This window comes from Ranitomeya variabilis, chromosome 3 (genome assembly GCF_051348905.1).
Source record: "Ranitomeya variabilis isolate aRanVar5 chromosome 3, aRanVar5.hap1, whole genome shotgun sequence".
Lineage (NCBI taxonomy): Eukaryota > Metazoa > Chordata > Amphibia > Anura > Dendrobatidae > Ranitomeya > Ranitomeya variabilis.
Genome location: NC_135234.1, coordinates 449,761,099 through 450,171,026, shown reverse-complemented (window position 1 = coordinate 450,171,026; position 409,928 = coordinate 449,761,099). Strand labels below are relative to the sequence as shown.

The window sequence follows — 409,928 nt, the reverse complement described above, 5'->3', positions numbered from 1 at the left end:
GCAGATTTGTCCCAATTTATATAAAGACCGGAGAATTTACTAAATTTATCAATAGTCGTTATTACTTGTGGTAGTGTTTCTTCTAATTTATCCAGAAATATTATCATGTCATCGGCATAAAGACCGATGGCATCCACACGGTCCGCAATAGTTATTCCCTTGATATCCGTGGAGGACCTTATGCGTATTGCTAAAGCCTCTATCGCAAGGGCAAAGAGAGCCGGGGACAGAGGACATCCTTGACGGGTTCCCCTGTGCAAGGTAAAAGAATCAGAGATAGAGTTATTCACAATTACACGCGCCCTAGGATTCCTATATAGTGTATCTATCCCTCTAATAAATTTATCCCCAAAACCGTATTTCTGTAGACATGCGGAGAGGAAAGGCTACTCGAGAGAGTCGAACGCTTTGGCTGTGTCTAGTGATGCCAGTGCCCAATTATTATCCGACTCTAGAGAACTATATTGAATCACCGATTGGACCCGCCTAATATTGATGGAGGTACTTTTCCCAGGCATAAAGCCAGTTTGATCTGGGTGTATAAGGTGTAGTATGATCGTGTTTAATCTAGTAGCCAAGATTTTGGTGAAGATTTTATAATCTACGTTCACCAATGATATGGGTCGATACGATCCACATTCCAAAGGATCCTTCCCCTCCTTTTTAAGTACAATAATATTTGCATCGTAAAATGTTTCAGGCATAGATTCTCCCTCCCATATATTCTGGAGTACCTTCAGTAAAAGTGGTGCCAGGTGACTCCGATATTTTTTATAGAACTCGGCGGGAAACCCGTCGGGTCCAGGGGCCTTCCCGGTGGCCATGTCCATTATAGCGTGTTCCACTTCCTCCAGAGTAAACTCGGCCTCCATAAAAGCTTGCTGGGTTGGACTCAGTGAGGGGAACGTTATGTCCGATAAATAGTCTACACATTCAGGGATACCAAGACCACTACCAGATTTGTACAATAACTTATAGTAATTACAAAAACACTGAAGAATCTCAGTAGAGGATACCAACGAACCATCAAGTGCCCGTATCTGTAGTACTGTATTAGAGGTATTATGTTGGCGTACTAAAAAGGCTAGAAGTGTACTGGCTTGATTTCCCAATTCAAAATAGGATAGACGGGTAAAGAATAATTTATGTTTCGATTTAGTGTCTACATGCTGGGTATATAATCTTTGGGAAGTGAGCCATTCCACCCTGTTGCCACTGGTTTGATTGGTTACATAGGCGGCCTCCGAATCCCTCAGCCGCCGCTCCATCTCATCATCCTCCCCTGCTGTCATCCTTTTTATATAAGAGATTGTGGAGAATAGACATCCCCTTAAATATGCCTTTAGAGTATCCCAAAACAGACAGATTCGAGGGGTCTGGATGAGTAGAGATAAAGCAGTTCAGCTGATCAACCGTTCTATCGCTAGAATCTATCAATTTCAACCAGAAGGGATTCAATTTCCAGAGTATATTATTATTTAACTGACCGCATTTAAATTTAAAAATAACTGGACTGTGGTCTGATATCCCCCTATTGCCATGTTCGACACTATCCACCCATAATGCCAGGTCACTAGATCCAAATATGTAATCTATGCGAGATAGAGACCGCCTAGTTGATGAATGGCGGGTATATTCCCTTGTCTCAGGGTGACGTGTTCTCCACAAATCTAACCATCCGCTACCGCTCATAAGTAGTGCCAATTGAGAGGGGGATTGAGGAGGAGGCCCCCCGGACATCTCGCCGTCTAGTCTCAATCTATCTTTAAAATTATCCATGACTAAGTTAAAGTCTCCCATACAAATAACACTAGCAGTAGGATAATTTAGGGAGAAACCCGTTGCCATGCGGAGAACCGATATACTAGCCGGGGGTGGGTTATAAACACATAATATCACATATTCCGGCGTGTACAAAAACAAAACGACCCTCGGGATCTCGTCGTGCCTCCCATCTAACACTCCTATGTATCAACAGAGAGACCCCTCTGGAATAACTAGTATGGAATGCGTGAAGGGACCACTGCACCCACGGCTTTTGTGTACATTTAACTGTGTCTCTGGTCAGATGTGTCTCCACAAGTGCTACAACATGGGGATGATACCGTTTAATCTGTGAAAATACCTTGATTTTCTTTCGGGGAGTCTTAATACCCCGTATATTCCATGTCATACATATAATCTCAGACCCCATATCTACACTTAGAAAAAGGAATAATATACACCATAACTTGAGCAGGGATCAGGAACATCACGCAGAGCATAAAATTACCATTGGCAACTAACAAACATATCAAACAATCAAAACTGGTGTAAAAACCCAAACAAAACAGAGTTTGAACAGTGGAGGAGTATAATCCTACACTCCTACAGTCAGATAGAAAAGGGGATACCCTGACTGGAACCAGCGTCCGGTATTGTTGATAAGCTCAGCACCTGTACGGAGAGCTCCAATTTGTGTTGCCATCAGATAAGGAGAACTACTTAGGAGTCCTGCACACTAGACCCCTTGTATGACCGCAACCATTCGGCTACCTCTGCCGGATCTGTAAAAAACAAGGAGGAGCCTTCATGGACAATGCGGAGTCAAGCTGGATAAAGCATGGAGTAAATGATGTTCTTATCCCTGAGCTGCTTTTTAACTTCCATAAATCGGACTCGCTGCTCTTGGAGCTCCATGGAGAAATCCGGGAAAATTGATCTAGTAGCATTATTAAATTTAATAGGGCCCTTCTGCCTTGCCAAGCGAAGAATCGCATCCCTGTCTCTGCAATTGAGGAGACGCGCCAAAAAAGGCCGGGGTGGAGTTCCGGGAGGGAGAGGTCTCGTTGGGATCCTATGGGCCCTCTCCACAGAAAATGTTGAGGAGAATCCATCTCCCAGGGAGGTTTTAAGCCAGTCCTCCAGAAATTGCTCAGGTTGCTGACCCTCTGAGCCTTCTGGTAGGCCAATAATTCGAATGTTATTACGGCGCAATTTGTTTTCCAGGTCATCTGCTTTCTGCTTCCAGGCATTCACAGAGCCGGCGGCCTTTGACAGCTTAGTTTCCATTGGGGTAATGGTGTCCTCTATCTGAGACACTCTTGTTTCAACCTCTGAGATACGCCCTCTCATAGCTTGCATATCATGTCGCAGGCGACCCACTTCAGTATGTACGTCTTCTATTTTCTCAGTAAGAGAAGATCTGGTGAGGGATATGGCTTGCATCAATTGCTCAGACGCTTGTTTAAGAGTCAGTTCGTCTTGTTCTCCCTCCTCATTACTGTCAGAAAGATGATTTTTGCGTTGGTTCTGCGTGGGATTATTTCTGAGGGTACGTACATTGTCAGGGGAATCTTTTCTGGCATATTTCTTTAACTTGTCAGCAGCCCCTGCTCCTTTAGAATGATGCATGGCGGGTAACAGAAGGTCCCCACAAAAGGACCACACGTATAATTATGGCTAGTCTATTCTCCAACAGCAGACCGGGCAAGGTCAAACACCGGAATATATCCCAGGGAGGCCGTCGGTCAGGCAAATGATTGTCAGATATTTATAGGAGCAGCAACTAAGGATTTGTCCAGGCACCGTGCCCCAGAGCAGCACACAGCCCCCACAGGCAGACCAGCAGGGAGGGGGGATAATCCCTCCAGAGTTATGGCGCCGACAGGAGTTTGTCTGGTAAGGGGGTGCAGGGCCCAATCTTCCAGGGCACACACCGCACCACCCTTCTATTATTTCAGGCTGTTAGCTCACCTCCTGAGCTGCACCGCAATTGTGCTGTAAAGCGCCGCTCTCCTTACTGCTGGAGTGCGCGCTGTGATAATGGCTGCAGTCTCCCCAGGCACCGCCCGCCGCTCCAGACCCGGCACCTGTATTTTCGGTGTTCCACAGCATCCCCGCTGTAATGTAGGTACCTGCCGCGTCCCCGGGGGATACACCCGGCTTCGGCCGGCGGCGGCGCTGTGTCCTGCTTGTTGGAGCCACGCTCAAAGATGGCTGCCGCAGCTCAGGGACTTTGCCGCCCGTCCAGACCGCCTCATTTACCGACGTCCCAGGACTCCAGAGTTGCCATTTGAAGAGATCGCCGGTCTCCTGAGGTCCCAGGGCACCGTTCCAGCCGGTGCAGACTGTGGATCAGGGGGATTAATGGCAGGATTAGGACCAGGATGACCGGAGCTCCCACAGGTGCGTCCTCTCTCTTAGATTACATAGCCACGCCCTCTTGCAGCAGAACTTTTAAGTTTTGGTTTAACCAGTTCCTGCACAACGGCATTCATTCAAGACTCTGGCGAGTTCCAGCATAGCGCTGTCAATGTACAAAGTGATAGTGCAGGCTTATGAGTCTTGCCCGTGACTCCCTATGGTGGTATTGGCTGTAACATACTACAACGATGACAGGGAATTGACGTGACGGCCAAATTGTTTTGTTTAACCCTGGAGCTTCCTTTGCATGCGTGGAGTTGCAGAAGTGGGGAGCTGAGGACCCCCTGACAATGACCCCCTAGGAACTCCATGAATTAATTGTTGAGTAGGTATACCTATAAAAAAAAAGTTAATAACAACAGAGGTCCCAAATGCATATTAATAGACCAGGGTAATACCATGCAATGTCATGTACCCCCGGACTAACTATACCTGCTCCACAAAATTCATATGAGACAAGGAGCTTCAATAAGTATTAATGTAAAAAGGTAGCTTTATTGATCCAAATACAAAAGTAAAAAAAATCTTTAAGTAACATAATATATGATAACACAATATTTCCAATCTAATGCAGAAAAAAATGATCCACCCTTAACACCCTGTAAATTAACCCATAGTACCCTGTATAACCAGTGGGAAAATGGTGTGCACCAGGTGGGCCTGTATAAAAAATAGTAAAAAGGCACCAGATTCCTATATAGGAATAAGTATGTATATCATCAAAGGTGCCACAACATATTGTAAAAAATAGGCTTACCGGTGGGAAGGCGGATAGGAAGCTCCGACGCGCGTTTTATGCCGCTTTTACAAGGGGATGAAGATGAGCTCATATCAGGACCTTCAAATACCCCGGTGACCCTGGTCACATGTTCACCAACAGCCAATCATAATGGCGCTTTTGGCGCATTGTGTTAGCCAGGTCCTAGGATGCAGGCAAGACATCAGGCGCAGTGCACACGCGCCGGGGAGATTCTCCAGAGCGGGCGCATGGAGCACAAAGACGCCTGCCCACAAACAGGAGCCGGCCATCCACAACGCGTCACTCATGGCCACAATAAGGAAGACACAGAGATGTAAATATATTGGCTGCACAAATAAATCATAAATAATCCTTGTCACCCATGTGAAACAGGAGAAACTTTGATATAAAATGTAACACAAATTAAAAAATCAGGTGCATAGTAGTCCAGGAGAGCAGAGTTCGCTCTCTCTGCCCACAGACTGCGCTGACACATAAGTGTCAGCGCCTTCCTGGCTGCAGCCACATGTGTCGCAGCATTCCGATGTGATGAACACCGCGTGCTTATGTGCACCCTGCCCCGGTGATAATGAACAACCAGGGCAGGCACATGCAGTGTTCTCTGAGCCACTGCAGAGCACACTGTCAGTGTTCAGTGCTGGTCTGCGGTGGTGATTAGGACCGGCAAAAAAAAAACAACGGCCCGGTCCTGGTCCGCCTACCTGTGGTTGGGGAACCCTGGTCTTGAACAAAGAAAGCTCTGGTCCGTTCCCCTCAATGAAAAAAAATCAGTTACTACCAAAAAGAGAATGGAAAAAACATGAAAAAATCCCTTTCTTTCATCTTTTAAAAGGAAGTATCCTTTTAACGCCTTCGTGACCGGTTTTGCATTATTTTTTTTTTGTTACCCTTTTTTCCAAATCCATAACTTTTTTTATTTTTCCATCAATATGGCCATGTGAGGGCTTGTTTTTTGCGGGACGAGTTGTCCTATTCAATAACACCATTGGTCTTAACATATCGTGTACTGGAAAACGGGAAAAAAATTCTAAGTGTGTTGAATTTGAAAAAAAATTGCAAAAAAAGTGCAATCCCACAGTTGTTTTGCTTTTTTACCATGTTCACTAAATGCTAAAACTGGCCAGCCATTATGATTCTCCAGGACATTATCAGTTCATGGACACCAAACATGTCTAGGTTCTTTTTTTTATCTGTCATTTTCCGATACCCGTAGCGTCTCCATTTTTTTTTCGTGATCTCAAGTTGGGTGAGGGCAAATTTTTTGCGTGCCGAGCTGACATTTTTAATGATACCATTTTGGTGCAGATTCAATCTTTTGATCGCCCGTTATTGCATTTTAATGTATATTTCTGTCATTTTGACTCTTTTTTTCTCGCTACGCCATTTAGCTATCAGGTTATTCCTTTTTTTTTATTGATGGATTGGGCGATTCTCAACTCGGCGATATCAAATGTGTCTGATTTTTTTTTATTGCTTTATTTTGAATGGAGCGAAAGGAGGGTGATTTGAACTTTTATTTATTTTAATTTTTTTTATATTTTTAAAAACTTTTTTTTTTCACTTTTGGCATGCTTCAATAGTCTCCAATAGACTCCATGGGCTCTGCTACATACAGGCGATAAGCAGGTGGTCGGCGCTCACAGCAATCCGGCACTGACAGCCGTAGAGGTCTTCAGGAGACCTCTGGTTGTCATGAAACCCATCGGTGACCTGCGATTACGTGATGGGGGTCACCGATGGGTGGATTTCTGCTGGAAGTGCATGGTAAATGCAGCTGTCAGCGTTTGAAAGCGACATTTAACGGGTCAATAGCTGTTCCGGGCACATGAAAACAGCTGACATGTGACATGTGCCGGGAAAGATGTGAGCTCACCGCTGGAGCCCACATCAAAGGGAGGGAGTCCGACATCGGCGCACTTTTACGCCTGATGTCAGAAACAGGTTAATGATTCATCTTCCTGGGACAAAGCCTCTAAGTTACGTGTGGCAATAGCTAAGGCTACTTTCACACATCAGGATCATAATAATGCCCACATAACGAACTAGGAGAGGGTCCACATAGCCACTCTGTATTGGCAGCACTCTATACCAGTGATATCTATTGATATCTATGCTGAGTTACTTTTTCTTGCGGGGGAATCACCTAAATCTCACCAATTACCATTTGGTACATTGGTCTGTATGACCGAAACGTCTGGTTTTGTATGTATTTACCTTTTGAATTAAATACTATACTTCAGCATCTGGTGTGTGCCAAGTTCTCTACATTAATATTCTACAGGGTTCATGAATGGGGTATCATAGTGAGTGAGACCACTCAGGAGCTTCAATAGGAGCAAATTAACTGTCTAAGTGCTGCAATACACTTCCTTCTATGTTTCTTAAAATGTTGGGAAATATGCTCTTCTTTTACTGTGACGTGATAGGACTTTTTATTAGGGGAGCCTGTTATTTATGTACGCCCCTGCCCAGGAGCATTATTACAATATAGAGGCACTGAGGGTCATTATTACAAGGAGGCACAATGGGGGAATCGTTATCATTATGGGGAAGCAATGAGTCATTGTTGTTAATGTAAGAAAGCACAGGGGATATTTTTTATTATTATAGGGAGGTACAATGTCATTATTATAAGAGGTCAAGGGGGCATTATTATAAAGTATCACAAGTTGTGGTTTGTGTAGAGGTAGTACAAGGTGGAGGGGACCTGGAAAATCATTAAAGTCAAGATGTTTGTGTTTTACATTTTGCAGGGACGAATTATAGATGAAATAAGAGGTCATGGTGGTCTGGACCGAATGCAAAGGAAAAAGGGAAAATGATTGACAACAAAGAGCGAGAACCTGCACAATATACACATATATGCTCTGCAGAGCCCTGGTGTAAAACGAATATTACCATTATATGGTCACTGTATGGTGGTAATATCAGTCTTGGTACAGTGTTTGTGGTTAGAGTTGTTGCCGAAGCTTGAAGCTAAAGTCTGTAGTGACTCTATGTGATGCAGACTTCTGAATCTTGCAGAAGCTCGCTCGCTGTGAGAATTCTCCGGTGCTGGTACTGGGAGTTGGGAATCATGTGCAGCGTTGTAACTTGAACAGCATGGGCTCCAAAGCAAAAGCTATAATGGGGCCCCCAATTACTGCAAGTCTTTAATAGCATTGGTCTTTTTATACAGGTCAAATGGACTTTTGGGGTCCTCTAGGCTCCAGGGCCTGGGTGCGATGGCAACCCTTGCATCTACTGTAAGTATGCGATCTGCAGACATGTCACATGCTGACTAGACGTGCACGGCCTCACTCAATACAAGTGAAACACACAAAGCTGAGTACAATTAGTCAAAATGTGGCCGGACGTGTGAAAATCGCATACTTGCGGTCACATGATGGCCGCTCCCAATGCCGTCACCAGAGAATCCTCAGTGTGTGCTATGAGGATTCAGAAGTCTGAAGTTACATAGACTTTAACCTCAACCTCTTTAACAATCAGTACGGTAGTGTTATCAATGTTGTATATGCTGGTTATATTTGGTTATGGTTTATTGGTCCCACAAGCTCGCTGCCTCGGGGTTATCCTTGACGCTGATCTCTCCTTCAAACCACATATCCAAGCCCTTTCCACTTCCTGCCGACTTCAACTCAAAAATATTGCACGAATCCGTTCATTCCTCAACCAAGAATCTGCAAAAACCCTAGTCCATGCCCTCATCATCTCTCGCCTTGACTACTGCAACCTCCTGCTCTGTGGCCTCCCCTCAAACACTCTCGCACCCCTCCAATCTATTCTAAACTCTGCTGCCCGACTAATCCACCTGTCCCCCCGCTATTCTCCGGCCTCTCCCCTCTGTCAATCCCTTCACTGGCTCCCCATTGCCCAGAGACTCCAGTACAAAACCCTAACCATGACGTACAAAGCCATCCACAACCTGTCTCCTCCTTACATCTGTGACCTCATCTCCCGGTACTTTCCTACACGCAACCTCCGATCCTCACAAGATCTCCTTCTCTACTCCCCTCTTATCTCCTCTTCCCACAATCGTATACAAGATTTCTCTCGCGTATCTCCCCTACTCTGGAACTCTCTACCGCAACATATCAGACTCTCACCTACCATCGAAACCTTCAAAAAGAACCTGAAGACCCACCTCTTCCGACAAGCCTACAACCTGCAGTAACCACCGATCGACCAAACCGCTGCATGACCAGCTCTATCCTCACCTACTGTATCCTCACCCATCCCTTGTAGATTGTGAGCCTTCACGGGCAGGGTCCTCTCTCCTACTGTACCAGTTATGACTTGTATTGTTCAAGATTATTGTACTTGTTTTTATTATGTATACCCCTCCTCACTTGTAAAGCGCCATGGAATAAATGGCGCTATAACAATAAATAATAATAATAATAATAATTGGTATTTGTCTGTAATATTGCAATATTATTATTTTGATATTATAATTATTTAATCTTATAGCAATATTATTGGTATTATTAGAAATATTAATCTTGTAGTAAATCTTGATTTCTCCAGGCAGAGTAATATTAGTAATATATCCCCATTTGGTGCTCGGAGGCGGGAACACCATGGGCCTGTGTGTTTTCAAATGCCAGGGCTGAATTTCAGCCCCAGCCTGTCCCTGCTGGCAAGTGTGGGGTGCATCACATTCACCTGTAGACCGCAGGCCTCTGCTTTCTCTAGGTCTCTCTCCTCAGGAGACGCCGCTCATAGCTCAGGGAACACACAGTTCATTGTAACAAGCAAACATTTATTGGGCAGCTCAAGTTCTTCAGACTGTAACATGCAGTTTCGGGCACTTCTTATTCCTTGTTTCTTTAGTATAGTACATCTCCAGCATCGCTGTCCGTTCTTCCTGGACTATCCTCACCCCCCCGCGCAGTGGAGCCGGTCACCGTGCTCCTCAATAAAAGTGCCGAAGTCTCGCGAGACTTCACAAATCTCGCGAGACATTGGCAGTATCTTCAATGGAGCACGGTGACCCTCTCCACTGCGCAGGCACCAGATTCCCAGCCCTGCAGTGTGAATACATCATAATACACTGCGAGGCTGGATCTGGGGCATCCACTACACGCAGGCGCGATATCCTGATGTAAGTTCCCGGGCAGCGCGCACGGCACATGCCCGAGAACTGATTGCAGAGCGCAGGTGCCGGTGACGTCATGAGAAAGGAGGTGGCGCCCGGAGGCCAAAGGGGGATGATGGACGGCTGCGAGGCGGTTGAGTCAGGGGAGAAAACATACCTCCCTGACTCAATAGAGGTATGGCGGGAAATTGATAAAACTCATTATTTCAGCGTTCCTAGGAATAATAAATATAAGAGCCGCCTTCACAGAATGCAGCCTTAGTGCTGCTGAACGTGGCCCTTTTACTTAAATAGGCCCTGGGGGGGGTTGAAGAGAAGGAATATAAGCCAGCTCACCCGTGATGCATAAGCTGAGTTTCGGGAGGACGGACCCACTGTGTCCAGGCGTGCAGAATCCAAGAGAAGAAAATGTCCAGCTTCACCGAATCCGTGAAAAAAAGTTTTCTTTATTCACAAACTTAAACATGGAGGATACAAACTTCAGCACAAACCATATGGGTAAGAATCTCAACACGTTTCTGGAGACTAAGCTCCCTTAAGCATGATATGCTTAAGGGAGCTTAGTCTCCAGAAACGCGTTAAGATTCTTACCCATATGGTTTGTGCTGAAGTTTGAATCCTCCATGTTTAGGTTTGTGAATAAAGAAAACCTTTTTCCTGGGGGGGTGACAGGTTCCCTTTAACTGGTTTTCCAGGGATTTCCTGACCAGTCCTACAGTGCAACCTTCCCTCAACGCAGTTTCCCTTCCACTTCCTCTGTACATTAGATAATAAGGCACTCCTTGTAGTATCTGTACTGAGCCCTAGGTTCCGGATGTTGCAGGAATGTTCGCAAGAGATTTCAGTAAGGCCTCCCACTGCCTTCAATGATGGCTGCCCGCCAGGGCCGGACTGGCCATCGGGCATTTCTGGCAAATGCCAGAAGGGCCAGTCCCTGTAGTGGGCCGCTGAATCTGTCGCCCCTTCACGCTGTCAGCCGGCATTCTGTTTTCTGCAGCCAGCACACTAGGCAGCATCAGCTTGCCTTGTGCACAGGATTCTGCTGCACTTCTAAAATCACTGCGGCCGCCATGCTAGACAGGATGAAGTTGATGGTCGCGGTCTGATGGTCTGAACACCAGCTGTCATGAGGTAACATAGACACAGGAGAGGAGGAGAGGTGCGCTCTGCTCTTCTGTGCTGCTGGGAACCTGCCACTTACTGCAGCCTGTGATCAGGAGTCAGGACATCAGATGCCCACTTCCTCCTGTCCAGCCAGGCGGCAGGGACATAAAGTATTTAGGAGCTGCTGATAACTTTACCCTGAGTGCATGGAGCAGAAGCACAGAAAGCCAGGAGTTGTACCTGGAACTAGCTAAGAGGCAAGCTCTAATAGAATTAAGAAAAAAAAGCTGTGCCCACTCATTTTCCATGGCACTAGCTCAAAAAAGCACCACTCCTGTGTACATGCTGGGAGTTATAGTTCTCAAAAGCAGGGAAAAGGCTATGTGCACACGTAATTTTGATGGCTGTGGATTTTTCCGCAGCGGATTTCAGAAATCCGCAGGTAAAAGGCACTGCGTTTTACCTGCGGATTTACCACGGATTTATTGCGGTTTTAGGCCGGCGTCACCCTCAGCGTATGTAAATACGGTCCGTTTTTTTACGGCCGTAATACGCAGAAAAGTCCCCAAAATAGTGATCCGTATGTCATCCGTAGGCAGGGTGTGTCAGCGTATTTTGCGCATGGCATCCGTACTGCGATATTTTCTCGCAGGCTTGAAAAACCAACATCGAATGGATTTATGTGCTCAAATGTTATTTAAAACATATATACAGTATCTATCTATCTATCTATCTATCTATATATATATATATATATGTATAAATATATATATATATATATACTGAATTTATATTTAATTCAGCGCGAGATATGTGAAAAGCCGGTAATTCAATTGCCGGCTTTTCATTTCTCCTTCCCAAACCCGACAGGATATGAGACATGGTTTACATACAGTAAACCATCTCATATCCCTTTTTTTTTTTTGCATATTCCACACTACTAATGTTAGTAGTTAGTGTGTATGTGCAAAATTTGGGCGCTGTAGCTGCTAAAATAAAGGGTTAAATCGCAGAAAAAATTGGTGTGGGCTCCCACGCAATTTTCTCCGCCAGAGTGGTAAAGCCAGTGACTGAGGGCAGATATTAATAGCCTAGAGAGGGACCATGGTTATTGGCCCCCCCTGGCTACAAACATCTGCCCCCAGCCACCCCAGAAAAGGCACATCTGGAAGATGCGCCTATTCTGGCACTTGGCCTCTTTCTTCCCACTCCTGTGTAGCGGTGGGATATGGGGTAATGAAGGGTTAATGTCACCTTGCTATTGTAAGGTGACATTAAGCCAGGTTAATAATGGAGAGGCGTCATTTATGACACCTATCCATTATTAATCCAATAGTATGAAATGGTTAATAAAACACACACATTATTTACAAGTATTTTAATGAAATAAAGACACAGGGTGTTGTAATATTTTATTAGACTCTTAATCCACCTGAAGACCATCGTCCTGAAACAAAGTTAAAAAAACAAACAACAATATTCCATACCTTCCGTCGTTATGTCCCACGATGTAAATCCATCTGAAGGGGTTAAATCATTTTACAGCCAGGAGCTGTGCTAATGCACTCGCTCCTGCCTGTAAAATCCCGGGTACTGAATGGAAAGCAGGGTGATCTGTAGTTACCTTGAGTTGCGGTGAGGCGCCCTCTGCTGGATGTCCTCATATGAACTCGAGCGTGGGAACTTTTCCAAGGCTCCAGTTCATGAGGACATCCAGCAGAGGGTGCATCACCGCAACTCAAGGTAAGTACAGGACAATCCCCTGCTTTCCATTCAGCACCCGGGGTTTTACAGGCAGGAGCGAGTGCATTAACACAGCCCCTGGCTGTAAAATTATTTAACCCCTTCAGATGGATTTACTTCGTGGGACATAACTACGTAAGGTATGGAATATTGTTGTTTTTTTATTTTTCCTTTGTTACAGAACGAGGGTCTTCAGGTGGATTACCAGCCTAATAAAATATTACAACACCCTGTGTCTTTATTTCATTAAAGGACTTTGTAATAATGTGTGTGTGTTTTCTTAACCATTTCGTACTATTGGATTAATAATGGATAGGTGTCATAATTGACGCCTCTCCATTATTAACCTGGCTTAATGTCACCTTACAATAGCAAGGTGACATTAACCCTTCATTACCCCATATCCCACCGCTACATGGGAATGGGAAGAGAGAGGCCAAGTGCCATAATAGGCGCATCTTCCAGATGTGCCTTTTCTGGGGTGGCTGGGGGCAGATGTTTGTAGCCAGGGGGGCCAATAACCATGGACCCTCTCTAGGCTATTAATATCTGCCCTCAGTCACTGGCTTTACCACTCTGGCGGAGAAAATTGCGCTGGAGCCCACGCCAATTTTTTCCGCCATTTAACCCTCCCTTTATTTTACAAGCTACAGCGCCCAAATTTTGCACATACACACTACTAACATTAGTAGTGTGGAATATGCAAAAAAAAAGGGGATATGAGATGGTTTACTGTATGTAAACCATGTCTCATATCCTGTCGGGTTTGGGAAGGAGAAATGAAAAGCCGACAATTGAATTACCGGCTTTTCTATAGAACACCGCTGCGTAGTTCTCGCAAGTCACACTGCTGGTCCGTGTGTAATCCGTATTTTTCTCACCCCATAGACTTTCATTGGCGATTTTTTTGCGCAATACGGTGACAAACGCAGCATGCTGCGATTTTCTACGGCCGTACAAGACCGTATAATACGGATCAGTAAAATACGGCTGATAGGAGCTGGGCCATAGAGAATCATTGGGCCGTGTGTTATGCGTATTTTACGGATGTATTTTCTGCGCTCATACGTCCATAAAACTCGCCAGTGTGACGCCGGCCTTATGCAGATTTTGTGTGGATTCCTATTATGGAGCAGGTGTAAACCGCTGCGGAATCCGCACAAAGAATTGACATGCTGCAGAATGTAAACCGCAGGGTTGCTGTGCGTTTTTTCCGCAGCATGTGCATTGCGTTTTCCATAGATTTACATTGTACTGTAAACACATGGAAAGCTGCTGCGGATCCGCAGTGTCAAAACCGCTGGGGATCCGCAGCAAAATCCGCAACGTGTGCACATAGCCTAATAGTCAACCATGGGACATAGATGGCACCTGTGGGATCTTAAAGGAAATCTGATGGCTGAGGGTATGTTTCCATTTGGCATATTTGCTGTGGATTTGATGCAGTGTCCTATCCGCAGCAGCCAGATGTTACAGCATAGTGGATGGGATTTTATGAAATCCCATCTCCACTAAGCGTGCACTGACACCTCCGCGACGTCATCCCAGGTCCTTCGCACACAGCATCCCTGGGAACGGAAGACGCCGCGTGCACCACTGAGAGGCGGGAGGACTCTGGAGGCCATAGGAAGGTAAGTATATCAATATTTTTTATTTTAATTCTTTTTTTTTTTAAGGGATATGGTGCCCAGTCCGTGGAGGAGAGTCTCCTTTCCTCCACCCTGGGTACCAACTGCACCTGATTCGCTTACTTCCCGAATGGTGGGCATAGCCACATGCGGAAAGTAAGCGGATCAATGCATTCCTATGTGTGCGGAATCCCCGTGATTCCGCAAAATAATAAACATGCTGCATTTTTTTCCGGAATTCTTTTCTGCTCAGAAAAAAAAACTCAGAATGTGCACAAAAATTGCAGAATGCATTCTAATTAATAGGATGCTTAATGTAAGCGTTTTTTTCGCATTTTTATAGCGAAAAATCCTGAACGTGTGCACTTAGCCTTAGGCCGGTTTCACACGTCAGTGGCTCCGGTACGTGAGGTGACAGTTTCCTCACGTACCGGAGACACTGACACACGTAGACACATAAAAATCAATGCATCTGTTCAGATGTCATTGATTTTTTGCGGACCGTGTCTCCGTGTGCCAAACACGGAGACATGTCAGTGTTCGTGGGAGCGCACGTTTTACACGGACCCAATAGAGTCAATGGGTCCGCGTAAAACACGGACCTCACACGGACATTCTCTGTCTGGGGTCCGTGTGCGTGCAGGAGACAGCGCTACAGTAAGCGCTGTCCCCCCCACATGGTGCTGAAGCCGGTATTCATATCTTCCCTGTAGCAGCGTTTGCTATAGAGAAAATATGAAGAATAGTGTTAAAAATAAAGATCCATGTGTCCGCCGCCCCCCCACCCCCTGTGCGCCCCCCCGCTGGTCAGAAAATACTTACCCGCTCCCTCGCTCCTTCCTGGTCTGGCGGCGCCTCCTACTGTATGCGGTCACGTGGGGCCGATCATTTACAATCATGAATAGTCGGCTCCGCCCCTATGGGAGGTGGAGCCACATATTCATGACTGTAAATGATCGGGCCCACGTGACCGCATGCAGGAGAAGCCGCGGCCAGACCAGGAAGCAGCGAGGGAGCGGGTAAGTATTTTCTGACCAGCGGGGGGGCGCACAGGGGGTGGGGGGGCGGCGGACACATAGATCTTTATTTTAAACACTATTCTTCATATTTTCTCTACAGCAAACGTTGCTGCAGGGAAGATATGAATCGCAGCTTCAGCACCATGCAGAGTGGGTACCACACGCTCCGTGTGGTACCCACTCGCCATACGGGCGGCACACGTGTGCCGCACGTATGGCCTCCGTGAGTTCCCAGGCACACGGACACGGATAACTCCGGTACCGATTTATTCCGGTACCGGAATTATCTGGACGTGTGGGACAGCCCTTAATGTGTAACCACCATACGACAAGTGGGCCTGTGTACCTTCAAATGCCAGGGCTCAATTTTTGTCCCAGTCCGGCCCTGCTGCCCGCCATACTGTACTTCCCTATCTGACTATCAGGAAGTAGTCCTGTTTTACTAGGGCTTTCCACTCCCCCTATGGGCCAGCCCCATTCATAAACTATGTCTGTACCTACAGTATGTAGCTGGACAGATCACCACTACAAACACGAAGTATTACATTTACTTACCTTACACATATTATACCAGGCTGTGACTGGCCCACAGGAGAATAGGAAAATCCTCTAGTGGGTTACTGTGCAAGAGTGAGCCACTGCCCTCTTATATGAGCAGTACTTGGCAATATATACTTGAATCACGATGTACAGATAAAGGCGACATCTTATTCATGGAACAATCTACCCAGTTTATTGTTATATAAATTTGCGATTGAGACTAATGTCACATTATCAGCAGAAAAGTGGGGCCCTGGGGTTGGTTACTGGTGGGCCCTTGGCACCCCAATCCTACACTACTTGTGTCTCTTGTATTCTGCAGGGTCTTCAGTCTTTTATCAGGTAGTTTGTTGTGTAGGACATATGCTACTTTAGGGCACTGCCTCAATTACACTTTTAACCCCTTAATGACCGCCAATACGTCTTTTAACTGACCTGTGATATAAGAGAATAGCCACATACAGTTGACAATCCAGCAGCTGTTGGCTGTACACTATCACTGACAATTTGCTGTATCAGCCACGATCAGTGTTTGCACCGTCCATATCTGTTTAACCTCTTAGATGCTGCAGCCAATAGCGACTACATCATATAAATGGTTATCAGAGTGTGGGGGCTTCGTCTTTATCCAAATTGGTGCCCTCAGATCATGATTGTGTGGTCCTGTTGTTTGCGATGGCAATTCATGACCAAATAGCGGCCTTAGAGTCTGACGGCTGTTGTAACCTGTTCAGAAGTTAGCGGCATTTAGGTGATAAAAATACACTTTTTCATTCCTATCATGCCACTTTGCATTAATTCCTGAAAATCACCTGAAGGGTTAATAAACTACCTGACTGCAGTTATGTCAGGGGGTGCTGTTTTTAAAATGGTATCACTATTGGGGGTTTTCCAATACATGGGACCCCTAAAGTCACTTCAAACCTGGATAGGTACCTATAAAAAATAAATTTTGTAAATTTCCTTGAAAAAATGAAAAATTTCTGCTACATTTTTAAACCTCCTAAAATGCTAACAAAATAAAATAAGATTTTTCAAATTATGCTGATGTAAAGCAGACATGTGGGAAATGTTATTTATTAATGTTTTGCTGTGGTATGACCATCTGGATTAGGCCGGAGTCACACTACAGCGAGATACGGCCGAGTCTCGCAGGTTAAAAACAAGCTCTGGCACCGACACTCCGGAGCGGAGTGTGCGGCTCCATGAATTGCTATGCGGCCGCACGCTCCGCTCTGGAGTGCCGGTGCCAGAGCTTGGTTTTAACCTGCGAGACTCGGCCGTATCTTGCTTTGTGTGATCCCGGCCTTAAAGGGATAATCATTCAATGTTTGAAAATTGCCAATTTTTAAACATTTTTCTCAAATTTCTGATATTTTTTATAAATAAACACAAAACATATCAACCTAAATTTACCATTATCATAAAGTATAATGTGTCACGAAAAAACATTCTCAAAATCACTGGGATTTGTTGAAGCGTCCCAGAGCTATTACCACAAAGTAACACTGGTCAGATTTCAAAAATTTGGCTGTCATTAAGGGGTTAATGTATCTTGGGTGGAGATTAGTGATGAGCGAGTTGCTTGGGTTTTCCTGAGCACGCTCAGGTGATCTCCGAGTATTTATGACTGCTCGGAGATTTATTTTCCTTGCCTCAGCTGGATGATTTTCGGCTACTAGCAACCAGGCAACCCCTATATGTACTCAGGCTGGCTAGCAGCCGTAAATCATCCAGCTGGGGCAAGGAAAACTAAATCTCCGAGCAGTCATAAATACTCAGAGACCACCCGAGCAACGAGTATATTCGCTCATCACTAGTGGAGATATATGTGGTCTGCCTTCTGTAAATGGCGCCCCCCTATAATTTCTGGTTCAAGTTGTAGAGTATTGAGAATAGTAATGATTACTCCTATCATTGCAACTGTGTAAAAAGAAAGTGAATACAAAAACTCCCATTACACTTTTATTTTTTCTTTTAAATTTATTGTTATTGGAATAGCAAAAAGCAACACTGTAATAAAAATATTACGGGCCCTTTAAGAAATTAAACCATGATCACATTGACTCTCAGGTCAGGGCCTATACAGACCACAGAACTAGCTGTGGGCATTGAGGACTGGCTGAGAGCCACTGGATCGAAAGATCCAGAGGAAGGCGAAGAAACCCCCCGGAGAGTTCTGCCTCAGGGGGGAAAAAAAATTCCTTCCTGACCCCATTTGTGGCGATCGGATATTTCCCTGGATCACATCTGTCCTGCTGCATATTGCTCTATATCTACATGCATTATATGCTCAAGAGAGTCGATTTGGAAGGGAAAAGATAAATACACCCTGTTCCTATGAGCTTACAATCTAATATATGATATACACCCAGCTCCTAGGAGCTTACAATCTAATATACAATATACACCCTGCTCCTAGGAGCTTACAATCTAATATACAATATACACCCTGCTCCTAGGAGCTTACAATCTAATATACAGTATGCATTCTGCTCCTAGGAGCTTACAATCTAATATACAATATACACCCTGTTCCTATGAGCTTACAATCTAATATATAATATACACCCTGCTCCTAAGAGCTTACAATCTAATATATAATATGCATCCTGCTCCAAGGAGCTTACAATATAATATACAATATACACCCTGCTCCTAGAAGCTTACAATCTAATATAGAATATACATGCTGTTGCGAGCATACAGTATAAGACCGGTTTCACACGTCAGTGGCTCCGGTACGTGAGGTGACAGTTTCCTCACGTACCGGAGACACTGACACACGTAGACACATTCAAATCAATGTGTCTCTGCACATGTCAGCGTGTTTTCGCGGACCGTGTGGGAGGTGGAGCCGCATATTCATCAACTGTAATGGGCGGCACCACGTGACCGCTCATACAGGAGACGCTGCGGGGCGGAGAGCAAGAGTCGAGGGAGGCGGGTGAGTATTTTAATGCCGGCGGCCGGGCGCACAGGGGGTGGGGACAGGGATCTTTATATTAAACACGGGGAAAAGAAAAAAAAAAGGATTTTTCATATCTTCTCTCCAGCGAACGCTGCTGGAGAGAAGATATGAATGGCGGCTTCAGCACCAGATGCAGGGGACAGCGCTTATCTCTAGCGCTGTCTCCTGCACGGTCCGAGTGGTACCCAGGCGGCACACGGCTACCGCACGTGTGCCACAGGGATGGCCTACGTGAGCTCACGGACACACGGACACGGATAACTCCGGTACCGATTTTTCCGGTACCAGAATTATCTGGACGTGTGAGACTGGCCTAATGTGCAGGTAAATGATGGAAGGGGAGTATAGGAGCTCACTACATTGACAGCTTGCGATCTTCAGTTCAGCCTGGAGACATGCTGGTGGGTGCCGCATCCGCTGGTCATTAGAGCAATACTGAAATGACGAGAGGGCATATGTCGGCACATCCAGCCAGGAAATAAAAGTTGAAATATTTTTCATGTAACATTTAAAAGAGCTTACAATCTAATATACAATATACAGTCTACCCCTGAGAGTTTATAGACTAATCTACACCTTGCTCCTAGTTTACAATATAATATACAATATACATGCTGATGAAAGCATACAGACTAATCTACACCCTGCTCCTAGTTTACATTCTAATTCCATATATACTTTGCTGATCTAATTAGCAATAGATATTCTGCTGCCAAAGGTGCATTTACTCTGCACGATTACTGCGAACAAGAGTTTCTTAGGGACGCTCGTTCACGATAATTGTATCATCTAAACAGGCAGTAGATCATCCAATGAATGAGCAAAACTCTTGTTCATCAGGTAAAATGATCTTTTGTACCTCACAAAAAGATCATCGTTCTTGGTGGCACACCCTCCTGTGTAAATAGGACATGTGCAGGAGAGAATATTGCACACTGAATGATTTATTACAGATCGCTCATTGATCACAGGTCAACAAAAAAAATTTTTTTTTCTGGTGTCCAAAATATTTTAATGAATTTGGGGTATTTTGGGGGTGCTGATTCTGAATATGCTATCAGTTTTGCCAGATTGGCTCAAGATTTTTAGATTTTTGGTATCTTATTTATAGCACTTGTTGGTAAATGCGACGCATCATCTCATTAATTTCTTTGGATTAGTACTTGAACTGAGCAGTTCTCAATATAGTTTTGTGTTAATTAGTGTTCTAAAAGTTTGTTCATAGCTTGATTTTTGCACTAACTTTATGTTGTTGTCTGTTTTCCAGTGAAAAGCATGAACTCATCAAGAAGAAGTTGTCTTAACGATCCAGACTCATTCTGTTACATTTGTGGTGAATACACACTGCCAAAACATAGAAGAAACATAACAGACTTCGTAAAAAAAGTGTATTTTGCCTATTTTGGGGTTATGCTTGGGGACCAAGACAAGTTTTGTGCACCACACATAGTGTGCAAAGCATGTATCGAATTATTACGAAAATGGAGCAAAGGACAAAGAAAAAGCTTCAAATTTGGTGTTCCAATGGTGTGGAGAGAGCCAAAAAATCATCATGATGACTGTTATTTCTGTGCAGTGCAAGGATTCAATAAGCATAAGAAACGAAAATGGGAGTAACATGGAATCTGCAAGAAGGCCTGTCCCTCATTGTGAAGATGTGCCTGTACCTGTGTTTACCATAAATAACAGTCATCATGATGATTTTTTGGCTCTCTCCACACCATTGGAACACCAAATTTGAAGCTTTTTCTTTGTCCTTTGCTCCATTTTCGTAATAATTCGATATATGCTTTGCACACTATGTGTGGTGCCCAAAACTTGTCTTGGTCCCCAAGCATAACCCCAAAATAGGCAAAATACACTTTTTTTACGAAGTCTGTTATGTTTCTTCTATGTTTTGGCAGTGTGTATTCACCACAAATGTAACAGAATGAGTCTGGATCGTTAAGACAACTTCTTCTTGATGAGTTCATGCTTTTCACTGGAAAACAGACAACAACATAAAGTTAGTGCAAAAATCAAGCTATGAACAAACTTTTAGAACACTAATTAACACAAAACTATATTGAGAACTGCTCAGTTCAAGTACTAATCCAAAGAAATTAATGAGATGATGCGTCGCATTTACCAACAAGTGCTATAAATAAGATACCAAAAATCTCAAAAACTTGAGCCAATCTGGCAAAACTGATGACATATTCAGAATCAGCACCCCAAAAATACCCTAAATTCGATGAAATATCTTTGGCACCAAAAATGCTGTTGACCAGTGAATTATCTGAAGTTGAGTCTGCCAGTGGGAATAAGCCACACATTGGGAAATTTAATGCACCACAAGGCTTCTAAACATCTATGCAAGGCCGGCGTTAAGGGTGCAAACTTGACACATGACTATGCACAAAGCATCTCCCTGCTTCTGAAGCATACCGAATTTTTCAAATTATGAAACACACTTTTTTTCGACTCTAAATTTTGGAGGAAAATGAGTGCGTTTTATAATCTGAAGGTAGCTTACCGAAGTGGCGACTGTGGTGGAGCGAGGTCACAGGAGGCAGGGTCTTTGCTTCAGGGGGCTGGCGGAGGCGGCAGGAGTGGGCCGATGCTGCTGGCCCTAGGCTCTCATATGATGACGTCGCCGGTGAGCAGAGTCTCCTTTTCCATTGATTTCCCTGCTGTGAGCTTCGAAAAAATGGCTGCTGAAGGTGGCGCATGCGCAGATTGAGATCTTTGAGACTTTGCCAAAGCCCACCACAAGGAAATCAATGGCAAAGGGGATTCCACTCATCAGCGCAAACATCTTATGAGAGCCCGGGGCCAGCAGCATCGGCCCACTCCTGCTGCGAAGCAGTGAAACCAGCCTCCTGTGACGCCGCCCCCCCGGGAAGCTACTCACTATGCGTGCACCGACACCTGCGGAGACGGACATGCGGCGCGTCTTTCCAGACTGCAGCATGTCTATTTATTTGTGGAGACACTCAGTCTCCGCAAGATAAATATCACCCGTACAATGTACAGGACTCGGTGATTCCGCATGGTTCAATGAACACATGCGGAATCACCTGCGGTCAAAAGCTGGCAGTGCTTTGGACGGAGCGGAGAGGTGCAGCTTCCAAAGCGCTGCCTAATACTATGGGGACGTAGCCTTATAGTCCACACATTACATATATATATATATATATATATATATATATATATATATATATACTGTATATTAGAGTTGCAGACTTCAATCAGGCTTTGATCAAAGTGCGATCGAAGTGGCATCCGTTTCTTTCACAGGTGGAGAGGGGAAAAAAGTTTCTTCATTTTGACAGTCTGTGAAAATCAGAGAGAATATATATAAATATATATGTATAAATATATTTATTTACATATATTTTATTCATATATATTGTATGTATACATGGCGCTCTAGAATTAATGGCGCTATGTAAGCGAGTAAAATACATAAATATGTGTTTGTGTGTATTTCTGCAATTCTATAAGCCTGTGCACAGAGTAGAATACAGGCTAATAGACTTTCTATCAAGCCTGTACATAGATTTGAGCCCGCTCAGGCAGAAGCTCTGTGCTTTTGTCTGTTGAGCAGCATGCTATAGAGCAGCTGTTTGGAGCGATCAGTGGGTTTCTCAGGACCCAGTCGCCCACTGATCAACTCCACATAAGGGCTCGTGCACACGACCAATTTTGTCATTTGAATGCCATCCATGGTTTTGACGGATAGCACTCGTACCTATGATATTCTATGGGGCTGTGCAAATGTCAGATTTTTTCCTCGGACCCAGTGGTCCATGGAAAAAAATCGGAGACAAGTCAAAATCGACAATGCAAGTCTATGGTCCTGTGATAAAATTGGACCCCACTTGGATGACATCTGAGTGCGATCCGATTTTCACAGACTGACGTAATAGAAAAGGTGGAAAATCCTTTTTTTCCCCCTCTCCGTGTCCGTGAAAAACTGATGCCTCTCTGATCAAACTCTGATCTGAGTCTGTAACTCTATTACGCCAGTTGCCATTTAATCAATTCTGCTTATTATATCCTGTGGTTCCAGTTCTGGTCCTCCTGCTGACACTACGTTGTCCATTGTTTCTGCTCAGCCTTCCTGCTGCACCACCGTCATCTGTCCGTGCTTCATTACAGCTGCTCATCTGCACTAGATGAGACATAACACCTATCATTACAAAAAAGAGGATTAAATGGTAGGTCCTATTAAGGAATCATTCTAATACACAAGAGACAACACATCACAGATATTTGTTGACATTTTTTAGGGGTAAATAGTGCAGTTCTAAACATCCCCACGAACAACCCAAAGGCACACCATGTGTGAATGGGGCCTTAATGTTAAGTGAGCAGCTACCTACCAGGACTTGTTTTCCTCAAGCTGCTCCCTCTGGGGACACAAGGTGGTTCAGGATCATAACTTTATACATTCTGTACCAATTGTGTGGTCATGTGATATCTATGATGTCATCATTAGGGTTGAGCGACCTTTAGTTTTTTAGGGTCGAGTCGGGTTTTGTGAAACCCGACTGTCTTAAAAGTCGAGTCGAGTGAAATCGGCCGACCACCGTGAAAAGTCGGGTTTCGGCCGAAACACAAAACCCAATGAAGGAAATTATTATTATTATTTTTTTTTTTTCTCTCTCTCTCTCTCTCTCTCTCCGTCCCAGCACAGAAAATGTCGTATTGCACATTCCAAATCCCTACTGCGCACAAGCGATAACATGACGATAGGCGTTCACTCCCCTAAGACCTATGTCATCACTCTGCCCACGCTCTTTCATTGGCTGAAAAAATGGCGCTAAACGCGTCATACGAAACGCGACTTTGGCGCCAAGATAGCGTACCGCATGGCCGACCCCGCACAGGGATCGGGTCGGGTTTCATGAGATGCCGACTTTGCCAAAAGTCGGCGACTTATGAAAATGAACGACCCGTTTCGCTCAACCCTAGTCATCATCTATGATGATGTCAAGTTTCCAATTGTAGAATTAATAAAACAAAACCACAGGCTGCAAATAACCATCAGCCTCACTTTTAATTGAGTCTCGACGCACGTTAAAACCTAAACATTTCCACCATTTTATTCTAATCCGTATTACCTACTGTTCTATGAACTAAAGGAAAACACAGGACGCCATACTGCAATTCCTGATCACAATAAACTGTCAGCTCCCTGTCACCCCTGATCCGACAGGACCAAGACAGCTGACAATGGAGAACTGTAGCAGTCTGCAATTAAACTTGTTACGATAGCGTTTTCACATTATTAATGGCAAAGCTACCCAAAAATGGAACCAAATGGAGTTGTCTCACCTGGCCCACCCCTTTCTATATGCTTTTATTAGAGTGCATGGGTGTCTCAGAGGGCAAACCAGACGATTGCTGAGGGTCTTCAAGATGAGTGACACATGATCAGTAGTGATGCGCGAGTGTACTCGTTGCTCGGGTTTTCCAGAGCACACTCGGGTGACCGAGCATTTATGACTGCTCGGAGATTTAGTTTTCATTGCGGCAGCTGAATGATTTACAGCTACAATGATTTAAAGTACACTCGCTCATCACTAATGATCAGTTGATCGCTAACAAGTCCTCATTAGGGAAGGGGTTGTCCAGATTGATAACCCCGGTTGGGCAGGTCTCACACTGACTTAATAAAGAACCAAAATATTTTTTTAAATCATAGAATCATTATAACAATCACAGGACACATGATACAGCGGGTTTTGCTAAGATTTTCTTGTGAAGGATGTAGTTCTGAATCCGACGACTAACCCCCCATCCATACAATTTGTGAGTGAGGTCGAAAGTGAAGAGTTCCCTACCTGGACTTTTCCTTCAAGCTGTCAGGCTTTAGGGTATGTTTCCACAGTCAGTAAACGCTGCTTGTTTGACGCTGCAGCGTCAAACAAGCAGCGTCCAGATGTTCCAGCATAGTGGAGGGGATTTTATGAAATCCCGTCTCCACTATGCGTGGAAACCCGCACGCGGCGGCCCTGCGACTCCGGACATGCTGCGCGTCTTTTCAGAACGCAGCATGTCCGTACACCTTGCGGGGACGCAGCGTCCCCGCAAGGCATATCACAGGGCCCTATGGCGAGGGGTGCGATGATCCCGGATGTGTACTGTACACATCCGGCACCATCGCGTCCCAGAAAGGGGGCGGGGCTTAGCTCCGAGCGGCTTCGCCGCTGCGGCGAACCCGCCGGCAAGCCGTACCGTGGAGCCATACCCCTAATGAAACAAAATGGCTTTGGTGTGGCATTTTGCACATTCTATGCCAATTGTGATGTCATATGATCTTTATGTGCTTTGTGATGTCATCCAAACTGCCTGTTTAACCCTTCCCATCCAATTACACTTTGAATTTTTGAACAGGTTATTTGGAAGCAATGGCGCAACCAATGAAGGGACAATGGTAATCATCCTAAACTATTCATCTCTCTACCACAGAAAGGAAATCTAACTATAGGGACGCACATAAATACAGCTCTGGCAAAAATTAAGAGACCACTGGAAAATTTTCAGTTTGTCTGATTTTTCTCTTTATAGGTATATTTTTGAATAAAATGTAATTGTTCTTTTATTCTATAAACTACTGACAACATGTCTCCGAAAGTTCCAAGCAATACATTTTGCATTTTCTGAAAATGAGAAATGGTCAAAATAACAAAAAAATGAATTGCTTGCTCAAATAATGCAAAAAAACAAGTTCATAATTATTTAGAAACAATACTAATGTTTTAACTCAGGAAGAGTTCAGAAATCAATATTTTGTGGAATAACCATGATTTTTAATCACAGCTTTCATGCGTCTTGGCATGCTTTCCACCAGTCTTTCACACTGCTTTTGGGTGACCTTATGCCACTCCTGGTACAAAAAATTTAAGCAGTTCTTCTTTGGTTGATGGCTTCCTCTTGACGATCCAACTTCCTCTTGATTACATTCCAGAGGTTTTTAATGGGGTTCAGGTCTGGAGATTGGGCTGCCCATGACAGTGATTTGATGTGGTGGTCCTTCATCCACACCTTGATTGACCTAGCTGTGTGGCATGGCGCATTGTCCGGCTGGAAAAAACAGTCCTCAGAGTTGGGGAATATGGCCTGAGCTGTTGGAATCAACTGTTTTTCCTGGATAACCTTGTATGCGGCTTGATTCATACATCCTTCACAAAGAAAAACCTGCCCAATTCCAGCCTTGCTGAAGCATTCCCAGATCATCACCGATCCGCCACCAAATTTCACAGTGGGTGCAAGACACTGTGGCTTGTATGCCTTTCCAGGTCTCCGTTTAACCATTAGACGACCAGGTGTTGATTCCTGTTTTTTTAATTATTTAAATAATAAAATATATTTTGACAACCAGCCAAGCTAAAGTTGACAGCTGGGGGCTGGTATTCTCAGTCTGGTAAGAGGCCATGAATATTGACCCCACCAGCCTAAAAACAGCAGCCCGCAGCCGCTCAGAAAAGGCACATCTATTAGATGCGCCTATTCCGGCTCTTTGCCCAGCTCTTCCCACTTGCCCTGTAGCGGTGGCAAGTGGGGTTCATATTTTTGGGGTTGATGTCACCTTTGCATTGTCAGGTGACATCAAGCCCACTGCTTAGTAATGGAGAGGTGTCTATAAGGCGTGGTTAGTTATAGCACTTCTCTCATTTTCACCCTCACACCTCTCATTTTCCCCCGCACTCCTCTCATTTCTCCCCTCCTCTCATTTTTCCCCGCACTTCTCTCATTTTTCCCCTCACTTCTCTCATTTTCCCCCTCACTCCTCTCATTTTCCCCTCACACCTCTCATTTTCCCCCTCACACCTCTCATTTTCCGGTCACTCCACTATTTCCCCCTCACACCTCTCATTTTCATCTTAAACCTCTCATTTTCCCCACAGTATATCTGTATGTCATCTCCTGTATATAGTATATACCTGCATGCCATCTGTATATAATATATACCTGTATGTCATCTCCTGTATATAGTATATACCTGTATGTCATCTCCTGTATATAGTATATACCTGTATGTCATCTCCTCCTGTATATAGTATATAGCCGTGTGTCATCCCCTCCTGTGTATAGTATGTACCTGTATGTCATCTCCTCCTGTATATACCTGTGTGTCATCTCCTCCTGTATATAGCTGTGTGTCATCTCCTCCTGTATATAGTATATAGCTGTGTGTCATTTCTTCCTGTATATAGTATTTTTTTAACAATATTAACCCCTTAACGACTGCCGATATGACTTTTAACAGCGGCAGTTAAGGGGCCTTATTTCTACTGCACCTCACGCACCTCCTTTTATAAATTGCATTTTTCTGCAGCACAGCTTTTCTCCTTTATAGTCTCCTCCGGCAGCACCTCACACTCCTCTTCCATATACAATTACAAACACTTGATCCCGAGAGAAATTGCACTAATTGCAATAAAGCATATGGTATACACAGCCTACTTCTTGTGCAGCACACTTTTCTTCTTTAGACCTCGTTCACTCGTTATTTGGTCAGTATTTTTACCTCAGTATTTGTAAGCTAAAAATTGGAGTAAAACAACGAGAGGAAACGTTTATTAGAAACATGTCACCACTTCTGTATTTTTCTCCCACTCGTGGTTTTGGCTTATAAATGCTGAGATAAAATACTGACCAAATACTAAACGTGTGAATGTGGCCTTATACACAACCTCCACCTGCAGCGCCTCACTCTTCTCTATACACAGCCTCATACTGCAGCAGCACCTCACTTCTCTCATTTTCCCCCGACATCTCTCATTTTCCCCCTCACATCTTTATCCATGAGGCTCCTCCCTTTCCGTTGACGTCATGCCTCACAGAAGCAACTCCGTTCTAGACACGACAGAGCTAGATGTGGCCTGTGCCTGCTATGTGGAGTGGGCATGGCTTGATACACTCACACTCTCTCTCTATATATATATATAGTCCCAGTCGGTCCCTGTTGTCAGAGGTAGTAGACACAGGGAACTGAATATTGGGATGCTGACCATGCACCACGAAAAATGGAGACTTAGAGGACTCACTCACATGGTTATTATAGGAGAATTAGGCTAAAAGCAGGAGGTCAGCCCAGTCACTGTGGTGATCATTCACGAAATGCCATAAATGTTGGTTAGTATCTGATTGACCAGCTCTACCTTACCACTGGATTGTGGAAGGTAGGCAAAAGAGAAGTCCAGGGTGACATTTATTAGTTCACAAGATACTCTCCAGAAGCAAGATGTTAGCTGGACGCCTCTATCACAAACTATATGGAGAGGTAACCCGTGAAGTCGGAAGATATGTTAGATGAACCTCTCAGCAAGCACTGGAGCAGATGGAAGACTAGACAATGGAGAAAAAAGGACCATCTTAGAGAAGCGATCCACAACTACCCAAATTACGGTAAACGTGGCCGACACTGGAAGATTGGTAATGAAGTTCTTTGCGATGTGCTGCCAGAGAGCTGATGGTACATGTAAAGGAAGTAACCTACCAGTCAGAAACTGTTTTGGAATCTTGTTCTGTGCACAGGAGGGACAGGCCGAGACAAAATCCACAATATCTTGCACAGGGATGGCCACCAGTAATGCCGTAAGCATGACCAGCCAATTTAGATACCTGACCCCACTGAAGGACCCGCTTCCTGTCTGATTCAGCGACAAATCCACAAGAGCCAGGGCTGGACTGGGCATCTGATAATTCTAGCAAGGGCCTGTCTGGTCGTGGGCTGCCTTGTTTGCTACGTTGTTAGCAGAATCGGTGTTCTCAAGACACCCATACTGTTAAGAGTTGTGACAGAGCCCAAAGTCGCTGAGTCCGTCACTTACCCCAGAAGGCCATGGATAATGTAGGAAAAATTGGTCTTGTAGTAAATCTTGCTTTCCTTTATCCAGGGTAATATTCATTGTAATATATTCCATCTTGTGCTTGGGGAAGGGAACAGCATGGGCCTGTGTGATTTCAAATGCCAGGGCTGAATTTCAGCCCTAGTCCGTACCTGACCGGAGCGACAGTAACCATTTTGGTGGACTCGATGTGTTGAGGCTCCTCCTCATGATCAGAAGATAGAAAGGTCCTAGAAAGCTCATCCATCTTAACGTTCTTGTCCACCAGCCGGAAATGAAGAATGAAGTCAAAGTGGGCAAAGAATAGAAACCACCTGGCTTGATGCGGATTTGGCCACTGGACTGCAGAAAGGCTAAGTTCTTGTGATCAGTGTAAACAATTACTGGATGCATTGCTCTTTCAAGGAAAAAGCGCCACTCCTCCAGAGCCAGTTTAATTGACAACAGTTCTCGATCGCCTATCGAGTAGTTGCATTCTGGAGCCAAGAAGACTTTGGAAAAGAAGCCGCAAGTTTCCAGACAACCACAAGGATACTCCTGGGTGAGAACATCTCCTGCCCCAGATAAAGAAGCATCCACCTTCAAAGAGAACTGCTTATTGTGGTCAGGTTGGTGCAGCACTGGAGTGTAGGAAAAGGCCTGTTTCAAGGAGACAAAGGTGTTTTCAGCCTCCAGAGTCCACTCACTCCATTGCGAATCAGGGCAGAAATTGGGGCTGTCTGAGAGGAAAAATATGAAATGAGCTGGCTGTAGTAATTAGCAAATCCGAGAAACCACTGGATTGCTTTCTGGCCGTCTGGACGGGGCCACTTTAGAACTGTGGACACCTTCTTGGGATCCATCCTCAACCCGGTCTCAGAGATGATGTACCCAAGGAAAGGAAAAGAGGTTTGCTCGAATACGCACTTCTCAAACTTGGCATACAAACGTTTCTTTCTTAATCTTTGCAGAACCTGGCAAACACCCCTGCTGTGTGAAGGCAGATTGGAAGAGAACACCAATATATTGCCCTGGTAGACCACCACACATGAGTTGAATTGATCATAGAAGATATTGTTCACCAGTTCTTGGAAGACTGCAGGGGCATTACTGAGCCAAAACAGCATTATGCGATACACATAATGACAATCCCAAGTGTTAACTGCTATCTTCTACTCGACCCCCTGGCATATTCAGATAAGGTTATACGCCCCTGCAGGTCAAGTTTAGTAAAGACTCTGGAACCTTTGAGATGATTAAACAACTCTGATACGAGGGGCAGAGGATATTTATTCTTGGTGGTTATTTGGTTGAGAGCCCTATAGTCAATTGAAAGACAAAGTGAACCGTCATTTTTCTTTACAAAGAAGAATCCTGCTCCAGATGGGGAGGATGACTTCCAGATAAACCCCCTGGCTAGGGCTTGATTCTCAGCCTGGGAGAAAGGGTAGATACGGTCTCATTGAGTTGAAGAGCCAGGAAGAAGGTCAATAGGGCAGTTGTACCAACTGTGTGGTGGTAGCATTTCCACCTCCTTCTTATCCAAGACATCCACGCAAATCCAATAAGCGGGAGGCAAGCCAGGTAAATTTGTTGCAGTAGCCGTAGGTATAGCAGGATGAATGGGGACAAGACATCTCTTGTGACAGACCTGACCCCAGGAAGTACTTCTCTGGATTTCCAATCCAAGATAGGCTTGTGTTTTTGGAGCCATGGCAGGCCCAGAAGCAGAGGATGGGACAGACCTGGCAGCACATAAAGAGGGATCTTCTCCAAATGCAGCGTTCCTACCTGAAGTTCTGCAGACTCGAACATGAATATAATGGCCTTGGGTAGAGGTTTCCCATCCACAGACGATACCAACAAAGGAAAAGCCATGTCCCTTCTGGGTTCCTTAACCTCTTGCATCCCGTCAGTACTGGGGGCGAAGTTTTACACAAGGGAACTGCAATGGGAATTCTTGAGGAATGAGATTTGCCTGGAAAGTCATCTATAAGGACAGATGACACTAGCTTCAGAGACTACACATTCCCTTGGTTGGTAGCTAAAAGTAGAGAAACTAGTCAGTCAGTACCTTGGGTAAACAGGATTACTCGTGTGGTGACTATGGTTGCAAACTCCAGGGGTTGGGAGGCTCACCTAAAAGATTTCATAGTCCAAGCAGTTTGGACGGGAGATCAGATAGTTACATAGAACATGAAAGAGCTATTAGCAGTAGAACAGGCTGTAGGAGAGCTCCTATTCTCCCTTCAAGGTCACATGTGAGATTTCTTTCGGACAATCAAGTAGTGGTGGCTTAGGGCTCATACGTGCGTGAAATACGGCCGAGTCTCGCATGTTAAAACCCGGCTATGCTGCCGGCACTCCAGAGCAGAGCGTGCGTCCGCATAGCAATACATGGAGCTGCACGCTCCGCTCCCAAGTGCCAGTGGCAGAGTCAGGTGTTAACATGCGAGACTCGGCCATATTTCACGCAATTGAGTATGAGCCCTTATCTAAATAATCAGGGGGACCCCGATCTAAGCCCTTAATGGAAGTAGCAGGCCGCATTTTTCAGGTAGCAGAGGACCATCTCCTTTCACTGACAGTGCTCCACATTAAAGGAAAAGAAAATTACAGAGAATATTTTCTGAGCTGAAACTAGTTAAGGCAGGGAGAGCGGGTGTTGAAGCAGTCAGTTTTCATCCAGATTTTGAGTATGTGGGGCCTCCTGGACATAGACAATATCTGAAAACAATCAGAATAGAGGGGTTGAAGAGCTTTGTTACCTAGACCCCAGGAGGAGTCCTCGAGTTCTGGACACCTTCTTGATTCCTTGGAAGCCTGGCGAATGCATTTCCCCCAATTATTTTGATTCTAGCTGTACTGATGAAGATCAGAGAGGACAGAGTGAGGGTTATACTAATTGCCCCCTTTTGACCAAGAAATACGTGGTTCTCCTGGTTAAGGATATTGCCGGTCATCAACCTTTGGGGGGTGCTTCCGGAGATTCTGGACCATCTCTCCCGGTGGCTGGTTCACCCCAAGATAGCAAACCTGTATTTGACAACTTGGAATTTGAGTGGGTGCTATTGAGGGACAAATTATTTTCTCCTAATTTAATTTCTACCTTACTTCAGAGTAGGAAGACGGTCACCCCTAAAAGCTTATGGTAAGACCTGGAAAAATTTCTTTCCACCTCAGGGGCAAAGGTGCAGGAAGGAGTACCAAATGCTGCCATCCTAAAGTTTCTACCGAGTGCTAGAAAGAAGTAACAAGGCCTTTTTATAGGTACTCTTACAGTCCAGGTTTCTGCACTGGGAGCCCCGTATTATAACCAGGCACGTAATCACTGGATCTACTGGTTTTCTAGGGCCTCCTCTAGATCTAGACCCATGTTTAGGCAGAAATTGCCTCACTTGGACTTGAATTTGGTTCTGATAGACCGCCGCCTTATTAGGGGCATTAACATCAGCTCGCAGGATTAGGAACATCCAGGCCCTGTTGGCAGGTTCTTCCTTCACACAGATCAGGGAAGATAGAATAATTCTACAACCAGACCCAGCATATCTGCCTTAGGTAGGTTCCTTGTTGTTGTCCCTCCCTGAATTCTCCCCTAATTCTCTCCATGGTGCTGTCACAGGTGAGAGAAAAAGACATAATTACTTACTGGTAATAAGAATTTTCAGAACCCACGACAGCACCCTTATATTCCCTCCCGTCACGTGTGGGTAAGCACAGTTTTTTTTTGTGTAAGTCACAGGATGTTTAAGGCATTATGGTGTTGATGTTTGAACTGTTGTAATGACCATTGGAGGTCCTCTCATACGCTGTAATCCAACTGATGCGAGGGAGAGATACTGCTTTTTTATTGTGTAGGTTTCCTATCCTTTAAGGACGGATCCCCTTTCCGTGGTGCTGTCATGGGCTCTAACATATATCACATTACCGGTAAGTAATTACATAATTTTTGCCTAGACTATTATCTCATGTCTCTGATTAGAATAATCACTGATGCTGTCCGAACATCTTTGTCTCTTCAATATTACTTTCTCCGTATGCAGACATATACATAGTTAAAAACATAAAAATAACATTATATACATTTTATCCATATACACTGTCAATAATTAATATTGAGTAATTAGATCATGCCTCGCATTTAAGCCATATGGAACTCGGGTGTTTAGCATATAGATCCAATAGGATTCTCTATTTAATAGCTTTTTTTTTATAATTGCCTCCTCTGTGAGGTTTATAAACCTTCTCTATAACATAACATTTAAAAAATGTGGTATTTCCCTTATGTTCCCTGGCCAAATGCTTGGATGCGGCTGACGTACCCACTGCTGCAATATTAGTGGCGTCGGAGAGATGGTGGCGAATGCAGGTTTTCAAGGGACAGCTTGTGCATCTCGTATACTGCAATTTACATTGGGTGCATTCTATGGCGTATACAACATAAGCTGTGTTGCAATTTATAAAGTCCTGGATTTGATAAATTGATGAATTGTGAAAAGAACTGAATTCTTTAGTTTTCATCGCATGTATAACAAATAAAACAAGCTCTTCATTAAATAAATTACTTTTAATAAATATTTGCCAACCTTAAATACAAAATGAAAACTATAAAATACAAGATACAATTTTTCATCTATAAGAAATTGTATTTTTAAGTCGGCACCATCACACAATACTAGAATGGTCTAGTGGGATCACATACCATAAATTTTAAAGAAGAAAAAAAGGTACATGCAAATAAAAGTAGGATCACCACAAAGGTTAAGGCAAAAATACAAAAAGTTTATTTTCCACACCAAAGGCACTACACACAATTTAAAAACATCTAAAAATGTTCCACACTGGAACATACATGTTAGATCCAATATTCAAAATATAGTATTCATTTCTGATATACATATATATATATAGTTCCCGGCTATGATCAAATTTGCACCAAAAATATATGCTGCAGATATCGTTTAGTCCAATATATTCAGAATATGAGGCCCATATGGTAGCGACAATGTGAACAGTATATGCAACAGGTATGTGCTCAGTGTACCAGCAACAAATGGTTCATATACAATATATAAAGCCCATATGGGAGTAATAGCATAAATAGTATATACAAAAAATATGCACTCTGTATACAGACAATAGAAGATTTTTTATATTGTGGCAGCGGTATAAGCACTATATGCAATATACAGGTCCTTCTCAAAAAATTAGCATATAGTGTAAAATTTCATTATTTACCATAATGTAATGATTACAATTAAACTTTCATATATTATAGATTCATTATCCACCAACTGAAATTTGTCAGGTCTTTTATTGTTTTAATACTGATGATTTTGGCATACAACTCCTGATAACCCAAAAAACCTGTCTCAATAAATTAGCATATTTCACCCGTCCAATCAAATAAAAGTGTTTTTTAATAACAAACAAAAAAAACATCAAATAATAATGTTCAGTTATGCACTCAATACTTGGTCGGGAATCCTTTGGCAGAAATGACTGCTTCAATGCGGTGTGGCATGGAGGCAATCAGCCTGTGACACTGCTGAGATGTTATGGAGGCCCAGGATGCTTCAATAGCGGCCTTAAGCTCATCCAGAGTGTTGGGTCTTGCGTCTCTCAACTTTCTCTTCACAATATCCCACAGATTCTCTATGGGGTTCAGGTCAGGAGAGTTGGCAGGCCAATTGAGCACAGTAATACCATGGTCAGTAAACCATTTACCAGTGGTTTTGGCACTGTGAGCAGGTGCCAGGTCGTGCTGAAAAATGAAATCTTCATCTCCATAAAGCATTTCAGCATTTCCCCAGGTCAAGCCACTTTTGAACCATAAACAGCGGCAGAAGCGCCTGACCTGGGCTACAGAGAAGCAGCACTGGACTGTTGCTAAGTGGTCCCAAGTACTTTTTTCTGATGAAAGCAAATTTTGCATGTCATTCGGAAATCAAGGTGCCAGAGTCTGGAGGAAGACTGGGGAGAAGGAAATGCCAAAATGCCTGAAGTCCAGTGTCAAGTACCCACAGTCAGTGATGGTGTGGGGTGCCATGTCAGCTGCTGGTGTTGGTCCACTGTGTTTCATCAAGGGCAGGGTCAATGCAGCTAGCTATCAGGAGATTTTGGAGCACTTCATGCTTCCATCGGCTGAAATGCTTTATGGAGATGAAGATTTCATTTTTCAGCACGACCTGGCACCTGCTCACAGTGCCAAAACCACTGGTAAATGGTTTACTGACCATGGTATTACTGTGCTCAATTGGCCTGCCAACTCTCCTGACCTGAACCCCATAGAGAATCTGTGGGATATTGTGAAGAGAAAGTTGAGAGACGCAAGACCCAACACTCTGGATGAGCTTAAGGCTGCTATTGAAGCATCCTGGGCCTCCATAACATCTCAGCAGTGTCACAGGCTGATTGCCTCCATGCCACGCCGCATTGAAGCAGTCATTTCTGCCAAAGGATTCCCGACCAAGTATTGAGTGCATAACTGAACATTATTATTTGATGGTTTTTTTGTTTGTTATTAAAAAACACTTTTATTTGATTGGACGGGTGAAATATGCTAATTTATTGAGACAGGTTTTTTGGGTTATCAGGAGTTGTATGCCAAAATCATCAGTATTAAAACAATAAAAGACCTGACAAATTTCAGTTGGTGGATAATGAATCTATAATATATGAAAGTTTAATTGTAATCATTACATTATGGTAAATAATGAAATTTTACACTATATGCTAATTTTTTGAGAAGGACCTGTATAGACATACGGTCTATAGAACTCCTATGGTAACAACAATGTAAACAACATCAATACATGTACACTCTATGTGTGGACCATAAAGGGTTTAGACTTGGTCTACAAGAATGCATGTGCTAGAAACCGGCACTCTATATCATCAACATGTGTAGCTAATTTTTCATCTGTAATATTCAGTGCCTGCATTTATGTTTCCTTATCTGATGTCACGTTACTAATGCATGGTTGTTTAGCAAAAATAAATAATTTAGTGTTAGCTTTTAGCAGCATTAATATCATGTTTGCACTCCAGTTTTCTGCTGAATGGAGTATCGTTGGCTTCTTGGCCTGTAAATGTCTATTTAATTACCGTATGTTTTAAAGGAAACATCCAGCGTCCTCGTATTGTATTTGTAAAGGCGTAAGTATAAATATTTTTCTTGTACACAATTACATATGTAGATTTTACACAATTTGTTGGGACAAAAAGTAACTTTCCAGCACCTAATAATATACATACATTGTAAACAAGATTTCCAGTTACATTAAAGTATGTCCAACATATCACACTTTGTTCAATACAATTTAAATATAAAATACATTCTTAACTCTAGTTTGCTTTTCTACTGTGTAGTCTGCAGCATATTTTTTATACTTTTCATTGATTACATTTTTTTTTAATCAAGTTCATGTTTCTGTGGTTAGACATACATTTTGTTAATCATACAATAGGCTATGCCACAATCGTAGCAAAATGCAAATGCCTAGAAACAAATACATTAATACATTAATCTATTCACACTTTCATTCAGACATGATCATGATTATAGACGTAGAGGGAATAGTTGATATCTGGACCCTTCTAGCCTTAATTCCGGGTACACTAACAACTTGGCATTACATTGATTTGGTTGTGGAATCCGTGGTACAGCCATTTACCCAAAGTGTGCCAGGAGCCCCTTTTCAAAACAACAATGCCAGATTACATGTTGTTCCTGCTACTGTGAGCAGTCTGCTTGACCTAAACAACATGAATCCATGGTCTTCAGCATCTCCAGACTTGTCCTCATGGAGTACATCTCAAACATCATTGGTCAGCAATTGTAAAGGGAGCTGTCAGCAGAAAATCTTGATGATTTTTGTGTCCAAGTGCATTCAGTGTGGCATTCCTTAGACAACTATTAAAAACTTATTGATAGCATGGCAAGGTGTGTAAGTGTGTGTATTTTTGCAAGTGGTGCTCATATTCAATAGGGAGAAGATTGAGATGTTTTGAAAATGTTGTTCATTTTTTTAATCACTTGCTTATCATAAATGACATGTCTATCAATCCTGTTATTTCCATAACTCTAAGCCTTTTCCTTCTTGGTGTTGCAATTTCAGAGTTGATGAGTAATTATATACAGCTGTGGCAAAAATTAAGAGACCACTGCAAAATGTTCAGTTTGTCTGATTTTTCTCTTCATAGGTATATTTTTGAGTAAAATGTAAATAGTTCACCGGAAGGTAATTGCACACCATTTGGGGCGCTCCTGCGAGAACTAGCTTTAACTGATCTGTGGAGATGCAGGAATCCCGAGGTGTATCAGTATTCATGTTTTTCTCCTACTTTTACTTCTCTATCTCGTATCGATCTGGCCTTGGGGGATGGTCTCATGCTGGGGAAAATTAAAAATGTTGAATATTTGCCAAGGACAGTGTCGGACCATTCACCCCTGTCCATTGTGATCAAGGGGGATGACGTGGTGTCACGGGGTAGGCCTTTGTGGCGCTTAAATCCATTTTGGTTGCAGCTAGTGGATAAGACAGATATGTTCACCTCGGAATTACAGGAATTCCTTCAGTTTAATGAGAACTCAGCCTCTAGTCTGGTGGTGTGGGAGACTCTGAAGGCATACTTGCGTGGTATGCTTATTCGCGAGATTTCAAAGATTAAGTCTAGTTCAAGACAAAAATCTAAACTTGTACTTCAGGAGTTGGAGGCTGCAGAGGGGGCTTTCTCAATGCAGGTCACCCCTAACACACAGAGGAGACTTAGGGATGCTCAGTCACGAGTGACCAAAATGACTCTAGAGGCGGCCGCGCAGAAACGTATGTTCCAATCAACCCAATTCTTTGAAAGTGCAGAGAGTGTGGGGCACCTACTCTCGGTTATAACGTCAGCACAAAAAGGGTCCTCGTTCATACCTGGGCTCAGTGGTGGGGATGGGACACTTATTACGGATTCACCGGGAATTCTAAGGATTTTGAGGGCCTTTTACACTAACTTGTATTCCTCTCATTTTGGGGCTTCCACGGAAGAGCTTGCGGACTTTTTAGAAGCCGCCAGGCTCCCGCAACTTTCTGATGCGGATAGAGCTTTGTTAGATGAACCTTTGGGTTTAGATGAGCTTGAAGAGGCTCTGAACACTATTTCTAATAACAAATCACCGGGGGTGGATGGCATACCAGTGGAGGTCTATAAAAAATATAAGTCGGTTCTACTCCCAATATTATTGACTACACTTAATGATAGCCTCGGGCTTGGGGTCCTTCCGCCTTCTATGCGGGAAGCTATTATTACTGTCTTACCAAAAAAAGATAGGGATCCTACCCTCCCGGCCTCGTATAGACCAATTTCCCTTCTGACAGTAGATATTAAGCTATTAGCAAAGGTGTTGGCCATTCGTCTTTCAAAAGTCGTGGAATCTCTAATACACTCGGATCAGACGGGATTCATGCCTCATAAGTCAACGGCCCTAAATGTTAGAAGACTATATCTCAATATGCAAGTGGGGGCAGACAATGTGGGGAGGAGGGCAGTTCTGTCCCTTGATGCCGCTAAGGCGTTTGACAGCGTGGAATGGAAATACCTGTTTGCTACGCTTCAGTGCATGGGTTTTGGTCCAGGCTTTATTGGTTGGATTAAGCTTTTGTACTCAGAACCGTCAGCAAGAATACGAGCAAATGGACTGCTGTCTGAGTCCTTCAATCTGTATAGGGGTACGAGGCAAGGTTGTCCTCTGTCTCCGCTGCTTTTCGCCCTGGCGGTGGAGCCTTTGGCTTCAAGGATAAGGCTTAGCCCAGAAATTGAAGGGTTTAGATACGGGACATTAGAGGAGAAAGTGGCTCTCTACGCCGATGACATTCTCCTGTTTTTGGCTGACTCTGACGAATCGCTCAATGGCGTAATGTCACTTTTTGCTGCGTTTGGGGCTATATCGGGTTTGGCCATAAATTGGGAAAAGTCTGCTATTTTACCATTAGACCCAACTGTGGTTAGAGCTCCACAGGTGCCAGTAGTGTCATGTTTTAAATACCTGGGTATTAATATATCAAACAACATATTAGCTTATGAACACTTAAATCTTTCCCCACTTGTGGCTAGGATTAAACAGAAGATTAAGGCCTGGGCTAAGTTACATTTGTCAATAGTTGGGAGAGTGAACCTGTTGAAAATGGTGATTATGCCTCAGCTTTTATATGTTCTTCATAACTCCCCAATTTGGCTTCCCCAAAATAGGTTCTTTAAAATTAATGCACTGTTTAGGGAACTTATATGGTTGAAAAAGGGTGCGAGAATTAAGTTAGAGCACTTACAAAGGAGTAAGGAGGAAGGAGGGTTGGCATTGCCTAACCCTTGGCTATATTTTTTATCTTCCCAGTGTCAACATCTGGCAAGTAGAGTGGAGGACACATCTGTGGAAATAGGGGGAGGTCGAGGGATTCTTCAGTTTCTCGGGGGTCGGGGTCCCCTATTGTCTAAGTTAGAGGCAAATAAATTTAAACCGTGGGTGTCTAAATTTCCGACGGTAATGCTTATGGTCAAAGTGTGGGGTAAAATTAAAAGTTTAAGGGGAATTACTGGGTTCACAAGGTATACCCCTATATGGGATAATCCATATCTGCCGCAATTGAGGACACTGAAGGGGTTTGCGCAATGGCGACGAGTGGGTATCTGGTGGCTCTCACAGCTGATAGATGGGGGTGTCTTTAAATCATTTGAGGACTTACGAAGGGAGTTCTCACTTCAGCATTCTATGTTTTATCAGTATTTACAAGTAAGACACGCTTATATAATGCAGACTCATATACACCCTATTATTATACATCATGATACTGTTATTAATAGGCTCGGTTTACAGGCATCTACAAGGGGACTAATTTCATTCGTGTACGGGGAGCTCCTCTCGAGGGCGCTATTAGGTCACCCGATGACTGCATTGGCGAAATGGGAACATCAAGTGGGGGGGATTTCGGTAGATCAATGGGAGTCAATAATGCAAATGATCCCTAAGTTGTCTCTCAGTGAGCCTAACCGTCTGTCTCAACTATATATCCTTTATAGGGTTTATAGGACTCCTAAGTGGCTGTTTGATTTAGGTCTAAGGCCAAATTCAAAATGTCCCAAGTGTACGCTCGATAATGCAGATATCCTACATATGTTCTGGACGTGTCCCTGTATACAAATATTCTGGATTATGGTTCTCAACTTAATATATATGGCCACAGAGCAGGATATTCCCAGAGATCCTATTGTCTGTGTGCTTGGATATGTTGAGGAGGTGGGAGGAGATGATCATTCACAAATAGCTGTTGCCAGAATGCTTTTTACTGCTAGAAAATTAATAGCATATCACTGGATCTCAGATAAAGTTCCCACGAGGAAGGAGTATGTAAATAAGCTAAACCTCATACTATGCAGAGAGAAGGCCATTTATCTTAAACGGGGTAGACCGGCAGTGTTTGAGAAAATTTGGGCAGGATGGTTGAATGTTCCAGGCTTACCGTCTGTAAGTTTATTCTCGTGATACCATGTTTATATCACCCTGAAAGTGATTTAGTTGTACTCCATGACTGGTGCCTTGGGATATGTGCCTTATCTATGTCTGTATTTTTCTTGTGATATATTTTATCATTGGACCAGGGTTGGGGGGGGGGGGGGGAGTTGTTGGGAATGGGAAAAGACTGTGGGGTATTTGGGAAAAAATTCTGTTATGTTCTGAAAACTTTAATAAAAAATATCTGATTTAAAAAAAAATGTAAATAGTTCATTTAGTTTGTAAACTTCTGACAACATGTCTCTGAATTTCCAACCAATACATTTTGCATTTTTTTTCTGAAAAGGAGAAATGGTCAAAATTACCCCCCCCCCCCCCCCCCCCGTGCTTTCAGACCTCAAACAGTGCAAAGAAAACAAGCTCATAATCATTTACAAGCAACAATACTAATGTTTTAACTCAGGATGACTTCAGAAATCAATATTTTGTGGAATAACCATGATTTTTAAACACAGCTTTCGTGCGTCTTGGCAGGCTTTCCACCAGTCTTTCACACTGATTCTGGCACAAAAATGTAAGCAGTTGTTCTTTGTTTGATGGCTTGTGACTATCCATCATCCTCTTGATTACATTCCAGAGGTTTTCAATGGGGTTCAGGTCTGGAGATTGGGCTGCCCATGCCAGAGCTGTATATATACTGGCATGTAAAAGTTTGGGTACCCCTGGTAAAAATTGCTGAACAGTTAAGCAAGTAGAAGTTGAAATGATGTCTAAAAGGCCTAAAGTTAAAGATGACACATTTCATTTGTAGTTAAGGCAAAAAATATACATGTGTGTACAAGATATCACAAAGTGGATATGGTGGACCGCGCTCAGGGGTACGTGCTCTGTGGTAATGGGCAGCGGAAGGCTTATAATAGTATACGAAGAATTGTACCTAGATCGCTAATAAGTACACAGACCTGCTGTAACAGCTGCAAGAATCTAATGCCATAGAGGTGTATGCCTGTGACGGCTATACAAATGGTGCTTACCTAGCTGTGATTGCTGTAACACTCCAGCGTCCTAAGTAAACCCCGACCTGGCATCCGCGGTAGGGTAAGATGCGGCGTCCGTGAAGGGCGGGGGGGAGTGGAGGAGGACTCTGCAGCTGACACGGTACCTGGGAGCCCCGGCCGAAGGCGTCCCTGGTAACCGCGAGGAAAAAAGAGATGGCCGCTAGCGCCGGCTCGTAGGTGCCTAAGAAGTGACGTCACTAAGGTATGGAGCGGCGTTGGAGCCAAAAAGGTGGTGACTAACCAACGCGTTTCGAAGGTGCTCGGCCTTCTTCCTCAGGGAACCTTGCGCTTGCACCGCTGAGGTCCAGGGTCCGTCGGAGGGGTGATATTTATATATATATTTTTTATTTTTATTCTTTATTTTTTGCATGAATATGGATCCCAGGGCCTGAAGGAGAGTCTCCTCTCCTTCAGACCCTGGGAACCATCCAGGATCGCTCTGTGCACCCGTACCCGGCGTACAAGACGACAGCCAACTTTTGGGACAATTTTTAGGGGTTAAAAAGTCGTCTTATACGCCGGAAAATACGGTATATATATATACAGGGGTTGGACAAAATAATGCAAACACCTAACGTTTTGGCATCATAATCTTCGAACATGTTATAAACATGCAAACTGTGACATATGGTAATGTTTTGTAGTTGATTATTTGTGTTATGTGATATGTGTATGTAAATTAACTGTTTGTTTTGCATAATTGTAATAACATTGATGAGAACCTGATACCAATAGCAGACCTCTCGGATTTTCAAAGAGGCCAAATTGTTGGTGCTCGTATGGCAGGCGCTAGTGTAACAGAAAGTGCCCGAATGCTTGGCGTGTCAAGAGGTACTGTCTCCAAAGTAATGACTGCGTTTGAAAGAGAAGGAAAAACGTCCGCAGCAAAGCACAGGTCCGGCCAAAAGTCAAAGTCGACTGAGAGAGACCGTCGGACTCTAAAGCAAATGGTGAGAGAGGATCGCAAGACCACGGCTAAGAAAATCACTGCTGAGCTCAATGAACACCTACAGAACCCAGTTTCCATGAAAACTGTTCGTCGGGAGCTGCACAAATCTGGATTCCACGGAAGAGCTGCAATTAGAAAACCGCTGCTCTCAATTACAAATGTTTCCAAGCATTTAGAGTGGTGTAGAAACCTCCAGAATTGGTCCCTCGAGCAGTGGAAACATGCGATATTCTCAGACGAATCATCGTTTACCCTATTTCCGACCTCCGGCCGATTGTACATTTGGAGACAGCCGAAAGAAGCATTCCATCCAGACTGCCTTCTCCCAACCGTAAAACATGGCGGAGGGGAACCCCATCTTTCAGGATGATAATGCACCAATTCCTACAGCTAAAATTGTTAAAGCATTGCACGAGGAACATTCTAATGAAGTTGAGCATCTCATCTGGCCCCCACAATCCCCAGACCTCAACATTTTTGAGCATTTATGGTCGATTTTACAGATTCAAGTTAGACTGGAGGGTGTTTTAACTGCAGAATGGGCTAAAATGCCTTTGGAAACAGTTCACACCTTGTATGAATCCATACCTCGGAGAATTGAGGCTGTAATCGCCGCAAAAGGTGGACCTACACCATATTAAACTAACTTTTGTTGATGTTTCCAGGTGTTTCCATTATTTTGTCCAACTCCTGTATATATATATATATATATATATATATATATATATATATATATACATACATACAGAGAGAGAGAGAGCACATTTCCTTTGTATTTTAGGGATATATATATATATATACACAGTACAGACCAGAAGTTTGGACACACCTTCTCATTTAAAGATTTTTCTGTATTTTCATGACTATGAAAATTGTACATTCACACTGAAGGCATCAAAACTGTGAATTAACACATGTGGAATTATATACTTAACAAAAACGTGTGAAACAACTGAAATTATGTCTTATATTCTAGATTCTTCAAAGTAGCCACCTTTTGCTTTGATGACTGCTTTGCACACTCTTGGCATTCTCTTGATGAGCTTCTAGAGGTAGTAACCGGGAATGGTTTTCACTTCACAGGTGTGTCCTGTCAGGTTAAATAAGTGGGATTTCTTGCCTTATAAATGGGGTTGGGACTTTCAGTTGTGTTGTGCAGAAGTCTGGTGGATACACAGCTGATAGTCCTACTGAATAGACTGTTAGAATTTGTATAATGGCAAGAAAAAAACAGCTAAGTAAAGAAAAATGAGTGGCCATCATTACTTTAAGAAATGAAGGTCAGTCAGTCTGAAAAATTGGGAAAACTTTGAAAGTGTCCCCAAGTGCAGTGGCAAAAACCAGCACGCGCTACAAAGAAACTGGCTCATATGAGGACCGACCCAGGAAAGGAAGACCAAGAGTCACCTCTGCTTCTGAGGATAAGTTTATCTGAGTCACCAGCTTCAGAAATCGCAGGTTAACAGCAGCTCAGATTAGAGATCAGGTCAATGCCACACAGAGTTCTAGCAGCAGACACATCTCTAAAACAACTGTTAAGAGGAGACTTTGTGCAGCAGGCCTTCATGGTAAAATAGCTGCTAAGAAACCACTGCTAAGGACAGGCAACAAGCAGAAGAGACTTGTTTGGGCTAAAGAACACAAGGAATGGACATTAGGCCAGTGGAAATCTGTGCTTTGGTAGATGAGTCCAAATTTGAGATCTTTGGTTCCAACCACCGTGTCTTTGTGCGACGCAGAAAAGGTGAACGGATGGACTCTACAAGCCTGGTTCCCACCGTGAAGCATGGAGGAGGAGGTGTCATGGTGTGGGGGTGCTTTGCTGGTGACACTGTTAGGGATTTATTCAAAATTGAAGGCATACTGAACCAGCATGGCTACCACAGCATCTTGCAGCGGCATGCTATTCCATCCGGTTTGCTTTTAGTTGGACCATCGTTTATTTTTCAACAGGACAATGACCCCAAACACACCTCCAGGCTGTGTAAGGGCTATTTGACCAAGAAGGAGAGTGATGGGGTGCTACGCCAGATGACCTGGCCTCCACAGTCACCAGACCTGAACCCAATCGAGATGGTTTGGGATGAGCTGGACCGCAGAGTGAAGGCGAAAGGGCAAACAAGTGCTAAGCATCTCTGGGAACTCCTTCAAGATTGTTGGAAGACCATTCCTGGTGACTACCTCTAGAAGCTCATCAAGAGAATGCCAAGAGTGTGCAAAGCAGTCATCAAAGCAAAACGTGGCTACTTTGAAGAACCTAGAATATAAGACATAATTTCAGTTGTTTCACACGTTTTTGTTACGTATATAATTCTACATGTGTTAATTCATAGTTTTGATGCCTTCAGTGTGAATGTACAATTTTCATAGTCATGAAAATACAGAGAAACCTTTAAATGAGAAGGTGTGTCCAAACTTTTGGTCTGTGCTGTATATAATATTAAAGTACATATTTGTGTGTTTTCTGTGAGATTCTTATCTGCATCTGTCGTGTATGACATAACTATGCATGCAGGAACAAAAGAAAAATATACTGGAAGCCAGTACATTGAGTACATTGCATAGCCTCACGATCACAGCTGAGCGTGTGCAAGGTTCAAACAAAATGGCCACTGCCTTCAGCAAAACCAAGTCAGGTATATCACTATTGTATTCAAAATCTAATTATGCTAGCTATGATGTCTACAAGAACATCTATATTACAGGTCATCAGTTATACTTACTATATTAAATCACCGACTTATTCAGTAATTCCCATCTTGATTTCTTTTTATTAATTATATTTATACCCTATAACTTTCTTGCCAATTAAATTGTGTTGTGGCCTTAATTTCTTTCTTTTGTTAAATATACCATGTAAAAAAAAATCATTTAGTAAGTTGTGATCCCTCTATTCTTGCTAATAAAGAGCTTATGTCTGCTGCAAGTGCCATGGCATGGAACGTCGAGTTTTCATTTGACAACAGGACTGATGGCTTGTCAAACTCCATGATCTTCAAAAGGAAAAAAAATAGTAAAAAGTTAGAACTGATTATACAATACATCAGAAAATGTGTTACATATAATGTGTATATATACTGTATATAAAAGAGCAGGGGCGTTACTGTAGTGGGTGCATGGGCTGGTGTCACACCCCAGCCTGGCAGGGCCCAAATTATCCCTTTGACCTTTATTAAGAATCCCTGATGGTTGGGGAAGGGGTATTTTGCTTCATGTTACCTCACTGTATAAGAGGTACTGCAGCCTAAATAAGTGTCACATATCTTATGGATAGGCATTAGATTGATGGGGTTCTGACCACAGCTAAACTAAAGAGCCATTGTCACATTCCTCAGGAGTGATGAGGCAGCTGATAATGATACTTGCACTCCCATAGATCTTTAATTGAACAGCAGGGAGCATAGCTTCATTTAAAGTCCTCCTTGCCTATGAGGAGGGGCGAAGATCCTCATTTCTACGGATTAGAGGGGTCCCAACTGTTGGGAGTATCATTTATCACTTATGCAGATCCAGAAAACAAAAAAAAAAAACGAAACCTAAAATCCATTTTCTAACAAAATCTGCAAATATATTACATTTGTGAAATTAATGTTTAGTTGCTTGGCCAAATTATATAACAGTGTTCTACTTATTATGCAGCACCCATAATTATGAGACTAAGGTTCATTTCCAATAACATATGTAGTCACAACTTAGTCTGCATTATGGTCACAAAAACTGGACATCAGTGGCTCTACTGAACAGAACATACAGTAGATTCCCATATGGTAAATGTAACTTTGGTTCAGTAGAACAGAGGGGGCCACTGTATAGTGCAATAGACTGGAAAATGTAGCCAGATAACAGTGGTTTGAATTCAGCCTATGAAATCTATTGGAAAATATATACAGTGGCATGTAACAGTTTGGGCACCAATGGTCAAAATTACTGTTATTGTGAACAGTTAAGCAAGTTGAAGATTAAATGATCTCTAACAGGCCTAAAGTTAAAGATAAAAGTCAAAATAAAGCGGTCATTTAGGAGCGCTGAGGAGAGAGCCCCAAGGATAGGGAAAGTGCCAGGCACCGCCACAGCTCCAGCCGAAAACCTCCAAAGGAGGATGGACACAGAATTCAAGGTAGAAGTCGGTCACAGGAGCGCTGAAAGGAGAGACTGAAACAGGATGAAGTTTAGCCACAACGCGTTTCTATGGAAATACCGTCTTCATCAGGTGGGAGTCCCACCTGAAGAAGACGGTATTTTCGTTGAAACGCGTTGTGGCTAAACTCCATCCTGTGTCAGTCTCTCCTTTCAGCACTCCTGTGACTGACTTCTACCTTGAATTCTAAAGTTAAAGATGACACATTTCCATTGTATTTTAAGCAAAAAATATATATTTTCATTTTTTTCATTTTGAAAATTACAATAAGGAAAATGAGCCTATGCAAAAGATTGGACACCCTTGCAGCTTTGTGTGCTCAGATAACTTTGACCAAGGTTTAAGACCTTAATTAGCCCGTTAGGGTTATGTTTTTTTTCCCAAGAATTTTCCAAGGAAGAATGGATGAAAATCCCTCAAACAAGAATTGAAAGACTCTTGTCTGGCTACAAAAATAATTTCATCTTCAATTTGCTTAACTGTTCACAATAACAGTAATTTTGACCAGGGGTGCAGAAACTTTTACATACCACTGTAACACTACTGAATTCAACTGATGAAAGTCGATTTTACGATCAAATAGTTACAGTATATTTTGGATTGTACTCATCATATGTATAAGAAGTGCCAGGTTTTCTATTACTATCCAAATATAATTAATCTGGCATAAATAAGGAGACTTACTTTCCCATGGTCCATCACCATGATTCTGTCACAATGGAACACAGTATTGAGACGGTGCGCTATAATGAGCACAGTGCAGTCACTAAATGCATCATTAATGGTTTCCTGAACCAGTGCATCTGTTTCATTATCAATCGCTGCAGTCGCTTCATCCAATAGTAATATCTAAATTTAATTAAAAATTGTGTTAGAAAAGGTTATGTCATTGTAACATCTGCCTGAGGCCACAGGCTCAAAAATGCTGCCTCACACAGACTTAGCACTAGCCACTCTGTCTCGCAGACTCTAGAGAAATCCCAATACCCTTTAACCCCTGTACAGGGATTAGGCTTTACAATAAGACCCAGCGGAATGCTACCATGGAATGGTTGCCATTCAGAGGTAGGAATGGTCGCCATGCAGGGTCAGAGCTGAGAGGTCACATCAAGGACAAAACCAGGCTCTGTAAGAATAGTCAGAAACAAGCCAGGGTCAAAACAGGAATACACCAAACAATCCAGGAGGAGAAGAGGCACACTTAGCCAGAAAACACTAAGCTACATCCGGCAGCTTCCAGCAGCAAGCTGGAGGCTTTAGTATGGCGTGGTGATATCCAACTGGCTGGAGCAGGGAGCTGGTAACTCCAACTATACAGCACACACACACATACTGCCAGACTAGATGACATTACAGGTCCCAGCCACTGTAACTTTAGTACAAATCAAAAAAATCCGGCACTAAAAATGTCTGCAATTTAGATTTATTTAGATGCAATCCCAAATTCATAACGTTTCGGTCTGTTACTTAGACCTTCCTCAGACGGATTGCTGGAAGGTGACAGTACCAACTGTGAACAGCGTGTGGTAGAGGATAAACTCCTATATGGTAAAAGCGCTAAGGGAGTGGTATCCCTCTCCGAGCACCCCCCTTTTTACAGAGTGACGTGTACCATATTCATACTGTTACTTTAGTGGCTGGACAGAGCCTGCTGTCCAGAGCTTCTGGTTCTGATATCTCTATCACCAGCGCCGCCCGCAAAGTGAATACGGCGGCGCCTGGCGACAGAAACAGAAGACGCATGAGCAGGCTCTGGTGGAGATGCGACAGTCATGCATTTAAAAACATATGAAAGTGGTATTACAATCTCAGATGTGTGTTGCATTTTCATAGATTATGCCACAAATGTCTAGTTTAAATGGCTTCCTACTTTAGGAGCCCCATTTAGTTGTCTCTCATTTTCCCTGTGAATGTTAACTGAATTTGGCATTCAATGGTCACTTTTAGCGTTAGGATCAATGGAAGGTGAGACCCATATCTATCATGGCATGTCTTTTTGATATGCAATACTTTAGATTGGAATTCCACTATAATTACCAAAGTCCATTAGATATGAAGTTATAGATTTTACTCTTGGATATGGGGCTATGGGCCCCTTGCCGACCACCGCACTTGATTCCATGTTGTGTGACTGGCTCTGTACGTTCTGTGTCTGTTGTACAGATTAGTGACCACTGAAGCCAATTACTGGCTGCAAGAGTGATCAAAATCTCCACTATGGCCAGTCATAAACTGTAGCGGGCTCATGAATATTGGAAACACTATGACCGGCGGTGTCTCAGACTGTGCTAGTAGAGAAGCAGTAAGGGACTGATAAGTTGATTACTGCTTTTTTATTTTAAAGCATACTGTGCCATTTAAAAAAAGCAGTAGTTGTAACTCCTTATGTGTTATGCTGCTAGGTAGTTTTCTACATAGGACAACCCCTTTTAGCATTAATACTTTTGATTCAGGAGCTGAGGGTCCTTTCTAGGTTTGGACACCACCTGAATTTTCAATCCAAGCTTCCATATGACCGGCCCTATGTGTCTGTTTTAATTACATAGTTCAGGTGATCCAGTAGATCCTACAACATTAAAAGTAAAAATAATGATGTAACAGTGACACTTCTTGATTATTAATCAATTCCAATGTTTGCAGGTGTGTCATGAATGGAAAAAATGCTAAGTAGCATGCCCTTTGCTCCAATTCCTATGTCCAGTCCACCTACCTGACTGTTCCTCAGTAAAGCCCGTGCCATGCACAGCAGTTGACGTTCACCTACTGAGAAATTGCCACCATTTTCTGTCACATGAGCGTGTAGTTTTCCATTCAGTTGTTGCACCTAAAATGTGTAGAAATCATTATTTGCTTGATTCTAAGATATATTTGTGTTTTTTGTCATTTGACAGATAAAGTAGATATTATACATACAGGGTCATATAAAGGTTTGCTGAACCTAGGATAGATTGTATCTACTAAACTTTTATTCTCCACTAATGTTATTACTTTGGCTTTTTGGTAATTTTACCTGTATGATATGGAAAGCACATTGTTATGTATATACAGCTTTGGTAAAAATTAAGAGACCACTGCACAGTTTTATAAAAATCAACTTATCTATATGTCTGACAGCCATTCCATTCCAACGTCAGTTGAGTTCCATCCAGAGTACACCCCATTCTACTTAATGTGCTTCTGATTAGGTTATCACCTGAACCAAATCTTATTTAACGAAGGAAAGTATAAAAAAACACTGCTGTGATGTTCACAATCCTCCTGCAATAAGACAAGCTGGATGGCAAAACAAGTGCTAGTAATATCCCAAAAATAATAGGAATGAAAAAATAACTTTTAACCATACCAAAGGAGTTGAAAAGAAAAGTCTTGAGTGAGGAATATAAGGGCTCAATTCTGGCTTTACTAGCAGAGGGACACAGTGAGAGTCATGTTGCCTCCATCCTTAAAATTTCTAAGACCGCAGTCCATTACAACAAGGTCAAGCAGAAGATATTGGGGACAACAAAGCTACAGACTAGCAGAGAGCAAAAACGACTCTCCACTGACCGGGATGACCGTCATCTTATTCGGATATCACTCAGCAACCGCAGGATGACATCAAGTGACCTACAAAAGGAATGGCATATGGCAGCTGAGGTGAAGTGCACGGCAAGAACAGTTTGTAACAGGCTCCTAGAGGCAGGGCTCAAGTCATGTAAAGCTAGAAAAAAGCCTTTCATCAATGAGAAGCAAAGGAGAGCCAGGCTGACGTTTACCAAAGACCATAAGGATTGGACCATAAAGAACTGGAGTAAGGTAATCTCTGATGAGTCTGATTTTCAGCTTTGCCCAATACCTGGTCGTCTAATGGTTAGACGGAGACCTGGAGAGGCGTACAAGGCACAGTGTCTTGCACCCACTGTGAAATTTGGTGGAGGATCGGTGATGATCTGGGGATGCTTCACCAAGGCTGGAATTGGGCAGGTTAATCTTTGCAAAGGACGTATGAGTCAAGCTGCATACAAGGTCATCCTGGAAAAACAGTTGATTCCTTCTGCTCAGGCAATGTTTTTCCAGCAGGACAATGTGCCATGCCACACAGCTAGGTCAATCAATGTGTGGACAAAGGACCACCACATCAAATCTCTGTCATGGCCAGCCCAATCTCCAGACCTGAACCCCATTGAAAACCTCTGGAATGTAATCAAGTGGAAGATGGATAGACACAAGCCATCAAACAAAGAACTGTTTAAATTTTGTACTAGGAGTGGTATAAGGTCACCCAAAAACAGTGTGAAAGACTGGTGGAAAGCATGCCAAGATGCAAGAAAGCTGTGTTTAAAAATCATGGTTATTCCACAAAATATTGATTTCTTAACTTTTCCTGAGTTAAAACATTAGCATTGTGCTTTCTAAATGATTATGAACTTGTTTTCTAAGCATTTTTTGAGGTCTGCAAGCACTGCATTTTTTTGTTATTTTGACCATTTCTCATTTTCTGAAAATAAATGCAAAATTTATTGATTGGAAATTCAAAGACATGTTGTCAGTAGTTTATAGAATAAAAGAACAATTTACATTTTTCCTCAAAAATATACCTATAAAGAAAGAGAAAAATCAGACAAACTGAAAATTTTGCAGTGGTCTCTTAATTTTTGCCAGAGCTGTATATCATAATATATAACCAGTGTGCAAGACATGAAATATCAGATTCGGACAAATGTAGACTTTCACTATAACAGACATCATATTGGAAAAATTGTGGTATTTCAGCATAAGTGTATGGGAACTCTTTGAGAGCTGGAAATTTTCATGACTATGAGACACAAGTTCCAAAATAGTGAAATCATTAGTTTTTTCTTGCAACTTGTGTGTTACAGACACTGCAACTTGCTGGTTGCAATACAACCGTATTCACTTAAATTAGGCTGGTTTCACATTTGCAGATGGAGGTGCTGTGGAGGGCTGCGTACGTCCTCCGTGAAGCTCCGCCCACCGCCGCACCTCCTCCAGTCAGCTCCGCCTACGTCAGCGTGCGTACCCTATCTTTACCATTAGGTACGCAGGCCATGCCGATGTATGCGGATGCCTCTGCATGCGTCGTTTTGACGGTGCGGTTACCTGCGCCGAACGCAACAAGTTGCATTTTGGTGCGGACGCCGCACCATTAAAACGATGCATGCGGAGGCATCCACATACATTGGCATGGCCTGCGTACCTAATGGTAAAGATAGGGTACGCACGCCGCATGCCAACGTAGGCGGAGCTGACCGGAGGAGGTGCGGCGGTGGGCGGAGCTTCACCGAGGACGTACGCAGCCCTCCGCAGCACCTCCATCCGCAAATTTTAAACCAGTCTTATACTGCGATTTAGCAGCACCATAGCCCAATGATTAGCTAATCGGCATATGTGGAGGACAAAGTTGCCTTGAAGCCCATCTTAAGGGCTCTAGAATTTTGTCATGTAATTATAAAACGGCACAAAATGTAGAAATGAAAAGACACATAGATATTACTAGTGTCTGCTAGAAAACATAAAATTGTAAACATTATCGACTATTTTACTAAATGACATCACATATTATGCCATTCAATATGTGACGGGCATGGCTATAGCTCCCTTAAATATTGAAAAAGACAATAGCAGACTGTGTTGGGGAAGTGTCATGTCTGTGTTATCCCTGTTGTAGGAAAACCTTTGTGCTGAGGACAGAGTCCTCAAAGTAGCAGGGTGGGATTTATACATACGTGTTGTTTCATATGAGTCTTTTCTAACGCATCCCACACCTCCTCATCTGTGTACTCATTGATTGGGTCCAAATTCCACCTAAAATTTAGCATTTATTATGTTGGTATAAATTCAAGAAACCACATGGTGTTAGTAATCTATGTTACATCTTTGCCACCATTAGTTAGCCATCCTTAGAAAATGTATATCCTCACCTATTTATACTGCATATTGATATACTCCAGTAATAGTTTTAAGCAATATGATCATTTGAATGTACTTAAAGATGACCTGTCAGCAGTTTGAAAGTGGACAGTTTTTGCTTTTGCTTTATTCCCAATGCTCCCCTAAGGATCCTTTTTTTTGTTTGTTTTTGTTTTTTCATTCTCCATATGGTTCCATAGATATGGACCTCTTTATTTAGTGCTACTTTATATATGATTTTTACTAAGGGAGCATGGCTTTCAGGGTAAGAGTATGTTTACACGGGGTGTATTCCTTCAGTATTTGCTGTGGATTGGACACTGCGTACAACCACAGCATCCAATCCACAGTGTCCAGATGTTACAGCATAGTGGAGGGGATTTTATGAAATCCCGTCTCCACTATGCGTACAAACACGCAGGTGCAAAGCCTGCGTTTACGCACATGCGGCACGTCTTTATAGACTGCAGCATGTCTATTTATTTTACGGAAACGCTGAGTCTCCGCAAGGTAAATAACACAGTCTATATATAGGATGATGAGGTGATTCCGCCTGTGTTCAATGAACATAGGCAGAATCACCGTGTGTACAAAAGGGGACAGCGCTTTGGGCGGAGCGGGGTATCCACTGCATCCAAAGCGCTGGGATTCCGGACCGTGGACACTAATTATGCAGAGCAGCCCAAATGAACCCTCCCTAGAGAATCCTATGAGCCGTACCCCAGCGGTAAAGAACATAAAAAATAGTACTAAATAAAAAGCACATATCTCTGGAACTCTGGTGGATCCTAGAACAAACAAAAGACTGGATACTCAGAGGAGCAGCAGGAATAAATAAAACAAAATAAGAACAAAAAGTGGCCAGTTTTGATCTTGTGATAGGTCTTCACTTATAACTTGCCGTAAATATGTAATTTTTATAACTATTGTAAATGCCGCTGTTATCTTTAACCCCTTCATCCCCCAGTCTATTTTCACCTTTATGACCAGGTCAAATTTTCATTTTCATTTTGACCAGTGTTACTTTATATGCTACTACTTTGGAACACTTTAACATATTCCAGTGATTCTGTGAGTGTTTTTTTCATGACATATTAGTAGTAAAAACATTGTTGTGATAAAAATGTAATTATTTTTTCTGCACCGCCCAGTGGTATAAAAGTCTGGGCGGTGATCTTGTCTCCCGAGATCTCATTCTGCGCATGCACAGTCTCCGGCGGCCATTTTCATGGAGACCAACTCATTACAGCAATGGAAGCGCGGGGCCTTTCACAAAATGTCGACAGAGCCCCCGCACCACTGAACATCTACAAAAGTGCGCGCACCAGCCGTGAATGGATGTGTGGGGGCTCCGGGATTTCCACCAATGCTGGCGGAGCTCCCGCACCACCGATCATCTGCAAAACTTACGCGCATCAGCCTGGGATGTGTCTCCTGGTAACTGCATCCGGCCTATAAGATGCACCCCCATTTTCCCTTAAAATTTTTTGGGGAAAACGTTCATCTTATACTTCGAAAAATACGGTAATTTTTACACGTGATATAATAAGAAAAAATGGACCTCACATTTTATCGTGCAATTTCTCCTAAGTGCACCAATACTCTACATGTAATCGGGAAATACTGTTCAGGCACAATGGAAAGCACAGAAGGAAAGAAAACCATAATATGGTGCAGATTTTGGCTTTATGGTTTGCAGGTGCCATGTCACATTGGCAGAGCCCGTGAGGTGCCAGAACAGCAGAACCCAATGAGTTCATCTAATGGTCCAGTGATCATATTGACACCACAGTCATGTCACAGAATTTTAAACCACTGGGTGGTGAAGAAAAAATAATTACCATACATACCGTACATTTTTATCACAAAAAATTTTTTAGATCCAGATTTTACATTTACACAAGGGGAAAAAGTAAAAATGAAATGAAAATTTGTCACACAATTTCTGCTGAATGTGGGAATACCTCATATGAGGCTGTACAGTACTTCTTAGCCACCCAGCAAGACTCTGGAGGGAAGGAGGGCTATTTGACTCTAGGAGCACAGATTTTCCTGGAAGAGTTTGTGGACTCAATATACAGAGCTCCTAAGTGCCAAAAGAGCAGAACTCCATCTCAAGTGACCCCATTTTGGAAATTACACCCCTTTGGGAATTCATCTACAGGTGTAGTGCCAATTTTGACTCCATGGGTGTTTTCCCAGAAACAAGCAGCAATGGATGTTGCTGAGTGAAAATTGCCAATCTGCCATTGTAATGCCCGCCCGCACATTATAGTGTCTATACATAGTAGTGCCCAGTTCGTGCTTCTGGAGACACGCACCCTGTAAATTAAGTGGGCTCTCTTTGCTGCAGGAATGCAAAACTTATGGACACTAAATGTGGTTTCAAGCACCCTATTTTTGTGAGCGCTTCATTTTCAGGATTTCTTTTGGGGTGAGCCTTTGTGCTACCAGTAACGCGGAGGCCTCTATTTTTCCACAGACAGATGACAGACCTGAGTGGGGACTTGTTTTTTTGTGGATTGAGTTGAATCTTTTATTGGGGACATTAAACATTACATTTTAGATCACATTTATACTGTGCTCTGAGCAAGTGCTGAGCACATGCATCGGGGTTTCCATCTAAATTTCCGAATGACGTGGTTCAGATGAAATCACCAAGGGATCCATTCACTATAATGAGGCAGCAGAGTTATTCTGGACTCCATCTGACCTCTATTCAGTGGTGTCCTTTTCAGAAGTGCACGAAACTGTGGCCAACCGTGCTTTTGTACATTCTTAGATAGATGGACATTGCCAGATCATAGGTCAGGGAGAGTCTCTCGCACCCTTAAAACGCTTTTTTTTAAGTTTTTGCATTTCCATATTTTGAGAGGTATAATTTTTCCATATTTCTGCCAACAAAGCCATATGAGTGCTTGTTATTTGAGGGACGAGTTGACGTTTTTATTGCTACCATTTTCGGGCAAATTACATTTTTTGATCGCTTTCTATTCTGGTTTTTGGAAGGCAGAATGAGCAAAAATCAGCAATCCAGCAATTGTTTTTATTTGATTTTTTTTAATGCTGTTTACCATGTGGTAAAAGTGATAAGACAACTTTATTCTTTTGTTCAGTGCAAAAACAGCAATACCACATTTATATAATTTTATTAATGTTTTGCTGCTTTTACACAGTAAACATTTTTTTTCAAAATAAAAGAATTGTTTTTGCACTGTCATTTTTTGTGAGCTATAGCTTTTTTATTTTTCTGCTGACGCAGCTGTGTGACTGCTTGTTTTTTGCGGGACAAGATGGCATACCAAAGTACTGCAGTGCGCAGGCGCTGGTAAAGGTCAGAGAGGCCCAGCGCCTGCGCACTGCAGTAATTTGCGCAGGAACACAATGCCGGGAAGCCATGAAGCAAGCAGGAGGGCGGCGATCATAAGAAGATAGATGGCGCTGGACCCAAACTTACAACACCCATCGGACCGGACCGCCCCGCAGGTGAGTATAATAAAACTTATTTTTCTTATCTTTCAAGTTGGACCGGGTTCTTATCTACAGCATTATAGAATGCTGTACATAAACCCTGAAAGGCAGTGGCCATATATTAAGGTCAGATGAGTTTGCTCGCTAATCAAGCACAGTGATACTGTTGTTTTTAAACCAGGAATTGGTAATTTTGGCAGTCTGGACAGGTGCCAATTACTGCTGGAGAATGAAATTTCCATCTCCAATAAGCTTTTCGGCAGAGGGAAGCATGAAGTGCTCTAAAATTTCTTTTTGTATTGAAGAACTGAGGTAAATTAACTTTTTGATGAGATTCTAATTTTGTGAGATGCAACAATACCAAAAAAGTGTACTTTTTTTGTTTATTTTTATATAAATATACATATTTATTGGTATAATATTGTTTTCATTTTTTTTCAGATTTTTTTTTTTTTTACAATTTTGTAAAACTTTTTTTTTTTAAACTTTTTTACTTCGTTTCCCTATCTAAGTGAAAAAGCCAGCTTAGCTGACAGACCAGCAGGTGATTATTTGACCTCTTGCTGTCATGGTAACCATCTGGCTCCTGAGATCGAGTCAAGGGGGAGCCGATCGGGTGGAAGAGGGAGCCTCTTACCTCTCCGACCTTCTAAATGCTGCGATCACTAATGTTTTGTAGAAGCGAAGACCGGGCTGCCAATGCTGCTGAAGCGCTGGGTCCGGAACTGCTGGGGCCGAACCTCCTGTTCCTGGGGGAAAGAGACTGCAGCCAGAGCAAGCCAGTAACCAGGGTGAAAGGGGCGTGGCCAGTCAGTGTAAGGTAAAATGGGCTGCGTGGGAACGAAAGCCGTCATCCTGCCAGAACGCTGCTGAAGTACAGACCACAAACGCTGAGAGGGGAGCGACAGGCCACAGCGTGGAGAGGAAGGGCGGCATAGTGAGGAATGCACCGAAACCGACAGGTGCGCAGGGGAGCGTGCGATCAACGGAGCATCGCAGTACAGATGCCCGGGTGTCGGTCGATATCCAGAGAGGTGCACGCCAGGTAAAACATTGCAGCGCAGCCCTTCAGGTCACAGCGACTGCTTAAGGAGACCCACACCGAGAGGAATCTTGTGAGGAGCTCTACTTTCTTACTCCACATATATATGGACTAGGGGTTCAGCGGGTAGAACCGGAGACCGCCTGCTGCCTCCAGAAGAAGGACCATGTGCTGGGAGAGGACGCCAGCAGACATTACACCGAACAGCGCCGACATTCTGCGATCTACGGGGCCTTCAGAGAGTGACAGGCTACAGAGTCACGATAAAGAGAACCGTTAACAAGAGACTGTTTAGTTAACTAACATCTTACCGCATCCCAGTGCCTGCTTATTACATTTGGCGTAGTCGACAGGATGCAGTCTGGGGATACAGATGCTGCAGACCAGTCCACTATGGGTACCCCCAGGTCCAGTTTGCTATTGGGGGGCAATACATAGTAATCTCCCGACGTTCACAAGAGATAACATGATGTTGTGGGACTGGACTGAACAGGTCAGCAGCATGCTGTGAATGCACCCTATGCCCCTTGCATTACAGGCGGAGATGGCGTTAATGGCACTAGATGGGGAGGCCTGGTGTTCTGTGATGTTCTGCCCTTCACATAAGCGGGATACATTTGAAAAAGTGGTCCAGGTTTTGGAAGTGATGCACGGGAACCCCACTAACGTTGGAGAGTTGTGCATGCGTTTGTTTGGTTGCGTCCAGTAAGAAGGGGAGACGGTGACGCAATATATCAACGCGTTGCAGTAGGTACATGCGCACATTACAAAAAGGGAAGATGTGGGAATCATGGGAGTGGGGCCTCCTGATATGAATTTGAGGGATCAATTTGTGTCGGGTCTTAGGGATGCACCATTGAAACAGTCATTGCGAGAACGCTTGCGCGCTAGCCCACACATGACCTTCTTAGAGGTGGGGGCAGAGACGCGCGTAAGAGAGCAGGAGCAGGGGGTGACGGCCCTGGCAGGGATGATCCGCAGCTATGAAGTACCTACTCCACCTGCAGCAGAGCCGGAGTTGGCCTGAGAGATACGAAAGGAGATACAAGAGATGCGGAGAGAATGGACCAGTCTAAGGAGAGACCCTGTTCCGGCTCAAGAGCCACAGAGGGAAGATTCCTCAATCCGAGACAGATGTTACATGATCTCGCCTTTCTACCAGGCCTCGTCAGGGAGTGAGACCTCTTGGTGCTGAAGGGGGACTGATGTGTTTCAATTGTGGGAAGACTGGACATTACACTCGACGCTGTGCGAGCCAGAGATAGCCCCCACCAAGGCAGCCATTAAATTAGTAGGCTCTGCAGCTGCGGGACGCAGCCTGGAACCAGAAAGACAGAAGAAGAGGGAAGGAAGTCCTGAAAATATAGTGTCTGCGAGCCCTACAGTCTGGGCCAAAGTGAATGGGCGAGCTGTTTACTGCTTGATCGACACCGGGTCACAAGTGACTACTGTGCCGGATGCCTACTTCAGACGACACTTTCCAGAGGTCTCGCAGCCAGAGTCGGGACCAGTAATAAGACTAACAGTGGCCAATCAGTTGCCCATTCCGGTCGCAGGAGTGGTCTGGATGGAGATTAAAGTATGTGGGAAGGATGTAGTCTGCAAGGAGTTCGTGTAGATCACAGGAGATGCCGGCTGTGGACCCATAATGACTCTGGGGATGAACATGCTGAAGGAGGTGGGATGACTACTGATTAGTGAGCCGCAGGGACCTTTCTTGAACCAATGGAGCCCACAAACCCCCCAACGGAAGGTGTTTCAGAAGCTAAACCAAGCAGCTCAAGCCCAGGAAATGTCGGAAGACAGAAGAGTCTTGGGAAAGGTGATGGTGCTGGCGGCTGCAAAGATTACTTTACCGCCCGGCCAAACAGTGCTCACATTGCCAGTGCGAGCTTGCACTCCTCTGGAGGGAGTGGAGGTGCGATCGAGCCAGCAGCGATGGACCAAATAGCCCCTGGATTGCTCATCGCTTGAACATTAGCCACAGTTCAAGACAGCAACATTGTAGTGTGGTGTATCAACCTGGGGGCCGACAGTATCACTGTTTTACCCAGTAGGTAAAGGAGATGCTGGCTCAAATTGAAGAGCCCTCTCTGCCCTGGGATGGGCAAAGTATTTTTCCACCCTTGATTTGGCCAGCGGGTATTGGTAGGTGCCAATGGTAGAACATGACCGGCCAAAAACAGTATGCGTACTGCCCATGGGACTGTTCGAGCTCAATCACATGCCCTTCGGTCTGTCTAATGCTCCAGGGACGTTCCAGCAATTAATGGAGCGATGTTTGGGAGATTTGAATTTTGAGGCTACCTTGATCTATCTTGATGACATCATCATCTACGCGCCCACCTTTGAGGAGCACCTACAGCGGCTAGAACAAGTGTTGAGCCGGTTACAGAATCATGGCCTGAAGGTGAAGCCACAGAAATGTCATCTTTTCCGTAAGCAAATTGAGTATTTGGGGCATAATGTGTCAAATGAAGAAGTAAGACCTGCAAGAGAGAAAGTGGTGGCGGTGCAAGAATGGCCACTCTCAACACGGTGAAAGATGTATGGGCTTTCCTAGGGCTTACTGACGATTTGTGAAAAACTTCACTCGTATAGCGAACCCCTTGCTGGAACTGCTGAAGGGAGCGTCACCCGGCTCGAAGAACCGGACCATCCAGTGGGGAGACAGCCAAGAAGAAGCCTTTTGAGCCTTGAAAATGGCCCTGACCGAAGCCCCCATACTAGCTTATGCTGATTTTTCACAGTCATTCATCCTTCACACTGACAGGAGTCTACATGGCCTGGGAGCAGTCCTGTCACAGGTACAAGGAGAAAAAGAATGGGTGATAGCCAATGTGAGCCGGTCCCTACATGATTCAGAACGAAATCCGGACAATTATAGCTCCTTCAAGTTGGAGCTGCTGGCCCTGGTATGGGCCATGACTGAGAAGTTCACAGAGTACTAATCCGCATCAGTGGTTCTGGTGAGAACAGACAACAACCCCATAGCGCACCTCGAGAATGCAAATCTAGGGGCCCTGGAGCAACAATGGGTGGCCTGCATGGCGAAGTATCGGTACAAGATTATCTACTGGGCCAAGGCCGAGTATACTCATGCCGACGTCCTCTCCAGGGTGACACAAGAACGTCCTGGCCATGACCGAGATAAGGAGCTGGAGGTAGAGGAGATTCCTGGATTCCGAAACCTGTCCACTTCGCAGGGACAGATCGAGGAAGAGTATGAAGATCAGATACTGGGGCGGTCCCGAGATGACTGGATCCAACTCCAACAGATGAACAAGGAGACTGCTCAACTGCGACAGTGGGTGGCATTGAAGCAACTTCCTAGTCGGAGGGACAGGAATGCACTGTCCTCATGCACCCTGCGGCTTCTAGGACAGTGGGAACAACTCTGCTTGAGACATGTATTCTTATATCGGAAGGTTCAACTTTGGCAAGAAGATGGAGCCACTTGACAAGCAGTGTTCCCGGAGAAGTCAATCAAGATGGTGGCCACCGAGGCTCATGAGTGAGGGGCTCACTTTGGTGCAGAGAAAGCGTTCTGGTGGCTGTAGAGATTGGTGTATCACCCACGACTGAGGAATGCGGTGGAAGATGAGTGCCAACAGTGCAGAAGCTGTGAGATGGCTAAACCCCCAGAACAGCGGGTCCCAACACAGACCATTGTGACCTCCGCCCCTTTGGAAGTCTTGATGATTGATTACCTGACTGTAGGACCAGCACATCTTGGCTACGAATATTGTCTAGTGATTGACCGATCACTTAACAAATTTGCTGTGTTAACTCCAACTAGAGATCAGACTGCCGAATCAGCTGCACAGGCTATCTGTTGAGATTTCATCCACGTGTACAGCTGCCTGAAAAGAATCCACTCCGATCAAGGCGCCTGCTTCCAGGGGCGAGTTTTGGAAGAACTACACCATTTGTACCGAATTGGGAAGTCCCGAACTACTTCCTATCACCCTCAAGGGAATGGGGCTTGTGAGCACTTCAATAGAACATTAATCCAGATGTTACGCACTTTGGAAGAAGACCGGAAGATACGGTGGCCTGAGTTTGTGGCAGAGCTGGTGTGGGTGTACAACAACCAAGTGCACAGCACGACCGGGTTCACTCCGTACACCTTGTTGTTTGGGCCAAAAAGGACGAAAGATTACAGAGCTGGAAGTGGACCCAGAGAAGGACTACCCACGGACGGGGGTGTCCTCTTGGGTTAAGGAAAATCGGCACCGATTGCAGACTCTTTATCGACTGGTGCAGACGAAGTTTCAGGAACTTAAACACCACCTATTCGCGGACAAAGCTCTGATACCCGGGGACCGAGTCTTGGTCCAGAATAAGCTGCCCCGGGGAAAACTGGAAAGTCGGTGGGAGCAGACTCCACACCACACCAAGTGACAAGATGGGTTGGACCCGACGGTCAGGTGCACGAAGTTCAGCCTGAACAGGAGGAAAGAGCACGCACTACAGTAGTCCATCATAACATGTTGAGGCCCTGCTTGTCCAAAGAACCCAAAAATGGAGGAGAGTTGTCAAAAGCCAGGGAGGTGCTCCCAGCTCCGGTCCCCGACTTTGATGAAGAAGAGGGAGTGTTAGCTTCATGCCCAAGCCACAATGATGTGCCGCCTAACCCCTCTGGGACATGAACACCGAGTCGCCCATGTTGGAAATCGCTAAAGCAGCAGACCAGCCGGGTTAGAGCATCTCTTTACCGCCCACAAGTCAGCCCGAACTACGGTGGTCAAAGCGAACCACAGCTGGAGTGCCTCCCGCCCTTTGCAAGCAAGATCAATTTATCTGGCAAAATATTATCCAAGATGACGAGAAACAACTGATGAAGGACCTCTCGCCCGTGGAATGGCGAGCTAAAGGAAGGCGGGATGTAGAAGGGAAGACTGGGCTGCCAGAGCTGCTGTTCCTGGGGCGAACGAGATTGAAGCCGGAGCTAGCCAGTAACCAGGGTGAAAGGGGCATGGCCAGTCATTGTGAGGTAAAACGGGCTGCGTGGCAACGGATGCGGTCTTCCCGCCAGAACGCTGATGAGGTATAGACCGCAAACACTGAGACGGGAGTGACAGGCTGCAGCGTGAAGAGAAAGGGCGGCGGCATAGTGAGAGACTCACCTAAACCGACGGGTGCACAGGGAAGCATGCGATCAACGGTGCATCGCAGTACAGACGTCCAGGTGTTGGCCGATATCCAGAGAGGCACTTGCCAGGTAAAACATTGCTGCGGAGCCCTTCAGGTCACACCGGCTTCTTAAGGAGACCCACGCCGGGAGGAATCTTGTGGGGAGCTCTACTCTCTTACTCCACAAACATATGGACTAGGGGCTAAGCGGGTAGAACCGGAGACAGCCCGCTGCCGCCAGAAGAAGGACCGTCTGCTAGGTGAGGACGCCAGCAGACATTACACCGAACACCGCCAACATTCTGCGATCCACGGGGCTTTCTGAGAGTGACAGGCTACAGAGTCACGATAAGTGGAGCCGTTAATAAGAGACTGTTTAGTTAACCATTGTTTATTCAGTTTTACCTTTGTACTATTTGTTTACTCTACTATCTCCATGTGAGGAGTTTTCCCACTGTTAGGCCATGTTCACACTTTGCGGGTTTTACCGCGGATCCGCGGCGATTTTGATGTTGCGGGTCCGCAGCAGTTTCCGTTGCGTTTACATTTACATGTAAACCCTATGGAAACCACAAACCGCTGTGCACATGCTGCGGGAAAAACCGCGCACAAACGCAGCGGTTTACAACCCGCAGCATGTCACGTCTTTGTGCAGAATCGCTGCGATTCTGCACACATAGGAATGCATTGAACCGCTTACTTCCCGCAAGGGGCTGTGCCCACGTTGCGGGAAGTAAGCGGATAATGTGCAGATGGTACCCGGGGTGGAGGAGAGGAGACTCTCCTCCAGGCCCTGGGAACCATATTTGTGTGTAAAAAAAAAGAATTAAAATAAAAAATAATGATATACTCACCTCTCAGCGCTGCACGCGGCCGTCCGGTCTGGGTTGCTGTGCGAGCAGGGCCTGAGATGACGTCGCGGTCACATGACTGACGTCACGAAGGTCCTTCTTGGCACAGCATCTTTGGAACCGGATCGCCGCGTGCAGCGCCGAGGAGATCGGGACATCAGAGGGTGAGTATATAACCAATTTTTATTATTTTTACCATTACTATTGATGCTGCATATGCAGCATCAATAGTATAGGAGTAAACCCGCAGCGGAAACCGCGGAACAAACCGCAATAAATCTGCAGGGATAACCGCAGCGGTTTTGCCCTGCAGATTTATCAAATCCGCTGCGGGAGAACCCGCAGAGGACGCCGCAAAGTGTGTACATAGCCTTAAATAATTAAATATAGTTTATCCCTGCTCTGCAGCATCTGTGTTACTGCATACCAGTGCCTGCTTATTACAGTTTGATGCATTTAGTGTGTTAAGCAGCCAGGAGCAATGCGGCCATTGCTCCTAGCTGTGACAGCAGTTAAAACAATCTACCAGTGGTGATCATGCAGGCACCGCTCCTGGGTGTGACAGGGCTCAGTTATCAATTAAAACAAGCTCCTGGTTACAACTCCTGTGCCCGCATGATCACCAGGAAGTACTGGTAAGTCCATTTGCAGGAACGCACTTAATATTGGAGGAACTGGTATGTCCAATGTCGTGAAGTGGTTAATCTGGTGTGGTTTTAATTACGGCCACCACTCACATAGATATAACAAAGCTATGGCCCCCTCTATTTTTCTCAATGGGCGTCTTTTTTAGGGACCACCCCCAACTGGCTAAAAAAACAAACAAAGAAGGGGTCATTTCTCAGGAATGAAGAGGTGCAGGAACAAAAGTAAAATGTCAGATTGAGTAGAAAAGCGGTATTTACACCAGGTAAATGACATATTTATGTAAAGAGACAGGTCCTATTCCATTGATAAAGTAGAAAATATATTAAATATGACTGTAGGCTTGCAAAACAAAATCTAGATTCTACATGCATACATGTCCACACAGATTATGAAATATGCATCTATATTACCTATGGCCTACCTCACACTTCCAACAAAAAGAACTGGTTCTTGAGGAATGATGGAAAGGTTTTTTCTTAGATCCTCCAGTCCAATTGTATCAATATGGACATTATCAATGCTGATAACACCCCCAGACAGCTCCACCAGTCTAAAAAGCGTCATTGCCAATGATGATTTACCTGTTCAGCAAATAAATTATGTAAATTTGACAAATATATCGAAATGTATAATATTTTATTAGTTATAAAGCAGTAATAATATCTCCACATAAAGAATGTCAAAAATATCACTCTATATACAAGACTTAAAAGGGGTTCTCCAAGAAGTGTAATAAAATAAATAATACAATAAATAAGACACATTTAAATGTTAAACATTTTTCTAAATACATTTATTATATGTTGTACCTACATTTTGATACAGGAAATATATATATCTTTGTACCATTAGCCATTAAAAGGTATCAACCACTCAGGATTCTCAATTCTAAATATTGTTGTACCTACTGCACGCTGCCAGGATTCTAAACATGGCAACTGCCAGGACATACAATAAGAAGGGCTGCGGAAGCACAAGACACACTAAGGCTACGTTCACATTTGCGTTGTTGGGCGCAGCGTCGGTGACGCGACGCAACCAACAACGCATGTACACAACGCAGCGTTTTGCAACGCATGCGTTGTCATAAGATCCTACAGATCGGGACTTTCGGCGCAGGGAAAACGCTACAACTAGCGTCCCCTGCGCCCTGTCTTGTGCATCTATATGACGCATGCGTCGTAAAACGCAGTACAACGCATACCGGCGCATGTCCATGCGCCCCCCATGTTAAAGATAGGGGCACATGACGCATGCGTCGGTATGCGTCGACGATGCTGCGCCCAACAACGCAAATGTGAACGTAGCCTTAAACAGTCAGGCTGACTGAGATGGGTGTTCAGTCTCATTGAAATAAAGAAAGGTATTATCTTCTCCTGAATCCAACTCCACTCAGTGTCCTGTCAGGTTGACTGATGAGAGGAATGTCCTTTCACGATGCCTGACAGGATGCTGCTCTGAGGTGACCTCTGTCTCCTGCTTCAGGCAGCCCCTCCAACTCCTACTGTATGTTCTCTGAAATCAAAGATGGGTTGTCAGTAATGGTACCTGCCATCCTGGAATCCTGACAGAATGCAGTAGATACAGCATACATTTTGCTATATAAAGGTATTTAGAAAAATGTTTAAAGCACCATTCCAGCATTTTTCTAATCTAGGGTCCATGCACCTAGTCTGATACTTAACCTGCCACCGTATTCACCTTCTATCTCCGCCTCTCCCATTGGTTTCCAGCAGTTTGTGACATGCCGGATTGCTCCAATGTTTGCTGGTGCGAGCCAGAGGTCACTGTTCAAAGCCAACCAGTCAGAAGCCGCCAACCAGCCAACTGCCAACCAGTCAGAAGCTGCGGTCATGTTATGGCGAGGCGGGACAGGAGCGGCGCTGAAAAAAAAGTATGGACCTAAGTTTAATAATACCTCTCCAGTGCTGAAAAAGAAAACCACTAGAGTGGTGCTTTAATATTTAAATGCGTATTATTTAGTTTATTTATTTATTTTAGTACATATCTCGAAAAGCTCCTGAGTAGGGATGTTCACTATGTGAACCTGAGTGAATAGTGTAACTAATCTTTTTATGTCAGAAAACTCCTCAGTTTTTCCATAAATACTAATTTCTGATGATAGTTGATAGTAAAATAAATAAAAATACACTTAGTTTCAGATATATTTGCAAGGGAATGTAACACAGACCTGACCCCGTTCTTCCCACAATCCCAATCTTTTCCCGTGGCTCAATAGTAAATGAAATTTTCTTAAAAACCAAAGGCAGGCTGTCTTGGTAACGCATTTCAACATTTTCAAATGTAATCCCTCCATTTTGTGGCCAATCTTTTGGTAGAGACTTTGCTGGACTATTAAGTGGCGCTTCTGATTCCAGATTCTAGGGTACAAATATAATATTAAAATGAAATACATCACATAACCGTCGTATACACAAATAAAAATTGTGCAAAATTAGGTTGATATAATTATTAGACCAAAATAAAGAGATTGTGCAGCAAAGGGCTTTTCTCACCTATCGTTAAACTACATGATAAATGTCTGATTGCTAAGTCCCCAAGTAGATGTTGGATTACTGTGTCTCCAAGTCTGTCATTACTTCTCATTGCACAACAATGAGGAAGTTGAGTTGAATGGAGGCTCTCAGGCCATGCATTCACCCTGCCTCTCCATTCAATATCTACAGGCAGTGCCATATTTTCCACTAGCCACTGGAGGACCGGTGCCTAGGGCAGTGGGTTGCGGAGGGCAGTACTGACCAACCGAAAGTGAAAAATAATGCGGTAATTTCCCCACCTGGATCAGTGGCAGAACAAGGGGAGGGGTTTGGGTTGGAAGCTTTTGGCATTCATTTGTATTCACATCTATAAAGATGCAAATACAAGTGAAGATGTGAGTGCCGACACTTCCAGGATCAGTTTCCTGCCCGACGTGCAGCATAATGAGGTCATTTCATCACACTGCAGACATCAGCAGAGGACAGGAGAGCATGGGAATGGCAGCCGGGAGACGGTAGGTGCTCCGTGAGCTGAAGATATGATCTTATGGAGGGGTCAGCATGGGTGAGGTGATCTAATTATGGAGATTGGGCAATATAGCTAGGGATGGGGTGCACTTTATGAAAGCGAGGTAGTAAAGGTTGGGGGTGTTTTGAGTATGGGCTATATAGGGGGACTCTGGAAATGGGGAAGAATTTTGGGGACCTATCGAGATGGACAGTATTGGAAGTCTCTGTATGGAGAAGGGGCTGTATAGGGGGCTCAAAGTAGAGACAGTGCCATATCGGGGGCTCAGAGTGAAGACATGATCATATAGGGGGACTCAGAGTGGAGGAAGGGCCATGTAGGGGGGCTCGGAGTGGAGACAGGATCGTAAAGGGGGGCTCAGTGTGGTGACGAGGCAGTCTGGGGGGTCTCTGGGTAGCGACTGGGCAGTACGAAGGAAAAAAAAAAAATGAGACAAAACCAGCTCACCTACTAGGCATTTGTTGTGGGGAAGCCCGGATGACGTGCAGTCTTCACGTGAGGCAATAGAACAAATAGAGGAGAAAATCCAGCTTCCAGAAATATCAAAATTTATTAAAGATAAAATCCAAAGTCCAAAAACATGGTTCACAGGAGAAGAAATAGCAGCAAGCTACATGTTTCGAACAATAAGTTCTTTTTCAAAGCTGCTCACCATGCACCAGAGTGAGGTTTAAATAGCAGCTGTGAAAATCACAGAAAATCACTCCACCACCTGATGCAGCAGTGATTATATACAATAAAAACGCAAAAATATCACAAAAAACATCACAAAAAAACAAAGAAATATATAATATACATATGTGAAATATATAGTACAACTAGACAATGTGAATCTCTCAGTAATGAAACATGATTTCCTTGCGAGCATTTAAGCCCATGGGATGGCAAGTGTTAAGGTAAAACATCCAATAAGCTTCACGCGTCATAAGACGTCTCTTCAAGTCTCCTCCTCTGGCTGTCACTCCAAGCCTCTCAATGCCGACAACCCGAAGGAATGCAGTATTTCTTTGATGACTGGTGATAAAATGCTTAGACGCATGAGACACAGAACGATTATTATTAGTGGACACAACAATATCAGTGATATGTTCAGAGATACGCGTCTTTAACATGCGAGTGGTACAACCTATGTAACTTAATTTGCATTTCATGCATGTTATCATATAAACCACATTCTTACTATTGCAGTTAATAAATTGCTGGATTTTATGTTCTTGTTTATCACTGCTATCAGTAAAAGAATGCGTGACAACAGAATGGGCACATGTGCGACATTTAGAAGCACCACAGTGATAAAAACCTATATGGTGTAACCATGTATGGGAGACTTTACTAGATTTAAATAGGCTGGGTGAGAGAATGTCAGACAAAGTGGTAGCCTTTTTTGCAATCACCTGACAGCCTGAAGATAGAATTTCAGAAAGAATCTCGTCCTCATATAAAATAGGAATGTTTTTCAAGATAAGAGATTTAATATCGTTGTATTGAGGACTATATTTGATAGAGCAAAAGGTTTTTTGATTTTGATACACTTTTTTCTCCTTATTTTTTGATACCAGCATATCGCTGCGTTTTTTTTGTTGTACTATATTTTTAGCTCTATCAAGAGCCCACTTAGAATAGCCTCTTTTTTCTAATTTTTTACAACACAGATCGGTCTCTTGCTTTAAAATACTGGCATCATTACAATTCCTGGTTATTCTGGTAAGCTCGCCCACTGGTATGGACTTTATTGTATGTCCAGGATGGCTGCTGGACGCATGTAAAATGCTATTGCCAGAGAGGGGTTTATGAAATGTGGAGGTGGTAATAACATGGCCCACAGTACTGCACAGTGTCAAGTCCAAAAAAGAGATCATGTGCGGATTATGACTGCATGTGAAGCGAAGATTGAAGTCATTAGAATTGAGATGGACAAGAAACTCTGGTATGGCAGACACATCGCCACTCCAGATGAGGAGTAAATCGTCGATGTATCTACCATACCAGAAAATGTCCATCGCAAATGGGTTGCAATCCGAATAAAAAAACAATTCCTCCCAATATGACATTACCAAGTTAGCAACAGATGGTGAGTGTTTACCTCCCAATCCTGAAACGTACTGCCCTCGCCCAATCCTGAAACGTACTAATTCCTCTGATATATCTGAGCGCCGAGTTTCTTTCAGTTCCTCAGACATGGATTCTATGGATAATGGGTCTATTGAAATTGGTGGTGATGAAAACATCAATCAAAATGTGGATAACACCAACACCTACTACCGTAGACCAAGAAGATTTAACTCAAAAAACGCAAGAGGCGCGGGGGCCGCAAACACCGCAGGAAACTTTCGCATGGCTACCCGCAACAGAAAGTAACATCTTTTTCAGGTGATTTTTCTAATATTTTAAATATTTCTAGTTGTGATCTCTCAGTTGAACAATTGCAAGTGTTGTCCTTGGGACTCAAATATGCACCGGATCAACGGTTTGATTTATTTCATACATTGATAGACATCAACAGATTTATTCGTAATTTGACAGTCAAAAGACATTTTTTCAAACAGGAATCTACCTCCATTGTGGATACCTCTGCTGTCAGGAATGAATTTTGTGACCTTACGTTTAATGAACAATGTCTTTTGAGAAATCTGAATGACTTGAATGGGTCTAATGTATCTTTAAACCGAGATGTAAATCAAGCTGATCAATTTGTAACAAAAAATCCATCATTTTATCCTATTCAATCACGTGTTGACTGCATGGACAGATTTCAAGCTGTCATTGAACGAGATCTGAGATCTTTAGACACACATGTCCAGCACAGAACACATAAAGGTAATTTAAATTGGAAGCAGCGCAGAGCTCTCCAGGAAATTAAAAAGATGGACCAGATCACTATAAAAAAGGCAGACAAAGGTGGCCTGATTGTTGTCATGGACACATTGATGTATAAAGATCAGATGAACAATCTCTTGAATGACACCACAACGTACAGAAAACTGCCTTCAGATCCCACATCGGTTTACAAAAAAGAACTGTTCAGCTTGATAGATGAAGGCGCAGCTTTGGGTGTTCTAACCAGAACACATGTTGAGTATCTCAAGGTTGATTGCCCCACTATACCTACAATGTATGGCTTACCCAAAGTACACAAAGGTATTACACCTCCACCAATGCGCCCTATATTATCAGGGATGGGTTCTCTAACAGAACGTCTAAGCCAATGGGTTGACTCTCTTCTACAGCCATTGGTTGTGAGAGTTCCAGGTTTTTTGAGAGACTCAAGAGATGTTCTACATCAGCTCTCTAATATTGCATGGTGTGATGGTTTTCAATGGATAAGTTGTGATGTCATTTCATTGTATACCTGTATTCCACAAAACATTGTCATTCAAGCACTAGAATTTCATCTGCATAAGTACAGTAACTACACTATTGATTTGTGCAATTATGTTATACAGGTTATCTTTTTCTTAATGACTCATAATTATTTCTCCTTTGATCAGCAGTTCTTTCTCCAATGCAAAGGAGTTTCTATGGGAGGTAAACACTCACCATCTGTTGCTAACTTGGTAATGTCATATTGGGAGGAATTGTTTTTTTATTCGGATTGCAACCCATTTGCGATGGACATTTTCTGGTATGGTAGATACATCGACGATTTACTCCTCATCTGGAGTGGCGATGTGTCTGCCATACCAGAGTTTCTTGTCCATCTCAATTCTAATGACTTCAATCTTCGCTTCACATGCAGTCATAATCCGCACATGATCTCTTTTTTGGACTTGACACTGTGCAGTACTGTGGGCCATGTTATTACCACCTCCACATTTCATAAACCCCTCTCTGGCAATAGCATTTTACATGCGTCCAGCAGCCATCCTGGACATACAATAAAGTCCATACCAGTGGGCGAGCTTACCAGAATAACCAGGAATTGTAATGATGCCAGTATTTTAAAGCAAGAGACCGATCTGTGTTGTAAAAAATTAGAAAAAAGAGGCTATTCTAAGTGGGCTCTTGATAGAGCTAAAAATATAGTACAACAAAAAAAACGCAGCGATATGCTGGTATCAAAAAATAAGGAGAAAAAAGTGTATCAAAATCAAAAAACCTTTTGCTCTATCAAATATAGTCCTCAATACAACGATATTAAATCTCTTATCTTGAAAAACATTCCTATTTTATATGAGGACGAGATTCTTTCTGAAATTCTATCTTCAGGCTGTCAGGTGATTGCAAAAAAGGCTACCACTTTGTCTGACATTCTCTCACCCAGCCTATTTAAATCTAGTAAAGTCTCCCATACATGGTTACACCATATAGGTTTTTATCACTGTGGTGCTTCTAAATGTCGCACATGTGCCCATTCTGTTGTCACGCATTCTTTTACTGATAGCAGTGATAAACAAGAACATAAAATCCAGCAATTTATTAACTGCAATAGTAAGAATGTGGTTTATATGATAACATGCATGAAATGCAAATTAAGTTACATAGGTTGTACCACTCGCATGTTAAAGACGCGTATCTCTGAACATATCACTGATATTGTTGTGTCCACTAATAATAATCGTTCTGTGTCTCATGCGTCTAAGCATTTTATCACCAGTCATCAAAGAAATACTGCATTCCTTCGGGTTGTCGGCATTGAGAGGCTTGGAGTGACAGCCAGAGGAGGAGACTTGAAGAGACGTCTTATGACGCGTGAAGCTTATTGGATGTTTTACCTTAACACTTGCCATCCCATGGGCTTAAATGCTCGCAAGGAAATCATGTTTCATTACTGAGAGATTCACATTGTCTAGTTGTACTATATATTTCACATATGTATATTATATATTTCTTTGTTTTTTTGTGATGTTTTTTGTGATATTTTTGCGTTTTTATTGTATATAATCACTGCTGCATCAGGTGGTGGAGTGATTTTCTGTGATTTTCACAGCTGCTATTTAAACCTCACTCTGGTGCATGGTGAGCAGCTTTGAAAAAGAACTTATTGTTCGAAACATGTAGCTTGCTGCTATTTCTTCTCCTGTGAACCATGTTTTTGGACTTTGGATTTTATCTTTAATAAATTTTGATATTTCTGGAAGCTGGATTTTCTCCTCTATTTGTTCCAGTACGAAGGAACTCTGTATACAGGGGCTTTTTTTGCAGATGGGGCAGTATAGGGGCTGTCTATAAAAAAAAGACAGTATGGAGAGGAGACTCAGTATGGAGTGAGGGGACAGTGTAAAAAGGGGCTTCAACATGGAGTGAAAGCATAGTGGGAGGTCAGCGTAAAGAGACAACTCAACATGGAGTGAAAGCATAGTGGGAGGTCAGCGTAAAGAGGCAACTCAACATGGAGTGAAAGCATAGTGGGAGGTCAGCGTAAAGAGGCAACTCAACATGGAGTGAAACCATAGTGGGAGGTCAGCGTAAAGAGGCAACTCAATATGGAGTGAAAGCATAGTGGGAGGTCAGCGTAAAGAGGCAACTCAACATGGAGTGAAAGCATAGTGGGAGGTCAGCGTAAAGAGGCAACTCAACATGGAGTGAAAGCATAGCGGGAGGTGAGCGTAAAGAGGCAACTCAATATGGAGTTAAAGCATTGTGGGAGATCAGTGTAAAGAATGGGCTCGATATCGAGTGAAGGCATAGTAGGAGGTCTGCATCAGGGAAACAATATGCAAATCATAGTTCATAATCGGAAGAAGGTTTGGTGGTATAACTCATAAGGGAGGACGATAGTGGTAGTAGTTTACCAAGGCGTATAGAATACTTGTCTTATTATATAAGAGGGGAAAGTATGGTGGGAATATTTTATAGGAGAGGACAGTGCGGACACTGATATAAAAAAGACAGTATTGGGGCGTGGCCTGGACCCAGAGATGAGCAGACGTGTGTGAGGAGAGCTCCTCAGATTTCCTTAGATTTAACCCCCACAATCATCCGTAATTTCCTAAAAGACCCCGGAATATACTAGCCCCATCGCTTCCCATCACTGGAAAACCACATCTGAAGGGGCCTGGTATCGGCTGGTGCTGGGGCGCTCTTGAGGAAGGACGCCATTACCGCTCACCGACTGGAGACTGGAGGAGGATCACTGTCCTGATTGTGCGGACGGAGCGACGACAGGAGTGCCGGCGCCGGAGAGAGTGTCGAAGACCGTGGCACACCACAGGAAGGACTCGGTGAGTGAGGGAGTGACGGTGGAGCGGGAGGGAAGCCACCTGTCGTTGCTGCAGCGGCCATCTTGATCCTGGAGTGCTGTGAGACAGACGGCCCGCAGCTCCGGTCACCTGCAGTACTACCCCGCTCCCCTCCTCCAGCAGCTCCTCACTCCCTAACCACCTGTCACGGTCTTACCTGTCCGGAACAGGAAAGTTGGGTACATCTTCGGTGGGACTGCAGAGGCTCCTGATGCGCTCTCCTTTCCTCAGGTCCCTCTTTTGGCGCCAAACACCCCCATCTTGCTGAGCGGCAGAGTCAGAGGCAATAGCTCACCTCCTACGACGATATAGTAGCACAGGATCTGCTCGGCATATGCAGGACTCCAGGCCATCTCTACACATGGGGTGGAGGTCTCACTAGGGGAGTGGAGTTTGCCGATGGGTGATTAAGCTGCATGATGTAGTTATCCCTGCCCCACGCCCCCCCCCCCCCCCCCCCCGTGGCTATATATAACTTATTAAAATCCACTTATATTTATGGGCAAACCCAAAAAGCGTGTTGGACAGCTTCTAGATCCTAAAGCTCACTCAGAAGACATGGATCGCTTCCTAACCACAAAGAAGCAACAAAGAAATACTAGATCCCAGTCTTCTTCCAAGATCCCTGGGGGAATGTTCCTCTTCACAGGACTCTTTAGCCTCCCATAGCTCCCCTGATAGAGCAACATATGAGGGGGATGATAATTCTGAATTCCCAGACGACTTGACTATACACGATCTTAGTAAATTTATCAGAACTCTTCCCACTAAAAATGATTTGGAGATATTTGCTTGCAGAATTGAAAACTCATACAAGAAAGAACTGCAGGTTCTAAAATCAGAATTCACCTCTAGAGCGGAAGATGTTGAGAAATCTCAGGAACTTATCTTGCAAGAACTACAAACCCACAGAGAGGTCATAACAAACCATACTATGAGACTGGAAGACATGGCAACGGGACTGGAGGACTTAGAGAACCGTAACAGACGTAACAACATTAGAATGCGTGGTCTTCCTGAGTCCGTAAGCCCATCTGAGCTGGATATTACAGTATAAAAACTGTTTCTTGAGATCTTAAATGATACAGAGGCAGGTTCCATAGAATTTGACCGGATTCACAGATCCCTTGGACCTAAACCGCCATCGGATTCAAGGCCTAGAGACGTCATTTGCAGAATACATTACTATAAAGTCAAAGAAACCATTATGTTAGCTGCTAGACAGAAAGGCACCATCACCTTTTGTGGAGCGCAGATCTTTATACTCTCAGATTTGTCTAGACGGACTCTACAGCTAAAAAGAGCCTTGCGACCACTTTTATCTCTCCTTAAAGAAAAAGACATTCTTTATAAATGGGGATTTCCATTCCAGCTGATAGCTTTCAAAGGAGGGAAATCCACAATTTTTCGTAATTTGGGTGACCTGACCACTTTTCTGGGAACTTTTAAATTACCATTGACTGATCTCCCTGATTGGCCGAGATCCCCCAGCTCCCAGACATTCCACCGAGATGGCTGAAAGCTCCACATACCAAACAACATAAGAAAAACGGTTCTGCTTCCTGCCAAACCTGAGGGGACTCGCATACTCTCCCTTCTGTTTTCAGAATATAATATCCTGGGCGCACACATGTTTTGACAAGTCGTTCTGACTTCTGGTCCGATATGCGTTTGGTTTGCCCGCGCTCAGTAGTGCGGTCAGTTTTCAACTAAGTGGACACTTCAACTTATTATATGTTAAGGAATAGAAGATCTAATTTTCCCCTCAACAGTTTGCATTGTGTAGTTAGAGTTTAAATTTAACTCAAGAGGGGTCAGATATTGGTTAATTTTGCTAGACCTAAAATATTGTTTTCTATTAGTTACTATTGTGCCTGGGTCATGGGGGCGGCGGGTGGAGGTTGGACCTCACTCTCGGCTTTTCCTCACCCAAATTGATGTGCATGGTGGACTCTCGACGCACCATCACGTCACGACTTCTTCCTTTAGGTGTACATTCACCTTACACTGAATTTTCCTTCCTTCTTCTCTTTCAGTCTGCTTCCTTTTCTTCCTCTTCTTCTCTGTTGTTCTATTCTCAATTCCTTAACCTATTCCCCACCCTGGAATTACACATGAGTGTTCAAGGGATCCAGTTTCCGTTCTCATATAACCAATTCCTCAAACAGCACTTTGACTATGGCTGGAGTTAAATTTTGTTCCTTTAATGCTAAAGGGTTAAACATACCAGAAAAAAGGAGGCAGATCCTGTACTCCAGCCATAAGCAACGTGTCTTAATTTTGTTACTTCAGGAGACTCACTTTAAGACTGGTGTGATCCCTGACTGTACATCCTATTACTACCCGAAATGGTACCATAGCACAAACTCTCATTCCAAGTCAAAGGGAATATCTATAGGTTTTCATAAGTCCTGTCTTCCAGAAGTCCTTGACTCGATGATTGATACGGAGGGGAGATTTATTTTCTTGAAGTTGGCTTGGAGATCTCGTGAACTTATCTTGGCGAATGTTTATTTCCCTAACCAGGATCAGCAGAAATTTGGTTATTCGTGCAAAAAGCTTCTGGAGAAATTTGCAGGCAACTCGCCGATCATCCTTGGAGGTGACTTTAACCTCCCAATAAATCCTCTAATTGACGTGTCAACGGGTAAGTCCTCTTATTCCCCGTCTTCAATTAAAAAGGTGAGAAAGCAGATGAGTGATCTGCGATTGGTTGATGTGTGGAGGGCTCTCCATCCAGATGCGAGAGACTATAGCTTCTACTCACGGGTACATTCCATTTATAGTAGAATTGACTATTTTTTTGTATCCCATTCCTTGCTGGATTTGGGGGTGGGGGCAAGGGGCGGGGGCGGTGTTGTGGTCCGACCATGCACCCATCTATTTTTCGATGCAACTGGACCCCTCAACGAAATCTCATTTAATCTCCAAGAAAATGTAGAACTTATTACAGGATCCGATATGCGCCTCAGAGGTAAAACGATCTATCGAGGGTTTTGTGGTGGACCATGCTGCGGACCCCACGTCTCCTTCAATAAAATGGGAGGCTCTAAAGAGTGTCCTGAGGGGCGTTCTTATCTCACATGGTGCCCGTCTCAGGAAGATCCGCATAGCAGAATTAGCTGATCTCTCCTCCCAGATGTCTAAACTTGAGACACAGCATAAACAAGATCTCTCCCCGCTTACCCTGTCAAATTTATCCACAGCCAGACAAAAATTACTTACAATACTAGATCAGAAATCCCGCTGTTTCAGAGAGAGAACCAAGAGCCGTTTCTATCACTTAGGTAACAAAAGTGGCAAATTTCTGGCAAGAGCTCTACATCCACGAGGCCCACAAACATTTATCCCGTTCATAAGAGACGCTAAGTGTAAGATAGCCCACAGTACACAGGATATATTATCCAGTTTTTATGATTATTATAGCTCCCTGTATAATATAAAGGGTCACTTTAAAGATCTTCCTACACACTTGTTTCATGATAAAATCAAATCTTATATACAATCAAACAGGTTGCCCGCGGTTTCGGAGGAGTGCCTAGCGAACCTTGAGGAAGACTTTTCATTGGAGGAGGTCACCTCAGTAATTGGGGATCTGAAGTCAGGCAAAAGTCCTGGTCCTGATGGTTATTCAGCGGGATACTACAAACAGTTTTCGGATCTGCTGGGCCCTCTATTCCTAGCCGCGTGTAATTTTGTTGCTTCGGGGGGTCCTTTCCCTGACAGGCCTTAGCTGCTCATATAACAGTCATCCCGAAACCAGAGAAGGATCCCTCGCTATGTAGCAGTTATCGTCCTATTTCACTTATCAATATAGACGTTAAAATCTATGCCAAAATGATTGCTAAAAGATTAAGTTGTCTCTTGCCTCACCTGATTAATCAAGATCAGGTAGGATTCGTTCCGGAAAGAGAAGCAAGGGACAACACTATAAGATCTATTTCCTTGATAGACACAGCAAACAGGACAGGGGACCCCATGTGTATATTTTCAATCGATGACGAAAAGGCATTCGATAGGGTGGGCTGGGATTTTATGTACCAAACGCTAGAGGGTATTGGATTAAAAAAGAAAATGCTGAGGAGTATCATGACTATATGAAGCCAACCATAAAATGGCCCTTCGTAGAGCAAAACTTGATCTGGAGAAATGGAACAGATTGCATTTATCCTGGCTTGGGAGGATCAATACGATAAAAATGGTTTATTACCACGTCTCCTTTATTTTTTTCAGGCCATCCCTATGGTCCTGCCCACCTCCTTTTTCTCCAGACTCAAGACAGCAATCACAAGATATATATGGTCAGGCAGGCATCCTCGCTTGTCGTACCAACTATTAAGCAGATCTAAACAAGCGGGAGGATTGAGCCTTCCTAACTTTCTGCTTTACAATTATGCCTCCCTCGGAACCTGCCTTTTAGATCTATATAATCATAAACATAAAAAAAATGGGTGGACAGAATCAAAGATCTCAACGAACAATCCCAAAGCAAGCATTTGGCAGGGTGGAAATATAAAAGCTCAGGGGGGGGGGGAGCCTCCCCTATCTCACGAGAAATCTGATCCTTTTTGTTAAACGCAATAATCAAAAGCTCAAAATCTCATCCACACCAGGCCCCCTGACCCCGATTTCTGACAATCCAGACGCACCCTGCGGGCCTAGATAAAGTTAAATTTCTACATAAACACAAAGATAGCCACCCGATAGTCTATGATTACATTACTCAATCTTCTATAAAACCCTTGCAATCCCTCTTCGGAGGAGCAGAGCCTCCCCCTGGGGTATGGCTTTTCTATGAACAAATCAGGGGCTTTATTTTCAAAATATCCAGACAGGTTGATCTATTTAGACCACTTCTTTCGAGTCGGCTTGCTTGGATGGGGACCCTCCATCACACACGGTATCACTTTTATATAAAATATTTCAGGGGCATCAGATGTCTACATTTGATCCTCCAGTTTTCTTCTTGAGATGGGAAGATGGGAAAAGGACCTGAATAAACCATTAACGCTGGAGGACAGGAATAAGAGTCTCCTCCACACGTTCAGATCTTCATTATGTGCAAATTACCAAGAGAGAAGTTATAGACTGTTGGCTCGTTGGTATAGATGCCCAGACAGCATTCATATTATGTTCCCCACTACCCCAGATACGTGTTGGAGATGTTGGAAGGAGAAGGGATCTTATACACATGTTTGGTGGTCTTGTCTACCCATTAGAGGTTTTTGGGAGGATGTTTTTGATCTCCACAACAAATTATCTCTTCATAAGGTTCGGCCTACAATGGAGGTGGCTCTGCTGTCTATTTGTGATCTCTCCATAGCCAAATTTAAGAGAGGCTTTCTTAGGCACTTTTTGACAGCTGCACGCAATCTAATACCCCGTTACTGGAAGCAATCAAATTCCCCTTTAAGATCTGAATTTGTAGCAGAACTAAACCATCTCTTTAGAATGGAACAACTGGTCGGTCAGGACACAGGAACTTTGGATAAAGTGCTAAACATATGGACTCCTTGGGTAGTGTTTCGAGAGACAGTAGAACTAACTACTTGGCTTAGCTAATTTATGGAACCTCCATAATTGATACCTCCATGCATCTATCTTTTGGGCGGTGGAACAAATGTGCATTAATATTAACTAACAGCTGAGTTGGACGAGATAGCGGAAACCATACCCTCCCTCCCCATCCTATTTCTTCTTCTCTTTCTGTCCACTTTCACTTTCTATTTCTATTTCTCTCTACTAATCATAAAGTTGGTTTAAATTACATTATGGTTATGCATAGTGAAACAATTTGGATACCTTTACTCCAACATTACATTTTAATCTACTTCAGGGGTGTCAAACTGCATTCCTCGAGGGCCTCAAACCATGAGTGTTTTCAAGATTTCCTTAGCATTCCACAAGGTGCTGGAATCATTCTGTGCAGGTGATTAAATTATCACCTGTGCAATACAAGGAAATCCTGAAAACATGACCTGTTTGCGGCCCTCGAGGAATGCAGTTTGACACCTCTGATCTACTTAACAGAACGGGTCTCGGAGAATTGGAATCTTAATAACCATGAATCCTATCGCTAATAGTAATAGATTATTTCATGGTTAACGGGTAGAGCGTTCTTGAGTTCGTGTTCTAGAACTTTCTTACTGATCTCTGATTCCCTTTTGAAAAGTTATCAGAATAGCTTCTTTATTCTAAAGGAGACAAAGAAGCCACTACACAGGCTTATATGAAAAATTTATTGTATTCTCTCCTGAACTACAATACTAGGAAATGCCAAATGTTACTTTGAGTTGTATCTGTTTGTTATTATTCTAATTTGAAATGTATCTCTATATGCGATTTCACTTAATAAACCTGATTTACACAAAAAAAAGACAGTATTGGGGTCATTTTTTGTGCAGGGAACAGAGTGAGGGGCAATTTATTCTGGGGCACAGTGTAGAGCTTATTTGGGGCACAACATGAGCAGATATTTTTATTCAGGCATTATAATGCCGCTATTATTTTAAGGACACTGTGACGAGATGTGGATGCGAAAAGTCATCTTGGAATCAGGACCAGATGAAGAAGAGTAAGGTATGGGTACAATACGTTGCCCAATTTCAACCTTTAAACAACCACTGACCTGCTTTATGAAGTGGATTGGCAGTTTTTTAATAACTTGTCTAGACAGTAAGTAACAGCACTTTCATGTGCACATAAAGATTGGTAACATGATCATCCTGTGTGCATAAAAAAATTGCATTGTTCTCTGCAGCATGTTTATACAAGATGATGTGCCTCAGAGAATGATGATATTTAACCCCTTTCTGACATTGGACGTACTATCCCATCGAGGTGGGGTGGGCCCGTATGACCACCAACGGGATAGTACGTCATAGCGATCGGCCGCGCTCACGGGGGGAGCGCGGCCGATCGCGGCCGGGTGTCAGCTGCCTATCGCAGCTGACATCCGGCACTATGTGCCAGGAGCGGTCACGGACCGCCCCCGGCACATTAACCCCCGGCACACCGCGATCAAACATGATCGCAGTGTGCCGGCGGTACAGGGAAGCATCGCGCAGGGAGGGGGCTCCCTATGGGCTTCCCTGAGACGATCGGTACAAGGGAATGTACTCACCTTGTACCGAGCGTCTCCTCCCTGCAGGCCCCGGATCCAAAATGGCCGCGGGGCGGCATCCGGGTCCTGCAGGGAGTACTTCCGGGTCAGGAGCAGGCTGCAGCTGCAGCTCTGTAAGCCTGCAGCGATGAGTGAGATCGCCGATCTCACAGAGTGCTATGCAAACTGTAAGATCGGCGATCTGTGATGTCCCCCCCTGGGACAAAGTAAAAAAAAAAATTTCCACATGTGTAAAAAAATAAATAAATTCCTAAATAAAGAAAAAAAAAAAAATTATTCCCATAAATACATTTCTTTATCTAAAAACAAACAAACAATAAAAGTACACATATTTAGTATCGCCGCGTCCGTAACGACCCAACCTATGAAACTGTCCCACTAGTTAACCCCTTCAGTGAACACCATAAGAAAAAAAAAAAAAAACGAGCCAAAAAACAACGCTTTATTATCATACCGCCAAACAAAAAGTGGAATAACACACGATCAAAAAGACGGATATAAATAACCATGGTACCGCTGAAAATGTCATCTTGTCCCGCAAAAAACGAGCCACCACACAGCATCATAAGCAAAAAAATAAAAAAGTTATAGTCCTCTGAATAAAGCGATGCCAAAATAATTATTTTTTCTATAAAATAGCTTTTATCGTATAAAAGCGCCAAAACATAAAAAAATGATATAAATGAGATATTGCTGTAATCGTACTGACCCGACGAATAAAACTGCTTTATCCATTTTACCAAACGCGGAACGGTATAAACGCCTCCCCCAAAAGAATTTCATGAATAGCTGGTTTTTGGTCATTCTGCCTCACAAAAATCGGAATAAAAAGTGATAAAAAACTGTCACGTGTCCGAAAATGTTACCAATAAAAACGTCAACTCGTTCCGCAAAAAACAAGATCTCACATGACTCTGTGGACCAAAATATGGAAAAATTATAGGTCTCAAAATGTGGAGACGCAAAAACTTTTTTGCTATAAAAAAGCGTCTTTTAGTGTGTGACAGCTGCCAATCATAAAAATCCGATATAAAAAACGCTATAAAAGTAAATCAAACCCCCCTTCATCACCCCCTTAGTTAGGGAAAAATAATAAAATTAAAAAAATGTATTTATTTCCATTTTCCCATTAGGGCTAGGGTTAGGGTTAGGGCTAGGGTTAGGGTTGGGGCTAAAGTTAGGGTTGGGGCTAAAGTTAGGGTTAGGGTTGGGGCTAAAGTTAGGGTTAGGGTTTGGATTACATTTACGGTTGGGATGAGGGTTGGGATTAGAATTAGGGGTGTCAGGGTTAGGGGTGTGGTTAGGGTTACCGTTGGGATTAGGGTTAGGGGTGTTGTTGGATTAGGGTTTCAGGTAGAATTGGGGAGTTTCCACTGTTCAGGCACATCAGGGGCTCTCCAAACGTGACATGGCGTCCGATCTCAATTCCAGCCAATTCTGCGTTGAAAAAGTAAAACAGTGCTCCTTCCCTTCCGAGCTTTCCCGTGCGCCGAAACAGGGGTTTACCCCAACATATGGGGTATCAGCGTACTCGGGACAAATTGGACAACAACTATTGGGGTCCAAGTTCTCTTTTTATGGTTGGGAAAATAAAAATTTGGGGGGCAAAAAATCATTTTTGTGGGAAAAATAAGATTTTTTTATTTTCACGGCTCTGCGTTGTAAACTGTAGTGAAACACTTGGTGGTTCAAAGTTCTCAAAACACATCTAGATAAGTTCCTTGGGAGGTCTAGTTTCCAATATGGGGTCACTTGTGGGGGTTTCTACTGTTTGGGTACATCAGGGGCTCTGCAAATGCAATGTGACGCCTGCAGACCAATTCATCTAAGTCTGCTTTCCAAATGGCGCTCCTTCCATTCCGAGCTCTGCCATGCGCCCAAACAGTGGTTTGCCCCCACATATGGGGTATCAGCGTACTCAGGACAAATGGGACAATAACTTTTGGGGTCCAATTTATCCTGTTACCCTTGTGAAAATACAAAACTGGGGGCTAAAAAATCATTTTTGTGAAAAAAAAATAATTTTTATTTTCACGGCTCTGCGTTATAAACTGTAGTGAAACACTTGGGGGTTCAAAGCTCTCAAAACACATCTAGATAAGTTCCTTAGGGGTCTACTTTACAAAATGGTGTCATTTGTGGGGGGTTTTAATGTTTAGGCACATCAGGGGCTCTCCAAACGCAACATGACGTCCCATCTTAATTCCAGTCAATTTTGCATTGAAAAGTAAAATGGCACTCCTTCACTTCCGAGCTCTGCTATGCGCCCAAACAGTGGTTTACCCCCACATATGGGGTATCGTCGTACTCAGGACAAATTGCACAACAACTTTTGTGGTCTAATTTCTTCTCTTACCCCTGGGAAAATAAAAAATTGGGGGCGAAAAGATCATTTTTGTAAAAAAATATGATTTTTTATTTTTACGGCTCTGCACTATAAACTTCTGTGAAGCACTTGTTGGGTCAAAGTGCTCACCACACATCTAGATAAGTTTCTTAAGGGGTTTACTTTCCAAAATAGTGTCACTTGTGGGGGGTTTCAATGTTTAGGCACATCAGGGGCTCTCCAAACGCAACATGGAGTCCCATCTCAATTCCAGTCAATTTTGCATTGAAAAGTCAAATGGCGCTCCTTCCCTTCCGAGCTCTGCCATGCGCCCAAACAATGGTTTACACCCACATATGGGGTATCAGCGTACTCAGGACAAATTGCACAACAAGTTTTGTGGTCTAATTTCTTCTCTTACCCTAGGGAAAATAAAAAATTGGGGGCGAAAAGGTCATTTTTGTGAAAAAATATGATTTTTTATTTTTACGGCTCTGCATTATAAACTTCTGTGAAGCACTTGGTGGGTCAAAGTGCTCACCACACATCTAGATAAGTTCCTTAGGGGGTCTACTTTCCAAAACGGTGTCACTTGTGGGGGGTTTCAATGTTTAGGCACATCAGGGGCTCTCCAAACGCAACATAGCGTCCCATCTCAATTCCAGTCAATTTTGCATTGAAAAGTCAATTGGCGCTCCTTTCCTTCCGAGCTCTGCCATGCGCCCAAACAGTGGTTTACCCCCACATATGTGGTATCAGCGTACTCAGGACAAATTGTACAACAACTTTGGGGGTCCATTTTCTCCTGTTACCCTTGGTAAAATAAAACAAATTGGAGCTGAAATAAATTTTGTGTGAAAAAAAGTTAAATGTTCATTTTTATTTAAACATTCCAAAAATTCCTGTGAAACACCTGAAGGGTTAATAAATTTCTTGAATGTGGTTTTGAGCACCTTGAGGGGTGCAGTTTTTAGAATGGTGTCACACTTGGGTATTTTCTATCATATAGACCCCTCAAAATGACTTCAAATGAGATGTGGTCCCTAAAAAAAAATGGTGTTGTAAAAATGAGAAATTGCTTGTCAACTTTTAACCCTTATAACTCCCTAACAAAAAAAAAATTTGGTTCCAAATCATGCTGATGTAAAGTAGACATGTGGGAAATGTTACTTATTAAGTATTTTGCGTGACATATTTCTGTGATTTAAGGCCATAAAAATTCAAAGTTGGAAAATTGCGAAATTTTCAAAATTTTCGCCAAATTTCCATTTTTTTCTCAAATAAACGCAAGTTATATCGAATAAATTTTACCACTAACATGAAGTACAATATGTCACGAGAAAACAATGTCAGAATCGCCAAGATCCGTTGAAGCGTTCCAGAGTTATAACCTCATAAAGGGACAGTGGTCAGAATTGTAAAAATTGGCCTGGTCATTAACGTGCAAACCACTCTTGGGGGTGAAGGGGTTAAGCCAGTGTAAAAATCATTTTACCCTACAAAAAAAAACGTTTTGCTCATGCATCAAGTTTTTGATATCCTTTTTACAGAGTCCGATACTTGGGTTCCGATTCGGCGAAGTGGAAATGCACCTTAGGGCTCATTCACATTAGCATATAACATTGCCAAGTGCTACCACCCAATGTTTTATAGGCTAGCACTCACCCAATGCCATATTATAGCAATACTATAGTCCAATGCAATACTATGGGGAGCTGCAAATCTGCAGGTTTTTTTTCCCATGCACGAGAAAACAATCACAGCATGCTGCGTGTGCATCCAATAAATCAGATGCCACTCACCCATTCAAGTCTATGGGTGCGTGTGAAATATCAGACTGCACTCAGATGTCATCCAAGTGTAATCCAATGTACACTGACAAAGACAGTGGAAAAGATAGAGAAATTAAGTTCTGACAGAGTTTAAGCTGAGTGAAATTGGTATAATCGGTCCTATTCCTTACAGAGTATTTAAACTTTTGGGAGATTTTTTAAATGTTTTAGGCTCATTAATTCTGGATAGGTGGGAGATGCAGTCCAGAGACCCCCACCAGTCGCTCCACAGACCAATTTGAAATGCGCAGCTCAGGAGAAAGAAGAGCAGTACAGAGCGGTTACAATAGAAAGTCATAGCCCTGTCTTCTGACCTTCACTCTTGGACCCAGACCTGCACCATTTAATGGGACTAAAACATATGATATGTCTGAAAAGTTAAATTTCTGTTTAAATGTTTAACCCCTTCATGACATGTGCCGTACATGTACTGCGCATGTCGTGTCCCTCCCTTTGATGTGGGCTCCAGTGCTGAGTCCAAATCGTTACCAGCACGTCAGCTGTTTTGAACAGCTGACATGTGCCCCTAACAGCTGCATGTGAATCGTGATCCACCCACGGCTGTTAACCCGTTGAATGCTGATGTCAATCTCTGATGGCGGCATTTAATGTGATTGTGCTGGAAGCGCGTCACTAATCCTGCCCATTACCTGAAGATCCAGAAATATTCACGTACTAAAGTGTGGTTTATTCAACGCGGTTGGAAGTACAATTACTTCTTCATCAGGATATGCCACATACAAATCCACGCTTTCCCATTCATCTATATAATTCTGTCACCAAGTGACTGGTGGATCTGCTGCAGCGGATAATCCTACATGCTCTAATAACAGCTCCGTCTGGTGAGTATAATTTAATTGTATTAACCTTGACTGTCTCGGATAAGACCCTATTCTGCACTATTTTCTCCAACAGCAATTATTTAATCCTGCCCATTGGCGCCTGTGTCATATGACCACGGGTCGCCGATGGCTGGCATGACAACCCGGGGTCTCATGCAACCCCTGTCGCTGTCATTGCCGTATTGCGCAGTGGTCGGCACTCATAGCAAGTAAGCTTTTCTGCTACACACAGGTGATCTGATCATCGCCTGTGTGTAGCAGAGGCGATCGGACAACTGCAGCTTCTAGTCTCCCATGGCTTTTGAAGCATGCACAAAGTAAAAAAAAATTGTTATTAAAAAAATTAAAAAATATAAAAGTTCAAATCACCCCCGTTTGCCCCATTCAAAATAAAACAATAAAAAAATAAAATACACATATTTGATATTGCTGCTTTCAGAATTGCCTGATCTATAAAGCTATAAAAAAAATTCATCCAATTAGTAAACGGTGTAGAGAAAAAAAAAAGTAAAAAACGCCAGAATTACAGTTTTTGGTCGCATTAAAATGCATTAACGAGCAATTGTAACCACACCAAAATGGTATAATTAAAAATGTCAGCTTGGCACGCAAAAATAATCCCTCATCCAACCCCAGATCATAAAAAATGGAAATTCTACGGGTCTCGGAATATGACGCAATTTTAAATTTATTTTAACAAAATTTGGATTTTTTTTCACCATTTAAATAAAAAAATCTATACCTGTTTGCTATCTACAAACTCATAATGACTTGGAGAATCTTAATGGCAGGTCAGTTTTAGCATTTGGTGAACAATAGTGTAGTTCAAAAGTATAACTCGTCCCGCAAAAAAAACAAGCCCTCCTATGGTCATATTGACAGAAAAATAAAAAAGTTGTTCTGGGAAGAAGGGGAGAGAAAAACAGAAACACAAAAAACGAAAAAGGGCTGCAGCGTGAAGGGGTTAATAACACTGCTGCCTGTGTCTAATCAATACTGTGGTTCCTGTATAATCCGTAGTCTGATAATGGCTGGTAACAACCACTCCCAGTTTCTCTTTACTATTGTTAAGTAGATACTGGGAGTTGCAGGTTCATGCTATACAATTACTTATAATGGGGCCTGACCTGACATTGTAGCTGATTGCTGCACTAAGCTTGGTACTCTATTGGGCACTTATAATAGTTCTGGTACTGAATTCATGAACCGATGGTGGTTCTGGTGATGTATTCATTTACTGATGGTACTTCAGGTGATGTATTCCTGTACAGATGGTGGTTATGGTGTTGTTATCATAAACTAACACTGGTTCTGTTGCTGTACTTCTGTACTGATGGTGGTTCTGGTGCTGTGCTTCTTTGCTGATGGGGGTTCTGGTGCTATAGTCATGTAGCTGTAGTAATGTTTAATTTATTAGACTTGATACTAGATCATTATTTATATAGGGAATATTTAATAAAAGTATATCAGAAAATAGATTATATTATGCAAAAGCAATAGTTTTTTTAAATATGTTATTTTTAATAAATGTGACCATACAATACACTTTGTTTTCTGGCAATTTTTGCAAGCTTAGATCCATATTATTACTCACATATCCTGGCTCAAGTACCGGATCTTTTTCCTATGGCCAATTCCCTCAATGTTAGACCATTTTGGATTACTGTAGTAGCCCAGCAAGTAATACTGATGTCATCAGTCTCAGTGCGCAGCATGGGTGTTTAGGAACTATAGCACCCTGCTACTGTGAGTTATTAATGGAGTAATGCTCATCCTCCTCTTGAATCTGCTTCATCCAAGTATCTACGGTAATTATTCTCCTAGCTACACCTTTCTGCAATCCAGCAGCTCCTTCTTCCAAACTCAGCCCAGCAATTCCTGGTGCTATTGTACTTTCAGCTCTCCTGTATCGTTATGTTAACAAGCTCGTGTCTGTAATCCTGGCGTTGTCCTACTTTGCTATTCCTGTGAGTAACTGCATCTCTGCAACCAAGTTACCACTTTGCTTATACATTTATGCTCTGCCTGTGTGTAATCAAAGCTCAGAAATCAAGTTACCAGTTTTCCTATACTTCTCTGCTATTCCTATGTGTAACTGCACTTCTGCAATCAAGATACCCAGTTTACCAATACAGTCATGGCCAAAAGTATTCACACCCCTGCAATTCTGTCAGATAATACTCAGTTTCTTCCTGAAAATGATTGCAAACACAAATTCTCTGGTATTATTATCTTCATTTAATTTGTCTTAAATTAAAAAAACACAAAAATAATTGTCCTAAAGCCAAATTGGATATAATTCCACACCAAACATAAAAAAGGGGGTGGACAAAAGTATTGGCACTGTTCGAAAAATCATGTGATGCTTCTCTAATTTGTGTAATTAACAGCACCTGTAACTTACCTGTGGCACCTAACAGGTGTTGGCAATAACTGAATCACACTTGCAGCCAGTTGACATGGATTAAAGTTGACTCAACCTCTGTCCTGTGTCCTTGTGTGTACCACATTGAGCATGGAGAAAAGAAAGAAGACCAAAGAACTGTCTGAAGACTTGAGAAACCAAATTGTGAGGAAGCATGAGCAATCTCAAGGCTACAAGTCCATCTCCAAAGACCTGAATGTTCCTGTGTCTACCGTGCGCAGTGTCATCAAGAAGTTTAAAGCCCATGGCACTGTGGCTAACCTCCATAGATGTGGACAGAAAAGAAAAATTGACAAGAGATTTCAACGCAAGATTGTGCGGATGTTGGATAAAGAACCTCGACTAACATCCAAACAAGTTCAAGCTGCCCTGCAGTCCGAGGGTACAACAGTGTCAACCCTTACTATCCGTCGGCGTCTGAATGAAAAGGGACTGCATGGTAGGAGACCCAGGAAGACCCCACTTCTTACCCCGAGACACAAAAATGCCAGGCTGGAGTTTGCCAAAACTTACCTGAAAAAGCCTAAAACATTTTGGAATAATGTTCTCTGGTCAGATGAGACAAAAGTAGAGCTTTTTGGGCAAAGGCATCAACATAGTGTTTACAGGAGAAAAAAAGAGGCATTCAAAGAAAAGGACACGGTCCCTACAGTCAAACATGGCGGAGGTCCCCTGATGTTTTGGGGTTGCTTTGCTGCCTCTGGCACTGGACTGCTTGACCGTGTGCATGGCATTATGAAGTCTGAAGACTACCAACAAATTTTGCAGCATAATCTAGGTCCCAGTGTGAGAAAGCTGGGTCTCCCTCAGAGGTCATGGGTCTTCCAGCAGGACAATGACCCAAAACACACTTCAAAAAGCACTAGAAAATGGTTTGAGAGAAAGCACTGGAGACTTCTAAGGTGGCCAGCAATGAATCCAGACCTGAATCCCATAGAACACCTGTGGAGAGATCTAAAAATGGCAGTTTGGAGAAGGCACCCTTCAAATATCAGGGACCTGGAGCAGTTTGCCAAAGAAGAATGGTCTAAAATTCCAGCAGAGCATTGTAAGAAACTCATTGATGGTTACTGGAAGCGGTTGGTCGCAGTTATTTTGGCTAAAGGTTCTGCAACCAAGTATTAGGCTGAGGGTGCCAATACTTTTGTCTGGCCCATTTTTGGAGTTTTGTGTGAAATGATCAATGTTTTGCTTTTTGCTTCATTCTCTTTTGTGGTTTTTCATTTATGATCAATGTTTTGCTTTTTGCTTCATTCTCTTTTGTGGTTTTTCATTTAAGACAAATTAAATGAAGATAATAATACCAAAGAATTTGTGTTTGCAATCATTTTCAGGAAGAAACTGAGTATTATCTGACAGAATTGCTGGGGTGTGAATACTTTTGGCCAAGACTGTACATCTTTGCTATTCCAGTATGTAACAGCACTCTTACAGTAGGATACCAATTGCCTGAATATCTCTGCTGTTCCTATAGTATCAACATATCAGCTGGATTATAGTGCTTCCAGCTTCACTTGCCCATCTGCCATCCTGCATAACCTGTACCATCCATCTCTGTTGCATCATTGTCTCTAGTCTATTCTGCTCATTGTGACCAACATCTTAGAGAATCCACCTCACTAGGTGAGCCCGTGAGACAAATAAAGTCTAAAGAAATTCTAGATATCAAGGTTCAGTCACATGGAAGTCAGCATAAAATTGCTACCTCATCAATGCACAACCTTAGAACCATCTTGAATTATTTGACAAACTTTTAGTGATTGTCATATTGTTTCGGAAACAAGGAATTCCATCAATTCACAGTAGCATGTGCACAGCCAAGTAATGCCTATGAGCAGGGCCGCCATCAGGGCATTACTGCCCTTACTGCTGTACACAGAGGCCCCATCGTGCACTAAAATACTGTGCACTGTAGCACACACGTCGGTGCTGGGGCCTTGGAGCCTTTTTGGAGCTGTCCACGGCAGTCTTACCTAGTCGGCTGCGCAGCTCCTGCTCGGCTGTAGCTAGAATGTATGGGCTCCCTGCAGGTCCTGACTATAGCCCATACATTCTAGCAGTCTCAGTAGTGAATGCGCTAGAATGTATGGGCTCCTTTCAGGTCCTGACTATAGCCCATACTTTCTAGCTGATTCACTGCTGAAAACACTAGACGCCCCGGGAACGATTGCGGTAAGTATAAAAAACGTTTTTGTTTTTTTAAATGGGTGAGGTGGGGGGGAGTGAGACTGCGGATGATGAAGTGTGTTTGAGGGGTTGCTGCACATGATGAAATGATAGGGGGCTGCAAATGATGAAGTGTGTTTGAGGGGGTACTGCACATGACGAAATAGGGGGCTGCAAATGATGAAGTGTGTTTGAGGGGGTACTGCACATGATGAAATAATAGGGTCTGCAAATGATGAAGTGTGTATGAGGGGGTACTGCACATGATGAAATGATAGGGGGCTGCAAATGATGAAGTGTGTATGAGGGGGTACTGCACATGATGAAATAATAGGGTCTGCAAATGATGAAGTGTGTATGAGGGGGTGCTGCACATGATGAAATGATAGGGGGCTGCAAATGATGAAGTGTGTTTGAGGGGGTACTGCACATGACGAAATAGGGGGCTGCAAATGATGAAGTGTGTTTGAGGGGGTACTGCACATGATGAAATAATAGGGGGCTGCAAATGATGAAGTGTGTTTGAGGGGGTGCTGCACATGATGAAATAATAGGGGGCTGCAAATGATGAAGTGTGTTTGAGGGGGTACTGCACATGATGAAATAATAGGGGGCTGCAAATGATGAAGTGTGTTTGAGGGGGTACTGCACATGATGAAATGATAGGGGGCTACAAATCATGAAGTGTGTTTGAGGGGGTACTACACAAGATGAAATAATAGGGGGCTGCAAATGATGAAGTGTGTTTGAGGGGGTGCTGCACATGATGAAATAATAGGGGGCTGCAAATGATGAAGTGTGTTTGAGGGGGTGCTGCACATGATGAAATAATAGGGGGCTGCAAATGATGAAGTGTGTTTGAGGGGGTACTGCACATGATGAAATAGGGGGCTGCAAATGATGAAGTGTGTTTGAGGGGGTACTGCACATGATGAAATCATAGGGGGCTGCAAATGATGAAGTGTGTTTGAGGGGGTACTGCACATGATGAAATCATAGGGGGCTGCAAATGATGAAGTGTGTTTGAGGGGGTACTGCACATGATGAAATAGGGGGCTGCAAATGATGAAGTGTGTTTGATGGGGTACTGCACATGATGAAATAATAGGGGGCTGCAAATGATGAAGTGTGTTTGAGGGGGTACTGCACGTGATGAAATAATAGGGGGCTGCAAATGATGAAGTGTGTTTGAGGGGGTGCTGCACATGATGAAATAATAGGGGGCTGCAAATGATGAAGTGTGCTTGAGGGGGTGCTGCACATGAAATAATAGAGGGCTGCAAATGATGAAGTGTGTTTGAGGGGGTACTGCACATGATGAAATAGGGGGCTGCAAATGATGAAGTGTGTTTGAGGGGGTACTGCACATGATGAAATCATAGGGGGCTGCAAATGATGAAGTGTGTTTGAGGGGGTACTGCACATGATGAAATAATAGGGGGCTGCAAATGATGAAGTGTGTTTGAGGGGGTACTGCACATGATGAAATGATAGGGGGCTACAAATGATGAAGTGTGTTTGAGGGGGTACTACACATGATGAAATGATAGGGGGCTGCAAATGATGAAGTGTGTTTGAGGGGGTACTGCACATGATGAAATAATAGGGGGCTGCAAATGATGAAGTGTGTTTGAGGGGGTACTACACATGATGAAATGATAGGGGGCTACAAATGATGAAGTGTGTTTGAGGGGGTACTACACCTGATGAAATAATAGGGGGCTGCAAATGATGAAGTGTGTTTGAGGGGGTACTGCACGTGATGAAATAATAGGGGGCTGCAAATGATGAAGTGTGTTTGAGGGGGTACTGCACATGATGAAATCATAGGGGGCTGCAAATGATGAAGTGTGTTTGAGGGGGTACTGCACATGATGAAATAGGGGGCTGCAAATGATGAAGTGTGTTTGATGGGGTACTGCACATGATGAAATAATAGGGGGCTGCAAATGATGAAGTGTGTTTGAGGGGGTACTGCACGTGATGAAATAATAGGGGGCTGCAAATGATTAAGTGTGTTTGAGGGGGTGCTGCACATGATGAAATAATAGGGGGCTGCAAATGATGAAGTGTGCTTGAGGGGGTGCTGCACATGATGAAATAATAGAGGGCTGCAAATGATGAAGTGTGTTTGAGGGGGTACTGCACATGATGAAATAGGGGGCTGCAAATGATGAAGTGTGTTTGAGGGGGTACTGCACATGATGAAATCATAGGGGGCTGCAAATGATGAAGTGTGTTTGAGGGGGTACTGCACATGATGAAATAATAGGGGGCTGCAAATGATGAAGTGTGTTTGAGGGGGTACTGCACATGATGAAATGATAGGGGGCTACAAATGATGAAGTGTGTTTGAGGGGGTACTACACATGATGAAATAATAGGGGGCTGCAAATGATGAAGTGTGTTTGAGGGGGTACTGCACATGATGAAATAATAGGGGGCTGCAAATGATGAAGTGTGTTTGAGGGGGTACTACACATGATGAAATGATAGGGGGCTACAAATGATGAAGCGTGTTTGAGGGGGTACTACACATGATGAAATAATAGGGGGCTGCAAATGATGAAGTGTGTTTGAGGGGGTACTGCACATGATGAAATAATAGGGGGCTGCAAATGATGAAGTGTGTTTGAGGGGGTACTGCACATGATGAAATGATAGGGGGCTACAAATGATGAAGTGTGTTTGAGGGGGTACTGCACGTGATGAAATAATAGGGGGCTGCAAATGATGAAGTGTGTTTGAGGGGGTGCTGCACATGATGAAATAATAGGGGCTGCAAATGATGAAGTGTGCTTGAGGGGGTGCTGCACATGATGAAATAATAGGGGGCTGCAAATGATGAAGTGTGTTTGAGGGGGTACTGCACATGATGAAATAGGGGGCTGCAAATGATGAAGTGTGTTTGAGGGGGTACTGCACATGATGAAATGATAGGGGGCTGCAAATGATGAAGTGTGTTTGAGGGGGTACTGCACATGATGAAATGATAGGGGGCTGCAAATGATGAAGTGTGTTTGAGGGGGTACTGCACATGATGAAATAGGGGGCTGCAAATGATGAAGTGTGTTTGAGGGGGTACTACACATGATGAAATAATAGGGGGCTGCAAATGATGAAGTGTGTTTGAGGGGGTACTGCACATGATGAAATAATAGGGGGCTGCAAATGATGAAGTGTGTTTGAGGGGGTACTGCACATGATGAAATAATAGGAGCCTGCAAATGATGAAGTAAGGGGGGCTGCAGATGAAGTGAAGGGGTGATGGGGACTGCAAATGATGATGTGGGGGTGATGGGGACTGCAAATGATGATGTGGGGGTGATGGGGATTGCAATTTATTATGTGGGGGTGATGGGGACTGCAGATGATAAAGTGTGTTTGAGGGGGTACTGCACATGATGAAATGATAGGGGGCTGCAAATGAAGTAAGGTGGACTGCAAATGATGAAGTGGGGTGATGGGGACTGCAAATGATGATGTGGGGGTGATGGGGACTGCAAATGATGAAGTGGGGATGATGGGGACTGCAAATGATGAAGTGTGTTTGAGGGGGTACTGCACATGATGAAATGATAGGGGGCTGCAAATGATGAAGTAAGGGGGACTGCAGATGAAGTGAAGGGGGCATATTGGACTGTAAATGATGAAGAAAGGTGGACTGCAAATGATGAAGTGGGGGTGATGAGGACAGCAAATGAAGTGAGTGTGAGGGACTTGGGACAGCAATTGAATTGAAGGTTTGGGTGGGGAGAACAAATGGTGTATTGAAGGTGAGGGGAGCAAATAATGAATTTTGAGGGTGGGGAAGAGCAGTTGATATTGAATAGAGGGTGGGAGAGAGAGAAGACATGACAATGAATTGAGGCAGAAGGGGCATGTAACTATAATGAATTGGGATAAGTGTTAGAGAAGGAGGTACATAGTGGGGGGCATATTAAAGATAAAGCGACTGGTAATGAATTGGGGGAAAGAGTACATGTGCTAATTAATTTATATATTAAATGGGGAAAGTGGCTATGTACAGATAGTGGGGGCATAGTGGCAGATTATAATTTATATTTGGAATGGTGGGTTGCATAATAACCAATTATATATTAATGGTGGGTGAACGTCTGTAATTCAGATGTGTGGTGTAGAAGAAAGAGAAAAAGTGGGGAATGTGCTCTGGAAGTTGTGCTCTAGATAACTGTGTTATTTTATGCAGAAACTAGTCCTGGCTGAAAGAAGTGATGGTGGCCTACACTGGATTAGAAAGAAACGCAAAGATGAAGGACTTCCGCTAGAGACGTCACTGGTGAGTCAGTGTGTTACCTGTACACTGACACTAAACACTGTATACTGTATACAGAGCTCCTGTGTATAATGTCACTGATGATCACTTTATTACCTGTACACTATATACATAGCTCCTGTGTATAATGTCACCGGTGAGCCCTGTATTGCCTGTACACTAACACTATATACAGAGTCCTGTGAATAATGGCATCATTGATCACTGTATTACCTGTACACAGACACTGCATACTAAGTACAGATCTCCTGTTCTCCTGTGTATAATGGCACTTATGGTGATAGTATTTTTTTTTTTATTAATGATCAGTATTGTTCTATTCAGTCACAATGTGGTGGTAATATGTTGTCCGGCCATGGTGTGGCGGTATTTGTTCCTTGTATGTGCTATTATTTGGTCACTATGTGGTGGTAATATGTGGTCTGGTCATGTTGTGTTGGTATTTGTTCCTTGTATGTAGTTCGTCACCATCTGGTGGAAATATGTGGTCTGGACTGTTGTGAATTCCGTTCTGGAGCTCCCTCCTGTGGTTGCTAATGGTATTTTTGCGAGTTCTGCCCTTGGGCTCCCTCTGGTGGTTTTGAGTGGAACTGCTGCTCCTTTAGGTAGCTATATCCAAAAGAAAAGGGAGGTACCACACAAAAGGCAATATAAAATTTAAATTACTTTATTAAAGGTAGTTAAAACCAAAAATTTTTTTAAACAAAACATACTAGGACAAGGGTATAGAAACAAGGCAGAGTGGCCCCACAGCAGTCCACATAAAGGTTAAATAACCAGGCATATGCATACAGAAGTAGTAAAGCTGTGTTAAATATATAGTAAGACTCTATGCAACAGCAGGCTCAGGATTTGTAATAGCATATATTGCTGAAGGTAATTCTATGTGAGTGGATATCATGGCTCATAGAAGTATATGTAAATATGTCCCATAAAGAATATAATGCACGTATATAAATACTCTAAAAAATACATGACCATATCATGAGGTAGATAAAGAGCTAATAAAGTGTCAGTGCACATACAAGGTTAACCATTAAACCTGTGAATAATTATACAGGGACAGAATAAGCGTAATGAAAAGTACCGAGCACTCAATATCATGTAACTACCTGCTGGCAAGAGGACTGCGGTAGGGGGAGGAACCCCGACGCGCGTTTCGCAACGTAGCTTCTTCCAAGGGGTCGTGGTAATACCAGGGGCGCGGTGCAAACCTTATATATGCGGCGGTTGTCTCGGCGCTTAGCGTCCATCAGATCCAAAGCAGGAAGCGGTGGGTCCGGCGTCCCACGTCATCAAGTCCCGCCCACCTCCGACGCGTCAGAGGAGTGAGGAACAAAACGACGCTATAGGACACGTTACCACGGCAACCCAAGATGGCCGACGGGCGCAAGCGCACTGCGCTGCAATAAGGAAACAAGTGAAGATAGAAGAGAATACTAGATACGCAGCACAGACCAGATGTCGTGCACAACCGAAGAGGAAATGCATAGTGTCGTGCACAGCCGAAGAGGAAATGTATGATAAGGGGTATATGTTTACAGTCCATATATAAAAGTGCAGATGTGAATAAAAGTGCAGATGTGACATTGAAACTGGTAAGAGTGGGGGTGCCACTAAATATATGATTGAAGATAGCAAATAACTATATATAGTACAGAGACACAGAAAAAATTAAAATTAAATAAAATTTCATCATGACATATAAATGTCGTGTACAGCCAAAGAAAAAATGTACACAGTGCAAGAATACATAGTGGATGAATGTTCACAGTTCATAAATAAAGGTGCAAATATAATATTAAAGCTCATAAGAATATAGATAAATATAAGTGCCACTAAGTATATAAATAAATGCATACAGTAAAAAGAGAGGGATTGACTGGACATATAACCAAACAAGAAGTATCATACAAAAGCCACATAGATATACATACTAACAAATATATAAATATACAGCAATAAATTAATGCAAAAAATTCATTACAGTGAAACTCATAATAATCCTTTCATATATAAATAGATGGGAGTCCAGCTGAATAGCTTTATACGAAAGAAGTAGGTAGACGGCGGCTGGTCAATTCGTACTCTCATGCAAAAGATGTAAACCACTAAGGAGGAGACAACACAAACAATTAATACAAAAAAACAGCTAAAAGGCATAAAAATACATGTCTAATTAGGTAAAGTGTGTATGTACACATATGCAGACATGCGAATCATTAAAAGATTAAAAACAAAAACAAGAAGGAACACACCAAAATTACCCAGATAACAATCTTTAGAGAAAAGGAGCAAAGCTCATAACTTCGTTTAAGCCCTTAGGTTGAAGTGAGCCAATTTTTGAGATCCATTTAGTCTCAAGTTGGGCCAGTCTGGTCTTAATATTGCCACCTCTCGAATCCACCAGAATTCTATCGATACCAATTACCCTCAATCCACTGGGATCACAATTGTGGGCTAGTCTGAAATGCCGTGGTATCGGTTTCAAAAGTGTCAGGTCAGTAACCCCACACGCACTGGCTATGTCCCGAACATGTTCTCGGGTCCGTATTCTGAGTTGTCTGGACATCATACCCACATAAATCAGGTGGCACGGACATGTGGCATAGTAGATCACACAGTCCGTGCCACATGTGATGTTGTGGGTAATGTGAAAACACTTACCATATATGTCCTTGAATTCCTGGGCCCTGTCCATATTACGACAAGCCAGACACTTTTTGCAGGGGAAAAAACCCCATTTGGGTCCCTTGGTGCCAAAGACATTGCGATTAGTGATCCCCTTATATTGGCTATGAACCAGTATATCTTTGAGGTTCCGAGATCTCCTATATGTGATTGTAGGAGTCGCAGATATATTTTGTGCCAAAAGGGAGTCATTCGTGATAATAGGCCAGAACTTAGATAGAGCTTGTCTCATTGGTTTCCATTTTTCATTATAGTCTGATATAAATCTCACCGTGGCTGGCATAGTCGATGTACTTTTTGGTTTTAATTTCAACAAATCCTGCCTAGATTTTTTATCCGCTCTAGACCAACCCTGTTTAATCACCCGATTTGAGTATCCCCTTTCTCGGAACCGTTGCGCCAGTTCAGATGACTGGTTTTGAAATGAAGATTCAGTAGAGCAGATTCTCCTGGTTCTTAGGAACTGCCCATACGGAATGCTATCCTTGAGTGGTCTAGGGTGTGAAGAAGTGGCATGCAATACCGAATTAACGGAAGTTTCCTTCCTGTATACCTCCGTATGTAGGAAGCCATCCTCGCCTTTGAGGATTTTGGTGTCCAAGAACTCGATAGATGACTGGCTATACTTATGGGTCAACTTTATATTTAATGAATTATCATTCAAAAGTTGAATGAAAGAAATTAGATCCTCCTCAGAACCCTGCCAGATAACAAAAATGTCATCTATAAATCGTACCCAGGTACAGACTTTCACAATCAAAGGAATTGTGTTGGTTAAGAAGATGTCACGCTCCCATGACCCCATAAACAAATTTGCATATGAGGGCGCAAATGCAGCCCCCATAGCAGTCCCCTGTAATTGGAGATACAGAACATCCTTAAACATGAAGAAGTTATGGGTAAGTGCATATTCCAGTAGTGTAATAAGAAACTCAATTAGATCATTATCACTACTGGACATATGCAAGAAACTTCTGACTGCCTCAATTCCATCATTGTGGCGGATAGACGTATACAATGACTCAACGTCAAGGGTTACCAACCACATATCAGTTTCAAGGGGGATGTCCATCAATTTGCGGAGTACATCACCCGTATCTTGAATATAAGATGGAAGGCATTCAACCATAGGTTTTAGATGGAAGTCAAGAAATTTATTAACCTGTTCACAAAGTCCACCCCCCCCCCCCTGAAACGATAGGACGTCCAGGGGGGTTAGTGGTGGACTTATGTACTTTAGGGAGTAGATATAGACAAGGTGTCCGTGGTGTCTCTGGAACCAAGCCATCCATAATCTCTTTTGATATGGTGCCATTGTAGAAGGCTTGTTCCACTAAATCTCTCAGTTGATTCTGATAGTTGGTCGTGGGATTGAAGGTAAGACGCTTGTAGCAATTTGAATCCCTCAATTGCCTATATGCTTCTCTTTCGTACATCAGGGAAGGCCATAAGACAATATTTCCCCCTTTATCAGAGGGTTTGATTACAATGTTGTCAAGGGATCTCAATTCCTTAAGGGCCTTCCTCTGTTTTCTCGTCAGGTTGTCATGCTGTATCCCAGTAGGGATACGACGAAATTCATCAGCAACCAATCGGACAAATAAGTCAATATCAGGATAAAGACTAAGTGATGGGAACTTTTTAGGTTTAAATGCCATAAATTTACTCACAGGAGTAGATGTTGGAGTCTCATCACTTAGTTCTTCCAGTATGGCTATAGTTTCTTGTTCCTGGGTAGACCATTCGCTTGTAGCAGATGGTTTGTCGTGCAGTTTTTTAAGAACCAATTTTCTGGCAAAAAGGTGTAAGTCCTTTAAGGCTGTAAAGTAATCAAAGGACGCCACAGGAGAGAATGTTAAACCCATACTGAGTACATCAATTTGATCCACAGTTAACTCAATGCCTGAGAGATTTATTACCTGGAGTTTTGAGGACTTATTGGAGGATCTCAAATTCCTATGTTGGTAGGGGCTAAATCTATGGCCACCGCCACGTTTGTTCTTGTTGCCAGAACCTCCTTTAAAGGGATAAAGTCCAGATATACTTTCAACCGATGATAATGAGGAATTGGACGAAGCCCTCTGAGGTGGGCATGTGTCATGATTTCCCCAATGGCAGGGAAATCAAAATAACGAACGGACTAGCTCTCGGGTGATGGGAACTAAAGTGACCGTGACCTGAACCTGACACAACACTGGAAGTAGCCGGGGAGTGTTTCCTACGATGCCCTAGACACCACGCGCCAGCCGGAGATCTAACTACCCCTATCGGAGGAATATACAGGCCTGCCTTACCTCCAGAGATGAACCCCAAAAGGAGATAGCAGCCCCCCACAAATATTGACGGTGAGTCAAGAGGAAAAGACATACGTAGGATGAACAGCAGATTTAGCACAGTGAGGTCCGCTTTCTAGATAGCAGAAGTACAGGAAAGAGTTACTTCACGGTCAACTTCAAAACACTACTCAAAAACACCATCCTGAAATTACTTTAAAACTCCAGTGACAACTCATACCACTGGAGTGGCAATTTCAGTCCACGAGAGCTTCCAGCTACAGAGAGTCACATTGCAGATAGCTGGACAAAAATAGCATTAACTAGAAACAAAATTCAACTTAGCTGAACAGGAGCTTGAGGCAGGAGAATGCAACAGAATGCTACTGATACATTGTTGGCCGGCATAAGACCAGCAGCCAAGCAGCCTTAAATAGGAAACTCCCCTAATGGGTGGCAACAGGTGATCAAGCATAGAAGAAGGCAAATAAGTGGCACTACCATAAAACACCACCGGGGGAGCCCACAAACAGAATTCACAACAGTACCCCCCCCTTAAGGAGGGGGCACCGAACCCTCACCAGAACCACCAGGGCGATCTGGATGAGCACTATGAAATGCACGAACCAAATCAGGAGCATGAACATCAGATGCTGTCACCCAAGAATTATCCTCCTGACCATAGCCTTTCCACTTAACCAGATATTCACGGAAAATATCGTGCATAAAGGACTGAAAAACGGAAGGGGCATTCGCGAGACCGAAAGGCATTACCAAATACTCAAAATGGCCTTCAGGCGTATTAAATGCGGTCTTCCACTCATCCCCCTGCTTAATCCGCACCAAATTATACGCACCACGTAGATCGATCTTAGTGAACCATTTCGCCCCCTTTATGCGAGCAAACAGATCAGTCAGTAAAGGTAACGGATACTGGTATTTAACTGTAATCTTATTCAGAAGTCGATAGTCGATACAAGGTCTCAATGAACCATCCTTTTTGCCCACAAAGAAAAACCCTGCCCCCAGTGGAGACAAAGAGGGGCGAATATGACCCTTTTCCAAAGATTCTCTGATATACTCCCGCATACCAGTATGTTCAGGTACAGACAAATTAAACAAGCGACCCTTAGGAAATTTACTACCGGGAATCAACTCAATAGCGCAGTCACACTCTCTGTGAGGAGGGAGAGAATCAATTTTAGGCTCCTGAAAGACATCATAAAAATCTGACAGAAATGCTGGGATCTCAGAGGGAGTAGATGAAGAAATGGGAACCAAAGGTGCATCCCCATGAATCCCCCGACATCCCCAGCTCAGCACAGACATTGATCTCCAGTCCAAGACTGGATTATGAATTTGTAACCATGGTAATCCAAGTACTAACACGTCATGTAGATTATATAACACAAGGAAACGAATAATCTCCTGATGGTCTGGGGTAAGATGCATAGTCACTTGTGTCCAATATTGTGGTTTATTGCTAGCCAAAGGTGTAGAATCAATACCCTTTAAGGGAATAGAAACCTCCAGAGGCTCTAAATCAAACCCACAACGCTTGGCAAAGGACCAATCCATGAGACTCAGAGCGGCGCCAGAATCCACATAAGCATCCACAGTAACAGATGATAAAGTACAAATCAATGTCACGGACAAAAGAAATTTAGACTGCAAGGTACCCATAGAAAAAGATTTATCAACCTTTTTATCAACCTTCTTTATGCGTTTAGAGCATGCTGATATAACATGAGCTGGATCTCCACAATAGAAGCACAACCCATTTTTGCGCCTGTAATTCTGTCGTTCGCCTCTAGACAAAACACTATCGCATTGCATATGCTCTGGTGCCTTTTCAGAGGTCACCGCCAAATGGTGCACAGGTTTTTGCTCAGAAGATACCGCCATATGGTGCACAGGTTTTTGCTCAGAAGACACTGCCATATGGTGCACAGGCTTTTGCTCAGAAGATACCGCCATATGGTGCACAGATTTTTGCTCAGAAGATACCGCCATATGGTGCACAGCTTTGCGCTCCCGTAAACGCCGATCAATCTGGATAGCCAATTTCATGGAATCATTCAGACCTGTAGGCACAGGGAACCCCACCATGACATCCTTCACGGCATCAGAGAGACCTTCTCTGAAATTAGCTGCTAGAGCGCACTCATTCCATTTAGTAAGCACCGACCATTTACGAAATTTTTGGCAGTATATCTCAGCTTCATCTTGCCCTTGGGAAAGAGCTATCAAGGCTTTCTCAGCCAAAATCTCTAAATTAGGTTCTTCATAAAGCAACCCCAGAGCCAGAAAAAACGCATCTACATTTAATAACGCAGGATCCCCTGGCGACAATGCAAATGCCCAACTTTGTGGGTCACCCCGTAATAGAGAAATAACAATTTTAACCTGTTGTGCAGGATCACCAGCAGAGTGAGATCTCAGAGACAAAAACAATTTACAATTCTCTCTGAAATTCAAAAAACGGGATCTGTCTCCGGTAAAAAATTCAGGCATAGGGATCTTAGGTTCAGACATTGGAGCACGTATAACAAAATCTTGTAAGTTCTGGACCTTTGTAGCCAGGTTATTCAAACCTGCAACCAAACTCTGTGGATCCATGATTCAAACAGGTGTAACCAAAGCCATTCAGAGATTAAGAGGAGAGGAAAAACAAAAAAAAAGGCTGAAGACTGCAGTTTAAGCAAGGAGTACAAATGAGCACATTCCAAACACAGAAGGGAAAAAAAAAACCTTCTCACATCCTTTCCTGCTTTAGTGCATAGTTTTAACACATTGGGCCGGCCAAACTGTCATGATTTCCCCAATGGCAGGGAAATCAAAATAACGAACGGACTAGCTCTCGGGTGATGGGAACTAAAGTGACCGTGACCTGAACCTGACACAACACTGGAAGTAGCCGGGGAGTGTTTCCTACGATGCCCTAGACACCACGCGCCAGCCGGAGATCTAACTACCCCTATCGGAGGAATATACAGGCCTGCCTTACCTCCAGAGATGAACCCCAAAAGGAGATAGCAGCCCCCCACAAATATTGACGGTGAGTCAAGAGGAAAAGACATACGTAGGATGAACAGCAGATTTAGCACAGTGAGGTCCGCTTTCTAGATAGCAGAAGTACAGGAAAGAGTTACTTCACGGTCAACTTCAAAACACTACTCAAAAACACCATCCTGAAATTACTTTAAAACTCCAGTGACAACTCATGCCACTGGAGTGGCAATTTCAGTCCACGAGAGCTTCCAGCTACAGAGAGTCACATTGCAGATAGCTGGACAAAAATAGCATTAACTAGAAACAAAATTCAACTTAGCTGAACAGGAGCTTGAGGCAGGAGAATGCAACAGAATGCTACTGATACATTGTTGGCCGGCATAAGACCAGCAGCCAAGCAGCCTTAAATAGGAAACTCCCCTAATGGGTGGCAACAGGTGATCAAGGATAGAAGAAGGCAAATAAGTGGCACTACCATAAAACACCACCGGGGGAGCCCACAAACAGAATTCACAACAGGCGTGGTTGCTGCCACCTATATACATTATTACTCTGAAAGTCATTTAAGTCACGTTGAAATTTTTTGACTTTAGTATCCTGGATCTCCTTAACCCATGTCGTCAATAATTTATCAATCTCACTTTTGAACAACTCCATTTCAGTAGAGGATAGGGTGCCAGTTAATTTCACTTGGAGGGCCTCAATTTCTCCTTCCAGAATATCTAGTGTTTTTTTATTCATACCAATGAGAATCTCCATCAGAGATCTAGAGCAGGTGGTACAGGTCTCCTCCCATCTATTACGAAAAAATGCATCCTCTACAGGGAATGAGGGTAGAATTCTAACCCTCAAACCCCGGGGTATCAAACTCTTCATCAAATAATTCTCAAGGGAAGCTTTGTTCCACCAGACCCGGGCTCTTTTCTTAATAAGGAATTTAAGTGAGTTTTTCAATTCTTCTTAACCAACACAATTCCTTTGATTGAGAAAGTCTGTACCTGGGTACGATTTATAGATGACATTTTTGTTATCTGGCAGGGTTCTGAGGAGGATCTAATTTCTTTCATTCAACTTTTGAATGATAATTCATTAAATATAAAGTTGACCCATAAGTATAGCCAGTCATCTATCGAGTTCTTGGACACCAAAATCCTCAAAGGCGAGGATGGCTTCCTACATACGGAGGTATACAGGAAGGAAACTTCCGTTAATTCGGTATTGCATGCCACTTCTTCACACCCTAGACCACTCAAGGATAGCATTCCGTATGGGCAGTTCCTAAGAACCAGGAGAATCTGCTCTACTGAATCTTCATTTCAAAACCAATCATCTGAACTGGCGCAACGGTTCCGAGAAAGGGGATACTCAAATCGGGTGATTAAACAGGGTTGGTCTAGAGCGGATAAAAAATCTAGGCAGGATTTGTTGAAATTAAAACCAAAAAGTACATCGACTATGCCAGCCACGGTGAGATTTATATCAGACTATAATGAAAAATGGAAACCAATGAGACAAGCTCTATCTAAGTTCTGGCCTATTATCACGAATGACTCCCTTTTGGCACAAAATATATCTGCGACTCCTACAATCACATATAGGAGATCTCGGAACCTCAAAGATATACTGGTTCATAGCCAATATAAGGGGATCACTAATCGCAATGTCTTTGGCACCAAGGGACCCAAATGGGGTTTTTTCCCCTGCAAAAAGTGTCTGGCTTGTCGTAATATGGACAGGGCCCAGGAATTCAAGGACATATATGGTAAGTGTTTTCACATTACCCACAACATCACATGTGGCACGGACTGTGTGATCTACTATGCCACATGTCCGTGCCACCTGATTTATGTGGGTATGACGTCCAGACAACTCAGAATACGGACCCGAGAACATGTTCGGGACATAGCCAGTGCGTGTGGGGTTACTGACCTGACACTTTTGAAACCGATACCACGGCATTTCAGACTAGCCCACAATTGTGATCCCAGTGGATTGAGGGTAATTGGTATCGATAGAATTCTGGTGGATTCGAGAGGTGGCAATATTAAGACCAGACTGGCCCAACTTGAGACTAAATGGATCTCAAAAATTGGCTCACTTCAACCTAAGGGCTTAAACGAAGTTATGAGCTTTGCTCCTTTTCTCTAAAGATTGTTATCTGGGTAATTTTGGTGTGTTCCTTCTTGTTTTTGTTTTTAATCTTTTAATGATTCGCATGTCTGCATATGTGTACATACACACTTTACCTAATTAGACATGTATTTTTATGCCTTTTAGCTGTTTTTTTGTATTAATTGTTTGTGTTGTCTCCTCCTTAGTGGTTTACATCTTTTGCATGAGAGTACGAATTGACCAGCCGCCGTCTACCTACTTCTTTCGTATAAAGCTATTCAGCTGGACTCCATCTATTTATATATGAAAGGATTATTATGAGTTTCACTGTAATGAATTTTTTGCATTAATTTATTGCTGTATATTTATATATTTGTTAGTATGTATATCTATGTGGCTTTTGTATGATACTTCTTGTTTGGTTATATGTCCAGTCAATCCCTCTCTTTTTACTGTATGCATTTATTTATATACTTAGTGGCACTTATATTTATCTATATTCTTATGAGCTTTAATATTATATTTGCACCTTTATTTATGAACTGTGAACATTCATCCACTATGTATTCTTGCACTGTGTACATTTTTTCTTTGGCTGTACACGACATTTATATGTCATGATGAAATTTTATTTAATTTTAATTTTTTCTGTGTCTCTGTACTATATATAGTTATTTGCTATCTTCAATCATATATTTAGTGGCACCCCCACTCTTACCAGTTTCAATGTCACATCTGCACTTTTATTCACATCTGCACTTTTATATATGGACTGTAAACATATACCCCTTATCATACATTTCCTCTTCGGCTGTGCACGACACTATGCATTTCCTCTTCGGTTGTGCACGACATCTGGTCTGTGCTGCGTATCTAGTATTCTCTTCTATCTTCACTTGTTTCCTTATTGCAGCGCAGTGCGCTTGCGCCCGTCGGCCATCTTGGGTTGCCGTGGTAACGTGTCCTATAGCGTCGTCTTGTTCCTCACTCCTCTGACGCGTCGGAGGTGGGCGGGACTTGATGACGTGGGACGCCGGACCCACCGCTTCCTGCTTTGGATCTGATGGACACTAAGCGCCGAGACAACCGCCGCATATATAAGGTTTGCACCGCGCCCCTGGTATTACCACGACCCCTTGGAAGAAGCTACGTTGCGAAACGCGCGTCGGGGTTCCTCCCCCTACCGCAGTCCTCTTGCCAGCAGGTAGTTACATGATATCGAGTGCTCGGTACTTTTCATTACGCTTATTCTGTCCCTGTATAATTATTCACAGGTTTAATGGTTAACCTTGTATGTGCACTGACACTTTATTAGCTCTTTATCTACCTCATGATATGGTCATGTATTTTTTAGAGTATTTATATACGTGCATTATATTCTTTATGGGACATATTTACATATACTTCTATGAGCCATGATATCCACTCACATAGAATTACCTTCAGCAATATATGCTATTACAAATCCTGAGCCTGCTGTTGCATAGAGTCTTACTATATATTTAACACAGCTTTACTACTTCTGTATGCATATGCCTGGTTATTTAACCTTTATGTGGACTGCTGTGGGGCCACTCTGCCTTGTTTCTATACCCTTGTCCTAGTATGTTTTGTTTAAAAAATTTTTTGGTTTTAACTACCTTTAATAAAGTAATTTAAATTTTATATTGCCTTTTGTGTGGTACCTCCCTTTTCTTTTGGATATATTTGATTGTGGTGGTACACCGTATATACTTTTTGGTCGAATCTATATTGGTAAACTGATTAATTTTCTGTGTTTTCACAGTCCTCTGACCATGGATATCAAAGCTAGAGACCAGTTATGGCTCTCCAACATTGACACGATTTTTAAGGGTGAACCTGTGCAGAGTGTGGGTAATGAGAATGGGAGCACTATTGAATTGAAAAACTCACTTAAATTCCTTATTAAGAAAAGAGCCCGGGTCTGGTGGAACAAAGCTTCCCTTGAGAATTATTTGATGAAGAGTTTGATACCCCGGGGTTTGAGGGTTAGAATTCTACCCTCATTCCCTGTAGAGGATGCATTTTTTCGTAATAGATGGGAGGAGACCTGTACCACCTGCTCTAGATCTCTGATGGAGATTCTCATTGGTATGAATAAAAAAACACTAGATAGTCTGGAAGGAGAAATTGAGGCCCTCCAAGTGAAATTAACTGGCACCCTATCCTCTACTGAAATGGAGTTGTTCAAAAGTGAGATTGATAAATTATTGACGACATGGGTTAAGGAGATCCAGGATACTAAAGTCAAAAAATTTCAACGTGACTTAAATGACTTTCAGAGTAATAATGTATATAGGTGGCAGCAAACACGCCCACCTCAGAGGGCTTCGTCCAATTCCTCATTATCATCGGTTGAAAGTATATCTGGACTTTATCCCTTTAAAGGAGGTTCTGGCAACAAGAACAAACGTGGCGGTGGCCATAGATTTAGCCCCTACCAACATAGGAATTTGAGATCCTCCAATAAGTCCTCAAAACTCCAGGTAATAAATCTCTCAGGCATTGAGTTAACTGTGGATCAAATTGATGTACTCAGTATGGGTTTAACATTCTCTCCTGTGGCGTCCTTTGATTACTTTACAGCCTTAAAGGACTTACACCTTTTTGCCAGAAAATTGGTTCTTAAAAAACTGCACGACAAACCATCTGCTACAAGCGAATGGTCTACCCAGAAACAAGAAACTATAGCCATACTGGAAGAACTAAGTGATGAGACTCCAACATCTACTCCTGTGAGTAAATTTATGGCATTTAAACCTAAAAAGTTCCCATCACTTAGTCTTTATCCTGATATTGACTTATTTGTCCGATTGGTTGCTGATGAATTTCGTCGTATCCCTACTGGGATACAGCATGACAACCTGACGAGAAAACAGAGGAAGGCCCTTAAGGAATTGAGATCCCTTGACAACATTGTAATCAAACCCTCTGATAAAGGGGGAAATATTGTCTTATGGCCTTCCCTGATGTACGAAAGAGAAGCATATAGGCAATTGAGGGATTCAAATTGCTACAAGCGTCTTACCTTCAATCCCACGACCAACTATCAGAATCAACTGAGAGATTTAGTGGAACAAGCCTTCTACAATGGCACCATATCAAAAGAGATTATGGATGGCTTGGTTCCAGAGACACCACGGACACCTTGTCTATATCTACTCCCTAAAGTACATAAGTCCACCACTAACCCCCCTGGACGTCCTATCGTTTCAGGGGGGGGTGGACTTTGTGAACAGGTTAATAAATTTCTTGACTTCCATCTAAAACCTATGGTTGAATGCCTTCCATCTTATATTCAAGATACGGGTGATGTACTCCGCAAATTGATGGACATCCCCCTTGAAACTGATATGTGGTTGGTAACCCTTGACGTTGAGTCATTGTATACGTCTATCCGCCACAATGATGGAATTGAGGCAGTCAGAAGTTTCTTGCATATGTCCAGTAGTGATAATGATCTAATTGAGTTTCTTATTACACTACTGGAATATGCACTTACCCATAACTTCTTCATGTTTAAGGATGTTCTGTATCTCCAATTACAGGGGACTGCTATGGGGGCTGCATTTGCGCCCTCATATGCAAATTTGTTTATGGGGTCATGGGAGCGTGACATCTTCTTAACCAACACAATTCCTTTGATTGTGAAAGTCTGTACCTGGGTACGATTTATAGATGACATTTTTGTTATCTGGCAGGGTTCTGAGGAGGATCTAATTTCTTTCATTCAACTTTTGAATGATAATTCATTAAATATAAAGTTGACCCATAAGTATAGCCAGTCATCTATCGAGTTCTTGGACACCAAAATCCTCAAAGGCGAGGATGGCTTCCTACATACGGAGGTATACAGGAAGGAAACTTCCGTTAATTCGGTATTGCATGCCACTTCTTCACACCCTAGACCACTCAAGGATAGCATTCCGTATGGGCAGTTCCTAAGAACCAGGAGAATCTGCTCTACTGAATCTTCATTTCAAAACCAATCATCTGAACTGGCGCAACGGTTCCGAGAAAGGGGATACTCAAATCGGGTGATTAAACAGGGTTGGTCTAGAGCGGATAAAAAATCTAGGCAGGATTTGTTGAAATTAAAACCAAAAAGTACATCGACTATGCCAGCCACGGTGAGATTTATATCAGACTATAATGAAAAATGGAAACCAATGAGACAAGCTCTATCTAAGTTCTGGCCTATTATCACGAATGACTCCCTTTTGGCACAAAATATATCTGCGACTCCTACAATCACATATAGGAGATCTCGGAACCTCAAAGATATACTGGTTCATAGCCAATATAAGGGGATCACTAATCGCAATGTCTTTGGCACCAAGGGACCCAAATGGGGTTTTTTCCCCTGCAAAAAGTGTCTGGCTTGTCGTAATATGGACAGGGCCCAGGAATTCAAGGACATATATGGTAAGTGTTTTCACATTACCCACAACATCACATGTGGCACGGACTGTGTGATCTACTATGCCACATGTCCGTGCCACCTGATTTATGTGGGTATGACGTCCAGACAACTCAGAATACGGACCCGAGAACATGTTCGGGACATAGCCAGTGCGTGTGGGGTTACTGACCTGACACTTTTGAAACCGATACCACGGCATTTCAGACTAGCCCACAATTGTGATCCCAGTGGATTGAGGGTAATTGGTATCGATAGAATTCTGGTGGATTCGAGAGGTGGCAATATTAAGACCAGACTGGCCCAACTTGAGACTAAATGGATCTCAAAAATTGGCTCACTTCAACCTAAGGGCTTAAACGAAGTTATGAGCTTTGCTCCTTTTCTCTAAAGATTGTTATCTGGGTAATTTTGGTGTGTTCCTTCTTGTTTTTGTTTTTAATCTTTTAATGATTCGCATGTCTGCATATGTGTACATACACACTTTACCTAATTAGACATGTATTTTTATGCCTTTTAGCTGTTTTTTTGTATTAATTGTTTGTGTTGTCTCCTCCTTAGTGGTTTACATCTTTTGCATGAGAGTACGAATTGACCAGCCGCCGTCTACCTACTTCTTTCGTATAAAGCTATTCAGCTGGACTCCCATCTATTTATATATGAAAGGATTACTATGAGTTTCACTGTAATGAATTTTTTGCATTAATTTATTGCTGTATATTTATATATTTGTTAGTATGTATATCTATGTGGCTTTTGTATGATACTTCTTGTTTGGTTATATGTCCAGTCAATCCCTCTCTTTTTACTGTATGCATTTATTTATATACTTAGTGGCACTTATATTTATCTATATTCTTATGAGCTTTAATATTATATTTGCACCTTTATTTAAGAACTGTGAACATTCATCCACTATGTATTCTTGCACTGTGTACATTTTTTCTTTGGCTGTACACGACATTTATATGTCATGATGAAATTTTATTTAATTTTAATTTTTTCTGTGTCTCTGTACTATATATAGTTATTTGCTATCTTCAATCATATATTTAGTGGCACCCCCACTCTTACCAGTTTCAATGTCACATCTGCACTTTTATTCACATCTGCACTTTTATATATGGACTGTAAACATATACCCCTTATCATACATTTCCTCTTCGGCTGTGCACGACACTATGCATTTCCTCTTCGGTTGTGCACGACATCTGGTCTGTGCTGCGTATCTAGTATTCTCTTCTATCTTCACTTGTTTCCTTATTGCAGCGCAGTGCGCTTGCGCCCGTCGGCCATCTTGGGTTGCCGTGGTAACGTGTCCTATAGCGTCGTTTTGCTCCTCACTCCTGACGCGTCGGAGGTGGGCGGGACTTGATGACGTGGGACGCCGGACCCACCGCTTCCTGCTTTGGATCTGATGAACGCTAAGCGCCGAGACAACCGCCGCATATATAAGGTTTGCACCGCGCCCCTGGTATTACCACGACCCCTTGGAAGAAGCTACGTTGCGAAACGCGCGTCGGGGTTCCTCCCCCTACCGCAGTCCTCTTGCCAGCAGGTAGTTACATGATATTGAGTGCTCGGTACTTTTCATTACGCTTATTCTGTCCCTGTATAATTATTCACAGGTTTAATGGTTAACCTTGTATGTGCACTGACACTTTATTAGCTCTTTATCTACCTCATGATATGGTCATGTATTTTTTAGAGTATTTATATACGTGCATTATATTCTTTATGGGACATATTTACATATACTTCTATGAGCCATGATATCCACTCACATAGAATTACCTTCAGCAATATATGCTATTACAAATCCTGAGCCTGCTGTTGCATAGAGTCTTACTATATATTTAACACAGCTTTACTACTTCTGTATGCATATGCCTGGTTATTTAACCTTTATGTGGACTGCTGTGGGGCCACTCTGCCTTGTTTCTATACCCTTGTCCTAGTATGTTTTGTTTAAAAAAATTTTTGGTTTTAACTACCTTTAATAAAGTAATTTAAATTTTATATTGCCTTTTGTGTGGTACCTCCCTTTTCTTTTGGATATATTTGATTGTGGTGGTACACCGTATATACTTTTTGGTCGAATCTATATTGGTAAACTCCTTTAGGTAGCTGTAGCAGCTGCCTCCACTGATCGCCTTGCCTGGGTTTGTTATTTAAACCTGCTCTGGGCTTTAGTTCATGCCAGCTGTCAATGTTCTTGGTTGGATTTGGTTCTCTCCTTGGATTTCTCATATGGCCTGTCCTTGTCAGCAAAAGATAAGTTTTTGCTAGTTCTTGTTTGTCCATTTGTTTGGACTCTATTGCTCTGCAAATATGTCTCTTTTTGTCCAGCTTGTCACTATGTCATATTCAGGCTAGCTGGAAGCTCTGGGGAAGCAGATTTGCCCCTCCACACCGTGAGTCGGTGTGGAGTTCATTTTTGTAAACTCTGCGTGGATTTTGTAGTTTTTAATACTGACCGCACAGTATCCTTTTCTCTCTGTCTATCAAGTTTAGTATTGGCCTCCTTTGCTGAAATCTGATTTCATTTCTGTGTACGTCATTTCCCTCTCCACTCACAGTCAATATTTGTGGGGGGCTGTCTTTCCTTTTGGGGTTATCTCTGAGGCAAGATAGCTTTCTATTTCCTACTTTAGGGGTAGTTAGCTCTTAGGCTGCGACAAGGTGTCTAGGAAGAGTCAGGAACATCCCACGGCTATTACTAGTGTTGTTGTTAGGATTAGAAACTGCGGTCAGTAGAGATACCACCTCCTCTGAGCTCGTCCCATGTTGCGTTTTAGCCACCAGGTCATATCAGTGTGGCCTCTTAACCACCAGGTCATAACACTGGACATGGTGTGGTGGTATTTGTCCCCTTTATGTGATATAGTTCGGTCACTGTGGTGGTAATATGTGGTGTGGACATGGGGTGGTGGTATTTGTTCCTTGTAGATGGTATTATAGGTCACTATGTGGTGTTAATATGGTGTCTGGTCATGGTGTTGTGGTATTTGTCCCTTGTATGTGGTATTATTGGTCATTTTAAAAATTGAAAAATAAATAAAAATATACCTAAATTGTATTGCATATTTTAACAAATGTTTAATAGGTTAAAGGGAACCTGTCACCCCCAAAATCGACGATGAGCTAAGCCCACCAGCATCAGGGGCTTATCTACAGCATTCTGGAATGCTGTAGATAAGTCCCCGATGTATCCTGAAAGATGACAAAAAGTGGTTATATTATACTCACTTAGGGGCGGTCCCGCTGCGGTCCGGTCTGATGGGCTTCGCAGTCCGGGGCCTCCCATCTTCTTACGATGACGTCCTCTTCTTGTCTTCACACTGCGGCTCCGGCGCAGGCATACTTTGTCTGCCCTGTTAAGGCCAGAGCAAAGTACTGCAGTGCGCAGGCGCTGGGTCTCTCCCGAAGCCTGCGCCCTGCGGTACTTTGCTCTGCCCTTAACAGGGCAGACAAAGTACGCCTGCTCCGGAGCCGCAGCGTGAAGACAAGAAGAGAACGTCATCGTAAGAAGATGGGAGGCCCCTGACCGCGAAGCCCACCACAGCGGGACCGCCCCTAAGTGAGTAAATCTAACCTCTTTTTCTTATCTTTCAGGATACATCGGGGGCTTATCTACAGCATTCCAGAATGCTGTAGATAAGCCCATGATGCTGGTGGGCTTAAGCTGGAGTTACACTAAACGACTTACCAACGATCACGACCAGCGATACGACCTGGCCGTGATCGTTGGTAAGTCGTTGTGTGGTCGCTGGGGAGCTGTCACACAGACAGCTCTCTCCAGCGACCAACGATCAGGGGAACGACTTCGGCATCGTTGAAACTGTCTTCAACGATGCCGAAGTCCCGCTGCAGCACCCGGGTAAACAGGGTAAACATCGGGTTACTAAGTGCAGGGCCGCGCTTAGTAACCCGATATTTACCCTGGTTACCATTGTAAAAGTAAAAAAACACTACATACTCACATTATGATGTCTGTCACGTCCTCCGCCGGCGTCCACAGGGTTAAAACTGCTTTCAGCAAGAGCGCTGCTAATATGCACGCGCTGCTGCCGAGAGCTTCCCTGCACTGAATGTGTCAGCGCCGGCAGTAACAGCGGTGACGTCACCGCTGTGCTCTGCTTTACGGCCGGCGCTGACACAGTCAGTGCAGGGAAGCTCTCGGCAGCAGCGCGTGCATTAGCAGCGCTCCTGCCGAAAGCAGTTTTAACCCTGTGGACGCCGGGGAACATGACAGACATCAGAATGTGAGTATGTACTGTTTTTTTTTTTAACTTTTACAATAGTAACCAGGGTAAATATCGGGTTACTAAGCACGGCCCTGCGCTTAGTAACCCAATATTTACCCTGGTTACAAGTGAACACATCGCTGGATCGGCGTCACACATGCCGATCCAGCGATGACAGCGGGTGATCAGCGACCAAAAAATGGTCCTGATCATTCCCCAACGACCAACGATCTCCCAGCAGGGGCCTGATCGTTGGTCGCTGTCACACATAACGAGATCGTTAGCGGGATCATTGCTACGTCACCAAAAGCGTGACGTTGCAACGATATCGTTAGCGATATCGTTATGTGTGACTCAGCCTTCAGCTCATCGTCGATTTTGGGGGTGACAGGTTCCCTTTAAAGTAGAGTAGGGCCCAGTCTAAAGAGTCTACCTTATCGTCGTAGCAGATTAAAAAAATCCTTTGGCCAAAATAAAAGCTTCTGGCTATGTGTGATCTGGTGATGGGAACTGTTAATGTGTGATTGGTGAGAAGTGGAGTTTTTCCAAGAGAGAGCGATGGGACTTTGGACAGTTTGAGGGGTGGAAGCGGAGCTGGGGTGGAGCCTGGGTGGAGTCTCAAGGGGGCCCAAAAAAATTTGCCAGTATGGGGCCCTGAAATTCCTAGTGGCAGCTTTGCCTATGTGTGTGGGAATGGGTGCTGAACAAGTAATTCCCTAAGTGATAAATACACAGCGGGCCTCATCAGTTATACCCAACCTATTCACAATTGTCTTATTGCCATTGGACTAATTGAGTGTTGTTTGCTGTCCATTACACCATGAAATTATGAAATTCTGCTTGTGTGTATACATGTAAGAAAATCTAAGTGTAGACTGTAGAGGTAACTGAACTACTATCACATGGAAACTGGGAGGTTACAAAAAGTTCATACACACATTGTGTCTCTGATTATTTCCTAGGAAACCAGTAACATCACATTTACGCAATCTGTCAGAAGAGCAATATAACTTTAACTCCACTTTACTCCATGATAGACTTTTATCTCTAAACTAGGTCAGCTGAGCTTAAACATTTACAGCCTACGCCCTTTGGGAAAACAGAATCCCTTCCAAAGAAATGTTGGCTTCTGCAGCTACAGATGGTAAACTCAAATGAGTATTCCTACTGAGGATATTAACTGCTTATCTTCAGGAAAGTTTCATTAAGGTATGATAGGTGTAGCCCCACTGTGACACCAATCTTTAGAATAGTTGTCTCTCAACCCGTGTTCCAACAGGCAAGGCATCAACCCACTGTTAGGGAATGAATGGAGTTGTGGGAGTGGTGGTCGTTTATATGCATGGCTCTTCTTAATCACCTCTATTGGAATTATGAAAAAAAGCTAAGCAAATGTGACTAGACTGAGATAAGGACACATTCTCTGCCAGAATACAGAAGCCCACCACTGTTCTTGGGATAGGTGTTGGTTACTGACGGGGTAGGGGAACCTGCATCTATTAGAAATGTATGACATCCTAAGCATATATCATGCTTTAGTGTTATTTTCTACCATGCAGATGTATATGCATTGTTAAAAAAAATCTCCAACCTTTCCTTAGGCAGCTGTATATGTACTTAAAGGTTTTGTCCGTTCTAAAATGAAAAGTCTGCAGTCACTCTGGATGATGTACTGTATGCGATGTGCATACTCCTGGGCACAGCCCGTCTAGTGGGCTCAGCCTCTCTCCATATACTTGAATGGACGGCTGCATCACTAGACAGGGTGCGGCCTCGCTCTATAGAAGTATATGGAGCGAGGCCGCTCCTACAAGACGGGTTCTGCCTGGAAGTGTGCATAACGCATACCTCACCGCCGCTCCCAGCAACTCCTCACAGTGCGTGAGCTGTGGGAATTTATAAGTCTGTAGTCACACAGAGTGACTGCAGACTTACCAATTTACACTGACAACCCATTTATTGTAGTCAGTATCTAACCTGCATATTACACGTCTGCTACATCCTTTTCATTGCTTCAATAAATGTTACGATTTCCTTACATTCTTTCAAGGTGACCAGATTCTTCCTGGTGTTATGTTCGCCCTTACTTGGGGTCAGCTTCCTATTAAACACACATCCCATATTGTAGAGATGCATTAACACCGCCCTCAAAAAATGGAATGACACTAGCACTGGCCAGCGTCAGGACAGAATCCTTCATTGCATGCACCACAGTGCTAATTAGTGAACGCTGAGCGTGCGTTCTCACAGTGCAAGAAGGCATTAAAGGGCCAGCGGCCTAAGCTTTGTGGTCCCTGAAAACTTGCCCAGGGGCCGAAGGTAATGGCATCGTGGGCCATAAATCAGCCCCTGGCCTCAGGTTCACCACCCCTGCCTTAGTGCTATGTAGATCATTGTCAGCCAAATTTGTCCCCACCTTTTCTTACCCTCCCTCCCTTAACATGCTGTTTTCATTCTTGCCTACTGCTTACTATAATTATGAAGACAGTTTTTTGGTAGGATAGAAATCTAATGTGTCTTTTAAAAAAAAAAAATAGTCATAAACCTCTAAATAACAAGACGGACTTACCTCAATATAATAATGAATTCTTTCCACTGAAGTAAATCTGGCTTCTGTCTCAGTGACCAAGCGCACAGTAAACTGAAACAGTCCTGTAAGCTGCAATAAGGAAAATTTTTAGGTTTCCACTTATTCCATTTTTCTGTAAACACAGGGTACAATTCATCGTTTGCGATGTAATGAAGTCATTTTTCTTTTTTTGCCTTGTTATATTCGCCTTGTCTTGACTTCTTTTTTTTTTCTACAACCATTTTTTGCAACTTTTTAGCACCAAAAGTCGCAAATCCTTTAAAAAAGCACAAGAAGGTGCCAAATCGAGAAATCCTCCAGAAACCTTACTCCAGGGGAACACTAAAGTGAGATGCGCCAAAAAAATGCAACATTTGGTTACAGTCGCATTTTTATGAATCTGTCTAAAACATCTCGATGAGTATAGTTGTCGAGGAAAAATAAAGCAGACTTAAAACAGAAAGAAAACTTTAAAAGTGACACAAAACATACAGTGAATAAGGTGAATAAAAAGGAGCAAATTACACCGGAAAACTGGAGAAACAGCATTGATGAATGGGGCCATAATATCTTAATGGGAATCTGTCAGCAGGTTTTTTTGCTATTTAATCTGAGAACAGCAAAATATAGGGGCAGAGATTCTGATTTCTAGGGATGTGTCACTTATTAGGGTACCGTCACACAGTGCCATTTTCATCGCTACGACGGCACGATTCGTGACGTTCTAGCGATATCGTTACGATATCGTTGTGTCTGACACGCTACTGCGATCAGACATCACGCTGAGAATCGTACGTCGTAGCAGATCGTTTGGAACTTTCTTTCGTCGCTTGATCACCCGCTGACATCGCTGGATCGTTGTGTGTGACACCGATCCAGCGATGTGTTCGCTTGTAACCAGGGTAAACATCGGGTAACTAAGCGCAGGGCCGCGCTTAGTAACCCGATGTTTACCCTGGTTATTAGCGTAAATGTAAAAAAAACAAACAGTACATACTTACATTCCGGTGTCTGTCCTCCGGCGTCTCAGCTTCTCCGCACTGTGAGCGCCTGCCGGTCGGAAAGCGAGCACAGCGGTGACGTCACCGCTCTGCTTTCCGGCTATGGTGCTTACACAGTGCAGAGAAGCAGAACGCCGGGGGACAGACACCGGAATGTAAGTATGTACTGTTTGTTTTTTTTACGTTTACGCTGGTAACCAGGGTAAACATCGGGTTACTAAGCGCGGCCCTGCGCTTAGTAACCCGATGTTTACCCTGGTTACCCGGGGACTTCGGCATCGCTCCAGCGCCGTGATTGCAAAGTGTGACCGCAGTCTACGACGCTGGAGCGATAATCATACGACGCTGCGACGTCACGGATCGTGCCGTCGTAGCGATGAAAATGGCACTGTGTGACGGTACCCTTAGGCTGTGTGTTGTAGTTTCAATACTATCAATGTTTTGTAAGCAAGAGATTATCACTGCCTGATTAGATCTCATGTTTAGACTAGTCCAGCCAATCTGTGTAACCCCGCCCCACCAGTGATCGTCAGCTCCCTGACAATGTACAGTGTGCACAGGAAGCTGCCAATCAAGGTTGTGAGTTGGGTTACATCGGTGTCAAACATGATGCCCCTACATCCTGTAGCTCTCATATTACTTAGCAAAATTCTGACAGAGTCCCTTTAAAGCGAACCTGTCACCAGGTTTGGCCGATACGAGTTACGGCCACTGCCTTTCATGGCTTATGTACAGTATTCTATAATGCTGTAGATAAGCCCCCGATCCGACCTTCAAGGACGAAAAATAATTTTTATTATACTCACCTGCAGGGCGGTCCAGTCCGAAGGGTGCCGGAGGTCCTGGTCCGGCGCCTCCCATCTTCTTGTGATGCCGCCCTCCTGCTGGCTTCATGCCTTGTTGAGGGCAGAGCAAAGTACTGCAGTGCGAAGGCACAGGGAAAGATCAGAGAGGCCCAGCGCCTGCACACTGCAGTACTTTGCTCTGACCTTAACAGAACAGGGCAGATAAGTAGGAGGCAGGAGCACAATGCTGCGGAGCCATGAAGCAAGCAGGAGGGCGGCATCGCAAGAAGATGGGAAGCACCGGAACAGGACCAGCGACACCCATCGGACCGGACCGCCCCGCAGGTGAGTATAGTAAAAGTTATTTTTCTTCTCTTGCAGTGTAAGGAAGTGGAACACAAGAAGAGTCCAGGGGTGGTTACCTTCTCTGCTCCGTGCCTGGAACAATTGAGCTGTGCTACAGGTTCCCCGGGGGGCAGACTCAAAGACGGGGACAGGAAGGAAGCTGGGCAGAGAGCGGGAAAGGCGCACGCGCAAGTGGCAGAGCAGCGTGTGCAGCAGTCAGAGCAGGATGCAGCTGCACTCCGGGGAGGAGAGAGGGCTCCTGGTCAGAGGACAAATGCAGGGAGATTGCCCAGAAAGACTGCATCTTGTGAGTACATGAAAGCGGACTCTGCTGTAACTGGAGAGGGGCGCCTTGATACACGTGCAGAGACAGTGGCCCGTGCAGAGACAGTGGCCCCTGGTACCCACGGTATCAGTGCAGAGCCCCTGATTCCTGTTAAGAGACTTAATAATAGACTGAGCATCGTTCTACCGGCATAGGCTGTGCTCTTAAAGCTAAAGACTCACGAGCCGAGGGGACCCCGTTTGCTTAGCATCCCCTCTGTCTATCACATTAACTCCCGAAACCCCCAGGCTGCTGGTTCCTAGAGACTACACAGCTCACGGATAACAGAGGGACGACAAGTGCCACTGTTTCACAGCGCCTATGTTGGAGAAGACAACCAATTCAAGCAAGTCATCATCAGACTGATAAGTGTTCTTTTTCTCAAGAAATCCTGCTTAATTCTGTTATACTGTTTGACTCCCATATTTTGCACCGTTATCTTTTCAGTTTATATTCTACTGTTCTCTCCCTGCGAGGAGAATATTGTCCCTATTAATAAATCCCCCTCAACAGTTGGTCTGTCTGTTCCGTGGTGACATACTCAACCCTGCACTCTATTACAGCAGGTCGGGTTGGGGGCTTATATACAGCATTATAGAATGCTGTAGATAAGCCCTGAAAGGTGATGGCCGTACCTTAGATTGGCCAAACCTGGTGACAGGTTCCCTTTAAATAGATGTTGAACATTATTGTATCATGTACCTGTACTGCGTAAGACAAGGCAAGGCCAGCATAGGCCACATCTATTTGTCCATGCATGAACACCACGCACAAAGCAGTCAATGTTATGACAGCCAAGCTAATCAGATCTAGGCGCACTGCCAACCAACGAGCTGCACAGCTGAAGAGGAAACATGGCACTTGGTTGACATCTAAAAGTTTCTGATATCTGGAAAATACAAAGATAGATATATATATATATATATATATATATATATATATATATATATATTGAAAAACATGAAAATATTAGCTACTAAAAGTATCACATTCTATACAATACATGAACATTCTCAAAATGAGCTATAAGTCACATATATATTCAATTTCTCATTCAAAACTCGCTTAGGCAATGTTTTTTAATGTAAAGAACTAGCTGTCTGTGGATTGCGTAGCCTACTCATGCAGAAAAATCCAATGCAGAAAAATCTTAAACTTTACTAAAAAAAGTATTCTCCAGTAGTAGAAAAAAAAATAGAAATGTCATTAGAAATTAATTCTTAAATATTTTTATGTAGCCAGCCTCACTTCTTTTTTCTAAGACTAAATTCACATTGCGTTTTTGCAGTATATTTGGGTGATTCCATCTGAATACCCCAATGGGGCTATAGACTTCAATGACACTCCATTTCAGGTTTTTCTTTCTGAACATGTCAATCTGTTCAGATGGAAATCTATTCTAGAATGGTAATATCAGAGGTGCTTATCAGCATGTGCAGTAGGCTCCCTGCTGCTGTGACCTGGAGATAGCTCCCCAATACATAGCATAGGATATAGAACAAATCTGAAAGACGGTGATTCTGCGAATGATAGCAAGAAATAAATTTTAGCAATGAATAGGACAATTGCAAAAATATCTGTATCAAATCTGCTGCTTGTGATTGATTAGTTCTCACTGTATTGTCATGGGATCCATCCTATTAAACACTTAATTAATCTCTATACTAGGAAGTAAGATTAATTAACAGTTGATCAAAACAAGTTTCAATATTTTCAGGCTTTTGCAGTAGGTTATTCACGAGAACATAGGATTTGGCTAACATAGGAGCAGGTTAGCCAAATTATTATACTTTGGAGATATCTGTCATTTTAGAAATATTATAAAGGAGGACTTACTTAGTAAGACATTCATTGGTCTTATTATAGGCTTGTATGGTTGTGATTCCTTGTAAAGTCGATGTGATATGAGATATGAATGGAGATTGAGTTATATTATCCAGGCGCTTTAACTCCCGAATTAGCACTCTGTAAATATGATTGACGAACAAGAAAAAGGTAAGCTAACTGACAATGAGCATACATTTAATACAACTAATTCACACAAAAAAGAAAACAGGCTATAATACTTTAAACGTAAAATGTAGTTCATCCACCAACAACAGTGATTGCGGAAAACACCTCCATAATCAGCAGAGCTCTGTAAATTACCATTAAACTCTGAATATATTGTTAACAGTTACTGAAAAAACTTGATCAATGCTGGATTATACAGACAAAAGAGTCATCATAAGCAGATTAATTTGCTGGAACACAAGTCACCAGCACTTACCTGGAAGCTCTGTTCACTAAGTAGAAGACAGCACTCAGTGGTACCACAGCTATAAGAAACCAGGGAAACACTGAGCTAATGATACCGAGGCAGAAGAAGACGAGGATCATATTCTGCATGAGTTGTTCCATTTGGTTTGGAAGGCGTATGTCAACTGTAATAGCATCAGAAAAAAGGGATTAAATAAAAAATGTAACTTCTAAAGTATAATTAGACTTAAAGGAGTGTAACAAAATCAGAGTAAGCCACATAGCTTATGTTCTTGGAGCTACTTTGACCCCAATACCCCCACAATAGAAAAAAACAAACACTATAACACTTATTTGGGATAAAGGAGTTGTCCACAGCTTTATTACCACAAATCCATACAAAATAAAACTCTATCCATGCCCCTTTAATCTAAACTGTGTCCTGTTATAATGACTGAAAGCCAACCACTGTTGTACAGCAGGCCTTGCGAATAGCACATGACTGGGCGTGGAAGAGAACCGCCACGCTGTGACAGCATCTCATACTTCTAAATTGAGAAACAGCTTTAATAATAACAAAAATATTCAAAATAAACAACAACATTTAGCGGAGGTAGGGTGGGTGCATTTCATCATCTGTAAGGTAAGATGTCAGATTGACCAATGCTCCTCAGTACCCCTTCTTTATCAAAGACCCACCACACTCACTCCCTGAGGGGCAGCCCCGATACTTCTTCCTACACTTTCTATTAACTCTAAGGAAACTCTCTTGCAGCCCTAGGTACTATTCTTAACTAGTTCAGGTCATGATAGGTTAGGATTAACGTTTCCTTACTCTACGATGTAAAATCCTTGGTATAGTGTTAGGCTACAAGGATGTATCAGTGTTGGGTAAAACCTGAAATCAGATTAATTTTATTGCGGCTCACCAAATATAGATGAGATATCTCTGAGAACATTGCTTGTTCACAGACTTTGATCTCTATACAAGTACAACAGGTGGTCACATTTAGTGCGATATTCTGTGGTCACAGAAATATTTCACCATGCAAGTTGGGCTTTAGAAACCCTTTGTCACATTGGACAAATGACCACATGTATTGAAAACACCTGTCTGAATGTAAGCCCTTTAAGGACAACTCTAATTATAATTTTTCTGACAAGTGGTTGATCGTAAGATGGTATAAATAAGCACTAGTGTCAGGGGTATACACAGAAATCATTGTGCGCCAAAACAAAACTTGACAAATGTGTTAATTTTGTATTAAATTAATGGTCACCATAATTATATAACAGAGTTGTATTAGGGGACTTCTATAACTCAGTGTGCCAGTGAAGATCCCCAGGGAACTGCATTATCAGCAGGGCATAGACCATGTTGAGGAATTTAGCATAGGCTTAAAGGTTAGGTAATTTTCAAGTTGAAAACAGGACTTATACATAATGGGCCCAATTCATCAAAACTTTCATGCTAGATTTCTGGTGTATAAGCTTTAAAAAGTTGCAAAATGTAGGCGCAACTCAGAGTTGTGTCAAAACTTTGCGACTTTTGGAATCTTCACAACAGTTTCTCCCGACTCTGCCAAAATGGGAGGAGTTAGGGTGGGACGGGGCATAATGACACAGCCTTTCTAATTTATGAGGAGGTGGCACTCAAATCTTGTGAATTTATACAGAAATTGTTTAACTGAATGTAAGCTTTAATAATCTGACTACTGAGTGGTCTGTTGTGATGGGCGCAGGAAAATGCTGGGGCTCTATCAAAAAGCAAGATAATAATCAGTTCAGCACCTAGTCCCCTCTCACCTAGCGCTCCCAATAATTGGTGTAGTCTACCTCTATGGTGGGTACACCACAGATTAGTGGTTTTTACATTTAATTTTAATTCTATGAAAAATTGGACCTCATGCAGCCAACCGTAACCAGAGTTAGAGAGCCTTATCAAATGCTGGAAGTCCCACCAAGTTGGACTGTATAAAAATGACTGTCAGCAATGACTCCTCCTGCTGTGCTGCCATGGGTGTCCAAGAAGCCTACCCAACCTACAATGCACTTATAGGGTTGCACAAATAAATAAGAACTTGGAATTATTCTACATCTCAGATCCTTATGGCTGCTATGCCATTTCCTCTTTGTGGAACATCATTTATTCTTAGCTATGGATAATATTCCGGAGGTGATGAGTGAGTGCATTCATTACTATTCACAAGGATAGTACAGTATTCAGGTTACTCGTTACATTGCGAGTATTTGTGTACTCGCCTCGCTATTTTCGGATGTCCAGCCCTGCCATTTTGGCGCCTCCTTTGCAGCCACTAAACATGCTGGGCTTCTTAACCAATCACAGTAATGCCGCCGACATCCTTGTTGTGGCATTACTGTGATTGGCTGGCCACCCAGCATCATAGGGTCTATTGAAGCCCTGCCGCCGCGATTTTGCACACATTGCATCCGGAGCCTGCGTTATACAAGCATAGGGTGAGATGGCTCAGCTGCTAGGGAGAGTCTTTAGGCCTGTTGATAACATAAAAGCCCTTTTCAGAGCCACCTGCAGTGTATACTAGGTCAGTGTAGAGTAGGGAGAGAGAAATACTCGAGCAGGGACAGTTTAAAGGAGCTGGACACTAGCTCCATAATACCACCCAAAAAAAGACACACAACAAAGTCAGAGTACAGGGAGGGAGAGATTGTGTATTAGGTAGGGAGAGGTTAAAGTGGTCTTCCAGTGTCCATCTTAAAACAGCTCTTGTTAGAGGCAAAGCAATATTTTTCCAGCACACAGATTACTAGCATTTAGTGCTGCCTTTTTTTTAAAGCAACAGTATATTTTCCCCGCTGTTTTTGGGGTCAGAGCCTGGCTGCTGCTGTCCACATTAGTTCACTTAAAAAGGCGGTTAGTGCCCTACGCAAAGTAGTAGTCCAAACACTTCCTACTGCCTGCTACCAAGCATGCACCAGGCCATTTTCCCCGCTGTTTTGTGGTCACAGCCTGCCTTCTGCTGTCGACATTAGTCCACTTAAACTTCTGTCAGGGTTTCCGCCTCTTCATATTCCACTTCCTCTGTCCCATCCTCCTGCTCCTCATCCTCTGCTGAAGTACACTCCCCATCACTGCCAAGCTGGGACCTGTGCAGCAGCGCATTGGCAAAGCGGCAACATTTTCTGCTGATCTGCTGAAGCTGATTTGTTTAAGTCATAAACCACACACTGTAGCAAATCTGTGGCAAGCTTTAAAACAACAGAACGATCATTGGCTCTCCCCGCTGCACCTCCAACCCGGTCTGGTCTTCTGCGAAAATGGACATAACCTGGTGGCGGCTTTAAAGGTCGGCAAGCTGGTACACATGCCATGCATGGCTCACGTGCTGAGCCTAGTTGTTCAGAAATTTCTGAAAAGTTACCCTGCCTTGCCATATCTACTTGAGAAGGTGCGCTGTATTAGTACCCATTTCCGCCTTTCCTCTACCACTTTTGCCAAGTTATCGACTCATTTCCAACCTACCCACGTGGTGAAACTCAACCTATCATATGTTGGCAAGGATTAGTGATCAGAAGAGGGCAGTAGCTGAATACCAGCTTCAAGATGCCCGTCAAACTGAGAGTCAGCCACCACACATAGCAACTGTCGAGTGCGTGTGGATCGCTGACATTTGTGACGTGCTTGAGAACTTTGAATACTGCACCAAGCTCGTGAGCGTTGATCATGCTATTATCTGCGTAACCATCCCGCTGCTGTGTCTCTTGAAACAATCACTGCATAATCTCAAAGAGGAAGCTCTGTGTCCAGTATGTTGGTATGGAGCCAGATTTCACAATGGGTGATACTACCCAGCCCAGCCAATATTCTGAGGCAACATTGGGTGATGAGGAGGGAGAGGACTTGTTTTTTGGTGCTACCTAATGCTACAGTGGGCACACCCAACCCAAGTTTCATGTCTGGGCAGCCTGGATGGGCTGGAGAGAAGGAGGAGGTGGAGGAGGAGGCGAGTCAGCATGAGGAGAGGATGGGTACTGTTCCTACTGTTGGGGACACAGAACATTTGCCTTTTTGCAGCTTGGATCACATGGCACAGTTCATGTGTAAGTATCTGTGGCAAGACCCTCATGTGATACACATTTTAGCCAACAACCAATACTGGTTGGCCACTTTTCTCGATCCACGGTACAAGGATAAATATCCTTCTCTCCTTTTGGAGTCACCAAAGAGTTTTACAATGGAATCGTTCAAGATAATATAGGTGAATCTAATGAAAATGTAGAGTCTCTGTGGGTGGAGATAAGGGGAGGGGGAAAAAATAATAAATTACTGATAGGGGTTTGTTATAAATCTCCAAAACTAATGGAAGCAATGGAGAATATCCTCGTAAAGCAAATAGATGAAGCTGCGACTCAAGGAGAAGTCATTATTATGGGGGACTTCAACTACCCTGAAATAGATTGGGGAACAGAAACCTGCAGTTCCAGCAAAGGTAATCGGTTTTTGACAACTATGAGAGACAATTACCTTTCACAACTGGTTCAGGACCCAACAAGGAGGGGGGCACTGCTAGACCTAATATTAACCAACAGGCCAGACCGCATATCAAATATAAGTGTTGGGGGTCACTTGGGGAATAGTGATCACAAAATAATAAGTTTTCATGTAACCTTTAATAAGATGGGTAGTAGGGGGGTGACAAGGACACTAAACTTCAGGAGGGCAAATTTCCAACGGATGAGAGAGGATCTTGGTGCAATTAACTGGGACGATATCCTGAGACACAAAAATACACAAAGAAAATGGGAGACATTTATTAGAATCCTGGATAGGACCTGTGCACAGTATATACCGTATGGGAATAAACATACTAGAAATAGGAGGAAACCAATATGGCTAAATAGAGCTGTAAGGGGCGCAATAAGGGACAAAAAGAAAGCATTTAGAGAATTAAAGGAAGTAGGTAGTGAGGAGGCATTAAATAAATACAGAAAATTAAATACATTCTGTAAAAAGCAAATCAAGGCAGCAAAGATTGAGACAGAGAGACTCATTGCCAGAGAGAGTAAAAATAATCCCAAAATATTCTTTAACTATATAAATAGTAAGAAACTAAAAAATGACAGTGTTGGCCCCCTTAAAAATAGTCTGGGTGAAATGGTGGATGAGGATGAGGAAAAAGCCAATATGCTAAATGACTTTTTTTCATCAGTATTTACAAAAGAAAATCCCATGGCAGACAAAATGACTAGTGATAAAAATTCCCCATTAAATGTCACCTGCTTAACCCAGCAGGAAGTACAGCGGCGTCTAAAAATAACTAAAATTGACAAATCTCCGGGCCCGGATGAGATACACCCCCGAGTACTGCAGGAACTAGGTACAGTCATTGATAGACCATTATTTTTAATCTTTAAAGACTCCATAATAACAGGGTCTGTACCACAGGACTGGCGTATAGCAAATGTGGTGCCAATATTCAAAAAAGGGGCAAAAACTGAACTCGGTAATTATAGGCCAGTAAGTTTAACCTCTACTGTGGGTAAAATCCTGGAGGGCATTCTAAGGGATGCTATGCTGGAGTATCTGAAGAGGAATAACCTCATGACCCAGTATCAGCACGGGTTTACTAGGGACCGTTCATGTCAGACTAATTTGATCAGCTTCTATGAAGAGGTAAGTTCAGGACTGGACCAAGGGAACCCAGTGGACGTAGTATATATGGACTTTTCCAAAGCTTTTGATACGGTGCCACACAAAAGGTTGTTACATAAAATGAGAGTAATGGGGATAGGGGAAAATATGTGTAAGTGGGTTGAGAGCTGGCTCAGGGATAGGAAACAAAGGGTGGTTATTAATGGAGCACACTCGGACTGGGTCGCGGTTAGCAGTGGGGTACCACAGGGGTCAGTATTGGGCCCTCTTCTTTTTAACATATTTATTAATGACCTTGTAGGGGGCATTCAGAGTAGAATTTCAATATTTGCAGATGACACTAAACTCTGCAGGGTAATCAATACAGGGGAGGACAATTTTATATTACAGGATGATTTATGTAAACTAGAAGCTTGGGCTGATAAATGGCAAATGAGCTTTAATGGGGATAAATGTAAGGTCATGCACTTGGGTAGAAGTAATAAGATGTATAACTATGTGCTTAATTCTAAAACTCTGGGCAAAACCGTCAATGAAAAAGACCTGGGTGTATGGGTGGATGACAAACTCATATTCAGTGGCCAGTGTCAGGCAGCTGCTACAAAGGCAAATAAAATAATGGGATGTATTAAAAGAGGCATAGATGCTCATGAGGAGAACATAATTTTACCTCTATACAAGTCACTAGTGCGACCACACTTAGAATACTGTGCACAGTTCTGGTCTCCGGTGTATAAGAAAGACATAGCTGAACTGGAGCGGGTGCAGAGAAGAGCGACCAAGGTTATTAGAGGACTGAGGGGTCTGCAATACCAAGATAGGTTATTACACTTGGGGCTATTTAGTTTGGAAAAACGAAGACTAAGGGGTGATCTTATGTTAATGTATAAATATATGAGGGGACAGTACAAAGACCTTTCTGATGATCTTTTTAATCATAGACCTGAGACAGGGACAAGGGGGCATCCTCTACGTCTGGAGGAAAGAAGGTTTAAGCATAATAACAGACGCGGATTCTTTACTGTAAGAGCAGTGAGACTATGGAACTCTCTGCCGTATGATGTTGTAATGAGTGATTCATTAATTAAATTTAAGAGGGGACTGGATACCTTTCTGGAAAAGTATAATGTTACAGGGTATATACACTAGATTCCTTGATAAGGCGTTGATCCAGGGAACTAGTCTGATTGCCGTATGTGGAGTCGGGAAGGAATTTTTTTCCCCATGGTGGAGTTACTCTTTGCCACATGGGGTTTTTTTGCCTTCCCCTGGATCAACATGTTAGGGCATGTTAGGTTAGGCTATGGGTTGAACTAGATGGACTTACAGTCTTCTTTCAACCTTAATAACTATGTAACTATGTAAAAGAGGGCTGTTGTAGATCAGTTGATGAAAACATCATCGTCAGACAATGCTGGTGGCAGAGGTAGCAGCTGTTTTCAACACCAAGGGATAATGGGGAGAGACACGAACACCACGTCCAACAGAGGCAGGGGGAAAATGTGCACAAATTGGGTAATTTTCAATAAACCATCACAACAACAAGGGCTATCTGTGCCTGTGACAATGCCAAGGAGGGAGAAGTTGCAGAAAATGGTCAAGTGGTAATTAAGTGACCATACGCGCATCCTTTCTGACGCTTCAGTTCCCTTTAAGTATTGGGTGTCCAAGCTGAACACTTGGCCCGTCCTATCCTTACACGCCTTGGAGGTGCTGGCCTGTCTGGCTGCTAGTGTAATGTCAGAGCGCGTTTTCAGTTCCGCTGGGTCAATCATCACTGATAGGCACACACACCTCTCCACAGAAAATGCAGATTTACTTTAATTAAATTCAACAAGCACTGGATATTTCCACAGTTTGCAATCCCTCCATATGACAGCAAGCCAACCTAAATTCACCAAAAATGCTGATTCATGCTACTGCTGTTAACATCAACCTCTTCCCAAAAAAAACCGTTTCCTTCCTTTGTCAACTGTGACTCAGCCCATAGGGCTAATTTTTACAAACCCCATGCACATTGTGCAGTGGACAAACCAGGACAGTATTCCTACTCCAGCCTAACTACTATTTGTGATTGGAGGCCCTTGGGATGGTGGCTTCCTGCATCAACCATGACTCGGCCCATGGGGTTAATTTTTACAAACCCTATGCACATTGTGCAGTGGACAAATCTTGAATGTAGACTGGTCCTACCAAACTAATATTTGCCGTTGGAGGTGCAGAGCCCCAGAGTCCTGGTTGCTGCAGTAATGTCATTCTTCCACCAGGGGGAGTGATATTACGTCTGATGGTACTAAAGGAGTTCACCTTGCCAGGTATCACAGTCACACACTACACTTCACACTCCAGTCCACCAGGGGGAGCCTTGCTTCTATCTATTAGGGCACTCCTCACACACGGGTAAAACTGGTGGGTTGGATAGGAAGTCAGACAGAAGCAGACTGGGCTTTGCCCAGGTAACATCTAGAGCGAGAGGCTGCCTGGGTTTGACCCAGAGAGGACCTGTCAGAGGTAGGATCCTGACAGAGGCCTAGCAAGGGATAGAACGCTACGGAGCTGCGCCTGCACCCATTGCGGCACCATCCTAAGAAAGGACACGAAGCGAAGGGTATTGTGGAGAGTGAGAAACGAAGTCACAGCACAAGGAGATAATACCGGGAGGAGTCCTGCCCCGAGATCAGCAGCCTCCTTCCGAGGCGCGTAGCCGGTGGCCGGAACACCGAGGGAGTACTGACTCTACGCATTACTTTAGAGACCGGCAGGACAGTTAATTCCAAGTTGGCTGCCCGACCTTAATACCTAAGAAGACATGGAGGCAAATTGTGGGAGAGGGGCGTCACTAGGGTACCTATAAATAAGCTCCAGGCCTACCCCGTCATACGGGTTGTCCTATCCATACCATCTGGGGGACAGAGAGAGAGAACATCAGAAACATTCATGAAAGTTGTGAGGACTATAGTGTGGTGCTCAGCAGGGAGGTACTACAACACACAGGCGCTAGTAGGAAGGCTACTGATTTCCACTTGAACAAGGGAACTCTGGATGTGCCTTCGGACCGGCCGGACTCTGCCTGCCCTGTGATCTGTGCTTCGGACTGTGGACGCTGAAGTCTTCAGTAAAAGGTAAAGAGACTGCAACCTTGTGTCCTCATTATTCATTGCGCCTTACATCGTCCGCCATCACCACCTACACATCAGGGAAGCCCTGGGGACATACTTCACCTGTGGGAAGGTATACCATCTAGCTGCCATTCCATCACCCCAGCGGACCCCTAAGCAGCGTCGGTCACCCTGACCGAATACCACAGGTGGCGTCACGAACACCAGACAAACTACTCCTTTAATTTGGACGCCGCTCAGAAGGGCCACGGACCGGGTCGGGCCACCGTGACATCCCCAGAACCGAGAGAGAAATAGACCCGGTGCTGAGTACCCCATTGCCCTTAACGTGGGGGAGCTCCAGAGGCCCTTGAGACAGGTTGTCCCACATTGTGACTGAGATAGGGGATACATATTCAATAGAAATCTAGGTTTGGTAGTTATGCTTGTGTATCTGTAAAACTGGCGTAATACTGTGACAAACAAAGTCCCAGAAACCATAAATGAGTCAGAAATGTATGCAGGCCTATTCTCCAGGCTCTTCCCATTTTGTTTCATCACTTTCCCATCCATTTCAGGCTTTTCCTCAGGCCCCCAGACCCCTTTGTAGGGTCCAGCAGTAAATTACTCGCATTTCCCATTGATTTGCATTGTACTCGCTATTTGGAACTAATTTGCGATTTTTACAAAGTACTCGTTACAAGTATAGCGATTATAAATATTATGGTACTCGCTCATCGCTATGTTCTGCATATCAATGGAGCACAGACCAAAGCCATAGGGTGGGTTAAACACTGTTCAAGTCCAAGTCCTACAGAGTCTGGCTCTGTGTAGGCCCAAGTTGGCAACTGGCTACTCCTTCTGCAAGTTGGCAATAGGAAATCTATGTTTCAAGGTCCCCAACAATATTGGCATGGTCTGTCGGTGGCATAATCTACACAGGTTAAGACGGGGAAATTTGAGTGTTACACTTCTCCACAAGTGTGAAGTCTAAATGAAAACTGGTAGACATCCCATGTACCTACCTTCATCTACATCCTTGGTGAATCTGTTCAGGATACGACCGAGAGGAGTTGTGTCAAACAGTTTTATAGGACTACAAAGGACTTTTTGGAACAAAAGATCATGTAGTTTTGTTGAGGCTCTCAGGGTACTCTATATTTAAGAAAAAGCAAATCTAATAAGATAATTAATAAGTGACATTGGAGAAAATTGGTCTACTGCTATTTACGCAATAGGTGATTTACCAAGTTGTTTATATCAGAAGCCACCTCCAGTTTCATAGTTGGCAATGCCAAGGTAATCTTTAGAAGTAATAGTTTAGTGGCAAAAATAAACTTTACCTTAACAAAGACATAACCTCGTACACATTTCATCAAAAGAACAGCCACCATAGACATGGCATAAATAGAAATATAGTAATGCAGGTCAGGGTTGTCCTTCATACTTCCAGTCGATCGACTCCAGTTTGCTGTAGCAACAGACATGTTCTAAAGAAAAAACAGTATAAACTCAATTATTACATATAATCATTTTAAATCATTGAACAAAAATGCTAAGCTTTAAAGGCTTTTCTGCACAAATGCATAAATATGCGCAGCTAAAGGATAACAATATAGTACAATATCATAGTATATCATACTCCTGCACATGCTCATACTGGCCCATAGAGGAACAGGTGATTCTGTCCCACCCTTGAGCAGTGTTTAATATTATATAGAAGAATAGGAGAATTTGTGAACAAGGGTAATGTAATAATGTATGTAGCTGAGCACGCAGTTGGCCCCCTGAACCAATGTCACTGGTGGGCCTTTGGCACCCCAGTCCAACATTGACAGTATTTGCGTTGCTATTAATTTTATCAAGCTGAGGCAACCAGTGTAGCTGTCTACAAGTGCAAACGCAGCAGTTAGCCTCGATCCACAGTTTGTGCACAATCGGAGATATGTGCCCGACAGTGGGCACCAGTCAGAACAGATGCCAAAGTATCCATCCACCCATAGAGACCTCTGGACAGGAGACCTGCGAATCGCCTTACCAATCGCCAAGTCCCCTTTATTTTTTTATTAGACGTCATCATGGTGTGATGCACACACATTTCAACAGGCATGCTAATCAAACCAAGAACTAGGAATGAGTGAAGATAACGAGATTCATAGGCCTCACGTCCATCGGTCCCAGATCACTGACCTAGCCTAAGTTCCGGAGTCCTGCAAATTGTTTCTAATTAATAGCAATGACGCTAATTTCTCAAGATAGAGTATGTGAGCACATATAAATGACAGAAGAACAATTTCTTTCTTACCCCGCTGCCCTGTTTAATCCAGTAACTTAGCCACCAGTTGCTGAAGGCTGCACATCCTGTGGTTATCACAAATAACATAGCATTTATCGTGATTGCAAGTACACCTCCAGCTGCTTTAATGTATGCTCCATATATCTTCCATGGCACGGTTCCATCGCCCTTCTCTTCTACTTGCATTAGACCTGTGAACATGTAAAAAAAAATTAAAGGTGGCACTAACCTATAGAGTTGCAATCAAAATTATTCACCCCCCACTGCAAATTAGGTTTAGTAGCCAAATTTACAAATTTTCTGATGTTTTAAATAAACCAATGAAACAAGAACAATGTAATATCTCAACTTAACTAATATAACAAGTGACTTCTCCAACAAAAAATTATAGTTTAAATGACTACTTCAGTGAAATATACACTGCTCAAAAAAATAACGGGAACACTTAAACAAGAGAATATACAGTAACTCCAAGTAAATCAAACTTCTGTGAAATCAAACTGTCCACTTAGGAAACAACACTGTTTGACAATCAATTTCATATGCTGTTGTGCAAATAGAATAGACAACAGATGGAAATTATTGGCGATTATCAAGACACCCACTATAAAGGAGTGGTTCTGCAGGTGGGGACCACAGACCACATCTCAGTACCAATGCTTTCTGGCTGATGTTTTGGTCACTTTTGAATGTTGGTTGTACTTTCACACTCGTGGTAGCATGAGACAGATTCTACAACCCACACAAGTGGCTCAGGTAGTGCAGCTTTTCCAGGATGGCACATCCATGGGAGCTGTGGCAAGAAGGTTTGCTGTGTCTGTCAGTGTAGTGTCCAGAGGCTGGTGGCGCTACCAGGAGACAGGCCAGTACACCAGGAGATGTGGAGGGAGCTGTAGGAGAGCAACAACTCAGCAGGACCGCTACCTCAGCCTTTGTGCAAGGAGGAACAGGAGGAGCACTGCCAGAGCCCTGCAAAATGACCTCCAGCAGGCCACAAATGTGCATGTGTCTGCACAAACGGTTAGAAACCAACTCCATGAGGATGGTCTGAGTGCCGGACGTCCACAGATGGGGGTTTTGCTCACAGCCCAACACCGTGTAGGACACTTGGCATTTGCCACAGAACACCAGGATTGGCAAATTCGCCACTGGCGCCCTGTGCTCTTCACAGAAAAAAGCAGGTTCACACTGAGCATATGTGACAGATGTGACTGAGTCTGGAGACGCCGTGGAGAGCGATCTGCTGCCTGCAACATCCTTCAGCATGACCGGTTTGGCAGTGGATCAGTAATGGTGTGGGGTGGCATTTCTTTGGAGGGCTGCACAGCCCTCCATGTGCTCGCCAGAGGTAGCCTGACTGCCATTAGCTACCGAGATGAGATCCTCAGACCCCTTGTGAGACCATATGCTGGTGCGGTTGGCCCTGGGTTTCTCATAATGCAAGACAATGCCAGACTTCTGGCTGGAGTGTGTCAGCAGTTCCTGCAAGATGAAGGCATTGAAGCTATGGACTGGCCCGCCCATTCCCCAGACCTGAATCCAATTGAATACATCTGGGACATCATGACTCGCACCATCCACCAACCTCACGTTGCACCACAGACTGTCCAGGAGTTGGCGGATGCTTTAGTCCAGGTCTGGGAGGAGATCCCTCAGGAGACCATCTGCCGTCTCATCAGGATCATGCCCAGGCATTGTAGGGAGGTCACACAGGCACGTGGAGGCCACGCACACACTACTGAGTATTATTTCCTTGTTTTGAGGCATTTCCACTGAAGTTGCATCGGCCTGTAATTTGATTTTCCACCTTGATTTTGAGCATTGCTCCAAATCCAGGCCTCCATTGGTTAATAAATTTGATTTCCATTGATGATTTTTGTGTGATTTTGTTGTCAGCACATTTAACTTTGTACAGAACAAAGTATTCAATGAGAATATTTCATTTATTCAGATCTAGGATGTGTTATTTGAGTGTTCCCTTTATTTTTTTGAGCTGTGTATATTTCAGTTCAGGGAATTATATGATCACTTAAAGGCTGTAAATGTTAAAACTTTGAATGCAATGAAAATATAATTCTGTATCAAGCACAATACACTGTGTTCCAAATTATTATGCAAATTGGATTTAAGTGTCATAAAGATTTAATTGTTTTGTTTTTCAAATAAACTCGTGGATGGTATTGTGTCTCAGGGCTCAATGGATCACTGAAATCAGTCTTAAACACATGTGTTAATTGGTTTTCCAGGTGATTCTAATTAAAGGAAAACTACTTAAAAATGATGTTCCACATTATTAAGCAGGTCACAGTTTTCAAGTAACATGGGAAAGAAAAAGGATATCTCTGCTGCTGAAAAGCATCAAATAGTGCAATGCCTTGGTGAAGGGATGAAAACATTAGAAATTTTCCAAAAACATAAGCGTGATCATCGTACTGTTAAGAGATTTGTGGCTGTATCTGAGCACAAATGTGTTTGTGCTGATAAAGGCATAATGAGGAAGATTTCTGTCAGGCAAGTTCATCGGATTAAGAGAGCAGCTACTAAAAAGCCATTACAAAGCAGCAAACAGATATTTGAAGCTGCTGGTGCCTCTGGAGTCCCTCGAATCTCAAGGTGTAGGCTCCTTCAAAGGCTTGCTGTGGTGCATAAACCTACTATTCGGCCACCCTTAAACAGTGTTCACAAGTAGAAATGGTTGTATTGGGCCCACACATACATGAAGACTAATTTCCAAACAGTCTTGTTTACTGATAAGTGTTGAGCAACCCTGGATGGTCCAGATGGATGGAGTAGTGGATGGTTGGTGTATGGCCACCATGTCCCAACAAGGCTGCAACAACAGCAAGGAGGTGGAGGAGTCATGTTTTGGGCCAGAATCATGGGAAACAGCTGGTAAGGCCCTTTAAGGTTCCTGAAGGTTGTGAAAATGACCTCTGTAAAGTATATAGAGTTTCTAACTGACAACTTTCTTCTATGGTCTAAAAAGCAGAAACGTGCCTTCAGGAGCAAAATCATCTTCATGCTGACAATGCCCCATCTCATGCAGCAAAGAATACCTCTGAGTCATTGGCTGCTATGGGCATAAAAGGAGATAAACTCATGGTGGGGCCACCATCTTCCCCTGACCTCAACCCTATAGAGAACCTTTGGAGTATCATCAAGCAAAAGATCTATGAGGGTGGGAGGCAGTTCACATCCAAACAGCAGCTCTGGGAGGCAATTCCAATTTCATGCAAAGAAATACAAGCAGAAACTCTCCAAAAACTCACAAGTTCAATGGATGCAAGAATTGTGAAGGTGACATCAAAGAAGGGTCCTATGTTAACATGTAACTTGGCCTGTTGGGATGTTTTGGCGTTAAATAGCTTTTTTGTTCAGTGAATGTGACCTCCTAATGCTGCAAATTCCACAAATGAGCATTTTCAGTTCTTTAAAACATATCAAATGTTTAGAAATTCTACTGTGCATAATAATTTGGAACAGTGCATTTTGAGTTTGTATTCATTTTGGAGATTATACTGTTATCATTGGGAGATTTCTTCAATAAAATTTGATGTATAATCTAACGGGTGATGACTTTTATTAGACTGACTGTCATTTGCACCGACCATTTAGGAAAATCAGAGAAAAATGTCATTTGCCTAATAATTTGGAACATAGTGTATATACATACCACCCCTGACCGCCTTCTCTTCAGCATAACTTTCAACTATCACATCTGCATCTGAATCTTTTACATGACCATTCACAGTACCATCACACTCTGCTAGATTTGCCTGTAAAAGAAGAAAGATGTGTGAAAATTAATATTTGGAAAATCTTCCATTCTTTTCACGTGAGCTATCAAATTCTCTCACTTCTGTTTTAGGCGTCTCAACGGAATGATCCACGGCCATTACATTGATAAGATTCACTTCTTCAGGATCCATGGCTTTTACTGTCATGTCGAAAACATTAAGTGTTATTCATTATTATTATGGTTGTTTAAGTTTGCAAGTTTAATATATAGTTAGGTCCAGATATATTTGGACAGTGACCAAATCTCTGCATGCCGCTATTTTGGATTTAAAATTAAACAACCAATATGCAATCAAAGTGTAGACTATCAAGTTTAATTAAAGGGGTAGAACAAAAATATCCTGTTAAAAGTTTAGGAATTGTTCTATCATTTTTCTACAAAGCCTTCTCATTTCATCGGCTCAAAAGTAATTGTACAAATTAACTTTACTATAAATAAAATGTTCATCTTTAATACTTTGTATAGAATCTTTTGCAGACAATGACTGCATGAAGTCTGGAAACCATGGACGTCGCCAAACGCTGAGTCTCCTCCTTTGTGATGCTTTGCCAGGCCTTTACTGCAGCTGACTTTAGTTGTTGTTTGTGTGTGGATTTTTCTGCCTTAAGTTTTGTCTTAAGTATGTGAAATACATGCTCGATGGGGTTGAAATCTGGTGATTGACTCTGCCATTCCATAATATTCCACTTCTTTCACGTAATAAATTCCTAGGTTGCTTTCGCAGTATGTTTTGGGTCATTGTCCATCTGTGCTATGAAGCGCCATGCAATCAAAAGTGCGCATTTGGTTTAATCTGAGCATAAAGTATAGTCCTGTACACTTCAGAATTCATCCGACTGCTTCTGTCTCCAGTCACATCATCAATAAACAAAAGCTACCAGCCATGCATGCCCACGCCATCACACTGCCTCAGGATGTGGTATGCTTTGGATCATGAGCTGTTCCAAGCCCTCTCCATAGTTTCGTATTCCCAGCATTTTGGTACAGGTTGATTTTAGTTTCATCTGTCCAATGAATGCTTTTCTAGAAATGGGCTGGCTTCTTTAGATTTTTCTTTCCAAAGTCTCATCTGGCCTTTCTATTTTTAAGGTTGATGAATGGTTTGCACCTTGTGGTGAACCCTCTGTATTTGCTCTTATGAAGTCTTCCTTTTATGGTAGACTAAGATACTGAAACACCTACTTCCTGCTGAGTGTTCTCCACTTGAGTGGATGTTGTGAATGGGTTTTTTTCATCATGGAAAGGATGCTGCAATCATTCACCATTGTTGTCTTCCATGGATGTTCAGGCTTTTTTTCAGTTCCCAAGCTCACCAGTGCACTCATTTTTTTGCAGAACATATATACATTTCTGCTATCTCTATGATGGATTTCTACTTTTTTTTTCAGCCAAATGATGGTCTGTTTCACTTCCATTAGGGCTCTCTTGACTGCATGTTGTGGGTTCACAGCAACAGCTTCCAAATGCAAATGCGACTCCTGCAATCAGCTCCAGCTTTAACCCCTTCATGACCCAGCCTATTTTGACCTTAATGACCTGGCCGTTTTTTGCAATTCTGACCAGTGTCCCTTTATGAGGTAATAACTCAGGAACACTTCAACAGATCCTAGCGGTTCTGAGATTGTTTTTTAGTGACATATTGGGCTTCATGTTAGTGGTAAATTTAGGTAGATAATTTTTGCGTTTATTTGTGAAAAAAATGGAAATTTGTCAAAAATTTTGAAAATTTCGCAATTTTCAAATTTTAAATTTTTATTCTGATAAACGAGAGAGCTATGTGACACAAAATAGTTAATAAATAACATTACCCACATGTCTACTTTACATCAGCACAATTTTGGAAACAACATTTTTTTTTTGCTAGGAAGTTATAAGGGTTAAAATTTGACCAGTGATTTCTCATTTTTACAACGAAATTTACAAGACCATTTTTTTTAGGGACCACCTCACATTTGAAGTCAATTTGAGGGGTCTATATAGCTGAAAATACCCAAAAGTGACACCATTCTAAAAACTGCACCCCTCAAGGTACTCAAAACCACATTCAAGAAGTTTATTAACCCTTCAGGTGCTTCACAGCAGCAGAAGCAACATGGAAGGAAAAAATGAACATTTAACTTTTTAGTCACAAAAATGATCTTTTAGCAACAATTTTTTTATTTTCCCAAAGGAAAAAAGAGAAACTGGACGCCAAAAGTAATGGTACAATTTGTCCTGAGTACGCCGATACCCCATATGTGGGGGTGACCACTGTTTGGGCGCACAACAGGGCTCAGAAGGGAAGGAGCGCCATTTGACTTTTTCAATGAAAAATTGGTTCCAATCTTTAGCGGACACATGTCGCGTTTGAAAAGCCCTTGTGTGCCTAAACATTGGAGCTCCCCCACAAGTGACCCCATTTTGGAAACTAGACCCCCCAAGGAACTTATCTAGATGCATAGTGAGCACTTTTAACCCCCAGGTGCTTCACAAATTGATCTGTAAAAATGAAAAAGTACTTTTTTTTCACCAAAAAATTCTTTTAGCCTCAATTTTTTCATTTTCACATGGGCAACAGGATAAAATGGATCCTAAAATGTGTTGGGCCATTTCTTCTGAGTACACCAATACCTCATATGTTGTCACAAACCATTGTTTGTGCACACGAGAAGGCTCGGAAGGGAAGGAGCGCCATTTGACTTTTGAAAGAAAAATTAGCTCCAATCGTTAGCGGACACCATGTCGCGTTTGGAGAGCCCCTGTGTGCCTAAACATTGGAGCTCCCCCACATGTGACCCCATTTTGGAAACAAGACCCCCCAAGGAACTTATCTAGATGCATAGTGAGCACTTTGAACCCCCAGGTGCTTCACAAATTGATCCGTAAAAATGAAAAAGTACTTTTTTTTCACAAAAAATTTATTTTAGCCTCAATTTGTTCATTTCCACATGGGCAACAGGATAAAATGGATCCTAAAATTTATTGGGCAATTTCCCCTGACTACACTGATACCTCACATGTGGAGGTAAACCACTGTTTGGGCACACGGCAGGGCTCGGAAGGGAAGGAGTGCCATTTGACTTTTTGAATTAAAAATTAGCTCCAATCGTTAGCAGACACCATGTCGCGTTTGGAGAGCCCCTATGTGCCTAAACATTGAAGCTCCCCCACATGTGACCCCATTTTGGAAACTAGACCTCCCATGGAACTAATCTAGATGTGCGGTGACCACTTTAAACCCCCAAGTGCTTCACAGAAGTTTATAACGCAGAGCCGTGAAAATAAAAAATCATTTTTCTTTCCTCAAAAATTTTTAATTTTCACAAGAGTAACAGGAGAAATTGGACCACAAAAGTTGTTGTCCAGTTTGTCCTGAGTACGCTGATACCCCATATGTGGGGGGGGGAACCACTGTTTGGGCACACGTCGGGGCTCGGAAAGGAAGTAGTAACGTTTTGGAATGCAGACTTTGATGGAATGGTCTGCGGTCATCACGTTGCGTTGGCGGAGCCCCTGATGTGCCTAAACAGTAGAAACCCCCCATAAGTGACCCCATTTTGGAAACTAGACCCCCCAAGGAACTTATCTAGATATGTGGTGAGCACTTTGAACCCCCAAGTGCTTCACAGAAGTTTACAACGCAGAGCCGTGAAAATAAAAAATCATTTTTCTTTCCTCAAAAATGGTGTTTTAGCAAGCAATTTTTTATTTTCACAAGGGTAACAGGAGAAATTGGACCCCAATAGTTGTTGCCCAGTTTGTCCTGAGTACACTGATACCCCATATGTGGGGGTAAACCACTGTTTGGGCACACGTCGGAGCTCGGAAGGGAAGTAGTGACTTTTGAAATGCAGACTTTGATGGAATGGTCTGCGGGCGTCACGTTGCGTTTGCGGAGCCCCTGATGTGCCTAAACAGTAGAAACCCCCCATAAGTGACCCCATTTTGGAAACTAGACCCCAAAGGAACTTATCTAGATATGTGGTGAGCACTTTGAACCCCCAAGTGCATTTTTTATTTTCACAAGGGTAACAGGAGATATTGGACCCCAATAGTTGTTGCCCAGTTTGTCCTGAGTACGCTGATACCCCAAATGTGGGGGGGAACCACTGTTTGGGCGCACGTCAGGGCTCGGAAGGGAGCACTATTTGACTTTTTGAACGCAAGATTGGCTGGAATCAATGGTGGCGCCATGTTGCGTTTGGAGACCCCTGATGTGCCTAAACAGCTGAAACCCCTCAATTCTAACCCCAACACACCCCTAACCCTAATCCCAACTCTAGCCATAACCCTAATCACAACCCTAACCCCAACACACCCCTAACCACAACACTAACCCCAACACACCCCTAACCCTAATCTCAACCCTATCCCTAATCCTAACCCTAATCCCAACCCTAACCACAACTTTAACCCCAACACACCCCTAACCATAACCCTAACCACAAGCCTAATGTTAACCCTATTTCCAACCCTAGCCCTAATTCCAACCCTAACTAATTCCAACCCTAACCCTAAGGCTATGTGCCCACGTTGCGGATTCGTGTGATATTTTTCCGCACCATTTTTGAAAAATCCGCAGGTAAAAGCCACTGCGTTTTACCTGCGGGTTTACCGCGGATTTCCAGTGTTTTTTTGTGCAGACTTCACCTGCGGAATCTTATTTTGGAAGAGGTGTAAAACACTGCGGAATCCGCACAAAGAATTGACATGCTGCGGAAAATACAACGCAGCGTTTCTGCGCGGTATTTTCCGCACCATGGGCACAGCGGATTTGGTTTTCCATAGGTTTACATGGTACTGTAAACCTGATGGAACACTGCTACGAATCCGCAGCGGCCAATCCGCTGTGGATCCGCAGCCAAATCCGCACTGTGTGCACATAGTCTAATTCTAACCCTAGCTCTAACCCTAACCCTAGCCCTAGCTCTAACCCTAACCCTAACCCTAGTTCTAACCCTAACTCTAACCCTAACCCTAGTGGAAAAATAAAAGAAAATATATATTTTTTATTTTATTATTGTCCCTACCTATGGGGGTGATAAAGGGGGGGTTCATTTACTATTTTTTTTATTTTGATCACTGTGATAGGCTTTATCACAGTGATCAAAATGTACCTGGAACGAATCTGCCGGCCGATTCGGCGGGCGCACTGCGCATGCACCCGCCATTTTGGAAGATGGCGGCGCCCATGGAGAAGACGGACGGACACTGGGAGGTTCGGTAAGTATGGGGGGGGGGGAGATCGGAGCACGGGGGGATCGGAGCACGGGGGGGTGGGATCGGAGCACAGGGGGAGCGGACAGGATGACGGAGGGGAGCGGAGCACCGGACGGAGGACTGGGGAGGAGATCGGTGGCGGTGGGGGGGTCAGATCAGAGTTTCCAGCCATGGCCGATGATATTGCAGCATCGGCCATGGCTGGATTATAATATTTCACCAGTTTTCATAGGTGAAATATTACAAATCGCTCTGATTGGCTGTTTCACTTTCAACAGCCAATCAGAGCGATCGTAGCCACGAGGGGGTGAAGCCACCCCCCATAGGCTGAAGTACCACTCCCCCTGTCCCTGCAGATCGGGTGAAATTGGAGTTAACCCTTTCACCCGATCTGCAGGGACGCGATCATTCCATGACTCCACATAGTCGTCACAGGTCGGATTGGCACCGACTTTCATGACGCCTACGTGGCGTCACAGGTCGGGAAGGGGTTAATTATTGATGTATTAAGGCAGGAAATACAACCCATGCAGCCCATTAAAGAGCTTTTCAGATCATTGTCCAATTACCGGTCCTTTGAAAAAAGAGGCAGCTACTGTACATATTAAAAAGTTGTAATTCCTACACAGTTACTCCAATGAGGATTTGAAAACCCTCAAATGAAAGCTAAGAGTCTGCAATTTAAACCCATATTGATTAAATACAGTTGTGCTCAATAGTTTACAAACCCCGGCAGAATTTTTTCTTTCTTGGCCTTTTTTCAGAGAATATGAATGATAACACCAAAACTTTTTCTCCACTCATGGTTAGTGGTTGGTTGAAGCCATTTATTGTCAAACTACTGTGTTTTCTCTTTTTAAATCATAATGACAACCCCAAACATCCAAATGACCCGGATCAAAAGTTTACATACCCCATTTCTTAATACCGTGTATTGCCCCCTCTAACATCAATGACAGCTCGAAGTCTTTTGTGGTAGTTATGGATGAGGTTCTTTATTTTCTCAGATGGTAAAGCTGCCCACTCTTCTTGGGCTGTCTAGCATGAATTGCGAGCTTGACATCTCCCCAGATTAGCTCAATGATATTGAGATCAGGGGACTGAGATGACCACTCCAGAACCTTCACTTTGTGCTGCTGCATCCAATGATAGGTTGACTTTGCCTTGTGTTTTGGATCGTTGTCATGTTGGAACGTTCCAGTACGTCCCATATGAAGCTTCCGGGCTGATGATTGCAAATTGGCCTCCAGTATTTGCTGATAACGTCCTGCATTCATCTTTCCTTCAACTTTGACCAAGTTTCCTGTGCCTTTGTAGCGCACACATCCCTAAAACATCAGTGATCCACCTCCATGCTTTACAGTAGGAATGGTGTTCCTTTGATCATAGGCCTTGTTGACCTCTCCAAATGTAATGTTTATGGTTGTGGCCAAAAAAATCAATTTTGGTCTAATCACTCCAAATTGCCTTGTTCCAGAAGTTTTGAGGCTTGTCTCTTTGCTGTTTTATGTATTCTAGGTGAGATACCTTGTGGCATTTGCGCAGTAATGGCTTTCTTCTGGGGACTCGTCCATGCAGCCCATTTTTCTTCAATGCCTCCTTATTGTGCATCTTAAAACAGCCAAACCGCTAGTTTTCAGAGAGTCCTGTATTTCAGCTAATGTTATTTGTGGGTTTTTGTTTGCATCTCGAACAATTTTCCTAGCAGTTGTGGACAAAATTTTAGTTGGTCTACCTGATCGTGGTTTTGTTTTTACAGAGCCCCTTATTTTCCATTTGTTAATCACAGTTTGAACACTGCTGACTGGCATTATCAATTCCTTGGATATCTTTTTGTATCCCTTTCCCGTTTTATACAGTTCAATTACCTTTTTCTATAGATTTGTTGACAATTCTTTTGCTTTCCTCATGACTCACAATCCAGAAATGTCAGTGGCTGGATGAAAGAAGCAAGAGTCTGTCTGGATCCCAGAAACTCAGCTTTTATGCACAAACAATTATTACAAGCAAACAGGTCACAGTTAAGGATGTTACCTTTAGTAGCCATTTAAACCCATTTGTGTCAACTTCTGTGCATGTTATCAGGTCAAAATTACCAAGGTAAGTAAACTTTTGATCCGGGTCATTTGGATGTTTTTGGTTGTCATTATGATTTAAAAAGAGAAAACACAGTAGTTTGACAATAAATGGCTTCACTCAACCACTAGCCATGAGTGGAGAAAAAGTTTTGGTGTTATCATTCATATTCTGTGAAAAAAGGCCAAGAAATAAAAAATTCTGCTGGGGTATGTAAGCTTTTGAGCACATCTGTAATTGTATCATGAATATATTTTGGCAAACAGCTAAAATTCCAAAACTTGTGTCTCTGTTCAAATATTTCTTGACCAAACTGTATACTCCTCCACATTGAAGCTGCAATACCAGAAAAGGAAACATTATGGAATTATGGAATTCACTAAATAGAAAGACATGTTAATACCATGCAAGTAATGAAAAATGGAAAGGATACAAAACAAGAAATTGGAAACAACTTTCTAAACATCTAAATGTATTGAGTATGAGCAGCACATGCAGAAATATATGCCTTAACATACCTTGACATGCCATTATTGAGGTTATTAATGGCTGTCTGAGGAATGTTCTGCAACCTGACTGCTTTAGGCACAGAAATCATCAAGTTCCACTGCTGGCAGCTCCATTTGAAATTACAGACTAACTGTTCTTGGTGGGAGGCCCATTTCAACACATGTATTTTAAAGGTCGGCTCTCACATTGCAGCTTTGGTGCATTTTTTTTACCACAGGTTTTCAAATTCACAGTGTCACCTCAGCTAATACTAGGTGGCAACCTGGGAAACATTTTTTGGCATTACCATGCATTGAACTCTGAAAGTCAGTTTACCAACTTCTGCACCTCCTCTGTTGTGGTAATTGCTGTATTGCTGGGTTACAGGTGAATGCCCACTACTCCACTATGCATCTCAACCAGCACCGTAATAGGATTCCTTCCGACATCATTTGTTAGTTAGGTTAACGGGGAAGAGGAAGAAAGACCGACACCGCTGTCGCACCTATAGCCAGCATTTATGTCCATGGAGGGAAAGCTGGTAATAACTTGCCCCTGGGATCTCGGGTGCCCACCAAAGAAAAAAACAATTCAGGCAATGTCCATCTAAGAATGAAAAGAGGTAGCACTCACCGTCCTGTGTAAAAAGTTTCCTTTATTGGTTCACATTAAAATAAGGAAGGAGAGACTTGTGCGTTACATATCTGACGACGGCCATTTCGCACCTAGGATAGGACCCGTTGAAGAGCACAATGCGTGAAAAAGCCACCTCTATTCCTTCTTACATGGACATGTTAGAAAAGTTACCCGCTAGACTTCCAATAATTATTCACTAACACCACCCTTTGCGCAATTGGAAAGGTGCTCCGTTTTCTATATAAGAATAAAGAAGGCTAGGTTAAGGGACAGTGTGAGTGCCTCTGTCTTTATCCAGTTTTCCTTTTGCTCTGTGTATCTCATGTAACATCATATACCCTCGGGTTACAACAGATCTGTTGATTTGGCTATATCCTTCATTGGTGCGGTTTTAAAATGATATTGAATAAATGCTAAGTTTTATCAGGGTCTACCTTGAAATTCCTATTTTTATGTTACCTTGATGTACATTCCGTCGAGTGTCGTCAATCAGTTTTTCAGAACATTGTGCATGTTCCTTAATTACATTCTGTAAAAAAATGATTTGTATTGTGTTAAAGAAAGTTATTTTTAAAGCAATTTAGAAGAGAGAGTACAAAGTAGCCAGATATATTGTTTTTCAATATCTTTTGTATTGCATGTGTGCTAAATATGCATAATGAATTTGAACACTTTATTTGCTTTGAACAATCCATTTTATTTTAGAAGGGCACAAAAAATATCCTTTGTTGTCAGGGTATCTAGATATCTAATCCATCAATGATTACCTATAAACTGCAGAAGACCTGTTAGAAAGTAATCAGCTCCCTAACAGCATATAGACAGAGGAAATCAAAAAGGTTTATCCGGGACTTTGTTTACTTCTTCCTATGGGGCTAAGAAATAACAGGTAGGTAATTGTATTTTCAGCCCTGGGATGATATCTGCCAGCTTGGCAGTGACTCTCCAGCTTAATTTCATCTCACATCAATGGAGCAGCACCTGCTCTACCGGTCTGCTCTGTCGTCGAGGCGTCACTACCAATGTCATGCTGACTGACAGCTGACTCCATGCAGATAGGCAGCAAGGAGCCGGCTGTCAATCAAGATGATATTGGGCTGTGACCCCGTCAGCAGAGCAAAGAGAAGACACCCAATCAACAGAGCAGAGGCAGAGAAGAAGCTGCTCTATCGACACTACATCTTAGTCCCATAGCAGAAGATAGCCAATGTCCCGGATATTCTATTTAAGCATTATTCAGTGCCTCCAAAACTAAAAAGCTTTCATTAGCCACTCTCCACGGTAATATATGAAGGTACTGTAAGTAGAACCCTACCTCTATTCACTCATAATGCTCTTGTAGGATATTTGGATATTTGAAAGTGGCCTTCAGAATCAGGCATTTATGAGAAGACACTGTATGTGGTGTATAGCTATAGACATTTTAAATTATACAACCATCTAAATATGGTAACTGGAAACAGTCGGACAGGGGGAACAAAAATAATAGGAATTATTATGTTTGCAGAGGACCTTTCTTAGCACTTAAAGCAAATTCTAGTAAAGTTATCCATAGGCCCACAATCACTTGGTGAAGTGCCTTTTGGTCTCCATGAGGCCAATATGTATCAGTATACCTTTCATGCTGTATGGAATAGTAGAGCAGATTAATGTATTCAATAAAAAGGCATCCATTAATACTACATGGGCAATGCATGCCACTGTATGCCATACATTTTTCCTTATTTGATAACTTATAGTAATACTCTATGTTTACATTATAATGAATTCAAGAGTTAGTTCAAAGAGTTTGTACCAATATTCGAAATTATCCCCTATTCATTGGACAGGGATTGATTTCTTAACCAAAGTTATCTTCGGCACTTCTTTTGAGAATGAATGGAGGTGCATATCCTAGACTTCCACTCCATTCAGATGGATCTCTTTAAAGCTCCACTTTTGGGATTAATAGTGCCCCAGTAGTTGACCACTTGTTGTACACTACTAGGACAACTCCTTCTCAATCTGAGTGTTTGACCCTGTTGAAATAAAAACACCTATAGTCGCCTCTTGTGCTGGCGTCATTCCAATCGTGTCAGCACCCAGGACACACGTGAGATTGTTATGTCATATGAGCCCATTTTTTTTTTTTTTCTTACTTCTGAGGACATTTCATTTGAGTCCCAGCATGCACTGGGGATTCTCAAATTAGACATCTTCAAGTAGCTAGTGACCAGTCACTACTCCAGCTGCTGTCACGATCTTAAAACGAAATGTCATCAATAACATCAAGTTCAGAGGTTGGGCTAGTCTCTGCTCTACTGATAATTTGCAGGTTGTCAATTCTGTATTATGCTCATGTGAGAGCAGGATTTATATTTATCTATCCTGAATTCATCTCTTTCCAACATGGAGTCATGATCAGATCAAGGGTGTCAGGAATGCCTTTGTATAACGGACTTAGAAAAAACACAGGAACATAGTGAGAGAACGAAACGTAGAGGCTAGTACGACCTCTAGACCACAAGCTGGGTGTTAACGGTGTTAACTTAGCCAATTAGAAGTATGTATAATAATGCACATATTTACAGATAAGATGAGCCAATTATATTGTTACAATTACAAAAAAAAGGCAAAACCAAAGTAGCCGAACTAGCCCGATTATTAAGGGCAAACTCGGCCAATGGCAAAAAGGCCACCCAATCATCCTGATCAGCAGACACAAAGCATCTCAAATAAGTATCCAAAGTCTGATTAGTTCGCTCGGTCTGGCCATTTGTCTGAGGATGAAATGCAGAAGAAAAAGACAAATCAATGCCCAGCCTAGCACAAAAGGCCCGCCAAAACCTAGAAACAAAATAAAGAAGAAATGAAGTGCACTCTGGATTGAATGGAGAAGGTGCTGGTTGAACTTGGAGAGATCCAGACCATTCAGAAATTGAAGAAAACAACCGCACTCAATTTGTATATTTGCATCATAAACGTGAAGAATCTTTAATAGGAACACCACAGTGGTACAGACAGTAGCTGAGGTAACGTTTCGACCCTTATGGGCCTTTGTCAAACCTCACTTCAAGAAAAAAAGGGTGAGCGAACGTCCAGAGGGACACGTAGGCTCCACTTGTAAGAGAAGAACACTGGAAAGATCCGGAACAGCACGGAAAAGGGAAGGAGTCCCTGTAAAACTGGTGGGTCCTATGTCAGGAGGAGCAGCAGCGGTGGTGCAAACGAACCACATGCTGAAAAAACAACGGAACCAACTCTGAAGAGGAAGGCAATTTAGGCAAAGGCACCAAATGAACCATCTTAGAAAACCGGTCAAACAACCCAGATAACCGACATCCTCTGGGAAACCGGAAGATCAGAAATAAAATCCATAGAAATATGCGTCCAGGGCCTCTCAGGGACCGGCAATGGCAAAAGTAACCCACTAGCACGGGAACAACAAGGCTTGGCCCGCGCACAAGTCCCACAGGACTGCACAAAAGAACGCACATCACATGACAACGAAGGCCACCAAAAGGACCTACCAACCAAATCTCTGGTACCAAAAATACCAGGATGACCAGCCAACACAGAACAGTGAACCTCAGAAATCACTCTACTAGTCCATCTGTCAGGAACAAACAATTTCCCCACAGGACAGCGGTCAGGTCTATTAGCCTGAAATTCCTGAAGAACCCGCCGTAAATCAGGGGAAATGGCAGAAAGGACCACCCCTTCTTTCAGAATGCCGACCGGTTCAAGGACCTCAGGAGAATCAGGCAAAAAACTCCTAGAAAGGGCATCAGCCTTAATATTCTTTGAACCCGGAAGATACGAAACCACAAAATCAAAACGGGAAAAAAACAAGGACCATCGAGCCTGTCTAGGACTCAGCCGTTTGGCAGACTCGACGTAAATCAAATTCTTATGATCGGTCAGGACCACAATACGGTGCTTAGCTCCCTCAAGCCAATGTCGCCACTCCTCAAACGCCCACTTCCCTAGCCAACAACTCCCGATTGCCGACATCATAATTGGGTTCAGCAGGCGAAAACTTGCGGGAGAAGAAGGCACACGGTTTCATCAAAGAACCAACAGAATCCCTCTGAGACAAAAAGTCCCCTGCCCCAATCTCAGAAGCGTCAATCTCAACCTGAAACGGAAGAGAAACATCCGGTTGGCGCAACACAGGAGCAGAAGTAAATCGGCGTTTAAGCTCCTGAAAGGCAGAGACAGCCGCAGAGGACCAATTCGCCACATCAGCGCCTTTCTTCGTCAAATCAGTCAAGGGTTTAACCACGCTGGAGAAGTTAGCAATGAAACGGCGATAAAAATTTGCAAAACCCAAACATTTCTGAAGGCTCTTCACGGATGTGGGTTAAATCCAATCATGAATGGCCTGAACCTTAACCGGATCCATCTCCATAGATGAGGGAGAAAAAATAAAGCCCAAAAAAGAAACCTTCTGCACCCCAAAGAGACACTTAGACCCCTTCACAAACAAAGCATTGTCACGAAGGATCTGAAATACCATCCTGACCTGTTCCACATGAGACTCCCAATCATCGGAAAAAATCAAAATATCGACCAAATATACAATCAAGAATTTATCAATATAAGTCCGGAAGATATCATGCATGAAGGATTGAAAAACAGATGGAGCATTAGTGAGCCCAAATGGCATCACAAGGTATTCAAAATGGCCTTCGGGCGTATTAAACGCAGTTTTCCATTCATCACCCTGCTTAATACGAACAAGATTATATGCCCCTCGAAGGTCAATCTTCGTAAACCAACTAGCCCCCTTAATCCTAGCAAACAAATCGGAAAGCAAAGGTAAAGGGTATTGAAACTTGACCGTGATCTTATTCAAGAGGCGATAATCAATACAAGGTCTCAAGGAGCCATCCTTCTTAGCAACAAAAAAAAATACCTGCTCCCAACGGTGAAGAAGATGGCCGAATATGCCCTTTCTCCAAAGACTCCTTAACATAACTCCACATAGCGGTATGTTCAGGCACAGACAGGTTGAAAAGTCGGCCCTTAGGAAACTTACTGCCTGGAATCAAGTCAATCGCACAATCACAGTCCCTGTGCGGTGGAAGGGAACTGGACTTGGGCTCATCGAATACATCCTGAAAATCAGACAAAAACTCTGGAATTTCAGAAGAGGAAGAAGAGGAGATTGACATCAAAGGAACAACATTATGAACCCCCTGACAACCCCAACTAGTCACAGACATAGATTTCCAATCCAACACAGGATTATGTACCTGCAACCACGGAAAACCCAGCACGATAACATCATGCAAATTATGCAACACCAGAAATCGACAATCTTCTTGATGGGCTAGCGCCATGTGCATGGTCACCTGTGTCCAAAACTGGGGCTTATTTTTAGCCAAAGGTGTAGCATCAATCCCCCTTAAAGGAATAGGGTTCTGCAAAGGCTGCAAGGGAAAACCACAACGCCTGGCAAACTCAAAAATTTGGACCTATCACCAAAAAACAAATCAGGAGTAGGAATCTTCGGCTCTAAAGCAGGAGTCTGAACAATATAATCAGAAATACCCTGTACCCTAGCAGCAAGCTGGTCTACACGAGAAGCTAATTCCTGAACATCCATGCTGGCACAAGACTCCTCAGCCACCCATAGATAAAGAGGGAAGAAAAGAAAAAGCAGACTGCAGAAAAAAAAATGGCTCAACACCTTTCTTCCCTTCTTCTGAGATGCATTTAACTCATTATTGGCCAGTTGTACTGTTATGATCCGGTGACCTTGGAGCCGCATGAAACTTTCTCTGGAGTCGGTGGAACCTGTACTGACCGCAAATCCTGAACTAACACCGCAATTAGAAGTAGCCGTGGGGTGTGCCTAACAAACCCTAGACACCTCGACACAGCCGAAGGACTAAATACCCCTATAGATGGAAATAGGAATACTACCTTGCCTCAGAGCAGACCCCCAAAGGATAGGCAGCCTCCCACGAATAATGACTGTGAGTAGGAGAAGAAAAGACACACGCAGGTAGAAAACAGGATTTAGCAAAAGAGGCCACTCTAGCTAAATAGGAAAGGATAGGACAGATTACTAGGCGGTCAGTAATAAAACCCTTCCAAAAATATCCACAAGAGATAATACAAAAAATTCCACAATCTAACTAAAGACGTGGAATGAATATCTGCAACCCCAGAGAATCCAACAAGACTGAGAAAATACTGACACAATCTAAGCTGGACAAGAAAACACAAAGAATAGCACTGAATTATGAAGCACACAGCATGTGTGCCACAGAAAAAAAAAAAAACAGACACTTATCTTTGATGATTTGGCAGAAAGGCAGGAGGAACCAGGCAGAGGTCCAACACCTCCCAACAACAATTGACAACTGGCAAGGACTAATGAATCCTGCACACCTAAATACCCCAGTCAGAACTGCAATCAGCAGACACACCTGACCAGGACTGCAACCCAGGGACAACTGCATTACCACCTACTACCACCGGAGGGAACTCAAAAGCAGAATTCACAACAAGTATGCAAGCATGTGACCCTCGATCTACAATGAGAGATCTTACCCTGGGCATGCTCAGAAGGAGAAAAGCAGGACTTAGTCCCAAAAGCGCCTGCTCGCCCCTGCCCAGCACTGACTTCAATGGCAGAAGCTGGAAAAACAGCAGTAATCCTCTTCACAGAGTCAGATTGAGCAAGACGCTGGGACCGACGTCTCCGCTGAGTAGCCTCCACTGCGGCAGGAGAAGAATGGGAGACCGCAGCGGAGATGGCCTGAGATTCCCCCTGTGCAGAGGCGGGAACTCGACCCCTAACACACAGTATAGTGCAGCCCCCCACACATACTGTTAGGGTTGGTGGATTGCACTAAATAAAAGATAACATAAAGTGCATTTGCAACCCGGGGTCCACCATGCAGAGAAGAACCCTGCTGATAGTGTAAATAATGACAGAAAATAACTGCAAGTGTTACTTTAAACACACTGTGTTATCGCCACACAGTGTGATCGGAACACCGAGTACCAAGCTCAGTTGCTTCACCAAGAGGTATTTGTGTGCTAAGTGCTAAACCCTGTTCACGTCACAGGGACATTAGGACGAGAATCAGTCTTGCTCTGCAACTGAACTGTGCTAACTGCACACACGAATGAAGCAGATGTTGAGCCAAAAGAAAGAACTCTTATGACGCTAGGTCCAATACCCTGTTGCCTTCACTGAGAAGTATAGCATAAGGGTTGAGCTTGCTCTGTAACTGGACTGTGCTAACGCACACAAGAACGAAACAGATGCTAAGCCAAGCGGCTAGTTATCCCAGTCCTGACACTACTGAACCCGTGCACCCAAAGCATTTAGCAGACTAGAGAATCAGGCGGAGAGCAAAGGGCACGAAACCGCATAAGTTTGCAACCTGCCTGCCAACGCATACAGGCCCAAAGCACAGGCAGACACACGAACGTGCAGAGTGGTCGAGAATCCACCCACATACACCAAACGTGAATGACACTAGCGCGCCCGCGTGCTCCGCTGAAAGCCTTTTATACGCTAGGCTCCACCCCAAACACTCATGCCCAGTCGACCGAGATATCGCCTGCGGGCCAATCCGGAGCTGCCACATCAGAGCAGCTAATGTCCAACCACCAATGAGAATAAGCCACATCACGGACATGCTCAGTAAAGAGATCTGTGGACTTAGACTCCAGAGCGTAAGGCTGCACCTGCATATCACTGGTTATCATAGACTTGGCTGGAGAGCCAACAGTAACCAAAGGTATACCACGAGCCTGAGCAAGACACTGGGACCGATGTCTGTACTGAGCAGCAATCGCAGCGGCGGGCCTGAATGGAAGACCGCAGAACCAGATAATGCCTGGAGAATCCCGACGCCTAACACATACACAGTATTATGCAGCTCCGCACACAGTATAGTGCAGTCCCCCCACACAGTATAGTGCAGCCCCCCACACACAGTATAATGCAGCCCCCACACACACTGTATAGTGCAGCTCTCCCTCCACACACACACACACACAGTATAGTGCAGCCCCCACACAGTATAGTGCAGCCACTCTGACACAGTATAGTGCAGCCCCCCTCCCACACACGTATAGTGCAGTCCCCCCAAACACAGTATAAGTGCTGCCCCCCATACACAGAATAATGCAGACACACACACAATGCTTACCTCTCCTTCTTGTTCCCCTGCAGCTCTGGCTTCTGCAGTGCATTTCATCAACTCCACTGCTAGCACACGCTGAGTCAGAGGGGGAGTGATGGGAGAGGGAGCATCATCTGAAGCTCTCTCCTCCATCATTGCTTTCAACTATATCAGCTAGTTGACTGCACGATGCAGGAGGAGGGAGCGGCGCCGGGTCATTCTTACTCATGGCCCCATAGCGGCTACTGGCTGGGGGCCCTGGCGGAGCGGAGGCCCTAGGTAGCTGCCTGGTCTGCCTGCCCCCAACACCGGCCCTGCTCACTGAAGGGATCAGGCTATCATTACATCTCGAACAGGAGAAGTCTGTTCTTCTGTGTAAGATATTATGAGATCCTGATCTGATTTTACTGCAGAGTAAGGAGAAGTTGAACACAGCAGACATAAGTGAGATTACTGACACATCTCCGGACAGGCAGTGTTGTGGAAGGGAAGTACAAGAGGGGTGACCATGCTATGAGAGGAGGTGAGCAGATAGAAGGGTTTGTAATGTGATACAGCTAAACTCAGCTGAACTACACCTTCTACTCAGGGAGCTTATCTCAAAGGTGTTAGTTATCACTGCTTTTTAATTTTCCAATTTTTACCACAGTAAAAATATTAACAGAAGCAACCATTATAATCACACAAACTATGTAACAATTATCATCAATGTCAACTGAAACAAGTTTTCTGTGCTTTTCTAATCATGCAGGAGATTAGATTGGAAATATAACTGTTATTACACATCTCACACACTGAGAAATCTTCTGTAAGCTAATGTGGGGCATGTCCTTTCTCAAGTGTGTTGCTGCTTATGATTGGTCAGAATCATACAGGAGAAAGACGTATAGAGCTCCAGTGAAAACTTTATAACACCCACTTGGTCTTAGCAAACGTTAACTCATTAGATGCCAAATATTTTGATTGCTAATATCTTCGAAATGGAAATGAGAAATTGAAAGAATAAAATGCTTATTCAGCAGTCACTGTTACATTGTGTGTCCACTTCAACGTGAAAAATTTGGTGAAATTAGGTCCTCTTTAGAATGAAATTCACCTTTGGTTTTGGACAACCCCTTTAATGATAGTATACATACAAGCTAGTTAGCGATCTTCCAGACAAAAGAATGAGTCACTTAGGTGAAATATACTCACGGTTTGCTGCATACTCTCGAATAATAGAGCATAATCACCCTTTAAATTCATTAGGTCCACATGTGTTCCTTGCTCAGAAATGTACCCATCTTTCATATATAAAATTTCATCAGACTCCACAAGGTACTAGAAAAAGTAATGTCAAGTAAATTAAAATTAGTTTAGAAAGTTATGGACAATATGATCTTAAAATCTAGCTTTAGTAGAACTGTGATGTTGAACATCATGTACTGTAGTAATTAGAGAAGAGCGGATCCAGCAGAAAAGTATCAAGATTGAGTCGAATCTCCTGAAATTTTCAGTTTGACACAGTTCAAACACTTTGAGATTCAATTTGCATTTCACAAAAAAAAAAAAAAAGCTTGCCCGACACCAATTCCCACAATGCTAAAGCAACAGAGAGCAGGCCAATGTGATTTTGCTTTGCCATGTGGGTTTCTCCATAGTGCCCTGCAGTTATGACATCTAATGGATTATCATATCTTGTATGGGAGAGTCAGTACCTGTGCCATCACAGATCAGCAGCTCCCAGTAGAGCAGTTTGCACAGCAAAGCAATTTCCATCTCTAGAATCACTGGGTAAGCCTCTTCTGTAGTGTGTAAACTCTTCAGTAGGGTCCTTTCTCACTCTCTCCCATAGAGTGCAAGCTCTTATTGTCCAAACTGTATAATAAATGGCATAAACCACATGTAGTCTGTAGTGATGAGCGAGTATACTCGTTGCTCAGGTTCTCCCAAGCACGCTCGGGTGGTCTCTGAGTATTTGTGACTGGAGATTAGTTTTTGTTGACACAGCTGCATGATTTACAGCTGCTAGCCAGCCTGAGTACATGTGGGGGTTGCCTGGTTGCTAGGGAATCCCCACATGTAATCAAGCTGTCTAGTAGCCACAAATCATGCAGCTGCGGCAATGAAAACTAAATCTCAGAGCAGTCACAAATACTCGGAGACAACCCGAGTGTGCTCGGGAAAACCCGAGCAACGAGTATACTCGCTCATCACTAGTAGTCTGCTGTAATTATTACAGAGAGGTATATTGGATGTACACATAGGATACAGTTTCCAAAAGGGATGAATGCAAAATGCAATTTCAATGTGTTCCTATAAATTAATGCCTGTCTTAATTTACGTATCTTTGTGTACCTGTGTAAGCATAATGCAATCAGTAGAGAAAATCGAATATATGATTATATTAGAATATGGCTAATATTATTTGGAAAAGTGACATTTTCATGCTTTTTATATATTTTAGTACCTGGTGAAGGATTGGTGGAGGGTATCATACGGTGTGCATATTTTTAAGGAAGGAAGGGCATCAGGATTGCGTGCTCGAGGAAGGGGACATGCCCCCGAAATGTCACCGCAGGTACAGGCCTTGGATCGTTAGACAGCGTCTCTGCCTCTCTGCTACCACATGCCTGCTGTTCCATGGAGCAATTGGACTGTTTGCATCAAAGTCTGTGTCCTTTATTCACTATGGTAATTATGATGAATATTGATTCCCCCGAATTTGAATATTGACTTTATGAACATATTCTGAAGTTAATTTAAAAGGTTGAAATATAATCATAAAGGAAACTATGACAACAAACTGGATGTGGTTTATGCCGTCTGTTATATATTTTGGACTTTTAGCAGTGAAGAGGAACAACTGCGTTTTTTCATAAGTCTGTATATGATAAAGTAGAATTTGGTCAGTTTGTCTCACTGTTTGTCAAGCTCTTATGGTCAGCAGTGTAATCTTTCTCTTTCCTGTAGAGTCTAAGCTGTTATAGTCAGCGGCATCCTCTCTCTCTCCTATAGAGTGTAAGTTCTTATGGTCAGCGGCGCCCTCTTTCTCCTATAGAGTGCAAGTTATGGTCAGCGAGATCCTCGCTGTCTCTCTCCTTCCCACATAAATTATGTTTCTTTGTTTCTATAAACAAAACTCAAAAACTTAGGTTGGTTGTCTAGCAACACGACACCTTTTCGAGTGATCTGCAAATAGTGCCCAAAATTGGCATGTTTCCTTTCAAAGTTGAGACACAGTAATAGTATACTGTATCGGTCCCATTCTTGTTTACATTCACAGGCGATTAATCAATACTGACCAGCCTAAGGGCTTCTTTAGATATCAGTTTTTTTTAATATGAGAGCTATCTATGTTTTTGACAGATATTACTCATACAGATGATAGTCTATGGAGTAATTTACATGTCTGATCCTTCCTTAGTCTGCACACAAAAGCACAGGGACTTGTCCAATATTGATCTGATTGTCGAATCAAATCAAACTCTCCAATGCAAGTAAATGAGTCAGTGGAAAAAAATCAGACCGTTCTCGGTGCTGTCCATTTTTCCCAGACAATTCAATAGGAGAAGTGTTGTGAACTCTGTTTTCGGGCTCCCTCTTGTGGTCACTGGCGGTATTGTGTGACTTTTGCTTTGGGCTCCCCCTGGTGGCTTTGTTTGTTATCCTGCTGGTCTCTGGCTATCAGCTGGTTCGTTATCCTCTGGGAGGTTCCTATATAGCTCTGTTTTACTTCCACTTGTTGCCGGCTGTCAATGTAATCAGTGCTACTCAGATTCCTTCTGACTACCTTGCTCCCAGTCCATCCAGGACAAGCTAAGTTTTGTTTGCTCATTTTTTGATCAGCAGTGTTTATCATGTTTTCTTGTCCAGCTTGCTAAAATGTGATTCCCTCGCTTGCTGGATGCTCTAGTGGACTGAGTTTCTCCCCACACACCATTAGTTGGTGCGTGGGTTCTTGAAATCTCAGGATGGATATTTTGTAAGGGTTTTTTATTGATCGCATAGACCCCTGCTCTATTTTCTGCTTTCTAGTACTAGTGGGCCTCTTTTGCTGAATCCGGTTTCATCCCTACGTATATGCCTTCTTCTTACTTCACCGTTAATATTTGTTGGGGGCTTCTATATCTTTGGGGATTATTTCTCTGGAGGCAAGCGAGGTCTTTGTTTCTCTTTAGGGGTAGCTAGTTCCTCAGGCTGGCTCGAGACGTCTAGGAATTTTTTAGGCACGCTCACCGGCTACCTCTAGTTGTTTTGGATAGATTCAGATTTGCGATCAGTCCAGTTACCATCTCCCTAGAGCTTGTCCTTAGTTTATTCACTTGCTGGTCTATTCGTGATCCTCAGCCACTAAGGATCATAACAGAGAAGCTTGAGAAACCCCCACCAGGGTTTTTTTGTCGTCTAAGAGCTCATACCCATCAGCCTTAATAAAATCAACCGATACTGTTCCTGAGAAGTCAGACGTGTGTCATGCAAGTGTCATGTAAGTACAATGTAATTTTTTTCATCTAGCATACGTATGACATCCATATGACATGCGTATGTAATCCGTATGCAATGCGATTTTAACATTAGCTTTTACATAGAAAATTACTCTATGCCATTTAAAGATAGTTTTCTAACAAAATAGTCTTCTATACATATATAGATAGATAGGTTTGTAGGTAGAAATATGTGAGTGAGATATATAATCATTGCTTTGCGTGTGTAGCTTACTGTACATGTATTTAAGTCATAAATAAATAAATTAAAGAAAAATATGGGGTGGGGTCTCCCAAATTTTTACACCTAGCTGAGGGAAAGCAGACAGCTGGGTGCTGATGTTTATAGTCTGGTTAATAAACATGGAGCTTCCCAGGCTACTAATATCAGCTCAAAGCTGTCTACTTAGGCTACTTTCACACTAGCGTTGTTTTGCCTACGTCGCAATGCGTCGTTTAGGAGAAAAGACGCATCCTGCAAAGTTGCCCGCAGGATGCGTTTTTTCCCCATAGACTTACATTAGCGACGCATTGGGACGTATGGCCACACGTTGCATCCGTCGTGCGACGGATGCGTCGTGTTTTGGCGGACCGTCGGCACAAAAAAAGTTCCATGTAACTTTTTTTGTGCGTCGAGTCCGCCATTTTGTACCGCACATGCGCGGCTGAAACTCCACCCCCTCCTCCCCGGAACTCACAATGGGCAGCGGATGCGTTGTAAAACTGCATCTGCTGCCCACATTGTGCTACTTTAACACACTGTCCGTCGGTACGTCGGCCCGACGGTTTGCGACGGCCTGTACCGACGGACTAGTGTGAAAGTAGCCTTAGCCTTTAAGAAACTCACAGACCAGAGTGCAATGCTTAGAGCTTGTCACAGAAAAAAATATTTTGCTCTTTTAAAATATAACTTTTATTAGATACTATGAATAAAATTCAACCGTAGATAATATCTCCAGATGTAGAAATAAGGACATACTAAAAAACATGAAAAAAAGCCGTAGATAATATCTCCAGATGTAGAAATAAGGACATACTAAAAAACATGAAAAAAAGTTTGTGTGGTGCAGCTTATTCAAATACGCATAAGCCTATTCAATAACGTATAGGGCCAACAGGGCCAGTATTAGCCTCTCAATGGTAGATATAACACTATATATATTCCAGCTCTAAAATAGAGCAAATCAACAAAAATGGAAAAAACAGACTGCCATTAGTATGCTTATTTTGTAGATACAACTTATGGCCCTATTCTTACCCTTCCTAGCAGCGGAGGTTAGCACGCTCTTGAACGAAAATGGTGCCCTCGCTCACCGTAGTCTCATCCTTATGTGCCCTAAGCCCTAAAGGATCACCATATAAACACTTAAATATTCAACAGATCCAAATAATCACACAAAGCAGATCCTGTTGAATAATAAATACTATCTACTATATAATTGTCTAAGGGTCACGTCCGTCTGTCTGTCCTTCTGTCACAGATATTCATTGGTTGCGGCCTCTGTCTGTCATGGAATCCAAGTCGCTGATTGGTCTCACCAGCTGCCTGTCATGGCTGCCGCGACCAATCAGCGACGGCCACAGTCCGATTAGTCCCTCCCTACTCCCCTACAGTCAGTGCCCGACACCCGCTCCATACTCCCTGCAGTCACCGCTCACACAGGGTTAATGCCAGCGGTAATGGACAGTGTTATGAGGCGGGTAACTCACTCCGTTACCTGTTATGACCTGGTGGTTAAGAGGCCACACCGATATGACCTGGTGGCTAAAACGCAACATGGGACGAGCTGAGAAGGTGGTATCTCTACTGACCGCAATCCCTAATCCTAACAACAACACTAGTAATAGCCGTGGGATGTTCCTGACACCCCCTAGACACCTCTTCACAGCCTAAGAATTAACTACCCCTAAAGAAGGAAATAGAAAGCTATCTTGCCTCAGAGAAAACCCCAAAAGGAAAGATAGCCCCCCACGAATATTGACTGTGAGTGGAGAGGGAAATTACATACACAGGAATGAAATCAGTTTTCAGCAAAGGAGGCCAATACTAAACTTGATAGACAGAGAGAAAAGGATACTGTGCGGTCAGTATTAAAAACTACAAAAATCCACGCAGAGTTTACAAAAAATGAACTCCACACCGACTCACGGTGTGGAGGGACAAATCTGCTTCCCAGAGCTTCCAGCTAGCCTGAATATCACATAGTGACAAGCTGGACAAAAAGAGACATATTTACAAGCAATAATGTCCAAAGCAAATGGACGAACAAGAACTAGCAGAACTTATCTTTTGCTGACAAGGACAGGCCATATGAGAAATCCAAGGAGAGAACAAAATCCAACCTAAGACATTGACAGCTGGCATGAACTAAAGCCCAGAGCAGGTTTAAATAACAAACCCAGGCAATGCGATCAGTGATGGCAGCTGCTACAGCTACCTAATGGAGCAGCAGTTCCACTCGAAACCACCAGAGGGAGCCCAAGGGTCATGTGACCGCGACACGGTCATGTGACCGTGACCTCATCACAGGTCCTGCGTGGCTGGGCAATATACTACGTGGCTCTGTGCTGTATACTACGTCGCTGTGCAATATACTACGTGGCTCTGTGCTGTATACTACGTCACTGGGCAATATACTACGCAACTGGGCAATATACTACGTGGCTGGGCAATATACTACGTCACTGGGCAATATACTACGTCACTGGGCAATATACTACGTCACTGGGCAATATACTCACAAAAATACCATTAGCAACCACAGGAGGGAGCTCCAGAACGGAATTCACAACAGTTACCGCCGCTATTAACCCTGTGTGACCAAGTTTTTACTATTGATGCTGCCTATGCAGCGTCAATAGTAAAAACATCTAATGTTAAAAATAATTAAAAAAATAAAAAATCATTATATACTCACCTTGCGCCGCCTTTCCCGCTCCTCGTGACGCTCCGGTGACCGGTCCATGCAAGCGGCAGGTTCCGGTGGCAAGGATGGTCTGCGAGAAGGACCTGCCATGACGTCACGGTCATGTAACCGCGACGTCATCACAAGTCCTGCGCGCCTGCGCGAGAAGGACCTGCCGTGACGTCACGGTCATGTGACCGCGACACGGTCATGTGACCGCGACCTCATCACAGGTCCTGCGCGCCTGCGCGAGAAGGAGGCGACAGAACTACAAGGGGCCCTCGGACGGTGAGTATATGTTTATTTTTTATTTTTTAACCTGTGACATACGTGGCTGGGCAATATACTACGTAGCTGGGCAATATACTATGTGACTGGCCAATATACTACGTGGCTGGGCAATATACTACGTGGCTCTGTGCTGTATACTACGTCGCTGTGCAATATACTACGTGGCTCTGTGCTGTATACTACGTCACTGGGCAATATATAACGCAACTGGGCAATATACTATGTGGCTGGGCAATATACTACGTCACTGGGCAATATACTAAGTCACTGGGCAATATACTACGTGGCTCTGTGCTGTATATTACGTCGCTGTGCAATATACTATGTGGTTGGGCAATATACTACGTAGCTGGGCAATATACTATGTGAGTGGCCAATATACTACTGTATGTGGCTGGGCAATATACTACGTGGCTCTGTGCTGTATATTACGTCGCTGTGCAATATACTACGTGGCTCTGTGCTGTATACTACGTCACTGGGCAATATACTACGTTACTGGGCAATATACTACGTGGCTGGGCAATATACTACGTCACTGGGCAATATACTACGTAACTAGGTAATATACTACATGGCTGGGCAATATACTACGTGGGCTGGGCAATATACTACGTGGGCTGGGCAATATAGTACGTGGGCTGGGCAATATACTACGTGGACATGCATATTCTAGAATACCCAATACGTTAGAATCGGCCACCATCTAGTAATTAATAGTTGCCCATGTGGCTATTGAAAAGAGAATAGTACAAGAGAAAACACTCTGGGGGCTTTATTATTCTGGGAAGATGTCAATATCTATGAAGCTTTCCAGGCTATTAATATCAGCTCACAGCTGTCTGCGTAGCCCCTACTGAGTATTAGAAAGGGGAGACCACCCAAAAAAATGATGTGGGGTCCCCTCTATTTTTAATAACCAGCAAAGGCTAAGCAGAGAGCTGCAGAGTGATATTAATAGGCTGGGAAGGACCCATGGATATTGGCCCCCTCCCAGACTAATAACAAGAGCCCTCAGCTACCCCAGATATGGCGCATCCATTAGATGCGCCAATTCTGGCACCTAGCCTCTGCTCTTCCCACTTGCCCTGATGCATTGGCAAGTGAGATTATGGTATTGGGGTTGATGTCAGTTGTGTAATGTCCGCTGACATCAAGCCCAGGGGTTAGTAATGGAGAGGCGTCTATAAGACACCCCCATTACTAACCCCATAGTCAAAAGCAATAAAAACATACACAGAGAAAAGTTTTCTAATTGTAAAATGCACTCCCCGACCCTCTTTTACCCATTTATTACCATTAAAAAATAAAATAATTAATAGGAGTCTACCATGAATCCTTCCCACATACCACGACCATCCCCAACTCTGCTACATCCGGATGCAATGCTGAGCAGTGACATCAGTAATGAGACCGCTCAGCACGGCAGCTGAAACAAAATTACAGTAGTGTGTGAATCCGGCTGACAAGCGCTGACGCCAGTCAGCTTATCACAGTTCATAGCCAATGATGTCAACGATGATGTCTTACTGATGTCAACGCTCGTAGCGTGAGAAATTGGTTAGTTGCAATATATCAATCTAGACAATTAGCAGATTCCTCTGGTTTAGATAGCACTAATTGACTGGATGCGCAGCCGAAACTCTGCCCACCAGAGGTGGCCAATGGGCACCCAATTTAATTTTAATAACTTCCGGCCACTCACACATTGTGGTCTCCTCGTCTGTACTAACTCCATGCTGATAAACTTATACACTGTAGCACATTGCAGCCAGATCAGGATCTCTGAATATAAATAATTCCCAGAGAATTAGATATTTAGAAGAAGCTGAAGAATTAAACCTCATACTGTACAGTATGTACTGTATATAAGAATCATTTCAAAGAATGCTGCAAAGTAAACTAAATACCTGTTCAGTACCTGTAATTGATGTGTGACATATAAGACACTCCTGTTCTGCATTCCAGTTTTAATTGCCTTGCTGAATAATTCCGCTCCCACGTAAACATCTACAGCACTGAGTGGATCATCCAAAAGAACCACAGTGTTTGAACTGTACAATGCACGAGCCAAACTGACTCTCTGTCTCTGGCCACCACTTAGATTGACACCACGTTCTCCTATCTAGAGAAAAAAATTAGAATTAGGTTACATTGACACATCCGTTTGACACATTCGAGTGCTCTCCAATTTTTTCTCGGTCAGCACCGAGTAGAATGGTTGTGATGACATCTGTTAAAAATCATGGATCTGAGAGTGAGATCTGAGACTCAGAGCATGTCCTTCTCTGCTCCGATTAGTGGATCAGACTCAGTCGTTGATGTCTGTGGGGATTTGTGAGACACGGATGCAAATCCAAAGGCTTCAGATTTGCTTCTGTTTTGTATCCGTGTCTCATGGATCAAATGCTTACTAGTAAACTTGAATAAAAACATGTGACCTTCCAAGGGTTTTTTATTTCTTTAAAGCAAGTTCACGTCTTCAATGAAGAAAAATAGAAGAAAAAAAAAACAGAAGCTACTAGGACGACACCTAAGAAAAAAAATCGTCCCATTTCTCTTGGATTGTAACAATCAAGCAGATGTGTGAATCTAGTCTAATCATCATTTTCTTATGTTTTGGTAAACTAAAAGGGTAGAACTGATAAGGCGCTAATACTCATTAGATCTCTAATGACTCCTCCATATACAGTAAAATTTGACTTATTGGAGCGCTCCTTGTGCTCTCCATCTCCTGGACAACAAAATAATTGTTCTTCCTAACCTCATCAGACAGGGAAATTCACACCTCATCAAAATCCAAATCTAAAAAATGCTTCTAAGGCCTCTTTCACACATCCATGTCACCAGTATGTGTGGTGACAAGTTTCACACATATCGGAGACACTGACACACATAGACCCATTCAAATGAATGGGTCTGTACACATGTCAGTGTGTTTCCATGGACCGTGTGCCCCACAAGTAGACATGTCCATTTTTTTGCCGTCAGCACGGGGTGGCAAAATGTCCCGCACACGTGCACACGGAGAACACAAATTGATGTCATCCATGTGACACGCATTGGCACCGGCGAAGAAGCGCTACAGTAAGCGCTGTTCCCCAGCGGCGGGTGCTGAAGACGGCTTTCATCATTCTCTCTTGCTCTGCAGGCGATCGGTGCATGCAGAAGGGAATGATGAGAGTTATATTAAAGTCAGAACGATGACAGCAGGTGGAGGATTTTGGGACTATTACTCCTATCATCTGACACTTGCTGCCGCTAATAATAGTGACAGCAGGAGCAGACGATCGGGGTATTCCTCAGCCGCCACCTGCGATATAACGAAATATATGAATGAAAAACCCGGCGTGAGTTCCCCCTATTTTCTTAACCAACCAGGCAAAACCCAGCTCTCAGCTTCAGCAAGATTGGTTATCAAGAATAGAGGGGTCCCCACACTGTTTTTGTTTAAATTATTTAAATAAATAATTTTAAAAAACGGCGTGGGGTCCCTCCCATTTTTGACAACCAGCCTTGCTAAAGCTCACAGCTGGGGGATGGTATTCTCAGGCTGGTAAGGGGCCATTGATATAGGCCCCCCCCAGCCTAAAAACAGCAGTCCGCAGCTGCCCAAAAAAGGTACATCTATTAGATGCGCCAATTCTGGCACTTTGCCCACCTCTTCCTAATTGCCCTGCAGCGGTGGCAAGTGGGGTTTCTGACTTTAATATAACTGTCATCATTCTTCTCTGCTCACTCCAATCGCCGGCAGAGCAGGGGAGAATGATGAGAGCCGTTTTCAGCACCTGCCACCGGGGAACAGCGCTTACTGTAGCGCTTCTTCCCCAGCGGAGGTCTGTGTGGTACTGATGCGGCACACGGGCGGCCAGGACTGTTTTTTTCTGGGACCAAAAATATCAGAACGTGTGAAACCAGTCTCAAGGACACAGGGTTTTCAGAGCAGTTTGCAAGAGCACTAGATTTTTTACACTGTTTTTCAGAGTATTTTTTTATACGCTATTAATTACAAGATGGAGTGTAGCAAAAGAAGGTTTTTTGGTGCATTACTTCAAAAACCTCACAAAAAAACACATTAAAAATCTCAATGATAGCATTGGCAAAAAATACATTTACGACACCAAAAAAACTATGAAAGAAATGACAAGAAGTTTTTTTCTTAACAAGCGTTAAAAAGGGAGCAGAAAAAAATTAGACGTGTACTACACGGGCATGTTCTTGTTCAAATGAATAGCAAGTTTAGTTTGTTGCAAACAGGTTTTAAATGACTTTTGATGCAGATTTTGGGGGTGAAATCAACTCCAAAAACTGCCCAAAAAAGCACCAAGTGAACACATCCTGAGACTATGCACATACAGGGTTTTTCTAGGAGTTTTTGTAGGTAAAACTGAGCGAAAACTCTCCAAATCTGAAAACCTGGAGGTCCTGGGCAGTTTCTACTCCAAAAACTCTGCAAAAACACTCTGGGAGAACATACCTTAATGGTCTAGAGCAGCTCATGTACCCTGTAGCGGGCAATGATTGTTAGTTTATATTGGAACAATGATCCTAAAATGATCACTAATCCATCCATGCTGCGACAATATTTAGCTCTATGACCAAGTCACTAAGCTGATGTGATCTGAATAATTTGAAGATGAGCTGTTGGAAATAATTTTATCCTTTAAAGCTTTGGCATACATTGTGAACTGTAATACTATTTATATGTGCTTATATGTGAATATTTTTCAGCCTTTGGGTTAGTTTACCTCAGTTAAGTCTCCATCAGGCAGACACTGAATATCGGGATACAAGCAGCATGCGTCCAATGTACTCTTGTATCTATGAGAGAGATAAACTAGGTTCAATAACCCACAATTGTAGAAAAAGGCCCAGATTTATCATTGCGGTTTCTCCAGTTTTCTGGAGATATTTTCTCTTTTCTAGTGGCTTTAGTATCCTCACATTATTCTTGTCTTGTGGAACTTTTTAACTTTTCCTTCTTTTTTAAATCTTTTTTTTTTTCTTTGACAACTGTGCCTTTCGAGATATTTTGGATAGAATCATGAAATGTGGCTTCTACCAAATGTTGCAGTTGTTGACGAATATCATTCCTGCTACCCCCTGGAATGATGTTTACTGAAGGAGTTTAAATTTGGTGCATTTTTGTGACTTTTTAAATGATTTTCACCTTTCAGGGATGAAAAGTCTCAAACACATGTTAAAGACAAAAATAAAGAGCATTTTTGATTTTGTAATGACTAAAAACGGAAGTCTGAAACACGTTTGCTAGTTATTTTCGGTACTGGAGTTACAACTTTCTTAACACCTTTACCACCCAAGCCAGTTTTCACCTTCATGACCAGGCCAAATTTTAGAATTCTGACCAATTCACTATATGTGGTAATAACTCTGGAACTCTTCAATGGATCCCACTGATTCTGAGAATGTTTTTCCATGACATATTGTACTTCATGGTAATGGTAAAATATGTTTGATATGGCTTGCATTTATTTGTAAAAAAAAAACAAAAAAAAACAAAACGGAAAATTAGCAAAAATTTGGAGAATTTCACAATTTTTAAACTTATAATTTTTATGCATTCAAACCAGAGAGTTATATCACACAAAATAGTTAATAAATAACATTTCTCACATGCCTACTTTACACCAGCACAATTTTTGAAACATATTTTTTTTTTGTTAGGACGTTATAAAGGCTAAAAGTTGATCAGCGATTTCTCATTTTTCCAACAAAATTTACAAAACCATTATTTTAGAGACCACATCACATTTGAAGTGACTTTGAGGGGCCTTTATGGCAGAAAATACCCCAAAGTGACACCATTCTAAAAACTGTACCCCTCTTTGTACTCAAAACCACATTCAAGAAGTTTACTAGCCCTTCAGGTGCTTCACAGGAATTAATGGAAAAAATGAGCATTTAGATTTTTTTTACAAAAAAATTTACTTTAGCCCCACAAGGGGCTTATTTTCACAAGGGTAACAGGAGAAAATGAACCACATATCTTGGAGAAATCTACTGTTTCGGAGCATGGCAGGGCTCGAAAGGGAAAGAGTAACATTGGACCTTTGGAGTTAAAAATTGGCAGGAATCATTAGCTGACGCCATGTCGAGTTTGGAGAGCCCCTGATTGGCCGATGTGCCTAAACAGTGGAAACCCCCCTAGAGATGACCCCATTTTGGATACTAGACCCCTATAGGAATGTATTTAGATGTGTAGAGTGCACCTTCAACTTCCAGGTGCTTCACAGAAGTTTTTAACGTATTGCCATGAAAATAAAATTAATCTGTCCACAAAAATGCACTTTTAGCCCCACTTTTTTATTTTCAATATGGTAACAGGAGAAAATGGACACCAAAATATGTTGTGAAATTTCTCTGGAGTACGTTGATACCCCATATGTTAGGGAAAACTACTGTTTGGGCACACGGCAGGGCTCAGAAGGGAAAGAGCACAATTGGACTTTTGGAGTGCAAAATTGGCTAGAATTTTTAGCAGACACTATGTCGCGTTTGGAGAGCTTCCAATGTGCTCAAGCAGTGTAACACCCACACAAGTGACCTCATTATGGAAACTAGACCCCTCAAGGAATGTATCTGGATATGTACGGAGCACTTTGAACCCCAAGGTGCTTCACAGAAGTTTATAACGTAGAGCTGTGAAAATAAAAAATCTAATTTTCCCACAAAAATGTTCTTTTTGCCCCAATTTTTTTTTTATTTTCACAAGGGTAACATGAGAAAATGGACCCAAAAATATGTTATGTAATTTCTCCTGAGTATGCAGATATACCATATGTGGGGGAAAACTACTATTTGGGCACATGTCACGTCTCAGAAAGTAAGGAGTGACATTTTGGAACACAGACTTTGATGGAATAGTCTGTGGGTATCAAATTGTATTTTGATAGCCACTGATGTGTCTAAACAGTGGAAACCCCCCACATGTAACACCATTTAGAAAACTAGACCTCTCACGGATTTTACCTAGACATGTGGAGAGCACCTTGAACCCACAGGTGATTTAAGAATTTTACAATGTTGATCTGTGAAAATGAAAAACAAAAAAAATATTTTTCCTCAAAAAATGTGTTAGCCTTAATTTTTTTCATTTTCACAAGGATAGCAGGAGAAACTGGACCCCAAAATTTATTGTGCAATTTCTCCTGAATACACCGATGCCCCATATGTGTTCAAAAACTACTTTTAAGGCACAGTGCAAATCTCAGAAGGGTAGGATTGCCATATTGGAGTTCAGATTTTGCTGGAATGGTTTGAGGGTGCCATATCACATTGGCAGAAACCCTGAGGTGCTAGAACAGCAGAAAACCCCCATAAGTTACCTTATTTTACAAACTACACCCCCAATAAATTTATCTAGAGCTGCAGTGATCATATTGACACCACATGTGACTCACAGAATTGTATACATTTGGCGGGGAAGAAAGAATAATTACAATTTTACCATTAAAATGTTCTTTTAGCCCCATGTTTTTCATTTTCCTAAGGGCTAATAGGAAAAAATGGACCTCAGTTTCTTGTAAAAATTTATCTTGATTGCGTCAATATCCTACATGTGATCAGGAAATAGTTTTTAGGTACAGTCCAAAGCGCAGAAGAGGAGTGCCTTATTATAGTGCAGATTTTACTGTTATGGTTTCTGGGTGCCATGACCCACTGGGAGAGCCCTTGAGGTGCCAAAACAGCAGAACCCCCCACAAGTGACCCCACTTAACAAACTATACTTTTCAATGAAATAATGAAGTGGTGCAGTAATCATATTGACATCACATGTGCCTCACATAATTTTATACCATTGGGCAGTGAAGAAAAAATAATTACATTTTTACCACCAAAATTTCGTTTTAGCCCCAGATTTTACATTTTCACAAGGGGAAATAGTTAAAGATCACACCAAAATGTGTCCCACAATTTCTGCTGAATGTATAAATACCCGATATGTGGCTGTACAGTACTGCTTAGCCACACGGTGAGGGACGAAGCGCTATTTGCTTCCTGGAGAGCAGATTTTCCTAAAATAGTTTACAGACTCCAAAAACAGAGCCCTATGTGCTAGAAGAGCAGAATCCCACCTCAAGTGACCCCAGTTATACCACTTGGGGAATTTATCTAAAGGTGTAGTGACAATTTTGACTCCGTGGAATTTTTCCAGAAAAGAGCAGCAGTGAATGTTTCTAAATAAAAATTGCAAACTGCCATTGTAGTGCCCAGTACGTCGTTGTAGTCACTAGTACGTTGTAGTGCCCAGATTGTGCTTCTGGAGACACACACCAGTAAATTAGGCAGGCTCTCATCGCTACAGAAATGCCAAACATGTGGATATTAAATGTGGTTTAGACACACTGGGGCTCAGTAGGCAGGGGGGCATTTGGATTTGGGTTTTCAGAATTTGCTGGATTTCTTTTGGGGGGAAAGCATCCATATTGCTTTTCCAGAGCATTTGTACTACCAGTAATGTGAAAGCCCCCTATCTTTCCGTTAACAGATGACGGACCTGAGTGGGGACTTGCTTTTTTGTGGACTGATTTGAAGCTTTTCTTGGGAACATTTTACATAATATTTGGGATCACATTTACAATATGCTCTATGCTGAGCAATTAGATCGGGGTTTCCATCTATGTCTCTGAGTGACGTGATTCAGATGAAAACCCCGAGGGAAGCAATCACCATAATGAGGCAGCAGAGTTACTCTGGACTCTGTCAAACCTCTGTTCAGCGGTGTCCTTCTCAGAAGTGCACAAAACTGTGGCACACTTAAAAAGAGGAACAGAGCTCAGTCACAGGCCAGATGGCATCCACAGTGACACCATCTGGCTCATTGTAGGAAATTTTCCACCGGGTTTCTGTCACGTATTTCAGAGATTTACACGGAAACTCTGGCGTAAGTGCTCAGCGTAGAGCACAGGATATATGTGCGCCGAGACTCCTGTGATGGGAGTCAGAAAGAATAAGTCAACAGCAGGTGAAAAAATTGTTTTTATTTTTTACGCCGTTCCTTATGCAGTGTAAGTGATTAGTCAATTTTATTCTTCGGGTCAGTGCGATTACAGCGATACCAGATTTATATCAGGTTTTTATGTTTGGCTGCTGTCCATATTTTGGCGGACACAGTCAGGTGAGGGCTTGCTTTTGGGGGTTGAGGTGATTTTTTATTGCTACGGACTATTTTCGGACACATGACATTTTTTGATTGCTTTCTATTCTGAGTTTTGGAGGCAGAATGAACAAAAGCCATCAATTCAGGAATTTTTTTTTCATGCCGTTCCAATTGAGATAAAATTGATAAGGCAGCTTCATTCTTCAGGTCAGTATGATTTCATCGATACCACATTTATATCTTTTTTTTAAATTTTCGGCGCTTTTACACAATAGAAACCATTTTATAGAAAAAAAAAATTTTTTGCATTGCTTTTTTCAGAAAGCTATAACTTTTCTATTTCTCCACTGATGGAGCTGTATGGTGACTTGTTTTTTTGCTCGACAAGATGACATTTTCAGCAATACTATTTTTATTTCCATTTGTCTTTTTGATCACAATTTATTCCACTTTTTTTCGGCAGTATGATGAAAAAGCATAGGTTGTTTTTTGATTTTTTTATGGTGTTCACTGAAGGGGTTAACTAGTGTGACAGTTTTAGGCCTGTCCCCCACGTCCAGATATCCGTGTCCGTGAGCTCACGTGGCACATCAGTGTGGCACACGTGCGGCAGCCGACTGGGTATCACACGGACCGTGCAGGAGACAGCGCTAGAGATAAGCGCTGTCCCCTGCATCTGGTGCTGAAGCCGGAATTCATTCCTTCTTCCCAGCAGCGTTCGCTGGATAGAAGGAATGAAAAATCATTGTTTTGTTTTTTTGTGTTTAAAATAAATATCCTTGTCACCACCCCCTGTGCGCCCGCTGGAAATAAAATACTCACCCAGCTCCCTCGATGCTTCCTCTCAGCGCCGCAGCTTCTTCCTGTATGAGCGGTCACGTGGTACCGCTCATTTCAGTGATGAATATGCGGCTCCACCCCTATGGGAGGTGGAGCCGCATATTCATCACTGTAATGAGCGGCACCACTTGACCGAGAAGCTGCGGCGCTGAGAGGAAGCATCGAGGGAGCTGGGTGAGTATTTTATTTCCAGCGGGCGGGCGAACAGGGGGTGGGAGGGGGGTGGTGACAAGGATCTTTATTTTAACCACAAAAAAAAAACAATGATTTTTCATTCCTTCTCTCCAGCGAACGCTGCTGGGAAGAAGGAATGAATGGCGGCTTCAGCACCACGCTGGGGGGACAGCGCTTACTGTAGCGCTGTCTCCTGCACGGCACACGGACGGCACACGGACAGCATCCGTGTGCGGTACGTGTTTTACACGGACCCATTGACTTTAATGGGTCCGTGTGATCCGTGCGCTCCCATGAACACTGACATGTCTCCGTGTTTTGCACACGGACACACGGTCCGCAAAAAATCAATGACATCTGCAGAGACACATTGATTTTAATGTGTCTATGTGTGTCAGTGTCTCCGGTACGTGAGAAAACTAACACCACACGTACCAGAGCCACTGACGTGTGAAACCGGCCTTATGGGGCAGGTCGTTCCGGACATGGTAATACCAAACATATACTTTTTTTGTATATATTTTTTTTTTTTACATAAAAAAAATATTGGCTCAATATATATGTATTTTTTATTATTATCTGATTTTTTTAAATATATTTTTGCAAAAAATGTTTATCTTTTTTTTTTTACCTTTTTACTTTGTTCCACTTCAGAACGCTCACTTTTACAGCTCTTATTATAAACCACTGTAATACAGGAGCATTGGTATGCTTCATAACTGTCAGTGCTGCACTGACACAAGTTAGATAATGCACTATGCATGATCTAATTAACTTGCTAGAGCCTGGTGACCCAGGTTCCCTCTGCCTGCCTTCTAAATGCTGCAATCGATATCGATAGCAGCATTTAGGGGGTTAAAGTGCTCCTTGCAGTGAGTGCCGAGTGTCAGCTGTGATATCAGCTGATCACCCGTCGGCGATCGCGAGCGCTCAAAATCGCCTGGACGTTTTAGTACGTCGAAAGTCAGGAAGCAGTTCCCAAACCATGATGTACTGGGTACGTCAGGAAGAAGTTCATATCTAATAAAGCAGATTTTAATTCAAGATCTTGACATAGAAATCATTTTTCCTTCATTTGTTACTCTCGTGGCACTGCAAGTCTCTGACCGTGATCTCTATATGGGTGAGATGACTTTTTTCCAAATTTTTTCAACGTCTGGACTAGATTGTGGCATTCAAATGCCATTGTCAGTGATTAACAGCGGCATTTAAGAGGCTAATAGCAGTGATCGGTGGGTGTGCCGATCAATCCTGTTAGAGACAAATGACAGCTATATAATATAGCTCCCTAACACCTCTATGACAGATATATCCATCATGGGACATTAAAGGGCTAAGGAGAATTTGTTAGCTGAAACTCATATTATAAACTAAGTACTTAGCTTTCTATGGGACATACATTTAAAGGAAACCTGTCATGAGATTAATGCTGACCAATCCACGGGCAGCATGAATCAAACTCTATGTTGTACTCTACATGCTCTTTTCAGAGAAAACATATGTTTAAAAATTGGCTGAGTTTTCACAGTAAAGAGTAAACGGTTGCAATGACTCAGCTAGTGTCTGATTCATGCTGCCCATGGTTCGGACACCATGAATATATTTACAGGTTCCCTTTAACCAAACAAGCTTATAGGGGTGCTTGATTAGCCAAGCAACACATTACACTGTTGTGCCCACTGGTTTTACTTATCTCACTAGTAATTTCCCGACCTTACTCTGCTCCAGTCAAACCACTGCTGTCAATCATCAATGAGGACAAAATTGGTATTGCCATAGTTAGGTCTGGGTCACAGTAGCGTATAACACGGACGAGCGCTTTGCGAGAAAACATGGCACAGCACTCGGACCAGTGTTAATCTATGGGGCAGATCACATCTGCGATTATTTTCTCATGCCGAATCAGCTCACTCGCACCCATATATGTCTATAGGCGCTAGTGACACAGCGCACATCACTCAGGTATCATCCGAGTGCTGTGCGACATACGCCAATGCCGGCAATGGAGGAGATGGAGAAATTAGTTTCTCCACCTCCCCCGATTCTCTCTGTGCCAGGGGCTCGTATGACGTATGACACTCGGCTCCCGCACGCAGCAGAGCAGGAGCCGAGAGTCATTAGCATATCGCATCCAATGCTCTCACATCACATACCATACGCTAGTGTGACTCCAGCCTTATACTGACCCGCAGACCTGCAACAATAAAATGTTTATATATGAATGCTCTAAGGCTATGTGCACACGATGCGAATTTACTGTGGATTTGGAGCGTTTTTTTTCCGTGCAGAAACGCTGCAGATCCGCAAAGTGATTTAGAGTACAATGTAAATCAATAGAAAAAAAATGCTGTGCTAATGGTGCGGAAAATAGCGCATGAAAAACGCTGCGGATCAAAAGAAGTAGCATGTCACTTCTTTTGTGTGGATCTGCAGTGTTTCTACACCCTTCCATTATAGAAATCTGCAGGGGTAAAAAACGCATGAAATCCGCACAAAATCTGCAGTAAATCCGCACAAAATTCGCACAAAAAACGCATCAAATCCACACCTGCGTTTTCTGTCAGGAGATGCAGATTTTGTGCAGAAAATTCTGAACCCCAATCCGCAACGTGTGCACATAGCCTAAGACATGAAAATAAAAGAAAACAAGGTGCAGAAAAGTTTTGCGATTTTTTTTTTTCTGTTGCCCCCCAACAAACTGTACAGAAATCTTTTAGTGCATTATTATATACAGTGCATTGTGTCCTTTAAATCACATTCTGACAATGTCTGAAGTTGACAAATGCATATCAGGGGAAATGTCATATCTTTTTTTATATTTCCATCCATTTTGTTTATTAAAATTGACTAAGGACTTTTTCTTTATACAAGTGACTCATATTTAGGACAAATGTAACACACCCACATTGCAGTGTTCAGGAGAAACTGTAAATGTTGCCATGTGCTAAAGGTCTCCTAGTTTTCTGTTTCATGAGTGACAAATCAACGCTATAAGATAAAATGTTACATTAACCGTAACACACAATATGTCATTTACCTAGCCACATGTACAGTGTGTCATTTGCAATAAGTTGGTTACACTTCATGCACTTTAAAAATACTAATAAGGAGAAATTGGAAAAAACTATAAAAATCTTTCTGCAGTTTCTTCACATTTTTCCAACCTATATGCCTCCATTATTTCCATTTTAAAAATTCAAGCAATTGAGCAAGTGATTAGACCTGCTAGAGTAGGTAATATATGGCACAAACTCCGCAAAACGGACACTTAATGGATATCAATCCTTGAACGTATTCATTCCAGTGGTTTAAATAATACGCATAAATCAGTTCTTAACTATTAATACTATATATTCATGTCTACGTATATATTTTTCTAAGGTGTGTACTAGGTAAAATATAATAGATTTTCATTATCTATAATATAACGCTGGGAGCGTCACTCTGTCCGAAGCCTTTATAGACTGCGCAAGCGCAAGCGCCGGCGCAGTCTGGACCCCACAGAGCGACGCTCCCAGGAGATCGTGGTATGCGTAAGCGCTGAACGCACACCGCGATCTCCAACAGAGAAACAGGGACGAGCCAGGAGGCGGAGGGTGAGTATACTTACCTGTCCCGTTCCACCGACGCCATTCCGGGCCATGACTATCCCCCTGCTCCCGGAATCGGCGCCTGCGCAGTCCGCGCTTTCCGGCGCCATTTTCTTGAAGACACATTGCAGTGTGTCTTCAAGAAAATGGCGCCGGAAAGCGCGGACTGCGCAGGCGCCTTTTCCGGCACCAGGAGGACACTGAAAATCTGTCCTCCTGGTGCCGGAAAAGGCGCCTGCGCGGTCCGCACTTTCCGGCGCCATTTTCTTGAAGACACACTGCAATGTCTTCAAGAAAATGGCGCCGCAAAGCGCGGACTGCGCAGGCGCCGATTCCGGGAGCAGGGGGATAGTCATGGCCCGGAATGGCGTCGGTGGAACGGGACAGGTAAGTATACTCACCCTCCGCAAGTAACAAATTGCTGTGCCATGAGGCTGTGGCACTTCATGCCACAGCTATTTGTTACTTACGCCACTTACGTCCACAGCCACCGCACCCACGCACAGCCGCCGCACCCAGCACAGCCGCCGCACCGAGCACAGCCACGCACAGCTGCCCACAGCCACGCACAGCCGCCCACAGCCGCCGCACCCAGTACAGCCGCCGCACCCAGCACAGCCACGCACAGCCACCCACAGCCGCCGCACCCACCACAGCCACCGCACCCAGCACAGCCTACGCACAGCCGCCGCACCCAGCACAGCCGCCTACAGCCACGCACAGCCGCTGCACCCAGCACAGCCACGCACAGGCGCCTACAGCCACGCATAGCCACCGCACCCAGCACAGCTGCCGCACCCAGCACAGCCACGCACAGCCGCCGCACCCAGCACAGCCGCCGCACCCAGCACAGCCGCCGCACCCAGCACAGCCACGCACAGCCGCCCACAGCCACGCACAGCCACCGCACCCAGCACAGCCGCCACACCCAGCACAGCCACGCACAGCCGCCGCACCCAGCACAGCCGCCGCACCCAGCACAGCCGTCCACAGCCGCCGCACCCAGCACAGCCACGCACAGCCGCCCACAGCCACGCACAGCCGCCCACAGCCACGCACAGCCACATACAGCCGCCGCACCCAGTACAGCCGCCGCACCCAGCACAGCCACCCACAGCCGCACCCACCACAGCCACCGCACCCAGCACAGCCGCCGCACCCAGCACAGCCGCCGCACCGAGCACAGCCGCCGCACCCAGCACAGCCACGCACAGCCGCCCACAGCCACACACAGCCGCCGCACCCAGCACAGCCACCGCACCCAGCACAGCCGTCCACAGCCGCCGCACCCAGCACAGCCACGCACAGCCGCCTACAGCCACACACAGCCGCCTACAGCCACGCACAGCCGCCGCACCCAGCACAGCCGCCGCACCCAGCACAGCCGCCGTACCCAGCACAGCCGTCCACAGCCACCCACAGCCGCCCGCACCCAGCACAGCCACGCACAGCCGCGCCACATACAGCTGCCCGCACTCAGCACAGCCGCCGCACTCAGCACAGCCGCCCACAGCCACGCACAGCCGCCTACAGCCACGCACAGCCGCCGCACCCAGCACAGCCGCCGCACCCAGCACAGCCGCTGCACCCAGCACAGCCACGCACAGCCGCCGCACCCAGCACAGCCACCGCACCCAGCACAGCCGTCCACAGCCGCCGCACCCAGCACAGCCACGCACAGCCGCCCACAGCCACGCACAGCCGCCTAGAGCCACGCACAGCTGCTGCACCCAGCACAGCCACGCACAGCCACCCACAGCCGCCGCACCCAGCACAGCCCAGCACAGCCGCCGCACCCAGCACAGCCGCCCACAGCCGCCGCCCACAGCCACACACAGCCGCTGCACCCAGCACAGCCACCGCACCCAGCAGCGCCACGCACAGCCGCCCGCACTCAGCACAGCCGCCCGCACTCAGCACAGCCGCCCGCACTCAGCACAGCCGCCCGCACTCAGCACAGCCGCCCGCACTCCGCACAGCCGCCCGCAATAATGGGGGCGCAGGATGGAGCAGCACGTGATAGGATGGGGGCGCAGGATGGGAGCACATGACAGGATGGGGCGCAGGATGGAGCAGCACATGACACGGTGGAGCAGCACATGACAGGATGGGGATGCAGGATGGAGCAGCACATGACACGGTGGAGCAGCACATGACAGGATGGGGGCGCAGGATGGAGCAGCACATGACAGGATGGGAGAGCAAGATGGGAGCAGCAAATACTAGGATGGAGACCATATACCAATATAAATGCTCACCACCCGGGCGTAGAACGGGTTCAATAGCTAGTATATTATGTCCCCGGTAGTTATGCTGATTTAATGAGAAAGAAACCATCAGAGACTAGACGGAGGTGGACATGACTTGGGAATGGGTGGACCTTAGGGTATGTGTCCACGTCCAGGATTGCATCAGGATTTGGTCAGGATTTTACGCAGGTAAAATCTGCACCAAATCTGCACCTGAGGTCACTGACAGGTCACCTGCTGTTAGGGCACACGGGATGCGTGTGTTCTCATCTTAGTTGTCTGCTGCCAAATTGAATGTGAGATGTTACGGCCGGAGGAATCAGGACACAAATGCAAGCAATTGTCTCGAAAGATTTCCTGGTCTTTTAATGGTCGGACCGCTCTTTTTATAAGAGAAATCGGGCGGTCTCAGCACATTACATCATGGGTTTTTCCAACTTGTCAATTATTACAAAACTCTTTTGATCTTACGTGTTCTATGTTATTATCTTTATTACTATAATATCATTATTCTAATGATTATTGCTTTAAGACTAATTCTGTACCGCTATCGCCCTAATGGCTGTTTTGGGTCAAGCTGACATCTGTCTATGCACCCATTCTACTTATCTTTGGTTTATTGGGGATCAATTCACCTACGTGCAGGTACATTTACCCTCGATAAGACTAGGGGATTTACACGGATCTTGGTACATCCTGGTACAGAGTAACAAACAGAATTTAGTCTTATAACAGTGAATTAGAAAACCTTAAAGTGACATGAATCTAATGTTCAGCAAAGCGTCCATATAAGTTTGATTCCAGTATATCTTCATATGCCATACATTCTCCCCTTAACAGTCCCCCCTTTGGAGATATGCAAAATCAAACTCTGATCTCGTCGAGCCTATCGATCTGTCCTCCTGGCCTAATCTGAAGCCTATCTAACTAGCTAACCTTCACCGTATAGACGAGACGACCCATCTCTAGTAGATGGACCCCCTCCTAACGGACTTTGCACAGGAGGAAGTCAGATCCTGTTCTTTCCCTCATCGGTGTGTTTCAGGCAGACATATTCCGGGGGATGTGGATATGACATTCCTCTTGTGGTTTCACAGCAGCATCTTTCATCTAGGGGATCTTTGAAATCAGCATGTATGGTCATCACTTTGGTTTCCATAGTCTTCATCATCATTTTCTTAAGGCATGTAGGTATGCTTGTAAAGAATTAAGGCTAATACAGTTAAAGCAGATAGAATAGTTATTGAAAACTTAATGGGTCAATAAGTGCCTTTATGGCATCACCAGTGTATTCTATAAACCGTTGTTGGTTATAGTATAGGTAGTTTATCCACTGTATGTTCTTATTTATGGGAATGATAGGTTTAAGCCCAACTGCTGTCTCGTTCCTCGCTTTGAATGTATCAGGTACCCCCTGTGTGCCCCCACTGGTATGTATGCTTCTTAGCCAAAATTTACCTTTTGTGCCACCATTCTCCCTCCCAAGTTTAGTACTTGAGCCTAGTACATATAACCCTTGGTCATTATCTGAGGGGTTGTCAATGGTGAGGTACAGGACTATGCATCCCTCCTTGGGGCAATGAGTTGCAGGGATGTGGAGTATTGAAACTGGAAATGGGGCTTTGGACAGGGTCATGCGGGTTAATAGGCTGATTCCCCATTTGTCTCTGCGTTGCAGGGCCTGGACTGGTTGATATCCCCAATCACTTTCACCAGTTTGCCACCCAACAAGTGACCAATCCTCACAGTTTGAACCTTCCCCTGTTTCAGCAATGTGACACAGATGAATTGTGTATTTAGCCATATGTCAAACTGTGCCATGGGGCCTGGGCATTCTACTATGAGGCAATAGTCAAATTGATATGTTACTTTTGGGGAGGAGATATTATACCAAAATGTCACTATACCCTCCTCATGAGTGACTACCCCTTGGTGACTGGCTACCCCTTGGACTAGGTGAAGGATAAGTGTCAGACGGATGAAGAGTGGCAGCCGCCACTGGACTCTGGATCTGGCATCTCCTTGCAGTGGGAAGCGTGGACCCATGGACTGCTGTGGTAGTAGACAGGACTTGGAATGGGCTGTCATCTCTAGGCTTGAGGGTACGTCTGTTGAACCTCTTGGTGATGAGGAATCAGTCATCAGCCAGGATCTGGTGGGCACTTCTGGTTGACAGAAGCATGCAAGAGGTCCACTCAACCCGAAGCTATGACCAATCTGGAGGGAAAGAGACTTCATCGTGGCTAATGGAATGCCGGTCAGACCCCACAAAGCCATACAAGAGTTAATGGAGTCCTTGTTGATGCCAGGAAGAGTTGCGGTGGTAAAAGGTGAAGACACACACACTGGAGACATCTCAAGGGAAGCAGTGGGCAGCAGACTAACTGAAGCAACAGCAAAAGAAGCAGCAATGATACTATTTGACACAGAAACATCTCATCTGTACGCTAATATGGATCCAGAAACAGAAGGACTAACCCTGGAAAAAGATGTCCCAACATTCCAGAAGCAAGCATCCAAAGAAGAGAAGAAGAAAAGGAACCAAGATGAAGCCACACCGAAGAAAAACACGCCTATGGATGAACAAGGGAAATTGAAGGCCTTGAACAAAAGACCCTACATACTTAATGCTAGACAGGAAACAGTGGAGCTATAGCATAAGGAGTTTTAGTTTTTCCCTTGGGTCTCACATACGCATGTACACACACACACACGCTAGCAGGTCCTACAAACTCAGCACTATAGGATCCTACTAATATTCCCAGTTTAGGGTTATACCTTTTCTAACTACAGCTGTCTATATGCAGACTAAGTTTATTGTTAAATAAGACATGTGACTAAATTTGTTCTCAAGTTCCATCCATCCCAGATCCTGAGGACCTAGAAGGTGCCCTAACATTTGGCCCCACGTTGGGCGCCAAATGTTAGGGCACACGGGATGCGTGTGTTCTCATCTTAGTTGTCTGCTGCCAAATTGAATGTGAGATGTTACGGCCGGAGGAATCAGGACACAAATGCAAGCAATTGTCTCGAAAGATTTCCTGGTCTTTTAATGGTCGGACCGCTCTTTTTATAAGAGAAATCGGGCGGTCTCAGCACATTACATCATGGGTTTTTCCAACTTGTCAATTATTACAAAACTCTTTTGATCTTACGTGTTCTATGTTATTATCTTTATTACTATAATATCATTATTCTAATGATTATTGCTTTAAGACTAATTCTGTACCGCTATCGCCCTAATGGCTGTTTTGGGTCAAGCTGACATCTGTCTATGCACCCATTCTACTTATCTTTGGTTTATTGGGGATCAATTCACCTACGTGCAGGTACATTTACCCTCGATAAGACTAGGGGATTTACACGGATCTTGGTACATCCTGGTACAGAGTAACAAACAGAATTTAGTCTTATAACAGTGAATTAGAAAACCTTAAAGTGACATGAATCTAATGTTCAGCAAAGCGTCCATATAAGTTTGATTCCAGTATATCTTCATATGCCATACATTCTCCCCTTAACACTGCATTGTCCTTGCATTGTTTCAGCATTGTAAGTACATGCTGCGTTCTGAAAAGACGCGCTGCATGTCCGTTTCCGCGGGTCTGCCGCATGCGTCTTTTAATGCATAGTGGAGACGGGATTTCATGAAATCCCCTCCACTATGCTGTAACATCTGGACGCTGCGTGTTTGACACTGCGGCTCTACGCAGCGTCAAACACGCAGCGTTTCCTGAACGTGGAAACATACCCTAAAACTCCTGCAGCTTTTGTTTGCATTGCGGTGTAGATTTTAAACAAGAGATGTTGCTTTAAGAGGAAGGAGCTTAATATGTTTGTGCCTGGTGTATTACTGTGAGGATGATGGGGCTTATATAGGGGAGGTATCTCTGTGTCAGGACTCTGAACATTTTTTACCTTTTGTGCATTACTGCCCTTTTCAAAGATGGCGTCTTTGGTCTCATGTGCACTGTGTCTTCCTGCTATAAAACTCCACCCCAGCCTTCAGTCTGTGCTAGAGTATTCTGCCTTGCATCCAGCTCCTGACCCTGGTGACTCCCTGGCTGTATACCTGCTCCTGTGAACTTGTGTCGTGATCCTGCTACTCTGCTCTGAGTTCCTGCTGCATACACCAGTTTCCAGTAATCCTCCTTCATCTGCTGCTGTACTTACTTCCATCTGCATTTGTTGGACATGTAAGCTGTTGCTGCTCTGCAAAAACCTATTACCCAGGCCTCCCTGGTTGAGCTAAGATATTATTTGAACTGCCTTATAAGCATATCTATCTGTGTTTGGACTAAATAAGGACTTATTCGTGTCAAGTATCCTCAAGAATAATTGTGCATCATAGACTTTCTGCGTGATTGCATTTTCCTCTGAAGTTTCCCTATAGACTGCTAAGCTGCGTTTAATATTTACACCAAGTGTTGAGGACTTGAGTTTCTCTCTGCACCTGTTTGAATCACTGTGTGATAATATAGACTTTACCACTTATAAGACTGTGTCCTGTAGTTGTCTTGTTCCAAGCAAAGAGTCTCCTGAGTTATCGACTATAATTATTACACTCTGGCTCTCCATCTTTCTCTCACAGGATGGACAGGAGGAAACATTACCTGCCCTCCCGCCCTGTTTATAATCTCTGTCCTAAAACCTTTAATTATTGTTTGTATAATGATAAATGCTTTATTGTATTTTTGAATTTGCCATCGTATATCTTGTACCAGGTTCAATTTTATATTGGCTATAAAGAGTTGTCATTTGCATTAAACTTCTAAGCCCAAGGGAAGGGCAATCCTTCAGCCATGGTTCCCTAGAGGTTTCCTCCACAGGGGTTTTTTCCTCTCCTGAGCCACCTGTAGGATGACTCTTTGTGAGTCGGAGGTTTACCAAGTTTAGTGCCATTAATGCTTTTGCAGGGACTTCTAGTTTTTAAGTTTACAAAAGTGATTTAATAAAAAAAAAAGTGTCAAATGTGACTTGGAATTTATAACTAGTCACGGCTTTGCGGTTTAGGAGTCAGGTGGAAGTTGCAGACAAGTTAAGGTGGACTAATTTTAACTAATAGAGGATGTAAAACCTCATGGTGGTCAGCAGGCTTGGCTTTGGTGTCCAGCCTCAAGGACGTTGTAATGGTAACGTCAATAAGGGGCGGGCACAGTGGTTAAGCACAGAAGTGATGATAATAGGGTCATTGGTGCCCTGAAAGTTTACTGGCTCTGCTTGAATGGCAAGCCAGTGCATGCCGCCTCTTTATGGCTCTCTGTCCTGGTGCTGTATGTCAGACAGCTGGGGATATCACAGTACTTGTGAATCCCAATGTACTAGCACTCCACTGTGATTATTTAATCCTGTGATTTGAATAAAAGCTGTGGCCATTTTGACAACCAAAATAACATATTTTAGTGCCTGGGTTTACAGCAGTTATGGTAGTTTTAAAAGGGAGTGAGGTCCATCCCATATCCAAAAGTCATTTTGTTGTATTTAGGGTCCATGTTTCTCTTTTCTCACTTGTAACCATGACTAAGGACTGAAATAGCCTGAAATGCATAACATAGTGATACCTCTCTCTGGTGTTTTTACGTATAGCCCATGTATTCTTTTATTTATGAAGAAAATAAAACTATGTGGTTATATTCGCTGATGCTGGCTTTCTCTTACTTCTTGGATCACATTACAGTGTTAGGTAAAGTTCCTGTGATGAGTTTTTGACACTGCATAATTGTGCAGTGCAAAAAAATGCAATGTTAGAGGCTACGTTCTCATGATGATGATTATTTGGTGAGTTTTACAGTATTACATATTTTCTGCAGCATTTCTGAACCTATTATGTAAACTAGGTTACTTGTGTTTTTTCAGCGTGTTTCTGAGTACTTTTTTTCAAGTGCGTTTTTATCACGTTTTTGACACATCTGTTTTTGTCACTCTTTGGTTTTTCATGTTTTAACCCCTTCTTGAAGTATATGTACGTCATGGAAGGGAAGGAATTCTCGACCAATGAGGTATATATATGTCATGGAGATCGCCTTCGCACAGGAGCTGCGCGCGGGCAATCGCCTCCGGGTGTTCAGCTTACATGACAGCTGACACCCAGCATCACCTCGTCCAAAATGAGCAAACCTATAAAACTGTCACACTAGTTAACCCATTCAATTAACACCTTAAAAAAGAGGCAAATGGTTCAGGGTCGTCTCTCTCCTTATAACGACCTGGCTTCGAAATTTTCTCTTCCTCCCTCCTCCCTTTTCTCCTATCTTCGGCTCCGTCACTTTCTTAACTCTGTATCCTTCCCAGTCTGCGATCCCAGGGAGATTAACCTCTCACAAGCGTTCTTTGGTCAACTCACCCGGGCCCGTCTCGGAGTCTCTATTATTTATAAAGCCCTTCTTGAATCACGAGTGACGTCTAAACTTTCTTATATGCTCAGATGGGAATCCAGATTTGCCTTTTCAACTCCTTTAGAAAATTGGCTTACCGCCTCGGGTCATGCTTATCATTTCACGCGCTGCATTAACCACCTGGAGCAATCGAAAAAACTTATGTTCAATTGGTATCTATCTCCTTCTCGAATCGCGAAATTTAGTGGTCGGGGTCTCTCCCCCTCCCCTGCTTGCTGGAAGGGTTGTTCTGACTTGGGCACAGAAGCCCATATGTGGTGGCACTGTCCTGGGGTGAATCAGTTTTGGACTGAAGTGAGCTCTCTTATCTCCTCTTTAACGGGTCTTCCCTTGATACTAACGCCCTCCCTAGCTTTACTGGGTTTGGATTTGGAGACTTATCCTTTTACTATTAGACCAATCATAACAAATACCCTCATTGCGGCCCGGCAGACTATAGCAGCCCATTGGAAGTCTCCGACTTTCCCTTCTCTTCCCGAAACTATATCTCGCCTAAATTCACACTGTGCATATGAGCTCATGCTTGCACATGATTTAAATACAAAAATAAAGATTTTGAATTGGTGGGACCCGTGGATTTCCTCTATTTATAACATTGTTGAAGTACCTCCCTGATTCTCGTCAGATCTTGAATTATTGTGTATTACCGAGTAACAGTTAGATTCTGTTTCAATGCTTTTTGTATCTTATATGTAACGGGATGTATAGCTGCTCATTTTCCCTTCCCCTTCCGTGTTGTTGTTGCTCTGTTTTTTTTTTGTTTTTTTTTATGCTTGTATTCTTGTATTCTTTTACTGGTAACTGTTTGTTACTGATATTCTTTTAATTCCTTAATAACAAACAACTTGTTTAAAAAAAAAAAAAGAGGCAAATAAACACTTTTCATAATACCATCAAACAAAAAGTGGAATAATATGCAATAAAAAACGTGAATGTACAAAACAAATGTCATAGCTAAAAATGTCGTCTTGTCTTGAAAAAACAAGCCACCATACAGCTCCGTCAGCAGACAAATAAAAAAAGTTATACCTCTCAGAATAAAGAGATGCAAAATTAATTATTTTTTCTATAAAATAATTTTTATTGTGTAAAAGCGGCAAAACATAAATAATGATATAAATGTGGTATCACTGTAATCGTACTGACCCGAAGAATAAAGCTGCCTTTACCGGATACATAACAGCATAAAAATAAAAGCAATTTCTGAATTGCTGGTTTTTGTTCATTCTGCCTCTCAAAAATCAGATTAGAAAGCAATAAAAAAAAGTTATGTGACCAAGAATGGTAACAATAAAACCGTCAACTCGCCCTGCAAAAAACAAGCCCTCATATGATTCTGTCAGCAGAAATATGGAAAAATTATAACCCTTAAAATATGGTGATGCAAAAACCAGTTTTTGCAAAAAAAACAACAGTTTTTTAGTGTGTGACAGCAGCCAAACATAAAAACCCGATATAAATCTGGCATCGTTGTAATTGCACCGACCCAAAAAATAAAGTCGACTAATCACTTATACTGCATGAGGGACAGTATAAAAAGTAAGTGAAACCAATTCTTGACCTGCTGTGGATTTGTTCATTCTGCCTCTCAAAGATTGCAGTATGGCTTGGCTCATATTTATCCTGCGCTCTGTGTTAAGCACTTACATCAGGGTTAACGTGTAAATCTCTGAAATTCGTGATTCAGACAGGACCCCTGGCAGGAGATTACCTATAATGAGGCAAATGGAGACATTGTGGACAGTCTGGCCTGTGGTCTAGTGGTGTCAGTCTTTTTAAGCGTGCATAAAAGCACGGTTCACCACAGTTTTGTGCACTTCTGACAAGTTTCACCTGTATCACATCACTCGGAGATTTAGATGTAAGCCCCAACGTAAGTGCAGCACCCCAGGTGACCGGTTGCTGCAGTGATGTTGCTTTCCTTTCGGGGAGGGTAATGTCATGCTCAGAAACAATGGAGTTCTCTTCACCAGGTAAGGCACCCACACACAACACATTCCAAATCCAGGCCAGGAGGGGGAGCTCAGGACCCAGATTCAGGGGAGCTTCCCCTAGGCTTTAGGTATCCTGATCTGGAGGAGGAGCTAGTTAGTTGTTCAGAGACACTGAAGGAGAAGGAAGTCTGGAACTGAGTGCAGACAGAGAGGCCTGGCAGCCACGAGGGAGCTGCAGCCTCTGGAAAGAGTGAGAGAACCGGAAGGGCTGTTGTATGTGGTGGAGCTACAGAGGAAAGAAGCAGAGGAGAGAGAAAAAGGGCTCAGAGGGGAACAGCAGAGCGCAGTAGCCGGGTACCGGGAGCCCGAGGCTTTTGTGGGACTCTAAGACACAGAGCAGAACCGGAGGGCGGAGAACTGTATGTAATTGGCCCGCACCAGTCTCAGGACAGGGGGAATAGAGGACTCTGCAGAAAGCTTCAGGCAGCAGGGACTTCATATACAGCAAGCACTAGTTGGAAAGGCTCACGGACCTCAACTGGGAAGAAGATTTTCCCATTGCCTCTGAGCCGACCGGACCACCACCACCCGTGCCTGGTACCCTGGACGGTGGCCTGCCAACTACAGTAAACCAGGTAAAGACTTACAACTTGTGTCCTTTACTCATTTACCAGCAACCATCATCACCACCATACACCTTAGGACCCCTGGGGACCCCGCTTCACCTGTGGGAAGTGTACCATCAGTGCTGCAATAACATCCCCCAGAGGACCCCTTTAACGCAGCGTCGGTCCCACTATTGACTTAACACCACAGGTGGCATCACGACAGACTCAAACACTTTTCCCTTAATAGACCATTCCCTTTTATTGGATGCCCAGGGCCACAGACCGGGTCGCAGCCACCGTGACATCCCCTTTAAAGACCAGACCCAGTACAGAGTACCACACTGCCCTGCCGGGGGGCTCCATAAGTGTTCAGCGTAGAGCGCAGGATAAATGTGATCCCAATTGTTATGTAAAATGTTCCCAACAAAACCTTGAACTCAAGTCACAAAAACAGCAAGCCCCCACTCCGTGATCTGTCACTAGAAATATATTGGGCTTCTAAGTTACTGGTAGTGCGAAGGCTCTGGAAAAGCACGTGGTATTTCTGTAGTGATGAGATCCCGCCTATTTTATGGGTGCATATCTCCAGAAACACGAGCTTGGTGCTACAACATACCGGCACTACAAGTACTACTGGCACATACTGGTATCTGCATACTCAGGAGAAATTGCACAAGTTTTGGGCTCCAGATTCTCCTGTTACCCTTGTGAAAACAAAAAATTGGGGGATAAAGTAACATTTTTGTGAAAAAAGTACAAAAAAATGTCTACGTTGCATTAATTCCTGTGAAGCACCTGAAGGCTTTATAAACTTTTTGAATGTAGTTTTGGGTAGTTTGAGAGGTGCAGTTTTAAGAATGGTGTCACTTTTGGGTATTTTCTGTCATATACACACACAAAAATCACTTCAAATGTGATGTGGTCCCTAAAAAAATGGCTTTGTAAATTTTGTTGGAAAAATGAGAAATCGCTGGTCAACTTTACACCCTTCTAACATCATAACAAAAAAAATTATGTTTAAAAAATGATGCAGATGTAAAGTAGACATGTGAAAAAATGTGACATTTTCACAAATAATTCCAAGTTATATATCGAATAAATCTTACCACTATCATGAATTACAATATCTCACGAAAAAACTATTTCAATCATTGTGATCCATAGAAGCATTCCAGAGTTATTACCTCATAAAGTGACAGTGGTCAGAATTGTAACATTTGGCCTGATCATGAAGGTGAAAACAGGCTCAGGGGTGAAATAAAGCGGCTTTGTTTTTGATACTTCCTGGTATTTGGCTTTGACATACGGTAACTTTATTGATAAAGCTAAACACACTAAAACTGCATAAGCATTTTCTACCTGTAAATTTTCCGCATCTAGTGCAATACTTTGAGGAAAATCTTTACATATGACTCAGCTTACTAACAAGAGAAATTGACATGTTGTGAATTTCAACTAGGCACCACCGTTCAACTACAATGTTTAATAAAAAAAAGCTGAGAGGGTGTGAGGTTTATATAATTATTATCCACATTGCTGAAACTGTAAGGTGTTGTGCTTTTTGAGCATCAATAATATTCAAAAATTCATCAAAAACTCATCAAGGGAATATAACTTTAGATGAGTAAAATCAGCAGGTAAAATATGCATGTAATCTGCACATGACATGACTATATCAATTAAGTTTTGTCAAATCCAACTACCAGGAAGTAACAAAAACATGACATTCTAAAGAGAGATAAAAACCGCAGCATCAAAAAGTTATGAAAAAATGCAAGTAACCTAATTTAGCTGATGGATGCAACATCAAATAGTTACCAAATACTCATTGTGGGAATGTAGTTTAACCGCTTCACCCCGAGTCTGTTTTCACCTTCCGTAGGCTAAGTACACATTTGCGTTCGGCAGCCCAGCGTAGGGCTGCGTACTTTTTCCCTTCATATCCGAACTGCTGCACATGCATGCGTCTTCCATGTATGTTATCTTTAACATTGGGTATGCAGGGACATGCGTTTGTCTGCGGATGCATCGTTCTGACGTGCCCGCTGACCGCACGGGAACGCAATATGTTGTATTTGGCGGCACGTCAAAATGTCATCAAAATTTGTCACACAATTTTTGCTGAATATAGAAATACCCCATTGGTGGCTGTACAGTACTGCTTAGCCACACGGTGATACTCGGGAGGGACGGAGCTCTATTTGACTCTTGGCTAACAAATCATCATAGAATAAATTGCAGACTTAAGCCCTTAAGTGACAAAAGAGAAGAATTCCCCCTCAATTGGCCCCATTTTGGACATCACAACCCTCTGGGATTTTATCTACAGGTGTAGTGATGATTTTTACTTAATGGATGTTTCCCAGAAACAAACAGCAGTGGATGTTGTTGAGTAAAAATTGCAAATCTGCCATTGTAGTGCCCATACATTGCAGTGCCCATATATTGTAGTGCCTGTACATCATGCCCAGGTCATACTTCTGGAGACATGCACCAGTAAATTATGTGGGCTCTCATTGCTACAGAAATGCCAAACATGGATGTTAAACGTGGTTTAGGCACACTGTGATGCTCAGAAAGAAGGTGGGCATTTGGATTTGGGAGCTCAGAATGTGCTGGATTTCTTTTTTGTTGGGAGGGGAGGGGGAAGACCAGGCACTTTTCCAGAGCCTTTGCGCTACAAGTAGTTTGGAAGCTTCCTATATTTTCATTGACAGATAACAGACCTGAGTGAGGACTTGCTTTTTTGTGGATCGAGTTGAAGCTTTTATTGGGACCACATTTTTCAAGTTTATCCTGCGTGATCCAAAAACACCGAAGAATTACATTGGGGTTTCCATCTAAATCTCCAGATGACATGATTCAGATATAACCCCTGAGGGATCCATTCACTTTAATGAGGCAGCAGAGTTACTCTGGACTCTGTCTGGCCTCTGTTCAGCAATGTATTTCTTGTCAGAAGTGCATAAAACTGTGGCCGACCACGCTTTTATGCATGCCTTAAAAGACGGACACCGCTAGATTATAGGCCAGACGGTGTCCACAGTGTCCTCATTAACCTCATTATAGCAGATTTTCCACCAGGGGTGTCATCTGGATCACATATTTCAGAGATTTACATGGAAACCCTGGTGTAAGCACTCAGTGTAGAGGGCATGGTATAACAGGCCACCATAAATGGCAGACCTGGAGGTTGTCATGTGACCACCGGGTTGCCATGACTACCATAGGCCCCATGATCTTGTCACGAGGGATCCTATCATTGTCTAAATGCTGCGATTGCTATTGATTGCGACAGGGGGGTTTAATTGCTCAAGGTGGTGACAGGGCTGCACATAGCCTGCACGCTGACCGTATGCTTTGTACCGAAGGTGCAGCTGACCTATATATGGTGCTAAGATTCTTTATTAACATTTCATAATTAATGTTATATCATTGTTCACTTTGACAAAAAATCAGGAAATAAATTTAAAATGAATGACAATTAAAAGTTTGAGTGTAACTTACTTTTCTTCGTCATATTCTTCCCCAAACAAGACATTCTCTTTCAGGGATGCATTGAAAATCCAGGCTTGCTGGGCCGCATAGGCAATACTGCCACTAACTGACATTGTGCCCTCTAGTAAGGTCATCTAGATATACCAAAAGAATATTACTGTAAGTCTGCAGTGCAACAGTTCATTAGTCATTACCTATTATTCACTTTTAAAAATGATCAGCTAGCTCTCCTAAAATGTTTATTTCATTTAATATATGTTCAGTGGTGGAACTATATCCATATATCCATACCATGGACCCTCATGCAGTGCTTCTACTTAGCATGTGTAGGTGCTGTCAGAGGATGCGGTCATGCAGGGGAGCCCAGTGCTGATGATTTGGGTGGATGACTGAGCGGGCAGCAATGTAGAAGGGTCCAACTGTGGTCAGCCCAGCCGGGGGAGTTCTAGTGCATCTTTCCTTATAACTCTTTGTCCTTCCTCCGTTTTTTCTTCATGTCACTTGACCACTGCAGCCAGTCAATGGCAATAACAGTGAGGTGACCCGAGTTGGCACACCTTTTCATTAACATATAGCATATTTGAGAACACTATTATATAGAGAGGCATCCAGTAAAATAAAAAAAAAAAACTGTACTGCACTTTTTGTTAAAATGGGAGTCTTTAAGCATAGTGTCAAAATGCCGTACATCAGAGGAATTGGACAGTGAGAATGCACCTTTACTTGCTATCTAGATGTCATCAGTCCATTTTCTGTTATCTGTGGAATGTAATGTCCCCTGATCTGGGCACAGTGACTTTGCACTAATTTATTTGCTGTGCTTGTGTGTTCCAGATTGTTGCATTTCTTTTTGACAGATAAGAAAACTAAAGGTCACAAGGTTTTACCAGTTGTTTACTATTATTTTGTCACTAGCACATTTCATACATAGAATTTAAGTTAATATTTAAAATTAGCCTTAATGGGTTTTTTTTTTTGCTATATGTTATGTATGTGTTGAAATAAATGGTATTTTTAGTTACCGGTAAAACACTGCTTATATAAAGTGATAAAAGTATCCAACCTTACCTAGTGTGTAATATCTGCCACTAAAATAGTGAATATAATATTTCTGCTAACAAACAGATTTACACTGTGCAATGCCATTCACCGTATGTGTGCTTATTACCTGCGGAATTTCCGCACTTAATGTAAGTCTATGGGGAAATTCTGCATATAAAACTTAAAGGGAATCTGTCACCCCAAAATTCGCCTATAAGCTAAGGCCACCAGCATCAGGGGCTTATCTACAGCATTCTGTAATGCTGTAGATAAGCCCCCGATGTTACCAGAAAGATAAGAAAAACAGGTTATATTATACTCACCCAGAGGCGGTCCCGGTTCGGTCCGGTCCGATGGGCGTTGTGGTCCGGGTCCGGCACCTCCCATATTCATACGATGACGTCCTCTTCTTTGCTTCCTGCCGCGGCTCCTGTGCAGGCGTACTTTGTCTGTCCTGTTGAGGGCAACGTAAAGTACTGCAGTGCGCAGGCGCCGGGTCACAGAGGCCCGGCGCCTGCGCACTGCTGTACTTTGCTCTGCCCTCAACAGGACAGACAAAGTATGCCTGCGCAGGAACCGCAGCAGGAAAAAAAGAAGAGGACATCATCGTATGAAGATGGGAGGTGCCGGACCTGCGACGCCCATCGGACCGGACCGCACCGGGACCGCCCCTGGGTGAGTATAATATAACCTGTTTTTCTTCTCTTCAGGTTACATCGGGGGCTTATCTACATTATAGAATGCTGTAGATAAGCCCCTAATGCTGGTGGCCTTAGCTTATAGGCAAATTTTGGGCGACAGATTCCCTTTAAGAGTATCCGAAAGAGAAACTGACATATTGCGGATTTGGAACAAGTCAGTTTACACTACGTTAAAAAGAAGCCCAGTGGGCATGAGATTCCTAATAATTAGTGATGAGCGAATAGCATTGTTGCTCGGGTCTCCCCGAGCACACGCAGGTGATCTCCGAGTATTTGTTAGTGCTCGGAGATTTAGTTTGTATCGCCTCAGCTTCATGATTTACGGCTTCTGGGCAGCCTGAAAACTTGTGGGAATTCCCTAACAAACAGGCATTCCTCACTTGTATTTAGCCTGCCTAGCAGCCGTAAATTATGCAGCTGAGGCCAGGAAAACTAAATCTCCGAGCACTAACAAATACTCAGAGACCACCCGAGCATGCTCGGGAAAACCCAAGCAACGAGTATACTCACTCATCACTACAAATAATCCTATCCACTTTGCTGGCACTGAAAAACGTTGCATTTTTGATGCAGGAAAAATACACAGCATCAAAAGCACGATTAAAGCTCATCGTGGGAACATAGCCTTAGGGTTCATATACATCTAAGACAATAGGTGGTCGTTTAGTAGCCTGACCGCAATTTACAAAGGATGACGTGCTGTCAAGAATGACGATTTTTAAACAATCTTAACAATAATTTCACCCAAGAGACAAGCCCTTTGCTATTTCGTCAGGTGACTTGCAGCGTGTTTAGACATAATATAGGGAAATAAGCATTAGGATCTATTGTGAAGGCTGCAGATGATCAGCAGCTGCTGATTGGCTGCAGTGGTCACATGAAGATTGAATCTGAAGACAAAATCTATTCAGCTTATCACATTCTATTACAGATTGAACATTATGTCCTATGTGCTCCCTTTAAATTTTTCTTTAGTGTTTGGTTAATCATTTTGACATGACTTATAAAACATAGACCATATAAAAAAACAGCTGATTATTCCAATAGAGAATAAAGAAATCAAACATACCTGACCAAGAATAGATAATATCAGAGAAGTTTTACCGCATCCAACACTTCCGCAGATTCCTACAAGTTTGCCCTGCAGAAATATGATCATTTTAGAGTAGTATGTCTTAGAATAGTATCAATCATTTATTAAATTTGTAGATTTAAGTTTTCACACCGCAAACTATTTATATGCACATGTAGCTCTTTCAATGACAAGTCCAGCAATACCCTTACATGGCCAGTCCATCTGTGATTTTTCCGTTCTTTACTTGTGCAGGTTATTGTGATTAACATCATTTTACTAATTCAAAGCCAGGTCAGCTCTTCTCTGTTATTGTCAGGGATGCATAGATATCTTAAAAAGTAACTAAAAGCTAATTTTTTTAAATAATTTTGTCCAGAATGGAAAGTTTTGAAACTTTGTAATTCACTTTATTAGGGAATTTGTCTTCTTTTCTGTTTAAAAAAAAAGTTGATCTACATGGCTTCCCAAACCCTGCTTATCCCCAGTGCATTGCCTTTCTTTAGCTGCACTGATTACACTAATTCGGAGTATAGATGATGACAGTGACAGGGTCAGCAACTGACTTTTCCTCTGGGTGTTGTGCTTAGCTTATGTTCACACTGGTTTATAACACTGCTGAGTGCTATCCGATGTTTTATCAGATAACACTAGGCCCAATTTTATACTATGGGGCAGTGCAGATCTGCCATTATTTTCTCATGCCGATTTGGTGCGAGAAAACAATTGCAGCATGCTGCCGGTGCCTCCAATGATCGGAACACACGCACCCACACAAATATATAGGTGCTTGTGGAACATCGGACTGCACATGGATATCATCAGAGTGCAGTACGGTGTACACTGACAGAGACAATGGAGAAGATAGAGAAATTAAAATGTACTCATCACCAGAAAATAGGTGCCTGGTGCATCACTTGGCCAAATAGGTGCCTGGTGCATCACTTGGAGAAAATTAACTTTATTTCCCCTGGCAGGATTTTGGTTTCAGTCACAGGGGTGGCGCTGACGTGGGTTAAGTCACCGCTCTGAGTATAGAGAGTGGCGGCTGTGACCGTGCCCCAGACACTGACTGACATTGGCTCTGTATTTGGGCCGACTGTCCGTCAAGGCTGGGGGCAAGGTTACAACCGACGTTCTGTATACTCACAGCGGTGACTGAACCCGCACCGGCTCTGCCCCCGTGACTGAAACCGGAACGTTGCAGAGGGAACTAAATTTAATTTTGTCCCTATAGCGTTCGGTGCGGGCGCCGAGTCGGTTAATATCAATATTAACTGTAGATTAACCCAATATCTGTAAGTTAGTAGCGTATTTTTCTGGTGACAGGTTCCTTTTAGGGCCGGCGTCAAACTCGGCGTAAGACAATACGCCACGTATTATACGTCCGTACTACGGCCGTAATACGGAGAAATGTTCCCAAAATATTGATCCGTAGTCAGGGTGTGTCAGCGTATTTTGCGCATGGCATCCTCCGTATGTAATCCGTATGGCATCCGTACTGCGAGATTTTCGCTCAGGCTTGCAAAACCGACATCTAATGGATTTATGTGCTCAAATGTTCGGGAAAACATATATACAGTATATATATATATATATGTCATTGAGACACATATATATATATATTCTGTATTTAGATTTCATTCAGCGCGATATCTGTGAACAGCCGGTAATTCAATTGCTGGCTTTTCATTTCTCCTGCACAAACCCGACAGGATATGAGACATGATTACATACAGTAAACCATCTCATATCCCCTTTTTTTTTGCATATTCCACACTACTAATGTTAGTAGTGTGTATGTGCAAAATTTCAGCGCTGTAGCTGCTAAAATAAAGGGTTAAATGGCGGAAAAAATTGGCGTGGGCTCCCGTGCAATTTTCTCCGCCAGAATGGTAAAGCCAGTGACTGACGGCAGATATTAATAGCCAGGAGAGGGTCCACGGTTATTGCCCCCCCCCCCGTGGCTACAAACATCTGCCCCCAGCCACCCCAGAAAAGGCACATCTGGAAGATGCGCCTATTCTAGCACTTGGCCACTCTCTTCCCACTCCTGTGTAGCGGTGGGATATGGGGTAATGAAGGGTTAATGTCACCTTGCTATTGTAAGGTGACATTAAGCCAGATTAATAATGGAGAGGCGTCAATTATGTCACCTATCCATTATTAATCCAATTGTTTGAAAGGGTTAAAAAACACACACACACATGATTTAAAAGTATTTTAATGAAATAAACACAGCGGTTGTTTTAATAATTTATTGCTCTCTCAATCCATTTGCAGGCCCTCGCTTGGCAAAATAATAAACGCACAAGATACATACCTTCTGATGTCCTATCACGTCCAACGAGGTAATCCATCTGAAGGGGTTAACTAATATTACAGGCACGAGCTGCGATAAACCACTCGCTCGTGCCTGTAATCCCCGGGTGCTGAAAGGAAAGCAGAGTGATCTGTACTTACATTGAGTCGCGGTGATGCGCCCCTGCTGGATGTTCTCATGAACTGCAGCCTGGGACCTTTTTCCCACGCTCCAGGTCATATGAGGACATCCACCAGGGGGCGCATCACCGCGACTGAAGGAAATGTAGGTCAATGACCTACATTTCATTCGTTCGCCGGGGAATTACAAGCACGAGCACACAGCTGCATTAGCAGGGCTCCTGTTTGTAAATTATTTTAACCCCTTCAGATGGATTACCTCGTGGGACGTGACGGTTCAGCTGAGGGTATGTATCTTGTGCGATTATTATTCTGCCAAGCGAGGGCCTGCAAGTGGATTGAGAGAGCAATAAATTATTAAAACAACCGCTGTGTTTATTTCATTAAAATACTTTTAAATCATGTGTGTGTGTGTTTTTTAACCCTTTCAAACAATTGGTTTAATAATGGATAGGTGTCATAATTGACGCCTCTCCATTATTAATCTGGCTTAATGTCACCTTACAATAGCAAGGTGACATTAACCCTGGCCAAGTGCCAGAATAGGCGCATCTTCCAGATGTGCCTTTTCTGGGGTGGCTGGGGGCAGATGTTTTTAGCCACGGGGGGGGCCAATAACCATGGACCCTCTCCTGGCTATTAATATCTGCCCTCGGTCACTGGCTTTACCATTCTGGCGGAGAAAATTGCGCGGGAGCCCACGCCAATTTTTTCCGCCATTTAACCCTTTATTTCAGCAGCTACAGCGCCCAAATTTTGCACATACACACTACTAACATTAGTAGTGTGGAATATGCAAAAAAAAAGGGGATATGAGATGGTTTACTGTATGTAAACCATGTCTCATATCCTGTCGGGTTTGTGCAGGAGAAATGAAAAGCCGGCAATTGAATTACCGACTTTTCACTAACACCGCTGCGTATTTCTCGCAAGTCACACTGCTGGTCCGTGTGGAATCCGTATTTTTCTCGCCCCCATAGACTTTCATTGGCGATTTTTTTGCGCAATACGCTGACAAACGCAGCATGCTGCGATTTTGTACGGCCATAGAAAGCCGCATATTATGGATCCATAATATACGGCTGATAGGAGCAGCCCCATTGAGAATAATTGTGCCGTATGTTATGCGAGTTTTACGGACGTAGTTTCTGCGCTCTTACGTCCGTAAAACTCGCCAGTGTGACGGCGGCCTAAGTTCTCAATCTTCTCTGTACCTGTGCTGCGATTGACTCATGTGAGGGAATCGGTTGATACCCAGATGACACGTGGATCAAACTATGGCAGCATTAGCAAAATCGGCCCAACTCTCTTGCAGGAGAGAATCAACGCCAGTATGAGTGTACCCTTATCCGAACAATCTCCTGCAGCAGCTTATCCGCAGAGTTAGTGAGGCACAGGTGCTGAGCTGACCTTTTCACTGCCATCAGCTGTACTTCAAATGAGCATGTTCTAATATCATTGCAGCTAAAAGTAGGCAAATAGGCTAGGGAAAAGCAGGGCTTTGGAATTTTTTTTACAGAAATGAAGTCAAATCCACTAATAAAGTGCTGTAAAAAGTTTCATAACTTTCCATGCTGGACAAAATTCGCTACGTAACAATTTTCCATATTGTTTTGTTCCCAGAAGTTAAGTGTGTTTTCCTAATTCTTTGTGCCTAAAATGAATAAAAAAAAAAGTTATTATTCAACATAAACTTTGCTAATGTAGTCAGTATAATGATGTTTTGAAATTTATCTATTTTTAAGAATATTGGCGAAATATTCGGTGCTGAGTATAGACTTTGAGAAGCTTCTGGAACTGTGAGAACTATCAAACGTTTCTACAACTGTCTAGAATTGTCTGGAACTTTCTTGAATTGTACAGCAGTGTACATAGCAGAATCATTTCAGTTATCTTGAACTAACCATTTCATTTACTGTTCTGCAAAGTAAGTAAACTTGTATGCATAGCTACAGTACATCCGGCATACACATTTTGCTACATCTGTGGCCAATTTGTAAAGACAAGAGCGAAAAAGTACTCTGTGAAAGCATCTGCTAAGATGTGTGAGGCCAACAAAGCATACTTTGGCATGCCTATTGAAGATCAAGACAAATCGTGGGCACCTCATTTCACATGTGAGCACTGCAAGAAAACTCTTGAAGGTAAGGCCTCTTTCACACTTCCGTCTTTGTAGCCCCGTCGAGTTACACCATTTTTTGAGAAAACAGGATCCTGCAAAAAAATGTGCAGGATCCTTCATTTTCTCATAGACTTGTATTAGCGATGTATCGCGACGGATGGCCACACGTTTCGTCTGTCGTGCACTGGATCCTGCGGAATTTGACAGACCATCTTTTGGAAAAAACGTTCAAAGGAACGTTTTTTGTTTGCAGTGGAAAAACGTTCCCCGACGCCTCCTGAGGCATACGTCATTGCACAGAATGGGAGCCTATGGACACTGGATGCTGCACACACTGTGAAACGCAGGAATCCAGTGACGGATGCAGTTTTTCCATCTGAGCATGCCAGGAAGCAAATGTCAACCCGGGGAAAAGAGTCTCTCTCTCTCTCAATTTATACCTGTAAATTCAGCCAGGGACTCATGCAACACATCCGTCATAACACTGGATGCGTTGCACACGTTTTCCTCTAATTTTGCAATGTCCATCGATACGTCGGTTCACTGCACTCTGACACAGGACGACCAACGGAAGTGTGAAAGAAGCCTAAGTAGATGATTGCTGCCCTCTTAGATGTTCAATTTTTATTTTGCAAAATGTTGATATCTATTAAACTTTAAAAGAGCTGTATTTAAGGCATTTTCCCAGATTTCAATGTTCTAGCAACATATACAATATATATACATTGTAGGGATTCACTCGCTCAGGTGCAACGGCTGACACGCAGGAGACACGTTCCTTTTAAAGTTCACAGGTTTATTTCTCCATAAACCACATAACAGCGTGAACAACAGGTAAACAAATAGCCTTTAGCTCAGGTCAGGAAATGAAAACACAAATGTCCAGTCCTTCAGGCTCAGTCCTGTGGAGGCTTTCTCCTCCACCCACACAGACTCCTGTCTGTAGTGTCCCGCCTGGACACAGGGATCTCTGTCCACCATGACAGACTCCCACACTTTCTTTAATAGGTCTAACCACACCCAGAACCCATCACATGATCAGACATGTGGTTGTGACCTCACCACAGGTCCTGCAACAAACATAGACAGGCATGGTTATGCCCCTTACCCAGGGGTGAGGTATATGGGTAGCCAGACCCTCCCATCTCTCATAGCTACCCGTAACCCAAATATACTAAGCAACTCCTTATTGCTTTATGTGCAAACAGAAAACACTCCGGGTTACATCACAGCGACAAGCCTTCTCTGTGATACATACCTCCCGTCGATTAGACACCCTTTAGCCATGCTACAATATATATATACTGTGTTAATATCTTACATATGTCAAGTAATGTGTGAATTAAATCAAATTCTCAACCTAAATTTTATTTTATTTGCTTACAGGTTGGGGAGAAAAGAGAGCCATGCATTCTGCTTTCCAAAGAATTTGGTGTTGAACCAACTGACCACTGAACCAATTGCTATTTCTGCTTGATGTACCCTTCCAAACATCGGGAATGGCAAAAACGCACCTCCTGTCACATATCCTGACATTCCTTCATCCATAGCCTCAGGACAACACTGTCCTGGGCTCCCTGTACCAACTCCCTGAGACAGAGAACAACCACCTGGCTTCAGGAGAAAGCAGCACGTCAGACATAGAAAAATACATTGAAGATCCTGATTCAATTTTTCAGATGCAGCTGAGGAACGGAAGCTATTCTACCTTAAACAAAAATACCTCAACACTCTGATCAGAGACCTTGGCCTCACCAAGTCCAACACTTAGCCTCTGGCATAAAGGTTCAAGCAATAGAACTTATTAGATGAAAGCTTCCAAGTTACAGATCAGAGGAAGCATCACCAAACTTTTTCCAGCTTCTTCATTCATCAAGATGGACTGTGCTTCTGCAACAATGTGTCTATTTGAGGCAACAGGAATCACTTGTAACCACAAGGAGTAGCGCCTGATTATAGTTTATGCAGGAGCCTCAAAACCGTGCTGCTTCTACCTGTGTCTCACTTGGTGCACCTGAAAGAGGAATACACCAGTGTCAAGATGGTGCTATGTGCCTTGAAGTATGATGAGTACAGCTGGAAGGTTATTGGAGATTTCAGAATGGTGTCATTCCTGATGGAACTCCAAGGCAGTTTTATAAAGTATCCTTGCTTTCTTTGCCTTTGGGACAGCCAGGACACTCAGGAGCACTATCACAGGCAGGAATAGCCTCAGCAGATAGAGTTCTCTGTAGGGAAGAACAATGTAAGGTGGGAGTCGCTGGTGGACCCCTGAAAGGTGCTGATGCCATCCCTCCACATCAAGTTAGGGCTCATAAAACAATTTGTCACGGCTCTCGATATGGAGTCTACAGATATCAAGTTCCCCCAATATCTTTTCCTTAAGATGTTTAAGGCAAAGGTCAAAGCTGGTGTCTTGGTTGGACCACAGATCAAGAAGATCACAGAGTGCATCAAACTTCCCAAGAAGCTGAATAAGAAGAAGAAAGTGAATTGGAAAAGTTTTGTTTCAGTGGTTCACAACTTCCTAAGCAATCACAAGGATGAAAACTATGCACAAGTGGTACACACTCTGATAAAGAACTATGCTGCAATGGGCTTCAGGATGTCACCTAAAGTCCATATCATTGATGCCCATCTTGATAATTCAAAAAGAACATGTGAGCTTATTCAGAGGAGGGTAAACTGACTGCAGGCTGCAGCCATGGCGAGCAGTTTTCCATAGTGACACTTTACAGGAAAATCGTGTCCCAGTCCCAGTATGCTGTCAGGTGTGGCGTGCATCACACTCACTTCTAGCCCGCAGGCCTTGATTGCCTCCATCTTCAGGACTCGCTGCACACAACTCAGGGGACAGCAAGTTAATTTCAACAAACAGAAGTTTACTGGGCACAACACTTCTTGATCCTTATTTCCTTAGCACAGCACATCTTCAGCCCTACCATCTGTTCCTCTTGGACTATTTCCACGCCCACTGGTTCCATCAGCCCTAGGAATTTCTTGTCCAGTTCCGCAGTGCACCAGGAATCCGTCACCTTCCCTTCTCATGGTTCCGTGTCCCTCTTGCCTTTTAGCCACTATGTTGGGTCTTGTGCTCCTGATGTTGCTGGATTATCCGCATGGGTTTCTAGTACAGCCTCCCACTGTCTCGAACACGCTGGCCCTAGCGGCCCACTGCACCTGGACTTGACCTTGTTACTGTACTTCCCTATCTGAGTCACTACCAGCAAGTGCCTGCTTTTCACTAGCACTCTCAACCTCTAACTGTGAGCTTGTCCTAAACATTAACTGTATCTTATCCTATACTTTCAGCTAACTATATGTATTATCCTATAACAGTATGTACTAAGCCTATTGTCATTATCTTATGTCCTATCCATATACTGTACACTAAAAACATTATACATTACTAACATGTTATAAAACGTTACCACACTATGCATATTACGCTTCACATTACTATATTAACAATAGTTATACTACACTATATCAAATAACACACTAGATGCATAGAAATGCATGACACTATTCACATTACATAATATTGACGCTATTGGTGTCTTCAGGGGTAGGAACACAGATGTACAGTCCACCACTCTTACAGGATCAAAGAGAGAGCTTTCACCAGGACTTAATGAACTTTGAATGCCGTTACCAAGGACAGTATGACGATAACATAATGGAAAACTGTATTTAGGGACTGATTTGTGAATGTGATATATAATACAACAGCAAATCCAGAAATTATAAGGTTTTGACCTATTACACGCAGCATTGATTGAGTTTCATAATAATTGAATATTTGTAGTGAAATTTTGATGTTGTTGTTTCTATGATAAAACACAAGCACAAGTCAAAATTCCATGTTTTGATTCAATAAATACAAAACTAATGTAGGCCATTGACACAAAATCAAAGTTTATGAGGAATGGTGTTGATACTTTTTTTCAAATTTATATTTGAGCAGTTGAAATATAGCAGATAGATCCTGGGAGAAATTTTTTTGATACATTGTTAAAACATAATTAATAAAAAGTTTAGTTACTCTTTGAAGAGGTTGACCTGTCCTTAGGAGAGGTGTTAGTAATAATAATAATAATATAATAATCTTTATATAGCGCTAACATATTCCGCAGCGCTTTACAGTTTTGCACACATTATCATCGCTGTCCCCAATGGGGCTCACAATCTAAACTCCCTATCAATATGTCTTTGGAATGTGGGAGGAAACTGGAGAATCCGGAGGAAACCCACGCAAACACGGAGAGAACATACAAACTCTTTGCAGATGTTGTCCAGGGTGGGCCTTGAATCCAGGACTCCAGCGCTGCAAGGCTGCAGTGCTATCCTCTGAGCCACCGTGCTGTCTGATAGGTAGAGGTCCAGCAGCGGGCACACCTGCCGATCAGCTGTTTTCGGTGTCAGATAACACAGGTCAGTTGTCGGAAATACTCACTTTTGGAGCTGCTCCATCTTCTGATAGTAGTCGAGACAGGGTACTGCACAACTGCCCCCTATTCAAATCAGTAGGAACTAACAGAAGATGGCCAGCTCTGCAAGTGAGCATTTCCGACAACCGACCGATGCAGCTGACACCGATAACAGCTTCCATTCGGCATTTGATAATGACACCGATTATAGCTGACCGGCGGGAGTACCGGGTGTTTGACAGACATTGATTACCTACATTAAGCATAGATCATAGGAACTAAAGTAGTGGACAACCTCTTTAATGACACAGTTTAAAGGAGTCATCAAAAACTAAAATTTAATCCTAAATTCCTGTCCATTTAATGTCATAATCTAATCTCTTTTCTAATATACTTTAATTAAAAAGTATCTACCACTCCCTAACTACTAGATCTAACTTTTAAATTTTTTTAATACTTCCTTTTTGATTACACTTTGTTTGAGAATATCGGTGCATGCTGGGATAGTCAAACAAGTCAGCGCGAACTGACAGTGCATCCTCTTGCTAGCTCATTACTTCTGATTAGAGCCGGCAAGACAGCGCACTGCCACTGTGCACATTGCCAACTCACTAGAGCTGGAACTAGCCCAGCCCCTGAAACGGACTGATAACTCTTCATTTCAGGGTGTGGGCAGAGGCTTTTGCAGTGACTGCAGCTCCTACCCTCTTTTGATAACTTGTTTGACTAGCCTAGCATGCACTGGGACTGAGGAAGCAGTAAAAAAAAAATAAAGCAGTTAGATAGAGTAGTGAGGAACTTTTTAATTAACCCCTTTCTGACATTAGACGTACTATCCCGTCGAGGTGGGGTGGGCCTGTATGACCACCAACGGGATAGTACGTCATAGCGATCGACCACGCTCACGGGGGGAGCGCGGCCGGGTGTCAGCTGACTATCGCAGCTGACATCCGGCACTATGTGCCAGGAGCGGTCACGGACCGCCCCCGGCACATTAACCCCCGGCACACTGCGATCAAACATGATCGCAGTGTTCCGGCAGTATAGGGAAGCATCGCGCAGGGAGGGGGCTCCCTGCGTGCTTCCCTGAGACCCCCGGAGCAACGCGATGTGATCGCGTTGCTCCGAGCGTCTCTTACCTCCTCCTCCCTGCAGCAGGCCGGGATCCGGGTCCTGCAGGGAGGTGGCTTCACAGCGCCTGCTCAGAGCAGGCGCCGGGAAGCCTGGAGCTGTGTGCACGTCAGATCGCCGATCTGACACAGTGCACAGCAAAGTGTCAGATCAGCGATCTTACACTATAACATGATGTCCCCCCGGGGCAATGTTATAGTGTAAAAAAAAAATATTCACATGTGTAAAAAAATTCAAAAAATTAAAAAAAAATATATATATATATTGTTCCTATAAATACATTTCTTTATCTAAATGAAAAAAAACAATAAAAGTACACATATTTAGTATCGCTGCGTCCGTAATGACCCGACCTATAAAACTGTCCCACTAGTTAACCCCTTCAGTGAACACCGTAAAAAAAAAAAAAAAACGAGGCAAAAAACAACGCTTTATTATCATACCGTCAAACAAAAAGTGGAATAACACGCGATCAAAAAGACGGATATAAATAACCATGGTACCGCTGAAAATGTCATTTTGTCCCACAAAAAACAAGCCACCATACAGCATCATCAAAGAAAAAATAAAAAAGTTATAGTCCTCAGAATAAAGCGATGCAAAAATAATTATTTTTTCTATAAAATAGTTTTTATTGTATAAAAGCGCCAAAACATAAAAAAATGATAGAAATGAGGTATCGCTGTAATCGTACTGCCCCGAAGAATAAAACTGCTTTATCCATTTTACCAAACGTGGAACGGTATAAACGCCTCCCCCAAAAGAAATTCATGAAAAGCTGGTTTATGGTCATTCTGCCTCACAAAAATTGAAATAAAAAGCGATAAAAAAAAGTCACGTGCCCAAAAATGTTATCAATAAAAACGTCAACTCGTCCCGCAAAAAACAAGACCTCACATGACTCTGTGGACCAAAATATGGAAAAATTATAGCTCTCAAAATGTGGTAACGCAAAAAATATTTTTTGCAATAAAAAACGTCTTTCAGTGTGTGACGGCTGCTAATCACAAAAATCCACTAAAAAAACCCGCTATAAAAGTAAATCAAACCCCCCTTCATCACCCCCTTAGTTAGCGAAAAATAAAAAAATTTAAAAAATGTATTTATTTCCATTTTCCCATTAGGGTTAGGGTTAAGGCTAGGGTTGGGGCTAGGGCAAGGGTTAGGGCTAGGGTTAGGGTCGGGGCTAGGGTTAAGGCTACAGTTAGGGTTGGGGCTAAAGTTAGGGTTGGCGTTTGGATTACATTTACGATTGGGAATAGGGTTGGGATTAGAAGTGTGTTAGGGTTAGGGGTGTGGTTAGGGATACCATTGGGATTAGGGTTAGGGATGTGTTTGGATTAGGGTTTCAGTTATAATTGGGAAGTTTCCACTGTTTAGGCACATCAGGGGCTCTCCAAACGCGACATGGCGTCCGATCTCAATTCCAGCCAATTCTGCGTTGAAAAAGTAAAACAGTGCTCCTTCCCTTCCGAGCTCTCCCGTGCGCCCAAACAGGGGTCTACACCAACATATGGGGTATCAGCGTACTCAGGACACATTGGACATCAACTTTTGGGGTCCAATTTCTCCTGTTACCCTTGGGAAAATACGAAACTGGGGGCTAAAAAATAATTTTTGTGGAATAAAAAAGATTTTTTATTTTAACAGCTCTGCGCTATAAACTGTAGTGAAACACTTGGGGGTTCAAAGTTCTCACAACACATCTAGATAAGTTCCTTGGTGGGGTCTAGTTTCCAATATGGGGTCACTTGTGGGGGGTTTCTACTGTTTAGGTACAGTAGGGGCTCTGCAAACGCAATGTGACGCCTGCAGACCAATCCAGCTAAGTCTGCATTCCAAATGACGCTCCTTCCCTTCCGAGCTCTGCCATGCGCTCAAACGGTGGATCCCCCCCCCACATACGGGGTATCAGCGTACTCAGGACAAATTGGACAACAACTTTTGGTGCCTAATTTCAACTGTTACCCTTGGAAAAATACAAAACTGGGGGCTAAAAAAATAATTTTTATGGAAAAAAAAGATTTTTTATTATCACGGCTCTGCGTTATAAACTGTAGTGAAACACTTGGGGGTTCAAAGCTCTCACAACACATCTAGATTAGTTCCTTAGGGGGTCTACTTTCCAAAATGGTGTCACTTGAGGGGGGTTTCAATGTTTAGGCACACCAGTGGCTCTCGAAATGCAACATGGCGTCCCATCTCAATTCCTGTCAATTTTGCATTGAAAAGTCAAACGGCGCTCCTTCCCTTCCGAGCTCTCCCATGCGCCCAAACAGTGGTTTACACCCACATATGGGGTATCAGCATGCTCAGGACAAATTGTACAACAACTTTTGTAGTCCAGTTTCTTCTCTTACCCTTGGGAAAATAAAAAATTGGGGGCGAAAATATCATTTTTGTGAAAAAATATGATTTTTTATTTTTATGGCTTTGCATTATAAACTTCTGTGAATCATTTAATGGGTCAAGGTGCTCACTACACATGTAGGTAAGTTGCTTAGGGGGGTCTACTTTCCAAAATGGTGTCACTTGTGGGGGGTTTCAATGTTTAGGCACATCAGTGGCTCTCCAAACGCAACATAGCGTCCCACCTCAATTCCTGTCAATTTTGCATTGAAAAGTCAAACGGCGCTTCTTCCCTTCCGAGCTCTCCCATGCGCCCAAACAGTGGTTTACCCCCACATATGGGGTATCAGCGTACTCAGGACAAATTGGACAACAACTTTTGGGTCCAATTTCTTCTCTTACCCTTGGGAAAATAAAAAATTGGGGCGAAAGATAATTTTTGTGAAAAAATATGATTTTTTATTTTTACGGCTTTGCATTATAAACTTCTGTGAATCATTTAATGGGTCAAATTGCTCACCACACAGCTAGATAAGTTCCTTAGGGGGTCTACTTTCCAAAATGGTGTCACTTGTGGGGGGGGTTCAATGTTTAGGCACATCAGGGGCTCTCCAAACGCAACATGGCGTTTCATCTCAATTCCAGTCAATTTTGCATTGAAAAGTCAAATGGCGCTCCTTTGCTTCCGAGCTCTGCCATGAGCCCAAACAGTGGTTTACCCCCACATATGGCGTATCGGCGTACTCAGGACAAATTGTACAACTACTTTTGGGGCCCATTTTCTCCTGTTACCCTTGGTAAAATAAAACAAATTGGAGCTGAAGTAAATTTTTTGCGAAAAAAAGTTAAATGTTCATTTTTATTTAAACATTCCAAAAATTCCTGTGAAACACCTGAAGGGTTAATAAACTTCTTGAATGTGGTTTTGAGCACCTTGAGGGGTGCAGTTTTTAGAATGTTGTCACACTTGGTTATTTTCTATCATATAGACCCCTCAAAATGACTTCAAATGAGATGTGGTCCCTAAAAAAAAATGGTGCTGTAAAAATGAGAAATTGCTGGTCAACTTTTAACCCTTATAACTCCCTAACAAAAAAAAAAATTTGGTTCCAAAATTGTGCTGATGTAAAGTAGACATGTGGGAAATGTTACTTATTAAGTATTTTGTGTGACATATCTCTGTGATTTAATTGCATAAAAATTAAAAGTTGGAAAATTGCGAAATTTTCACACTTTTCGCCAAATTTCAGTCTTTTTCTCAAATAAACACAGGTAATATCAAAGAAATGTTACCACTATCATGAAGTACAATATGTCACGAGAAAACAAAGTCAGAATCACTGGGATCCGTTGAAGCGTTCCAGAGTTATAACCTCATAAAGGGACAGTGGTCAGAATTGTAAAAATTGGCCTGGTCATTAACGTGCAAACCACCCTTGGGGGTAAAGGGGTTAAAGTATATTGGAAAAGAGATTGGATTATGGCATTAAATAGACATTTAAGATTAAAATACATTTTAGTTCCTGTCCACCCCTTCAAGGAAATTAACTAGCTTATACAAACAGTAAATTATGCTTTCAAAAGAGTAAACCTAAAAATCTAAAAAGAGTGTGTTTTACCTAAACCAAGAAAACAATATCTAACAAATATACTGGTCTGCTAAGCAACCTGATCTTTATTGCCACATACAACCAACAATGCCATAAAATCTGTGAGATTCATTTCAAGTATTGGTTTTTCCTACTTGTTTATTTTTAATTTAAATATCTTCAAGTCTGTTCTAGTCTGCCATACAGAAGGGTGAAGATTCTAAAATGTAAATCAGCCCTTTACAACCTCCATAAGGACAGAAACAGTCATCAAGTAGGTATGATAATATCAGCAATAATTATAAGCATAAACGCTCCAAAGAAGCCAACACAATAGAGAGTTTTACCATACACAGTCAGTGTTACGTATCGGGTCTCATCTCACTAAACAATCCCTTCATATGAATCTGTTAATAGCATTGTTTTATTTATCTAACAGAAAGTTGTGTATTCCCAGTAACACAGTCAATCTTCATACTGGTGAGATCCACACTGGAGAACATATCACTATGAATATTATAATAAGAGTATCTACATAGTGTCATAGCAACCTTTTAGAAAGGAAGTACAAAGCAACGTGAACTCCTAAGCCACTACAGCTTACAAATGCCCCCCAATTTTACATTATACAGTACATGCTAGCTATCCCTCTAGTTATTTTAGCCACAAGTATATTTAGCCTTTTGAACTCTTCTGCCGCAATATTTTCTCGGTGTCCTTAGCGACACCTTGAGGAATCACTGACTCTATCAGCAGACCACTTGTATCATTTTACGCAGGATTACAAAGATCTTACGCTAAAGTTTTTCTATACATCCATAAGCGCCAATGTCCCTGTTGTTTGCAGCATAGAATCTCTAGTTATTAGACATTTCTAGAGCGGTTTCCGTAGTTTATATAATATTATTACTACTGTACTTCTCTCCTATTTATGTTTTTTTGTTAGATTTTTTTGATTCTCAGCCATTTGGTGCTATTTTTGCATAGTTATCTCTTACCATTATCTACATCTTGCATTTCTGCCTTGTCTGAAGAAGACAAGATAAAGGTGTAACAATTAGAGATTTGTTAAAACATTTTCTTTCCATAAAGTAGTTAACTTTTGGATTAGTTACCCATGAATTGGTTACACAGTCCAGGAAAAAAAGATAATTTATTATCATTTATCTTCATGGCTGCTCTCTTGCCTAGGACATATTTGAACCATTTGCAACTATAACCAGGAAAGTTAGGTCGGTTAAGACTCCCATACACATTATAGTTTCGGCTAGCCGCCATCTAACTGATTCTCCCATACACATGAGCATTCATCATGTTCACTATGAGAAAGCTGCTAACAGACAACTCTGCTGGTGGCTTATCTCATGGAGAACAAAGTAATCAGCAGTCCGAAGTTGAGTATCAGTCTGCTAATGCCCCAATACACATAAAAATGTTGGCAAAACCCATCGATTTCAGCTGGTGCGACCGACATTAGTCTAATGTGTATGTTGGATTTTAAGACCCCATACACATTAGACTAAAGTTGGCTGAACACACCAATATTATCAGGTTTGGCAGACGGTCCAATGTGCTTGCGGGCGCTGGCTGACTGATGGTCAGGAGAGATGTCAATTGTGCATGTCTAATTTTGACCGGGCAATTGCATTTTTCTCCTTGTGATAAGCCACCAGCTGATGTGTCAGCCATTGGTTCTCTCTTAGAGAACATAGGACCTCTCAGTCATGTGAGTGCTCCTGTATATGGCCATGTCAGCTGTGATGGCTGTCGGCAGAAAGATCAGTTAAAGCTTCATTCAGCCGACAGCCATCTGATGTTTATGGCTAGCCTTACATTCCATTTACATGTACTGATATCTGGTAATTTTTTGTCAGATTATTTAATCTGATTGAACTCAGTGGCGTACCACTAATAGCGGCAGTCCACACAGCTGCTATGGGGCCCGAGAGTCGGCGTGCCCTGGTGCCAGCATCAGGCAATCATCACCCAACTTTCATCTGTATCTGTATCCTGAATGAGCATGGTTGTGTTGGGGCTATAATACTGTGTGGAGATTTGTGTGGGGGCCATCATATTGTGTGGAGAGTTGTGTGGGGGCCATCATACTGTCTGAAGGGGTATTGGGGCCATCATACTATATGGAGGGCCATTATATTTTTTGAAGGGTCATTATATTGCATGAAGGACTGGGTGGGGGCCATTATACTGTCTTAAGGGGTATTGGGACCATTATGATATATGGAGGGCCATTATATTTTTTGGAGGGTCATTATATTGCATGAAGGACTGGATGGGGGCCATCATATTGTGTAATTGGGCTGTGTTGAGGCCATCATACTGTGGAGAGTTGTGTGGGGGCCATCATACTGTCAGAAGGGGTATTGGGACCATTGTACTATATGAAGGGCCATTATATTTTTTGGAAGGTCATTATATTATATGAAGGGCTGGGTGGGGGCCATCATATTGTGTAAGGGGGCTGTGTTGAGGCCATCATACTGTGGAGAGTTGTGTGGGGGCCATCATACTGTCTAAAGGGTTATTGGGACCATTATACTATATGGAGGGCCATTATATTTTTTGGACGGTCATCATATTTTGTGGAGAGTTGTGTGGGGGCCATCATACTGTCTGAAGGGGTATTGGGACCACTGCACTATATGGAGGGCTATTATATTTTTTGGAAGGTCATTATATTATAATAAGTGCTGGGTGGGGGCCATCATATTGTGTAAGGGGGCTGTGTTGAGGCCATCATACTATTTGTGAAGTACAGTGCGTGCAGCAATCTGTATGGCGGAGGGGTACTGTAAAGTCATTATACTGAGCACATGGAGGGTAGTGTGGAGGAATTCACTGTAGGGGTATCATACTGTGTTTGGGGGCACTTTTGTTGGCATCATACTTTATGGGGACAATGAAAGGGGTACCTTAGTCAGTGGGAAAACTAAGAGGCTTCAATAGGAGCAAAATTACTCTGTAAGACCTGCAAAGTTGTTAGATATGCTGTTCTGTAACCCTGCAAATATTATTTTGGAGGGGCAAAGGGCTTTCACTTTCACTATGGGCCACATGATTTCTATGTAAGCCCCTGATTGAAATCAACGTCATCTGACAGAAAAATGATCTGACAGGCTTAGAAATCTGTCTGCCAAAATCAATCACTGTAGCAGACAATTCCATTATAATGAATTGAAAGGTTTTATTTTTGGATGATTACAACAGATGATGAAGACGAGACTATGATATTTTATTACTGATCATAAACTTTAGGATTTGCCATTGAAACCTACTCCATCTGCCTGGAGCTTGTATGTTGTGCAGATTTTCATGTTTGTTTCCTTAAATAAGTCTGGTTTCTTTCTACAGACATACAGGTAGATTACTTGATTACCATTCATTTCAAAGCAGATTTGTTACCGTATTTCATTATAATAACAAACTGCATATACGATATTAAATAGATCTCTTGTACACGATGTGGTGTCTCTTCTCTGAAAAACCTTATTTTAAAATAACTGTTTTTGGAATCCAGCTAAAAGGTGAAATAGTTTTTGAGTCCAATGTATTCAGTCTGACCCCCATCCAAATGGACTAACAGTTGCGGGAGGAGGAATACAGAGGAGTTGTCAATTAGACTTGGTGGGCAAAGAGTGAGTTTAAGGTCTGTGCACACTTTGAGTATTTGGTCAGTATTTTACCTCAGTATTTGTAGCCAAAATAAGGAGAGGGACAACCAGAGGAAAAGTATAATAGAAACACGTCACCACCTCTGTATTTATCACCCACTCCTGGTGTTGGCTTACACATACTGAGGTAAAATACTGACCAAATATTGAACGTGTGAACTTGACCTAACATTGTAAAAAGGATTATACAACTATTCTAATATGGATGCCAGCCTAATCGGGTCTAAGAGATTGAAGTAATAATGTACGCAGTTTGCATTGTTAAATCTGCTGACTGATCTGCTTTAATAATGTCAAGTTTTAGGTACAAACTTCTAACCTCATATTAGTTTGCATAACAAATGTCATATTGTACAGATAAAAGATGGCACAACATATGGCAGTGTAATAGACAATTACCTTTTGCAGAGAAAAAGTAATATTGCGGAGCATTTGGGAACCCACTGATTCAAGGGATGTTTGTTTTTCCACAGAATTAAGGTAAACCGACTTGAGTTGCTGCTCTCCAAGTTGTGATGAAGTAATCTTAAGTTGTCTTGTAGCTGCTTCATCTTCTGGTGTATGGTTTTTCTCATCCTTACACTTCACCGGTGCCTCTGACTCCCATGTAAAATAAGCACCTCGAAATTCAACAACGGAACATGGATTTATTTTCTCATTATTCTTAGTATCAATTTCTTCCATCAAGAACAATCTCTGTTATTTAAAATATATTAACATTTTGAAAATGTTGTAAAATAAAGGATAGTTAGCAGAGCATCTACTGTATGTTCATTGTACATGTATAAAGTCCGATTGCATCCTAGTAACAGCACGTCCAATATGAGATATAAAACGCATCATTTCTCTACATCAAAAGGTTCTGTAGTGGAGAGCATTTACAGAGAATATTAGCAGAAAATATGAAAGATGGCGAGATTTTAATGACCTATACAGAACATTGATTTTTCATCCAATATAATGATCACTATATCATAAAATCTGTAGATTCAGAGCAAAATTTGTATTTTCTCTGCACTTTGTGTGTGAAGTGTGCGACTTGTCTACTTACCATTTAACTGATACGTAGACATGTCAAGTGATTAAGGCTGCGCAAACCATAGACAGCATGAATGAAGGACAAGAGACCCTATGACTTATATGCTGCGCAAACCATAGACAGCATGAATCAATGACAAGAGACCTTATGACTTATAGCCATGTTTTACTCTGAAACGCTGTACTACTTCCGAGAATATATGGTTTAAATAGGAGTCGGGAATGGGGAGACCAGTCATGGGCAGGGTCCCTTCCAGCTTCTCCCTGCCCAGATCTGCTTCTTTGCACATTGAGAGAGAGAGAGGCCTGTCTATCAAGTTGAGAAAAGCACCAAAAGCCCCATATGACTGGTCTCTCCATTCCCAAATCATGTCTCCTGTGGATCTTAAAGGGGATGTCAGGTGATTATTGCTACCCGTAGCAAAGGCAGCATGAATCTAGGACAAGCTCCCTTTTTTTTATATATTGGTGGTATCTTTAAGGTTGGGGTCACACGAGTGTTTAAAAAATTGGTCCCATTCTTATCCAGAAGAGAGAGGGGCAAATTTTTTCTCACTTGCCATCCATGTGATGTCCGTTTCCTGTCCGCTTTCAATCCATTTTTTTTACTCAGCAGCTATTAAGTTTTTACAGGACCATTTATAGCTTCCCTTCTTACAGAATTGCAATGCACTGTATCTGTAAAAATCAGATGCCATACTGAATATTTCATATGGTATCCAATTTTTGTCTCGCAACTGTACAGATGTTGGAGTCAAATTGCTGCAAATTTTTCCTCGTTCTTTACTGTTTATTGTAATATTTTTTTAAGTTATTTTAAAATGGGAAAATAATGAAAAGCCATTAAAGGTCAACAAGTGATTATTTAAAGATATAGTATCTACTGATGAGCGAACGTGCTTGAATAAGGTGTTATCCGAGCATACTTGTGTGCTAACCGAGTGTCTTCTGCGTCCTCGAATAATATGTGCGAGTCCCCGCAGCTGCATGTCTCGCAGCTGTTTGGCAGCCACAACACATACAGGGATTGTCTGATTGTCTGTTTGTTAGGCATATTATTCGAGCACACCGAAGACACTCTGCTAGCACAGGAGCATGGTCAGATAACACCTTATCCGAGCACTTCGCTCATCACTAAAAGCATCCATGCATATTGTGTTCAGTTTGCACTTTATTTATTTGCTTTTATCTAGGTCTTCTTACTAATAATTATATTTTATCCCATTTTACTATAATATAGAATGAAAACGTTACATTAGGAATCACCAGGAACTGTCACAATGTAATACCAAAGGAAAAAAGCACATCATCCAACCTGAAATCTAGAGATGGACACTGAAGCTTCGGAGGCGGCTCTTACAGCTATCGGTATCATCTTAAGAGACGAGGTCATTGAATTGAACACAGTAACAACAGTAAAAGCCTGCAATAAACGGATAAAACAAAAGAATGGAGGAAATACATTATGAGAACATGAGCGTTTCATGCATTTAATTGTTAGTAGTCATTCCATTAAAATGTTACTGAAGAATCATAAATCACAGATCTTTGAGACCTTTATTGCATCCAAGAAATAATGGCTGGACAATCTGTCATATTATATTTTAAAACAATCATACTGAGTAATTGTAAAACATACCCAGAATAAAGTCGACCTTAGATTGATCCTGCCCCAACTATGAGCAGCATAAATCAGAGCCAGTACTATGAAATTTCTGAGAAAACATAGTTTGAAAAGGCAGCTAGAGATTATAGAGATTTGTCTAGTTCGATATTGTGCGGATATTATGTAACCCTATGTGTGAGCCGTTTGTCATGCGTCTGTGCTCCGAGCCTCTAGCATAGAAAGAATCAGAACACAGCTGCGGAGGAGGCGAAGAAATTAATTTCTCCATCTCCTCCATTGCCGAGGTCAGCGTATGTTGCACCGCACTCGGATGGTATCCAAGTGATGTGTGATGTGTCACTATCACCTATAGGCTTATATGGGTGTGAGTGAGCCGAGACTCGGCCGAGCGTCGGTGACAATCGCAGCATGCTGTGTTTATTCCCACATGCCGATTCGGCATGAGAAAATAATCGCAGATATGATCTGCCCCATAGATAAGGCCTCTTCCACACGTCCATCTTTGAGCTCCCGTCGAGATACGTCGATTTTTGAGAAAAATAATTTTCTCATAGGCTTGTATTAGCGATGTATCGCGAGGTATGGCCACACGTTTCGTCCGTCGTGCACTGGATCCTGCGGAATTTGACGGCCTGTTGTTTGGAAAAAACGTTCAAAGAAACGTTTTTTGTCTGCAGTGGAAAAACGTGCCAGGACGCCTCCTGCGCCATACGTCGTTCCACAGAATGGGAGCCTATGGATGCAGGATCCTGCAGTCACTGTGAAACACAGGAATCCAGTGACGGATCCTGTTTTTACATTTGAGCATGCCTGGAAGAATTTTCCAACCCGGGGAAAAAAAATCTCTCTCTTTCTACCCCTCTCTCTCTCTCTTGTCCCCGGAATACAAAATCCTACTTCTACACTAGAAAGATTCAGGCGACACATCCGTCAAACTACTGCACACGTTGCGTCAGTTTTCACACTATTAACTAAACATCCGTCGGTACATCTCCTTGACGCATTACAACGGGACACTGCCGACGTAAGTGTGAAACAAGCCTTACACTGGGCCGAGTGCTATGTGATGTTTTCTTGCATAGCACTCGTCCGTATTCTACGCTAGTGTGACCGCGGCCTAACAGTGCATTTACACTGCACAATCATGGGGAAAAGATAAATCTCATGAACACACATTTTCCAAAAATCGTACATTGTAAGCAGGCTGCAAATCACCAGCTGAATATGTAAAAGTGCTCAGGCGTCAGGTGAATGATATGTTAGCTTGCTCAAATAATCATTTTTCTTGGCAGCATAGTAGCACAGAAAGGTCTATTACTGATCATTCTGTGCACATGGGAGATGCGTTATACCTGCCTTAGGGTATGTGTCCACGTTCAGGAAACGCTGCGTTTTTGACGCTGCGTTTTTCCGCAGCTTCAAAAACGCAGCGTCCAGATGTTACAGCATAGTGGAGGGGATTTCATGAAATCCCGACTCCACTATGCGTTAAAAAACGCATGCGTTTTTGCCACGAAAACGCACATGCGGTGCGTTTTTTCAAAACGCAGCATGTTGCTACAATGAGCAAAACACGCAGGAACACCGCAGGTGACCTGCCAGTGACCTCAGGTGCAGTTTTGGTCAGGATTTTACTTGCATAAAATCCTGACCAAAGCCTGAAGCAAGCCTGAACGTGGACACATACCCTTACCGTGCTATTAAATGACCACTCATTGGCAAATATGTAGCCAATTGGCAGTTGTTTAATGCCACAGATCGATCAGTGTACACCCACCTTAACAATGCAAAATTATCAGAAACGAATGTTGCAAGGAGTGCTAATTTCCCAATGATTGTCCACTGTAAACAGGCTGACGATTAATTGGTGAACGAGCAAAACGGTTGTTTGTCGGGTGAAATTACTGATCGTTCTGTGTGCATGGGTGATACAATCTGCCTGTCTAATAAGGCTATTGAGTGACCACCAATAAGGAAATATGAAGCCAGTTGGTGGTCATTTGACACCACAGATCGTTCAATGTCAACCCTCCTATACAGTTTTAGCTCAGGGATCTCCAGATTCCTGAGCCTACAAGACAATAGGGAGGACGTTAATCAAAGGGCATACATGTGTTTGATAGACAATAACTGTATATGACCACAGCACTTTTGGGGATATTCTCCTATAGTGTTGTGATCCAATAATACTTGTATTTCCAGTATTGCTATAATGTGCATCGTAATCCCACTATTTAGCTTTAAGCTGGGGTCATACGATCATATGCTCTCTCATGAGAGACAATCGTTTCTATTATGTTTATTGAGCAGAGTTTCTTCATTTTCTACATTATCTGAGTCCAGGAATGTTGGAAGGCACTCCGAGTGATTATGCAATGTTTCACCAGCACCCATAGGCTTGAATGGGTGTGCGCGATTCGAACAGCGGAGTCACTTGCAGCATGCTGTGATTTTTTTCTATAGACGAATTTGGTCTCTAGGATAAAAAATTGCATATCTGCACTGCCCCAAAGTATAACATTGGACCCAGTACTATCCGATACAACATCGGATAGAACTTGGTCGTGTTATACACTCATGTGAGCGAGCCCTAATACTAAATATAGAGATCCACCAAGATAAAACCAGAAGAGGTTGTGGGAACGTACTGCTATATTAATCTAGTACCTACCTGTGGAGCTGTTAGGTCATATCCAAGAGCCATATGCAATGTAAAAGTGCATACACTAGCAACCACCGTCACTATAGGAGCTATCCCTGTTGTGACACTCTGTATATATCCAGCTTTTTCCAAGAAAGCCCTCTCAGCTCTTCTGATGGCTACAAAATAATAATTAATTATCATCAAATGTTACCCTACAGAAAACAATCTTCTAGAAATTCTGCCGAATTTTCACTTAAAAGAGTTTTCCGCTACTATGATATTGATTGATTATCAATATCAGATCAGTGGGGTTCTGATCAAGTTATCACCTCCGGTGGTGGCCATAGCGACACACCACTACTCCGTCACACTGTATAGTGGCCGCTGCCCGATACTGGAGGTCAGTTTCCACTCATTTCAATGGAGGCTAAACTGCAGCACCCGGAGCAGACATTAAACGGCGTGAAGGAGATGAGGTTGGAGCTGCTAACAGCTGGTGATTATTATGATGGACAACCCCTTTAATTTTTTGACCACTTTCGTAAATATATTTTGTTCTATTTCAATAGCTTTGAACAAACTGTAATGCATGATATCTGTTGTCAGCTGTGATAAGCAATACATGCTATATATTAATTTTAAAAGTAGATTTTTTTCTGCAAAATACTTTATTTCATGTATATCCGGAAAGCCAAGTTACTTATATATATATATATATATATATATATATATATATATATATATATATATATATATATATATATATATATATATATATATATATATATATATATATGGTATCCAGATGCCTGCATTAACATTGATCTATAGATAAAAGTTTCAATAAAAAATAGAACTGGAAAAAAACTTAATTATGGTGTATTAAGCTGACTTTTCCAGAAATCACTGGGATCTACTTCACCCCTATTAATTACATATTTCTAAAATATCCGAATAACATTACGAAAGTGTTTTTTTTCTATAAAACCCTTAAATGTATTAATGCTGTGTGGGGACTAAGCTTGAGTTACATGGTGATAAGTATATGTAGATCAAGGGATGGGTCAGGGAGGGCGTCATAATACAACGGCACCATGCCATACACACCCATAGTGTGACTCATCAATTTGACGTTTACTTGTAGCTTTGAAATTGGTGTCTGAATTTATTACATTCGGCCACTTCCTTAAGCCTCTATGTAGAATTGCAATTTGATAATCAAGCATCTGTTGGATCCTATCAATGGCAAATTAAAGAATGTATGCTAAATTTCAGGATTACTCAAGAAAAAACATGTGATCTGATGATGCATAAAATATTCTGAAGAACACCATATTACAGTTTGCACAGTTTCGGCCTATCAAGCAGAGCCTACCTTGAATATTTCTCATGAATGTTTTCTCCCACGCATACATCTTAATAAATCGAATGCTGGTCAAGATCTCATTCATAACTCGCACTCTTTGATCTGTGATCCCTATGCATTTTTTCCTAAAATATGCTGTGAATTTTGATGCTAGCATCTAAAGACAAAAAAGGATTTTCCATATATTGTAAGGAACAAATGCAAATCAATATAATGTAATGAATAGATTAAAAGTAAGTAAAACAAAAGTTAGAGAATTTCTAGTTTCAATGAAGAACTGGAAATAGTATAGAGGCTTATAGTCACTTAGAAGAGGAATAATCTTACCATTAATGGATAAAACAAGATAAATGCAGCAGAACCCATCAATGCTGTAGGACCCAAAAAGAAGGCAGTGTATAGCAGTCCTACAAGGACGATGACAGGGGTAACAGCCAGCATACAGCCTATGGAGGCGGCTTCATACAGACGATGACCATCGCTGCTACTCATGTTAACTAGCTGGAAGGTAAAACACACCATTATGTAGTCATATACTATTACAATGAATAGCTCCGGACTAGCTAAAGAAAATAAAATATACTTTACATACTTTCATTGAAATCCAAACTTCCCTATTGTAAATCTATAAACTTATTACTTACAGGCAGGCAAACATCTTACCGGCAGGGTAGCATAACCTATGTGTTTCAAATGATTAGGTTCTTAGTAGTGATGAACGAGTATACTCGTTACTCGAGATTTTCCGAGCACGCTCGAGTGATCTCTGAGTATTTTGGAGTGCTCGAAGATTTACTTTATGTCAACGCAGCTGCATGATTTGCGGATGCTAGCCAAGCTGAATACATGTGGGGATTCCCTAACAATCAGGCAACCCCCACATGTATTCAAGCTGTCTAGAAGCCGCAAATCATGCAGCTGCATCGACATAAACTAAATCTCTGAGCACGCTGAAATACTCAGAGACCACCCGAGAAATCTTGAGTAACGAGTAGTGATGAGCGAGTATACTCGTTGCTCGGGTGATCTCCGAGTATTTGTGACTGCTCGGAGATTTAGTTTTCATTGCCGCAGCTGCATGATTTGCGACTGTTCAACAGCTTGATTACATGTGGGGATTCCCTAGCAACCAGGCAACCCCCACATGCACTCAGGCTGGCTAGTAGCAGTAAATCATTGAGCTGTGTCAAGAAAAACTAAATCTCCGAGCAGTCACAAATACTTGGAGACCACCCGAGCATGCTCGGGAAAACCCGAGCAAGGAGTACACGCGCTCATCACTAGTTCTTAGCCATCATATAAAATACTATATGCTTCACAACAGTGTTTAGAACCATTTAATTAAGCCCCAAGCCTTCCCATATGCATGAAGTGAATGTGTCATCAGAAAATGACCTATTAATTCAATCAATTTGGTTTTAATTTTTGTAAAAAAAAAAAAAAAAAATTCAGACTATTAGGCCGGAGTCACACTAGAGAGGAATACGGACGTATGAGAGGCGCAAAAAAAACGCATTGCACACTGACCAATGTTTCTCTATAGGGCAGCTCCTATCTGGCGTATATTTCTCGGCCGTATTTTACGGGCTGAGAAAATTGCAGCATGCTGCGTTTGTCAGCGTATTACGCAAAAAAGCTGCCAATGAAAGTCTATGGGGGTGAGAAAAATACGGATTACACGCGGACCATGCGTGTGACTTGCGAGAAATACACACCGGTGTTCAGTGCAGTGTACAGTAAAATCACACTGACAGAATAGAATAGAATAGATAAAATAAATGTCTACACATACAATAGGTATATATATATCTACTATATAATTGTCTAAGGGTCACTTCCGTCTTTCTGTCTGTCATGAAATTGATGACATGCTGATGGTAAAAATGGACACAAAAGGCAAAAAAAAAAGATTTAAATCGGATGCAGCACAATAATGAAAACTAGTTGGCTTAGTTTTGTGTTGATGAGAATAAAATGAAGTGTGAATACGGCCTAACAATAAGTCGTCCGCTGCCACTGAGTGATAATAATAATAATCTTTATTTATATAGCGCCAACATATTCTGCAGCGCTTTACAGTTAAACAGTTTCAAACACAACAGTCATAAGTAACAACGTTAACAATAATATAATGAATAAAGCAAAATAAAACAACTCTGCTCGTGAGAGCTTACAATCTACAATGAGGTGGGGAGATAAAGTACAGATGTGTATTTACAATTATGTTTACAGTATTTACAGTGATTTATTAGATAGTTCAGTAAATCTAATTGTAAAATGTTGTTTGTCTTTCAGCTACAGAACTAAATTACAGATAAGGCCGGAGTCACACTAGAGAGGAATACGGAAGAGTGCTATGCAATAAAAAATTGCATAGCACTCGGACCAATGTTAATCTATGGGACATCTCCCATCATCCGTTTTTTTCTCATACATATTATATGTGCGAGAGAAATCGCAGCATGCTGCGATTTGCACCATATTACGTCCGAGACTCGCCAATACAAGTGGGTGTCAGCTGTGAGAATCAGCTGACACCCGGCCCGATCAGCCGCACACCACCCGTGTGCGCGGCCGCTCGGCTTTGACATACTCTCCCGTCCATGGTCATACGGGCCCAGCCCACATGGACGGGATAGTTCGTCGGATATCAGAAAGGGGTCATTTACCTTGTGATGTATTACCAATAAAATTCCAAGTGTTCCAAAATTGCAGGGGAAAAAAGGAAATTCTGCAATGGTTTTTGGGGATTTTTACTTAGAATGTTAATCATACAGTAAAAATGACCGGACAATATGATTCTCCAGGTCAGTATAATTATGGACATGCCAAACATGCATCAATAAATTTTACAAATTAAAGAAAAAAATAATTCTGCTTGTGTCGACAAATTCTCAAATGTCTATGTAGACCAAAACATAAAGGGATATGGCTCTTGGAAGGAGGGGGGTAAAAAACGAAGGCTCCAAAATGGAAAATGTCCCAGTTATTAAAGAATGAAATAAGTCTGGGATAGATGTATATGAAAAACACAGTGAGCGCCCTCTACAAAATGGTATCATTTGTGTGATGTAGATGGAAAATGTTGGAAACTGTTTGGGAAAGAGACCAAGGGGCAGAATGTGGTCACTGCTGCTCTTCATATTGCTGATATTTATACATTTACATATGAGGTGACGATTTATGTTCCATTTACAACAGGAAACAAATCAAACTAACATTACAAGAGAGATTGGAAATGGAGATCAAAGAGCGTAACGCCATGGAGAAAACTTGGTAAGTGATTTTATTTTCAGGTAGAAATGATATGAAACCTGTCTGCACGTACTATACATCTGTCTACACTGATAGTTGTCAGGGTGTGCAAGTCATTTCTTAGTTTAGGACGTTAAAGGACACATCAATTAGATGAATTCTATTCATTTGGCTGTTTAGAATGGGCACCAGGAAGAATAGACCATGCATTTTATATGGCTCCTTTAGGCTAGTTTCACATTTGCGGTTGGGAGGGCTGCGGATGACCGCATACAGCGCACGTCCCTCCATACCCAATGTTAAAGATAGGTACGCAGGGCAATGCAGGACGCATACAGAAGTAGGCAGAGCTTCAGGGAGGAAGAAGGGAGGAAGTACACTGCCATTCGCAGCCCTCCCGACCGCAAATGTGAAACCAGCCTTAAAAAGACACAAGGTATAATTAGAGGCATGTATACTTTCTATAGCATACCTCCTGTCTAGGATTTGGGAGCTGTCTCAGGAGGTCGGCACATGTGCAATCTGTACCCTCACAGATATGGCTGAATACAATAGTGGAGATGGGAGCCGTCAGCTTCCTGCACCACCACACGGCCGGTGCCCTCTGGGCTGCATAATCCTATGGCTGCATATACATTAAATGGGAGTGTACTCAGGACTACAGAACAGGAGAAGGACTTGGGGATTCTGATTACAAGTAAGATGAGCAGCAGCATTTAATGTCAAGCAGCAGCTGCAAAAGCAAACAAGATTTCAGGGTGTATGAAAAAAGCTAAAATCCTGCGATCCCAACATATTGTTACCCCTTTATAAATCACTGCTGAGGCCACACCTAGAATATCGGATCCAGGTTTTGGCTCCACATTGGAAAGCATCTCATTTGATAAAAGCTTGGAAAAGTTGGGCTAGTTTAGCTTAGATAAAATGATGTCTCAGAGGGAATCTCATGTATAAATGCATGTGTGGTCGGTACAAAGGACTGGCACGTGACTTGTTCCATACAAGGACCATACTAATGACCAGTGGGCACTGATTACAGATGGAAGAGGGTGATTCCGACAGCTAAACAGGAAAGGGTTCTTTACAGTTAGAGCAGTCAGACTGTGGAATGCCGACCACAAGAGGAAGTAATGACAGACACTTCAAAAAGGGCTGGATGATTTCCTCAATACACATAACATTGCTGGTTATAGTTAGTTTAGTGATAAAATGCACAATAGGTGGTGAAAGGTTGAACCTGATGGCCCAAGGTCTTTTTTTCAACCTATGTAATAAATGGACCTCACATGTAAATGTAATAACGTGCAGGTACTGAGTATGTCACCACGGAACAGGCAGACCAACAGTTGAGGGGTTTAATAACAGGAATTAGGTTCTCCTCGCAGGGAGGAAGCAATGGAAAATAACTAGCAATAAAACAATGCAAGAATACGGGAGTTAAACAATAAAACAGAATTAAGTAGGATTTCTTGAGAAAAGAACACTTATCAGTCTCATGAGGACTTGCTTGGAGGGTCGTCTTCTCCAACGTAGGCGCCGAGAATCAGTGGCACTTGTCGTCCCTCTGTGGTCCGTGAGCAGAGTAGTCTCTGAGAGCCTGCTGCCTGGGGTTTCGGGAGTTAATGTGGTATGCACAGGCTCTGAGTCTTTAACTTTTATAGCACAGCCAGAAAATCAGGGCTCCGCACGGTTGTCTCTGTACCAGGAAAACAAGGGGCTCTGCACTGTTAAGTCTCTGTACCAGGAAAACAGGGGCTCTGCACTGTTAAGTCTCTGTACCAGGAGTCAGGGGCCAGGGTGTAGTAGTCTCTCAACGGGTCTCAAAGCGCCCCCCTAAAGTCACCGCAGAGTCCGCTTTAAGTACTCACTGGATGCAGTCTTTCTGGGCAGTCTCTACAAGATGCAGTCTTTCTGGGCAGTCTCTACAAGATGCAGTCTTTCTTGGCAGTCTCTTTCTCTCTCTCTTCTGGAGCGCAGCTGCACCCGGCTCTGCACGCTGCTCTGCAAGCTGCTCTCTCTCCTGCATGCGTCCCTTTCCCGCTCTCTGGCTGCTTCCCTCCTGTCCCAGTCTACAAGTCTCTCCCCTAGGGAACCTGCGGCACAGCTCAAAGGTTCCGGGCACAGAGCCGAGAAGGTAACCGCCCCCAGACTCTTCTGGTGCTTTTAACTCCTTACATTCCCCCCCTCTTTCTGCTCGCCATTCCACGGGCGAGATCTTCAGGAGCTCCTGTTGGCAATCTTCTAGTCCTTGCACAATCTGCTGCCAGATGAACTCATCCTGATTGTAGCGAACAGGGGGTACACCAGCCGTTGAACGTTCAGAGCGTCTAAAACCAGCAGGGGCGGTGGTGTCAGCTGCTGTGGGAGGAGTCGAGGCTTCCTCCGATACGTTGGTAGAATCTGGCACCAGCCCTGTTCCTGGGTTCACTGGAGGAGATTCGAAGTCTTCCTCATCTTCCACATCTACATTGATCACTGGCGCAGCCGGTGGGGGTGCTGGAGCCAATTGGACTGATTCAGGATCTCGAGACAAACATGGACGCAACATATTCCTGTGCAGCGTGCGGGTGGGAGTCCCTTCTTCCGTTTCGGGCTGGACCTCATAAACGGGACCCCCGTTGCCGAGCAGCCGCTTCACTCGGTACGGCCTTTTCTCCCATCGGTACTCCAGTTTGTTGTGTGGGCGCTTTTCCCTCACTAAGACTCGGTCTCCAGGCCACAGGGCTGTCCCCATTTTAGGAGCTACCTGGGGATGCTCCAATTCTTGTAGCCGGTCCTGCACTAGACGTTGAATTGTCCGCAGCCGACGACGATGTTCTTGAACCCAGGAGTACACCCCCGTCCGTGGGTAGTCTGTTATGATCCTTAGTGGTTGAGGATCACGAATTACTCCAGCTAAGTAACAAACATAGGACAAGCTCTAGGGAGCTGGCAAACTGGACTGACCGCAAATCTGAACCTATCCAAACACACTAGAAGTAGCCGGTGAACGTGCCTAAAAATCCTAGACATCTCGAGCCAGCCTGAGGAACTAACTACCCCTAGAGAGAAAGAAAGACCTCTCTTGCCTCCAGAGAAATAATCCCCAAAGATATAGAAGCCCCCAACAAATAATAACGGTGAGGTAAGAGGAAGGCACATACACAGGGGTGAAAACAGATTCAGCAAATGAGGCCCACTAATATTAGATAGCAGAAAATAGTAAAGGGGTCTGTGCGGTCAGTAAAAAACCCTTACAAAATATCCACACTGAGATTTCAAGAACCCCCGCACCAACTAACGGTGTGGGGGGAGAAACTCAGTCCCCTAGAGCAACCAGCAAGCGAGGAGATCACATCTTAGCAAGCTGGACAAGAAACATGATGAATGCTGATAATCAATAAATGAACGGACAAAAACTTAGCTTGTTTTGGAGAGGCTGGGAGCAAGGTAATCACAAGGAATCTGAAGAGCACTGAATACATTGATAGCAGGCAAGGAACTGAGTATCCAGGTGAGCTAAATAGCAAACCAACCAAGGATAACGAACCAGCTGATGCAGCCAACCTGCAGAAAGACAACACTACACAGTACCGCTTGTGACCACTAGAGGGAGCCTAAAAATAGAGTTCACAACAGTACCCCCCCTTGAGGAGGGGTCACCGAACCCTCATCAAGACCCCCAGGGCAATCAGGATGAGCCGCGTGGAAGGCACGAACCAAATCGGCCGCATGAACATCAGAGGTGACAACCCAGGAATTATCCTCCTGACCATAGCCCTTCCACTTCACCAAATACTGAAGCCTCCGTCTAGAGATACGAGAATCCAAAATCTTCTCCACCACGTACTCCAATTCTCCCTCGACCAGCACCGGAGCAGGAGGCTCAACAGAAGGAACCACAGGTACCACATACCTCCGCAACAAAGACCTATGGAACACATTATGAATGGCAAACGATGCTGGGAGATCCAAACGAAAAGACACCGGGTTAAGGATTTCCAAGATCTTATAAGGACCGATGAAGCGAGGCTTGAATTTAGGAGAGGAGACCTTCATAGGAACATACCGAGAAGACAGCCACACCAAATCCTCAACACGAAGTCGGGGACCCACACCGCGGCGGCGGTTGGCAAAGCGCTGAGCCTTCTCCTGTGACAACCTCAAATTGTCCACCACATGGTTCCAAATCTGCTGCAACCTATCCACCACAGAATCCACCCCAGGACAGTCAGAAGACTCAACCTGACCCGAGGAAAAACGAGGATGGAAACCAGAATTGCAGAAAAAAGGCGAAACCAAAGTAGCAGAACTAGCCCGATTATTAAGGGCAAACTCGGCCAATGGCAAAAAAGTCACCCAATCATCCTGATCAGCAGAAACAAAACATCTCAAATAAGTTTCCAACGTCTGATTAGTTCGCTCGGTTTGGCCATTAGTCTGAGGATGGAAGGCCGACGAAAAAGATAAATCAATGCCCATCTTAGCACAAAAAGTCCGCCAAAACCTGGACACAAACTGGGATCCTCTATCAGACACAACATTTTCAGGAATGCCGTGCAAGCGAACCACATTCTGAAAAAATAGAGGAACCAAATCGGAGGAGGAAGGCAACTTAGGCAAGGGCACCAAATGGACCATCTTGGAAAAACGATCACACACCACCCAGATGACAGACATTTTCTGAGATACTGGAAGATCCGAAATAAAATCCATAGAAATGTGCGTCCAAGGCCTTTTCGGGACAGGCAAAGGCAAAAGCAAACCGCTGGCACGAGAACAGCAAGGCTTAGCCCGAGCACAAATCCCACAAGACTGCACAAAGGAACGCACATCCCGCGACAAGGAAGGCCACCAGAAGGACCTAGCCACCAAATCTCTGGTACCAAAAATCCCAGGATGACCCGCCAACACCGAAGAATGAACCTCGGAAATAACTCTGCTGGTCCATCTATCCGGGACAAACAGTCTCTCTGGTGGACAACGGTCAGGTCTATCCGCCTGAAATTTCTGCAGCACTCGTCGCAAATCTGGGCAAATGGCAGACAAAATCACTCCCTCTCTGAGAATACCAGCCGGCTCAGAAACTCCCGGAGAGTCAGGCACAAAACTCCTAGAAAGTGCATCAGCCTTCACGTTCTTCGAACCAGGCAGGTATGAGACCACGAAGTCGAAACGGGAGAAAAACAGCGACCAACGAGCCTGTCTAGGATTCAGGCGCTTGGCAGATTCGAGGTAAATCAGGTTTTTGTGATCAGTCAAGACCACCACACGATGTTTAGCTCCTTCGAGCCAATGTCGCCACTCCTCAAATGCCCACTTCACAGCCAACAACTCCCGATTACCAACATCATAATTCCGCTCGGCAGGCGAAAACTTTCTTGAAAAGAAAGCACATGGCTTCATCACAGAGCCATCAGAGCTTCTCTGCGACAAAACAGCCCCTGCTCCAATCTCAGAAGCATCAACCTCGACCTGGAAGGGGAGAGAGACATCTGGTTGACATAAGACTGGAGCTGAAGAAAACCGGTGCTTCAGTTCCCGAAAGGCCTCCACGGCCGCAGGAGACCAATTAGTCACATCAGAACCCTTCTTGGTCAAATCCGTCAAAGGTTTAACCACGCTAGAAAAATTAGCGATGAAACGACGGTAAAAATTAGCAAAACCCAAGAACGTCTGAAGACTCTTAACAGACGTAGGCTGAGTCCAGTCATGAATAGCCTGGACCTTGACTGGGTCCATCTCCACAGTAGAAGGAGAAAAAATAAAACCCAAAAAGGAGACCTTCTGTACTCCGAAGAGGCATTTTGAGCCCTTCACAAATAAAGCATTAGCACGCAGGACCTGAAACACCATCCTGACCTGCTTCACATGGGACTCCCAATCATCAGAAAAGACCAAAATGTCATCCAGATAAACAATCATAAATTTATCCAGATATTCTCGGAAGATGTCATGCATGAAGGACTGAAACACAGAAGGAGCATTAGAGAGTCCAAAAGGCATCACTAAGTACTCAAAATGGCCTTCGGGCGTATTAAATGCTGTTTTCCATTCATCTCCCTGCTTAATGCGCACAAGGTTATACGCACCACGGAGATCTATCTTAGTGAACCAACTGGCCCCCTTAATCCGAGCAAACAAATCAGACAACAGTGGCAAAGGATACTGAAATTTGACTGTGATTTTATTCAGAAGACGATAATCTATACAAGGTCTCAAAGAACCGTCCTTCTTGGCCACAAAAAAAAATCCTGCACCAAGAGGGGAAGAGGATGGGCGAATATGTCCCTTCTCCAAAGACTCCTTTATATAACTCCGCATCGCGGCATGCTCTGGTATAGACAAATTAAAAAGTCGTCCCTTAGGGAATTTACTACCAGGAATTAAATTTATAGCACAGTCACAATCCCTATGAGGGGGCAGGGCACTGGACCTGGGCTCATCAAATACATCCTGGTAGTCAGACAAAAACTCAGGGATCTCAGAAGGAGTGGAAGAAGCAATAGACACCAACGGAGTATCGCCATGAATTCCCTGACAACCCCAACTTGACACAGACATAGCTTTCCAATCTAAAACTGGATTATGAGCCTGCAGCCATGGCAGACCCAAAACGACAACATCATGCAAATTATGCAGAACGAGAAAGCGAATCACCTCCTGATGTACGGGAGTCATGCACATGGTCATTTGCGTCCAATACTGAGGCTTATTCTCAGCCAATGGCGTAGCATCAATTCCCCTCAGAGGAATAGGAAATCCCAAAGGCTCCAGGACAAAACCACAGCGCCTGGCAAACGACAAATCCATCAGATTCAGGGCAGCACCCGAATCCACAAAAGCCATAACCGAGTAGGACGACAAAGAACAAATCAAAGTAACAGACAAAATAAATTTAGGCTGTATCGTACCAATGGTGACAGGTTTAGCGATTTTTTTTAAACGCCTAGAGCATGCTGAGACAACATGAGCAGAATCACCACAGTAAAAGCACAACCCATTTCGACGTCTATGACTTTGTCGCTCAATTGTGGTCAGAGTTCGGTCACATTGCATAGACTCAGGTCTCTGTTCAGAAAATACCGCCAAAGGATGAGCAGATGTGCGCTCCCGCAAACGCCAATCAACCTGAATGGCTAAAGCCATAGAATCACTCAGACTTGTAGGGGTGGGAAACCCCACCATAACATTCTTAACGGCCTCAGAAAGACCTTCTCTGAAATTTGCAGCCAGGGCACACTCATTCCATTGAGTAAGCACCGACCATTTCCGAAATTTTTGACAATACACCTCTGCTTCATCCTGACCTTGAGAGATAGCCAGCAACGCTTTTTCTGCCTGATTCTCAAGATTAGGCTCCTCATAAAGCAGTCCAAGAGCCAGAAAAAATGCATCTACATTAAGCAATGCAGGATCTCCTGGCGCCAGAGAGAAAGCCCAATCTTGAGGGTCGCTACGCAACAAGGAGATAACAATTTTAACTTGCTGAGCGGAATCACCATAGGAACGAGGTCTCAGAGACAGAAATAACTTACAATTATTCTTAAAATTCTGAAACCTAGATCTATCTCCAGAAAACAACTCAGGAATGGGTATCTTTGGTTCTGACATAGGGCTATGAATAACAAAATCCTGAATACTTTGCACCCGTGCAGTAAGATGATCCACACTAGAAGTCAGAGTCTGAACATTCATGTCTGCAGCTGAGCTCAAAACCACCCAGAATTCAAGGGGATGAAAGAAGCTAAACAGACTGCAGCAAAGGAAAAGCGGGAGGAAAAAAATATATATACTCAGGTCTTCTTTTTATCCCACTTCTGCGATGCATTAAACACTTTTTTGGCCTGCTATACTGTTATGATCCTTAGTGGTTGAGGATCATGAATTACTCCAGCTAAGTAACAAACATAGCTCTAGGGAGGTGGCAAACTGGACTGACCGCAAATCTGAACCTATCCAAACACACTAGAAGTAGCCGGTGAACGTGCCTAAAAATCCTAGACGTCTCGAGCCAGCCTGAGGAACTAACTACCCCTAGAGAGAAAGAAAGACCTCTCTTGCCTCCAGAGAAATAATCCCCAAAGATATAGAAGCCCCCAACAAATAATAACGGTGAAGTAAGAGGAAGGCACATACACAGGGGTGAGAACAGATTCAGCAAATGAGGCCCACTAATATTAGATAGCAGAAAATAGTAAAGGGGTCTGTGCGGTCAGTAAAAAACCCTTACAAAATATCCACACTGAGATTTCAAGAACCCCCGCACCAACTAACGGTGTGGGGGGAGAAACTCAGTCCCCTAGAGCAACCAGCAAGCGAGGAGATCTGTTGTGAATTAGACTTTTTTGGCTCCCTCTTGTGGTCACTAGTGATATGACTCTGGGATTGTCTTTCCTCAGTTTGGCACCCACCTGGGTCGTTAGTCCAGGGGTGTTGCTATATAAACTTCCTAGATTCTCAGTCCAGTGCCTGGCATCGTTGTAATCAGTTCCTTTCTGTTTGCTCCTGTCTGCTGGTCCTGGATCTTGCAAAATTAAGCTAAGTCTTGCTTCCTTGTTTTTTGGTTATTTGCATTGCTATTATTTTTTGTCCAGCTTGTACTAAATGTGATTCCTGATTCTGCTGGAAGCTCTAGGGGGCTGGTGTTCTCCCCCCGGGCCGTTAGACGGTTCGGGGGTTCTTGAATATCCAGCGTGGAAATTTTGATAGGGTTTTTGCTGACCGTATAAGTCATCTTACTATATTCTGCTATTAGTCAGTGGGCCTCTCTTTGCTAAATATCTAGTTCATTCTTACGTTTGTCTTTTCTCCTTACCTCACCGTTATTATTTGTTGGGGGCTTGTATCCAACTTTTGGGGTATTTTCTCTGGAGGCAAGAAAGGTCTATCTTTTCCCTTCTAGGGTTAGTTAGTTCTCCGGCTGGCGCGAGACGTCTAGAACCAACGTAGGCACGTTCCCCGGCTGCTGCTATTTGTGGTGCTAGGATTAGATATATGGTCAGCCCAGTTACCACTGCCCTATGAGCTGTTTTTTTGTGTTTGCAGACTTGGTATGTATTTTTGAGACCCTCTGCCATTGGGGTCACAACAGTATGCCAGGCCAAGGTTGAATGTTTAATGCATTGCAAAAGTGGGATTACAAGAAAGGAAAGTCTGAGGGTTTTTTTTGTTTTTTTTCTTTCCTCTCTTTTTTCTTCCCCTTTACCTCTGAGTGGCTTGTGCTTGCTGCAGACATGAATGTCCAGACTTTGATTACAAGTGTGGATCAGCTTGCTGCTCGTGTGCAGGGAATACAAGATTTTGTTACCAGTAGTCCAATGTCTGAACCTAAAATACCTATTCCTGAGCTGTTCTCTGGAGACCGATTTAAGTTTAGGAATTTCAGGAATAATTGTAAATTGTTTCTATCTCTGAGACCCCGTTCATCTGGAGATTCAGCTCAGCAAGTAAAAATTGTTATCTCTTTCTTACGGGGCGACCCTCAGGATTGGGCCTTCTCGCTAGCGCCAGGAGATCCGGCATTGGCAAATATTGATGCGTTTTTTCTGGCGCTCGGATTGCTTTACGAGGAACCCAATCTTGAAATTCAGGCAGAAAAAGCCTTGTTGGCTATTTCTCAGGGGCAGGATGAAGCTGAAGTGTATTGCCAAAAATTTCGGAAATGGTCCGTGCTTACTCAGTGGAATGAGTGTGCTCTGGCCGCAAATTTCAGAAATGGCCTTTCTGAAGCCATTAAGAATGTGATGGTGGGTTTCTCCATTCCTACAGGTCTGAATGATTCCATGGCGCTGGCTATTCAAATTGACCGGCGTTTGCGGGAGCGCAGGGCCGCGAATCCTCTGTTGGTGTTGTCTGAACAAACACCTGATTTAATGCAATGTGGTAGAATTCAGACTAGAAATGAACGGAAAAATCATAGACGTCAGAATGGGTTGTGTTTTTACTGTGGTGATTCTACACATGTTATATCAGCATGCTCTAAACGCCTAACTAGGGTTGTTAGTCCTGTCGCCATTGGTAATTTGCAACCTAAATTTATTTTGTCTGTGACTTTAATTTGCTCATTGTCCTCCTACCCTGTTATGGCGTTTGTGGATTCAGGTGCTGCCCTGAGTCTTATGGATCTGTCGTTTGCCAAGCGTTGTGGTTTTGTTCTTGAGCCACTGGTAAACCCTATCCCTCTTAGAGGTATTGATGCTACGCCATTGGCGGAAAATAAACCGCAGTTTTGGACACAGGTAACCATGTGCATGACTCCTGAACATCGGGAGGTGATTCGTTTTCTTGTTCTGCATAAAATGCATGATTTGGTCGTTTTGGGTCTGCCATGGTTACAGACCCATAATCCAGTCTTGGATTGGAAGGCAATGTCTGTGTCAAGTTGGGGCTGTCAGGGAATTCATGGTGACTCCCCGCCGGTGTCTATTGCTTCCTCTACTCCTTCGGAAGTTCCTGAGTATTTGTCTGATTACCAGGATGTATTCAGCGAGTCCGGCTCCAGTGCTCTTCCTCCTCATAGGGACTGTGACTGCGCTATAGATTTGATTCCAGGTAGTAAATTTCCTAAGGGAAGATTATTTAATCTGTCTGTACCTGAGCATACCGCAATGCGTTCGTATATCAAGGAATCTCTGGAGAAGGGGCATATCCGTCCATCCCCTTCCCCTCTTGGTGCGGGATTCTTTTTTGTGGCCAAGAAGGACGGATCTTTGAGACCTTGTATTGACTATCGGCTTCTGAATAAAATCACTGTTAAATTTCAGTATCCTTTGCCTCTGTTGTCGGACTTGTTTGCCCGGATTAAAGGTGCCAAGTGGTTCACCAAGATAGATCTTCGTGGTGCGTACAACCTTGTGCGCATTAAACAAGGAGATGAATGGAAAACTGCATTTAATACGCCCGAAGGTCATTTTGAGTACTTGGTGATGCCTTTCGGGCTCTCTAATGCTCCTTCAGTGTTTCAGTCCTTTATGCATGATATTTTCCGGAAGTATCTGGATAAATTTATGATTGTTTATCTGGATGATATTCTGTTTTTTTCTGATGATTGGGACTCGCATGTAGAGCAGGTCAGGATGGTGTTTCAGGTTTTGCGTGAGAATGCTTTGTTTGTTAAGGGCTCAAAGTGTCTCTTTGGAGTACAGAAGGTTCCCTTTTTTGGTTTTATTTTTTCCCCTTCTGCGGTGGAGATGGACCCAGTCAAGGTCCGAGCTATTCATGATTGGACTCAACCCACGTCAGTTAAGAGTCTTCAGAAGTTCTTGGGTTTTGCTAACTTCTACCGTCGTTTTATCGCTAATTTTTCTAGCGTTGTTAAACCTTTGACGGATATGACCAAGAAAGGTTCTGATGTTGCTAACTGGGCTCCTGCAGCCGTGGAAGCTTTTCAAGAGTTGAAGCGCCGGTTTACTTCAGCGCCTGTTTTGTGCCAGCCTGATGTCTCACTTCCCTTTCAGGTTGAAGTGGATGCTTCTGAGATTGGGGCAGGGGCCGTTTTGTCGCAGAGATGCCCTGGTTGCTCTGTAATGAGACCATGTGCTTTCTTCTCTAGGAAGTTTTCGCCTGCTGAGCGGAATTATGATGTTGGCAATCGGGAGTTGCTGGCCATGAAGTGGGCATTTGAGGAGTGGCGTCATTGGCTCGAGGGTGCTAAGCATCGTGTGGTGGTCTTGACTGATCACAAGAATCTGATGTATCTCGAGTCTGCTAAACGCCTGAATCCTAGACAGGCCCGTTGGTCATTGTTTTTCTCCCGTTTTGACTTTGTGGTCTCGTATTTACCAGGTTCAAAGAATGTGAAGGCTGATGCTCTTTCAAGGAGCTTTGTGCCTGACTCTCCTGTAGTCGCAGAACCAGTTGGTATTCTTAAAGAGGGAGTAATCTTGTCAGCCATTTCTCCGGATTTGCGACGTGTGTTGCAGAGATTTCATCCTGGTAGACCTGACTCTTGTCCACCTGACAGACTGTTTGTTCCTGATAAGTGGACCAGCAGAGTCATTTCCGAGGTTCATTCCTCGGTGTTGGCAGGGCATCCGGAAATTTTTGGCACCAGAGATCTGGTGGCTAGGTCCTTTTGGTGGCCTTCCTTGTCACGGGATGTGCGGTCATTTGTGCAGTCCTGTGGGACTTGTGCTCGGGCTAAGCCTTGCTGTTCTAGTGCCAGCGGCTTGCTCTTGCCCTTGCCTGTCCCGAAGAGGCCTTGGACACACATTTCCATGGATTTCATTTCAGATCTTCCGGTGTCTCAAGGTATGTCTGTCATCTGGGTGGTATGTGATCGCTTTTCCAAGATGGTCCATTTGGTATCTTTGCCTAAACTGCCTTCCTCTTCCGATCTGGTTCCCTTGTTCTTTCAGAATGTGGTTCGTTTACACGGCATTCCTGAGAATATTGTGTCTGACAGAGACTCCCAGTTTGTTCCCAGGTTCTGGCGATCCTTCTGTGCTAAGATGGGCATTAATTTGTCGTTTTCGTCTGCCTTTCATCCTCAAACTAATGGACAAACGGAGCGAACTAATCAGACTCTGGAGGCTTATTTGAGGTGTTTTGTTTCTGCAGATCAGGATGATTGGGTGACCTTCTTGCCGTTGGCTGAGTTTGCCCTTAATAATCGGGCTAGTTCCGCTACTTTGGTTTCGCCTTTTTTTTTGCAACTCTGGTTTCCATCCTCGTTTTTCCTCGGGACATGTGGAGCCTTCTGACTGTCCTGGGGTAGATTCCATGGTGGATAGGTTGCAGCAGATCTGGAATCATGTGGTGGACAACTTGAAGTTGTCACAGGAGAAGGCTCAGCGTTTTGCCAACCGCCGCCGCGGTGTGGGTCCCCGACTTCGTGTTGGGGATTTGGTATGGCTGTCTTCTCGATTTGTTCCTATGAAGGTCTCCTCTCCTAAATTTAAGCCTCGCTTCATCGGTCCTTACAAGATATTGGAAATCCTTAATCCTGTGTCCTTTCGCTTGGATCTTCCGGTGTCGTTTGCCATTCACAACGTGTTCCATAGGTCTTTGTTGCGGCGGTACGTTGTACCTGTGGTTCCTTCTGTTGAGCCTCCTGCTCTGGTGTTGGTTGAGGGCGAGTTGGAGTACGTGGTGGAGAAGATCTTGGATTCTCGTCTCTCCAGGCGGAGGCTTCAGTATCTGGTCAAGTGGAAGGGCTATGGTCAGGAGGATAATTCCTGGGTGGTTGCCTCTGATGTGCATGCGGCCGATTTAGTTCGTGCCTTTCACGCTGCTCATCCTGATCGCCCTGGTGGTCTTGGTGAGGGTTCGGTGACCCCTCCTTAAAGGGGGGGTACTGTTGTGAATTAGACTTTTTTGGCTCCCTCTTGTGGTCACTAGTGATATGACTCTGGGATTGTCTTTCCTCAGTTTGGCACCCACCTGGGTCGTTAGTCCAGGGGTGTTGCTATATAAACTTCCTGGATTCTCAGTCCAGTGCCTGGCATCGTTGTAATCAGTTCCTTTCTGTTTGCTCCTGTCTGCTGGTCCTGGATCTTGCAAAATTAAGCTAAGTCTTGCTTCCTTGTTTTTTGGTTATTTGCATTGCTATTATTTTTTGTCCAGCTTGTACTAAATGTGATTCCTGATTCTGCTGGAAGCTCTAGGGGGCTGGTGTTCTCCCCCCGGGCCGTTAGACAGTTCGGGGGTTCTTGAATATCCAGCGTGGAAATTTTGATAGGGTTTTTGCTGACCGTATAAGTCATCTTACTATATTCTGCTATTAGTCAGTGGGCCTCTCTTTGCTAAATATCTAGTTCATTCTTACGTTTGTCTTTTCTCCTTACCTCACCGTTATTATTTGTTGAGGGCTTGTATCCAACTTTTGGGGTATTTTCTCTGGAGGCAAGAAAGGTCTATCTTTTCCCTTCTAGGGTTAGTTAGTTCTCCGGCTGGCGCGAGACGTCTAGAACCAACGTAGGCACGTTCCCCGGCTGCTGCTATTTGTGGTGTTAGGATTAGATATATGGTCAGCCCAGTTACCACTGCCCTATGAGCTGGTTTTTTGTGTTTGCAGACTTGGTATGTATTTTTGAGACCCTCTGCCATTGGGGTCACAACAGAGATCACATCTTAGCAAGCTGGACAAGAAACATGATGAATGCTGATAATCAAAAAATGAACGGACAAAAACTTAGCTTGTTTTGGAGAGGCTGGGAGCAAGGTAATCACAAGGAATCTGAAGAGCACTGAATACATTGATAGCAGGCAAGGAACTGAGTATACAGGTGAGCTAAATAGGAAACCAACCAAGGATAACGAACCAGCTGATGCAGCAAACCTGCAGAAAGACAACACTACACAGTACCGCTTGTGACCACTAGAGGGAGCCTAAAAATAGAGTTCACAACAGTAGTCCTCCTCGGGTTCCAGCGCCAGCTCTGCCAGTCCCTTCCCGGGTCGGCCAAAGAACAGAGAGTAGGGTGTGAATCCGGTAGTGCTGTGTTTACGATTGTCATTTGCCCACACCAATTCAGGGACGGACTCAGTCCACTTCGCCTTCTGGTCCTCCTCCAGAGTCCTCAGCATTTGAATCAGAGTGCGGTTAAATCTTTCACAAGCCCCATTCCCCTGTGGATGATAAGGGGTGGTCCGGGACTTATCTATTTTGTACAGCTGGTGCAGCTCCTCCATCACTCTTCCGAGGAAGCAGGCCCCTTGATCAGAATGGATGCGCTTGGGACACCCGTACACCTGAATGAAGTGTTTGCAGATTGCGTGAGCCGCAGACTCGGCAGTTTGGTCCCGCGTAAGCGTCACTACGGCAAATTTAGTAAAGTGGTCTATCATCACTAAACAATGCTCATAACCTTGATGTGCTGGTCTAATTGTCAAGTAATCTATTGCCAGTAGGTCCATGGGGCCAGAAGACCTCACCGTCTCTGTGGGAGCTCTTTGTTCTGGTGGTTTGACCAGCTCACAACTTCTGCATTGCCGACATACTTTATCCACAGTGTTCCTTAAGTGGGGGTGATAAAATAGGCACTGTAACCACTGGAAAGTCTTTTCTGGCCCAAAGTGTGCTCCTTTCTCATGTGCTTCCTTAGCCACCTGGTCTATCATGGACGAGGGAATCACTGTCTGCCATACAAGACTGAGTTCTGTTTGCAGGAATACCTTCCGGTACAGGATACCATCCCGCAACTCGAGCCTCTCCCACTGGCGTAGCATCTTCAGTACTTCAGGTGACATGGACCTCCTCTCACGTCGATTGGGCATTTGTTCAGACACGACCCACCTTCTCAACTGAGCTAGCTCCGGATCCTCCTGTTGTACTTGGACCCACTCATCGCGGGGCTGCTCCAGCAAATTCACACAGGCCTCTTCCTGTTCAATTTCCCACGCCGCTGCCACCGTCCTGGCAGTCTTTCCAAAACCTGGAACCTCTACATCTTCCAGTTCTTCATCCTGGCTGGGTGCTGGTTTGCGATAGTTTACTCGAGAGAGGGCATCCGCATGTACGTTCTCAGCTCCTCTTTTATACGAAATTCTGTATCGGAACTTGGCCATTGGGGCTACCCAACGTTGTTCTAGGGCGCCTAACTTGGCATTCTCGAGATGGGCCAACGGATTGTTATCGGTGCGTACATGAACTTCTGAGCCAGCCAGATATTCCGCGAACTTCTCAGTCATTGCCCACACCAGCGCCAACAACTCCAGCTTGAATGAACTGTAATTTTCTGGATTCCTTTCTGAGTCATGCAGAGACCGACTGGCGAATGCGATGACGCGCTCTTTCCCGTCCTGCATCTGCGACAGTACAGCCCCGAGGCCCTGCAGGCTCCCGTCAGTGTGCAAGATGAACGGTTGTGTGAAGTCAGCGTAGGCCAGCACGGGGGCCTCCGTCAATGCCTTCTTCAAAGCCAAGAATGCCTCCTCCTGATGCTTCCCCCACTGTATGTTCCTGTTTTTGGCGCAAGAGGGCACTCCCCTCAACAACTCCTGGAGTGGATTAGCAAGGCGGGTAAAGTCTTTTACAAAGCGTCTGAAGTATCCCGTGAGTCCCAGGAATGCACGCACATCTTTCACCGTTTTTGGAGTTGGCCACTCTTGTACCGCAGCGATCTTCTCCTGGGAAGGCCTCACCCCTTCAGCGGAGACAACATGTCCCAAGTATTCAATCTCGGTACGGAAGAGGTGACATTTCTGGGGTTTCACTTTCAAGCCATACTTCTGTAGCCGACTCAGAACTTGCTCTAATCTCTGCAGATGCTCCTCAAAGGTGGGGGCAAAGACGATGATATCATCCAAGTAGATCAAAGTGGCTTCGAAGTTCAGGTCTCCCAGACATCTCTCCATGAGTCGCTGAAATGTTCCTGGGGCATTTGCTAGGCCGAAGGGTATCCGGTCAAACTCATACAGTCCCATCGGAAGGATGAAGGCCGTCTTGGCTCGGTCTTGCTCAGACATGGGCACCTGCCAGTAGCCGCTGGCCAAGTCTAACGTGGAGAAATATCTGGCATTCCCTAGTGCCGTCAGGGACTCCTCTATCCTGGGCAGTGGGTACGAGTCCCGCACTGTGCAAGCATTGAGCCGCCGATAGTCCACACAGAACCGCAGGGACCCGTCTTTCTTTCTCACCAAGACGATAGGGGCAGCCCACGGGCTCTGACACTCACGTATAACTCCCTTCTTCAGCATGTGTGACAGCATTCCCTTCACCTCCTAGTACATCTGTGGAGGTATTTGGTGGTACCGTTCCCGGATTGGCGCCGCATCCCCGGTGGGTATCTCGTGGGTAATGGCCGTGGTACGTCCAAAGTCATCTTCATCTTTGGCGAACGCATCCTGAAATTTCCCCAATACAGCTTCTACCTGAAGTACCTGCTGCGGAGTAAGTTCCGAGAGCTCCGCCCTCATGCGTTCCAGTATCTGGCGCCCTTCTTGCATTAACCTGGGGTCCAGAGCTGCCTCCGCCTTGACGGTCACCAGCCACGGATCTTCTGGCCTTGCTGTCAGCTGTACCGCCTCAGTGGGGACCAATTCGTCTGGAAGGCCCAGGACTTGAGCGACTTTGCTTCTAGGGGGCAAAGTTATATCTGTCTCCCCCAAATTGATGCAGCGCACAAGGACAGTTCCATCCCGCACGGTAGCCAGGGACCGTGCGACCAATATTCCTGACGGCAGCTGGTCGGCTCTGCTGGGCTCAATTTGGACTTCGACTCCCTCCAGCGGGATGCCAGCTCGTACAGGCAGGGGAAGCACTCGATTGACTGAGGCGGGGACGACGACTTTGCCGAGTTCCTTTCCATCGCTGTATGCTTCCCGGACCTGGGCGGTCCGTATCAGTTGTTGGAAGACCCTTCTCTGGGGAGTTTGGTCGCTCCATTGTTGTAGGAACTGTTCCGGGGACTCGTTGAAAACGAGGCTTCCGAGGTCTTTTAACACATTCATGCCCAGGGTCACGGTATGGTCTTTAGCTACCTCTCCATCCACCAATACCACTCCTCTCCTCCCGAGGTCTTTTCCGCAGACCTCTATGTTCATCCATACCACCCCTGCGACCGGGATGGGCAAGTGATTGGCCGCCATAAGTTTGATCACAGGACCCCATTCGGGCCGTAGCACCTCTGTGAAGTGATGGCGGAAATATCTCTCAGACATGGTGGTCACTTGTGAGCCGGTGTCTATCAAGCATCGCACTGCTCTTCCATTGATTTCTGCCCAGACCAGAGGGCACGTGGAAACAAGGCTGTGGGGACTTTCACTCCTCCTCCTCTGTTCTTCACGCTCTGAGCGGCGCCCCTCAAGCCCAGAGCCACCTAGTTTAAAGGAGGATGCGGGGATGGTCGGCTCCGCCGGGGACACCATCGAGCAGCGTGGCCGGACTCTCCACAAGTGTAGCATGTAAGAGGGCTTCTCCTCCTGGTAGTTTCACCCTCCCTTCGGGGGGCAGCTTCTCTGTCTCGCACCAGAGGGCCGGGCCCCTCTGCCAGAGTTCTTCTGGAGGCCGCCATTTCTTCACGGACCTGTCTAATCTCCATTCTCAGGTCCTCCACCCACTGGGGAATATTGCCTGCGGTGGTGGTTACCTCCCCGCTCTGCACCCTTCCTACCAGCCCCGTCACTCCCTGTTCTTGTTCTCGCACACGCACCTCACTGCCAACCTCAGAGAAAGTCATGTCTGGCTTTACTCGCATGCGCTCTCGCAGTGCCTGTTTCATCATTGCGTCACGCAGTCCTGTCACTAGCTGATCTCTGAGCACCACATCAACTGACCCTACCCCTACACCGTCCTTTCGTCTGATAGCAGTGTGAAGCTCTTGTAGGGCGTTCATGAATTGGGTCACGGTCTCCCCCTCCCGTTGTACCCGGTGAAACAGTCGCATGCGAAGTTCCCCTACGTCAGTGGGGTCCCCATGCGTTTCCTCAAGTATGCGCAGCACTTTGTCCAGGGTATCTCTCTCCCGGGGGGACCTATGCATTACAGAATCCCACGCCTCCCCCTCCAGAGCCATCAATGCAATTTCTGCCTCCAGGGCTGGTGTCATGGGGTGCATCCACATCATTCCCCGGATACGCTCTGTCCAACTCCACAACATTACATTGTTCCCAGTGAACCTTGGAAAATTATTCAACATGGCTCACAGGGAAATGCTAGACCTGGGAACTTCCCCCGCTGCTTGGTCTGCCCTATCCGCATCACCGTGTGACATCCTGACGACTACGCCAAATGTAATAACGTGCAGGTACTGAGTATGTCACCACGGAACAGGCAGACCAACAGTTGAGGGGTTTAATAACAGGAATTAGGTTCTCCTCGCAGGGAGGAAGCAATGGAAAATAACTAGCAATAAAACAATGCAAGAATACGGGAGTTAAACAATAAAACAGAATTAAGCAGGATTTCTTGAGAAAAGAACACTTATCAGTCTCATGAGGACTTGCTTGGAGGGTCGTCTTCTCCAACGTAGGCGCCGAGAATCAGTGGCACTTGTCGTCCCTCTGTGGTCCGTGAGCAGAGTAGTCTCTGAGAGCCTGCTGCCTGGGGTTTCGGGAGTTAATGTGGTATGCACAGGCTCTGAGTCTTTAACTTTTATAGCACAGCCAGAAAATCAGGGCTCCGCACGGTTGTCTCTGTACCAGGAAAACAAGGGGCTCTGCACTGTTAAGTCTCTGTACCAGGAGTCAGGGGCCAGGGTGTAGTAGTCTCTCAACGGGTCTCAAAGCGCTCCCCTAAAGTCACAGCAGAGTCCGCTTTAAGTACTCACTGGATGCAGTCTTTCTGGGCAGTCTCTACAAGATGCAGTCTTTCTGGGCAGTCTCTACAAGATGCAGTCTTTCTGGGCAGTCTCTTTCTCTCTCTCTTCTGGAGCGCAGCTGCCCCCGGCTCTGCACGCTGCTCTGCAAGCTGCTCTCTCTCCTGCATGCGTCCCTTTCCCGCTCTCTGGCTGCTTCCCTCCTGTCCCAGTCTACAAGTCTCTCCCCTAGGGAACCTGCGGCACAGCTCAAAGGTTCCGGGCACAGAGCCGAGAAGGTAACCGCCCCCAGACTCTTCTGGTGCTTTTAACTCCTTACATAAACACGAGTGCAAAAGAAATAGAAAGTAATTCCCTAAAATCATCATTCCCATCCCTTCTGTAATTCATAACATTAAAGCTGAAAAGAAAACCCAAAATGTCACTTTTTATTGTAGATTTTGATCTTATGCCCCAAGTCACCACAGGGGGGTGCATTACTCAGCTGCCTTCAGTGCATTTAACCCCTTAATGACGTGACTAACTTTAACCCCTTCATGACCCAGCCTATTTTGACCTTAATGACCTGGCCGTTTTTTGCAATTCTGACCAGTGTCCCTTTATGAGCTAATAACTCAGGAACGCTTCAACGGATCCTAGCGATTCTGAGATTGTTTTTTTGTGACATATTAGGATTCATGTTAGTGGTATATTTAGGACGATAATTGTTGCGTTTATTTGTGAAAAAAATGGAAATTTGGCTAAAATTTTGAAAATTTCGCAATTTTCAAATTTTTAATTTTTATTCTCTTGAACAAAAGAGTTATGTGACACAAAATAGTTAATAAATAACATTACCAACATGTCTACTTTACATCAGCACAATTTTGGAAACAACATTTTTTTTTGCTAGGAAGTTATAAGGGTTAAAATTTGACCAGCGATTTCTCATTTTTACAACGAAATTTACAAAACCATTTTTTTTAGGGACCACCTCACATTTGAAGTCAGTTTGAGGGGTCTATATGGCTGAAAATACCCAAAAGTGACACCATTCTAAAAACTGCACCCCTCAAGGTACTCAAAACCACATTCAAGAAGTTTATTAACCCTTCAGGTGCTTCACAGCAGAAGCAACATGGAAGGAAAAAATGAACATTTAACTTTTTAGTAACAAAAATGATCTTTTAGCAACAATTTTTTTATTTTCCCAAGGGTAAAAAGAAAAACTGGACCCCAAAAGTTATTGTACAATTTGTCCTGAGTACGCCGATACCCCATATGTGGGGGGGAACCACTGTTTGGGCGCACGACAGGGCTCGGAAGGGAAGGAGCGCCATTTGACTTTTTCAATGAAAAATTGGCTCCAATCTTTAGCGGACACCATGTCGCGTTTGGAGAGCCCATGTGTGCCTAAACATTGGAGCTCCCCCACAAGTGACACCATTTTGGAAACTAGACCCCCCAAGGAGCATATCTAGATGCATAGTGAGCACTTTGACCCCCCCAGATGCTTCACAAATTGATCCGTAAAAACGAAAAAGTCCTTTTTTTTCACAAAAAAATTCTTTTATCCTCAATGTTTTCACTTTAACATGGGCAACAGGATAAAATGGATCCTAAAATGTGTTGGGCAATTGCTCCTGAGTACACCGATACCTCACATGTGGGGGTAAACCACTGTTTGGGCATACGGCAGAGCTCGGAAGGGAAGGAGCTTTTTGAATTAACAATTAGCTCCAATCGTTAGCGGACACCATGTCGTGTTTGGAGGGCCCCTGTGTGCCTAAACATTGGAGCTCCCCCACATGTGACCCCATTTTGAAAATTAGACCTCCCATGGAACTAACCTAGATGTGCGGTGACCACTTTAAACCCCCAAGTGCTTCACAGAAGTCTCTATCGCAGAGCTGTGAAAATAAAAAATCATTTTTCTTTCCTCAAAAATTATTTTTTAACCCGCAATTTTTTATTTTCACAGCGTACACTCATACCCCATATGTGAGGGTAAACCACTGTTTGGGCACACGTCGGGGCTCGGAAGGGAAGTAGTGACTTTTGAAATGCAGACTTTGATGTAATGGTCTGCGGTCGTGACGTTGCGTTTGCAGAGCCCCTGATGTGCCTAAACAGTAGAAACCCCCCACAAGTGACCCCATTTTGGAAAATAGACCCCCCAAGGAACTTATCTAGATGTGTGGTGAGCACGTTCAACCCCCAAGTGCTTCACAGAAGTTTACAACGCAGAGCCGTGAAAAAAAAATTAAAAATTCTTTCCTCAAAAATGATGTTTTAGCAAGCAATTTTTTAGTTTCACGAGGGTAGTAGGAGAAATTGGACCCCAAAAGTTGTTGTCCAGTTTGTCCTGAGTACACTAATACCCCATATGTGGGGGGGAACCGCTGTTTGGGCACACGTCGGGGCTCGGAAGGGAAGAAGTGACGTTTTGGAATGCAGACTTTGATGGAATGGTCTGCGGGCTTTACGTTGCGTTTGCAGAGCCCCTGATGTGCCTAAACAGTAGAAACCCCCCACAAGTGACCCCATTTTGGAAACTAGACCCCCCTAAGGAACTTATCTAGATATGTGGTGAGCACTTTGAACACCCAAGTGCTTCACAGAAGTTTACAACGCAGAGCCGTGAAAATAAAAAATCATTTTTCTTTCCTCAAAAATGATGTTTTAGCAAGCAATCTTTTATTTTTGAAAGGGTAACAGGAGAAATTGGACCCCAATAATTGGTGCCCAGTTTGTCCTGAGTATTCTGGTACCCCATATGTGGGGGTAAACCACTGTTTGGGCACACGCCGGGGCTCGGAAGGGAGGGAGCACCATTTGACTTTTTGAACGCAAGATTGGCTGGAATCAATGGTGGTGCCATGTTGCATTTGGAGACCCCTGATGTGCCTAAACAGTGGAAACCCTTCAATCCTAACTCCAACTCGAACCCCAACACACCCCTAACCCTAATCCCAAATCTAGCCATAACCGTAATCACAACCCTAACCCCAACACACCCCTAACCCTAATCCCAACCCTAACCCTAATCCTAACCCTAATCCCAACCCTAACCACAACCCTAACCCCAACACACCCCTAACCATAACCACAAGCCTAATCTTAACCCTATTTCCAACCCTAGCCCTAATTCCAACCCTAACTCTAATTCCAACCCTAACCCTAAGGCTATGTGCCCACGTTGCAGATACCTGTGAGATTTTTCCGCACCATTTTTGAAAAATCCGCAGGTAAAAGGCACTGTGTTTTACCGGCGGATTTACCACGAATTTCCAGTGTTTTTTGTGCGGATTTCAGCTGCGGATTCCTATTGAAGAACAGGTGTAAAACGCTGCGGAAGCCGCACAAAGAAATGACATGCTGCGGAAAATACAACACAACGTTTCCGCGCGATATTTTCCACACCATGTGCACAGCGGAATTGGTTTTCCATAGGTTTACATGGTACTGCAAACCTGATGAAAAACCGCTACGAATCCGCAGCGGCCAATCCATTGCGGATTCGCAGCCAAATCCGCACCGTGTGCACATAGCCTAATTCTAACCCTAACCCTAGTTCTAACTCTAATTCTAACCCTAGCCCTAACCCTAGCCCTAACCCTAATTCTAACCCTAATTCTAACCCTAGCCCTAACCCTAGTTCTAACCCTAATTCTAACCCTAGCCCTAATCCTAACCCTAGTGGAGAAAAAAAAAATCTTTATTTTATTATTGTCCCTACATATGGGGGTGATAAAGGGGGGGGGGGTTCATTTACTATTTTTTTTATTTTGATCACTGTGATAAAACCTATCGCAGTGATCAAAATGTACCTGGAACGAATCTGCCGTATCTGCTTCAGAATACAATTAGTAGTATAGCTACCGGGGAGCAGAGGGGGCCATCGCCCCAGGACCGAAGCTCAGAGGGGGCCCACCCGGAGCAACGCTACTGTAACTGTACTGGCGCGTGCAGCGTGCCGATAGTTACATTCTGTGGCAGAGCAGAGAGAATCGATCTCCCTGCTCTGCCGCCCGCCGGCAATGGGGCCCCTGAGAAGGCCGGGGGGCCTGGTGCCAGCAGTGGGCCCCTCACCCATCACCGCAAGGTCAGCTGTTTTGGCATTTAGCTGATACAGCTGACCACTTTTATGAGGGAAGGAGCGCTACGCTCCTTCTCCCCTCATCCCCCTGTCAGTGTCTGATGTCATCAACACCGACACTGACAGTGGGTGCAATAACGTCACCACTTGGTGCCCGCTGTCAGGAGATGAGCGGGAGCTCGGAGCACCGCTGGAACAAGGAGGAAGAGAGGTGAGTATTTATTGCTTTTTTATGGGGGCTGCCTTTTACTACAATGTCGGCTTATGGGGGTGCTGCCTTATACTATAGGATCTGCCTATGGGGGTGATGTCTTATACTACATGGTCTGCCTATAGGGTGCTGCCTTATACTTCAGGGTCTGCCTATGGAGTGCTGCCTTATACTACAGGGTCTTTCTATGGGGTGCTGCCTTATACTACAGGGTCCTGCTTATGGGGGTGCTGCCTTATACTACAGGATCTGCCTATGGGGGTGATGCCTTATACTACAGGGTTTGCCTATAAGGATGTTGCCTTATACTACAGGGTCTGCCTATGGGGTGCTGCCTTATACTACAGGGTCTGCTTATGGGGGTTTTGCCTTATAATACAGGGTCTGCCTATGGTGTGCTGCCTTATACTACAGGGTCTGCCTATGGGGGTACTGCCTTATACAACAGGATGTGCCTATGGGGGTGCAGCCTTATACTACAGTGTCAGCCTATGGGGTGCTGCCTTATACTACAGGGTCTGCCTATGTGGTGCTGCCTTATACTAAAGGGTCTGCCTATGGGGTGCTGCCTTATACTACAGGGTCTGTCTATGGGGGTGCTGTCTTATACTACAGGGTCTGCCTATGGGGTGCTGCCTTATACTACAGGGTCTGCCTATGTGGTGCTGCCTTATACTAAAGGGTCTGCCTATGGGGTGCTGCCTTATACTACAGGGTCTGTCTATGGGGGTGCTGTCTTATACTACAGGGTCTGTCTATGGGGTGCTGCCTTATACTACAGGGTCTGCCTATGGGGGTGCTGCCTTATACCACAGGATCTGCCTATGGGGTGCTGCCTTATACTACAGGGTCTGCCTATGGGGGTGCTGCCTTAAACTACAGGGTCTGCCTATGTGATGCTGCCTTATGCTACAGGGTCTGCCTATGGGTTGCTGCCTTATAATACAGGGTCTGACTATGGGGTGCTGCCTTATACTACAGGGTCTGCCTATGGGGGTGCTGCCTTATACTACAGGGTCTGCTATGGGGGTGCTGTCTTGTGCTATAGAGTCTGCCTATGGGCATGTATTATACAATATAGAGTAGGTATATAGAAAGAAAGAGAAGCGGGCACCACTCCAATACAAAAATTAGGGATCAACCATTGCATATAAATAATTACTGAACAGAGAGAGAAGATATGCAAACCAATGGGATCAACCTTAAATAATCAATTTTATTATACAAAAGTCATTAACCAAAAACAGACAAATAACATGTACTCCAGCCTAATATCAGGAGAAAATATATCATGGATCCTATCTTGTCCAAAGCGGCATGTGTGCAAACAGTCCTATCCCTCGGGAAAAAAAGGCCCTGAACCCCACGCGTATCGACGCTACTCCAGCGTCTTCATCAGGGGAAGAGTCCCGAGGGACGGGACTGGGTAACTTGCCTCCATAACTGCTATGGAATTACACTTATTTATTGCTTGCATAGACTGACACTTATTCATGCCTTAGGACATTGGATCTTGATTTCTTATATTTCCATACGGCGTGTGTGTGCATATGTTTATTTAAACAACTAGGACATTGTAGTATTGCAGTATATTTATGTCCCTGATTATTTTTCTACAGGGGTCTGCTCCTACTTATTTACCATCTGTTTGCACACATGCCGCTTTGGACAAGATAGGATCCATGATATATTTTCTCCTGATATTAGGCTGGAGTACGTTATTTGTCATAGTACTCAGGGGGTCAGTTAGCAGCAAACAATGGGATTTATGTAGTCTTATATTTAGCACTTTCTGGTAATTTTTCCTGTTCTAGATATGTTGTGAAGTATTAGCTTTCTTTTTTTCCCCTCGGGTTAAATTCTTTATGGTCTATTTTGCCATATCATTGTTTTAAATGTTTTTAAATGTATGTCTTGCCTGGCTCTGTTTTTCGTTAATGACTTTTGTATTATAACATTGATTATTTAAGGTTGATCACAATATAGAGTAGGCCTATGGGGAGAGCATTATACTATATGGAGTCCTATGGGGGGTGCATTATACTATATTGAGGACTATCTAGGGGGCCATCATACAGTGTGGAGATTACAGTGAGGGGGCCATCGTACAGTGTGCGGATTACAGTGAAGGGGCAATCATACAGTGTTGGAGCCATCAAACAGTTTGGGGCTACTAAGGGGTCAGTATACTGTGTGGGTGGTACTATACAGTGAGGGGGCATTATACTGGGTATAAGAGAGCATCATACTGTGTATAGTGGAGCTGCACAGGGGGGAGACTCGGGACTTTATTAAATGTAAAGTGGGCACTTATTGTTATAGGTGAACTCAGATTACTGTGACTGTAAAAGGGGCACACAGGGCAATATTACTTTCTAGGGGGCAAAATGTGTGCACTGTTTTCTAGGGCACTTGCACCTGACATTACTATATTATAGAAGGGTGCTTTAGAATTTAAGAGGCACAGAGAACCACAATAGATGCAGTAATAGGGACACATACGGCAGCAGCGGCTCAGTATTGGGGTATCAGCAGGATGAGGAGTTTGAGCAGGTTGGGAATAGATGGTGATGGCTGGAATTGGAGAAGTAAAATGTGCCTTTGTTGTATTCTCTGCAGCTGAGTCCTGGCTGGAAGAAGTTGTCATGTTGGTCTGGGCCAAATGGAAAAGACTGGAAAAATGAACGATTCCATCAGAAAGAACGTCAGCGGTAAGACATTATCTGTAACTGTGCTGTGATATCTTATATATTCTGAAGGGTTGGTATTTACCACTGACCATATGGCGGTAATATCTATGTTGGTCTTGAAATAGAGATTATCTTCAGTAACAGCGCGGTCATCTGCTGAGGTTCTCCTCCACTATTAGGGGGTGTCACTGAGTTGTAATTAAGGTTACCTGGTTAGGGGCCCATTCAGAAGTTTCGCCCCCCCGAACCAAAACCCTAGCTATGCCTCTAAATACAATACAAACTTATCTCTTTCACTCACAATGCTCTCCATAGTGTTGTGAATTAGACTTTGTTGGCTCCCTCTTGTGGTCACTAGTGATATGACTCTGGGATTGTCTTTCCTCAGTTTGGCATCCACCTGGGTCGTTAGTCCAGGGGTGTTGCTATATAAACTTCATGAATTTTCAGTCTGGTGCCTGGCATCGTTGTAATCAGTTCCTTTCTGTTTGCTCCTGTCTGCTGGTCCTGGTTCTTGCAAAATTAAGCTAAGTCCTGCTTCCTTGTTTTTTGGTTATTTGCATTGCTCTTATTTTTTGTCCAGCTTGTACTAAATGTGATTCCTGATTTTGCTGGAAGCTCTAGGGGGCTGGTATTCTCCCCCCGGGCCATTAGACGGTTTGGGGGTTCTTGAATATCCAGCGTGGAAATTTTGATAGGGTTTTTGCTGACCGTAAAAGTCATCTTACTATATTCTGCTATTAGTCAGTGGGCCTCTCTTTGCTAAATATCTAGTTCATTCTTACGTTTGTCTTGTCTTCTTACCTCACCGTTATTATTTGTTGGGGGCTTGTATCCAACTTTTGGGGTCTTTTCTCTGGAGGCAAGAAAGGTTTATCTTTTCCCTTCTAGGGTTAGTTAGTTCTCCGGCTGGCGCGAGACGTCTAGAACCAACGTAGGCACGTTCCCCGGCTGCTGCTATTTGTGGTGCTAGGATTAGATATTCGGTCAGCCCAGTTACCACTGCCCTATGAGCTGGTTTTTGCGTTTGCAGACTTGGTATTAACTTTTGAGACCCTCTGCCATTGGGGTCATAACAGTATGCCAGGCCTAAGTTGAATGTTTAATGCATTGCAGAAGTGGGATTATAAGAAAGGAAATTCTGAGTTTTCTTTTTTTTTTTCCTCTCTTTCTTCCTCCCCTTTACCTCTGAGTGGCTTGAGCTTGCTGCAGACATGAATGTCCAGACCTTGATTACAAGTGTGGATCAGCTTGCTGCTCGTGTGCAGGGCATACAAGATTTTGTTACCAGTAGTCCAATGTCTGAACCTAAAATACCTATTCCTGAACTGTTCTCTGGAGACCGATTTAAGTTTAGGAATTTCAGGAATAATTGTAAATTGTTTCTATCTCTGAGACCCCGTTCATCTGGAGATTCAGCTCAGCAAGTTAAAATTGTTATCTCTTTCTTACGGGGCGACCCTCAGGATTGGGCCTTCTCGCTAGCGCCAGGAGATCCGGCATTGGCAAATATTGATGAGTTTTTTCTGGCGCTCGGATTGCTTTACGAGGAACCCAATCTTGAAATTCAGGCAGAAAAAGCCTTGCTGGCTATTTCTCAGGGCCAGGATGAAGCTGAAGTGTATTGCCAAAAATTTCGGAAATGGTCTGTGCTTACTCAGTGGAATGAGTGTGCTCTGGCCGCAAATTTCAGAAATGGCCTTTCTGAAGCCATTAAGAATGTGATGGTGGGTTTCTCCATTCCTACAAGTCTGAATGATTCCATGGCGCTGGCTATTCAAATTGACCGGCGTTTGCGTGGAGCGCAAAGCCGCTAATCCTCTGGTGGTGTTGTCTGAACAAACACCTGATTTAATGCAATGTGGTAGAATTCAGACTAGAAATGAACGGAAAAATCATAGACGTCAGAATGGGTTGTGTTTTTACTGTGGTGATTCTACACATGTTATATCAGCATGCTCTAAACGCCTAACAAGGGTTGTTAGTCCTGTCGCCATTGGTAATTTGCAACCTAAATTTATTTTGTCTGTGACTTTAATTTGCTCATTGTCCTCCTACCCTGTTATGGCGTTTGTGGATTCAGGTGCTGCCCTGAGTCTTATGGATCTGTCATTTGCCAAGCGCTGTGGTTTTGTTCTTGAGCCATTGGTAAATCCTATCCCTCTTAGAGGTATTGATGCTACGCCATTGGCGGAAAATAAACCGCAGTTTTGGACGCAGGTAACCATGTGCATGACTCCTGAACATCGGGAGGTGATTCGTTTTCTTGTTCTGCATAAAATGCATGATTTGGTCGTTTTGGGTCTGCCATGGTTACAGACCCATAATCCAGTCTTGGATTGGAAGGCAATGTCTGTGTCAAGTTGGGGCTGTCAGGGAATTCATGGTGATTCCCCGCCGGTGTCTATTGCTTCCTCTACTCCTTCGGAAGTTCCTGAGTATTTGTCTGATTATCAGGATGTATTCAGCGAGTCCAGGTCCAGTGCTCTTCCTCCTCATAGGGACTGTGACTGCGCTATAGATTTGATTCCAGGTAGTAAATTTCCTAAGGGAAGATTATTTAATCTGTCTGTACCTGAGCATACCGCAATGCGTTCGTATATCAAGGAATCTCTAGAGAAGGGGCATATCCGTCCATCCTCTTCCCCTCTTGGTGCGGGATTCTTTTTTGTGGCCAAGAAGGACGGATCTTTGAGACCTTGTATTGACTATCGGCTTCTGAATAAAATCACTGTTAAATTTCAGTATCCTTTGCCTCTGTTGTCGGACTTGTTTGCCCGGATTAAAGGTGCCAAGTGGTTCACCAAGATAGATCTTCATGGTGCGTACAACCTTGTGCGCATTAAGCAAGGAGATGAATGGAAAACTGCATTTAATACGCCCGAAGGTCATTTTGAGTACTTGGTGATGCCTTTTGGGCTCTCTAATGCTCCTTCAGTGTTTCAGTCCTTTATGCATGATATTTTCCGGAAGTATCTGGATAAATTTATGATTGTTTATCTGGATGATATTCTGGTTTTTTCTGATGATTGGGACTCGCATGTAGAGCAGGTCAGGATGGTGTTTCAGGTTTTGCGTGAGAATGCTTTGTTTGTTAAGGGCTCAAAGTGTCTCTTTGGAGTACAGAAGGTTCCCTTTTTGGGTTTTATTTTTTCCCCTTCTGCGGTGGAGATGGACCCAGTCAAGGTCCGAGCTATTCATGATTGGACTCAACCCACGTCAGTTAAGAGTCTTCAGAAGTTCTTGGGTTTTGCTAACTTCTACCGTCGTTTTATCGCTAATTTTTCTAGCGTTGTTAAACCTTTGACGGATATGACCAAGAAAGGTTCTGATGTTGCTAACTGGGCTCCTGCAGCCGTGGAAGCTTTTCAAGAGTTGAAGCGCCGGTTTACTTCGGCGCCTGTTTTGTGCCAGCCTGATGTCTCACTTCCCTTTCAGGTTGAAGTGGATGCTTCTGAGATTGGGGCAGGGGCCGTTTTGTCGCAGAGAGGCCCTGGTTGCTCTGTAATGAGACCATGTGCTTTTTTCTCTAGGAAGTTTTCGCCTGCTGAGCGGAATTATGATGTTGGCAATCGGGAGTTGTTGGCCATGAAGTGGGCTAGTTCCGCTACCTTGGTTTCGCCATTTTTCTGCAACTCTGGTTTCCATCCTCGTTTTTCCTCGGGACATGTGGAGCCTTCTGACTGTCCTGGGGTAGATTCCATGGTGGATAGGTTGCAGCAAATTTGGAATCATGTGGTGGACAACTTAAAGTTGTCACAGGAGAAGGCTCAGCGTTTTGCCAACCGCCGCCGCGGTGTGGGTCCCCGACTTCGTGTTGGGGATTTGGTATGGCTGTCTTCTCGATTTGTTCCTATGAAGGTCTCCTCTCCTAAATTTAAGCCTCGCTTCATCGGTCCTTACAAGATATTGGAAATCCTTAATCCTGTGTCCTTTCGCTTGGATCTTTCGGTGTCGTTTGCCATTCACAACGTGTTCCATAGGTCTTTGTTGCGGCGGTACGTTGTACCTGTGGTTCCTTCTGGTGAGCCTCCTGCTCCGGTGTTGGTTGAGGGCGAGTTGGAGTACGTGGTGGAGAAGATCTTGGATTCTCGTCTCTCCAGGCGGAGGCTTCAGTATCTGGTCAAGTGGAAGGGCTATGGTCAGGAGGATAATTCCTGGGTGGTTGCCTCTGATGTGCATGCGGCCGATTTAGTTCGTGCCTTTCACGCTGCTCATCCTGATCGCCCTGGTGGTCTTGGTGAGGGTTCGGTGACCCCTCCTTAAAGGGGGGGTACTGTTGTGAATTAGACTTTGTTGGCTCCCTCTTGTGGTCACTAGTGATATGACTCTGGGATTGTCTTTCCTCAGTTTGGCACCCACCTGGGTCGTTAGTCCAGGGGTGTTGCTATATAAACTTCCTGAATTTTCAGTCTGGTGCCTGGCATCGTTGTAATCAGTTCCTTTCTGTTTGCTCCTGTCTGCTGGTCCTGGTTCTTGCAAAATTAAGCTAAGTCCTGCTTCCTTGTTTTTTGGTTATTTGCATTGCTCTTATTTTTTGTCCAGCTTGTACTAAATGTGATTCCTGATTTTGCTGGAAGCTCTAGGGGGCTGGTATTCTCCCCCCGGGCCGTTAGACGGTTCGGGGGTTCTTGAATATCCAGCGTGGAAATTTTGATAGGGTTTTTGCTGACCGTATAAGTCATCTTACTATATTCTGCTATTAGTCAGTGGGCCTCTCTTTGCTAAATATCTAGTTCATTCTTACGTTTGTCTTTTCTTCTTACCTCACCGTTATTATTTGTTGGGGGCTTGTATCCAACTTTTGGGGTCTTTTCTCTGGAGGCAAGAAAGGTCTATCTTTTCCCTTCTAGAGTTAGTTAGTTCTCCGGCTGGCGCGAGACATCTAGAACCAACGTAGGCACGTTCCCCGGCTGCTGCTATTTGTGGTGCTAGGATTAGATATTCGGTCAGCCCAGTTACCACTGCCCTATGAGCTGGTTTTTGTGTTTGCAGACTTGGTATTTACTTTTGAGACCCTCTGCCATTGGGGTCATAACACATAGTTCTGCACCACCCTATATTTCCTCCCTCATCTGTACCACTGTACCCATCCTCCTGGTCTAAGACAAACATCCTCCATAATCCGAACCTTGCACCTTTGTCTCCAAGACTTGTCTCTTGCTGCACCAGTTTTCTGGAATGCACTACTTCAGATGATCTGATTAATACCTACCCCACACATTTGTAAGCGTGCTTTAAAAACACATCTCTTTAGACAAGTCTATAAGCTCACTTCACTAATCGAACTGTTCCCTATTCCCTCTTTCTAATTTTTCCTCAGAAACTGGTCATTCCTACTCATTTGTTTCTACATCCTCCAAGCACTCAATAGCACTTGGTAACTGTACTTAGACATACTGTATATTGGCTGATAATTGTAAGCTTGTGCAGTGCGACTGCTATCCGACTGCAATGCGACTTTAACATGAGCTTTTACATACAGCAATTCTCTATGTCATTTACATATCGTTTTCAAATGAAATATTTGTCAAAACACACACATATACAGTATATACACTGCTCAAAAAATAAATCAAGACACACTCAATAAAGGAGTGGTGCTGCAGGTGGGGACCACAGACCACATCTCAGTACCAATGCTTTCTGGCTGATGTTTTGGTCACTTTTGAGTGTTGGTTGTGCTTTCACACTCGTGGTAGCATGAGACGGACTCTACAACCCACAGAAGTGGCTCAGGTAGTGCAGTTCATCCAGGATGGCACATAAATGGGAGCTGTGGCAAGAAGGTTTGCTGTGTGTCAGCGTAGTGTCCAGAGGCTGGAGGCGCTACCAGGAGACAGGCCAGTACACCAGGAGACGTGGAGGGGGCCGTAGGAGGGCAACGACCCAGCAGCAGGACTGCTTTCTCAGCCTTTGTGCAAGGAGGAACAGGAGGAGCACTGCCAGAGCCCTGCAAAATGTCCTCCAGCAGGCCACAAATGTGCATTTGTCTGCACAAACGGTTAGAAACAGACTCCTTGAGGATGGTCTGAGTGCCCGACGTCCACAGATGGGGGTTGTGCTCACAGCCCAATACCATGCAGAATGCTTGGCATTTGCCACAGAACACCAGGATTGGCAAATTCGCCACTGGTTCCCTGTGCTCTTCACAGATGAAAGCAGGTTCACACTGAGCACATGTGACAGACGTGACAGAGTTTGGAGATACTGTGGAGAGTGATCTGCTGCCTGAAACATCCTTCAGCATGACCGGTTTGGCAGTGGGTCATAATGGTGTGGGGTGGCATTTCTTTGGAGGGCTGCACAGCCCTCCATGTGCTCGCCAGAGGTAGCCTGACTGCCATTAGGTACCGAGATGAGATCCTCAAACCCCTTGTAAGACCATATGGTGGTGCAGTTGGCCCTGGGTTCCTCCTAATGCAGGACAATGCCAGACCTCATGTGGCTGGAGTGTGTCAGCAGTTCCTGCAAGATGAAGGCATTGAAGCTATGGACTTGCCCGCCCGTTCCCCAGACCTGAATCCGATTGCATACATCTGGGACATCATGTCTCGCACCATCCACCAACGTCACGTTGCACCACACACTGTCCAGAAGTCGGTGGCTGCTTTAGTCGAGGTCTGGGAGGAGATCCCTCACCAGGAGCATGCCCAGGCATAGTACGGAGGTCATACAGGCTCGTGGAGGCCACTACAGAGCATCATTTCCTTGTCTTGAGGCATTTCCACTGAAGTTGGATCAGCCTGTAACTTCATTTTCCACATTGATTTTGAACATCATTCCAACTCCAGACCTCCATTGGATATTAGTTTATTAGTTGTAATTTGATCATTTTTAGGTTTTATTGTTCTCAACACATTCCACTATGTAATGAATAAAGATTTACAACTGGAATATTTCATTCAGTGATATCTAGGATGTGGGATTTTAGTGTTCCCTTTATTTTTTGGAGCAGTGTATATATATATATATATATATATATATATATATATATATATATATATATATATATATATATATATACAGTATATATATATATATAGTGAGATAGCGCTACCTGAGTGGGTTGGGGGACACTCGCTTGGCAACAGAGTTAAAGCACTCAGGCACGGATTCTCACAAAAACAGTCGTATTTGGCTTATTAACTCCATAAACCCCAGCGGCACACACATAAAGTAATAGCCTTCAGTTCCGGCAAAATAAAGTAACAATGTCCATAACATGGTTCTACTCCATCAGGACTGTGACCATACTTGATAGAGTCCAGTATTCAGGCTCCTTCTGGAGTCAAACGCACACAGTCTGGGTTACCTGTTTGACAGCGTTGCAGATTTTCACTCGCTGACATCACACGGTTCCTGACCTCCGGAGAAGCTGCCTTACGGGGATCACCAACTTGCCTGGCAGGCACACATCAGTCAGTTCCAGACCCACCGAAGGACGGTAGCTTCCCCAACACAGTAGCCGTCACCGGCTCTGCAGATCTATGACCTCACCTCGTGCTCTTCAGGGATCCGGTCCACACAAAGGACCTCCCAATACAGAGGCCACTCAGGATCATGCCCTCACCAGGTGCTCTTCCAGGATCCGGTCCACACTCTGGACCTCCTAACACCCAGGCCTTTCCTCTCACAGGACCTTACAGCCAAGAACCATTCAGGTCCATACACTCAGAACCATGTGACCAAACCCTGGTCACATTATGTAGCTTTAACCACCCCCATAGGTGGGAGGTGTGTGGTTAGCCAGTCCCGCCCAGCTCTCCGACTAACCCTGCAAGCCTCCCTTTTTAACGATACAAATACTTGTGGTACTACAGGTCCCAGAACAACAATACTACAGACTTAAAGCGCAGACTCCCTCTGCAACACTTACCGGCCATTTACAATCATGCCGGACACCGTTTCATTATCACCATTACAGATACTCCTCCATGTGTATCCTGAGGAGCACATACAGCGCCCCCTGGCTGTAATATGGGTCACTGCATCACAATCTATCTATATAATCGTCTAAGGGGTAGTTCCATCTGTTTGTCTGTCTGTAACGGAAATCCCGCGTCGCTGATTGGTCGCGACCCGCAGGCCGCGACCATTCAGTGACGGGCACAGTCCGGCTGCAAATTCTCCCTTTCCTACTTTCCGTCAGTGCCCCCTCCAGTCAGCGCTCACACAGGGTTAATAGCTGCGTTACGCCGCAGTGTAACGCAGTCCGTTAACGCTGCTATTAACCCTGTGTGACCAACTTTTTACTATTGATGCTGCCTATGCAGCATCAATAGTAAAAAGATCTAAAGTTAAAAATAATTTAAAAAATAAAAAATCATTATATTCTCACCTTCCGGCGCCTTTCCTGCTCCTCGCGACGCTCCAGCCCATGCATTGCAGTCTCGCGAGATGATGATGTAGCGGTCTCACGAGACCACTACGTCATCATCTCGCGAGACCGCAATGCATTCTTGGGACCGGAGCAACGCAAGGAGCATCGCTAAACGCCTCGCCTGGATCCGGGGGCCGCCGGAAGGTGAGTATATAACTATTTTTTATTTTAATTTTTTTTGCTATAAACTACGTGGGCTATGTTATATACTGCATGGGCTGTGTTATATACTGCGTCTCTGTGTTATATACTGCGTGGGCTGTGCTATATACTATGTGGCTGTGCAATATACTTCTTGGCTGGGCAATATATTAGTGGCTGGGCAATATACTACATGGCTGGGCAATATACTACGTGGCTGTGCTATATACTGCATGAGATGTGCAATATATTACGTGGCTGGGCAATATACTACGTGGCTGGGCAATATACTACGTGGGCTGGGCAATATACTACGTGGGCTGTGCTATATACTACGTGGCTGTGCAATATATTACATGGCTGGGCAATATACTATGTGGCCATGTTATATACTGCTTGAGCTGTGCAATATACTACGTAGACTGTGCTATATACTACATGGCTGTGTTATATACTACGTGGGCTGTGCTATATACTACATAGCTGTGTAATATGCGTGGCTGGACAATATACTACGTGGCTGTGCTATATACTACGTGGCTGTTATATACTACGTGGCCTGTGTTATATACTACGTGGCCTGTGTTACATACTACGTGGCTTGTGTTAAATACTACGTGGGCTGTGCTATATACTGAGTGGGCTGTGCTATATACTACGTGGCCTGTGCTATATACTATGTGGGCTGTGCTATATACTTCATGGCTGTGCTATATGCTATGTGGGCTGTGTTATATGCTACGTGGGCTGTTAAATGCTACGTGGCTGTGCTATATGCTACGTGGGCTGTGTTATATGGCACGTGGGCTGTGTTATATGCTAAGTGGGCTGTGGTATATTTCTCTGCTGTATCTGTGCATCATGAATCGTGGTATGTGTTAAAGAGGGGGGCCCACTGACACTCTTTCGCCCAGGGCCCTCAAAAGCCTGGATCAGGCCCTGGCTTCACTGATAGTTCTCGGCTGGCCAGGTGTGACCAATCAGCAACAGGCGCATCCCAGCCGCGAATTGGCGTGGAATTTCAACCACGCTTCGTTAAGCGGTCACGCCCGGCAGGCCGAATCCTGTGTATAAATTGCATTATTCTGAAAACTTCATAAAAAAACTACATACATATTCTAGAGTACCCGATGTGTTAGAATCGGGCCACCATCTGGTATACAGTGTGTATATATATATATATATATATATATATATATATATATATATATATATATATTTTAGATAGATAGAAGAAAAACTGGCAATTCATGTGCCGCGTACAGTAAAATCACACTGACAGGTTAGAATAGAATAGATACTGTACACTGTGTTCCAAATTATTATGCAAATAATATCTCCTCATATTTTCTCTAAATTACCTATCTGAATTGCAGTCATTGTTATTTTCCAGTCATCTACTATTCTTGTATAATTGCAATGTTTTGGAACAAACTGCCTATGAAAACAGTATCTTTAAAAAAAAAAAATAAACACTCAAAATGCATGTTCCAAATTATTATGCACAGCAGAGTTTTCAACCTTTTTTTTTTGTTTTGAACAAAAAAATGGTCAATTGTGAAGTTATTAGCATTATCAGCTTATTACAAAATGAAATCAAACAGTTTTCAAGTGAAAACTTTATTCTAGGTGATGTTACATTTGCACATAGGACCCCTTGTTCGAAAGAAGCTTCTGAACTCTCTCGTCCATTGAATTTGTCAGTTTTTGGATGGTTTCTGCTTCAATTGTTTTGCATGTGGACAGAATACCCTCCCAGAGCTGTTGCTTAGATGTGAACTGCCTCCCGCCATCATAGACACTCCTTTTGATGATGCTCCAGAGGTTCTCAAAGGGGTTGAGGTCAGGGGAAGATGGTGGCCACACCATAAGTTTGTCCTCTTTTATGCCCATAGCAGCCAGAGATGCAGATGTGTCTTTTGCAGCATGAGACGGTGCATTATCATGCATGAAAATGATCTTGCTGTGGAAAGCACGGCTCTTCCTCTAGAACCATGGCAGGAAGTGTTGTTTTAGAAACTCCACATAGATTATGGAGTTCATCTTTACCCCTTCAGGGATCATAAAGGGGCCGACAATCTCTCTCCCCGTGATTCCAGCCCAAAACATTACTCCACCTCCTCCTTGTTGGCGCCTTAGCCGTGTTTTCATGGGGTGTCCATCAACCAGCCATCCTCCACTCCATCCATCTGGACCATCGAGCATTGCACGGCACTCATCGGTGAACAAAACAGTTTGGAAGTCAGTCTTCATGTATCGTTTGGCCCACTGGAGCTGTTTCTGCTTGTGTGCAGCGGATAGAGGTGGTCGACAGGATGGCTTACGCACCTCTGAAGGCTCCTGCATCTTGTTGTTCTGGGGATGTTGGAGGCACCAGCAGCTTCAAAAACTTGTCTGCTGCTATGACAAGGCATTTTTGCAGCTGCTCTTTTAACCTTACGCAATTGCCTGTTGAAAAGAGTCCTCAATTTTTCCTTATCAGCACGCACACGTGTGTGCTGGGAATCAGCTACATACTTATTGATTGTGCGATGATCATGAAGAAGTGTCTTGGCAATGTTGATTGCAGTCATGCCATGACCTAAATACTCCACAATTTGTTGCTTATCAGCAGCCGACACATCATTTTTCTTTCCCATTTTGGCAAAAAATGTAGGCTGCTTAATAATGTGGAACAGCCTTCTTAAGTAGTCTTGCCTTTATTTGGACACACCTGCCAAACTAATTTGCACAGGTATCTGCAATTGCTTTCAGTGATATAAAGAGCCCTGACACACATCACCATCAATGAGTTTAAATGACAAACAAAAAAATTCTAACCTTATCACTCCTAAACTCTTTGTGCATAATAATTTGGAACACAGTGTATATACTCGAGTATAAGTCGACCCGAGTATAAGCCGACCCCGCTAATTTTGCAACAAAAAACTGGGAAAACTTATTGACTCGAGTATAAGCCTAGGGTGGAAAATGCAGCAGCTACTGGTAAATTTAAAAAAAAAAAAATAGATACCAATAAAAGTAAAATTAATTGAGACATCAGTAGGTTAAGTGTTTTTGTATATTCATATTGAATCAGGAGCCCCATAAAATGCTCCATGCAGTTATGGCCCCATAGATGCTCCATATAATGCTCCATGCAGTTATGGCCCCATAGATGCCCAATATAATGCTCCATGCAGTTATGGCCCCATAGATGCTCCATATAATGCTCCATGCAGTTATTGACCTATAGATGCTCCATATAATGCTCCATGCAGTTCTTTATGGCCCCATAGATGCCCCATATAATGCTCCATGCAGTTATGGCCCCATAGATGCTCCATATAATGCTCCATTCAGTTATGGCCCCATAGATGCTCCGTATAATGCTCCATGCAGTTATTGCCCCATAGATGCCGCATATAATGCTACATGCAGTTATTGCCCCATAGATGCCTCATATAATGCTCCATGCAGTTGTTGCCCCATAGATGCCCCATATAATGCTCCATGCAGTTATGGCCCCATAGATGCCCCATATAATGCTCCATGCAGTTATGGCCCCATATAATGCTCCATGCAGCTATTGCCCCATAGATGCCCCATATAATGCTCAATGCAGTTATGGCCCAATAGATGCCCCATATAATGCTCCATGCAGTTATGGCCCCATAGATGCCCCATATAATGATCCATGCAGTTATGGCCCCATAGATGTCTCATATAATGCTCCATGCAGTTATGGCCTCATAGATGCCCCATATAATGCTCCATGCAGTTATGGCCCCATAGATGCCCCATATAATGCTCCATGCAGTTATGGCCCCATATAATGCTCAATGCAGTTATGGCCCCATAGGTGTCCCATATAATGCTCCATGCAGTTCTTTATGGCCCCATAGATGCTCCATATAGCATTGTGCCACATGTAATGCTGCTGCAATAAGAAAAAATCACATACTCACCTCTCGTCGCTGCCCCTCAGCGTCCCGTCTCTCCGCACTGACTGTTCAGGCAGAGGGCGGCACGCACACTAGTACGTCATCGCGCCCTCTGACCTGCATAGTCACTGCAAGAGGACGGGAAGACGGGGCGGCAGCTGGCGGATGGAAAGCGGACAGGTGAATAAGAAACACTCACCTGCTCCCGGCGCTCCTGATGCTGTCCCTGCATGTCCCACGTTACCGCAGCTTCTTCAGGTAATGAGCGGTCACTGGTACCGCTCATTACAGTAATGAATATGCGGCTCCGCCCCTATGGGAGTAGAGTCCATATTCATTACTTTAATGAGCGGTACCAGTGACCGCTGAATAGATGAAGAGCTGCAGCGCGGGAGACCATGGGCAGGCTGGGAAAGCGTTAGGAGCGCCAGGAGCAGGTGAGTATGCGACAGTCCTCTCTCCCTCTCACCCGCCGACCCCACCGCCGACCATGACTCGAGTATAAGCCGAGAGGGGCACTTTCAGCCCAAAAATTTGGGCTGAAAATCTCGGCTTATACTCAAGTATATACGGTATATACATATAGAATACATAATACATAGGGCAGCACGGTTGCTCAGTGGATAGCACTGCAGCCTTGCAGCGCTGGAGTCCTGGGTTCTAATCCCACCTTGGACAACATCTGCAAGGAGTTTGTATGTTCTCCTCGTGTTTGCGTGGGTTTCCTCCGGGTACTCCGGTTTCCTCCCACATTCCAAAGACATACTGATAGGGAATTTAGAGTGTGAGCCCCGTCGGGGACAGTGATGATAATGTGTGCAAAACTGTAAAGCGCTGCAGAATATGTTAGCGCTATATAAAAATAAAGATTATTATTATAGATATATACTGTAGATGTCAGTGACAAACACACGCACATATATATGTATATATATATCAGACAGACAGACAGATAGATAGATAGATAGATAGATAGATAGATAGATAGATAGATAGATAGATAGATAGAAGAAAAGGCGGTAATTCATTTGCCTTGTTCTGTAAAATCACTGCAGGAGCCGACAGGATAGAAGAGATGGATTACATACAGTAAATACAAAAGGAATAGGTAGATATATAGATGTATGTGACAAATACAATTAGTGCAGTGTGTGTGCAGCTTACTGTACATGTATTTAATTAATAAAAGACTGACGACAGAAAGGTGAAGTAAGTTCACTGGCTGTGAACTCCCGGGACTGGTCACCTGTCTGACGGCACCGTGAGCAGGAGAACAGGGAATAGCAGTGCACAGAGAGACACTGAGCACAGGGTGCTCAGTGTCGACTGGATGACAGGCCATATAGAGGTATCATGCATCCATGCAGCCTGCCATCTAGATGTAGCAGAGCTGGACCCGCCGTGGAACAAATGGATTAAAAGCATCTCTGCGGAAAGGTGAGGAATACTGTTGTTTGTTTTTTTTACCTCTATTGCAGATGACGAGGGCATCAGGGGAATTGGTGAGGTTGTAAGTATGGTTTAATTAAGAATATTAAAGGAGTCTGTGTCATTCTTTCAATTAAAGGACTTTTTTCTGGGTGTCTGTGTTTTCTTGCAAAGTGAGTATGGGGGCATCTTATTGACGTCTCTCCATTACTAACCCCTGGGCTTGATGTCACTTGATAATACAAAGATGACATCAAACCCCCCAACTATCACCCCACTTGCCACAGCTACAGGGCAAGTGAGAAGAGCGAGGCTAAGTGACAGAATTGGTTTATGTTAGAAATGCGCCTTTTCTGGGATGGCTGAGAGCTGGTGTTTTAGCCTGAGAAGAGAGCCAGTATCCCTGACCCCTTTCTAGGCTATTAATATCAGCCCGCAGCTGTCTGCATAGCCTTTGCTGGTTATTAATTTTTTTTTTATTATCCCCCATTTTAATAACCAGTAACGGCTAATTATACAGCTGTGAGCTGATATTAATAGCCTGGGAAGCTCCATGGGTATTACCCCTTTCCCAGGTAATAAACATCTGCCCCAGCCGTTGGCTTTCTCTCTGCTGGTTATGAAAATTGTGCTGGAGCCCATGCCATTTTTTTTCAAAAAATATAGTCTTTTATTAAGTAAATACATGTCCAGTAATTTGCACACACACTGTGATAATTGTATTTGTCACTGACATCTGTATATATCTGAATAATCTCCCCTGCGTCCTGGAAGGTCCTTCAGGTAGCGTCCATTCGGTTTCTATGTCCCAATTAGGCCAAATGCCGTAGAGCGATAAATAATAATGTTGTTGGAGAAAAAAGAACAGTTGTCCGGGTGGCGCCGTCCCGGCTGGTGACAGGCGTACCTCCTGGAAAAGAAACAAGTCTGCCGTGCACTGGCAGTAAGGGCTCAGTCCTAAGATAGAGTCGGCAAGGCGCAGCGTGGCTGTAGGACCTTGCATGACGTCACTAGCACGTGATAGATCACGTGACCGGCTACAGGGTGCACACCGAACCACACTTTCCTACGCGTTTCGGAATCACTGATTCCTTCTTCAGGGATGGTTCGGTGTGTATGGTGTGTGCGTTTTATAAGATGCTGGCTCTCTTACTATTACATCATTAATTAAAAGCAAACAATTCTACTTCATTGTTTAAGCCGTGCGGTGCTAGGGTATTCATTTCAAAGATGCATTTGGTTTCCGCCCGGGACATTTGATGAATGAAATTGCCCCCAAATGCATTAACCCCCAAAGGTTAATGTGGTGTTATGCCTATATTTATGTTTTTCCTGAAATTTTAGCGCAAATATTTTAAATACTTATATATTGTTTATCTTTTGGACGAATAGAGTGGTTTTCGTCCTTATATTTGCTGCAAATCATTTTCAGGTATCAGTGCAGCTCCCTCTGGTTAATTGTTTATTCATCTGTATATATCTACATATTCCATTTGTATTTACTGTATGTAATCCATCTCTTCTATCCTGTCGGCTCCTGCAGTGATTTTACAGAACATGGCAGATGAATTACCAGCTTTTCTTCTATCTATGTATCAATATAATATAAATACAGTATATGTATATATATATCTGTGTGCCACTGACATCTATATATTTATGTATTCTACTAGATGGTGGCCTGATTCGAACACATCGGGTATTCTAGAATATGTATGTATTTTATTTATGAAGTTTTAAGAATAATGCAAATTATACACAGGATTCGGCCGGCCGGGCGCGACCAATTAGCGAAGCGTGGTACAAATTCTGCGCCAATTCGCGGCCGGACTGCGCCGGTCGCTGATTGATCACGGCTGGCCGGGCGTGACCAATCAGTGAAGCCAGGGCCTGCTCCAGATTTTTGAGGGCCCCGGATGAAAGAGTCTCAGTGGGCCCCCCTCTTTAACACATACCAAGATTCATGATGCACAGATACAGCAGAGAAATATAGCACAGCCACGTAGCATATAGCACAGCCACAAAACATATAGCACAGGCCACGTAGCATATAACACAGCCCACGTAGAATATAGCACAGCCACGTAGCATATAACATAGCCACGTAGAATATAACAGCCCACGTAGCATATAACACAGCCCACGTAGTATATAGCACAGCCACGTAGTATATTGCACATCCAAGTAGTTTATAGCACAGCCACGTAGTATATAGCACAGCCCACGTAGTATATAGCACAGGCCACGTAGTATGTAGCATAGCCCACGCAGTGTATAACACAGCCCACGTAGTATATAGCACAGCTCACAGAGTATATAACACAGTCACGTAGTATATTGCCCAGCCACGTAATATATTGCACAGCCACGTAGTATATAGCACAGCCCACGTAGTATATAGCACAGCGACGTAGTATATAACACAGCCCACGTAAGTATATAACACAGCCCATGTAGTATCTAACACAGCCCACATAGTATATAGCAATGTGGGCACCATATCCCTGTTAAAAAAAGGACTAAAGAATAGTTATATACTCACCTTCCGGCGGCCCCCGGACCCAGGCCAGGAGTTTAGCGATGCTCCTCGTGACGCTCCAGTTCCAAGAATGCATTGCGGTCTCACGAGATGATGACGTAGCTGTCTCGTGAGACCGCTACGTCATCATCTTGCGAGACCGCAATGCATTCTTGGCACCGGAGCGTCGCGAGGAGCGTGAAAGGCACTGGAAGGTGAGAATATAATGATTTTTTTTATTATTATTATTTTTAACATTAGATCTTATTACTATTGATGCTGCATTGGCAGCATCAATAGTAAAAAGTTGGTCACACAGGGCTAATAGCAGCGTTAACGGACTGCGTTACACCGCGGCATAACGCGGTGTAACGCAGCCATTAACCCTGTGTGAGCACTGACTGGAGGGGAGTATGGAGGGGGCACTGACGGAGAGTAGGAAGGGGACCAATCAGCGACGCGGGATTTCCATTGACAGACATACAGACGGAAGTGAAGGAACAGATGAATGACCTCGGGAAGACCAAAACATCCAACACTGCGGAGACACCATCACGTGTTTCTCAACGCAGTGATCCAGAACACTGCCCCCATCCCTTATGGGAAATATGCAAACGCATGTAAAGTAAGCTGCGGAGACACCATCACGTGTTTCTCAATGCAAGCAATGAATAGCCAGGCCTTTCTCCGGGAAGGAACAACCACGGGAAGGGCAGCATCCAATAAAGGAGAATATCCAATAAAGGAAGACCACCTATCTTCCTTCCCGGAGAAAGGCCTGGCTATTCATTGCTTGCGTTGAGAAACACGTGATGGTGTCTCCGCAGCTTACTTTACATGCGTTTGCATATTTCCCATAAGGGATGGGGGCAGTGTTCTGGATCACTGCGTTGAGAAACACGTGATGGTGTCTCCGCAGTGTTGGATGTTTTGGTCTTCCCGAGGTCATTCATCTGTTCCTTCATAGCCTTTCACCAGGCACTGCTCCTAATAGCCAGTTTCCTACTCCACACTGATGAGGGGCAAAAACCCCGAAACAGCTGTTTGTGGATGGATACCATGCTTGGCATAGGTGGTCTTCCTTTATTGGATATTCTCCTTTATTGGATGCTGCCCTTCCCGTGGTTGTTCCTTCCCGGAGAAAGGCCTGGCTATTCATTGCTTGCGTTGAGAAACACGTGATGGTGTCTCCGCAGCTTACTTTACATGCGTTTGCATACAGACGGAAGTGACCCTTAGACGATTATATACATAGATATGTACCGTATACATCTATTCTCTCTATTCTATTCTAACCTGTCAGTGTAATTTTATTTTGTATGTGGCACATGAATTGCCGGCTTTTCAAAGGACACCCATGCATAGAAATTGGACAGCAGTCGCATGGTCCGAGTGCTGTGCAATTTTTTTTCTCGCACCCATAGGCTTGCATTGGCGAGTCATGGCCAAGCCCCGGTGACAATCAAGCATGCTGCGATTTTACACACAAGCTGAATACGCCCGGGAAAATAAACGGTAATGTGAGCTGCACCCCATAGATTAACACTGGTCCGAGTGCTATGCAAGAAAACATTATTCTTATTCTACGGTAGTGTGGCTCCGGCCTATTTTGTATTGTATTTAATGTCTATACATGTCCCCATTTAATTGTGAAGTGCTTGTGACACTGATTCACTACTCACAGCCATGAAACAGGGTAGTCAGGAGGTCCAAAGTCAGATACCAGGAGGGCTTGTAGTAGAGAGGGGCAATACAAAGGCGTGGTCAAGTCTGGGGTCAAATGCCAGGAGGTAGCCTCAAGATAAGGGGATAAGAGAAATGGATAATCGGAGGCCAAGTCCAGGGTTAGATACTTGAGATCAGAGATCATCAACAACAAAAGTGATAACACCTACGAATAGTCACCACAAATCCAAAGCCTGACAACAAGATCAGCAAATCAGACTCAGAGCTACATCACAGAGCAAAACTACAGCTGTCAATGGTCTGCTCATATTTAGCCACCTAAATAGCTAGCAATTAATCAAGAACGCAAGGCACCTGGAGGAAGGCCCGCAGGCTAAGCCAGATGAGAAGCAGGTAGAATAGAAGATATTTCATGGCACAGTTGTATTGGTGCTCAAATAGGCTCCCAAGCCATTATAATAGAAAAATAAAATATGAAACTCAACTGATATGGATCCATAGAAAAAACTTTTAATGCAAGGGCAGCACAGTGGCTCAATGGATAGCACAGCAGCCTTGCAGCGCTGGAGTCCTGGGTTCTAATCCCACCTTGGACAACATCTGTAAGGAGCTTGTATGTTCTCCCCGTGTTTGCGTGGGTTTCCTCTGGGTACTCTGGTTTCCTCCCACATACCAAAGACATACTCAAAGGGAATTTAGATTGTGAGCCCCATCAGGGACAGTGATGATAATGTGTGCAAATTTGTGCAGCGGAATATGTTAGCGCTATATAAAAATATAGATTATTATTATTATTATTAATGTAGTCCAAAATATAATAAACGTTTCAGTCAACAATCGACGTTCTTCAGTATACTGCAGTGCACAATATTTGAATAAGAAAATTAATACATCACTGATATGACAAAAAAGAATCAATCAAAATCAGCAGCAATGAGACCAAAATACAAGTAGTGCACTTTTATGTACAACAAACACCATGAAAGTGAGGACACAAAAAGGATAAGGGGAAAATTGGGTAAAAGAAAAAAGGAAAAAACATACCAGACTGCTCAAATGAAATCCGCTAAGGTGCGATTGCCTAAAGATTAACATGAGTCATATGGTGATTATTTATAGGTGTGGAAGGAGATAGAAAAATAGAAAAATATATGTGGTCATGCCTAGTATGGAAGCGAAGTACGTGAGCCCAAGCGAATATCAGATAGGAGAAAATATCTGTAAGTAGTGAAATAAATAAGGAAATAGGGGCTCAGTATATATAGATCCAAATTATGGTAGTAATATTAGTGATCCTAAGGCTAGTTTCACACTAGCGTTAACTGCATAACGTCGCAAATCCGTTTTTTTGCCAAAAAAACGGATGCGTCAAAAAAGTGAAAAACGGTGACAAACGTATGCCACGCATCCAGCATTTCGACGGATACGTCGCAAATCCGCTAAACGTTTCCGTCGAAAATACTGGATGCGTTGCATACGTTTTACCATCCGTTGTATCCGTTTTTCCGACGGATCCGTTTTTAAAATGGGAGGCTCCCAAATTTGATTGGCTACTGGAAAATTTGAAAAACTATATAGTACTGTATTTACAGCCCATCTTTGTGGGTTTTAGTTTTGTGGCAGCGATGGAAGGTGTTCTTGGGAGGATTGCTAGTTTGGTTACCGACGTTATCTTTGAGACAAATCGCCTGGATATCATAGTACGGGAGAAGGAGGCGGCAGCGGAAAGGCGTAGGATGCTTCTGCAGCAACGGAGACGGAGGCGACTGTGGATTCATCCGATTAATCAACTACGGATGACCCGGGGTGTCCAGTCCACTCTGTACCTGGAGTTGCGGCACAATCCACACAAATTCCACAACTACGTGCGGATGAGGATTGAACATTTCGATTTTTTGCTTGCAAAACTGGAGGATGTCATCCGAAGACAGGATACAAGGATGAGGCTTGCCATCACACCGGCGGAGCGGGTGACTCTGCGGTAAGCCTCTTTTTTTTATTTCATTGCTGATATTGAATGTTATATTACATGCTGCAGACAATACTGCGCTGACATATTGCGCACTATTTTCTGCAGCATGTAATTTTGGTTTTCTTGGCGGACATACAACTGCTTTATTTAAATGTCATTGCTGATATTGAATGTTAGATAACAGACTGCAGAAAATACTGCGCTGAAATATTGCGTTGCATTTTCTGCAGTTTTTTTTTTTTTTTTGGTTTTATTGGGTTTGATGACATGCAACTGCTTTTTTTTCTGTCATTGGTCATTTTGAATGTTATATTACATGCTGCAGACAATACTGCGCTGACATATTGCGCACTATTTTCTGCAGCATGTAATTTTGGTTTTCTTGGCGGACATTCAACTGCTTTATTTAAATGTCATTGCTGATATTGAATGTTAGATAACAGACTGCAGAAAATACTGCGCTGAAATATTGCGTTGCATTTTCTGCAGTTTTTTTTTTGTTTTTTGGTTTTTTGGGTTTGATGACATGCAACTGCTTTTTTTTCTGTCATTGGTCATTTTGAATGTTATATTACATGCTGCAGACAATACTACGCTGGCATACTGCGCACTATTTTCTGCAGCATGTAATTTGGGTTTTCTTGGCGGACATTCCACTGTTTTTTTACACCGGTTTCATGCTGGTTTTATTGGGTGTCCCGTCCTTAAAAAAAAATTAACAGTGCCATATTAAAACTTGTTGGTCTGTGCAATTTTTTCTAACATTTTTATTTTTTTTTTTTAAAGTTTCCTAGCTACGGGTGAATCTATGACTTCGCTCCATTATCAGTTCAGGCTGGGCATTTCAACTATCTCTGGAATAGTGAAGGACACATGTCGGGCTGTTTGGACCACTTTGCAACCAGAGTATATCCCCCAACCATCCATGGAAATCTGGTTGCGAAGTGCTGAAGAGTTTCAGCAAATTTGCAATTTCCCTAATTGTGTGGGTGCAGTTGACGGGAAACATATAAGGATTGCGAAACCGGCAGGAACAGGATCGGAGTATTATAATTATAAGAAGTATTTCTCCATCGTCCTTATGGCTATTGCAGATGCCAACTGCAGGTTCCTTGCCGTGGACATCGGAGCATATGGACGGTCCAACGATTCGCAAGTTCTTAAAAACTCTCCGATGGGTCGTTGCCTTTATGGAGAGAGCTACGATTTACCGCCAGCCAGACCACTGCCAGGAACAAATGACCCAGCCCTGGAATATGTTTTTGTAGGTGATGAAGCCTTTCAACTGTCGCCGCACCTACTGAAACCGTACAGTAGCCGGAACTTAAACCATACCAAGCGGGTCTTTAATTACCGGCTTACTAGAGCACGAAGAGTAGTGGAGTGTTCCTTTGGCATATTGACGGCGAAGTGGCGAGTTCTGCTGACGGCTATCAAGCTGAAAACAACAACTATAGACGAGGTAGTTAAAGCCTGTGTGGTGCTCCACAACTTTGTCCTTTCAAAGGAGCCCGTTTCCTTGGATGATGAAGATTTGGAGACCACCTTGTGGGACTACCGCAGCAGCTCGGTTCGCTCTACAAGTTCAGTTACAAGGATGAGGGACCAGTTTGCCGATTATTTTGTCTCACCTGTCGGGCGGATCCCGTGGCAAGACATGAATGTGTAACCAGTTTCCCATGTGTTTTGTTTATGTAAAAAATGTGTTTCTGCCCAAAAAAAAAAAAAAAAAAGGCAAAAAAGCGTGGTTTTCTTGCTAGTAAAACCATTATGTTATACCTTTAACATGTCTGGTGTTTGTTTTTATTAAACCTTTTTTATTATATTACCTTAATAAATCCACACACACACAAAGAGTACAATAATAATCAGAATTTTATTTTAACTCTTTTTTTTTTTTTGCCAAAAAAAAAGTTTTTTTTTATTTTCCAATTTTTTTTTTTGGAAAACTTTGCAAAATTTTTTTGACATAAACATTTTAAAAACATATTTACAAGTCTTCAAAGTTTTGGGTGGAGATATGAGAGGAGGAGGGGCAGGAAGGTTGGACCACGTCGATAGGTGGGGAAACCCTACTTGTTTGGGGTGCAGTGGAAGGGGGGGTTAAACCAAGAGGCTGACCAGAGGGGGGTGGTGTTGGGGTAGGGGGAAGAGAAAAGCTGAGTAAAGAAAACATTGGGGAAGTAATTTGGTCTGGGGGCCGGGATTGTTGTGGGGACTGGGTCGGGTATTGTGACTGGGTAGGGTAGTGGGACTGGGTTGGGTAATGGGGCTGGCGTGGGGTTTGGTAATGGTGCTGGTGTGGGGATTGGAGCTGGGTTTGGTAATGGTGCTGGTGTGGGTATTGGGGCTGGGTTTGGTAATGGGGGGTATGGTGTGGAAATGGGGCCTGGGGTGGAATTGGAGTGGAGGTGTGGGGAGGTGTGTGGGTAGATTCATTAATGGCCTGCAGTGCAGCATTATGGCAGGTATTCATTACCCGCATCTGTTGCTCAAAAGAAAGCTTCTCCATGCTCATGAGCATGGATTGGAAAAAAAGATTGGCCGGATCGGGACTTACAGCTGAATGCAGCCTATCCAAGCGACTGCTGGTTTCACGGCTTGTTTCACTGATGCGTGACTGCACCATGTTGAAACCAGCAGTCACTTGCTCTCCCAAAATTTTGAAAGAGCCTTGGAAGGATGCATTCAGGTGTAAGAACTCAGGAGCATAGCTCCTTTCCTGACCCCTCTGTCGCTGCCGCCACGAACCTAATGGTGGTGTCGAGGTGGCAGGATCAGAGGGGTGGGGTAAAGGGAACGCTAACTGTTCAGCATCAGATGCGAGCAATGAAGCCTGCAATAATGCTCCACTGCTTGGGGCGGATGAAGTGGAGGGGACAGAGGGGTCAGAGGAGGGGACAGAGGGGTCAGAGGAGGGGACAGAGGTGTGGGGCCTACCGACGTGGCCCTCAGTGGTGGACTCAGGAGGGATCGCTCCAGAGGGCGCAGAGGAAGATGCAGGCGCCCGGTGGCTGGAGAAGGTGCTGTGAAAGAAAAAACAAAAGAAATTAATAAATTGGAATGAAAAAGCCCTGACTGAAAGCAAACTAAGTAGACAGGTTAACATGGTTATTAGTGGGCTGTAGAATACTTACACTCTGCTCAGCATGGTTCGCCTCAGGAAGGAGAGGGCCTGGCCATATTTGTATTTGCTCCTCTTCCTTCCTGCAGAGCCACTCGGGGCCTTCATCTCATCGTTGAATTCCCTCTTAAAGCGATCCCTCAGTGACCGCCACCGCTTCCTAACCTTTCCAACTGTGAAGACAAGAATCAATAGAAAAAACAAAAAATTGGAAAAATCCAATACATTACAGTCATCTCAAAACATCACTGGAAAGTGAATACTTACCTAGTTTGCTCTGCTGCTGAGGATGAAGGCTCTCCCGCCTTGGAAACAGGTTGCGACACACTTCGTCCCAGAGCCGACGGGTGACACCGGTATCAGCATGCCTGCGGTCAGCCATGTTCCACAGCGGCTCCCGCTCGCGAACCTCCTCGATGAGACAATCGATGTCAATGTCATCATCATCATCCTCTTCTGCGGGAGCACGCTGTGAAGCCTGTGTCAAAAAAAAAAAAGGAAAACAAACAAATTAGTACACTGAAATACTAAAGTACCAATAGAATCCCCCTCCCCCCAAAAAAAAAACTCACTGATGGCCGACCGCGGCGACGAGTCCGCCGACTCTGGGAGTTTCTGGGAGAGCCTTCAGCGGCAGCAGCAGCAGCAGCAGCCTGAAATAAAGTAAACAAATTCTCAGTTAAGGTAGGCAGGTGTTTAGTAATCTGTTTTGTGTATGGTGCAGTGTGATGTGCGAAGCAACTGTTTCACCACTACTTACACTTGGTTCCTCCTCCACTTGCATCTCTCCACCCATCTCGCCCCCTTCTGACAGCTCCTCATCTGATTCAGCTTCCTGTTGAAACATAATTTATGCATGTGGTTAGACATCAAAATGTAATTTTAAAAAGCGAAAAAAAATAAACCCATTTTTTGTGTTAACTTACCGATACACGCTGTTGCTGTGGAGGAGGGCTGTCAGAAGAGGACATTGTTTTGTGGTCCTGGTGGGCAGCGGCTGTGGTCCTGGTGTTTCTGTAAGTTAAATAGACACTTGCAATCTGCTCGACACATTGAAGTAGCAGATTGGGGGTCTTCAAAACTTACTTCTAACACTTCTTAGCTGTGGTCCTGGTGGGCAGCGGCTGTGGTCCTGGTGGGCAGCGGCTGTGGTCCTGGTGTTTCTGTAAGTTAAAGAGACACTTGCAATCTGCTCGACACATTGAAGTAGCAGATTGGGGGTCTTCAAAACTTACTTCTAACACTTCTTAGCTGTGGTCCTGGTGGGCAGCGGCTGTGGTCCTGGTGGGCAGCGGCTGTGGTCCTGGTGGGCAGCGGCTGCGGTCCTGGTTTATCTGTTAATATGTATAATGGATCTATAGTTAGACCACCCCCTGAACTAGGTAATGTTCAACGATAAACACCCTACTAAAATGATGTCAGAAATGTTCATACAGGTGAACACCAAAAACCCCCAAAAAAGTTGCACGTTATACCATTCATTTCCATGTCCCAAAAAATAAAATTTTTAAATGTTAACACAATGAAAAAATATATTTGACACATTTTATTTAAAAAAAATAACCTCCCTCCCCCAAAAAAAAAAAAAAAAAAACTTTACAGGTTAACCTTTATTAAAAAAATGAGCCCTCAACCAACCCTGTATTGCATGTGTAACCATTGGTACATACACCAGTTTTAAATTTACCTTTATGAAATAATACTACGGACATTTTTTTAAAAAACATTTTATTATTTTTTTTTTTTCTCTCTTTTTTAAAAAATCACAATTAGGAGCTGACATGCTCTTTATTTTAAATACAAGTACTTCAACTGCAAATGGTTATAACTGTAATTAAAATAAAATCAACACTTTTATTAAATAGAAAAAACCCACACTCACACATTCAAACCACAAGCTGCAGACCGCTAGACTTTTTTAAAAAACACATCAGATTGAAAAAAAAAAAAAAAACACATTTAAACCACATGCTGCACAGACCACTATACAGTCAATACATCAGAAAAAGGCAAATAACCAATTACAGCATGGACAAATGCACATGCAATCAACAAGACGCACACAAAAAACATGCATGGTATGTGTCCACATTCCGGATCGCATCAGAATTTGGTCAGGATTTCCCATCAGTATTTGTAAGCCAAAACCAGGAGTGTAAAAATTAGGTAAAGTATAATAGGAAAACAGGCACACTTTTGCTTTTATCACCCACTCCTGGTTTTGGCGTACAAATACTGATGGAAAATCCTGACCACATCCTGATGCAATCCTGCACATGGACACATACCCTCCCACATGAACAGGCATAAAATTGGCAAAGGCATAATAAGGTGCAGGCACATGATACAAAAGCACACAACCGTCCAAAAATACACACATACACATGCACGCACATAGCTTTATGCAAATACACATATGTACAACAAAGGCAGAAAGGTGAACCCAATCAGAAGACGCATACACACACACACACACATACAAAAGGCTGACAATCCTTTGGCTGAAGCAGCAGGTCTTCACAGTGGCTGGAATCAGGCTGCATCTGGACTCTAGCATGGCACTGGCTGGTGCAGGACGATGGCAGGCCTCAGGTTCTCTTCAGGTTTTAAGCTCTTTCTGTAGTCAGTACCTCATATACACACACAAATGCACAGGCACACAGATGCACACAAAAATTGCAATACTCACACTGGCTCTATGGTGGCTGGAGTCCTGTGGCTGGAGTCCTATGGCTGGCTCCTGTGGCTGGAGTCCTGTGGCTGGCTCCTGTGGCTGGCTCGGGTCTTGTGGCTGGCTCGGGTCCTGTGTCTGTCTCCTGTGGCTGGCTCTATGGTGGCTGGCTCCTGTGGCTGGCTCCTGTGGCTGGCTGGGGTCTTGTGGCTGGCTGGGGTCCTGTTGCTGGCTGGGCTCTTGCTGGCAGGCTTCTCTCTTTTGTCTTCTTGCAGGCATATGTGGGGTTGAAGGCCCAGGCCAGGTTTATATAGATTTGGGGGTGTCTGACCAATTGGCAACAAAATTCTGCTTCTGAGCATGCTCAGTGTAAAAAAAAACGTATTGCAGCGCTGTATTGCGTCGTCCGACGTGTCCCGACGCATCCGTCGCTCATAGGCTTCCATTGCAGCCAACGACGTATGCCGCAGGATGCGTCGCGACACGTTTTTTAGGCGGAGACAAAAAACGTTACAATCTACGTTTTTTTGAGACGACGTGTCGCCAAATTTCGACGCATCCGTCGTAAAACGTACACGACGTATGCCAATCCGTCGCCATACGTCGCCAATACAAGTCTATGGGAAAAAAACGCATCCAGCAAAAAGTTTTGCTGGATGCGTTTTTTCTGAAAAAAGACGTTTTGAGACGTAATGCAGTTAACGCTAGTGTGAAATTAGCCTAACCTGTAAGGCAGGTAGATATATCCTTTTTTGTCCTCACTTTCATGGTGTTTGTTGTACATAAAAGTATACTACTTGTATTTTGGTCTCATTGTGAGACCCCCAGAAGAAGGCACTGAGCCGAAACGCGCGTTGGGACGGGTGGCACCACGGTCTCGCAAGTAAAATCCCTTGGCACATGTTACATTTTGGTTTCATTGTCATTGCTCTCTCCACCACTGTGTCCAGTTGATGTTTTGTACTCCTTTTTGTGCCCTTAGTGTCCTTGCACTTTATAATATACCTTACATCCATATACTTCTAATTGGCACGATTGCACTTTGCGCTTTTTTGAGCTGACCTGCATACTCTTCATTCTTCTTCTGCCTTGGGTATTTTTGCCTGTATATAACTGTGGTGTCCACCATTCTTTTGGCTTTCCATTCTCGATTCCCTGTTACTTTTTCCATGCTGTTACATTTGTATTTTTACTGCTATTTATTAAAGCTTTGTATTTTTAGTATATTGGTTCTTATTGGTGCTTTTTTCTTTATATGATTTTCACTATTGTGGCACTGAACCTTTTCTGTACATCCTTGCACCCCTACACACTGTTCCATCTATTAATGGTACAAACTGTGGGTGTTGGCTTGATATATAGGAAGATATAAATAATGTGATGACTGTATCTAAAAGGTATCATTAGACAGCCTGTCGGTAATTAATAATTTTAGGGATTTGCAATGAAGAAGTTTGGATTTTAATGAACGTGCTGGAGTGCATCTGACATACATGTCAAAATATGACCTAATCTAACTTATATGTACAGCACATGGATCTATTGTGATTTCAATATTATCTAACAACTTTTACATGATACGCATGACATCTAGAACAAGATGATACAACCACACCAGCACTACATCATGCTCCATGCTGATGGCTATAGCACAATATGTTATACAATAGCATCATTGGGATGGTTTATTGAATAACAATATTAATTTTCTGACATTAGAATTTTGATCTGCATTATTTCACAATGCTTATTCTATTGCTGGAATGCATTACAAGCACCTAAAGGATATACAGCTAATGTTTTCAGATTTGCAGGTTGTATGAAGTTTTGAAAGAGGAAATGTTTTCTGAATCTCCATGAGATGGATTGCTATGAGGAACACTGGTACCCCGCTTAGTAATCTACGGAGAAAGCAGCAGCAAGCATTCGATTTCCTTCAGCGCTGTCACAGGGGATATAAAGCTTTACATAGTGCCCTTTGAAATCTATACTGTAGGCTATGTAATCCACAGACAGGCAAGTTCCTCCATAAAGAGGGATGTAGCTACTGTTTATTTTGACTAAAAGCAGTTTTCCAGTTACTTATCCTTATGATTAATATGAGATGGGTGGGGGTACTACACCCAGCAGAATATCATCAAAAAGTTAAATTGTTTCAGTTAGTCAGTGCAAAAAGTGAAACTCATATTATATAGAGTCATTACAAACAGAGTGATCTATTTCAAGTGTTTATTTCTGTTAATGTTGATGATTATGGCTTACACCCAATGAAAATTCAAAAGTCATTATCTCAGTAAATTAGAATACTTTATAACACCAGCTTGAAAAATGTTTTTAAAAATTTTAAAATCCGAAATGTTGGCTTACTGAAATTTATGTTCAGTAAATGCTCTCAATACTTGGTCGGGGCTCCTTTTGCATCAATTACCTCATCAATGCAGCGTGGCATGGAGGCGATCAGCCTATGGCACTGCTGAGGTGTTATGGAAACCCAGGTTGCTTTGGTAGCAGCCTTCAGCTCGTCTGCATTGTTGGGTCTGGTGTCTCATCTTCCTCTTGACAATACCCCATAGATTCTCTATGGGGTTAAGGTCAGGTGAGTTTGCTGGCCAATCAAGTACAGTAATACTGTTATTTTTAAACCAGGTATTGGTACTTTTTGCAGTGTGGACAGGTGCCAAGTCCTGCTGGAGAATGAACTTGCCATCTCCAAAAAGCTTATCGGTAGAGGAAAGCATGAGGTGCTCTAAAATTTCCTGGTAGATGGCTGTGCTGACTTGGTTCTTGATAAAACACAGAGGATCAACACCAGCAGATGACATGGCTCCCCAAACCATCACTGATTGTGGAAACTTCGCAATAGACCTCAAGCAGCTTGGATTGTGGCCTCTCCACTCTTCCTCCAGATTCTGGGACCTTGATTTCCAAATGAAATGCAAAATTTACTTTCCTCTGAAAACAACACCTTGGACCATTGAGCAACGGTCCAGTTCTTTTTCTCTTTGGCCCAGGTAAGACGCTTCTGGTGTTGTCTATTGGTCATGAGTGGCTTGACACAAGGAATGCGACACTTGTAGCCCATGTCCTGGATAAGTCTGTGTGTGGTGGCTCTTGAGACAATGAATCCAGCAGCAGGCCATTCATTGTGAATCTATCCCAAATTTTTCAATGGCCTTTTCTTAACAATCCTTTCAAGGCTGCGGTTACCCTGCTTGTGCACCTTTTTCTACCACACTTTTTCCTTCCACTCATCTGTCCATTAATATGCTTGGATACAGCACTCTGTGAACAGTCAGCTTCTTTAGCAGTGACCTTTTGTGGCTTACCCTCCTTGTGGAGTGTGTAAATGACTGCCTTCTGGACATCTGTCATGTCAGCAGTCTTCTCCATGATTGTGAAGCCTACTGAAACAGACTAAAGGACCTTTTTAAACACTTAGGAAGCCTTTGCAGGTGTTTTTTGTTAATTATTCTAATTTACTGAGATAATGACTTTTGGGTTTTCATTGGCTATAAACCATAATCATCAACATTAACAGAAAAAAACACTTGAAATAGATCACTCTGTTTGTAATGACTCTATATACTGTAATATATGAGTTTCACTGAAGAACTGAAATAAATGTTATGCACTTGTATATGTAAATCAGTTGACTGATTAAACAAAATCTCTAGGCTAACAAAGGTATGCCGGATTTGTTCAATACAGAACATAACTCACCTCTCCTGTTGAAATATACTTAGATACTTTAAGTTTTAGGATCTTTCTAAAAGCCAGGGCTAAAACCGCTCCTTTCAATCGAATTCCTGTTCTATAGCTCATTGCCCAGTTCAGTGCAAAAGACCAGGACCTTACAAGCTCTGCTGCGAAAATTCCAAATGCTACTAATAGTCCATAAAGGAGGTTAGGTTCAGTTGATTCTGTGTACTGCAGCAGCGCACGGATGAAGATGGCCTGTAGACAGCGAGAAAAATTATCAACATGCATTGTCTCTGATAATGAATTTCCTACAGATATCCCTTTAGCTACATGTGATGTTTACATCATTTTGCCTCCGTTTTGTACCCAATTTTTTAATCTTAAAAACTAAAGTAGGTAGACTGTTTAAAATGTTTTCTTCCATTGACACTTACCAATTGATCAGTTAAAATGTATGAAATACAAACAGAAAACAGATTAAAAATGGATGTTTTCCATGTTTCGTCTGCTCTTGACAGTTCTCCAAAGACTTGAATGCATAAGTATTAAACAGTCCCTCCAGATAAAAATACAAAAAAAACATACACTCACCTCAGGGTCCGATGCCTTTCCAGCAATGTCGGAATTGAGTCTCTTATGGTCACGTGGCATTATGTCATGCAAGCGCCACAGCCAGTTAGTAGCCACTGACCGGCTGCTGCCTTAACACGTCAATTTGACAGAAGCATGAAAGTTTCATTTCATCAGCCGCCACTGATAGGCTTCAGCTCTCTCGTCACATACTATCATTGTGACCATCAGTAGACACTGTGCCAACACCGACAGTGCTGGAATAGCATCAGTCTCGAGACTGAATATGTGTTTTATAACCACCGGGAGATATCATGCAGACAGTGCTGGATCAACATCAGTTTGGGGGCTGAATATACGTTTTGCAACCATCGGTAGACATTGTGCTAAACATTGTGCCAACAGAGCTGGAACAGCATCAGTCTGGAAGTTGAATATATATTTTGTGACCACCGGTAGACACTGGTGACAGTGCTAGAATAGCATCAGTATGGAGGCTGAATATAGGTTTTGAAACCACCGGTAGATATCATGCAGACAGTGCTGGAACAGCATCAGTCTGGACGCTAAATATGTGTTTTATAACCACCGGAAGACATTGTGCTAAACATTGTGCCAACAGAGCTGGAACAGCATCAGTCTGGAAGTTGATTAAATATTTTGTGTCCACCGGTAGACAGTGGTGACAGTGCTAGAATAGCATCAGTATGGGGGATGAATATAGGTTTTGCAACCACAGGTAGATATCATTCAGACAGTGCTGGAACAGCATCAGTCTGGACGCTGAATATACAGTGAAGGAAATAACTATTTGATCCCTTGCTGAATTTGTAAGTTTGCCCATTGACAAAGACATGAGCAGTCTAATTTTAAGGGTAGGTTAATTTTTAACATTGAGTGATAGCATATCAAAAATAAAATCCAGAAAATCACACTGTCTAAATAATATAAATTTATTTGCATTTTGTAGTGAGAAATAAATATTTGATCCCCTACCAACCACTAAGAGTTCTGGCTCCTATAGACCAGTTAGACGCTCCTAATCAACTCATTACCTACATTAAAGACAGCTGTCTTATATAGTCACCTTTATAAAAGACTCCTGTCCACAGACTCAATTAATCGGTCATCCTCTAACCTCTACAACATGGACAAGACCAAAGAGCTTTATAAGGATGTCAGGGACAAGATCATAGACCTGCACAATGCTGGAATGGGCTACAAAGCCATAAGTAAGATGCTGGGTGAGAAGGAAACAACTGTTGGTGCAATAGTAAGAAAATGGAAGAAATACAAAATGACTGTCAATCGACATCGATCTGGGGCACCATGCAAAATCTCACCTCGTGGGGTATGCTTGATCACGAGAAAGTTGCGAGATCAGCCTAAAACTACACAGGGGGAATTTGTTAATGACCAGGCCAAAGAGGAAAAAATAGGTGGCACTCTGTGATGGAGTAGAACAATCCTTTCTTTATTCAATGCAAGTAGTACATGGATGCAGGGGAGCAGGTGCAGCGAAGGATGACGGCCGTTTCACATCGATCAGATGCTTCAACGGGTCCAGGAACCCGTTGGTGTTACCTGGACCAGTTGAAGCATCTGATCGACGTGAAACGACCATCGTCCTTCGCTGCACCTGCTTCCATGCATCCATGTACTACTTGCATTGAATAAAGAAAGGATTATTTCCAGGTCACCACCGGACAGCACACTGGAGGACGTCCTTCTTATCCATCATGGGACAGGAAACACGAGAGGTTAAAAGGACCCTCTCCCTACCACCCTTCAATGTTTTTCCTGTCCCATTATGGATAGGAACGGACGAGAGAAGACTGACCGTTCTGTGCGGGAGGTGTGGATCCCCCCGATCCACACCTCCCGCACAGAGCGGTCAGTCTTCAGTCTTTAGGCTTTGCTTCACCCTTCCCCCCATGAGGCACCCGCTGGCCGACACCCGCCCGAGGGTCTCTCTGCCTACCAGTGTAGCGCTGCTCCTGGTTTGAGGGTTGCTTCCCCCTGCCAGGGGCTCTCGACCCTTCCGTTGCGCCCCCTGGTGCATGCGGTCTCGGCGGCTGCCTCTGCTGATGGCAGCATCTCCATGCGGCTGCTGGGGAAGCCAAACCACGCTGCACCGCGCTCTGTTTCCGGCCGCGCATCACTTCCGGTTTGCGGCCGAGGGGGGCGGGAGGCGTCTCTTCAGCTAGAGGAAGTTCCGGAATGGTCGGATGGTGCGGAAGCGCTGCACCAAGATGAACAGAACAAAAAGGTATGAGCTGGGGTGAGCATTAGGCAATCTCCAAGGGAGCATGGAGGATGCAGCCAGATCTGATGTGGGGCAGGAGAGCATAACGCCAGTAAGTGGGGCGGGAGCCCTGTATTATATGGAAATTCACAAAAAATTGTCCACCATAGTAGCGAAAGCTATGTATTTCTTGTAGGCTGCCTCCTTGCCTGAGAAATCCTTAAAGAAGCCCAGCAGGAATAAAAAGTGTATTATCTGTGTGTCTAAGATGAAGGATACAGGACAGAAACCCCTGTGTGAAAAATGTACCTGCAGGATCATGGGAGAAGAGCAGGCTTCTCTTATGACAAATATGAGAGTAATTATAAGAGAAGAGGTTCGGGCTTCCTTATCAGGCCTGGTACTCCGTCAGGCCTCGCTTCCAGAAAAATCTAGGAAAAGGCCTAGGGAAGAGTATTACTCAGGAGACTCAGCATCTTCCGTGTCAGATCTAGATGAGGAGGAAGAAAGCAGAGAGCTTCCGGAGAAAGGGAGAAGATATTTATTTTCCGCTGCAGACACGGGAGAACTTCTAGAGGCTGTATGGCATACTATGCAGATTGAAGAGCCTCAGCCATCCTGTTCAGTTCAGGATGAGATGTTTGGAGGTTTACGTTCTCAAACTTCTAAGGTTTTTCTGGTAAACTCCCATATCCGATCCATGATTCTGGAGGAATGGGAGGAAGCGGAGAAAAGACTGACTATTCCTAAGGATTTCAGACTCCGTTTACCGTTTGATCCAGAAGAGGTTAAAGAATGGGTGGACATTCCTAAAATAGACATACCGTTGGCTAAAGTGTCTAAAAGGACTGCAATTCCTTTTGAGGACTCTTCCAACCTAAAAGAGCCCATGCATAGAAAGGCAGACGGCCTTTTAAAAAGGGCCTGGGAGAGTTCATCAGCAGTTATTGGAGCAAATATAGCAGCGACATCTGTTGCTTGCTCCATGCACCTATGGACAGATGATCTTCAGGATCAGTTAACAGCCAAAACTCCTAGGGAAACTATTCTGAAATCCCTGCCTCTGTTAAAATTGGCAACCACCTTTTTGGCAGATGCATCTGTAGAATCAGTTAGGTTCGCAGCTACGGTTCAATCCCAATCCCTATCTAATGCAGCCCGAAGAGCAATCTGGCTCAAGAGCTGGTCGGGAGATATGCATTCTAAGAATAAGCTGTGTTCGATACCCTTTTCCGGGGGCAGGGTCTTCGGACCGGTCCTCGATGATATTTTAGAAAAAGCCTCAGATGTAAAGAAAGGGTTCCCTGAAGAAAAACCTAAAAAATTCCAGCCCTTTCATAGACCCCGCTATAATCAGAAGCCAGATTACAGGGGTAAAGGAAAGCAGGGTAGATGGAGTTATCAAAAAGGTGGGGAGAACAGGCTCAAAAGCAAAGACTCGAGCTACTCAGGTTCGGGATCTAGCTATCGGAGAAAATGACACCGAGTGGGGGGTCGTCTAGCCGAATTCTTAGTAGGATGGAGGAAAATAACGGAAAGTCCTTGGGCCTTACAGGTTGTGTCCCAGGGATACAAAATAGAGTTTATATCTCTCCCTCCCAAAAGATTCCTAGTTTCCAGTTCCCATCTAAATTCAGCGTCCCCCATGTGGTCAGATATACAGGACCTCTTGGAAATGGCGGCAATTGTTCCGGTACCCCCTCAGGAAGAGTACAGAGGTCATTACTCGAATCTCTTCTCAATAATAAAACCGTCTGGAGAATCGAGAACAATAATACATCTAAAACACCTAAACAAATGGGTGACATACAAGAAATTCAAAATGGAGTAAATTCGGTCAACCATCCCTCTGTTAGGAAGGGGTGTGGTAATGTGTACTCTGGATATAAAGGGTGCATATTACCATGTACCCATTCATCTAAATCACCAGAAGTTTCTGAGGTTTGCAGTAAATATGGAAGGCAAAATCTACCATTTTGAATTTCGCTGTCTCCCCTTCCGCCTGGCATCAGCTCCCAGAGTTTTTACAAAGCTTATGGTAGAGGTGGTCGCCTATCTGAGAAATCAGGATATAATGGTAATTCCTTATTTAGACGACTTTCTAATAGCGGCAGACTCCATAAACCAGCTCAGAATCAACTGTCAATCCTTCACACTAGAGAGTCTAGGGTGGATCATAAATTGGAACAAATCGGATCTGATACCCAAGTCCAGAATAAAGTTCTTAGGAGTCATGCTAGATTCAGAGACAAGAATGTCCTACCTACCAGAAGACAGGCTAAAGGGCATAACAGAAAAAGTCCATCACTTTGCCCAAGCCAAGAATTCTATCAGAGAGGGGATGAAGATCTTAAGATTAATGACAGCCTGCATCCCTTGCGTGAACTGGAGCCAGTTTCATTCTCGGCAGCTTCAGCGAGGAGTTCTGACGAGCTGGAACAGAAAACGGAACTCACTAAATCAGAGGCTGAGACTCTCTTCAGGTCAAAAGATCTTTGAAATGGTGGACTCTTCCCAGGAACCTTCAGGTAGGGGTACCATGGCTTCAAACCCCGAGTGTCTCAGTCACATCAGACGCAAGTCAGCAAGGTTGGGGAGGTCATGTTCCAGGAAGATATTTCCAAGGTCGTTGGGAAAAGAAGGACAGCAAGAAATCATCAAACTACAGGGAACTACACGCAGTTTGGAAAGTTTTGATGGCCGCGCAGCACCTACTGAGAAACAAACATGTAAAAGTCTTTTCGGACAATACGACGACTGTAGCCTTCCTTCGGCATCAAGGGGGTCAAGACATGTGGCATTGCAAGGTCTGGCGGAACAGATCTTCAAATGGGTGGAAAAGTCGGTACTGTCAATCTCGGCGGTGCATTTGGAAGGGTCCAAGAACCAGTTGGCGGATTTCCTCAGCAGGGAAAGAGTATCCCCTACAGAGTGGGAACTGAACAACGAGGTCTTCAAAAGTCTTTGTCACCGTTGGGGGAAGCCGGATGTGGATCTATTTGCTACAAAGCGAAATGCAAAGGTCAGAACCTTTTACTCCCTAAATCCCTGGGAAAACCCAGCAGCGATCGATGCCTTCTCACACCCCTGGAACAACGGTCTTCTATATGCTTTTCCTCCCCTGGCAATGGTTCCAAGGACACTCGGGAAAATCTGCGAAGACAAGGCCAATGTCATTCTCATAGCTCCTCACTGGCCGAAACGGAGTTGGTTTCCCTTGCTAAGAAAGCTGTCAGTAGAGGAACCCCTCCTGTTACCAGAAACAGAGGATCTTCTTCAACAGGGTCCAGTTCTACACCAGAATCCAGGAGCTCTTCGATTGGTGGCTTGGATCCTGAATGGCAGGTCTTAAAGGCAAAAGGCCTTTCAGACGACATTATCTCTACCCTCCAAGCCCGCAGAAAACCAGTGACATCAGCTATCTATACAAAAATATGGAAACGATTTTGTGGGTTTTGCGGGGAGATGACAGTTGATACTGACCATCCAAATATCCCAAGGATCCTTGACTTCCCGCAGTCAGGATTCCAAAAAGACCTTAGACCTAGTACATTGAGAGTCCAAATAGCGGCCCAGAGTGTGTTTTTCGATTTCCCTCTATCTACCCACCCCTGGATTAGTCGGTTCTCTAGAGCAGTCCAAAGGCTAAAACTTTTAATCAGGAGATCGGTCCCACCGTGGGATCTTAACCTGGTCCTCAATTTTCTATGTGAACAGCCGTGGGACATAACAGGGGACCGCGTTTTTAGTTGCAATCACGTCGGCAAAAAGGTTGGGGGAACTGCAGGCTCTATCAGTACAGAACCCGTATTTACAAATCTTTGATGACAAACTAGTGCTAAGACTCGACCCGGCTTTCCTCCCAAAAGTCATCTCAGATGCTAATATGAATCAGGAGATTGTCTTGCCGTCATTTTGTCAGTTCCCGTTTCCTAAAAACCAAAAAGAAAGGTTTTACCATAATTTGGACGTGTGAGAGATGGTACTCAAGTACCTAGATTTATCTAAGCCCTGGAGACAGGATAATAACCTGTTCGTTCAGTTCAGGAGTCCGAATAGGGGGAAAAAAGTGTCTAAAGCGACTATTGCAAGGTGGATAAAGTCCACAATTAATTTGGCTTAGGAAGCTAAAGGGGAGAGCTCCCCGGTTAATCTTAGAGCCCATTCATCTAGGGCCATGGCCACGTCATGGGCAGAAAAAGGGGGGGCTACGGCAGATCAGATATGCAGGGCTGCATCATGGTCTAGCCTTAGTACCTTTTCTAAACATTATAAATTAGATGTGGTATCGCCTCAGTTGGCTTTTGGTAGAAAGGTACTTCAAGCAGTGGTCCCACCCTAAATACCATTCTCCTTTGTATTTCTCCAATGTGCTGTCAGGTGGTGACCTGGAAAACGGTAATTAGACCTACCGGTGATTGTATTTCCAGGAATCCATCCTGACAGCACTATTCGTTCCCTCCCTATTGTATGATTTTTATATTCATGTGATGTAACATTTGTACTGTACGATTAATTATTTGTTGGAATAAACCTTGTTTTTGCATCCATCCAGATGTGTTACTTTGAAAAGCACTGAAGGGTGGTAGGGGTAGGGTCCTTTTAACTGCTCGTGTTTCCTGTCCCATGACGGATAAGAAGTACGTCCTCCAGTGTGCTGTCAGGATGGATTCCTGGAAATACAATTACCGGTAGGTCTAATTACCATTTTTACTGCATCACAGAGTGCCACCTATTTTTTCCTCTTTTGCCTGGACTTTGTAGGACGCTGATCGTTTCAGGGGTTGCACCTGGGATTTTGCAAGCCATACACTGCTGGTCCGCTGAGTAAGCTTGAAAAGGTATGTTTTAAGTTTTTTTGGTGCTGTTTTTTCTCATTTTCCCCGGAAACTTGTTAATGATCTCAAGGTAGTTCAGACCACAGTCACCAAGCAAACCCTTGGTAACACATTATGCTGTAAAGGTTTAAAATCCTTTAAGGTTTCCCTCCACTCAAGAAGGCACATGTGCAGGCCCATCTGAAGTTTGCCAATGAACACCTGGATGATTCTGAGAGTGATTGGGAGAAGGTGCTGTGGTCACATGAGGCAAAAATTAAAGGGAGTCTGTCACCCCTTTTTCTCGATTTGAGATAAAAATATAGTTCAATTGTGCATGAGCTTTGCATTACAGTATGTAAATTACCCTGGTCCGATTGGGCGGGGCCTATTCGCCGTCTCGCCCCCCGCTCATCGGCGTTCTCGACGTAACTAGATCTGTGAATAGCACAGATCCCGTACAGTTTCTGCGTGTGCGCATTGAATTGGCCTCTAGCGCCTGCGCAGTATGCTTTGACCAACTGTGGGCAAAGCATGAAATCACCATTGCGCATGCGCTGGCTTTTTACACTATGCTCTGTGCCCCGGAAGTATTGCTTTTGAAATCTTGTGTTCCTGGACGCCGGTAACATATGTATTAAACCCTGCACATAACGCTGGAAGTTTTTTAAAATTAATCGTTTTGGGGATTTGCAAAGTTTTCCGGCGTCCAGCAAAACAAACTTTGCATGGAAATACTTCCGGGGCACAGAACGTCATGGAAAATGCCGGCGCATGAGCAATAATGAGTTTTATGTTTTGCCCACTGTTGGGCAAAACATACTGCGTACGCGCAAGAGGCCACTTGAATGCGCAGGCGCAGGAAAACAACACCACCGCAGGAAAGAAAAATAAATGCGTAGAGCAAAGCAGGAGGTGGGGAGAGACGGCGAATAGAACCGCCCGTCGGACCGGACCTGGGTAATTTACATAGGACAACAGAGAGATTACAAAGGTATTTTCTAAGCAAAGGTGGGGAATTGGGGGATATGAAAGGTACTGCTGTAATGCAGAGCTCATGCACAATTGAACTATATTTTTATCTCAAATCGAAAAAAAGGGGTGACAGATTCCCTTTAAGCTCTTTGGTATTAATTCAACTTGCCGTGTTTGGCAGAAGAGAAATGCTGCCTACAACCCAAAGAACACCATCTCCACTGTCAAGCATGGAGGTGGAAACATTATGTTTTGGGGGTGTTTCTCTGCTAAGGGCGCAGGACTAGTTCACTGCATCAATGGGAAAATGGATGGAGCCATGTACCATAAAATCCTGAGTGACAACCTCCTTCCCTCCACCAGGACATTAAAAATGGGTTGTGACTGGGTCTTCCAGCAAGACAATGACGCAAAACATACAGCCAAGGCAACAAAGGAGTGACTCAAAAAGAAGCACGTTAAGTTCATAGAGTGGTCTAGCCAGTTTCCAGACCTTAATCCCATAGAAAACTTATGGAGGGAGTTGAAGCCCAGAGTTGCCAAGTGACAGCCTCAAAATCTTAATGATTTGGAGATGATCTGCAAAGAGGAGTGGACCAAAATTCCTCCTGACATGTGCGAAAACCTCATCATCAACTACAAAACTGCTCTGCTTGCTGTAGTGCAGCATATCCACGCTGTGCAGTGATGAGGCAGTGACCCAGGAAAGTTCAAAACAAAAGTCTCTTTAATGCTCAACTCACATAAACACAGCAAACAATATCCTCTGGTTCGCAGCCAGGAACCATATCATCTGGTTTGCAGTCAATATTCACGCCCATCCACCTCCAAGACCAGTTGCCGCCCCGCCGTGTACGATATGGGTGTCAGGCCTTTCAGCTGTTTACCTCTGTTGCCTCACACAGGTGGAGCTCTGCAGAGCCTTCAGCTCTGCACGTTTGCTAGACCAAACTAACACTGACTCTGACCCTGACACTCCCAAACCCTAGACTGCAGGGTTTTTAACTGGAATCTGTGGCAGTCAGCCACATGGAAAACTCAGCCTGGAATGAAACGGATTGCACCACTACTATTCTGTAGTCCGTTTCAAAACACAAAAGCCCAGAGGAGGTTTTCTTAAATCTGCCCTGGACACATACCATGCCCAGGACCAATACTCACTTTCAGTCTGCATTGCAATCACAGCTACACCTGTGACTGCAATGCACTCCCATGGCCTCAATACGCCTCCGTGCGCATCCTGGGAGGAACACACAGCGACCCCTACATGTAACACCGGTCACTGCCTCACATTGCCAACAAGGGTTTTGCCAACAAGTATTTAGTCTTGCTTGCCAGAGGGATCAAATACTTATTTCTCACTACAAAATGCAAATACATTTATATAATTTAGACATTTTCTGGATTTTATTTTTGATATTCTATCTCTCAATGTTAAAAATTAACATACCCTTAAAATTATAGACTATTCATGTCTTTGTCAGTGGGCAAACTTACAAAATCAGCAAGGGATCAAATAATTATTTCCTTCACTGTATGTATTGTGACCATCGTTATACATCATGCAGACAGTGTTGGATCTGCATCGGATTGGAGGCTGAATATATGTTTTGTAACCAACAGTAGGCATTGTTCCGACAGTGCTGGAACAGCATCAGTCTGGAAACTGAATATATGTTTTGTGACCATCGGTAGACAGTGGTGACAGTGCTGGAACAGCATTAGTCTTGAAGTTGAACATATATTTTGTTTATTGTATAGTAGAAAATTTAGCATTTAGGAAGGGCTTGTCCTTTATTGGAAAACCCCTTCAAGTCCGGTTTCACATGTTCAAGTTCTATGATCTGTGTACAGAACTCAAGCTGAAAAGCCTTATATATCTATTATCCAGTTAGCGGAGGTCAGAACGGACAGTTGGATCAAACATCGTGATCCAAGCATGGTCCATATTCCATGGATATATAAATTTGCCGAAAGTAAAAGACACATAGCTCCATTATAAAAATGGATGTTTGACTGATTTCACCATATTCTAGGAGTTCGTTTGCTGTCTGTTTTAAACATAGAAAGCACACAGACCATAAAAACAGATGTGTTTCTCAACTAGTCATTTCTATATTGAGTTAGATGTGAGAATACTCATATGTCCATGTCACAGACAGTGTACAGTGGGTCTACCTTAAACCAGATCTGTCACCTCACCAGATTTCGTCTTAAAGACTGTTTTAAATAGATATCTTAGACCTGATGATGCTGGTGAACTTACTTTGAAAATTCACTTTGGAATAACTGAATAAACATTTCTAAAGGTTGGAATGCTTATCTCAATACCAGGCAAGAAAACTGTCAAAATTGGTTTTACAGCAATTCCAACATACACTCACCGGCCACTTTATTAGGTACACCTGTCCAACTTCTTGTTAACACTTAATTTCTAATCAGCCAATCACATGGCGGCAACTCAGTGCATTTAGGCATGTAGACATGGTCAAGACAATCTCCTGCAGTTCAAACCAAGCATCAGTATGGGGAAGAAAGGTGATTTGAGTGCCTTTGAACGTGGCATGGTTGTTGGTGCCAGAAGGGCTGGTCTGAGTATTTCAGAAACTGCTGATCTACTGGGATTTTCACGCACAACCATCTCTAGGGTTTACAGAGAATGGTCCGAAAAAGAAAAAAAATCCAGTGAGCGGCAGTTCTGTGGGCGGAAATGCCTTGTTGATGCCAGAGGTCAGAGGAGAATGGGCAGACTGGTTCGAGCTGATAGAAAGGCAACAGTGACTCAAATCGCCACCCGTTACAACCAAGGTAGGCCTAAGAGCATCTCTGAACGCACAGTGCGTCGAACTTTGAGGCAGATGGGCTACAGCAGCAGAAGACCACACCGGGTACCACTCCTTTCAGCTAAGAACAGGAAACTGAGGCTACAATTTGTACAAGCTCATCGAAATTGGACAGTAGAAGATTGGAAAAACGTTGCTTGGTCTGATGAGTCTCGATTTCTGCTGCGACATTCGGATGGTAGGGTCAGAATTTGGCGTAAACAACATGAAAGCATGGATCCATCCTGCCTTGTATGGAGCATCTTTGGGATGTGCAGCTGACAAATCTGCGGCAACTGTGTGATGCCATCATGTCAATATGGACCAAAATCTCTGAGGAATGCTTCCAGCACCTTGTTGAATCTATGCCACGAAGAATTGAGGCAGTTCTGAAGGCAAAAGGGGGTCCAACCCGTTACTAGCATGGTGTACCTAATAAAGTGGCCGGTGAGTGTAGATTTTCAAGATAATTACCAAAACCTCACTGGGTCTTAGAGCGCTATCTATTGAGATATGCAATGTATATGTAACAAATCTGGACACGGATTCTCCTTACTCTACAGTGATTCAGCAATAATACTCCTGCCTGTAGATAACACGGTAGCATGGCATAAGAATTTTATAGGCAAACAGAACATGAACTCACAGGGCCAATAAAGTTTGCTACCATGGTAATAATGAGACACAATGAAGACAGCAAAAATCTGGTTCGGCAGAAAAGCCATAGCACCAGTGTGAGAGATGCTTTCCTCTTCCCTCGCTTCTGCTTCTCTGCTTCCCAAAGCCTCTGAAGCCTGTTCGTATGGAGAAAAATAAATATTTAGATCTACATAGTAACTAAACTGCAAACACTTGGCACGCTACATGTATACAAGTGTACTTATTCACACTTTTATAACATTTCTGAGATGTACGAGTACTGTATATAAAGAATATAATAATTGAATATTGGTATATTGATCATTTAGGGATCCCATCAGGGCGCCACCGGCATCGGGAACTGCTGATCAGCAAGGGTGCCAGGTGGCGTATCTGCACAATCTGGTATATAAGGATATGCCATCAATATTAGAGTGCTGGACAACCCCTGTAAATATGCCTTATTTAGGATTTCTGTAATTTTTATACCATGCAACACTGTCTGTAAGTTAGAGCAAAAATGATTCATCAATTTTTATAGGGTTAATGTGCTATTTTCTTGATAGAATATACTCGAGGTTTTGTCTTTGCAATGCATCACATATTTATTATTATTTTTGTGTGCATTGTTTATTTTGTCTTCTACTTCCTAAACTTACCTGCCATTTTGGCACATGTGTTATTTATGCACCTATTATCTCAGGGTGTAGTGTAGACCATGGATCTGAGTACATTGTAATGGGGAAAGTTTGATCCAAGACGATATGTTGTGAGAAGGACGCAATCTGATATGTCTGGTGTGATGCTAGGGTACGATCACACAGAGATGTCACATCTCTGATGTGACCCCATGACAGACATGTTTAAAGGAGACTGCTTATATGGCTTGGCAGAGGAGGTTGGATGTTAGCAGAGATTGTATGTAAGCAGATTGCGTGGATGCAACAGGGCAGACAATCAAGAGATCGTGGTACTTAACCAACACTAGCTAGTAGATGGCAGTGTTCATTTGCAACTACTCAGCTAGGCATCAACTTCAACTGTATTCTTCTCTCTTGTCCACTTCCTTACATGCACATGCTGACACACGCTGTCAGGGAGGCTGTGTGAAGTAGCGCTTTGCAGAACAGTTAGCAGGCAGGTATGAAGTAGTAACTGCAGCCAAGGTAGAGCAAGGGTGGTTTGCACGTTAATGACCGGGCCAATTTTTACAATTCTGACCACTGTCCCTTTATGAGGTTATAACTCTGGAACGCTTCAACGGATCCCGGTGATTCTGACATTGCTTTCTCGTGACATGTTGTACTTCATAAAAGTGGTAAAAAAATGTTGATATAAGGCTACGTTCACATTTGCGTTGTGCGATGTTGCGTCGCAGACGCAACGCACAATGCAAATAAAAACGCAACAAAACGCACGCTAAAACGCTGCGTTTTGCGACGCATGCGTCCTTTTTTGCCGAAAGTTGGACGCAAAAAAAATGCAACTTGCTGCGTTTTCTGCGCCCAACGCTTGCGCCCAAAAAACCGCATGCGTCGCAAAACGCAGCACAACGCATGTCCATGCGCCCCCATGTTAAATATAGGGGCGCATGACGCATGCGGCGACGCTGCGGCGCCGAACGCTAATGTGAACGTAGACTTACCTGCGGTTTTTTGTGAAAAAAAACGGAAATTTGGCGAAAATTTAGAAAATTTCGCAATTTTCCAACTTTGAATTTTTATGCAATTAAATCACAGAGATATGTCACACAAAATACTTAATAAGTTAAATTTCCCACATGTCTACTTTACATCAGCACAATTTTGGAACCAAATTTTTTTTTTGTTAGGGAGTTATAAGGGTTAAAAGTTAACCAGCAATTTCTCATTTTTACAACACCTTTTTTTTTAGGGACCACATCTCATTTGAAGTCATTTTGAGGGGTCTATATGATAGAAAATAACCAAGTGTGACACCATTCTAAAAACTGCACCCCTCCAGGTGCTCAAAACCACATTCAAGAAGTTTATTAACCCGCCAGGTGTTTCACAGGAATTTTTGGAATGTTTAAATAAAAGTGAACATTTAACTTTTGTTCACAAAAAATTTACTTCAGCTCCAATTTGTTTTATTCTACCAAGGGTAACAGGACAAAATGGACCCTGTTATGCTCCTTAGTGGCTGAAGATCATGAATAGACCAGCAAGTGAATAAATTAAGGACAAGCTCTAGGGAGATGGTAACTGGACTGATCGCAAATCTGAACCTATCCAACACAAATAGAGGTAGCCGGTGAACGTGCCTAAAAAATTCCTAGACGTCTCGAGCCAGCCTGAGGAACTAGCTACCCCTAAAGAGAAACAAAGACCTCGCTTGCCTCCAGAGAAATAATCCCCAAAGATATAGAAGCCCCCAACAAATATTAACGGTGAAGTAAGAAGAAGGCACATACGTAGGGATGAAATCAGATTCAGCAAAAGAGGCCCACTAGTACTAGAAAGCAGAAAATAGAGCAGGGGTCTATGCGATCAATAAAAAACCCTTACAAAATATCCATACTGAGATTTCAAGAACCCACGCACCAACTAATGGTGTGTGGGGAGAAACTCAGTCCACTAGAGCATCCAACAAGAAAGGGAATCACATTTTAGCAAGCTGGACAAGAAAACATGATAAACACTGCTGATCAAAAAATGAGCAAACAAAACTTAGCTTGTCCTGGATGGACTGGGAGCAAGGTAGTCAGAAGGAATCTGAGTAGCACTGATTACATCGACAGCCGGCAACAAGTGAAAGCAAAACAGAGCTATATAGGAACCTCCCAGAGGATAACGAACCAGCTGATAGCCAGAGACCAGCAGGATAACAAACAAAGCCACCAGGGGGAGCCCAAAGCAAAAGTCACACAATACCACCAGTGACCACAAGAGGGAGCCTGAAAACAGAGTTCACAACAGTACCCCCCCCTTAAGGAGGGGTCACCGAACCCTCATGAAAACCCCCAGGGCGATCAGGATGAGCCACATGGAAGGCACGAACTGTCATGAATCCCCAATGGCGAGGGATAGCACAGGACAAGCAAAGTATAATAAATATCGGACGAGCTCTAGGGCGATGGAACCTGGGCTGACCGCTGCCCTACGCCTGACAAACGCAACTAGAGATAGCCAGGGAGCGTGCCTACGTTGGTTCTAGACGCCACGCACCAGCCTAAGAGCTAACTAGTACTGCAGAGAAAACAAAGACCTCACTTGCCTCCAGAGGAATTAACCCCAAAAGGTATAGTTTCCCCCCACATGTATTGACGGTGAAATGAGAGGAAGGCACACACATAGAGATGATGTATATAGATTTAGCAAATAGAGGCCCGCTGAAAACTAGAAAGCAGAATGATACAAAAGGGGACTGAGCGGTCAGCAAAAAACCCTAATCAAAAAAAACATCCTGAGATTACAAGAACCCATGTGCCAACTCATGGCACATGGGGAGAACCTCAGTCCACTAGAGCTACCAGCTAGCATAAAGACATGATAAGCAAGCTGGACAAAAACAAACAGATGAAATCAGCACTTAGCTTATACTGAAAGATCTGGGAGCAGGTAGGCAGGAACCAAACAGAGCACCTCTGAACACATTGATAGCCGGCAAGGGAAATGACAGAAAGGCCAGGTAAAATAGGAAACACCCAGCCTCTGATGGACAGGTGGAAACCAAAGGCCGCAACCCACCAAAGTCACCCAGTACCAGCAGTAACCACCAGAGGGAGCCCACAAACAGAATCCACAACAGTACCCCCCCCTTGAGGAGGGGTCACCGAACCCTCATGAGAACCCCCAGGGCGATCAGGGTGAGCTCTATGGAAGGCGCGGACCAAATCAGTCGCATGAACATCGGAGGCGACCACCCAGGAATTATCCTCTTGACCATAACCCTTCCACTTAACCAAATACTGGAGTTTGCGTCTGGAAACACGAGAATCCAAGATCTTTTCAACAACATACTCCAATTCTCCCTCCACCAGCACCGGAGCAGGAGGCTCGACCGAAGGAACAACGGGCACCTCATACCTCCGCAACAACGACCGATGGAACACATTATGAATAGCAAACGATGCTGGGAGATCCAAACGGAAAGATACAGGGTTAAGAATCTCCGAGATCCTATAAGGACCGATGAACCGAGGCTTGAACTTAGGAGAAGAGACCTTCATAGGGACAAAACGAGAAGACAACCACACCAAGTCCCCAACAAGAAGTCGGGGACCCACGCGGCGACGGCGATTAGCAAACTGCTGAGTCTTCTCCTGAGATAACTTCAAATTGTCCACCACCTGATTCCAAATCTGATGTAGCCTGTCCACCACCACGTCCACTCCAGGACAATCCGAAGACTCCACCTGACCAGAGGAAAAACGAGGATGAAACCCCGAATTACAAAAAAAAGGAGAAACCAACGTGGCCGAACTAGCCCGATTATTAAGAGCAAATTCGGCCAGTGGCAAAAAAGCAACCCAGTCATCCTGATCAGCAGAAACAAAACACCTCAAATAAGTTTCCAAGGTCTGATTAGTTCGCTCCGTCTGGCCATTCGTCTGAGGATGGAATGCAGACGAGAAAGACAATTCAATGCCCATCTTGGCACAAAACGTCCGCCAAAATCTAGACACAAACTGGGATCCCCTGTCAGAAACGATATTCTCCGGAATCCCATGCAAACGAACCACGTTCTGAAAAAATAAAGGAACCAACTCAGAGGAGGAGGGCAACTTAGGCAAGGGCACCAAATGAACCATCTTAGAAAAGCGGTCACACACAACCCAGATAACGGACATTTTCTGTGAAACCGGGAGATCAGAAATAAAATCCATGGAAATGTGCGTCCAAGGCCTCTTCGGGATGGGCAAGGATAACAACAACCCACTAGCCCCGTGAACAGCAAGGCTTAGCTCGAGCACACACTTCACAAGACTGCACAAAGGTACGCACATCCCTAGACAAGGAAGGCCACCAAAAAGACCTGGCCACCAAGTCTCTTGTACCAAATATTCCAGGATGACCAGCCAACACAGAAGAATGGACCTCGGAGATGACTCTACTGGTCCAATCATCCGGAACAAACAGTCTTTCTGGTGGACATCGATCCGGTTTATCCACCTGAAACTCCTGCAATGCGCGTCGCAAGTCTGGGGATACGGCGGACAATATTACCCCATCCCTAAGGATACCAGTAGGCCCAGTGTCTCCAGGAGAGTCAGGCACAAAACTCCTGGAAAGAGCATCTGCCTTCACATTCTTTGAACCTGGCAGGTATGAAACCACGAAATTGAAACGAGAAAAAAATAACGACCAACGAGCCTGTCTAGGATTCAAACGCCTGGCAGACTCAAGGTAAATGAGATTCTTGTGATCAGTCAAGACCACCACGCGATGTCTAGCACCCTCAAGCCAATGACGCCACTCCTCAAATGCCCACTTCATGGCCAAAAGCTCCCGATTACCCACATCATAATTGCGCTCGGCGGGCGAGAATTTTCTAGAGAAGAAAGCACATGGCTTCATCACCGAGCCATTAGAACTTCTCTGTGACAAAACCGCCCCCGCTCCAATCTCGGAAGCATCAACCTCAACCTGAAAAGGAAGTGAAACATCTGGTTGACACAACACAGGAGCAGAAGAAAACCGGCGCTTAAGTTCCCGAAAGGCCTCCACGGCCGCAGGAGACCAATCAGCAACATCAGCACCCTTTTTAGTCAAATCAGTCAAAGGTTTAACAATACTGGAAAAATTAGCAATGAACCGACGATAAAAATTAGCAAACCCCAAGAACTTCTGAAGGCTCTTAACAGATGTAGGTTGTGTCCAGTCACAAATAGCCTGAACCTTAACGGGATCCATCTCAATAGTAGAAGGAGAAAAAATGTACCCCAAAAAAGAAATCTTCTGGACTCCGAAGAGACACTTTGAGCCCTTCACAAACAGAGAATTGGCCAGCAGAACCTGAAACACCTTCCTGACCTGTAGAACATGAGACTCCCAGTCATCAGAAAACACCAAAATATCATCCAAATACACAATCATAAACTTATCCAGATATTCACGGAAAATATTGTGCATAAAGGACTGAAAGACTGACGGAGCATTGGAGAGTCCAAAAGGCATTACCAAATACTCAAAATGGCCCTCAGGCGTATTAAATGCGGTTTTCCACTCATCACCCTGTTTTATCCGCACCAGATTATACGCACCACGAAGATCTATCTTAGTGAACCACCTAGCCCCCTTAATGCGAGCAAACAAATCAGTAAATAATGGCAATGGATACTGATATTTGACTGTAATCTTATTCAGAAGGCGATAATCTATACAAGGCCTCAGGGAACCATCTTTTTTTGCCACGAAAAAAAAACCTGCTCCCAGAGGGGACGAAGATGGACGAATATGTCTCTTTTCCAAGGACTCCTTAATATAATTCCGCATAGCAGTATGCTCTGGCAGTGACAGATTAAATAAACGACCCTTAGGGAACTTACTGCCAGGAATCAATTCTATAGCACAGTCACACTCTCTATGAGGGGGGAGCGAATTGAGCTTAGGCTCCTCAAAAACATCCCTATAATCCGATAAAAATGCAGGGATCTCAGAAGGAGTAGATGAAGCGATAGAAATCGGAGGTGCATCATCATGAACCCCCTGACATCCCCAGCTTAGCACAGACATTGTTTTCCAGTCCAGGACAGGATTATGAGTTTGTAACCATGGCAGACCAAGCACTAGTACATCATGTAAATTATACAGTACAAGGAAGCGAATCACCTCCTGATGAACGGGAGTCATGCGCATGGTCACTTGTGTCCAATACTGCGGTTTATTCATAGCCAATGGTGTAGAGTCAATTCCCTTCAGAGGAATAGGAACTTCCAGAGGCTCTAGACTAAAACCGCAGCGTTTAGCAAATGACCAATCCATAAGACTCAGGGCAGCGCCTGAATCCACATAGGCATCGACGGAAATGGAAGACAGTGAAAAAATCAGAGTCACAGACAAAATGAACTTAGACTGCAGAGTATCAATGGCAAAAGATTTATCAACCCTTTTTGTGCGTTTAGAGCATGCTGATATAACATGAGCTGAATCACCACAATAAAAACACAAACCATTTTTCTGCCTATAATTTTGCCGTTCACTTCTGGACTGAATTCTATCATATTGCATAGTCTCAGGTGCCTGCTCAGAAGACACCGCCAACTGGTGCACGGGTTTGCGCTCCCGTAAACGCCGATCAATCTGAATGGCCATAGCCATAGACTCATTCAGACCTGTAGGCGCAGGGAACCCCACCATAATATCCTTAATGGCCTCAGAAAGACCATTTCTGAAGTTTGCAGCCAGGGCGCACTCATTCCACTGAGTAAGCACCGACCATTTCCGAAATTTCTGACAATATATTTCCGCTTCATCATGCCCCTGAGAGAGGGCTAATAAAGCCTTTTCAGCCTGAATCTCTAGGTTAGGTTCCTCATAGAGCAATCCCAATGCCAGAAAAAACGCATCCACACTGAGCAATGCAGGATCCCCTGGTGCCAATGCATATGCCCAATTCTGAGGGTCGCCCCGTAGGAACGATATAACAATCTTGACCTGTTGAGCAGGGTCTCCAGAGGAGCGAGATTTTAAAGAAAGAAACAATTTACAATTGTTCCTGAAATTCAGGAAGGTAGATCTATCTCCAGAAAAAAACTCTGGAATAGGAATTCTAGGTTCAGACATGGGAGTGTGAACAACGAAATCCTGTATGTTTTGAACCTTTGCCGCGAGATTACTCAGGCTGGAAGCCAAACTCTGGACATCCATGATAAACAGCTAAGATCAGAGCCACTCAAGGGTTAAGAGGAGGTAAGAAGCAGCTAGACAGCAATTAAGGGCTAGGCAGCAAAACTCTGAAGGGAAAAAAAAAATAAAAATTTCCCTTGAACACTTCTTTTTCTCCTGCTTCAGCCCCAACAATTAACACTTTGTGGGCCGGCTATACTGTCATGAATCCCCAATGGCGAGGGATAGCACAGGACAAGCAAAGTATAATAAATATCGGACGAGCTCTAGGGTGATGGAACCTGGGCTGACCGCTGCCCTACGCCTGACAAACGCAACTAGAGATAGCCAGGGAGCGTGCCTACGTTGGTTCTAGACGCCATGCACCAGCCTAAGAGCTAACTAGTACTGCAGAGAAAACAAAGACCTCACTTGCCTCCAGAGGAATTAACCCCAAAAGGTATAGTTGCCCCCCACATGTATTGACGGTGAAATGAGAGGAAGGCACACACATAGAGATGATGTATATAGATTTAGCAAATAGAGGCCCGCTGAAAACTAGAAAGCAGAATGATACAAAAGGGGACTGAGCGGTCAGCAAAAAACCCTAATCAAAAAAACCATCCTGAGATTACAAGAACCCATGTGCCAACTCATGGCACATGGGGAGAACCTCAGTCCACTAGAGCTACCAGCTAGCATAAAGACATGATAAGCAATCTGGACAAAAACAAACAGCTGAAATCAGCACTTAGCTTATACTGAAAGATCTGGGAGCAGGTAGGCAGGAACCAAACAGAGCACCTCTGAACACATTGATAGCCGGCAAGGGAAATGACAGAAAGGCCAGGTAAAATAGGAAACACCCAGCCTCTGATGGACAGGTGGAAACCAAAGGCCGCAACCAACCAAAGTCACCCAGTACCAGCAGTAACCACCAGAGGGAGCCCACAAACAGAATCCACAACAACGAACCAAATCGGCCGCATGAACATCAGAGGCGACAACCCAAGAATTATCCTCCTGACCATAGCCCTTCCACTTGACCAAATACTGGAGCCTCCGTCTAGAAACACGAGAATCCAAGATCTTCTCCACCACGTATTCCAATTCTCCCTCAACCAGCACCGGGGCAGGAGGCTCAACCGGAGGAACCACAGGTACCACATACCTCCGCAACAACGAGCGATGGAACACATTATGAATAGCAAATGATGCCGGGAGGTCCAGACGGAATGACACAGGGCCAAGGACTTCCAGAATCTTATAAGGACCGATAAACCGAGGCTTGAACTTAGGAGAGGAGACCTTCATAGGAACGAAGCGAGAAGACAACCACACCAAGTCCCCAACACGAAGTCGGGGACCCATACAGCCACGGCGGTTGGCAAAGAGCTGAGCCTTCTCTTGTGACAACTTCAAATTGTCCACCACATGATTCCAAATCTGATGCAACCTATCCACCACAACATCCACTCCAGGACAGTCAGAAGGCTCCACCTGACCCGAGGAAAAACAAGGATGAAACCCCAAATTGCAAAAAAAAGGAGAAACCAAAGTAGCAGAACTAGCCCGATTATTAAGGGCAAACTCGGCCAACGGCAAAAAAGTAACCCAGTCGTCCTGGTCAGCAGAAACAAAACATCTTAAATAAGTCTCCAAGGTCTGATTAGTTCGCTCGGTTTGGCCATTCATCTGAGGATGGAAGGCCGACGAAAAAGACAATTCAATGCCCAACTTAGCACAAAAGGTCCGCCAAAATCTAGACACAAACTGGGATCCTCTGTCAGAAACAATGTTCTCAGGAATCCCGTGCAAACGAACCACATTTTGAAAAAACAGTGGAACCAACTCGGAGGAGGAAGGCAACTTAGGCAAGGGCACCAAATGGACCATCTTAGAAAAACGATCACACACCACCCAGATGACAGTCATTCTCTGAGAGACAGGGAGATCTGAAATAAAATCCATGGAAATGTGCGTCCAAGGCCTCTTCTGGACAGGCAAAGGTAACAGCAAACCACTGGCACGAGAACAGCAAGGCTTCGCCCGAGCACAAATTCCACAAGACTGCACAAAGGAACGCACATCCCGCGACAAGGAAGGCCACCAAAAAGACCTGGCCACCAAGTCTCTGGTACCAAATATTCCAGGATGGCCCGCCAACACCGAAGAATGAACCTCGGAGATGACTCTGTTGGTCCATCTATCCGGGACAAACAGTCTCTCCGGTGGACAGTGGTCAGGTCTATCCGCCTGAAACTCTTGCAGCACACGTCGCAAATCTGGGGAGATGGCAGACAAAATCACCCCTTCTCTAAGGATACCAGCCGGCTCTGAATCTTTAGGAGAGTCAGGCACAAAACTCCTAGAAAGAGCATCAGCCTTCACATTCTTCGAACCCGGCAGGTACGAGACCATGAAATCAAAACGAGAGAAAAATAACGACCAACGAGCCTGTCTGGGATTCAGCCGCTTGGCCGACTCGAGATAAATCAAATTCTTGTGATCAGTCAAGACCACCACACGATGTTTAGCTCCCTCGAGCCAATGTCGCCACTCCTCAAATGCCCACTTCATAGCCAACAGCTCCCGATTACCGACATCATAATTCCGCTCGGCAGGCGAAAACTTTCTTGAAAAGAAAGCACATGGCTTCATCACAGAGCCATCGGGGCTTCTCTGCGACAAAACAGCCCCCGCTCCAATCTCGGAAGCATCAACCTCCACCTGGAAGGGAAGTGAGACATCTGGCTGACACAAGACCGGAGCCGAAGAAAACCGACGCTTCAGCTCCCGAAAGGCCTCCACAGCCGCAGAAGACCAATTAGTCACATCAGAACCCTTCTTGGTCAAATCCGTCAAAGGCTTAACAACGCCAGAAAAATTAGCTATGAAGCGACGGTAAAAATTAGCAAAACCCAAGAACTTCTGAAGATTCTAAACAGATGTAGGCTACGTCCAGTCATGAATAGCCTGAACCTTGACTGGGTCCATCTCAATAGTAGAAGGAGAAAAAATGAAACCCAAAAAAGAAATCTTCTGGACTCCAAAAAGACATTTTGAGCCCTTCACAAATAAAGCATTGTCACGCGGGACCTGAAAGACCATCCTGACCTGCTTAACATGAGACTCCCAATCATCCGAAAAAACCAGAATATCATCTAGATACACAATCATAAACTTATCCAGATATTCACGGAAGATGTCATGCATGAAGGACTGAAAGACTGAAGGAGCATTAGAAAGTCCAAAAGGCATCACCAAGTACTCAAAATGGCCTTCAGGCGTATTAAATGCAGTTTTCCATTCATCACCCTGTTTTATACGCACAAGGTTATACGCACCACGAAGATCTATCTTGGTGAACCAACTAGACCCCCTAATGCGAGCAAACAAATCAGTTAACAATGGCAAAGGATACTGAAATTTGACCGTGATTTTATTCAAAAGGCGATAATCAATACAGGGTCTCAGGGAACCATCCTTTTTAGCCACAAAAAAGAATCCTGCATCAAGAGGGGATGAGGACGGGCGAATATGTCCCTTCTCTAAAGACTCCTTTATATAACTCCGCATGGCAGCATGCTCCGGCACAGATAAATTGAAAAGTCGTCCCTTAGGAAACTTACTACCAGGAATCAAATTTATAGCACAATCACAGTCCCTATGAGGAGGTAGAGAATTGAGTTTGGGCTCCTCAAATACATCCTGGTAGTCTGACAAAAACGTAGGGACTTCAGAAGGAGTTGACGAAGCAATTGACACCACAGAAGCGTCACCATGAATTCCCTGACAACCCCAACTTGACACCGACATAGCTTTCCAATCCAGGACTGGATTATGAGTCTGCAACCATGGTAGACCCAACACGACGACATCATGCAAATTATGCAGTACAAGAAAGCGAATCACCTCCTGATGAACAGGAGTCATGCACATGGTCACTTGTGTCCAGTACTGAGGTCTATTTGTAGCCAATGGTGTAGAATCAATTCCCCTTAGTGGAATAGGGAATTTTAAAGGCTCCAAATCAAAACCACAGCGCCTGGCAAATGACCAATCCATCAGACTCAGGGCGGCACCTGAATCTACAAAAGCATTAACCGGGTAAGATGACAGGGCACAAATCAGGGTAACAGACAAAATGAACTTAGGCTGTAAAGTACCAATGGTGACAGATTTATCAACCTTTTTTTTGCGCTTAGAGCATGCTGAGATAACATGAGCTGAGTCACCACAGTAAAAGCACAACCCATTTTGCCGTCTATAATTTTGCCGTTCACTTCTGGTCAGAATTCTGTCACATTGCATAGATTCAGGTGTCTGTTCAGAAGACACCGCCAAATGGTGCACAGGTTTGCGCTCCCGCAAACGCCGATCAATCTGAATGGCCAGAGTCATTGACTCATTCAGACCTGCAGGCGTAGGGAACCCCACCATGACATTCTTAATGGCTTCAGAAAGACCTTCTCTGAAATTTGCAGCCAGGGCACACTCATTCCACTGATTAAGCACCGACCATTTCCGAAATTTCTGGCAGTACACCTCTGCTTCATCTTGCCCCTGCGAGAGGGCCAATAACGTTTTTTCAGCCTGGTTCTCAAGATTAGGTTCCTCATAGAGCAATCCAAGGGCTAGAAAAAACGCATGTACACTAAGCAATGCAGGATCCCTTGGCGCCAATGCGAAGGCCCAATCTTGAGGGTCACCGCGCAAAAAGGAAATGACAATCTTAACTTGCTGAACGGCATCACCAGAGGAACGAGGTTTCAAAAAAAGAAACAACTTACAATTGTTCCTAAAATTCAGGAACCTAGATCTATCTCCAGAAAACAACTCCGGAATAGGTATTCTAGGCTCTGACATAGGACTGTGAACAACAAAATCCTGAATACTTTGAACCCTAGCAGCAAGATGATCCAGACTGGAAGCCAAGCTCTGGACATCCATGTCAGCAGCTGAATTCAGAGCCACACCAAGATTAAGAGGAGGAGAGAAGCTAGCCACAGCAGCTAGACACACAGCAACAACAACAAAAAAAAAATTTCTCAAGGCTTCTTTTCTCCTGCTTCTGCCATGCATTTAACACTTTATGGGCCGGCTGTACTGTTATGCTCCTTAGTGGCTGAAGATCATGAATAGACCAGCAAGTGAATAAACTAAGGACAAGCTCTAGGGAGATGGTAACTGGACTGATCGCAAATCTGAACCTATCCAACACAAATAGAGGTAGCCGGTGAACGTGCCTAAAAAATTCCTAGACGTCTCGAGCCAGCCTGAGGAACTAGCTACCCCTAAAGAGAAACAAAGACCTCGCTTGCCTCCAGAGAAATAATCCCCAAAGATATAGAAGCCCCCAACAAATATTAACGGTGAAGTAAGAAGAAGGCACATACGTAGGGATGAAATCAGATTCAGCAAAAGAGGCCCACTAGTACTAGAAAGCAGAAAATAGAGCAGGGGTCTATGCGATCAATAAAAAACCCTTACAAAATATCCATCCTGAGATTTCAAGAACCCACGCACCAACTAATGGTGTGTGGGGAGAAACTCAGTCCACTAGAGCATCCAACAAGCGAGGGAATCACATTTTAGCAAGCTGGACAAGAAAACATGATAAACACTGCTGATCAAAAAATGAGCAAACAAAACTTAGCTTGTCCTGGATGGACTGGGAGCAAGGTAGTCAGAAGGAATCTGAGTAGCACTGATTACATCGACAGCCGGCAACAAGTGAAAGCAAAACAGAGCTATATAGGAACCTCCCAGAGGATAACGAACCAGCTGATAGCCAGAGACCAGCAGGATAACAAACAAAGCCACCAGGGGGAGCCCAAAGCAAAAGTCACACAATACCACCAGTGACCACAAGAGGGAGCCTGAAAACAGAGTTTACAACAGGACCCCAAAGTTGTTTTACAATTTGTCCTGAGTACGCCGATACCCCATATGTGGGGGTAAACCACTGTTTGGGCGCATGGCAGAGCTCGGAAGCGAAGGAGCGCCATTTGACTTTTCAATGCAAAATTTACTGGAATTGAGATGGGACACCATGTTGCATTTGGAGAGCCCCTGATGTGCCTAAATATTGAAACCCCCCCACAAGTGACACCATTTTGGAAAGTAGACCCCCCAAGGAACTTATCTAGATGTGTGGTGAGCACTTTGACCCATTAAGTGATTCACAGAAGTTTATAATGCAGAGCCGTAAAAATAAAAAATCATATTTGTTCACAAAAATGATCTTTTCGCCCCCAATTTTTTATTTTCCCAAGGTTAAGAGAAGAAATTGGACCCCAAAAGTTGTTGAACAATTTGTCCTGAAAACGCTCATACCCCATATGTGGGGGTAAACCACTGTTTGGGCGCATGGCAGAGCTCGGAAGGGAAGGAGCGCCGTTTGACTTTTCAATGCAAAATTGACAGGAATTGAGATGGGATGCCATGTTGCGTTTGGAGAGCCACTGATGTGCCTAAACATTGAAACCCACCACAAGTGACACCATTTTGTAAAGTAGACCCCCTAAGGAACTTATCTAGATGTGTTGTGAGCACTTTGACCCATTAAGTGATTCACAGAAGTTTGTAACGCATAGCCGTAAAAATATAAAATCATATTTTTTCACAAAAATGATCTTTTCGCCCCCAATTGTTTATTTTCCCAAGGGTAAGAGAAGAAATTAGACCCCAAAAGTTGTTGTCCAATTTGTCCTGAGTACGCCGATACCCCATATGTGGGGGGGAACCACCGTTTGAGCTCATGGCAGAGCTCGGAAGGGAAGGAGAGTCATTTGGAATGCAGACTTAGATGGATTGGTCTGCAGGCGTCACATTGCGTTTGCAGAGCCCCTAATGTACCTAAACAGTAGAAACCCCCCACAAGTGACCCCATATTGGAAACTAGACCCCCCAAGGAACTTATCTAGATGTGTTGTGAGAACTTTGAACCCCCAAGTGTTTCACTACAGTTTATAACGCAGAGCCGTGAAAATAAAAAATCTCTTTTTTTTTTCCACAAAAATTATTTTTTAGCCCCCAGTTTTGTATTTTCCCAAGGGTAACAGGAGAAATTGGACCCCAAAAGTTGTTGTCCAATGTGTCCTGAGTACGCTGATAGTCCATATGTTGGGGTAAACCCCTGTTTGGGCGCACAGGGGGGGCATCATGTTATAGTGTAAGATCGCTGATCTGACACTTTGCTGTGCACTGTGTCAGATCGGCGATCTGACGTGCACAGATCCAGGCTTCCCGGCGCCTGCTCTGAGCAGACGCTGTGAAGCCACCTCCCTGCAGGACCCAGATGCCGCGGCCATTTTGGATCCGGGCCTGCTGCAGCGAGGAGGAGGTAAGAGACCCTCGGAGCAACGCGATCACATCGCGTTGCTCCGGGGGTCTCAGGGAATCACCCAGGGAGCCCCCTCCCTGCGCGATGCTTCCCTATACCGCCGGAACACTGCGATCATGTTTGATCGCAGTGTGCCGGGGGTTAATGTGCCGGGGGGCGGTCCGTGACCGCTCCTGGCACATAGTGCTGGATGTCAGCTGCGATAGTCAGCTGACATCCGGCCGCACTCCCCCCGTGAGCGCGGCCGATCGCATATGATGTACTATCCCGTCGGTGGTCATACGGGCCCACCCCACCTCGACAGGATAGTACGTCTAATGTCAGAAAGGGGATATACTAGTTGCACCAAGTCTAGACAGTTGGAGACCACACTTGGTAGATAGCGGCGAGAAAGGACCCTGATGCTGTTATACAAACCTTAAAGAGTAACCATTGTTTTAATCTTTTTTATCACACAACAATATTACACATGAAAATAAGTAACTTTGAAATATATTTTATCAGAAAAATCTGCTTTTTTTCTCCTCCTGGACTGATCATTTATTTTCAGTTCACGGATAAAAGCTATAAAATCTGTGTTCAATGAAGACAGACTTTCCCATTACTGAGATAGGAGATGACAGTTGCTGCTCATAAAAATCTATGCTGAAAGAGGGAAGAGGAGAAGCTACAGGCAGACAATCTGCAATAAGTTCTTCTGGTATGACAATTACACTTTAAGGAGGCTGACATTGTCCTAACGGTGATACTTTCCTAAACCAAAAGTGCATATAACTGTAATACCAGAGGAACCACCAGTGTCTCAGGTCAAACAGTTGTTGTTGTGAACCGCTTTCGCTATGAAGTTTGCCAACCACTGTTGTGATCACAGGCGGACAAAGACAGAAATTAGTCCCTATGCAAAAACAGTATATGTTCCCCATGCAGCCCAAGAGCTCATCGATATACAATTCCATCTGCTCTGGAGGTAGAAATGGGCCCCTTTACCTCTCGGGCCCCTGTGTGACCGCACAGGTCGCAATAACAATATGGCCGCCTCTGGTTGTGATTAAGCTTGTAAACCTGTGAAGCTTGCTAGTTTCTTCATGACGAAGCTGTGCCTCTTGACTGAGACGTTCTATTGTAATTGTTCTTGTGGCCAATAAAATAAGTGGTATTAAGTTTAATTTCAATTGAATCCTATGGATATATCTGGTGTATACCTAGTGAGCCTTTCTTGATATATATCAAATATAATTTCTGAACATGCTATGAACTGAGCCTAATAACCCAGTATTACTGTAGAACAGACATGGGCAAAGTGCGGGCCGCGGGCCATGGGGCTGAAAACCCTAGGTCCGCGGGCCGCATCGTGCCCGCCAGCTCACTCGCTGTCTCCCACAGTCAGCATTGGTGGAGTAGGCGCCTCCAGCCACTTCCTCCACCAATCAGAGTGTGAAACAGCTGATACGATGATATCATGTCATCGCGTCAGCTGTGTACCGCCGGAGAGTCAGCGCATCGAAGACAGCAACAGAAGCAGAGGCGCCTGGGAACGGGACCGAGGTGAGTATGTGGTGTGTTTTTTTTTCATGTGTAGGAACATGGGGATTCTATGGGGTGAACATGTTGATTCTATTCGGTGAACATGGGGATTCTATGGGGTGAACATGGGGATCCTATGGGGTGAACATGGGGATTCTATGGGGGTGAACATGGGGTTCTATGGGAGTGAACATGGGGATTCTATTCGGTGAACATGGGGATTCTATGGGGTGAACATGGGGATCCTATGGGGTGAACATGGGGATTCTATTCGGTGAACATGGGGATTCTATGGGGTGAACATGGGGATCCTATGGGGTGAACATGGGGATTCTATGGGGGTGAACATGGGGATTCTATGGGAGTGAACATGGGGATTCTATGGGGGTGAAAATGGGGATTTTATGGGGTGAACATGGAGATTCGATGGGGGTGAACATATGGATTCTATGGGGTGAAAATTGGGAGTCTATGGGGTGAAAATTGGGAGTCTATGGGGTTGACATGCAGCACATGAGGAGGCTATGTGTGATATGCTGCACATGGGGAGGTTATGGGGATGTCATGCTGCACACGGGGAGGCTATGGGGGTAATATGCTGCACATGGTGAGGCTATGGGAAGGCTGTATACTGTCATTCAATATATGGGGAGGCTGTGTGGGGCTCAGTCAGTATGTGGAGAGACTGTGGGGCTCATGCTGTATATAAGAAGGCTAAGTGGGGCTCATGCAGTTTATGGGGAGGCTGTGTGGGGCCTCATGCAGTATATGGGGAAACTGGGGCTCATGCAGTACATGGGGAGGCTGTGTAGGGCTCATGCTGTACATGGGGAGGCTTTGTGAGGCTCATGCTGTACATGGGGAGGCTGTGTGGGGCTCATGCTGTACACGGGGAGGCTGTGTAGGGATCATGCTGTACATGGGGAGGCTATGTGGGGCTCATGCTGTACATGGGGAGGCTGTGTGGGGCTCATGCCGTATATAGGGAGGCTCTGTGGGGATCATGCCGTATATAGGGAGGCTGTGTGGGGCTCATGCCATATTATAGGGAGGCTGTTTGGCCCTCCACAACAGTCATGGTCTCTCATGTGGCCCTTCGGGGAAAATTAATTGCCCACCCCTTCTGTAGAATCATATTTCTCTGATGTGACAATTTGCGATCTTACTGTATAAATACTCTTAGGTGGTTTCTAAAGCGGCAGCACACTATCATATTGTTTGTTCTTTATGTGAGCTAGCATTACAGTACAGCCATGGCCAAAAGTTTTGAGAGTGATGCAAATTTGGGATTTCACAAAGTCTGCTGCTTCAGTGGTTTTAGATCTTTTAGTCAGATATTTCTATAGTTCCTGAAGTACAGTTATACAAATTTCTACGTTTTTTCACATATATTGACAAATACATGTGTTGAAAAATTATTTTTCAAATCTTTTATAAATGGCACTTACATTCTTCTAGGCCAAATCCTGACTGATGGCAACCCAATCTCGTCTAATCAGTGCTTGGATTTGATGACAATATCTCTGTTTCTGTTTGTCCACCTGCTTTTGGAGGATTGACCACAGGTTCTTAATAGAAATGAAATCTGGGGTGTTTCATGGTCATGGACTCAAAATTTTAATGTTTTGTTCACCAAGCCACTTAGTTATCACTTTTGCCTTGTGACATAGTGCTTATTGCTGGAAAACCATTGCTTGTCATCAAATTGCTCCTGGATTGTTGGGAAAACAAAACAGCAAAAGAGATGCGTATCTGGTGGGAGTACACTATTCGAAAGACCTATGAGTCTAAAAGTATGGAGGGTTACGTCTAAATAAAACTGCCACTACTACGGTATATATATAATGAATACTTTGAACCTGGAATTAAATAGTGTTAGAAAAGAGATTAAATCTCTTCAACACTCTTTGAAGGTTCACAGTTTGTTAAATGATTTTAATTTTTATAATGAATCACTCAAAAACAACTTATCTAAACTCCAAAACTTCATTATGGATATGAAGAAAAGAAAGTTCAAAAGAGACACTGAGGATTATACTCTGAATCAAGTCTAGAGCTGGAATAAGAAACCACACTCTATTCTAAAAAAACGCTTCCAATAACGCCATCCCATAAATGGGAAAGTTCGTTTTAGAGATATAGACAACTTCTCGGATATCTCTTTCCCTTCTATTTCGGATGACTATTCAGCAAGTTCAACTAATAGCACAGAATTCCAACAATATAAGAAAACCAACATTAATAACCAACCTGGAGCTACAGCAAAAAAACGGAGGAGACAGGCGGGACGAAAGCGCAGGAGGAGGAAGGTATCCAAATCGCCACAGGAGTCATCACTACCAGATACTCCCGTTTGGAATTTATCCAGTTATATAGTCTCGGAAGCGAAGGTTTAGGTTTCTCACTGACCAGTGAGTTTGACATTTTTCAGACTATTCTGGACGTCAACAAACTGGCACACCATCTAACTATAAAACGTCATTTTTTTTACACAAAACTCTGACAAAGATATAACAGTTTTTGATGGTACTGAGAACAACATACAGGACAGTGTTAAAACTTTTGAGGAACAGAAATCTCTACTATTAGAAAACTATTAAAAACTAAAGTCACACCAAGTACAACAGCCAATAGAGACCAACATATGATCACGTTCACAACCAACTACACTGTGTTCCAAATTATTATGCAAATAATATTTCCTCATATTTTCTCTAAATTACCTATCTGAATTGCAGTCATTGTTATTTTCAAGTCATCTACTATTCTAGTATAATTGCAATGTTTTGGAACAAACTGCCTATGAAAACAGTATCCTTTCTAAAAAAAAAATAAACACTCAAAATGCATGTTCCAAATTATTATGCACAGCAGAGTTTTCAACCTTTTTTTTTTATTTTGAACAAAAAAATGGTCAATTGTGAAGTTATAAGCATTATCAGCTTATTACAAAATGAAATCAAACAGATTTCAATTGAAAACTTTATTCTAGGTGATGTTACATTTGCACATAGGACCCTGTTGTGAATTTGGATTCTGGGCTCCCCCGGTGGCTACTGGTGGAATTGAACTGGTGTCTTCATCTTCTCTGTTCACCTGTTCCCATCAAGATGTGGGAGTCGCTATATAACCTTGCTGCTCTGTTAGTTGCTTGCCGGTCAACAATGTTATCAGAAGCCTCTCTGTGCTTGTTCCTGCTCCTAGACAACTACTAGATAAGTTGGACTCTTGTCCATGTTTGTTTTTGCATTTTGTTCCAGTTCACAGCTGTAGTTTCGTTACTGTGTCTGGAAAGCTCTTGTGAACGGGAATTGCCACTCTGGTGTTATGAGTTAATGCCAGAGTTTTAAAGTAATTTCTGGATGGTGTTTTTTGATAGGGTTTTCAGCTGACCATGAAAGTGTCCTTTCTGTCTTCTGCTATGTAGTAAGTGGACCTCAAATTTGCTAAACCTTTTTTCATACTACGTTTGTTATTTCATCTCAACTCACCGCCAATACATGTGGGGGGCCTCTGTCTCCTTTCGGGGTATTTCTCTAGAGGTGAGCTAGGACTAATATTTTCCTCTGCTAGCTTTATTTAGTCCTCCGGCTGGGCTGGGCATCTAGAATCAACGTAGGCATGCTACCCGGCCACTGCTAGTTGTGCGTTAGGTTTAGTTCATGGTCAGCTCAGTTCCCATCTTCCAAGAGCTAGTTCCTATATATGCTTATGCTATGTTCTCTTGCCATTGAGATCATGACAGTTTGACCGGCCCGCAAAGTGTTAATTGTTTGGGCTGAAGCAGGAGAAAAAGAAGTGTTGAAGGGAAATTTTTTTTTTTTTCCCCCTCAGAGTTTTGCTGCCTAGCCCTTAATTGCTGTCTAGCTGCTTCTTACCTCCTCTTAACCCTTGAATGGCTCTGTGTCCACCTGTTTGTAATGGATCTTCAGAGTGTAACTGCAGGTTTGAATAATCTCGCCACGAAGGTACAAAATTTGCAAGATTTTGTTTGTCATGCACCTGTATCTGAGCCGAGAATTCCTTTGCCGGAATTTTTCTCGGGGAATAGATCCGGGTTTCAGAATTTTCGAAATAATTGCAAATTATTTTTGTCTCTGAAATCTCGCTCTGCCGGAGACCCTGCACAGCAGGTCAGGATTGTGATTTCCTTGCTCCGGGGCGACCCTCAAGACTGGGCTTTTTCATTGACACCAGGAGATCCTGCGTTGCTCAATGTGGATGCGTTTTTTCTGGCCTTGGGGTTGCTTTATGACGAACCTCATTTGGAGCTTCAGGCAGAAAAAACTTTGATGTCCCTATCTCAGGGGCAAGATGAAGCGGAAATTTACTGCCAAAGATTCCGTAAATGGTCTGTGCTTACTCAGTGGAATGAGTGCGCCCTGGCGGCGACTTTCAGAGAGGGTCTCTCTGATGCCATTAAGGATGTAATGGTGGGGTTCCCTGTGCCTGCGGGTCTGAATGAGTCCATGACAATGGCTATTCAGATCGATAGGCGTTTGCGGGAGCGCAAACCAGTGCACCATCTGGCGGTGTCCACTGAGAAGTCGCCAGAGAGTATGCAGTGTGATAGAATTCTGTCCCGAAGCGAGCGGCAGAATTTTAGACGGAAAAATGGGTTGTGTTTCTATTGTGGTGATTCTACTCATGTTATATCAGCATGCTCTAAGCGCACTAAAAAGCTTGGTAAATCTGTTTCCATTTGCACCTTACCGTCTAAATTTATTCTATCTGTGACCCTGATTTGTTCTTTGTCATCTATTACCACGGACGCCTATGTCGACTCTGGCGCCGCTTTGAGTCTTATGGATTGGTCCTTTGCCAAACGCTGTGGGTATGATTTAGAGCCTTTGGAGACTCCTATTCCTCTGAAGGGGATTGACTCCACCCCATTGGCTAATAATAAACCACAATACTGGACACAAGTAACTATGCGTATTAATCCGGATCACCAGGAGATTATTCGCTTTCTGGTGCTGTATAATCTACATGATGATTTGGTGCTAGGATTGCCTTGGCTGCAATCTCACAACCCAGTCCTCGACTGGAGAGCTATGTCTGTGTTGAGCTGGGGATGTAAGGGGGCTCATGGGGATGTACCTGTGGTTTCCATTTCATCATCCATTCCCTCTGAAATTCCTGAGTTCCTGTCTGACTATCGTGACGTCTTTGAAGAATCCAAGCTTGGTTCGTTACCTCCGCACCGAGAGTGCGATTGTGCCATAGATTTAATCCCGGGTAGTAAATACCCAAAGGGTCGTTTATTTAATCTGTCTGTGCCTGAACATGCTGCTATGCGAGAATATATAAAGGAGTCCTTGGAAAAGGGACATATTCGTCCATCGTCATCTCCCTTAGGAGCCGGTTTTTTCTTTGTGTCAAAAAAAGACGGCTCTTTGAGACCATGTATTGATTATCGGCTTTTGAATAAAATCACTGTTAAATATCAATACCCATTGCCGTTGCTGACTGATTTGTTTGCTCGCATAAAGGGGGCCAAGTGGTTCTCTAAGATTGACCTTCGTGGGGCGTATAATTTGGTGCGAATCAGGCAGGGGGATGAGTGGAAAACCGCATTTAATACGCCCGAGGGCCACTTTGAGTATTTAGTGATGCCTTTTGGTCTTTCTAATGCTCCGTCAGTTTTCCAGTCCTTTATGCATGATATTTTTCGCGATTATTTGGATAAATTTATGATTGTGTATCTGGATGATATTCTGATTTTTTCGGATGACTGGGACTCTCATGTCCAGCAAGTCAGGAGGGTTTTTCAGGTTTTGCGGTCTAATTCTTTGTGTGTGAAGGGTTCTAAGTGTGTTTTTGGGGTACAGAGGATTTCCTTTTTGGGATATATTTTTTCCCCCTCTTCCATTGAAATGGATCCTGTCAAGGTTCAAGCTATTTGTAATTGGACGCAGCCCTCTTCTCTTAAGAGTCTTCAGAAATTTTTGGGCTTTGCTAACTTTTATCGTCGATTTATTGCTGGTTTTTCGGATATTGCTAAGCCATTGACCGATTTGACTAAGAAGGGTGCTGATGTTGCTGATTGGTCCCCTGATGCTGTGGAGGCCTTTCGGGAGCTTAAGCGCCGTTTTTCCTCTGCCCCTGTGTTGCGTCAGCCTGATGTTGCTCTACCTTTTCAGGTTGAGGTCGACGCTTCTGAGATCGGAGCTGGGGCAGTGTTGTCGCAGAAAAGTTCTGACTGCTCCGTGATGAGGCCTTGTGCCTTCTTTTCCCGTAAATTTTCGCCCGCTGAGCGGAATTATGATGTTGGGAATCGGGAGCTTTTGGCCATGAAGTGGGCTTTTGAGGAGTGGCGCCATTGGCTTGAGGGGGCCAGACATCAGGTGGTGGTATTGACTGACCACAAAAATTTGATTTATCTTGAGACCGCCAGGCGCCTGAATCCTAGACAGGCGCGCTGGTCATTATTTTTCTCTCGGTTTAATTTTGTGGTGTCATACCTACCGGGTTCTAAGAATGTTAAGGCGGATGCCCTTTCTAGGAGTTTTGAGCCTGACTAGCCTGGTAACTCTGAGCCCACAGGTATCCTTAAGGATGGAGTGGTATTGTCAGCCGTTTCTCCAGACCTGCGGCGGGCCTTGCAGGAGTTTCAGGCGGAGAGACCTGATCGTTGCCCACCTGATAAACTGTTTGTTCCTGATGATTGGACCAGTAGAGTCATCTCTGAGGTTCATTCTTCTGCGTTGGCAGGTCATCCTGGCATTTTTGGTACCAGGGATTTGGTGGCAAGGTCCTTCTGGTGGCCTTCCCTGTCACGAGATGTGCGAGGCTTTGTGCAGTCTTGTGACGTTTGTGCTCGGGCCAAGCCTTGTTGTTCTCGGGCTAGTGGATTATTGTTGCCCTTGCCTATTCCTAAGAGGCCTTGGACGCACATCTCGATGGATTTTATTTCAGATCTGCCTGTTTCTCAGAAGATGTCTGTCATCTGGGTGGTGTGTGACCGTTTTTCTAAGATGGTCCATTTGGTTCCTCTGCCCAAGTTACCTTCTTCTTCCGAGTTGGTTCCTCTGTTTTTTCAAAATGTTGTTCGTTTGCATGGTATTCCTGAGAATATCGTTTCTGACAGAGGGACCCAATTCGTGTCTAGATTTTGGCGGGCATTCTGTGCTAGGATGGGCATAGATTTATCTTTTTCGTCCGCTTTCCATCCTCAGACGAATGGCCAGACCGAGCGGATTAATCAGACCCTGGAGACATATCTGAGGTGTTTTGTGTCTGCTGACCAGGATGATTGGGTTGCTTTTTTGCCATTGGCGGAGTTCGCTCTCAATAATCGGGCCAGCTCTGCCACTTTGGTGTCCCCGTTTTTCTGTAATTCGGGGTTTCATCCTCGATTTTCCTCTGGTCAGGTGGAATCTTCGGATTGTCCTGGAGTGGATGCTGTGGTGGAGAGATTGCATCAGATCTGGGGGCAGGTGGTGGACAATTTGAGGTTGTCCCAGGAGAAGACTCAGCTTTTTGCCAACCGCCACCGTCGTGTTGGTCCTCGGCTTTCTGTTGGGGATTTGGTGTGGTTGTCTTCTCGTTTTGTCCCTATGAGGGTCTCTTCTCCTAAGTTTAAGCCTCGGTTTATCGGCCCGTATAAGATATTGGAGATTCTTAACCCTGTTTCCTTCCGTTTGGACCTCCCTGCATCCTTTTCTATTCATAACGTTTTTCATCGGTCATTATTGCGCAGGTATGAGGTACCGGTTGTGCCTTCCGTTGAGCCTCCTGCTCCGGTGTTGGTTGAGGGTGAGTTGGAGTACGTTGTGGAGAAAATCTTGGACTCTCGTGTTTCCAGACGGAGACTCCAGTATCTGGTCAAGTGGAAGGGATACGGCCAGGAGGATAATTCTTGGGTGAATGCATCTGATGTTCATGCCTCCGATCTGGTTCGTGCCTTTCATAGGGCCCATCTTGATCGCCCTGGTGGTTCTGGTGAGGGTTCGGTGCCCCCTCCTTGAGGGGGGGGTACTGTTGTGAATTTGGATTCTGGGCTCCCCCGGTGGCTACTGGTGGAATTGAACTGGTGTCTTCATCTTCTCTGTTCACCTGTTCCCATCAAGATGTGGGAGTCGCTATATAACCTTGCTGCTCTGTTAGTTGCTTGCCGGTCAACAATGTTATCAGAAGCCTCTCTGTGCTTGTTCCTGCTCCTAGACAACTACTAGATAAGTTGGACTCTTGTCCATGTTTGTTTTTGCATTTTGTTCCAGTTCACAGCTGTAGTTTCGTTACTGTGTCTGGAAAGCTCTTGTGAACGGGAATTGCCACTCTGGTGTTATGAGTTAATGCCAGAGTTTTAAAGTAATTTCTGGATGGTGTTTTTTGATAGGGTTTTCAGCTGACCATGAAAGTGTCCTTTCTGTCTTCTGCTATGTAGTAAGTGGACCTCAAATTTGCTAAACCTTTTTTCATACTACGTTTGTTATTTCATCTCAACTCACCGCCAATACATGTGGGGGGCCTCTGTCTCCTTTCGGGGTATTTCTCTAGAGGTGAGCTAGGACTAATATTTTCCTCTGCTAGCTTTATTTAGTCCTCCGGCTGGGCTGGGCATCTAGAATCAACGTAGGCATGCTACCCGGCCACTGCTAGTTGTGCGTTAGGTTTAGTTCATGGTCAGCTCAGTTCCCATCTTCCAAGAGCTAGTTCCTATAAATGCTTATGCTATGTTCTCTTGCCATTGAGATCATGACAGGACCCCTTGTTCGAAAGAAGCTTCTGAACTCTCTCATGCATTGAATTTGTCCGTTTTTGGATGGTTTCTGCTTCAATTGTTTTGCATGTGGACAGAATACCCTCCCAGAGCTGTTGCTTGGATGTGAACTGCCTCCCACCATCATAGACACTCCTTTTGATGATGCTCCAGAGGTTCTCAATAGGGTTGAGGTCAGGGGAAGATGGTGGCCCCACCATAAGTTTGTCCTCTTTTATGCCCATAGCAGCCAGAGATGCAGATGTGTTTTTTGCAGCATGAGACGGTGCATTATCATGCATGAAAATGATCTTGCTGTGGAAAGCACGGTTCTTCCTCTTGAACCATAGCAGGAAGTGTTTTTAGAAACTCCACATAGGTTATGGAGTTCATCTTTACCCCCTCAGGGATCATAAAGGGGCCGACAATCTCTCTCCCCATGATTCCAGCCCAAAACATTACTCCACCTCCTCCTTGTTGGCGCCTTAGCTGTGTTTTCATGGGGTGTCTATCAACCAGCCATTCTCCACTCCATCCATCTGGTCCATCGAGCGTTGCACGGCACTCATCTTGGAACAAAACAGTTTGGAAGTCAGTCTTCATGTATCGTTTGGCCCACTGGAGCCGTTTCTGCTTGTGTGCAGTGGATAGAGGTGGTTGACAGGATGGCTTACGCACCTCTGAAGGACCCTGCATCTTGTTGTTCTGGGGAGATTGGAGGCACCAGCAGCTTCAAAAACTTGTCTGCTGCAATGACAAAGCATTTTTGCAGCTTCTCTTTTAACCTTACGCAATTGCCTGTTGGAAAGAGTCCTCAATTTTTCTTTATCAGCACGCACACGTGTGTGCCGGGAATCAGTTACATACTTCTTGATTGTGCGATGATCACGATGAAGTGTCTTGGCAATGTTGATTGTAGTCATGCCTTGACCTAAATACTCCACAATTTGTTGCTTCTCAGCAGCCGACACATCCTTTTTCTTTCCCATTTTGGCAAAAAATGTAGGCTGCTTAATAATGTGGAACAGCCTTATTAAGTAGTCTTGCCTTTATTTGGACACACCTGCCAAACTAATTTGCACAGGTATCTGCAATTGCTTTCAGTGATATAAAGAGCCCTGACTCACATCACCATCAATGAGTTTAAATGACAAACAAAAAAATTCTAACCTTATCACTCCTAAACTCTTTGTGCATAATAATTTGGAACACAGTGTATAGTATACAATACAAAAACATACCGTAATTGGCATAATAAAAAAGTATGCACCCATGCTCAACCAAGATAATAAGCTTAGAGAGATTTAAAAAAACAACATCCGTTTTGCAGCGAAGTGTGCACCTACCCTAGGCTCCATTCTGTCTCCCAGCCTTTTTGTAAGCGAATATAATTGGCCTTCTAACCAAGGAACCTGGCTTAATGCCAAAGGTTTTTTGAAATGCGGAGTGAACCGCTGTAAAGCTTGTGAACATGCCCATATGGCCAATCACTTCTATTCCACACACAACTCATCCACCTATCCGATACGTGACTTTATTAATTGCAACACCCCTAATGTAATATACCTAATTGAGTACACAGAATGTAAATTATAGTATACGGGATGTACATCGTGTCCACTAAAAGTCCGTATCAGAGGTCATATGCAAATTGCCTCTTCAGAGAGGAGGACTTGAACTCTATATAGCACCAACTGTTGGAAGTAGCGATCCTACAAGTCACAATCAACCCTTTAACGAGTTTTGCAATATGACTTAGGATAAAAGCTAAATCAGAATCTCAGTTTGCAGACACGGTGTTTTGGGCTGTTGGCCCTCATCAGTGAAAAAGTATGCGATTTGATTTGGCTGGGGGAGAGGTTCGACGTCATCTTTCTGATGCGACCAGTTCTACGGCAATGTCGATATCTGCCACATCAAAACATTTTGCAAATGTACATAGAGGCAGTGTAGATTCTGATGAAAATTTGATGAATTTCGGATGAAAACCTGTTCAGGACTCCACTCTCCAGAACAACTACCATATATACTCAAGTATAGGCTGAGAATTTCAGCCCATTTTTTTAGGCTGAAATTGCCCCTCTCGGCTTATACTCGAGTCATTCCCAGGGGTTGGCAAGGGAGGGGGAGCGGCAGCTGTCTAATAATACTCACCTGCTCCTGGCGCGGTCCCTGCACGTCCCTGGTTCTCCGGTCGCTGACAGCTTCTTCCTGTATTGAGGGGTCACATGGTACCGCTCATTACAGTAATGAATATGGAACTGACTCCACTCCCATAGGGGTGGAGCCGCATATTAATTACTGTAATGAGCGGTATCATGTGACCGCTCAATACAGGAAGAAGCTGCTGGTGCCCGGAGAACCAGGGATGTGTAGGGACCGCGCCGGGAGCAGGTGAGTATGACAGGGGCAGTGCGCAAAATTCACCTGTCCCCCGTTCCACCGTCGGCACCGCTGTGTCTTCTGCGTCCTCTGCAGTGATGCTCAGGTCAGAGGGCACGATGCCGCGATTAGTGTGACAGTGGAACAGGGGACAGGCGACTATAGCAAGTGCCGGGGGCCTGAGCGACGAGAGGTGAGTATGTTATTTATTTATTTTTTTTAATCATAGCAACAGCATATGGGGCATAATAGTCTATGGAGCATCTTATGGGGCCATAATCAGCATTTGTGCAGCATTACATGGGGCAAATATCTCTATGGAGCATCTTATGGGGCCATAATCAGTATTTGTGCAGCATTATACAGGGCAAATATTTCTATAGAGCATCTTATCGGGCCATAATCAGCATTTGTGCAGCATTATATGGGGCAAATATCTCTATGGAACATCTTATGGGGCCATAATCAGCATTTGTGCAGCATTAAATGGGGCAAATGTGTCTATGGAGCATCTTATGGGGCCATAATCAGCATTTGTGCAGCATTACATGGGGCAAATATCTCTAAGGAGCATCTATTGGGGCCATAATCAGCATTTGTGCAGCATTGTATGGGGAAAATGTGTCTATGGAGCATCTTATGGGGCCATAATCAGCATTTGTGCAGCATTATATGGGGCAAATGTCTGTATGGAACATCTTATGGGGCCCATTATAAACTGTATGGAGCATTATATGGGGCGTATTTTGTATGGAGCATCTTATGAGGCCCATCATGAACTGTATGGAGCATTATATGGGGCTCCTGATTCAATATGGATATTCAAAAACACTTAACCTACTGATGTCTCAATTCATTTTACTTTTATTGGTATCTATTTTTATTTTTTACATTTACCGGTAGCTGCTGCATTTTCCACCCTAGGCTTATACTCGAGTGATTAAGTTTTCCCAGTTTTTTGTGGCAAAATTAGGGGTCTCGGCTTATACTCGAGTATATACGGTATATTGTTAGAAAATGTGGGAATTGGACTAATAGACATGGAAAGGATATGATGGGAAAAACAAATACCATGCACTAGTGATAAAACCTAGCACTATAATGGGAGGCTCCTTTGCTGTAGCCCTACGTACAAAACTGCTTCTGATAGGTCTCATAAATCATGGCAAATATGTAGACATAGTGAAAAATGGGACACATGCATACAGGACATTTACCTCCAACTATTTACTTCTGATGAGTCTTGTGATGGCAGATCCCAAAGATCATCTATGTGAAGTTTAGAAAGACGGTATACCTTTCTTGCAAGTGGAGTGATCCAGTTCAATGTCATGAAGGAAAATAAGCCGGCATTATCAATTGGATGTTGGTGACTGCAAAATATTTTAAAAGTTATTATACTGATATTTGTCATTACAACTATGCCCCAGCTTATATGACATATTATAGTCATAAAAACAATGCATGTATCAGGCACTGGCTGTATGATCTCAGCCAGGTATGTTTAACTATGAAACATTGCAATGTTTCATAGAAAAACATACTTCTAAAGCTTCGGGGACAGAGAACACGCTGTAGACTAGTCATACAGGTGGGTTCCCAGTGTCTTCTCCTTGCACGCTGCCCTGGATTGACAGGTCTCGGACTATGCATGCACGTAGGCAGAGACCTGTCAATCCAGGGCAGGGAGAAGACGCCGGGGACCTGTCTGTCCAACTAGTCTATAATGCAGCTTGGTCCTCGGTAGCTTGTGAAGTATGATTTTTCTCAGAAATACCGCAGCGTTTCACAATCAAACATACCTGGCTGAGTTCACACATGTATCAACTGACAGGTTCACTTTAATATGTTTATTCTGCAGTTTTACATCACTAGAAACTCCTGTTTAGTTGTCACCTAGCTATTTCCAGCTTTTCTATATCTATAAAACAGTTGAATATACTGTATTATAGCAGCAAACTATTTTTACATTTTATTTACATTTGCACTTTATTTGCTTTACATATATAGGAATTTGTATTATGTGCAGTTTCTCGGGAAAAACTTTAACACAATAAGTTTTCTGTTTGCAGTCTTTCATAAGGCTGATTCACTATTTGTGTGAAGAGATCTTCCTATCCATTGTGCCCCCTTTCTGTACTGCGTAATGGAGCAGCGGCTACCCACCATAAAGCAATGGGACATGTACTTCGCATAACCCAGACTGACCCATCTACTGTACCTGTGTGCGTTGCGGAACGGCTTCAGTAATGGCAGACTGTGCTGGTACCTGATGGTAAATTTCTTCTTTGCTGCTCTGTCCATGTTACTTGTAGAGGAGAAAAGTCATGACTCCTGTTATTGAACCTGTGGGGAGAAGTGAGGAAGCAATGTCAAAGTCTGTCATAAGCTCCCATGAATAGAGCCCTTAGGTGTATAAAGCTGCTGTGTCAAGTCATGAGTGACTCTGCAAAATAGTTCTAGTAACGCAGCCAAGAGGAACATTGGACTCAATGCCAACATTTACTACAACATGATTACTACACTATCCACTGATATCTCTTCAAACTAACTACTATGACTATAAACTATGAACTATCAGCAATGTGTTCATGAATAAGTAGGCTATGAATATGATTGCCAACTTCTTTAAGTTTACAATCATTAGTGGTCCTTAGATAGGATACACCCGACAGTCTGAGAACAGAGAAAACCAAAAAAACAGCCGAAAAGCGCAACAAGCTGAGACTGACACTAATAGCTGTTACTAGAGCTGCCGCCACCGGGGAGCACAGGACAAGGACACTGACAGTACTGCTGACACACAAGTACCAAGAAGAACCAACACAGTTCACGTAGTAAAATCCCCCACTGCTTCCAGCTCAATGTCTATCCGCTCCCGGTATGTGCCAGTCTATATATAATACTACTGCACAAACATGACACAGCTGACAGGTGGTACCGTGAATGCTAATGCACCATGCTAAAGAGGAATTCAAGCCAGTATGAACTGAAGAAAACGGTGTGCTTCAACAACAGTTAACTCTAGGCTAAAGTCTATAGCAAATATTTTTTTTTAATTTCATGAATGTTAACGATTTGGATAAGACAATGTATTAAAAAAATCTATGACAACAGTACCATCTTCTGGCTGTTCCTCTGTGCGGGAAGCGTTTTTAATTAATCGTACTGGGATACTGATCTCCAGAAGGCTGAATGGTATTACCAAGTGCAACGGCTTTTTTTAAAAGAAAATAGAAAGTACTGTATAATGGAAAATATACGAGGTATTACTTGTAGTATTTCAGGCCCCGGCTGTAGAACGTGTGAATATTGTATTATTCCCCTTCCTTGCACATACAACCAAAACAAATACACACAATTCTTGTTGCCATTGCCACAGTTTTCATTGATAGTTGCTATCATTACTTAACCCCTTAAAGGTTTATCTATTAAGGCCAGGTTCATATTGCGTTAATGGCAATGCGCTGACGGCATCACAGCGGCACTAACGCAATGTAACAAATGCTTCAGCGCACCCATTGACTGCCATTATGTAGTGCATCGCTAACGCGCGTCATAATCGGCATGCGTTAGCGATGTGCTGTCATTCTGTGACAGACCCTCGACGCGGTCTGAGGCGTTTCCATGGAGCATCTGCGTTATCACGATCTTGGAAAAGGCACTAGCGTTGGTGCAGTCTGTTAAACGCATGCGTTGAATGGACTGCACCAACGCAATATGAACCTGACCTAAGCCCTTTACTCCCCCCCCAAGGTGGTTTGCACTTTAATGACCAGGCCAATTTCTACAATTCTGACCACTGTCACTTTATGAGGCAATAACTCTGAAACGCTTCAAGGGATCCCACTGATTTTGAGATTATTTTTTCAAGACATTTTGTACTTCATGATAGTGGTAACATTTTTTGCGTTTATTAGTAAAAATAAACAAAATGGAAATTTTGCGAAATTGTGGAAAATTTTGCAATTTAAATTCATATGCCCTTAAATCAGAGAGATATGTCACATAAAATAGTTAATAAATAATATTTCCCAGATGTCTACTTTACATTAGCTCAATTTTTTAACCAAATTTTTGTTGTTGTTAGGAAGCTATAAAAGTTAAAAGTTGACCAGAGATTTCTCCTTTTCCCAACAAAATTTACAAAAACATTTTTTTAGGGACCACCTCACATTTAAAGTGACTTTTGAAGGGTCTATTTGAGAGAAAACACCCAAAAGTGACACCATTCTAAAAACGGCACCTGTTATGATCCTAGTGGCTGAGGATCACAAAACGGACTAGTAAGTTTATGAACATAGACACGAGCTCTAGGGAGGTGGTAACTGAACTGACCGCAAACCTGATCCTAACCAACACACTAAAGGTAGCTGGTGAACGTGCCTAAAATCCTGGACGTCTCGACGCAGCCTGAGAAACTATCTACTCCTGGAGGGAAAGTAAGACCTCACTTGCCTCAAGAGAAATCACCCCAAAGATATAGGAAGCCCCCAACAAATAATAACGGTGAGGTAAGGGGAAAACACAAACGTAGAAATGAAAACAGATTCAGCAAATGAGGCCCGCTAATACTAGATAGCAGAAGACAGACAGTGAACTGTGCGGTCAGTAAAAAACCCTATGCAAAATATCCACGCTGAGAATACAAGAACCCCCACACCAACTAACGGTGTGAGGGGAGAAACTCAGCCCCCTAGAGCTACCAGCAAGCAAGGAAATCACATATTAGCAAGCTGGACAAGAAAACAAAAATAAACCAAGAAACATATGACCACTGATGGTCAAAAAATGAATCAAGCAAAACTTAGCTTCTCTTGAAGAGACTGATAACGAAGGACTGCAGGAGAGCTCCAAAATAGCACTGAAGACATTGACAGCAGGCAACAACTGAGAGTCCAGGTGAACTAAATAGGAAACCAGCTAACAGATAATGAGACAGCTGATCAGCCTCAGACCTGCAGAATGACACAAAGAACCACCAGAGGGAGCCCAAAGACAGCACTACACAGTACCAGTTGTGACCACAAGAGGGAGCCCAAAAACAGAGTTCACAACAGGCACCCCTTTAGGTGCTCAAAACCACATTCAAGAAGTTTATTAGCCCTTCAGATGCTTCACAGGAATTTTTGGAATGTGGAAAAAAAATGAACATTTAATTTATTTTCATAAGAAATTTACTTAAGACCCAATTTTTTTATTTTCAAAAAGGTAAAAGGAAAAAATGGACTCCAAAATGTGTTGTTCAATTTCTCCTGAGCGTGCCGATCATCCATATGTGGGGGAAAAAATGCTGTTTGGACGCATGGCAGGGCTCGAAAGGGAAGGAGTGTCATTTGACGCAAAATTTGCTGAAACAATTAGCAGATACCATGTGGAGTATGGAAAGCCCCTGATTTGCCTAATCAGTGGAAACCCCGACAATTAACTCCATTTTGGAAACTAGACCCCTCAAGGAATGTATTTAGATGAGTGGTGAACACCTTGAACCCTCAGGTGCTTCACAGAAGTTTATAACGTTGAGCTGTGAAAAGAAGAAAATCACATTTTCCCCTCAAAAATGTTATTTTAGCCCCATTTTTTTTATTTTCACAAGGGTAACAGGAGAAATTGCACCATACAATTTGTTGTGCAATGTCTCCTGAGTATGCCGATATCCCATAAGTAGAGGAATACTACTTTTGAGTTACAGTGCAAAGCTCAGAAAGGAAGAGGTGTCATATTGGAGTTTAGATTTTGCTGTAATGGTTTAAGAGTGCCATGTTACATTGGCAGAGCCCCTGAGGTGCCAGAACAACAGAGATCCCCCTATATGTGAACTCATTTTACAAACTGCACTCCCCAATGAATTCATTTAGGGGTATAGTGATCATATTGACACTACATGTGCCTCACAGAATTTCATACCATTGAGCGGTGAAGAAAGAATAGATTACATTTTTACCACTAAAATGTTGTTTTAACCCCAAGTTTATAATTTTTCCAAGGGCTATTAGGAATTTTTTTACAACAGACTGAGGTCCATTTTTTCCTGAGTGCGCAAATACCCTACATGTAATCAGGAAATATTTTTCAGGCACAGTGCAAAGCTCAGAAGGGAAGGAGCGCCATACTATAGTGCAGATTTTACTGTTATGGTTTGCAGGTGCCATGACCCACTGGGAGAGCCCCTGAGTTGCCAGAACAGCAGAACCCTCCATATGTGACCCCATTTTACAAACTACACCTCTCAATTAATTAATCTAGGGTTGCACTGATCAGAACAGAATTTTACACCAATTTTATGGCATCCACAGTGCCTCGTCTGTCTCATTATAGGGAATCTTCCGACAGGGGTTCTGTCTGAATCACGTATTTCAGAGATTTACACGGAAACCCCGGTGTAAGCACTCAGAGCAGAACGCAGGATAAATGTGCACCGAGCCTTACTGCGATTTTTGGGAGGCAGAATGAACGAAACATTCTGGTGAAGAATTGGTTTTATTTCTTTTTAAGCAGATCCTTGTACGAAAGTGAATAGTGATTTATTCTTCAGGTCGGTGAGACTACAGCGATACCAGATTTATATTGGGTTTTTATGTTTGGTTGCTGTCACACACTAAAAGATACTTGTTATTGCAAAAACTAGTTTTTGCATCATCATATTTTGAGAGCTATAATTTTTCCATTTTTGGGCCCACATAGTCATGTAAGGGCTTGTTTTTTGCAGGACGAGTTGAGGTTTTGGTACGATTCAGGTCAGTGCAATTCCAGTGATACCGCATTCATATTGCTTTTTTAGGTTTGGGTGCTTTTACACAATAAAAACTATTTTATAAAACAAAATATTTATTTTGCATCGCTTTATTCTGAGAGCTATAACTTTTTTATTTTACCGCTGATGGTGCTGTATGATAGCTTGTTTTCTGCAGGACAAGATGACATTTTCAGTGGTACGATGTTTATTTGTATTCGCTTTTTATTCCACTTTTTGTTCGGCTGTATAATGATGAAGCATTGTTTTTTTACCTTGTTTTTTATTTTTTTTATGGTGTTCACGAAAGGGATTATTAGTGGGACAATATTATAGGTTGGGTCGTTCCGGACGCAATGATACCAAATATGTGTACTTGTATGGTTTATATTATTGGGGTTTTTTTTTTCATAAAAATATTTCTTTATGGGTTCAATATATTTAGATTTTTTTTATATTTTTACAATTTTTTAAAACTTTTTAAAACTTTTTTTACTTTGTCCCTCTATAGGACTTTTGTTTTTTGCAGACTGATCGCTTGTATAGCATAGAGATGCAGAAGCATCCCTATGCTATGCAAACTGTCAGTGCACCATTGACAAAGTTGCTTCATCATGCTCTGAGCATAATCAAGCTACTTTGCTAGGTCTGGTGACCCAGATGTTGTCAAGACGACATCGGTCACCATGGCAACGATTGGGAACCCGCGATGCGGGGTCTTCGATCCAATGGCAGAGAGCTCCCAAAATTATGCAATCGACTTTGATCTCAGCATTTAGCGGGTTAAAATGCCGGGCTCCTGGCTCTGTCGGGTGTCAGCTGATTCTGACGAATCGTGAAATCACCGGGATGTATCCATACGGCACATGTCTATAAGTCCCATGTTACAGGGACATATTGATACGTCTCAGGTGGGAAAGGGGTTAAAAAACATAAATTGCTTTCAGGTAGACGGATCAGGGTTTTCCGACAGACAAGTGGGACAAGTGGAAGACCCATTGGGGCGATATTAGGAACTGTTCGTCTGCCACGATGATCACTTTGGATGTACAGAGGTTATCCATCATGAGACCCCTTCGGGAAGTGTGGCCCCTTCAGGGATCTAGCCGCAGAGGAAGGACGTTCATGCGAGCTGTTTTTTTCCAGGGTAAACATAATGTCCAGACCGATGCCGTGCTTCAGGGAACGAAGGCAGCCAGTGTGAGAGGGGCATCCTATAGCAAGTAACTCACCTACCTGGGACTTGCAACTTAGAGGGTAGCATTGTCGACACCCGTTAGGGCCTGTGTGACATTTTGAGCCGCCCAGAGGAAAGACAACGATAACCGGCCCAGTAGTGAAAGTGACGCTTGTTAGGTTGGGGGCTTTAAGACTAGACAATACTTATGATAACACTCCATTAACTGTCGACATAAAGAACAGTGTGCATATATATATATATACATACATACATACATCATTGTATAGATATCCTGTTTAATTGTATTGATGTATTGATTGCGCCATATTTTACTGTACTGTCATCGTTCACTGTTACCCTTGATACCGTGCCTACATATATGTAGTGTGAGATTGCACTTACTTACAGGTTGAGGAATATTCGCTTGGCAGCGTATTAACACACAAGACCATATTTTTTTCGAAAAGTTCAACTGGGTTTATTACTCCATAAACCCCAGTGGCAGAAAACACAAAACAACAATCTTCATAGCATGGCAAAAAAAAGTAACAATGTTCACAGCGTGACTCTGTTCCATCAGGACTGTGACCATACACTCTTGGTCGAGTCCAATATTCAGGCTCGCCCTGGAGCCAAACACACAGTCTGGTATTACCTGCTTGTCAGCGTTGCAGCCTTTCCACTGGCAGTACCACATGGGACCTGTTACTGGCTCTGCAGATCCCTGTCCTCACCTCGTGCTGTTCAAGGATCCGGTCCTCCTCCCAGGACCTCCCAACACCCAGGTTACTCAGGGTCACACAGGTGGCCTGTCCGGGTACTATTCCGGACGTCCATTCCCAGCTGGGACCGTCCAATACCCAGGCCACCAGTAGCCAAGACCCACAACGTGCTCTTCAGGGCTTAGCACACCCAACACTGAGGCATCTACCAGGACCTTGGACATGGACCATTCAGGTCCCCTCACTCAGACCACACAGGAACATGTGACCCACACCCTGGTCACATTATATACCTTAACCACTCCACCGCAGACTTCGTGGACCCACCGATCCACAGCAAGCCGCAGGTGAACCCGCTGATCCACAGCAAGACGCTTGTCAGTTCGTAACAGCGCCGAGTTACAGCCAGACGAAATTAATAAAGGAGCTCAATAATAACACCTGGGGAATTACCTTGACATCACAAATTAAGAAAAAATGGTATTTCTTGATCTAAAGATCAGCCATAGTGGGAAAAAAATCATTACGAAATCCCACTTCAAAAAAGTGGATTCAAATGGCTTTTAGATTTCAATAGTGCACATTACAAGAAGTGGAAGGTTAATATACACCACAGCCAATTTTTTCGCATCAGAAAGAATTGTACGAGAGAATCTGATTATGTAGCTCAGTCTAAAATTCTAAAATGAAAATTTAAGGAAAAGATACCCGAAAAATTTGATAAATGGTGCATATAGGGACGACAAAATAAAAACACAGGAGGAATGTTTAAAAGGAAAAACCAGGAAGGGGGATAATTTGACTATTGGTAAAGAAAAAAGTGATGATCGCTGGAAATTGAATTTTGTGACAACATTCAATAGGGGAAATAAAGTCATAAGAACTGTGCTTTCTAAATATTGGTATATCTTGAAGCGTGACCCTGTCTTGGGAAAACATCTCCCTGATAAACCAGGGATTACCTATAGAAGAGGGAAAACTTTGAAAAATTTGGTGGCCCCCAGTAAATTAAAAAAACAGTTGGATTCAAAAAGAAAAAACATTTATAAAAATAAGGATCAAACTTTATGTGGAGTTCTTCAAGGCACTGGAGTTTTTAAATGTAACTCCAAAAAATGTTGTACCTGTGGGATCCGAGACCATGGGGCTAAAACTATCAAATGCAATAATACTGGTGATGTCTTTGAAATCTCACAAAGACTCACCTGTAGTAGTGATCATGTTGTATATGCCATCACATGCAGTTGTGGTTTGCAATATGTGGGACGCACTGTACAGACACTGCGGTCCCGCATTAATGGCCACAGAAATAGAACAAAAAACGGCTTTTTAAAACATAGTCTCTCAAGGCATCTGCTAATTAAACATGATAAAATTTTTAACATAAAAGTAACTCCAGTGGAGCAGATACCCTCTGGAGTTGCAAACAGGAATGCTCTTTTAAACAGGAAAGAAACGTTTTGGATATATCGTTTGGGAACATTATTTCCAAATGCATTGAATGATATCATAGAGAGAGTTTAAAGGTTGTTTTTTTTTTCTCTCTCTTTCTTGCATCAATGTTAACAAGGCTGTATCAATCAGTGGGTGTGTTCCTGATCTTGGTCCACACCCCAAATCAAGTTTCTGAGGCTGGGATAAAAGGTTTGATACTATATATAAGTGTAATTGAATTTTATACTAGTAGGATTTGTACTGTGTTTATATGATACCTGAAGAAAGATATATACTGTATCCGAAACGCATTGTATCTCTTCTATTTTAAGTTATGAAATAAAAAAATATAAAATATCATCTTTGGATGTGAGTCCTGGGAAGCGCTGCCATTCATGGGCTGGATGTGCTTTTCTTGAATTACTCATCCTGTGTGAGACTTAGGCTGGAGTCACACTCAGCGTAAGGCCGGCGTCACACTTGGCGTAAGACAATACGCCACGTATTATACGTCCGTACTACGGCCGTAATACGGAGAAATGTTCCCAAAATATTGATCCGTAGTCAGGGTGTGTCAGCGTATTTTGCGCATGGCATCCTCCGTATGTAATCCGTATGGCATCCGTACTGCGAGATTTTCACGCAGGCTTGCAAAACCGACATCTAATGGATTTTTGTGCTCAAATGTTAGGGAAAACATATATACAGTATATATATATATATATCATTGAGACACATATATATATATTCTGTATTTAGATTTCATTCAGCGCGATATATGTTAAAAGCCGGTAATTCAATTTGCAGGCCCTCGCTTGGCAAAATAATAAACGCACAAGATACATACCTTCTGATGTCCGATCACATCCCACGAGGTAATCCATCTGAAGGGGTTAACTAATATTACAGGCACGAGCTGCGATAAACCACTCGCTTGTGCCTGTAATCCCCGGGTGCTGAAAGGAAAGCTGGATCTGTACTTACATTGAGTCGCGGTGATGCGCCCTCTGGTGGATGTTCTCATGAACTGCAGCCTGGGAACTTTTTCCCACGCTCCAGGTCATATGAGGACATCCACCAGGGGGCGCATCACCGCGACTGAAGGAAATGTAGGTCAATGACCTACATTTCATTCATTCGCCGGGGAATTACAAGCACGAGCACACCGCTGCATTAGCAGGGCTCCTGCTTGTAAATTATTTTAACCCCTTCAGATGGATTACATCGTGGGACGTGACGGTTCAGCTGAGGGTATGTATCTTGTGCGTTTATTATTTTGCCAAGCGAGGGCCTGCAAATGGATTGAGAGAGCAATAAATTATTAAAACAACCGCTGTGTTTATTTCATTAAAATACTTTTAAATCATGTGTGTGTGTGTGTTTTTTAACCCTTTCATACAATTGGATTAATAATGGATAGGTGTCATAATTGACGCCTCTCCATTATTAATCTGGCTTAATGTCACCTTACAATAGCAAGGTGGCATTAACCTTCATTACCCCATATCCCACCGCTACAGGGAGTGGGAAGAGAGTGGCCAAGTGCCAGAATAGGTGCATCTTCCAGATGTGCCTTTTCTGGGGTGGCTGGGGGCAGATGTTTGTAGCCAGGGGGGGCCAATAACCATGGACCCTCTCTAGGCTATTAATATCTGCCCTCAGCCACTGGCTTCACCGCTCTGGCGGAGAAAATTGCGCGGGAGCCCACGCCAATTTTTTCTGCCATTTAACCCTTTATTTTAGCAGCTACAGCGCTGAAATTTTGCACATACACACTACTAACATTAGTAGTGTGGAATATGCAAAAAAAAAGGGGATATGAGATGGTTTACTGTATGTAAACCATGTCTCATATCCTGTCGGGTTTGGGAAGGAGAAATGAAAAGCCGGCAATTGAATTACCGACTTTTCACTAACACCGCTGCGTATTTCTCGCAAGTCACACTGCTGGTCCGTGTGGAATCCGTATTTTTCTCGCCCCCATAGACTTTCATTGGCGATTTTTTTGCGCAATGCGCTGACAAACGCAGCATGCTGCGATTTTGTACGGCCGTAGAAAGCCGTATAATACTGAACCGTAATATACGGCTGATAGGAGCAGCCCCATTGAGAATAATTGTGCCGTTTATTTTGCGAGTTTTACGGACGTAATTTCTGCGCTCTTACGTCCGTAAAACTCGCCAGTGTGACGCCGGCCTAAGACAATACGGTCCGTTTTTTACGGCCGTAATACGGAGAAATGTTCCCAAAATAGTGATCCGTATGTCCTCCGTAGGCAGGGTGTGTCAGCGTATTTTGCGCATGGCATCCTCCGTATGTAATCCGTATGGCATCCGTACTGCGATATTTTCTCGCAGGCTTGCAAAACAGACATCTAATGGATTTATGTGCTCAAATGTCCGTTAAAACATATATACAGTATATATATATATATATATGTCATTGAGACACATATATATATATTCTGTATTTATATTTAATTCAGCGCGATATATGTGAAAAGCCGGTAATTCAATTGCTGGCTTCTCATTTCTCCTTCCCAAACCCGACAGGATATGAGACATGGTTTACATACAGTAAACCATCTCATATCACCCTTTTTTTTTGCATATTCCACACTACTAATGTTAGTAGTGTGTATGTGCAAAATGTGGTTGCTGTAGCTGCTAAAATAAGGGGTTAAATGGCGGAAAAAATTGGCGTGGGCTCCCGCGCAATTTTCTCCGCCAGAATGGTAAAGCCAGTGACTGAGGGCAGATATTAATAGCCAGGAGAGGGTCCATGGTTATTGGCCCCCCCTGGCTACAAACATCTGCCCCCAGCCACCCCAGAAAAGGCACATCTGGAAGATGCGCCTATTCTGGCACTTGGCCACTCTCTTCCCACTCCCGTGTAGCGGTGGGATATGGGGTAATGAAGGGTTAATGCCACCTTGCTATTGTAAGGTGACATTAAGCCAGGTTAATAATGGAGAGGCGTCAATTATGACACCTATCCATTATTAATCCAATTGTATGAAAGGGTTAAAAAACACACACACATTATTAAAAATTATTTTAATGAAATAAACACACAGGTTGTTTTAGTATTTTATTGCTCTCTCAATCCACCTGAAGACCCTCGCTTGGCAAAATAATAAACCCACAATATACATACCATCCGAGGATCTGTCAGGTCCCACGATGTAAATCCTTTTGAAAGGGTTAAATCAATTTACAGGCAGGAGCTGCGCTAAAGCACTCGCTCGTGTCTGTAATCCCCCGGGTGCTGAAAGGAAAGCTGGGTGATCTGTACTTACATTGAGTCGCGGTGAGGCGCCCTCTGGTGGATGTCCTCATGAACTGGAGCCTTGGAAAAGTTCCCACGCTCGAGTTCATATGGGCATCCCTAAGGGGATATGCTCGTTTGAATTTGGTGTATATTCACTTTGAGAAATAATATGGAACATATAGAATGTAGACTGATCTATTGCTCCTTTTTAATAAGTGTAATGTTTGTATTTTTTTTTAGATATGTCTCCACCCTCAACAAAAAAGCCCTTGCCCTGCTGTTTTACGGATTGGAGTTCACAGAGGAGGACACATTTGGCAAAATCTCCTTATTTCCAAATATTTCACCTCTTAGGCTGGGGTCACACATGCGTGTTTTACGTACGTAAGAGCGCATAAACTACGTCCGTAAAACTCGCATTACATACGGCACAATGCTTCTCAATGGGGCTGCTCCTATTAGCCGTATATTACGGTTCAGTATTATACGGCTTTCTACGGCCGTACAAAATCGCAGCATGCTGCGTTTGTCAGCGTACTGCGCAAATAATACGCCAATGAAAGTCTATGGGGGCGAGAAAAATACGGATTCCACACGGACCAGCAGTGTGACTTGCGAGAAATACGCAGCGCTGTTAGTGAAAAGTCGGAAATTCAATTGCCGGCTTTTTCCTTCTCCTGCACAAACCCGACAGGATATGAGACATGGTTTACATACAGTAAACCATCTCATATCCCCCTTTTTTTTGCATATTCCACACTACTAATGTTAGTAGTGTGTATGTGCAAAATTTCAGCGCTGTAGCTGCTAAAATAAAGGGTTAAATGGCGGAAAAAATTGGCGTGGGCTCCCGCGCATTTTTCTCCGCCAGAGTGGTAAAGCCAGTGACTGAGGGCAGATATTAATAGCCAGGAGAGGGTCCATGGTTATTGGCCCCCCCGTGGCTAAAAACATCTGCCCCCAGCCACCCCAGAAAAGGCACATCTGGAAGATGCGCCTATTCTGGCACTTGGCCACTCTCTTCCCACTCCCTGTAGCGGTGGGATATGGGGTAATGAAGGGTTAATGCCACCTTGCTATTGGAAGGTGACATTAAGCCAGATTAATAATGGAGAGGCGTCAATTATGACACCTATCCATTATTAATCCAATTGTAGGAAAGGGTTAAAAAACACACACACACATGATTAAAAAGGATTTTAATGAAATAAACACAGCGGTTGTTGTAATAATTTATTGTTCTCGCAATCCATTTGCAAACCCTCGCTTGGCAAAATAATAAACGCACAAAATACATACCTTCTGATGTCAGATCACGTCCAACGATGTAATCCATCTGAAGGGGTTAACTAATATTACAGGCAGGAGCCCTGCTAAATGCAGCGGTGCTCCGTGCCTGTAATCCCCAGCGAATGAATGAAATGTAGGTCATTGACCTACATTTCCTTCAGTCGCGGTGATGCGCCCCCTGGTGGATGTCCTCATATGACCTGGAGCGTGGGAAAAAGTTCCCAGGCTGCAGTTCATGAGAACATCCACCAGAGGGCGCATCACCGCGACTGAATGTAAGTACAGATCCAGCTTTCCTTTCAGCACCCGGGGGATTACAGGCACGAGCGAGTGGTTTATCGCAGCTCTGCCTGTAATATTAGTTAACCCCTTCATATGGATTACTTCGTGGGACATGATCTGACATCAGAAGGTATGTATCTTGTGCGTTTATTATTTTGCCAAGCGAGGGTTTCCTAATGGATTGCGAGAACAATAAATTATTACAACAACCGCTGTGTTTATTTCATTAAAATCCTTTTTAATCATGTGTGTGTGTGTTTTTTAACCCTTTCCTACAATTGGATTAATAATGGATAGGTGACATAATTGACGCCTCTCCATTATTAATCTGGCTTAATGTCACCTTCCAATAGCAAGGTGGCATTAACCCTTCATTACCCCATATCCCACCGCTACAGGGAGTGGGAAGAGAGTGGCCAAGTGCCAGAATAGGCGCATCTTCCAGATGTGCCTTTTCTGGGGTGGCTGGGGGCAGATGTTTTTAGCCACGGGGGGGCCAATAACCATGGACCCTCTCCTGGCTATTAATATCTGCCCTCAGTCACTGGCTTTACCATTCTGGCGGAGTAAATTGCGCGGGAGCCCACGCCAATTTTTTCCGCCATTTAACCCTTTATTTCAGCAGCTACAGCGCTGAAATTTTGCACATACACACTACTAACATTAGTAGTGTGGAATATGCCAAAAAAAAGGGGATATGAGATGGTTTACTGTATGTAAACCATGTCTCATATCCTGTCGGGTTTGTGAAGGAGAAATGCAAAGCCGGCAATTGAATTACCGGCTTTTCACAGATATCGCGCTGAATGAAATCTAAATACAGAATATATATATATATGTGTCTCAATGACATATATATATATATATATATATATATATATATATATACTGTATATATGTTTTAATGAACATTTGAGCACATAAATCCATTAGATGTCGGTTTTGCAAGCCTGCGCGAAAATCTCGCAGTACGGATGCCATACGGATTACATACGGAGGATGCCATGCGCAAAATACGCTGACACACCCTGACTACGGATCAATATTTTGGGAACATTTCTCCATATTACGGCCGTAGTACGGACGTATAATACGTGGCGTATTGTCTTACGCCAAGTGTGACCCCAGCCTTATATAGAGAAAAAAGAAAAAAAGAGAAAAAGTTTTTCTTTCAAATATAGCCTGGTGTTGGTCTGCTGGCCAGTGAGATTGTCCACATAATAATACAAATGAATACAAAATTAGCAAATAATTGTATTAGAATGACTTAAATAAATATGAAAATAACATTTATCCCGGTTTATGTACGATTCTTTACTATTTTCGATACAGGGTATAATATTGATACACTTATATGGGTCCTGCGGCGGTGACCATGTGATCTGAAAAGGTCATGGGTCAGTGTGGAGGCCCATCGGCAGCGGGAGATAGCCTGAATAAGGTGTCGTCCGGCTGGCTGGAAGTGGATTTGATAAAATAGCCTAAGTAGTATCGAGAAACAGTTAAAGACCAATGAAAGAGGTACATTTATTCCCGCTGAGTATTATAGCCACATCCAAGATGGTGGGGTGTTGCGGACATGGTGCCTATGCGCAGGCGCAAGCAATGAGCAATATATACCGGAATGCCACATCCAAGATGGTGGTGTGGCGCTGATACAGTACCTATGCGCAGGCGCAAACAATAGGCAGGCCTTGGAGTCTCACTGGCTGGTGTACTAACATGTGGGTAAGTGACATCTTGACATGCGCAGTAGGATACAGAGAATGCTGAGTTTAGCGTTCATACAGTCCTCCATGTGGCCTCATCTGTCCGGTGGGGTAAGCGCAAGGATGTATTTATACTTTGCTGATATGGATTATTATGCAAACAAGGGAACAATAAATATGAATGAAGGAGAGTAAAGCGATGAATTTGAGGGAATATGGAGCCAAAAGAAGTCTATTAGAGCACTTTGGCACTATGCACCTTGTATATTAAAGAGATACACGTGGGGTATTTTTTATAAACTATTTTATAAATATTATTGTAAACACTAATATGGCTATATAATATGTAAATGATTGTGGATCATATGTATATAAGCACATGATTTGTAACCTCCCACTGCTTGAGAAAGGCTCAGTGTGAGCCGAAACGTCGTATAGAGATGTGGGTCTGAAATAAACTTCACAGTTTTTTCACTTTTCCAAGAATTGAGTGCTGCCTTCCTTTTTCCGTCTGGTATGTCATTTGGGTGGATGAGTGGACCGTCCTGCCCAGGAGGCTTGGCACTCAGTGGTGAACTTGTGCTGTTTCCACTTTTTTATCTCTATATATATATACAGTGCCTACAAGTAGTATTCAACCCCCTGCAGATTTAGCAGGTTTACACATTTGGAATTAACTTGGCATTGTGACATTTGGACTGTAGATCAGCCTGGAAGTGTGAAATGCACTGCAGCAAAAATGAATGTTATTTCTTTGTTTATTTTTTTTTTAAATTGTGAAAAGTCTTTTCAGAGGGTCATTTATTATTCAACCCCTCAACCCACCAGAATTCTGTTTGGTTCCCCTAAAGTATTAAGAAGTAGTTCAGGCACAAAGAACAATGAGCTTCACATGTTTGGATTAATTATCTCTTTTTCCAGCCTTTTCTGACTATTTAAGACCCTCCCCAAACTTGTGAACAGCACTCATACATGGGAAAGACAAAGGAGCATTCCAAGGCCATCAGAGACAAGATCGTGGAGGGTCACAAGGCTGGCAAGGGGTACAAAACCCTTTCCAAGGAGTTGGGCCTACCTGTCTCCACTGTTGGGAGCATCATCCGGAAGTGGAAGGCTTATGGAACTACTGTTAGCCTTCCACGGCCTGGACAGCCTTTGAAAGTTTCCTCCCGTGCCGAGGCCAGGCTTGTCCGAAGAGTCAAGGCTAACCCAAGGACAACAGGGAAGGAGCTCCGGGAAGATCTCATGGCAGTGGGGACATTGGTTTCAGTCAATACCATAAGTAACGTACTCCACCGCAATGGTCTCCGTTCCAGACGAGCCCGTAAGGTACCTTTACTTTCAAAGCGTCATGTCAAGGCTCGTCTACAGTTTGCTCATGATCACTTGGAGGACTCTGAGACTGACTGGTTCAAGGTTCTCTGGTCTGATGAGACCAAGATCGAGATCTTTGGTGCCAACCACACACGTGACGTTTGGAGACTGGATGGCACTGCATACGACCCCAAGAATACCATCCCTACAGTCAAGCATGGTGGTGGCAGCATCATGCTGTGGGGCTGTTTCTCAGCCAAGGGGCCTGGCCATCTGGTCCGCATCCATGAAAAGATGGATAGCACGGCCTACCTGGAGATTTTGGCCAAGAACCTCCGCTCCTCCATCAAGGATCTTAAGATGGGTCGTCATTTCATCTTCCAACAAGACAACGACCCAAAGCACACAGCCAAGAAAACCAAGGCCTGGTTCAAGAGGCAAAAAATCAAGGTGTTGCAGTGGCTTAGTCAGTCTCCTGACCTTAACCCAATTGAAAACTTGTATAAGGAGCTCAAGATTAAAGTCCACATGAGACACCCAAAGAACCTAGATAACTTGGAGAAGATCTGCATGGAGGAGTGGGCCAAGATAACTCCAGAGACCTGTGCCGGCCTGATCAGGTCTTATAAAAGACGATTATTAGCTGTAATTGCAAACAAAGGTTATTCCACAAAATATTAAACCTAGGGGTTGAATAATAATTGACCCACACTTTTATGTTTAAAATTTATAAAAATTTAACTGAGCAACAAAACTTTTTGGTTTGTAAGATTTATGCATCTGTTAATAAATCCTGCTCTTGTTTGAAGTTTGAAAGCTCTAACTTATTTGCATCTTATTAAACCTGCTAAATGTGCAGGGGGTTGAATACTACTTGTAGGCACTGTATATATATATATATATATATATATATATATATATATATATATATATATATATATATATACATATACACACTATATATGTTTTCATGAATATTTGAGCCCATGGAACCATTATATGTCCATTTTGCAAGTCGGTGAGAAAATCTTGCAGAACGAATGCCATACGGAGGTTTACATGCGCAAAATATGCAGCCACATCTTCCCTACTGATAACATACGGATCACTGTTCAGGGAACATTTCTGCGTTTTTGGTCCGTAAAAAACGGACCGTATTTTTATACGTTGTGTGACCCCGGGCCTCACTTGTACTAAAAATAGTAGGTATCGCTTGCAATGCAATGGGAAAATGCAATCAATACCTACTTATGGGTCTGGCTTCATGCGAACATGCCTACTACACATCATAGATGAGCATTTAAATTTGTTTTGCCTTTATTGAGAGGCTTACATGCTAATATTGGTTATGTTGACATTGGAACATTATTTTCAGAGTGTCATTTGAAATTGCCTTTCTGTTCACTACTGTAATATCACAATTTTGGTGTTATATGGAATGGGGCATGTACTGTATTTTCGATGTCCATACCATCCGCCTCCATACCCAATAATTGACTAGTGGCCAGCATTTTACACTCGCCTATATGAGGTAGGAGGGATATTTATCCACCTGATACCTGTTATTAAAACTATACCATTGGTCACGTTACATAGTCTCTGTAACACTGCAATTTCTTTCTACTACCCATTTGGCCACTTTCCTTTACATAACTATATGTCCATAGAAAACTACATAACTATGTTTGCTGACTGTTTTTACTACACACTTGGTTAAGGGTACACTAGGGGTTTTAGGGCTAGCCACCGACGGCTGGGGGTGTCATACCATAGAAACTTAGGGTGCCAACCAGGGCCAGACTGGGACTAAAATTCAACCATGGCATTATGAAGGTACGAAGGCCCACTTGTCGCATGGTGAATATATAATATACTAGATGGTGGCCCGATTCTAACGCATCGAGTATTCTAGAATATGTATGTAGTATATAGCACAGCGCACGTAGTATATAGCACAGCCCCCGCAGTATATAACACAGCCCACGCAGTATATAACACAACCCACGTAGTATATAACACACCCCACGTAGTATGTAGCACAGCGACGTAGTATATAACACAGCCCACGCAGTATATAACACAGGGCAAGCAGTATATAACAGCCCACGCAGTATATAACAGCCCACGCAGTATATAACACAGCTCATGTAGTATGTTGCACAACCACGCAGTAAATATCACAGCCCAGGAAGTATATAGCACAGCGACGTATTATATAACACAGCCCACGCAGTATATAACACAGCCAACGCAGTATATAACACAGCTCACGTAGTATATTGCACAGCCACGCAGTATATAACACAGCCCACATAGTATATAGCACAGCGACGTAGTATATAACACAGCCCACATAGTATATAACACAGCCCACGTAGTATATAGCAGTGTGGGCACCATATCCCTGTTAAATAAACAATTAAAATAAAAAATAGCTATATAGCCCCGGATCCAGCCCAGGCCTTTAGCGATGCTCCTCGCGACGTTCCGTTCCCAGTAATGCCTTGCGGCAATAACCCGTGATCATGTAGCGGTCTCGCAAGACCGCTAAGTCATCATCTCACGAGACCACTACGTGATCTCGAGTCATTGCCGCAATGCATTCTTGGGACCAGAGCGTCGCGAGGAGCGGGAAAGGGTGCCGCAGATGCCGGAAGGTGAGAATATAATGTGTTTTGTTTATTATTATTTTATTATTATTATTATTATTTTTAACATTATATGTTTTTACTATTGATGCTGCATAGGCAGCATCAATAGTAAAAAGTGAAGCAGTGTTTAAAACCCGCCCCAATATCGCTGATTGGTCAGCGACCCGGGATTTCCGTTACGGAAGTTACAAACAGACGGAAGTACCCCTTAGACAATTATATATATAGTACAAATATTGCCATCTACAAAAACTGGTGCCTAAACTTCCATCTTACCTGAAGGACAGTACTCATATTCTCAGAATTTTGGAAGAGGTAGAATGGAAGGAACATTACATTATGGGGACATTAGATATTACTTATCTGTACACTGCCATACAACATGAAAAAGGGTGTGAAGCGGCTAGGTTCTTTCTGGAACAGCAGGGAAGCCTCCCAAGGGAACAAGTCTCTTTCATTTTAGAGTGTATGCATTTTATATTAACTCATAATTATTTTAAAAACGAGGAGCACTACTACTCCCAGAAATGGGGTACAGCTATGGGTACCAGGTTCGCACCAAGTTATGCTAACCTATATGTGGGAAAATGGGAACACCACACTATATACGATAAGGGGCGTCTTGGTGCGAACCTGGTACTCTGGCAATGTTTTAAAGACGATATAGTTTTTATTTGGTCTGGTGGTCCCATCCTATTATCAGATTTTATTACTAATTTAAATAAAAATTCATATTTTTTAAATTTTTCTGGAACCACCAGTACTGATTCTATTAATTTTTTAGATCTCAATATTTTTATTAAAAATGGCAAGATTCAAACTAGAACTTTCCATCCTACGGATGCGAACAACTATATTTCTCTAGACAGTTGTCATCTCCCAAGTTGGCTACTTAATGTCCCTAAGAGCCAGTTGATTAGGCCGCATAGAAACTGCTCTCAAGCTCAGGACTTCAACTATGAAGCGGAAATCCTCACCAAAAAATTTGCCTATAAGGGTTATTCCCCACGATCTTTGTCCAGGGCGAAACATGTGGTTGAAGAGATACCGAGATCTCAATTATTCCAACAAAAAGAAATGATTGATAGTCAGCCAGCATTGGAAAGAGTTCCTATTATCACACAATATAGTGCTAATGCACATCTCTTCAGAAAGATAGTAAACAGGCATTGGGACATTCTTAAAGAAGATAAGATCATGGGGGATAAACTTCCTGAGCGCCCTTTATTCATCTATAGAAAGGCAAAAAATTTGGGAAATAAAATAGCCCCCACGGTTCCATATGTTCATGTGCCAAATAAACAGTACACTGGGTCCAAGTGTCACGGTTTTTATCCCTGTTTGAAATGTAAACGTGTAAATTATTAAAAACAAAAAAACAATCCTCACTCTTTAATGGGACTACAGAATGGCAAATAAAGGACTTTATATCCTGCAATACGGAGGGGGTTATTTATTCTATTAAGTGCCCCTGTAATAAAATATATATAGGTCGAACGAAGCGACTCCTGCAAGTCAGGATTTGAGAAATATAAATAAAAAATTTCAGGGTCATCCGCTGTCAAAGCATTTTTCTATTCATCATGACGGTTCATTTAGGGGCACTATGATTACAGGCCTCAAAGTAGTACACAAGAGTTGGCGGAGAGGAGATTACATCCAACAAATGTCTAGGGAAGAGACGAAAATTATTTTTGAATTGGACAATCTAGTGCCCAGAGGCTTGAATAGCGAAATTGAGCTGTTTGCTTTCAATATATAAGGTGCCATGTGACCGCTGCAGGGTATATAGCTAGAGGACATTCAAGATGGACCATCCCTGATGAAGGAATACGCTCCTATTCCGAAACGCGTAGGAAGTGGTCTATTGCGCTATCCATAGCTAGTCACGTGAGCAATCACGTGACCGTGACGTCACGTAAGGTCCTGCACAGCAGAATACCTAGCAGCTTGATCCGGCAGCGCTCATTCATTTAATCCAGGAAGCGAGCACAGGGTGTTCTGCCGCCGGCCGGGGCAGCACCCGCAGCACGCCTACCAGGAAGCAACGAACAAACAAGCTCTACCTAAGGGTACCGTCACACAGTGCAATTTTGAACGCTACGACGGTACGATTCGTGACGTTCTAGCGATATCGTTACGATATCGCAGTGTCTGACACGCAGCAGCGATCAGGGATCCTGCTGAGAATCGTACGTCGTAGCACATCGTTTGAAACTTTCTTTCGTCGCTGGATCTCCCGCTGTCATCGCTGGATCGTTGTGTGTGACAGCGATCCAGCGATGAGTTCGCTGGTAACCAGGGTAAACATCGGGTAACTAAGCGCAGGGCCGCGCTTAGTAACCCGATGTTTACCGTGGTTACCAGCGTAAAAGTAAAAAAAAAAAAACCGTACATACTCACCATCTGATGTCCGTCAGGTCCCTTGCAGTCTGCTTCCCTCTCTGACTGTGAGCGCCGGCCGGAAAGTGAGAGCAGATCACAGCGGTGACGTCACCGCTGCGCTCTGCTCTCAGTGTACGGCCGGCACTGTCAGAGCAGGAAGCAGACTGCAAGGGATCTGACGGACATCAGATGGTGAGTATGTACGGTTTGTTTTTTTTTACTTTTACGCTGGTAACCACGGTAAACATCGGGTTACTAAGCGCGGCCCTGCGCTTAGTAACCCGATGTTTACCCTGGTTACCAGCGAACCTCGGCATCGCTCCAGCGCCGTGATTGCAAAGTGTGACCGCAGTCTACGACGCTGGAGCGATAGTCATACGACGCTGCGACGTCACGGATCGTGCCGTCGTAGCGATCGTAATTGCACGGTGTGACGGTACCCTAAGTGAAACTCCTGCCACACGAAAGGAATAACCAGCGGTGGTCTCCATACCACCGTTTGTTATATAAGGTAAATTAAACCTCTTTATTTTTTGGAAGACTGAGCCATACTGGAGCTTTTTGGTCTGATGGCTGCACGATTATAGGAAGTTCATTCAATATTCTCTTCGTTTGGTGTTACATCTCTCACAGTGCGATAATTTTTAAGTATATAATTTTTAAGCCACTTCTCTATTATTTATCTATGAAAGGGGGCAACTAGTTATTCCAGCGCAGATATCTAATTATTTGATATAATTATATATATAGATTTGTGCACCTGTAGGTCACAAGATGTGAGGTGTGTTAGGGTATGTGCGGATTTGGCTGCGGATCCACAGTAGTTTTCCATGAATTGTACAGTAAAATGTAAACCTATGGAAAACCAAATCCGCAGTGCACATGCTGCGGACAATTCCGCGCAGAAACGCTGCGGATTATTTTCCGCAGCATGTCAATTCTTTGTGCGCATTCCGCAGCGTTTTACACATAATCCATTATTCCGCAGGTGTGAAAACGCACGTGAAATCCGCACAAAATCTGCAATAAGTCCGCAGGAAACCCGCAGGTAAAACGCAGGTCATTTTACCTGCGGATTCTTCGGAATCCACGTGGAAGAATCCGCAAACGAATCTGCAACGTGTGCACATACCCTAACAAGACTATATAGCAAACAATCACAGATGGTTCAGTATTACAGCTCAGTCTTATTTATTGCTCTAAGGCAACGGCTGAGTGCTGCGTGATAAAACATCGCATAGCGCTTGGACCAGCGTTATTCTATGGGGCAGCTCAGATCTGCGATTATTTTCTCATGTTGATATGGCATTAAAGAACAATCGCTGCATGCAGGGATTGGCAGCGACACTTGACTTGGATGCATGTGAAACATCGGACTGCACTCGGATGTCATCCCAGTACAGTCCAATATACGCCGAGACAGGAAATGGAGGAGATGGAGAAACTACTTTCTCTGTTTCCTCCGCAGCTGTGCTCTGATTCTCCCATGCGAGAGCATTGGAGCACAGAGCACTGACACTCGGATCACGCTTGCAGCAGAGCTGGAGCCAAGGGTCATTGGCTTGTGATTCCAGCCTTAGTCGCAGTACCAAGAAAAGTTGCTACTTTATACCTTTACACACAGAGCGGGGTCTCATAGATAATGAAGATGAAGCTACGCTCTCCATAGTGCTACGGTCTGGTCCAAAGTGGCCACAATACCTAGATTTTGCTTCTATGGGAAAAATGTGCACAGAAAATTTAGCAGAGAAAGTAATTTTTCCATCTCCTCCATGGCCTGACTCGGTGTATATCGGACTGCACTGGGGTGACATCCCATCCAAGTGCAGTTGTGGCACCCCAGAAGTCCGGATGCCACAATGGTGTTGGCCTTCCTCACGGAGGAGGTGATGTCATGCCTGGAAACAAGGATGGTTCCCTTAATCAGGTAATACTGACATGCAACACCATTCTGACTCCAGGCCAGAAGGGGGAGCTCTAAACCCGGATTCAGAGCAGCTTCCTTACATATTCTGGCTGGAGGAGGAGTTAGTAGTCAGTCTGCTAGGGACAGTGAGAGGAGAGGAGGCAAAAGGAGAAGAGTCTAGGGTCTGGAGCTGCGAGTGGGCTCAGCCCAGAGGAAAACGCCAAGACACCGGACACCGGGGTCCGTGGTGGTGTGAGAGTTGCAGACCCAGCCACTGAACTCAGAGGGCAGGAGATTGCAAGTCTCCTGTCCCAACTAACACCTGCAGGTACCGCAGCAAGTGAAGAGCCTGGGACTGCCAGAGAGAGGACAGTGCCCATGAAAGGTTCAAGCTGTCAGCCATACAGGTTGAGAATACAGACAATGAGAGGACTTGTGCAGAGCTTCCGAACCAACCTGGCTAAGTGGATCCCAAGCTGTTTCCAGGCTGCTTAGACCCCACCATCACCTGCTACCTGTACCTGAATTCTACCAGAAAAAGGTTAAGGAAACTTATCCCTGTGTCCCACAATTATTTCCTGCACCCTCAGTCTTGCACCCCATCATCAACCATCCCTCACCACCTACATTGGGAGCCCTGAGGACCAAGCTCTACTTGTGGAGAGTTATACCATCTAAGCTGCAAAACCATCAGCCCCAGAGGACCCGTTTAAGCAGCCTTGGCCACCCCTGGCCGAATACCACAGGTGGCGTCACGAACATTCCTCAATTAGACTTTATTCCTATTTTCATTAACCCCTTTTACTGGATGCCCAGGGCCACGGACCAGGTCACTGCCACCGTGACCACCCCTTTAAGAACAGAACCGGCCCGGTACCGAGTACCCCACGGTCCTAGCGGGCACTCCACAGTCCAATGTTTCACTCAGAACCATAGACTTGTATGGGGGTGCGAGTGAGCAGAGTCTCGCTGCCAATCACAGCATGCTGCCATTGTGCTCTCATGTCAATTCGGCATGAGAAAATAAGCAATGAACTGCTCTGCCCCATAGAATAACACTGGGCTGAGTGCTATCCAATAAAACATCACATGGCACTACCTCCCACGTTGTACGTTTGAAAAAAACAAACTGTGCTTTATTCACACAGATCCAGTGTCTACAGTTCTGATGTCACGTCATGTCATTAGTGCTGCAGCCAGTCAGGGAGCTGAGCAGCTAATTCTCTGTAGCGCTATTGACGTGATGTCAGAGATGCAGACAATAATAGACATACCCGAGTATGAGCCTAGGCACCTAATTTTGCCACGGAAAACTTGGTAAGCTTATTGACTCGAGTATAAGCCAATATGTATTGTCCCCTCATCCCTATCCTGTCCTGCTCTGTGTGGCTCCCTATATTGTATGCATTGATGCCCCGGTCCCATCCTTGTATTCATGGCTCGGCTCCCGCGCTCCCATCCTTGCATGCATGGCTCGGCTCCCCCGGTCCCATCCTTGTACACTTGGCTCCCCCGATCCCATCCTTGTACGCTCGGCTCCCCTGGTCCCATCCTTGTACGCTCGGCTCCCCTGGTCCCATCCTCGTATGCATGGCTCCCCCGTCATACTCACCCTCCTCATTCCGTCGCTGAATGTCCCTGCATCTCCATTGTCCCAGCGCAGCAGTTCTTCCTATGCTGAGCGGTCACGTGGTACCGCTCATTAAAGTCATGAATATGCGCTCCACGCCTATGGGAGTGGAGTTGCATCCATATTCATGACCTTAATGAGCGATACCACCTGACAGCTCAGCACTGGAACAGGAAAGAGCTGACGGCACCGGGTCAGAGGCGCAGGGATGAAGATGCAGCGACGGAGGGTGAGAATTGATGTCTTCTGGAAACTGGCGGCTGCAGCTGTCACTGAGCTACAGTCACCGGTCTTAGCTTATACGCGAATATATACAGTATGTATGTGTAATATAATTGCATATATACGTATATATACTAGATGGTGGCCCGATTCTAACGCATCGTGTATTCTAGAATATGTATGTATGTATATAGCAACCACATAGTATATAGCAAAGGCCACGTAGTATATAGGAGCCATGTAGTATATAGCAGACAAATAGTACGTGGCCTGTGCTATATACTATGTGGCTGCTATATACATACATACATACATATTGTAGAATACCTGATGCGTTAATACAGGCCACGCAATATATAACAGTGGCCATGCAGTATATAACACAGCCCAAACAGTATATAACACAGGCCACGTACTATATATCACAGCCCACGCAGTATATAGCAGCCATGCAGTATATAACACAGGCGACGTAATATATAGCACAGCGCATACAGTACAAAACACAGCCCACATAGTATCTAACACTGGCCACGTAGTATATAGCACCCACGAGGTATATAACGCAGCCCACGTAGTATACAGCAGTGTGGGCACCATATCCCGGTTTAAAAAAATAATCAAAATAAAAAATAGTTATATACTCACCCGCCGGGATCCAGCGAAGCTCTGGTGATGCGTGCGCGGCTGCCGCCATCTTCCGTTCCCAGGATGCATTGCGAAATTACCCACATGCGCTAAGTCTTCTGGGTAATTTTGCAATGCATCTCTGGGAACAGAAGATGGCGGCAGCCACGCGCGCCTGGAGGACTACAGAGGGTGAGAATAGCAGGTTTTTTGTTTTTTTATTATTTTTAACATTACATCTTTTTACTATTGATGCTGCATAGGCAGCATCAATAGTAAAAAGTTGGGGACACACAGGGTTAATAGCAATGGAGTGCGTTACCCGCGGCATAATGCGATCCGTTACTGCTGGCATTAACCCTGTTTTAGCGGTGACTGGAGGGGAGTATGCGGGCGCCGGGCACTGACTGCAGGGGAGTAGGGAGGGACTAATCAGACTGTGCCCATCGCTGATTGGTCGCGGTAGCCATGACAGGCAGCTTGTGAGACTAATTAGCGATGCGGGATTTCCGTTACTGAAGTTGCGGACAGAAAGACGGAAGTACTCGTTAGACAATTATATATATATATATATATATATATATATATATATATATATATATATATATATACAGCTCTGGCAAAAATTAAGAAACCACTGCAAAATATTCGGTTTGTCTGACTTATTTTTCTCTTTATAGGTATAATTTTGAGTAAAACATAAGTTGTTCTTTTATTCTATAAACTTCTGACAACATGTCTCCAAATTTCCAATTTTCTGAAAAGGAGAAATGGTCAAAATAAAAAAACAGTGCTTTCAGACCTCAAACAATGCAAAGAAAACAAGTTCATAATCATTCAGAAACAACAATACTAATGTTTTAACTCAGGACGAGTTCAGAAATCAATATTTTGTGGAATAACCATGATTTTTAATCACAGATTTCATGCGTCTTGGTATGCTTTCCACCAGTCTTTCACACTGCTTCTGGTACAAGAAGAACTGCTTAAATTTTTTGTTTGATGTCTTGTGGGTATTCATTATCCTCTTGATTACATTCCAGAGGTTTTCAATGGGGTTCAGGTGAAGCGATGGCTGTGCAGGAAGACTACTGTACACAAGATGAGGCGCAAACAACAAAGGGTAGATTTATTGGAAGGCAAGGAATGAAGTGGATGAGGAAGATGCAAACAGGGGTATGCAATGGCAAAAGATAATTTACAAGAGTTATATTCTTTAGCTTGTCCGTAAAATTGAACGGTGCTCCAACTGTTACAGACTCAATATGTCACACAAGTAAATGCAAACAATAAACAAAGAATGATGCTACTCTACATATAACCTCCCTGGCCTTTACTAAGCAGGCCTCACGGCTGCCATGTTCCGACTATTAAAGCCTACACTAGGCCCTGACATGTTCACAAAACAGGAACAAACTAACGGTGATGTTGGGGACTCAGATCCAGTCCCGAGGGGCCCCCAACAGTCTAGTACGGTGGTGTGCACGGCTTTCTGTCAGCTCCGTGAAACGTCGTCTTCTCCTTGCTTCTGGGTCCTGGGGATGCTCCTGGAAACTGTAAATCCCTTTCTCGGTAACTTCGTGGCTCCTCGACCTAACACAGGACAGCCACGCTCGCTGCACCCAGAAAAGTCTGTCAAATCTCACAAGTCCACTCCGTTACAGGCTGGGGTCCTCTCTTGCAGCTATATCAGGACACAGTTCTCTCTGCAGCAGCCTCAGCTCACACACGCTGTTCAGGCTCCACCCCTGCCCCTGCCAGATACAAACGGACATTTTCTGCAAACCCACCTCAACTAACATGCTACTGCACGCTACTTCCTCCCATCCTGGACATATGATTTTGCACCTCCGTAAGCATTGCTCAACCAAAGATGACTTTAAGAGACAGGCTGAAGATCTAAATGGTTGGTTGAGCGAGCGGGGTTATAATAACCGGCAAATAATAAAAGCCTTTAACAGGGCCAGGTTTTCATCGAGACATGCACTATTATACGGAGCGAGTACCAACAAAAATCAGGATATTGTCCATGTTGTGACAAAATTTCATTCCAGTTTTCCACATATGAGAAGGGCATTGGACAAGTCCTGGCATATTATAAAAGCTGACCCCATAATCTCAAGATTTCTTCCGGAGAGGGCAGCCGTCACCGCTAGACGATCAAAAAACCTGCGTGACCATTTGATCCACAGTCACTATGTAAGTAAGCCGATAACTACTTTTTTTGGATACAATGGCGGGGGGGGGGGCACATGCGGTAGATATGTGGCGTGTCCCAACATCGACAGCTGTAATACATTTAAGAATGCTAGTGGGTCGCGACAATTCCACATAAAAAAGCGGATTACATGTACGGACAAAAATGTAATCTACTATGCCGTATGTCCCTGTAATAAAATCTACGCGGGCTTGACCACACGACAGTTTAAGATACGTATTAGGGAACACGTACGTGGTATTGAGGTTGCAGCAACCCAATTAGACGCATCCATGTTAAAAACTCTCCCCCGCCATTTTAAGGAGTATCATAGCTGTGACGGTAGCCTCCTCAGGATCCGTGGTATCGACAAAATAGATGTTAGTATCCGCGGTGGAGGGGTCTCTAAGTGATTGGCCCAGTTGGAGTCCAGATGGATTTGGACATTGGATACTGTCCATCCATCTGGACTTAACGAAATCATCAGTTTTGCTCCATTTCTATGATTTATGTCCCACCTGCGGTATGGCGGCTGTATTTTGGCCTTTTAGTGCATTTCAACTGTTACCCTGCGTTTCATATTTTAACATCTTTTATTTTGTCTTATATTATAGTATTGTTAATATGTGCATCCCCCCACCTATATGTGATTTGTTTAATGGGTGTCAACGTTGAGCGTGATGTGGAGAAGACAATAAGGAGAAGTATAAAGGAGATGTAAAAGACTGTATTCTTGCTCCAATCAAACTCTATGGCATTTATCTACACATAGCTGTTTATTGTGTTTTGTGATTGTTGTTTTATATGTTAACTTTTGTATTCTTTTTTTCACTAACTCAGTTACTTTTTTTTTTTTCATTGTCTTATTGTCTTATGTAATTAGATCTTTATATGTAGATCTTAGTGGTGATATGCTGGTACACTCTTAAGTGTTATATTGTGACAGTACTGATCAACGTGCCCCTTGCCTGTACGCGCGCATTCTCCTGGTCTCCACGACCCTGGCCAGCTTTTGGCGTGTTATCTTAGTGGGTGGTATCCAACCAGGAGCTGCCGTCACATGACACCGACGCCGGCCGGCTTTGCGGTTGTCTTGGAGACGGGTGCGTCATTTCCGGCCAGGGCCGTCGTTTCCGGTCATGCGGCCACGCTCTCCTAGCCCGCAGTACGGTGGGTTAGATATAAAAGATGAGACATATACCAGAGATGCAGGCCCCTTTGAAGAAGAAAGGTCCGAAACGCGCGTCGGGGCGGACGCGCAGGGATAGTGGTGTGGTCTGTGCCCCTGTTTGCCTTCTATTACGGGTAAATGATTATATCTTTTTGACTACACTTGTGGTCGATTTGATTAGATGATTTTATGTATGTGAACTATGGCACCATTTAGGGCACAGGAGAGGTGAGATAGTTGAAAAATCCCCACCGGTATTAGACATATGAACGTTTGAACACTATGTGCCTTTAGTGAGGGGGAGATTGGTTCCTCAATTCCATGCCTTCTATTTCCTTCTGCGCCCACACTTTTGCAGTGTACTACTATGTATGTTAGATCTGTGACACAATCCCCTTTTCACCTAAGATATTTGTATTTTAATCAATAAAGCTGTACAATTTTCTATTTACTATGGACCCTAGTATCATTTTGTTCTGAGTCTATCCCTATGCAGGTATAATGATAGGGTGTTATTAGTCCTAGTTTTTTGTACACATGGCCCTGACTACTGATCAGGATTTATTAGCTTAACATGTGGTGTTGTCATATAAAATTTCTTTAATACAGGTATGTTGTGTATCACTAAACACACCAGCTATATCAGCACACAGTTCTTTCTGCAGCAGCCTCAGCTCACACACTGCTGTTCAGGCTCCACCCCTGCCATCTGCACAGTCCAGGTCATTCACATAGTCTATTACAGGGGAGAAGCAGAATATTCCATTCTGCCAGACAAGGGGGTGCAGTCTTTTAAAGTAACAGCGTGTTCCTTACTGTCCATAACAGCACCACCCTCCTACACAGGTCTGGAGATTGGGCTGCCCATGACAGGGTTTTGATGTGGTGGTCTCTTAATTTTTTGCCAGTGCTGTACATACATAGTTGTTTTTTAAGCTGACTGTGAAGTATAAATGACAAGTTAAACTAATTCTCGCTTTTCATACGATTACAAAGTTATCAAATGTAGATTTTTTTACATTTTTCGCTTCCACAAAAAAAAAAAATGAAAACAAATCATTGACCATTAACTGTAATTTTTCTGTATAGCATTGTTGTTATACAGTTGGGTTAAAGGGTTTCTCCAGCACCATTTATTTATACATTGGGAACTGAGTGGTGCTGATATCTTATGTGAAACCATACCCACCAAGACACGTCCATGATAGCTGCCATTCATGCATCTGTCCTGTCAGGTATCTGAAGACTGTCCTCAATGCTGTTCGCCTCCCGATGCAGAAATAAGCAGCGCTGAACAGACACTTTAGAGTATGTTTCCACGATCACTAAACACTGCGGGTTGGATGCTGCGTAAATCTGCAGCGTCCAACCCGCAGAGGCCAGATGTTACGGCCCTGACTACTGATCAGGATTTATTAGCTTAACATGTGGTGTTGTCATATAAAATTTCTTTAATACAGGTATGTTGTATCACTAAACACACCAGCTATATCAGCACACAGTTCTTTCTGCAGCAGCCTCAGCTCACACACTGCTGTTCAGGCTCCACCCCTGCCATCTGCACAGTCCAGGTCATTCACATAGTCTATTACAGGGGAGAAGCAGAATATTCCATTCTGCCAGACAAGGGGGTGCAGTCTTTTAAAGTAACAGCGTGTTCCTTACTGTCCATAACAGCACCACCCTCCTACACAGGTCTGGAGATTGGGCTGCCCATGACAGGGTTTTGATGTGGTGGTCTCTTAATTTTTTGCCAGTGCTGTACATACATAGTTGTTTTTTAAGCTGACTGTGAAGTATAAATGACAAGTTAAACTAATTCTCGCTTTTCATACGATTACAAAGTTATCAAATGTAGATTTTTTTACATTTTTCGCTTCCACAAAAAAAAAAATGAAAACAAATCATTGACCATTAACTGTAATTTTTCTGTATAGCATTGTTGTTATACAGTTGGGTTAAAGGGTTTCTCCAGCACCATTTATTTATACATTGGGAACTGAGTGGTGCTGATATCTTATGTGAAACCATACCCACCAAGACACGTCCATGATAGCTGCCATTCATGCATCTGTCCTGTCAGGTATCTGAAGACTGTCCTCAATGCTGTTCGCCTCCCGATGCAGAAATAAGCAGCGCTGAACAGACACTTTAGAGTATGTTTCCACGATCACTAAACACTGCGGGTTGGATGCTGCGTAAATCTGCAGCGTCCAACCCGCAGAGGCCAGATGTTACAGCATAGTGGATGTAATGTCAAGAAATTCCATGTCCACTATGCATCCAAAGAGGTGCCCGCGGATCACCTGCGGAGACAGACATGCAGCGTGTCTCTCCAGACCGCAGCATGTCCATTTATCTTGTGGAGACACGAGCCTTCGCAAGATAACTTTCACCCACAATGTATTGGACATGGTGATTCCACACGGTTCAGTGAACACATGCGGATTCACCTGCATTCAGAAGCCGGCAGCGGACATGTGCTGCGTCCAAAGCGCTGCCTAATACTGAATGTCTACACATACCCTTAACCCCTTTCGCCTCCCTTCTTCCCAGACTATAATTTTTTTTTTCGGCAATATGGCCATGTGAAGGCTTGTTTTTGCGGGACAAGTTGTACTTTTGAATGACATCATTGGTTTTACCATATCATGTACTGAAAAACGGGAAAAAATTCCAAGTGCGGTGAAATTGGAAAAAAGTGCAATCCCACACTTGTTTTTTGGGTTTTTTTTCACCATGTTCACTAAATGCTAAAACTGACCTGCCATTATGATTTTCCAGGTCATTACAAGTTCATAGACATCATACATGTCTAAGTTCTTTTTTATCTAAGAGTAGAAAAAAAAAATCCAAACTTTTGTTAAAAACAAAATTGTGCCATTTTTCGATACCCGTAGCGTCTCCATTTTTCATAATCTCGGGTTGGGTGAGGGCTTTTTTTTTTGCGCGCCGAGCTGACGTTATTACTGATACCATTTTGGTGCAGATACAAACTTTTGATCGCCAGTTATTGCATTTTAATGCAATTTCGCGGCGACCAAAAACCGTAATTTTGGCGTTTTTACTTTTTTTCTCGCTTCGTCATTTACCGATCAAGTTAATCCTTTTTTTATTGATTGGTCTGCTGATTCTGAATGCGGTGATACCAAATATGTGTATGTTTGATTTTTTTTTATTGTTTTATTTTGAACGGGGCGAAAGGGGGGTGATTTGAACTTTTGTATTTTTTTATTTTTTAAATATTTTTAAAAACATTTTTTTTTACTTTTGGCATGCTTTAATAGTCTCCATGGGATACGAGAAGCAGCCACAATCCGATCGGCTTTGCTACATAGAGTCTATGATCAAATCGCCTCTATATAGCAGGATTTGTCACTTGCTATGAACGCCGACCACTGGGTGGGTTCACAGCAAGCCGGCACTGACAACCATAGAGGTCTCCAGGAGACCTCCGTTTATCATGCCAACTCATCAGTGACCCGCTTTCCAGGGGTCACTGGTGGGCAGATTTCCAGCCTGATTGACGGAAGCGTGCGTTAAATGCCACTGTCAGAGCTTGACAACGGCATTTAACGGGTTAATTGCTGCGGGTGGATCGCGATTCCACCGGCGGCTATTGCAAGCACATGTCAGCTGTTCAAAACAGCTGACATATTCTGGGAAAGATGTGGGCTCACCGCCAGAGCCCACATCAAAGGGGGAGATGTGACATGCACCGTACTAGTACGGTGCATGTCGCAAAGGGGTTAAAGTGAACCTGATCGCTGATACCTGTTGTGTGACCATTGGCAGCACATTTCCGGCACGGGCTGTACAATCTAAGCCAGGTATGTTTGTCTCTGAAACGCTGTGGCATCACAGGGAAAAACATGTCTGACTTCTCCCCTCCTGCTGCCAATGCCTGATCTGTTCCTGTATACACATGTTAGGGAGGGCCAGGGCAGTAGTCAAGGCTGAGAGCAAACCCTGTATCACACCCTGACCTCCCTTCACAATACAATAATGTCTATCCTTCTGTATACCTGTGTTCTGGGTTTCCGCGCCATCAGGGTCCACCCTGGGCTGCCGGAGGCTCTTTATAGACGGTACCGCACAAAGGGAGAAACAGTCCAGCTCACCTTTAACAACAGCAGTTTTACTTGGTTCTATACACAGCATATCCACATTCTTTCCAGTATCAACATCAGGTTTCACAATGTGCAACTTCTCTTCTGTCCCTGTCTTTCTCTTTCTGTCACTAAGCTCGCTTCTGGGACGAACCGTACCTTTTGATCCCTCAGCGTCCTCTCTGTTCAGCCTTACTCCGTTTGGGGACTCCCTCAGCCGTTTCGCACCAGTTCTGAGGGCATCAGCCCACACTATAAGCTGCCACATGATGAGCAAGCTGCCCATACTGCTTAGCCTTTTCAAGCAACTGCAGTCCCACTAATACTGCACCATTAGCACTGTTGCAGTTGCTCCTTCTGATGAGGTCCTGGCCAGGGATACTATGTGGCTGGGCCTTATACTTCTCCAACATTGCGGGCACGGTGTTGGATGGGGGTTAGTTAGCCCAAGTGAGCAGAACAAGCGCCCCGACCCCAACTGAGATCTATAAGGAAGTCCTTCCGGCCTTATCCACCATGCCCCTCCTATTTTAACTATTACAACGCAATAACTACACCTATAATGTACCCCATTTTGTGGCTAACTTTGAATACTACACTCACCCTACCAGTACAATGACATTACACATATATATTACATGGATATACAATGTATATACATACAGCAGCAATAAATACAACCGGGACATCGCTTAAGGGGTTAGCAAGAGATGATGGACTTTACAACCCCTTACACACACCCAGGAAGAAACTTGTCCCTCAGTGGGAGTGGATGGTGAGAAGCCACCAGGGAACCGCCTGTCTAACTAGTCACCAGCGTGACCTTGGTCCAGCGTGTCAGAGTCAACCATACCTTTCTGGAATCATACAATGTCTGATACATGCAGCCTGTGGATCAAGCAGCATGTATCAGCCATCAAATTCCTTCTAAGATCCCAAAGGTGCCATTTATGTCACATGGTTGACTATTATCCTTATGCTTTTGAGGAGAACTATAACTCCCAGCATGTACAGCAGCACCTTTGGCATGGTGTGAGTTATACAGTAGTTCACCACAGGAGTGGTGATTTACTTTTGAGTTAGTGGCATGTTAGCAGAGTAGACACCGCTGTTTTTCCTTCTTAACTCTACTAATGCTTGCCTCTTAGCCTCCTTGTTCCTAGGTACAAATCTGATGCTTCCTGGGCTTCTGCTCCATGCACTCACATTAAGGTTATCAGCTGGTCATAAATCCCTTATGGCCCTGTCGCTGAGCTGGACAGGAGAAAGTGGGCAGTCTGATGTCCTGATCACAAGCTGCAGTAAGAAGCAGGACTGGAGCAGCACAGCACGCCTCCCCCTCACCCTGCCATGTCTCTATGTTACCCCACTGCAGCTACCGATCAGGACATCAGACCGCGGCCACCAACTTCTTCCTGTCTAGTGCAGCGGCAGTGATTTTAGCAGTGCAGCGCGATCGCTTCTGCAGAAGCTGAAAGTGTGAAGGGGGCGACATATCGAGTGGCCCACTACAGGGACCGGCCGTTCCGGCATTTGCCAGAAATGCCAGATGGCCAGTCCGGCCCTGCCCGGGTCCGTGTGTGGGAGGGTTTATTTCCTATCAATTGTAACAATTTACTGTATCAGATTATTTATATTGCATACTGTTATAAACCCTCCATAGACTTTATTACACAGAATTATCTTGGCTCTCATTGGCTCATTGGCTTTCTAGCACATTCTAGAAAGCTATGACATCACAAGATCGGCGCCATGGTGACCTCTGCCTGGATATATTTCAAAAAACTGACCGTCACATCCATACATAGACTAAGTGTGAACAGGTGCTAAACCTAGAGTCGCCAACTCCTATACATTCAAGCAAATAAGATAGCACACTGTAGCGCTGAAACATGCAAACATGAAACATGAAAATGTAACTGCATTACTGCACTACAAATATGAAAAATGAGAGCGTTTAGCGCATAAAAAAGGCCAATTTTATGTGTACCTGGTAGCCACTTTACGGCATCTCTCTTATACCAGGTCCTACGATTTCCTTCCTCACTGAGAATAAACGTCTCCATCTGAATGGGTGCCTATGAAAACCTCTTGTGAGACTAACATTCTCTCTCTCTGTGGAGGGGTAATGGACCTGCTGTAATTAAAACACCTGTGACTAGGAGGCGGAGTGCTCGGTCAGAAGGCTAAATAATACATTTCAAAAAACTGACCGTCACATCCATACATAGACTAAGTGTGAACAGGTGCTAAACCTAGTCGCCAACTCCTATACATTCAAGCAAATAAGGTAGCACACTGTAGCGCTGAAACATGCAAACATGAAACATGAAAATTTAACTGCATTACTGCACTAGAAATATGAAAAATGAGAGCGTTTAGCGCATAAAAAAGGCCAATTTTATGTGTACCTGATAGCCACTTTACGGCATCCCTCTTATACCAGGTCCTACGATTTCCTTCCTCACTGAGAATAAACGTCTCCATCTGAATGGGTGCCTATGAAAACCTCTTGTGAGACTAACATTCTCTCTCTCTGTGGAGGGGTAATGGACCTGCTGTAATTAAAACACCTGTGACTAGGAGGCGGAGTGCTCGGTCAGAAGGCTAAATAATACATTTCAAAAAACTGACCGTCACATCCATACATAGACTAAGTGTGAACAGGTGCTAAACCTATCTCTGCCTGGATATAGTGACATCATGAAGACTATATAAGCAGCCGCTCACCCAGAATTCCGTTGAGGGTTATAGTAGGAGTTTAATAGTGAGTATGTGCGTGTTATACCCCTGTCCTGTCCGTATTATTCCCCTTTTCCTAGCTGTATAAGGTCCTGATTTCTTCTGACAAGCTTCCTCTACTTCCCAGTTCTCATATCTCATTGGTAATTAGAAAACATTATATTTCTTAATTAGCTCGTGATGGCAATATGTGCTATTGATACAATTGGTATGTAAAATTAGGCTATTTATAAGGAAACCTTTCTTTTTTTATCTAATTCAGGTTTATGCTATTATTTATTGTACGAGAATAACGAGCGAAATTCGGGAAACAATTCATATAAGGCTGGTTTCACACTTGCGTTTTGATCTGCAGCGTTTTTAAAAAAACCGCATGTGGTGAAAAAATGCATGTAAACGCGGCAAAACGCCGCGTTTTTTAGACGCATGCGTTTTTGCATGCAGAAAAAAAACGCGGCGTTTTGCGGTGTTTACATGCGTTTTTTCTTGCGTTTGCGTTTTTTAAACGCATGCTGAGAAGTGTGTGACAGCTGCCAATCATCAAAATCAACTAGAAAACCCACTATAAACAGAAATAGCTAGGGTTAGGATCCCTAGTAACCCTAGGGATCCTAACCCTAACCCTAACCCTGACAAGCCACCCCCCACCATCAAGGTGATAAAGGCATCCAAACCCTAACCCTAACCCTACCCCTAATCCTGACAAGCCAACCCCAACCATCAAGGTGATAAAGGCATCCAAACCCTAACCCTAACCCTACCCCTGACAAGCCAACCTGTTGTGAATTTGGTTTTTGCTCCCTCTAGTGGTTACTAGTTTTTTGACTCTGGTTTTTCTGTCATTCCTTTTATCCGCACCTGGGTCGTTAGTTAGGGGTGTTGCTATATAAGCTCCCTGGACCTTCAGTTCTATGCCTGGCAACGTAGTTATCAGAGCTAGTCTGCTGTGCTCTTGTCTACTGATCCTGGTTCCAGTTATATCAGCTAAGTCTGCCTTTTGCTTTTTGCTATTTGTTTTGGTTTTGTATTTTTGTCCAGCTTGTTCCAAATCTATATCCTGACCTTTGCTGGAAGCTCTAGGGGGCTGGTGTTCTCCCCCCGGACCGTTAGACGGTTCGGGGGTTCTTGAATTTCCAGTGTGGATTTTGATAGGGTTTTTGTTGACCATATAAGTTACCTTTCTTTATTCTGCTATCAGTAAGCGGGCCTCTCTGTGCTAAACCTGGTTCATTTCTGTGTTTGTCATTTCCTCTTACCTCACCGTTATTATATGTGGGGGGCTTCTATCCAGCTTTGGGGTCCCCTTCTCTGGAGGCAAGAAAGGTCTTTGTTTTCCTCTACTAGGGGTAGCTAGATTCTCCGGCTGGCGCGTGTCATCTAGAATCAACGTAGGAATGATCCCCGGCTACTGCTAGTGTTGGCGTTAGGAGTAGATATATGGTCAACCCAGTTACCACTGCCCTATGAGCTGGATTTTTGTATTCTGCAGACTTCCACGTTCCTCTGAGACCCTCGCCATTGGGGTCATAACAGTTTGCCAGGCCAGTATTAAATGTTTAATGCATTGCAGAAGAGGGATTATAAGAAAGAAGATTCTGAGTTTTTTTTTTTCTTCTTCCCCTTTACCTCAGAGTGGCTATGCTTGCTGCAGACATGAATGTCCAGACCTTGATTACAAGTGTGGACCAGCTGGCTACTCGTGTGCAGGGCATACAAGACTATGTTATCAGAAATCCTAGGTCAGAACCTAAAATACCGATTCCTGAACTGTTTTCCGGAGACAGGTTTAAGTTTAGGAATTTCATGAATAATTGTAAATTGTTTTTGTCCCTGAGACCCTGTTCATCTGGAGACTCTGCTCAGCAAGTAAAAATTGGTATTTCGTTCTTACGGGGCGACCCTCAGGATTGGGCTTTTTCGCTGGCGCCAGGAGATCCGGCATTGGCTGATATTGATGCGTTTTTTCTGGCGCTCGGTTTACTTTATGAGGAACCCAATCTTGAGATTCAGGCAGAAAAGGCCTTGCTGCCTATGTCTCAGGGGCAGGACGAGGCTGAAGTGTATTGCCAAAAATTTCGGAAATGGTCCGTGCTGACACATTGGAACGAGTGTGCACTGGCCGCTAATTTTAGAAATGGCCTTTCTGAAGCCATTAAGAATGTTATGGTGGGTTTTCCCATTCCCACAGGTCTGAATGATACTATGGCACTGGCTATTCAAATTGACCGGCGGTTGCGGGAACGCAAAACCGCAAATTCCCTCATGGTGTTGTCTGAACAGACACCTAATTCGGTGCAATGTGATAGAAAAACCGCAAATTCCCTCATGGTGTTGTCTGAACAGACACCTGATTTAATGCAATGTGATAGAATCCTGACTAGAAATGAGCGGAAAATTCATAGACGCCGGAATGGCTTGTGCTACTACTGTGGTGATTCTACACATGTTATCTCAGCATGCTCTAAACGTATAGCTAAGGTTGTTAGTCCTGTCACCGTTGGTAATTTGCAACCTAAATTTATTCTGTCTGTAACTTTGATTTGCTCACTGTCGTCTTATCCTGTCATGGCGTTTGTAGATTCAGGTGCTGCCCTGAGTCTTATGGATCTGTCATTTGCTAAGCGCTGTGGTTTTACTCTTGAACCATTAGTAAATCCTATTCCTCTTAGGGGTATTGATGCTACGCCATTGGCAGCAAATAAACCGCAGTATTGGACACAGGTTACCATGTGCATGACTCCTGAACACCGCGAGGTGATACGTTTCCTGGTTTTACATAAAATGCATGATTTGGTTGTTTTAGGGCTGCCATGGTTACAGACCCATAATCCAGTCCTGGACTGGAAGGCTATGTCAGTCTCAAGTTGGGGCTGTCGTGGTATTCATGGGGATTCCCTGCCTGTGTCTATTGCTTCTTCTACGCCTTCGGAAGTTCCTGAGTATTTGTCTGATTATCAGGATGTCTTCAGTGAGTCTGAGTCCAGTGCACTGCCTCCTCATAGGGACTGTGACTGTGCTATAGATTTGATCCCAGGCAGTAAATTTCCTAAGGGAAGACTGTTTAATCTGTCGGTACCTGAACATACCGCTATGCGTTCATATATCAAGGAGTCTCTGGAGAAAGGACATATTCGTCCGTCTTCTTCCCCTCTTGGTGCGGGATTCTTTTTTGTGGCAAAAAAGGACGGATCTTTGAGGCCTTGTATTGATTATCGGCTTTTAAATAAGATCACTGTCAAATTTCAGTATCCTTTACCGCTGTTGTCTGACTTGTTTGCCCGGATTAAAGGTGCCAAGTGGTTCACCAAGATAGACCTTCGTGGTGCGTACAACCTTGTGCGCATTAAGCAAGGTGATGAATGGAAAACCGCATTCAATACGCCCGAAGGTCATTTTGAGTACTTGGTGATGCCTTTTGGGCTCTCCAATGCGCCTTCAGTTTTTCAGTCCTTTATGCATGACATTTTCCGTAAGTATCTGGATAAATTTTTGATTGTTTATCTGGATGATATTTTGGTTTTTTCTGAGAATTGGGATTCGCATGTGGAGCAGGTCAGGTTGGTCTTTAAAATTTTGCGTGAAAATTCGTTATTTGTCAAGGGCTCAAAATGTCTCTTTGGTGTACAGAAGGTTCCCTTTTTGGGGTTCATTTTTTCCCCTTCTGCTGTGGAGATGGACCCAGTCAAGGTCCGAGCTATTCTTGATTGGACTCAGCCCTCGTCAGTTAAGAGTCTTCAGAAGTTCTTGGGTTTCGCTAACTTCTACCGTCGTTTTATCGCTAATTTTTCTAGCATTGTGAAACCTTTGACGGATATGACCAAGAAGGGCTCCGATGTAGCTAACTGGGCTCCTGCTGCCGTGGAGGCTTTCCAGGAGTTGAAACGCCGGTTTACTTCGGCGCCTGTTTTGTGCCAGCCCGATGTCTCACTTCCCTTTCAGGTTGAGGTGGATGCTTCAGAGATTGGAGCAGGGGCCGTTTTGTCGCAGAGAGGCCCTGGTTGCTCTGTTATGAAACCTTGTGCCTTTTTCTCTAGGAAGTTTTCGCCTGCCGAGCGAAATTATGATGTGGGCAATCGGGAGTTGTTGGCCATGAAATGGGCATTTGAGGAGTGGCGTCATTGGCTCGAGGGTGCTAAGCATCGTGTGGTGGTCTTGACTGATCACAAAAATCTGATGTATCTCGAGTCTGCTAAACGCCTTAATCCGAGACAGGCCCGCTGGTCATTGTTTTTCTCCCGCTTTGATTTTGTTGTCTCGTATTTACCAGGTTCAAAGAATGTGAAGGCCGATGCTCTTTCTAGGAGCTTTGTGCCTGATGCTCCTGAAGTCGCTGATCCTGTTGGTATTCTTAAAGATGGAGTTATCTTGTCAGCTATTTCTCCGGATCTGCGACGTGTGTTGCAGAGATTTCAGGCTGATAGGCCTGAGTCTTGTCCACCTGACAGACTGTTTGTCCCGGATAAGTGGACTAGCAGAGTCATTTCCGAGGTTCATTCCTCGGTGTTGGCAGGTCACCCGGGAATTTTTGGCACCAGAGATCTGGTGGCCAGGTCCTTTTGGTGGCCTTCCTTGTCAAGGGATGTGCGGTCATTTGTGCAGTCCTGTGGGACTTGTGCTCGAGCCAAGCCTTGCTGTTCTCGTGCCAGCGGTTTGCTCTTGCCCTTGCCTGTCCCGAAGAGACCTTGGACACATATCTCCATGGATTTCATTTCTGATCTTCCGCTATCTCAGGGCATGTCCGTTATCTGGGTGATATGTGATCGCTTCTCCAAGATGGTCCATTTGGTTCCTTTGCCTAAGCTGCCTTCCTCTTCCGATCTGGTTCCTGTGTTTTTCCAGAACGTGGTTCGTTTGCACGGCATCCCTGAGAATATTGTGTCAGACAGAGGATCCCAGTTCGTTTCCAGGTTCTGGCGATCCTTTTGTAGTAGGATGGGCATTGATTTGTCGTTTTCGTCTGCTTTCCATCCTCAGACTAATGGACAGACGGAGCGAACCAATCAGACTTTGGAGGCTTATTTGAGGTGTTTTGTCTCTGCTGATCAGGACGATTGGGTGACATTCTTGCCGTTGGCTGAGTTTGCCCTTAATAATCGGGCTAGTTCCGCCACCTTGGTTTCGCCTTTTTTCTGCAACTCTGGTTTCCATCCTCGCTTTTCTTCGGGTCATGTGGAGCCTTCTGACTGTCCTGGGGTGGATTCTGTGGTGGATAGGTTGCAGCGGATCTGGAATCATGTGGTGGACAACTTGAAGTTGTCACAGGAGAGGGCTCAGCGCTTTGCCAACCGCCGCCGCGGTGTGGGTCCCCGACTACGCGTTGGGGATTTGGTATGGCTTTCTTCCCGCTTTGTTCCTATGAAGGTCTCCTCTTCCAAATTTAAACCTCGTTTTATTGGGCCTTACAAGATATTGGAAATCCTTAATCCTGTGTCTTTTCGTCTGGATCTTCCTGTGTCGTTTGCTATTCACAATGTATTTCATAGGTCCTTGTTGCGGCGGTACATTGTGCCTGTAGTTCCTTCTGCTGAGCCTCCTGCTCCGGTGTTGGTTGAGGGCGAGTTGGAGTACGTGGTGGAGAAGATCTTGGATTCTCGCCTCTCCAGGCGGAGGCTTCAGTACCTGGTCAAGTGGAAGGGCTATGGTCAGGAGGATAATTCCTGGGTGGTCGCCTCTGATGTTCATGCGGCCGATTTAGTTCGTGCCTTTCATGCCGCTCATCCTGATCGCCCTGGTGGTCGTGGTGAGGGTTCGGTGACCCCTCACTAAGGGGGGGGTACTGTTGTGAATTTGCTTTTTGCTCCCTCTAGTGGTTACTAGTTTTTTGACTCTGGTTTTTCTGTCATTCCTTTTATCCGCACCTGGGTCGTTAGTTAGGGGTGTTGCTATATAAGCTCCCTGGACCTTCAGTTCTATGCCTGGCAACGTAGTTATCAGAGCTAGTCTGCTGTGCTCTTGTCTACTGATCCTGGTTCCAGTTATATCAGCTAAGTCTGCCTTTTGCTTTTTGCTATTTGTTTTGGTTTTGTATTTTTGTCCAGCTTGTTCCAAATCTATATCCTGACCTTTGCTGGAAGCTCTAGGGGGCTGGTGTTCTCCCCCCGGACCGTTAGACGGTTCGGGGGTTCTTGAATTTCCAGTGTGGATTTTGATAGGGTTTTTGTTGACCATATAAGTTACCTTTCTTTATTCTGCTATCAGTAAGCGGGCCTCTCTGTGCTAAACCTGGTTCATTTCTGTGTTTGTCATTTCCTCTTACCTCACCGTTATTATTTGTGGGGGGCTTCTATCCAGCTTTGGGGTCCCCTTCTCTGGAGGCAAGAAAGGTCTTTGTTTTCCTCTACTAGGGGTAGCTAGATTCTCCGGCTGGCGCGTGTCATCTAGAATCAACGTAGGAATGATCCCCGGCTACTGCTAGTGTTGGCGTTAGGAGTAGATATATGGTCAACCCAGTTACCACTGCCCTATGAGCTGGATTTTTGTATTCTGCAGACTTCCACGTTCCTCTGAGACCCTCGCCATTGGGGTCATAACACCAACCCCAACCATCAAGGTGATAAAGGCATCCAAACCCTAACCCTACCCCTAACCCTAGGGATCCTAGGGATCCATAGGAATTGGCTATTATGTTGACCTGGTGACCAGGACATTCTTCTAATAAAAAGCTTTGTTCAATGTGGACACCCCAAGATATACGGTATTGCTATAGAGTACTAAAAATATAAACTCGTAGAGTATTGACTGTCATATAGGGTTAGGGGTAGGGTTAGGGTTTGGATCCCTTTTTAGCACCTTGATGGTTGGGGGTGGCTTGTCAGGGTTAGGGTTAGGGTTTTCTTGTGTTTAGGGTTAGGGTTAGGGTTCTCTTGTTTTTTCTTGTGTTTTTCTATAAAAACGCATGCGTTTTTAACGCAAGCAAACACATGTGCTTAAAAACGCATGCGTTTACATAGACAGCAATGCATTTTTTTGCCGCAAATAAACGCATGTTTTTTTTGCGGCAAAAAACGCCGCTAGAAATTACTACAGGTTGCATTTCTGCAAATGAACGCATGCGTCCAAAAACGCATGCGTTGCCGAAAACGCATCAAAACGCACGCTAAAAAATGCATGCGTTTTTTAATGTTAAGTATAGAAAAAACGCATGCGTTTTTTAGCGCTAAAACGCAGCGGACAAAAACGCAAGTGTGAAACCAGCCTCAGTCTGAAATAAGGAAAGTCATGTAATTCAGAATAGTGATTGTAATGCTATCTCTATACGTAAAGAACAATGAATTTCAGTTGTCCGTTATTTACGCACGGCCAACTGCCTAGACCAACTGACTGCTCAGTACGATTACAATGATTCCAAACCTGCATTTTTTTTTTTTATTTAAAGGAAATCTGTTAGCAGGTTTTTGCTATGTAAACTGAAGACAGAGTGCTGCAGGGGTTAATACACAGATGTCAGTGATGCATTTCTTATCAATCTCCATGCTGCTGTTTGCTTGCAATGATGTTTTAGTGACAATAGCTTATAATTGCTGGGACTAGCTGGTCCCTGAGCCTTGGTCCAACACGCCCCCTCCTGTGACAGGCAGCTCACTGTCTATGGACATTGTACATACAGAGCCTGGTGTGGGCGGGGTTAGCTGTGGTGTGGGTGGGGTTAGCTTTCCCAGCTCTGCTGCATTGCTAAACCTAAAAAACTCTGATTGTGTGAGAAGGGCTGCACCCATCTATGTGATACTTCGTTGAATTCAGCTTCTCTTCACCTACATCAGACAGCTCATAGATGAGGTAACAAAACGCTGCTGACAGACTCCCTTTGTGGCGTCCCTTTGGACTCAACGGGCGTGTATAGTGTATATGATAAACTAGTGAGTTAGGCTATACAGGGGCCGGGCGGCACTTATAGACATGCGTGGTGTGCGCTAATACTGTAGGTTCCTGATGGCTCTTTCACGGTATAATGTGCTGTATTTATAGGCTTTTATTTTGTTGACATGTTGCGGCTCGCTGTCTGTGGGAGTGGCTTCACGGACCATGACTGCATCACATGCTTTGTCATGGGGCGCTTGGTCATGGTTCCGTGGATGTGTACACACACAGCGGAACAGTTGCTGTTTACATGGGAACAACACGAGCCGGATGGCAGCTGTTGATATGCGCAGTGAGTGCCGTAGCTGCATATTTCAGAAGGTTCTCTGTGCTTTTTACAGCTCTTTCTCAGATCTCTTTATGCGATACGGCTTTTTGATCTATGGGCATGTTTTCGCGGTTTCCATGGCAGCGCCGCAAACACAGTGTTGCGGCGGTGATCCTTGGGCTGCGGGCATGCGCATTGATAAGTAGGTTGTCCTGCTGTCAATATTAAGCCTTACATCATATGACTTTGGTCGGGCGGCAGCTGTTGACATGCGCAGTGAGCGTCGTAGCTGCAAATCCCTGAAGGCTTTATGTGTGGGGATATAGCCCTTTCTCAGATCGCTTTATGCGATACTCTTTGGTTGATGGGCGTGGCTTCGCGGTATCCATGGCGGCGCCGCAAACTTTTGCGGCGTTGACCCTAGGACTGCGGACATGCGCATTGGGGTAAGTACGTTGCCCTGCTGTTAGCATTATGCCTTAGATCACTTGACTTTAGTCAGGTGGGGATTTATATGGGCGTAAGAGGTAAGATTGCGTGTCAAACCTGGATAGGTTTGGGGAAAACATGTCATTTTATGTTGCCTTCCTGGATTGGGCCTTTCTATAAGGCTAGTGATTTGCTGGTAATGGCGAAATAGATAACAGGCTACACTATTGGTTGAACAATATAGGTCGGTCTAATATAAGATCTGATGATTGGTTTAGCGATGACAGGCAGCTTTGTTTATAAATATTTGATTCCATACATGTGCTAAGTAGCTTTACTACAGATTACGTTATGTGCCAAGTGTGATATATATGATATGGTGTCATAGTTTTAATTGTATTGTTTTTATAGGATGTATATTTTGTGTTGTTTTTTGTAAATCACTGAACTTTTTATGTAAATTGTGAGGGCGGCCTAAGATGAGGTGATTGGTGGGTCATGACCCACTTCCTATTTAAGGCTGCCAGTTTGATTGTCATGTATGCTTGATAAAGACCCTTGAGGTTGAAACGTTGCATTATGGCTTAAATAAAGAAGAATTTCTTTCACCCTGACTGGATGCTGTCCTTCACTGCAACCTAAGACTCCCTTTTTAAGTGATAAAAACAAAACTGAATTTCACAAAAAAAGTTTGAGTCTTCATTTTTGAATACCAGTAATATTTTTATTTTTTGGTTGATGGAGCTGTGTGAGGGCTTGTTTTTTTGTGTGGTAACCCGATGTTTTTATGGATACAATAATGGGGTAGTTACGAAACTTTGATCGCTTCTTTGTTTTTACAGATTGGACTTTTCTGAACATGTTGATACCAAATGTGTTTTTTTTTTTTTTTTTAAGTGTTTTCATTTCTTTTATTTTAACTGGGTGATTTGAAATGTTATGTTTTTTTACATTTTGAAATTTTTCTTTGTTAGTTCCATTAGAGACTTGAAGCTGCAATCATCTGATCGCTTGTGATACATACAGCAATATAGCAATATTGTGGTATATAGTAACAATCACTGTCTTCTATGACGCCCAACCACAGGCCGGACGTTACTGGAAAGATCACATACCAGGCATGAGGGGTGTATAGCCGGCCTCTGGCTGTCATAGCAAAACATTGGCTCCCTGTGACCACATCACGCTTAAATACCGCTGTCAGTTTCGAAAGCGGCATCAAGCAGGTTAAAAGCGACAATCATCGGGCACGCCAACTGCCACCGATACAGGATGATGACATCTATATAATATAGGCGACATCTGCCCGGTGTGGAGTGAGCTCTGCTTCTGAGACTGCTCCTATATTCATCATGGGGCATTAAAGGGTTACCACAATGTATCATACAGCCCCCCGTAATATGCACAACTCTTACATTTAGGCCGGGATCACACATGCAAGAAATACGGCCGAGTCTCGCATGTTAATACCCGGCACTGCCACCAGCACTCCGTAGCGGAGTGTGCAGCCGAATAGCAATACATGTAGCCACACGCTCTGCTCCCGAGTGCCGGGCAGTGCCGGGTATTAACATGTGAGACTCGGCCGTGTTTCTCACTTATGTGATCCCGGCCTTAGGCAGATTTAGCAATACAGCTCTGCCAGGTAGAATGCCGTAGAATTAATAAATCTATCTTGTGCGATTATTTGAAACCCCATTGATTATCCAGTGTAATAGAAGCCTATGAGTGTGTGATGTACGGTACAATGTAAGAAGTGGAAATATTTAATGGACTTTATACATTTCTCTGTTTTATTATTACAGACTACAGTTTCCAACATGAGATGAAAGTATTGACATTCTCACTACTGACAATTACAGAATTTACACCTCGCCGTCTCCTCCCAGCGCCCTGCTCCGGTCTGTGCAATGCAGAGCCTGAAGCTTTGCACAGCAGGCGCGACCTGTTGATGTAATGGGGCCTGCTGAGCTGACTCTCGGACTGAACTGTGGGACAGGAACAGTAATATTGTGCTGGCGGTTGGGTGATGGGGAACAGAGCCAGCGCTCCCCAGGACTCACAGCCGTGTGGTCCGCCACTATGGATGTAACACCCCTGCGCCCCAGTAGGTACAGTATAGCCAAAACCTGAATGCTGGATCAGATCCGATAATGGTGTAAGGAAGTCTCTGTACAATAACTTTGCAGGGTAAGGGTATGTGCACACATTGCGGATTTCCTGCGGATCCACAGCGTTTTTTGTGGTGCAGAAACGCTGCAGATCCGCATTTGATTTACAGTACAATGTAAATCAATGAGAAAAAAAACCCGCTGTGCTAATGGTGCAGAAAATTACGTGCGGAAATGCTGCGGATTAAAAGAAGTAGTATGTCACTTTTTTGCGGATCTGGAGCGTTTTTGTACCCATTCCATTATAGAAATCCGTAGGGGTAAAAACGCAGTAAATCCGCAGCAAATCTGCACCAAAAACTCACAAAATCCACACAAAAATCGCGACAAATCTGCACCTGCATTTTCTGCCAAGAGATGCAGAATCTGCACCAGAAATTTCTAAGCCTAATCCGCAACATGTGCACATACCTTAAAAGGCTCATCACACGTGTGTACCAGGTGTGCTGTCTGTATTTCTCACTGGCCCTTACAGTCTATGGAGCTGGTAACATGTCAGCTGTGGGGAGAATTGTCAGCCAACGCCGGGGTCACACTTGAGATTGTGATGCGAGAAACTCGCGCATCAATACCCGGCACTGTGGCCGCCACTCGTGACCGGAGTGTGCGGCTGCATGTATTTCTATGCAGCCGTACACTCTGGTCCCAAGTGCCGGCGGCAGTGCCAGGTCTTGATGTGTGAGTTTCTCACATGACACTCGCAAGTGTGACCCCGGCCAAACTCACTCATTCACTGACTACTAGGAAAAACTTCCATCAGCTTTTTTCTTTTTTTGTCTATAAGAGAAATTGATGACATGCTGATGGTAAAAATGGACACAAAAGGCAAAACAAAAAAAAAAGATTTAAATCGGATGCAGCACAATAATATGGGTAAATATAATTTTTATTAAAGAGAAGAGAATTTTACAAGAAAAGCAGTAGTTGAAAACTACGACAATGATCAAAGTACTTTTCCTTATAATATACAATTCGAGAAGAGTAACACAAAAAACACTCGTTCACAAACCTTGCATAAATCTTACATAAAAGAGAGAAAGAAAAGAAAGAGAAAAAAAAAAAAAATTTAGAGGGAGTAAACCCTCTAGAACGACCACGGTGACTTAAACATATAAGCAATAACTCCTTGCCCCCGCAACAGGCGAGGACATTCATTACCGTGAATAAAAGAAAGCATACCTAAAATCAGTTCGCCCATGTCCCCTAGAGCGAGACATGCACGCAAATAGTAACATTATATAAGTAACTGGTAAATCATGGTACAGACCTATCACACCGAACTGGTGGAAGGTGAACAGCTCACCCAGGGGGGAGATAGAAAGAAGAGGAAATAGAGGGGGGAGCCCAAGTAGGCGGGGCTCAAGAAAAGAAATATAGAATTAGAACACGAAAAGAAAAGAAGAGTAGCTTAGTAATCGACTTTAAAATAGACAGGTGTATTCAGGTAAACAGGTCAGGGAAACGAGCAGAATCTTTAAATAGAATCCATTCAGTCCAGATACTTAAAAAGGAGACCCTTGTCTGTGAAAGGTCTGCATTAATTTATTCCATCCTAAAGATGGTTTTAAATTCTGAAAACCTCTCCACAATATCGGGGGGAACCGGGTCTCGCCATCGGCGGGGGATCACCGTCCTAGCAGCCGCTAGGCAGAATTTAAGGATGTCCTTTTTTTGGGATCTCACCGAACCGGGAATCATGGATAGCAATGCCATCTCCGGAGTACCGGTGATGTGCTTGCCTGTGATCAAACCATAATTTCGGAACACTTGGTCCCAGAATGTTCTAATCAAGGGGCAGCCCCACCAGATATGCAAAAGGGAGCCAATGCCATTTCCACACCTCCAGCAGCAGCTTGAAATTGAGGGAGAAAATTTGTGTAACCTGTCAGGTGTGAGGTGCCACCTATATTGCAGTTTATACCCCTTCTCCGAGGCCTCACTGGAACTCGGGAGTTTATGGTTCATCAGGAAGCAACGCCCCCATTCCTCATCCGACAAAGTCCGCCCCAAATCCCTCTCCCAAGCAGACTGGAAATAGAGCCTTGCGTCAGAGACAGGTATTGAAAAAATTGAGTAGAGGGAAGAGATTCCCCTGCTCGGGGCGTCTCCACCGGCAAACAACAGTTCCAAGGGAGAGAGTTCACAGTTCGAACCCCTTGGCAAATTCAAAGAGGCCAGGAAGGACCGGACCTGCAAATACTCCCACCAAAGAAGTTTAGTGGAGGAAGATTGGGTTTGGAGGGAACAGAGGGTGGGAATCTCGCCACGCTGTAAGATATCACCAACCCGTATGTCATCCTCGTATTTCCATCCCATGAAGGCTTTCCTGTGAATGCCCGGAGGAAATGCCGGGTTGCAAAAAATAGGTGTAAGAAGGCTGGCCCCAGGAGGAGCGGACCCCTTCACACCACTGCAGTGCCATGCCCTCATAGCTTCTGAGGTTAGGAAGGAAAATCTCCCCTGTTGAAGAGCATATTGCTTTGGGATCCACTGTAGATAATGAAGAGGCAAATCGGACCATTCTTGTTCCAACTCTACCCATTTTTTTAATTTAATTTTATATTTCCAGTCCAAGAGGTGAACTAATATGGCCGCCCTGCAATAGTTTCGGAGGTTGGGTAGACCCACCCCACCAAACTGGCGTGGCCTAGATAAAACCTTGTAACTCACCCTCGGTGTTTTCCCCTTCCAGATAAAACGGGAAATCAAGGACTGTATGTTAATAAAAAAGATTTATGTGGCCAAATGGGAATCGCCTGAAAGATATAAAGAAATCTCGGCAGGATATCTGTTGTGAATTCTGCTCTTGGGCTCCCTCCGGTGGTTATAAGTGGTAGTGCTGCTGTCTCTGGATCGCAGCATTCATCAGGTGTGTCAAGTTTTTGCAATCCTGACTGGGCTATTTAGCCTTGCTTGACCCTTTAGTCGGTGCCAGTTGACCATTGTTCCTGGAGGATTCACATCTCTGCCTGGTCTCTCCTGCTTTGCAGTTCTTTTCAACAAAGATAAGTTCTGGCCTTGATTTTTTGCTGTCCACATGCTGTGGCCTTATTCAGTTCTTTTCCATGTTTTTGTCTTGTCCAGCTTGGTCTGTATAAGGATTTGTTTAGCCAAGCTGGTATCTCTGGAGATGCAGATATACCCTCCATATCTTTAGTTAGCTGTGGAGTTTTTGTATTTTCTGTGGTGGATACTTTCTAGTGTTTTAATACTGACCGCATAGTACTCTGTCCTATCCTTTCTATTTAGCTAGAAGTGGCCTCCTTTGCTAAATTCTGATTTCAGTCTGTGTATGTTTTTTCCCTCTCCTCTCACAGTCAATATTTGTGGGGGGCTGGCTATCCTTTGGGAATTTTCTCTGAGGCCAGATAGTTTTCCCTTTTCTATCTCTAGGGGTAATTAGTCCTCCGGCTGTGTCGAGATGTCTAGGGAGTGATAGGTACATTCCACGGCTACTTCTAGTTGCGGTCTTAAGTTCAGGGTCTGCGGTCAGTACAGGTACCACCTTCTCCAGAGTACGTCTCATGCTGCTCTTAGGCCACCAGATCATAACAGTACAACTGGCCAACAATGAGTTAACCGCATCTCAGAAGAAGGGAAGGAAAGTGCTGAGCCATTTTTTTTTCTGTAGTCTGTTGTGTTTTTTTTTTTCCCTCTTTACCTCTGGGTGGCTCAGGAGTTCGGCGCTGGTATGGATGTTCAGGGATTGGCTTCTCGTGTGGATCAACTTACTGCTAGAGTACAGGGTATTTTCGATTATATCGTTCAGACTCCGGTTTTAGAGCCTAGAATTCCAACTCCTGATTTGTTTCTTGGGGACAGGTCCAAATTTTTGAGCTTTAAAAATAACTGTAAACTGTTTTTTGCTCTGAAACCCCGTTCCTCTGGTGATCCCATCCAGCAGGTTAAAATTATTATATCTCTGCTGCGTGGTGACCCCCAGGATTGGGCATTTGCCCTGGAACCTGGGAATCCGGCGTTGCTTAATGTAGACACCTTTTTTCAGGCGCTTGGGTTATTGTATGATGAACCTAATTCAGTGGATCATGCTGAGAAGACCTTGTTGGCCCTGTGTCAGGGTCAAGAAGCGGCAGAATCATATTGCCAGAAATTTAGAAAATGGTCTGTACTGACTAAATGGAATGAGGATGCCTTGGCGGCAATTTTCAGAAAGGGTCTTTCTGAATCCGTTAAAGATGTTATGGTGGGGTTCCCCACGCCTGCTGGTCTGAGTAATTCTATGTCTCTGGCCATTCAGATTGATCGGCGCTTGCGCGAGCGCAGAGTTGTGCACACTATGGCATTGTCTTCCGAGCGGAGTCCTGAGCCTATGCAGTGTGATAGGATTGTGTCTAGAGCTGAACGACAAGGATTCAGACGTCAGAATAGGTTGTGTTTTTACTGCGGCGATTCTGCTCATGTTATTTTTGATTGCCCTAAGCGTGCCAAGAGAATCGCTAATTCCGTTACCATCAGTACTGTACAACCTAAATTTCTGTTATCTGTGACCCTGATCTGCTCATTATCGTCATTTTCTGTCATGGCATTTGTGGATTCAGGTGCCGCTCTAAACTTAATGGACTTAGAATTTGCCAGACGTTGTGGTTTCCCCTTGCAGCCTTTGCAGAGTCCTATTCCTTTGAGGGGCATTGATGCTACACCGTTGGCTAAAAATAAACCTCAGTTTTGGACACAGCTGACCATGTGCATGGCGCCAGCCCATAAGGAAGATTGTCGTTTTCTGGTGTTGCATAATTTGCATGATGTTATTGTGCTGGGTTTCCCATAGTTACAGGTGCATAATCCGGTGTTAGATTGGAAATCTATGTCTGTGACTAGTTGGGGTTGTCAGGGGGTTCATGGTGACGTTCCTTTGATGTCAATTGCCTCCTCCCCCTCTTCTGAAATTCCTGAGTTTTTGTCAGATTTCCAGGATGTATTCAATGAGCCCAAGTCCAATTCCCTTCCACCGCATAGGGACTGTGATTGTGCTATTGACTTGATTCCAGGCTGTAAGTTCCCTAAGGGCCGACTTTTCAACCTGTCTGTGCCAGAACATACCGCCATACGGAGCTATGTTAAGGACTCCTTGGAGAAGGGGCATATTCGGCCATCTTCTTCACCATTGGGAGCAGGTTTTTTTTTTGTTGCCAAAAAAGATGGCTCCTTGAGACCCTGTATTGATTATCGTCTCTTGAATAAGATCACGGTCAAATTCCAATATCCTTTGCTTTCTGATCTGTTTGCTAGGATTAAGGGGGCTAGTTGGTTTACTAAGATTGACCTTTGAGGGGCATATAATCTTGTTCGTATTAAGCAGGGTGACGAATGGAAAACTGCGTTTAATACGCCCGAAGGTCATTTTGAATACCTTGTGATGCCATTCGGACTCTCTAATGCTCCATCTGTGTTTCAGTCCTTCATGCATGATATATTTCGGAATTATCTTGATAAATTCATGATTGTATATTTGGATGATATTTTGATTTTTTCAGATGATTGGGAGTCTCATGTGAAACAAGTCAGGATGGTATTTCAGATCCTTCGTGATAATGCCTTGTTTGTGAAGGGGTCTAAGTGCCTCTTTGGAGTACAGAAGATTTCTTTTTTGGGCTTCATTTTTTCTCCCTCATCTATAGAAATGGATCCGGTTAAGGTTCAGGCCATTCATGATTGGATCCAGCCCACATCCGTGAAGAGCCTTCAGAAATTTTTGGGCTTTGCTAATTTTTATCGCCGTTTCATTACCAACTTCTCCAGTGTGGTTAAACCCCTGACCGATTTGACGAAGAAAGGCGCTGATGTGACGAATTGGCCCTCTGCGGCTGTTTCTGCCTTTCAGGAGCTTAAACGCCGATTTACTTCTGCCCCTGTGTTGCGTCAGCCGGATGTTTCTCTTCCTTTTCAGGTGGAGGTTGACGCTTCTGAGATTGGGGCAAGGGCCGTTTTGTCTCAGGGGAATTCTGATGGTTCCTTGATGAAACCGTGTGCCTTTTCTCGAAAGTTTTCGCCTGCGGAACGCAATTATGATGTCGGCAATCGTGAGTTGTTGGCTATGAAGTGGGCATTTGAGGAGTGGCGACATTGGCTTGAGGGGGCCAAGCACCGTATTGTGGTCTTGACCGATCAGAAGAATCTGATTTACCTCGAGTCTGCCAAACGGCTGAATCCTAGACAGGCCCGATGGTCCCTGTTTTTCTCCCGTTTTGATTTTGTGGTCTCGTATCTTCCGAGTTCTAAGAATGTTAAGGCTGATGCCCTCTCTAGGAGCTTTTTGCCTGATTCTCCTGGGGTCCTTGAGCCGGTCGGCATTCTGAAGGAAGGGGTGATTCTTTCTGCTATCTCTCCTGATTTACGACGGGTTCTTCAGGAATTTCAGGCTGATAAACCTGACTGCTGTCCAGTGGGGAAACTGTTTGTTCCTGACAGATGGACTAGTAAAGTGATTTCAGAGGTTCATTGTTCTGTGTTGGCTGGTCATCCTGGGATTTTTGGTACCAGAGATTTGGTTGGTAGGTCCTTTTGGTGGCCTTCTTTGTCACGGGATGTGTGTTCTTTTGTGCAGTCCTGTGGGACTTGTGTGCGGGCCAAGCCTTGCTGTTCCCGCGCTAGTGGGTTGCTTTTGCCTTTGCCGGTCCCTGAGAGGCCTTGGACGCATATTTCTATGGATTTTATTTCGGATCTTCCGGTTTCCCAGAGGATGTCGGTTATCTGGGTGGTTTGTGACCGGTTTTCTAAGATGGTTCATTTGGTACCTTTGCCTAAGTTGCCTTCCTCTTCTGATTTGGTTCCGTTGTTTTTTCAGCATGTGGTTCGTTTGCATGGCATTCCGGAGAATATTGTGTCCGATAGAGGTTCCCAGTTTGTTTCTAGGTTTTGGCGGGCCTTTTGTGCTAGGCTGGGCATTGATTTGTCTTTTTCTTCCGCGTTTCATCCTCAGACAAATGGCCAAACCGAGCGAACTAATCAGACTTTGGAAACTTATTTGAGATGCTTTGTGTCTGCTGATCAGGATGATTGGGTGGCTTTCTTGCCATTGGCCGAGTTTGCCCTTAATAATCGGGCTAGTTCTGCTACCTTGGTTTCACCCTTCTTTTGTAACTCTGGTTTTCATCCTCGTTTTTCTTCGGGGCAGGTTGAGCCTTCTGATTGTCCTGGGGTGGACTCTGTGGTTGACAGGTTGCAGCAAATTTGGGCTCATGTTGTTGACAATTTGGTGTTGTCTCAGGAGGGGGCTCAGCGTTTTGCTAACTGTCGTCGGTGTGTTGGTTCCCGGCTTCGGGTTGGGGATTTGGTCTGGTTGTCTTCCCGTCATGTTGCTATGAAGGTTTCTTCCCCTAAGTTTAAGCCTCGGTTTATTGGCCCTTATAGGATTTCTGAGATTATCAATCCAGTGTCTTTTCGTTTGGCCCTTCCAGCCTCTTTTTCCATCCATAATGTTTTTCATAGATCTTTGTTGCGGAAATATGTGGTGCTCGTTGTTCCCTCTGTTGATCCTCCTGCCCCGGTGTTGATTGATGGGGAGTTGGAGTATGTGGTTGAGAAGATTTTGGATTCTCGTTTTTCGAGGCGGAAGCTTCAGTATCTTGTCAAATGGAAGGGTTATGGCCAGGAGGATAATTCTTGGGTTGTTGCCTCCGATGTTCATGCTGAGGATTTGGTTCATGCCTTTCATTTGGCTCATCCGGATCAGCCTGGGGGCTCTGGTGAGGGTTCGGTGACCCCCTCCTCAAGGGGGGGTACTGTTGTGAATTCTGCTCTTGGGCTCCCTCCGGTGGTTATAAGTGGTAGTGCTGCTGTCTCTGGATCGCAGCATTCATCAGGTGTGTCAAGTTTTTGCAATATTTCCAGTCCAAGAGGTGAACTAATATGGCCGCCCTGCAATAGTTTCGGAGGTTGGGTAGACCCACCCCACCAAACTGGCGTGGCCTAGATAAAACCTTGTAACTCACCCTCGGTGTTTTCCCCTTCCAGATAAAACGGGAAATCAAGGACTGTATGTTAATAAAAAAGATTTATGTGGCCAAATGGGAATCGCCTGAAAGATATAAAGAAATCTCGGCAGGATATCTGTTGTGAATTCTGCTCTTGGGCTCCCTCCGGTGGTTATAAGTGGTAGTGCTGCTGTCTCTGGATCGCAGCATTCATCAGGTGTGTCAAGTTTTTGCAATCCTGACTGGGCTATTTAGCCTTGCTTGACCCTTTAGTCGGTGCCAGTTGACCATTGTTCCTGGAGGATTCACATCTCTGCCTGGTCTCTCCTGCTTTGCAGTTCTTTTCAACAAAGATAAGTTCTGGCCTTGATTTTTTGCTGTCCACATGCTGTGGCCTTATTGTTCAGTTCTTTTCCATGTTTTTGTCTCTTCCAGCTTGGTCTGTATAAGGATTTGTTTAGCCAAGCTGGTATCTCTGGAGATGCAGATATACCCTCCATATCTTTACTTAGCTGTGGAGTTTTTGTATTTTCTGTGGTGGATATTTTCTAGTGTTTTAATACTGACCGCATAGTACTCTGTCCTATCCTTTCTATTTAGCTAGAAGTGGCCTCCTTTGCTAAATTCTGATTTCAGTCTGTGTATGTTTTTTCCCTCTCCTCTCACAGTCAATATTTGTGGGGGGCTGGCTATCCTTTGGGAATTTTCTCTGAGGCAAGATAGTTTTCCCTTTTCTATCTCTAGGGGTAATTAGTCATCCGGCTGTGTCGAGATGTCTAGGGAGTGATAGGTACATTCCACGGCTACTTCTAGTTGCGGTCTTAAGTTCAGGGTCTGCGGTCAGTACAGGTACCACCTTCTCCAGAGTACGTCTCATGCTGCTCGTAGGCCACCAGATCATAACAGATATCCATCTTAACCACCTGAATCCTACCGAGCCACGACAGCCTCAATGGGCCGTAAGACTTCAGAAGGGATCCCACCCTGTTCAAAATGACCTGATGATTCAAAGAAAATAATTGAAGAGGATCCGAGGTGAGGTTCACCCCGAGATACGAAATCTGATCCTGTTGCCATCTAAAGGGGAAGGTCTGCTTCAAGGAAGCCACCACGGAAGAAGATAGAGAAATGTTTAGGACCTCAGTTTTGGAGTAATTAATCTTGAAGTTGCTTAAATCCCCGAAGGATTCGAACTCCTTCATAAGCACTGGGTCAGAGACGACTGGGTCAGAGACGAAGAGGAGGATGTCGTCGGCGAATAGGGCCGTTTTATGGTTAGAGTTTCTAACCTGAATCCCTGAGATACTGTCATTAATTCGGATAGCCTTAGCCAAATGCTCAATAACTAAAACGTATAATAGGGGCGACAACGGGCAGCCTTGTCTAGTACCGTTCTGTATATAAAAACGATCGGACAAGGATCCATTGACTCTGACACGAGCTGAGGGTTTTGAATATAATGACATAATTTTCCCCAGGAAATTGGATTGTAAGCCAATATGGGTCAGGGTCTCCCGTAGAAAGTCCCAATGGACTCTATCAAAGGCCTTTTCAGCGTCAATCGACAGAAGACAAAGAGGGGACTTTTGCATCTTGGTCCTCTCAATAAGGAGAAGAGACCTGATAATGCTGTCCCGCGCCTCCCGGCCCTTGACAAAGCCCACCTGATCAAGGTCGATAATAGATGGGAGAAGTCCCGACAATCTGTCAGCCAATACCTTAGCAAATAATTTTACATCGACGTTGATCAGGGAGATTGGCCTATAACTCCCGGCCAGCAGGGGATCCTTATTAGGCTTTGGCAGAACAGAAATATGAGCCTCTAGGGACTGGGGGGTGAAACTATTCTCCTCAGAAATCGCATTAAAGGTGAGGACCATTTGGGGAAGCAGGTCAGATAGAAGGGATTTATAGAAAAAGGGAGTGAACCCATCCGGCCCAGGACATTTAGAGGTGGACGTAGATTTAACAGCTTCTGCCAGCTCCTCAGGGGTTACGTCCTTTTCCAGGACCGCCAAATCCGCCTCAAGGAGGGATGGGACCTTGATCCTATTCATATAAGATTTAATTTTATTTTTCAACGTGGTGGGATCCAAATCAGCGAACGTGCCCCTAATGTTGTATAGGGATTTATAGAACTTTTGAAAGACCTCTAGGATCTCCTCATTACTATTGACCAGTTGGCCCTTATCATTTTTGAGTGATGAGATAAGGGTGGGACCCGATCTGGGATGAAGCAGTCGTGCTAGAGGGCGCCCACAAACATTAGCTCTTTTGTAGAAAAACCCTTTAGTTCTTTCCTTGTCACCCATAAACCGTCTATCCAGCAGGCCTTTAAGTTCAAGCCTTTTTGTAGTGAGCTCGACCAAAGTCACACAGGACCTCGAATTCTTATGCCTGCTTTCCAGGGTCTGAATTTGTGACAGCAAAGCGTCTATTTCCTCAGTCTGAAGTTTTTTGATTCTAGCCCCATGTTTGATTAAGGTGCCTCTCATGACGCACTTCAGTGCTTCCCATTTAATTGCCTGAGGTGTGGGATCTGACGCACGAGTATGGGCAAACGCTGCAATGTCAGATTTCAAATCACTCAAACAGGTGGTGTCTCGTAAAAGGTTGCCATTCAATTTCCATGAGAATTTTTTCATAGCCAGCCCGGGTATCTCCAAGGACAGAAAAATAGGGCAATGATCCGACTGAACCATATTACCAATCTTAGCATCAGGCCTCCAAGATAAAACCCCCCTGCTGACCGTGACGTCGCAGCGATCGTATGATTATCGCTCCAGCGTCGTAGACTGCGGTCACACGTTGCAATCACGGCGCTGGAGCGATGCCGAAGTCCCCGGGTAACCAGGGTAAACATCGGGTTACTAAGCGCAGGGCCGCGCTTAGTAACCCGATGTTTACCCTGGTTACCAGCGTAAACGTAAAAAAACAAACAGTACATACTCACATTCCGGTATCTGTCCCCGTCGTCTCAGCTTCTCTGCACTGTGTAAGCACAGCGGCCGGAAAGCACAGCGGTGACGTCTGACGTCAGACGTCACCGCTGTGCTCGCTTTCTGGCTGGCCGGCGCTCACAGTGCAGAGAAGCTGAGACGCCGGAGGACAGACACCGGAATGTGAGTATGTACTGTTTGGTTTTTTTTTACTTTTACGCTGGTAACCACGGTAAACATCGGGTTACTAAGCGCGGCCCTGCGCTTAGTTACCCGATGTTTACCCTGGTTACAAGCGAACACATCGCTGGATCGCTGTCACACACAACGATCCAGCGATGTCAGCGGGAGATCCAGCGACGAAAGAAAGTTCCATACGATCTGCTACGACGTACGATTCTCAGCAGGGTCCCTGATCGCTGCTGCGTGTCAGACACAGCGATATCGTATGGATATCGCTGGAACGTCACGGATCGTACGGTCGTAGCGATCAAAGTGTGACTGTGTGACAGTACCCTTACAGACCTTAGGCTGTTCCTGGTTCGGGAGATACCAGTTAACTAGGGTCAGGATCCGTTCAGCAACTTTAACTTTCATAAAAATATAGCGTCCCCCTTCATCTATGACCTTGTCTATCAATATGATATTTAAATTCTTACAAAAGGCTATTGAGACACCTTTTGTCCTCGATTCGGGGTTGGAACTATGGGACCATCTATCATAAAGTTTACCCCCGACAACTGGTATCCGGTCAGCTCTAAAATGAGTTTCTTGAAGAAAAAGTATCTGAACCCCTAGCTTGTGCATATCTGAAAGTACGTGGCTTAGTTTTTGGGGACTATTGAATCACCGTACATTTAGGGAACCAAATTTTAAGGAACCCATTTTTCAATAGAACGTCGAGTACCCAACCGTTAGGCCCCAAAAAGGGGGTTATCCTGCCACCTGAGACATGAGAACAGAAAACAAGACGCAGCAAATTAGAAGAAAAAGAAGAGAAAAAGAGTAGGCAAATATAGAAGAAAAAAGGAATGTAGCAGAAAATTGTACCCCCGGGGGAGCTGAAAATTAAAAACTCTTACTTAAGATATGGGGTATAGTCGTTTCACGAATATCACGGTTTGGACCAACCGTATAACCCCTTAACGGGTCGTGTCCTTTCCACTGAAGAAAGGAAGAAAGTCAAAACAATATATAACAAAATAAATTGTATACCGACGGATTCGATAAACAATATAGCTGTATAACACACCATGTTCCCCGGCGAACATCCCTGAGACAAAAAAATACACAAGATTACCCAGTACAACCGAACCACCAGAGGAGGGAAAGGGAGAAGAAAAAGGGGGGGGGGGGAAGGGGTAATCAAAGGAGAGGAGAGGGAGGGGGAAGAATAAGAAGGGGGAAGGAAGAGAATGGAATAGTGGAGAGGGAAGGGAAAATGACCAAGGGAAAAGAGCAAAGCATATATCATCAACACGGCCATTACTGCCTAAAGCTAGACCAAAGACCTAAGGGTCTACAACCGAATGAACCAAAAATACTGGACGCTTGCAAATCAGCTGTCTTCAGATACATCATTACAGTTCGGTCCTCTACCTCGAGAACTAGTGCGGCCTCTTCCACGGTTGCGACGTGCCCTCTTTCGGCGCTGTGGCATAAGGCCCATATCCTGACCAACGGAATAAGGCCAGTCAGGGAATTGTAAGCCCGGATCCTCGAGGTTCAAGAGGGAGAGAAATGAACGATGCTCCCTGGGGTGAGATAAGGACACCATCTGGGTTCCCCGCCGAACCTGAAGGCGGAATGGATATACCCAAGAATAGGGGATCTGGCTCTGGCGAAGGAGGTTAAGTAGAGATCGCAGAGCTCTCCTCTTTTGGAGGGTTCTCCGTGACAGATCCGAGAGGAGCTGTAATTGGTAATCTTGGAATCGGATCTCCTGGGTCTTTCTGTAACAGTTGAGGATTTCTTCCTCAACTTGGTACCTATGAAAACGACAAATCACGTCTCTAGGCAGACCTCCGTCTTCAGGGGGAGGACCCAGCGACCTATGAGCTCTGTCAAATTCAATACCCAACTCTGGGGCAGTGTTCCTAATGGAGTTGAACAAAGTTTGAAGAGTCGCAGTTAGGTCACTGGTTTGGACTGATTCCGGTAGACCCCTCACTCTCAGATTTTGCCTTCTCTCCCGATTCTCCAAGTCCTCCATATGATCTAGAAAGCTCTCAAATGTGGACATCTGGGCTGACAGTTTATCCTCAAGGGCTAGGATCTTGTTGGAGAGATTTTCCACAGTAGTGTCAGTAAGTGTGGCTCTGCCCGCCAGAGCTGAGACGTCCCCTCTCAGGGCCATCGTTTCAGCTTTAAAGGAGTTCTCCACCCTGGAGATAAAGCCCTCAAGTTCCTCTTTAGTTGGAACGTTGCTAATACGGGCCTTAAAAGCTTCCCACATGTCTGGGTCAGGGCTATCTTGTGGCCGCATATTTGGTAAAATAGGGGAACCACTGGGGCCTCCACTGATGGTCGGCTCCACTCGTCGCTCACCCCCTGTGGCTTCTGTGGGGTGGTTTAGTAGAGGGGGGAGATAACCTGCTCCACAGCCCGGCTTCTGAATAGAGAGTTGTTGAAGCACCCCCTCTGCAGGTGTAAGTGGCCGAGGTGACAGGCTAGGAGGCAGCCGAGTCTCCTGCAGCACAGGCCACGCAGTTTGGGAGGGGTAGAGCTCAGCTCTCTGTGTCCAGGACCTCATCGCTTCTCCCTCTGTTTGTCCAGTCTCATGATCCGAGCCCCCACCATCCTGAATCTCCCCTCCAGTACCTTCATCTGAGACCCCCTGCAGGGGGGCCTCCAGGGGCCTCTCCTGAGTAAACAGACTGGTGACAGACGCTCTGGAAACCTCCGTGCGGGCCTGCGGTGTCTTCTCTCTCTGTTTGTTTTTTGCCTCATGTGTAGTGCTGCAGGGCTTGGGGGAGGGATCAGCCATCTTAGGATCAGTGCAGCTCCAAGGCCCCTTCCCAGAGCTTCTTAAAAAGCGAGATATACTCGCAGAGAACTCCACAGGGGGTCCAGAAGGGGTGTTGGGGCGTGCAGGCTTCCATTTAGCAGGCATAGACTCCGGTAAAGTCAGTTTCTGGGCTGTTGCAGGGCTTTATTCGGCCGGGGAAGCAGGAGCTCAGGGATTAGCAGCCTTCCTCCATCATGGCCAGGACACGCCCCCCGCAGCACAATAATAAAAACTAGTTGGCTTAGTTTTGTGTTGATGCCTAACAATTTTGTGTTTTGTTTTGTTGCCTAACAATAAGTCGTCCGCTGCCACTGAGTGATAATAATAATAATCTTTATTTATATAGCGCCAACATATTCTGCAGCGCTTTACAGTTAAACAGTTTCAAACACAACAGTCATAGGTAACAACGTTAACAATAATATAATGAATAAAGCAAAATAAAACAACTCTGCTCGTGAGAGCTTACAATCTACAATGAGGTGGGGAGATAAAGTACAGATGTGTATTTACGATACAATGATGTTTAAAGTATTTACAGTGATTTATTAGATAGTTCAGTAAATCTTATTGTAAAATGTTGTTTGTCTTTCAGCTACAGAACTAAATTACAGGTAAGGCCGGAGTCACACTAGAGAGGAATACGGACGAGTGCTATGCGATAAAAAATTGCATAGCACTCGGACCAATGATAATCTATGGGACAGCTCCCATCATCCGTTTCTTTCTTGTACATATTATACGTGCAAGAGAAATAGCAGAATGCTGCGATTTGCACCATATTACGCCTGAGACTCGCCAATGCAAGTCTATGGGTGCGAGAAAAAAAAGGATTACACACAGACCATGCGTGCGACTTGTGAGAAATACGCACCGGTGTCCTTTAGAAAAGCCGGCAATTCAGCGCAATGTAATCTAAAATCACACTGACAGGTTAAAATAGAATAGATAAAATAAATGTATACACATAGTATAGGTATATAAATATATATATATACACTCACTGGCCACTTTATTAGGTACACCTGTCCAACTTCTTGTTAACACTTAATTTCTAATCAGCCAATCACATGGCGGCAACTCAGTGCATTTAGGCATGTAGACATGGTCAAGACAATCTCCTGCAGTTCAAACCGAGCATCAGTATGGGGAAGAAAGGTGATTTGAGTGCCTTTGAACGTGGCATGGTTGTTGGTGCCAGAAGGGCTGGTCTGAGTATTTCAGAAACTGCTGATCTACTGGGATTTTCACGCACAACCATCTCTAGAGTTTACAGAGAATGGCCCGAAAAAGAAAAAAAATCCAGTGAGCGGCAGTTCTGTGGGCGGAAATGCCTTGTTGATGCCAGAGGTCAGAGGAGAATGGGCAGACTGGTTCGAGCTGATAGAAAGGCAACAGTGACTCAAATCGCCACCCGTTACAACCAAGGTAGGCCTAAGAGCATCTCTGAACGCACAGTGCGTCGAACTTTGAGGCAGATGGGCTACAGCAGCAGAAGACCACACCGGGTACCACTTTCAGCTAAGAACAGGAAACTGAGGCTACAATTTGCACAAGCTCATCGAAATTGGACAGTAGAAGATTGGAAAAACGTTGCTTGGTCTGATGAGTCTCGATTTCTGCTGCGACATTCGGATGGTATGGTCAGAATTTGGCGTAAACAACATGAAAGCATGGATCCATCCTGCCTTGTATGGAGCATCTTTGGGATGTGCAGCCGACAAATCTGCGGCAACTGTGTGATGCCATCATGTCAATATGGACCAAAATCTCTGAGGAATGCTTCCAGCACCTTGTTGAATCTATGCCACGAAGAATTGAGGCAGTTCTGAAGGCAAAAGGGGTCCAACCCGTTACTAGCATGGTGTACCTAATAAAGTGGCCGGTGAGTGTATATACACTGCTCAAAAAAATAAAGGGAACACTAAAATACCACATCGTAGATATCTCTGAATGAAAATATTCCAGTTGCAAATTTTTATTCATTGCATAGTGGAATGTGTTCAGAACAATAAAACATAACAATTATCAATGTAAATCAAAATGAATATCCAATGGGGGTCTGGATTTGGAATGATACTCAAAATCAAAGTGGAAAATCAGGTTACAGGCTGATCCAACTTCAGTGGAAATGCCTCATGACAAGGAAAAGATGCTCAGTAATGTGTGTGGCCTCCACGTGCCTGTATGACCTCCCTACTGTACAACGCCTGGGCATGCTCCTGATGAGGCGGCGGATTGTCTTCTGAGGGATTTCCTCCTAGACCTCCTGGACAATCTGGACAATCTCCTGGACAATCTGTGGTGCAACGTGACATTGCTGGATGAAGCAAGACATGATGTCCCAGATGTGTTCATTCAGATTCAGGTCAGGGGAACGAGCGGGCCAGTCCATAGCTTCAATGTCTTCGTCTTGCAGGAACTGCCACATGAGGTCTAGCATTGTCCTACATTAGGAGGAACCTAGGGCCAACAGCACCAGCATATGGTCTCACAAGGGGTCTGAGGATCTCATCTAGGTACCTAATGGCAGTCAGGCTACCTCTGGCGAGCACATGGAGGGCTGTGCGGTCCTCCAAAGAAATGCCACCCCACACCATTACTGACCCACTGCCAAACCGGTCATGCTGAAGGTTGTTGCAGGCAGATCCCTCTCCGCAGCATCTCCAGACTCTGTCACGTCTGTCACATGTGCTCAGTGTGAACCTGCTTTCATCTGTGAAGAGCACAAGACACCAGTGGCGAATTTGCCATCTGGTGTTCTGTGGCAAATGCCAAGCTTCCTGCACGGTGTTGGGCTGTGAGCACAACCCCCATCTGTGGATGTCGGGAACTTAGACCATCCTCATGGAGTCGGTTTCTAGCCATTTGTTCAGACACATGCACATTTGTGACCTGCTGGAGGTAATTTTGCAGGGCTCTGGCAGTGCTCCTACTGTTCCTCCTTGCACAAAGGCGGAGGTAGCGGTGCTGCTGCTGGGTTGTTGCCCTCCTACGGCCCCCTCCACATCTCCTGGTGTACTGGCCTGTCTCCTGGTAGCGCCTCCAGCCTCTGGACACTACGCTGACAGACACAGCAAACCTTCTTGCCACAGCCCGCAATGATGTGCCATCCTGGATGAGCTGCACTACCTGAGCCACTTGTGTTGGTTGTAGAGTCCGTATCATGCTACCATGAGTATAAAAGCACAACCAACATTCAAAAGTGACCAAAACATCAGCCAGAAAGTATTGGTACTGAGATGTGGTCTGTGGTCCCCACCTGCAGAACCACTCCTTTATTGAGGGTGTCTTGATAATTGCCAATAATTTCCATCTGTTGTCTATTCCATTTGCACAACACCATGTGAAATTGATTATTAATCAGTGTTGCATCCTAAGTGGACAGTCTGATTTCACAGAAGTTTGATTTACTTGGAGTTAGATTCTGTTGTTTAAGGCTGAATTCACACGATGCGGATTTTGTGCGGATCCGCAGCTGATTTTTCCGCGCAGAAACGCAGTTCCGCACAGTGATTTAAAGTACAATGTAAATCATTGGCAAAAAAAAAAAGCTTTGCTAATGGTGCGGAAAATCCGCTGCGGATCAAAAGAAATAGCATGCTACTTCTTTTGTGCGGAACTGCAGCGTTTCTGAGCCATTCCATGATAGAAATCCGCAGGGGTAAAAACTGCAGAAAATCCGCACAAAATCCACATCAAAACCGCGCAAAATCTGCGGCAAATCCGCACCTGCATTTTCTGCCAGGAGATGCGGATTTTGGGCGGAATATTCTTCACCCCAATCCGCAACGTATGCACATAACCTCTATGTTCCCTTTATTTTTTTGAGCAGTGTATACATATACACTCACTGGCCACTTTATTAGGTACACCATGCTAGTAACGGGTTGGACCCCCTTTTGCCTTCAGAACTGCCTCAATTCTTCGTGGCATAGATTCAACAAGGTGCTGGAAGCATTCCTCAGAGATTTTGGTCCATATTGACATGATGGCATCACACAGTTGCCGCAGATTTGTCGGCTGCACATCCCTGATGCGAATCTCCCATTCCACCACATCCCAAAGATTTCATGTTGTTTACGCCAAATTCTGACCCTACCATCCGAATGTCGCAGCAGAAATCGAGACTCATCAGACCAAGCAACGTTTTTCCAATCTTCTACTGTCCAATTTCGATGAGCTTGTGCAAATTGTAGCCTCAGTTTCCTGTTCTTAGCTGAAAGGAGTGGTACCCGGTGTGGTCTTCTGCTGCTGTAGCCCATCTGCCTCAAAGTTCGACGCACTGTGCGTTCAGAGATGCTCTTAGGCCTACCTTGGTTGTAACGGGTGGCGATTTGAGTCACTGTTGCCTTTCTATCAGCTCGAACCAGTCTGCCCATTCTCCTCTGACCTCTGGCATCAACAAGGCATTTCCGCCCACAGAACTGCCGCTCACTGGATTTTTTTTCTTTTTCGGACCATTCTCTGTAAACCCTAGAGATGGTTGTGCGTGAAAATCCCAGTAGATCAGCAGTTTCTGAAATACTCAGACCAGCCCTTCTGGCACCAACAACCATGCCACGTTCAAAGGCACTCAAATCACCTTTCTTCCCCATACTGATGCTCGGTTTGAACTGCAGGAGATTGTCTTGACCATGTCTACATGCCTAAATGCACTGAGTTGCCGCCATGTGATTGGCTGATTAGAAATTAAGTGTTAACAAGAAGTTGGACAGGTGTACCTAATAAAGTGGCCAATGAGTGTATATTGAAAGTCATTGAAACACATATATATATATATATATATATATATACTGTATATATATATATATACATATATATATACTGTATATACACTCACCGGCCACTTTATTAGGTACACCATGCTAGTAACGGGTTGGACCCCCTTTTGCCTTCAGAACTGCCTCAATTCTTCATGGCATAGATTCAACAAGGTGCTGGAAGCATTCCTCAGAGATTTTGGTCCATATTGACATGATGGCATCACACAGTTGCCGCAGATTTGTCGGCTGCACATCCCAAAGATGCTCCATACAAGGCAGGATGGATCCATGCTTTCATGTTGTTTACGCCAAATTCTGACCCTACCATCCGAATGTCGCAGCAGAAATCGAGACTCATCAGACCAAGCAACGTTTTTCCAATCTTCTACTGTCCAATTTCGATGAGCTTGTGCAAATTGTAGCCTCAGTTTCCTGTTCTTAGCTGAAAGGAGTGGTACCCGGTGTGGTCTTCTGCTGCTGTAGCCCATCTGCCTCAAAGTTCGACGCACTGTGCGTTCAGAGATGCTCTTAGGCCTACCTTGGTTGTAACGGGTGGCGATTTGAGTCACTGTTGCCTTTCTATCAGCTCGAACCAGTCTGCCCATTCTCCTCTGACCTCTGGCATCAACAAGGCATTTCCGCCCACAGAACTGCCGCTCACTGGATTTTTTTTCTTTTTCGGACCATTCTCTGTAAACCCTAGAGATGGTTGTGCGTGAAAATCCCAGTAGATCAGCAGTTTCTGAAATACTCAGACCAGCCCTTCTGGCACCAACAACCATGCCACGTTCAAAGGCACTCAAATCACCTTTCTTCCCCATACTGATGCTCGGTTTGAACTGCAGGAGATTGTCTTGACCATGTCTACATGCCTAAATGCACTGAGTTGCCGCCATGTGATTGGCTGATTAGAAATTAAGTGTTAACAAGAAGTTGGACAGGTGTACCTAATAAAGTGGCCAGTGAGTGTATATATATATATATATATATATATATATATATATATATATATATATATATATATATATATATACATATATATATATATATTTCATAGAGAGTTAGGTAGCAGAATAGCTGATAATTCAATTGTTGGCTCCTGGCTTCTGTAAAATCATTGCAGAAGCCGACAGGATATGACACATGGTTTATATACAGTAAACCATTGCAGAACAGTTAGATTTATATATGTCCCTGGCTAATAATGTTAGTACTATGTGTGTGTTAAATTTTGGAGATGCAGGTGTTAAATTAATTAATTTATTCAGGGAAAAAATTGCGTGGGCTCCAGCGCAATTTTCTTCGCTAGAGAGGGAAAGCCAGTGACGGAGGGCAGATATTAATAGCCTAGAAAGGGACCATTGTTATTGACCCCCCGGCTAAAAACATCTGCCCCCAGCCACCCCAGAAAAGGCGCATCTTACAGATGTGCCAATTCTGGCACTAAGCCTCTCTCTTCCCATTGCCCTGTAGTGGTGGCATATGGGGTAATAATGGGTTAATGTCACCTTGCTATTGTAAGGTGACATTAAGCCTGGTTAATAATGGAGAGGTGTCAATAAGGCACCTATTCATTATTAATCCAATAGTATGAATGGGTTAAAAAAATACACACACATTAAGAATAAAGTCTTTTAAAGAAATAATTAAACACACTGCGTTTCCATCTTTATTACACTTTCAATCCAAGCAAAGCCCTGGTTCTCCTGTAAAAAATCCAACATATGGGGGCGTGGCCTGATAGCGAGAGGGAGCAGTCGCATCTCACTAGGGCTCCTGCTCTGAGACTGTTTCCTAGAGGCTCTCTTTTGGCTACGTTAAGCCAAATAACCCCATCGATCAGCTAAAGGGGCTGCGACCACCCGAGGAAGGCACAGGAGACAAGAGGGGCGCAAATCACTCCTTCAAATCACCGGCGGACCTAAGTGGAGAGAGGGGGTCGCGACAGAGACGCCGCTATCTTGAAGGCCGCACGGACCGAGAGCACGGCGAGCGGCGGGGCCGCTGAGAAGGTACACATCGCCTCCTACCCTGGATGGCCCTCCTTCTTTGCCTCAGCTAAGCACCCACCTCTGGACGACTCGCCGCTTATCGGTGCCGGAGTCCCTGCGCACCGGTGCACCTCCCCTCCCTCTGTAAAGTGCGGATCTGTGTTGCCGAGCTCCTGCCGCTGCCTCCTGACAGGTCGGACGGACGTTAAGAGAGACGCACCTGGCGAAGTGTCCGCCGTGTAGATCCGCTGCTGGACTGCGCCGCTCTGTGATCCGTCGAGCCCGGCATCTGCGTAGCTGGGGGAGAGTGTCTCGGGGAGTTGTGGAGAGCCTGGGGATTTCCCGCCGTTCCCGGCGCCATCTTGCTGTCCCTGCAGGGAGCTGAGGGAAGCTCCTCTATGAATATAATCAACCTGTGAACTCTTCCTCTCCACGGCACACCTAAATATCTCCTTTACTGCTGCCCCATACCCACTGTTATCTGGGCCAATTTTGAGGAGAAGTTAATATACTAACAACACTCTGGTGTGGGACAAACAGACAGCAACTTTAATCACTGTTTATCTGCTTTCAAGTCCGCTGGCGCCTCCCTGAGACTCAGAGATATATGTATACTGCTACAGTGATGGTGCCCTAGAAGACAACCACATTGTGACATTTAATAAACAAAACAAAAATTGTGATCTTACTTCTGAATGTACAATTTATGCTCAGCAAGACACTAATCTTCTCCACTGATCTAACAGTGACACCTAGTGTCCATGCCGCATTCTAGACCCGAACACACCAGAAAAATTAGCTAAATAAACATGCTTGAAACTACCTAATCCCTGCATGGATGGGAGGCGATTTTAGAAGCTAACATATCTTGCCCCAAACAGTCATAATGTTGAAGACGAGCAAAGAACGTACTAAAAGTTTAACTCCAGCCCTCTACCAGGGAAAACGGGGCGAAATGGAAAAGTTTCTTAAACAAAAAACAACAACCAAAGCTACACTTAAAAACTCTAACCCTAATACTGGCACAGAGGAACTAATGGAAGATTCTGATTCTAGCGATGAGGCTTCTGGAAGTGACTTCCCCCAATCTGATTCAGGAAAACTTTCTAGATCGTTCTTCAGGAAGTCTCTATCTCAGGCAATGAAACCTCTAATAGCTGAAATTGCTGGTATGAGAGCAGATCTCTCACACATAGGAAATAGAGTTGAATCACTAGAGAGCGCTCAAGCCGCTATTGTCCATCAATCAAACTCAATGAAGGACCACTTGGAATTCCACAGACACCAACTAAACAATGTGGCTCTTCCAGGGCCGGACTGGGACCAAAAAGCAGCCCTGGCACAAAAAAAAATTCACCAGCCCACATACAATGAATTACATACACTTCATATATGATGTACACCGCACACATGCTGGACAACACAACCTCATTATATACACATCAAATAGTCACACAGACACACATACATGTACACCGCACACATGGTGGACAACACAGGCTCATTACGTACACATCATATAGTCACACACATCATACGTGTACACAGCACACATGGTGGACAACACAGGCTCATTACGTACACATTACTCATTATCACACACACACACGTATTACACACAAACACACAAGTATTACACACACACGCAAACACTACATATACCACACACACTACAGATACCGCACACAAGTATTACACTACAGATACCGCACACACATTACAAACACAAGATACCGCACACACATTACACACACTAGATACTGCACACACATTACACACACACACACTACAGATACCGCACACATTACACACACACACACACTACAGATACTGCACACACAAGTATTACACTACAGATACCGCACACACATTACACACTCACACACACACTAAATACCGCACACACACTACAGATACCACACACACACTACAGATACCGCGCACACATTACACACTAACACACAACAGATAACTCACACACATTATACACACTACAGATACCGCACACATTACACACACACACTACAGATACTGCACACACAAGTATTACACTACAGATACCGCACACACATTACACACACACACACACACACACACTACAGATACCGTACACATGTTTTACACACTCACAGACTACACACACACTTCTGTGGTACAGAACAGGCTGATGTCCATGCGCAGCTCTTCAGGTTCTCCCGCTCACAGCAGCTCTGTCCCGGCACCTCCCCCGGTCTCTCCTTCTCTGCCGGGAATGAAAGCAGAGAGATCAGAGCAGGAGATAATGTCGCCGCGCTGACTGCGTGCTTCCAGTGAGAGCTAGGGAGGCAGTTTCGCAGGCAGTTATTACCTTTCAGCTCGCATGCTGCTGTTCTCTGCCACTGTTCTCTGACGCTGGTACTTGCCACTCAGCCAGCATGCGCCGATCGAGCGGCCCACTACACGCATCGGCCCTTCTGGCATTTGCCCGAAGTGCCCGATGCTCAGTCCGGCCCTGGCTCTTGCATTGGATGACCAGGAGAACCGGAGCCGGAGAAAAAACATTAGAATCAAGGGCTTACCCGAAACTGTGTCTCAGGAGATACTGGAGAAGGCTACCAAAGAGATTTTTGCTTTACTGTTACCTCAGGAAAAATGTGATCAAATCATCAGCGAACGAGTCCACAGGTCACTGAGACCAAAACCTAAGCCCACAGACCCACCAAGAGATGTGATCTGTGGATTGCTGAATTATCTTGATACTGCTGCTTTAATGATGATCTCCAGAGATAAAAAATCTCTCTGCTATGAGGGGTCCCCTATTCAGATTTTTCAAGATCTGGCCCCTTCCACCCTAATGAAACGCAGGGTTCTGAAACCTCTACTTGATACTCTGCGCTCCAAGAAGATCCTTTCTAGGTGGCTTTTCCCCTTTGGTCTGGCAATTCATGGAGGGGGTAAACAAGTCATTGTAAGAAGCCCAGATGACCTTCCTGGAGTTTGGGAGGCCTTCGATCTTGCTCCTATGGAGATCCCCTCTTGGCTCCCCGTGGACATGGATCCACTCTCGCCTTCCCTCTTGAGAGCTATTCCGGAGGAACATGGTGACTGGACCCCAGTCAAGAGAGGGGCGTCTCCCAGACAGGGGAAATCGGGAGTTAAAAAGAAGCCCCCCCCCTTGAGCCTCTCATTCTACACATCATTGTCTTGATATGCTCGTTGTTCACTTATGTCTTCTACCATTATGGCTTTCTTTCATATTAGTTCTATAAAGTTTTTAGATATTGTTAAATTGATCTTTGTTTGACAGATCGCCTCTCGTGCATGAGATTGCACCCACCCTATCTGCTATGGGAGGACTCCCTGTCACGGGGATACAAGGAGGGCGAGAGCTAATAACCCGGGCCCCTGCAATTTCCCTCAGACTAGGGAAATCCTGTCTGACCCTCTACCTGAAGTTTACACTGAAGGTGTGCATGTTCAGGCTTCCACCCTCACCCTGACTCCTGATTCACCCCTAGACTGAACACCACCGCCCACCACCCAGTGAATGCAATAGACCAATACCCACAGTTATAACAAACAAGGATAAAGGAAAATATACACCACGCCGCAGTCAATCAGGAATACACTATAAAGGTGCAGGGCAAAATAAATACAAATATAGGAAGGAGTAAATAAGACAAAGGAAAATACACCACCAGCAACGATTCTCCAACAACCAGCTCTCCACTCTGGACCGAGATAACTACGGAAAAGACAGAAGCTATAATCGGCGACGCCCAAAGATCAGGAGAACCATTTAAAGGAAATGGGCATGGCCCAGCTTCCAATCCGAGGATCAGATAAATTAACCCCGGAGCAGCCAGACGAAAACTAGCCGACGCCAATGAGCAAACAGTGGTCAAACGCGGAATTACCGCTGTCTGTCAGACGACCTGGTCTGGACAGTGTCCAACATGACAGTACCCCGCCTTCTACGAGGGACCCCAGGGCCCTCACGGCTTATAGGACCCGGCTTGTCCGGATGGCGACGATGAAAACACCTGACCAGCCGATCCGCATGAATGTCCGAGGCTGGTACCCAGGACCTCTCCTCAGGCCCATAACCACGCCAGTGTACCAAATATTGTAAAGTGCGGCGCACCACACGAGAGTCAACCACCCTGGAGACTTCAAATTCTAGGTTACCATCCACCAAGAATGGAGGTGGCATAGGCGCCGCGTCCACAGATCCCACCACCTTCTTAAGAAGAGACCTGTGGAACACGTTGTGTATTTTATACACCGTAGGGAGCTCCAGTCAGTACGCTACTGGGTTAATGACGGCGGTGACCCTAAATGGACCAATAAACCGTGGACCCAATTTAAGGGATGGTATCTTGAGTCTTATGTTTTTTGTGGATAACCACACCCAGTCATCCACACTCAGGTCCGGACCTGGCACACGCCTACTGTCAGCCACACGTTTGTACCTAGCACCCACACTCAACAGGCGCTGTTTCACTCTCCTCCAGACTGATGACAATTGTGTTCCTAACTGGTCTTCCTCCGGAACGCCGGAAGAGCCTCTCTGACTCAACGTACAAAACTGAGGATGTAGCCCGTAAACACAAAAAAACGGAGACTCCCCAGACGACTCCTGGCGGTGATTATTGATGGCAAACTCAGCCAAAGGAAGAAAGATAGACCACTCCTCCTGGTTATCAGAGACAAAGCAGCGCAAGTACTGCTCCAAATTTTGGTTCATACGCTCGGTCTGACCATTTGACTGGGGATGAAACGCAGACGAATGAGACAACTTGATCCCCAGCCGTGAGCAAAATGCTTTCCAAAATTTTGCTACAAACTGAGTACCCCTATCTGACACGATGTCAGACGGAACTCCATGAAGCCTGACCACCTCCTGCACAAACACCTGAGCAAGAGTCTTAGCGTTAGGTAAAGAAGGCAAAGACACAAAGTGCGACATTTTTGAAAACCGATCCACAATCACCAAAATGACCGTGTTCCCAGCTGAGGGAGGCAAATCAGTGATGAAATCCATGGAGATTTCCATCCATGGCTTACTAGGTACCTCCAGAGGAAGTAGTGTGCCAACAGGATGGGAGCGGGGCGTCTTCGCCCTAGCGCACGTGGTGCAAGCTGACACATATGAGACCACGTCCTGTCGGATTTTGGGCCACCAAAACCGACGTGACACCAACTCCAAAGTACCTCTAACCCCTGGGTGGCCAGCCAGGACAGTATCATGATGCTCCGCCAACACCTTTAGGCGGAGATGAAGCGGTACAAAAGATTTGTTGATGGGAAGCTCAGATGGTACCTCCTCCTGAGCCTCGGCAATCTCAGCCTCAACCTCGGTAGTGAGAGCCGAAACCACAACACCCTTTTGGAGGATGGGTACTGGATCTTCCCGCAGTTCTCCCCCCGGAAAACACCTGGACAGAGCATCCGCCTTAGTGTTTTTAGACCCTGGTCTGTAAGTGACAACAAAGTTGAACCGCGTGAAAAACAATGCCCAGCGAGCCTGCCTGGGAGACAGACGCTTGGCAGACTCCAAATACAGCAGAGTCTTATGGTCGGTAATAACAGTGACCTGATGTACCGACCCCTCTAAGAAGTGTCGCCATTCCTCAAAGGCCAACTTAATAGCCAACAACTCCCTGTTGCCGATATCGTAGTTACGTTCAGCGGACGACAGTTTTTTGGAGAAATAGGCGCACGGACGCAAACCACTCAAGGATGAGCCTTGAGATAGTACCGCCCCCACACCAACCTCAGACCCATCGACTTCCACGACAAAGGGTTTAGATACGTCTGGCTGCACAAGAATGGGGGCTGAAACAAAACTGTTCTTGAGAAATTCAAATGCGCGAACAGCAGCCTCAGGCCAAACGGAGAAATTGGTACCCTTTTTAGTCATGTCAGTTAGCGGTTTAGCAATGATAGAAAAATCCTTGATAAATTTCCTATAGTAGTTAGAAAACCCAAGGAACCGCTGAAGTGCTTTCAGGTTATCAGGACGTTCCCAATGCAGCACCGCTTGCACCTTAGCGGCGTCCATTTTAAAACCAGAAGCAGACACAATATAACCCAAGAACGGCAACTCTTGAGCAAAAAATACACATTTCTCAAGTTTAGCATACAGCTTATTCTCTATGAGAAGCTGTAACACCTGCCTGACATGATCTAAATGAGCATCACGGTCGCAAGAATATATGAGGATGTCATCTAGGTACACGATAACGAATTTCCCCAAAACATGCGAGAACACATCTTTGATGAAATGTTGGAACACTGCAGGTGCGTTAGTTAACCCAAAAGGCATCACCAAATTTTCAAAATGACCCTCAGGGGTATTAAAAGCCGTCTTCCACTCATCACCTTGACGGACTCTTATGAGGTTGTATGCACCCCTGAGGTCAAGCTTGGTAAACCACTTAGCACCTGCCACCTGATTGAACAAGTCAGGTATCAGTGGCATAGGGTATGGATCACGAACCGTAATCTGGTTCAACTCCCTGAAATCCAAACAGGAGGATATACATAAGCTCAGATTGGACTCCTCCACAACCTTTGAGCTCAGAAGTTTTCCGCCGTTGTGTTATACTTTAACAGCAGAGGACAGATATTAATAAAATGACCAGTTTTACCGCAGAAAAAAACAGGCTCCCTGCTTTCTGAGTACAGGGGTACGATTCTTAAAATGTGATACCCCTGCGATTTGCATAGATTCCGTGGGCTCACCTGTAGCAACCTCACGTGAACCTAAACCTTCACCCACAGGCGGCGTCTCATGATTCCCCTGACGCAAACGGCAAACAATGCGGACAACAAGACTCACAGCGGAATCTAGTGAAGCAGGAGTCTCGTACATCAGGAGGGCTTTTTTAACCCTATTAGAAACTCCATGAATAAAGTGACTCCGCAATGCTGGCTCATTCCACTGAGTGTCAACCGCCCAGCGGCGAAATTCAGAACAGTAATCCTCTGCAACACGCTCCCCCTGGCAAATAGTGCGTAACTTAGATTCTGCTAGAGCCGTTCTGTCTGGATCGTCGTAAATGTGTCCTAGACCAGAAAAGAAACTCTCCACTGAGTTAAATGCAAAAGAATCAGACGGCAACGAAAATGCCCATGCTTGGGGATCCCCGCTCAATAATGACAACACCAGGCCCACACGTTGAGCCTCATTACCAGAGGAGATGGGGCGCATACGGAAATACAGTTTGCAAGCTTCACGAAAAGAAACAAATTTACTGCGTTCCCCAGCAAATTTTTCAGGCAAAGGAAACTTGGGCTCATTAACTCCTCCTGTCGCTCCAGCCTGTATATTAGATACTGCTAGTCCCTGTTGCTGCACTGCTCCCTTCAACTCAGTGACCTGTAGGGACAGCGCCTCCAACTGACGGGTTATGGAAGTCATGGGATCTATGACAAAACAGAGAAGAGAAAAAAAAAGGAACCCCTTTTTTTTTTTGTTAGGCCGATTATAATGTCACGGGGGTACAAGGAGGGCGAGAGCTAATAACCCGGGCCCCCGCAATTTCCCTCAGACTAGGGAAATCCTGTCTGACCCTCTACCTGAAGTTTACACTGAAGGTGTGCATGTTCAGGCCTCCACCCTCACCCTGACTCCTGATTCAGCCTTAGACTGAACACCACCGCCCACCACCCAGTGAATGCAATAGACCAATACCCACAGTTATAACAAACAAGGATAAAGGAAAATATACACCACGCCGCAGTCAATCAGGAATACACTATAAAGGTGCAGGACAAAATAAATACAAATATAGGAAGGAGTAAATAAGACAAAGGAAAATACACCACCAGCAACGATTCTCCAACAACCAGCTCTCCACTCCGGACCGAGATAACTACGGAAAAGACAGAAGCTATAATCGGCGACGCCCAAAGATCAGGAGAACCATTTAAAGGAAATGGGCATGGCCCAGCTTCCAATCCGAGGATCAGATAAATTAACCCCGGAGCAGCCAGACGAAAACTAGCTGACGCCAATGAGCAAACAGTGGTCAAACGCGGAATTACCGCTGTCTGTCAGACGACCTGGTCTGGACAGTGTCCGACATGACACTCCCTGGCCCCCGCCTCTGCGGCAGATGGGCATTTTGTTTGTATATATATATGTTGTTCACCTTTTTTTTCCCCGGTATAGGTTCCTTCCCTTGTTACACCTGATCTGGTACAGGTATAGTACATCTTCGAGAGCACCTCGAGCTTCCTCTTTTACGCAGCCATGATTAAATGCAACCCTTCAGCCAACATAATTTTGGCCTCTTATAATGTTAAAGGCATACGGTCCCCAAATAAACGAAGTCAAATTCTGAGATCCCTACATTCGAAAAAACAAATATTGCTTTTCTACAAGAAACGCATTTTAAACACAACAGAGTCCCAGACATGTCCAGATCCTACTTTCCCCACGGATTTCACAGCACTGGTACTTCGGCCTCTAGAGGAGTATGCATACTTATAGACAAAAATGTACCTTTTACTCTAAAAGACTCTCTGTCAGACCCAGAGGGTAGATTTATAATTCTTAAAGGCCTTATTGCTAATACCAAAGTTACCTTATGTAACCTATATGCTCCAAACCATAATCAAATTAGCTGGCTATGCAAAACACTACAAACCCTGAAGCTATTCACGGAGGGAGTATTGGTGGTGGGAGGTGACTTTAACTTACCTCTTAATCCGCTTTTGGATACATCGTCAGGGAAGACTCACTTGGCTCAAAAAGCCCTTAGAAAATTGCAGCTCTCCCTACAATCGTTAAATCTAATAGATACTTGGAGGACACTACACCCCGCAGATAGAGACTACACCTATTATTCACCCCCCCAACAACTCCTACCACAGAATTGACTACCTTTTAACAACGGCGTCTCACCTTCAATTCATTAATTCGGCTACAATTGACAATATAACTTTGTCAGATCATGCCCCCATCTTTTTAGAAATGAACATTGCTTCCCTGCCCAGACGGACAATGACTTGGTCACTAAATGAAACCCTGTTAGCCTCTGATATCCATCTAACTAAACTAACAGACACCCTTAAAGGGCCACTGTCACCCCCCTCCAGCAATTATAAACTAAAAGAGCCACCTTGTGCAGCAGTAATGCTGCATTCTAACAAGGTGGCTCTTTTAGTTTTTGGTTCAAGTATTCCCAAAATAAAGCGTTTTGAAACTTATCCAAAATATCTGTCTTTAGACAGGGAGGCGGGTCCTCACTCCCCAGCTTGAACCGCTACTCTGCCGTCACTCCAATCTTCAGGGGCTTTGGGCGCCACCCCCTCAGCGCTGTTTACGCTTCAAAACCGGCGCCTGCGCTGTGTACTACTGTGCTGCGCAGGCGCAGTAAGCTCTGGCCGTCTGACGACCCAGCCAGGCTTGCAGACTGCGCCTGTGCGGGCAGTGCGGCCACCCACCTTGGGCATCCCAGCCCCGCAGTGTGTTATGCATTATGCACAGTGCGGGGCTAGGATTCCTGGGCATGCGCACTGCGTGTGTCTGCCTCTCACCCAGGACCCCCGCCTTACAGCGTCTGTCTATTCAGCTGATCGTGCCTCCTCCTAGCAATCGCCGGGAAAGCTGTATATACAGACGCTGTAAGGCGTTTTTTACAAAAATCCAACATATAAAAGCAATAATATCCCATACCTGTCCGCCGTACAGTCAAGTCCCGCACTGCAATCCATCTCAAGGGGTTAAATAGTTTACAACTGGGAGCGGTGCTAATGCTACCGGCCCGACTGTAAACCACTGTGTAATGAATGAATGAATTGATTTTTTACTGAAGAACCAGGGCTTTGCTTGGATTGAGAGTATAATAAAGATGGAAAACCAGTGTGTTTAATTATTTAATTAAAAGACTTTATTCTTAATGTGTATTTTTTAACCCATTCATACTATTGGATTAATAATAGGTGTCTTATTGACACCTCTGCATTATTAACCGGGCTTAATGTCACCTTCCAATAGCAAGGTGACATTAACCCATTATTACCCCATATGCCACCGCTACAGGGCAATGGGAAGAGAAAGGCTAAGTGCCAGAATTGGCGCATCTTATAGATGCGCCTTTTCTGGGGCGGCTGGGAGCTGGTATTTTTAGACGGGGGGGGGGGGGGGGTCAATATCCATGGCCCCTTCCCTGGCTAAAAATATCGTCCCCGGCTGACGGCTTTCCCTCTCTGGCGAAGAAAATTGTGCGGGAGACCACGCAATTTTTTTCGCCTGTAGGTTGGAATTTGTGGAGCCAATAAATAGGCTTCCACATTATTTATTCATGATTTTCTGGGCCAGGATCCATTATATGTCTATATTGCAAGCCGGTGAGAAAATCGCCATACGGATATCACACGGATGTCACATGGATGCTTATATGCGAGAAAATAGCATCTTCGCATTGCACACGGATGACATACGGATCACTGGAACATTTCTGCGATTCTTGGTCGTGAAAAACGGACCGATTTTTTATACATTATGTGTGGCTCCAGCCTAAGAGTCTTTCTTCTCATTGTACTGTGTGTAGGGCGCATGCGCCTCCTCGGCTCCATCCTATGGGACATCTCAGAGCTGGAGTTCCCAGCGGATGGATCCCTCGTAATCAGTAACTTATGCCCTATACAAGTTCTGACATCTTTTTAATAAATTACCACTGTAACAAAAAAGTCCTAGTTTCTCCCTTACCTAACATGCACAGTGACATGTTTTCCTTGTACTATAGGGTGAATCCCCTGAAAATGATTCTTCAAGATCTGAGCAAAATTATTACAGAGGGATTCACAATAACTTAAGTAAAAAATGTAACTAATATAAGCAAACCTTATAGATCACACAGTGATATCGATGTTTCCTGATCTCAGACGGCGGATTCTCTTAAGGTACCGTTACACTAAACGACTTACCAACGATCACAACCAGCGATACGACCTGGCCGTGATCGTTGGTAAGTCGTTGCGTGGTCGCTGGGGTGCTGTCACACAGACAGCTCTCTCCAGCGACCAACGATCAGGGGAAGGACTTCGGCATCGTTGAAACTGTCTTCAACGATGCCGAAGTCCCCGGGTAACCAGGGTACACATCGGGTTACTAAGTGCAGGGCTGCGCTTAGTAACCCGATATTTACCCTGGTTACAAGTGAACACATCGCTAGATCGGCGTCACACACGCCGATCCAGCGATGACAGCGGGTGATCAGCGACCAAAAAAAGGTCCTGATCATTCCCTACGACCAACGATCTCCCAGCAGGGGCCTGATCGTTGGTCGCTGTCACACATAACGAGATCGTTAGCGGGATCGTTGCTACGTCACCAAAAGCTTGACGTTGCAACGATATCGTTAACGAAATCATTATGTGTGAAGGTACCTTTACTCAGGTGGAGAAGTTACATGTAAATCCTGTTTGCACACAATATCTGTCTACACACATAGCCGCCAAGGGCATACATAGAAATCATGGGGCCCCATAGCAAAAGTCTGAAAGCCCCCCCCCCAAAAAAAAAAAATCACCACAGGGCCCAGATCACCGTCTTATGTCTCTACACAGCCTCAGCTTGTCACGCTCCGCCTCCAACAGCTGGTAGCCGCAATCACATGTGCAACTCCTTCCGGCTGGGCCCAGCATACACTTCTCTCTCTGGCTGGAAAGCTACGTCAGCCAGGAGGTGTGGCGTCCTTATGCTAATCCAGCCAGAGTGTTAAGCAGGAAGCAGTGCAGGACTAGAAAGGAGGAGTTAAGAGGAGCCAGGTACAGAGTGACGGCGCCGCTCACATTTAATTAAAAGCACACGGTACAGCATAGCCCAGGGGCGGACACTGACAGCTTGGGGCCCCTGTGCAAGAAATTTGTCTGGGCCCCCTCCTTTTATTTCAACAAAGCTACGTATATATAAATATATATATCCACACACACATACATGTATATATATATATTACATAGTCTCCTTTATGTATATTGCTGTCCCTTATACAGTGCCCTCTCTTGTTATGTCCCTTACATATTTGATAATATAGAGCCCTATTTTTTCTTACATACCATCCTCTCTTGTTAGATATATAATGCAATGATGGCTGATGGAGAATGGAAAAGGTTCTTTTCTAATGAAGGAGATGATGGACTCGTAGTCTGGTCACCAGCTCCTCCATCAGCAATCATTTTATATCTAACAAGAGAGCGGACTATGTAATATAAGAGGGCGCTGTGAATAACAAAAATAACAAGAATGCGCTATGTAAGAGACAGCACTGTACATACATAACAGCAGAGGAAGCTACATAATAAGGGACTGCACCAAATATAAATAGAGAGGATGGTATGTAATAAGTGACGGTGTTATACATGATAAAAGAGGAAACTATGTAACTGAGGATGGTGTTATACATAAGTGAATACACTATATACTAAGGGACTGTGATATACATAAAGAGACTACACTATATACTGAGGTATGCGCTATACATAATAAGCGAGTACGCTATATACTAAGGGAATGTGCTACACATAAGTGAATACACTATATAAAAACCACAACATGAAGAGCAGACTAACCAAAGCCTTGTCAGATGACAAATGCACTGGCAGGGTGAAGCAGGCCCCCAATAATAAATGCTAAAGCAGCACAGGTGCAAGCTACTGATTAGAGCAACCACCCACTCGCCCAAACATTAGAGGGGTTGGCTGCCTAGTAGCAAAAAAGCACACAGGTATGGCTTGCATAAGACACTATTCACCCAGATGAATGTGATGCACAGTGTCTGGACAACCTATTGATCACGCCCATAGTATTAGCAGGCGGGCCGTCCAGCACTATATATATACATGCAACACACAAGAAACAACATAAAGGGGCCCTGCCGCACCCTGCAAAATGATAAAAAGTGCAAAAAAGATGAAAAATTAAATAATGTATATAATACATTAGATGAGGTATTAGTTACAATTTTGGCCAAAATGGATAAGCATGCAACCCAACGTCAAGGGTCCTCATCAACTTGCAAGTCCTACTCTAATATCAAAAACAGCTAACATAGAAAAACTCTTTATGTTGTGTTTTTTTGAGATTTTCTATGTTAGCTGAGTACACTATATACTAAGGGGTTGTGCTATGTATAATAAGTGAGTAAACTATATACTAAGGGACTGTGTTAAACATAATAAGCAATAATAATGTCTTCCTTCACCTCCCCCTATTCCTAAATTCATTATAAATCCTCCTTCCTCCCTTCCCAATTCCCCACACCCCTCAATGTCCTCCTCCGCCGCATCCCATTATTGTCCTCTACCCTGTTAGGGCTGGAGGAATGCACCAAATAATAAAAAAGTAATAATAAGGTGCGTTTGCAGCCAGGGGTCCACCGTGCCGTGATGTTACCTGCTGCCCGGTAATGGCGGACGCTATATGGCGGTATAGTAGATGAACACATGTGGGTTAACGCCACCCGGTGTGTACAGAGGCAGACTGTTACTTCACAGAGCCGCACCACCAAGGAATATAAATGCTGTAGCCTGTTAAAGTTCACAGAGTGAGCGCTAGTGTATAGTCACAGGACACTGTCCCAAGGACACAGGGTTAGAGTCCCTCTAGACCCACAAGCGCTCAGCACCGAAACTGCGGTTCAAGAGAGGAAAAACTCAACTAAAGATTTACCGCACAAAGTGCGCACAGGGCCGCTCTGGCGGACGCCACTAATCACCCTGACTAGGGCCTGGAAAGCGCACTAATTGCGCACAGCGCCACACTGGCGGTCGCTGCTAATTTGACGCAGTATGATCGTGCTCTTGTGCTGTATTGTACTATCTGGCGCTAGTTAGCTCCAAACACCCAAACCACATACGACAACGCTAGGGAGGGGATTGATTAGGAGCTTTCACCAGAACATACAGGCATCCACACACGCCATGCGAGTGGGATGCACAGTATCAGCTTGAGCCAGACGCTGGGACCGACATCTCTGCTGAGCAGTCTCCACTGTGGCTGGGAAAGAATGGGAGACCGCAGAGGACATGGTTAGAGATTTCCCCTGTGCAGTGGCGGAAACTCGACACCTAACATTACCCCCCTCCTTAGGCCTTGCTAAACTCAAAAGCAGCAATGAGTTGAGGAGCCCGAATGTGCTCAATAGGCTCCCAGGTCCTGTCCTTTGGGCCATGACCCTTCCAATCCACAAGATAATACTTTTTGCCATGTACCACCTTACACCCAACAACAGCATTCACCTCGTAATCGTCCGTGGACGAGCCCGATGTCCCGGCAGATGACTCAGAAAACCGGAACATGTGAACGGGTTTTAGGAGGGACACATGAAAGGTGTCGGTGATACCTAGGCATGGAGGAAGAGCCAACCGATAGACCACAGGGTTGACTTGTTCCAGGACCTTGAAGGGGCCTATGTAGCGAGGCACAAACTTAGTGGACTCAACTCGCAGCCTGATGTTACGGGCGGAAAGCCACACTAAGGCTACTTTCACACTAGCGTCGTTTGTCCTCCGTCGCAATGCGTCATTTTGGAGAAAAAACGCATCCTGCAAAAGTGCTTGCAGGATGCGTTTTTTCTCCATTGACTTGCATTAGCGACGGATTGCCACACGTCGCATCCGTCGTGCGACGGATGCGTCGTGCTTTGGCGGACCGTCGGCACAAAAAAACGCTACATGTAACTTCTTTTTTGCGACATGTCCGCCATTTCCGACCACGCATGCGCGGCCGGAACTCCGCCTCCTCCTCCCCGGACCTTACAATGGGGCAGCGGATGTGTTGAAAAAATGCATCCGCTGCCCCCGTTGTGCGGCGCTTTCAACGCTAGCGTTGTTGCGTCGGCACGACGCTAGTGTAAAAGTAGCCTTAGTCACCGGGAGTAAATGTCAGAGGGGAGGGCCGGTGTGCATGGGCGGAGACCCTCATTCTCTCCTTGGAGGCCAAGATGGCATCCTGTGTGCGGTCCCAAATGTCACGTGCCTCCACCGCCCAGTCTGCCACCCTAGCATCGGTGGACGACATGGACATGGGCACAGGGACACGCGGATGCTGGCCGTAGTTAAGGAGGAATGGGGTCTGCCCAGTGGAGTCAGCTACGGCGTTGTTCAGCGCAAACTCCGCCCACCATAGCAAGGATGCCCAATCATCCTGCCTGGCTGAAACAAAATGTCGCAGGTATGTGACCAAGGTCTGGTTAGGCCTCTCTACCAACCCATTTGTCTCAGGATGGTACGCTAAAGAGAGATTCAGCTCAATGCTGAGTAAACGACAGAACTCTCTCCAGAACCGAGAGGCAAACTGGGGACCCCAGTCACTGACAATTTTGTCTGGCATACCGTGTAGGCGGAAAACATGCTTAATAAATAACATCACCAAGGCCCGTGCAGAAGGTACCCGCGGAAGAGGCACCGGGTGCACCATTCTGGAAAAATAGTAACTACCCAGATGACAGTGCAGCTACGGGACTTGGGTAAGCCCACCACAAAGTCCATCCCGACCATTTCCCAGGGCCTGTCCACCACCGGCAGGGGGTAAAGTAGCCCAGAATTCAGTTGTCGAGGAGTCCTATTCTTGGTGCAGAAGATACACGCCCGAATATAGTCTCTGACGTCGCGGGCCATATGCGGCCACCAGTACGTCCTCGCCAGACGCTCAGATGTCCTCTTGGTCCCAAAATGTCCACCCACCCTGGACAAGTGAGCCCAAGAGAGAACATCCGGTTGCAAATTAGGTGGCACAGACTCAAGCGAAACTTGGACCACTGTCCTCAGGCTCTCAGAAGGGACAATTAACCGAGGCTCCTCCTCCTCCTCTGATGACACTACGGAGCGGGAGAGCATCGGCACGAATGTTCTTCTCCCTGGAGAGAAAATGGAGGGTGAAATGGAACCGGGAGAAGAACAGGGATCATCTAGCCTGGCGAGAATTTAGCCGCTGGGCAGTCTAGATATTCCAAATTCTTGTGGTCGGTGAAAACTTGGAAGGGAAAACGAGCCCCCTGCAGGAGGAGTCTCCACTCCGAGAAGGCCAACTTCATAGCTAGCAACTCCCTGTCCCCGATGGAATAATTGCTCTCCACCGGTGTGAAGGTCTTGGAGAAAAAGAAGCAAGGATGCTTCAGACCTTGAGCATCCTTTTGGAATAGGACTGCTCCAGCACTAACGGATGAGGCATCCACCTCCATTATAAAAGGTTTATCTACATAAGGGCGAACCCCGCCCCTGCAGGTGACACTGACTTCCTAATAAATCCTCTTCCCAGATTCTCCTGGATGTATTGGGTCATTGCCTCCGTCTCCAGGAGAGACAGGGAATAGACCGAGGAGGCTCTGCACCAGGCAAGAGGTCAATAGGACAGTCATAGGGGTGATGAGGGGGAAGGGTCTCTGCAGCCCTCTTGGAGAACACGTCCGCATAGGGACAATAGTGCTTGGGGAGAAAGGAAAGATCTGCAGCTACTTCTGTAGTAGCAACCTGAATGCACTCCCTCAGACAACTACCCTCACAAGATTCACTCCGTCCCAAAATTCTCCCTGAGGACCACTCTATATGCAGGGAGTGGTAACTTAACCAGGGTATCCCTAGCAGGATCTCATCAATTCCCTCGGGAATGACTAGCAATTAGATAATCTCCTGATAGGATGGTGACATAGACAGAGTGAAAGGGATGGTTTGATGAGTAATCTGTGAGGGTAGAGTCAACCCATTTACCACTCGTACGGTCACTGGCTTGGCGAGCATCACCAGGGGTATTGCGTGCCATTGGGTGAAGGCAGAAGATATGAAGTTGCCCTCCGCCCCGAAATCCACGCAAAGCTCGACCGTGCGAGTGGATGGGCCTATGGTAATTGTCCCCTTGAAGGACAATTTGAAGGAAAACGTCGCCGTGTCTAGTGTACCTCCTCCTACAAACACTAGACGCTAACGTTTTCCCGAACACTGGGGACATTTCCTGGCAAAATGTCCCGACTGCTGGCAGACAGAACAGAGCATGGGTACTCGAGCGACCCGGGACTTAGATCCCGCTCGAGAAACCTCCATGGCCTCATGTGGCTCGGACCCCTGAATCGGAGATTCCAGAGGTCTGGCAAAGGTGAGAGCCAGCCGAAACTTCTGCCTACACTGGGCTCGCTCCAACCTTCATTTGATAAAACGAAGGTCGATGCTAGTGGAGACCGCTATTAGCTCCTCCAGTGTGGTGGGAATCTCCCTAGTAGCCAAAGCGTCATTCACAGGATCAACCAGCCCCCTCCAAAACACAGGGATGAGGGCTTTATTCGGCCACTCCAGCTCAGATGCTGAAGTGCGGAAGTGGACGGAAAAATGGCTGACCATGGATGAGCCCTGTGTCAGTGCCAGCAGTTGGAGCGCCGTATCATGGGTGACTTGAGGTCGCAAAAAGACATGTTTCAGAGTGCTAAGGAGCACTCTGCACCACATGATCGTCACGTTCCCACAGGGGCGTAGCCCACTCCAATGCACTGTCTGACAAGAGAGATATAATGAACCCCATTTTAGCCTGCTCTGAGGGGAAATGTGCAGCCAAGAGCTCAAGGTGTATTGCACACTGGTTCACAAATCCCCTACATGACTTGCTATCGCCAGAGAACTTATCTGGCAGCGGGATGCGGAATAAGGTTGGAACAGGGGTGGCAGTGGACAAACTAGCTGCAGCCACACTAGCAGCCTGAACAGCTTCTGCGGTAACATCCACAGCTGAGGTTGTGCACTCAAGAGCCGCCAACCTGCCCTCCAGCTGCTGGATGTACTGCTGAAATCGCTGTTCGTCCGCCATTACTAGCTAGTATAATGTTAGGGCTGGCAAACGCACCAAATAATAAAAAGGTAATAATAAGGTGCGTTCGCAGCCCGGGGTCCACCGTGCAGGGATGTTACCTGCTGCCTGGTAATGGCGGACGCTATATGGCGGTATAGTAGATGATCACACGCGGGTTAACGTCACCCGGTGTGTACAGAGCCAGACTCTGTTACTTCACAGAACCGCACCACCAAGGAATATAAATGTCGTAGCCTGTTAAAGCTCACAGAGCCCGGCAAAGTGAGCGCTAGTGTAGTCACAGGACTCTGCGCCAAGGACACAGGGTTAGAGCCCCTCTAGACCCACAAGCGCTCAGCACCGAAACTGCAGTGCAAGAGAAGAAAAACTCAACTAAAGATTTACTGCACAAAGTGCGTACAGCGCCGCTCTGGCGGATGCCACTAACCACCCTGACTAGGGTCTGGAAAGTGCACTTATTGCGCACGGCGCTGCACTGATGGTCGCTGATAATTTGATGCAGTATGATCATGCTCTTGTGCTGGATTGCACTATCTGTCAACAACAACGCTAAGGAGGGGATTGATTAGGAGCTTTCACCAGAACATACATGCATCCACACACTATACTAAGTTTATACTGTCGCATGGCCTTTTATAGATGTAGACTTCCGGGACCATCATCATTGACTTCTCCCCCAGCACCCCCATCATTGCCCTTTCCACCACCTCTATCATTGCTTTCTCCTCACCACCCCATCATTGCCCATTCCACCACCTCCATCATTGCCTTCTCCCCCACTACCCCATCATTGCCCATTCCACCACCTCTATCATTTCCTCCTCTCCTATCACCCCCATTATTGCCCTTTCCACCATCATTGTCCTTTCCACTACCACCATCATTGTCTTTTCCCCATCACCTCCATCATTGCCCATTCCACCACCTCCATCATTTACTCTTCCCCCAGCACCCCCATTACTGCATTTTCCAAAACGACCATCATTGTCCTTTCCACCACTTCCATCATTGCTTTCTCCCCTACCACCCACATAATTGTCCATTCGACACACCTCCATCATTTCCTCCTCACCCACCATTCCCATCATTGCCCTTTCCACCACCACCATCATTGCCTTTTCCCCTACCACCCCATCATTGCCCATTCCACCATCTCCATCATTTCCTCCTCCTCACCACCTCATTATTGCCCTTTGGACCACCAACATCATTGTCCTTTTCACCACCTCCATCATTGCCTTCTCCCCCACCACAAACATCATTACCCATTCCACCACCTCCATCATTTCCTCCTCCCCCAACCCCCCATTATTGCTCTTTCCACCACCCGCCATCATTGCTTACTCCCCCACACCCCATCATTGCCCTCTCCGTCACCCCATCATTGCCTTCTCCCCATCACATCAATGCCTTCTCCCTCAACACCCCCCATCATTGCCCTCTCCTCCACCTACACACACACCACCATTCACCTCTCTGCATCCTCCCCCATAGTGCTACGCAAGAACACACACACACACCACCACCCATCTCTACATGCAAACACACAGCAGACAGCACCTCTCACCTCTCTGCACGCTCTCCTGCAGCCACAGCATCACTATCGCTGGCAGCTTCCTCTCACTGGCACAGCGGCCACGATGCTGACTGCTATGTGAGACAGGAATCGTGGGCAGGAAGCAGGACGGATTGCTGCAGCTGCACTGCCACTTTCTCTTGCAGGCAGCAGGGCTGCAGGGATCTCTCCCTGCCTACTGCACACGAGGGCAATCAGGGGGCCCCCCGGAGCCGCATAAACAGGCCAGATTGCCCTCATTATTAGCCGTCCTGCAGGAGCACCCCGAAGCCTCTTGGCCCCGGTGCAGCCACACCGGCTGCACATGAGGTATGTCCGCCCCTGGCACAGCTGTTGTGGTTTGCCTCCAGCATGCCCCCTCTCCCCTCGGGGCCCCATAGAAGTCACGTGGCCTGCCACCATTGGCAGTATGCCACTGATAGCCGACATTTATTGGGCACCGGTCATGTAACGTATTTCACAGCACAAAGATGCCATAGTAGTGATGATGGGATACAAACAGTACAGGAATTATTTAACCCCTTAACGACTGTCAATATGCATTAAAATGGTGTTCATTAAAAGGTCTTATTCCTGATCACTGTGCTACAATAACGATAAGAAATAAATGAATTGTGAGGGGCGCAGGACAGTAGTCACGGGCGAGGGGCAGCTGTTCTCCCCACCCTTGCTCTGATGATCCCATGCTTTCTGGCCGACATTTCTGACTTGGTTTCCCACCCAGCTTCCCCTTTGGGGAGGTGAAAAAGGCACCTGCTTCCGTACCTAATTTAGGCCGTAGGCCGCTAATATCCTGGGAAGGACCCCTGAAATTATTTGCAGTTGTCCGCATGTTGCTCTGTAAAAGTTCTGTCCTTTTCGTGATCTTCAGCCGACTGCCATAGTCTGTCTTTCCTCTTGTCTCTCACTATCTTATCTATAGGTATCTCCAACCACCTCTATCTCAACCCGGAAGTATCCCCCTTATATTACTCGCCCCCTCCCTATCTGGGGCTGTTCCTATCCATGGTAACTATTAACTTGCTAAACCTAACTACTTCCTGCTGCTACATTGCCCTCCACTGTACTTCCCAATCCTAACTACAGTGCCTTGCAAAAGTATTCGGCTCCCTGGAACTTTTCAACCTTTTCCCACATTTCATGCTTCAAACATAAAGATACCAAATGTAAATTTTTGGTGAAGAATCAACAACAAGTAGAACACAATTGTGAAATTGAATGAAATTTATTGGTTATTTTAAATTTTTGTGGAATTTCAAAAACTGAAAAGTGGGGCATGCAATATTATTCGGCCCCTTTAACTTAATACTTTATTGCACCACCTTTTGCTGCGATTACAGCTGCAATAATAATAATAATAATCTTTATTTATATAGCGCCAACATATTCCGCAGCGCTTTACAGTTTAACAGTTTCAAACACAACAGTCATAGGTAACAATGTTAACAATACAGTAATAAAGCAAAATAAGACAAAATAAGACGACCCTGCTCGTGAGAGCTTACAATCTACAATGAGGTGGGGAAGCTGCAAGTCGCTTGGGGTATGTCTCCATCAGTTTTTAACATCGAGAGACTGAAATTCTTGCCCATTCTTCCTTGGCAAACAGCTCGAGCTCAGTGAGGTTGGATGGAGATCGTTTGTGAACAGCAGTTTTCAGCTCTTTCCACAGATTCTCGATTGGATTGAGATCTGAACTTTGACTTGACCATTCTAACACCTGGATACGTTTATTTGTGAACCATTCCATTATACATTTTGCTTTATGTTTGGGATCATTGTCTTGTTGGAAGACAAATCTCCGTCACAGTCTCAGGTCTTTCGCAGACTCCAACAGGTTTTCTTCAAGAATGGTCCTGTATTTTGCTCCATCCATCTTTCCATCAATTTTAACCATCTTCCCTGTACCTGCTAAAAAAAGCAGGCCCAAACCACGATGCTGCCACCACGTTTGACAGTGGGGATGGTGTGTTCAGGGTGATGAGCTGTGTTGCCTTTACGCCAAACATATCGTTTGGCATTGTTGCCAAAAAGTTTGATTTTGGTTTCATCTGACCAGAGCACCTTCTTTCACATGTTTGGTGTGTCTCCCAGATGGCTTGTTGCAAACTTTAAACAACACTTTTTATGGATATCTTTGAGAAATGGCTTTCTTCTTGCCACTCTTCCATAAAGGCCAGATTTGTGCAGTGTACAACTGACTGTTGTCCTATGGACAGACTGTCCCACCTCAGTTGTAGATCTCTGCAGTTTATCCAGAGTGATCATGGGCTTCTTGGCTGCATCTCTGATCAGTCTTCTCCTTGTTTGAGATGAAAGTTTAGAGGGAAGGCCCGGTCTTGGAAGATTTGCAGTGGTATGATACTCCTTCCACTTCAATATGATCGCTTGCACAGTGCTCCTTGGGATGTTTAAAGTTTTGGAAATCATTTTGTATCCAAATCCGGCTTTAAACTTTTCCACAACAGTATCACGGACCAGCCTGTTGTGTTTCTTGGTCTTCATGATGCTCTTTGTGCTTCAAACAGAACCCTGAGACTATCACAGAGCAGGTGCATTTATACGGAGACTTGATTACACACAGGTGGATTATATTTATCATCATTAGGCATTTAGGACAACATTCGATCATTCAGAGATCCACAATGAACTTCTGGAGTGAGTTTGCTGCACTGAAAGTAAAGGGGCCGAATAATATTGCACTCCCCACTTTTCAGATTTTGAATTTCCACTAAAATTTTAAATAACCAATAAATTTCGTTCAACTTCACAATTGTGTTCCACTTGTTGATTCTTCACCAAAAATTTACATTTGGTATCTTTATGTTTGAAGCATGATATGTGGGAAAAGGTTGAAAAGTTCCGTAAAACACATTTAGTCATCCATGTATCAAAATACACATGAACCATCATAACATTAGTGCCCGTGATATTGTATGCACTTGAAAGACATTTTTTTTCTCTTTTAACCCCTTCCCGACATCTGACGTACTATCCCGTCGAGGTGGGGTGGGCCCCCATGACCGCCGACGGGATAGTACGTCATACGCGATCGGCCGCGCTCACGGGGGGAGCGCGGCCGATCGCGGCCGGGTGTCGGCTGCATATCGCAGCTGACATCCGGCACTATGTGCCAGGAGCGGTCACGGACCGCCCCCGGCACATTAACCCCCGGCACACCGCGATCAAACATGATCGCGATGTGCCGGCGGTGCAGGGAAGCATCGCGCAGGGAGGGGGCTCCCTGCGGGCTTCCCTGAGACGATCGGTACAAGGTGATGTACTCACCTCGTACCGAACGTCTTCTCCCTGCAGGCCCCGGATCCAAAATGGCCGAGGGGCTGTATCCGGGTCCTGCAGGGAGCACTTCCGGGTCGGAGCAGGCTGCAGATGAAAGCTGCAGCCTGCACGGCTGTAAGTGAGATCGGAGATCTCACAGAGTGCTGTGCACACTGTGAGATCAGCGATCTGTAATGTCCCCCCCTGGGACAAAGTAAAAAAGTAAAAAAAAAAATTCCCACATGTGTAAAAAAAATAAAAAAAAATTCCTAAATAAATAATAATAAAAAAAAAAATATTATTCCCATAAATACATTTCTTTATCTAAAAAAAACAAACAAAAACAATAAAAGTACACATATTTAGTATCGCCGCGTCCGTACCGACCCAACCTATAAAACTGCCCCACTAGTTAACCCCTTCAGTAAACGCCGTAAGAAAAAAAAAAAAAAAACGAGGCAAAAAACAACGCTTTATTACCATACCGCCGAACAAAAAGTGGAATAACACGCGATCAAAAAGACGGATATAAATATCCATGGTACCGCTGAAAACGTCATCTTGTCCCGCAAAAAACGAGCCGCCATACAGCATCATCAGCAAAAAAATAAAAAAGTTATAGTCCTCAGAATAAAGCGATGCCAAAATAATTATTTTTTCTATAAAATAGTTTTTATCGTATAAAAGCGTCAAAACATAAAAAAATGATATAAATGAGGTATCGCTGTAATCGTACTGACCCGACGAATAAAACTGCTTTATCAATTTTACCAAGCGCAGAACGGTATAAACGCCTCTCCCAAAAGAAATTCATGAATAGCTGGTTTTTGGTTATTCTGCCTCACAAAAATCGGAATAAAAAGTGATAAAAAATGGTCACGTGTCCGAAAATGTTACCAATAAAAACGTCAACTCGTCCCGCAAAAAACAAGACCTCACATGACTCTGTGGACCAAAATGTGGAAAAATTCTAGGTCTCAAAATGTGGAGACGCAAAAACTTTTTTGCTATAAAAAGCGTCTTTTAGTCTGGTTTCACACTTGCGTTTTTATCTGCATGCGTTTTTTTAAAAAACCACGTGTGAAAAAATGCATGTAAACGCGGTAAAACGCATGCGTTTTTATAGAAAAACACAAGAAAACAAGAAAAAAACAAAAAACCCTAACCCTACCCCTAACCCTACCCCTAACCTGAAATACGTGGCACTGAAATACGTGGCACTGAAATATACGTTTATATACGTATATAAGTGCCACGATATTTCAGAGGCCACGTATTTAAGTGCCACGTATTTAAGTGCCACGTATTTAAGTGCCACGTATTTAAGTGCCACGTATTTACGTGCCACGTATTTACGTGCCACGTATTTACGTGCCACGTATTTACGTGCCACGTATTTTTCAGTGCCTGAAATACGTGGCACTGAAATACGTGGCACTGAAATATCGTGGCACTTAAATACGTGGCACTTAAATACGTGGCACTGAAATATCGTGGCACTGAAATACGTGGCACTTAAATACGTGGCACTGAAATACGTGGCACTGAAATACGTGGCACTTAAATACGTGGCACTTAAATACGTGGCACTTAAATACGTGGCACTTAAATACGTGGCACTGAAATACGTGGCACTGAAATACGTGGCACTTAAATACGTGGCACTTAAATACGTGGCACTTAAATACGTGGCACTTAAATACGTGGCACTTAAATACGTGGCACTGAAATACGTGGCACTGAAATACGTGGCACTGAAATACGTGGCACTGAAATACGTGGCACTTAAATACGTGGCACTTATATACGTGGCACTTATGACTGTCAGAAAATGTTCAGTAAACGGTTAGGGGTGAGGTTAGGGGTAGGGTTTCAGGTAGAATTGGGGAGTTTCCACTGTTCAGGCACATCAGGGGCTCTCCAAACGCGACATGGCGTCCAATCTCAATTCCAGCCAATTCTGCGTTGAAAAAGTAAAACAGTGCTCCTTCCCTTCCGAGCTCTCCCGTGCGTCCAAAAAGGGGTTTACCCCAACATATGGGGTATCAGCGTACTAGGGACAAATTGAACAACAACTTCTGGGGTCCAAGTTCTCTTGTTATCCTTGGGAAAATAAAAATTTGGGGGGCTAAAAATCATTTTTGTGGGAAAAAAAATATGTTTTATTTTCACGGCTCTGCGTTGTAAACTGTAGTGAAACACTTGGGGGTTCAAAGTTCTCACAACACATCTAGATAAGTTCCTTGGGAGGTCTAGTTTCCAATATGGGGTCACTTGTGGGGGGTTTGTACTATCTGGGTACATCAGGGGCTCTGCAAATGCAACGTGACGCCTGCAGACCAGTCCATTTAAGTCTGCATTCCAAATGGCGCTCCTTCCCTTCCGAGCTCTGTCATGCGCCCAAACAGTGGTTCCCCCCCACATAGGGGGTATCAGCGTACTCAGGACAAATTGGACAACAACTTTTAGGGTCCAATTTATCCTGATACCCTTGTGAAAATACAAAACTGGGGGCTAAAAAATCATTTTTGTGAAAAAAACATAATTTTTATTTTCACGGCTCTGCGTTATAAACTGTAGTAAAACACTTGGGGGTTCAAAGTTCTCACAACACATCTAGATAAGTTCCTTGGGGGGTCTAGTTTCCAATATGGGGTCACTTGTGGGGGGTTTGTACTGTTTGGGTACATCAGGGGCTCTGCAAATGCAACGTGACGCCTGCAGACCAATCCATTTAAGTCTGCATTCCAAATGGCGCTCCTTCCCTTCCGAGCTCTGTCATGCGCCCAAACAGTGGTTCCCCCCCACATAGGGGGTATCAGCGTACTCAGGACAAATTGGACAACAACTTTTAGGGTCCAATTTATCCTGATACCCTTGTGAAAATACAAAACTAGGGGCTAAATTTCATTTTTGTGAAAAAATAAAAAAAAAATTATTTTCACGGCTCTGCGTTATAAACTGTAGTGAAACACTTGGGGGTTCAAAGTTCTCACAACACATCTAGATAAGTTCCTTGGGGGGTCTAGTTTCCAATATGGGGTCACTTGTGGGGGGTTTGTACTGTTTGGGTACATCAGGGGCTCTGCAAATGCAACGTGACGCCTGCAGACCAATCCATTTAAGTCTGCATTCCAAATGGCGCTCCTTCCCTTCCGAGCTCTGTCATGCGCCCAAACAGTGGTCCCCCCCCACAAATGGGGTATCAGCGTACTCCAGACAAATTGGACAACAACTTTTGGGGTCCAATTTATCCTGATACCCTTGTGAAAATACAAAACTGGGGGCTAAAAAATCATTTTTGTGAAAAAAAAAAAAAAATTTATTTTCACGGCTCTGCGTTATAAACTGTAGTGAAACACTTGGGGGTTCAAAGCTCTCAAAACACATCTAGATAAGTTCCTTAGGGGGTCTACTTTCCAAAATGGTGTCACTTGTGGGGGGGTTTAATGTTTAGGCACATCAGGGGCTCTCCAAACGCAACATGGCATCCCATCTTAATTCCAGTCAATTTTGCATTGAAAAGTAAAATAGCGCTTCTTCCCTTCTGAGCTCTGCTATGCGCCCAAACAATGGTTTACACCCACATATGGGGTATCGTCGTACTCAGGACAAATTGCACAACAACTTTTGTGGTCTAATTTCTTCTCTTACCCTTGGGGAAATAAAAAAATGGGGGTGAAAAGATCATTTTTGTGAAAAAATATGATTTTTTATTTTTACGGCTCTGCATTATAAACTTCTGTGAAGCACTTGTTGGGTCAAAGTGCTCACCACACATCTAGATAAGTTCCTTAGGGGGTCTACTTTCCAAAATGGTGTCATTCGTGGGGGGTTTCAATGTTTAGGCACATTAGGGGCTCTCCAAACGCAACATGGCGTCCCATCTCAATTCCAGTCAATTTTGCATTGAAAAGTCAAATGGCGCTCCTTCCCTTCTGAGCTCTGCCCTGCGCCCAAACAATGGTTTACACCCACATATGGGGTATCAGTGTACTCAGGACAAATTGCACAACAATTTTTGGGGTCCAATTTCTTCTCTTACCCTTGGGAAAATAAAAAATTGGGGGTGAAAAGATCATTTTTTGTGAAAAAATATGATTTTTTATTTTTACGGCTCTGCATTATAAACTTCTGTAAAGCACTTGTTGGGTCAAAGTGCTCACCACACATCTAGATAAGTTCCTTAGGGGGTCTACTTTCCAAAATGGTGTCACTTGTTAGGGGTTTCAATGTTTAGGCACATCAAGGGCTCTCGAAATGCAACATGGCGTCCCATCTCAATTCCAGTCAATTTTGCATTGAAAAGTCAAATGGCGCTCCTTCCCTTCCGAGCTCTGCCCTGCGCCCAAACAATGGTTTACACCCACATATGGGGTATCAGCGTACTCAGGACAAATTGCACAACAATTTTTGGGGTCCAAATTCTTCTCTCACCCTTGGGAAAATAAAAAATTGGGGGTGAAAAGATCATTTTTGTGAAAAAATATGATTTTTTATTTTTACGGCTCTGCATTATAAACTTCTGTAAAGCACTTGTTGGGTCAAAGTGCTCACCACACATCTAGATAAGTTCCTTAGGGGGTCTACTTTCCAAAATGGTGTCACTTGTTAGGGGTTTCAATGTTTAGGCACATCAGGGGCTCTCCAAATGCAACATGGCGTCCCATCTCAATTCCAGTCAATTTTGCATTGAAAAGTCAAATGGCGCTCCTTTGCTTCCAAGCTCTGCCATGCGCCCAAACTGTGGTTTACCCCCACATATGGGGTATCAGCGTACTCAGGACAAATTGTACAACAACTTTTGGGGTCTATTTTCTCCTGTTACCCTTGGTAAAATAAAACAAATTGGAGCTGAAATAAATTTTGTGTGAAAAAAAGTTAAATGTTCATTTTTATTTAAACATTCCAAAAATTCCTGTGAAACACCTGAAGGGTTAATAAACTTCTTGAAAGTGGTTTTGAGTACCTTGAGGGGTGCAGTTTTTAGAATGGTGTCACACTTGGGTATTTTCTATCATATAGACCCGTCAAAATGACTTCAAATGAGATGTGGTCCCTAAAAAAAAATGGTGTTG

The 409,928-nt window shown here is 44.0% G+C and overlaps 2 protein-coding genes across 2 annotated transcripts; both read right to left on the bottom strand.

The window, feature by feature from the left end:
* Positions 1-45,111: 45,111 nt before the first annotated feature.
* On the bottom strand, positions 45,112-315,713 carry LOC143816311 (ATP-binding cassette sub-family C member 5-like). The gene is made up of 30 exons (XM_077296529.1): positions 315,493-315,713; positions 314,489-314,644; positions 285,531-285,678; positions 273,477-273,710; positions 214,826-214,999; positions 214,508-214,655; positions 213,160-213,308; positions 210,177-210,284; positions 208,223-208,519; positions 190,069-190,140; positions 187,267-187,391; positions 163,597-163,669; positions 160,770-160,973; positions 152,380-152,505; positions 143,513-143,582; positions 134,712-134,791; positions 134,528-134,630; positions 130,864-131,045; positions 129,902-130,048; positions 129,584-129,713; positions 119,860-120,013; positions 119,427-119,555; positions 118,293-118,479; positions 115,135-115,224; positions 65,764-65,953; positions 63,994-64,153; positions 52,241-52,319; positions 49,225-49,338; positions 47,199-47,363; positions 45,112-45,369 (listed from the first exon to the last, which is right to left on the bottom strand). Exons 1-30 carry the CDS (start codon positions 315,573-315,575, stop codon positions 45,244-45,246), a joined length of 4,203 nt encoding a protein of 1,400 aa, XP_077152644.1. The 5' UTR covers positions 315,576-315,713; the 3' UTR covers positions 45,112-45,243.
* LOC143817550 (uncharacterized) lies at positions 265,852-267,467 on the bottom strand. The gene is made up of 3 exons (XM_077299044.1): positions 267,353-267,467; positions 267,099-267,258; positions 265,852-266,987 (listed from the first exon to the last, which is right to left on the bottom strand). The coding sequence occupies exons 1-3, from the start codon at positions 267,465-267,467 to the stop codon at positions 265,952-265,954; spliced, it is 1,311 nt and encodes a 436-aa protein (XP_077155159.1). The 3' UTR covers positions 265,852-265,951.
* Positions 315,714-409,928: the final 94,215 nt, after the last annotated feature.

Bases quoted from the DNA above. Each gene is read 5' to 3' on its own strand.
- LOC143817550 (XM_077299044.1), bottom strand. From the start codon at position 267,467: ATGGCTGACCGCAGGCATGCTGATACCGGTGTCACCCGTCGGCTCTGG. The intron at 267,259-267,352 runs GTAAGTATTCAC...TTGTCTTCACAG, and splicing joins TCAGCAGCAGAGCAAACTAG to TTGGAAAGGTTAGGAAGCGG. The intron at 266,988-267,098 runs GTAAGTATTCTA...TTTCTTTCACAG, and splicing joins CGAACCATGCTGAGCAGAGT to CACCTTCTCCAGCCACCGGG.
- LOC143816311 (XM_077296529.1), bottom strand. From the start codon at position 315,575: ATGGACAGAGCAGCAAAGAAGAAATTTACCATCAGGTACCAGCACAGT. The intron at 131,046-134,527 runs GTATGTATATAC...ACATGTTCACAG, and splicing joins AGAGAAGGCGGTCAGGGGTG to GTCTAATGCAAGTAGAAGAG. The intron at 64,154-65,763 runs GTCTGTGTTACA...TTTGCTGAACAG, and splicing joins TGTGGGAAGAACGGGGTCAG to GTAAATCATCATTGGCAATG.